Source organism: Gambusia affinis, linkage group LG16 (genome assembly GCF_019740435.1).
Source record: "Gambusia affinis linkage group LG16, SWU_Gaff_1.0, whole genome shotgun sequence".
Classification (NCBI taxonomy): Eukaryota; Metazoa; Chordata; class Actinopteri; order Cyprinodontiformes; family Poeciliidae; genus Gambusia; species Gambusia affinis.
Window position 1 is genome coordinate 17755185 of NC_057883.1, and position 542530 is coordinate 18297714.

The window sequence follows — 542530 nt, forward strand, 5'->3', positions numbered from 1 at the left end:
GTGTGCAGCAGGACAGCTATGAAGCATGGACATCAATTTTATCTCCTCACCTAGAAAAGAAATGAAAGAACTATGATTTGAGTTGATAAAATATAATATATTATATAGGGTGTTAAATTACCATGGACAGTATCAGACAATGCCTCAAGATTCTAACTATTTGTATATATAGTTTTAGTTTGGAAAATGGAATGAAATGGCAAATCCAAAGCATTTTTCAGAATAAATATCATGAGCAAAATGCCCTACATATTTTCTATAGATTTACAGAGAAATCTGCTGACAACCAGAGCCAACCAACTTTCGGCTTGATCATCCCTGTCTGGTGACCGGCCAGCTGGAAACTCATAAAGCTCAAATTTTTACAGTGAGCAGGGGCAGCTCTAGAGAAATATCTACAGGGTAGGAACAGGGGGGCAATGATTTTGTTTTTATTTTTTTATTTTATTTTTCCTTGATTAAAGACAAAGTTAACAGAAAATATAGACGTGTGTTAAAACTGAAATGACAGAGTTATAATAGTGAAAAATTTCAACCAGTTTGAACTCTTCTTCCAAAAACTATACAAAAATAATGCTTCAACACAGGTTTTTATTTTGGGGGGCTAATTTCTACCCTCATCATTTTTTTTAATGAGAGGGATGTAAATAATGGTCCCAGAAAACTACCCTAGTCAGTGGAAAGGGTTCCCATATTCAAAACATGAGTAAAGTAAGCCAATTTTAATATAAATAAGACATTTAATAAAGACTGAAAAGGATTCATAGAGCTGAAGGAATATAAGAAACCTGTACTTTATATAAAATGTGTGTATCTCATTCAGGTTGAGAAATATGACTATGGAAAGAAAACAGATTAGAAATCAGTCAAAACTGTGATGGGTGCATGTGAAATATTTAGGTTTTGGAGTGACCTTAAAAAGTGTCTAAATGCAGTTTTTTATTGTTTACTTTTTAGGTGCAGAATTTTTGTGTTTTTTCAAGTGAATATTGCAACTCAAATTGCTTGAATTATAAAAGATACATGCATTTGCACATACAAAACCCACAAGCAGAGAGCAGAACAATAAAATCTGCAGTGTTTCTATTACTTTGTGAGTCAAGAGCTCTGGGAATAGACTGGCTTTTGAGCCTGCCAGCACTTTAGAAACACTCCACCAAAAGCAGCTGGCATTCTTAGCTGTGCATTGAGTCAGAATCTCTATATAAATTATGGAAAATAATAATACAAACTCAGTGTTCTGCTGGTTAAACTCATCTCTTTTAGGAGGAAGTGAGCACCTCCACCTGAGCGTTCGGCCATGCTCGCGCCTCCACCATCTCCGCTACACAGCAGCAGAACAAGCGATTACTCCTGCGCAGCCAGCCAAAACACAAAAATCAATAAACAATCTCAATGTTTCTGAGGGCTTTTCGTCTGACTTAATAAATGTCTCAATCCACTTTTATGACTTCATTTTGCTTTAACGTCTTCTTCATGTGCATCTTTTGCCGATCAATTAGCGGATGGAGTACCCCCTCTGTGATGACACCTGGCCTCCATCCGCAAAGACACACACACACTGACACACACATTTAAAGCACCTGCAGAAGATCAGGAGTGCATTTGAGCCATATCGATATATATTCAGATAATGTTTTAAACCACTATTTTAAATGTGTTCTTTGATAGCCACTTACTACAGTTTGCAATAACAAGTTACTCAATATAATTCTAACCAGAGAAAAGATTATTTTTCAATCATAAATGTGCATCTTGGGCAATTCTGTGGAAAAAAATAGTAAAAGTCTACATTTTCAAAAATTTTATACCAGAACTAAATTTTATCTAATCTGATCTGATATAATTTGTGTTCTTTAAGAAAATTTATCTGCTTTTTGGGTTGATTTTGGTTGATCAACCACTTCTGAGAAAGTTCACAACTCCATGTTTCCTCCTATTGTGGATAACAGATCCCACAGAGGTTCACTGAAGTCTCTTTAAAATTTCTTTACAACTTTCCAAGACTCGTGTGTTCTTGAATTTCTTCTGAATGGGGCGTGATGTTTAGGGCTTTAAAAATTTTAGCCTATTTTGTCTTGTTCTCTTCTTAAGCAATTTCTTGATCCTGCAGGCCATTTTATGAGGGCTGGGTGGGCTAGGCAAACTGAACTCAGCTTTCAAAAATAGGGTTCATTGCAGTTACTTTATTTCCTATATTGGTTTAGTTAGCTTAGTTCACTTAACATATTAAACCATCAATTAAAAACGGCATTTTTATTTATGTATGTTTGAGATTAATTTCTGTAAGGTGGAATTATCTATAAGAGGGTATACATTTTTAAGCAGGTTTGTGTAGTAGGGATGTGAACATATTTGTGTTTAACTGTAACTAAAATGTTCAGAGGAAGCATCATTACTGGGCTGTCAGCAGAGAGATGATGAAAACAGTGTCTTTCTCTCCATCAGCTCCTGCTGTCACAGCCTCTAATGCTGGTGCTGCAGGGATGACAGGTGAGTGTTGCCAGATCCCCTGGTCTGTGACTAGAAGCTCCTGGAGAATTTCACGCACACCCCTTTCTTGTCTTCCATTGATTCTGCCACTTCCCATTATTGTCAATCAGAGCGCCATCGTCTCCAAGGGGGGTAGCTGTACGGCAGACGATTGTCAGGGCAGTGGGGTGCGGAGAGAAGTGTGCAGCATCCCTGCCAGCCAGCCAGCCAATACACCAGCACGGGGGCCACCAGAGGCCCCTCTCCAGAGTCTGCCTGGGCAAGATGCCCCAAGTACAAGTGAGACCTCCTTGCTTTGCAACACAGAGCGCACATGGCTGTGAAGCAGAGAGACAGATGAAACCTCTCGGCAACAGGAGCAGCTAAAGCTGAAAACATAGTTTCCCAAGGCTGTCAGCAGGAAAGCAATGCTGCTCCCTCAGATGTGACAGCCTTGTTAGAAAAATGACATAATAACAATGACAGGACTAATGGAACAGAGGTGAAGCATTGTTCTGAGGGTTAAGGAGGGTCTAGGAGCTCACCGTGCAGTCATACTGACCCTTTTCAGGCCAGTGTTGTGTTGCTTTGCAGGAGTTTTGGTAAGGCGAGGAAACCACGCAGCAGCTATAAGCCCCGGAGATTGATGGGAGCGCTGCCCTCCCTCCCCGCACTGTAAAAGATTATCCGCTCACCCGCTGGAAACAAAGCTGTGATGGAAATTCGTCTCGCATCATCAGCAGCAAAATATCTACACAGCAAAGCGGGAGTCTCTCATTTTTCATGGGCTATATATTAAATAAAAAAGGGTATTAAAGAAATAGGGAGGGAGGCGGTGTGAGCGATAGTGCTAGTTAGTATTTTTTCTAAATGGGCCACTTGAATCAGGGAGATTATAAGGTTTTTATTGGCTGTCAGAAAACACAACTTTCTGCGTACTTCACCCGGTGAAGCTCATAATGCTCTGATTAGAATGCCAGCAGAAATGAAAAGGAATGGCGCTGCTGTAGAGGCAGCAGGACAAGCGCAGATGCCCTGGAATCTGCTCTCCCTCAAATACACGGGGGAATACAAGACGACCAACACGCAAGCCAATAAAGCACAGAGCGAGCGAACAAGCTCCCCGCGAGCTCCTGTCAGAATATATACAGCCAGTTTCACAGTCGGATCTGGTGTCAGAGACCGAGCCGGGCCCATTCTCAACCGGATACATGAGACACATCAGGCAGAGCGTTATCTCCCTCTAAGTGAATATTGCATTCAGCTGATATGTGATATTTGAATTTCCCATTAGGAGGAGAATATGTGTCGGAGTGAAAAAGCTTAGTGATGTTTGCTCGTTTCACAGGAAGCGGCGAACGGACACCTTGCTATGAAGTTGCAGCGTGTCACAGTGATGATAAGGATTAAATGATGGCAGGGGGCAAGTGCGAAAACTGATTGCTGTTACTCACAGGGTCACCTACACAGAAGCCTTTGAAGACTAACCGTCACTTACTAGAAACTAAACCAACTCAGCCTGATCACTCTAATCTTCTCCAGTGGCATGGAAGTGTTTTCAGACCTCACCAGTAAGGCGACAGATTGAAATCGGTCATTGTCTCACCTCAGAAGCATCCGTGTCTGTCAGTTTGTTCAAACTGAGCTTTCAATTTCCAGCAGTGGCCAACATCAAACTACCAAACATGACAGAGCTGGCGGTTTCTGACGAGAGGAAGCCATTGATTTTTCCTCCATTTCACCATCAATCTGGTGGAGAAGAGGTGGCTGTGGGTGCTCAGACAGCTGATGATGTGATTTGTAACTGTGGACCACCGGCGAGCGGAGAGAATTGCTCCCGACTCTCAACACATGGCAAAGTGACTACCGCAGTCCTTACCATTCAACTGGAAGATTAACAGCGGGGGATCGACTGATAATCTCCAGTGGCCAAGTTGAGTATTTTCTCTGTCACCCTCGCTGCAGTCCCAAACCAACATTTGTATTCGTCAGGACCACCGTCACTCAGCTAAGAAATGTCTTTTAGAGCACCAGTTAAACATTTTATTTATCATTTATGCATTTAATATCGTACCTGTGATAAAACAGGTTGATCCTTATATATTTCTTTTAGCAGCCATAAAGATAGCTGTTCTTTTTCAATAATAAATGAAACGTATATATTTAAAATACCGAGATGTTTATCAAAAAATGATTATACTGGAAGAATCTTACCTGGGCATTGAACACCACACCCACTGGAAAAGAGCTAGACAGGGTGAAGTATCAGCTGGTTTTGTGCCCTCACTGGGTTTGGGATGAGGTCCTACCCAAGTCAATTTACATTCCTACTCTATAGTCACAAGATGGTAGATATAAGCAGTCAAAATAAGATCCATTTGAAGGCTGTAGGGTTTATCAGTTAGCGATAGGGTGAGAAGGGTGAGGGGCACACCAAGATTGTGTTTTGAGCCCATTGGGTTTTTTGTTGTTGTTGTTTTTGTTTTTTGCAATAAATACACCCTCTTGGACAGATCATTAATAAATTTAAAAATATGTCTATCCACATTCATGCAGATTACATTCAGCTGTTCTGCTCCAAGAGTTCTTTAACTTGCTTTTATCACTTGTATAAGGGAAATTACAAACTCAACCCTAAGAAAATAAAGTGTCCCAGATAGCATGGCTGCTCTGGTCAGGCAACAGACTGGTCATTTGAATGCTGTGGTTAAGCCAAGTGCAAGAAACTTAGGTGTTTAGTTTGACCAGTCAATGTGCCTTAAAGGTCACTCAAAACAACAACTGATATATTGCCAAGCTAAGACAGTTGGTGTCAAAATAGGAACTCCAAGTGGTTATCCATGCTTTCATTTTCTATTAACTAGACTACTGAATTGCACTTTCAGATACATCAATAAAAAATACTAACAGTCACAAGAACCAGTTGTAGTTGCTCAGCAAGCAGCACCCGGGTTGAACATTGTCTTGAGATTCTTGATTCATCATTCAATCATTCATCATTCATCTCCTTACACATCTCTAATATAAATGAATGGCTTGATCAGGTTACATGTGTTATAATGGCCCAGTCAAAACCCAGACCAAAATCCAATGAAGAACTTGTGGCAAGCCTTGAAAACTTGTGTGTATTTGAGACAAAAATTGGTTCATCAGAGGATTGACTGGAACGTTACTCTTAAAAAGCTTATATGTATATAAATTTGAAAAGCATAAATTTATCTCCTTTAACTTCATATGCACTACTTTGTGTTGGCTTATTGCAGTAAATCCCTATAAAATATCTGGGAGTTTGTAATAACATCTAAACAAGTTAACAAGTTTGCAATGCACTGTGTTGAACATCTATGTGGCTTGTTATGCTCTTCAAAAAAAGTAATCATTTCTGTCTGAGTAAATTATGACATTGTTTATTTTTATTATCAAGTGATAACACTGCCTGTAAATGCTGTTAAATACAAAACTGACTAAACCTCTGTCCTCTCATTAATATTCCAACATGATCACAAAAACAATTTATTGCACATGAATTCAGTATTGAATTTAAAAATGCATAAATATTGGCATTTTTTTACACACATAACATAGAGGGGGAAAAAACATATCAATGTTTTAGGCATAGATCTTCCAAGACATTACAAATACACAAATGACTTGAGTTTAACTAGAGCGACTTTAAAACAAATTCTTAAGAGCCATACAAAGTTCATTAAAGAACTCACCAATTCATCTGTTTTACTGGAGCTTTAAGTTATAAAACCAGAAAGGAAGCTACTGCATAAAATCCTTAATGTTGAATTTTAGGATTGTAACTTCTCTTTTACATGAAGTAATATGGTACAGATGTTTTCTGAAGGATTAGTAATCCTCTTTAGATCATTTGCAAAGCAATTAGGCATGCCTCCACAAAGATAACAGCTTTAAGAGATAAGATGCCATTTGCACAACCTTCCAAATGTGATAGCTGCCTTAGAGCCCTGATACCACCAAGATTTTCTTAAATCCTTGTAAATGAAATTAGAAAAAAATATATAAAAAGGTGATGTATCTCCAGTGCGATCTATCGTGTAATTCTATTAATAAATTTAATGACCTCATTCCTAAATCCTCAGTTATAAGATGTAAAATAATCACATCATAAATACTATACAACACATTTTATACACTGTAATTAGTTAAGATGCATGGTGTCAACAATAATACACACATGTTATATATCAAGGCAATTACATAAATATATTAGCTGCCAAGAAACCATATGACATAGAGAAAGATGATTACCAGAAAGTCAGGGAAAAATGGCTCCATCCTCATTAGAAGCCCGTCCAAACCAAATGAATCTCTTCTGAAATACAAAGTGAGTTGAACTAAGGTGACTTACAACATGCAATTGTCAGCAGGAACCAGAGAGGCCTTTTTGCATACATTTTCATCATCAGTACACATTACACAGTAGGAACAAAAGCCACTGACAAGAAAGGAGGCAAAAAAAACAACTAATTCCCCTTTGACCTGTGACCAGTGTCACAGAGGGCATTGCTTTGCAGGAATGCAGATGAGTTTCAAGCAGAGTTTATGACAGCATTGTTGCTGCTCTTCCTCATAAGCTTAAAACCTATCAGTGGACAACAGAAACCACTGGGCTCGACCAGGCCGACCAGGCATCACTCATTCACTCACCTCCTAGGTGCCTTTGTCAGGTGATTGCTGCCGGAAAAAGGAAAACAGATCAATACATCTCCCATGGGCCTGACAGGTAATCTTTACCTGGGATGAAATATGAGTGCAACCAGCCTGCCGGATTCCTTAACTGTAACAGGACAATTGACTAGCTCTACGGAAGCCATTCCCCTATTTCTGAGCCATTGTAAATTAATTTTGAGGCATAAGGTCTGGGAGAGGTGTCATTATGGGAACTGCTAATTATTCTGTGGCAGCTGGGGTGTTGTTTCCCGTCTACTGACTGACCCATGCAGGAATTGATGCATCTTAATGTGAGTTTCCACTGCAGAAATCTTTAACATGAACAATGAATCTTTCTTTAATAAGCTTTGTTTCTACTACAGGAACCATCATTAAATTAGATTAGCTTAGTTGTACTTTTTGGATGTATCCTAAACAACAGGTGTGGTTTTGTAGTTAACTTTATATTAAATGAAATCAGTTTTCTTATAAACAATATTGCCTTTAAACTTGCAGTGCTTACATTCGATTACATGAATGCAATCAGATAATCTACTAAGCTCTCCTTTGTAGTCTGACAGCAAGAGGAAAATGAAATGAATTTCTATGAAATATGTTTCAGATCACAATATGCTACCCAAAGTTGTAATATTCTGGATATTACAACTTTGCCTGAGAGTAGCTACATGAGTAGACATGGCTACTCACCATAGAAATTACGACTGGATTTAAATCTTGTGTTTTGGAAGAAAACACAAGATTTAATTACTCCAAGTTTCTAATCCACAATCAACAGGAAATATAATAAGTTTAAGCTGGCAAATGAGTGTGAGGTTTCTGAGATCATTGCATTCCACTTTCCTTCCAGGGACATTTTCTGGGGTAAATGTTACTTGTACTTTTATTAGGCCCTTTTTCATACAATGGAAAAAACTAAAAAACACTGACCATTAACTAAGCAAACACTGTAAAGCTCTTCCAGCTCAAAACACACATGAATAGATCTCAAACAGCTGAGAAGCAGACTGCTCTAAACATCAATTTATAAATGTATTAGACACTTTTTTCTGTTTTACATTGATCATTAACCTGTGCAATTCCTATTTACCAGGTGCATTGCTGCAATGTGAAAAGGAGGGAAACCAGTAGCGGCTGAGGAGTGTGCGCAGATCTGAACACTGACAGATTTCTGTGGCGGCAACTAGCAAAGTAGTGTGAGGCATCCATTTAAACTATAGTGTGCCCACACAGCATTTATAAATGTCACCCCTCCCTAGCATGATCACATAAATCCTTCTCACACAGATTATTGCAGACATATAACTCACATTAATTAGCAAATCTCATTTTATTAAATGCAATTCTTCTTTTTAAAAAGGCTTTAAAATATCTGAAAAGACATGTCATACAGCTGGTGATTATGTTGTGAATTTCCGTAAAAAAAGACTTTAAAAAATGTGGTCAACTTTTGGTTCAAAACTTCACCAGACTTTTAGTAGGATACGCTGCTTACACTTCCAATTTTCTAGTGGTAATAAGCAATATTTGACTAAAAACTTGGTTTTCTTATTCTTATTTTTTCTGTTTTTATATTTTTCAACCATGCATGCATGCTTCTGTATACCTTTACATTTCTGCTGTTAGTACACCTGAATTTCCCCACTAAGGGACAATATAGGATATTTCTATTTTCCTCTAATTATGGTGGATGATCTGTGATATGGTGGGCCTCTTTCTTTTCAAAATTTTCAGGGAGCTTTGTTAAAATGCTGGGTATCATGAACTCATTCAAATATGATGACATTTTAAATTGGAATCTGGTGAACTCCACCAGAAAAATAAAAATGGGTCATCACTGTGTCTTTCAGCTGGAACATTATCCAAAATATGTGAACAAATCAACACAGAATTGATTCACCAGACACACAAACAACCTTCTTCTTTTGCACCGCAGTGCCTGGACCTGCAGAAAACCTGTTGATTGAGGTGAAGTGAAGGGAACATAAAACCTGTTGAGGACTCTAAATCAAATTGGGAGAGAGCAGAGGAATTCTCAAAGGTCATTCTGTATGTATGATCCAAACATGTGATATGTTTTAGGAGACTAAAAGTGTCCTACTGACAAAAATGTGGGCTGTAAAATATATTGATATGAGTGTCATCACTGAATAAATGTACTCACATTATAGGTGATTGAATTTTCTACATTTTTCAAGTGAGATAATGCTACTGCACTAAAAGTTGAATTGACTTTATTGCTTTGCACATCCTTTTCTATGCACCTATTTATTTGCTTTGCTCAGATTATTTTGTTTGTTCCCTCTGTATGGTGCCATTGATTTCCTAAAGATGAAACCACTTGGGAACTATATACCCAGAGGGGTTTGGAAGATACTGTGTATAACCCTCCTTTCCTGTTTCCTGTTGCTCCTCCAGCTCCAAGAGCAACTCAGCCAACATTGCTAAAAAAAAACAACTTTCTCAGACAGATTTACAGCCAGCCTTGAACTTTAAATCTGTTTGGGGAAATTTGAATATAGAGGGTAACCTGAAGAGAACAGAAGCGGCCCTCCAAGGACCATGACTATGCTCCCTCTGTGTTGTGCTAATGAGCACCTTTGTAGCAACTGTAGGTTTTCAAACCCATGCTAATAGGAGGCCTGTACTTTGTGTGGCTCGCCAGCGGTGGTCGCCTCTCTTAACCCTGCAACAGCATGTGGTAGCTAAACATTGTGATGTTCATCTCCCTCAGAGCTAGCTGCTTTACAGCCATTGTTGGTTGCCTTAAAGTGGAGCAGACGCCCCCTGGTCAACGAGCCTCAACTGACCATACTTTCCGAGGTTCCTGCTGACAAGTGCTGTGCTACGGGAGTGGACATAATTAATGGATTATGCAGTGGCGGGTGGCCTGGAGACTCAGTGAGGAAACAGGAAGAGAAGTAAAGTCTTGAGTCGAACGAGGAGCCACTTGAAGCTGCCTCCTTGCTTAAGGAGATGGCGGAGCGCTTAACAAGGCTTGATTGCATTAACATTTGTCATGCTTAATATACTATCTGGAAGGGCTGGATCGAGCAGGAACATGCTGATTTGAAGACTAATGATGTGCTTTTGTATTTTTTTTTTCTTTGTTGTAAAGTTTGTGAAGTAGAAGGGGGTTCTAGCTATTTCGTTCTCAGGCACAATCGCTTTAGGAATTAGATGGGTCTGTCAAGCCTCTTTCAAGTGTCCTCGTGGTTGCCCTGGAGTAAAGATGAACTCTCAGGCTGAGTAGAAGTAGAAGACTGAGGTGTACTTGGTCCTACTGCTTCAGGGCTTGGTGTGTTACTGCAGGCATCTCCTTTTGCCTCCTTTCTCTGCTGATCTTTATGAAATGGGTTGATAGCTAAAAAGAAAGACAAAGAACATTTCAAATTCTGAAACATGGGGCAAAAAAGAAAAAGGTTCAAATATGGGTGGATAAATAAATTAGAATATTAGTGAAAAGCTTATTCATTTCAGTGACTCAAGACAAAAAGTGAAATTTGTCATTTATATAGATTTATATAGGTGTATATGTAGCCTATATCTTAAATATGACTTATCATGCTTCCTTAGGTTAAGATAGGTCTATGGGCTACATAAAATATGTTGATTACATTTTTATAGCAGTGTCTGCAGTAGCAAAGTCCTGTTGGAAAATAAAATCAGCATCAACATGAATCAGCTTGTTGGACTTCAGAAAACACATTGGACCAACACCAGCAAATGACATGGCTACTCAAATAATCACTGACTGTAGAAACTTCATTCTTCCTCATTCTCTGGAAACTTTGATTTCTAAATTCAAAATTAGAAATCTCTGTATGTACTGAACGGGAATAAAATGAGTTAAATAAATAAACATTTGATGATACTCTAAGTTTCTCACATGCACTTGTAAAATCCCCCTTTTTGCTCACTGAAGCTACTTGAATTCAAATAATAAATCAAATCCAGAACTCATGGATCATTGCTTTGGATGTGTGGAAATATAACTGAAGCAATCCTCTACTAATAAGTTAAATATTAATGAGATTTTGGTCATGTGAGCCAAATCCAATTTGGCCCCATATGACTTGTGGACATGGATATTAAAAGGTTATTTTCTCCAGCTTTTAAAGCTTAACCAGTTCTGTAGCATTTATGTTTTTAACTCTAATCATCATACTTCGTTTCTCACTGACACCTTTCCCGTTGCAGATCCTCTTTGGTTTGGAAACAGCAGAGCGTATTTTCACAGGAGACAGAAGAACAAAGGAACAAATTTGCTCCCTAACCTGCTTTCCAACAGCTTCTACTTCAGTTTTGATAAATAAATCCTTCCAGGTCGCCACCCCAAAAAGGTAGCGCCAGTCACACAACGTATTTTCCAAGCAGCCCCACAGCAGAGGACAAGGCAACTAGAAGTGACATTGTGGCTGTGGGCTGTCTCAAAGGATTAGACATTACAGCATTCACTGGCATGTGCTTTAGTTCTTTCCCCTTATATCTGCTTGTGCCTCTTTCCAGATGACTTCTTCCCAAAACTGATCCGGCGGGCAAGATAATTGATTAATATTTCTTGAGGGAATGATGACTAACTGCTGCTGAGGTCCAACCTAAACACTTCGGGTTAAACATAGTCAAAGGGCTTGATCAAAATTCAGGAGTTTTCATATTTGACAGATACAAAGAAATGGCAGGGAACATTAGTTTGAGTGCATTAGCATGAGAGAGGTGCACTACATACCAACAAAAGTCCAACGTGAAGGTCAGAGTTGGGACGTGACAATGCAGTCACAGTAGAAACAAAATAAACCCCTTCAAATTAAATGTTTTTTTATGCTATTTTTATGTACCAAGGGTTTTAGTGTATTTTTTTTACAAGCTTTCATTTTAAAATAATGAAATTTGTGCCATTATTTAGTACATAATATTAGATTCAAATTATTTTAAAATAGATAACCACAATATCTTGAACTGTACTCATCACCACAATATTAATCATAATCTGAAGCATCACCATTGCCCTTACCAGGATCTCGAAAAATATGCCTCTTCTTCAAAAATACATGCAGCAAACTGTGTCTTTGTGACAGGCTCAACGTTGCAACGTGCATCAAGATCACAAGTTGATGTGGTTCTTTGCTGAGTTTTTCATACATATAATATTATTTTATTGGTGTTTTTAGTCTAAATAATCATCAGTTTAGAGATGGAAAAAATTCAAGACTGAAAATAAAAAATACTAAAAGTCTACAGAAAACTTTGAAAGACCTTAAGAAACCGTTAAGAAATATTGCTCAAATGTCTTTGAAAAGATTACTGGCACCTTGAATGGAAAAGTGAGGGATTATTGATAGTTTTGAAGAGTATTTTACAAAACCGGCTCTTTATGTAATATTATATAAAGACAAGGCACCAAAGTATTTTATTAGGATGTTTTGAACTTCCAGTCAAACTTAATAAACATTTTCTCCTACAACCAACACACCTTATGTTGCCCTGTAAAGAGGCTAAATCCCTCACCCCTGCAGTGAAACATGGTGGTGAAAGCATCATTCTGTGGTGTGGCACAGAGAGAATTAATATGGTCTAGTCAAAGTTTAGACCTGAATCTAATGAGAATCTGGAAAAAAAAAATTTTAACTGCTGGAGTGGATTTTATTTAGAAATATCAGCGCAAACAAGGTTCATGAGAAAAAAAATAGCTGAATTGAAACTAGAAACATGAAGCCATTATGAAAAAATGCATTTTATATAATAATACTTAAGAGGGAATTTATGTGTTTAAATGATAACTTTAAAGAAAACTGACTAAATGTTCCTCTAGTGAAGCAAAAGCAACACCTGCAATCAAGTAGTTTTACACCAAGGTCAGTAAAGAAATTAGAATGCAACGATTCTCTGTCAGAGGAAGAATTACAGTACATACATTTACTGTCGGTGATAATGGGAAGTTGAATGGAACCACCTCACCATCTTAATAAGCTCTTATGAGATGCTCTCTAAAAACAATCATTACAGGCCTTCCTGGAGCACTGCCGCTCCCCCTGTTTATTAATCAGCTAATTACACATTGACAGTAATGGGCCTGCTGATTCCCACACTTAAATGAACAGGGTTGAATGGCTCTTTAATGATTAGCCTTTGTGTTTCTCTCTCCCTCTTTTTCTATGCTGCTCCCGCTCATGAACACGCCCACACACACACGCACACCCGCACGCCCACACACACACACAAGCAAATGCAAAAGTAAGACGTTCAAATCAGACCTCCCGGCAAGAGGGTTTGCACACAATTCAAGAAGCACCTGACAGAATCGGCTGCTAAAAACAAATATGTCTCCATAAAGACAAACAAAAAACTGTGTGTATGCAAAGGCAGCTGGTAAGTGGAGCCTGTACATCAACCTGCGTGAATTTCAGTGCTAAACTCACCCTGCGGCAACATCAAAAGCCACCCCCCTCCCACTCCACCCTATTTCTTGCACGTAAAAGTTTGGTGGAGCAGCGCAGACAGGTGCAGGTAGAGACCAAATAAATGGGGGTGGGGGTTGAAGGACAAGAGCAGGTTGTGGAGTGGAGCTTGAGAGGGCAAAATAGTGCGCTGGGCTGCATTTCTGTCAGCACAAGTGATGGCTGAGTGGTAGCGTTATTTGTCTTGTGCTGCCACGCAGCCCTCGCACCAGCCTGGGCATTAATGAGAGGGGGCCGGACCGCCAGGCAGGAACGCACCGGGCCTCCGGAGCAGGTGATCTGTCACGCTGCCGTCTCGCTTGGGCAAGGGAACACATGAAGGCAGAGAGGGGAGTGTAGGTGGCCTCGCCCTGGCTAAGGGCTGGCCTGCATCTGGGCAGCCATATTGTACCAACACATCAAAACAGCAAACAGTAACTTGTTAATTGACTATAAACAAGCATAATTTCTACCTGGAGCGATCATCAAATAAATACCTAAATCAGATTATGGAACAAAAATGCGTAAAATCTTGGAACTAATCAAGCACACATCCAAGCCTACTATTTTCAGTCAATTTAAGAAATGATCACCACTGGTAAACAGCTGCATTTGACTACTTACCTCTCTGTGTCTGAACCAAATAAATTTCAGAACACTTGACAGACAAGTATTTCAAGTTCAGTTTTAACCAAGAGTGATCTTTCAGGATGAAAATTCATCTTACTGTGAGAAAAGTAATTGTAGATAAACTTGAGTTTTTATTAAAATGCCCTGTAATAACATTTCCACAGCTACATTACAGTAGCACGGTTAAACTTTCACAAATATGTCAAAAATGGACAGATTATTTGGAGACAGGTGAGACTTGTCCAATCACTGGCTCCCAAACACCAGGACTCTGGTGACGGTGGTTCAGTGAAATGGAAGCAACAAATTTCAATGTTTCAAATAACAGGTTTTGTTGGAAGTGTTCTTACTCCACTGGCAAATTATGGGCAAAGCAAGCTCATCATAGACTAATTTCCATAAGGAGCCGGTTTGTTAGATCTCTAAACTACATCAGAAAAGAGTACTTGCTAAATTCCTAATGTAAATCCTAAATTTATTAATTAAACTTTAACATCACTCTATATTTTGGTCAATAATATTTTGGTCGCTGTTTTTCTATTTGTTCTTTCTTTTTTACATACTGGTACTTCTGAATTTCAAACATGTATCTGAATAGAGATATTGAAAGCTACAAGCCTGAAATCAAAAAGGAAAGGTTCTAGTCTTGATAATATATACCCTTAAAACTATTAAATGGGGAGAAAGAAGAAGAACAAAAGTATCTTTTGTTCAAAAATTTGTTGGACTGAGTTGAATTTCTGGATTGGCAGGAAGAAAAGTAGAAAGTTTCCAATTTAAAGCTGAGAAATGGAGTGGTCATCTAATCCAAACAGATACCTGGCCTGATAAGTTCTTGTGTTTTGTTGTTTTTTTTTCCTTCACGACCAGGTTTAGCAGTGCCGTGAAGGTGCTAAAAGGGTAAAGAAAGAAGACAAAGCAACAGCTGGGTACCGCCTGAGTAATTTTCCATGGAGTCCCGGAGGATACCTTCAGCCACAGACCATTTTCACTCCTGATTACAGAGTTCCAGATCCAGCCACTAACATATACAACAATCCACTTCCTCTGGCTAATCCAAAGACTCAGCTGTCGTGTTCACTAAGAGTAATACGTCGCTCTTTCTACTGAATGCAGACAACAATCTTTCCATGCAAACAGGATGTCTACCGGGAAACGACTTCACTCAGTAAATCACAGAATCTGATTTGCCTCTGTGCACATTTATGTCAGAGTGGCAGCAAACCAAAATTCCTGTGCGGAGAGTGTGAAAGCTTGTCAGAGTAAGTGTGCATCTCCTGGAGGTCCTGTGATTACTGAGCAGAGACATGGTGCAGGGGGCTGCCAAAGTAAAGATTTATACAGAGCAGTTGCAGCTGCAGAAACTGACATTGGACGACATGGGATGCATAATAAATCATAGTGGGCAGGGGGCACTAGGCTCAAGAAACAGTAAAGCAGTCCGAACAGGGTCGGAGAGGATGTGCCGTTCAATAACTCTCCTTCTTTATCATTCCCTTACACATAGACAGACTTTAATATTGAATTCAAGTAATTTTATATTCACAATTTCTGTACAAATCACAAAAAATGTGCAGAATTCTACAAAAAATAGATATTTTCAAAATGATTTAATTTAAGTCTGTTTATAGTAGACTACATGTTACCTGTCAACAGACTGAGGGATGTCCTGCTTCTGCATGTTGAATACAAGAGGTCCTTAGGGGCCAGGGGTGAATCTGTTTTTTTCTACTTTTATGGGAAGAGGTTCGGCACTAGGAAGGTGAAGGACAGAATTGCCAGCTATTCCATCACTCAGTGCAATAAATGGATCCAATCTGTATCCAAGCAAAGCATTGGCTGTTTTTAAATTCCACCTCTTTTATCCAAATGAATGATGGACCCCAGTACAGAGCCCTGTGCAGCAATATTAATATACATCAGGGGCCCACACCCCTCAGTAAATCAGGGAACCACTAGCATTTGTTATTTAAATGACAAACTGCAGCTGCAAGAGTGGTGAATGGAGAGGAAATGGTGGACAAACCAATTCAGATTTCAATCCGGTGAAGACACAAGGTTCAGAGCCATCAGGCTAATGAAAACAGGCAGCTCCACTGGTCTAAACACACACAGCACAGACAGCTTAATGTCTTCTGAGATAGAGTAAACTCTGTGTAATGCCAATTATCACTTCTCTGTGCTAAACCTCTCCTTACCACCTTACCAAATAATCAATATTTGATTGTAAGTAATAAAAAGTTTAAACCTTTTCACATTTTGCAACATTAGAAGCATAAAATTCAGTATCATTATGATTTTAATTACAGAACGCAATATAATATATAATTGTGAAGGGAGAAGAAAGATTATGTGGTGCACAAAATATTTTTCTAAAATATGTGTGTGATGCATTTGTATTCAAAGCTCTTTATTTCAACACTCATAGATAAAATCCAGTGCCACCTATTGCCTTCGGAAGTCATCGATTTAGTAAATAAGATCCAAATGTGAACAATTCAATCTCAGTTATTAGAGAACATTAGAGAAGAAATAGCATAAAGAAGACTAAGCAAACAAATGTCCAGAGTCAATGGCTTAGTTAAAAAGTAAAAAAAAAAAATTATGGTTATAATCTGCTTTAGGCAAAGATAAAAACAAAAAAAAACTGATACAGCAGAGGATACTTTCTGCTGTAAAAAAGAAGCAAATCTGACATTTTTCAGTAGCTTGTAAAATGCTATTGTGCTGTCACAAATATCCATTTCATATCTCCCCTTACTGCCCTTCCATTTTTATTGATGCAGGCCTATAATACCACTCAAGTAGATTGTTTCATAAAAATGTTTGCTTTCATGTTCCAAAAAGAACATTCTGCTTTGACTTGCTGTTCTGCTGTGTCTTGACAGTGACCATACTGAGAAGAACAAAAAAGAAAATTTAAAGCTGGAGACTAGAGTGGAGTTGTGGTAATAGACTGGAATGGACAAATCAGCTTTGTTTTTAATAATATAGAACAATAAGTAAGGGCAAAAAACAAATTTTTCATGTAAATACTCAAGAGTTTTTCAAACTCCAATTTTTTACAACTTGTCAGTCTTTTTTAAGCGTTAAAATCATAATTTTATTATGAATCTAGAGTTTTCTTGCTTAGATGGACAAATGGGCAGACAGTCGGATGAAATTTAAATAGGAAACTAAGTCTAGTAATTGCAAAGGAATCCTAAAATCAGGAAAAAAACTTTTACCAGTAATTTGTACCAAAGCAAATCATTATCCCAAGAAGTCTGTTTAAAGAAAATCACATCAGTGTTAAACTGCAACACCAGCATTAAAATAACATCTAACCAAAGTTGCTAAACTACAGAAAAGCATATGTAATACAATAGCCTTTTTCAACATCTTTAAGACATGGTTTCCAAATTAGTGCAGATGTGTGACTGTGTGAAGGCTGTCACCTGATGTGATGAAAACAGCTTCTGTTTCTTTCTTCCTCCACATGTCAGATGAGCACAACAGTCCCGGAATGAAATTAATCTGTCTGGAGGGTCAGTGAGACAAAAACATCACCAAATCATGAAATAATTTTATAAAAGTCAATAAAAACCAGCACTGCACATTTAGAAAAACACTTTGTTTGCGGTCATGCATGCATTTTGTCATGTCTACATTTTTCTTCATTAAGTTTTTTTTTCCGTAACTGAAACTCTTAAATGAGTAGAGATGCTGAATCAGAGCTATTTTTATGTTAAACACATGGCCCTGCTCAGGGCTACGTGCATCATGTTAGGATCACTGCAAGCAGAAAAGCTTCATCACTGATCTCAATAGCTCTGAATATTGGAGAGAAGAATTTAAGTTCAAGGACTGCGCCTTCATCTGGAGGTAGGAGAGAGTTTTAATGTAGGCAGTAGCACAAGAGTGAAGTGACATGAATATTTAAGATGAAATGTGCAATTATGGTGTCTTTTATATTCCTTAATTTTACCTAATATTTTTCAAATGTTTTAACAGGCAATCTTTTTTTATACATTTCTGCAAAGCCAGACTTTATTGTAATCTTTTGAAGATGTCTTGATTAATAGTATCTGAAAGTCATAACTTTAAGAAAAGGAAAAAAGACCTGAGAATTATCATCCTTCAGTTTATCATTTATTTTATGTCAGGTTTTCAGGTGGTACCATTATAATCAGAGCCAAAATTCATCATGTGTTAAAGTCATACTATTATAGAGTTTAAAATTTTTTGAGGTTTTTTTCCAAGGTGGAATGATAATTCAGCCTGTAACTTGTGGCTGATATTTACATTCAGCGTTAAATATAATCATACATTCCAACAAAATTTGGTTATAATGTCCCTTAGCAAGTGACTCCACTAATTGCATGTTTTTTTATGCCTCAAAGATGCATCTGCCATGCAATCTCTTCTTTTAGTGAGAATCAGTAGAGCTAAGTTAAAGTGGTTAGCTATTTGTATGCATTTTGAGTCTGTGTGGATTAGAGAAAACTTTTAATAAATTCAAATTTATGTAGCCAGTTTTTTAAAAAATAATATAAATTTTGTAATTAAGCAAGTCAAGAAAATGCTAATATATCTAGTAATGTTATATGTTTAATATTCTTCATAGACTACATTAAACAAACAGAAGCAAAGTGTGACATGAACTGAATATCTCAATAAATCTTCAAGACAATATCTTAAAACAGCAGAAATGCAAACAGAGGAAAAGTAGGAGATCCCCCTCAGACACCAGGCTGCATAAAGCTTCACATCCCTTACAGACACATTGTACAGCGAGGTCCTATCAGGCCAGCATTTTAACTGGCAACCCATTCCATGACCTCAACACCCATAAATCACATGACGGGTGTGCAGGCGCTGGGTGTTGAGAGCTGTTCAGGGCATGCTTTGAGCGAAGTCCCTATGTTGTATAATCAATAGATATAAAAATAAATGGCCTGACCGTTATTCTCTCCCTGCTACCTTTCTCTAATAAAATCCCAGTAATGCATATTTCATTTACTTTTATACTTATTGATTACCTGTACTCCAGTTAGTAAATCACGCTCCTATCGATCCCTCAATCGTACCTCTGTCGGACAGCACATAACCAGCCATTTGCGCCCCTGATAAAGAGCTCAGACATTGAACTCCCCACAGTAAATCTTTGCAAACTAACTTTTTAATTCCAAAATCGATCCACATTTAAACGTCGCATTATTTCACAAGGCACGCCTGCGGCATTAAAAGTAATACTGTGATGCATTTGGCCTTAATGTATGGAGGGCCAACCCTCTATCTCCTTCCTCCCTGCATCGAGGCAGCGACATGCAGCCAACCTGCAGCCTGGAGGGAGGAAAGCCGCCTCTCCTGCTGCAGGGTGCTGGGAGATGGAGCCTCTTCAGGGCCATCCAGAGCCCACTGAGGCACTCAGCACAATCCTAATCAAACATGAGAAAACTATCAGCTGGCTCATTAAGCAGGAGAAAATACTACCAATTATTTCAGCAGAAAATGCAAGCTACAACTGTCAGCAGTTGTGCAAAAAAAAAAAAAGCACTGCAGTGTTAAAATTATTTAACATCTGTCACTTCATCAGTTTTCAAAAGCTCGACAGATGTCTGTCTAAATTTACTAAAAGTGTGATGCAGGAGCAAAGATTGACATTGAGGCTCTATGCAGCAAAAAAGGGGGGCAATAACTAAATGCTATCAAAGACACAAGGACACAGAGGAAAATGTGCACAAGATGGATTTTTTTAGGTCATATGAGACTTTAAAACACAATAAACTCCCTCAGGGAGCAAAGTAAAACAGCACTGACACGGGGTCAATTGTAATTTTAGCGCACACATCCAGAAGCAAATATATCAATTAGAAATGATGAATCAAAAGCAGAGGGAGAAGTCGCAGTTAGAAAAACGACCATCTATTTTCATTAGTGTACATGCTGCTTCAGGTGTGAGCGGGATCTCAAGATTAATAGAGGAATTCAAATGAATCAGAAAGGATTAGGCTCTCCAGGGAGCATAATCAATAACTCCAAACCAATAATCAATAGGCCACTCACACCAATATACTAACTGCTGACACTGTGATCTCACAATTAAAATGAAAACTGGGAAGGGAGTGGTGTAAGACTATGATTTATCTCATAGCGCAAGTGTCATTTAGGAATAAATAAGTCAATAGATAAAAGATGCTAGACCTGTGCAGCTCGGGTGGGAGGTGGTTATGCATTTTAAAATGGCCAGTGGCCCCGATGCAACCTAATCCCACAAAACACTGCATCTGCTAACACAATGATTCAAAGATAAGAAGAAAACACTCTAAAACATAAATAACGATGCTAAAATGAAGCGATCTACATTCTTTATTGCTGCCTGGATTTTGTGCAGTCCAACAGTAGTTCTGGCACCAAGCAGTCCCACAGCATGATCCTGCCACTACCAGGAATGGTATATGATTTAAAGCTTGATTAATTCTGAAAAATCACACTGGTAATCTGTGATTTTACCAGTGAAAACCACTGGTAAAATCAGCTCAATCCATTATATCTGGAATAATGGATTGAGCTCTTATTCCAGGCTCAATCCTGGAATAACGGTTTCAGGGTTATTCCAGTATTAAGACTTGGTGGTAAATGGGTTGTTGTACAAGTCACCATGAGAAAAAAAACAACTTTCTGAGGTCTAATGGAGTCTCTATAAGTGGTCAGTATCTTACCTGCAATAGAAAGTTGTCATGGTTGTCAGAGTTGGGACAGAGTTAAAGATTTTTTTTCAATAGTAACCTAATTTCATAGGACTCAGCACAAGTATATAGTTGCAATCTTTTTCAGAGCACAACTAACAGATAATATATATTTTATTTTATAGTTCCTGAGAGTCAACCCCCTTTCTAATGCTGCCCTGGACAATTGTCCAAACAGCCCACATCAAAAACCAACATAGAACCAGTCTCAAGTCTTTCACAGGATGTAAAGTGTTTAATTCCACATTTGCCCTGTATGTAGCTCCATCCATCTAGAAATGCATGCCCACAGAATGATGCTGTCTCTTCCATGTATCATGTAGGAGATGGTGCATTGTTAGGCTATTGTTCGGCACAAATTGTTTTCTCTTACTTAAGCAGCTTCTTCCATATGTCTGTTTCCTCTACTAAATCATTTCTGAAGACTTCTTGAGGATTTTTACCAACAATGAAAATCAGAAATATGTAGTGCACAACTAATGCAAGAGATTGTCAGCTTTCGATCTCCACAACTCCTCTATAGTTACCATAACCCTCTTAACTAATTATGTAATGAAATGCTTTTTTATTTGCAAAATTTTTTAAATGACGTGTTCAACTCACTACTTTGAGTCTCATACAATACCATTAAATACATCGAAAGTTTCTGTTGTATTGTGAAAAAACGTGAAAAGTTCAAGAGTTATTATTACATTTTCAAGTAAAACGAAGAGCACCAATCAAAACCGACCACTAAGAGACATTTCTGTTTGCATGTAATTGTTTGGGATGAACTTGACTGACCCAGGAGTCGGGTCGTAAGCACAAGGCAGCCGTATCACTGGAGAGTGGATTTGAACACCTCGGGGAGACGGATTCAGCTTGTGCCGTCCAACGAAACACATCAGAAGCCCCTCTCGTCAATCCCCTCCCACTCTCTCCCTCATTCATTTGGGAGTATGATTTATACTTTTTGAAGTGAAGGGTCTTGAATCCCACTATAAAGGAATTAAGAGATCTCCCCTGAGTCTGTCATTCAAATGAGAGCATGGCAAGGATATGAGGGCTTTTTAATAGGAGAAATTAGTATTCACAATGCCTTAAACTGGAATCTGAAGGAACCTTTCAGGTGGAGAAGAAAGGGCCAGTTTAGAAAAGAAAGCCCTAAGAAGTCAGGGGCTTTTCATAGCAGTCGTGTTTTTGCCCCTCATCAAGAAGAGCCTCAGCGCTCTGTGAAATAACCCAAGAGAGTGGGGAAGGAAAGGCGTGTGGATATGTGTGTGTGAAACAAAAATTAGGAATGCACCATAAATAGGCAAAGTGGAAACAACACAATGAGAAGTCCCACAGTCTCCAGGCCAAGAGGGCTGCTCAGTTCCTCAACAGCTCCCCATGCAGATCCAACTGTTCCAGGGAAGACTGGGAGCGACGAGACTCTTTGACAAACATCTTTTGGATTTCTTTAACGCTTCTTTGCCGACCCAGAAATGGTGGAATTTAAATCAACATTAAGTCAACAAAGCATTTCTCTATTTGTAGTACCTGACCTTGAAAACTACTAAGTTGAGCCAAATCTGAAAGTGGCTTACTGTTGTTAGCTTAGCTCCAACTTTGGAACTAGAATTTCATTAATGGACAGATTTTATTTGGTCAAAATATTAGCTTTATGCAGGAAAAATATATATTTGACCATTTATATCTGGATACATAAAACTAAAAAATACCTAGTTACAGTACCTTAAAAATGTATTAAAACCATTTTGTATTGTCCATGTCTTGTCACATCACAACCAAAAACATCAATGTATTTTGCTGGGTTTTTATGTAACAAACAACATTCAGTAGTATACAGTTATGAAGTAGTTGTAGTAGCTGTTGTTTTTCAAATTTCCTGGTATTTAGCTAAGTTTATTTTCCTCCAAAATCTAGACAACCTCCATATCCCAACTTAAAAAAATCCTTATTACACTGTGATTCTCCCAACATTGGGTTACAGTGGGGATGGTGTATTCAAAGTTATCTGCTGACAGTTTTCTGCCTCACATAGCATTGTGTATGTAGACCAGGGTTGTCAAACTCCAGTCCTCAGGGGCCACTGTCCTGCAGTTTTTAGATGTGCCACAGGTACAAAACACTGGAATGAAATGTCTTAGTTACCTCCTTCTTGTGTAGCTCAGTTCTCCAGAGCCTTGCTAATGACCTAATTATTCTAGTCAGGTGTGGTACAGCAGAGCCACATCTAAAAGTTACAGGGCAGTGGCCCTCCAGGACTGGAGTTTGACACCTGTGATGTAGACTAAATAAAACATGTCCTTCCACATGTTTGTGGTCTCAATTATACAGCCATTGTCAAATACAGCAAATAATGCTACTTGTGGCTTTCCTTTCAAAAACAGTTTTCTTCTGCATCATCTTCCAATAATGGCTATATACTTGTTTTTTAATCTGCAGACAATAATAAAGGAGACAATGGTGCATCATTTAACTTTTGTCATTACCTACCTGCTTATGATGGATGGGGGGGAACATCTGACATAGGAACCTTCTGACATCATGTCACTGGGACACATCGGTAGTGGGCACAAAGGGTTCAACTGTAAATTTCAAGTGTCAAATTTAACACTGATAGTTTTAACGGAACAAAAGCAAAATTACATTAAAATAATTTGATAACATAACATGCCTGGTTTCTGTCTTGATTCCCAACAGAAGGCAGCCAGAATCTAAAAGGATACAACAAAACAATGAATGGTAAAATCCACATGGCAACCGTTTCAGTAGAATCTCTTTGTGAGTCTTACTTTCTCTGGCAATGATCAGCAGTGAAATGTCTCAGTCTTTCCACAAACACCGGCATGTTGTTGCTCTGTTCGACAAAAGTTGCAACAAAACAAAGCAAAGTTGGTACAACAGTTTTCGGCTTCTTTAACATTAATGAGGACACATTTCCTTTACCTTTCTAGAAAGACGCCTCCTGTCCCGCCTAATGCAGCAGGCAGCAGAGCAAGCCAATCGTTTAGGGCGTGAATGATACCCTGCAACAAGTAAAAAACTTTACATTTCTGGCAATGATGAATGAAATAAGAGCCAAAGGCACAGAGTGTGTAAAGAAAGACATGACTAGCTAGCTGGCTAATTAGCTAGCCAGTCAATCAATTCGCCTTTATTTGGTGAAAATATTGGCTAACTGGCTGGCTATTTGGAAGGATGGATGGATGTCATTTCTTTATATTAATCCTGACCTGACAGTTTTTCCAAATTGTGCAGCAACCCTGAGACTCACCCACAGGGAGTCTGAACATCACAGAATCCCCCAGTTATATCCCTAAACAGGAACATAAAAGCTTAGACTACCTCTAACAGAGCGCCGTGCAGGTTGGAGGAAGTTGGTGGAGGATTGTCTATCCTCAAGTGAAAGCGGACTGTCAGAGTCCCAGTTGGGCAGCAGGCCGACTCCACAGTCCCCTTCAAAGAACCAGTCGCTCTGCTCATCATCACCTGCACACATGGGAAGGTAAATGCATTATTGGTTGGAGTGATATCGCCTGATCAACATTGGCTCTTTTCTAAACCATTTTGATTGTGGGCAAATTTAAAAACCTGAAGTTTCTAGGTGGACTGCACAGCACCAGACAGCGAGCTGATCTCAGGCCTGTCACTCAGCAAACTGTCCACAGGAACCATGCCTCTCACAGTCAAGGTGTAGTGACAACTGTTAAATCAGAGGCCGCCCGGCCCCACCGCGGCTAATGAGATTAGCAAAGGCTTCAGCGCTCATTAACACGACATGACAACGTCTTATTAGAGTCGCCTGGGTGCCCAGCAACCAGCCATTGTAGCCAAACCTCTTTATCCAGCCCCAGAATTCACTCAGAATTGAGCACAGGCATGTTCATAAATTTTTCAGAAAATGCTATGTGTAAAGGCAGATCAGTTTGTGATACCTTGTCTTCCTTCATCATTGGTGAACAGACCGGGGTCACTGCTGCACGTGCTACTGGTTTCCCTGCAAAGAAAAGACACAAGGGAAAAAGAGAATAAGAATCTAAGACTTATTTGGATCTCTTTGGAGGTCGGATGAATGTTATGGAATCTGAAAAGTGAACAATGTCAATTAAGAATTTACATGGCCCCTGAAATATCAATATCTAAAATGTGGCACTCAGTAACAAAAATAATGAAAAAGAGCAAAGCCGGAGGTCGACATGAATAGAAATGACACAAAAAGACAGAGCGCTGTGTGTTTCTGCCTCGTTGCAATGGCGAACACAAAGGCATCAGGAGGGACTCTGATCGAAGCCACTGAGTGACACGAACAATCTAATTGAATATCCTCCGCTGTCAGCTCCAATCTAATCTGGCCCACATTGTGGAGGATGACAGCACTGAGAAGCACAGTCCCCCTGGCCGCCCCTCCCTTTGGGTGTGCCCCTCACACAGCAATCCACAGACATGCCACCACTTCCACGCAGCAACTGGCTGACATCTGCTGTGTGGGCTGCCATCGCTTACCATCCAGACCGCCCCACTGCTGGTCCTCTCCACACCCTCCGGCAAACCCCGCTAACTGGAAATCTCAAAGCTAAGATCATTATTCATAAGGGAATACACTTGGAAACTGCTATTTCAATAATGCCAGGCACTAAGAGTGGTAGTCAAAAATATAAGTTGCAGGGTGGCACCTAAATCAGTTACTAAAAATCATTATTTTAGTAACTGATTATTCAATCAATTATTCTGATAATTAATCAAATAAAAAATAATCGGTATTTTCAGATTTTTCATTTAACGTTGTAAGCCTTTTTATACAATGTTAGAAATACATATAAAAAACAAGTTATTAAATTCCTTTTTTAAATAAAAAAAATAAGCATTTTATTGCCTAAAATAAAATAACATACCATTCCTCTAATGAATTTGAACCAGATGAAGCTAAAACTAGGCCACTTGAGGGTTTTTGGCAAAAAAATTAATTAATAAACGTGTTAATACATCATTTCTGCTCTGAAGATAAATATTTAATAACTGATCCACTTGCATTACAAATTCTTCAGTTCAAATATTTTAGCAAAAGTAGCAGAGGTCAGAAGACGTTTTAGAAAATCTAAAAATGTCTACAATTTAGATGTTTTAGAAAATTGAAAAGAAAAACTCACGTCTTGGAAGTACAATTAAAAGGTGGTTTAATGATTTTGCAGAGTGTTGAACTCAGCAGTTTTATACTGTAATAATTTGTTTTATTTGTTTTATAATTACGGTAAGCTGCAGTCATTAATTACAGCAAAAAGTGAAGCATTTTATATGACAAAAATGTCAAAGATTCTGACTCAACAGTGGCAGCTGTATTGTTTAAGAATTGAACTTTGTGTTACTCTAATGGAACGGAAGCTGAGTTTTCCTGACAATCCTGCAGATTGCTTCCTGTTTATCATCTCTGACCTTGCTTGCAGGAGAAACCTGGAGGGTTCGATATGTGCTGATACAGAGCTTTGCCATATTGCACAGGGCTCTGAGTGACGTCAGGATAAGAAAACGTCCATCCAGACTGTCCATCTGATCTGTGGCCAGATGGTCACGCATCATCTCCCCGAACATCCAACAGAAGCAGATGCGAAAGGGGAGACGGCATCTCCTGAGAATCTGGAAGATGTCTGGCCCAGCCCTGGACTGTCCCTCCTCCCCCACCCTCCCTCATCCAACGCCTTCAACCCCGTCTCTCCAGACTGATTCCCCGGGCCGCTCCTCAGTAACGATGGAAACATCTGCTGACATTTGATGCTCATAGTACAGTGGAGGACGCAGGTTTGGACATTTACAAAGATAATTATTATCGTGTTAGCACATTTCATGCTGCTAAGGACCAGCAAGGAACACATTTTTTCTTCAGTTTTTTAAAATAAAAATAATTTCTTCAGCTTTTTGGAGAAAGTTTATGTCAAGTCTAAGAAACACAGGTATTAACATTTATTCAGAAACTCATTAAACTGGCAAACCCATTTTTATGAGACAAAATATGTTTTTTTTATTAAGAGGTGACCGTTGCCAGAGATAAAACAAACTTGGAGTGTATTTTTAAAAAAGTAGATTATTTCTTCTGAATTTAGAACTTTAATAAGATTATTTACTGGATTGCAAAAGTACTAAACTGACTAGTAGGGTAGGGGAAGCCCAAGTCCGAGAAGAGCCAAGATGTCCAAGGCAACTCTGGAGAAGCAAATTCTTCAGAGTTCAGGTACAGAAATCGGTTAATATCACAACTATTAATTGTACACTTAACAATACTTTAATGAAGAGTGACAAGACGAAAGTTTGCCAAAAGTAAGCCATAAGAAGACTCTTCAGACGTTTACCCAAGACATGAAGAGAATACCACAAACATGAGGAAGAAGGTGATTTTTGTTTTTACGATATGCAAACACTACTGTATGTATGAAGAAAATTAACAATTCCCATCATCCTGAACATACAAAATACAAGAAAATGCTGAAAGAAAACCTAATAAAGTTTCAAAGCACCTGACACTGGGAGGAGGTTAAACTTTAAGAGCAGTTATCGCTGACTTGCAGCAAAAACTGGAGTAAAGGGGCATTCTCCAACATACTAACTCGCAGCTCAAACCTTTTTGATATGTTTAGTCAAAAAATTGGAAATCATGTATCACTTTTCTTTCACTTACCAAATATGAACTACTTTGTGTTATTATGGCACATAGAATCCTAATAAAAATACACTGTTGTTTGTTGTTGGATAAAACTTCAAGTTCAGTGGGTATGAGTACTTTTATTAGACATTGTATGTTAAAGGGAGCAAGGGCAAAACGCCATAGTTAAGGGAGATAAACTGAACTCCCCATATGGCCCAATTGTCTCTACACAAGCCAAAGAGGAGAAGCCAAACACAGTATCCAGATGAGCACTAATCATTAGGATATAATCCTCAGCTCCTGGGAGAGACAGACCAGTTTGCACAGAGATTACAGGCAAGCCACCATTTATTGAGCCTAGGCTCATTCTGCAGAGGAATAAAGGAGACGAGCGTTGGAGGGGAGCAAAGTGCTGATAACAATGGATCTGCGAGCTCTTCAAACAAGTCGCTTCAACCCAAATCTGTGCCCTCTTCCATTGGTGTCTGATTATAAGGTTATCCCACCCTCCCTGAGCTGCAGTAATTGGATTAGTCTCAGAGATTTATTAAAATTAACTTCAGCAAACGCTGAACTGCCTCCTCAAAAACTCCTCATGGAGTTCTCAAAATCTAAATTACAGCACAACAGAGCGGAGCAAGCTCTGAGAGGCTTTTGGTGTTTTTTTTTCCTCCCAAGAAGTCAACATCAACATAAGCGGCACACAGCTGGAGATGGAGGCTGGGCCTGGGAAGCCGCTACCCACAGGTTAGGGCTGCTTACTGAGCCAGCCTGGGTGCCAGGTGGCCTCAGTGCCAGCAGGCTGGGCCAGGTCTAATCAAGGATGTGGAGTCCAACTGGAGCTTCCAACATCTGCTCGCCCTGCACTTGGGTGGCTGAAGGCGAAGCTCAACTCGCCGTGCACATAAGGAGAGTGACCTTGAGGAGAGGCACATTTCAGCAGACCAAATGCTCTAAATGAAAAAGGTTAACAGTATGAAAAGAGACCAAAGGAATCCACATGGTTCAACAATGGCATCTGTGTCTGACATCCAATGGACCACACAGCCTCAAAGTAGAAATATTGTTGTTGTAACACTGTCAGCCCCTCATCCCTGCTGCCATTTGTTAATACCCCTTTGCCTCCATCAAGGCTTAACCGTTTGATTGTTCAGCTCTCAGTACAGAGTGGCAGTCCACTGAGCAGCAATCAAGACTGTTGCAGTTGTGTAAGTGAGAAATGATTGACAGCACGCTTAGGCGCTCCCATTTATTTCTTCTCCTGGGCTGTTTTCTGTCAGAACGGCTATTGATTTTTCCATAAAGTAAGAAAACAAATACCGTTTAGGGGCTTGGGAGGTCAGCACAAATTAAACTCGAAGACGTAAAGCTTTCTCTGCTCCATTAACAGCTACTTCAGTTGCTCATGTGCTTCACATGATCAGATGATAATGAGATCAGCGAAGAGAATAAGCACTTGAAGAAAAACAAGAAGCTGATCGTTATATTTAAGGTTGAAATAATTAATCAGATTAATCGCAATTATTCGATCTTTGAAAAATTTGTCAACTAATTTACTAATTGATTAATCGCCAACAACAGTATACTGATTAAAAAAGGCCATTTACTGAAAACACAACATACTCAGAGCAATAATTAAGTCAAAATTTGCTAAAATATATACATTTTGCATTTATGAGAAAATAAACCTTCTTTGTTGCTAAACCTGTACTACCCAGAACTCCTAAAGTGGCATTTTTAGCTTAACTCGGTTCAAATTATGTGAAAAATAAAATAAATTTTCCTACCGGTACTCTGCAAAAACACATAATCTTATCAAGTATGTTTGGTCCAGTTCCTAACGCAAATGTCTTAGTACACTTCAAATAAGACGAAACTAACTTGCAAGTAACTTTTCATCAAGTCCTAGGGGCTCATTTTGAGTCAATATTTTTTAATATTACTGCATTATTTGCTACAAATGATCAAATAAATATGTTGCTGCAGTTTAGGAAATAAGAAGCTTTTTTTATTTCAAAAATGAATTGAAATATTAATTTACATTATATTTCTAAAACTATATAAATAAGATTTAGGTGGTTAAATAAAAATCTGCATAATATGGCAACTTTCTAATCTGATCAATTATTAGAATAATCAATAAAATCATAATAAATTACTAAAATAATCGTTGGTTGCAGCTCTAGTTATTTTTTTTTTTTTGTCTAATACATAAAACAGCAGAAGGAAAACATTCCAAGAGTTTGGGTTTTCTGTGTACGACAGTACAATGAAAAGACTCAATGACTGTGACGAAAACCTCTATGCAAAAGACAAGCATCACAATCTGTCATCCCACCAGGATCAATATAAACACATGGACAAAGGACTGCTATGGAAAACCATCGTCACTCAGCACACTTCACTACAGCATCCAGGATGTAACTTGAAACTGTGTTATGAATAGGTGAAACCATACATCAACTCAAAGGTGGAAAGCCTGTCCTCATCTTTGGACACAAGCTTGTATCAGTTGCACAGAAAGAATGTAACCACAACGCTATGGTCAGCTGAAACCACTTTTAAGTCTAAACCCTGGGTTTATCCAGACAGACGACTTTAAAGGGCATTAAAGCCTGTTTCTGTGATTTATGAGGATGGATTAATGTCAACGGTATTTGTAATGTCCATTAAAAATACAACTAGAAGTTTGTGTGTGGATTTGTGGAACCATGGTTAAGGTGAAGTGTCAAAAAAATAAGAGCCTCTCTTTTGAAGAGAAGTGTTACATTGGGAGGTCAAATTTCTTTTGTGTTTGTGATATAAAGCATTTCTATAACAACTGAAGGTAACATTGTTGCTTCTTTGTGCTATAAAGTGCAATCATGACCCTGGAAAATACATAACGCGGTCCCTTTAAAGTATTAAATTGGCATCCAATTTGACAGCTGTTTTCAAGGTTACATTTACCTCTGCAGTTTCATTCTTGTTTTTATACATTTACTAAATATAATGTAACAATCAGTTTGGCTTATAAAGCCCCTTTCTGGTGGAAGTAAGATCCAAACTTAGCTTAGTGAAATGAAATGCACACAGGAGAGTTCATTCTGGGACTGTGGGACAAACAGAACTTTAATTACCAACTCAAAGTCAGGCATATATTTCAAAACAAATCAATACCATACCAAGTCACTTATTTACTTGACAATAGTTTTCAAAGGGCAATAATGAGCTGGGAGATGCCTGGGGGCAGAGCTGCCAAAGATCCCTCCCTCATCATCATAGCAGGTAAAAGAGATAAAGATGAAGACTGTCGTCCATTTATAATGTCAACACTTCAAAATAAAGAAGAATGATTTCAGGCTAAGAGGACAGGTTGAATACTGATAACTCGATCGATTACCACTTAGATTGTCTTAAATGTAACTTGTTAATTTATTCATTCTTATACTAAAAACTGTCCCATGGGAATTTTTTTTTTCATGCAACTATTAGGTTGTTGTTTTATTGGGATTTTATGTGACTGACCAACACAAAGAAGTACAAAAATATGAAGTGAAATGAAAAAATCTTCAATTTTCAGAAAAAATCTAAAAAGTCTGCCATGTGTTTCAGTCCCTCTAAGTTAACACATGGTAGAAAGTCTCTTAGGGCTTTGTCTCTACCAGATCTGCACATGGAGACTGAAATGCTTGATCATTCCTAAAGTAAAAATGTTTAATTTATTTGCATCTGACTTCCAATCTTTGACTGGGCCATTTTAAATAATGATTCTGCTTTGATCTAAACTATTTAATAGAAATTCTGGTTGTATGTTTAGAGTTTTTATCCTGATGCAAGGTGAACCACAATCCCAGTCTTCTCTCACCTAAGCTGCCACCATAATGTTTTACAATAATTTCAATGCAATATGGCTTATTGTTATGTCACTGATTCAAAACAAGGTTTACAGTTATACTACACTATTTCCATTTTCAGATAATGGATTGACCAATCCTCTATTAGATGATCATAGCTTACTGTTGCATTCCTTGATGATGCTTCTTGTTTGTTAATGTTCTCTAACATACTTTCATAGAACAGCTGGATTTATATTAAGTTTAAATTACACACACGTTTACTGATTTGGTGACCTCCACAGGCATTTAGTGGCACTGGATTTTATTAAGTTATATCAGAGCAAAGGGTACATATGCACGCCACACTTTTAGATTATCTATTCGTAAAAATATTTGAAACCATTTATCTTTCTCCCTCAAGGGCAAAATTATCCGCTTTATGTAAAAGTTTATAGATATTTTCTAATGAAATCAGCATCAAATTCCCTTATTTTCCTTTTAATATAAAATAAAAATTGAATGCAGTTTTCAACATGAAAATGATATAGAGATCACATTACCCATCAGACATGTTCTCATCTGGACCATCTCTATGTTCCTTCGCCATCTTTCTTTTCCAGCACTCCTTTCCCATCATTCTGCCTCCGTCTGTCTGTCTCTCAGGTCCAGTCCAGCTGCTCGACCTCTTCCTAGATCCTGACAAACGCTGAACCTTAGATGGCCTGTGCCTCTTCTTTCCGTCATGCAACTTCTGCTGAAATCTGACCGTCATGTCTGAAGTCATACGCTTGACCTTCCTGCGTCTTCTGAGTGGCTGTCCTGGATTACTGTCGGTGAAGGAATCGGACTCTGGCCAAGATGGGTGTCTGGATCTGACAGGGCCGCCGACAACACGAGGCCAGTGGTCAGTGCTGGTCATATTATCTGAATCGCTGTGGTTTGCCACAGCGGTAGTGAAGGTGGAGGATATGTTCTCCCTGTATCCTTTGGCCTCATCCAGGCTGGACTCAGAAGCCTCAATCCAGCGACGTCTGCGTGCCACCGGATAGACGGAGGACTCGTGAAGGCGCTTCCGACCTCTGCGCCGCCGGATTTGTCGCCGATGCTGCAGCGGACTGAGGACCATTTCCTCCCACAGCTCCCCTAACTTGTTTTGCTCAGAGGCCTGCTCCAGTGCAGACACCAGGTCCTGCACCAGCTCATCCATCATGGTTCTGGAAGCCACAGAGGAAAGAGTTAAATCAGTCAACTGATTTACAAATACACAACACAGCAATCTGAAAGCACTGATAATCAAAAAAGAAGCAGCTTCTTTGAAGATCACTGATTTTGGAAGTTATAAAAACTCAATAGATAATGCTCTATTTTCTATTCTAAGTTTGCCTTTTTCTACCTTTTTTCAAACATCAGCTAATTTCTCTTTATGTATTATGAAAATAGGCAAAAGAACAAAAAATATATATAAAATCCTTATCAGAAATAACTGCGATTTTACAAAATAGTTTAGGAAAAAATTATGTTTGTGCATTACGGAATCCAAGAAGTGGAGAAATTTTAAATTTTACATTATTTTTCTCACTTAATTTTTTTAAATGAACCAGAAAGTGATACAAGCCTGGGGTCAATTTGTTCTCTAATTAGCCACTGAAACTCAAAAATTAAATTAAACTGATCTTAACAATACTTCATTATTCTCGAAAAGGAAAGTCAGACAGTATTAGGAAGTGTTCATATTATTAAATATTTAGTATTACTAGTTTTTTTTCCAAGCACTAGGAGACTTGACCTGGAAGGACATCTTCCACTCTTCTGAATAACTATTTTGAACTACTTCCTCCTATGAAAAATCAAATTCTCTGTTTAACTTTTATCTGTTTCTGAATAAGCTCAAAGATTTGCATCAAAGAACGTTCTGTTTGTTGATGTGTTTATAGACCCAAAAAATGGATGAAAATGGGTGAAAATTCAAACTGATTTTGTACTATTTTACCAACAAATCATCTATCAAAATTGACCTCTAGTCAGTTGATTGTTGCACATTAGCTACAGAGTGATTTCTAAAAACGTCAAGCATATCTGGACTTAGATTTTTGGCGCCAAGAAAAGAGTGCTAAAACACCAATAGGTACAGCTTGCAGATTGAGGTTCTTCATCATTTTAAGCAACAATGAAAAACATTCACAGGAGATTGCAAAAAAAATCTGAATGGAAAAGAAAAATCTCTGATCCACTGATTTCTCTATATTATCACACGTAATTCACTAATTATGCAGCCTTTCAGAGATAACAGCAGGGTGATTTTAAGTCAAGCAGCAAAGCTTTGATGAAGCTCGAACAAGAGCAGCTTCTCATTTGATTACATCAGTATAGAAGAGACCACCAAAAGCGTGTGCACTTTTCCAGCCGCCAAGAAAAGCTTAAAATGTCTTTATGACCACTGAGTTATGCTGCAGGGCAGCTTTGCAGCATCACTGCTGCAGAACAACAGCAGAGGCACGCTATAGTAATCTGCATGCTCTGAGCTGTTACATAACAGCTCACATGTGAGCTCGGCACAAGGACAGACAAATATCTCCCGAACAACCAACGAACTGAGCCATTTATGAGCGCTTAACCCGGTCATTGTCACACAGAAACCATCCCTACATATGTACTATGAAGCTAAACATAACAATTACACTCCAAAGGCTCTGAACACTCACCAGTCGCTGCTTGTCTTGTTTTGTTTTCAGCTCCCAGCTGGGAAAACAGACGCACTTCCGCCCTGCAGTGCAGCCAATCAGGTGGCTCCGCCTCGCTGTGACGTAGTTCCAAAACAACACGAGTTCATGCAGATAGGAAGCCACATGTCGGTCTGGCAAAACCCAGATAACTCTTTGACCTCTGTTACACGACGTCCTTAGACTCATTCAGGGTTTTTTTTATCTTGAAACTGTCTCTGTAGTGTCAGAATATGCTCTGAGGTTGGAGTTCGTTCTGTCTGAATCAGAAGTGTTTACGTGCCTTGTTCACAAGTGATATGTAGCAATAGGGTGGCCAGGTTTGAATACCTTTCTTCCCTTAGTAAATTCAGTCATTATTTGCAGACTATGCAATTTTATATTTACACTGGATATCGTTGTCTGATGGTATAATTTTGGAATGATATGAGTGCCATAAAATAAATTCTATTCTATTCTATTCTCAGAAAGATTGCAATTGTTTAGAAAAGGCCTCATGGAGAACATCCGTGAACAGACAGCACAGACCAAGGAATACAGCAGACAAAAGGTTTTAAGCTGCAGTATAAAAATATGTTTTTTACTTATTTATTAAAGCTATCGATGTTGTGATAGGGTGGTTTTATACAGATAATATGTGAAAAATGACTTTTTTCTAATGGACCTGCTGTTATCTACAGTAATACAGTGCTCCTGATCAGAAACTACTGATCAGAGCCAGAAGGAAGGTCTTAGTGCTGTGAATCATTCTCATGTACATGCTGCTCTCAACCTCCCCTGATTTCTGCTACCCTACAGGTGGTTCACCACATCAGAAGCTGCCATGACTTTTCAGGCTTGGCTAAGACGCAGATAAACAGTTTTTCTGTCATGGTAAGTTGTTTCTCTGCCACTAGCACATTTAGCAGCGCATACATGAGGATGACTGACAGCTCTAAGATGCTTCTCCTGGCTCTGATTAGCAGAGCCAGGAGGAGCCTCAATCTCAGGGAAGAGAGGTAGGAGATTGATCTTTTCACAAATGGTCTGTTTCATATTATACTGTTACGACATGACGACAACTTTAAGTAATATGTTAAAACATATTTTTGTAAAAGTTACATACAGTAGCTTTAAAACAATTTTGCAAAATTCTGATCTTCTAAAATTCCAAAGAGCACTATTCTACCAATTATTAAAAAATGGAAAGAGTGTGGCAAAATCACAAATCTACCAACCCAGATATCCATGGTAACTCTGGAGGAGATGGAAAGAGTCTCAACTCGGGTACAAAAATATGTTGATAGAAAAATTTGTCATGAGCCATTTGGGGGGCACAGGAAATATGAGAAAAAAGATGCTTTGGTCACCAGACAAAAATAGATCTTTTTATCCTAAAAGTTATATGCATGTGGGAAGTAAAGTAAACATTGTAAATCACAATCCCAGTGGTGAAACCTGGTGGTGGCAGCACCATACTGTGGGAATGCTGGTCAGAATTCATAGGATGATGGATGAAGTTAAATACAAGACAATCCTGTAAGAAAATCTTTCATCTTCCTTCCACTTGTTAAGTACTCACTATTTTGTGTTGGTCTATCACACAAATCCCAATAAAATACATCTAAGTTTGTTGTTGAAAAGGTTTAGGGGATGTAGATGCTTTGTAAAGGATGCTTTGCAATGAGATCACTTTCTCTACCATAATGAGAAAGTGATCTCCTTATGGTAACTTTATAGACAATATATGTTTTTCTGCTAACAATGTACCTTTAAAACAATATTAGACAAACACTTTCTGCTAAAAGACAGCTCTATGTAATGAAGAGTTGCTTTCAAAAGCCAGTGCTGTTGCAGAATCAGGCAGGAAAGTCATTTGCCACTTCTTTCATCTATCAGATGAAGACAGCCCAAATAATAAAAAAGAAAGTCTGTGAAAACGAGTACAAAAGCTATTTAATCGTTCTCATCTTCTCTTAATAACTGCAAATTTCCCCCTGGGCCCAGGGGAGAGGGCCTCTCTGTGCCGCTGGCCCCTTATCTGCCTCCTCCACATTTCAGCAAGCTGAGCGGCTCCGTCAGTTCCCAGCTCCTGGCTTGTTCTCGTTTGGGGCCTGTGGGGAAGCTGGGCTCCTGGGTCCACCATTGTTCTGGCCTGGGAGGAAAGCCCAGAGAGAATACCGAAAACCAGAGAGTGGGAATATTAAAAAAGAAAGAAGAAAAAAACTTGAGCCACTGCTTCATTAAGTGGAAGTCTTTCACAAGCAAACATATCAGAAACAGAGCCCCTTTCAAAGGCAGTAATTAGCAATTTGGAAACCTTTTCCCCTCAGGATATACTGTTTCAATTTAGTCAGCAGCTTTAGATACTTTGCCACTTAATATTCATTGTTTCTACCATCTTCCCAATTTCTCTATGTACAATGTCTGGTCTTTCTTTGGTGATAAAATGCTTTATCTGACATGTAATTTTTCTTTTCAATGAGACTTCTGCAAGAACAGCTAATTTGTATGAAATACTTTTAAAGGAATTATGAAAAATGAAGGGATGTGAGCTTCACAAAGCAGAGCTGGTTGAGGATTTTATGAGGTCTAAAGCCAAATCTCCTTTGGGGGCTCACTTTCAGTCACCATGGCACCACAGATTTCCCTTTTAAAGCCAAAGCTTTAAGTTTGAAACTGTCATTTAAAGTTGAAACCAGACATTTACATGCACCCAGTAAAAAGACACAACATTTTTCTCACTGTCTGAAGTTAAAACAGACCAAACTTCTTCTGTTTTAGGTCCTGAATAATTTCTATCAGCTAAATGTCAAAATAACAGGAAAAAAAATGTCAGAGATTTATTTATTAATAATTTCAAAATGCAAAGTTTGCATGTATTTTCTTGCCATTTATATTTCTTTCAACTGTATGAATTAAATCCAGTCTTTTCAGTTTCCTTCCAAAAGTTTCTCACAAGTTTGTTGAAGTTCTGGCCCATTCTGCCTGACAGAATTGGTGTAACTGAGTCACATTTGTAGGACGCCTCACTCGTGCACACCTTTCAAATCTTCCCAAAACCTTTCCACAGGTCTTAGATCAGGGTTTTGTGATGGCAATGCCAAAATATTGACTTTGTTCTCCTGAAGACACTTTATAACCACGTTGGCTGTATGCTTAGGGTTATTGTCAATCTGGAAGCCCCATTTGGAAACGAGCTCTAACTTCCTCTCTGATGTTTCAGTTCCTCCTACTGTAAAACAGTCAAACAACATGATGCTGCCATCTCCATACTTCACAGTTGGGATAGTGTTATCAGGCTTAAAAGTATTCTCTTTCTTTCTGCAAATATATCAATGGCCATTATGATCATCACATTTCAGGACTTGTCTCCAAGAATGAAGGTCTTTGTCCTTGTGTGCATCTGCAAACTGCAATCTGTTTTTTTACATTTCTTTTGGAGTAATGGCTTCTTTCTTTCTCACTGAGTGGTCTTTCAACCCATGGCGGTTCTGAGGTAAATTTGCACATTTTGGACCAAAACCCGTCCTTCTCTGTGAAAATCCATCTCTCTCTTGAGCGGTATGATGATTAGACTTTGACATTCATCTTGTTTACTCTTGGGTATAATTGTTGGAACAGATGACACTTGTTCATCTTTGCATTTGGAAATTGTAAGTAAGTAAAAAAGTAAAGTTTATGTCTGAAGCGTTTTTCACAGACATAAAAACCCAAAGCACCGCACAATAAAAATAACAGTGAAATCATACCAAAATTCTCTTCCTGATATATTGGTTATTAGGAAGATTTAAGAAAGACATCGCCCTAGGAAAGTCAAGTGACTATCAAATGAGAATGTCATTTGACCTACTCATTGTGTCAAACAAAAAAGTGGTTTGGTTTTACGATACATCCACAGGTGTGTATCCAGTTAACTCAAATGGGCTAGTTAACCTATCAGAAGTTTTCAAAGTTATGATGTCATCATCTAGGTTTTCTTTCAATGTTTGAAGAGATAGTCATCACTCTGTATGTAAACCTCTGATCCTGAAGACAATAATAAATACATCTCACATATTCTTTCTCTCATTATTGTGGCATTTAGTAAATAGAAGTTGCTCATTCTAACTGACCTAAATCAGAAAGGTTGTGTCTTAATTAACTTCAGACAGTGAGAAAATGTTATTTGTATTTTTATTCGGTGTGCGTACCCTTCTGGTATGAATTGTTTATGGGAAAAGTTTTTCAGAGTTTTGCCAATAACGTTCCTGTATTTAGTTCTACACATAAACTCCTCATTCAAAAATGTTATCGTTAATTATTTGCTTGTGTTTTTACCACCCTCCTTCTGCATGAATTTAACAGCAAATGTTTCCCAGCTGTTTATTAAGCCAAACCACATACCACGCCTCGGGGGGTGCAGACTCACACTTATCTTCGTCTCCATAGAGCCTTTGTTTCAAAATCTCACCACTCCCATTCATTTTCAATCAGCATTGTCTAATAGGAATAATTGATTTTTGCCTTTTCTTCGCAAATGAGAAATGCTAGTGATTGAACATTTTGTCTCTGAATCTAAATTCCAAGATCCCCATCAATACTTGAGAAAAATAGGCAACTCATTAAAGCAAAAAAAGAGAGGGGGTAGGCTAAGATGTGAAAAGGGGAGGCAGGAAATGAAATAATGAATGGAGTCCGAGAGAGCTATCTTTCCCAGGCAGAGCGCCACTAGGGATGCAAACTCTCCACCACCAGAAATGAGCTACCTATCTGTGAAAAGAGTGACTGCTCCATCCTATTTGATTTGGCTCTCCTATCATCTCTTAAGAAGATGTCAGCCTTGCTTCTTCTATTGCTCTGAGCCTTTATCAACTCGAAGACGATTTCCCTGCAAAATACAAAAAAGAAAGGCAGAGAGAGAGAGAGGGAGAGCAGGAAGGGGGAGAGACACATTTCAGCGCCTTTCAGGGAGCAACACTAAAGAATAAGTGTTGTGCGATAAAGAGAGGGTTGTTAAATAGATCTGTCTATTTGTATGGTAATAATGATCGCTTAAAGACTCGACTCTCCGTGACTTGTAGAACAAGAAAATGAATCTGTATTCAGGTGTTGTGTTAACATGACTCTCCGAACGACCTTGTAAAACTTTCATACAGTAAAAAATGACTGGGAATTCAGTTTCTTTCTCTTCGTTTCATCCGTTCAGAGAGGAGGGCTTCCCTCACTGGGAAGCAAAGCTGTCCATCTACACACAGAGATGGACAGCTTTGAAACATCTTCCTCAAAGCTAGACATGCAAACCCTGTTTAATCTAAAATATACAATCTGATGTCCCAAAACTGAAAACTGAAACTGGTTTACGCTGCTACCTTGCTATTTTTTCTCATTTGAGCAATTTTTCGATCAAACACTGTTGAAGCAAGTAAGGTAGTTTAAAAAGTAGAAACTTGAAGAAGATGAAGTTGTAAAAAAGCTTAAAACACGCTTTGGCTATGAAACTATAGATCAACTTTTAATATTTCACAGAGCACTGCTTAATTCATCATCTAAAAAGGAAAGTGTAAGGCTCAACTGTAAATGTACCAAGACATGGAGATCCATTACATCATTAATCAGAAAAGCAGGCAAGACAAAGGTGCTAACTTTGGAAGAACTGCAAATAAATTTTTTAAAGAACCATAACGTCATTTCTGTTGTTAAACTTTAAAATAAAGAGAAACATAAACCTTTATCAAAAGGAGGATGGATATATTTTTTTCTGCCGGATGTTTGTGAAAAATATATGTTTTCTAATTAGTGGCAACAAAAATTCATCAAAAGAAATTTCACTGGTATTCTTATTGTCATCTTGTTTGGAGATTCAATGCAATTATGCCATGAAACTACAGGAAAAACATTAAAATAATTATCATGTCACATTATTAGTAAGAAAAGAAGGTTAAAAGAGCCACTAGCGGTTACAAATCCCTGCTATAGATTTTTAAAGCTAGAAGGCCAGAGATACAACCTGAGCAGTGAACGGTTGTTCTATTAGTGTTCACTCAAATCGAACAATACAATACTTTATGGTGGTTTAAGCTTCTGGTTGCAACGTGACAAAATGGTAAGAATTTGAAATGGCGTGAATAATTTTGCAAGGCATTGCATAAAGTTCAGGGAAATGACAGTTTCTCAGTAGGGAGAGCAAAGGAAAGCATAACTTATTGTATTACTGATTAATTGTATCTGTTAGCAAATCTCAGAAAGTCACACCAGAGAGCCTTCAAAGTTATGTATGATTCTTGGTGTGGAAACATTTTTTAAAAGGAAATCTAACAATCATTAACCTCTTTATTTATGTGCCTGTTATCTTGCTACTTGACATCAAAAAGCCTCAAAGCAAGATCTCTTGGTCTGTTTGCTCACAAACATTTAGACTTATCTCCTCAAGCATCACAATAAGCCATTAACACAATGCATGTTATCAGGAGCCTAAATCCAACCTATTTATAGCAGATTTCTTCATACCATGCCATAGTAAAACAGCTTCAACATTACTTTACTGATTTTCAGGGACCATTATGTCTCAGTGTTAGGCACCAGACTCAGTAGATTTCTGTTTTTGAATTTTGTTGTGTTCAACTCCTTAATAAATCAAAATTATTAAGCGCATTCTTTTTAGCAAAAGTATGTGGTAAAAATATTTAAATTTATTTGTTAAGGATTTTATGTGACAGATGAACACAAAGTAACACCAAGTGTGAAGTGGTGCCACCACCATGTTGCACTGCAGCACATGATGGTTGCATGATGTTAGCTTTTTACCACTCAGAGCATGTTGCACTTAAGTCAAAAGTTAAATTAGTAAAAAAAAAAAAATAAATTAAAAAAAAAAATTTAAGAGCATTTTCTACATCACAGTCATGCACTATTAATGTGTCAATCTTAAAATACATAAAATACATTGATGTTTGTGCTGTTGGATACTTTTACCTTCTTAAACTCCTTAGAATAACTTTCAACATTCCCAAATATAGGAATTCACTGAAATACTTTTACAACCAGATATGGCTTTGAACATAATACATAGAATTTGATTTGAATCTTCACATTTAATTAGAATAAAATGTTCAGCATTTTAAATGTAATGTTAGTGTTTTTCAAGGAGTACAGAAGGAATCTTAAATCATGATGGAAAATCTGAACGGCATGCTCTTTGTGTTCATCCTTTACAACAGCATTGACGAGGAGGAGGAGGCTGCGGACTACATGTAGCTCTTCAGACCCAGCCTGGAAAGCATTAGAGGCAGATTGATTAGTCTGCTCCACTTGGCTGATTAATCAGGACCCGTTAGGTGGAGACAAGGACCATTTATGGCTGATTATTGTCCCCTGAAAGCATAAGAAGCAATTCACAGTGGAACTTTTTCCACCAGGAGAATTTCTGTTTCTTTATTGCAGTTTTGATCATCCTCGTTACTTTTCTGGTTTTTAAAAAAGGGCAGTTTGATCATACTTTACAGGAGTCTTGCTTGAAAGCTTTTGATGGGAGGTTAATGTAAACCAACAAGTGAATCACAGGCTTTAGATTTTTTTTTCCTTCATAGAACTAGAAAATGCTAATAAAAAAAAAAAAACATCTAATTTTTGTCAAAAACATTCTGATGATCCCGAAGATTTTTCTAAAAATATTATTTGGACCCAGCAGTCAGAAGGAAAATTCACCAAAGCAATACACAAGATTAACTGTCAGCTAACCACAGTTCATTTAATATTTACCAACAGAGGGAATTATTTTTCAGATAAGCAAAGGTTGCTTTGGGGAGCTATTTTTCTCCTTTCAAAAATTAAACCACCATTTAAAACTGCAATTTGAATTCCCTCATGTTAAATTTGTCCAATATATAAATTTATTTGATGAGCTGACTTCAACAATTCAGTTTCTGTAGCTATCACTGCATGCTTCCTTGTATTTGAGACAAAAAGGTGTGGAACAATTAATATTACAGCTGCTAGTCAGATAAATGTACTTTTATTACATGTTGGCAGCATTAGCATGATGGTCTGTGCAGCCAAACATCCAGTTATTCTCCAGGCTTGCAGCCCACAATCAGCTGCAGAGTGGCCTTCCCCAGCCTGGTCACCCGTTTCCCTTTATCTGCTGGGATAACTATAAAAATCTATCAGGAGGCAGGGGTGGGCTTTTTCGCTCAGCTTGGCCCTGCTGGCAGATTGAGAGTCCCCCGTAATGCACAAGTCTGTTTTTATTATTCCTGCTGAGAGAACACTATTTCATCAACTGCATGATCCCACAGAAGAGAGGAGATAGCCCGGGCTCGGCTATATTTCTTCCAATCAAACATTCCAAGGGGAAAAAATGAGTGGGTGCCATCAAATCCCAGAATAATGCTGCCAGATTTTATGTAAAAAGAAGGACTGATGGACAAATACAGGAAGGCAAGACAAGTTTAATGACGTGTGTTCAGGAGCTGAGATTGGAAAACTGACAGAGAAAAGCAGCCTCTTTGCTGGAATATAAATTGTTGTGCGCTGTAAAAAGGCTTTTATCTGGAGTGAATATGGGACGTAATACACAGGTCAGGGTTAAGTCATTTTCTCCGGCAAGTTAAGCGAATAATGAAGGCGAGCCCTCACGGAGAGGAGCACTGCTACTGCCAGTTTGTCTTCATTTATTATGCCAAATCTCATGATTTTGGCGTTGGCGCGGTGAGTGCTCTGGCGCGCACCGATGGACGACATATCGCTTAATTTACACAAGGTAATGAAAGCAGGGAATGGGAGGACAAAACAATTTACCTGCTGACACGGGAAGAAGTGATTTGCGAACACGAGGAGGAGGAGGGAGAGTAAAAGAGCCGGCTGGGGGCCCAGGGCCACGGGGTGGGAAAGGGGCAGAGGAAGGAGGGATGAGAGGAAACAGAATAATCCAAAGGCTGAAACTGACAGAAAAGCAAGTCGAGCTTCAGATGATGACAGCAATGGCTCCAATGAGGCAACAGTAAAAACATTGCCTCTGCTCTCCCTCTGCCCTTCCCCACACAGTCTCCACAAAAACATACACAATCAAACGACGAAATTGACATCAGATCTGGAGGGTCTGTGCTGACAAGGTCCTTATTTTACCCCTTGTTTTCTCCACCAATCGTAATCACTTATCAGGGAGCCACTTGTGGAGCTGAGATGGGAGGCTTCACCCACACTTTGGAGCTGCAGCCAGCTGCACAACGACCACAGGTCGGATTTCTAACCCTGGGGTTTTACATCAAATGGCTTGCATGTCACAGATAGATAGCCGTGCATCCAGCATCCCGACATGAGTGAATATTCATTGGCACAAATAGAACTGCATAAGGTGAGATTGAGTTGGGGTATTAAGCAATAACTGCTGCAATATTTGTCACAGTTGTGTTACATCTAAAGCAGTGGAGAACACATGTGGTTTACATGGCATATGAAACCTGCAGTGCTGATAATCATTATTTTCTTCTCAAGTTATTTTTAGCCTGAATTAACTGCTGGTTAATATATTCTTTTAAAGCACAGCTGTCCTACACCTCTGCAAAGAAAGAGGAATTGTGAAGTGAGGTTATAAGAATCCAATCTCAAGGACAATAAATACTCAAGGACTATTTTGGATGGCACAAAGGACTAACATGAAAAACCACCTCTAACCCACAGTTGTGTATGGTGGAGGATCTGTAATGCTGTGGGCCTTTTTTCCTTACAAAGGCACTGAGAACCTTATTAGGGTTTATAATGCATGGCATTACAAAGTGCTTGTTTTCAATAAAAACAATTTGGCTTCTGCCGGATAAATAAAAAATTATGATTAATGATCCCAAACATATGATCAAAATGAACCAAAAATGATTCACCAGACACAAAAAAATCAACCTTTTACCATGGTCATCTCTGTCCCAGACATAGGAATCTTAAAGATGTAAAAAGATTGTGCAAAAAGAGGTTTCAAGGAGGTCTCTTTCTTTGCATGTCCCAACTTTGTGAAATAGTATACAGTTCATCAACTCTTGTGATAATAAACTATTGTCCCCCTGGTCAAAAATAATGTAAAAACTATTAGCAGTAAGGATGAGAATAATGTGTGTAAAAATATATATATATTTCTAGATTTGTCAGGGTAAGATTATACTGGTGCAATAAATAAATCAATGTAATGCTTTTTACCAACATTTACTAAGGATGCCAATAAATATGGCTTACATTGTATATTATTTCAAGTAACCGGCCTAATTTAGTTTTATCTGTCCTGGAAAATTGTTGCCTACAATTAGAAATTATTGTGAATCTATAGTCACTTATCTAGTCTAAATGATTTACTCTGTTGATGAATGAGATCTGGAAAGTGATCGACTGGCCATCTGGCTCATGGCTTTTCACAAAAACAAGAAAGAGTCTGGCCAGGACTGTCTGACAATATGACTGGAGCACCACTGTAATTTTCCAATCACCAGCCCTTCAGGCCAGGCCACTCCTTAGGGCAGTAAGATCAGATGAGCTCGGGTATTTTCTTTTGTATGAAGCCAAACTCTATTTGTCAGCTCACAGGAACAAAAATAATCAGGGAGTCGAGAGAGACTGGCTTCTTGGTCTCACTGGAGATGGGCCAAAGGGAAGAGCTGGGGGACAGAAAGCGGGTGACACAGATAACCGAGCCCACCTTCCCACCCTCCCCACCTCCCTGCCATGGGTGGCTGCTTGGTTCTGGTGATGATGAACGGGGGACCCGGCTCAGCACCAAGTCACTGCTGTCAGAGCTCTCGGCAGGACGAGACATGGAGAGGAAGTGTCACTCTCAGTGGGCCTGCTGGGTCAACCTGGACTCTGCTGAGTCCTGCTGCTTGTGTCTTCACAGCAAAACAAACACCATCTCACACCCACCCCTCCCCGCAAGAGGACACACACGCTGCTAAACTTCCACTATGCTCTGGAGAAAATGTGTAACCAGCCTGTGCAAAATCTGAATACTAACTCTGTCATATCTGTCTTTGTATCCAGCCTGGATTGTGTCTGAAAGAGGAACCAGTGTTCTAGCTGCAACTGTAAATGGTGCGGTGTGGGGGGGGCTCTCCTCTGTGAGCCACCCTTCCCCGCCTGCAGCTTTTTCCACAGGCTTATTTCCCCTCACAATGAGAGGTGACAGTGAACAGTGGAACTCGTCAGTGTGAATAACACGCAGTTACGCTTGGTGACACCCTCTGGTGGAGCACGACACACACACCAGCACACAGCGGCGCACACAGTGAGGCTCGAGGGCCCCTGTGGTAGGCCCGCTGTCAACCTCAGCGCACTGCATTCCATTACAGCTTAACTGGGGGCAAATTGGGCAATCTGATGGGTTAAATTTGACATGTTTGTCTGTCCAGCCAATGCTACTTGTGCAGGACAGACACTTTCCATAGTGCAGTGGGGTGGGAACAGTGAAACACAGGATATAAATTTCAGTGCCTTGCAAACCTATTCACCCTCTGTGAGGTTGTATTGTAAAACAAAAGTGGACAAAGTTAACAGCTACACTGAATTAGAGTGCAATTTCATGTGATAGACCAAATTAAAACAGTTCATAATTGTGGTTTGTAGAATAAAGGATATGTAGTTTTAAGAATTTTTGTGTGTGAATTGTATTTGTATTCAACCCAGCTAATGAAACCAGGGAACTTTCTTCCATATCTTTGTTACGAAATTTCCGTGGCTCATAGTAAACTATAAATGTTCTTTTGACTTTCTGTCAACAAGAGGTTTTTTATTTTGGCATGACTAGCAGTTCTCCTTTCAACAGATTTTCCAACCCGAGTTGAGGATATCTGCAGCTCTTCTAGAGTTTTCTGTTTAATGCTCTCAGTAGGTGCAGCTGCTTCCCTTTTCTGATGATGGACTGAACAACTCTCTTATGAGACGGTCATGACTTGGATATTTCTACCACTTTCATGTATCTGGTGTGTTCCTTGGTTTTCTTGAAAAGGTTATATAACAATTACAAGTAGTTACACAATTAAAATGCCATACAAATAGTTGTTACGACCATTCAAAATTTAAAGAGTTCATCTATAGTGATCTCAGTTTGGACTTAAAAGTGCTCATTGAAATAAGTTCAATTAATTTCCAGTCTTTTTGCAACACATGTAAGTGAAGTTGAGTAAACAAAGGTACTTTTTCCCAGTTCAGTGCATGGAAATGGGTCAGAGAACAAGAAATGATCATTTGAGTACAAAGAGTAAGAATCATCACAACAAAATGAGGTGACGCAAAACCACTTCACTTGTTTAAGATTTTTCTTTGTATCATTTTCTGCCTACTTCACAACAATCCACAACTTTGTGTTGGTCCATCATATAAAATTCGAATACAATACATAAAGGGTTTATAACATGATAAAATATAACAAAGTTAAAGGGGAATTTTTGCAAAATTAGTCCAAAGTTTGGAAGCCAAATACAGGGAAATTAGGGCTGATATAAGAAATGTTGCCTTTTTTTTAGGCCACACTGAACAAACTTATAAAAGTACAAAACCAGGTGAGCTCACATTACTCTAATATCAAGTCCTTGCTGTCCCTCACTAATGCGTTCACATCATGCAGTGTCCTTCAGTGGCACCTTAGAAGAGGAGCCCATAACACAACCAGTGGACAGGTTTAATTTACCCACTTCTCTGTCCACTGCCCCATCAGCATATAGTATCACATAACTGCTAATGGGCTAATGGGAGGAAGGAGGGAGGGAGCGAACGAGAGCAAGAGGAAGAAAGAGATAGTTAGGGAAATGGAGCTCAGGTTCATCCAAACATTTAATAACTTCTCCATTCTGGAGTGCTCACCTCTTAGGTGGGCTAATTACATCATTTAAGTGGCCCGGATGAGGCGGCTAGTATGGACGTCCCGTCTCACAGTGTCATCACATAATTATGACTTATGCCGATGAGGCCTTGCAAGCTGGATGAAGTCAGTTCGCCATAAATTTTAATGATCACTCAGACAATGCGAACATTTGCGGGACTGCTGTGGAATTAGAAGAGGAAGGGTTGTGCAGAGGGAGTAAGGAGGAAAGCGGAGGCAGGCTAGCAGAGGTAAAACGTGTGTGACATGTTTGAGAACACCACATTTAGAGCGGGCAGGCACAGCTGCTTGATTGTCGGAGATCAGGTTCTGTGGTCACTGGTCTGCTGGGAGGACAGCGCTAGGCCTGTCAAAGGGCTAAACACCCGAGTATAGACTGATTCAATGGAAAAACAGCAGCTGACACTCAATGCTTGCAGGCCACCTGCTGACCTCATTCTATGAATAAAACCGGACCGCAATTAAAAGTAGACAGAAAGTACTGTCAAAACATTTGAGAAACTTCTAAAAGTTGTAAAGCCATTGTGCTGGAAATATATAGATGTCTGAGTGTCTTTTTGTAACTATCTGTAAAAAGGCTAATTAGCCCTTTATTACTATTCATTGTCAGAGCACAGACTGAGAGGTCTGAGCCTTTCTGGAGTAATTAGGAAGTCATCCCTGACCTCTGTGGCACTAAATTGACTTTATTTGATTTACTCTCAGTAGAAATCGTGTTGATTAGTAACCAGTTTTACCTTTGAACAGTGTTAACCTACACCACAGAGTAAGATATATTAATTTGAAGATGGAGATATTGTGCTGTTATGAAAACAAAAGGAGAACACAAAACAAGCTCAAGAGAAGCTGATCTCCACTGCACTTAATATTAATGTCTGTTTTGTGGCTATCCTGTTTCCAGAGAAGCCAGCTCCTGCGGTGGAGTGATTGAATGACAGAGATTACCTGTGTGGAAAGCCCCATGAGACAGCTGATTGATAATGCATGACAAAAATGTTTTTGTTTACCCACAGATTTGGGTTTGAGCAAGGTTTCAGTTTCTTGTTTTTCTTTTTTCTTCTGAAACCAGACACGGACAGATGGGATAGCTGGTCAAGAGGTCTGGACTTAGGAGTCATCTGTGGCTCCATATGCACCAGAAGCACCTCCTCGAATGTGATGTGGTGCATCCACATCACATTCTTCCTACCGAGGTTAGTGTTGTCCTAGAGGGGATGTAACATGAAAACATAATCTCACACCACTACTTCATTCCTTCAGCAGCATTAGATTAGATTGAAACTTCCCTGCACACTTTCCTGGGGCTGTCAAATGAGCTGTCAGTCATGTGTCAGAGCCGGCCCCCACTCATCTGCCCTAATACATCACACAGCCTTTTATATGGATCAGTATGAGTGGGAATCTCTACTCTGATGCCAGCAGCTCCTGGGCTGCAACATGCTGGATGATTGATAGATCCTTGCATTGATGCCCAATTGTGTGGTTGGTTGGAGAAGGTCCCCTGGTGTCCACAGACATGCACAGAGAATGCTTCTCAGGCATTTTAAACACAACTACATGCTATTTTAAATAGCTGTCCATTACTATAGTGGACAGCTATTTAGACGTTGTATGCGCACAAGGGTTAATGGTATATAAAGCTCTTAATTACCAGACTCCAGTGTGTCATTCATTCCCTAAACTGCCACATACTGGGGTGCCACTGTGAGTTAACAAAAAAAAAATTATTAAAATCAGCTTAGGTAAAACATATTTATAGCTACAAGTTGGTACTTTTCATTATGTTCATGTCCATGACCCCACTGACATGAAGCTATTATCTAACCTACAAATAATTTCATTTGCAGCTGATTTTTTTAGCTCGATTCCCTCCTATATGGGCTTCATACGTAAATGCTGCCTGGATAGTAATGGTAGCACAAAGCACGCAGCAAGAAGTGAGGAATTAATACCTAAAAAAAAGAAAAATATCAGACACCTGGAAGCTGAATTTGGGGGAATGAGACAAGAGGATTAACAGTGAACAGGCACAGAAGTCAGGAAGAACTATTTTTCTTAAGCTTTAATAATAGTAGAAAACTGGGACATGTGTTCTTCCACTATTTTGTAGTTTCCACTCAATATGGAGTCAAATTTATTTGTTTGTTCCATAAATATATCTAAATACACGTTGACCACCTGAGTGGGGATGGAAAGACTTTGCAAAGTGCATGTTTTAAAAAATGAAATTCATTGAAACATCTAGAAAAAATGGTGCAACTGACGTTATCCTAATTTATGCATGAAAGTGATATTACGACATAAATATTTGTTTCAAGCAGCTACTCCTTCAGATGTCCGGTCTGAGATCACCGAGGGGGATCCTGAGTTTCATTTTGGCATGCAGGCCGAGCTAATGGGTACTTGGCACATTGACAGCTATCCATCCCAATCTCAGTTTTGCTAATCCAATTGAGGAAACCTGCTTGGCATGAGGGGGCCTCGTCTGTCTGTACCGCTCATTAATAAAGCTCCTCGAACGGGCCATTCACATTCCTGAGGATCAGCTCAAAACTCAAGATTGAATTAGATTTAAAGTATAATCACCTCTGCGATGCATAATCGTCGTGCTTTGTGGGGCAGCACACGAGAAAATATCTCCTACTGTGAAAAGCAACACATATTTTAAGAATCCTGTTCTGCTTCCACATTTTAAAGCTCTTCTCATATTCTCTGAATTGTTCCCATCTTCCTGCAGCTGCATTTATGTCCAGGGATGATAATAATGTTTCTAATCTTGTTACATTGTGCGCAGAATTGTCTCCCATGTTAATGATGTACCAGCCCCCTCCGTGGTCCACAGAGATGCTTACTTTCAATTTGTGTACTGTCATCTCTGCTCCACAAAATTGATGCTCCTTCTTCCTTTTAATTAAATCAAATACAAAAAAGGGGGTTGAGGTGTACAGCCAGCACATATGTGCAATCTCTCCTACTCCTGGAAAAAATTTGGTTGTACAAATAGTGAACATGATGTATAGAGATAAATAAGCAACCCACCAAAAAATACTTATTTCCTAATAAACATATTCATTTTCAATCTTACCATGTAATTGAGGCTTTCACTAAAAATTGACTAATAGATTTCTTTCTGGGAGCTGCTGAGTATTTTTCCTGGTAAATAAATAAATTAATAAATAACAATTCCAGGTATTTCTCTCAGGTAGGTTTACCCTGAGGCACAACTGAATCCAAAAGTCTAAGAAATGAGAACGTAAAAAAAATTCTCACACATTAGAAGGCGGATAATTGGATTTCCTGTGTCCTGTATGGTGGGCGGTGTCGTTCTTGCAGCTGTGACATTATCAAGGAAACATAACCTGAAGGCTGCAGCGTGGCAGCACAGGCCCCGCAAGGCCTGTCCTGCAGTTCCACATCGCTGCCTGCTTGGCTATTCATCCTGTGGACCCGGCAAATGAAATTATGGGAGGAAGAGCAAAGGACATTCTTTGGGAATTAATCCCATTTATGCCTAAACCCACTTCAGGTTTTCATAGTGAGGCCCTCCTCAGACGTAAGGTGCTTTTACAATTAGACAAGGCCTTGGGAGGATTAAAAATATTGTTTACTCATTTATTTGTTGAAATATTTGTAGATCAAAATAGCAAAGACAGAAAAAAAATCTAAAGGGGCTGTTTTATAGAGTCCAACTATTAGGGATTGGCATCTAACAACCAGATGTTACTGAACAGTCATGTTCAGTAAATTAGAATATATATATGTATAAATATATAGTGATTAGTCAATTGTCAGATCAAAGTACATTTTGAAAATAACAACCTTTAAGCAAGTATTGAACATACTTTTCACTCAGTCCACATTTCTGTTTTTGTAAAAAAAAAAAAAAATTATTATTATTAATCTGACGTTATATTCAAAATAACTGTTCACTAACTGTTATAGGAAGATCCTCACAGATAAAAGAAATAAAGGTTTTCACATTTCCATCGGTGTGTAATTAGTTCATATATTGTGTTTCACTTAGTCACGCACTTCCTAAAGTAAATGGACTTTTCAAAAATATTTTAATTTACTGAATGGGTCTGTACTCTCCTGCAATAAATGGCTCAACATAGATTATTGTTACATATGAGGAGAATACAAATAACATCAAATGCAGTCAGAACAAGATATTTATATTTCATTTTAATGTATCTAGCATATAATTCACACTTCTAAATTGAATAAAAAGATGTATATTTAAATTTTGTAAGTTTCAAACAGTCTGTGTATTCAGTGATCTGTAGTTTGTGTCCTCAAAAATGGTAAATATAATAAATACAACAACAAAACACTGACTGAATTGCCAATATAACAAATATAAGATCCTCACATAACATGTTTTTCATGCATAATTTAAAGATCATCTGAATTTTGAAACAACCCATTTACTGAAGTTGGACTTCATGAATTGTAAAACTAAAGATAGCACTGTTTCATATAAATGTTTTTTTCTCTCTCTTTTTAGCAGTCTAGTTTTGGTACTTAGTTAATGTTTTAATAACGTTTAAAAAAGCATAAAACAAATGAAACAGTTTTAACCTTAAATGTCCAACCCTTTAATCAGAGTTACATTTAATCTCACCTCTAAAACCAGATGAACGCATTATAATTCCTTTTTTTCTGATTTGCATGTGTTTACTTCCACCGGCACAGTGACAGCGGAAGCACCTGACATCAATTAGCGCTCGCTCAGTGAGCTCGATGCACTGCGGCTAAACACTGCCCCCTAGTGAGCACAAATGAACACAACAGGTAATGCTGTTCATGTCCTGTCGATCAGAACAATTATATATTTTAACGACCTAAAATACCCGTTAGCACTTTGAGATTTACATAATAACTGCGTTATAATTATTATTATTATTATTATTATTATTATTATTATTATTATTATTATTATTATTATTAGTAGTAGTAGTAGTAGTAGTAGTAGTAGTAGTAGTAGTAGTAGTAGTAGTAGTAGTAGTAGTAGTAGTAGTAGTAGTAGTAGTAGTAGTATTGTTATTGTTAATATTACAAGAATGTATATACTAATGTTGTAATATATTTAATTGAATTATTGTTTTTTTATATAATGACAGTTCACACTGAATGTTATTCACAGCATGTTGCAGCCCAAACGGGTCCAATTCCTACCCAAATTTTGGCCACGTCAATTGCATAGTTTTCATAATATATAGACTCAAATTTAACTACATACATTCCAATTTAATCCTAGTTATAATAATGTAAGAGTTTTTTATTATGAAGGTATGCATTACGGAGGTGATGTCTCAGCAATCCATGACCTTGAACATGCATGTGGTGATGGTGAAAAGGAACACCTCCCTTTTAACAGAGAGTTGAATGCCTTATATACAAGTTTACAATCTAAGACAGCTGTATGATATGTAAAGAAACTAGTCTGACACATGTGGCTGTTGCTTCAAGGAAAATAAACATGCTTGTGGTACATAATTCTGAAACTCAGCATTATAAAGTTCAGCACACACACAAATCCATGCGAGTATTAGCACAAGAGCTCTGCTGATTACAGCTCCTCATCAAGGCCATCATAGACCACAGTCAGACATTAAAGGCCTCAAACACACATCAGCCTTCCCACCTTCTGTGTGCACACACATTTTTACTCACAGAGACACACGTGTAAACATGCCGAAACATGCACACACTCTGCGACAGTCTATTCAGGCAGGTCCCTGCTATTATCCTGTCCTCTACCCTAAACACGGAGTTTTAATTTCAAAGCTCTGATTAGCTGATGATTGCATGACAGCCGCCGACCAGGTTCCCTTTTCGCCCGGCTCCCAGACTGCAACTCAATCATGCCCAATTAGTGGGTCCCCAAACACTCTCTCTTATTAGAGGACTCATAATCGACTCATTGTGTCCTGATTTGGCAAATAAATCACTCTGGAGGCTACTGACTCCCCCCGTCACCTCCGCCATTTTTTTTCTATCCCCACTACTTCCTCCACTCTGTCTTTCACTGCCCACTCCCCTTCTTTTCCTCTTCCAGGGGTTCAGTGACAACGTTTTCAGGCGTGCTTTTCATTGGAGCTGACAGTTTCAGCAACGCCATACTCCTTTTTTTTCCTCCCCATTCCCCCTGAAGAATGAAGAATAATTTAGCAGCTAAGGCTAGGCAGGCAGCATGCGGGTGTCCTTGTCCTACAAGGTTAAGAATCCATTCCATCTGAGCAAGAAAGGAGTGAATTAAAATAAATGATGGCCAGATATTTATTGCAAGTTTGTAGATGAAGCAAAGTCAGCCCAGAGGACCATTGGGGCCCAGACTGCTACTGGCCCAGTGCAGCAGAGGGACCTCCCTAAATAACTGGTTAACAAAACTCAATGTGACATACTTATATTCTGCATAAATATTTTTCAGTAAATGTTTGTGTTTGTTGGACACATAAGGGCAAATACACCCTAAAAATAATAAAAAGAATTTATCAGACTGAAGGATGTAAAAAACTAAACAACATAATTAGAACTTTTTTTTAGCAAACAAGAGCGAGACACTTCCATGTCATGGACCAAAAAGCATTGAAACATATAGTCCTTCAATCCAGGGATAACAAACATGCCTATAAAAACTGAAGTGGCTGCATATTAGTAAAATGTTTTGGGGTGTGCCCTATGGGAGGACAGTGCCTTGAAATAGTATTCACACCCCTTCAACCCTTTCACATTTGGTAATAACTGCAAACTGTGATGTGTTTCAATGGGATTTTATGTGTTGAATTAACACAAGGTAGCAAAAAAACGTCAGGTGAAAGTGAAGGATACTTGCTGTTTTTGAAATTTGCTTGCAAAGAAACTCTATAAAGTGTGGCATGCCTTTGTATTTAGCTACAGTGTGTCTGTCTGTTACTTACTACTTTTCCAGAAGGGTCTGATTCATAGTGCATAACAAATAGTTATCTTGTCTGTTGACAATTCCCCCACCTGAGCTCTGGATCTCTGCAGCTACTCCAGAGATACCATGGACCTCCTGCTGCTTCTCTGATTAATGCTCTCCTGGACCAACTGTACACGACAATGTCACCAAGTGAGTATTAAGCCATTCAAGTGCTGAGAAGATCCTCAAGACAGAAATCTGGGAAGTAAAGTTTGTTTGCAGTGAACCTTCAGAAATAATTGAGTCATTTCAGAAAAGCCCAACAATAATCTGAGAACTGTGGGCTGCTTGAAGTAAGCTTTTTCACCTATACTGTCTCCTTCTCCTCTGCTCTAACAAGAGATAAGAGTTTGGCATTTATGTTGGGTGGTCATTAGTCCGTGTTTACAGGCGAGAATGCCTGGCCAGCTGGCATGTGACGTTTGATGTGCTGTACTCTACCACTGTGAGACCCCCGCGGCAGAGTCGGCGATGCCCAGCAACCCCTTTCCCCAGGCGGGCCATCGAGACCATGTCGAGCCCTCAGCAGATGGAGCCTCCAGCAGCTCCTGTCTCTCATCTACAAACTAAGAAGAGGTGGAGCAAACACTGGAGGTGGGCCTGGCCCGGGCTCCCATCACAGATGCCAGCAGAAGGCTGAGACCCCGACGAGGCCCTGCTGGGAGCGTACTGGGCCGGAACAGGTGCAGCCTCAGCCCCTGTATCCCCTCTGTCAGCACCTCGGCGGTGGAGCCCGCACTCTCTTCCTGTCCTGACTCCTTCTCATTCACACACTGGAGAGGTGTTGAGGGACTGCATCCAGCACCCCACCCTCCACCCCACAACACACCCAGACACCAAAAAAGTTACATGCAGACACAGTTCAACAATAAGCGGGGGTAATAAAATGCTTCTTCCACCGCCTTCTGCCTTCCCTTCTCAAGGAACAAAATTACAAAGTACCAAGTTCACAGCAGACTTGACCCTCTGAGGGCAAACTACTGAGTTGTGTTGACTCAGGCGTTTTCCCATGCTGGCCATGATAAGCTTCTCAGCTGACCCCGCCACTGCCAGGGGGGGCAACACAACCACTTTCCCATCAGCCACTATTTTATCGCTAGCAGCTACAAGACAAAGAGGTTCTGGTGTTTACCTGGCTGCAAGCAGCATCCTGCGTGATGGAAAGAGTTTATGATCGAGGTTTCGCTAAAGCCCAACAGGCCACCTTGACCTGTCCCTGGACAGAGGACCTTGGTGGACATTTTCAGATGCACCCCCACCCCTTCAGCCCCCACAGGGACCTGGTTACCCCAACCGCCTCTGAATTATTATCATAATTTCCCAGAGAGGCACTGCAAAGCCTCTGGAGTAGAGAGGCACCCATGTTTTACAGAATGTTGTGTGTTTTATTGCCTTTAAGTCACTCATAGGCCAGAAGAGAGCGCCCACAATGATAAGAAAACCAGTCATGTGAAAAATGAAGGACCTTGCCTACAAGACAGAGAGGTGAAGAAGGGAAATAATAAAATACATGACAAATGTAGACCCTGGTTGTATTTCATGTTCAAACCCTCTCACCTTCCAACACAACGCCGCACTAAAAACATACGAAGGAAAAAGGGAAAGTAATACTTATCGATTCAGATCTCATTGCTACTATTTCCTATTCTACCATGTATGCAGCCAGGTATTTTGAAAAATGTGGGTTATTCAGGAAAGTAAGCACCTTCTGTGGATCAACATGTCCTGTCATGTCTCTGAAGTTTTCACAGTGCACATGTATTGGGATCAAAGGTGTGGAATTCACTATGTTTTTCTGTATCAGATTGGTGTAAATAACTCATACCTCTGTGTCACTATCTCATAGTATTTGTTTTTGTTTCCAATTTAAGGAGTAATGGATGATGGGAAGATAAGCTATAATATTCAAAAAATAGGTTTTGAATATTGAAACTGTGAAAATGAAACTGTGGTCAGTTTCATTTTCAGTTTTATGCATCTGACAGGCTGAAGTGAGAATCTTTAACAGTGCAGACAGAGCGTCTGCATATATGTAACAGGTAATATTACAACATTAGGCATATTTCAGTAGCAGTTGCCCCACTTTGTAACGGTGGAGTACATGTGAGGTATAAAAGCCATGAGGGAGCTGCGGTGCTCATCAGGCCACAAAAGTTCTTAGACGTTACCAAAATCTACTAATAAAAGATCTGTGGCAGATGCTAGTGATTAAATTATATATACTACAGTGTTAAACATGTATGAAGGTGAAACTGAAGCATATTTACCTTTTTGAAATCTCAAAAAAATATTGTCCTGACTTATTCCATTTTGCAAGTATGGTCTTATTTTGCTATATTTTATGAATATCTGATGCTCTCTTGACGTTCATCTTGCTTTGTAAAGTCAGAACAGGTAGGGACTGTGCAACCGTTTAAATTTCAATCTCTGAGTGAGCTTTAACAACTAATACAGATAATAACTCGAATTAATTGAATATATTTTAGAACACTTTCAGTAAATGTAGAGGTTCTTTCAGTGGCACTGTAAAGTGAGCAAATTTCTTCGGTCAAAAATAACTTGGTCCTACTTATAATCTGCCATTGCAATAATTAACCCTCTTATTTTATTTCTTGTCTTTAATCTATTTTGGTATCTTTTTTTAACATTAGTTTCTATGTTCAGGCAGTGTATTACTCTTGAATGGTCTTCCAAAGTAAATAATCATCGCTTTGGCATTGACTCAAATACACAACTGTCTTTTTTTCCATAGTTGAGAAATAATGTGACAAAGATGCAACGCTTTTCCCCCATACTATGGCTTTTACTCTTTAGGTTCTTTGACAAAATGTCAGCCGTAAACTGCCCAGGGGCTTTCTAAGCTGCCATCGTTTTAGCCATTTCATGTCAAAGCCCACCTGGGGTAATCTGTGAAAAAAATGGAATTGGAGCAGCAGAATATTAACTAGAGAAGAGGAAAAATAACTGAGATTACTCTTCAGTGAGCCAAACTTCAGGCTTTCAGGGGGAAAAAAACACTTTTATTGTCTTTTTTGTGGAGTTAATTCCCCTTCTCTGCCACAAAACCCCCTGTGGGGTGTTAAAGGTGCAGTATAACTAATGAGAAATAAAACATCTGTTTAATCTAGGTGTTTCAAAGGCAAATCCCCTTTTGATCAAAAAATGATATTGATCTGACTCACTCAGTTGTGTGTCGAGGACTTCTCCTTTAAACTTGAACTTTTCGCTGCAAATCAATGCTGCAGCAGCTTTTTGAGGTTTGTTTCAAAGAGGTTCTATTTAAATATGGCTGCATTTGCATGGATTAGGTCCAGCATTAGAATTCAAATTGACCTTGCAAATGTTTGTGTTTTAACCTAATGAGTGTAATATGGTTTTGTTCTGGCCTCATCGTCTGCTTTTTTTTTTTTTTTTTTGGTCTTTTTCAGCCTGTTTCATCTTCTCGTGGGCTGGTTCGTGGCCAGGTCACTGACAGCGAACCCGTGGCAGACGCGTGGCCCCTGCTGAAATGAACAGGGCCAAATATTCCCTGAGCTTTAGCGTGTCTGTCCTCACCCCTCACTCTGCATCTGAGAGGGCCCCGGCTATCTTCACATCTCCCCATTTTCTTTAATTATACCTCAGCATATTGCTTTTGGGCCATATGGAAGGGAGATATTGAGAATAGATAAGATTTATAAACCTCTGTCAACACCACAACATATTAAATAGAGTTGGAAGCATATTATCTGTACTCTACGCCTTCAATTAGTGCAACATATCCAAATACTTTAGGAAATGCCTGTCAAAGAAGCAGAAAAAAATTACACAATTGAATTCTTCACTATACTTTTATTAACATTCCATTACTTGCTTAAGTTAGTTTTCTTTACCACCAAGCAATAGGATTTTGTATGGATCTGAAAGTTTTAGAGTTGAATTTCATAAACAAATACAGAAATGGCATGAAGAAACAGTCCCTTGCAAGTATTCATAACCTTATCCTGTTCTTTCCAAAATCACTGAAGCTAAGTGAGATTGGATACCATTTTTCAAGTCTTGCCACATATTCCTAGTAGAATTTAGGTCAGAACTTTGACTAGGCCATTCTAACTTGCATGGACAGAACAAAGTTGAAGTAAAATGGAAAATGTTGAGTAACTTATTCTTTTTGTTTCCAGTCAATAACTCTTAATATTATTATAAAATATACTAATTCCACTGATAATATGGGAAAATGTCTTGTGATAAGTGAAATAATCTGCCAGTGGCACCAGCAGTTATTTTTTCAAAATTAAGGAATTTACTTAAAACAAGCTGCTTTATCTTGCTGAAGTTACATGTTAGTTTTGTCTTATTTGAAGAATATGATATTTACACCAGAAATTAGACCAAAAATACTTGTGTTTTTGCAGTGTAAACACAACTAAGGCTCATTTAGCATCTCTTGATATATGCAGAACTGAATAAAATCTGACACTCCTTATGTCAGAGTCACCACACCTCCATTTTAAAAAGGCACCTTCCACTACAACCACAAAGCTGCCTCAGAACATAACGGTCCTCCTCACTAGAAATGCTTATGTTGTTGCTGATGTGATTGAATCCACTGCACGCCGACAGTGAGAGGTCATTTTCTGCCTCGCTGCAGCATCAGGATGTACTGTAGACACGGAGAGACATGTGGAGAATAAAGGAGGAGAGGATAGCAGCAGGACGAGGCAACAGAGAGGTCACTTTGAAAAATCTGGATGCAGGCACATGGCAAACAGCGTCTCTGGATCTCTTTCTCGCTCTAATCCTCTCTCTGATCCACCGACGCCTGGCTGAGTCATTTGAAGAGGGCCGCAACCCGTGATCGCCGGGCCCTAATCTGAGTCCTCGGCCCATCCGCAGTCCATCTCAGACGGCACCGGCTGGCTGCCAGTAAAGGAGTGGTAGGCTTAGCCTTCTCCAGAGAGACAGCTAGAGGTTGTCTCTACATGGATGGGCACTTCGCAGCTCAGCAGGGGCAGGAGGAAGGGGCAACATAGCAGCTGCTCTGGGCATATGGGCAGAATTCATTAAGTCTGGCAAAACAAGCCAATTGTGGAGGCGGTTTATACAAAAAAAAAAAAAAAAAAAAAGATGCATTTGTCTGACAGAGGAGCATAGAAGCACTGAGTCCAGATATCGGGACCCACCGAAACATTCTGAGCACAAATGTCCCACGTGATAGCTTCATCCTCAGGCATCAGGGTTGACGAAGTTGATTCAAGGCCCACCAAATGAAAAAAATCTGGATCTGTTTGTGATGGGCAGAGATTGAGTTGTGAGATGCGTACACTATGTGTCCTTGAGGACTTTCCTGAGCCTAGCTGAATGTCAAGAGACAGATCTCTGCCTCAGAAATAAACCTAATCACAATCTGTAAATGTTACAGCTGTTTCCCTAATAGACCTGGCTGCACTTTGGAGGCCTGCATCTATATTCACACACATGAACCAAAGGCAAAACTGAATGCTGATATAGCACAGCGTGTTGGGGTATACATCATTCCACATATTCTTTTGAACAAACTGTTGTGTTTGTTTTATAAAATCGCTTTAACTTCTTGAGATTCTTCCTTCTGTTTTTACTTTGTTTCTAAAGAACTTGCTCATCGTTGGGTTTAACTGGTCTAAGTGAATGATGAGGTGGGAAACTGGTTGTGATTAATTGTACTTATTTTGTTTTTCTCAATACAAAAATGAAAAAAGCAAGAAGTTGAATAAGAAATAGGGTTTCTTATTTTTATTAGCAACCAGAAACTTAAAATGAAAAGCAACAAAACATGTTTTTTATTTTTAGTCCACAAATCATGAAAAAAGACAAATTTTCTCATCACTTTATAAAGTTGCAGCTGTCTTGATTCAGACTTCCATCCATGCCTTTTAATTCAGTAAAAGTATAATGTATGCTAATCCGCCAGGTGTCAATAGGTACTCTGCTCAATGCATTTGAGATAATAGTGAAGAAGGGGTTGCTCCTATCGAAGAGCTGCAAGATAAAGTCAATGGCAGAGTCAATAACAATAAGGTTGTAGGCTTTAATGAGGAATGTTAATTTGAACACCATCAACTGGATTTCAGCCTAGCTGATTATCAACCTTGGACTTGTATGTAGATCCTGATAATGCTCAGTACACAGAGGACATTTTTATCTGAAACTGCTTCTTTCAAATGATGGCCTTTGGGCTAATCAACTCAAAATAAATACAAAAACAAGAGACTCAGCAGATCAAATAACAGAAATTGGCCACAGAAAGAGAACTTTTGAAAAGGTTCTGAGATATCAAGAAATACTGTGCATAAAGTTATGAAAATAAATTCTTACTAAAAAACCGAAGGTAAATTAAGTCACTGTCCCTCGTCTTCTGACTCCTGACTCTCTCCTTGATCCTGTTCCATCCTGAGCTCTGAGGACACCTCTGCAAACAGATGATCCCAGTTCCAGATCACATACTCCTGCTGAGCGAAAGTCGACGAGAACAGAGGAGGGAAGAAGATTCAGAGAGCCGAACAAGCCAAGAAAGAGAGTGGAGGGAACGGGGGGAACAAAGTATAGAGAAAGGGAAAGGAGAGCGCAGTGTATTAATGTACACATCATAAATCTTGATTACCTGGGAGACAAGAGTGGCAACCTCCCCAGGTGCTCTACAAACAGCTGGACAGGCCTTCAGTGGAAGCTCACAGGCTATATTTACTAAAATCTCACTCACCTCTTTGAACTCTTGCTCTGGTGCTAAAACCTTGGAGAGCAGCTTCAAGTCGATCTCTCCATCCTGAAGAGAGATTGCAGTAAAACCCCCTTAGCTTGCACAAACTGGGGTGATACAACACTGAGAAGACCACCTTGAAGAGAAGGGTAAATGGGATAAAGATACATAAAAATAAACGTCCTTGACTTACTAAGGTTTGGAACGTAGAGAAATGTTTCAGATCATTGTCCAGATCACGGTAGGTCATCACTCGATTCACCTGGATCCTGAGAAAGCCACAGGGCGAAATAAATGTTTTACGTACTTTATGCAAAAATAGCAAAGAAAGATTTTAAAGGGCACCTATTATGCAAAATTTGTAATTTGCACATTTTTATACTTTCAATTGGATCTCATCTGGTTCTAAAAACATCCCAAGTGCTTAAAAAACACACAGCCATTTTTGGCAAAATTGAATGCTTTATGGTGTCTGGAAAATGAGCCATTTCAAAAACCTCCCCATTGCTAAGTCATATTCGACAGAACAACACTATTACTTAGCAACTCCAGCAGAGCTGTAGTACATTTGGTCAGCTGGTTTTACAACTGTATGCGCTTCACAATGGCTGCTGAAAATGTGTTTGTTGTTGACTTATCATTAAGAAACACCTTGCTGCATTCTTACTGGTTGTGCATGAGGCTCTATTACTGCTTTTCAAAGTTGTACAGTTGTACATTCACATACAAGTGTAAACATTGACTAGGGGGACTGGACAGCAGTTTACTTAGATTTAAAAGGACAAGGCCCTAAATCAGCTCATTCTGAAAGAAGTTTAAGATAGGCAAAACTGACCAGACTAAAATTGCATCATCTAAGAAGGAATTTTTGCGCCAAAGGAAGTGTAAGGAATATGTTTTGTATAGCCCTTAGATGTATCCTAACCTGTTCAAGTAGGTCACCTTTAAGATTTTTATGTCACACTCAGAAGTCTGAGAAGTGTCTTTAGATAAGTTTAAAGTCTGTGGACAATCAGGCTCCACATCTTCAAGCAGTGACCACAGAGACCAGGAGACACTTGCCAAGTGTTAAACGCCTCAAATTGAAACCCAGCTGCTTATCTGTGGGTTGGAATTAAGTAGGGGGGCTCTCAAAGTGGCCGGGGCCTAGCAGTGCATGCCAGTCCTACTTACTGCACATTACACGCTACATTGCCCCTGCAATGAGTTCAATGTGGATATTATCTTGCACAGAGTGCAAGCCCCAGCGTAATAACCTCCACCACTGTCACAGCCCTGCTACATAGTTGACACATGTCGATGTGTCTCTCTCTCTACCCTTTAAATCAGAGTCTGGGTGAGGAGAACAGGGATGCATAAATCTCATCAAACTATTATTCCATTATTTCAGCAGCGTAAAAGTCATCCCGCCACAATAAGGTGAACAGGGGACAAGTAACTTCAAAGAGACCAGATCCAGTGTCCTGTTCATAGTCAGAAATTGACTTGTTTTTCCAGAGGAAACGGGTTAGAAAAAAAATCAGCTGATTGTTCAAAGTCTCACTGTTTTGGAAAATTATTTGGTTTCCTCAGCAAATTTTTTTTATCATAACAGATTCAGCAGTATGTAGAGGGTCACTTTTTTTGGTTTGTTTTTTAAACACCTAGACAAACTTTGATCAAGTTAAAATATCTGTTGATTAGTACAGATACATTTAATTTCACTGCACTAAAAATCAAAAATCTGGGGTCTAGAGGTTTAAAAATAAAGCTGGCACATTTTTCATTTGTATTTCTGAATGAGTGTGCTCATGTGTTATTAACTCCGAGCTCAATGGGACAAAAACTAAAACTGTAATCAAGAAAATCTAACAAAAAGTTTATCGTTCATATATAAACCAATGAAAAAATACCTTTACTTCTCAGAAATTCAGAACTTTATCTTTTATATAATAGAATACTATTGATTTTAATTTTTTCAAACATACAGACTGTTTAGGGCTGAAAACAACATTACAAAACTATGTTACAAATCATCTTCGGTTAATTTTACAGAGAATGTGTAACATATATTTAGTAACATTTGGTGGCCAGGTTCGGCTAAATACTGTGTAGTTCCAACATACTTACCCTGTACTGGAAAATACTACTTGTATTAAAGATGTATCTTTCATTAATACTTGGTTTAAAAACTATCCATCTGATGTTAAAGATTAAAATAACTTTTGTACCTTGGTGGAGAAGCAACTTGCATTGTCAGATCTTCTTCCTGCACCTCCTCTAGGTCTGGTATCACTGGAATATCTGAAAACACAAAACAGAAAGCACAAACAGAGAGGTGCTAAACTTTCAAAAAATAAAATAAGTCTATGATTAACCAGCAAAAATAAAAGTAGTGTTCTACAGACAGCATTTCCCCTGTGCATGCCTGTCAGAGGTGTGTGTTTGTGAGATTTCTTGTGTCTTTTTTGCCGCCTGCACCCTCGTAAGAGCTGCCCTGTCATCGCCATGCGGCCATGAATATTCAAAAGGTGAGACGGCAGCTCATCCCGCTGTGATGAGGGGCGCTGGGCAGGGGCTCCCCACAAAGCACCCCCCGCTACCTTAGCATTTGGGCCCTGTCAGCGCCGCCCACCCCCAGGACCTGGGGTGGCCGGCGGGCCGACCTCCATGTCCACTCTGCCACTCCGACTGGGGCCGCGTCCAGCCATGTGCAGAAGTATTTGCTTGTGGGCCCATCTGTGTGGGGTCGGAAGTCACAGCGAGGCCTGGCAGGGGCCGCAGTGCCAGGAGCCGCCAGCCCGCTGGTCGAACAGTGGGAACCCCCTTTAATTGGCTGAACGCAACAGGACAGACGATGGCTTCACTCCCAAGAAGGACAGGGCAAACTTCCCCAGCTTTGCCACGACTGACAAGTGAAGGCACCAAAATAATCACAGATAAAGAATGGAGAGGTAATGGGAAGAAATATAAGAATCTGATTGTGATAAATAAAGAGAAAAACTGTCAGTGCCAAACTTTAAGCATGAAGATCCTTAAAGTGACTCTTTAAGCATCTTTTGATCGATTCAGGATTCAGTTTTTTGGTACTTTACAGAAGTTCACCTAAATAATGGATTGTGTCAACATCTCTTGCCCACTGTTCTCTTTACAGATTTTCTGTCAGATTTACTTCTGAACATTTGAAAACTTGAACTTCCTTCAACCAAAGGCATCCTATTGTTGTCTTTGATGCTTGAACTTAGAATGACAATGCAAAATAAAATCCATCTTCATATTAATCTAGCAGACGCCTGAAGGCTTTGGTTTGATCGGTGGTCTGCCAGAAAAAGTGCATCCTTAGTCATAATGTTTTGATTGGGAGTTTTACTGTGGCAAAAAAATATGTTTCATTGGGCAGGTGCCTCAAATAATTGGTTTGAAAAAGCCTATGGACAAGACCATAAAAATCTAAGCATGTCCCTTCATCCAAATCACATTTTACACGTGAACCCAAATTTTTCAAACCCAGTGAAACTATTTACCAGATCTACAGTGGTGTATTTACAGGGACTTGGAAAAAATAGACATGCAAGAAAGAGAAGAACCAAGTGCCAGAAAAGAGAAACAGAGCTTGTCAGTAATCTCTAACCACAGTACTGTATCCTGAGGGGAAAGTCGATACTGGAGCTAAATAGAGGTGAGGAGATGGAAGTCTGAATCTGATGTGAGGAAATATCTTGGCATCTATGTCACCATTTCTTCAAAATAACCCCTGAAAACAAACTTGGCTACAAAAAAAATCATTGATCTTTGGTGGAGTAAAAGGAAAATGTTTCATTCCCAGCAAAATTCCCAGCTGAATGAGAAATTCTGACAACACCTAATTCAAAACAACCCATCAAGTTTTACTGGAAATCGAGCCCCCACCCCTTCTTCAGCTGATAACTTACTTCCTCCTCTTTTTTTTTAATTAAACCAAATTAAAAATGCCACACTCGTTTAGCCGCTGACAAGATTCATCTGTGTTTCTGATATCCAAATAAATGCAGGCACGGCTATTTCATATTCATGAGGCCCGGTGACACTTTGTCCTCTCATTTACAAAGCACAGCGTTCAGCAGAATCCGTCCCCCCTGGACTCCCAATCAAATTTAATGGTCTTAGTGCAATGACATCAAAAAGCTTCGCTGTCCGGCTCTGCAAACAGCTTCGTGGGTGTATATCTGTGCACACACTCCCTTTCAGACTTCCACTGGTAATGCACCATTAACACACACCATGAAGATTTCAGTGTGGACAATAGAGGCATATGCTGTCTATATGTAAAGTGTGTTATTGAGAGAGAAAAAAGGGAAAACAACTGTTTTAAATTGGTTTTAAATTCAACGTATGACTGGAGGTCAAGCAGCCGGTGTTTTCTACTAACTCCATCAGGAGGATAACTACACCTTACTGCACTCAGCTGGACGTGCGTCAGGGTGGCTTTTGTCTGCCTTATTAGTCAGCTACACACTGTCTCCTCGCTGAAGCATGTAAATATCAAAAAGCGGATAATATATGTAGCTGCAGCTCATACATGCCAGTCAGCGGCTTTAGACGGGAGGACGTCTCCCCACATCACACCGGCTCCAGTAGCCAACACAGTGGTCCCGTCACATGATCACCTAAGCTCAGCTCCTTTTGAAAGCGTCATAGAGCGATATTCAACCCATCAGAGAGCAAGAGAGAGACACGAAACAGAAGAGTGTGTTTGCGATACTGGAGCTATTTTGAGTGACCAGCTGGAAGCGATGGGGGCAGCTGGGAGCAGTTGACTGGCCAAGCCTTCTCTCTGTGGGTCTCTCTCTGCACTTGTAGCCAGTGGACATAAGGGATAAGGGTGTGGGACATAATCAAGATTGCAGGGGCTATCTCAGTAACCCTCAGCACTGTAATTTCCAAGGCCCCTGCCTCCAGCTTTGTATTAAGAGGTCCCCCTCCACACAGTAATAATCTTTCCAGCAGCTTTAACTGCAAGAGAAACAAACTTTTATATTCAACATTCAACTGGCCATTTGAACCTGTATTGACAATATTAGAGATACAGAATGAGAAAGCACTTGGAGTCTAATGGCTACTTTTTAATGAGCACCAGAAAATAAAATGCTGTGTAACAAAACAGAACAACAGCAAACCAAAGTAGTTTTTAGTCATTAGTGATATTCACAAATTTATGAAACTCCCAAATCCAAAACGTGGGTAGTTCTCATTTCTCACCCATCCCCAGCGTGCACTCGTTTAAGTATTCATGTTTATATAATAGTTTTATACTTACGCTATATTTGTATTGTTTATATGTTGTGTTGTTTTTAATTTTGTTTTTAAACTATGGCTTTAAAGTCTGCTGATAATGTCTGAATTGTTTAATTACAAATTAAACCATAATTCATCATTTATGTAAAAATTTTCCAAACTACATAATAAATGCGCCAAAGATGGCATTTCTCACTTCAAGAACATTGAGTACTACCACAGACACTTTATAAAAGTATGAGCTCACGTCACACCAGTTTTGCATCAGTGTGCAAAGAACAACCTTCAAAGCAGCTGATAGTGTTGTTTTGTTAGAATAAACTAAAAACTTCTATATTAACTATTATTTATAGTCTACGTATTTTATTAGTATTTTATTCAGGAAATGTTTTAATATTCATTATTTTATTTGTTTTATCATTTGTTTACACATTTTAAATTACTTAAAAGCTAATATTTCATTAAAGCTATTCTGCCTTTTGTTTTCCTATGTTACTGTTAGTAGCTTATGTGATTGTAATTCCACTAGTTATGTTGTTATATTGACTTCTATTGTTTCTTTTTGGGGCCTGCCCATAGCAATGCATAAGGAGAGCAGTGGCTGACTTGCGAAGCAAGTCAGTCACTACTCCATACGATACATAATGGCAGGCACCTATTGTTCTACACCCAATAGAATGTCTCTTTAAGTATTATTATTTATTATTCTTCCGTCACCCGGAATGCGGCTCGTACCGCTGCGAGCCCACCCACAAAAGTGGTATCAAAACGTGCGGCTCGATCCCGGGAGGTGTGCTATTACTTTTGGTGGGATTTGGAGTTACCATGGCGACGTAAAAAGCAAAAAACGACCCCAAAATCACTAACGAGCTCACCAGGTGAAATCTCGTCGTCAAGGGACGGCGACCTCTAAATCTAAAATACCCTATTTTGAGGATTTTCTGTAAATCATAACTTCATGTAGAAACGCCATTCAAACTTCATTTTGTAGATACGTCCGTGATCTCTTTTAAAGTGAAGACAGCACGTCAATATGTATTATGGTTTGTCCACAACTTCTTTCTAAGCGACCCAAAGTTTTTGATTTTTGGAAAAATCAGAGTGTGAAGGCCGCTCCGCTAGAGTGAGAGTCAGAGCGACATTTTGACCCCAAATCATTTTTAACTTCGCCCTCACGCTCACAAATATTGCATGATTGGTATCAAACTTGGTCATGACATTGATACGTGCCTGCTCCGGTCAAATGTTTTCAAAAATTATCTAGCGCTTACAGTTTTCTCTCCAGGTGCTTCAGAGCAAAGTCATGCGCCAGGGTAGCAGACAGATCTCACTGATTCACTTCCATGTATTTCTGAAAAATTTCAGACCTTGGCACACACTTTTTTATCTCGCTGTTAATACTGTGAGTGAGGTAGAGATATGAATGGCGGGACTATGTGAGGCGACAAATAGCCCTCTCATATGCTTCAAGCGGTTTTCGAATATGTATTACGGTTCCCGAGCAGGAAACAGTTTTTTACAATGCTTTTTTAGTCAAACTGGCTGGCTCAAACAGAATTGTCTCCCCTGGATGTCTCACTCACAGCTGGCAGAGAGGATTATTTACCATCAGCGGAACCCAGAGCAGGGAGAGCTGCTAAGGACTACAAATCGCATCACTGTAGTTCTAACTAGTAGTTCAGTTAAAACAGAGGAGGACTGAGCTGGCCTTTAGAACAACTTGCTGCTATGGGCTGTATATAACTAATTTAACCCTGTCACTGTTACACATGGGATGAGTTTGGCCCTTTGAAATGAAGCTTACTGAAAATTTCAAAATAAAAGCCCTTGAAAATTTTTACATCAGGTCATTGCTTTTTTGAGCGTTATATGACTGATTTAATCCAATGACTGTTACACATGGGATGACTTTGACCCTTTCAAATGAAGCTTAACAAAAATTTCAAAATAAAAGCCTTGGGAATTTTTACATCATGTAATTGCTCTTTTTGGCTTTATGTGACTGGTTTATCCAAAGCACTCTTACACATTGGATTAGTGTGGGCATTTAATATGAAGCTTACTGCAAATTTCAAAATAAAAGCCCTTGAAAATTTTTACATCAGGTCATTGCTTTTTTGAGCGTTATATGACTGATTTAATCCAATGACTGTTACACATGGGATGACTTTGACCCTTTCAAATGAAGCTAAATAAAAATTTCAAAATAAAAGCTTTGGCAATTTTTACATCATGTAATTGCTCTTTTTGGCTTTATGTGACTGGTTTATCCAAAGCACTCTTACACATTGGATTAGTGTGGGCATTTAATATGAAGCTTACTGCAAATTTCAAAATAAAAGCCTCAAAATGCCCCTCTGGACAGTGCACCGCCAGAGGCGGTGCAGTGATATCATTCTGCATTATCTGTTTATCCGAGGTTAGGGAACTGCCTTGCGCAGCAAGGCAGTTCATTAGCATTAGCCTTTTAGCTTAAATAAGCTATTTTCTATTTTTCAGACTTATTAGCCATGTTTAGTATACTTAATGGAGTAAGTAAATGACAGTAAACATTCTAATGATATCCCACATGCTACTGAGAGCATTCACGCTAACATTAGCATTTTTGCTCATTTTAGCTTATACACTTACTTTATCATACTGAATGGTGCATGTCCAGTTTACTTAACATTCTTGTGATTCTATTGATTACATTGCAGCTTTCTTTAGCATTGATGCTAATTCTTAGCATCAGAACGCTGGGTCCAAACCGACGGGCACACTTTGGCAGGCCCCAGTTAAATTTCTTCAGGAATTTTCTAGTTTATAATTTGACATGCATCTGTTTGCCTGTTTTTAACATCTGTATAATACTGTGTTATACATATTTAGAAGGAAAATATTTAGACAACATCTAAGTAGTTGAGAAATATAGATTGGTTGATTATTAATTTATTCAATACAGTTAAAAATCCCCTATAGACCTGTACACTATATTTTACATACATATGCAATAAATTAATCATTTTAATATCTAAAAGAGTACAATTTTTTTTTTGTGAAAATTAAGACTAACTAAAAGTAATTTGTTGGAATAAATATTTGGATTACACACACATACTTCAGTTTATGAAGTGAGCAGTGCATGCTAACCTGTTTTTACTGAGGCTATTTGACCTTACATGTATAGCTGCTTTGCACAGCAAAAACAGAATGATCTTCTGCAGCCTTTCTTCAAAATGTTGCCCTCTCAGTCTTAACTTGTTTGTAGAGAGCACAAAGGTCACAGACAAAAAGTGATACCAAAACATTTGTATTCAGCTGCATGGGTATGGTACTCTGTGTGGATGTATGTTTGTGTTCAACTGTGTTTGCATAGTCTCAGTCCAACTGTTGAGCAGCTTGATTGGTGCAGCTCAGGTGAAAATTCACATAAGCTTCTTGATTATATATAAATTCTTTTTATTAAGAATTTATAAAAATGTTACAGAGACAAGCCTTGATGCATAAATAGGGTTTACATATTCTTCCTCAGATCCTAGTCATATTCAAAACTCCTGCTTCAATCAAACAAACTGTACCACAAATTGTTTCAATTCGGAAATCATACTTAGTCAAAAACTAAACGAGCAGATGAAGTTTCTGGGAAATCAGAAATAAGCACCAGCCAGGAAAAGTCCCCATCCCATAGGGAGTTCTTTTAACAGAACCTAATTTAAGCTGCAAATATTTTTCTTTATATGTCTAAAACAATTAACAGGGGTGCTATAAAGTCACAAACTTCAATTATACTTCAGGCTGGCTCTGGTTGTTGCTGCTGCAATAATATTATAATTTAGACAGCTCAACAAGACTTCTAATTACAGTAGTTTAGAAGAGTGTTTAATATCTGTCAAAGATCATAGCTATTAATTACTCTGACCAGCGTGAAATGAAAACTTGTTATATTTGTTCACTCACTTGGTGGTCAAAAACAGACTTTTACTATACGGCAACCAAAAAGAAATATGGCAGAAACGTCAGAGAAAAGTGATGATCTGACTTGCTGCTTATCTGCTCTACTTTTAGAGGACAAATGTGCAGGAGAGACACTGGAGCGCTCCTCTTTGCCAGTGACTAGACACAAAGAATGTGGACGGCAAGGGTGCTCTTACCTCCTCCATCATCTGATCCCTGAGGGGTTTGTGGTCGCAGGCGATGGCTGTGGAATCAGGAAGTAAGATGAGGATTATTTAATACGTTCAAAACCAAGCCTGATGGTGAGAACATCACAGGGGGAGAGCAAGTTGGTTCTAAGTTTTATTGATATGTCTGTTTTTGATTTTCTCCACCTGAGGTAGAGCACATCAGTTCTTGATTTCTGTACGTTTAACACAACAAATTCCTGAAGAAAGTAAAAAAAAAAAAAACATCTGGAAGCAATGTCCAGGTAAGCATGGCTGGGACAAATGTGACAAAACCACATCATAAGAGATATTCTTCAGGGGAACACCATCAGTTTCACAAGAAGTTTTGTTTCACTGCAGCCAACAAGGCACCAAGCACCAGCTGGGATGATGAGTAAAAGATGCATGGCTGTGAACTCCACTCTATTCTAAGACACAGGATGGTTGTGAAACTAGAACTACAGGAAGACAGCAATAAATGTTACAGCAAATCCGTCATCCTGCTTTTATAATCACTTAGAGTGATTGTTTTTTGGAGAATGAGCATTACTTGTAACATTCAGAATGTGCACCATGATATGGAAGATACACAAAAGTATTTAACATGAAGCTTTTTCACAACAATACACTTTACTAAAACAACCATCAGCTTTAATAAGGAACTTCAAGAGTCTGAGTTGACTTACTCCTCAAAGTCCTCAGCAGCTCGTCTTCTTGAAGACCTGTGAATGAACAGAGAGCACGGTTTTTATGCACAGAAAACAAGAACTTTAATCTGAGTATATTTGAGACATATTTGATAGAAGATGAAAGTATGTACGGTAACTGAATTGGAACCTGTTTATATGACGGAGGAGATTGTGATTCAGTGTGTAGAACAGCTTCCTCGAGTCAAATGTTGATGTTTCCTGGGTAAAGTTAAAATCTGTGTTTCATTGTCTGAATTTGTGTGTTTTTGTGAGTAATAACTAGACGAATAAGGCTCCAGTGTAGAGAGTTTGAATCATCACTCAGTCTAACCAGGAAAGCGTTACATAAATTCAATTCAAATTTATCATTTGTTGTGTACAGAACTGATACGATTAAATATTTCTGGATATGAATTGGACCAATTTGTCTTCAAAAGTCCCTTGAAAAGACTAGTGAGGTTGTGAATTGACATCACATTGATAAATTGAATTCAAAATGAATTCTCCCTATCTGCATGTAATATTATGACTAGGTGAAGACTTTTCTAAATTTGTTACCACTGCTTTCTTAGCCTTGTGACCTTCTAGATCATGTAATTTTTCTTTAAACTAAAATATAATTGAAGGTTTCTGCAAGTTTCAGTTAAGTACATTTAAGACTGATTGAAATTGTTTTAAGATCCTCAAGATTTAAGTTTGGGACTTAAATGATGCACACAAAAAAGAACAAAATAGCTTACTAATTTTACTAATAACATAGGCAGAATTATTTAATTTGACTAAAGAAAAGTACAAAAAGTCCATTTCAAGAACAGAAACCTTTCAAGTGTTTGCAGGAAAGGTTTTGTCACAGCATAAAATCATGTCAGAAATTCTTCACCAAAATGATGCCATTTCATAAGACAATAAGATAAATAAAAAATAAAGCAATGGAATAGGTGAAGAATATATTACTATAAAAATTTTAAATATACTGTAATTTAATCTTAATTTTATTGTCCCCAGTGGGAAAACTAATTTGCAACATGTCCACTCATCAAACACAACATGTTATAGTTTTGAATCAGCTCACTTTGAAACAAAACTCTATTTTGTCACTATTTCTAACATACACTTTTTAATAAGACAACCAGTAATCATTGCAGCCTAATATAAAATATTGTTTTGGGGAATTTTAAAAGGTAAAAAAGCGTCTCTTTTTCATTTTGGTAGTTCTCCTGGGAGGGTGCTGCCCCCTACTGATCATTTGATTTCCCCTTTATCTTCTCTGACGTCTCACAAAGCCAGTATCAGTATTTGGAACAACAGAAGACAGTAGTTTTTATAAAGAAACTTGTGTATTAGCTCTAGTCCACATTTTGATTTATCACCTTAAACAGATCTCTTCTAGTGTCTCAGCAGGATTACCTTATTTCAAATAGATAAAAATGATTATTAAAAATGTGATTTTTTTTTATTTTATTTTAGATAAACAGAATAATCAAACAAAACAAAAAAAATATTAACAATAAATAGAAAGGATCAGAAACCTGATGATCAATACAGCCTTGTGAATTTATTCACCCCTGCCTTTTCCATCTTTTGGACGCAGTCTGACAAAACGCCAACAACAATAAACGGACAAAAGTCCAACCAGGCAAAGCGGAGATGAGCTGACACCTGGCTGTCCTTGGACTGTGTCCTGTCTGGAGGGGGGGCAGGAGGGTGGTGACACTTAAGACACATTACAGGCTGCTTGATTAAGACTCATGTAAGGCAAAGCGATAGACATGGTAAAACTGTCTGGAAAAAGTTGTTAGGGATAAAATATATTGTGACAACCTGGTTTCAAAGGTTCATCAATAAACTGACAGATCATTTAGTGTCAATTAGAAGTGATAGATCGACAAATCCCGGGATTTCTGCGCTGGGATTAGTGGGAGGAGGGCAGTAGTGATTGAGCATGAGGGGTGACATTGAAAGGAAAAGTCCTTGCCAGTTCCAGGGGGGACCATTACTTACTTTGTTTCAGAAAGGATCAATGCACATGCAAGCCCCTTTTACACCTCCTGTATTTGAATCACTTTGAGACCAAGAATCAAGAGGGGTTACGCAAAAGTGGAGTTGTATACGCTGACCTTCGATTTGTGAAAGAAAAGACCTATTGAATTTGACTTTTTCCTACTTGCACTAATGATGCAGTAAACTATGCAAATAAACAAAAGTGACTCCGCCTGTTCACTTCATCCCGCGTTCTTTAATCTCCACTGAGACTAAAGCAAAGGAGTGCAGTAGCAGGAGAAAGGACAAACTGTTCACTCATGAGCAGCATTAACAGTTGCAGATCAAACCTTCCAGCAAACACCAAGCAACTGTTTCAAACATGTTTATAAATTCTCCCTGTTGTGCTCTCTGTGTAAAGAGCAGAGTACAGTGGTAAGGGGTGATGAAGTGGCTTGAACCCCTGTGATGAAGTGGCTAGCTGACTAACAGTGCCCTCCTGTGGCTGATGCATTAACCATGTCAATTACTGCCTTGCTCACAGATGAAGACGAATGGAGAGTTGCCCGCTCAGACAGGCTCCCTCTAACCTTGTTGATTCACAGCCTGAGAGCCAAATATACACTGATAAATAAGCTCATTCAGCAGCATGAGAGTTCATTAATAACGCATAACAAAAGCGTGCGGGCTCCGCTTCAGCGTTGCCACTGCAGAGTGGGGGGACAGGGTGACGATACATACTTGGCAGAACCAGAACCAGAGCTTTCCTCTGCCCAGCCACCCTGCCGCCGCGCCGGTTTAGAAGGGGGGCCCTGCAGAAAGAAAACACCTTAATGTCCAAAAGATTTAATGGATTTCTATTTACTCACATACAGGATAGACAAACCAAATTTGGAAAATAGACTGTTATTTTGACCGCAACAGCTTTTGAGTCACAGCAATATGTTCCGGAACTAGTTTAAAGAAGCAACATTATGTGCTTAAGCTTTGTAAAAAAAAAAAAAACAATTAGAGACACACAAAGAACCACCTGTGAGGCTTATAGTTGTACAGTGCTGTGCAAAAAAACTTAAACCTCTTAAACTTTTCCACACCTTAGAAGATGGTTTTCAACATCGTGAAAAGCAAATTAAGAAAAGTGACATTAGCCCTTGGAATCTGCTACCAAGTCCCTTCATAACAGATTCCAAATGTGTGTAATTTAATTGTAGTTTACGTCCAGCTGATCTATGAAGGTCAGAGAGATTTACTAGAGAAAATTAGCAGACAAACAACCACATAAAAACCACAAAGATCTTAGCAGACAGATTAGGAAAATGTGGAAAAGTTTAAAGGAGGTTTAGATTATAAAACAACATCTCAAGGTTTGAAGCACAGAGCAGGTAATCATCTGAAAACAAAAAGCGGATGTTACAACAGAAAAACGACCTGGGTTTTAAATATTTAGCTGAGAATGTTGAAGACTTGTAACTCAAGATCTACAAAGTTTGACTCAGAAAGGCTGAAACACATGCATGCCACACTTTTCAGATAGATTTTTGCTTGTAAAAACTACATTTTAGCACTTCACAAATATGCGCCATATTGTGTTAGTTTACTACATAAAATCTTAACAAAACACAATGAAGGGTGTGGCTTATAAAGTGAAGAAATGTAAATATCACCAAAGTTACTTTCTTATCATCTTCTGAAATGCTTAAAAAACATCCTACTCATATAAGAACACATGTGTTTTCAGGAAAGATTCAACTCTATAAGTTAAGTTGTTGTCATGCTGTATTGTACATATGAAGCACAGTATGGGAACTACGTCTAGCCCAAAAATGGACTCAGACAGGGGGGAAAAAGCAGCTCTCTTTGTTTGAGTAATAAACCGCGAACGCATCACAATTATTAAATTTAGACCCTGAGAACAAGTCGTGAATGAATGAATTCCTTTAAAGCATACATGGGTGGGCAGCAGAAAAGTTACTTAGAAGGAACCACAACATTTCTCATTACTATATTGGGTCTGCAAAGGACAAAGTGTTTTTGGCAAATTTGCTTCTTTTATAATGAAAGTGGAAATAATTATTTAAAGCTGGTTCCTTTGCAAAGCCATTTATAAATCTGAATGGCACCATTAACCAGGGCAGAGGGAGGGGGAAACCACTCTATTCAACTGTATATTACCATTAAACCAGGGAGCCGAGGCTAAACGAGCTACCTCAACTTTGTGTAATTAGTAACTGTCTCTTTAAAAGGAACCGATCTTATTAAAAGGCTTTCCTGCCCGCAGAATGTCTTCCGAGTGATGAGAAATCCCTTTGTTGTTTGTTATTTGATGCGTCTGATAATGAGTCATTTTCACAAGGGACTACATAATAACATCACGTTTCCTTGCGAAGGATAAATTCTTCTGGCATTTCGCTCAACAAAAATGAAGAGGCTATAAGTCTTCTGAGAAACAAAACAAATCTGTGACTGCAATTCCTCATGACCAAATATGAACCTCACAGTTATAGCAAAGCGCTGAGGCCTGTGAGGACAATTACCTCAGCCTTTGGGGTTTCTAATTTAGGATTCTCTGGAGGTCTCTGGGTCAAGGAGCCTGTGGTGCACAAACCTTCAGAGCACAAAAAAGCATCCAATTCTTTGTTGTAAGGGATGCCAGGACTGTAACCAATGAGAGGACAGGGTTGATAAACAATCCCTGCAAAGAAGAAAAATAGCTACAACCGTACAGAAAAATGTGATGTGTGTGCACAGCAGGTCATGGAGGGCGCGAGAGTATCGGCTCATACATTAGGGAAGTTGGCCTAATTTGGGAGACTAGCCTAAAGCAAGAACATTGCTGTGGTTTTTTTCACTTCGGGAATGTTGGCGGGTTTGCAGTTTGCCAGAGCAGGAGATGTTGCTCATTCCAAAAATGCCAGTGATAGCAGAGGGAATTTTTAATCATCTTTCAAGAGCCATATTTCATTATTTAAAGACTTATTCTTTGTTTTATACAGCCCTCTTTTTTCTGACACCTCTGAATAAAACTCAGACTAGCCCTTCTGGAGCAGTTAGGGGAAAGCTAGTTACTATAGGAAATTATTAGAACCAGGTAATTTATTCACCCATTATATGGAAGAGGTGTTTTACCAGGTGACACCAGAACTAACCTTTTTAGCCTATGTCCAAATTCCTATGTGTAGCAGAAGATTAACACTAAAGATCACAATGAAGACACCAGAGCCACTGTGTAGCATGGTGAGACTGAGGCTTAGGTTCATCTTCTAGCAGTACAATTACCTTAAAGGTTAGGGATTTTGCTAAGAGGAATGGGTGAAATAGTCAGTAGATGTCCAAAGCTGAGAGTGACATATCTCCAAAGAACCTGGAGATGTAAGTGCATAAAAATGTGGTTATATGAAGGTACTTACTTCTGGGGACTGAGAAAAAGTATTGAGCTATACAGAATCAAAGAGTCTATTCACAAAGCTAATAGAGGCCCTTCCTCTAAATTACAAGGACTACATATGCACAAATTTTAACACTTAAATGCTAAAGATTCAACACACTCAGACAAAAAAGGAAATAATTAGGAAAATAGTATTTTCAAAACGTAAAACATATCTTATGATTTAAAACCTATTGGAAGAAATAAAATATTAAGCAAACTATCTCATAAAATGCATAAATATGCACACATAGAAACTTCTGTAGTTTACTGGTTGCATGTGTTGTTATCTAAGAAGCAGCAACTACGTTGCAGGTAGAAGGTAAACAAAGATGAAGCAAACAAGTGAAGAAAAAGGTTAACTAGTTGGACCATCTGCAGCAGAAGCCATGCAAATTAACACTACCCACCTCTTCATCATCATCCTGCAATTCATGCATATGACAAAATCAAAGGGCAAATTATGAACTTGTATTGTAAAGAGAAATATTAACATTCATTTAGATATCTAAAGACCACTCACATCTCCTATTGAAGCAGAGGAGGATGATTTCCTTGCCGGCCGAGAATCTTCAAATGACTGATCAGCTGGTAAACGAGCTCTTCGGCCAGATTTGGCAATCTGGGAAATGTAAGTTATATCTTTTTAAATGTAGGATGTTTAATCTCTTTCAAAGCCAGTTGAAAACATTAAGCTTTATATTTTGACAATAACATAATAAAGCAATAGCTTAATACAGCAGAAAACACAGAACTTGCACAGAACCATAAAATGAACGCAAACAATTTTGAAAAGCTTATGCAGAATCCCAGAAAACAAGTGTGATGTTAAAAGAATTAGATGAACATGGCACAAATAATGAAGAGGGAAAAAAAGACTAAAAATGAAAGTTGCTGATGTGTTTGCTATGTGAAAGGCAGTCGAAGTATGTGAGAAGTAGAACAATTTAGAGCAGTTCCATAGAAATTCATCTTTAAAATATCAAAACATTCTAGAGTTTTGAGTTTTTATCTGGTGTGTCATATTAATTAAGTCTATATACAGAAAGTCAGGGAAAATGACTAAAAACTGGGTTGATCAAGTGAAAACTCTAGCGAATTCATAGACATTTTCCAAAATAGTAAGATTCTAAAACAATGATAGAAGAAGCCATTCCATTACGAACTATGTTCTGGATTAAATCCCTCTTTTGGTAGATTATAGCTGCACCTACATATCGTTTTTATGCATGGATTTTTGTGCTCCAGTTCCCACTTCCTGCTTAAGTTAACAATGCATTTACTGCGAATATACCTCAGAGGTCAGTTTTTAATTAAGCTAAAATATGAACCACCTTCAAACCACTGAAAAAACTTAGGTACAGGGAGACTAGAAAAATACACGGAAAAGCCAAACTACAGTGTTAAGAAAAAGCAGAAATGGCTAACCACAAAGCTAACGGTAGTAGGACGATGTATGACAAACTTGTCTGAAGTCTTTGTTCAAAACAGTTGGAAGCTAAGCTGTCTTTAAACGAAGCTAGCTATCTGTTCTAATGAAAAACACAATAAGGGCTAGCTAAAAGGCTAGCCGTAGCCCCTCACTGAAACCTTAAAAAATATCATATCTTCGAACAGCACTAAAAAGATAGATGCATTTTAGTAGTTTTATCTTAAGAGCTGCTTAAGATCCGAACAGTACGCTTACACTCTTTGTCACTCCACCATCTTCGAGCTGAAAGCTATCATCCATCTCTCTCCTCATAGCTACAGCTCTTCTGTTTTCGCTTCTTCCGTAAGCATTGGCGTTACGTAGCAACGGTCACCATCGTAACGTTTATCTTCGTTCAGCCAGAAGTATGAAATTAACACGACTAATTATATATATTTTTTACTTTGTTTCATGTGTGAGAATTTATTTAGACAAACACTTCATGACTTCTGCTAATACTTAAAATAAAAAATAAAAAAGTTTGGTTTCTTCCTCGTCTCAAATTAGACATGCAATTTCTCAGTCTGTCCGCCAGATGTCAGCGCCGCCCACGGTTTTGGTGTATAGATAAAGTAAACGGTAGCACTATGCAGCGTGTTCCCTTTTTCTGTGCCAATCTAAAACACACCCTGGATGTTGTCGCTGTTTTCCAATAAATAACTTCAATATATTAATTTAAACATGTTCTGATATTAAATTAGCAGAAGCATACAACAAAATAAAATTTGTTCTTGATAATGTTAAAATATCCGTGAAAACAAAAACACAAACATCCATAACAAATCAACACTTTCGAATTAATTTTCTTTTGTAGTGAACCCACGTTTCGGATCAATTTAAAGCCCTATATGTCTTAGAAGACCTAGAGACTCGGAAACAGAACTGAAAATATATTTTTCAATATATTCCGAGAACTCATTGTCCGAACAAGGTTTAGATGTGTTGCCCCTCCCCCAGAAGCGTCACAGCCTCTGACTATAAAACATGAGTGAGAGAGGAGAGAAGCTGAGTGAGTTTGAGGTTGGACTACAGCGAGATAACAGAGGCGTAAAAGTGGATGAAAGAGCTGAGTGGAAGGGAGAAATTGAACCAAGGCGAAGGGACTGGCTCCATCTGAATCATAACCAAAGGGAAGGGGGAAATACCTGAATGGGACCAGGGGGGATGAAGAGTGTAATTAACAGTTTTGATAAAAAGCTGTGGTTATATTCCAAAATGGCACGGATTTGCGCCCACGCAAATGCGCACTTTGCTAAGATGACATAGCACTTAAGAAAATGGGATTCCTCCAGGAACATAATTCACTCACGACCTGAATGAAAATAGAAAAAGGGTTTCTATTGAAATCGGAGTCTGGCTTGGCTTGATATATTTTTTGTATTCTTTTACTTGACAAGCTGCGGCTCTGAGTAAACTCAGACTGAAATATGAATCTGGGCAAAGCACTTCTGTTTTTCCTCCTGTCAAACTGTGTGACAATGACTTTCTCGCTATCCACTTGCACCACCGTGGACATCGACCACATAAAGAAAAAGAGAGTGGAGGCGGTCCGGGGACAGATTCTCAGCAAACTCCGGATGACGAGTCCGCCTCAGACGACAGGTCCGAGCCAGGTGCCGCTTCAGGTTCTGGCCCTGTATAACAGCACCAGGGAGCTCATAGAGGAGCTGGGAAGGGACCGGCAGCAGAGTTGCGGCCAGGATAACACAGAGACTGAGTACTACGCCAAAGAGATTTACAAGTTCAACATGATCAATGGTCCACCAGAAAACAGTGAGTTTTCATTTTCAATCTATCAGACCCAAGAGTCACCGACCAACTTTAACTTTTAGATTTGATTTTGTTTTCCATTCATCGGGTGGTCAGATTAGTCAGAGATAATCTATACTCATCTATAGCTATGATTTGTCCTGCTACAACCATGAACTTTAATGTACTTTATATAAAAGAAAATCAACATGCAGTCTTAAAGTGGAAACAAAAGTCAGCATAGTTTTCAAATATTAGTGACTTCAAATAATATGTCTGACTTTTTGTCTTATCCAGCCTCTTGGTAAGGATCGGATTTAGTTCTGGACTTTGACTAGACCATTCAAGCACATTAATATTACTTTGATTTAATCCATTCCATAGTTGTATATTTAGGGTCAGACCTAGTGGAAGGTGAACTTCCACAGCTAGTTTAGGTCCTTTGAAGCTTTAAACAGGTTTTCTTCCATTTTTTTCCCCAATATTTATCTTCATTTATTGTCCCATCAACTCTGTCCAGCTTCCCTGTCTTTGGCAAACAACAGCATCCCCACAGCATGGTGTTGCCACTACCATATTTCACCCTGGTGATGGTATGTTCATAGTGATTAGTTTCCCCGTTAGTCAATTTTATCTTATCCGACCAAAGCTCCTTCCCTCAAATGTTTGCTGTGTCCCATAGGTGGTTTGTTACAACCTGCAGGTATGTCAACAGAATAGCAGAGAGAAGTACTACAAATGCAAACTATTTACTAATTTGGTGTTTTCTGAAGGTAATCTGTTGTAGTAGATTTTATTTAGAGGTATCAGCACAAGGAATACATAGCATACGTAGAAGACATTTTTATTGTCTTCTTCAGGGAATGCCCCGTCTATTTTTTTCATTAATCTAATGAACATCCTCCTGAAAAAAAAAACACCCCCACAGCACCATGCTGCCTCCATCATGTTCAGATGAAGGGATTGTGGGTTAACGGTGATGTGCAGTGTTTTATTTTGTTTTCATGTAGCCCAAAGGTTTTTGTACAAGTATAATTTTATTGCATTCCAGTAAAATAGATTGAAATTTGTGTGATGTGACCAAATGTGAAGAAGATATTTTTAACTTTTCATATATCAGATTTCATCACTTAATATCTATAAATATGTAAGTGGAATTCCATTTTCCACTTACATAAAAAAATCCAAGATTTAGATTTTCATCTAAATCTTGGATTAACAGAAATTATGTAATAATCTAAAATCTGTGTTTCATACAGTTATTATTAGCCGTGAAAGTAGTTTCAAAAACCAGGTGTATTATAGGATCTGTGCAGTTTTACACACAGACGCTCTGGCGATTAGTTGAGCGTTGTACAAAGGAGAGAAAAAAAGTAAACAGTCTAATAGGAATGAGCGCCATTCCACGTATACCTCACACCAAAGCCCTGGGAACTCCAGCTTATGTCTGACACATTCCAAAGTGAGGAAATTTCTCAGGCTGTTAAATATTCTCTTTATTGCCAACTCTAATACCTCATTTCCATTTTTCTGGCCCTGATATTTTTCATCCACTGCAGCTCACCTCTGTTTCCCCCTACTCTATTTCTTTTGAGTACCTCTGTGTTATGATCTAATTCCCTTGTTCATCCATATTGGTATTTCCTGTATAAACTATGGCCCATTGATTGTTCCATTTATACCCTTCTGAAATCAACAGGTGTTTATGCTGCGCTGTGACACTGAGCAGAGCCGCAGCACAAGTCCTGAATCAAATCCATTTCACGGGTCCCACAAAGTGCTTCTGACAATCAAAATACACAACTCGGGGTTTATCCACTGGTCAGAGGTAGCCGGAGCTCCCAAAACAAACAGAGGTCTAAGGAGTGGGATCTGAGATGGCCTGATGCCCAGGACACATCATACTGTACTGGGCCATATACTCTAGGTGATAATAGAAGAGGTGAACCTGATTTATCGCTGGCAACACTTTTACCCAGCTTATAGTCCAAGGAAGATATTACTCAAATCATCAGATGATGCCAAAAACACATTAATTAAAACTTTTCTTTCCCCTTACCATTATGTAATTTCACAGGGAGCTCGTCACGCAGCACAACATAATGTCTGTCACCTTGATAATTTTACAGTGTAGTTCATTTTCTAGCTGGATATAATGACTTTTACATGCACCGCTTTTGGATGGTGGGAGTGTTTGGGAAAGCGGTCAAGTTTTACTTTTTTCTTCTCCTTTTTTTTCTTTCTTTAAAACAAATTCAAGCACAGTTGAGAAGTTAAACAGAATCCTTTCTCCCAGACTTTAATGCACCACTTGCTCCAGACACTACTACCAATGGAAATCAGCGCATTCTGCCATCTATGAGTACACAGAAGAAGCAGAATTCAAACATGGCAGCAGTTCAGAGCTGCTGTCAGAAGACCAGTGTGCACAGCTGAAGGAAAGGAGACAGCCAAGCTAAAGCACGACCTACGGCAGGATACCGACTCCACCATGCCTTGCAAATTGGATCATGCAGCTTCAGTGAAATTTCAAGCCAATCACTGACTCAGTGCTGGAGCCGCTAAAAAATATGAGGACTTGCGCTGAGGACAGCAGGGGTATCTGATATATGGGATAGTAAAAAGATGATGTCATCTGAACAAACAGAGACAGAGGTCTTTGGCCTTCTCCCAGGGAAACAGCATCTCTCCAACCAAGTCCCACAGGTTCACAATTTTGCTTCCTCATGTTTAATCAAGCAGGGGGGGAAAAAAACGATGTTCTTCCTGTGCGCAGAGGGCTGTCACATTATCTCATCTGCAGCAGTCAGTATTTGATGAATGAAGTGGAGAAATAAGAACCTCTCCGTGATGAAAAGTTTGATTGCTTTATATTAAAACCTCAATTTATTTGTGAGACAAAATCAAACCTTTCGCACAGAACGTAATGCAAACAAATACAGAATCCAGATGCAGGAATTTAAATGGATAAAAGAGCTCAAAGTTAAACTTTAATACATTTCCAAAGAAATCACTGCTATGCTTTATGAGAGCTAGACACCATAGCAGCTGGCTAGCACCTGCAGACTTATGATTACTATTTCTTTTGTTTATCTCCCCAAAGCTCTGGAGAGGCTGACATCACTGAATATCCTCCGGGCAAAAGGGCAATGAGAGGTGACTCCTGGTAGCGTACATCAGGAAGCGCCGCAGCAGATTAGCATTAGGTTGGGAGGTGTGGCTGGTGTCATCGGGGCGTGGCCAACTTTGAACTAATAAAGCAGCTGAAAATAAATGTTCAGGCACTGGCTGTATACAGAGCCATGCAAAAGTATTTGATTGGGTTATAATCATACTCGTACTCTTTCTTCCTATAAGAGAGAAGAAAGAGGATACACTACTTTCAGCAGTCTTTCTCAAGAACTCCAAAAAAAATTCTAAAGGTTCTCACCTTTAGAAACTAAAGTCTTTGCACATTCCTTTTCTTATTTTTTTTTTATTTTTTTTGCAAAATTGATCAGCTCTAGTCAGATTGTATGGAAAACATTTCTGAACATATCTTGTAAGTTCAGCCAGAGATTCTAAATTGTACTGTATGTAATCTTTATTTTTTTAAAAATGTTTATATATATTTGTTCAAACTGTCACTCTGTCAGTGTGACATGAGACAGATGAGCTGTGAAAAAAAATCAAGCTCCTCCAGCTGGTTGAGCTACTGAATGCTTCGGTTCCTGTCAAAAATCAACCAGCCGGAGCCACGAGAGGGGCCTGTGCTCTGTCTGTCAATCAATCTTGTGTACTCGCAACTCAGTGTACTAATTAATGGTGGAGAAGCAACTTTCTGTTCCAGGAAAACCATTTATCCACTGTTACCGGCAGCCATGCTAGCTTGTCTGAACATTCATTTCGGACTCTGCTGTCTGGAAGATGCTGCAGTGTTGCAGAGAGCAAAGGGAGAGGGTGTGTGCAACAGGTTCATAAGCATGATTGACAGTGTTGACCTTTTTCTTGGCTCTGATGGTTGTTTCTGACCAAACGGTGTTTTTCTGCAGTTACCACTGAGAAAAGGCAGAAGAGCTTAATAATTTTTTTTGACAGATTGTTTGTCTAATACTACAATAAAGCGACAGTTTTAACAGATATGTAAAAAAACAAAAAGAAAACAGATGTTTTTCATCAAAGCTACATACTGTAGCTTTAACTGTTCTAACAGAGAAATATTATTTAATCTGAACCACTCCTCCTTAGTTCCCGCTGTGTCTTTAGATTTTTTGTCTTGCTGGAAAGTGAATCTACATATTTTATTCCAGGATTCCTCCTGATTTATCCCCATTCATTTTCTTGTTAACTCTAAACATCTTTGTTGTTCCCTTCTAAGGAAAAGCATCCCTTCAGCATAATGCTGCCCCCACCTTGTTTCATCATGAGGATGGCGTTTTCTGCTACACATACTATTCTGCTACAAAGCATAGTTGACAAAAATTCAATTTGACAAAATCACAAGAAAATCATTTGACATTTGCAGATGCAATGTGACAGAAATTATTTTGAACCTTTTTAATAACAATTAAAACGTGGCAATAGATTTTGCTATGTTTTCCATTTATCAGATGCTCACTTCTATTTAAAAGAATGACTAAAAAAGATATACACTAATATAGTGTAATCAATAGTCTATACTTACACCGGGAAGCAAATGTCCACTGATCCAAAATTAATATCTATATAAAAAAAATATAGACTGGGTATTGGTGATGGTGTGTTAAATCCATAAGGCAGATCTACTCAGTCTGTGCTTTGTGCTCTGCTTTATTTATTTAAAAATATATTTAGAATTCCTAAAAGCGCTTTCTGAACCGTTTAAAATAATTATTTTTACATGTTTAATCAAGGTGGTGCCACCTTTCTGTTGCTCAAAGCAGTGTCCAGTTTAATTCTACTCATCTGGAAGTTTAATACCATTAAAAAAATCTGAAATAAGTACATGGAAATTTGTGGTAAAATGTTAAAAGGGTGACAAGTTCAATACTATCAATACTTATGCCAGGCTATGTATGTTTTTGCAAAGGAATCAATGAGAATACATTCATAAAATACCATTAAAACTTGATTTAGTAGCAAATATTCAACACTATCTTTCAGACAGCACTAGATCTAACTTGTTTACTTTGAATAAGTCTCACTCTGGTTTTCATTTCTGACAGTGGATTTAGCCATAAAATTAGACCCAGAAGAAGCTTATTGATATAAATCTGTGCTGCCTCAAACGGTTTCAGGCTCCATATTCTGGCGCACTTTAAGAAGCTTCAACCTGAAAACAAGAAGTAAAGAGTAAAGAAATTAACGAATCTATCTCATATTAATTACACAAACAATTCTCTCCACTCACCAAGATGGAACAAATTACTTCTCAGACCTCTGGCAAAAATAAGTCGTAATTTGAAATCCTAAAAGCGTTGCAATGGGAAAAATGAGGTCATCCAAAAGGAAACCGAAGACTTGATTAGAATTTCAAATCTCCCCTCAAAGTGGGGCTTTCCACCTTCTGTGGGGGAGGCAGAGAAGGAGGATGGGGGGAGAAACGGGGCCATGAGTGAGGGGAGGAAAAGGCTATTGAGGATTCCTCCTCATAGATTGTCTGGAAAACATTGGACAGATATCTGGCTGGGAATAGACACGGAAAAGGTCGTCTATAAATAGGAAAAGTTGAGAAAAAAAATTGTATGGAAATACCACATAATGACTGGGAGGACACTGAAATAGGATTATGGGTCAAATGAAGTACAGACACTTGAAGATGTGCAAGTTCCTTTTGTATGACACAGAACCAGCTTCTGAGTTTCCATTCGTCCCAAAACTGCTCGAGGTGCAAGTCAGCTAAAGGTGCATTGTGCCTTTCAATCACCAGCATAATCCGAGGCTTGGTAATAAAGCTTATGCTTGAGGTAATAAATTAGCCAAAGCTTGGCTGTAAATGACTGTTTCCACTTGGCTCATAAAACGTTTGCTATGTGCTTGTTTTGCTCAACGCTGCATGTGCTTTGCCTGTTAAAATAATAAACTCCTACGTGGTTTAATGGAATTAAAAAAAGAACTTCAGTATAACAGGAAGCATTTTAGATAGCAGTCACCCTTTGAGTTGATTCTGTCCTTGTTGATAACCCGGCCTGGCATGGCCTGAAATCTCCGTCCTCAGCGGTGTTTCTGGTATTTCTCTGCTCTGGTGCCTGCAGACGCTTGTTTCCGGCTAAATCTCTGAGTTCATAACAGTATTGGCTTCTGTTTGAGGCTTCAAAGCACCTGTTGAGCTGGAGTGCTTGTAGGCGGAGAAGTGAGGTGCTGTCCCTCTGTAGCCTGCTCCACCACCACATGGCCCATTTGGTTCTCATTTCACAATTTTAACTTGTTGCTAACTCCTACTGCACAAAGCAGAAACAGATGGTTTGTGATAATAGTTAAAAGTATATGACTATTTTTTGCAAACTGCTTTAAGATGTATCTAGATCACAATGTGAACAGTCTGCCTTAAAAAACCTATATATGACATCTTTTTCCACAACCTCTGCTTTTTAATTGTGTTCAGGGCTGCAGTTCACAATAGTTTTTCTTATTTCCATGACCGAAATCTAGAAATATGTAAAAAAAAAAAAAAAAAAGCATGAAAGAAAATAAGTGAGCACAAGGCAGCTGAGGAGGCAGCCAAGAGTTGTTGTAGAGTGATGACGTTACGTTTGGAGAGCAGAACTTGGGCATTATTGGATAACCTAATAGCCAACAGAAGAGAAGAGCATTGATAGCAAAGTCATGATCTTGAAACCCTTGCATGTGATGCAGTGACGTTTTTTGATGTGGGCTACATGGGCAGTTGCCCAGGGTGGCATTAGACCTACAAAATAGCATATATCTTATCTGTCAGCCCTGAACAAGTTTGCTACTTCTTTTATACATATGCAGTGGGAAACTAGGTTACCTGCTTTCTGCTGGATAAGAAAACAGATAATTGCCTCCATTTGTTTGGTTGAGGGGGGGCTTGGCCAGGGGCCAATTCCTGCAAGAACTACCACAGATCTAAAGATTCATTCATTGAGAAGGAAAAACCCATGAGAAATGCCATGTAAGCAGTAGCTTAAAGACTTAAACAACCCGTACTCTGTTGAAGGCCTTATGGTGACCCATGTCTATTTGTAATTCACCAGTGACAAACAACACAAAAATTCATATCTGCTCCACTTCTGACCAGCATTATTATTATCACTAAAATCGTCAATTTTAGTGACAATTTTGGTGACTGTTCAACTTTCACTTTTTTCCCACATAATCAGTCAAACATGTTGAACTCCTGTCATGCCACTGAAAGTCTGTAAGTCTGTATACATCTAGTTTCCACACAATATGTTATTTGGCCCCAAAAAGTCACTTCAAGCTAATGTTATACATCTGGAAGATGGAGGAGACTGCAGCTTCACTCAGAAATCCTCTCTTTCATTTGGCTCAGACACAGAGAAAAACAGTTGCAGCCAAAGGTAATTGTGCAGGATCATATGAGAATACGTCATTCAGAAGATGAGGATTTAACAGGATTTCTGGACATGACCAGATATTTTGTCCTGACAGAAGAAGCAAAAAAAAAGGAAAAAATACCATTGGTGCATAAAGATTTGCTCATAACATAGAGCTGTAATCACATCTGTAGTCTGGCTGTTTACTCCCAGAGCTATCTGATCAATCCGTGGCATAAGCGGTATTGTGGGCTCATCCATCAGCTTTTGGTTGCTTCTTTCCTACTGTCCATAAATCCAGATGTTTTTAAATCCTGGGATAAAAATGTGTCCAACAGAGAGACTGTTTGTGTGATCATCTTCATCTGTTTAGTTGAAGGAGCTCACCTACATGGCCTTCATTGATGGTCTTTGTAACAAAATTGTTCACTCTATTCTTTTTTTCTGTTCCTAATAAGCAGTTGCACTTTCATTCAGTAGAATCCAATTAAAATGTATTCTTTTCAACATAAAAAACTGTCTGGAACATTAGTACAGTCAGACAATGTGCATCAAGATGATGCGTCATCATCCAGAGATGGTACTTGATGTTAAAATAAATGTGTGGCTACAAAAATGTGTGTTTTTGTATTTTTTTTTGTCAAAAGTGCAGCTTTGAAACACTTTGAAAACAGTATATTTTCAAAGTTCAAAATATGTTATTTGCTTGTTTTTTTGTTTTGTTTTGTTTTTTTTAAATGATGAGTTACAATGCCTATTTTACCTGCAGATGACCTCAACTACTGCAATAATCGTGTCAGCAACAAGATATTCCGCTTCAACGTGTCGATCATGGAGAAGAATGCCACCAATCTGTTCCGGGCTGAGTTTCGCGCCCTGCGGATCCACAATTCCAATGCCAAGAAAAACGAGCAGAGGATTGAGCTCTACCAGGTGCGTGAACCCTCAGTTCCTCTGTTAGCAGAGCACAGGTGGGGGGAAAGGGTGAGTAAAATGCTCTGTTTCTCTCTTAAACCACTTGTAGGTCACAGGGAAGGATGAAAACATTTATATTTGGGGAGTCTGACTCCCTTTTTCCTCTTCACGTGCTAATCATTATTCCATGTGCTTATATTCCAATGGGTTCTACATCAGGACACATTTTAAAACCTTCTGCAACCACATTAACATTCTGCGCTTTCGTCTCTTCAAGCTTCTAATCTCAGCAGTTGTCCATACATGCTGGATCAAGGAGGCTTTTATATCTGCCTCTGTGTTTTATGTTTATGATAATCTTTGAAGTCTACTGAAACATCCATATGGTTGATGTCTGTGCGTGGGGTGGCATGAATATATATTTTTCTGCCTCCTCATTAATTTGCTGTTAGAGAGTTGGAGTAATGATCAGGTTCCAACACTTCCTGCCAGGAAGACAAGCGTCTCCGGACTACATACCGTCTCTAAGGCGAAGCTCAGGCCAGCGCTTGAATGCAGACTGTCAGGCCCTCAAGATTATTTCCAGGGACCTGGGAGGAGATAGAGGCAGGGTCACCCGCCGGTGGGAGTAAATGGAGCCGTTCAACCGCCCCCACACTTTTCATGCAGGATCTGATTGGCAGAAGGCTGATGCTGGCAGTACAGCGGCCCCTTGGTCCCACAGGAAGGCAGATTAGATGCTGACAATGTTCAGGAACCTGGTTATCCACAGCCCTTTCTGTGGGGCCAAGGGCTCAGACCCACCACTCTAACAGATTGTTCCCCCACACATAAACACCTCTCAACAGAAAACTGCTGGTGCCGATATGATTTTCTTCTTTGATGGTTTTGTTTATTGTAAATGCCTTTAAAGATGTTTAGTTTGAACTAACTAAACATCTTTAAGGTTTAAAGATGGCTGCCAAGTAGGATGGCCAGTTTCTCATTGGTACACGCAGGAATTCATTTCACAGCAAGAACACAAAAACTTTCCAAGTATTGTTTGTCCAGTTTCTAGTCAAAATGTACTTTAGATAAGAAAACTAACTTACATGCAACTTTTCAGTAAGATATAGAAGCTTGCTTTAAGTCAATTTAATCAAGTGTTCGCTCCACTGGCAAATTATTTCACTAATAACAAGCCTTTCCCCCCATGTTATAAGTGAAATAACTTACCAATGGAGCTTGTACTTGTTTATAAATAATAAGGAATTATGAACTTCAAACAAGCTGTTATATCTTACAGAAAAGATAATTGTAAGTTAGTTTTCTTATTTCAAGCGTACTAAGAAACTCGACCAGAAATACTCTGTGTTTTTGCAGTGTTGCAAAATGGGGATATCAACATAGGGAGTCACTTTTTCCATGCAGAGTAGACGCTTTAGCCTGAGGCATCCTGGAGAGTCTGGCTCAGACACAAAGCCTTGGTTCTGCATGCCCAAGGTTTTTGCAACTGGGTTACATTTTCAGCTTTCTTCACAGATCCTCCAGAGAGACGACTCAAAAGTCAAACAACGCTTCATCGGGGGTAAGATTGTCCTGACCAAGGGCACCCCCGAGTGGATCTCCTTCGATGTGACTGAGACCGTGAGGGAATGGCTGATGGACGGAAGTGAGTTGGAAACTTCAGAACTTCTTCTCTCCCGTGCTTTTCTTACAGACCTGTCAGAAAGATAACAGCTAACGAATAGATTACGGGTAATTTCCTCAGGAAAAATGTCTTCTACTTAGACCTTTCTATTCTGGATGTTCCCTCAGAGACTAATCTTGGCCTGGAGATGAGTGTGCACTGTCCCTGCCACACTTTCAAGAAAAACGGTGAAATCATTGAAAACACAAACGAACATCTGGAAGTCAAATTTGAAGGTGAGTCCTCTTTTGGATGCATCAGTGATTTGATTGAGCAAAAGCTTTTATAGCTTGTTATGCTTTCAGCTATTTGACCTAAAGTCACACACAGTGCATCACAGTAGCATGTCATTGAAAAACAAATTAATCTGAAATTCATGTGTTATATAGAATCACTACACACAGAGTGATGCATTTCAAGCATTTATTTTTGTTCATTAAAAAATAAAACAGATTGATGTGGTTTGATTTAGTGTCTTACTGCTTTGGTTTGCCAACATTTAATAACAAGTATCTCATTTAAAGTTCCTCAAAGTAACCAACCAACAGAATATTTTTTTTTTCTTTTCTTGTGTTATATCACAATTAAAACTGATTCCTTGTCATTGATTAATTGGTTAATGATGCAATTTAAAGACGTGTTATATTTTTATTAAAATGGTTTTTCGTTCACTCTTTTGCAGTGCAGCGCATACTTTTGAAATAAAAGGAGACGAATTGATAGTTTTATTTATTTTTGTGCAAATACAAATCTGAAAAGTATGCCATGGATGTTTTCTGTCCTGTCTATTCCAGCACTGCTAAATAAAATTCAGTGCAGTGTTCATCAAAAATTGGAAGGTATGGTACAAACACACCAACATATGGCTAATCACCTAAATTGACATGAAGTCCATGGCAATTCTGGAGGAGCTGCAGAGTGATGTGGCTCTGGTGGGAGAATCTGCAGATGTGACTATTGGTAGCAGTACATAAATCTGATGATGATGTACATATATATTCTCTGCAAATTTAAGCTGAATCTTATTGTACTCAGAATAATGAGTAAAAAATATATCTTTTGATGTGTGATTACAGCCGAATTTGGCTGTACACGCTGACCCTGAGGGGATGGATAGAAATGCAAAAACATGTTGAATGCAAAACATTCAACATGTTTTCTGTTTTCTTTACAATTATACACCACTTTTTGTTGGTTTGTCGCACAAAATCCCAATAAAAATCTGCTAAATTTGTGGTTGAAGGGGTGGGAATACTCCTACCAGGCACTTTTCACAACCAAACAGTGGCTATAGATAATGCACTACTACAGAAAATTTAGAAGTCAAAAATATCACAGCTTAAGCAGTTTTGCAACAAAAGGTCACAAGAAGTGTTTATTTTGGTCAGAAACATACAGATTGGTGCTCAATCTTCCAGACATTACAGTATAGATTCTGCCTTTGCTTTTCATATTGATTTAGATACTTTTCAGAAGGACCAACCGGACTATGAACAAATATTTTAAGCAGTTGTCTTCTGCATTCAAGGAGTTTCAGTGGTGCTTTTTTTTTCTCTTTTTTTACTTCTGCATACTTTTTCCGTGCACAAAAAAGTCTGCAGAGAAGAAAAGGTTTCCAGCATGCGACGGCTGCTTTAAATATATTTTTTTAAAGCATCTCAGTTTCAATCTAGGGTTGTGTGCACTGCTGCGTACAGATCCGCAGGGATTTCCCGTGTTGTCCAGTCCCCTTGGCCAGACTGTGGTCACAGATTCTGTGTTTGGTCAGGGTTTGGTCTCTGCTTTTGATCTCTCAAAGCCAATAAGGTGGCCCTGCCAGTTTTTGTTCCCGATCAGAGCCAGGTAATCATTCTGTTTGTTTGAATTACGTTTAATTTGTCTAATATTAAAGATAGGCATCACTGCTCTGTGGAAAAATGTGGTTTATTCTGATTAGAACAATTTGGGCTGAGTTTTCAGATGATTTTCATTTGTCAATTTTATGAGCAGTTTATTTTAAAGGCCCAATTTAGCCCTTTTGTTTAAAACTTAGGCATTTTTAATTCACATGTGAACCGAGCTGGGGATTTATATCAAAAACGCTCATAAAAAGTGACTTGTAGTCTGTTCATCAGGATGTTCTTCATCCAGTAATCCTCGCAAAAATGATGGCCGTCATTTCTTAAAGGAAGACAGACACAGAGCATGGGAATACAGATGATCTGGTATCGTACTTAACTCCGGGGCCCCCAGGCCCTCGGTCCTGGGAACACTCCTGACTAGCCTGACCACAAGGAATGCGCTGCGACGGGGCGCAGACGTTTGGCCCCAAATTAAAGAGGGCCGTGCAAATCTACCAGCATCTCTCCTGAGATATGAACTGTTTAAGCTATCAGGGGTAGATGGGACGAGCAGACGCAGGCCCAGTGAGGAGAACGGAGGAGAAAGAAGGAAGCTGGAGGCAGCAGCGTAAATACAGAAAGCAGGGTTTTCTTCGCAGCCTGGAAAAGTCTAGAAAAGCAAGGAGTTAGATTTTAATGTTTTCTCGTTCTGAATAAGTATGGAAAAACAAAGTGGGTAGGAAAAGACGTTAATATTTCTAGACTTCATTCTCTTTCCTCTTGCTAAATGTAGTCTTTTCTTCTGTCCCTCCCTCTTTGCCATCTCTTTTTTCCTTGTGTTCTTCCTGTTTTCTTTCTACCATCTTCACTTTCTTTGTTGTGTTCCTCTGTTCTTCATGTCCTTCTTTTCTTCCCTTCATTCCTCTTGTCCATTCTTCTTTCTCTACTTCATTACTCTGCCTTTCCTTTAATTGCCCTTCTTTTCTTGCCTTCTCCCTTCCTCCCTTGTTCCCTCATACCTTGTGTTCATTCTTCTTTCCTTTCTTGTGGCTTTTTCTTCTCTATCTTTCATCTTGCCTCAATTTCCTCAGTCTTTCCTTCCATTGTCATGTCTTTCTTTTTCTGTCCTCTCTTTTTCTTCTTTCCATCTTCATTCCATGAGTCCTTTCTTCTTTCCTCCCTTCTCCTGCCTTTCTTTTCTACTATCTGTCCAATCTTCATCCTTTGTTTCCTATTCTTCCTCCTTCCTGGTTTCTGTTCTTCTTTCCTAAGACCTTGCATCCTTCTTTCTTTCCCCCCTCCTTTCATCATTTGCTCTATCTGTCCCTCGCTTCCTTCTTTCCTTCTGCCTTACCCTTTTCTATATTCTTTCCATGTTTTCTCTCTGTATCCCTTTCTTGTGTTTTCCCATCTTCCAGTCTCGTTTTTTGTTTTTTTCCAGGTTCCATATTTAAATTCTTCCATTCCAGAAAATAAACTAAAAGTTAACTTCAGTGTTTTATGTTTTAAAAGGAACTTAAAAGACAGAGGAATCTGGAAAACTGGTGCATCTGAAAAAGTCTGGATGTTTTACAAAAGAAATGTGAAGGAAATCTGGGAAAGGATTAAACAGTGAGCCAGGAATGAGTGAAGCTGTGCCTGCGGAATATCCTCCTGCTGAACCAAAGCTATCTTTATAAATCTCGTAACTTTCTCCTGCAGGCATGGAAGGAGACTACCGCGATCAGAAGAAGCAGGAGGAGCAGAAGGAGCAGAAGGAGCAGCCGTACCCCCACCTCATCCTCATGATGATTCCTCCCCACAGGCTGGATGTTCACTCCTCCTCCCGCAGGCGCAAGCGGGCACTCGACACCAATTACTGCTTCAAGTAAGGCCCATTTCCTCTCTCTGGAAAATTGTAAAAGGCTGCTCGCACAATTGTTCATTGTGTTAAACTTTGTAAAGTAATCTGTGTGGCTGCGGTGCCTGTTTTGAAATCGGGAGAACTGGAACCAGCTGAAAAGCTCTCTGCTGATAGGAGGCTAAGTTATAGAGGAGTGGAGGAACAAAAGCCACAAAAGTGGGAATATGAGCCGTCATTTCAAATGCATGTAGGCACAAAACACACAAAGAATAGCTTGTTGATCAACAAGACAAGCATAACACGGGTACTACATAATACAAGTCGGGATCTGTCCCAGAACCAGCGAACGCTACCTCCCCTACAAACTGTCTCCTCAGCTTTCCACTTCCTCCATCAGGCTGACAGGCGAGAACCAAAGACACCTGGGCTGACTCCAAGAGGGAAAATAAGGGCACACCTAGGAGAGGAATTTCTGAACTTCTCTCTCCTCTCCGACTAAGGGCACAGGGAGGACGTCTGTGCAACTATGCAATCGCTACACCTGGAAATCAAACGTAATCCTGTCTCTCCCCTCTTGTCTGCAGCAATTACGAGGAGAACTGCTGTGTGCGATCACTATATATTAATTTCCGTCAGGATTTGGGCTGGCGATGGATCCACCAACCCGAGGGCTACTTTGCAAACTACTGCTCCGGTCCCTGTCCCTACCTTCGTAGTGCAGACACCACCCACAGTTCGGTGAGTCAAAAGTGACTTTTACTGCTGCTTTTTCACACAGTCTTTAAGGATTTTATTGGAATTGTATGAGACAGGCCAACATAAAATACATAGTTATGAACATAATTTTCATAAAAGAGACACAGCAAACCATGTGGAGGCTCTCTGGCCAAATGAGATTCAAATTTTACTTTTTAGCCTAGATTAGGGGTGTCTAAAGTGTGGTCCTGGAGCCACACTTTAGATGCTGTTTGGCCCCTGACCACAAGTCAAGAATAGTAAACATTTGGGCAACAAAATAGAGCATAACTGATGACCCAAAAAAATGTGGAAATCGTCTGTTTTTCTTTTAATAAGGCAGCAGTTCGAAGCAATTTTTGGATCTTAATTGATATTCCAATTTTATAGCTTTGTTTTACTGAGTGTCACAACAGTGTCACAACCGTTTTTCATTTTTGATGTAATGAATTTTGTGGCCTGTCAGTAGTCATAGTTTGCTACCTTTGGCCCCCAGTACAAAAGGAAAAAAAATAACAAAAAACAAAACTGACCTAGATGTTGCCACTGTGTTTACCTTATTACATGGTAATAAGGTAAACATTATTACCATGATGGCAACATCATGCTGTTCTGATGCTTTTCTTCAACAGGATGAGGGAGCTGGTGGGAGTTGGTGGGAAAATGGATGCAATACTAGAAGAAATCCTGCAAGAGGGTGTAGAAGATCTGAGACTAGAGTGGAGGTTTATCTCAAGAAATAAAATTCAGGGGATGAAAACAAATGCACGGCACCCTTTTGAGGTTTCTATTTGTAGAGAATTAGGGATGCAACTAACGATTATTTTAACAATTGATTATTGTTTTGGTTATTCTGATGCTTCATCGATTAATCTGATTTTAAAAAAAGGCAGATTATGCAGAATGTTTAGCTAACCACTTATGCTTATTTTACAATTACAAATTTAAAAAAGGTGAAAAATACAAATAAATAGTTCAGAGAAAATAAACATTTATTGCCTAAAATGCAATAATAAAATAAAATTCTTTTGTGCACGCTTGATCATTTGTAGGGCAGGATGCATCTGCAGCTAAAATAAAATACTTTTAACATCAACATGTGAAAAGCTGAGCCCTTCCTGCTCAGCTTTGCATCAATACAGTGTAGGGCTGATCTGTTGGTTATTATTTTTGATTAACTGATTAACAATTAGATAGGAAAAGGTGATTAGTAGGATTTTTTTCACATAATTTGAACGAGATGAAGCTAAAACTACTCCACCTAAGGAGTTCTGGTTATCTTATATGTAAAATGCTTTTTTTTGTTTTTTGTTTTTTCTTACAGTTTTGACTTAATTGTGGCTCTGACTGTTAAATTAGTTGATTATTTCAATAATTGGTTCACCAAGAGGAATGCTATTAATCCTTTCAGCCCTGCGCAGAATTATAGATACTTTTTGCTTCACTTTACAATAAAACAGAACATTGTGGTGGTCTAAAACAGAAATCCCCATCAGTTTAACTAAAAGGAGGGTGAATACTTTTACAAGGCTTCTGTAAATCCTAGAAACAGTTTAAAAGCCTCACTGCTGATCTTCCCTCCACAGCTGCTGAGCCTCTACAACACCCTGAACCCAGAAGCCTCCGCCTCACCCTGCTGCGTTCCTCAGGACCTGGAGCCCCTCACCATCCTCTACTACGTGGGACGCTCCCCGAAAGTCGAGCAGCTCTCTAACATGGTCGTCAAGTCCTGCAAGTGCAGCTAAGCTTCAGGGACCCCACAGAGAGGAGACACCTCGGAGGAATTTAAATTGGGCCGGATGCAATTTGTCCTCCACGATCCCCCAACCCAACCCCAACTTCGCCTCCGCTTCAGCCCTGCCCAAGAGGAAAAAGCAATCCACCGATCTCCATTTACCAGAAGTCATCAGAGACCACTCCCACCGTGACTGACATCAGTATTACTCGTGTTTGTCCTGTTAATTATTACAGCATTTTTGAAAAGCCTGTACCTCACATGACTTTTGTTTTCACTGAATGAGGAACAAGAACAATCTTCTCATTGGAAATCTCAAGGACAATAAACGTATACAACCAAGACGAGACTGAGAATGCGAACTGGACTCAGCATGAGCCGAAAACCAATAAGATGAGATGGTGATCTGTTTGCAGGGAGGAAACTATGGGACATGACGTGAAATCCAACCTGGAAGCTGCACTGTGCACGCCACAGCTCCCCACACTGTCTGTTGAGGAGTTCATGCTGATTAGTAAAAATAATAATAGGGATAAAAAATAAAAAATAAAACATGCTGGAATCCAATCGTTATTTCATTTTAGTAATGCTGTGGTCATGTTTACCTCTGTAATGCAACAGCATGGGTGATTCCAGGGATCATTTTAAAAGTGAAGCCTTTCTGTCATATGAGCTGATGTATGTCACTAAATGAACTCAACTAGATCACAAACTGTAAATGTTTTTATTACTCATGAAAACACTTTTTTTTCTTTTTTAATTAAAGAATGACAATCGGACAGCTCTTTATCATTTTTGGACAAATACATGAACAGTTTATTTATTGATATTTAATCCAGTGTTTATGCTATGGGTCTGCTTATGGAAAACACATCACAGAACATCAAGTCTTGTAACATGCCTGCGCTGGCTTTAAGGGTAATTAATATGCAACACGACGTTCATCACATGCTACAAAAACAATCCATTACATCACTGCGCTGCTTTGAAAACTACAATCTGAGTAAAATAACCGTTAGAGAAAATGTTGCACAAAATTCAAGTATTTCAGTTGTCAAACAGAAAGTGACTTTTACTCCACAATAAAACTTCGATTGAGCTCTCCATGTGCTCCCAAGTACAATAATTACAATAAGCACTTTGTAAAATACCCCTTGGATTCTCTCTCATTTTGTCACACTGCAATCACAATTGAAATGTTTTTATTAGGATTTTATGTGATAGACCAACGCAAAGAAGTGCATAATTGTGAAATAAAAGGCAAGGGATACATGGTTCACATTTGGAAAACCACATCTATGCCAGAGAAACTGTAGTTTTTTTCCCCCATTTCTTCATGCAAAGTAGCTCAGTGAGATTGCACACTGTCTCTGAACAGATTCACAGTCTGATTAACATCTTGACTTTGGATCATTTTGAACACATGAATATTGTTTTTATCTACAACGAGTTCACTGCTGTTCTGGCTGAATGTTGAGTTTTGTTGTCCTGCTAGACACTGAACCTTCACCCCAGTCCAAAGTCTTTTCTTATTCCCTGATTGTCCATCCATCTCCACATCAATTCTGTTTGCTCACTAATAAAGTCTAATTAATCTCTGAATCCCTAACAAACCACCTGGATTTATACAAAGATAACATGTAAGTGGACTCTGTTTATTTATTAGAAGATTTCTGAAGGCAGTTAGTTGGTTGCACTGGATTTTATTTAGGAGAATCTGAGTAAAGGGACAGAACAGACAACCCAGCCTCACTCCCAACTCATCATATATTGACGCATGGGACGTTCGTCCTTGTTGGAATAGAAATGAACAGATCATGAACCATGCATCACTTTTTTCTACGCATGTGACAAAAAGATGAGAGAGAAAGTTAAAGGGATATTAATACATTGTAAAACACTCTAGATCTGCATGTTTTACATTAAAGTAGGATACAGTGGAATATTTTAAACCACTGCAGTGTTTCTTTATACTTGACTTCCCAAAGAGGTTGTAACTTGTATATTATGAAGACACAACACTGCTTTGTCTTTTCAGTTTAACTGTGAATTTATGGCAGAATGACTCATAAGAAAGAGCAGCAGAAATATTTGTTTAAAAGGTCAACTACTGAGTGCATATGAGTAAAAATCAGCCAACATCTGAAGAATAAAAATCTAAAAAAAAAATCCCTGAAGAACTACTAGGACTAGGTGAGGGGTAAAACGATACTGCTAATCCATAAATAACCCTATTTACAATGTCTTGTTGGTTTTAGAACAGAAATTTGCCAAAAATTTGATTCAAGTTTGTTTTGTTTTACAACATAAATTATGTGCATAATGACAATAATTTCCACATTTAATTTAATCCATCCATGTGAAGAATAACATCTTTACATTTCACAACAAAAGTTACAGGTTAAATTGAGAACTCTTCAAAAACAGGAGACAAGGCAGCACCCTTTTGTATATCAGTTTAAACTATCTGAATGTTTCAGCTTACAAGCTGCAGGAAGCTATACTTTTACTCGTCCTCAGGCAATGGGCAGAGATTTGGCAGCTGCATGGCTTTCAGAATAGTTAGAAGAAACACATGAAAGGTACTTTCATGCTCACCATGTGCTGCAGTAACACAAGAAGCTACTTATTCAATGCTAACAACGCTTGTCAAACAAAAATTACTAAAACTCTCTCATTATGCTTGTTTGGCTGTATTATTTTTTTTTTTTGTCGCTTGGTTGAAGAGATGTAGTTACACAGCCAGAGGTGCACACCCCAACACGTTTTGTGGACCCATATGCTGAAGGATATCTGTCAGTGAAACCTTCCTGTGGCTTTGGTGGCATGGAGGGAATGAGAGCAGGCAGCTGCTCGGACGCAGACTGGCAGTAGCCAAGGGCGATGAAGGTTTGGAGTGGGTGGTGGGCCTGGAGCTGTGGAACTAAATCCCAACCTGCGTCAAAGCTTGGCGTTCTTGGCCTCGCATGTCTGTGGCAGCACGCTAGATGAATTAATAGCATACTACTCAATGTTAGGCATACTTTAATCTGTTGTCCTCTCCCAGAATATCACCGTGTGAGATGTGGTTACATGCACAGACACCTGTCAGGCCTGCAGAATGGCAGGACCCGCCCTAGATCCTCTTCGTGTCATCTGTGGGAGGGCTCCTGGACCTGGAACAGCCTCCTGTACGTAGGAAAACCTGGAGAGAGACACAAGAAGGCAGCTGCTGCAGTGTTTTCTCCATGTCTGAACATTAAAAACATGTCAAACCAGGAAGAGTTTTTTGTCAGATGACCTCACTAAAACCCTGGTGGTAATTGGTTTGTTGACATATGTATTATTCACGGTCGAGGAGGCCACCGGTTCATCTGCTCAGCAAGCTCACTCGTTTCTCGCTTACAGTGCCTGAACGCCTCTTATCGGCTGGCGTTCAGCCAGACATCCTGCAGGAAAAGGCATTCCATGCAAAATCGAAGCTCCCCAACAGTATGCCTTTCATTCCCCTCTCGGCAAGTTGTTTGTTTTGGTGCTCCTTTACACTTTGGGGCCTGACTGAGCTGGAAAACGAAAACATCTTGCTGACTTTGAGTATGATGATCTGACTGCTGGAATTGGCTTCCTCCAGCTCAGCAAATGGAAAAACAGAAAGATGCAATATTGCCTATACAAGTCCAAATGTCACAAAATAAACTTTCAGTTCCTTAATCTCACCAAAACCCGTAAGATTGTTCATATTTCACCACACTAGAAACCTCTGTTTATTTCACTGGGATTATCTGGTACATCAACACAAAATAGTGAACAATTGTAACACGTGATTAAATCAATACTTATTTTTTAAATTTTTAAACAAAAAAAAAAACCTGGTGGTATGTATATATATCCAGATCCACCCAGCAGGTAAATTTTTCCAAGAGGATAAATAATGATAGTGCACTTCTGAAAACTGTTTTATTGAAAAGGGACTTGAAAAAAAGCTAAAGAAAGTCCTAGTTAAAGCTCATCAAATGGCATGCAGGAACACGGCAGTTATGTGGAACAAGTTCATCCAAACTAAAAGTTCTTGAGGTTGATGCAATGACATGTAAACTAACATTTCAAACCACATTAAACACAACATTCCCAAGATGAAACATGGTGGTGACAGCATCATGCTGATGGAAAGATATACACAAACAAAATTGTTGGAACCCCCATGTTAATGACTAAAAAAACAAAATAACCTGAAACTGACAAAGGAAACAATAAATAAAACATTTACTGAATTATTACTGAATTTACTAAATTAAACAATAAAACTTGGACAATGCTGTTGAAATGTAGTTCAACATAATTATTTTTGAAAATAAACTAATAAAACCGCCCAGAGCAAAGAATTATTGAAACCATTTGTACTTATCCTTCTCTTAAATTTGCAATCAATTTTCCATTTGCAATAACAGCAATGGAGGTTGCAGTGGCAATGATCTTCAACTTCTGAACAATATGTGCAACTGTAGTCACAGAAGCATTAAACTGTTAGCAGATGGTCTCATAACTTTCTCTTTTAAAATACCTGTCTATAATTTCCTTCCTGATCGGGAAATGATAATTCTCCTTGTCACTTCCTGTGGTTCCTGTTCAGTGTGCTACACACGATATCACCAAAGTGCACAGTGACTGCTTATCACCTTTTACAGCTCAAACTAAATACATCCCCACGAACATGAATGAAGGATCTGGGTTGTTTTCTGGAACTGATGAGGCTTTTAAATGTTGGCCAAACATATTTAATTCAGCTGAGATCAGAGAATTACAGAAGCTTACTGGCTAATTAGAGAACATACTTAAGTTTTAAAATGTCCTTGTGGACAAATAACTTTCTGAAGATCCTATCATTTTTGTCCAAGCCTATTTCATTAGTTTATATTTTAAATGATTCTGTTGAACCACATTTCAAAGGGAATGCCTGATTTTCATTGGTTCATTTTCAATAAAATTTTGGTCAGTTTCAAGTTTAGGAGACCATTGTGGGGGTTTCTGGTCATTAACAGAAAGGTACCAACAATTCTGTGCATGGGTATACATGAATCTATTAAACATATGGCAAGATTTGAGAGTCGATGCTCACAGATGGTCTTAATCGAATCTGACTGAGTTTGAGCAATTTTACAAAGAATTGGCAAACTTTTCAGGCTCTAAATAACAAATACAAATGCATTTCACACTTTATTTATGCTTAAAACAGTTTATCCTTCTTTGTGTTGGTCTATCACATAAAAACCCCAACAAAACAGCAAAAGTCAATACTTTTGCAAGGTACTGTTTCATGTATGTTGTTTGAAAAGAGTAATTCGGGCAGTAAATTGCATAATACATCTGTAAAGGGGATGTTGGTCAGTAATTACCCTGCTTTCCCAATGCTCCGCACAGACCTACTTTGATAGAAAGAGGCTTAGACTATTTGTTCTAACACGATCAGACCCCCATTAAAGTGGCACAAATGCTGCATTCATTTCCTTCCCAGGCTTGAGCAATAAATCTCCACACAGTTACCAACTGTAGAGAGCAGAGAACTTCAAGGAAACCTCAAGGGAAGCATTGTAAAACACATGTGGTGGATATAGTGTCGTTTTGTAAGCTTTGGTGGGTCCTCATCAGAACCGTGCCCTTGTGTCATGTCTAAAATCAACACAGGACAGGAGGGAAAGAAGTAGAGGAGGGGAGGCTGACGTGAGTGAGCCGGAGAAGTTTTCTGGGGAAAGAGGGAGAGCCGTACGAGCGCCGAGGCAGAGATTAAAAGAGCGCACAGGAGGGAGATAAAGCGGGAGTGTGATTAACGATGGGTGACAGCTGATCATAGAGAATGTTCTCCATTTGGACTCGCTCTAACTGCCTGTCAGAGTCAATCAGGGGAGCTCAGTCATCTTGCTACAAAGGCAGAAAGACCTGTTGCACTTCTGTGCTCCACAAAGGCTGCAGCCATTCCGACAGCAGTCTCCTTCCCTTTAAATCGCCACACCGAATCCCTCTTATTCAAGAAAATGCAGCATGCAGCATTAATAAAAACTTTACATACAATGATTAGGAATCTTTTTTATCATCCTTTTCTTCGGTTACAAGCAAGTATGAACATACACATACATCCTTGCGAATATTTAGACAGATGTCCCTTGAAACTTACAGAAAAACCACATGCTTTTCGTAGTCATCTACAAGCTTCTGGCATAACTCAAGATGGATATTTGACCACTTGTCTTGACAGATTTAGTAGAGCTCATTCAGATTGTTTGGTTTGCTGGCAGAGACTCAACATTTAGGAAAAGTCTGCAAGCTTGAATGGGGTTGAGGTCTAGAAGCTTAATGGTATCCAGTGTGATTCATGCCAAAACCAGTTCTGATGGGATTGGATCATTGTCCAGTTTGAAGACCAAACTCTATCCCAAGTTAAACCATCAAACTGTTGATTTGAGGTGAAGTAGAATAATTTCCAACCATTTTGTGCAATGCATCAATATTACTGGCACCAAAACACACTCAGAAACTGATACCACCACCATGCTTCAGACTGGATTCAGTTTTCTTAGGTTTGAAAGCCTCGCCTTGATCCCTCCTAACAATCATGATGAGATTATGACCGGAAAGGTAAAAAATTATTTAATTTAGCCAAAAAACATTTCCCCACAAGGTAATTGGTTTGTTTATGTGTAGAGAGATGTGAATTTTAGTCACAGTTTTGGAGCAAGTGCTTCTTTTTTGATGATGTCAAATTTTGAAGCTGCTCCTAAAGGATCCAGTTACAGTAATTAATGAGTTTATAAGTTAGTTGGGTTCAGCCAGTATTCTGAGCTAATGGGCAGAGAGAATAAGGACAAAGGGGAATATTTCAAAAGAAGTTTTCTTTGAAGGTGTTTGTGTATATTTCCATCATGGTGATCTCAGTGCCATCTTCACAGACAAGATGACATGTAAAGGATCTGCTGATACCAATGTACAGCAGATTACTAGGAAAAGCATATAATCAAACAAACAGATGTGAGCAAACTGCCTGACACCAATGTCACTACAATAAAGCACAAAGTTGTGTAAATGATTGCGAATGAACTCACAGTTCATTCGCAATGAGAAATAAAGAGGATTATTTCTTTAGTGCAGCTCTTGCTGTTTGCACAGTAACTGGAATGGTGTGAACATTTGGCATTACTGGATCTCAGTAAGTGCAAATAAAAAAAGTCTTTACCATGCTCTCTTATCTTTCAGCTATAATCAGACATTAAGCCAGTGACGCACACACCATGTACAACCAAACTGGAAATTACTCTACAGGGAATTTGGTTTTATCCACGTCTAAATTATCTTGGAGTTAAAGTGTTTTTCCCAAAAATTAACAACAGGGGTGTATTTACCACTATTGCCTATAACCATTTGGGTAATTGTGACCAGTAGCTGTAATTATGAGACGTTTCATAATGCATCAAATCATTTCAGCTTTTCTAAAGGGGTAATTCATATTTTTTAAGTGAGATTATGTTAAGAGGTTATGAGTAGTTAATATCTTAACTCCAGTAGGTCGCACGTTTTTGCAATAATTGCGTACAAACTGAACATTTGATCACACCCAAATTGAATGGTTACTTGCATAAATGTCTAGGCAAGATGAGTTTATTTCTAATTACACACAAGGTTATTTAAAGTGCAGGAAAATAAAAAACAAAGGGGGAAAAGTAAATGTTCATGACAAGTAAAAAAAATTACTAAGAAAATACAGTTTTGATTTAAAGAACATGGCAGTTTCTCCATGTCAGGCATTTCTGTACTTTTGACAGGAGAGTCTTCATTGTGATAAATGGCTTAAGATGGTAATGAGCTTCTTTGGTAATAGACCTTAGGTGCCTATTAAAATTTAGCTCTGACTGACTAATGACACCTAGGTTTATTAGATGGTCTATGGTGTTTAGACTCATTAAGCTCAGTTGAGTAACAACCTCCAACACAAATGCTGTGTAAAAACTTTGTGACTGCAGGCACCTGTGGTGACGTGGTGACACAGAAGTATAAAGCTGTGTGTCATCAGCAAACAGAGATGAGAGATGTTGTATGCTCCATAATCTGAGATGGAGAGGATCAATTAATACAGTTCAAGACAAACTCACTCATCTAATCTATCAAATGGCATATAAAGCTTAGCTGAGTCAAAAGCAGTACTGAGCTCCAGAAAACTTTCTATCAATGCAATCTTGGTGCTTAGATTGGCAGAAAATGCACCGGAGAGATTTTCTAAACCAAAATTAGTATACTTTATTGATAAAACTGGATTTTCAATTATCTTTTCCAATACAAGGTTACAAATGGATGTCTAAAGACCTGTGGTTATTTACACTGAAGATCATTGTAATTTGCAATGGGTAACAACTACATGTTACCAAATTGGCTAAAAAAAAGCCATGTTTTGATTAGTCATGCAGGTTCCTGCGATCTTAAGGAGATACAACTACAAAAGTGGGAACACCACAGCAAAGGATGTGACTGAAGGAGAAAACTGTCAGCACTGAGACACATAAGTGTGCCAAGGCAACACAGATCACAGGATTTCAGCCACAGGTGCTTCTTCAAAGCAATGCCAATGGGATCACATATTCTGCACAGTTCCCACTTTTTCACTAGGCAATAGAGATGAGCTTGCTAGATGCATTAAAGTCTCCCGTTCAACATAATTCTTCAATAGCATCCTGGAAAGGGGCTTTACTACAGGTACGGTACTAATAAAACCTCAGTGTAATAACTAGTTAGAATTGAAGTTTGACTGTTAATTCAAACTCCAACAATGCTATAAATTTTAACAATGAGAAACTGAGAAAGAAGGAGCTGGATAAAAATATCCAGTGGTTTTTATCAGACCTCAATGGGGAATGTCCACTATGCATGCCTGTAATCACTAACACTGGCATAGAGGCATAACTCCCCCCACCCTGAAGACTGTGGTACAGCATGAAGTATAGGTACATATAAAGCTGCAACATCAAACCCACCTGTTTTACCGCAAATGGCCTCGTAGACCACCTGTTGGTTGTTTGACATGGAACCACTGGCTGAACTCTCTGAGGACATCTGCCTGTTAATCAGAAACAGCTTAAGAATGAACAACGACTGAAAATGATTATTTTTTAAGAAAGTAATGCTTGGAAAAAATATCCCAAGGAATGTTTGTTTCTGCAGACTTCCAAGGCCTCTGTGGAACTAAACATCAAAACCAAACACGAAGAGAAACAGTTTCTCCCTGCGTGTGATTGTTTTAGTCGCCATGTAAGCTCTATGACATGAGTATAGCGGACTCAGATTCAAATAGTTGCACTTTGTGTGCAGTCTGTGGAGCCTGGTGGGGCTAAGTGTTTACTGAGTGCCTCTTGAGAGCTATTGTGACAAGAAGGAGAGAAATTCCTACTCCTTGTCCAGGGTGATGTGACTATCACACTGGTTAGCATAGGCCGGTGATTACTGACTGAGTCAAGCTGCAAGAAAAAGTTACAAACATAAAGAATATGCAGAGTAATTAGCAAATAGAGTGGTGTATTTACCTCACAGGGCTTCATAAACAAGTCTAAAGATTGTAGAAAAGAAATTAAATACCTCTTTTCACATAATTGCACAGTGAGTGCAGTGTTTTCCAGAAGCACGCTATTAAAAGAGCTACTGAAGCATAAAGCATGAACAGACACGTCTGTAACCTTATGCATTAATTCTGTTGAGCATTTTTAGGGGGAACAATAAATAAAGCTTAGCTGGCATTAACCTCTCGCCCCATAACAGCAGCATGCCAAAGGAGCATTAATAAGGTAATGAGGGTACACACTGCCTCCTTGTAAGGGGCTGCACAGTTGTTCTTTCATACCATTACACAACCACAAATAGAACTGGCCCACTTTAAGTGTGGCATACCTCGACAGGAAGCAGCCCCTTTCGCATTGAGAGGGCGAGTGGGGGGGAAGCTTGACCTTTGGGTCCTTTCACATCACTTTCTTTGTCAACAGTCTCTCACTCTGTCACTTTAAGAGTCAAACAGCAGCCAGAAAAGCTGCAGGTGAGAGCTGATTCTGAACCTGTAGTGTGTGCAGACGGCTCTTTAAGCACAACGTTTGGGAAAGTCTAACAATTCACTTAGATCTGCAGTTCCTGTGCTTGCTCCAGTAGCATGTGCCTAATGCGATACCACCGCGACCAACAGTGGATAAAGTTTAACCATAAACACACGCTTGGCGGCTTCTGTCTGTATGGAGTATTCTATGAAAATAACTACTGTTGTGGCTGATTAATAGGGAGTGAGAGCAACAGCAAGGCTGACATTAATGGAGCTGGTGTAATTGTCACCCTATTAGTAATGCCACACGACAGCACAGGTTTCCGTAGTTACAACTGCGACTAACCAAACCTTGCAAACAAAATACCAAACAGGCTCATTTATTTGCATTACAAATTGCTGCTTTCAGAGCCTTCACTGAAGTCATACCACTTTGAGCCTCTGCAGCCCCTCAAGTTGGCAGCTGGGGTATGATGAAAGAGCAAAGAGAGGGCCCTGCTAAGTGTGATACCAACAAGCTGTGCATTTGCTTCAACTTTGCATGCTCTATGCCAGCAGAGCTTTAACGCCAATCCTGAAGGCTGGGAGTCTGTGAAAGTATTCATAGTCTTTTAACTTTTTCACTATTGATCATTCTACAACCACAAACTTCAAGGTGTCATCTTAGAATTTTAGGGGATGAAATCAGTGGAAAATTGTCAAGTTGCAAGAAAGGGATGTACTATTTTATCTGTTCTATTTATAAATATCAGAAGAAAGTGGGAAGCCTCTGAATTCAGTCCACCTGACATTATTTTGATGATCCAGTTTTTGTGGCAAGTACAGACATAAATCTTTTGGCTTTGTTTCAACCACCTTTGCACATAAAGACACTAAAATACATCTGGCTTAGTCAGATTAAGTGAACATCAATTTTCGTTCAGCCAATTCTCAATGGGATTTAGGTTCCAGAATTTAACTGGGTCATTTTGATACATAAATATGCTTTGATTTGTGTGTGCGTATAAAGGGATTCCATTGGAGCTTTGGTTGTATATTTACAGTTTTGACCTGAAGGAAGTCTCAACTCTGCAGCTTCTAAATACATTTTCTTCCAGGATTGCCCAGCATTTAGCTCTACCCATCAAGGTGATGTACAATGTTAGTTTAGATTTTATTCAGAGATATTAGAGTAAATCACATGCCCTTTTCTTTCCATTTGATGATTATGGAATAATGTGCGTTGTTCTATCACATTAAATCTAAATTAGTGCTTGTAATGTGAAAAATGTTTTCAGGTTAATTAACTAACTATAAGCTAAACCTGAAAATTAATGGGTAAAGAAGTCAGCCCTTCTAAGTACTGCCCACTCCAGAAGTGGAGTGGGCAGAACTTGGAACGATTTAATGTGTTAGACCTTCAAAGAGCGCTAACAAACATCAGCAGTGCACTATTCATGGAAAATCCTGGGGAACAAAGGATGGAATATGTGTATCAAACAATAATTTTACAATTTGATATAGAATGGAGTTTGGAGAGCCGGGCAACCTTGAACTCTCTCAATACATACAGCACAGTGATTCTATTATAAATTGGAGGGGATTAGCTCGGCACTGGGATACGTTTCAGATGTGCCTCAATAACAAAGGTATAGAGTTGCTCCAAAAAAGAGCCCTGGAAAAATGGGGAAGCAACTTATTATTCTTCCGTTTTCTGGAAACAATCATCTTCTTTCTTCTGGATAGAGTTTACTTTTCTCTGTCATTCTTTATTTTCTCATCTCTTTATTCTCTCTTTTCATTGTTTCCATCAGCGCATTTTTTTTGCTCCTGAAGCTTCCGTTTTTCCCACACTCTCCCCTGTCACACTGGTCGACCACAAAAATGCAGGACAGAGGAGAGTGTGAGGGGGGCTCTGGAATTCCACATGCAGAAGGTAAACACAGCAACTGCCAGGAAGGCACACACACACAAGCAAATACAGCTCACCACTCTATATCAGCCATTCTCTGCTTCACTAACTCCTTCTATGCCAGGTAAAGTTGGTCCAATGTGGCAACATGCTGAATATAACAGATAGAGTAAATGTTTAACTCAATCCTGGCTGGAGTGAATGAGTCAAAATAACTAAAAAAATAACTGCCAGATGGATTTGTTGTCAATAATTTGGAGTTAAACTCCCCTGTCGTGTCATTCCTCTTCTACATTAAGCAAAACTGAAAAGCCCTCTGCCAGCATGCTTTAAACAAACAATCAGCCCTGATCACTAAAGGCTTGCTGCTGTTGTGTAATTTGGATGGATGTTTCAGTAACACAGTCATAAAATTAGCAAGGGAAATAGCTGGCAGTTGAGGCCAGTTTCACTCCTTTTCTTTTTATTTTTCCTTCTGTACTCTTCACCTTATCTCCAAACCAAACAGGATTTAAATGGAGCCCAGAGCCCGGGCCCTTCCACTGAACCAGATTCTGTTTACAGTTCAGGCAGAAATCAGGCCTGTGATGAGGTTGTTTACTGAACAGAAAGATACAGCCCACGGCCAAAAGGCTGGGAGCAGTACACTACATTTATATTCTGACTCTCATTAGCGTTAGCTGTGTCCGCTTGAACTCAGGGATCCCATGAACCCGGTCTCCTTCCATGAGCTGGGGCCAAAACTGCCACCCCAGTGCTCTAAATGTTTTGAAAGTCCACAGCAACATTGTTTCATTCACCATTAAGTAGAAATACTGCAATTCACCTGCAAGACTTACTTTATTAGGCGCTTTGTTGCTGTTTTCTTGCCCTGTCCTTCTAGCATGCTGCTGGGTGGCTTTGGATTATAAGCCGGGCGAACACTGGTCTGGCTGTGGTTGGGGCTGGACTGAACATGTAAGCTGGATGGTGGGCAGCTGGAGGGTTTTGTGGATACCTGCGGGTGTGGACCGCTTGTCTGGTCATGAAACTGGGTCTGGGAGGAGAAACAAGCAATATTAATTTAATTAAATGGCACAAAAGCAACATTTTAATAAAAAAAGTAATTCCTTTTAAAAGATTTCCACATTTTGTCGCATTAGAGCCAGAAATATATTTATTCTATAATTCAGACCGGACCATTCTAAGAAACTGATGTCATTTGATCTGTTCTTTACTTGTTTAGCTTTATGTTTAGAGTCACTGTGCTGCATCTTCCCATCGGCTTTGACCAGTTTCACTGCCCCCCCAGGTAAGAGAAAAAGTTAGAATGTGCCACTTTTTTATTCCATTAATCGTCAGAATAATCAATATAATACACAATTACTAAAATAATTGTTAGTTGCCGCCCTAGTGCAAATTATGTTAAGCCCCCACATTTGCACTCAAGTAATACTTCACCATACATGGCAAGATCGGAAATATTGTTAACCATCCACCTCACATTTGTGCATGTTGCATAAAGGCCAAGGAAATTTATTTTTCATCTCATCTGATTACAGCCCCTTCTTGGGAAACTGCAGACAGAACATCTTTTGTTTTCTTTCAACAATGACTTTCTTTGTGCCAATCTTCCATAAATGCCAAAATTGTTGAGTAATTGACTAAAATATTGTTCTGTCTGACAGATATGGATCTCTGAAACTCCCCAGCCACCTTGCGTGTAATTTTTTTGGTGAACAGCTACATCTCAGTAGGTTTGCAGGTGGGCTATACACTTTGCATTTTCCGATGATAGGTTGAACAAAAGAGATAGGTTGAACAAAAAAGAGGTCGAAAATAAGTAGAAATAATTTCATTAGTCATTCATTTCTGTTGTTCCTAAAAAGAGTCCGTTCCCTAATATCAAGGAAGAAGAAGGATTAATAATGAGCGTTCGTCTCCAGAGGGAACTCCGCAAAACTTAGATGAGAGGTGGAGCATGCATCCATGGGAGTAGTGTACTCTTAAGGACAAAATAAATCAAGCCACTCCAAAAGTGGCCGGCGGAAGTGTAATCACATTTAGAATGGGTTAGTCATGGAAAATACTCTGGCCTGTTCAGTGCAGATATTAATGAAATACCTTCCAGTATCAAAACAAGCTTAACATTTTTGAAGTTGGCTGCAATAAAAAGCAAATTCCCCACATCATTTATTTGTTTATGGAAAAGCTCTTCAAAGGCTTGGGAAGGAGGAATATGCTGTTGTCTTTTTGACATAATACTTTAGAAGCACATTTTACTCGGTCCAAGCAGCAGTAGGGAATGCTTCCATACATTCTTTCCACATCTCATGCCCATGCTATTTTCTCTGCTGCTTTATACGGCTATCTAACATGCTAATGGTTTTCCAGTTTCTCAGAGTAGCCGTTCAAAGGGCCAATGAGGTGACATGAAATATCTGATGTAATTCCTGTGTTGATAAACGAGAAGCTGGGTTTCCAGGTTGCAAGGCCTATGGCCACAATTCAGTTTGAGCGGGGCCAGGAAGGGCACCTTTCTTTGGCTGCCAGGTGGCCCAGCGCCAACCCAGTGGAGGAGCCGAACAGTCTGCACCCAGTAACTGGAACGTGGACTGGAGTGCCGGAACAGATCCCCGTCTCTTTCTGTCTCTCCAACCAGCACCCATGAATATACATGAGCATTCACAATCAATAGAAAGCTTGTTTCAGCATCTTTAGTTGATCCAGAATGATCAATTATTTAAAGTCTGCTCAGAAAAAAAATGAGGCTATCGAAACAAAGTACGTTGGAATTAAAATGCCAAAATCAATCATTAACAGAAGTAAAGAATGAATGCAGGAAGCTTACAAACGTCTGCATGACTCAATATTCTATCACTACCAAAGATTCTTGGAATATCTTAAAGTGATTTTGATTAATATTTCTCCAGGCTTTCTGAAGGAAAATCTGCTCTGGCTGCTGGCTTGTTTTAATCATATAATGCCTTGCAAAATAATTCACACCCTTTGAGTTATTTCGTGATGATTTCAGTGCTGATTTTAATTGACAGATCAACACTAGGAAGCACATCAATCCTTAGTGGAAGCAGTTAACATGGCTTCTGATTTTGTTCAAATATGTAATGCTGAAAAGTGTGATGTGGATATCTAATATATGAACCTCTTTAATCTGATATCTCAAAAGCAAATTACATCTGAAACTGAAGCAAAAGGTGGCGCTATAAAGTAAAAAAAGGAAGGATAAATTCGCATAAGCACACTCCTGCAACCCTCCTGCTTTTGGAAAGAGCCACGTGAACACTTTCAAATTACAGCCTTCATGGCCGGTCAGACATAACTTCAAGTGTTTCTTGTTGCTAAATTACAATTGGTGACAATCATGCACCAAAATTATATCCATGCTGCAAGGCCAAAAAACTAAATGGAGCTCAAATAAACTGGGCTGGTAAGACTTTCACACAATTAAAATTTTTTATATTTTTACAAATTATGAAAGCAAACGGCAATTTGTTACTAGGATTTTATGAAACAACTTCACACAAACTCGTGCATAATTTAGACAAAGAAAAAAACATGACTTTTTAACTGAAAGGCTTTGACCAGCTTTCCCAAGTTGGTACTTAGTAGAACCACCTTTAGCTGAAATTAAAGGTCCAAAGTCAAGCTCCGTCAGACTAGCGCTTTTGTGACAAGCTATTTTCTCCTTCGGTTTACAATTTGACTTGGTCATTGTACCACATAAATATGCTCTGATCTAAACCACTCTATCATATGTTGTATGTTTTGGATTGTTGTCCTGCTGGAAGGTGAAACTTTGCCTCAAGTGGAACAAACCTCTTCACAGAGCAGATAATGATACTGACGTTAAATTACACACACGTGGACTTTAATAGTTAGCTTAGAATGTAATTGGTTGTGTGAAATTTAATTTTGGGATATCACATATTAAAAACAAATGCACACCGCACTTTTCAGATTTTATGAAGAGACGTTCTTATACGTCAGAATTTTGCAGAAATTTATAACAATCTATCACAACAAAATCGCTCCAAAAAATGCTTTACAGTTTGTGGTTGTAATATGAAACAAAAACACAAAATGTAGGGGTGTAAATACATGTGAGAGCACTGTGTTTGCTCTTTTCGACAGCATTATTCACCTTCTCATCAAAACCCAATGGAGAAGCTCAGCCAAGCAAAATAAACTTTGGTCAAGGAGTAATGCTTGGCTTTCTGGGAATGAGCTCCTGTTGAAAACGATGTTTCCACCAAACATAATTTCGTAACGCAGTTTGGAAAAACATTAGTAGAATGTGTGACTAGTAAAATATTTAAGAGTTTAATAGCAAAAAGATAATTTTGTAAAATGGTGATGTTAGGCAAAGTAATATTTTCCATATAATTATCATTAAAGTCCATCTGTTTTTCTCCTGCATATGTACCTGGTGTCTGGGATGTTCCCTGTCTAAAAGCTGATGGGTCTTTAATCTCTGTTGTTGCAGCTGCTGGATAGCAAACTGCAGCTGGTAGCTTCCTTTGGTTGACTGACTGCTCGGCGTGGAGTTCAAGCCCATCACCACATTGGGGGAAGCCTGCATCGGTGGGTCCCATATACCCTCCTTGCTCTTCGGTGGCCTGTGAGCAATGATGAGCAGAAGTGAGAAAAACAATTTGAAACCAAGACATCACACTCTGTTTGCAATATTCAAACCAGTGATACTATATGAGTTAAATCTGAGTTCAACCAAATGAGTATGAGTTTGTCCTTTGGTGGCCCTGGAGTAAGATCATAGCTGCATTTTTTCCTAATTTTCCAACAAACAAGAGATGTAACAGCAGGTAGTAAAGGTCTGTATTTTTTGTCACTAATTTCAGAAAATTAAACTCATGTATTACATAGAATGAAATATTTCAAGCCTATATATCCTGGAGTTATGATGGTTATGGCTTACTAAAAACCCATAATCCACTGTATATAATTGTGAAAAAGAGAAATAATGTAAAATGATGGGGAAAACTGCTGACTTGACTGTTGACACGCCTCACAAGGAAGGTATGCCCAAAGGTTATTGCTGAAGAATGAGTGCTTTATCCAGGCACGTTTATATAAAGTTGAGTGGAAGGCAGAAAGGTGCACCTACAACAGGGATAACCACAGTCTTGAAAGGATTGTCAAGCAAAATCAAGTATTGGCTAAACAGACTTGCAGTAGCTTTACATTTCAGTTTAAAATATCTTTTGTTATATTATGTAATATTTTATTTTCTGACACCCTAAATTTAATATTTTTATTATTTCTAGGCCATAATCATCAAAATCATATAATGTTTATAATTCCCATTATGTTTCACTTTCTGAGATGATTGACAAAAATTATTTTACTTTTTCACAATCTAAAATTTCTTTTAGATGAATCTGTAAACTCTCATTTTCTTTGACAAGCCAGCTTTTAAGATCCTAACCAGAAGCAGCAAGGCCCACAGAAGCCCCAAATCAAAGTGAGCAGATCATGGTCAAAGCAGAGGACAAGGCTGTGGCAAGCAAGGGACGACCTAAAAATCTTTGTTCTTAGTCTCAGTGCTCCTTTGGCTTCACGTCCCATTTACATTCCCAAGCCACAACCTGGAAAGAACACTTTTTGATGAGCTGCACGCGCTTGTAACTGGATTATCTGCCATTAGAATTAAGCCTGCTTTAACCTCTTTTCTTCATTTTCCTCCTGGTAAAACAATGAAGTGACCAGCCTGCCCTTTAGACATGCTTAAATTGAGTCTATGCGGAGTCTGGTTTGCTGCTGTATATATATAACATCAGCCAAAAATAATGCCATAAAGGGATCTATTGGGAGCTGCAAGGAAGAATATAATACAGAGTGGGAGAAGGAGGAAAAAACGGGATACATGTACAGTTAAAGAAATGGGAGCCTCGGGGGTCTTAACAACAAAATGTTCTTGGAAATTCCTCCCATGCATGCAATAACATTTGTCCGTTGGTCCACAGTTAAAGAAAACACAGAAGACCTAAAATCACAATAGCTGCAATATTTTTAGACTTCAACTACGATAAACTCTAAAATTAGAATTCAGTTAATCTTGAACAACAATGCAAACTGTGGGATAATAATCTTGTCGCTCAAGTGAAAAAATATTCCTTGTCCTGAGCGGCTAAACAAAGACACAAGGGATCTTAAACCCATGTGAACATGCTATCCGCCCATGCATTTCTCAGTTCACATAATAGCTCATATATTGCAAAAACAACTGGTGTGACTAGGAGCCAGTGAAATTTTTTTTTTCTTTTCTTTTTCAAGCTTCTGGAAACAAAGGCTCGTCTGTGAACCCTATGAGGCCAGTGATTCTAAAATTCTTGGGGGACAAAAGAAGAACTTGTTCCATGTTTACAGCAGTTATTTCCTCTAACTTGACTGCTGTTTGCACATTGGACCGCCATGTCCTTTAGTCCTGCTGTTTTATTAGCATACATTGCATCCGTACGGACCTATCACAGTAAGAGCATAAGCTTTTCTCGAGTTCACTTTCATCAGAGAACCAAATGTTGAGGTCTTGTCAACACCACAGAAACTTCTACAGATAACAGGAGGAAGAAATTTTGTTCAGCACAACAACCAATAAACAAACAAAAAAACATTTGAATGAGAAAAACAGATTTCCTTCTGACATTTTCATCACAACGTATCTGCAGAGCTCAAGCTTTTTAGGACTAATCACCAATTAAGAGAGACTGCTCAGGAGTGTCAGTTTCCTGAGCGCATCGAAGTTGTGCTTTCCGTCTTCTAATTTGCTGATAGAACTTACTGTTAAACAACAGAGCAGTACGGGAGCACATGTGCAGCATCAATCTAACTCAGAGTGAATGTGGGAAAATGGACCGTTTGAGATGACATCATGCCAGACTATCTCAAAGTCCTGCCTGGTCAGTGTAAACATCAGACGCCTAAAGACTGTGAGGGTATTTCCAGCCATTAATCAGTGTTTGTTTATAGAGCTTTCCTGCAACAACATGACACAGAGAAGAAACATCCTTGAAATGCGAAAAATGACCCGTATTTATGGTTTTGTTCAGTCCAGTGATGCAAGGAATGCTTATATTGAAGCTGGAAAAAGCCTGAGAAATATAGGATTGGAGCCTACTAGTAGTCTGAAGTCAGAAGTAGCTCTGATGATCTATGGTACATCATTATATGTAGATCATCAGAGACGGCTGAAGGCTCTATGCCATACTATAAAAGGCAGAGACATGCAAGCTTGGAAAACATGGTGGAAAAGTATAGAAAAATAACTCCATAGCCTGACTTCTTTACTCAATACTGTTTATTTAATGTATACATCCATTTATTTTTTAATCTTTTCATTTATTCCACCTGAATGAAATTATTAGGGAATCATTATTATGTAAGTAGGTATTGCACTCTTTCAGAGGTACTGAGTAATATTTCAAAGATAGTTGCTATCAGTTTTGTTCCAGAGGTGTTTATATCTGGTTGAACTAAAACTGCTCAGTGGAATTTCAGCTGTTCTTACCTAAGGGCTTCTCCTTCCTAGTACAACATCTGTTACCAATCAGAGAAAATGAAACCTCTTTTTAAACGCAAAGGAACAGAGACATCAGGCAATTTTTTGTGGTACACTGACTCGCATCAAAGAATTCAGACACTTTTACAGGAGTTTTTCTGATTAGTCAGGAGAATGGGCATTCTAAAGGTCTTTTGAAATGTTACACCCATGCAATATATTTCAAGGCACTGAATTAAATTTAAACAACACCCTGTAAAAGTACAGTTTCTGATGTTCCTATTTTATAGAGCTGAACAGAAAAGAACACTAACAAATGTTATAGCATTAACAAAAAAGAAGGATAAAATACTAGAAACATTTCACAATAGTTTTATTTGGCTAAACAACTAAAGACTGTCTAGAAGCAACTGCTGACCATAAAAGAAGTCAAATATCGAAGTTGATTATAAATAACAAAGCCACTGGTGTTACCAGCAAATCAAAGCCCTGAAAATTAATTGCTCAGCATCTTAGTTAAGACAAACAGGCTGCGCTGACCATTTTTGTTGTCTGTCATTTTGACTGACAGGGTCAAAAAAACCCTGTGCTTTAACCTCTTTTCTTCATTTTCCTCCTGGTAAAACAATGAAGTGACCAGCCTGCCCTTTAGACATGCTTAAATTGAGTCTATGGGTAAAAACTAATGGTTTTTACCCATCAGTTTTTGAAATGACACTAATAACATAGACAGTTGCATTTAATCCCCATTAAATTTAATTAATATTCATCAAGAGAATTCACACTATGCCATCAGACGTCAAACAAATGAATGCATGTAACTTTTTCTCCACAGTGAGAAAAACCACTGACTCTGGTTGCAGTAACTACATATAAACAATAAGATTAAACAATTGAACTTAAATTATGAATAATTCAGCTACTGTGGACAGAAAGCACAATCTCAACTTCCTCCTAGTCCGCCTGGACATGAATTATGTATTGGAGACTGGTATTATAAGCATCACTTAAGCTGAAGTTTTGTCCTGTAACCAGTAGGTTGCCAATGTGAACCCTGTTCTGCCCAGAATACAATGCAGCTCACCACAAGTGTGTGAATGAATGACTGTTTGCAGTGTAAACTGCTTTGGAGTCCTTTGACTTGATAAAGTGCCATAGAAATGCAGGTAATTTAACACTGTGGGGATGGTATGCTGCACAATTAGTAGTTGTCCTGTTAACAGATTCAATCATTTGAGCCAAGGATCTGTGTAGCTACTCCAGAGTCAGCATGGGCCTTATCTTGTTGGTTATATTGGATTTTAATTAGGCGTGTCAGAGTAAAAGGGGGTGTATGGTAATGTATGGCCCACTTTTATGTTTTATATGATTTGTAAAACGCTTTACATATCGTGATCTTTACAAACCATTTATCGTTTCCCTTCAACTTCAAAATTGTGCACTATTTTCTGTTGGTGTATCACAAAATCCAAATGAAACACGCTTTGCAATGTGGATAAATAAGAATAGGTCCAACAGATATGAACATGTTTGCAAGGGTTCATGCAATCTCTGACCTTTTACTGAAATCACTTTGTGGGGAGCTGGCTTGGTCTCTAAACGTATGCGTACCATTTGTGTTTTTAAAGCACATCACTTTACTTCACATAAATGTACAAAGATGTCCGAGACCGGAAGTGCGGTTAACAGTGGCTGTGACAGGACGTGCTATATGATTGAACATCCTCCAATTGTCAGCACAAAGGATTTAGGCATGACTTCTGAGAATGCTGATGCAGCATACCTGCTAGATCCTGGCAGCGGCACTTCAAAGAGCTGCGTTGGCCTTTGAAACCCATCATACCTCACCCCTGTGATCGTTAAAAAGAGCCAGTGTGCTTAACAGTTTCAACATGTTTGGCAAAAGCCATAGGTGCAAATGTAACAGGGGGAAAAAATCATTTTTTTTATGAAACAGTGTGTATGAAATCAAAAACATTTCTAATAATATTAGATATTTCAGCACAATAAACACACATCCACACAAACACAAATTGCTTGATAAAAGAACATCTAAAAGACTATAAGGAAATAATATTTCTAAAACTCTGAGAACAAAAATGTGATCCCTGACAGCACTGGATCTTTCAAACTCTGATTTCTGTCTCTAGAGTATCCCATGAAGGTCAGATGAAGCCATTTGCAAATAATAAATTCTATAAAAAGTCCCTTCTTGGTTGGTGGAAATAAAAACATTTGTAAAGGGGAAACGGCCAGACATTCCAGGAATGCCCTGACAGCTCGATACATTTAAGGACTGGACTGGAAAACCAGAGTCAGAGATCAGGGCCAAGCTGTCTAAGGCACTGCCATTTACATTACCAGCAACAAAAAAGTAAAAGTGGAGTCTGATCATGTGTACTATATGATGATATTCCTGGTCTATTACCATATACCAAGACAGTTAAATTTTTTTTTTCTTCTCACTGTAGCGTGACAGGAGTGAGAAAAGAGGAATTTCACTAGACACAGAGGTAAGACATATTTTATGGGTACTCAGCAGCCAGTTGTTCTGAAGCGTTTCAACTATGAGTTTTTTGCTCTGGAACTTAGACATCTTTATATCTACCAAGGCCATTTTATGAGTGGGTTTCCATTACACAGGCCCTAAATCTGATCCTTCATGTCTATTAGGTCCTCTGACGCTGAGCAGATTCTCTTCCTATGGTGATCTGAGGACATCCACCTCAACAGTGGAGTCCAGAATGTGATTAGAAACAGTTAAGCTAGACTAAAACAACGTTTATATATTCACAGCAGTTACAGTTTAAAAGTCAAGGTTTGCCACTCAAACTTAAAAGAAATGTATCAAATGGATTTCTTATGGACCTTAAATGAACTGAGCCAATCCAGACTTCAAGAAGCAGAAGAAAGGAAAGGAGGTGATCTGACCAGTATTATAATGATCTACCTAAAAACATCATTTTGGCAGTTGCAAAGCGGTTAACCTCTGAAAATTAACTAAAATCAGTTTTACTGAGACGTTTGTAGTTGTTCTCAGATATTTTATGTTGAAAGCCTCCAATGTAAACGCACATAAGCAGCAGCTCCTCCTTTCAGACTTAAAATCGGTAGGAGGAGGCCAGGGTAAATTTCTACCTGTATTTGTTTTCGCCCTGGTTACTGTAGCAAAAAAAAAGCACAGTGGAGGATAAGCTACCCTGGATGCTAAAAAGGTCCTGGCAGTGAAAAAGCAACTTCAATTACATAAACAGAGCAAAATTTTCCAACACCAAGTTTCACCAAACTGCCTGGAAGGGCAATTCCTTCCCAAAGACCAACCAATTTTAATCTAATATTCTGTTGAAGACCATTAAACAGGCCTTTGGATTCTATTGACCGTGACCAAGTAGCCAGCTATAATTTAAGTTTTGACACTCAAGTAAAACTAAAGCTTTAAAACACAAAAATCTCAGGATAGCAGTTTGGCCAAAGTGGAACATAACGTTTCATAGTTAAACAGCATCCTGACGCCTGCATGTAAAAGGAGGCTTCCTCAAACACATTTTAACATTTAAAGCTTCCCTTCTGAATCTAAACAGCAAGAATAGTTCAGGACTATACATAAACACTGTATTTAAAGTCCATCAGGAGAAAGACATGATGTTTAACTTTGTGGTGATTGCATCTGACCTCATAAGGGATAAGTATCTGTGTGATGTCTCAGAGGACAGCAAATAAAACGCAGCAAAATAAGCACACGGCTAAAACTGGACCAAAAGCAACATTAAGATTTTCTTAAGGTTGCAGAGTGCATGTTTGCTAAATATAAAACTTCGATAACATGGCAGATAACTTTGAAGTGCTTTTTAATTAAATATAAGCTATTAAAGAAACCTAGCTTACAGTAGAAATAATAAACATTCCCATCAGAGCGAAGACACTAGACACCATGAAGGTGAAAGCAAGACTTTTTTACGTCTACTGTAATATTTGGAGTCATTGGAGGTTTTTTAGCAACTTGTGTGATACCAATAACACTCACCAAACACTTAATTTAATACATATGGTATCTGTTATTGTCTAATTTTGAATTAGTTTCTTGTTCCCGCTAAGCAATAAGCTATTTTACGACTGTAGTCCATCTTCTTAAAGTTTCAACACGTTGTGCATTCAAAGATGGCATTTTAAACATTTCATTTTTAAAAAGAAGCTATTTGAGCTCTTCTGCACAAATCCTCTACATTAACAATACAGAAGATCTCATTTTTAGACTAAAAACCTGAGGGATGTTTGTACATCTGAAATCCTCAGACCAGCATCATCATGACTTCTAGATCTATCGAGTTGCTTCTTTGTGATTGATTTCAGTCTTGTGTTAGGCATCTTCTGGGTACATAAAAATTGTATAGTTACAAACTGAAGACCTATGATATATAGTATAAACATCACCAGTCCAGGGACAGATCCTTGAGGAACAACTGAAGACAGCTTAAGCAATCACTAACATAAAGTGAAATATAAGCTGTCATGCTTCTAACACTTTGGAAACAATTTCATAATAATCTTTTTTTTTACAATAACAAATGTTGAAAGGTTATGAGGATAAAAAGACTATAAAAAACAAAATATGTTAGATCACTATTACTATTATTAGTCATAGCATGTCTAATTTCCCTCTGATAACTTTCTCCGTACTCTGCAAAACTTACCTTGTACCGGCTAGATAGTCTTTTCCAGCTTGAACAGTTCTCACAGGCCTGTGGGTTGTACCAACTTTAGTGGTCTGTGTGTAACTCTCTCGACCCAGCATCTTGTTGGCCAGGTTCAGGTTGGTCAGCTGGACACAGTAATATAGAGAAATAATTCATCTTAATTTTATTATACTTAAAGATGTTTTGTCTGATCAGCTTTTTTTCAGTGCAAGCCATTGATAACAGTAAATCCTGTGTTTTAAGCTGCTGAGTTCCTCCCTCAGCTGACTGCCTTTATCTCTGGTATCTATGCGAAATGTATACACAGCACATGGCACAGCTAGTCTCTGTTTAACACTAAATCCAACCTTCACCTCCGCCTCCTCCATCCTTAACAGTTATCTTGACTCTCCAGTCGAAATCAGCCTCATCTCAGTGCTACTCTGTAGTGTCAGTGAAATATTACGAGATAATTAATCATACCATTGTGGTATTTTATTTACTTTATTTCCTCCTGTATGCTAAATGTCCAATGGGAAAACTGTTGAGCTGCCAGGCCTTGTACGACATAAAAAAAAAAAATATGTCATCATGTTGTTACACACCCACAGCGCTAGTTTACTTCTAAAGTTAGACAAGTTATATTTCTTCAAAGAACAAAATCTAAATGGTGGAAATATAATACATTTGGTTGTGGATACTGTTTATATTCATAAAGAGACAAAACGTAGGGATTCACAGAAACAATAAATGTTATCTCAGGGGCTATCCATCTCTATTCTGCACCATCCTCTTCTGTAATGTTTACGGGACTTTCTATTTATTTAAAACAAGGCAATCTTACAACAGTGGACATAAACCGACACACATGGTGAAAGAATCCACAATCATATTGTCGCATCACTGCACAGCAGCATGATGGAGATGGCGGCCATGCCTGGTTTTACTCAGTGTCAGTCTCTTTCTGTTTATATGGCCCTGCTTGAGAGTGAGTAATTACTTAAACCCTGAGGTCAACTGTGCAACGGAGTGTCGTTCATGTTTACAAAGTTCTCCATTTTTGCCCAGAAAGTGATTTAATGACTTAAATCGGAGCCTTAGAAAAATCTAAATGTTCTCTGAGCCCTATAAGTGCCAAATACTGGACTATTAGACTTAAGCTTCTGCCATGGCCTGGATTAACTGCTCTTGGGAAACACAGCAAACAAGTTTCAGATAGAATGAAAAATGTACAGTCAGAAAGGAAGTCATAAAACCTGCACTCTGTGTGGTCTGGTGCCATCACAAAAAAACTCTTCATTGAAAAAAAAAAAATGAAGTGAGGCAAAAGAGGGAGGAAAGGTTTAGGGTCTCCCAAAGCTGAGGGCCAAAGAATTGGAGAATATGGAAGAAGGTGGTGATGGAGCCAGCCAAGCTGCCACTCCCCTGCTCAGTGCCAATTTGCCACATTCCTCCATTTATAAGCATCAATTACCAAAAAAAAGTGGCTGCCTGTTAAGTATCAACAGAAATCACTCCCCCATGGTGCATCTGATAATGAGACCTCACACAGAGCCATGGCTTGATGCGGCTCACCGCTTTTTGGGCCAGCCAGCGTTAAACTTCAGTTCCAGACCCACCCCCGCCCCAACCCACAGACTGGAGGCGAGTTGAGGGCTGAAGGAGGAAGGTGTGCTGAAAGAGGCAGCAGACCTCCACGGCTCCAACAGGTCTGCTGAAGGCATGAGCAGCTACACGCCGCCCATCAGCATGGGGTCTAAGCCAGATTTACGCATCAACAAAGGAAAATATCAAAGACCTCACAGTGAGACTGACGATTCCTCTCTACATGAAACATTACAGAGATTTTTTTTCTTGAAAAGAATACTACAGAGGTCGACTAACAGCTGCTTAATATCTGCATAGCCTCTTGTACCGGCTGACAGAGTGGATCCAATTTCATACCTTAATCTTCCTAAACTTAGTTTCTGAGGTGCAGAACATCCCTGTTTCAACAGACACTACATACACTACAATTGCATATAAAATCTAAAACATTTTGAGGCAGTAATTCTGATTAATTGTTATTAATCAATTGAAATAATTAAAATAATAATTAACTGATTTAGCAATCGGGTAATCATTAACTAGAGCATATAAACTCAAAAAAGCCATTTTCTGAGAGAAAAACAATAGTCAGGGCTGTAACTAAGCCAAAACTGTACAAAAAATCTAAAAATTTTGCATTTAGGAACAAAAAACCTTTTCTAAATGTGTTCCAGACAGAGCTCCTCAGGTGGCATAGATTTAGCTTCATCTGATTCAAATTCTGTAAAAGCTCCAATTAAAAATCTTTTGCTATTTAGTTATTAATCAGCTGATCCAAAAAATATGAGCAGATCAACCCTAAACTGTATTGATGGTAAGCCAAGAAGAAAACGTTGAACTTTTCACATGTTGATATTAGAAGGATTTTTTTTAGCTCCAGATGAATCCTTTGGTACAAATGATCATGCAAATTTAATTTAGTGCTCAAAAATTGGGGGAGATCTACGACATGGAATAAACCTCGGAAAGGAATTCTATTATAATGTACTAACACAAAAAAGAAACCCACATGGTGTGTCAGCAGGTTGATGTGACTGGAGCTGGCATAGTGTCGAGCAACCTGCTTGTCAGCCAGTTTCTGCAGGGCTGAGATGAATGCTTGCTGATTTGACTGAGCATGGGCAGACAAAGATTGTAAGTCCCTCAAAGTCTCCTCTGAATTAGACTTGAGCTTGGAACGGCTCCTGTACATCCCTAAAATGAACAGAAACAAGGGTGAGGACATCACATTAATTTAGTTGTGAAAGCCACATGCAAAAGAACTTCGATTACCTTGGTGTGCTGAGGTAGGTCTAGAGAATGTCTGGCTGTAGACGTGCGTGGCACTTGGTATTGCAAATGTAGTTTTGGAGTTGGTTGTGGGTGTAGTAACAGACTGAATCCTTCTCAAAGCCTGGTTTGGTGGCACAGCAGAAGCTCCATTAGAGCTGGTAGATGTGGGTGTCTGATTCACTTTTGGCTGCGTGATGACGGGGGCAGAGGTGTATGCGGGAGGATCGGAAAGAGTTTCCGAATGGCAAAAGTTAGACTTGGCCAAGGACTGTGCGTAAGACGGTGGCTGCGGAGGCGGCGGCGGTGGGGGGCAGTGAAGAGGAATGGATTTTGTAGTAGGGGAACAGTGCTGCGGATGAATCTTTGCGGAGTTTGAACTTGGAGAAAAACCGGAGCAGTGCTGAGACGACTGGACATCTGTTTGAGTTTTACTGGCTGTAACGTCAGCCTGTTGGTCTGAACGCAGCACAGGCAATTGGGTCTCAGAGGATTTGATGTTTGGGTCACTGCAGACATTCCCTGCAGACAGTGAGGACTCTGAAGCTCTGGAGTCCTCTTTGGTCACAGGCAAAGCTATTTAAAGGGAAAAGAAAGCCCAAGCTGTGTTATAACTAGTCACTCATTCCTCTACTCTGACGGACACTATGATCCCACACTGAGTCCTAATCATTCGATGGCTGATCTGTCCATCTCACATGACTCTTCTTTTTGTTTACTTTTAAGTGGTTCAAAAGAATAACCATTTGTTCTTTAATATCACAAGATAATGTAAAAAAAAAACACTGCAAACCAGAAATAAGAATAAAAAAACATGGAACTTACTTTTAGAATTTGCCCTGCTGCTTGAATCCTGAGCCTTGACACTTCTAACTTTATTTCCTAAGAAGACGTTGGCTGATTTATTTCTATGTGTATAATATGTCAGGACTTCCTCCAGATCGTTCTCACTGTGGAAAAAAAGACATTAAAATAAATGAGGCCACTTAGCTCATATTGCCATGTATTCTGCCAAGCCAAAGTATTCATACCCCTTGTAATGTTTTCCTGTTAGAAAAACACTAGCTTCATTGTATTTTACTAGGATTTTGTGACAAACAAAGTCGCAAACAACTCTGAAGTAGAAACACCCATTCACTCCAACAAGTTTTACAATTGTGTGTTTGTATACTTAAGATTTGATTTAAAGCATTCCAACTGAAAACAGTTTACAATTGTTTTCCTTCTCAAAGATGAACCTTCACACCAGTCTGTTTAAGAGCTCCTAACGAGTTTACTTTCAAGAATTTCCTTTATTTATCTCCACCCGGCTGGTCAAAGTCATTAACTTTAACCAGCTTCACTGTTTCTGCTGAAGTGAAGCATCCCCATAGAATGATGTTGCCACTACCATTTTTCACATTTGGTAACAATGGATTCAGGGAGACCTGCTATTTTTCTACCATACAGTGTGTTCTGTATGAAGGCCAAAGTTCAATTTTGGTTTCATTTTCCACATGTTTGTGAAGTTCCCTACATGGTTTATGGCAGGCTGGTGTTCTTATAGGTTTCTTTCAACAATATATTTCTCTTGCCACTCTTCATATAATTTGTGGAGTGCATGACTAATGGTTATTCTGTCAACAGATTCTTCCAGATGAGCCGTGGATCTCTGCATTCCTCCTAAAGTTACCAAGGGTTTCTTTTCTGCTTCATAAACTAACACGCCTTGCAATCGCCTTGGATGATTGAATGAGCAGAGCTCCAAAGTTTGGGGAACAGTTGTTTAAGCACCAACCCTGGTTTAAACTTTGATCCTGACCTTTTGGCTGAGTATTCATGTTTTTTTGTTCACATACCTTGAGTTACTTCTTGCAGCAATTAGTTGTGCAAGATTCTAGCTTGGGGTATATAAAAAAGCACACATTTTTCAAATTTGTAGAAAATGTTAAAAACCATGTGGGGTTTTTTCCACTTCACAATTGTACATTGTGTTGTGTTGGGCTATCACATAAAATAATAATAGAATTCATTAAAGTTTGTGACTGTAAAGTGAGAAAATCTGGGAAGGTTCATGAAGACTACTTTTGCAAAATACAATAGAAGTACACCGTTGTAAAGCCAAGCAATGAATGAAGGAGGTCCTTAGTGGGTTTTAAAACCCACTAAAAGACTCACAAACCTTGCTCCCGTAATGTACTCTTGAAATACACTCTCGTTAACACAATGCTCCTCTTCGCCACTTTCCTGCTTTGTCATCAACTCAGTTTCCTGTGAAAAAGAAAGGAAAGCAGAAGGCAGCTGGTCTCAGTTATCCGAGTATGATTCTCTTAAGTTTCAGTCCCTCCTCAGGACAAAATGTTGTGATTAAACTGAATTACTGGATGAAGTACCTTATTGTAACAGTGGATGAACTCTCCTAACTGGTAGGACAGCATGCGTCTGCGATCTTGGAGTGGTAACTGGTGGTTGGGCAACACAATGTTTATGTCTTGCTGAAGGTTAGTGGCAGCTCTTCTCAAGAATCGTATCACAAGCTCCTGTCCAGACAAATAAATGCATCTAAATTATCTTAGCACTGCTATGCAGAAATACTGATTCATCATAGTCTGATTTTAAATATCCCATTTGCTTTAGTTCTTAAAAAAAAGAAAGCGAGTCCACCCCAATTTAACTGATTTGGTTTGAGGTCACTGATGATGATGATGATGATGATGTATACTGAAGACTTTCCAGTCAGACTGCCTCTTACACTCCACGTTTTCCTTCACTGTGGCCACAAATGTCTAATACACATTTCAGCTACGTAGCACAAATGACTAAATAATTACAATGGAAATTCATAGTTAGGAAACAATGCTTTGGAGTGATCCACCAATTCTACTTGAACTAAAAAATAACATGGGGAGAGAGGTAAAAACGCATGAGTAAAACAGAATAGAATTCAATTATTTGACATGCACTTTTTTCATTTAAAGAATTACTGCAAATGAACTAAAGTTACCCAGTCCCTGGACAGTAAAATAAAATATCAGATAAGTATATAAACAACAGTGAAAGTATAAATATACCCAGTAGACTAGTGACATGTACAATCATTAGACACTGACTAATACCCTACTAAACGATAACAAATAAACAGGTTAATAACTTTTAAAAAAATATATATGATATGTAAAATTCTGAATTCTGAGGGGGAACAAGATAGGTACAGGGTACAGACAAAAACAGCTGAACAGTACAACAGTGTCAGGACAAGGGAAACAAGCTAATAACGCTAATGTTGGCATATCTGACTATCAATGAGACCTTACCATTTGGTCGTTGTCGTCATCTGGCCAGGTTGGGATAGAGTTGGTTTTGCTCTCAACTAAAAGCCTGCACTGGACTCGTTGAAGGTAAGAGGAAAAAGCCATCCGAGCCTGCACTTTGCTGAAGATAAAGGAGAGAGATGAAAACTATTTAAAATGGTAAAGTACACAAATAAGAGAAAGCAGTTAATTTTGCAAAGACATGATATTATGAGGTGCTGATATGCTCCAGGAGCTCCTCTTAATCTCTGTAAACAAAAGGCGCAGATGCTAAATACTGACATCAAATTCAGATTACTTTTTTAACTATGGTTAATTGCAGCTTCAGGACAGCTGCCAGGAAGTACAAAGTAACTCTGGAGGAGCTACAGAGGTTCACAGCTCAGGTTGTATAATATCTTAATAGAACACCTGTTAGTAGTCGACCCCACAAAACTGGCCTTTATGAAAGAGTGGCAAGAAAAAGCCCTTTTGCAAGAAAAGAGAGCACATCACCCTGAAAATTTGTTTCAAGATGGATCTAGCAGACTTGGACGATAACATGTTTAGTTCTAATGACTTGAGACCAACTTTCTACAGAGTACTGCTAATGATGCAATTATTTGATTCAGGTGTGTTGAAGAAGAGATAAACCATCCCTTTGAAACTGGAGATCGATGCCTGTAATTTAAATCAAAGTATATTCAAGAGTCCAATCCATGTCTAGACTTTGTCTCCCCACATTTTAATCAATTAGTTTCACTCAATTCAATTCACAGAATACACGCGAAAAATTTCATTCATTAAAGGCCTGTTTTACTGGAGTCTATGATCAAGTACAAACCTGACAACAAGCGACTTCACTCAAATTCTCAATTTTATCATCTAAGGCAGTGGTCACCAACCACCGGCCTGCGGACCAACTGGTACCGGGCCGCGCAAGAATTAGTTAAATATGTCCGTTCTATGTATTGAAGTTTTCACAAGCCCCCGCAGAAAATGTAGGGAGGGTTGACCGGTCCGCTGTACTAAAAAGGTTGGGGACCACTGATCTAAGCAACTAAAAAACTATTGAACTATAAGATAACTATAGTATTACTTTCTACCAAAAGTTACTAATATGTAACTTTTGGTACAGACAGGTCAGCTTATCAAGAGAACTGTCAGAAAACAGTATCTTTTTATGAAAAAATCCTGTGAAACACAAAGTCATGTGCTAGATGATCATTTCCCAGCTTCATACACTCTCTAAGAAATCCCATAGATTTTCCAACAAACTCAGACTTGTTATTGTAATACTTTGCCGGGTTATAATATCAAGGAAACATTTAAAATCATCAGGAGACTGTAGTCTTGGAAACAAATATACAGGAAATTACAGTTCATAGTGTTTGCATATGACCTCCTGTGGAACTCATTAAAAGTCAAAAGGCTGGAAAACTTTTATATTGGAACTTGTAAAAACCTAAAAGATTAGATAAACACATTCTGCATACAGCACAGCATAACTGAAAAACCACATCATATAATTTAACTGCAAAGTTATTAAAAAATTAAGAAGGTACATTTGTTCTGTAAATAAACATTGATCCACACACCCTTTTCTTTAAAACTCTCTCCAGGGTGGAAAGGGGACTAGTGGCTGTCTCTAGCAGCTAAAGGTCAGGGTACAACCTGAACAGTTCAGCGTTCCAGCACAGGGCAACACAGAGGCAAAAAGCACAAACAAACATGCACAGACACACTCACCCAAACCTAGGGACAATGTCTAGTACCTGGAGGGAACACAGGCATGCACAGAAAGAGCATGCAACTGAGAAAAGGCTCATAAGAATCATTTGAATTTAGAAACAGTGCTAAGAACTGCTCCATCATGCAGCCTACAAACATAAATGTAGGAGTTGTTGGACGATAGTGGCAGCATCATGCTGTGGAGATACAAAATTCTAACTAAGAATATGTGGCAAGACTTGAAAATTTATATTCCAAGACTTTTCATATACTCCAAATGAGCCAGAGCTACTTTGCAAAGAAAATGGGCAATAATCTCAGCTTCAAGAAGCACAAAGCTGGTAGAGATCATAGGCATAACTTCCTGAAGGACAGGTGTGGACATGTCCCCACCAACTTTGGCCAGAAGGGACAGTCCCCACTAATATTTCAAACACCTTTTTTTCTTTATGTGCCTGGTTCTGTTTACAGACAATATCTCCACAGTAGCTGTGCGCTGTGTTCAAAGCATTAGCAGCCAGTTAATTATTTTTAGCATTCCTTTATAAGAAAGGTAAATGGCAAGTCTGCTCAGTGAGCCTGTAGATTGGACATCACGTGACTTACAATGGACGGCAGTGCGCCACATGCGCTGTTGTTTGTATTGAGTGGAAGTAAAGGTGGTTTAGAAAATGACAAATGCAAAGAATCTGAAAAAAGGACACAATGTTTTGTTACCCCAGCAAGATATACAGGGCCAAGGGAATCACATTTCATAGGTCTGTAAAAAGCTTTAATTTAAAAATATATATAAAGAAAGTGGGGAGTAGGTTAAGTATGCTATAACTCAACTTCGACGACCATAATATCTACCTTTGCTCCACAGTTCGACGTGTTTCGGTTCAGTTAACACAAAAATAAGGCAACCGACACATCTACTTTCTAACAGATTATCAGTAGAGCATGTATTTAAATTAACTAAGCAACCACCATGAGTGTATCGATGATAACTTTTTAGTTATTGCAAAATAAATATTAAGCCTGATACTCAAAAAACATGAAACTTTAACAGACTGAATGTTCTGTTTTTACATACTTTCAGTGTGGGAAATGTTTTTGTGTTTTCTACAGAAACTTGGACAGCTGCAGAATCATATGTGAGACAGAAAAAGATATGAAAATGAATTAATATATTGTATAATTTTATAGTAAACAAATATGTTTGTTATGTTAAAGACATTTCTCATCTGCTATGTGTAATTCAGCAGGGCCCAGATTTATGCCAATTCAGAATCACATGATTGAAAAACACAAAGTTTGCACTGACAAGGATTCATTTGATTTACGCAAAAGCTGTTCATTTTTAATTCCTTAATAACATTTTGACTGTTACAAAATCTAATGTTGATTATGTTTTTAAGCACTTTATTAAATCAGGCAACAAAAGACAACTATATTATTGTGTTAATTCTTCACAAAAAATGTCAGCAAATAAAGTTTTTAGCAATTCCATCACCAAGCAATCTACATTATATAGATCTTTAACGTATTTATATCTCTTTGTGTATTTAACACCAGCTAAAAGGATATTTTCAAAAGATACGATTAATCTGACAAGCCTCATCAGGTTGTATATCCTAATTTACTGAATATTGAATATAAGACTATATGGGATCCAGATTTAAGTTTTGGCTTTATTCACATTAAAAAGGCCTTCAGGTGGCATTACTGTGATGCATTAGACCCACCCATACTCTCCTTCTCCACAAAGCATCCACACCAACTTTCAACACAAAGTTACACCCTTGGTAGAGACATACCTTCAAAAGAGACTTGTAGCTGTAACTGCAATAAAAGATAACTTTTTCATATTGTAAGTATAAAATTTCTTGAAAACCTGCATACATACACTACATTACATTGTTATTGGTACATTACAAACTGTGTTGTATTTGCGATATAAGGCACTTGCAAAGCAAGGCTCACCTTCTTCCTTGTACACCCTCAGTCGGAGCGAGTTTCTAAACATTCTTTTGAAATGTGAAATATAAGAGCAGTATCCAACACTAACATTAGCCCAGAATATAGACTGACCTGAGGTCCCGCCCCTGCTGAAGGACGTTCAGGAGGTTGACTGCGGGCCTGGCATTTTGTATGGCTGCGTCTGAGCTGGACTCAGGTTTGCTGTGGCTTTGCTCCAGTGGTGTGGCCGCTTGTTCACTTTGCTCCATTACCAAAACCTTGAGCGGGAGTGGCTCAAGAGGTTGTTTCACCTCCTCGATTTCCTCCTGAGAACACTCCTCGGTCTCCTGGCTTCTGTTTTCAGCCAGGAAGGCCTTGGATTCCTTCCCTGAGGTATGCGGCAGTGCAAGAAAAGACAAATGTCAGTTACATCACAGGCAATTGGGATAAAACATGCATATGCTCAGAAAAGGCTTTTTATTGTTGCTGCGAAGAAATGAACTCATTCCGAGTCATTTTTGGCCAACCTTACCATGACACAGGGGAGTTATTTATTAAAACCAAAAGTGCTGTAACATGTTATGTTGTCCTACTTAACTCTAACATGCAGGATACATCAGACCTACTCAGTTTTTTGCCCCTCGCAGCAGAGTGATGACTCAGGTGGCGTTCTTTCCTTTTTTGTGCTTCCAGAGACAGCAGCTTCCTCTCATACTGAACAACATGACGGCCATGAATTGCGTCCGCCACCAGGTGAGTGTTCCTGTTTATGGGTCTGACAACAGAACAGCATGTGAATAGTGGGGCGTTGTTATTTGGATTTCTATCATTCAACAAATAAAAGGAGAAAGATACTTCTTTTAAATCCCAAGCCGCTTGTCAAAGCGGCTTAAAATATTAAAGCCGTTCAATCTTGTAAAAGTATAATTAACTACTATGACTAAAACATAATTCCTTTGCATCTACATATTTAACTTCCATTTATGAATGAAAAATTAAGCTACACATTAAAATATTGTGTAGCTTCTAATGAAGTATGATGATCCAAAACAAAGAAGAAAAATGCCAAACAGCAACATCTAACGGGTTGAAGAAGTAACCAATCAGTCTGATTACCTAACAAATATGGTAAATAGAAGACTTAAAACAAAACTAAACAAACGAACCTAAATGGAGGCTGCTTTAGTAAAATAAAAAATGGGTTCCTAATTACGGTAAGCATTAATCGTCTATCACTCTCTTCTTTCCTGTCACCAAATCAACACCACAATGCTGAGCAGACACAAGGAACATTTTGGAAAAGCTGCTTCATCTCTTTAATGAGTCCTCCCACCTGTGCAATCAAAGTATAAAATACAAACACAAGAGAATCCAAGCTTTTCCATAAGCCGAAGGAAAGACGTATTCCTGTCTTCCAACCGCAATGGGAATGCTTACCTTCCATGGAAAAGTCGCTTTGCCAGCAAGGAGTTCAGTGACGGCTTGGACTCGAGATATGCTCTGACAGAAAGAGGTGGAAAAACAAATACAATTCAAAATAGCTTCTATCTTCTTCAAGCCTTAAGTTCAATGTGTTTTTAGAAATGTCATAAAATTCAGTTTTTAGGACATCTATGGATGAAATTCACCAAAATAACCTGAAGTAGACTTTCCTTTTTATAATTTTTGTCAAGCTTCGGATTAAATCCTGCTCTGACCTTGTTGTTCTTTCAGTAATTTGCCGTTTTTGAGTCTGCATACACAAGTTAATAATTACAATTGCCAAAATAGCTGACAATTATTTCAATAATCGATTCATCACAATTAATCAGGTTTATTGTTTCAGCCCTAATTCTGACATTAAATAATTGTGATCCTGAAAGATAACGCAATTTATTTTACATATAGGGACCTTTATCTTTATCGTTAATGTTTTTGGTTACTGTTAGGGGGATACAAATACAAACGGATAGATGGATTTTTTTTTTTACTCCATTTGCTTTTCCATACATTGGTCAAGCTCCAAACTTTTCCAGGCTGTGTAGGATCCCTGGTTTGACTTTATTTGTGCAGATTATCCTAAATTATCTTGAATTTCCATGTTATCAGGGGACTGTAACAAACAGCTTGAGGCCTATTAAGGTATCTGCCTGTCCTTTCCTAGCTCTGATTACCCATAAAGCTCCCATGTATCCTGGGTGGGGAAGATTCTTATGAAACCCCCTCTTCTCTCATACTCCTCCCTTATCCTCCTCAGCACTTTGATCTACATTCAAGAGAAAAAGAAGAAAAAAAATCGTGATGTATTAAAAAGGATGCCGTATTTTATTAAGACAGTGCATGAACGTCAGCGTGGCCTCTGCTGCTTTCCTGACAACATGTAACACCCTGTCTTACCTCCTCAGTAGTCAGGTTCAGAGTGCTCTCTTCTAGGCTGCTTTTAGGTTTTTGCTTGTCGCTTAATCCATTTGTTTCCGAACCTATGGCTGACACAGTCCTGTGCTGAAAAGAGATAAGAACAGAAACATTATTAACGTCCAATGTTAAAATTTATCTATATTTAGCCCTAAAGGATGCAAAAGTTCAATCTTGTAAAAGTATAATTAACTACTATGACTAAAACATAATTCCTTTGCATCTACATATTTAACTTCCATTTATGAATGAAAAATTTGCAAACTATGCAACAGGCAACAAGAGTTTCTTTTTTTCTCTTCTCCCTGTTACAGAAATAGCACATTTTTGCAATGCATTGGCATTCTGGTTGGCCCCTCTGACTGACAACTTTGGCATGCAGTTTGGGACAGCGGCCAGTAAGCTGGGCACAACCCCACAGGATCACATACGTAATTTGTCATCTAAATAGCAGAGGGATTTTGTTTAATTTGCCTGATGCGGCTGGAGGGTTGTAAAGGCAGCCAAACAGTGACATGGCCTAATCCCACAGCAAAAAGTTTCAACTGTTAAAGAGTGAAATGGAAGAACAGGTTCCCTGTAGACTCAATGTTCTCACAAAGCCTCTGTGACAGCTATGGTGTGGTTTTGCGCCATGTATGTAGTGCATGCCTCACAAAGTTATGTACTCTACCTGAATGTTTTCATTTTGTCACATGGTAATTACACAATTCAATTAATTTAACTTGGATTTTATGTGACAGACCAACACAATGTTGTGCTTAATTGTGACGTAGATGAAAAAGAAAAAAAAAACTTTTCAATATATTCATCATATGCATTTGAAAATCTCAGAAGTTTGTACCAAGCCCATCCAAACTACTACTTTACAGAAACCACTGACATTGTGGTTTCTGTAAAGTAGAAACTTTAGAAACTGCATGTGACTCGGGATAACTTGTGACCAGATTGATTTTGAGACTTTTTAGCCCACTCTGTCACAGTCAGATTGGATGGAGAGCATCTGTAAACATAAAATTTTAAACCATGCTATTGATTTTAAATTGAGTTTAGGCCTAGACATTGACTGGGCCACAGTAACACAAAAAAATGCCTTTTTTCCATTGCCCCTCTGGTGGTAAGTTTAGGGTAAACGTCTGTTATGTGATGAAACTTCACCATAATTTAGAGTCTATTGCAACTAGCCTAAAACTTTCAGATCTACTCCAACTCCAACACACCTTAACCAACTGAATGACTCTGCAGAACTGTTACTCTAAAGAGGAAATCCAGGCATTTGATCCATGTGTGTCGCAGCACAGATGCATCCAAAATTACCATCCCTGTTATAATAGGTTTGCATGTAGGGTTACCTTCTATGTTACTCCATCCATCTTCCCTGTTCCTGCTGAAAGAAAAGCATCTCCACAGCATGATGCTGCCACTACAACTCCAGGAAAGTACAAGACTCTTCCAATAGTGTTTCATGAGACGTTCAAAACTTGGGATATTGTTATATAATTTAACTTTGCTTTAAACTTCTCCACAACTTACCCTTCTTGGTGTATCTCGAGAGCTTCACAGAATAACTGTATTTATACTAATATTAAATTACACGCAAATAAACTCGGGTTGTAAAAAAAATCTATCCACTTCAGAATTGTATGTGACTTTGTGTTGATCTATCACAAAAAATTCCAATAAAATGTAAAGTTTGGCCTGCGACAGACTGGCGACCTGTCCATGGTGTACCCCGCCTCTCGCCTGGAACGTAGCTGGAGATAGGCACCAGCATCCCTCCTGACCCCTCTACGGGACAAGGGTGAACAGAAAATGGATCAATGGATGGATATAAAGATTGATGCTATGGCATGATAAAACATGGAATGGGTCAAGGAGTTCACATTATTTGCAAGCCACTGAACATCTGAGATTCTGCACAGTTAAGCCCTTTTGAGGCCAGTGGTGCAATGCAGCATCTGAGCCTTTTACTGGTAAAAGGCCACTTTGCTAATGTAATGAAAAGTCTATTGAAAATGCAGCATTAGGAATCAATAGAAGCTGTCTGTCTGTCATGGTGAAAAATTGTTAAGCCACATAATTAAATCAAAAAGAAGCAGCAAGTACTTTTTTAGCAGCGAAGTAACAAGCATCAGGGAATTACAAGGGGGAAAAAAATAATTAATATGTCTGAGTACGAATAAAACCAGCTTGCTGTGCAAAGTGGTTGTTGGAGCAAAAAAACACTTCTGTAAGAGGACATTTGTGTTACCCTTAAGTCTTTACAAAGGGCACATGACAACACGCAAACCGCATCGACGCGCCACTGTAAAACATTGTCACTGTGTGTCTAAATAAGCGCCTTAACATGACATGAGGTGGAGCAGAAATCTGTCTGCTTTAGTAATCTTCCTCCGGCAGTGCTGCACCACAACTTGATGCAGTAGTCAAGCAGAGGAGCCAAGCGAATTAGCTGTCGTGGCATCATTAGGCAACATGACCCGAAGAAAACATTAGTCATTTGATTAGAAATGATAATAAACTAAGGCACAGAGTTCTCAGCTTTTTCAAGCTGATGTCACTCAAACACTTTAATTACATTAGCAGTTGTTTTGCATTACAGTACATTTTCCAGGAGGGTGAGGGAAGAACTCAGTGGCTGCTGCAGAAATGTACTGCTTTATCCCCCTGTTGCTGCATGAGGATAAAATGCAGTGTGACCCAAGGAAGGGTGAATGAGTGCAAAGCTTTGTTATCCTCTACCTGCAGTCTTAGTGTCGGCTTCTTGTCGACTGTGAATCGATCTGAACGAGGCTGTTTCGACAGAGGATCTTGACCCACAAGGCCTGCAAAGAGAGAGAAACTCGAGAGTCAATGCCATAATCTTCAAGAAATCAAAAGGATTGAAAGCAAAACAGAGTGGATAGAGTTTTAAAATCACAATATCCAAGTTAGAAAAACACCTAAAAATGTTGTGTATACTATCACCTGGCTACTTTTCACCCCTATGTTTTATTTAGAAAAGTAAAAAGCCAGCAGCAAGCGCTGTTAAGCAGTTAACAGTTCCATATTTGGTCACTTCAATGTATGTTATTGGGATTTTACGTTATAGACTAAAGTCTATAACGTAACTTTATAACTGCTTTATTACTGGACATAAAGTAGTCTCCAGTTATAAAGCAGAATGAAAATTTTTCTTTTCTTTTAGAATAATGCCACTCATTATGGCAGCATGTTGGAGTAGCTCTGTTATCTTAGTTATGATTTGCTATTTTTTTGTAAATTATTTTTGGTTGAGACATCTCATGTTTGGATGATTATTCAATCTAGTTTGGATGTTGTGAGCTGGAGGGATTATTGCTCTTACACTTTTACTTTGAGGTGGTTTCTACGATGCGTAACCGTGACAACAAGTTATTGGTTTTTACATCTGAGAGCAGCTGATTAGAATCTCAAAAGCTCGAAAAATACCTGAGCTTTGACCCCAAACTCCAGAGGAGTTGTAAAGGAGACTTCGTGGATGCAGAAGAGAGAAAAAGAGGAACCATTGCTTTCGTTCATCATAATATCCTCTACTCCAATGTTTCTCTGCCCAGGTTTCTGACTAGATGACCAGAGAGAGATTTAAAGAGAAGCAGTAAAAGCAAAAGAGGTGGATTAGCAGTGCTTGCCAAACACTGATGGTGTTAAGCAGGATATGTTACTGTGGAATATTGTCTCTGCTGCCCAGATATTGAGCTGTTAGCATATCATTACAGCAACACCAATATGTCATACAGCAACACTATGCGGTCATAGGCCTCCTCAGATTTATAGCAACACTGACTGCTACTGGAGATCCTTCCTGCCCACAGCATCACCATCTAAAATGACACTTTTAAGATACTTGCATGATATTAATTACAATATTTAATTTCCCTTTGCGATAAATAAAGCATTTTTTATTAAACGCTAATTGAATTGGAAAGATCTTTTAAAAATATTTATCCAATACAAATTTGACCAGCTTCCCAGTCCCTGTCAAGACCAGCATCCCAGCAGTACATTTTACCAAAAACAGTGTGTTCAGGGCTGGTTTTCTTCCACATGTAGTGATTTCATCTAGTTGTGCGAAGTCCACAACAATAGTTGTCCGATCAACAGCTTCTCTATTTTGACCTCTGAATCTCTGCAGCTCCTAACTCACTACTTTGTGTTCAGCTATCACATAAAACCCCAATAAAATACATAGAAGTTTGAAAATCTGAATGAGTAATAAGTATTTTATAAGGCAGCTTATAAAAACAATTACAGGGTCAAAGTAAAGAAAATTCAAATATTCTACATTTATTTACAGAAAACAGCTAATGTAACAGCTAGTGCATCACATTCATCTCATCTCAGCAAAATGTTCTCACCCTGACAAAAATATTTATGAGTTTAATTTTATTGTTTATTGCTTCCCACACCCTCCCAAAGCCTAGTGAACAGCTGAATAAATTTGTTGTCATATCTTGCACTCTCATATGAACTGAATAAAGCCTATTGACAGCTTTTAGCTTGAGGCTGTTTGTTCTGCCTCTTTCAAGCCATCAGGCATCAGGCCCTTGTCATGCTCTCGCCTGAACACTGCAATTATTGCAAACACTGGTGACATGGAGTTGACAGCTACACACAGGCAGGGAATGAATGCTAATGGAATGCTGTCATTATTTAAAGGACTGGGATGCATCCCAAGTGTTATCAGCCAACAGCGACTTTGTTTGGTACATAATAGATGTGCTATGTTTTACATGCCACTGCTCATTTTCTCCAGACCCGCAAGGAACGTCTGAGTCCAAAGATAACTGGCAATTTATGATTCTACTCTTTCATTTAATGAGCCAGAGGGGAGAGTTTCAAGCCACAGCATGGCCCAGCATATCACACACACACATTTGGGCATGCACAAGTGTATACATGCACATTCTAGCCATTCCTCTAATATCATTAGCCTGGGACCACAGATAAACATAAGAGCTCATAATATTTATAGAAGTCATAAGTGGGCAGAGGATAACCTGAAGAGCAATAAGCCAGGAATTACATGATATTATACATTCTAAACAACATGTTTTCACACCCAAATTATCAGCAGTTACAGATCTAACATGATTTAGTAATTCTTTGAATGAAAACATCAAATCAAGAATAGAGGGAACCCAAGACCCCAAACAGAGCAAAATAAATGGAAAAAAATGAATGAAGAAAGGAGGCATCATAGATAGACTTCTTATTTGTGCCCTGGGCTCAGGCTTAATGACAATTAAGAAAACACTCAGGCATGTGTAGGCAATTTGATCTGAGTGTAATTTAACGCTAATTAATAAACGTTGTGGTTTAATATGTCAACACAGGAATGCTTCCTTTAAAGCCATGCAGCTTTTTTGAAAGACGTTTGCGCAAACTCAGCTTAGAGTGGAATGCTGGAAAACATTAAACAATGGGCAACTGTCTCGAACAGCTTGAAACCTGCACACCACAAGAATGACCGACCAGCAGGAAAGTCAATAGGGTGATGAATAAAAACAAATGATGTATAATAATTACAACATTCTGATTTAGTGTTAAGAACGGAAGTCTGAACCGTGCCTGAAGCCACAGTGCCTTGTACTTTTTGAACTTTGCACATCTTGTAACATCACAACCCAAAATCTATTGGAATTGTGACAAATCACAATTGTGAGATTTTGTGATTTGTCACAAAATCATTAAATCTTTCTTCCACCTTACACACTTGTAAGGTGGAAGAACAAAGTACATTATTTAATTTTACAAATACGTCTGAAAGTGTGGTATGCGTATGTATTTCACATTCCCATAATTAGAGGAGGAGTTAAGCGTGCTGTGGTAGCTCTGGAGGAGGTGGAGAAATCCATACATAATGAATTTGTCAACAAAACAGTTATTAGTCATGCACTCTAAAAGTCCGGGCTTTATGGAATAAATTTCCTATTGAAAAGAAGTAGTACAATGTCTCCTTATTGCCATGTAATTCAATAATGTTGTCTAAGAATCTTTGAAGTTCTTATCTGTATTTACGTAAAGATTACATTAGACAGAGGTGGAGTTTATGTCCCAATTATGTGACTTAGTTGCTATCTGTACTGTACTAAGGGGTATCAGAGTAAAAGAGTTGAATACAATGTCATGATTGTATCTTATTTTCCATACACCACATTTATACACTACCTAGGGTTGTTTTTTTGTAATAAAATCATAATCATCATACCAATATGTCATACAAAATTTTACAAAAGTTGAACAGTTGTGAATACTTTTGGAGGTAGTATGCATGCATCATGATCTCACATCAATCAATCAATCAAATTTTATTTGTATAGCATCTTTCAGCAACAAGGCATTTCAAAGTGTTTTGAAATGCCTCGGTTCATCAAGACAAATTACTAGTGGAAAACCACGAAACAAAATAAAATATGTATTTGTTCATTGTTTCAGCATGTACTCACCCACAAGTGAAAACATGTCTGCAATCATGCTAGCCTTTATCTTCAGATCCAAGGGTGCATCACTGTAAAAAGTAGGTATGAAATTTTTAATCAAACAAATATTTCAAATAACTAAATATTTGTGCTGCTCTAGTATTTTTGTGGCTACAGCTATTACAGCATTATGAACGGTTGTCTTCTTAGCAGGTTAGATAATTAAAATATTCTAAATGACTGATTCTACTAATAAGTAAAACAAGAAAAGAACTGAGTCACTCACCAGGACAGAGAGGGTGAAAGGTTCACCTCTAACAACCAGGGTTTGAGGTTGGAGTCAATTAGGACATCAAACCCATACAGTTCTACAGAAAGAAGGACAATCACCAGAGAAAAATTTAATTTTTGACTAGTTAATTTAGTTTAGAACGGTGGCAGCATGTTGGAGTATCTCTGCTATGTTAGTTCTGATTTGTTCTTTCTGTAGACTTTGGTTCATATGTTTTTGGTTGAGGCATTGCATGTTTGAACAATTATTCCCACTGGTTTTGATGTCATGACAGTCATGAAAATGTTATGCAGCACCAGTTTTTGGTCAAAGGCATCTACCTGATTTGTTGCAAGGCTGACTGCAACATTCAATTTGCATGATACAAGTTATGATATTAAATTTCCCTTTGGGATAAATAAATTATTTCTTCATTTGAAATTAACTGAATTTAAAGCTGATGGACAAGCCAGAGGATGAGGATAAGAAAATCCCCATCCTCTGGAAAGGTAGATTGATATATTGGCATATCAATCTATGCCAATACAGAGAATGGCATAGATTGGTATTTAATCTTCATTATATTCAGAAGAAGAAGATTAGAAATTCTGAATATCCACACTACTCTTCAACAACGTGTGAATGATTCTGAGGACCATTAGAAAAAGTTTCAACTAATTCCTGAGGTCAAATCATGTCCATCTCGATAAAAGTCCCACGCACAGCTTGAAATGTGAGGCTGTGTCCCAAGAGGCAAAACCTGGGGAATTAGAAAGCCTTAGGCAGCGTATTGTATATACAGTATTTCACTTCAGTAACAGCTAAGCACTGAGTGACACAATAAAAGCCTTTCACAAAGTGGTCACGAAGTTCACATAGTAAATGAAAGAAAAAAAATCATCCATTTCATCTTGATTTTTCTCTCCCGTTTCACTGGCTGACTGATATATGGCTTACTGAAGCTGTCAGAGTATATGCGCCATATGAAAAGCCTCACACTGCTCTGGGGAGTGTCACCCAATAAGCCACCGGCCCCAGCAGAAGCGTGCAGGGAAACCACAGTCTTTTACAGGGTTAGGGTAGCGCCCGGCCAAAAAGCCAGAGGAAAAATCCTTCTAATGGCACTTCAAACGAACAGACTATGTTGAGAATAGGCTGGGGGGGTTGGCGGTTTCAAAGCTGCAATAACCAGCACTGTTTGCTCTAGTATCTCAGGTCAATGCCAGTGTTAAGCACACAAAACCCAGCATGACAGCCGGCAATGGCCTCAAATTGCACCTAAAGTAACACTGATGAAATTACTTTAACCAAATAGTGTTACTGTAACTTAGAACATGAATAAAGTGCAAACTAATCAGAAAAACAGATTATCGGTTGCTTAAATAAGAAGAAAAGCATCCATATTTAAAGTCAGATATCTGGTGAAGATATTTGTTTTTATCAACTACTGGTAGGGATTTTAAAAAATGCTTGTGGAAATACAGAAAATTCATTTGTTTCCTTTTAAGTGGTTTTACATTATTTGGATATAAAATGACAGATTTTATTTTCCATGTCTCTATTAATGATTTAACTTTAAGGCTGTCTAGAGACAAAACAGGTAGTAAAATGACCCTTTTTGAATGAGTGTGAATTCAGTTAGTCAAAAACCAATATATCAATGGTTAAAATATTTGGCAAATGCACTTATTCAGTACAGACTAATTTCTTTTAAAACATGGAAAGAGGGAAAAGTGTGGAAAATGTCACATATTCCACACCTCAATTATTTTTTCATACTTATTAAGATCTTGAAAATGAAGAAAATCCCAAACTTTTCAGTAAGAAAAGAACTATGTTGACAAAAATTGGGTTTTTTGGAGATCATTCAAAAAAGATTTCTGATCACTGCATCTCTGGTAACCTTGAAAACCTTGTTGATTGTATGCTGTATATTTTTGACTTTTATAATAAATAATTACTTTTTACTTTGACTTTTAAAATCATGTTTCTCAAAAGTACACTGTCTCCTCTAATTTTCTATGAAAACAAGGACTTGAATCCACACAAGTATGTATTTTGTATTAATCAAGCTACAATATTTTAAACGCATTGTGCTTTTATTCTATTAAGGAGTGTAAATTGCATAAACTCAAACTGATTCTTATTGACGGAAAGAAAGTAAATCTGTCATCCATTCATGAGCCAGGGGCTATAATACATCTGCACAAGATGGACAGGACCCCCTGATGTTAAACAGTGCAAGACTTTACAGGATTTTATTTTCCATTTGTCAGCTAATCCTATTCTATTCAATTCAGTGAAGGAAAAAAAAACACATACAGACGACATGAAACAAGGAGAGAAGGAGTGTATGTATCATAAAACATTAGTGTTGGAGAACAGAGCGCTAGAATAATTGAGGTTTTGTGCCTGCTTTGCCTCATCGGTGGTACAACAACGGCAAGGGGAAAATGGGGAGGTGTTGCAACCACCTCACCAGCCTCCGACAAGCAGACTCCATGTGCCACAAATTTTTCCCTCAATTAGAAGCAGACGCCGCCGATGCCCCGCGAGCCTGCCGAGCAGCTTAATGTCAGACACGTTTGTTCTGTGGCTCGACCGCTGCCGGGGGAGCGCTTTTTAATGTGCCCACAGACAGCCCACAACAAGCATCATAGACAAGCAGGCGTGAGGCGCTCAACATCTACATCACACCCCTCAAAGAGAGAGGGGAGGGGACAGGACAACCATAACAGAGAAAAAAAAGGGATGATGAAGAGCATTTTCTCCATCTTTCTTTATTATAGGAGGGGCGCTGCTGGAAAAGTTCACCACAAGAGACAAACACCCAAAAACAATGATCACCCCACCCTAGCCACTGAGCCTGGCAGCCCACAATAACAAGGGCATCTTTCAAGTGTGCTTTCTTCATGCGATGGGACAATTGAATTACTTTTACGTCATTCTGGGATAAATCATGGCAGCTAAACTGTTTCACTGCTGCTGGAAGAAGCACAGCAGATGTGGAAACCCTTGGAGGACAACAAATTAAAATTCTAGTAAGAACTATGTAGCCTTATTGTGATGGTAGGAACTAAACCGTTAATCGCTTACACAGCAGCTACACTGCCATTGCACGGGATGCAAACCCTGCACTGCTGAGAAAAGTATCTGAAACGGAGAGACGCTCATAGAGGGGCTGATCCAACCAACACTCAGCACTTAATGAGGCACGCTTGGTGGAACACAGGACCAGTAAGTGGAATGTTTTGTGTGTAATAAAATAGGCCTTTGGCTTGGCTAATCAGATCTTAGTCAAAACATCTCGTAATCAGCATCTCTCAGCAAAAAGCCTGTCCATTAATCACACAGCAGCGGTGAGGAGCTGCATGGGTGGCATTTTCTCCCTGCAGAAAGACTCATACACCCATATACACTTCTTACAGCGTAAAAACAGTTTTTATGTCATCCCACATGAGACATTACTGAGCTATAAAAAGATTTTTTATTGTACGCACATGTAGAAGCACAGTATAATTTGAGAAAAAAGGAAGAAATCCTATTGTTTTAAAGCCATTAATAAACTTTAAAATCAAAGGGAAGAATTTGAAGTAATTTAGCATCATAATGTGTTTAATGATTTTGCAGGGCTCTCTCTCCAGACATGCCAGAGATTGCATATAAAAAAAACACAAAATAATTACTACTTTAATCAGTAAAAACACATACTTTGTAGTTAACTATTATAAGCAGCTGGTGAGGCCCGGCAGTAAAAGAAGCATGGGGGTATTGTAGGTTATAGATTGGGAGAGCATACTGAGAACAAGGAAGGGAGGAAACTGTGGAGTACAGAATAGGACTTTGAGAGGTTTTATTAAAGCGACATGGATCCATCACACAAACATATTAGAATAAACTCCAGGATCTGAAACAGACCTTTATGTATGTGACAATACGCTCCATGCGGGTTCAAGCATGTCTCTGCACTCACACTACACATATACTCAGACCCAGAAAGGGAGCTTGCATGCAACATGAGCACACGAAGAGACAGATTAACAGGGAGAGGATGAGGGTGGTCCTCTGGAACCGTCAGTGTCTGTCTTTAGAAACTTAATCCAGTAGACACACCATGAATGCTATAATTAACTACCTTGGGGCCATCTGTAGACAACAAAATTACACTTGATTCAACAGTAAACTGATAGGGATCAAGTGAAATAGTCTACATGTTCAGAGCAGACCACGTTTTATTAAGCGTCTTAAACAAAAGTGCTGGACTTAATTGCTTTTGTTCCGAAGGTAAAGTGCCTTGCAAACATCTTTATACTCCTTAAGCTTTTTCACATTGTGTCCAGTTACAACCATAAACCTCACTGTATTTGATTGGTATTTTATGTGAATTATCACAAATTAACACAAAGAAGCATTTAATACAAATGGGGAAGGAAAATAAGAAATTATCTATCAGCTTTTTAAAAAAAAAAAAAAAGTCTAAAAAATGTAGCACACAACAGGGGTGTATCAATACATCAGTCCAGATACATACATTTTTAATTAATTTAAATTAAATTGTATTGCATCAAGGCAAAATGAAAATATCAATCCAGATCATCTGCATTTAGACTTTGATGAATAGGATAAGTTCTGGTAAAAATGTTTAGCCTGAGCGACTAACAAAGGTAAAATTCTGCTCTAATGTATAAAAATGGACTTCAAATTTGTACATTTGGGTGAATTTAATAAAGTTTACCATCTATTATGATTGTTTTATTATGGCTTAATGATCATCAAGGACACTTTTAAATGAACTGATTAATAAACCTACTTAAACTCCACAATTGTGAGACCATGTTGAACAGGTCATCCATTATTATTTCTTCAATAAGAAAAATATTGTTTTCTAAATATAAATGCCTACAATAATTTATAAATAAAATGGTAAAATCATATGACTTGTTTTCGAAGTTGATGTAGATGTAAATACTCATGTCACATGTGCATCATATCGATCACAGACTTGAGCAGAACTGAATTAAAATCGTATCATTGCAGAGTTTGTAATACCTTCATCCAAACAAATAAATGTAATATTGTATCGTAGCAAAGGTGATGTTTTTAACTCCTAGTGTAATTGTATTCAGCCCCTCAAAATCAATATTTTGTAGAATCAACACTGGCAGTAAGTGTTTAGGGCAGCTTTGTATCAGAATTGATCATGTTTACCCCCATCGCTCTTTGAAAAATAGAAATGGCAGAGAAATCACTTCATTTCCACCGTTTTCAGACTTACACTACCCAGTATGGGTCTTTCATATAAAATCCCAATTAAGTTAACTGAAGTTTGTAGTCATTATGATAGAAAATGCAAAGAAGCAAAGTGGTACCAAAGCTATTGCATGTCACTATACATGGATATATATGTAATATAGATCAGTTATTTTGGACCATGTTGTCCAAGCCTTTAATTTATGACTCTTGTGTTAAAATGTGACACTGCAGCTGTTGTGATAGTACCCTGGATATCTTTGTGATCTCAAAGATGACACATTTTATTCTGAAAGTTATCTCTGGCCACAAATCTCTGCAGTGGATTTTCACCGTCATTCTAGCTCTATTTGCCTGGATGATTGAAGTCTGCAGTCTTTAAGGTATTATAATCTTTTCTAGTCTAAAAGTCCCTTAAAAATTTCATTTGTTTGTTTTGGGATGTGTTGTTTCAATGTGCTTAAAAAAGATTTGATTGAAAATGCCTAAAAAGACTTGTATTTATCCATTTCTTATTTAAAAAGAACAGCTTGTCATAGAGTTTGATACATTATTTACACTGTTGAAAATAAGTAGTAAAACTTAATGTGTTAATTTACAAACATTTAGGTTCAGATTGCCATCATGTTCCTCTAATATGGATGACTGAGAAACAAATTGAGATTAGATAGGCTACATTTCCCTGTAAATTCGTGCAGGGACAACATTCACACCTTAATTTAATGCCGTTTTCAACATAGCAGAGATGCTATGGGTGCAGATTGCATCTTTATGCAGGCGACTTTGCGATTTTGAGTCCATGCAGCTACGCGCCCAATACAGCCCAAACAACCACCAATCAGAGAGCTATTATGTCTCGGGAAGCCTCTATTTTTCTGGTATCTGAGAGGTGAAACTGAGTGCGAGCAGTGAGGGAAAAGGAGGGTGGATGGTAGGGAGGGGGGGTCTTAAACAAAGACACAGTAAGAAAAAGGAAAGAGAGACTGAGAAAGAGACAGTGGTGCTTGAGGGAAGCTGAGCCAATGCGCTCACTTTCAAACCCCCAAAATCTCAGAAAGGCTGCCAGACTCAGAAGGAGCGCAGACAATTAGTGCCAATACTAACATGGGTAATGGCTCCAAAATGGAGTTCACATGAGCCCACCGCTGAGCAAGACTAGCCAAGAAAACAGTCAGCCTAAATCAGGCAAAGCTTGAATGGCAAACGTAGAGAGGAAGCAAATTCTTGCTTCAGTCGACAGGTCCTCAACAAGCCGGCGGCCAGTTAGAAGGCAGCACCAGGCAGGAAGCCTCTACTACCTCAGCATGGAGCCGGGGGCAAAAAATTATTGAAGCACTGCTTGACCATTTGAAACTTAAAGGAAATGTAAAAGGTGTGGCTATCTACCTACAGTGATTTGTGTTGGTTCTACAGATCTTGCCATATTCAGCTTATTTGTTTGAAATCATTACTGTTGTAAGCTGTTGTCATGTCAGTTTCTTCCCTTTTGTTTACTTTCTCAATTTATTCCTGTTTTTTTGTGCATTTAGATTTATTTCTCCTAGATGTGTGTTAATCTTTTCATTCTGGTTTATAGTCCCAGCTCACTTTGGGTAATTAATTAATTTTCTCCAACAGTCTCAATGTTTTTCTTCTGCCACAGCTGTACCACATCTCCAGTGATTAGTTCATCTGATTCCTTTCATTTTCTTTCCCTGCCTTGGTATTTAGGCTCCTGGCTTTTCATTGTTCACTGCTGGATTTTTCAGTTATTCTGTCTGCTCTTCTGTGACTCCTCCCCATCCGTAGTTTAACCTTGTTATTACAGAACTCTGTCACAGTCAGGCTCTGCATTTGGATCCTTCAAGTTGTTCAACAAAACCTCAACATGACATGAATAGAAGAGAACATCTCCAGAACATGTGAGATTAAACGATGGAAGAAAGTTTCAGAATCACACCTGAGCAATGCATGCAAATAGTTTCTCCACTTGAAGTCACAATCGCCAAAAAAGGCTTTTACACTGAACATTAAATGTAAAAATACAATAAATGTTTCTAACGATAAAATAATTTCAGAAAGTATGTGTAAAACGTATCCCCTGTGCTGTTTCACTTTATTACACACAATTTGAGGTCATAATTTTGTTGATTTGTTCTCATGTGCGGGTTACTGCGGTTGTTTTCAACAGAACACATTTCTTTCTTGTCAGTGCATAAATATATTTACAGAGAACAAGATTGATGAGTTCAGTGTATATCTCCTTGCTGTGTTTGTGAGTATGTCTGAACTGTTTTAAAAATAGTACAAACTATGTTGAATACCTACATGAAAGTTGGATTCTGTCATGGTTATAAGAGTTCAAGAAGAAGAAGGGATTGACTGTAGAGGGTGGACATAGAATAATGTGAAGAAAAATTGAAAAAATTACCAAAGCAGTTTGATTTATGAGGAACAAACATCTTGCAGGCAGTGGCTATCTGCAGCTCAGCACTAAGCACGGCTTTGATGATGAGGTCCTCCACTTGCCTCATCAACACTAGAAGGGAATAAATGGTAATAAATTGTTTAAATGTGATTCCATAAAACTCATGAAGTCTTAGATGCAAAAAAAATCCTCAATAAAAATAAAACTGCTTCACTCACATGTGGTGTCCTTTCCCTCCTCCTTCAAATACCTTAACACTGCACTCATACTCCATTTGTTCCCATAATCCTCAACTTCAGGGTCATCGCAGCTGAAAGGGAAGAAATGCACTTCAAAGACCAAAGCTGAGGTAAAGGGATGAGTCAGGAGGCTTCCCTTAAAAACAAAACACACTCAACAGATTTATGAGGCACTGAAGCAGCTTACCTGACATAATCACTGCTCTTTTTGTTCAAACTGTAGTTGGTGAGATGCATGAAATTGTTCTTGATGTGTGTTGTAGTCTGATCATACTTAACTGTAGCAAATCTATGGAGAAAAAGGTTTGTTTTTTTTAACTCAAGATAAAGGATAAAAAAGAATGCACGTTCTCTTCTACATTCATGAAGCTGTAACTTGACTTAATAATTGCGGCACGTAAGGGAGAAAATAGCCTCTGATAGAGTTTCAGAGCAGTGGGTGCCACATGTGTTATAATGAAAATTCCTTGGCACACCACAGCGTACCTGAATATCAACACCACCAAAGGAATGTCAGGAGATAAAAGCAGGATTCAGAACTTGGCCATGATTTATTGCTCACAGTTGATAATGAAGCCAGCAAAATAAGAGGGCAGTGGCACGGTGTTTCCAGCATGAGCACATACTTCTATCAGAGCGAGGCGAGGAGCCAGCTATTCACTAAATCATCTTCCCTCTCTTGGCCTACCTGTATCAGTTTATAGTCTGTTTATGGTTTAACTTAGAAAAACGTTATTACTTTCAAATTATAAAAAAGAAAATTAAGAATTTCTGTTGAGTTATGTTCAGGTGATATATAAACAATAACCAAAAAAAATAACATTTGATTAGCACATCCTACAACTGAAACAATGGAGTGCTTTGTTTCAACATCACCACAGCAGTTAGATACAGAGGCTGTTTTCTAAAAGCTTGGGGTGCCCTCTTGTGGAAACAGAAAGAATACCACTATGATTAATCTAACAGGTAACTTTAATAAATAAGAAACATAAACAGTAAACTACCTACAGAATTTAAATCCACAATTAAATCATAATTGAACAAACTGGTAGACTGCTCAAACCTGCACCTTAACATAGCATGTATTGTAAAACATGCCAAAAAATGTCATTATAAACAGCAATACATAATTCTGCTTTACTTGGATTTATTTTAATATATTTAGAACTAAACATGTTAGCGAAGATAGTGTTCAGAAATTACTTTTGATGTGAATTTGCAGTGTATAATGAATGAATGGATATACTTTATTAATCCCAGAGTGAAATTCGCAATAGTAAAAAAACGCCTAAAAACACTTTAGTACCATTAGAGTTTGCATTATTTTTTTTTTACATTTATTTCAGGTGATAGAGTTATGACTAATAGATTAAACACAGCATAATGTAAGCTAAAGGGGTACAAAAAGCGTATCATCCATCGGTCCACATAAAAGTGAGCTGCTTTTACTTTGAATGGTTTTTAACATGTACATGTAAATATGAAGGTGAAATTATCACATTTACATTTACAGCTTACATGCTTGAATAAAGAGTGGGTCATATTGCCTTTGGTGTCACTTTGCACATTAAAGAAATAAGACGAAAATAGGTCTTTGTATCTTTCTGTATACATAATGTCAGTGACTGACATTTACAACACAAGTAACTCTGTTACCTTTGGTTGTTATACAATTCTGCATACATCAGACATAACTTAAAAGAAATTTGATTTCACAGTTTGATGCCTTGAAATTGCCCCGTCTCTTTAAGAAGCTTCTACTCTGTCAGCATATCATCACATCAAACTTTCTCTATTAAACTGTTTACAATTTTTCTTGGAGCGTTGGACTGAGGAGTAGTTCATATCACAAACTCAGACGACGCAGTTTCACAAAATGTTTGCCAATTGCTGCAGCTAATCTGCTGAAGTTGTGTAGGGAAGGCTCAGAGGGGGACTGCTGAATGAGGCGAAAGCTTGGCTGGAGACTGCAGCTCTAAGGAGGAGCTTTGTGGAAATCGCCAGATTTGTGTTGTCAGACAATTACTGTTCCCACTAATCCAGAGTCAACCCAAGTAGACAACTGTGTTGGTCAATTGGTAAAGGAGGGATGTAGAATGTACAATACTGTGCCGCCAGTTATTTTGTAGAAAAACATGGGGACTGAGAGACTCTGCTAAAAAATTATTGTCATGATCAGCAGGACTGTGGCTTTTGTTCATTCTTTAGCTTACAGATTTCAGATGCGGGTCCTCTCTTTATTCAAAACACTGAGACACCCACGTTAAAGGTTGGATTTTTCTCAAACTTTTTTTAATGTCAGATTAGACTGCTGCAACAAAATCTAAATTAATTGTAAGGGTTTTTACACACCTCTGATAAGCACGGTAACAATTCAATTATCAACTCTAGCTACATCAAACAGCAACAAAGTTGGCTGTGGCTGCAACAGTTGAATTTGTCATCATATCCACCAATAATGTACCTGCAGTACCTCCTTCATTGACGAGGTACTGTAGTTTCAATTTAGAAGCTCTACCACAACACACAATAGCATGCATTTAATATTACAGTATATTTCTACTAAAAAAAAACAATGTGATCACTGACATGTAACTACTACATAAGTATTTGAAAACCTATATACACGTACCTAGCAAGACCCTCTTCATAGACATAGATGAGTAGCGGGTTGAAGGATGTCACCACTACATATAAACGAACGTCAAACTTGAACTCTGTAAGCAAAAACAATGAGAACTGATCATAAAGAGTTTTAGTGTCCTACAGTCAAAATATCCACTATGTCTTACCATCAATTAATAGGGGGTTATTTATGTAGCGAGACACCAAGATGTTTTCATCCATTGAAATCTGATTTGGCTATTCATGAGAAGCAACACAAAGGCGACAAGAAGAAGAACACACAAAGAAGATATGCAGTCAGTATTTCATCTTGGAGTTAAAGAAATAATGTACAAGTTCGTTCATATAAAACAACATTAAAATATTGACTCCAAGCAGCTGCCACGACATTGCAGTTAATCATGAACATCAAAGGACCGTCACAAGGGGAGACTTTTCTGCGACGGTGGCCGTAGCAGGTCAACCTTCAATAACAGCCTATAAAAACACAATCTGGTGCTGGGAGATGGGTCATTTATGTGTTGCAGGTGGTGACGTTGAGTTGAGATTGGAAGGGTGGGAGTGGAGTAACCCCAGCGCTGGCAGGAGTTCAGAGCAAAACCAAACCGAAAAAATGAACGTATTTCTTTCTTCTCTACAAATATCAAACTGACATTCTTTCCACCATTGCATAAAAATGCCTGAGAAGAAGAATCGTGGATGTATTTTCCAAGAGTGAGAACCTTTTGTGGCCTCCTCCGAGAGTCGAGTCCTTGGAAGCATGTGATTTACTCCACCGGGCTTATTAATGTCTGGTTGAAACTTATTTCAAAGACAACTGTATCAGCGCAACCCCCACAGTCAGATAACATCTGGCAAAGTGACTGCCTGGGTTCACACAACATTTTTCACGTCCGTGTGCACAAACTTTACTCCCACACGACTAATGTAAATCTGTGCTTACACATGAATTAGTAAGACACAGAAAAAAATGACTGACACCAGGGCATTTATATTAAAAGGGAGGTTCTGTATCTTCTGTTTCAAGTATGTGGTAATTTATTGTCACTATCTAAAGTACTTCTTCTTAAATCACATTGGTCCTGTTCTGTAATTATTTTAAGCTTTTCTCCTACTACAACATCATGCTTGATACACAATTAAACAAAAATATTTTATTTCCAAAAAAAACAGTTTTAAGCAAAGCAGAAACTGAGCAGAGAAAGCAGAAGAATATTAGTTGGCAAAACAAATTAGAAACAAATAAAATGGAAAACAAAACAATGAAATTTAAAAGGCTTTAAGTAAATTCATCCCTTCTCCAACTCATATCACAATTTCAACTTTCCTACTGACGTTTCTTACATATAGGCAAACTATTTTGTAACTATGCCATTAAACCACTACAGTTTACTTTTAGTTCTTGTGAAATATTAAGAAAAATTGTCATCAAAATGTCCAAATATCATGTCGAGTTAAATTGCACACATCTGTATACTTTGTTTTACATTTTAATCCAATTTATTTTGGTTCTGATCCATTCTGAAAAATATTCACCTGTTGGGTACAAACTTATGTATGCTTGTCGCCTTACAAATTTGCTAATGCAAAAAGTTTACTCCTGCTTTTTGAGTTGCCAAAGCAAATAGATCAGTTACTTATTTTTGAAGTTTTTTTAAGGCGTTCACACTCAATTTGACCTTCATCAACTCATTGCCATGCGAGGATGACAACAAATTGCAGCTCAAATTAAAGAATTTCGTCTTTCCAACTGTTGTCAACATTGGTAAATTAGCTCATCTGATGTTATGTCAGCGTTTAAGGATTTTAGAGTGGGAAATTGCACAATTTTAAAAAGTGAAATTCACCTACATTGCTGACCAAATAGATTCCCCGTCCTCTTGAAGATGCAACTGGTTTAATTATCCATGGTCCCTTGTCCTTAGCAAAACAACCTGAGTGGGACAAAGAGGTCTTTTGGAAACCACTACAGATGTCAGACACTGTGAAAAATGTATCTTGTATCTTGCAAAAGTATTTACACCCCTTCAACTTATTCTTATTTTGTAAGGTTATTACCACAAATATGTGGTAATAACCACATATTTGTGTATATTATATTGGGGTTTTATGTGATAAACCAACATAAAAAATTTTTTTGTATTATGAAGGAGGAAAATTATACATGGTTTTCAAACATTTTTAGAAATAAAATTCAGCATTTTGTAGGGGTAATCTCAAAAGAATGATGTTTTACAGTGTGGATGTTGTGTTCAAGATAATATGCAGGGTCGGCTCTCTGACACACGCTCCTTTAGCATGTAAACTTTGAAGTTCTAATTTAGTGTCACCTGACCAACGCACTTCCCCACAACTTTATCTGTGTTCTGCCTGCTATGTTTATTTGCCTTGGTGATGCTGTTTGTAGATTAATATTCTGTAACAAACCACTGAGGCCTACACAAAACAGCTTTATTTGTGCTGAGAGTAAATTACAAACTGAGGAGCTTCATTTGCTAATCAAGTGACTTGTTGAGCTAAATGGTTTTACTGGATTTTATTTCAGGCTATCATATTAAAAGGAGATGAATGCAAATGTAAATCATACTTTTCACCATTTTATTGGTAAACAACCATTTAATTTCTTCCCTCCACCACTACATAATTAGGCACAGTTATCGTGTTAAATTTCAATTAAATAATTTGAAGTTTGTAGTTGTAATATAACTGAATGTGAAAAAAGTTGAAGGGATATTAATGCTTTTTCAAGCATTCCATATCACAAAGGCAGGTCTGCTTAAGCTAAGTGAATCAGGTGAGGGTCTTACTGCGGAATTCCTCGCTCTCAGAGGGAAGCACAAAGGTCTGAGGAATTATATGGAAGTTTTTGAAGCCATAAGTCTGCTGCATCCGCTGGATGTTTTTATAGAGATGGTCTTTGCGAGTTAATTCATATGACCTGGAAATCAGCAGAGATTTCAGTTTAAAATGTGCTCTACTTTGACATGACATAACAAATACAGAAATAGATGACAGTCATAGAACACCCCCTGCCTGACAGTGTGATTCATTTTATACTTCAGAGAGGCACCAGTCCAAACTAAATGTGTGTTGCAGGAGAAGCCAAAAAATACATTGCCTGAACTGAGGGGTTTGGACAGGATTAGTAGTGTTATTTATAATACAGAAACCAGTAACAGTACACCCGGGTATTTCAGCGTACCTGGGAAAGTGGTTGACCTTCTGGAAATCTTGAAGGCTGTGTAGTAAGTAAGGCTTGAGGTGAGATCCAGTCCACATCAGGTTGAAGTTGTTACTGTTTGGGTGAACCTGAATGACAGAAACGTGGACTGACTCGCGCTGAATCACATCCCATAAAGCAATCACTAAAATAAAGTTAGTTAAATCACTGCCATGCACTGTAAAATAAAATCCAAGACTAGCACTGAATTATGTGAATTTCCGAACCAGATCACTCCATGGCCAATGGACAAAATTACAGCATGGACTTTTAAAATAACATCAGAAAAACAGCCAATCCAAAGATTTTCCTTTGTGCCATGAGAATGCTTTGCTCAGTTTGCTCAGTAAACACAATATTTACTAAAAAATAATATTTATCAGAATACAAAATTCAAACAACCGCTTTCTTTTTGGGGCTACCACCATATGTTTGTAATAAAGTGTGGCTCTTTAGAGGCAGACACTCATGTTAATTTTATCACTGGTCAAATGAAAGTCAACAAGCACAGGACTAAAATATAAAAGAGTTTTAAAGGTTAACCAAATATAGGATTGCACCCATTGATGAAGCAAAACTAATGCTTTGAATGTGTAATTTTTTTTGTCCAGAGCAGCTCTGACAGTTGCATTGGGAGTAAACAAATAAAAGAAAAAGCTAATTGTTTGCTTTTCGTTCTAAGGACCACAAATCTTTTAAACTTGCATGAATGAAGAATGAGCATTACCTCATGAAACCCATGATTGATGAGTATTCGTCGTATTAGACGGCTATCTGTGCGAACAATCTTGAAGGACATATTATATCTCTCTGGTGAAAGGAAAGAGACAAGCGAAAATTACAGTGTCCAACTTATTGATGCTATACCTTTAAAATGTGCTGTTATATAACTTTAAATGTTTGTACCTCCAACCGAGCAGATACGCCTGTTTTTTGAAACAACAGCCTCAGGTAGAAAAACAATAACTGGGATTGTCCTGCTAATGCCACTCCATGCAATGCAAGGATGTTCTCTATTTGGAAAAATAGACATATGACATAAAAACCTAGTGAGTAAAAACATTACTGAGTAATCAATAAGAAAAGTTGTAACTATATAACAAAGATCCACTTTGAATGTTATAGCCCAAAATTTTAGCAGCCATTACTAGGCACAGGATGGTTGCTGGTCAGTGTAACAAGTTTTTTTTTCAACTACATGGATTCATTGTGTTCATAATATGAAAGAAGCTTTGTTTTGCTCTGTTTAATAGCCAAATTGTAGCACTGTAACAGGTACAGACTGCTTTACAGGTAAAGACTGCTTTACTTGTTAAGCAGCCTTTACCTGTTTAAAAGGATGAAAAAATTGCTTTTTGTAAATCTTCAAAGTTGCAATAGACAGAGTTATGGAATACCTAACATCATTGTTGGTAAGATATAATTACAGTAAGTTTATTTATAAATAGTCAATATGTTAAAATATTTTAGTAGCAGTAGAAATAACTCTTTTTCTGTTTTGTTTTAAAGGGAAATAGTTAATGTTATACATTTTGGTTTTAAATTTCTGTGCAAGAACCCAGCTGTTGTGTAATCATGGTTTTTACTTTAAAAATCTCATACCAGCCCATGCCCAGTCATTACTAAAAAGCATGAACATCTGAGCTAGATAAAGACAAGAATCTGGCAAGGCCAGTAACAAATGGATCCCCTCACTGTGCCAACTCACCCTCATACAAAACTCCAAACCATCTCACAGTACTAGAAGTGACATGCATATCACAAAGCAAATATAAGATAAGGCATGACAGTGATGAAATGCGACTCAATCAGGTATGACTGGTACAGAAACAGCGGGTGAAATGTAAACAATTCCTCCATCCAGTTTTCAAAGCAACTATGAGAAACTGTGTGGAAAATAAGTTTCACTGAGATATCAAGACGAATACACTTGACAAACTATTCTGATATTTTAAATGGATATGCCAGATAAAAATAAAAGTCTGATCACAACTGCATCTCGGATCTCATTCAACTTAAATCGCTTGTTAAGAAAGGCATTGAAAAATAAATACTTGAAAATATTTCCAACTGAAAATGAGGAAACAATATGCTAGAAAACTTTCAAAATATCATGTACACAACAATATCACTGTACCTTACTAACTGAAACTGAGACCAAATATAGGTAGCAAACACTGTTAAGAAAAGGTTAACTTTTTTTTTTCTCAAGAATTGTAAATTTCACACTAGCAAGTCCTTCTCTTTCTCAGCAAGACAATGGATAGTCTGCACAGTTCTGCAATAAAAAAAAGTGCTGTTAACTAACTACCATGCCAAACTGAAACCATTATTTTGTGTTTTACTCAACACAGCTAATAATTCTTATATTTAAGATCTCTCTAATACTATTTTATTGGAACAAAATAAAAAAAATAAAAACACTAAAGTTGTACTGCTCTCTATCTTGCACTCTTGAAATATTACATTTATTAATGTGTGTTCATTCAGAGTACACAGGCCTCACTTTGGGCTCTAGAATCTTTAGTAGTATCTGTAAAGTTATATGTAGTGGTGCTTTGAATTATTCAGTGTAATGTGTTGCCTGATTGTTATACATTGCCCTATTCTAAATTATTGATTCCTCCTAATACAAAAGACAAGATAAGTTTAAAAAGCAAAAATACTAGCACAATAGCTATACTCTTTTTTTACTATATGTTACATGACTTGTGTTAGTTAAAGATTAGTTTTTAAAATAAATGTCTTATCACTGTTATAATGAGAGGAATATAAGATTTTTTAGTCAACACAAACTGGACAAGCAGGCTGAAAGTAATAATCAGTAAAGTATGACTAAGAATAGCTTAAAGAGGGAATTTTTTGGCCGGAAGAAGAAAGACCAGCTGTCACATTCACAGTGGAGAGCTAGCTCATCCTATTTGCATATCAAAAATTTATCACAAACTCTTCAATGTTGAGATCTGATTTCGTCTAAAATACATTTTGGTTTGAATCTACTTAGAATCTCTCAAAATATCCATAGACATCCACTGTCTAACAATTAAATAATACAATTTAGATAAACTATAACAATTTGTAAAGATAAAGACTAGAAAAAAACTATGATCTTGATCCATCAAGGTGGCACATTAATCATATTTTAAGAGGCACATCTTGTAGTGTCAGCCGAGGGGATCAGCAAGGTAAGAACCTAAGGGAGACTAAAGAGTACAGTCTAATTACGCAAGCTGCACACACTTTGAGAAAGAGGCTTTCTGCAGCTTGTAATGGTAGTGGAAACATTGTGCAATATGCTAAAATACCATTAAAATAGAAAAACCTACAATTGGCATGCTTATATTAAGAATGGTATCCAATCTAAGAGATTTAAGATCAATTTATTTGTCATTTCACATATGAGCAAAAAAATTTATCTGACTGAAGCAAAATGTTGATTCTCAAAATCCACTGACAGTGCTCATAACAGTTCACTGATAAAAAATAATGTAATAACAGAATAGTACTAGTGGCATAAGCTCACTTGTTAAATAAAAAAAATTATGCAAAATATCAACACTTTTTTATGCTCAACAACAACATACAATATACAATCAGCACAAATTGTGTTTATTATAATAACTCTTCAGTTGTTCAGCATATACTATATGTAAAACATGTCATGTCTATGTAAAACATGAAACACAAAATGCTTAGATCCAAACAGGATGAGTGGCATTTAAATACCAGTAAGATACTGTATTGCTTTGCCTGCTATTTTTTCACCAAATGTTTACATACAGGCTATTATTCAAATAATGTAAGACAAATTGGTAATTAGTTTAACTGCATTGTGTTCTAACAGACCAAAGTGTTGCTTGTCATCAACTGCATTTGGCTGTACTTCCACACCAACACACAAGCTGTCCCAAAATATGACTGCCTAAAAAGACAGAGCTCATAATTTTTAATTTTATATCTAAAACTAACTGCTAAGATATACTGAATGATATAAGATTATTAAATAAAATGTTTTATTTCCTAAACATATTCCACACCACAAAACAAAACAAACAAACAAAAAATCCCAAAGCAAGTTTCTAGAACAGATTGCTATTATTATTTTTAAAGTGCATCAAACCGCAGAAGAGGAGTTCTGAGATTACCCTTGTTCGTCCTCAGAAGACTCAGAGTCTTCTTTCTCCCGAACCACGGCTGGCATTTTCCCATCAAAGTCAGGCTTGACTACCCGGTGAAATCCTCCAGGTAATAACGAAAGCTGTTCTACTGAGAATAGTGGTGGTTATATATGTCCGTACATATATTATACGACTGTAGCACTAATTTCTCTAAGCAGCAAATACCGACACACGCATTAAATGTATAAATTAGTTCATACAAAAATAACACCTTCATAAATCTACCTGTGGCGGTGATGAAACCTTCTTAGTGCACATACAAGACGTTGGTACGTACTGGCAGTTATACCATAGGCTGGTACAAGCCAAAACAGAGTCACTTTTGATGTAAAACCAAATAACAGTATTATTGAACCTAAGTGTAAATGTAAACCAATATAAACTTACCCGTACCTTCCGGTGCAGAAACGCTAACAGCTAACTAGCTCGCGAATGCATCACAGCGCCGTTAATCTTCCTGGTTACTACAACAACTGAGTAGCAACAGTGCAGTGAGCATGCGCACTAGCTAACAACGGTTGTCCACGTTTAAATTGAACGTTAATCCCCCTTTACAGCAGGTGATAGTAAATGAAATCCAGAAAGAAAGACTTGTTTCGTAAAAATGGGAATGTTGTCAAATTGTTTTTGGATTATTTTAATGCATTTTTTTATTTATTTATATGATTCACATCATGAAATTAAATCCGAATCTCGTGTACAATTCCATCTATTATTACCTTTTATTAAGCTCTCATTTCTGCATTGAAAAGTTTTTTATGGTGTGATGTAACATTCTGATCTTAAATGTTATTACCAGCTTCTATGACAGAGATATAAGTTGTGCAGAGATGTGAATGTGTGTCCTTTTTGAGTTTTCATTGCCACTATTTGTAATAAAAAAGAAAAAGAAAAAACTGGGAGATATGTTACAAAGCTACTTACTGATTTTACAATATGTTCATTCCACCTTGATCTTTTATAATTATAGAATTTATTTATTTGTGTCCAGATAGATGGTTTTACTATTGTTTCAGATAATTTTTTTCATCTTTATGGATAAGCAAAACACTTCTTGAACCAGACTTAATTCAGATATAGTTACAATAACGCACTATAAATTCAAGGCAGCATACAGTCAGAAGGCTGTATGTGGAATGTGGAAAAGCATCTGATGGACAAATTGATGGATCAACAAACATTAGCAAAGTCTGAGAAAACATATTTTTCTTCCCTTGAACCTGAAAAACACTTACATTTTATGCTTTAAGAAACCCTATGAACTTTAACGTGTCATGCAATTTTAGTACGTCTGGCTTAGATTTCGTTGTGTGTTTTTCTAAAGTCAAAATTAATGAGACCATTTGTGTACATACCTAAGCATAATTTCAGCCCATGTTTCAAACCAAACCCCTCAAATTATGTAATTAATTGTTACAGTGTAATAAAATCTGCAGTAACATCCACTAGCACCTCCCCTGTCTAGAAACACTAACTTGTCTACACGACATACGAATGGGTGAATTGTCATTGGTCCGCATAAGAAAATGGGCGGTACCTTAAGTTTTAGGACGACCAATCATAATAATGGTACGATTGAATGGAGCCATTTTTTGGAGCCTTGTTATTGGCTTACCCTGTGGGTAAAGATTGGGGAAAAGTCACCGTTTCAAATGTAGCTAAATACTCGGTTGGCTGAAATCCACCTGTGGTTTTGGCATTTAGTCTTGCCAGATTGCGTTTTAAAACCATGATGACGCTGTAGTCTGGTTATCGCTGGTGGGTAGCTATGGTTTTCTTTGTTTTTTTCCCTCATTGACGAAATTACCAAATATTAGTCTGTTTAGAGATATTAATGACTGTAATCTCCTGACAGATTACCTTGAATGTGTGTTTTAAGCCGATCGGCTGCTCCTGTGGTCTGAGCTTTCCTGGGCTACGGTAAGCCGACAGACTCTCTGACAGGTGCGTCATTGACAGCAAATATGAGCCGCCTTCTGAACGTCCTCCGGAGCTGGCTGGTGATGGTGTCCGTCATCGCGATGGGAAACACCGTGCAGAGCTTCAGGGACCACAGCTTCCTCTCAGAGAAACTGTACACGGGAACGCCAGAGTTTGGTGAGTGTTTATATGTCAGGTGGGAAAATTAGGACACACCGTGGGTTTTCTAACATATTTAGACGTTCTGAAATCTATCTGATTTCTGATTTGGGATGGATTTTGGCACATCATTTGGCAGCTTATGCGTTTGCAAAGGGTTTTGGAACTCAAAACGATTAGAAATGTGACATAACAGATAATACAGAAAATAGCTCACAAAGGGAGGGCATTTAAGACAACTGCCAACATGCCCATGTCTGATCTTCCATGCATGTTCAGAGAACAGATAGAAAAATGCTAAAATAAGTCTACAAAAACCCTAAGATATCACACAACCAACAAGCTTTTGCTGGTGTTGATTCAAATGTCCACGGAGATGAAGGCAAGAAAAGGACTTCTGGAAAAATATGGACATTTGAGTATAAATTTGAATTATTTATCAAGAACAGAAAATATGTTTGGCTCAAACCAAATACAAGAAACAAACCACATACTGAAAAGCATGGAGCTGGAAGTGTCACTGTTTCAGGATCTGGACCAGCAGATCATTATAAAATCTAGCATCAAGTATCAGAGCGCAATATTTGAGAACATTTGTAATGAGAGTAAAAAGATTAAGCACAAATCTTGATTTGAAATAGACTTTAGATGCTAGAAACCCCTCAAACATCTCAGTTGAAAGTGGGAGTAGAAAAAAAAATCCTCGGATTGATGTCAGTAACTGTTAAACACTTACAAGAATCACATCTCTAAAGTCATTTCCACCAAGCGGGTTGACACCATCTAGGAGGAGATAGAACTGGCAAATGTTGATTTATATTGGCAAAAGATTTATTTTATGATCATGTAGCTAATCAAAAATGGGCTTAAAAAGATTCATACAAATACTAACTAATTTATTATGCCTCCCTCTCTACTCCTCTACTTACTCTAGTAAATGGTCTCCAGGCTCGAACATTTGGTATTTGGACATTGCTGTCGTCAATCATCCGCTGTGCCTGTGCCATTGATATACAGAACAGAACGTAAGCTATCCGATTATCTTTTAAAACTCCTACATGGTCTTGGTTTACAATCTTGTGATCATATTAATACATACTGGCTTCTACAGGCTGTATCACATTACTTTATGGACATTTGTGTTGGCACTGGGTCACTTTCTGTCAGAAGCATTCATCTACAAAACTGCACCACTGACTATTGGAGTGATGGCACCACTCATTGTTGCAAGTGAGTATGGACGGGTAATTGCCTCATATTTGTGATTTTATGCTTGAAACCTTTACTGGATATTTATTCATTTGAAAAGCATCACATCTTATCTTGCTTTTCCCAGGTTTTTCCATAATAGGAATGCTCATTGGATTCCAGTGTTTTCCAGAGACTCAGGAAGAATTGGGAGCACGGCAGAAGAAGCGAAACTAGTTTCCTCCTTTTATTGGCCGAAACCACCACCAGCACGCAGGCTTGGACCAGTAATTGTGTGCCAGCTTTTGCATCATGAAAGAAGTTCACGTGTAAATTGTTTTTTTGAGAGACTTTGTATTTTATCCTTCACATCCTTTGTATAAATATATATTTTATTGACAGCGCAGTAGTGAGGGTGTTCTGGGTTTACGTACATAACATTCAAAGGAGCAATATTATAAAAGGATTAAGCCACATAGTAATCTGGAATATAATGTTTTCACTTCATCTCTATTTTTTTTTTATCAGTTCAGACTTACCAAAGACCTACATAACGTAAAAGTGTTTTACAAGCACACACACACACTAGCCGTTTCTTGATTTTTACCTCAGAAACAAACTTGAGGTTTTATGAACTTGCAATAAGAAAGCTATTTATCTGCAGAGCAACTCAGACATCTTGATTCTTAAGGTATAATTGTTTTTTGGGGTTTTTTTGCATTAATTTTAGGAAATTATCCATGTTGTTCAATATTTGAATTAAACTTCACATTTTTGCCATCACTTATGGTTTTATTTCATCTTCTGATGAATATAAAATTCAAACATGTACCATATGTTCTTCATGACTCACAGATCAATCTATTTTCAAATAGGCACAAAATACCCAATTACCTAGAGTACATAGAGGTTAATTATCTGGGGATTCTAAGGTGTTTGATCAAATTTGATTCCTAAAGAAACTGAGAGGTTCTTCAGATATTAAATCTTTGCGTAATTGGTTGAAATTTTATCCCATTTTAGTATGTTTTTTAATGTAATTTCCTGTTACCATATCTTTATTTTGATGGTGCTGTGTCATCTATTTCCTCCCCCAACATATCCCAAGATGTTTATAATCTCCCTTATGGTTCATTTATGTCTGTTTAATGTTTGTTTTTTCACCTAAGTTTATCAACTGCTCCTCATGCAACCTGTTTTACCTGTCTTTGGGACCTGTTTGTGATGGGAATTTTAATATTAGTAGATTAGTATTTTGTTGCATCTCCCATGTCATGTTTTTCCAAGATCATTTGAATCCGTCTTATGTACTGGTGCTTCCTAAATCCCCAATATGTTCATTATGAAAAATGTTTTGCAAATTAAAATTCTGAAAAATACTTTAAATTACTGGAAAAACTCAATGATTCAGAAATATAGCCATGAGGTAAGTGCAAATAAATAGAAAAAAACTCACTATTACAGCAGCCCAGAAATATTTATTGTCACCAATATAAATGTGCAACATACAAAAGCGCTAAAAGCTTGTAGTCAATGTTTGGCAGTATTACAGTACATGGTTCTACAGTGACTTTCTCACAGCTACAAAATGATCTAATTAAATGTGAAAATCATCTAATATTCCAGCACAAAAAAATGGAATGTATGCATTTTCCACAACCATGGACAAAGGAAATAAAAGTCATCTCCACACTATTTGATATTCTATTTTCAGAAATTAGTACCAATTCATCAATCAATAAACCCATCAGTCAATTTTTCTACCCACCATCCATTGATCTATGAATCAGTCTCAATCCACTCCTCTACTCAATATTCATCCACCCATCATTTTATTCATTTATTTCTCTTTCCATCATTCAACAGTCTATTCACCCAGCCAGGCTTCTTTATTCAGCCTGACTTTTAAAGTTCCATAATGACAGTCCAACTGCTGTAGAAAATGGTGTCATACATTCAAGTTAAAATTCGACAATTTCTAGAAAAAAAAATTGTTATTCTTATTTTAGTGCCAAAATTCTTCATCTTCTAGATATGTTTTAAAAAAACGATTCAGACATATTCCTGTAAAATGAGGAGAAAACTGACCTCCGAGTGTACCCTCATGCACGGCATCAATCAGTATTTATACTTGGCAGAATACCAACCAGGTGATCCTTAGATGGCAAACGGGTGATATATGAACCTTACTCAATGTAAAGATAGGACATCCCAGTTATGGTCTACATTTAAGATCACTTTGACAAAACACAGAATTCAAATAGGTACCTTCACCAGAGTAAATACTCAAGTTCAGTTACACATAGCACAAGTATCAGGAAACACTGAATATTACTCTTTAAATTAATATCTAAAACGTCATGAAAATCTGTTACTAAAAAACCCGTTGAAATGTTAACAGATTTGAGTTAGAAAATTAGAGGCTGTCTCAACTGTAAGTGATGCATTTTCTGAAAGTGCATTTCAAACGTGTATAAAGGTTCATTTAGAAATTGCATTTTAAATATTGATGTGATTTTTTGCTGCACATCAGTACAGTAAAAAAGGAGCAGCAGTTCTTAATACTAAAGAATCAAAGATAGATATCCATCATGGTCACAGAGTCTCCATATACTCACTAGTCATAGCAGCATGTTGCATTGTAGTTATTTTGGCATGTTCACTCATGCAAACATGTCCCTTAAGAGTTTGGTTCTTCTCTTTGTGGTTTGCTGAGGAGACATCATTTCATCTTAGAACTTCCTCTCTTTCAGGATACGTTCTCGAACATCAGTGGCCATCTTCTAGAAGAGACACGGCCAGAGAATAAGCACTACTGCAACTTGGAGGACATTAATTAGAATAGAATTAAACTTAATTGTCATCGCACTGTCACAAGTACAAGCAACAAAATGTAGTTTGCATCTATCCAGAAGTGCGATACAGGATATAAATATTTATTTACAGGTGTACAAGACTAAATATAAATGTAAATATGGGAGCTATGCACAGATTATACAGAATATACAAGAATGTTAGGAAATGAATTATATATGTATAAGTGGGTTTATAATACAAGATAAATAATGGCAGATAGGATTTACAGATTGTATGTGTGTGAGGAAAACGGTTACCATAACTATACAGATTATACACAACTAGAACCTACATCCAAAATCTGGGCATAGTGATTGATTCAGAACTGAACTTTCAGAGTCACACAAGGACATTTACAAAGCCAGCCTTCTCCCAACTGAAGGATATTTCCAGGATTAAAAGACTACAGTCCCAGGAAGACATAGAGAAACTCATTTGTCAATAGCCACATTGAGTACTGCAATAGTGTCTTTGTATGTAGCTGACCCAGAATGCTGCTGCTTGCATTCTCACTAAAACCAGGAAGATAGTGCACATCACCCCAGTTCTGACATCCTTACTCTGGCTCCCAGAGTAAGCTCAGGTAATAAACTTTAAAAATAAATTTGTTAGTTTATAAATCACTGAGCAGATTAGGACCAAAATGCAAGACCTGTTGGTGTATCAACCTTCCAGACCACTCAGGTCTTCTGGTTCAAGTTTACCAGTAACTAAAACCAAACATGGAGAAGCAGCATTCAGTTTTATGGTAGAACAAACTTCAAAAAAACTGTAATACTGCTGAAATACAGTTTCTTTAAATCAAGGTTAAAAACTCTCCTTTTTAGAGTTGCCTTTGACTAGTAAGTGGAACACTGATCAATATATTTGATATGCATTGATTTGACAAAATAATATGTTTGCTTGTTTTCAGAACTGGTGCTTTATCATGTAAAGCCCTTTGAACTCCCTTGTCGATTAAATGTGATATACAAATAAACTTAGCACAAACTAATTCTGTTTGCATCAACAAGAATATAACGGCTACAGTTTGCCATAGTTTCATACTTTCGAGGTTTCTGGGAGTTTTTGTTCATATGACCCTACCTTGTCGTCACATCCATTTAGATTTTGTGAGGTTGAGAGGTAATGTCATGACTCCTGTTGCATGCTGTGGCCCCGTAGACTCGCACTGATGTCTTGGACTCTGTAGACTGTAATCATAGCTCCAGTATCAAAGATCTGGGGGAGCCTTAGGGTCCCCTTTTTCCTTCACAACATATTACCTCCACCAGTGGCTCCAGAAACTCCTGCACACCCACCTATAGCAGCCTGTCAACTAGACCACCAAGCTCCTTGTACAGACTTTAATAAGGAAACTGCTGCATACTTAAGATTAAACTTAATTTCTAGAATAATTTAGTTTTCAGGTATTTTTAGAAAGCCATTAACAAAAGAATCTGGTCTCAACTTCAACAAGTATGCAGGAGTCCTGGTGTTTTAAGTCAAAGCTGCATTTTTATTCAAATTTAAGCAAAACAAAGAACAAACACGGAATCTTGCTTGTTTTAAAATGCAGGCTGCAGATGACAGCAGATTAATGTTAAACTTAACAAGGTTTTTGTTTGTTTTTTATTATTATTATTTAAACAGCTAGATGCCAATACATTTTGTTTCAGGACAAATTATTTTGTATTACTCTTTTTTTGTTGTCTTTAGAATAACATGAGAGTATAGTACTCCTGTGAAATTTGTTTTAGTAATTGAGCTCAAAGTAAAACCACCCATACAGATTCCCTATTCAAAATATATTTTGATGGTTTACTCCCATTATGGCATATGGAAAATTTTACTGAAATGTTATGGCTTAAACAATCAATAGGATTACATCTGTTCAGTTCAATAAAATGAACAGTTCATTTTGCTAGAAATAAAATGAATTGTCACAAAAATAGCACAAAATATTAGATATTTTGCGATTTAATTTCTAAATCGCAAAATACCTGAAAGCAGTCAGCTGCACCGATACTGAAAGCTTGGAAAGCAGTGGCATTTCTGAAGCAAAACATAACCATTTAACTGACAATCTCTTGTAAATTGTAAGCAGCAAGAAGGAGGCTTGTGTTTTTTTCTTGAAGGCTTAGACATAGCAACACAAAAGTTTCTCCCCTATAGCAACAAAACCCCAGAAATCAACCAGCAGGATGTTGCAAGGAGAGAAACTGGAGCCAAGCAACCAGAAGAAACTGCAGAGACCAAGCCAGACTGGGACCTGACCTGGTGAAAGATCCCCATTTCAGACCTTAAACACCTCACACAGACACTTACACTCAGTCGCTGCACCTCAGCTTGTTTATTGGTCTTCTGCCGCCGGAGGTCAGATTTGATGAATCCTGTGAAAAACAGAGGCATTATACTCTTAGACTAAATGTTTGAAGTTGATGCAATTAAAAAAAAAAAAAAGGTTATGTCTATATTCTATAAAAGGTAAGCAAATGTATCTTGCCTGCTGCAACTTTATATTATTATGCAAAAAACCCAAACAAACTGTATTAAGTGTGAAAAGAATTTTGTAACCAGACAACTGATTTTCAGTCCACGTTGAGCAAAACACAGATTCAACAAAAAAAGCTGGTTATCTTAACAGAAAATAGAGAAAACAACTTTATCCAAGCTATTTCAAACATTAACTATGTATGAAAATATGAAGAATAAACGTATTGTAAATTAACACCTGCTGGTCATGTTAAATTAAGTGCTTGTGAAAGAACCTGTATAGGTAACAGACACAAGGTTGGGAGCTGTTTTCCTGCAGCTACATGGGAACCAGACTGTTTCTCACATGTTTTGGATCTTTGTCCTTGGTATAAAACCCATGTCTTGACTCAACGCTTCATTATCGTTTGTCTTACAAGCTCTCTGTATTGTTCACGCCATACAAACTAAACCTGATTGAGTGATTATAATTTTTTTTCCACAACAATATTTATGGCAAAAACTGTCCACGAGCAATTTTCACAAATTTTAAATTTATCCACTAGGGGGCAGCAAACATCCATAGAAGATAACAGCTCTTACTGAAGGAAGCAACAAAAACAAAAATTTTATTTTATTTGGTTGGAATCCATATGCTTTTTCATTTTAATCAAAAGATCAATCTTTGTTGCCACGTTTGTGTTTATCTTTGTTTTAAAATCTAAAAATAGAACTGAAATGGTGGTTCTTTAAAAATAATCAATTTTATATAGTAGATATTTATCTGAAATTATAAGTTGTAAATTTTTTCAAAACACTGTGACATTTGCAACTTTAAATGAGTTGGGGTTTTTTTTGTTTTTGCTTTTTTGGGCTTACTTACCAGTAAGTAAAAATATCTCTTTAGGTTGTAAAGGTTTAAGACCCTGATCCCAATAAAGAAATTGTAGTTTGTTGCTGCAAAGTGACATGTTGATGTTCGTGTCTCACCTGTCATTACTGTTCCTATTAGCAAAAAAATACACAGAAATACATTTCCAGGTAAAGTTCCCCATTTATCGATAATCTTTCCTTGTCCAATGGTGAAAGCGATTCCAAAAATCTGCAACAAGAATTACATAAAAAGTGTTTATGGCTCAAAAGTAAATATATGTCATATGTTTAGAATGAAAGTGTGCAGTGAATCAGTGCCACCAATAACCAACCTGAGCTGAAAAGTTGAGCAGACCCGACGAGGTTCCCTCCGATTCTGGGAAGGTGAGCTCCACTGCGAACTCAAATCCAAGAGGGAGATATCCGGTCATGAAGAAGCTGCAGAAATCAAAACAAAAACTGGAGCTCAAATTGCCACAGTTTCAACCTTCATTATGAGATTATGTAAAACTGCTTCACTGATGAAATAGTAGGGCAAGTTTTTTTAGGAATAAAAAAACAGACGAATTTCTATGGAATCCAGTAAACTTAATAATTTTACCAAAAATAGTAATAATTGCAAGGGCAGCATTTGGAATGAGAAAAATTTTCCTCCTGGCATAGTTTCACTGGAATACATGGAAAATGTTTTCACTAAATAAGGTACAAACCAAAAGTGCATCAGACGCATCTAGAGTTTAGGTCAAAGTGAGATCTTTTGTCGAGTGGTGGTTCTCAGGTGGCCCAGTCAAAGCCCAGACCTGAATCTGATGAACGTGTTGCTGGACTTGGAATAGGCTGTTCACAGCTCATCCAAATGCAGCCTGAGAGAGTTTACAGAGCTTATTTTGCAGCGTAAGATTGCATCATCCAGATGTGTAGCCTGATTGAGGCTTATCCACACAGACTCTGAAGCCCAAGAACCATAAACTAAATATTATTAACTTGAAGGGAGATAATTATGAAATTACTTATTAAATGTTACATATCTGTTCTTTTATAGAAGTTTTAACTTTGACGGGGGGGATTTTTGTGTTTCTCAAATTAAATCCAATGTTATGTTCAAATATTTACTCAGAACTTACTTAGCCTTTTCACCAAATACCAAGTAATTTTTTGGATTTCTACTCAAGTACAATTATATTGACGTACTGCTGCTCCTGCCCACATACTAATTGCCTTAATTAATACTACTCAAACGTCATTGAACAAGTCACAGTATATTCACGGCTCAGTTCGTCTACTTACCCTAGAACTCCAGCGGTGATGAACACCACCCAGAGGTGCCCCAGGTTCAGGGTGAAGGTGTAAACCAGCATCCCAACCAAAGAGAGGATGTACACCATCAGGGTGGTTTGTCTGCAGGGACCAGAGGAAGAAGTTTTAAACAAATTGTAATAAGTATACCAAACATCCACACCAACTGTAAGAACTCATAGCTAACCAGGATGTTCAGATAATGTTTATGAATCTGAAATACTTGAGTGGCTTTTATTTCAGTCCTATCCAGGCTATTGCCGTTATGCACCTTTGTGTTTTTGAACACTTTTTTTCTTCCACTTCCATTAAATATCTTTAATTCAGCACACCGAACTACCAGCGTCTTTAGCAGTGACCTGGTGCAGGGTGTCAGTGGTGATTGTTCATGTGTAATAATTATTTATCCTTGTATAACATCGCAAAGTTTTGGATTTGAAATATTTTGTAATTTTCTGAGCTCATGTTGGGTTTTCACTGACAGTAAGCCCTCAAACTCAATGTAACAGAAATGAAGCTGGAAATAAGCAAGCGTATGCAATGACTAGTAGTTTCATATTTTGCATTGAATTATCTAAAATTATAGACTATACAGACCATTAGTAGCAATGGAACAAAACAATATAGGATGTTCATAAGGATGGATGATACTATGTTCAAATACTAAGATGTTTAAGAATGTTTTTTTTAAATACCTAAAATCTACATTTAAATGGGCTTAAACATTTGACAAGACAAAGATAAATAAAAAAAAGGTTCAAAAGGTATAAAGTATATCTTTAGATAAAATTAAAGACATCATTTATGTGGAATTTAGTTTCTAAATTTAGCTTGCAGTCCAAAAAACATATACCTCTATTAATACTATTGCTACTATTAAAAACACTATTCCCAAGCACTTTCTGCAAAAAAACATGTTTATTTGGGTACAGAGCCTCTACACAGTCATGCGTAAATTATGCTGCAAAACATTTTGTTGATATAGCAAAGTCCAGTGAATGTCTGACACAGTAAGACAGTGTGAGGGTCCAGTGTAAACCTGAGCCAAACTGCTTTGACAGCTATGCATTTACTGTGGCATGTGAGGAATCTGAGGATTTTAACCTGCCACAGTAGATTGTGTGCCTCATTACAAGAAGCACTAACAGGTGGAGACAAAGGAGACACTTGCTTTGAGGAAAGCATTCATAATTTTCCCCAAAAATAACAATACTTGTGTTTTTCTATTTATTTTAAATTTAGTTTCAAGTGCCCCAAAAGTAACCTTGCTATTAAAGGTTTTCAAGGTCAGATTTCAGCAAAAGCTGGACTCAAAAACATTCTTTTCATTGAACTCTGCAGACAATCATTTTTTACTTAAAAGTGTAGAAAACGTCCTGCAGGATTCATGTTGATCTCAATTCAACTTGAGCAACTAAATATTACTGGCTGCAAGTGTTTCTCAAACTAGACAAAAGAGATCTTTCAGTAATTCAAATAAAAATGTAAAAACTATAGACTTAAAGTGATATACTGTGTTTATTTCTGCTATCTAATGATTATGGCTAACAGTAAATGAACATCCAAAATTGAACGAATCAGAAAACTAGATCATGTGAAAGTAATATATAATATAGTGACAAAATTCTATTTCACAGAACTCAACAATGCAGTTATTGCCAAACCTTTAACAACATATTTTCACCTTCCAAATTTGGTTACAAAACTCTGAAATTAGTGTTTGGCTTCTCATTGATGTCTGATAGCATGGCTCACTTTTACCTTTACAAATATCAGGTTTCACCAACAGATTTAGAGGAGGATCTTACTTGTAGGTCTTGGTCTTGTCAAGCCAAAGGCCACAGATGAGAGATCCTGCCATTCCAGCAATGACAATGGTTAAACCGATCCTCCCAGCGTTCAACTCTTCACCCTGAGGTGAGACACAATAAACACTACAGATTCATGGGACACGGCCATTATTGTACCCAGACTCCAAAAATCCAGATTTTTATCTTTGTGATGGTCAGCTGTTCTGAAGCTTTTAATGTTTGGTGGTAAAAAGAATTGCACAAAAGCTTAAAACATGGAAAATGCCAACCAGTGCTAAGAAAGGACAAAGAAAGCTTGACAGAGAAAAAAACTTCCCTAGCAATAAAATAAAGAAACTTACAGGGTAGCGATCAATTATCATTCGGTTTAAAAGTGTGGAAATGGCGTAGAAACTGCCAACATTCAACCCTGCAAAAAAAAAAAAAAAAAAAAGAGAGAGAGACCTTTATTATTCCAAGATAATCAACTGTAAAAAAAAAACAAAAAAAAAAAAAAAAACAGAATTACACATTAGCATCAACTTAAAGAAAATGGCTGCCATTTTACATAAAATCTCTCAAATAATCTGAAACTCCAAGTTTATACATAAAAACGAAGTCCATGAAGGTGTGAAATCTAAGCTACCATCAACTGTACTGAAAGTCAATTTAACATTGTAGTGCATGTAGCCTTTCACTTCATTAGCATCAACATCCTACTAAGCTCTTTTCTGTCTATCTTTAGTGCCCCTTCTAAAGATAGCCAGTATAAGTTGCACACAGGCAAAAAAATAAATAAATAAAATAAAATCCTCTTTTACACACACACACACACACGTCCATTAATGCAGGTCTTTGCACACAAAGCTTTCACTGTGCTACAATGATACTGTCACACTTTGTAACACCGTTGTAGCACTCTCTCCAGTAGCATAGTTCAGCTACTGTGATGTTCCTGCTACTTTTGCAGACAAAAGGTGAACTGTCCGTTTCAGTTCCATTTGTTTTAGTGTTTTTGAATCATTTACAGACTAGAATGCTTTCATATGAAAATGTTTTAAGCATTTTATTGTTCCGTTTGTGTAATTTATGTCTGTATGGACCAATAAGTGGTAAAGCAGGTCTACTTTTATTTGGGGAATGTTGATATCAATTTTAAATCCTGCTAAATATTAAGATATTTTGAACTAATTGGAGAAAAACATTTCAATTGTAGTGGATTAGGTTTACAAGTGAAAGCCATTCATTTCAAATAGGTGCCATTTATATTCTGCCTTGTTTAAACCCATTTACTGTAGTAAAAAAATTATTTTAAATTAATTACTATTTTATGACAAATTATTTTTGCAACTTTAAACATTGACATGGATAACTGTCAATTACTGATCTGACATTTAAAGTGCTTTTTTAGACAAGGAACCTTAAAGACTGGTAGCACATTTTAAAAAATCCAATTTCACTAAGCTTTTTAGACAAGCTCAAATTTAATGACCACTGAAAATCCTTATATTTTCAAAAAAAAAATAAAAAATCTACTTTTAATTTCATTCATTCACTGGGAGCAGCAACAAAATACCATGAGCTTAAACATCTTATATATAGTAAATATACAAGTTAGAATCAATAAGCTTATATTAAAATCTATGACTTGTTTCTTTTATTCAAAAAGCAAAAAAAGAAAAGAGGACATGCCATTTTAAGGTAGGCAGTGTGTGCCGATCTTCAGAATTAACAAATGGCTAAGAAAAAAAGCTTATTATCCAAACTTCCCTGTATAACCATCAAATATCAGGATAATTATTAAACAGATAAACAAATGGAACTGTGGCAAGTGGCCCTGAAAGAGGAACCAAATTTATCTTTACATGACAGTATGGAGAGACTGTTAGGAGGATCATAAAAACAAACATTTCCAAAGTTTTCACACATTATGGTATTGCATTAAACAACATATATTGAAAGGTTTTACACATATTCACTGGCGTTTTCCATAAATTTGAAGGCAGTGTTCAGACATTTTGAGCAAGAGGGACTAACCATAGCTGATTACAAGTAACATGAAGGCTTTGTTGCACAGCAGCCTCCAGATGGAGGCCATGTAAGAGTAATCACTGGAGCGGCAGATCCTGGCTTGGGCTTGGGACTGGGTTGGTGGGATCTCTGGTCTCTCCTGAAACACTACAAAACAAATAGTCGTGCAAATAATCAATCAGTTGCTAGAGATCAACTCCTTAGCAATTGATCCTCAATCCTCTGATTGGTTTAGGAAAATTAATGTAAACAGAGCTACAACACAGAACCCATTTAATGCCCTTTTAGGGGAGTTTACATACCGATGACCACAAGTACAAAGATGAAGGTGGCCACACCCGCACTGATGTAGAACATGAATCTGATGTGATACGCCAACTCGTCTACATCCTTTACATTAGGAACAAGCATGGGTGGGACCAGAAACCCAATGGCAATACCCAACTGCAGAAAAATAAGGAAAATGAAAATACCTTTTACAAGCAGATGTCAAATATCATTACAAAACCAGTAGAAAGTGCAGGTATAGATCTATTTAAAATTCACATTTTTTTCTCAGTTTCCTGGTTTCTTTGAGCATTAAAGCAATCAGAAGAGTTGTTTCTATTTGGCATTTTTATATATGGGGAAAAAAGAAATTAAATAAAATTGATTTTGTGAAAAATTCCCTGAATGTTTGCAGGAATTAAAACACACAATAAAATCTGGAAGCATAGGATTCAAGGACAGAGGGCAAAGCAAGTGAACATTAACAAAAATGTGTCTTTTTGTTGTTACTAAGGGCCTAAACCACAAAACAACCAGAATGTTTGTCCAACACTGGTGAAAGAACACGCTGAAATAAAAAAATAAATAAATAAATAAATTTGAGGAGTCTTTTTCACATAGTAAAAACTTCTACAGTTGTTTGATCAGAAAGCATAAATCTGTAACATGCAAAACTTTTCCAAGACTCAATTTTTATGAAGCATTTCACTCAATCCCTTTGAAAACTCAGAAGCTGTGCACGTTTCATCAAATAATTGTAAAATAATGTTTACAAGTGTGAAATAGTTGGTTTAGGTCATTTAGTATTAAAACTGTTTCCTCATTTAAAGTTGGACACCACTCTGAGCAAATTATTAAAGTACTGGGTTGAAATGGAGAAATGTTTTGCATACTGGCAATTTTTCTTTCTCTGGATTTTTAAATATGAGAAAATCTAAAAACTGTTATAAAACTACCAACTGATTGCATAAAAAAATAAATTTTCTTCAATAGCTCATTCAAATGATAAATGAACAAGTTTCATCTGTTTGATTTTCAAATCTGAATGTCATTTCATCCTCGGCCCCTCAATTTTAGTGGTAAACCTTATACCACCACTCTAAAGAAGCTCAATATTTTTTTAAGTTACCATCTATGATTGTCACATAAACAATAATGTTTAAGTGATCTGAAATGTTTGCAAATGATTCTCAATTTTAAATATTCTACAATTACAACCAGCTTTGGAAGTGAAGCTTGATGCGCAATCATTTACGTGCTTCTGCTTTATGAAAGAAAAAAAATCTATTGCATCTCTACACAATGCAGAGTTGAACAAAAAAATTGAAATGAGTGTAGTTCTGGTCAGACTATCCCGTTTACTCCAAATATATTTAAAGATTGAAGTATACACACTCCTATTGCCATGTTTGAGTAATGTAAAATGCCAGTATGATATACAGAAAGTGTGCACATCCTTAATCAATTTTACACCTCCCATCAGTCAGAGAATTTGATTAACCTGCAAAGATGTCTGAAATGTCCTGATTTTTCTAGATTTAACTGATATTTCAAAGGATCGGCATATCAGTCAGCAGAAGGGTACAAAGCACAGTTAAGGCAGAGCAACAGTAAATCAGTAAATGGGGAAAATATGGGACTATGAAAAACTGAATGTTCCTCAAATGATTAAGACAAGAAAACAGGTCAGGCAGCCAAAAACTCAACAATAAAGCTGCAGGAATTTATGGCCGCATTCTTCACATGATAATGGAAGTCTCCCCTTTTAAAGAAAACATTCAGGCCTGGCTACATTGTAGGACATGTTGCTGTCTGAGAAATGTGCCACAACCACAGCAGAAATAAAATACTGAAAATGACTGCATGAACATAGTACACCATGACAATAGCAGCATCATAGTTGATGAAGTAAAATTTTTAAAAAAAATGTTTTTTTTTTTTTTTCAACTCAAAATGTTAAGTGTTTAAAGCCAAAACACAGAGTTATCCAGCATTACAGAATCCAGCATCCAGAATGAAAAAAAGTTGAAATTTTAGATTTTTTTAAACCAAATTAAAGGTTTACTTCAAACAGAGTCCAATTTTCAACCACACCACAACAGAATAAAGGCACTGAAAATGACTGCATAAACACAGTTAATGAATGAAAAAGGTTGACATTTTAGATTTTTTTTTTAAATTCAGAAATATCTGTTTTTTTTCCCTAGAAAATTTCCAAGCTTAAATCTCAAAATGTATGATTTCTTTTCAAGTAACTTTTCAACTTGTCCTTGTTTATTTTGTCTGATGATTTCTGATCAATCTAAACATTCCTGAGGTGAAATGTACTCCCCCCACATCCTTATCTACAGTAACCTCAACACGCAGTCAGAGGTTTACTTCAGTTTCCCCTTTTGCCCATGTTACCTCACGTTGCGCGATCAGCTCACCTGATTCCCAAAAACTCCAATGGAGCAGGCGGTGGAAACCTCATTTGGCCCGAACCAGACTGAGGCCAGATTGGAGGGGATCCCGAGGATAAAGACCTGAGCCAGGGCGCTGGCAGACTGTCCGAGCAGGGTCACCCAGAACAGGTCAGGTCGTGCGCTGGCCACCTTTATCCACGTCCCTGCGCAGTTGAGCGCGTTGGCCACCAGCGCAGTGCAGCGCAGTCCATACTTCTCCAGCAGCCAGGTAACCGGGAATATAAAGGGGATGTACGCGAGCATGTAGACCATGGACAACCAATCTACAGCGAAGCCATCCACGTTGTAGAACTTCATGATGATGTTGCTGATGATTCCGTACTGGATCCATTGGTAAGCGTTGCTCAGGGAATAAGCGCTGAACAGGAGCACAATCACCCAGCGCCTCTTGTAGAGGTGCGTCTGGAGCGCCGAGCCGCACTCGTTTGGGATGTCAGCCTGGATCCGAACATCTTTACCCAAATCCGGACTAATCTCCTTGGTGTCCTGGTCGCCTTTCATATTCTCCTGTATAGAATGATACTCAACGCAAAACACCGATTAAATGAAGTTACTTTAAATGGAAATAAAACTGGTATCGCTTTCGAGACATCACGTGATTCTGGCCAACAAAATGTTTCAACAAAACCAGGAAGTTCTGTGGCTAAATCACCAAAAGGGGAATTGATCAGAAGTCAGGCTGCTTCCACGGGACCGACCTGCCGAACCAAGAGTTGAATCAATACTGAGGATTTCTCAGAAAATCCATTTCACTCCTCCCAGCTGCTGAGATAATGATGATGACAATGAAGCAGAGAGCCACGCAGTGTCATGCTTTGTTTTTGTGAAGTCTTTCATGTTGGTTTCAGCCTTGTACTGTTGATCTTGTTTACCTATTCTTAAAGTTAGTACATTTCCCCAAAGTTTTCCGTTCCTCGGACAGCTGTCGCCAGTGAGTCAATTAGATTCACCTGATTTCCATCTCATTTCGCTCATGTGCCAATTGGTTTCTTCAGTTCCGTTGTTAGATTTTCCACCACTAGTGGGTTTGTGTTTGAGCTTATTCACCCTGAAGCTTTTCTTTTTTTCATCATCCTGCCTGTATATATAGAAAACCAAACATGCCACAATCCAGTAACTAGGTTTCATTAAAAATTTGTTTGTGATCATTTCTTCTATATATATATATTTGATTTGTATTAAAAATAAATATTATTTATTGCACGTCTATAATTTTGTTTGCATGCATATTTATGTTGGATATTGATATAAAGACTTTTTAAAATTTACTATTGATTATAGCACTTTTTTCTTTCCATACTTTGGTTGTACTTCTCCCTACACTTACTGACATGCAAACTCACTCTTCTGCAAACGCTGCTAATTAGCAGTCAACCACAATTGTGCTCACAAAAATTCCTCTACATACTGTTCCTACAAAACCAGAAGTAACTTTTTGTTCTTTTTGACTCAAATAATCTGCTTGTTCAATTTAATCCCCACTGCTGTAAACAATGAGTGCCTTGTTATTGGGCTTACTAATAGTCTACAAAAAGGTGACTGCCGACTATGAGCTTTAGAACAATCTAATAATAGTCCTTCAACTAAAATATATTACATACATCATATGGGTTAATACAGATTGGAAAGTACTGCCACCAGTGACAGCATAGATACCTTGAAAAAGTAACTTTAGTCAGATTATCGATTAGTCCTTGAAACAGTAAGTTAGATCAGTGTTTCCCAACCCTGGTCCTCAAGGCACACTGCCCTGCATGTTTTAGGTATTTCCTTGCTTCAGTGCAGCTGATTTCAATTGATGACTGATTAACAGGTTGAATCAGGCACATTAAAGCAGGGAAACCTCTAAAACATGTAGGACAGTGTGAACAGGGGAAATTGCTAGACTGATACTGATTACTTGATTTGGAAAGTAGCTAACTTACATTAAAAGTAACTTAAAAGTAACTTTTCCACATATATGGAAGGTTCTCCCGCTCAGCTGACCTGTTGTTGTGTCTCTGCTCTGTCTTCTCTCACCTCCAGTCAGTCATGGCAGATCGCTGCTGGTACTGAGCCCGGTTCTGCTGTTGGTTTGTTCCTGTTATAGGGGAAGTAAAAGGCCAAAGTAGGCCTCGATAAACACTGACACAATTTCAATCTGATTCACAAAAGTTTCAGTCTTAAGGCTGGGCGTCCACTCGGATTCCACGTCTTGGGAGATCAGAAAATATCCTTTTTAATCCAGGTCCCAAAGTTCATGAATATTAGACAGACAGTTTCTTGTCTCCGTGAGGCCAGATGCTAGGCGCATCTTTTTTATTTTAAACGCTCATGTAGAAGCTGCGTCATATTTTTATCCAATATGGCACAATATTTTTGTTTTCAGTAAAACCAAAAAAATTTTCCCCACTTTTCAATTTTCTCCAATGTGTTTTGGAAAAAAAATCTATTTAAAACAGCAGTGAAGCTGAACTGATAATGTGCAGTGGTTGCATAAAACAACATAATGATCAAATTGTGAATTAACATACAAGACAACACCTCAGTGTGGCTACAACCCCTAAGAACTTTCTGTCAGCTGATATCCTGAATTATGTCACAGCGTCATGGCAGCACAGTGCTTCTCATCCATGGAGGGGAAAAATCATAGTAGTCTCTCAGTCCATTGAACAATACAGAATAAGCAACAAAGAGCTTATTTATTATATTTTATGTCATCATAAACCACAAATAGTGTTAAAATGTAAATTGTTTTGTGTGTGTAACTAATGTCACATATTTTATACAACATACTAAAACAATAGCTATAGTTGGGTTTAATTCTCCTTCATTCTCAGTCTTTAGTGTAAGACAGTTCAGGACGCCCCCTTCTGAATTTAAATAATCCCTTCACCCTTCACAGCCTGAGATTTACTGCTGGTGTGTTTTTCAGAAAAGAAATCATTTAAAACCCATTACTTTAGAGCAGTAAATTGCCATGTAACAGAAGCATGTTTTCTGATTGCTGGTTCAATACAAACACAAGTTTCAGACAAAATGGTTAGATTTCTGAATTAAAAGCTCCCATTCCATCAATTTTCCTCAGGTAAATCTGTAAATGTAACCATCAAAAGCCAAATAAACTCATGCACTATTTTAAAACTCAAAATGCACATTTCACTTTACACTGACCCAGAAGAAGAGCTGTTGAATATAGTCATTTCCGACTATGAGCTCTCATTCATTTTGCAACATTTTTCTGTTGGATAAAAAATTAAGAAACAAACAAAAAACTAATCTGAAGAGCTGCTTTGGAGCCAAAAGAGCCGACTCTTTTTAGTGATCTGAGCCAAAAGACCCAGAATTCCCACGCTGCCGTGAACCCCTCCAATGTCCCAGAGCTCTGACAGGTGGCTCTGGGACATGGGAGTCCCACGATAACCTGATTCAGAAAACCTCACCTGCATACATTGACCCCACCTTCAAAAATAAAAATGGAAACTGATCTTAGGGTTTTTGGTTCCCAGACAAAACATTGGCTAAAACAAAAACAAATGCGTGAAGACTGATTTACTGACCTACATTGCTATGGAGAATTAGCTTTCTCTGATATACATTTTTATGTTTCTCTTGTTTGTAGTTGCAGAAATTCAAGAGTATATGACAGAAATTTTAACTTTTGATATTACTGTTTTTAACTAAAGGTACTATCAAGAAATTAAGTTTGTGCATAGGTTAGTGAACCTATGCATAAAACAACAGTTTCTCTGGTTTTTTTCTCCACATGTAGCATTGTTTAATGTGCTGTTGTCGATTAAACAAATTTGAATTGAACTGAATTGAACCCCATTTGGTCCACGTTGGAAAAAACGAAGGAAAAAAAAAAGGAACGAAACATTTCATTTCTTCAGGAAATATAAAATTGTATTTTCAGATAGCTTATATAACAACATATACAAAAGTAAATATTTATCTATATAAAAACAAACATAACTGGCTGTAATAATATGAAAACAGTAAATAAAGTACAATGTAAACACTGTTTGAGTGTGTGTGTATATATATATATATATATATATATATGTGCATACATGACGCCTGCGCCAAAACAATAAAAAACAGGTTTGGTTGTTCTACAAATAGAAAAGAAGCATAAGGACCAGAAAACGTGTGCTATTAACTGGTCTGCTATTATTTTTTTTCATATATTTGTAATTTAATCAATATGTAATGGTTGCATACATGTAGTTATGCATCACAGTAGTTATCTTGTTATCTATTAAATGTTTCTTTTAAGTTTGTAGATTTTCCTCAATCTAGTTTAAGAGAGCAAAGATAATCCCTGTAAGATTTCTCACATAAACACCAAAACAGTTGATTTCGGTAGTTCCGTATTAAAATTGTGTTGAAAAAATATTTGTGCAGACTCGTGCCATATATAAAGTTTGACATCAGAGCAAATTATTAAAATACTGAGTTGAAATGAAGCAATATTTTTGCACAATGGAAATTTTCCATTTTCTTCATTTTAAATTTTATAAAATGTAAAACAGCCAACTAATTGAATAACAGGTAACTTTCCTCAAGACCTGCATTCCATTTTCTGTCACAAAGACCTGGCTGATGCAGAAGTGATTTTTTTTTTAATTAAAAGGGAAATGAGGAGACCGATCTGCTGAATCCGTCCCACTGGATCTGCTTTTTGTGGACCATCGCTCTGCGTATCAGAGGCAGCGCCTGAACAGAAGTGCTGTTAGTTTGCTGCTTCTCCTCGAATGTAAACGACAGGAAAGTCCCTGTTTGTTCACTTGGCCTCCAGCTGCTGCAGCAAGGGGTTCCCCTCGCTCTCTGGGGTTTTGATGCTGTCCGTCCTGACGATGCATGTGGGGCGGTGCCGGTTAAGCATGAGGATGAGCTGCTGGCGCTCCAGTTTCAGCTCCTCAATCTGGGCTTTAAGGTCAGAGTTTAACATCTCTAATCGTTCTGACTCCTGGGAGACCAAAGAGAAGAATGTTACTTTACATTTAGAAAAAATTTAATGGTTCAACTGTAGAATAGTGCAGTAAACAAGTCTCACCTTTTGTAGATAGTCTGTTCTCTCCTTCTTTTTGTTTCGACATCGAGCTGCAGCCACTTTGTTTTTCTCTCGCCTTCGTTTCCTCCTCTCTTCCTCTTCATCTCTCTACGGAACAACACAGGAAAAGAACACAAGACTGTAATTAATCTGATTTATCAAACCAGCAATTCTACAATAGTGTAGAAAGTTAATGTCATCATTTACAACTCCTACTTCTGTTTGCTGATTGGCGCAGTTGAAATTCAACTGAAGAAATGAGGGAGAAATTTCAGATGGCGTACTGGAGGAAGATGAAAATCAAGCGAAATTGCATAGAAAGGCAATGTCCAGGGTCGCAAACCAAATTAAAAAGAAATATGTCTTTATAATACAAAGTTGTGCAAAAGGTCTAGTTCATTGCGCACTCAATAATTTTGGATTTACAATTTTTAGCTTAAACCAAGAAGACTTGAAATTAACAGTTAAAAATCTCTGGATAATAAAAAGGTTCCATAGTTTCAATATTGTGCAATTTTCTGTGCTGTATAAATAACACAAAGTGTTTTTTGCACACCATTTATTTTATTAGCCATGTTCTGATACATCCACCAGATGCCACTAAAGAGCAAGACATAATGTAAGGATATAGATCGCACAATGCCCTGGATGGACTGGTGATCTGTCCAACATGTAACCCGCCACTCACCAAATGACCGCTGCAGAAAGGCATCCATCCATCAATCATTTTTGTAGAAATGTATGTGATTGACCAACACAAAGTAGTGCAAAAATACTTGAGATTTCACATTCCAACAGAAGATCTCCAAAAATGCAATCATAAACATGCAGACTGAGTTAGAGCACACCACATCACTTCAGAATGTCCCAGTCAAAGTCCATATTGGCAAAACTTGAACATGTATATTTACAGATGCTTTGCCTTCAATCTGACTGAGCTTGAGCTGTTTTGTAAGGGGGAAAAAATGAGAAAAACATCCTTCTCTAAATGAGTGAAGCTTGTTGAGGCACATCCCAAAAGACGTGCACCTGTAATTGCAGCAAAAGGTGGATCTACAAAGTACTGACAAAAAACAGGGCTTTTTTTGTGTTTGTGGAATATCTTAAGCTACTATGCTCTGGGCAACTACATAAAGTTTATACAATTCACAGAGGTCTCTAGTTGTCAACTGACCAAAAATAGAGAGTACTGAATACTTTAGCAGCACACTCTACAGAAAATAGCAGCTAAGTTCCACTTTAAGTTCATTTGTGCGGTTTTGCCCTGGAATTTTATCGAATCAAATAGCCTTAAAGTTTAGCTGGTGTGCAACTCAAGTTGCTCTTTTTGTCACTCTATTACATAAGCACATCAGGATTTGTGGTTTCTATTGTAAGAAACGTGGACAAGAGCCAAATGTCATTTTTTTAAAGTAACTGCATGAAATTTTTTATGTTGCGTCTTTTTATTCTGTGGTACTTTTAGTGGTTGAAATTAATACAAACACATCAGAAAATCTGAAAATGCAAAAGTCGCTCAGATTGTCCTGTACCTCAGTTTTGATGACTACAGGCCTCTTTCCCAGAGTGTCCAGGAAAAGCAGGGGTGACAACATTGTTCCGATGTCGTGCAGATCGCCAAACCTCAGCTTGTCCGTCAGCGTGGTGGCGGAGATCCCAGCCAGCGGGCCCAGGCTGGGCAGGGAGCCCGCTGTCACAGAGGGATCTGGGATTTGTCCCGGCATTGCGTCAGGCTCGGCCTTGACCACAGCTACGGGAGGCAAAGAAGGAAAATGGGAGAAAAGATCAGATGCAAGCAAAAACAAAAAAGAAAAGAAATGCTGTTATTTTTACAGCTGCATGAGAGCAGACAACCAAGATATTTTTTTAACAATAAAAGTGGACACTCACAAGGCATTAAATCGTACTTTAATCAGTAAAACATTTGGATGAGAACAGTATTATCTTTAATGCCTTTAAACATCATTAAAGATTCCACTGAATTATACTTCCTTCATAAGATCTTATTCTTCCACAAAGAACTCATGTTTATTATTGGGGAATAGAAAATTTAAGCTGCTCAACAGTTTTATGATACATTTTATATTCTCAATAAACAACCCCAATGCAGATAAGTGTGTCCAACCACACTGTTATAAAATACCAGTCATTGTCCTGGAAAATGATTTCAGATCTTTTTATACTTGTCTGAAAGTCTGGTATACACCTCTATATCAGAGATAGATGGTAAATGTAAAAGATAACAACGTCATGGATACTTACTCAGCTTTATACCATCACAGATCATGGTTTTGGTTTTAATACTTCCAAAACCCTAAAGGAACCCTCTTGATTTTACCATTATAAAAACTAAAAACTGTAAAAACTCTAAAAACTGTTTTGGGTTTTTTTTCAGTGGGGAGTTCATGTAGTCAGAATACATGCAGTGAAATGCCAGCAGTGGAGGAATGAATTTTTCTCATTTTGTGCGTTTAAATATGCATTTCCACTGCTCTTTTTGGCATATAACAAACAATATAAATTGTTTAGGCAACACATATTAAGTACACAAGATACAAATTTACAACAGGCTTCCTTCACTCCAAATTGGAATTTTGTCCTTTTCAAATAACAAACTGTTTTCAAGTAGAAAATGTCAAATTCTTGAAAATGAAGCTAAAATGCATTTAATTTGAACAGTATGTCTAACAGCTTTGAGAAAGTTGCATTCTAGGCTGCTTGACTCACCTCTCAGTGATGAATAACTAGTCTGTTAGAGAAGCAGGATGCGGAGGCTGCTGTTCAGTTATTACCATTTCCCTAGTTTTGGGGGGAAATTAATGTACAGCCATTCACAAGATCTTGGCAAAAAGTTGCCTTATTTAATCCCAAGAGATGAAAAGAAGAATGAATAACAGTGCATAACCAGACTCGAACAAATTCCTCCTTATTCCAACGAGAGCTGAAGGCAAGCCAAGAAATACCAGTTAACTGTGGTTTCCTCTTTATGAGACTTAAGGTAAGCAGAGAGGAATGTGGCTGCCTAGCAAGCATAATGTGGTTAAAATAAACTAAAATAATTTGCTGTGTTAAAAAAGAAGAAGGTGACAATCTCATTGGTGTTTGAGTTGTGCACTGAAAACAGGTTTTCTTGTTACTGGTGGCAAAAAATGTGGCAGTAAAAAATTAAATAGCTGTGTAAATGTTGAAGAACTTAAAACCGAGCTGCTTGAGCAGTGTGAGCAAAACCAGGCAAAACACACAGGAAATTGGCACAACCTCAGCAGATTTCCAAAATTCATGTCAAAGTCAAAATCAAAAAAAGGTTGAAGTCAATTTACACAGACATTTAATCCCACACTGCAGGATAAACTGGCAACATCAGGCAACCCGGGACGTCCTGACACACCTGACAGTCTGTAAGAACAGAGATGAAGAAGGTCACCACCCACCCATTATGGTCCGTTTAATTCAAAAGCTTAGGAGTGACGACGATCTCTTCTGTCTTAATTGGCTAGCTCAGAAATCTAAGTATGCAGTCAGGTCTTCAACAGTCCTGCTAATCTTGAAATCAATTGTCTCAGATGTGTTGAAGCAGCAGACACATTAAAAAGTCGCAGAACATCGAAACCTCCAGGACTGGAGTTACCATCCCTGTGATAAGACTAAAACAATTAAATGTATAACTGTCAAGTGGAAAGAAAACAATGCAGGATTTTCAAATAGTTTTACAAATAAAAGATTAGACAAATGTGATCTGTATTTGTATTGCGTCCTTGCGTTTTCTTCCAGAATCAAGGTAATATTCAGTCCATGTTAGTGTTTTACATGTAGATCAAAAAAATATAAATAACCAAATTACTGAATACATTTTTTAACAAGTCAATGCTACATTGTTGACACTGGAATTTATGTGACATCAAATTAAAGGGGTTTGAATTCAAAGCACTTTACAAATTTGAATACCTATCCAATTCACAGTTTTACACAAACGTTTCCTGGTCTGTCCCAATGAAACACATAGAACCTTGTGGCTGTAATGTGAAAAAGTTAAAGATGCATAATTTGTTTCTGCAAAGCACAATGCCTGGTTTATCTGAAGGTCTGTGAAGACAGATAAACTTGTGTGTCACTTGTGAATCGTAGATGGAAATGTATAACTTTCAGTTCAGCACTTCCCTTAAGAACAGACCAAAAGAGAAAGTAGAACTGTGCTGGACATTTTTGCTTAAAACCACACTCCTCCCAAGATATGCAAAAGGTCAAAGGTAGACCCCTTTTAATAAAAGTTACCACTGGTTTGAGGTGAAGTCACACAGATCTTTTCAAATGGTTTACTGTGTTGGATGCAGGCAGCATTGTTTTAGCTTTTAGAATCCTTCATTAAGAATATTCCTTAAAAATCAAAGGCAGTTAGTTATTCATATTTCAGTGCTGCTAGTTGCTTTTAGACATTCTTTTTTTCTGGGAAAGCCCCATCTTATTTCATGCTTTGCCTTAAACATGTGTAGTCACCTCCTGGAAGATCACATTGCATGCATACCCCGCTGCAGAATTGGTCAACTTGGAAGCGGAAGTCCCTTTTTTCAGCCCTGGCGTTCATCTTATGTAACTTTGTCTTTCTATCAAACACTTACAATTACCTGCTGAAGCGTTTATAGTGTAGAATGGCAACAGTTCAAATGTATTTTAAGCATCACTGCGTGGCATTAATGAGAACATTCTGTTCTGGATTGCTGCACGCTGTGAAAAACAGCATGCAAAGCGAAAAAGAAAAAGAGAGACAAAGACCTGCAAGAAGTCGGGTCTACTTTGAACACAGCAATTCGGGGGAAGCATAAAAGCCACTGAATAACCAAGAACATCAGAGCTGCTGGCTGTCTGTGCAACCAATCCGCGGCGCGCCAACAAGCAGCGGCTCAGCGTGCGCAGGGAAACATTCAGCTCTCTTTCTTTTCTTTTTTTATTTATAGGAAGTTTTCTTTTACCGACCTGACTTTGATCCCAGGTGCAACAAATGTCCTCTCTTCTGGTCGGCCGAGGGTCGGGAGTAGATTTTAAAAAGTGGAAATCGTTGCATCAGCCCGACTTTAAACGTGATCCCAATCTGGGAGGATTTGGGAATGCGGAAATCAAGCGATGCCAGGGAAACGTAAGCAGGGATGTTAAAAAAAAGTAGACATAGTGTGGGGGGGTCGGAGGGGGCCTGGAAGAGGGGAAGTAACAACCGCTCCTAAAGAAACTGCGGCTGCACTACTGTTTTTACGGCGAAACCATTGCAGCTCAGGCTACACTGTCTCGAAGACATGTTCACTCCCTGGTTTTGAAGATTTTTGTCATTGTTGCAACCAGAAACTTGAGATTTTAGAGAAGATTTTATGTTACAAAACGTATTTGCTACCACTAGTTCAACCAGTTGGATTAGATCTCAAGTTTTGAACACCTTGTGGCGCTGCAGTAGACAATGTGGCTTTCTGCTCAGGGTGGCACATCACATGGGGTGGCACATCACAAAAAGGCAAAACAACAAAACTAAGAATCTGTTTTTGCTCATGTAAAGGGAAGCCATTTTGAAGAAAAGTACAGTGAACCCCCATCTTTTCCAAGATTCAGCAATTTACATCTCTTTTTGTATAACTCCAAGTTATTTGTGGACAACTTTCCTTTTTGCAGTGTTTTTAAATAATTTTTTTTTTTTTTTTTTTAAAAGCAGTTTGGGAATATACCAAAGCACAATAATACTTACTGCTGGTTGGAGTTCACAAAGCACCCAATCCAGGAGTGCCATATATTTTCCTCGGCATTGATTTTCTGTTCCTCCAAGAGCAGAAGACTGAAGAAGTTTCTGTGGTATTACTGGACTTACATTTAAGTCAGGAGATGAACTAAGTTGGTACATGCATACCCTCCAGATTTGTAGATGTACCTTTAAAATATAAAGATAAAAGGTAAAAAAAAAAAAAAAAAACCAAAATAAATTCAAACAAATTATTATGCTCAATTGACATGCAATTTTACATTATTTGTTCAGAAAGGAGCAGGTAAAAGACACAAGATCTTATGATTTCCTGCCCCTATCATACTCAACTTATAAACATTTAAATCACCAAGCACCACATAAACTTTAATTATTTCCACATTACATGACACTTAAATCTCACATTCCCATCCTGAAATGTACAATTATTTATACATTTTGACTCAAAAATGTATAAATTTTTGAATATATATTCAGGCCACTCTTTTATTAGCTTGTTTCTCTTTCCTTCTCCTTTTCTATAAAATTCAAATAAATGCAATTAGTTATGTTTGCAAGGTGATAAAATGTTAAAGGGACATAAAGACCTTTCTATGGTACTATGAGTCTTACTTGTACTTTTATATTCATGTTTGCATTTGTTTTATAGAATTTAAGCCCAATTCCTTCTGAAAAACAAAGGTCAAAATTATGAATAAAAAAAATTTCTCAACATCAGCAAACACCATTGGGAACATAAATTTATTATTGTTAGTCAGCAGCATAGATAAGCAATCAATGCTCTCTTTTTTTCCTTAAATGTTGACAATAAGTCAAAATCTGAAAGGTAAAAAAATAAATAAAAGTTACATCTCAATAGATATAATATATATATATTAATATATATAGTGTATAGCACTGGATGTTTTCATGGAAAACTTTCAACATTTCAACAATGAGGTCAAAGCACAGCTGATGATATTGAGGTGTGGATGAATATGTAAATGTATACAGCGAACTTTACACTTTTGGCACAAAAAACACCATACAGATACATCAAATTGCACAGTACACTTTAGATCTATTAACAGATCATGAATACCTTTAAATAAGCTTTGAAAATTATTTGGATTTTCTCTGCATGCGTTTTTAAAACCAAATCGACAGTCCCTCTTGTTGAATTAACAGCCATGCTTTTAGCTACATCACTCTGTTGGCTAAGTATCAGGACAAAGTTTATATGCATACTCAGTCAAACACAAGACAATTCATTTAGGTATTCCTTGAACAGTTACAGCATATCTGGGCATATGTTGTTGATTTCATTTTAAAGTCAGGTACCTGCAAACCAAAAAAAAAAAAATCAATAAATAAATAAAAAACAGAGATCAGGCAGATCTCGTCCCTCTCTCTGTGGATTATAAGGCGAGAAGCGTTGGTGAGTTCAGAATATCAACGGATTCAGCCTTACTCAGACCATCTTTAAGGCCGTCCAGTTCCTCCTCCGTCAGAGAGTCCAGCTCGGGACACGCAAACGTGAAGACAGACAGGTAGCTGCTGCAGGTGGGGGTGGAGGTCACCACCGGAGTGCTGAGAGGCTCCAGGTCACAGGAGACAGATTTATACAGGGTCTCCCAGTCCGAGACGCCGAGGGAGCTGCTCAGATCTATGTCTGGCACTGATCGAGCAGTCTCCATGGGGATTCTGTCCTCCAGACTGGGTAGGATATTGTCTAGTAGCCCCTCCTTAATGTCCAGGGAGGGCTCCAGATCGGAGATGTTGATTTCAGCGTTGGCGCACAGCAAGATATTGGAGTTCCCAGAGATGGCTGTGGATGGATCACTGGGGATGTCCATGTCTTGGAGTGAAGGAGCTTCCTGGATGCCTTCATCCTGAAGCCTGTCCTCATCTGGACTGGGAGGCAGCTCTGGGGAATTCACCGAAGCCTGTAAAATGGACTCCAGCTCATCTGGGATCTGGCATACTGATTTATGTGTGGCGAGGATAAACTCAAGGCGCTCTTTCTCTTTGAGCAGGTTAGCTATTTCCATCTCCAGGGCTGCTTTTTCCTCCTCCAGCTTGTCAGTCTCCTTCAGAAAGATCGACATCCAAAATCATCCACGTGGCAAACGCGCAGCAGTAAGTGCAAATGACAGCTGAGTAAATGCCTCACTGTTTACTTACAGCTTGCAGCGTATCTGTGAGCTCCCTCCGTCTGTTGCGACACTTTGCTGCAGCCATTTTATTCCTCTCCCGTCTTATCCGCTTCTTCTCCTCCTCCTCTGGAGACAACTGGAGAAGGAAAGAAATGATTCAGTTACTGCCTGCATCTCCTCATCCACTCCATCCATTCTCACTTAAAGCTGTTAAAAAAAAAAGCAAAGAAAAATGGGCAAAAGCATGTTTCGCTGCAATGTGTCTAAAAATAGATCATTGTTGCAGACTTGCTGTGACCTGAATTTAAATTGACATCCTAAGGAAGGCACACAGCTGTTGAGGAGTGTGCACACAACAGCACTGATGAGCACAAGGAACTCATCGTCATGTATAATTCACATTTCTGCCTTTTTTTCTCTGTTGGACTGCAGATTGGCTTAATCTGAGGTACTCTCACCTGCTCTGTTTTCCCCTTTCTGGCAGCATTTTTCCCCTTGCTCCCGCCTGCTTTGGGTGTTGCCTGGTGAGAGCTTTGTGGTTCATTGGCTTGCTTGCTGCCCAGAGATGGGGAGACAGATGGAATAATCGTAGGCTGGACCATCCACTGGAAATCTGGGGTGGAGGATATTGCTGTAACTGTTGGAACAAATGGATTGTCCTGAGCACTTATATCCTGGCTGACCTCCTGAAAAACATGAAATTGACAAAAGATTACTGATGTCTCTTTCTTTTCTTTCTTTTTTTAAAGGATCTTATTGCCACCAATAACACCTGCAATATGATCAGAAGACACAGGGTGCCCTGGATGTTGTATTGTTTTGACATATCCCTCACCAGAAATAGCCTTCTCCGGATCAATATTTGACTTTATCATTGTTCCTGACGTCAACACTGACGCAGAGCTGCTGAGGAGTCTCCTGAATGGATTTATTTTTTTCTCAATGAACCGCTGCATCGACACGCTCACAATTGGTCCTTGGACGTCGGAACCACAACAACGCGCCATATACAGCCGAATCATCTTCGGCACATGGATCTGTTTCAATCAATGCGTCAAAATATAATGCTGAAATTTTTAGCGCATCCAAATTAATTAAAAATCCCATCAATCACCTCCCCTCCCCAACCACCATCTCGAAGATTAAAAAATGTAAGCATCAGGGCGCCGAAGGTTGTTCTTTTTTATGTGGATCTCATTAAAATCGGTTTTATGTGCTTGTAAAAGCGCCTCCTCCTCCTCCTCCTGCCGCTATAAAACAGTGATGTACATGATCAACAAAGCCATTCATACCTTGGCTCCGCTCTCCGAGGAAGACGCTGGAGAGCTCGCCTCTTCTGGCGTCTTCTGGCAGAGCGTCCCGACAGGAGACTCTGTCCGCAAGGTTGGAGAGACTGCATCCATATCAGCCGTCTGGTTGTTTTTATACATCAGAGTGAATAAACAAAGAATAAAACACAACACGAGTCCTACTCAATGACAAATATATATATAGAACTTCCGCTGGGCAGAGAGCGTGTCTTTTCTCCAGGTATATACCTGGTAACTGGATGACTTGAATGCAAGCCCCTCCTATTAAGCCCTGCTAGAATTTTATGAATGAACCAGGACTGTACCATCGAGGGGAGGGGGTGGCGGACTCAAACACACAGGCCTACATACTTAGAAAAAAGGAGCATCACTTTGACATTTAGCAGACGGCAAAGGCAAAATACGAATTCATCGCGAAAATAATTATAATATCGGCCATATGCAGTTAGAGACGTAATTACACCAATAATTCCCACGCAATGAAGGGTCGTGCATTCATTTAATTATATGTTTTGCAGTGACCAAGTGGAACAGATGCAGCCAGATGATGTATTTTTGTACGATTTTCCAAAAATATATTTATTTTTTAGCGGCAGAAATTATGCACGTCATCGCTACATTACACGGTTCTGCGTTGCCTCTTTCGTCTTAATAAAATAGTACATATTTTTAAGAAATGTTTTTAAAAAAAAATGCAATATCTTCCAACTTTACATCGCAGATAAAATGAAATCAATGGAGGACATCGGTGGTAAGGACAGACCGACTCTACCAATCCCAGACACCGTTTTACCCCTGACCGCAAATCACAGCAAAGCGTCGTGCCCACTTTGTCCAAATTACGGATCCAATCTAGCCGGGACCTTGTACTTTTTGTGGGGGCTGTGAAGTCATGTGACATGACCCGGAACTGAGGAGGATGACTTAGAAGTGGAGGATCTCTTGGAGCAGCAACATCCTTTCCTCCCATCGTTACATCTGCATCTCTAAGATTTTCGTGGCCGGATGCCTCAGCCACGAAAATCTCAAGGACATTTTCCACTAGGACATTGAAAACGATTGGAGCTTCTTTTTATTTTTCTCCCCATCACAAGTGTTGCACCATGGTAGTGATTTGCACAACTATTGAGAACACAGTTTGTCACAGTATAACTACTAACTTCACCGTAGGTCTTGGGAAGCTGAGTGATAAGCCAACACAAAGTATATCTTAAAAGTGTGGCATGAATTTGTGTTCACCCCCTTTGTTCTGACACCCCTCCCTAAAATCAGAAGTCAGTTAATTAGTAAATAAATGCCATCCGTGTGTAATTGAACCTCAGTATAGCAGTAGCTGTTCAGTAAAGATCTCCTCAGCTTGTTTTTCATTAACTTGAACTTCCCCACCCCAAGGAAAGTTCAAGTTAAAGAAAAATATCCAAAGTTTTGAACACTGTACAATCCAAGGTGAAAGACTTGCTTAAATCGCTTAGCAAAGAACAGGCAAAATTTCTATCTCTAGATGTGCAAAGCTGGTGGAGACAAACCTTTAAATCTTTGTCTTCCTCATTTTTTTGACTTCTGGAAATAATGCATTAGTGGTGGAATACATATGCATACCACACAGTTCAGATTTTTATTTGTAAAAAAAAAAGAAAAGAAAATCAAAGCCATGCATCACTTTCCTTCCACTTGACAATTGGTCCCCACTTTGCATTGGTCTGTCACATAAAATTTTAAAAACTGCAAGGATTAGAATGTTTTTGCTGTTCATTATATTGTTTTGTTTTTTTATTTGCTTATTCATATGAAAAACATATTGAGCAAAGTGTTCTTTGCTATTACTAAACTTTTCCAACATGGAGAGATGATTCACTACGGTGCAACAGTAGTGTGCATTTATGATGCATTACATTTAAATTTATTGTTATATCTACTTTTTGCCATATAGTTATCAAACAGACTTAGATATAGAACTTATTACTTTATCATGTACCAGGTTTGAACTCTATTAAAGCTTTTATATTTGCAGTAAGGTACATGTTTAAAGCACACCTTTTTTATTTATTTCCATACAGCTCCCATGCTCTATACATTCTTCTTAGCTTCTGCAGGTTGGGTTTCTGAAAATCCTACAGGAACAAAAACACATAAGCACAATCAGAATTCAGTGCTGTATAACTGACTAAGCCACAGATTGCTTTTATAAAGATTTATTAATGCTTTCTGGTACCTTCTGGTCCTTGTCCAGATGAAGGATATCTACTAGCGGAACAATGGAGGGACGGCCATGGGCGCACTGGAAGGGCAGCTGGCATGAAGACAAGGATGCGACCAGGCTGCGGCACTCATCCCGGCTTAGAGTGTCATTAAACTTGATGGCACCTTTTCAGCAGATTCAGGCAATAGGATAAGATACATCAGACTCATTATTAGAAAAACACAAGGCAAGAAAATAGTGATAATTTCTTCTTCTTCTTGTTTTTTTTACCATGACACGCCAATGAGGCAAGTACTTTCAAAACAGTAAGGGGCAAAGTTCCTCCGACTCTGCCTGTTAGACGGAGTAGCTTAAAAAGGAGAGCAGAAGAAAAAAAAACTATATTCATTAAGGTTATTAATAAATAAAAAAAAACAATGGTGTACAAGAGGTATCCAAGAACAACGTAATTTTACCTCAGTCTGCTCTCGAAGATACTCCTGAGTTGAGAAAAACACAGAGGTTGACAAACTGAACATTAAAACTCGTATTTATTGATCTTATTATAAACGACCTTGAGTTTCTTTTACCTCAACAACCGGCTTGATGACAGACGGTCTGCCCCGCCTGAGCTCATTACTCTCTTTTTCCATGAAGCACAGGGGTACCTTTCCCACAAACACCTGCGGAGCTCCTGTCTTTGAGAAAGTAACTTCAAGGCCCAAATTCCTCCACTGTGGCTGAGAAGACCTTCGAAAAATGTATACAGGTTTAAAATACGTTGAATTGTGTGGGTATAATATCATAAAATATTCAATGGTTGGTTTAGAAAGCCACAACAATGGAAAGAGCACCTAAGTAGCCTGAGCTCCTCTTCAGTCACGCTGATTCCCAAAGGTGGTAAAATGGTTGATGAACAAAGACGTTTCTTCCCGCAGGCATCTGGGTCATCTTCATATGAATCTACATCAAAATATTTAGCCATTACACTACTTTCCAGATCCTGACATTAGGTGAACAAGCAGAATTTAACACTGTCCACCTTTTTTCCCCTTTTTTTTTTACCTGCAACTAAATTTTCAAGTCGAACTCTCTCATGTGCTGCATGTTGATCCACCAACACCAGAAGGTTTCCTGTGACTTTAAGAGGAAAAATATTACACTATTTTGAAACTGTGTCACAAAACCAAGAGATGGTAAAAAGTTTAAAATCGATACCTTTATTTTCAGTCTGTACTGCTGAACCTCCTTCTCTTGCATTAATGAGGCAGGCAAGAAACTTTTTATCCACTTGATTAACAACCTACAGAGTAAATAAGAATAATTTTAATTTCATAAAATGCAAATAAACCAAACATGAATGTTGCAAAAGAATAAGTTCACCTTCATTGAGTGAATCATATTCTTAGAAAAGCGGTATGGAAAGAGGATGTTATGGATCTTCACAGCTAGTCCATCAGCTTGTCCGCTGGATATATCCACACCAACCTGATAGTCAAAACACAGATTCAAAAACAGATATAAAAAAATCTATTAAAAGTTTTATTATGGCATCCTTGGAGCGGCAGGAAGCAGCTAAACATTTTAACATCACCACAAAAGTCTTAAACTTCAAGCTTTGCTTACTGTAGGTGGGCGGACAAACACCGGATTTTTCCATTTAGAGTACAATGCAGAAAGAGAGTTGGCGCTCTGATCAGCGTCATCTGTAAGGACAGGGAACACAAACTATAACATCATGAACCACATTCCTGCTCTCACAACCACAAATCAGAGCACAGTCTAATAGGATTTTATTAATAGACCAACACGTAGTAGATAATGCATGGTTTTAAAATTATTTATGAATAAAAAACTGTAAAGTGTTGCAAAAAAATTGCTTACATTCCTCTGTCAGTAATTTGTAGATGCGCCTTTTAACAAAATCACAGCTGCAAGTCTTTTGAGGCATCTAGCTAAAAATAGCTCAAGCTCAGTCAGATTGTATGAAGAGTGTCTCCATTCCATTTTTATTGGTAAAACTCTGCAAACCATGAAACTTTTTCCTGCTGCTTCACAATTCTGCACTATTTTGAGTTGGTCTATCAGATAAAATCCAGATAAAGTACACCAGGGTTGTAAAGTGACAAAATGTGAAAAAGTGACCAGTTATGAAGACACCTTCCCCTCGAACAGAGATTTATCTGTCTGTGATGTACCTCTACAGTCAGTCCCTGAGCTAATGACTCTTCCTTGCCCGGATTTAGGCAGGAAAGGCAACACTAAATCCAGTTGAAATGGGTAACACATGCATTCCACACCTACAATTTAAGCAACAGGGAAACAGAAGGCAACACAAAATAACTTTTTACAATAAATTACTGAAGAATTCTTACTTTCTCCTTTGTGCATGTACATAGTTTGCTAAAATATACTAGAGAAAGAAGTAACTCACCCATCTCAGAGATGACACTAACAGCCATGTTGGAGACATCAGATGTACAAGGTACTTGTGTTTCCTCTGAAGCTGGCTCCTTGTATCTGCTGAGGCCAGTCTTTTTGTTGATATAAACAGTTTTTCCAATAGATGCATCATAATGATGGAGCCAGTCATTACACCTCGAGTCACCCTCATCACCAGCCAGTTGTTTACAACTGCTGTCCAATGAAGGGTCAATGGGAACTTTATGGTTTTGTGGATTCTGACAGCTGATTCTGTATTGCGTACCATCTGTAGGAAAAGTAAGACTGGTTTTGTCCTCTGAAATATTCCTATGAGTGTGCTGCAAGGGTTCTTCATCTTCTGTCAAATGCTGTTTTAAATGACAAAGTTTAGCTGCCAAAGATATTTTACTTTTTCTGTGATTAGCTGTGAGTGTTGCTGGGTTTAGGGAGATGGTCTGTTCTATCCCTTCTTCTCGAGAGTCTGAAACTTGATCTTGATTATTTTCTTGAAAAGCAGACAAACTATGAGGATTTTTAGCAAAGCTTGATGTCTGGAATAAATGAGTGTCATTCTGTGGCTGATGATGCTGAAATTTCATATTAACAGACTTGCTGTATGTTTGTCTAAACTTATCAAGCGATCCAGGTTGCTTGAATGTTGCCAACTTCTCAACAGGAATAACTCTGGGAATCTTTGAGGGGATGAAAGGAGCAAGATCTCTGTTTGATTCAAGTGTCATTTTGCGTTTTGATGCAGTTAATTTCTCTTTACAATTCAGCCCCAAATCTTGAACTTGAAACAAAGGCTTATCTTTGTGAGATACGTCTTGAATTGAGAGACTTTGGTGAACATATGGGTCAGACAATCTAATCTTTCTGCTAGGGTGCTGCAATATTTGTTTATTAAAGTTCAAATCAAGCTGAGACATTGGAATTTGGCTGATAGGTAAATGTGAATCAATAGTGCTCTGCTGGGTTTCTTCGTCTACACAGTCTTGTCTCTTTTGGTTGTCTAAATTGTCAGGGGCTTCGGTGAATGCTTGCTTGCCTTTGTTTACATCAGTTGATGCAAGCTCCAGATCACGTCGTGGTGTCTCCTTACATTCACTGAAAGCTATATCAATCTGTTTATATCGTTGAGCTTCATCAGCTTTGCTCTCAATCAGGTCTGACTCGAGGCAAACGCTGTCATCTGCTCTCCTACGATGAACAAAATTAGATGCCAGTTTCGTTCCAACGCCGCAGTCCAGGGTGGAAGTGCCAACATCTCCTTGGCCAGCTGTCTCAGTTTCCACTTTTTGATCTATTGTTTCAATACTAAAAACCTTAGGGGACACACATTCCAAGTCCTCTTGAGAAAACAGAGAGACCAAGTTTTCCCTCCTCAGAAAAACCTTCACTGCTTCTTCTATGCAAAGCAAAACCCCATCCCAGTCTTTGAACTCCACCAGAGTTTTTGCTGGCTCAAGACAAATATCATACTCAGAGTAAGAACATTTTATATTGATGATGTAGACTCCATATTGATCCTGGTTTCGCTTAAGCTTTGGACTCCGAGTCACAGATATCCCGTCTGGGCTGTCATGCTTCTGGTTGGAGCTGCTCAGCCTGCGGAGGAGACAGTTTAGCAGCTTGTGGATCCGTGTTTTCAGCAGAAGCCTGTTGTTGACGTACAGATACTGCAGGCTGTTGTTGTAGTGTCCCTCTTTGCCTAGGTAACCAGTCACCTCAAACTGCTTGTGTGTGTGGCTGATCTCTCCCAGTTTCTCTGCCCGAGTCAGGTTGTGTATCTGAACAAAGCGGTGGTAGGTGTCTCTGGCTTTGGGAAGCTGCACCATCATGACCCCTGTGTAGTCATTCTTCAGGGTGAAGGAGACAGAAGGATGCATCAGGGACACAGCCTCCACTCTTTGTCTGATCCTCTCCACCTCCAGGACTGCATCCACTCTCTTCCTCCGGACTGGCATGTTGTGGAAGAAGTTACAGATGATAATAGTCGTCCCTGCGGAGGGTCGAACCGCCTCTTCTTCGAAGACATCCATGCCTTGTCCATCCTTGAACAGTTTAACATGTGTTTTCACTGACAGTCTGGTCCGGGAGGAGATTTCAACAAGCGTAGCTAAAGAAACAATGCTCGCCAACGCTTCTCCTCTGAAGCCATAACATTTCAGGTTCTCTAGGTCTTCAATACAGCTGCATTTACTTGTGTGGTATCTGGTTCCAACTAGCTCCATGTCCTCAACAGTCATCCCAGATCCATTGTCGATCACCTGGACTTTAAACGCCTCCATGTCCATCCTGACCCCCACACAGGTGGCTCCAGCATCGATGCTATTTAAAATGAGCTCCTCCACGCACTGCTGGAGGGACGGGATGGCCACACCGGAGCGAATTTTCCCCTGAACCTCCACTGGCAAACACCTTATCATTATGCTCCTTCGTTTTACTTTTCTTTATATTTCTGGCTCTTAACTTCATAAATACGAGACGAGATGCAGTCGGGGTTTTTAAAGTTAACCGTTGCAACCAAGCAAACTAGTTCTAAATATTTCAATAAAATACCTTAAAAAAATCTAAGTTTGAATGACTTAAAAAAAGGAAATACACTGAAATAAAATTTAAACAACACTGAAAATACCTTGTCTGCCGTATAGTCAACGTAGCATAAAAAAGACGTTACTTTTAACAATTTTCAGCTAACAGCTGAAACGAATACCGCCACCTTTTGGCTCGTTATAAAATGGCTTCAGTTTAGCGTCCATGCGTCAACCAATCACAAAGCAAAATCAACCTCCCTTGAAGCCACGCCGCCATATTGTGTGTGGCATTTTGTTCAGCAAAAACTGTAATTTGTGGAACTCCAAGCGCGTTAGGTTCTGTTGAGTTGTGTGAGTGGTCTGTTTTAATACAACGAGGATATAGCAGCCAAATGTTATTCTTTTGAATATTTGACAATAAACTAATGCATCTAAATCAATCAAAAATAAACATGCCAAATATTTGTTTAATCACCAATGGTTGAAGATGCTTCTCACCAACAATCCTACAATATTATTCTGTTTAATTATAGTTCAGTTTATTTTTTAATACTAGTCACAATAATGTGTACTTTTTGTGCACTTCCCTAGCTGAAAGAACTCAGACAGAGTCAGAGCTCTTGTACACACTTTTTTTGATGCAAAAAGAAGGCAATGCCATTCTGACTACAATGTTTTCTTCCACTGCTACACTTGCAGCAAATAACCACAGATTTTAATTTAGAAGGCAAACACAATAGGGTAATATAAATCAGAGTTTCTCTCTACCTCAAACATATTTCTATCACCAACCAGTTCTGCTAAAATCCCCTCTAACAAGGTGTCTTTAGAACAATGTAGTTCTGACTATGAGAAACGTGTTCAAGGCATTTTGAAATAATTATATGATCTGATCCAGTTCAGTTCATGCAATGCATACATTTTTACTTTAGTGCTTTAAATATAACCAGTTAAAATAGTTAATAGCATAAATATTAATATTACAGACAATGAATAGCTGATTTCATTTGATTATACTGAAAGAGGAGTACTCTAGGCTCTCAATAGTTTTCTTGTTCTTGAACTCGGCCTTGTTGATGCAGGACTTGGGGCTCCCTGTAACTTTCAACCACTCTTGCATTTTTTCCACCTTGCTGGATGGACCTTGTAGCTGCCCCTTCACGGTTCCTGCTTCTGTGTTTTGGACCCATCCAACTACACCAAGCTTTGTCCCTTCAGCCTGGACAGTAATAAAAGAGAATATGGTATAAGATGAAAGAAATAGATTAGTAAAGCAGTGCAACAGCTGAGCAAGAAGTTAGAATATTACAGACAGTACAGTGTTATACCACATTAAGGGGACTTTAGACTAACCAGATATTTTTTTCCTCGAGAATATCAAATTAAATGGGTCAACCAAGCTGTCTAAACATGTTGAATTCTTGTTAATTATCCAGTTTGAAGTACCTACTGAAGTGCTGTTGTTTTTCCCTTGAGGCAAAATGTAAAAAGTATTTTGATCTGATCATGTATCAGACTCTGGATGAAGAAACGCTAACCTATTTTGAAGAACTCAGAGTTCCATATTTTCCCAAAAGAGTATTTATTTAGCTCTCAGATTTTAGATTTACTTGTTGGTCCTTGAGTATCAAAAAAAAAAAAAAAAAAAAAAGAATGTGAGGAAACACTATAAACGGTTCAAATCAGGCTGGTTAGACGCTCCTTAACGGCCCTCAACGCGCCTTAAATCAGACTCTCCTAACGCCCAAAACGCCTTTGGTGTGAACGCACCATATTTTTAGGAGTTTTCTGCAGAAGTGCTGCAACATAGATGTGTGTGTGTGTGTGTGTGTGTGTGTGTGTGTGTGTGTTGGTATATGTGATTTAGCAGGACATTTCGTCAGAATACACACCACACTAGAAGGACATTTTGAATTAGCAGGACAGGAGCGGTGTCCTGCTAAAACAGAGAAAAATCTAAAAACGTAGAAAGGTTTCTATTGGTCTATTAACCCCAAAAATGCAAAAAAAACGAGATGTCCGCTTAATACACATAAACCTGATTTTGTGTATAATCTGTGTATCACCACAGTGCCCCCTATGGCAGGTTTGTGTAATAGCAGGACCTCATGAATATTCACACAAGGTCTTAATCTGATTGGTTGTTTACCGGAAGGTCCTGCTAATTATTACAGTGTCCTTCTAATTCACGTCTTGCAATTTACACTGGGGATGAGTTGGCAATATGATTACTCTGTGCTATAAGATACAGAAATGAATATATATTTTGGTCAAATATTGTTTATTTAAAATATTATGACTAATAAATGTGTGACATAAGTGCATGGATTAAAAGAAATATAAACCATAAGAGAGCCATTTTTTCACCAAACTATTTATACACTCCACTGCTAACATTTTGTTGATTCTGGCTTGCTCTGCATCCATAGAACCAGAACCAAGCATTTTGAAGCAGAATTTAGCTTCAATGCACCACAAATCTTGAATAAAGCTTGAAAACAGCTGAAACAATGAATTCCTTTAAATCAAGGCAAAAACACAACTATTTACAATTGTTTCTGAATCTTAATCAAAGGTACATGTATCATTATATTTGATGTATATGATTTTAATTTTGATTTTACTTTGAATTTAATTTCTTTGTTTTTCTTTCTTAAGGTGAATGCACACCATGTTCTAAATTATTATGCAAATTGGATTTAACTGTTATAAAGATTACATTTTTTGTTGTGCTATTAAATTTATAGATGGTATTGTGTGTCAGGGCTCTTTTAATCACTATAATTAATTTCGGATTAGTTTGTCTGGTGAGCTTAATTAAAGGAAATCTACTTAAGAAGGATGTTCCACATTATTAAGCAGGCCACAGCTTTCAAGCAATATGGGAAAGAGAAAGGATCTCTTTGCTGACCAAAATCATCAGATAGTGTAGTGCTATATGACAAGATATGAAAACATCAAATATTTTAACTGAAACTGAAGCATTATTGTACTGTGAAGAGATTTGTGGCTGATTTAGAACAAAGATGGGTTTGTATAGATAAAGGCAGAATGAGGAAGGTTTCTATTAGACAAATTCATCAAATTAAGAGAGCAGCTGTTAAAATGCCCTTGCATAGCAGCAAGCAGTTACTTGAAGCTGGAACCACAAGGTGAAGGGTCCTCCAGAGGCTTGCAGTGCATGAACCTACTATTTGGCAGCTCCTAACCAGAGCTCACAAGCAGAACTGGTCGCAGTGGGCCCAACTGTACATGAAGATTGATTTTCAAACAGATTAGTTCACTGATGACTGATGTGCAACCCTGGATAGTCCAGATGTTCGCAGTAGTGGATTGATGATGGATGGCCACCAAATTCCAAAACAGCTGTGACATCAACAAGGAGGTAGTGGAGGCTGAAATCATGTGGAGAGAGCTGGTCAGCCCCTTCAGAGTCCCTGAAGGCTTGAAAATGACCTCAGCAAAGTATATGGACTTTCTGACTGATCACTTTCTTTCATGGTTCAGAAAGAAGAGCCATACCTTCCATACCAAAATCATCTCCATGCATGACAATGCATCATCTTATGCTGCAAGGCCACTGTGTATAGGCATGAAAGGGGAAAAACTCATGGTGAGGTCACCATCCTCCTCTGATCTCTGACCTCAACCCTACTGAGAACCTTTGGAGTTTCCTCAAACAGAAGATCTAAGGGTGGGATGCAGTTGATATCAAAACAGCAACTCTGGGAAGGTATTCTGACATCCTGCAATGAAATTCAAGCAGAAACTATCCACAAGCTCACAAGTTCAATGAATGCAAGAATTGTGATGGTGATATCAAAGAAGGGTCCTATGTGAACACGTAACTCAGTCTATTAAGAGGTTTTTGATTGAATTAGGTTTTGATTTTAGTACTTGTGATGCTGCACATTCAAATATTGATTAGTTCAGAGAACTGTTTGCAGTTCTTTATAATCCATAAAATGTTTAGAAAATCTGCTGTGCATATTAATTTGGAACAGTGCATTTTGAGTTTCTTTTTGAAAAATACTGTTCTCCTTGGGAGCTTTGTTCAGTAAAATTTTATTTATACTGTAGTAGTTCTTGACTTGACAATCATACTGACCATCATTTCCATTGACCATTTAATACAATCTGAGAAGATATCAATTACATAATAATTTGGAACACAGTGTATGTTACTTGTATGACTTCTTAGTTCTGTGTTTCTTTGATGTAAAGCACTTTCAACTGCCTTCCAGCTGAAATGTGCTATACAAATAAACTTGACTTGACAGCAGTTTTCAGATCTTGCCAAAGATTCTCTGTTGAATTTATGTCTAGACTTTGACCTTGCCACTCTAACATGAATGTTTTTTAAACTGCGTTCCATTGTAGATCTGGCTTAATGTTTAGGGTCATTGTCTTGCTGGAAAGTGAACCTCCGCCCCAGCCTCAAGTCGTTTGCAGACTCCGGCAGGTTTTCTTCCAAGATTGACCTGTATTTGGCTCAATCCATCTTACAATCAAGAATGAAGAAAAGAAATGTTTGTCAGTGGGGAAGGTGTGTTCAGAGTGATGTGCAGTGTCCATTCTCCACCACAAGTAATGCTTTGCGTTTTTGCCAAAAAGTTCAATTTTGGTCTCGTCTTATTGTTTTTGCTGTATCCCAACATGGCTTCTGGCAAATTGCAAATGGGACTTTTTTATGTTTAGGTGGATGGCCTTGTCTTGGTAGGTTCACAGCTGTGCCATTCTCTTTCCATTTCCAGATGATTCGTGGAACCTGTTTATAACCTAAGCCTGCTTTAAGCTTCTCCACAACTTTGTCCCTGAGTTGTCTGGTGTGTCCCTTGGACTTTGTGATGCTGTTTGCTTCCCAATATTCTCTTAACTAACCTTTGAGGCAGTCTTAGAGGAGTTGAACTTATACTGAGATTAGATTACACACAGGTGGACTATTTAGTCATTAGCAGTCATCAGGCAACTTCTGAAGGCAATTGGTCGCAATTAGGGAAAGGGGGCTGAAGATTTTGTACACTGCACTTTTCAGCTTTTATTTGCAGAAAATGTTTTGAATCATGTATAGTTTTGTTTCTACTCCACAACTATATGCCACTTTGTGTTTGTCTTTCCCATAAAATTCTGTAAAAATATGTTTGCGTTGTAATGTCAGAAAATATGGAAAAGTTCAAGGGCTATGGATACTTTTGCAAACTACTGTACCTACAATAAGTAAGGCAAGTCCAATGAGAGAAACAAGGTCCAGCAATCAACAGCTATGCATTGACAGTTATCAAATACCATGCTGGAATGATAAGATGGAAAAGGGAGGAAACTCAGTCCACTGATATAAGAATTCAAATGCTACTGATGATGAATGGAAAATTGTGCCTCTCAAGGTTGTAGCACATTGGAGTAGCCCTGTTCTTTCATTGAGAATTTAACTTTTTAAACTTTCATTCCTGCCTTTCTGGGGGAAATATAGCTTTTGTTTGGACAAAAGTTCCTTCTTGTTTTGGATACTGTGTATTTGGACTGATTTTGTAAATATTTTTATATTTTGCTATTTTGTTATGATGCATAATCATAACAACAGGGTGTTTTACAATAGCGAGCAAACAATACTACCAATGGACAAAAAGGCTTAGACTGAAACACAGCACAGAGGTGGTATTTATGGTGGCACACAAGCAGGTGCCTAGTACCGTAGCAATAGAGGCCAATCCACATAAGTGGATGACTTATTTTGGGCTGTCTAGCCCACAATAATAAATTTAGCTCTACATGGGATTGGGTGTCCATATGTTAGGTCATTATTTTATGACTTAGTGGTAGTGGAAGATTATTACATATTACAGGCTAGACCCAAGATGTTCAGTGTTTATTGTTGTGGTGTAAGTTTACAAAAGTTGGCAACTGTAGAGATTTACCATGGTGCTAAACATGGTGATTTAAAAGGAATAAATATTTTTCTGAGAAGAATTATGTCCACATATCATGTAAAAAGATAACTCTTTGTTTTTGGAATCATTAGGGCCCAATCAGCCCCAATATTAAAGATGAATTAATAATGCATGCCATGCAAAAGGTTAAAAAGAGTGTGGAAGGTGTGGGCAACAGTAGTGCCTGTGATCACTGAAACCCTTGGGGTAATGACCCCTAAACTGGAAGAGTGGCTCAAACAATACATCATCAGACCTCTTGATACAGAGAAGCACACCTTTGGGAACTGTTAATATACTGTGAAGACCACTCACACTCCAAGGCCTGTGGTAGAGGACCCAAGCTATTTTTAAATTTAATTTCCTTTTAGGATCAATAAAGTATTTTGAATTTGAAAGAAGGGATAACCACTCATGGAGTAATACAGAATTACAAATATAAATATAAAAAGCATTTATTTAAAAATATTTAAAGTGCCAAAACTATTATGATTACTTATGTTACTGTTAGCACAAAACTTTAGATTGATATTTTGTCATTATCTCAATGTCACTACTCTGCATACATGCAGATTGTCTAGGTAGTCTAATTTGTCTGTAGGCAGGTACATAAGACAACCTTTTTCTGCTGGTGTTGTCTGCCATTAGACAACAGTTTTGTTTTTATGATTTAAAGTGTTTTGAACACTTTATATCATAAAGTGATCTAGTGTATATATATATATATATATATATATATATATATATATATATATATATATATATATATATATATATATATATGTGTGTGTGTGTGTGTGTGTGTGTGTGTTGAAATGTGCTATAGAAGTAAACTTAAATAATTGATTGAACAGGAATGATTAAAAGAAGTGACCTTCCTGATAAAAGATTAAACATTGCTGGTGAGAGATACCATCTTACTGTTGTTTCCTAATTAAAGAAAGATGTATGATAAACTATTTAACTTTGAAATATTGAATGAAAGTTACAAAATATAACTCAAATAAATTTGTTTTCTTGTTTCTGAAAAAAAATCTGACCTTGTGTGCTTCAGAAACAAAATGGATTTCTCCTTTTGTTGTACCCCTCCTATTCTATCAACATGGTACAGTCCATCAAGGCCAGGTGCAAGCCATTAGTATTAATTGAACTTCTTTTGCGTGGAAGAAGAGGTAAGACTCATACAGAATCTCTTAAGACATTTAAGTACATATTGATTTGTAATTTTGAAGAATGTTGTAGGTTACTTGATGTTTGGATGCACCAAAGCATCTGATTTGCTTCAGTTTAGCTAGTTATCACCAACCATCTTAGTCAGTGTACCAGAGTTTAAAGGGAAGGTGGCTCACTCCAGAATTAGACAAAACTGTATTTGGACATTTTCTGTGCATCAGTGAGTGATATTCTTTCACAGGCACAAATTATCCTTTGTAAAAATCATTACTATTAAGATAATGTTTTAATATTTGAAGGTTTTGAGAACCTGTCAATAGAAAGTCAATTATGTAATACTGTGTACTTCAGTACAGGTTTTTCGCATACAATAAAATCAAATCATATTGTGTACAGCCGAGGTGTCAAACTCAAGGTCTTGAGGGCTTGTATACAATAACTTTTAGATGTGTCTGTGATGCCACATGGCTGGATAAAATGAGGTGGTCATCAGCAGGTCATCAACTTGACTGCCCTTAGAAGCTAATTCAGTCATATAATTCAGGTGTTTTGGACCAGAGGAACATCTAAAAGTTGCAGTACACTGCCCCTCGATGCCTGGAGTTTGACACTCCTGATGTACAGCATCATGTTGTTACTCAACAACAAATTACTCTGATCTTTGCAGGAGATGTCAGCAACAAGGTCTCAGAGAGCAAAAAGAAATCCCAAACATGATGCCAGCTATTATTCTCCTTGGGTGAAGATAAAGAGGGATTTGATGTAAAATACATCAATTCATTTAAAGGTGAGTTGTGACTTTTTTACGTACAGGATTCCAGAGTTTATTAAAGGATTGTTTTTGTTTACTTTTGTCTTGCTTTTTGACTTTTAAACTATTTTTATACTGCACATTAGCATAGATCATATATATACTGTATATATATATATATATATATATATGTATGTATAAAGGAGGACTGTGTTTTGAAATTCCAAGTATAAAAGAATGAGTGACATTTAGAAGCACCACTCAGCTGACAAACAAATGTTCAAGTAACACAGAAAGACCTCAAATTAGATCAATTAACTGATTTTGAAAAATTTTTAATAATCTCATTTGCTACTATTTGAAAGATATGCATTGTTTAAAGTTTATTCAACCTTACTCATTATGTTTACCTGCAGGTCGGGGTGTGTTCAGCTGCCAGTGCTTTCAAAAAGGAGATTTCCTTATTGAGTGCAGAGGGGAAGTCATAAGTAGGAAGGAACAAGAAAACCGATTGAAAATTTACCATGATGCACTCCAGGCTTTTATGTTTGATTTCAAGTTCAATGGACAACAGCTTTGGTATGTGACTGTTTTAATGTTGTTTTTTATTTTATATTTAATCAAAGTGATGTAAACATTTTCAGCTTCATCAGTAAAAGTAGTTTTAGTTGGAGGAGGAATATTCTTCTGACATGCAAACACCAAATATGCAAAATCATTTCCCTTGCATGGTATAATTATTCTTATAGCAGACTTAATATTTTAGTGTTGATGCTGCCAGAGAACATGGATCATTGGGGAGGCTGGTAAATGATGAAGAGATGAACACAAACAACAAAATGAAAGTTACAAGGGTGGATGGAAGACGTCATCTCTGTTTGTTTGCACTCAAAGATATTGGTCCAGGGGAAGAAATGACTTATAATTGTAGTGATTCTGACTGGCTATGGAGAAGAAGGGTACTAGTAAGTGTGAAAATACTATCACAAGTCATTCTACTAGCCATCCATCCATCCATCTTCTTCCGCTTATCCGGGGTCGGGTCGCGGGGGTAGCAGCTTCCCCTACTTCATTCTACTAGCATTGAAAATATTTTTGAAGGAAATGTCAAGTTGTAGTACAGAGTTTCATTATAGTTGAAAACAAGAAGTGATTAGCAGAGTGCCTAAAAACCAGATTTTGGAGAAAGACTTAACCAGACCACTATTTCAACTTTTTCAGTGCTATCCTAAATGCTAGAAAATGTCATATGTAAATTAATATATTTTGACCTTATATTAATGAACATTTTATAGCAGGAGACATATTTTGCAGTGTCAATACATAAAATGTCTGTTTAACAATCAGCTGGACAGGTTCATTAAATAGGTGGATTTTATTTTTCTATGGACTCATTCAGTATACATCTCTTCATTTCAGATTTCCAAAGATGAATTGTGTCAGGCTGGTGATGTGGAAACATGCGGATCCTGTTCAACCAACCCTCCAGAGGTAATTTTGGTGTCCAACGACCAACATATTATCTAAAACTAAGTCATTGAAATGATATTAAGTACTGTTCAAACACAGGTATTGTCTAGTACTTGATATGTAAAGCTGCATTAAAAGGTAGGACAGAGGTTTGAAATTACAAGTACAAAAGAATGAAAGTTACATGTAGAAACGCCCATACACAGAGGTCCTGTGTAATACTCATCATGTAAGTTGCCAGAATAAGGAGGACATAGTTTTGAAAGAATGAAAGTGACATGTAGAAATGCCTATACACGCAGGTCCTGTGTAATACTCAAAATGTAAGGTCCCTGAATAAGGAGGACTGTTTTCTACATTGGGAACAAACTCGCATTCAATGAGTGTTCTTTACATTTCAGATTTCCAAAGATGAATTGTGTCAGGCTGGTGATGTGGAAACATGCAGATCCTGTTCAACCAACCCTCCAGAGGTAATTTTGGTGTCCAACGACCAACATATTTTCTAAAACTAAGTCATTGAAATGTTATTAAGTACTGTTCAAACACACAGGTATTGTCTAGAACTTGATATGTAAAGCTGCATTAAAAGGGAGGACAGAGGTTTGAAATTACAAGTACAAAAGAATGAAAGTTACATGTAAAAACGCCCATACACAAAGGTCCTGTGTAATACTCATCATGTAAGGTGCCAGAATAAGGAGGACATAGCTTTAAAATTACAAATACAGACGAATGAAAGTGACATGTAGAAACGCCTATACACACAGGTCCTGTGTAGTACTAAAAATGTAAGGTCCCTGAATAAGGAGGACTGTTTTCTACATTGGGAACAAACTTGGATTCAATGAGTGTTCTTTACATTTCAGATTTCCAAAGATGAATTGTGTCAGGCTGGTGATGTGGAAACATGGATCCTGTTCAACCAACCCTCCAGAGGTAATTTTGGTGTCCAACAACCAACATATTTTCTAAAACTAAGTCATTGAAATGTTATTAAGTACTGTTCAAACACACAGGTATTGTCTAGAACTTGATATGTAAAGCTGCATTAAAAGGGAGGACAGAGGTTTGAAATTACAAGTACAAAAGAATGAAAGTTACATGTAGAAACCGCCATACACAGAGGTCCTGTGTAATACTCATCATGTAAGGTGCCAGAATAAGGAGGACATAGTTTTGAAAGAATGAAAGTGACATGTAGAAACGCCTATACACGCAGGTCCTGTGTAATACTCAAAATGTAAGGTCCCTGAATAAGGAGGACTGTTTTCTACATTGGGAACAAACTCGCATTCAATGAGTGTTCTTTACATTTCAGATTTCCAAAGATGAATTGTGTCAGGCTGGTGATGTGGAAACATGCAGATCCTGTTCAACCAACCCTCCAGAGGTAATTTTGGTGTCCAACAACCAACATATTTTCTAAAACTAAGTCATTGAAATGTTATTAAGTACTGTTCAAACACACAGGTATTGTCTAGAACTTGATATGTAAAGCTGCATTAAAAGGGAGGACAGAGGTTTGAAATTACAAGTACAAAAGAATGAAAGTTACATGTAAAACGCCCATACACAAAGGTCCTGTGTAATACTCATCATGTAAGGTGCCAGAATAAGGAGGACATAGTTTTGAAAGAATGAAAGTGACATGTAGAAACGCCTATATACACGCAGGTCCTGTGTAATACTCAAAATGTAAGGTCCCTGAATAAGGAGGACTGTTTTCTACATTGGGAACAAACTTGCATTCAATGAGTGTTCTTTACATTTCAGATTTCCAAAGATGAATTGTGTCAGGCTGGTGATGTGGAAACATGCAGATCCTGTTCAACCAACCCTCCAGAGGTAATTTTGGTGTCCAACAACCAACATATTTTCTAAAACTAAGTCATTGAAATGTTATTAAGTACTGTTCAAACACACAGGTATTGTCTAGAACTTGATATGTAAAGCTGCATTAAAAGGGAGGACAGAGGTTTGAAATTACAAGTACAAAAGAATGAAAGTTACATGTAAAAACGCCCATACACAAAGGTCCTGTGTAATACTCATCATGTAAGGTGCCAGAATAAGGAGGACATAGTTTTGAAAGAATGAAAGTGACATGTAGAAACGCCTATACACGCAGGTCCTGTGTAATACTCAAAATGTAAGGTCCCTGAATAAGGAGGACTGTTTTCTACATTGGGAACAAACTCACATTCAATGAGTGTTCTTTACATTTCAGATTTCCAAAAAGGAACCGTATCAGGCTGGTGACGTGGATGCATGGGGATCCTTTTAACCCCTCCTGAGGTACTATTGGTCTCCAAAGACCAACTTATTTTCTAAATGAAGTCATTAACATGGTATTAACTACTGTTCAATCAAACAGGTCGTGGGTAAGATTCATCATGGACGATGCAGGGAGATCGAGGACTGAGTTGTGACGTTCCACAAAAATGAAAGTTACATGTAGAAGTGCACAGACACACAGGTCTTGTGTAATATTCAACATGTAATGTGCAGGAATATGGAGAACTGTTTTCTACATTGGGAAGAGACTCACCTTAAGCAAGTGTTCTTTACTTTTCAGTTGATTAACCCCATATTTTTTATATGTTCTTTTCAGCACAAAGTAAACACAGATGGTAAGGGAAAGAGCTCAACAGAAAACTAAAACAGAAGGACATAGAGCCCCAGAAAAAGGAACACAAATAAAAATTCTGGTAAATCACCACACCTACACAAGTCTTGAAACACCAAGCTAGTTAAGCTCAAAAGCACAACTGAAGCATGGTCAAAAGTAATGATCTACACCACTGAAAGGCAATAGGGTGACCATGTTCTTCTTTATGCATGATATTTTGAGCAGACATTATCCAATATGTCATCTGGCTTAAATTACCACACACATACCATTTAACTGTGCCTTGTATTAAAATGATAAACTTTCACACAGCCAATGTTCAGATGCTAGAAAATCTAATTTGGTGATCAGTAATGGGACTGTTTATACTACTTTCTCTATCCCAATCTTAATCTGAAATACATTCACATATTTATATTTTTTCAAAATATCAAAGCACCACAAAACTAATAAGCAAAGTAATCAGAGTATATCTTTAAATTTGGTTAATTTTAAGATATTAACCAAATTTAACATCTTAAATTTGATTAATCTCTGGTTTTAGGAAACCAGAGATCTCAATAAATGGCCCTTTGCTGATGCTGCACCTGTACAGAACCTGTATTTTGGTGGAGTCAGTGAGATGGTTCAGTGGGATCTCCTTCACTGGAAAAAGACTAGGCACCAGCATTAGAAGGAGGAACAAGTCTTTTGGCTTTGGATGGTTCTTCACCAGCTGCTGAGGCCTGTTTGTCAAACAAATGCAATTTTAAATTATGAAAAAAAAAATTTCTAGAATTCCCTCAAATAATTAATCATACATACCAAGCAACCATACCAAGTGTTAACCTGTTTGGCATTTGCAGAAATTAATTTTCATCGATGCAACCTACATGCTCATTTCTGTAGCTTCTCCCACTAATGTATGTTCTTTATGAATGCTTATTTGAAAACAGGCATTACATAATTTATAACCAAGAAAAATTAACAATTGGAGTTGGTTTTCACTAATGAATTATTTCTTTTTTCTAGCATCTATGGAAAGTGCTAGGAGAGCAAAAAGCATCCATGATCTCCCTGGAGATTGCTGCGGTCATGAGGCACTTTGGCGAACACATCAAGAAAGGACAACTGGCCACTATAATAGAATGCCAGCATTATCTTTTTGATTTAACAATAGACCCGTAATTCATTTAACTTTGCCATTCACAGATTTTCCTTTATGTTCACAAACAGAATTGTTGCTCTAGTTCTTAGTGAAGGTGCTGTAAATAAAGTCCACTTTCTGTGTAGCCATATTCCATATTTCCATGTTTGGACTTAATACATATATATTTCATGTTTGTGTATGCTGTGGTCCTGATAAATAAAATTGGCCCTGACAATTACTGTTGGTATCATGGGCGGAGCCAAGCACCTCATTATCGTCTGTCCTTCTAATACAGCATTGCATCAGGTTCTTGTATTTTGAGTTCTGATGTGTGTATTGAAGTTTTCAAGTGAGATCTATGTTGTGTAGCTCAAACAAGATTTTTGACAACTTACTAGGTCTTTCTAGCACAAGTGGAAAGGGGTGACTGTTTAGTGTTGCAAAAAACTGGTTTGAAAAAATTGTCCCTCTAAACCACCAAAACCCGTATGTGTGTGTGTGTGTGTGTGTGTGTGTGTCGGGGTGGGTGGGGGCGTGTTTTATATCTAAGTAGAAGTCAAAAACTAACCATTCACAAGAAGGTCTATCACAATTACCTGACATGAAGGGTAGTGGCATTAATCAAAACCCATCTAAGGAATACAAACAGAAGACTAGACAGGGTAACTGTCATCACCACTGTCGTGGTTTTAGGTTTTGGTCTTTGTCAAAACCAACCCAATCAATATTAAACTCACTTGTGTGTATTTTCGAAAAAATACTCCTTGCACCTTGCCAAAAATTTCATAATCCACCGAAATTAAGCCTTCACCGGACATAACGGACCTATGAAGAAGAAATGAGTTATGAATGACAGAAATACATTAACACGGTGGGCAATTAAAAGCTACACCACGCTAAGCTAACGTGATTACCTTATGTTTCCACAGCTTGTTTCTATTTCTGCCAGGTTTATCTGTCCAGGATGAAGATCAGACAATTTTGGTAAATAAAACAAACGTTGATAAACTCGCAAACCATGAAACAACCAGTATATGGAACAATCTCGATTTTAAAACATACGGGACTCCATTTCGGGAAGTGACGTTTTTTAAGGACTAATCAGAGACACGCTTGGTTTCTAGGCAACAAATGTAAACGTTGAAGGACGTTGCTTTTTATGCTAGGATAAAGACGCAAAAAGGGGAGACTTCTCCTATTTATACCACGTACCTACATCGAAATATATCTTTCGGACGTCATTTTTTGTTTTATTGGTAAGTAAACAGATTATTCTTCTCAATTTGACATCGCATTAGTACGAAAATAACGTCCGTCCGAAGATGAACAGTCCCAACACATCTGTTTCAATGGCCTTATTTATCCATATTGTTTATGCTTTTCTATTTTTAATATTTAAACTCTGAAGAATTTTCTTGCAGTTCTCTTTTGAAAGTTATATTACAGTTTCTTTTTTTAATAATAATTCATTATTTATTTATTAATAAATATTGTACTTTACTTTGAAACTTTAGATTTTATCACGCTGTTTTTAAACTGGTAATTACACGTATAATGATGCAAAGTTAAAATTTCTCATAACAGCTCATTTTCGATCTTATGAAGAACAAGAAGTGGACTTAAAGTGGAGCTGAGCACTAGTGTTGCAAAAGTCTTGCAAAAGTGTTTAACTGTCACTTTTTGTCCCTGTACACCAAAAACATCAGTCTTACTGGTATTTCATATGATGGGCCAACACAAAGCAGAATATACACTGCAAACACACAAAATCTTACCAAGTATTTTTGGGTCGGTTCTAGTGCAAATATCTTAGTACACTGAAATAAGACATTACTAACTTATAAGATATTTTTCAGCAAGAAATATAAGCATGTTTTGAGACAACAATTCTTCAATATAGATTAAAAAAGTACCACTTGCAATTTGTTTCACTCATAGCAAGACATCTTTCTTGTGTAAAGTGAAAAAATCTGCCATTGGACTGTGGAATGACTGGAGACGATGATGCAAAGAAGGATTCTTCATAAAATCAAGTAAATTATAGAGAACCCTATTATACAATAACAGCAACTTCAGTCAGAGGCTTTTCAGAATTGCTGTAATACAAAAAGCCACCAAAGAGCCTTCCTGCCCACAACCATCAAGGTCAACAACAACTCTTTGAAGAAAATAGTGTAATATAAGTTACAACATATAATTTCCGTCTGATATTAATTAAGCATTTCTTGAATTGAATTGATTCCCAGTAAAATACACTGACAAGTGTGGTTGTAACATGAGAAATTACAAAAATGTTAAAGGTGTGAAAAGTCAAGTAGATAATATTCATCATTTTATGTAATCTCATCTGATTCCTCTTTTTGTAGATATTTACAGAAACATCTAGTGGGAATTATCAAGAATAATATGCTCACCAGTGATGAACACAGGATGAATTTCACAAGACAATATGACTTTCAAAACCAGTGCAGCTCTGGAGATGTACAGTGTGATTTTGTCTTTAAGAAGAAAGTAGATGGAGTGAATCATCCATTTCCAAACAAGGCTATAATTCACAGACGAGTACCTAGGAAACAAGTCCCTCTTGGTTTGGATGATTTTAAGAAAATTTGTATTTCAACACAAGAAAGGAACAATTTTTTGCCTGAAAAATGTCATTCTGATGTCATCAGAAATACCACAGAATCAAGGAAAACCTCCCGAAGAATGCCCAGTGGAGAGCTGGAGATGGATGGAGAAATTTATGCCAAAGAGCGAAAACTGCTGGAGAAGCTGGGGAAGGTAGAACAAACAATAAGGAAATCAATCCAGTATGACTGTGGAGACACACAAACAGGTGATGTGTTCAAGGGCAGATTTGAGGGGCAACACAGTGAAGAAAGCAAACAGAAAAAACCTCAAAAATCCAAGATATCTCACTTTATGGACACAAAAGAAGCAGACTGTCATGGCAACTTTACCAGATCAAGAAATAAAGAAAATCCCAGGACTGGAGATCAAATGAGAAACACATATGAAGTACAGCAGGCCAGTGGGGAAGTCAGTAAACAAAGTGTGAAATGTATAATCCTGCATGCAAAAGAACCCCTCAGAGGAAAAACTATAGGTGAAAAACATTGCAAAATGTGGGAAGAAGTAGATGAAAAACACAGTGAACAAAACCAGCCTTTCCTGGGCAACACAACTTGGACGAGAGAGAAGAAATACAGAAAGATGCTTCAAAAGAGTCCCAATGGTTCAGGTGATAAGCAGAACATACACCAGAAGAGTGTTCTTAAACCTGTTCATAGAATGGCCACCGAAACCCAAAGAAGAGAAGAAAGAAAACTGTCTAAAGAATCAGCTCCACCACTGGTTTCCAACTGGTCTCAAAAAAGCAAAGACCAACAAGTGGCAGAGCTCACAGAGACTTTTATGGCCGATGACAGCTCGAAGTTTTTTCCCTGCAAAACCTGCAACAGGATGTTCCGAAGTGAACGGCTGGAGACACATACCCAGATCTGTACAAAGCTGAAAAGATCTCGTCCAGTTTATAACACATCTGCTTATAGGAAGAAAGGAATAAAATAAGGAGAGTACTGGAAAACTCACATCACAAGCAAATGTTCAGTGGTAAGCCAATGATTTTGCTTCTCTAAAGGTACCAGGGTAAAAATCCTCTGGTGCTCAAGAAATTTATAATACCAATTGCAGCATACTTTTAAAAGTTGAAAGTTTTTAATTACAGGTCCATCTCTATTTCAATAATTTCACTCAAAGTTTAAATCATATTCTATATAAGGTGAGAGTTCAAGTAATTAAAATGTCATTACATAGAGGGGCAACTAATGAAATTTATTGTGAAAGTTTGTTTTTGTCAAATTTCAGCAAATTAAACTCATGAAGAATTGTTGCACATAGAATGATAGCTGTTTCAAACCATTTATTGTAATTTTGATTGTTGGCGCTTACAGATAATAAAAACTCAGAATTCAGTGTCTCAGATAATTCAAGAGTTTAAGGGGGATTTTGACACACAGAGGTATGTAGGACATGGGTTACATAGATACATGCTGCAGAGACCACTGGAAGTGTCTCTCATGGAATAAGCAGAAAAAAGGACTGGAATATTGGTCAATCTTGCTAAAAAAAAATAAAAGTCGATTCAGCATTCCATTAAACACCCAAGGTTGAAGGACTAGAGGAAACGTGGAGAGGCTCAACATCCACGTTATTTCAAGTCCACTGTGAAGTTTTCAAAAATAAATGAACGCACCATGCTTGGGTGCTTTAATTAAAGCAGCATTGTCATTGGATTTGATCAATATTCATATAGTCTAAGTGTGATTGCAAATGTTTAATGTAAATACTGTAACTGACACTTAAAAAGATATGTTGTGTGTTTTTTTTAGGTTATGAGGAAGAAATTACAATATCACAAGGAAAGATGTGTGAACTCTGCAGGGGTCAACTCCAAGCTGGAAATTAAAGGCCAAGATGACCAAAATAAAACATGGACCTTCAGATTTCCTGCTATCAAATGACCCCCTCCTACTAGGGTGTGATTGCAAATTTTCTTCTAAAAAAAATGAATGTACAAAAATAAATTTTTACTGCTTTAAGCAGCTTTTTTATTATTATTTACCGTATTTCTGACTTGTACACAAAACAAAAGAAACAGAGTCACGATGAAATATAAGTGGACAGAAGCAATAATAGAACATTAAAGGCTAAAACAGCCAAATAAAAGATCTCACCAAAGGCACAGTATTGTGATATCTGCAAACTTTCTAAATTCATTGGGTTGCTGCAGTTTACTGCACAGATATACCACAAGTGTACACTGCAGACAGCTCACATCCCCACGAGTTGAGGTTTATTAGCTTTGAAGACAAAGAAACAGTCCTGGTCATAAGTTTCATAACAAAATATTTCCTTAGAAATTCAAAAGGATACAAGATAAAGTGCTCAAAGTAAACACAAACACAATAAGAAAAAAAAAAGCATTTTATGAATTAAAAAATTCTACACATCTGCTGTAGAAATAGAAGTAAAATTAGATAGAAAAGTCCAAAATACACGGTCTGTTGCATTATTACACAATATTGTACTAAGCAAAGCGGTACTGTCAGCTGTTTAAAAGAAGAGAAAATGACAATAGAAAAAAAAAAACAAGTCTAGATGGTAAAATGAATTAAACCAACATCAAGATGGTGATCCCAAAAGATCTGAGGAATCACCTGCAAACGGATGAAAATCCTCCATCTCCAGAGAAATTGGAGGGTGGACCTACTGTACATATATGTCAAAAGCAAACCCAAGCTTCCCCAAATAAAAACAAATAGCATACAGAGTCCAACAAAACAGTTCTTTTATGAAAGATGCAGAAAAGGGTACAATACACATTCAGAAAGTACACAAGAAAAATAGCCTTGAAAAGCAACAAAGGAAAACTTCTAGCAGGGTCAGGTGTAAAATAAATGTTATAAGGATCACATGTAATAAAGCTCAGAGAAACTGTTCAAGTGTTCAGAACTCCCAAAGTAAACAGACACATGCTGAATTTAAGAACTCAAGAGGCATAAATATGTTACAAAAATAAATCAGTAGTTTTATTGTGTTTTCACACAATTCCTTTTTTTAAACAGAACATGCAAGTTTTGAAGTAATATATATCTAACTGAAAGGCAAGATGTTAAATATATATATTTAAAGAGGCTATATTGTTAAGGCCACTGAAGATAATCCACACAGTGAAAATGTGTGATTTATAAGAAAGTCCTGTGTTCTCACAAGCTGCTCACCTTCTCACGTGGGATTCATTAGCAAACAGTTGAAGGAGCTGGTCTTCACTGTTATGTGAATAAACACAAATATTTGAGTCCCAACTAACTGAAGACTCGGTGCAGAAGCCGTTCAGAGGCAGATCTGACATCCAGACTGCTTGACAACCCGGTCGTCAGATTGTCTCACAGATATTAAGCTTTGCTGGTTCATGTTGAATACAGCCAACATTTCAGTGTGCTGAAACAAGCTGGTTCAATACACCCCGGAGAAAGCAGGTGTGCATGTAATGCACATTACATCGTGTAAAACTGTATCATCATGTGTCTGTTTTTAACCTCACACGCTGGCTCCAGCTGATCTGCCGCCGTGATTTGTAAATCCAGATCTTCTCCCACTCCCTCCTTTGCTCGACATTGGTTCAGAACGACGGTTTCCGTTTCTGTCTCGATCTTTTTCCTGCAGCTTGGAGCGATTGATTGCTGCCCAAAGCCGTTCGTTTTCCTTCTGCTGCTCCTTGATCTGAAAGGGCAAAAATATACAACTGGACTTCAATTTTATTCGGTTTATTTTCCACAATACATGAACGAGCAGAGGGAAGCAAATACAAATCAAACAAGAATTATTAAAGTAGCTCAAGAGAACTAATATTGGAAAAAAATTAATGGAAAATGTAACTTTTAATAAGTAATAAATTCTGGGAATTCAACCTCCTCATGTTAAGCACCTTCAGTACTTACTAGAGCACACTGTCATCGTGATCTTCCTCTCTCTGCCATCTCCAGATGCAAAAAATGTTCCTTTACCTTTAAACTAGCAAACTTTCCACCAATAGTTGAATACTATGCTCCTGATAGTGTTTCATGATTTATCATGTTTGTCCAAGCAGTTAGTGACTCTTTTTTTGTCTATGCCGTATTTCTAGCATGCAATGAAATAATGCTAGTAATATGGTAGTCCAGCTATTTGAGGCATTCCATGTCAAACACACTGGAAACGAAGAAAGCCCTAGATTGCATCAGGTGTGCCAAGACCAAATCTGATTAACAAATGTGTTCTCCACTGAGTTTGAATCATTTTAACTGCAGTAGTTTGTGAAAGGAGGCTTTAGTTGTGAATTTGGATTATTTTTATTTATCTATTTAAAATGTTCCTCCATAATGTGTTTAGCAAACACAAACAATTATGAATTTTGACAGTATATCTAATTTAGGTGAAACTGTTGCTTGTAAAACTTGTGATGGAGAAAAAAATATTACCTGTTTCTCAAGCACTTCAATCCTCTTCTCTTGATGGGCAAGTGTTTCTTTCAGCTGTAAAATGTGTTGAATTGTCATTTATACTCTGGGGTGAATTAAAAGATTATGACTTGCACTGATGAGTGAGTGAATCTTATACCTGAGCCACCTCACTGCTTGCTTTGCAGCAGGCACCATATTCTCCATTTGTGCCCCCATCCAAACATTTTACTTTGTCGTAGCTCATCCGTCTTGTCTGCAGGGCCAGAAAATAAATCTTCAGTTTTGAACCATTACAAAAGAAGAATTTTGAACAAACAGATCATGATTTTGTTTAAATAAAAATAATAATAATAAAAAGTGAAAGGGTATTTTACCACTGATCCTACCTCGTTGGTAACAGCTTCTGCTGCTGCCTTGAGCTCTTTCAGCTCTTCATACGGCTGAGTTACGCTTTTAGAAAAGGAGGCGAGCTGGCCTTGATCAGACTGTTCAGACTCATCTGGCATTGGGATAAATTCTGCATCCTCAAGTTCCTATTGGGCAAGAACCACATACAGCTATTATTTTTTTAATAAGTCTTGTACATACTAGAAATAAGAAAAAAAATGGTGTTGTTATAAGACGATATTCTGAGTGATTAGATCTGGACACTTGAAACTGGGAACACCGAAACTCAAAATTCCCATCTTTTTTCGATTAACATATCCACCAAAATGCTACATTTATGTGTTGAGGTATTTAAAAATAAAAACTACTTGAAAGAAAAATATATTTTCTGTGAAAAGTCAAGACATATTTGTAGTTCATTTAAGCTGCTGAAGAGTGGCGAGAGTAAGATTTACAGCAAATAACAGGAAGGTTGAATGGACTACAGTAAATTCGTTTGAGCTTTCATCTTCTGCTTGTCGTGGAATATCCTGAATGTGGTAAGTATCTATGGTACATTCCCTTGAGAATTCACATTGCGACTCCTGTGTTAGTGCCGCTAACTGAGCTAATTGCTAATATAAGACAATGAAAACAGTTTGAAATGTAAAACTTTTTATCCCTTTGTCTTACTTTTAATTTGCAAGTACAATCCTGCTTCATAACAACTGCTTGTTTGTATTATTATATGACCATGCATCTACTATAATGAATAAATGACGACTGTTAGCATTAAGGCTAGAAAAAAATATTTCTGAAAGATGTCATGTGACTGGTGCTGCTCTATAGCAAACCTTTCTAAGCCACAGAGGACAAGAACTGTCCCCAGTTTGGTTTCCAAATGTCATCATTGGTGCTTCTAGGAGGTCCTCTGTGTTTACTTCTCGAGTTCCCCCAAGACTACCGTCACGACATTCTGTTTCCAATCCAGGCTCTACGTCCAGGTCCTCCATTGACGTCAACGCCTCCTGACCAAGCCCTTAATGTAGACACAATCATACAGGGTCATTAGGGCAGTCCAAAGATCACTATTTCTGTTTGATGGTGACTAAAAGGCCTACCAATTGATATTCCACTGCTGTTTGAACGGATGGTTTTCGAGTTGAGCACTTTTTCTAGAAAATAGAAAAAAAAAGAAAAAGAAATTATTCTTCTGTTTTGCTGTATTTTCTTCGAGAAGTGTTTTCAATGCGTTTCTAATAACTTACCCATTATGATAATGGTATACCAGCCACGGCAGGAGAGGTCAGGTACATGGTGAAGGGAACCAAATATTGGCCTTGGCATGGCAGGGCAAACCTCGGAACCAAATCCTTTATCTGCAGGCATTCCAAGTCTCCCATTTCCTGCATTTCCCCATGCAAAGATCTGGCTGTCTGCAAAGGGAAAAAGCAGTGTGACATACCTGGTGAACCAATAATCTGATACAAGGTCACAAAGTTTGACATAAAACCTTAACAGATGGCAGCTACCATATTTTCTCCAGGAAACTTTTCGTACCTTCAGTGGCTGCAATGGTGAATCCATCTCCACAAGACACTTTGCTTACAGTCTTCCCTCCAAATGGTCCAACAAGGACCTGGACACCTTGGTGGCGCTTGAAGTCTTTCACACCTAGCTGCCCGTACTTGTTGCAACCAAAAGTGATCAGACGACCTCGTTCTGCAAAGCCAGAGTAAATAAATAGTAAAAAAAAAAAAAAAATGCTTAAAAGTGTAAGATATTCCACATTTGGGCATCTGCCGTACCATCAATGGCAGCTGTATGGGTCTTCCCAGGAGCTATGACTTGGATTTTGAAGCGGGACAGCTGTTTGACCAAGGTTAGAGTGGTGATGTATGGTATCCCCTGGTAAGCCTAAGAAGTAATGATAAATGAAAGAAAGTTCATGAACACATCTGCAACAGCTTGAGCCTATTGCTACAGAGTCACAGGTGCAACCTATTACCTCTCCTGAGTGGTTTTTGATACCAGAGATGCCCTGGTTCAACCCCAGCTTGTTGAAATCATTGTTTCCACATGCCAACACTTTCCCCATCTCTGTTAGAAAGAAGGTGCCATCGCTGCCACATGATACTGAGGAAATGCTGGCACCTCTAGGAACTTCCACCTAAAAGAAGAAAACAGTGCACATGACCTCAGATGATAAAAGACACAAACACTAATTCTTTTCACTGGGATATATTTAAAACATAGTCGGGAGTCTTACTTTCATCGGAGAGGAGAAATCATCCTCACACTCTAGGCCGAGACGCCCTGCGGCAGCAAACCAGAGACATAGATGCATAGTACTTCAGGCTTTTAAAAACGCTTCACTACAATAAACCAGTCAAATGCACATAGCACACTGAAGGGAATTTTGTCCTCACCTTACCACTTATCCCAACTACAGGAACTCTTGTTTTATCACAAATGTGCAAAGCTGAGAAACTCTATGATCAATGCTTGCTATTCCAACTCCTGACTCGCCAAATCAACCAAGCTCAACCGTTGCAAAAAGTAATAACATTCAACTGCACTAATGCAGTCTTAAGCAAATTAATGCTGAATTAAATTTACAAATTTACACGAAAATGTCAAAATTTGCATGGAAACAAAAATAGTAACCTATACAACCAAATCAGGCAAATTATCTGCACCTCAAAACCAAAATATATTTTGGGGATTTTTTTGTGATAAACAAAAACAAAATAGAGCATAGCTATAACATGGAAGGAGAAGAATAATTTTATCTTAACAATGAGATTAAGAAAAGACTGATGTACATTCGTAATGGATCCACCGGAACCACCTATCAAACTCATAGGGTGTGGCTTTACCCGCTTTGTAGATGCAAATTGCTCAAACACAGATTCATAGAAAGCAATTTTTAAGTCTTGCATCAAACTGGGTGTTTCTACCACATCAATATGCTCTTTCTAAACCATTCCAACTTAGCTCCATTAGTATGTTTAGTGTCGCTGAAGACAGATTTTTGTCCAGGATTTCTCTGCATTCAACCAATTAATTTTTCCACCAACTCTGATCAGAGTCTGACCAGCTTGTTTGATCATGGGGGCGGTGCGTTCAGGGTGAGGTGCGGGGGCGGTGCGTTCAGGGTGAGGTGCAGTGTTAGTTTTCCTGCTTCACATAGCATTTTGCATGTGGGGGAGAAAGACCAGATCACCCCCTCTTCTTTTTGTCCGCCGAGTCCTTTACATGTGTCGTGGCAAACTGAGAACTGGACATTTTGTCCTTTTTACTTTCTGTTGAGCTACAACATGAAGGGTGTTACCTGCTGTACTATCAGAACAAAACACTACGTACCGTACTCTCCACAGCCCCATGAGTAGATGCTACCGTTCTGGGTCAGCACCACAACATGGTTGTCTCCACAGGAAACCTGGCGGACACGACGCTCCTCGAAAAACACCAGAAGCACCGGCTCCAAAACTTCATTGCCCATATCACGATCAACACCAATGCAGCCGTAATAGTCTGACCCGAACATGTACAGCTGATCTTCGTCTGCATAAGAAGAAGCAGAATTTTTTTATGAAAATCTTACAGTGTAGCAACCGAAACATGTTTCGGTGAGTTTTGAATGTATTTCTAACCCACCCGTTACACAGGCAGTGAAGTCGGCCCCACATGCAACCTGCCGGATTGCCTTCCCCTGAAGCTTCTCCAACCTCTTTGGCTGCCGGTACGACGCCTGGTCCCCGTGCCCCAGCTGGCCCACCATCTTTGCTCCTCCTTGCACATCCTAAGAAAGCAAAAATTTGCTTTAAAATGAAAAAGAAAACAAACATTACAATATCTGCTTTACAGCAAACGACTGGTACTTACAGCCCATGTGTACAGCTCCTTTTCCACAGTCACCACTGCAAAATGATTTTCTCCTGCACACACATGTTGGGGGCTGCTGCCAGCTTTGAACGAGTCGAGTTTCTGGGGGGTGAATTTCCCTCCTCCCCAGTAATAAACCTCCCGTGAGCGTGTCGTCACGACGGCAACAGGAGTTTCACTCGCTGTGTTCAGCCTAGGAAAGCAACCGAATCACAACACAGGACTTAAATAATGACAGTGAGGCTTTTAGAACATTTAACACACTGTATGTTAACTTACTTAGGTTTCTTCATTGCCGAATTCAGCATAACAACTCGCTCCTCAAGCTCCCTAACAAAAAGACAAATATTCAGGGAAGGATTCATATTTGCAGGCAGGTTAATTTACGACTCATAAATGGTCTTACTGTCGGAGGCAGGAGATGATAGGCTGGTCCAGGATTTCATCAGCTGTTGGCCTCTTTGTAGGATCCTGCAACACAAACATCACATGATTATCAAAGGGGCACTATTTTTACCCAAGACTGTTTATTATTAGAGGCGATTCACGATAAAACTGATTATTCCCCTCGCTCACTTGATTGAGGCACTCGTACACTAACTGGATCAATCCACTGGTGTAACAATCTGTGTTCACATCCATGGTCCAGTTTCCTTGGACGATTTTAACGCAGAGGTTTAAAGGGTTCTATTTAGACACAAGAGAAAGGAGAAAATTATTATAGCAGGAAGTTAATTTTATGCATAAAATCCAATAAATCACAATCAACCAATAAAACCCACCGTGGCATCAAATGTCTTTCTAAGAGTCAAGACTTCAAAGAGGACACAACCCATGGCCCAAATGTCTGACTTGAAGTTGTACTTCGCACCCTGGCATAGTTCAGGTGACATGTAATAAGGAGTTCCCACACACTGCAGACAGCGTGAAGAAGGAGACTGAGTTATCTTAAGACATCATACAGTGTTTGTTTTAATAATGCCAAAGGAAAACTGAGAAGATACAATACAGCGATTATGTTAAATAAATGTTTGAGGATTGAGAGGGACTCACTGTCTCTGCCATTGAAAACTCAGAGTCTAGCTTCTTTGCAAGGCCATAATCTCCCAGTTTCATGAGGTTGGTTTTTGTTAGGAAAATATTCAGAGTTTTGATATCTCTAAGAGAAAAACAGACCAAATTAACATACATCTGTCATTTGTAGTGGCTTGTGAAAATACTTTTTAACATTTTGTCGCATCACAACCACAACCGTAAAGGTATTTTTAATCGAATTTTATGGAGTAGACCGACACAAAGTAGTACATTACTTACAAGAAGGTAATGGCTTTTAAAAGTTTTAAAAATAAAAACCTGAAAAATATAATTTGTTCAAGCAAACACATGGCCTGCAAGATCCTCTGAATAACAATAACATCTTACCTGTGTATGACCCCAGCCTTGTGAATGTAGGCCACTGCTGAGGTGATTTGGTACAAGTACCATATAACAATCTTCAGAAACATTAAGGAGATTAATAACATAATCACAAATATCTGTATTTGAAATGAACAAACAAAAAATTAGGATCCTGCACCTCTTCGGAGAAAAGTTTTCCTCTCTGCTGGATGATTTTGTCATTCAGATTTCCTCCTGTGAGGACAAAGCTCTCTTTTTAAACTAATTCACAGAGCGAACAATGAAACTTTATTTTCTTACCATTGCAGTACTCCATCTCAATCAGCAGAGTGTTTTTATCCATGAAGTGATTAAAGTATGCTATGATGTTGTTGTGCTCCAGTATGGAGAGGATGCTTATTTCATTCATGACATCTCGGCGCGTCTTTTCCGAGAGCGAGTTCAGGTCCACCTCCTTCCACACAACGAGGGAATTATCCTGCAAACAAAACACAGTACAAGAAAATGGTTGAAACAATTGCTGGTAATTGTTACTCAAAAAGTGCAGAATAAGACTAAAAAGAAACACGAGAGGATATAACTCTAACGTATCTGATGACAACAAACAAAAAAATAAAATATAATAATATTTACACACACATAAAGGACATTTTAAAGAAACTCATTAAACAAACAGTCTTATTTTTGGACAGTGGGAGGAAGCTAGTATACTTGGAGAAAGTGAGGCATGGGATTTAATCTCTCAGTAAACCAAAATGATTTTGCATTTTTATATTATAGGGTGAACAGTGCTCCTTTATATGCATAAGCCTTAGAATGCTGATTGTCTTGTCCTTGTTAATGTTCTTCAACATACCACAGACATTCTCACAGAAAAGCAGAATTTATACTGAGATTAGACTAGAGGCATGTGCACTCTACTAGTCAGGTGACTTCTCAAGACAAATTATTGCAATGACCTGCATTTAAGTTTATCAGAGAAATGTGGGTTGTATACAAATTCGTTTCAAAAATACTGTAACTCCAGAAGGAATACAAATGCTGCTTTAATTCACATTATACAATTTTTCACACAGAGTTGTTGTAGATGATATTGGCAGGAAGGATCTCTTGTAGTGGTCTGTATTACAGCAACCTATGGCTGAAGATGATTGTATATCAGTATTATGAAGAGGATCATCAGCGCTTATTATGAAGTATCCTTCTTTTACAATAATCTGAGCAGTACCCAAAACAGAACCAGACTTCTTTATCAGGTTGTTTAGTATTTTAACTCCCTGACTCACAGGAGCACCATATGTGCAGATATTTAATTACTAAGGTATTGAGAACTATTTGTCCCTTCCTTCCAATACACAATTATGTAGTAATCATGCACAAAAACTCCAATAAAGTGCATTAAAGTTTGTGTCTGTAAATTGTCAACATGTGAAAACATGTTAGAGGAAAAAGTACTTCAGAAAGACTCTGCGAACTACATATTGGTGTAAATTAGCTTTAGCCTACTTACCTCTGTTCTTCTGTACAGAGTAGCTTCACCAAACGCCCCCTTTCCGAGGATCCTGATAGGAATGTAATGCAGTTTCTCCTCCTCGCCATTAAATGTGCCTGAAGCTGATCGCTCGCTGACCACAGACCCGCCGCCTAAATCCGAGTTTAGCGAGTCGAAATGTCTCTCATACTCCTCCAGAGACATTTCTACTGGGGGATTTGTTAACCACAGACAGAGGGGTGGAAATAACCCGACAAGGCCTAACGACAATACTTCATGAAATACTCATTTGAAAGTGCGCAGGCGTGTGCCATAGTAGCCCTTTTCGACCGCAAAAAGAAGCTGCTAGACCAAAAAACAGGACCAGATTCCTCCAAGCACACACAGCCACAAATAGATATCGCGGCCAAATGAGTGCAACTACATTAGTTACACAAACATCAAGTACAACACATTATGGTGAAGACGCTCGGTTAACTTTTCATTCAATTCCCAAAATAAAGTATTCCAATTTTAAATGTGTTATGAAGTATTTTACTGTGAAAGTAACAAGAGATAACTTCCGGTTAAGTTTAGCTTCTGTTCTAACGATTAGCTTGATTTTTGCTAATCTGTTAGCAACAGTGACAACGTTTAACTGAAAGTAACACTTATTAAAACTGCCAATGGATTCTACTCTAGGAAGCAAACTTTACATGTCAACTTCAAACATCGAAGGCAAATTGAGTAAATGCTATCTTGGGAAACGGAGTTATCTTGGGCAACTACTGCGTCACTTCCCAAAGCACAATACCGGAAACTATATCACATTTAATTTAATTTTTGTTTTTAAAAGCTTGCGCTTGAGTGTTTTTATTTTTGTGATCAGAAAATGAATCAGCGGAGACATAAATGTCTTTTTATGTTTGAAACAATAGAACAAGTTCATAGCGAGAAGTACATTTTATATATTTTTGGGACATGTAGGCACCTAATTCTGCAACCATCAAAAATATGACTGTAGGTGGCGCTGTTTTCTCTGTACAATTCAAAGGTGTTCTATCATCTATGCTTGTACCACAAATATATGTTTTTAAAAAAAATCACTTATTCAAAATTATATGGCAGAAACTTAAGTACTAACACGAAAATTTCGGCAGCACATTTTTGGTGATAATAGCTGTTGGGTGAATTAAACTTTAATAAACATGTATCATATAAAATATAATATACCTATACAAAAAGTCTCTCTGGATTCTAGTTTTATTGTTTTAAACATAAAACTAAAATCAACCTTAAATTTCTACTAAATATTTTTGAAATTAAAAAAAGCAGCTGGTATTTGAATAATATAACCCCTTCCTTTCTGTTTGTTTTTATTACTGGTTGCAGATAAGAAAATTCTGTTAACAGAGCATGCATAAATCAATCAGTAAATTCCAGTCCATATTTCACTTTTTTGAACTGTCAGGACAGAAGAAACTTATATCCATCCTCTTTTATGACTGTACTTCCACTGCTAGTGTGTATAAAAAAGGAAGAACAGATAGATACTAGTCAGTACCATTCTCAGGGGGTTCAGTCATGGAGTGGCAACAAAACTTCAACAGAGATGGACCTCTCTGTGGACAAAGTAAGATCTTAAATTAATCAAAGGGTCATTTGATTGATCTGTAATGTCTGGTTGTGGTTGCACTTCCATTTAAAACAGAAAAGGAATTACTATTATGTTTTCAAAATTAGGTGGTAGAGATAGAATGAATATTTGACTTCATATTTTACCAAAAAAACCACAAAAATAGAGATTAGATGTATATTTCCACCATTGTAATATGTGACACACATATCTTATTTATCTATTTATACATCTTTATTTCCTTAATTATTAAAATTTGACTACTGATAAAAGATATAGGATATTTAAACGCTATTAACTGTGTTATTGAAAAGATAAACAAAGAAAATTAATAACTGGCTGTGAGATAGTGGGCCAGAAGTTCTGCAATTAATAAATTAAATGAGCCATTAAATAAATAGTTTTTATTCCTAAGAAATGAAAAATGAAAAATGATAATTTAATAAGTAATCAAGTGTAGAAATAATATCAAGAATTGTTTTATATATTGGATTTTTGGTCATTCACATTTGAAAGCCTGTATCCAACAAAATTTTGAACTCTAAACATTTCTTTACAACTTGTTGATTTGGAAGCTTACCAACAAATTTTTTTTAGTAATTTAATTTGTTTTTGGCTCTTAGGCTGCTCCCACTTTACTAGATATAATACGATTAAAGTCTGTAAGATGAAAGTTTAAATTACATTTTTAACTTGAATCCAAATCATGTATAATAAATTTCTATATATTTTGGTTAATAATTCCAGGAGGATCTGTATTTGGAAACTACAAAGTGATCATTGTGTGTCTTGGACTGCTGAATGCCATGTTATTCATATCTGCCGTTGTTCTTGGTGTTAAATGTAAGTACAGCATTTTATAAAATGCTCATTTCCTCATTCAGAAGGATTTTGCTAAAAAAAGAAAAACAACAAAGAAATGAAATTTGCAAAGCTATGTTTTGTAACCTCAAATCAACATCCATAAATGTCACAAATTTTATTGTGACATAAACTTGGTTTTTAACTTTATTTGGTTTGCAGAGTTTATATTAAATTGCTTCTGAGGTTTACATCCACTCATTGCAGCTATGAGTGCCATAATAATTTTGACTCGCTCACACACGGGCGAATGTACAATAACTTTAAACTTTTGCTCCTATTTGAGTTTTTCTTTAGAACATTTAAATTGTTTGTGGTAACTCCACCCTAAAAACCATCACATGAATCTTTAAAAACTCAGCTCTGATATACTAATACTTTGCCTTTCTAACAGCTTTTTTTTCTCATCTGCTCAGGCGCTCAAGCCAAACAAGCCTCTCTCCAGGTTTCACACTCTGCGGTCATCAGTGAGGTCACTTTTCTTCGCAGCAACCACAGCGATGTGATCACAGCTGAAAAGCAAGCCTGGAGAGCATTGGCAAACGCAATAAAAAATCACACACAACTAAAGGAGCAAATTGAGCAGAAAAAGATCATCAATGATGGATATCAGAAGCAGGTGGAAGCTCTGCAAGTGGAGAAGACACACCTACAGGGCAACATATCGGCTTTAGGTCAGACAGAAACGTTTCCTACCCAATTTCTTTTCTTATATACAGTGTAGTAAGGTAGCTGGCGAGATATAAATAACTTGTTTATTTCAGGTTCATCTTGTGGCAAATGTCCTCTCGGATGGCTTATTTTCAACTCGAGATGCTATTTCTTTTCTTACACTGAGTCCACTACTGTGAAGAAGAACTGGTATAAAAGCAGAGAGGACTGCATCAAACGTGGTGCAGATCTTGTTGTGATTGACAACCAGCAGGAGCAGGTGGGTTGAAAAAAACTACAAGCTGCAAGTTGTTTTTAGGAGATAATGTAAATGTGTAAATGTGTAATCTTTAACTTTGTTGTCGGCAACACCAAAGTAATATCTTATCTTCTACATCAATGTAGCCCTGACATAGATAAAAAGCATTAAAGTAAATTACAGCTGTGCATAAATGTCACACAGAAATTTTGGGAACACAAAATCTTCAATACGAGTACATTTATTATGTTGAGGAAAAAACAATGAGAACTTGTTTTTAGCAAAATAATTTGTGGCACAATTGTATCTACAATAAAAATTATTCTTTTGAAATAATTTTTATTTCAAAAATTATTTTGAAATAAATAATTTCAAAATTTTTGAAGTTACAAAACTAACTTGCGGAAGTTTTGTAACTTCAGCAAGTTTTGTAACTTCAGCAAGTTTTGTAACTTCAGCAAGTTTTGTACATTACAATATTTAGACGGCGTCTGTTTTTTAGGCGTAGGGCCACAGATTAATTTTCCAACTGTATAACTGTGCAACATTTATATAAATTTTGTTTTACACATCTTTTACAGTGGCCAGCAGTGTGTATAACTTGAAAAACTGTATTGTTTCTGAACGTGTTTGTGCTTTTGCAGGAATTTATCAGTCATACTATTAATAATATGAGAAGTGGCCGAGATGTCTGGGCAAGTGGATTCTGGATTGGCCTCACAGATATGGAGACAGAGGGGACTTGGGTTTGGCTTAATAATGTCACGGAGGTCGAACAAAGGTTTGAGACAGTGAAAATTTCTTGACATTTTTTGCTGTTTTACTCAAAACTGTAATTTTTCAAAGGTATTGGATGGATGGAGAACCAAATGACATGCGCACAGGAGAGGACTGCGGTGTTGCAGTTTACAGCGATGAGAATCCTTGGAAGACACGCTATGACAGTGCCTGTCCTCACAGACAGTTACAGTGGATATGTGAAATCAACCAAAGCTGAAAACATGTGATGCAGTTGCTTACACTCCCAAGAATAAATGATTTCAGTTCCAAAAATGTTTACTTTTTACTGGTTTTACTTTTGAAATGTTCTTATTATGATTTTAAGATTTTCAAAGTTTTGACACAAGTATTTTAACCAATATTGGATCTTGTGTACACAGGTGCCTGGCAGATTTCTGCATTACAGCCTCTAAAAGCCATTTGGAGCAGGAGAAAGTGTCAAATAATTGTGATTGTGTTTTTTCAGATTTAAAAAACAATATATGAGAGCTGTCATGGTCATCAGTACTTTGATTTTGCATTATGGTTATTTTGTGTGTGATTTTGGTTTTGTCACTGTTGACTGTAGCTATCCAATTCATTCCACAGGTTTAAAACTTTTAGTTCTTCTGTCCTGTAATTTCTATATTTCTATATAGGTTCTTCTGTTCCTTAATAAAACTTCAATTCCTGTTATTCTTAAAAATATGCCTTTGCTTGAGAGTTGTTCTATTTGCCTACTGCTAGTCTTGTTTCTGAGTATTTTTTATTAACTTTTAAATGGTATTTTGCTATCTTATAAACTTAGACTGTATTCTGTTTTGGACACAGCAGAGAACATGAAATTTACAAGTGAGTTGTTGACATACAATTAAGGTATTAACACTTGCTCTCGTGAAGCAACGCCTATTTCCCAAAGAAAATCTTTGGAGCTACAGTCCTTCGCTGAGTTTTTGCCCCCCAGAGGACCCCAACCCCACACCTTCCCCACTCAGCTCCTCCAGACTACCAGCAACAGCAATTAACAAACACCTGCTGACCTCATAATTGAAACTACTTCTTAGTACAAAGCACATAAGAATGGTTGTAAATGGCATAATGGAGGGGCATTGTTGCGATGACGTGCAGATGACGTGTCGGACAGAGCAGGAACTTTTTAAAGAGCGACAGACTAATTTCAAAATGTCAAATTTCTTTAAAGTTATGTTTGATTTGTACAGCATTAAAATGGAACAATATGCCAGTAGAATACATAATACCGCCCCTTCAAAGATGTTTTTATTGCTGTGATCTAATATTCTAAACTTGAATGTTATTTTCATGAGATGTAAATGGAAAATCACCACAATTAGCAGAAATAAAGAAAATCATCAGCCTGTGTGTAATAATGTGATTTCACTTAATGAATTGATTTACTGAAATAAATATTCATGACAGTTAGAACTGAAAAGAATCAAAGATACTGAAGACGTTTTGTAAATAAATATTTCCGACCCTTTAATTGAAACTTAGGTAGAAACTGAAATCAATATTTCTTAAAACGTGTGAAAGTTGAGCGGAAAATATAGACGGACTGATAACAGTAACATATTTATGAGAAATAGCTGGAATATGAAATGATCATTACAATAATTTCGCAATAAATTGATCTCAATGGGCCATTTTTGGACACCAGGGTTCATTTTTCAAACAGTAACAATGTTACTCCTAAATGGATAAGAATAAGATTGTCTTTTTAGGAAGCATGGTTTGTTTTTTGGGTAGGGTGGTTCAAGAATAATTTCACTTCTCCTTTCAAGAGAAAACGGAAATTTAAATTTAAAACTGAACATTCATCAGAATTTTCTTACTGATGAGCTCAGCAAAAGCAGGTCTAAAATAATCCGTGCATTCACATATCCTGAACAAGAACAATGGAGAAGACACAATCTCAAGGTTGCGATTCTGATGGTTTTAACATGTTGATTTGTGAAGAGGAATTCAACGTTGAAGACCATAATTCCTTCCACATGTCTAACCAAAGCAGGCAACCAGGTATGACAGGCTGAAGATTCACAACATGCACTTTTACTTATGTTAGAAATTTAATCTCTGACGATATTAAACTGTAAAATTATGCAGTAGAACTCATTTGAATGAGATTACATACATTTTAAAGCGACATGGCTTTAGAAATATTTTTTAAACGTAGAATAAAAAATAAATACTGCATGTAGCTGAATGTAAAGCGCAAATATTGTGACCTTTGACATTGAGATGTCTATATGCTGGACATAAATATAACTTGGAACTGTTTAATTTCTTTACATTTCCTTATGTTTTGTGCTTAGTGACTTTGTTCATTCCTGGGAGACGTAGCAGACTGGCTACTGTAATTTTGGTGCTTCTTGCTGGTCTTCTACTTATACTTGATATTGCCCTGGGGGTGCATTGTAAGTTGTGCTGCTCTGAAAGTTGCATTTCAGTAAGAATAGTTGAAAATAATATTTCTCATAACAGATTGATTTTCTTCTGCATTTGCAGACAGCAGTTTGCAAGAAACTCACCTCACATTCAAAGACACTGAAACCCTTGAAAAAGACCTCGTCGAACTTCATAAGCAAAATAAGACAGCAGTTGAGAACATATATGCTGCTCAGAAGCAGCTGGACGGTGAAATAAAGAGTCAGAAAGAAACCAAGTGGGAGCTTGAACATCAGACGAAAAGGACTGAAGACTACAAAGTGCTCATTGAGAAAGTTACACAGGACCTTGGAAAACTGAGAGCACAAGTGACAAAGATCTGTGAGACATGATGCCACGTATATTTACTCAAAGCTTTGATGGAGTTGCATACATTTCATTTTATAAATGTTCTGTAATTGTGCTATTATCTTTGACAGCTGGTGGCTGCACTCATTGTCCTCCAGGATGGCTCTTCATAAACTTGGTGTGCTATTACTTCTCTTCTGACAATGCTGGGCTGAAATCATGGCAAGAAGCCAGAGAGTTCTGCCAGATTCATGGAGGAGATCTTCCAGTCATTGACACCAAAGACAAAGAGGTTAGTTAAGATATTTAACGTCTACATTTTGTAAAATAATGATTTTCTTTTAACCAATTACATTTTATTTTCCCTCCATTAGAAGACAATCGTAAATTACTTGTTAAATCATGTTCAGAATCCTTCAGAAACCATAAATGGTTTCTGGTTTGGACTGAGACAATTGACAGAGGAAGACTCTTGGCACTGGTTGGACGGAACATTCCTTGTTGAAGGGTAGGAGTTTATTAATTTAAACAATAATATCTCATTTACTTAGACAAGGACTTTAACTCATGATGGTATCACAAATCTTTTGTTTATCATTACATAGCAAATAATCACGATTAATTTTGAACATATATTTAGAATTTCTGAAAGGTTGCAAGCCAGAGCTACTGAAAATAAGTCATTCTTTTCAGTTTCAACAATTGTTAACACAACTGATGATGATGGATTTTGGTCTTTTTATATTAATCTGCTATTTGTTACAGATACTGGAAGGTTGGGCAGCCAGATGATTATCACACCAACGAGGACTGTGCAGCAGTGTACCCTAACGAAAACTTCTTCAGGGCCTGGAATGATTTAACATGTGGATCCAGACAAAACTGGATTTGTGAGAAAGCACCAACTTATGAGTTCCTAAACGGGACAAATAATCAATAGTCTAAATACTGAGCTCACTTACACCTCCATAATAAAAGAAAAAGAAAAAAAAATCTGGTAATGCCACAGCCTGTTGAGGTGGAAGTGTCTCAGCAAAAGCTGTAATTATATATCATTAAACAAGCTTCTCGCCACATGCAGCATTTCATAGCAAGTTGTCTACTAATCTGCATATCTATGTATGTGTGAAGATTGTAAATTTGACTGACTGATTATTAAAATGTGCTTCTAGTAGTCAGACTAGAAAAATGGCATATGACTAAAGTCCATTTAAACTACATTTGCAGCTCTCCATTCAAAGACTTACCTTTTTTGACATTAGCCTAATAAAAATATAAACTTGTTGTCATTGTGCCACATTTGTTATGCTTTTTGCAAATATTAATCTCATATTTATTTGCTGCATGTCTATGAAAACATTGTCAATAAATTTTGTCTTAATATATTGGTGAGTTTAAATAAAGGGTCTACTTTATATAGCAATTTAAGATACATTGCAAAGAGTAAAAAAAATTAATAAAAAAAAAATCTAAAGCAAGGCTAAGGTAATTTAGCCAAGTGAACTAACACAAACTATGATAAAATATGTTAAATTAACTTTAGAAACGAATGCAAGATAAGTTATCTAAATTAGTAATACAAACAAATGTGACCTTGTCTGCTATATTTTTGCATTACTAGTTTAGTTTATGATGAATTAACTTAGAAAAAATAAGCAAAATAAATAACACAAACCAAGCTCAAATAAAAGATGAATTAAGATGAACTAAGCAAAGACAGACTAAACTAACAAAAACTAAGTTAAGTTAAACTTACCAAAACAAAAATAAAAATTCAAGTTAGTTACTTGTTCCAATATTTATCTTTGGTTATTTTGTGGGTGAATGTAAGGAAGGATTTGACTTCAACAAACTACAAAACAAATACAGGAGCAGCATCTCTTTAACAAGAAAAAACATTTGTCAATGTAGCCTTCTCATTTTAATGAAATGTAAAACTATTTTCATCTTTAGATTATGGATTATAAAAAGGGTATTCAATTCAATTGCTCCCTCTGACTTGCTTCTCACTGTTTCTTTCAGACAACACTCAAACATCTTGCAAACTGCTGCTGATTTTCTTTATGAGAACTTATTTTGGTTTGAAAGATATATAAATCTTAATACAAGATACTGATCATATTTTTTTCTAGCTCTGGCAGTTAAACACAAACACATCTATAAAATGCATGTATATTATTCAGAAATTAAGCCATACAACATTTTGCAACATGTTTGCATTAAAACATTCAAAAAGTATTGGCACAACAGGTCTACTCCCAGTTACATGGTCACCAGAATGCCATTTAAAACATGATCATCCGAGCCTGTGCCTCTTATCACTAGTTTGAACAGGACAAACAGATCGATGTGGACTACAAGCAGTGGTAAAGTGCAGAATTCAGAGTAAAAAAGAGAGTAAAAGATGTCGTTTGAAGGAAAGATTTACCAAGATTTGACCACGGATGAGGTTTCACCTTCTCATCGACGAACATTTGGACAAGGTAGCGTTTTACAATGAACTTTATTACAGCTTCCCAACATCGTTTCCCTTTAATATTCTGTTGTTTAGCTTATCCAGCTTTTTAAAATATTATTCTTATTTCTATTTTTTAAATTCAGCAATACAGAATTTGCTTTGAAGATTAACACTGGTGAATATTTTTTAAGGTCTGTTGGCAGAAATTGGTGAATATACATTTCAACACCAGCGACTGGTTGTACTAAGCCTGGGCCTGCTAAATGCTGCTTTACTGATTTCTGCTGCTGTCATTGGGATTTGCTGTAAGTATGAAAATCTGTTAAGTTACCAAAAAAGTTTTGAGCTCATTGCCACACTAAAAGGAAGTCAGACATGGTGGGTATGTTAAAGGCTACAAAAATAAACAATGTTCTGTAAATTTTGGTAACCTAAAATGTTACAGTATTATTCAAACACCCACTTAAATGTTGAGATCTGGACCAAATGCATTAAGCAGCAAGCGTCTTCTTAAGCCAGACAGCAATTTTAGTTTCTGTCATCTTACTCAGTTTTTTATTGTACAGGTGCTAACGCCAAAGACCTTCAGGTTCCTGATTTAGCAGCTTCACCCCTCCTTGTTGAGGTGAACTTTCTCAGCAACCAGACGGAGATAATAAGACAGCGAACGGAGGCCCAGAACACACTGGAGATAGAGCGTGCCAACCATGGTCAACTAAAGCTGGAAGTGAGGCAGAAGAAGACTCTGACTGACAGCCTTCAGAAGCAAATTAGCATCCTGCAAAAAGAAAAGACAAATCTCCTGTCCAATGCATCTGCTCTAGGTAGTTTTAAGTTTCTAAAAAGTACATTTTCAACACTGTCTCTTGCAGACTTTCATTAAATCAAACAATTAATCAATCATTATATTATTATTTATAGAGCACATTTACAATTTTTAGATGCAAAGGAATCTATTTAGAGGCATCTCTACTCTGATTTTTGCACTACTTTGTGTTGCCTGTCATAAAAAATTTCCAATAGAATATATTGAAGTTTGTCTAAAACCGGAATGCCTTTGGGATACACAGTACAGCTTTTCTTGTTTTCAGAAATCAAAAAATAATTTCATCTAACAAAAAGAGCTGTCTTGGTTTCTATTTAACAGAGAAAAACTGTGGCAGATGCCCTTCAGGATGGCTCCTACTGAAAACGTCATGCTACTACTTTTCTAACTATGAACTGGAATCAAGAAAGAACTGGTCAGACAGCAGAGCTGACTGCATTCGCCAAGGAGGCGACCTGCTCATAATCAACAACTTGGAAGAACAGGTGGGTCGAAATGTAAATCCTGTTTAAAAGAGTTGAATTATAGCAACAATGTGAATTTGTCTAAAACACAGAAAGAGGCCCTGAAAGAAAGAGTTCACTTTACTAAGCTTTTGTTTTCTTTTTGCTTTCACTATATTTAGACAAGTAATTCAATATCTTATATGTCGTGTTGTTTACAGCAACTCATAAGTACGAATTTTCCAAGGGTAGACAGCAGTAGCGTGTGGTGGATGAACGGATTCTGGATCGGCCTTAGTGAAGTGAAACATCTGGGAACATGGACATGGACAAATAATGTGACAGAGACGTCCGTAATGTAAGAATTTCAATGATTGCCATTATTTGTCATTCAAATAACCCATAAAGAGCATCATAGCTTCTAACAAACACAACAGTGAGAATCTCTGAGTATTGCTTAAATATCACAGGTACTGGAGAAGTGGGCAACCCAGTCATACTGGACCTCAGAGCGGGAACTGTGCTGCTTTTCATTACTATGGAGACACTTTGAGGACTTGGTACACTGGAAACTGCCAGCAGCATCTACTGAACTGGATCTGTGAGATCAGGCAAAACAATAACTGAAATCATTTAAACATGCATATGAACAGCTTGAAAACTTCTGTTAACCATTCTAATCTATAATAGTTAGTAAGATTTCACAATTCATAAACTTTGTATTAAACAATCTTTTATGAGTTTAGAACATTTCAATCAAAGTGTGTTTGTGTTGCACTTTCTACGCTTGTGTAATTAAAAGGAAGTCTCACTGTCAAAATAAATGTTAAAAAATAAATATGATTTTATGATTTCACAAATGAATAACCGGTTCATAAATCTGAAGAAACACACTGGGAAGTAGTGTTTTATTTCTGTCAGTGTTTACAAATGTTGCATATTGTCTTTTAACATGTAGAAGACATTTAAAAGATAATTATTTTGCCAGATAAACAGTGGAGGATCTATATATATATATATATATATATATATATATATATATATATATATATATATATATATATATATATATATATATATAAATGAAATGCTCTTTTGGTTGAGGATTGTTTCAAATATGCCTAAATCTGCCAGTTATGCAAGTGTTTGCGCTTTACTCTACTTCAATAACCAACTGTTTTGTCCAATAAATTAAAACACCTCACCTAATGTAGGGTTGCAAGTTTCTTTTATAAACTTACTTGATATGCTGCTTCCAAAACATACATTTTCTATAAACTAAATGATAATAGGGGATGGGTCTTGGCCCACCCAAGGTAAGCCTTGCTAAAAATCCAACCCAGGGACTCGGTTTACTCCCTGTCAATATTTAACAAATGAACTTTTTCTGTGTGTAATGTTGCACAGACAAGAGCTCTGAGGGCAATGTCCTAACAAACAATCTCTGCTGGATTTTTCTGTGAGATCACTCTCAATATAACGTTCAAAAATGGAGGAAATGCAAAATTCAGGTCGTCCGTATAACAAACTGATAAGTCAGGAGGAAACCATTGAAGATGAGCCTCGTCTACCATCAAATCAGGAGAATCAAGGTATGAAAAACCAATGAGAGAGCATTGCAGACACACGAACGTTATCATTTCTTTGCTATAGAGAATAAGGATATACTTGTGATTATTTATTTAAAATTTGCATTTAGCTTTTCTATTGAAAATGGGTGACATATAAAAGCTATCCAACTCGTTTTTATATTTTATTCTTTATATCATTTTCTTTAATATCCATCTGTTGATGTCTGATATTTTCTGCGTAGTGACTGTGTCGACGATGAGACCTGAATCCACCATGAATCGTTACAAACTGCTAACAGCAAGCCTAGCAGCGTTAGCAGTGATTCTGCTAATGGTTAATATTGGCCTGGGAGTGTACTGTAAGTTATTTCTACCCAAGTAACTTTAAACTAATACTCATGGCTAATGCCATTAGTAATTAGCCTAATGCAATGCATAGGATTTGAAGAGTGTTCCAGTAAATCAAGGATGAGACAGTAAGAAATTAATGATTTGTCAAACCGAGCTTCTGTGGTCAGATTTCTATGTCACATTATCATCCAAAACCAGACAATTTATCGGAAGTAATGAACTTAACATACAAGTATTTGAAACAAGAACTGGAATGTTAAGTGAAAGTAATAAAAAAAACAGAATTTGTACCAACTATTATCAGATGCAGTTCAGATTAAAGTGCACATATATTCATTTAAAGATTTTAAAAACAGATTTGAACTGTTCTTTTTCATAGTGGAATAATTATACAACAAAGATCTTAAATTATTTTTTACAAAGTAGAAAAAAGCTTCACATTTATTCCTCCAAACATCCTTCTTGTCATTGTGGCGAAACAGTTCAGTTTTTGTCTTGTGTGACTGTCCAAATCTCAATCCAGAAAAAAGGTTTAGACTGAATATTCAGATTGGACAACAATACTAAATGCACATTAAAATTGTTTTAGAAGCAGCCACAATGTCAAACCTACTGAAAATGCATGACCAGACTTCAAATCAGGATTCAAGCAGGTATTGATCTAATCTAAAGGAAATCTTTCAATTACGTAAGGAAGAGGGCGAAATATCTAGTCAGAAATATCCCAGGTCCTTACCAAAGAAGAAAAACTTTTCTCGGCATTCATTAAAGAACATGTAGCCAAATATTAGGTAAGGTTAGGGGTTAGAAATAGGGTTAGTTCCATGAATGTACTTGAGCCAGAATGTATAGTTTGGATTCTGTGTATAACAGAAAATGTGCAATAAATGAAGAGTTTTGCATCAATTTCTGTTCTTAAAAATCATTAAAAAAATCATTCCCCACTGAAATAATGGTTCATATATGGTTAATCTGACAAAAGCAATAACTACATGTAATATTAATTTGGTGTTTGTTTTAATTATCAGGTTAAAAATAAGTCTCTAAAATATGTGCAATTTCTCTTTTTTTACTGGCTGCAGATAACAAACTAAGTGAAAACAACATAGTGAGAGACATCAGTGGAGAGATAAGAAAACTTCAGGCTTCTTATGAAGCTGCACTACAAAGCAGGGATGAAGTCAAGAAACAGCTGGCGATAGAGATCAGCGAGCAGCAAGTCATCAAGTGGGAGCTCGAACACCAGACCCTCAGAGTCAAAGACTACGAAAAGCAGGTGGAAAAGTTGCAGGTGGACATTGCATCGCTGAAATCCCATTTACCAATGATAAGTGAGAGGCCTTTTAATCTCGATATGTACAAGCACGAATTATAGTTGCAAACCAGGCAACAGAATATTATGCTTCCCTCTTTTTATTTAAAAACAGATGAAGGCTGCAGACACTGTTTGCCTGGATGGACTTTCTTGAGCGCAAGCTGCTATTACTTCCCGTTTTCTGACACTATTTACCGCACATCATGGAACGAGGCCCGGCAGTTCTGCAGGAGGCAGGGAGGAGACTTGGCCATTGTGAACAACAGAGAAAAGCTTGTAAGACATTTGGACTAAGTTTTAATAGTCTTAGCATTTACATTTCATTTCAAAAAATATATAGTACTGTAAAAAATATTTGCCATTTTAACTTGAATAATTGTGCTATTCTTGTAGTTGTGCTAACGGCTGCCATCAAATGTTTGTAGCAACTGGCAAACGTCACTTTTCAGAACTTTGACCAGCTCTTCTTTGCAGAATTGCTTTAATTTAGTCACATTGTAGGGTCAAGCCACAGCATAACCCATTTGTTCATGAATTTCTATCTATGTTGTGCTACTTTTTGAAATTTTTAGTCTACTTCGTGTTGTCAAACAAGTTTTATTCAAATCATGTTTTTATGCAGTAATCAGGTCAGTGTGGTTTGTAATATTGATCTCAACAAATGCAGATATGTAGGGCCAGATTGGTTTTGATGGTAAAAAATGTTGTCTGTGAAAATAATCATTTGAATATGTGGGTTACTTGGGTTATTTGCCTCCAATATATCAAAATTTGTTTAACAGAAGAAATCCATATTGAGATAAATATTTTCTATTACATTGCATATGTATCAGTGAACATCTGTTTGTGATTTTTATTTGTCAGTTTGGAATAATTAGGCTTCTAACAATTAATCAAGACATTTTGAGACCAGTGTCGCACAGTGGTTTCTGGATCGGACTGAGAGACGTGGAAGAGGAAGGGGTCTGGACATGGGTGGATGGGACGAGACTGACTGATGGGTAAAAGTTATACAGTTGATAAACCAGTTTGAAACAAACTGTGTCAGAGCATAATTTACCTCTCAACAAAGCTACCAATTATTTATTTCAGGTTCTGGAATGTTGGAGAACCAAACAACTTAAACAATGAGGACTGTGCCGCAGTGTACCCCAAAAGCAACCCATTCATGTCTTGGAATGATGCACCGTGCAATTATAACCTGAAGTGGATTTGTGAAATGGCACCGAAGTCTTTCGGATAACAAAGTGACTCTTTCTAAAGTCCTACATTTATTTGCTGAAGCAACAATTGAGCATCACTACAGAGACTCTTTTGTGCTGTTTCTTTATTGTTTATCCTACATAACCTATAAATGGCAGGGAAGGTCAAACTACAAACATTTTGTCTGAAAATACATACATTTTAGTTTTATGTATAACAAATATTTGATGCCACTATACATACATGTATATAATGTATGTATGTATAATATAATTGCTACATATATGAAAATGTAGCAATTAATCATTCTAAAATTCTCCAGCATTTTACACAGATTTGTGTGAAATAAAAAAAGAAGTGTCCTTCTGTGCATATCTACAATCCATTAGAGTGGAACTTTATGCAACACAACATTTGGATTCAACTGATGCAATTTATTCGTGGGAAACACCCAATACATCTTTGTCAAACTACAGTAAATATGTCATCCCATGATTTATTCTGTAAATGTGGATTTTTAGTTACCATTCTGTTATGAATAAACATAAATGACAACTAATGTTTTCCATCTGACTAACCTGCCCATCTTTTACTACTTTCTTAACTTTTTGGTTGGGTGTCTGACGGCTCACAGAACTGCAAAGTGCTGCCGAAGCTGCTTGAGGAGCTGCTGAGTGTCGATGTGCTCTGGAAAAGCGTCCTCAGACTTTTGAGCTGCAGTGTAACTGCTCTGAAGGTCTCCAATCTGGACACAGACAAACAACATCCATATTATATATTTACATACATATGAAAGTGATTAATTACTTGACAGAAATGCACTGTTTAAATGCTATATTACACAGCATAGCTTTACCTTTTCACACAGAATGGAGAGATTGAAGTTCGGCTCATACATGTGAGGGGCCAGCAACGCGGCTGTCTGCAGGAAGGCTTTCGACTGGATAAGAGATATTTTTTATAAACACATCTTCTCAGAATGCACTAAAAATTAACTCAAAATTCTGTGATGAAGAGAAGATAAAAGCTCCTTATTGTGACTCAGAAAAAAAACAACAAAATTGAAGTTGGGGTTTACGTTTATAAGTTTTCAGAATATGAACACATGGTTCATAAGAGCAACTAATATAAAAAAGGACAAAAACTTAAAAACTGAGCAAAAACAAAAAACAGATTAATCAAATTTATTAAAAGGCTCTTGGCTCATACATGTAAGGGGCCAGCATCGCCGCTGTCTGCAGGAAGGATCATTCTTCTTTAATAACAAAAATAATCCATACATAGATATAAGAACACTTAAAAACAGTATAATTGGTAGTCATCTTTAGATATTACTACACATTGTATCTCTTCTGTTTTTTCTCCCAAAAGGCAAACAGCTACATGATATGTCACAATACGTTGTGTAAAACAATATATTTTTAATTCTATATTTACCACCTAAAAAAGCAATTTCTGTTCTCACCTGCTCAATATGACCTTTTCGCAGTTCCAGTACCGCCAGGTTGTTGTAGGCCTCAGCATGATCATTATTGAAAGCCAGGGTCAGTTTAAAACACTGATATGCCAGCGTCAAGTCCCCAATGCCCTTTGAACACACAATGTAATATTAGCTTCTATGATTTTTATATCAATATATGGTTCTTTTTGTGCAAGTAGCAAGTAGTATTTTTTTCTTTAGTTTGCTGACTCACCACAGCAACATGCCCAATATTGTACCAGACATCCGCCTGCTCTTCATCACTGGAAACCAGTGCCAGAGCTCTCTCAAATGAGGACAGAGTCATGTCATACTGTTGTGCATAGAAACAGCAGAGGCCCAGGTTGTTGTACAGCTGGCAGTTATATACACCCATCTGGAGAAGTCGTCTAGGAAGAGAACAAGCATGCTCAATCAACCATAACTGTGCAAAAGGTTTACTCTTTAAATTTTGAAAATATGGTGCCAGCTTAACGGGAGAGTAAATTTGTCTGACCTGTAGAACCGCAGGGCGATCTCAGGCTGGTCGGTATAGAAGTGATTACTGCCTATGCAGGCGATTGCCTCTACGTGTGTGTTATCCTGCTTCAAGACCTCTTTGTAGTACTCTGTGGCTGAAGTAATGTTGTTCATCTCCTGGAAAGAAATCCCATTAGAAACAGTAAATATCTAATTAGAATCATGACAGGAGACTGAGAAGGCTTTATGTCGACAAATATACCTCATGGATGCGGGCGATTCCCGTTAGAAGAGTGACCTCACCAGGGAAGTGGTCCAGGCCTTCCTTGAAAAGGTTGAGGGCTGTTATTGGTTGATCCATGCGTTGATAAACCTTGAAGGAATAAAACCATGATATTGCATTTAATGATTTCTTAAACATGCTCAGAGTTACTAAGAACAGAAGGCATAGTTTAGTCACTACCTTTGTGAGGTAGAGATATGTATCTACCACCTCCTGCTGGTTGAGAGCTGATCGAAACTGTTTCTCTGCTTCTCTGTATAAACCAAGTCTGAAAAGGTAAAAACAAAAAGTTAAACAGCACAGTTTAATAAGAAATACCAATTCTTACATCAGCACAGTTTCGATGGTTGTGAGACATTCTTACCTGTAGTAACATTTTCCTAGTTGAACCTTCCACCACCAATCTTTAAATTGTGCGTGCTCAGTAGCTTGAGCTGCTAAATCTAAAGCCTGTACAGAAAATTAAGCCACATTTATTAGCATCCAATGGTCACAGGTTCAAAACTCAAGCTATGTTCCACATGAGAGAGGAAAACTTACATTTTTAACATCGTTTTCATGGTGAAAGATGTACTCAAATAAAGTCTGCAAAGAGAAATTTGGATCACATTAAATGTGGAAAAAGAAAATATTGTACTAAATTTCTGGAAGGAAGATTTTTCTCTTACCCTGGACAAACTTGGCTTTTGAGAATACTTGGACAGGTTTATTCTCGACAAATTTATGAAAGGTCCTTCTGGATTGGTTAGCATTGAAGCCTAGTGAAAAGGGGGATACAGTGTTAAACATTTGATGGAAATTAAATTCAGAAATATCCGGATTAATCTTTTGTGAAAACAATGTATGTACTGTGATGGTCATTTTTATTGGCAGACCTGTCCAAATTTATAGAAAGCCTTTAATGAATCCATTTGTGAGTGCAGATGAATGTTCTGACACTTAAAATTACAAGAAAATTTCAACCGTAAATCAGAGTATATTGATAATGAGAGAAGGAATTTTATAACATAACTGATTTGATAATTGTTGTTAGTTCAAACAGTGTCTTTCAAATTAAATACAACATACCCAATCAATAAATAATAATATTATTGAAGAGTTTATTTATTTCAGTAACTCCTTCCCTAAGTGAAACACATTTAGATTAAGTAGACAAAGACTGATGTTTTAACACCTCTGTTTCTCTTAATCATAATGATTTTCTGATAGTAACTAATGCTGTACCAATAAAAAATTTATTTATTTTAAGGCTTTTTACATATCTTGACCAGGAGACTCATTACATATATTTGACACTCTAGATATTGGTGACTAAAAGCTAATCTGTCAAATAATTTACATTTAGTTCATTTTAAAATAGTCCAATATTTGCTTTGTGGATAAACTGTATTTGCACATGAACACTCACAGTTCCCAAACGAATGAATCTACCAGAAGAACTAGTGACAGGACGCGCTGTGCTTGCAGTACGCGGAGTTTTGATTGCCTGCTCCATTGTTCCTGGACGCCCTGACTGTGTGCTGGGTCTCACAAATCCTGTGATAGGACGCCCTGATTGTGTCATAGGCCTAAAAATTTAGGATAAAGGTTTTTTTAAGTTTACTGATGATTGTTATTCTATTATGATATTATTCTATAAAGGCGTCATACCTGACTGCTGGAGTGGGACCACCACCCTGACTTGTTCCAGGGAGTCTCAGTGATGTTCCAGGTCCTAAAAGAGAGTTTTACCATTAAAAGTTCTCACTGAGAAAGTGTTATCGGAATTAAATATAATTTCAATTTTTACTTTACAATGGTGTGCTGACAAAGAGCTGAAACCTACGTGCAACTTGTGCAATAGAGCTTTCATCTAGCATCATCTCAGCAATCCCTTCCTGATCAACATCAACTTCATCGATGTACACCATCTCTGTGAGGGCTCTGGTTTTTAAGCTCCATGCTGCCTGTGATACACAAACATAGCTAGAACTCAAATACAAGTAAAGGTGAGCGTTAGGATCAAGCACTTTGATGAATTATGGACACTAAAACAAACAAACGAAAACACAGGAACTGAAAGCAGTATTTTATTACCTCAGAGATAAGAAAAGATGAGTCCTTAAGACATGCAATGAAATACAGAGGCGTAAAACAAGGTGTAAAGAATAAACGGAGGAAAATACATAAAATAACAGGCAAAGGAAACATAAAAATCAAGCAGAAAATAGTAAAAAATTATTGTGGTGGCTTAAATAAATACATGGAGTTTCACTGAGTTATGGTGCGCGCAGAATACTAATCTGGATTACTCCGGAGCAGCTTTACAAATGTGTTAGCATACTAGCAGAGTCTGCTAACTACAACGGCATTACCTGGTCGTAGGGACTATCTTGCAATATTTTGCTACAAATATCTGAACACTGTTGAAACTTTCGCCTCCTGAAATAGCTCCATGCAAGAAACAATGGGTCCATCGTCACCTCCATGGCTATGTCAGGTTGTAAACTCTGCTAACGAGCTGCTAAACGGGAATAAAGCGATGGCGAATCTGAAGCTTCTTTGGTTACTTGGCAACAGTCGGGAAGGCGGTTCCTCACTACCGGTTGCACAGGGCCGGAACTTCCGGCAAAAAAATGGACAGATAAAATAAAATCTGTGGGTTATAGTAAAATCTTTAAACGTCCATAAATAAGTTGTAAAAGGCTATAGTGCATGTCAATGTTATGTGAAAAACTTGCTAACTATGTCTATTCCTCAAAATTTTGCCAACTGCTTTGTGAAAGTTTTTGAAGTTCTTAAAATGACTAATTTTAACCAGCAATTGGTTAAAACAAAATTAGAACCATCGTTTACTTTAATTCACTTTATTTTATTTTGCTAATGATGTTCTAAAAGTGGTTAAGTGTTTAGCTTCAGCCAGGACATGAATTTCAAATAATAATAATAATAGTAGTAGTAGTAGTAGTTGTAAAAGCACATAATAATTATTTTAAATAATAAAATGTCTTTCTTGCATTTTGCTTCGTTTGCTTACATTTACTTAGATTATTTATTTATTTAATTATTTATTTATTTTTGCTTTATCTTTTTCATCCCAGTTCTGCTAATCTTTTGGGCTTTTGATAATACAGTTGAACCAAACCTCTTCCAGAATAATTATTCTACAATGTCTATGTACAACGATGTTCAGATTATTATTAATGTACATAAAAATGCATAACTACACCTCCACTAATAATTGTTTTAAAATTTCACACGCATTTTCAAGCCAAGTCTGCATAATCTTGAAATTTAACCTTGGCTGACATTGTTATTTAAATTGTTATTTAAATTACTTGATTTCTTCCGATCTGTGTTCCGATATGCTTAAAAGTCAAGTCTGTGCCAGGAAATTAAAATACATTTTAATAAATTGTTCCATTTCTGATAGGAAGAGTGGTCAAACACACAAATACAATAATGCCAAAAGCCTGTTGATGGCCACAAAAGTATTAGGTTTCCCTCTATGTCCTATGGGTCACTTAATCATATTTTAGTGGGAACGTATGTAAATAATTCAGCTTAACTTTTACTTTCCGTGCAATGGAAAAAAATCCACAATAAACTCATACTTGTGCACCCACTTCAGGCTGTCAAATTTAATTGTTTTACAGTCATTCCACCCCAAAATAAAAGAAAAAAGTAAAAGAAACGAAATGTTCAAATGAAAATTTGAACAAGGCAAAAGCTATTTACCAAAAAAACTGTGGTGTCTACTTTTTTGGTAAATAAAGAAACTTTTTTATTGACATTATGTCTAAGAAATATTGCATTTCTTAAGTTGCTTCAGGACCAAACTAATTTGGAAATATCTTAAAAGTTTAATAGAAAATTAGTTTTAAATGTAATAATTTGATGAAATAAAATAAATTCAGAAAACACAATAGATTAAAATCAGTTGTGTCGTGATGGGGAAAGTACCCACCTTCTTTTTGGCCTCGCTGATGAGTCAAAGAATGTGATTGGATGATCGTCTGCTCCGTCAGGACTGTGGGCGGGGTTTGTTGGAATACAGTACAGCTCCATCTTTGGAGGATTTGACAGGAGCTTTGACCTGTGTCGAAGAGGAGCGAAAGCCCGGGATAGAAGAAGTGCAAGAAGACTTTCACAATGAAAAGAGCGACGTAAAAAATTGTTTCTCAGAGATCTCCAGTCCTAGCAGCCAGCCAGACTTTTTTAATTCTTATACAACCCTGAGAAAATGCCTCATTTCTGCTCCCGCTGGACTGGTTAGAATCCAACGGAACTAATGTAACACGGAGGCTTAAAAATAAATCCTTTTTGGCGAATGACACTGTATCAGAAAGCCTACGTGACAGCATCGGAGAGACACATTTTGAGGGCGAGATGGCTGACAGGACTGCTCCCAACTGCCACCTGAGACTGGAGTGGGTGTACGGATACCGGGGACATCAGTGCCGCAACAACCTGTACTACACCGCCGCCAAGGAAATCGTCTATTTCGTCGCGGGTGTGGGAGTTGTGTACAACACCCGGGAACACAAGCAGAAATTTTACTTGGGGCACAACGATGACATAATAAGGTAGAGTAAAATCAGACATGTTAATTTTTTGTTGTTGTTTTTGTCTTGTTTGTTTGGTTTTTTTGCTTCAGCACCACGGACAGCACCAGACTCCCAGTAGTCAGTGCTCTGACAGTGTGCTGTTGACATTGTGGATGCAGGCGTCACCTTGTGCGGTGTAATATGATATGAAAGCAGCATATCCATAAATTGTATAGCGAGGTTGAGCTTTGTGCTTAAGGTCAGATGATTTTAATCAGCCCACTTTATATCACGCTGCTCCCACTCCATATGCCAATTGTTCTGGCTCCCTACTTATGTCATAATTACAATAAAAACTCAAATATGAGCAACAATAAGCGAATTATTTACTGGAATGTGATTAACAGAAAATATTTAGGATAATTTTTTTCTTAATTTTCCTTCAATTACAGATTAGTCTGTGAAATTACAAATCAAATTTCATGTTTTTTACACATTTAAAATTGCACTTAATACCTGAAATTAATTTATGTCATGATATGTTCAGGCATATGGAGATGCATATCGTGGAAAAAAAGGGTAAAAAACGACAGCATATGTCCCTATTTGGCTTTACCCATTTTCCAGTACATATAAATAAATAAATAAATGTTCTTGAATCAGGAAAACTGTGATAAATAGTGTAAAAAATAATTTAAAAATACATTCAACACAATGTGTCCCATAAATCACATTGTGTATGAATAAATTAATAAGAAAGCAAGAAAATAAATAAAAAATAATGTGAAAAGTCAATCAATCACTCACTCAATCATATAAACAGAAAATAAATAAGCAGCTAAAAAAATTTGTGACTATTTCTCCAGCTAGATTTTGATCGTCTCAATGGGACAATTAATGTTACAGTTTGCTATCAAGTACAAAAATACATAACATGAGAAAAGAAACAAAATCAATAGGGCCTGAAAATGTACAAAATAATACATTCATGCGTGACATTATCTATGAACGGCTAGCTCCTTGTTTACATAAACAAACAATAAATCAAATAGACAGACAAAATAATATTCAAATCAACTTTTACTGTCTCCAAGAAGGACTTGGATTTCTAGAAAGTAAATATGTTTATCAATCAATTAGTTTATTTGTATAGAACATTTCAGTAACACAGCAGTTCAGTGTGAATATGAATGTGTGTCATATTCATTAATTTGTAGGGGTGACCTCTGCCCAATCAAAGGATAAGTTAATAAAAATGATTTGGGATAAAATGTAATTTTTTTAACTGACATGCTTAATTTAAATAAAATAATTTTGATGATGAATTTGATATTCAATATAATATTTATTGCAGCGGTGTAAATGTTGTTTTTTTTTTCTCTCAGCATGCCCTTATAGAATGAACTATCCCCAGCGTCTTAGAGATCATGTTGACATGTGTGTGCAGGGGTTGGCCTGGAGATGACAAGCTTTATAAAATGTACCGGTCGTCAGCTGGGCTTGTGCTCCATTATTAATCGCAGAATAAAGAGACAGTAACCGCCAGTTGCCCTGTGCCCGGTCAAGTTCAGACATGCCACAAAAATGAGACACTGCAAACCACACTGGGATGTTTCAACTCACTGTGTTTCAAAGATTTAGACCCTATGCTAAACATTTGGTCTTTTTTGAAAAATGTGCTAACACAAAGCAGAAGTGGAAGAAAGAGGATAGATACATAGCTTTCTCAGTTATATAGTATTTTGTGTTTTTGATAAGTTTAAGCAGTGTGAGAAGTTTTGCAAGGTGCTGTCACCAAAAGTCCAAATTTCGTTTATATTTTGCTTCTAAGGAGCTAGTGGTTCATGCAACATATTAAAATGGTCTTGATAGGTTGTTTCTGAAAGTATTTAAAAGTTTTTTTTAGATTTTGTTCTTTTAACCTATTTTTGTCCAGATGTTGACATAATATTGTTAAGAGTTCTTTAAAAATGAGAAAATGCACAAAAACAAAATCTTCAAAAAATGAATAGTTTTTATAGTTTTTGATAGTTATATATCTTATGACAGAATGACAGGTTGCCAGTAACAAAATTCTTAAAGATTTTATGAAATAGGTTATATAGCTAGATGTCTGTTCTTTGTGGATGCAGCACTGGCTCATCTCTTGAGCTTAGTAGACATTTATGCTTGAATGATGAAGATTGAAGTACCTTAGCAAACAAACATCCTTCCTTTGAGCAAGTAAGAAGACAACCAAATCCAAAATAATGATTAAAAAAAATAAACTTACAGGAATCTTCAGGGTTAAAATGTAGCTACTATAAGTCAAATATTTTCACATTTAAACATGTTGTAATATTTTTTTCCATCATAAAAGAATCTTTTCCTCAGATAAGGGATAATAACGTATAATGATTTGGAGTTACTGACATTATGCAAACAGAATTTCTTTCATAATATAATAGACATTGGATCCCCCTCACAGCAGAGGTCAGGAGTTCAGGTTTTCTATTAATGTATCACCTGGTTGTAGTTGCATTAACATGTCTTAAGTAATCAGGTGAGATGTTAGAGTGCACAACCTTTCATAACACCACCAACAGCAGCTGCAGATAAGTGTTCTCATGTTGCAGTAATTCATATGGAAAATATGGCATCCTGTCAGAGTGAAGCTATGGTATATTCTGGTTGTCATATTATGATTTAGAGTGGCCTTTAATTTCAGAGTTTTGTGTTTTCATAAGAAGTTCAGAATTTAGTTGGAGAATTTTCCAGGTTTGTTTGCTGTCCTATTAGTTTTAAAAGAAATGATGGAAGGAAATGATTGATTCTTTGTCAGAAATATAACAACATATTGCTTGGTGACTGTGGAGAGGCATCAGTTAAAATGAAATTTGCAATGAAACTGAAGCAACTAAAGCAGCAACATGTTTTTATTGTCATTGAAATATCAATACTGCATAGAACTGCTTGGGCTGCAATAAACCTTTGACAAATATATAACCAAGTATGATGCACTTATATGCATCACATTTGCATGCATGCATCCGGTAATATAAAATTACTGTATGCTTTAATATGAAAATATATTACTGGCTGGCCTGTGATATATTTGGCCTGCATGCCAGATATCCAAACCCAATTTATAAAACAGTGTTTGAGATGCTGAAGAGGACAAAAAAAATTGACAAAAGAAAAAAAAAAAAGAATGAATTCATTGACTTCTAGTCTTACAGTCATTCTGGTATCAAACTATAGAGACATATAATTTATATAAAAAGAACCAACAGCATAGAAGTCTTGGTGTTAAGTCAGGTCAAGCTTTTCTGTTTGATCAACAATTAATGGGTTTTAATGGCAGTTTTTGAAGATTTCAGTTTTAATTTTATCTCTTTTTTTGAAGCTGCTTACTCAGCGTCTCAAAGCATTTGCAATAATAATAACAATAATAAAGATCAAAACTGAAGAGATAAGTTTTCAATACATTTTGTTGGAATGTAATGTGCTAAATCAAGAAGGAGGTTTATAAAAGTCATCTGAAGAAAAATTGCATTTTTATTCAGCCATCTTTTACTATGAGATCCACACTAGCCCTGCGGTGAAACATAATACAATCATGCTGTAAGGATGGAATTCTCCAGCCTGGATGGGGAAACTGGTCAAAGTTGATGAAAAGAAGCTAAATACATGTTTATCCTTGTGGAAAACCTGTTAGAAGCACCGAACGTTTTGATCCTGGGGTGGAAGTTCACCTTCCAGCAGAACAACAGCTATAAACATAGAGCCAGTGCTACAATTGAATGATTTACATTTTGTATGTTTTAGAATGATCCAGACAACGAGCTGACCAAAAGCCAACGGAAAATCTGTCACAAGACTTGAATTTTTTACTAATGTATGTTTGCAAATCCTCTCCATCCAATCTGACCAAACTTGAGCTGTTTTGCAAAGAAGAATGGTCAAAAACATCAAATGTGCAAAAAAGAACATTCCTTTCACTTTTAACTATACACTTAGTGTCATGAATAGCGGTTGTAGAGTGGTGAGGAAGGTGAGATGGTCCCAGGTTGTAGAGTGAGAAATAATGAATTTAATAAAGAACAAGCACAATAATCCAGGCAGCACAGAAGAGCAGAAGGTTAATGGCTCAACACTGGTAACAACTGGGTCAGACTTGACGCGACAAGACAAGGACCCAACAAGGAACACAGGTGGGTTTAAATACACAGGGAGACAATTAGGGGAAATGAGGAAAACCTGTACTCAATCAAGGGGTAGCCGGGACAACACAGAGACTCAACAGAACACAGAAACCTAAATAAACACACAGAAAATCCAAATCACTACACTTAGGACCCTATGTTTGGTTGTCTTGTGACAAAATGTAAAAAAGTACAATGGTTGTGAATAGTTTTGCAAGACACTGTAATTGTAACGCAAGGGTTGTTGAAGGGAATGGTTATATCTTTACTGTACCTTGTTCTGCATTTCTATCCAGAGAAGTGTAGCAGCTGTTAGAATTAAGGGCCCACCGGCAGGACACCAGAGGCAGAAATCTGAAAAGAACAATTTATGAAACCTAACAAAACCAAAGTATAAAACACCAGAGCACATTCTACAAAGAGAAAAACCTTCCTAAACCCAAAAATGACCATTTAAAGCAAATTAACTCATGAGTGCAAAGAAAGGAGAACAATAGGGGAATATGTCTGTCAAAATATGGACAAACACAAGTGTCACAGGTGGAAACATTGATGACAATCACAGGTGAAGGTAAAACAAGGCATAATTAATGAGAATGAGGCTAAATATTTACATCTAAGGCACAATGAGGACTTATAGTGTCTCAAATTTCTCAGAATATTACATTTTGATAGCTTTAATGCTAACTTTCTGATTGAGTCTTCCTGATTTTTTTTTTTTGATTTTTTTATTTTTTACAAAGATTAAGTGTGAGAAATGAGGTTATTTGATATTACTATTGTATTCATTTTTGAGAATCTCATCCAACTGTGAAATGTACATCTATGGCTTATCACACTATGCTAAGTGGTTTGGCTTGTTTAATATTCAAAAGATTGACCAGCATGTTTATGCTCTTGTAACTGCTTTGACATGAGATAATGAATGGAAATCTGGTCCCTGAAGAGCATATCTGTCCTACCAAGTTAGGATCTTTTACAGTTTATGCACTTACTGTGGCACACGGGTCTTATTTACGCCTGTTGTTAGTGCACTCTATGAAAATGGCTTAGTGCTGTGAACAAATGCTAAACATCTGATTGTTTTAAGACACTTACGATTTGCTATAAAAATAGCTGAGGCTGTGACTTGCTGAGGCACATATATATTAGAAGTCTTATATGTAAATATTTGCAATAAAAGCAAACTTTTGCAGTTATTAAAACCAAACATATATTTTATTCTGTTTTGATCAATTAATTTCTAAAACTAAATTAAAATTCACAGTTTTTTTTGTTTTCAATCAAATCAAAGAAGAACACAACTGGTATATTTCAAATTTGTCTTCTGTAGAACAAAAATAAACATATTATACAGCTAATTTTATCTTAATGTTAACTAAGTTGTTTTTTAAATTTGGGTTTCAGAAACTAATTTTAAAGCAGTTTTTGATATTGCAGGAGACGTGTATACTGTATTGTTAGTTTTTTTTTGTTATTATTCTCGAAAATTGCGCCCAAAATATGAGAAGTTATTAGAACCAGAACCTATTTGTGAAGTTGGTATCTTTGAAATCCAGAAATAGATGATTACTTTTATCTTAAAAGGACTAGCTTCAGTTGCCCTTCACTTCTTGTGCTGCACATTTGTTTCCACCTTGAGAAATTGCCTCCCGAGGCTCGTTATTGGCCCTGAATTTACATGAAAACATTCATTTTAATTGCTGCAGCATTTGATGTAGCTGCTTTCATGCTAGAGCATTTGGCAGATGGAAGGCAGCCAAGCAGCCGTTGCATATATCAAACAGAAGAGCCGTGGCAACGAGCTGCAGGCTAAGTCATTAGTGATGGCATTTAGCAAGCTCTTCAGATGGAGAAATGTAAGCGAAACAGTGATCTTGTAGCCGTCACTAAGGCTTCTTGTTTTACGTGTGGCAACATTGTCATTCTGTGCATATTTAAACACAGTGGAATACACAAATTAAGGGAAATTTTAAATTAAAATCAAAATTACCAGTGGACATTAAGTTTTTCAGTTTGGATGCATTTCTAGTGCAGCACCTGCTTGCATCAAGCGTTTTTTTCTTCTGTCTATGTGCATCTCAAAATGCTTCAATGATTATTTTTTTCTTTTCCTCTGACAGCTATTTTTAGCTTCTTTTTCACTCTGATTATATAAGGCATAAAAAGTAAAATGAGAAATGTGCCAGGTTGGATGGAGGTTCAAAGCAAGTGGAGAAATAAAAGTGGAGGAGAGGGAACAAAATTCCGCCCAGTTCCGTTTGGCCCACCTCAGCTTTGTCATGACAGTACTTAAATCCCTTTTTGTCTGCAAATGGAGTGCCACCTGTCAGAAAAAGAGAGATTCACACTGAAAATGTGAAGAAGTGGTCAAAAGAGGCGTATGCATTTGCTCAAGCAAAGTCTACATTTTCTCGAAGACCCAACTTGGATCAGTTTGAGGAGAACAGCTGGTTAAACTGATTTTAATAGGCTCTTTGGTACCATGAGTCCAGGCCAGGTGAACATGACGGGGATCTGCTGACAGGATGGGTGGTGTGGAAAGAAGGACGGTTGAAGTGACAGTTTAATGTAGCCGGCTGTTTCCCAGCAGCAGAGTTGGAACGCATGTAGGAGGGGGGAAGTTTGAGTGTATGAGAGGAAAGGATTATGTAACAGAGTTACAAACATATGCCTGGTGATGCAAGGAAACCCCAGATGGTAGAAAGAAAGAGAAATACATGAATGATACGTCAAGAAATTGACCAAACAAACCCCCAAAAAGAATGAATCTTGCAGGTTCCCCAGTGCTGATTTCTGAACTTCATGAAAACTCTGTTGACTTGAATGAAGCCTGGCTGTGTGTGCATTTGAGCATGACCGGGTTAATTGAACCATGTCACCTCATCAAGCTGCCCCTGTGATTCCATGCTCAGACCCAGTGCAGACCTAATGTGCTCATCTCAAATCAGTGGTTTGTGCTGGCAGGGTGACTCCCTCTTACGCCCCCCGGCACACGCAGGCAAGCACGCAAATGGGAGCAGCTAACCCTCTCTCCCCTTTTTGTGCTTCTTTACAGTTTAGCTTTGCATCCGGAGCGCGTGCTGGTCGCCACGGGACAAGTTGGCAAGGAGCCTTACATCTGTGTGTGGGACTCTTACACTGTGCAGACCGTGTCCATCCTGAAGGACGTGCATACACATGGCATCGCCTGCCTGGCCTTCGACCTCGAGGGACAGGTACAGTGTGGAAGCTATTACTACAAATTTGAATCACAGGGGCAACATTTCCTGAAGTACTGGGTGGAGGGATCCTCGATTTCACTTCATTTTCCCCCAAAAGAGTTCAGTTTCTTGCATTTTGTAAAAGCAAGCTTTTTGAGATTTCTACTTTTAATAAATGTGCAAAACACTCAAAAATGTATTTCCACGTTGTCATAATGGGGCATTTGTGTGCAGATTTTTGAGCTAGGAGGAAATTAATTAATTTAATACAATTTGGAATAAAACTGTTACATAAAATGTGTGGAAAGGGAAGTGCTGTGAATACTTATCTGTACTTTTGCTTGTTTTCTACACTGATCTGATCATTGTCAGGGCATTTTGTTTGTTTTCTTAAGCTGCTTACAGAACCTTGCAAAGGGACTGATAATCACTGCAGAGCATTTTATCTGACTGTAATTTAATAGAGCAACACAGAGTAGTACACAATTGTGAAGTGGAAGGAAAGTAATGTATTGTCAAAACATTTTACTGATAAAATGAGCAATTAGCACATCAATTTTTTTAAGTAATTTAGATTTAGGTCTGGACTTTGACTGGTCCATTCTGACACATGAATGCACTTTAATCTAAACTATCTCTGGATGTTTAGGTTCTTTATTACGGTGGATAGAGAGTAACGGCCTCATTCTCAAGTCTTTTGAGAATGAGACAATTACCCCTTTATTGTCGGCCTCATTCTCAAGTCTTTTGAGAATGAGGCCGACAATAAAGGGGTAATCCTTCCAGGATTGCCCCTTTATTTATCTCTACCTGCTTCCCTGTCCCTGCTGAAAGAACTCATTCCTGCATAATGTTTCCACCATACTTTGTTCTGTTCTGGATGATGTGCAGTGTATTTATGCAAAAAATTCAATTCAGGATTGAATTAATTAAACTACATTTGTTTATTTATTTAGGGGTATGGAAGTAAAAGTGATTGACTAAACATATGCAGCATACCTTTCAGATATTTTCTGTAAATAGATATCCTTCTTCTATTTACCCACATTTTGGTTGAAAGATGAATACATTGTTTTTTGTATCTCAACTGTGTTGCTTTGAAACATAACAAGACACCTAAGTTGAATCTTTGAACTTATTTTTACTATCTTTTCAAAGATGCAATTTGTTAGAAATGTTTTTGTACTAAGTACCTAATTCTTCAAAACAGAATTAGATACTAAAACTAAAACTGAGTAATAGAAAAAAAAAATATGGGGGCTAATGTCTAAGTTCCCGCTTCAAAAATTATGTTGATGTTTGTTGTAAGGACTGGATTGAAAATGAGTCATAAAAACAGCCATAAACCAAAAAAGCTAAGCCATTTTGAAAAAAAAAAAACACTTTAAACGATTACAAAAGGTTTACCATCAGTTAATATTCATTCATTGCCTCATCCTACTGCTCATACCAGGCTGTAAAAATCAATAATGAGAAGAACCTGCACTAGATTTTTATAAATGGCGATGACCCTTTGTTATTTTCCTGTTTGGGCTCAGAGTTTGGGATTTAGATGGAAAATGACAGCGTTTAGCAGCTCTGTTTACTCTATATTTATTTTCTTTCTGGACAAAACCTAGGAATCATGATGGTATTATCCTGTCCATCCACAAAGGGAAAATCAGAATAGATAGACTAATGTTTGAAACATCCCTTGTTTATATTAGATTCCAATGTATTCGATGTAGTTTTATTGACTGTTATGGAATGTGGCGGAAAGAATGCTCAGATCTGTTCTGCATTCATCGCTGTCCAGAAGAAAGTTATTGATGAAAGAAAGTCAAAAAAAGTCTAGTTTATAGTTAATTGGAAGATGTATAATGGGCATGTAATGAGCGTAACAATTTTACACTCATTAAAAAATAATACAAAATTCTCCATATACATCAGCCACCTGCTGGACAAGACAAATTTATGTCAATCCTGAACTGCCATTGGGGACCTCACAAAATCAATCCAAGGGACACAAAAGGCTCCCGGGCCACACCGTCCTTTTGCTAGAGGCTTCAAAGTAGGAAGAGGTTCAATTTTAAATTTGTTTGTAAAATAACTCTTCCTCTTTTCAACTCACGTCACACACTACAATATCCTTGAAAAGGAGTGGCAATCATTCACTGCATAAACATTATATACAGTGGATGATGTGAAACAAAATTACAGTGATTGGTTGTGAAAAAAGGTGGAAATAATTGGTGGCTTAGACCTAGACCCCCTTCGGTGGTGACTAAACCTCTCTTTGTCTCTGCCTCATGTTAACCTTGATCCCCTTAGCTGCTGTGTGTTAACAGACAGGCAGTGAGAGATCAACAGCCTGTCTGATAACAAGCCCCTCCGCCAATCAGTCTGTGCTGTCTGGCTGCTGCTTTGGCCTCTAAAAAAGTATTCATCTCTTATATAATTGCTTGAATTTAATAGTTTTGATGAAACCATGGAGATGCAAGGAAAATGTGTGTAAATTTTTTTTATGGGACATCAGAATTTATAATTTGGAAACCATGAACCTCTGAAATTATCTATCAGATCATTTGAATAGCTGTTGGGATTAATGAATTGGCAGAAAATTCATAACCAATCCACTATCCAATTGGTTTCACTGCATATAATGTCTCCTCCTCATGAGCACAAATCGCTAAAATAAAAGTCGAGACCCTTAAATGCCTTGCCAAAGACTTCTGTACATAGCCGAACATTGATTCTGCAGAGGATTAAAGAGGACTTTCCTAAGCATGTGAAGTAAGCTGCAGGGCAGAGAAGGATTTCCATGAGGAGCCACTCTCACCTCTTCTGCTCCACTGATGCTGCCTACTCAATCAGCTGTAGGTGTCTCCTCTGGCAAAAGTGCTCAAATGTTTCTCCATGAAGGTGCCAGAGGCTGGACAACTGTTCTGCGGCCATTATTAGCTCCTTGATTGTGGTTTACACTGAATGTTTGCAGTAAGACAGCAGATAGTCTGTGATTTCTCTGTGCTCTCTTTGCAGTGCCTCGTATCTGTGGGCTTGGACTCAAAAAACACAATCTGTGTGTGGGATTGGAGGAGAGGGAAGGTTCTGGCAGCTGCTCCTGGTCACACGGACAGGGTAAATGCTTTCTTCCTATTTGGTCTACATCACATTGAAATATTGAAAGAAGATTAAGTTTAGCTCTTGGATTTAAATTTTGACAACATACAGCACAGATATACTTTTCCATTGTTAAAACAACAACAAAATTTTAACTAGAAACAACTCAGATATATTTTTATAGCACCTACCAGCACAATAATAAAGGTCTTGTGCCTTAGTTAGGTCAAAAAATGGTCAAAATAGATCACAAAATGCAAAAAGGTTTTTGTTTGAAAGCTCATTAAGCAACTGGAGTTTGAGGATGTGTCCTTTTAAAGACATAGTTCATAATTTTTAACAATCAAAAGCAAACATTATCTCCAAAGCTAAAGTTAAGTAATAGGCCAGCCTTCACTAATTTGCAAGCATTAACAAAAATGCTACTAAGATCAAGTAGTATCGGCTAGGCTAACAGCAGCTTCTATGCAATTATTGGGTAATATTTACATTAACTAACTCTCTCTGCTACCAACATTGTATCTGTGTCTATTAGACAACAGTAGATAACACTGCCTTTTATGCTTACAAGAATTTTATTCTATTCTGAGCCAAACTTAAACTGTATGTTTAATGGCCACCACTACCATAATAGCTTAGATTAGCTAACTCATTATGGCATACTAACAAAATGTTATCTTTAGCTAATACTTGTTAAATATGATTAAATATTTATTTAAATGCTAATATTTGCTTCTTCATAGCATATCACTAGCATTTTAGCTAACATTACCATTCTGTACCACTAGCATAAAAGTGTAAATATAAGCTTACATTCGAAACTGTACTCCCATTCCACTTTGTCTGAGAAGGATACATCAGACCCATCCTTCAAATCAGAGGAAAATAAGGATGCTTTTGGAGTAATCTTTCAAATTTATCAGCCTTCATTGAATCACCTTCAAAGAACCCAGCCCCTCTTTCTACTATGCTCACAGAAGCGGTTTATATGCTATTGTTTGCTAAACTTACCCTGGCTAACGTGCTAACTTTTATAGTTTTGTCACATTAGAAAAAGCTTTTTCCTTGAAAGATTTTTGTAAACCCTATGTATTGAATTGGCTTCATTTATAACTGCAGAAATATTCCATGCCTTTTTCTTTTTTTGCAGATATTTGACATATCGTGGGATCTGTATCAGCCAAACAAGCTCGTAAGCTGTGGTGTCAAACATATCAAGGTAAAGCTATTTTTGTTTATTTCACAACCAGCTAATCACATGGTGAGGCTGTACCTAATTTGCTGGAAAGAAAAGCGATTTTCAGAAAGCTTAAGAAAGCCACAGTCCATAAAGCTTTGTTTCTGCCCTGCTTGTTCAGCTTTATCTCTCTAAAAATATCAAACATTCCTAAAATAGGTCTATGCAAATCCATACCCATGGTTATTAGGCATTTTATATAAGTGGGACAGGCAATGACTCAGAGTCTCTTCCCTCAAATTTGTAGTACTCTGCACTGCAGAGAGGAAGAATGCTCTCATTCATGGGGACCTTGACACTGCCACTCAGCTCCTTCAGTTCTCTCCATTCAGCTTTTGAAAACCCTCCACTGCACATATGTGCCCATTTCCCTTCCCAGCCCGATCTCTATCACTTCTCTTCGAACAAAAATGGTGCACATAAATCTTCAATGAGTTAATGCAGAGTGTCTTCTCCAAGTCCTCCCTAGGGATATGGGTTTGTGCTCCCAGCCATGGAGGCTTTCTTTTCCAAAACACTGGGAAAAAATATTAATTGTGCTTGGATTGGAAATGCACCCCCTGGCCCTGCAAAACAGTGCAGCGTGATTAAAGGGGTTTGATTCAGATAGGCCAGACAACTGTACTTATGTCTCACTGGTCACGATCTAGCTTGACTGGCCTCTCCTCTCATAGTAACCCTCCTCACATCCCCAGAAAGTTTTCCTCCTCTGCCATGACACAGAAATCCCCTCTAGTAGTTGCAGTCCACCCCCATACCCAACTGAATCCTGCAGCTCATACTCTCCTCCTCACCTCCCCTCCATTTCCCCCCTTCTGGTTTTCTGATGCCAAGGCAATCCAACAATTGTCCCACATAATTCGCCAGGCTTCACCCTGTGGACCATGTGACATCTGCTCCCCTGTACTGTGCTCGCTCAGCGATTATAGCACTCAAAGCATGCAGAAGATTTAGACCCGGTAATCCATTCACTATAGAGCTGAGAAAAACACAACCTCATTGGCGAGGACAGTCAAACCTTTGTAGCTGTTTGTATTCAGATTTGTTCAGGATAACTAAGTCAGATCATTATCTTTCTACTGATTTCTACCGTTACCAGCATTGTTTCTCTTCAGATACTCAGTTTTTTTTACAGGTTAGGTTAAGTAGTATCTCTAAACCGCATATAGGTATGTGTGCATGCATGTTGTTTTTGCCCTGTGTGACTGACAACATATTGAGACGTGCACTAGCCTTCCTGCAACCAAAACATTTAGGAAGCTATCTAGACCAGTGAAGTCATTTTAAATGAATAATATTTAGAGATGCAGCCGTCAATCGGTTAGAGATCAGAATTGATTAGCTTTCCTTTAAAGGGAACCTATTATGCTAAATATGCATTTTGCACATTTTTGCATTCTTGAAACAGCCCAAATACTTCACTGGGGTCACCTAGCAACCCCATTGAAGCACTGCCTGTTACCTAACAACCCAAGCAGAGCTCCAGCACCTTTGGTTAGCTGGTCTTACCGCTGTATGCACTTTACAATGGCTGCTTAAAATGACAACTGTTTAGTTGTTGACTTACCATTCAAAAGCCACTTGCTGCATTCTTCTTGGTTGTGCAGGAGGGTCAACTTCTGCTTTTCAATCAAACGTGATTATTGATTAGCAGGTAATATTATGAATTTTTTAGCTTAAATATCAAAATCATATAAAGGTTAGAGATATGGTTGCGCCCAGAGTCATATTTATTACTTTATGTGATTGCTCTTTTGTCGGCAGATTATTCATCCACACAGCTTAAGATAGTAAATTTATATCAGGACGTGTCAACGCAAGTATATCCATGCCTACTTAATGTAACTGTTAAATTTATTTTTGTTGATATAGGACAATATCAAATCAGTTTTATCTTAAACTGTCACACAGTTATACCTGATTGTAGGGAAAAACATGTTCTGGAACAAAGCATTTCCAAATCCAATTTCTCCTATAAAGATACATAACAAAGATTTGAAACACTGTGGCTTAAAAACTGTTAAGATTTATTTGATTGTTTTTTTTACCTCTTCAGTGAGATACCTTTAGTCTAACTACAGATTTTTCTCTCTATACGGACCATAGAGTCACACAATGTCCCCTATCAGTCAGCTGGCTGCAACTGTTGGTTTGGAAATAAACTTTGTCAACTCAGTGCAACAAGGTTCACAGTTGATATTTCATTTGTGGTGTGCAAAAGTACGCTATGTTCTCCAGTGAATTTAAATTGAATGATGTAGTAGTTTTCAGTCTGTGCAACTACAATATATAAGCAGAAAAGATACAGCAGAAAATTGCTAAAACCATATAAATGAGTCACTTTCAGGGCAAAAAAGAAAACTTCTTTTAACATATATGTTACCACTTGTCTATCGTATTTGTTATGTTCTGTCCTGAGATCCATCACAAACCCTTTCGGCGTCTGGTCTTCCTTTAGTAATTTGGGACAGTGGGGATTAGCCGGTTCCTGTGTCTCGCTGCCTTATCAGCTGTATGCAGGGAGGACTGTACAGGCATACTTCCTCCATCCCCACTGCTTCCATGAACACCACAAACAAGCTCATGACACACTTTCATCTGCATCTCCATCCTCCCTGACTACTCACACACCAATAGAACCCTCCCTCCTTGACCTTCAGCAAAGATATCTCGCTAATATCACATATTTCTTAAAATCTTTCAGAGGATCTGTGGATGCCTCGTCTTGTTAAGGCGTGCATCAGGTTTTGGATATTTAATGGCAGGGCTGGATTTAAGCCTGTGATGCTTGTCTCTGATTATTGATCCCCCCCTGTTAGCGCTCACCAGCTTTATCAGTCAAGACAACAGGTGTTAGTGAGGTTGCGATGGCCTGCTGCTGTCATGGAGCTCATTTGTTTCCTTTTCATTACCACTTTCAAGTCAATGCAGGACCTCTCTGCTGTATAACAAACTACTGAATTAGAGAGGAATAAAATAAAGCTGTAATGAACCAACTGTCGCTTTATGTGGAGTAAATATTCCTCAAGGTAGACCGGGGAAAAGGCTGTCAGAGGAGTGATGAGTGTGTCGTGGTTTAACGTGTCAGGGTCTACGGTTCAGTATTCGAGACACCTTCCCTCAGCTTCATCCCTGTGATCTCATCTCTATGCAGACAGGGCGTCTCTCTTTCGTTCTTTCCTCCTGCGCTGGATGGATTTAGCCTTCAGATGAGGTCGTGTGCACGCATCCCAATGATGCTGTTCATAAATAATGAGCCTGCGTGAAAGTGCCTGTGTCTGTGCATGCTGATCAGGTGGTTGCAGAACTGACCGTCCACTGCTTCTCGCCTGAGCAAAACCTGCAAGTATCACATGGAGAGGAAGGGGATGTTTTAATTGAATTAAACTTTGCTGTCTTTATGGTCCCTCTGTGTTGTTTATACTGTGGATTTAAAATACCTGGACAACCCTGTTAAAATACCAGACTTTATGATGTATTAAATAATTTCTGAACTATTTTCACCTTTGATGTGACTTAAAGCCTGGACAACTCATCGTCTTTCACAGGGAATTGTACAAATGTAAATAGCAGTATTTTTCCCCCCTTGAGTTTCAGTTGAATTATACGGGATTAATGTCTCATAAGAGGTGGGAAAAGTTTTAAAATATGTAGCTGTCTAACTAGGCATTTTAACTGTTTTATAGACATTTTATATCCACTGCATTCGAGCAAAAACACACATGACCTTGTGGCACTCTGTTGTTTCCAAATACTGCATAATTGACAATTTGCCCTTTCAGGGCTGGATTAGACAGGAGGATTATTAGCCACAAAGCTGCTCCACAGTCTCATCTTTTTTTTCTTTTTTTTTTCCAGTTTTGGAGTTTATGCGGTAATGCCCTCACACCCAAACGTGGTGTTTTTGGCAAAACGGGGGATCTTCAGACCATCCTCTGCCTCGCCTGCGCCAAAGACGAAGTCACATATTCTGGGGCCCTGAATGGGGACATCTACTTATGGAAAGGCATCAACCTGATGAGGACAATTCAAGGAGCTCATGGGGTATGTTCTCACTATTTTGCAAAAAAAAAAAAACAAAAAAAACTTCTACATAAATGCTGCAACATACTTGTAAGGATGGAATTGGACATGCATGTTTGCTTCATTTGATTCTGCTCAGAAGAGAAGGATCAGCTTTTTGCTCCACAGGATTAAATGATATCTATGGGATCAACAGCTGGGTGAGGGGGGCAGCCGAATGGGGGATGGGATAATAACTATAGTACATCAGCTTTTTTTTATTCCTAAACTTCTTACGAGAGCTTCCAGAAGAGGCCTGCTTATGCATAGAATATTTGTAAGACAGAAAAAGGTTGTCTTAAATACTCCTGCTCCTAAGTCTTTTTATGAGGTCACAGTTGCATGTTTGCAGTTTCTAAAGCCTTGTTTAATAAATGACTCGCCATTGCTGGGACTGGTTGTATTGTCCCCTGTTTTTGCTGTGCAGATCCTCACTGACAGCCTGTCATTTTTCTTACCCAGTCAGGGATTTTCAGCATGAATGCTTGCGAGGAGGGATTCGCTACAGGGGGACGGGACGGCAGCGTCCGGTTATGGGATCTCAACTTCAAGCCAATTACTGTCATCGATCTCAGGGAAACAGACCAGGGATATAAAGGTGATGTCAAACTACCTATCTGTTTTTCCTTTAATGAGGGTACAGGAGAGCAACAACTCAAGCTGTGTTCTCCGAGGTGCCGAGATAATCCTATAAATCTAATTTCTCCAAATTTCTGTTTGGTTTACTAACATTATCCTTCTTGTTTTCTGTTTCCTCCATCTTCTTTACTTGTAATCTTGGACGTAACAGTAGCTAGAGGTGAAAATAGCCGAGGTGGGTAACATTACTGAGGGCGGAGATTAATTCCCATTTCAGTCTGTTTGTAGCAGTCCTCATTGTTGCTCAGCTCTTTCTATTGTTGTTAGTAAGTTTTTTTCTGTTTTTGCAATATGAACAGTTCCCATCTTCATTCAATGTCTTGTGGAAAAGGAGAAGTGTTAAATAGAAAAAAATCACTAGATTATACAGTTATTCAATCTTGTTTAAATAATTTTATTGTGCTGGATAGATTAAATCAAACCTAAGTTAAACTTACAGTAGCTCTAGGACTGCCTTGCAAAAGTATTTATAACTCTTGAACTTCTTCACCTTTTTTATGTTACACCATACAAACATTTATTTTATTAACTTCACATTTCAAAACATAAATGCTTTAGCATTTTTGACCAAACTTATTAAGAGGCGCACATGACTCTGGAGCTGCAGGTTGCAGATCCTTGGTCTATCACGTGGTATTCCAATAAAATGAAGTTTTGAAGAATTGAGGTTTCAACAAGACAAAATAAAGAAAGTTTAAAGGGATATAAATATATTTGCAAGGCATCAGTAGTTCCTGGCCCACTTTTTTCTGTACATAAAGCCCACCCTTAAGGCTGAAATTAAAAAAACAATTGTTGCAGGACTTGATGTTCTTTTTCTTGTCAGTATGGTTCTGATCATGTGTTTAAGGTTTTGTCGTATTGACTGCATGACAGGTAATGCCCAAAGACATTTGCACAGCATTGTATGTGAGCAGCACATGCATCATGCATCTGACTGTAGCTGTACGACTCAGATTCAGTTACAGACTGGCTTGACAACATAATGTCATCACCCTGTACAAATCTCCGTCCTAGCCTTCAGATGGCTATTATCACCTCCTGTCTTTAAAGCGGCTTTTGTGAGTCTTACAATGACTGGAAAAGCAGCAAATGTGCGTCTCCTCCCATGCTTCCGTGCTTGATGTTTGTTCTGTTTTCACAGTTTGCCTGAACCGTTGTGTGTGTGTTTTGGATAGGGCTGTCTGTGCGCAGCGTATGTTGGCGTGGAGATCATATCCTGGTGGGGACGCAGGACAGCGAAATCTTCGAAGTGGTGGTTCACGACCGCAACAAGCCCTTTCTCATCATGCAGGGTCACTGTGAGGGCGAGCTGTGGGCGCTGGCCGTGCACCCAACCAAGCCTCTGGCCATGACAGGAAGTGATGACCGTTCAGTCAGGTGACTACTACTCTTCATTTCCTCATATTTTGCTTTTAGCTTTTTTGGTTAAGACTTTGAGTATTTCTGAATACATTTGAATCTGGCTACTTTTGAACTAAGTTGGAGTTCATTTAAAGACAGTTTTGTTTCTTGTTAAGATTAATTGAGGCATCAAAAGTTACATTTAGAAAACTAGTAAAGAATTATTTTTATGCTAGACTTTCAGTCAAATCAAGTCAAGTTTAAATGTGTTGCACATTTTTAGCAACAAGACAGTTCAAATTGCTTTACACCATAAAAACATAATGCATTAACCAATTATGAAACAAGCAATAAACATGACAGTTAGTCAAAAACCACCATTAAGCAGACATTCATCAAATATATAGATTAATGTTCCATGTTACTAGGAATCATAGGCAACTCTAAACAGGATTTAGCATCAATTTAAAGAAGCTCAGTTTATTTGCTCTCTTCAGATTCTTTGTTGCTAATTGACTGTCGCAGTCTCTGCTTTTTCCCCATTTCCTATACTGGAAATGTGGAAAGACATTTAAAGAGCCAGCTGTAGCTGTAGACCTGCATCATAAAAACAGAATTATGGCAAAGATAACACAGTGTAACTAATAGAAACCGGATGTCAGCAAGTCTGCCCCATTAGGCTAATACTGCAGACAAGGATTAGGGCCACTGGGAAAAAGAATTTAATCTCACAATTAAAATCAAGAATTTCAGATCAAAGTCAAAATTCAGACTTTTATGCAGGAGGAGAACCAACTTTCTAGAGGAACATGTCATATTTAGGGTTTTTTATGTAAAGTAAAAAGCCGGTGTCTCCAAACTTCCTCCATGTAATTTATTGTTGGAGATCAATGTGAAGAAATTTTTTGTAGTTTAGAACTTCCACAGTATTACATAGTTTATTGTAATCCAAGACCAAAAAATATTGGAAAAAGGTGTTTAGCTAAAACTGCACATGCCATTAATATTAATCTTTTTCTTTAATTCTACTAAATTTACAGTAACAAAGCATTTAAACTAAAAACATAACGTAATAAAGAGTAACGAAGTGCAACATTATTACTCCTCTATATGGTTCCTGCAGGTTTCTCCTCTGTTCTCACTCTTTTCTGTATCTGAAGGATATGGAGCCTCATAGATCATGCATTGATTGCTCGATGTAACATGGAGGAGCCAATCCGCTGTGCAGCCGTGAGCACTGATGGTATACACCTGGCTCTGGGAATGAAGGATGGCTCGTTCACCGTTCTTCGAGTCAGGTGAGTCATACAGTCAAAAAAAAATCATAAATTCCATAAATACCCATTAAATGCACAGCTGTGATATTTTTTTTTAATCTAAGCTCTTTATCCACTTTTTTTAGGGATATGACAGAAGTGGTCCACGTCAAGGACCGGAAGGAGGCTATTCATGAGCTGAAGTACTCCCCCGATGGGGCCCACTTGGCTGTCGGCTCTAATGAGAACACTGTGGACATCTATGGGGTGGTGCAGAGGTACAAGAAAGTAGGCGAGTGCATCGGCTCAAACAGCTTCATCACACACATGGACTGGTCCACAGACAGCAAATACCTGCAGACGAATGACGGCAGCGGCAGACGGCTCTTCTACAGGATGCCAAGTAAGTACGCAACCATGACCTGCTCTGTTTCTAAGATTTGACACTGAAGTAGCTGTTTTTGTGAGATTAACTCTCTTGTGTTGAGGTGGGAAAGAGGTGACCAACAGGGAGGAGCTGAAGCTGGTGCAGTGGGCTTCCTGGACGTGTGTGTTGGGCCCTGAGGTTAATGGGATATGGCCCAAATACTCAGATATCAACGACATCAACTCTGTCGACGCCAACTTTAACAACCAAGTTCTGGTAACTGCGGATGATTACGGATTAGTCAAACTGATGCGATATCCTTGCATAAGAAAGGGTAAGAAATATATGTATGATTTAATATTTATATATTCAAAATGTCATACGCCGTTAACTCATCTGTGTTCTCTGGATTTTAGGAGCAAAATTCAAAAAGTATTTAGGTCACTCAGCCCACATAACCAATGTTAGATGGTCACATGACTACCAGTGGGTCATAACGATTGGCGGTGCGGATCACTCGGTGTTCCAGTGGAAGTTTATTCCTGAAAGAAAGTCGAAAGAAGCTCTTCATATTGCACCACAAGGTGAGATTTGGCTCCCACCACGTTTAGTGAGGAGACAAAATCTCAAGTATGTTTTGTCTGGTTTCTAAGTACAAATATCTTAGTGCACTTGAAATAAGAGAAAAGTTACTTACAAGCAACTTTTCAGCAACATATAGTAGCTGGTTTAAATCAATAATTTCTTTATATTTATTTTAAAAAGTGCTTGTTCCACTGGCAAATAATTTCATTTATAGCAAAGCATTTTCCCACATTAATAAGTCAAATAATCTGCCAGTGGATCTAGTAGCTTCTCAGAAATATTAAGGAATTATTGACTTAAAACAACAACAAGCTCCTATATCTTGCTGAAAAGTTACTTGTAAGTTGCTTTTGTCTTATTTCAAGTATACAAATGATTGTGCCAGAAACTAAACCAAAACTACTTGGAAAGATTTTGTGATTTTGCAGTGTGGATGACACATTAATACAGTTTAATGTAAGTAAATAAAACTGTTAAAATTTTGACTGAAGGATGTATTCTTCTTTATAATAAAACAAAAGAAGAGAAAATTATTATGGTCAGAAAAATATAAAGAATAAATGAAATAAAAAAACCCATATATATAAATGTTAGAAATAAAGGACATTATTACCTAAAAAGCCTTTTCTGATTGTGGTTCACCATTAATCTTCTCCCACCCTCCTGATCTTCATGTGTTAACCTATGAGAGAAATTTCTCCTCATAGTTTTTTTTTTCTTTTTATCAAACTATCATTTCTTTAAACCCCAAGAAAGGAATGTCCAGCACATTAATTAAAACAAATCCAATAAAAGTGAATGGAGCTTGGAAAGTATAATTGCTTTGTCATTCTCCAGTCATATTTTTCCTCAAAGCAGAGTGCAGCTGTGCTCTCTGAAATTACTGCACATTCTAACTGCCTTTCCTTTTAATTTTCCTAATGGATCTTGTGAGTGGTCGCCCTGAGCTGCCAGCTCTGCTTATTGCCCCGCTTTGGCATGGCTTCTCGTTGCTGCATCGGCGTTTTTATACATTTTGCCTGCAGCGTTGTCACCATGGAGCATGACAGCTTAATAAATAGGAGACGTCGTAGTGTTATCACATGATCGGTCTGCACTGTCAGGGAAACTGGCTGAGGTTTGTATAGGGGGATTCATCTGATGAAGGGGCAGGTGACAGTTTTCGTTTTTCCTCTGGAAGCTTTTATGTAAACTTGTTTTCTGCCTGCAGAAACCTTGGCAGACTCTAACAGCGAAGAATCTGACTCTGATCAGTCAGATGTGCCTGAAATGGATTCAGAAATCGAGCAGGAGACACAGCTCACATATCGGCGGCAGGTTTGTTGCAAGTTTTAACACAAACTGCAGAATCACGTCCATTTTATAAGCAGCTTATACAAGTTTATCTTAAATGCATCCAGGTTTATAAAGAAGATCTACCTCAGCTCAAAGAGCAGTCCAAAGAGAAACATCGAGCAACAGCAATGAAGAAGAGGGAACGAGCGCCAGGGAACGGGATCAAGCTCCACTTTATCCATGGGTATGATTGAATAGAGCTGATTTTATTACTTCCAGCTATGCCAGTTGTCTTTTGCCCAAAATATCACTTTGTACATTGCAGTTACAGGGGCTACGACTGCAGAAGCAACCTGTTCTACACCCAGACAGGGGAGATAGTCTACCATGTAGCTGCCGTTGGAGTTGTGTACAACAGGCAACAAAACACCCAACGATTCTACATGGGCCATGATGATGATATCCTTTGTCTGGCTATCCACCCCCTGAAGGACTATGTAGCAACTGGCCAGGTAGATTCCAAAAGTCAAGGTTTTTTTAGTCAAAAAAACAAACATTAAAGCATATTCAGACCAATTTATTCCAGTCCAATCAAAAATTTTGATTTGTACTGATTCTGGGGTTTGTTTCTCCAGGTTGGCAGAGATTCCTCTGTCCACATTTGGGATACAGAAACATTAAAACCCATGTCTGTGTTGAAGGGTTTTCACCAGCTTGGAGTGTGTGCTCTCGACTTCTCAGGTAATGACTAACCATTCAAGATGGAATATATATATAATACCTCGTAAAAGTATAAGTACCTCTTTGAATGTTTTTGAAATTTTCCATGTCAAACTTGCATGGAATCTGTTTTAAATAAATAATTCCGTAATATTAATTTTAAAAAGTACCAGTTCCACTGGCAGATTACTTCACTTATAACATGGGAAAAATGCTTTGTTATAAGCAAAATAAATCTTCCATTGAAACTAGTATTTTTTTTAAATCAATGTTACGAAATTGTTGACTAAAAACAAGCTCATATTTCTTGCTGAAATGTTACTTGCAAGTTAGTTCTGTCTTATTTCCAGTAAAATAAAGTATTTGTTCTAGAAACTAGACAAAAATGCTTGGTAAGATTTTGCAGAACATTCTGCTTTCACAAGCTACAGAGAACTTGTAAAGAATGAATCTAATTATTTCACAAGCCAACCAATTTAGAAACAACATTTCTCCCGTCTTCTAGTCACAGTGTCTTAACCGCTTTCAGGTAGAGCTCCTCGTCTCTCTGTCTTTAATTAGGCCCAGATAGACGTGTGGCAAAGATCAGTGATCCACCTGCTGCAGATCTAACCGACTGGGGGGCTTTTATGTTGCTAATAGGAACTAAACTTCAGTGGAGCAAAGTGAGGACTGGCTTTCTTATCACTAATGTGCTTAATTATTTTTTTCCCCTTCACAGCGGATGGCAAACGTCTGGCCTCGGTCGGCCTGGACGACAATCACACCATTGTGCTGTGGGACTGGAAAAAAGGCGAGAAGCTCTCTGCCATGAGGTTAGTTTAAAGCAGTTAAATTATACGTTTGTCACTGTGGCCTGGTGCATCGAAGATTCGACCAACCTCACTTTTAATTCAGCTCAGTGCGACTTACTTAAATATGGACATTTATGGATGAGAGTTAAATTGGAGCTACTTTGCAGCTGAAAGCTGATTAAAATGAGAAGTGGATAGAAAGGGAATTACTTTCTATGTTACAGGCTCCTCAAGAGCAGCACTATACCCTTCTGAATGGTTACTGAGTTTGCTAAAGGATATTTGCTTTACATCCATAATTAAAAGGAACTTACAGTAAGGAATCAGTCAAATCTTCTCTTTGCTAAGAGTTAAACTACAGCAAAATATGTTGTTTTGTTCTTTAGCAAAATGGTTCACAAAAAAATTATAATTTGAAAATGAATCACCTCTTTACAGGTTTCTCCTTTTTGCTTTTTTTTGTCTCACTATATTTTGGAGCATCAAAAATGTTGAGTATAATAATATTAGTAATTACATAGTGCCGTTTTCAAATCATATTAAAAGAAATAAGTTGTGCAACCAATCTGCCTATTTGTTGAACTCTGAAAAAAGAAGATTTTGGAGTGGCTAATCAACATCTGAACTTAAATGCGGTGTTGTGAACGGGCCCTTCATGCTTGAAGTCTGGCTGAATTAAAACAACTCTGCAAAGAACATAGGGGCAAAATTCCTCCAGAATAATGTGCAAACCTCATGCTTAATGAAAGCTGTTTCTATGAAGTGATGCACAACCAGTTACTAGGTATCAAGTTTGCTTGGATATCCAGTTTTTTCTTAATAAATGAAAACACTGTTTTGAAACTATGTTCTATTTACTTAGATTAAATTTGTCTGATATTAAATGTGTTTGATGATCAAAAATGTTGAAGTGTGAAACAAGAAATATAAACAGTACAGCAAATATACCATTAAAAGTTAATGTTTCAACATCACTGATCTGCGACAGAATTGCTTTCTTTTCTAGCAAAGGCACATGGATTATTTTACAAGCCTTAAATTGTGAATTTCCTTAAACCTTGACATGTTCTATTAGCTATTTCGCCTCAAAGGTTGCAATATCAAGAAGCAACTGGTTGAAAAGGCTGCTAAAACATCTATATAACATAAGTAACCATTTCCCTATTGCTCAGTCATTTGATGGAAATGTCCCCCTCCTGGCTGCTTTAGAGCAAGTGCAGTGCAGGTTGTTCTCAAGGCTCTTAATATACTGCAGGGACAGTCTGGAGAAGCATTAATCTCCTTTGCAGACCCTGGTTGTGCAGCGCAGTGAGGTGCACAGAGCTGACTTGTACAGCATCACTGTCTCATCTTTAGCCACAGAAGGAGGTGGTGGTATGGTGGCTCCAATCAAAATGATTCAGATCAAAGTGTATCAATACTAAAAATGACCTAGTCAAAGTCCAGACCAAATTCCAAATATAAACTCCCAAATTTCAATTTGAGAGAACTGAAAACTGATATTCACAGATGATCTCCACCTAAGTAGACTGATCCTGATTTCGAGGTATATTGCAAATAAAAATGAGCAAATATTTCTGTCTGTAGATCTGCGGAGCTACTTGGTTCTGTTTTTGCTCCAGAAAAGTTAGGACTACTAAGTTTTGACTCACTGTATTGTTATATCACATGAAATACCACTCAAATAACACAAAATGTAACTTAATTTAATTGCAAGCTGACAGATGTTAAATAGGTTCATGGTGTATGAATACTTTCAGAGACATTGAACAATTGTTACTACTTTTAAGACAAGTAAATACACTTGTCTGTATGCTATGTATGCTAGGATATACAATATGTGTGTTGTTTTTCAGAGGAAGCAAGGACAAGATATTTGTAGTCAAAATAAATCCCTACCTACCTGACAAACTCATCACCGCTGGCGTGAAACACATGAAGTTTTGGCATAAAGCCGGTGAGACTTTCCTTTTTTTTTCTTGCCATGTTCACAGAATTAGACTCTAACAAGCAGAAACTCTCTCTTGGCTGTGACACATTTCAGAGCCAGTTCACTGTCTGCCTCTCTTTCAGGTGGTGGTCTAATTGGACGCAAGGGGAACATGGGGAAGACAGAGACAATGATGTGCGCTGTGTACGGCTGGTCAGAGGAGATGGTGTTTTCAGGCACATGCACAGGAGACATTTGCATCTGGAGAGACATGTTCCTGATGAAGACGGTCAAAGCCCACGATGGCCCTGTTTTTAGCATGCATGCTCTGGAAAAAGTGAGTTCCAGAACCAAAGGAAAGGTTTTTATTTTCTTCTGACTTTATATTAATTTTGGGTTTAGCTTTCTATTTTTATTGTGCATAGAGCTTTCTTACATATGCTCTGGCAGTAGCATGTGAAAACAGACTGGTAGTATTACACCTGTGACACTTTTTTCCCTTCAGGGCTTTGTGACTGGTGGAAAGGATGGTATTGTAGCTCTGTGGGATGACACTTTCGAGAGATGCCTGAAGACTTACGCTATAAAGAGAGCTGTCCTAGCTCCAGGCTCCAAAGGTAAAAAGGTCATCCCATTCCCAATTACCCTCCTCTGTCCTTCGATCATTCACCCTCTCCATTTACAGAATTCAGCTAATTTATGAAAATACATATTATGTAAAATTCACATTTTGCACATTTATACTTCCACTTGGGTTTCAATTGCTTCTAAATCACTTAAAAATCACAAAAAGCAACTACCTAGTTGTCTTTGGTAATAAGATTTTTATTATCTCCTGATTGTTAAGTCACTTTCTACGGACACTGTGCCGTTTCCTAGCCCAGCTCCTCACTTAGCAACCCCAGTCACGCCCCGTTACCCCGTTACCTAACCCTAACCCAAGTGGAGCTCCTGCATGTTTGGTCAGCTGGTTTTACTGCTGTATGAGCTGTACAATGGCTACTGGAAAAGGCAAGTGTTTTGTCTTTCCTTAAACCACTTGCGGCATTCTTACTGGTTGTACAGGAGACTCTACTTCTACTTTTCAAAGATGTATAGTTGTATAATTTCACATATGTTTGCAGCCATCTTCACATGCGAGTGTAAACATTGAGTTGGGGTGTTGTGGCCAGCAGCAGCTTATTTGGATTTAAAGTGAAAAGAGGCTCTAAAACAGCTCATTCTGAGAGGAGATCAAAGTAGGCTGAACTGACCAGATGTAAATTTCATGATGTAACAATGGTTTTGTGCAAAAAATGTAATGAGCATGTTACGTATAGCCCATAGATCTATAGTTAACTGTTGAAGAAGGTATATTAGTTCACCTTTACAAACATTTGAGGTGTTACATATTGCAGTTTTGCTTTAAGACTTTATTATATATATCATTCCCTCTGCAGGGCTTCTGCTGGAGGACAACCCCTCCATACGTGCCATATCTCTCGGCCACGGCCACATCCTGGTTGGAACCAAGAATGGCGAGATCTTGGAAGTGGACAAGAGTGGCCCCATCACTCTCCTTGTCCAGGTGGGAGAACAAAAAAATAATACAACCATGCAACATTCAAAAGTATGCATCATCGGTAACTTTTTCACATTTTATCACATTAAAAAGGCAAACTTCAGTGTATTTATTAGGATTTTACAAAACACACCAACAGAATAAAAAGTGTACTTATTTAGTATAAATTAAGGAATGCACAGTTCTTACTTACTAACTGCAGAGGCATTCACAAATGAAAGCTAGAGCTTTAAACCTGCGTAACAAAGGGCTTTGAACATTAGAGTCATGCAGACTGTTGATCATTTTAAAGCCTAAAAACCAAAGTCTTCTCTCTGGCTTTTATTTCCAGTGGAGCCGAATATTTACCCTTTTGCTATATTTTTATCCATCTACCATGAGTGGCAGGGCTCTACAAAATATTGAACCAAGGTGGCTGAATTACAGTTCAGGCCATACTTTTAAAAATTGTTTTAATGTATCATTTTCCGTCATCATCAGAGTTTTTGTCAGTCTCTTACCGAAAATCCCAACAAAAAACCCTGAAATTTGTGGTTGAAATGTGACACACGTGAAAAGGTTTAAGAGGGGTGAATAATTTTGTGAGACACTGTTACTAAAGGTTACATGAGACTGATTTTTTAAGTGTACCAGAAACCAAATGACTAAATATTGTCACTGACAAATGATTTACCTGGTATTTAAAAAGCATGCTTGTGCATTCATCTGTTGTGTGGCTTCCAGGTGGATAATAATGGTGCAAACTAATCTGTAGAGATTCAGCGGCAATAATGGAGATGAATTAGTACCAATCAATAAAGAAATTGTTAATTTGGTTAATGATCCTGGAGTTTCCTCCCTTTCTTCTTGATTGTGGATAAAAAGAACAAATGCTTTCGCCCTGCTGATGCAGATGGGATCAATTCATGTGAGACAAGAAACTGAATTTGCTCCTGAATCTGGTCTCTAGGTAACAGGCGAGCTAGTTGAATCAGAATGTAAGTGATAGACCTTGCTGTGAAGACGGTGAAGTAAGTAAAAGGTTATATTGTGTGCTGCAGATCGCTGCTTCTAGTCTTTTAGCACCCTGTTTTCCCTCATCACCTGTTCCTGGATTAAATATTTATCCTCTGGGATGTGTCTGCAGGGTCACATGGAGGGTGAGGTGTGGGGCCTGGCCACTCATCCTCACCTCCCTCTTTGTGCCACTGTCAGCGATGACAAAACCCTGCGCATATGGGACCTCTCGCCCAGCCACTGCATGTTGGCTGTGCGCAAACTCAGGAAAGGTTTGTCACATTTAAAAACACCAAAGGATGAATATATTTTCCTGACAGCGAGTGTGCTGGTTTCAGGGCTTTAACAGATAACCTGTGCTCCACAGGCGGCCGCTGCTGCTGCTTCTCCCCAGATGGGAAAGCCTTAGCGGTGGGCCTGAATGACGGCAGTTTCCTCATTGTGAACGCAGACACCCTGGAGGACCTGGTGTCCTTCCACCACCGCAAGGACATCATCTCTGATATCAGATTCTCTCCAGGTTGGCGGTTCACCTACACATTTCTTTAGTGGGCAAAAAAACTCCTCCTGATGTAAATAGAGCTCTTAAATCCCCATGCCCTTCAGAGCAGCTGGGTTTACGGCGAGTAGGAGGCTGGGCTGCATATCAGCAGGTATACATGTTTTTCCCCTCCCGCTGTGAGTCAGGGGGGAACAGACCGCTGCAGGCCTGACCCAAATTAATAGCTTTCTGTAACAAGGCCAGACAGAGAAGCAGCGAGAGGGGAATGAGAAACAGTGGGGGTTGACAAAGTGAGAGGAAGAAACTAAACTCTCCTTCGTCTGGACACTTAATCTTCAAAGAGATCCTGTTTCTTCACGCAGCATCCATGGATTCCTGACAGAGCTGTCAGTTAAAGTCTCAAGATACAAAATGGGCTTTTAGTACTGTTAAAATGATAATTATTTTAGTTAAAGTACTCACAGCTGTCTGCCCAATGCTAAAATTTGACAAAGGGTCTAAAATTTCCACTGTAGCATTTAAAGTTACACTTGTGGTCAGAACAATTTTGGGTTTTAATGATTTGATCTGCTCTTTTTCAAAGGTGGAATAAATATATAACAAGAATTAGGTACATTGTAAGTGTCTAAAGATGCAGCATGTAACTTTTTAAAGAATATTTTTTACATATTTGTTAAAACTGCCTTCATGTCGTAATTTTATGCTATAAGACTGATAATCTGTGAAAAGATCGATCTCCTCTGCCTCCTTCCTGAGCTACTATTGCCATCTGAAGAAATGCACCGCTCCCAATCAAAAACAACCAATCACAGTCAAAGGGACTTTTCTTACTGCTGTCAGTCAATCTCATGTACTTGCTGCTAAATGTGCTAATGGCAGATAAACAAACTGTTTACCCACAGTCATCAGTAGCCATGCTAACTAGCCTGAACATTCATGACAGACTGTGCTAGTTGCATCATAGCAGAGAGAAAGAAGAGGAGGTGGAGGGGGATGAGCAGCGCTGCACAGAGAGGTCATTGACATGTCTAAGTCCCTCCTTCTGGCTCTGATTGGTTGTTTCTAGATAGCACTGGGAGAAGGCAGAAGAGCTTGATCTTTTTTTCACAGATTACATGTCTCATATTATGTTGTCACAACATAATGGCAGTTCCAACAACAAAATTCTTATAAAAGTTACATACTGCAGCTTCAACTGAGCTCTCCCATTATGAGCAAGTTTGTCCTTAAAATAAAAAAGTGTCTTGTTAAACCAAGACAACTTTCTTATGATAATAAAATGAAAACCTACTGACTCAAATTGTGACCTCAGTTCATAGAAAAGTGTTTAGGATGTGAAAGAGCATCTCAGACCCAAAACAGATCAAAGCTGCTTTTTAGGAATGGATAAAGTAGGTTAACAATAAGCTTATACAATGACTCTGACCTCAGCCTTAATAAAAATGTATAAAACCAACTAGTTTAAATGAACTCTACCAATCCTGCCAAGCAGAGAGGTCCAATAAAAACCCAGCCAGAATTTTGCCAGTAGCCTGCTGATTGCTACAAAGTGTGTGCGATTTCTCTCTGTTTATGAATATAACATATTATTTTTATTTGAAGAATATGCAAAAATATGTTTTCTTGCGGGACATCTTTGCTAGAATAATTAATAGTTTTATTTTGCATTGGCTCAGGAGCTGGGAAGTATCTCGCAGTCGCCTCAGGAGACAGTTTTGTGGATATTTACAATGTAATGAGCAGTAAACGGGTGGGAGTGTGCAAAGGATGCCTCAGTTACATCACCCATCTGGACTGGGACAAAAGAGGTAAACGGAACTCTTAAGGCATTAATGTTTTTATTGCTTTGCCTCTGAAATAGTTGTGAATAAAATTAAAGTCTCTCTGGATTTTCTCATTCACAGGAAAACTCCTCCAGGTCAACACGGCAGCTAAAGAGCAGTTTTTTTTCGAAGCTCCTCGTGGCAAAAGGCAGACCATCCCTGCTTCTGAGGTAAGCAGGGTGGGGGAGAATAGACGCAGGATCAGTCGTGACTGTGGCGCCTCCAGCCCGTATTTTCCCCTCGGGATCAGACGAGACTAGGCGAAGGGCAGTGAAGCATTAACACGGCCCATTTTTCACCAGTATTGTTCTAATTTGGGCCATGGAAGTGGGATAGTGTTTGTGGTCTTGCATTAATGCGTCGTGACATTCAGGCACCTTGCGAGGCGCGCAGCGGAGGGGCACATTTACAAAATAAGTGTCAGTGATGATAGATGCTGTTAGGTCGAGTCTCAGTGGAGAATGACGCATTCTTCTTAGGCATCTATCTTCTCCTCACATTCATTACATTAGTCTCCTGTAGACGTGATCAGATGGAGCCGGTTTTTCTGCTCACTACTCAAATAAACAATATATTCTTACCATCTCATTATAATATATATGGTTATATTAGTTTGAAATGTCCACCAGTTTGGGTGTTGGTATTGTCTATGTAAAGTCAGGTTAATCCAATGAATATTTATTTTATGTGGTGGTGACTGATTTAAAACATCCAAGCAAAAAGGATTCATACATGTTGATCCACATTTTATGACATTGTCACCATAAATCTTATTTCTGTTTTACTGAAAATTTGTGATAGTACGACACAAAGCAGCAAACAATTATATAGAAGACCCAGAAAGAAAATCCTACATATTTTTCACATTTTAAAAAATTAAAATCTGAATGAAAATCAGAAATATTTGGCATGCATTTTTATGCAGCCACCCACAATTTTCCCCCTGGTTACATTTTTAGAGTCCTGTTGTGTGTAATCTCAGTAAACACATCTGTTCTACCCACATCTTCGTTAGTATTTACATTATAAAGCTAACACAGCTTTGTTATTATTATTATCGGCTTGACCCTGGGTGTTGTTTTTCTGACACTGAGTGCTCTTCTTGGAAAAAAGCCTTGGTGAATAAATCTCTACCGACGTGTTTCAGGTGGAGAAGATCGACTGGAGCACGTGGACGTGTGTCCTGGGGCCATCTGTTGAAGGTGTCTGGCCTGTGATCAGTGAGGTCGCAGAGGTGACCGCTTCCTGCCTTAGCAACAACAAGAGGGTGCTAGCAACAGGAGATGACTTGGGCTACATCAAGCTTTTCAGATATCCTGTCAAGGTAATACACAGTTTATTGGCACCCTACCTTGCTTCATGGATAATTGTCACTCAATGATTGTTACAGAGCAAAAATCTAATACTAAATATAATCTGGCTAAAAACAAATATACTTTTACATTTAAAATTGTTTATAATCTTTTGACAGTGTATTGTCAGATTATTAACGTAAAATGTTACTTGTAGCAAAATATGGCTGTTGAAAAATAAGACACCTTAAATACACTAATACTTGAACATATTGATACTCAGTATGGCTGCAGGTAAACCAGGACTGCTGTAAAAAAAATTGTAATTAGTAAACAATGAGGGCTGATGTATTTACTGGAACACTAGACCTTCACTCAATCCAGGATTTGAGAAGTATGAAGTGTTGGCAATGAGGGGCAAAGGGGCGAAGATTTAACTGTTCATCAACAAACACTCCATGTTGGGTTGGTGTGAAATAAAAGGTACCTCAATGTTTAGTACAGTATTTGTGATGGTGTGGGCTATTTCTCCTCTAAAGATCCCTGGAAGCTTGTTTGAGTACCTTTCCCTTTGGAATACATACCAGGACATTTTTTATAAAAACAAATCTGGTACCATTTGCTTGTACATTAAATGAGGCATTACAGAGTCTTTCAACAGGTTAATGATCCAAAACAAATACCAAATCAACATAAAAATGGAACAAAAAAAAATCACACAATGCTGTTTTCTTTCATCACCTTCTGACTTGAACAATAACTTTCGGATTTATGCAGATATTATGCTAATGTTGTGTTAATGTCACAAGTACTGAAAAGATGTTGCTTTTCCCTCTAGGGGAAATATGCAAAGTTCAAACGCTATGTGGCACATAGCACACATGTCACTAATGTGCGATGGACCCATGACGACAGCCTGTTGGTGACAGTCGGTGGGGGCGACACCTGCCTCATGATCTGGGCCCACGAGCCTGAGGGCCTGCGGGAATTCAAACTCTGTGACAGCGAGGAGTCGGACATAGAAAGCGAGGACGATGGAGGCAAGAAACAAACTCCTGTTTTGGGTTTGAACATTCAGACGCTGCTGTTACATTAAAGATTGCTTTTTTGTTTCACTTTTATTAGGCTACGACAGTGATGTGACTAGAGAGAACGAGATCAACTACACCATCAAGGCCTTATCTACCAACATGCGACCAATGACAGGGGTGAAGCCCCACCTGCAGATGAAGGAGCCCTCCATTGATGAAAGGTATTTATTATCCAAACTGTGATGGGGTTTTCTCATCTGCTCATGTCCATCTGTACTTTTCCCTTTTCAAGCGTTTTTTTTCTTTTGTGTAAATTCTCTTCTTTTAATTAACTCTGCCTTTTCTGCTCTCCTTTAATGGCTGTCCATCTCTGATTTTCCTGCTACACTCTTTTCTTCCACATGAAGGCAAGGGGTGGTTAGGTAAGTGCTGGTGATGTGCTGATTCTGAGGGACTTCAATGGGAAAGAACAAACAAAAAGTCAGCAAAAATATGTTTGTAACTTTTGTAGGTGAAATTATATAGCCACCTTACAGTTTAAACAAAGAAGCAGTTTAGATTATTTTTTGTGCCTGGAGGCATTCGGCTAAAGTTAACCACTGAAGCTTAAATTTATGCTCTTCAAATTTTAGCTCAACAAACTACCCACATAGTTTGTAGTGGCTTACAAACGTTTTTTTAAATCACTTGAAATTTCTTAACATTTTGTCAGTTTACGGTCACAATATTCAATGTATTTTACTGTTGTTTTGGAAATTAAATTAACAAAAAAGTATATTGTGAAGTAGAAGCAACATCAAGCAGGTTCTTCTTTTCCACACAAAAACATAAAATAACATAAAATAAAAACAGTGTTGCTTGCATTTTTGTTCAAGCTCAGTCAGATGTGAACTTGAACATGCATTTTTAGGTCTTGTCATCGATTTTCTTTTTTTTTTTAAGACATTGACAAATTGCTTCATACCCAAACTATGCCATTGTTGCATTGGCTGTTTGTTGTTTTGCTGCTGGAAAGTCTCAGGTCTTCTGCATCCTCTAACTAGTTTTCTTTCAGGATTATACTGGATTTAGTATGGCCACTGGATATGAATGTTTTGCAGTGGATGCAGACACTGAAATCCAGTTTTGTGTGTTTTGACCGGCCTTTTTAGCAGGCTAAGGAATACAACTGACATTTAAAACAATGCTCTTTAAATTTCAGTTCAAAAAATTTAAACATGCAGTTATTAAATAGCTTGACTTTAAGGTGGATTTTTATTCTCCAACTCAGAGGAGTTACATTTTAACTGCACATCTAATATTAAAAGACATATTAACTATTTATAAATCTCAGTCATTCTTTAAGTCTTTTTTGAAGAATGCCTGTTTCTGTATTTCACTTATTAATCATCTTCTATTTATCGTGCTCTGCAGAAACCTTGTCTTCTGCCTGTTTCTGATTGATTTTCACATTTCCTCTTTAATGATGCCAGTTTTCCATGCAGCATCTTCTGGCTCACATTAATCAGAAATATACTCAAGCTATGTTGGAAAATTTTGTGTGTAATACTTTTTTCTTGTTTTCTTCCTTGATTTTGCTGTCATGAAGAGGGTCGAGGTAATTATCTTTTTCTTGTCGATTTCTAAAATGTGAGTAGAATATAGAGGAGCAAAAAGTGTTTTTGTCATGTCTCAGCTTTGTTAAACTGAAAGAAATATTTGAAAATTACATTTTCTTTTACTTTGATCAACTTTAATGCTAATCAAACATTTAGACTTTCTTTTTATTGCTTATTAGTGTAGACTAAGCACCTCTGAATGCTTCACCCTGCATGTCTGTGCAACTTTCAGATGAAACATTAGATCATCATATTGCTTGACTCCACTTTAGTTGATATTGATTCATCTCTTGTGGTCTTCATATTTTGATCCCAATGAGTCAGACTTCACTTTTTATTTTTAAAGTGTCTTAAAATATGGACAACATATTTTTTACTGTGTCTTAAAGATGTGACTGTGAGACACTGTTGGTTAGTTTAAAAAATATTGCCGAAAGCAAAGGGAATACTTTTTTATTGCACCCACTAAATGTTTTGCACCCATATGGTGTAATGTAACGGCCATCATTATGATCCTCATTATGGCCATCATGAGCTGCAGGAGTTCGCTCATCCCAGCTGTCTGTTTCAGGCCTCCTGTCAGCAGAGCGCTGCCACAGCCTGAGAAGTTGCAGACCAACAACGTGGGCAAGAAGAAGAGACCCATTGAGGTGAACTTCTCTTCATCCTCACCAAAACACAGCTAACTGATACAGAGACACATATGATGGACTGGTTTGCTTACTGCAGAACTAATGTTCAGATGCAGCTCGCTCCTTGGGAAGCTGTGATGATGCTGTAATTGAATCATTTGTGCCGTCATCTGGCTCTGGGCATTGCTGTTGTCATGGAGTTAACCTTTCTGACTCTGACTGTCTTCCTCTCTCCCACAGGACTTGGTCCTGGAGCTGGTGTTCGGTTACCGTGGCAATGACTGCCGCAACAATGTGCATTACCTGAATGAGGGGGCGGACATCATCTACCACACGGCCTCAGTCGGCATTGTGCTCAACCTGACCACCTGTAAATAGTTTATTAGACAATATGTTTGTTGACTAACTGACAGATACAATTACATTTTTATTATTATTATTTTTTTGTATTTTCTGACAGCTTGCCAAAGTTTCTATGTTGAACACAGTGATGACATTTTGTGCCTGACAATCAATCAACACCCCAAATTTCCCAATGTGGTGGCAACTGGACAAGTAGGTATGTTTGTGAGAAGTCGACCTCTAATCTTTGCATTAAATGTGAGGATTATTTGCCGAGCTGATACCTGATTAAACAATTTAACAATTTATGATGAAGTTAAATAATCTGAGGTACAAATATGTAAAGTAGAATACACAGAAATTTACACTGCAGTGTCAAAGCAACTAAAATCTGGGACCAAGTAAAGTAGATTTTTTTTATTAAGTTAGTGTGCAGGTCTACAAATTATGAAATGAATGACAAATTATAACTAAGTGTCCACTCAGGGAGCTAAATACAAATAAACAATTTTTCTGAGGTTTATTTATAAAAAAAACTGTATCCTTTTTTCCACTATAGTTATGTGCTGTTTCATTCATTTTATCATAAAATTTTGATAAAACACAGTTTGTGGTTGTAAAGTGACAAGGGTAGTGTACTTTTGCAAAGTACTTTATATCATAAAAAACTCACAGGAAGCTGTAAAAGCTGTAAATTTCTCGAATCTGAAAGCTATTTCATATTTGAGAAATTTTATTTCCAAAAGCTTCTTTAAGAAAAAAGTGTAATATTTTAAATAAATCACATTTTCTATTTTACAGGTGATACTGGTGACATGTCAGGTAAGACATTTCCAAAATTCATAAGAAACTGTTGAATACTGGAGAAATACCTTAAGAAATTTAAATTACTGCAATAGTTTTTGAAGATGAAATTTAAATAAGTCAATACACTAATTACAATCATGTAATATGTGCTAAGTAATAAAAGAAATCAATTAAAGTCGCAGACATAAAAGATAATCTAATTTAATCTAATCTGTTTATGTCTTGTTCTCCTAAGCCACGTCTCCTTCCATTCATGTGTGGGATGCCATGACCAAGCAGACGCTGTCGGTGCTGCGTTGTTTCCACTCCGGCGGCGTCTGCTCTGTAAGCTTCAGCGCCACAGGACGACTCCTGCTGTCTGTGGGACTGGACCCTGAACACACCGTCATCATCTGGAAGTGGCAGGAAGGTAATCCAGAAGGAGAATCTCCTCAAATGTTCATATTTACTCTGGATTTCAATTTAATTGATACTTAGATATACTTTATCTATGCCAAAGGGAAATTAAATGTTGTTGTAACTTGTATCTCTGCTTCTGTGGAGCAGAGATGAGATTGTACACCGTCAGTTATTGAGAAGCGCTGATAATCCACCTCAATTGGTGGATTAGCTCCCTGCCTGACTTTGTGGTTAGAAAGTCAGGCAGGGAGATGTTGTAGTAGGGGATATGAAAATAGTTTGAATTCCTCTTTCTTTCTCAGCTCTTTTATGATGCTTTGCATCCCTTTTGCACCTCTGGAAGTTGAGCTATTGAAAACAATACCTTGTTGCCATGGTTACGCACCACAACAACTATCTGAAAGTAAGAAAACCAAGAGCATCCAAAACCAGAGGAAATAATTTTCCAAAAGTGCAATGCTTCAGTCAAAACATTTTGATTAAAAGGCTACATAAGGAACAAATCAGATCTAGACTTTAACTTTGACATAATTCTTCTGCTGCACTCCTCTGGTTACCTCAGGTGCCAAAGTGGCCAGTCGGGTTGGTCACACACAGAGGATCTTTGTGGCAGAGTTTCGGCCCGACTCGGACACACACTTTGTGTCGGTGGGAATCAAACATGTGCGATTCTGGACGTTAGCGGGTCGAGCTTTGCTCAGCAAGAAAGGCGTCCTGAGCTCCATAGAGGACGCCCGGATGCAAACCATGCTGTCCATAGCATTTGGAGCTGTAAGTAACTATTAGCATCTTTAGCATCTGATTATGCCTAATTGTTTAAAAAAATATATAACTCTGTAAACTTTTTGTCTCTTAAATGTGTGAGGCTTTGCTTAATCATGCTGTGAACTGTTTTGCATTGCTTGCTCTGCTCTCTTAGGCCACTAGATTAGTGCAGATTTGTTTTCTTTTCAGAATAACTTGACATTTACAGGTACCATAAGTGGGGATGTGTGTGTGTGGAAGGAACATATTTTGGTAAGAATAGTGGCCAAAGCTCACACGGGCCCCGTGTTCACTATGTACACCACTCTGAGAGACGGCCTCATCGTCACGGGAGGCAAAGAAAGACCGTAAGTGCTTCTGTGTTCACTAAAAGTCATGGTAAAAAGTTTTTCATCACATTCAGCACAGTCATGGGATAAAACAGGACTGTCTTGCTGCTTGCATAGATATTTAAGAGGGCAAACAAATTGTTTAATAAAACAGTCTGACGCACAACAAGGAGAAATGACCATAATGGCCCTAAAGAAAACATAATTGCTCCCCATCCGATCATGAAAGGATCATAAGACCTTTTTTATTATTTTCAGTATTTAGAGATCATTAATTTGAAGTGAAAAACATTTATTAAAGCAGCCAAGCTTCCCAATAGTGAACAACTGAGAAAATTTACCCCAATGTCAGACCATGGAATGCTCAAATAAAAAAAATAAAAAAACTTCATCTTACCAAGTATTTCTGTCTAGTTTCTAATGCAAATATCTGTTAAACATGGTGCTGGAGGAGTTGTGATTTGGAGTAAGGCAAATCACAGTCACTGAGTTGAACATCTCCTCTGCATGCCAGAGTAACCTAGAGAGAAACTTGGTTCAGCTTGGGATCCAAAAGAAATCAGCAAATCTAATGCAAAATGGCTGAAAAAGGCAATACTGAGAGCCTGACAGTGATCAGTTAAACTCCAGACATCAACTTGGCTGAATTATTTTGTTGGGACCTGAAAAGGGTGAAATAGCAAAATTCCTCTAAAGCTACTACTACTTCTAGTACCGGTAATTTCTGTAATTTCCACTAAACTGCTGAATCACTTTTTACCATGAATGAATTGAAAGTCTGAAAATGTCTTTTTCCTCAAGGCTGCATATTTCAGTGAGTTAAAAATGTATCCTGTGGTATATTGATCAGCTGATGGATGCAGCAATTGTTCTCCAGATCAAAGGAAGGAGGTGCTCTGAAGCTCTGGGACCAGGAGTTGAAACGTTGCAGGGCCTTTCGGTTAGAAACCGGACAGATCATAGACTGCGTTCGTTCTGTCTGCAGAGGAAAGGTACCACGGATAAAGAAATTCAGTTATTTTAATGTCACCCTCTGCTTTCTGGTAATCTCTGCTTGTTGTTGCAGGGTAAAATCCTGGTGGGCACCAGGAACGCTGAGATCATTGAAGTGGGAGAGAAGAACGCAGCGTGCAACATTCTGGTGAATGGACACATGGACGGCCCAATATGGGGTTTGGGCACTCATCCTTCCAGAGACGTTTTTCTTTCTGCCGCTGAGGACGGCACCGTTCGCCTGTGGGACATCCCAGAAAAGGTCAGAATGACTCCCAGCTCATCTCACTGACTTTCCCATGGTTTGTTAGTCTGGAAATCGCTGAGCCATCTGTGTTTTCACATTGCCTTCTGGGAAAACAGAAGATGCTGAATAAGGTGAACCTGGGCCATCCGGCCCACACCATCAGCTACAGTCCTGATGGGGACATGGTGGCCATTGGCATGAAAAACGGAGAGTTCATCATCCTGTTGGTTGTCTCGCTGAAAATCTGGGGCAAGAAAAGAGACAGACGCTCCCCTATACAAGATATCAGGTAAGATGGTGATAAAAACTGCTGTAATTGAAAACTAAAGACTTAAGTGCGCATTTTTGCTGCAGGTTCAGTCCAAATTGTCGCTTCTTGGCTGTCGGCTCCACCGAGTGCGCCGTCGATTTTTACGACCTGACTCTCGGCCCACAGCTGAACCGCATCAACTGCTGCAGGGACATCCCCAGTTTCGTCATGCAGATGGATTTCTCTGCTGATAGCTCCTACATACAGGTACGGACTTTGTTAAGTAGCTCAGCAGCGGAAGAGATAGTACTGAGTGTATTTTAGTTCTAAGTCTCATTGCTGCTACACAGATATCCACAGGTGCTTACAAGCGGCTCGTGTACGAGGTGCCATCTGGGAGACAGATCACAGAACAAATTCAAATTGACAGGATTACCTGGGCCACTTGGACAAGGCAAGAAACATTTTTATCAGCTTAAAAACACAGATTTCAGCCTATTTTAGTGGGATTTTATGGGAGAGGCCAACCCACGGTAGTGCATAACTGTGAAATGGAAGTTTTGTTTCCATTTGTAAACATACTATTAGCATTGTGAAACATGATGGTGGCAGAATCATGCTGTGTGGGGAGGGGAGTGTTTCTTTAGCAGTGACTGGGAAACTTGTTTGAGCTGATGAGATGAGACTTGCAACGAGGGTGGAGGGTAAACTGTTGTTAGAACGGCCTAGTCTAAGTCTCAACATTGAGGCAAAAGGATGTGAAAAGTTGTTTGTGACATACCACAAGAGACTTGAGTAAAAAAAAGAAAAGAAAACTTAGCCTTTTCCTTCCACTTCACAGTTATGCACTACTTCTTTATTTTATCACTTAAAATCTTATTTAATTACATTTAAGTCTGTGGTTGTGCCTTTAAAAAACACTGTATACTTCCTTTGTTAATGCTGGAGTGAGAAAATAACATGATTTTACAGTGTCCTTGGAGACGAAGTGGTAGGAATCTGGTCCCGTAATGCTGACAAAGCGGATGTGACCTGCGCTTGCGTGTCCCATTCGGGCCTTAACATTGTGACTGGAGATGATTTTGGGATGGTGAAGCTGTTTGACTTTCCCTCTCTGGAGAAATTTGTAAGTATAGTTTTATATTATTCTGTCTTTACTTTGTTGCATTGATCTTATAATGAAGAGGGCATAATTTTGTATAGTAGAGATTAACTTTGGGGTCTTTATTGCCCCCTAGTGGTTGTGATCTATGATTGTGAACAAAAATTATAGGAGATGCTCCATGCATAGCTCATATTGAGAAATAGGTTGTCATTTTTTTATTTTAGTTTTGAGTGATTCTTGTTAGTATCTACTTCATGAATAAGGACATGCTTGGTCCAGTGTTAATGTGATTCCTTTTACCATAAAAAGCAGTTTTAAGCTTCGCATCAGTGTTTGTTCATAGATGACTGTGATATGCTAACTGAGCCTGTTAGTTTTTTTAACGCAGGAAAAAACTAATTTTTTCTTAGGCCAAACACAAACGCTTCCTAGGCCATTCTGCTCATCTGACAAATGTACGCTTCACAAACGGAGATCGCTTCGTCGTCAGTGCTGGTGGAGACGACAGGAGGTAAGTGAGGCTTAACATGGGATTTTATGGGACTCATCAACATAAAGTTAAGTATAATTGTAAATTGGGACGAAAAATATCACATTTCTTTCAAATAAAATTCTGAAAATTGTTACTTTCCTAAGTGTCCTGTTCTTCTGAGTCAATATTTGGAAGAACCAAGTTTTTCTGGATTTGTTTTTACAGCTTTGCACTTCTTTCGACTAATTTTTTACCCTTTTTCTTTGCAAGAAATCTCAAGTTCAGACATATTGGACAAAAAGCATTTGCTTCTCAAGTTTTTCCACAAATTCTTGACCGGATTAAGGTCTGGACTTTAACTAGACCATTCCTTGAGCAAAACAATTTTATTGTAGCTCTAGATGATTTTTAAAGGTTGCTGTCCTGTTGGAAAATGAATCTCCACCTCATTCTCAAGTTTTTCTTCCCGAATTGTCCTGTAGTGAGCACCATCTGACTTCCCTGTGGAAGAGCAGCATCCCCACAGATGCTGCCACCACCATGCCTTCACCAACACGTACTGTTTTGCATTTAGGTCGAAATGTTTAAATTTAGCCTTATCTGAGTGCCTCTTACATGGCTTGAGATAGATCAGAGTAAAGGAAGACTGAATACACAGCCACACTTTTCAGATTATGTATCCTTTTCCTTCTATCTGCATAATTAAGCACTACTTTGTGTTGGTTTGCCACATAAAACCCCTATAAAATACATCAATCTTTGTGGTGGTTAAAATTCTAATTATACAGATACATTTGCATTTTGTTAATTCTTTACTTCTTCTGTTATTTGCAGCCTCTTTGTGTGGAGGTGTGTTCACGTCCCTCACTGAGAATCCCACCATGTCCTGCATCAGTGGAACATCAGCATCCCCCATCATGGAGAGAAAAAAAAGAGATGTGGAGGAGGACAGACGCGGCAGCTGGATGAGTTTAAAGTCGTGATCCGACTTACTGCCTCAAACCTTGGTGCATGCATGTGTACTGAACTAAGTTTCATTTCAGTGGTGAATATGAAAACAGGTGGAGAGCATACAGACTCCTGTATATCACATAACAACTATAAAAAAAAGAATCTAATGTGTGCATATTATTCAGTGATGAGTTATTTTGGGAAAAAAAAGAGCTATCTGCGTACATCTCTACACTCGACAGGCCTATAAAGTTGTGTTTCCGATAATGCCATTTTTTAAAACATGTAGCATTAATGAATTAGCCTTAATCTGAGTGTCTGTGAGGTTTTGGGGTTTGTTTTGTATATTTTGGATCATGAACTCATTTGTTTTGTTAGAATTTTTTTTTTTACTGGTTATTCTAATCTTGTGGCCTTCCTCCTGAATGTAACATCCACTGTTATGTTCTGGATGTCAGCATGCCAAAGCATACTATGCACTGTACACCTGACCTAGTCACTGTGTTACCCTGGTGGATCATTTATGAGTTACATGGTCGTGTTGTTGACTGGTTGACCTCTGACCTGCCCTCCCCTTGGCGGTGTTCCCCTCATGACGTAATATTTGTTAGAGGATCTGTTTTGTGGTTTATGGGTATGCATGGCTTACAGGAAGACAATCTGTCCCAACCAAATTCCTCAGAAAATAAACAGAAAAAACAAACTGTATATTGACCTCTTGATGCACTGTTGCAGTTTTTTGCTGTCACTTTATTTGGTGTGCTGCTATATTATTGTTACGTTTTCATGAATATGAACAGTGTGACTTTTATGGAGAGTAACTAATGTTTTGTGTAATAACATTTATTGTGGAAATGGAATGTTTATCAGAGTTGAATATAAAAAGTGCAAAACAATTTCCTCGTATTTAAATACTAACTACTAAACAAATGTTGCTGCATATTTTGATTTACATTTCACCATTGTATATATATCATTTGTAAATATTCTTTTTGTATATTTTTGTGAAGTGTTTCTTAAACTCCACTTTAATAAAAAAATAACTTTAAATTTCTTTCATTGTCTTTTCTTTCTTAAGCATGTTTTTTTCCAAGGTGACTTCTCCACCCACTTTGCAATTTTGTACCAAAATATCTTAGTTTATCAAATAAATACATTTACATTTGAGGTTATATCATGAAAAAAATGTTCCAGGACTTTTTTTTCCACAAACAAGGCACTATTTTGTTTTTAAATTTACTTACTAGTCTTGCAAAAAAAAATTTTATGTAGGCTATCTTAAAATTTTAAAGGTTTTTGCGAGTATTAGAAAAAAATCTCTCCCCCAAAAATCCTCCTGAAGTCATTCATCTGACATTAAATTTAAACCTTGATATAACTTTTTAGATTTATGACAAGACAATTGCATTTAATAGGTACACTCATTTATTCCAACTCAAACTTCATAAATTAAACTGATAGTTATGACTTATTTACATAATTTACACTGAAGAGTTTTATTCTGTTGGGAAAACATCAGTTGCTTTTACATGTCTTCAAAAAGCGCACTGATCTCATTCATTTCACCTCATTTTCACAAAAATAAACAAAAAACACCAAAGTTGGCAAATCATTCAGCTTCAGAGTTGCATAAAGAGAATTGATTGTGGCTAAATCTAATACCTTTACTCATTAGATTATTAGGTGAACTTGTAGTGTTTGCATTAGCTATTAAACCTAATGAAACTAGAGTGCATAATCCACCTTAGATTACACAAACAACTTTCTATTAATCTGTCTGCACCTGAAATTGACCTTGCACCTCTGTTGCTTTCCTATGCAATACCATTTTACAACAAAAATCTGTTAAGATTCTAGAAGCCTTTTGGTAGAAAGACACAGTGGTAATGCAACAGTAAGATCCGTTGAGGGGAATTTAACACATTCCATCATCACTACCCACTGACCTTCTGTTTGACTGACACAAAGTAGCATATTTGCAACAGAACTGCATAAGGAAATGAGTTTTAAATGATGATACAGCTTCTCATCTGAAAAACAGTGTCACCAATAAAAAGATGCTGATTTTTGTTTCCCACAAGTTAAAGTTTTCTTTCCAACAGCACAAATAAAAAGTTACAATCTAAAACTATAAGCTCCATAGACACGTCTGAATGAAGCTCTCTAAATAGGTAAATGGCGAACTCATTGATTTCACATCTCTTGTTTGTAGAAAAACACTTTAGTCTTTCCTGGTTTATAATGGTCATTTTGTTCTAGATAGCCACCTAATAAACTACTGGACTAAAATATTAAACAGTGATGAAGCATCAATCATACTTTCACAGAAAACGAGCTGCCACAGGAGCAGCCATGATCTGCCTGGGGGTTCTTCAGGACCTGGAAGGTGGAGCGGATCAACTCCTGACTGAAGTCCACAGTGGATCCCTTCACAAACTCCAGACTCTCCTGGTCAACAATTATGCCCATTCCCCCCTGCTCAAACACTCTGAAAGTAGAGCAGAAGGAATCCAGGGGTGGATTAGAAGAAACAATAGGGAAAAACCACTTATATAAGATTATTTTGAGAGCCAGTTGTGTGGGAAAGTTTACCTGTCCTCTTCATTCTTGTTGCGATCTACAGAAAACTTATACTGGAAACCAGAGCAACCTCCTCCCTCCACGTGTATTCTCAGGTACTCACCCTTCTCCAGGATTTCTGATAGCCTCTGAACAGAAAGAGTATTCGTGATTATGTATAACACACAATTATTTTAACATTCAGGTTTTATAGCACTTTAATCATTTACAGTAGTTTTTTTTTTAAAGTCTACACACCGTTTTCCTTCTTTCTCCAATTAAAATTGATGGCACTTTTATAGAGTGGCTGTAATCTTTACAATTTACACTTAAAATACTTTGAAATATTAAAGACTGGAATCCACTTGATTATGTTTAGATACTTTTTTGTTAAAAGAAGAACCTCGGGCTCGTACCTTCACACATGACTCTGTGAGGTGAACTTTATCTTCTGATGAACTCGGCTCCCCAGACTTCTCCTTAAAGATGGAGGCGTTGCTGATGCGCCGCTGTCCCGCTATGTAAAGCGGCTGGAAGCTTTCAGGAAGCCGGTAAAGCTCCTGCCTAAAGCCGAGGTTGTTTAGGAGAGTAGATGCCCTAAAAAACAAGAAAATTATGTTCACATGAAGGTTGCTAAAGTTCTTCTTAAAGGTACTAGCACCTGAGCTAACCACGAAGCGTAGCGTAACTTAACAGTTGAGCTGGAGGCTAGCTAGCTAACAAAGATAAATACCAACTGACAGCCGCATTTAAGCTCTCAAACAAGAATTAAAGATATTTCGTTTGCCAACAGAGAGCTATAAATATGCTTAAAATATGTGAAAAGTTAACATTACCTCGCAAGGCTTAATATTCTTGACTTTGACGCAGTTATCATTGCTCCTTTAAACAGAGACATCTTCCATAGTATACGTTGGTAAATTTCACCCTCCCCTCCCACACGTAGCCAACAACAAGCAGAGAGTGGCCTGCTATTGGTTGAAATATCTGTCAATCTGATGAACACACCCATTTTTCAGTAGTTCTGCTATGTGATTCGTCAAATACTCTACCAATAAAATACACCTTTACTTGAAAGTATGTCAAGCTGCACGTAACCGTGAGTTCTTTAAAAAAAACTTTATTAACAAAAGAAATAGAACATAAATTATACAAAAAAAGCTCATTATAAAAATATACATTTTCGCCAATTACGGGATGCAATAAATTTAAATGATTGGCAGATAGTTTGTAATAAAACCCACCAACCTATCTGAAAAAAAACTTCAGAAGGAAGATTAGAAGAAAATGTTTATAAATCTTTGAAGTCATTCTATTTGAAGGCACCATTCATTGGGTCAAAATCAGCCTCTTCTTCCTTATTTAACGATGTTCGTTTTTCCACATAAAATTACGACTATTTAAATTCTTAAACATAACTTTGTCAGACATATATACAAGCTGGACAGACAACTAGATGTGTTTCATTATTCTTCAAAAAATGTAATCAGAGAAGGATTTGAGAAACTTTGGATCCATGGTCAATCCGGTAGATGGCAGTATTGACAGACTGAAGCTGCTTTGAATTTGCGCAGAGAAGAAGAATCAAGAGAAAAGGGGAAGGCGTGACGTGAATCCCGTGATTCGGGTTTCACTGTGGAGGGGGAAGGAACCTTGTTTAAGGTACATTTTGTTTATTTGGAGCTGTATAAAACTAAGGTCTACAGTACATACCAAGATCATACAGAAGACTCGTCCTGTTCAAATTTCTTTACTGCCAAGAAGTTAAGAAGTGTTGCTTTTTGTGAACTTTTTTGGTAGGTGGTTATATCTTTTTAAATTAGCGAAATAAAAGTTGGTGTAACAGTTTTCAATAATGGATGTTTCTCTGTTTCAGGATCAAAAACATGGATTTTCGATCTGGTTTAATTGTGTTGTTTTGCTTGATGGGACTCACCTGGGCGCAGCCGGTCAAGTACATTGACTGCGGTGAGTTTCACTTCACTTTTGACACTTCCTTCTCTGTTAATGTCAATTTATCATTCTTCCTGGTTAAATACAAATACGAGGAAGAATTAAAAACAAGACGTCTAAAATCACTTTCAACGAGAAAATATAGCAGCTTAAAATGCAATTTTCCATTAAAATGCCTTCTAAATTTCCTGAGACTTAAATGTGGGTGCTGAGGTTTTTTCAACCAGGTTCCAACAGGAATGGGTCTAAAAACATTGTGAAACATTAATGTTAATGATTAATCCTGAAACCCCTTACATTTTGATTAAATCACTGACTCCTTTTTGAATGAATCCCATTTTTAATTTTATTAATCTCTCTGACCAAGTTTATCTGCTTAACTCAGGGGTGCCCAAAGTCTGTCCTGGATTAAATGATGGCTTGTTAGAAGGCCTAAGAAGAACACTGACATGCTGAAAAGGTTGTTGATATTACCAGGGAGAGAACTAAAACTTGCAGGATGCCAGCCCTCAAGGACTGACTTTGAGCACCCCTGGCTTAAACCACTGTGTTTTACTGTCTATTGTAAAGACAGTGTTTTTTATGGGTGGCCTAGATTCACAAAGGGCAATCTTACTTGCCACATACAATCAATTGTTGCTGAGTATGTCTTTTGGTCATCGTTTGGCAAATTGTAACTTAATGCCCCTTTGCTGGGTCTTTGCATTTGAAATCATTTTAGCTGAGCAGCTTGTTGTTTTTTGTTCATTGAAAGGTGCACTAAATTGTTGAAGCAACTTCATATTACTCTGACCTATTTGGAGTTGATGCCCTCCCACCATAACTGACATCTTCTTGGCAACAAATGACTATCGATATTGTAAGATATTTGATTTCTCATCACCAGACAAAGGCACTGTTTTTTTCTTGTTTGTTTCCAGGCTCCACTTCAGGCAAAGTGATCGGTGTGGACATCAACCCTTGTCCTAATCAGCCATGTCAACTTCACAAAGGAAACTCCTACACGGTCAACGTCACCTTCACTAGCAGTACGCTTTATTTTTTCTTTTAAATTATTTCACCTGCCCAACAGTTCAACCTAAATGTGTGTTTTTAATCCATCCTCCTGAAGATGTTGATAGTGACAAGAGCACCGCTGTGGTTCACGGTATTGTTGGAGGTATCCCGATCCCGTTTTCCATCCCTGTGCCAGATGGCTGCAGGTCTGGAATCCAGTGTCCCATCAAGACTGGGAATACCTACAACTACCAAGCTTCATTACCCGTAAAGACTGAGTATCCTTCAGTAAGTATGATTCTCAGCTCTTCAGATGTTAAGTTTTGTAGTTTATTTTTAATCTGATGGGGGTGGATGAAGTTCTCCCTCCTTCCTCTCTCATTTCTTCTGACTGATGACACGGATGCACTTTGGTCACTATGACTCTTCTGGATTTCTAGATAAAATGTGTCGTGGAGTGGGAACTGAGAGATAACGGCAACGAAGATCTGTTCTGCATCAAATTCCCAGTTCAGATTGTGAACTGAGCCGGCCTAACAAAAGAAACTCAAGACGAGCTTATCTTAAAAAGGGATTCAACTTTGAGTAAAAACTACTTCTTGTAAGATTTTATCTCATTTAAATCTGTTTTATTTCTCTCTGGCTCTCTGCACACATTAAAACTACAATAATGCCACTCATTATGTGTTAACTGTCTAATGTTCAATTTTAAGAGTGAAGAATTTAAAATGGCATTTGAAGATGAATCACATTCCACTACTGTACAAATGTTTACTGACTGCTGTGTAGTCTGCAAACTTTCTTTGATATTTTGTAATCCATACTGACCTGCTTCAAAGTCCATTGAATTGGCCAGGAAATATACAACCAAAGTGCAAATAAAGAAATCCAACTTGAGTAATAACTTGAGTTTTTATGTATTTATTTTTAGTTTGAACCACTCCGCACCTTTTTTGAAATGTTGATGGCTTAAAGTTAATGAAAATAATTTCTCAGAAAACTACAATAGTCAGTGAAAATCATAATGTGGTCTTTACAACCATAGAAAAGTCTACAGATTTTTACAAATGTCCAATAGATTCTTGGTTCCCTGAACAAGAACAGTAAGCCTTAAGAAGTGATTGCTAAAAAAAAAAAAGGTTTTTCTTAGTTCTGGCCAAGTTAAGTTAATTGGAACAAAAATCTACAGCCTTCAAGGTTATGAAGTGAGGCTGATCCAAGTGTTTGGGAGAGATTGAAGCATGAACTACAGAAGGAGTCTGTGTTTGAAGAGGCAGCGTACGGCTTTATCCATTAGCTACTTTTGAAGCTAATGGATAAAGCTGCATTTATGTAAAAGGATCCCAGCTGAACTATTGAATGTATAAATTGTAAAAAAACAGAAAAACTGAATTCTCATTTATCTGGGTTTTTGGAGCATTGAAATTAGTTCAATCAAATCATAGGGACTAGTTTTTATAGTAAACAGTCTGATCCATAGATAAGCGTTTGTGCAGTGAATCAGCCCTTTTCATTGCACCATGTGACATGGTGTCATGTTTGCATACAACAGAAGTGAGTCAGACATCTGTTCAGTGCGTTCTATTTTAAAAATTCAAAGACTTTAAATGTTGGTATCAGGTGTGTAGCCAAAAAGAAAAAGCAGTTTTAGAGGAGGTGACGGTTTTTTTTTTTTCACTACTCCAAAATGTGTATTAAAGTTTTCTTCATTCCTCCTACCCCCAAACACTGAGGCAAATCAGCACTTCACTGCCAAGCTTTGTATTTAATAAATGTAATTCCCAAGGATAAACTTGTCTTGGTTCCTGCATTGACTGTGACACTAGACAGCCTCCACTGAACCCATCACTTTCGTATTGAAATGGACCACATCAGCTTTTTTATGGGATGGGAAATGTGTGAAAACTAACCACAACATAAAAAAAAGCATTCTTGTAGGATCACATGAGAATTAACTACTGATGTTGCACTTTTGTTAGTTTAGTTTTTTTAAACCTGAGGTTTGATTAGCCGTAAGCCACAGTGATATTAACAGAAATAAAAGCTTCAAATATGTTGTGTTGTGAAAATACATAAAGTTTAACTGAATTGCTGAAATTACATATAATGATTTGTATCTCTTATATCGAGTTATTAACTTTAAATTAAGAACTTGTGAAAACAACCGGAATTTATTTACTCTTCAAATCAACAGCCAATGTCCCGTCTAACACACATGAATCAAATGTCTGAATTACATCCTTAGTATGTAGTCAAGTTCTCCAGAATCCTGCTAATGACCTGATTATTTGACTCGGGTATATTGAAGCTGGGATGCAAAATTTCAACTTCAATCTCTTTCTACAGTAATGTTTTTCTCAAAGACATAAGACGCACATGACGTACTGAGATTTTATTGTTGGCAAAGGGCAATAACAATGAAGGGGATGTACAAATGTGGAGAGGAAACAGGTTCTTTTCTCAACTTAATGCGTAACACAAAGGTTATGCGTTAAAGACACAGGTTATATGTACAGTAAAAATGTTTAAAGCTGCTTTAAAAGTCTTTCCTGTTGATCAATAACAAATGCAGTGCTTTCTGGCGGAACCAAGAGATTCAATACAAAACCAACAATAACAAGAGAGCTTTTGTAGAGCTTGAAATGCAAGCTAACATATAATCATAAAAATTTTAAAAATATCTAACATATGAACTGGGACTGAAAGATACTAAATGAGTTTAATTAAAATTAATCTCAGAAAATATTAAACTAAATTTAGTAGTTTCTTCTAAAAAGTCATTAAGGCAATTTGCTTTAAAATAACTCCTTTGCAATAAACAGGTTGAATAAAAACTGGTTGGGAAATATTAGAAACATCACAGCTTTCTTTGTTAGGAGCAGCTGAGCAGATGGAGAAGCTGGATCAAAATAAAGACAACTCTTTTTTTCAACATTCTGATGAATAAAAAAAGCAGCTTTATCACTTAGTCACTACATCGTTATATTATGTGGAAGAAGTAGGATGTTTCCACAGTAACGTAAACAACAAACTGTTGCAAGAGATCCCAAACAGCCAATCTGAAGCAGTCCCTAAAGCTAACTAATATAAACTCCTTCAACATTAAGAAAGTTAGAACAAAACTAGGTTGATAGGGCACTGTAGCCTTTACTGTAGTAAAATGAGAACTAGACATTACATAACAAGCCAAATTAAAAACTTGGGTGTTATTGTTTAGTATTTAAGTGTGACCCAGATGCTCGTTGTAATTATTACTGTCCATTTTGCTTCAACTTTTCCAGCCGCTGAAGCAGAGCATTTCCAAACGCTTCTCTGTATCCCGGACTGAGCGTGTCCAGAAGGGAGTAAACGGTCTCGTGGTACTGGCTATTCAGCTCCTCATTCACCTCATCAAAAGCATAGCCCACCACCTGTTCAAGTAGAAGATAGATTAGTTCTGAAAAAAAAAAACAACAAAAAAACTTCAAATCCTCTCCACCCACAGCGTCTCCCACCTTGAGTCCGGCCTCGGTCAGCTCCAGACAGTAGCGGTTCCCCTCTCTCGTCTCCACGTTGATGTAAGCCACGTCCGATGCGCTGGTGAGGCTTTGCGAGATGTGCATTTCTGTTACGGCGAAGAGAACATCGTTGATGATTGCGTCCGCCTCCAACCTCATGTCCTTGACGTCTCCGAGTTCAATTGAGTCTTCTTCGAAGGCGGATGATATGGACTCCTCCGGGGGACAGTCTACCTCCATCTCCTGCAACACAAAGCAGCAGAGTTTACAGGCATCGCTGCAGCTTTGAATTTAAGACTCTGAAGATGAAATTGGGATTGTGGTGTTCTTTATTGTTATGGAAAGCAATACAAAGAAGTCATTGGTTTCCATAATAATAAAGTAAATTAACAGAACAGCCTGATTCATAGAAAAGACAGTTTTGTGCAGTGAAGCAACTCTTTGTCATTATTACATGAGAATGTGTATCACGTTTGCCAAAAATAGAAGTGAAAAACAGACATGTGACATCTGACTGTTCACCAAGCTCCATTTTTAAAATACACAAGTGGACATCAGGTATGTAGTCAAATAAGTAAAACCAGTTTTAATGGAAACACGACTGATTTTCTTTTCTGCTCCAAAATCTTTCCAAGAAATAAAACTAAATAATTCCCTCATCTTTCTCCTAGCATTAAGGCTACGAAGTTCATCACTGTTAATCTTTGTATTTCCCAAGGATATATTTGTAATAACCACTAATTAAGGTAACACTGGTTATGTTTCTACACAGTTTTCTGCATTTCTTGAACAAGTTGAAACTTATCTTGGTCCCTTTGTGCAAGTATGCAGTTCAACTCGGCATTTCTGTGTGTCAGCACTTGCAAACTGCTTCATATGTGGCTTCGTCATCATTTTCTCAGTTGGCTTTGTGCCTGCGATGGAAGTGACACTAGACAGCCTCCACTGAACCTATCACTTCCACATTCAAATAGAAAATCAGCCGTTGTATGGGAGGGGAAATAAGCAGAGGATCATGTGAAAATGAATTACTTATATTTTTTGTGCTTTTCTGTTAGTTTCATTGGTTTTGGCTTTATGCAAGAATTTTGTCAAAAACTCTTCGTTACTGATTAATGGCAGGGCTGACTGATACATTATGATTTAAACATCCAGGAACTTACAAACCATTCAAACCCAGATCTTTGTTACACATCGTCACAAAGGTTTTGCGTTCAATGGATTTTATGTGACAGATCTACAAAAAGTAGTCCATACTTGAAATGATACATAGATTAAATGTTATGTAAATAAAAATCTGAATATTGTGCCAAGCATTGGGATTCACTCCATTTTAATTTGATACCCCTAACTCACATATGTCAGAGTCAAGGCCCGCGGACCACATCCGGCCCTATGGAGATCTTTGATTTATTACACCTTGATTTACACACCCTCGCCTTGCAAACGCCCAGACTTGTGGAATAAGATGCTGTGATCTGGCAAAAAACTAAATCTAGAAAACTCCAATAACGCAGTAAAACACCTGTGACAGAAGCATTAGAATAGCCTAATCAAAATGCAATCTAACTTTTGTGTGAAGACTTGAAAATTTATTGAAACTCATCTTAGTTTGAGCCTTTTTGCAAAAAGGACTTGGTGTTAGCTTTTCACATAAAAATGTGAATAAAATGCATTGAAGTTATTGGCTATGAAATGACAAAATAAATATTTCAAGGAATATGAATATGCTTACTTTCTCCAAAGTCTGTTTATTTTTAGGTTTTCCAATTGAAATTGGTACAATTTCAAATTGGTACAATTTCAATTTCTCTAAGAATGAGAATTTTTTAATGTGTGCCAGCAAATGTGCTGTCATCCCACACAGAACCAGTGATTCGGCTGCTAACTCAAACCCAAAAGATAAAAACTGACACAGCAAGAGCAAATGTATCCTTTTAATTTAAAAGATATGCAGCGTAATTTAGATTGCAGCTTACAAAAATATATTGCCAAATATAAATATGTAAACATATTCACAAGTTCATTATTGAGTGTTAGGTTTTTAATGAAAAAAATGATAGAAAACCAAATGCAATCTATTTTACTCGATTTCAGCATAAAAATTTTACTTTAATCGGAATGCAGACTAATTTGTATAATTTCTATGCTGAGTGTAGATTATAATCATAATTAAATTGTAGGCATTATTCAGAAAGGTATGTACTTACATAATTTACTTAAATAATAATATCACATTTAAAGTACAATAATCATATACACAACGTAGGGTACTATAATTACTGTAATGTGAAAATGCCATTTCGCGTAAACGTTCAAAACTAAACAGCGACATCTTGTGGACATCAAAGAAGGGGACGAACATTTCAACATGAGCTTCAATAAACTGAAATATGCTTTTTTTTAATTCTTTTCTCAGAGATGTAGGCATGTATATCTATCTACTGTTTCCGAATTAAAAGTTAAGCTAAATCTGCTATTAAAGGGAGAACAAGAACCGAACACCGATATTGTTTTTCGGTAACTCTGTGAAGATGTTAAACATGAATGTGCGTGTAATTTAAGAAAAAAATGAAGAGTTGAGGTATGCTTTAAAAATTATAAATCCATTTTAACGAGGCTAACTGCGTTTATTTTTCTCACCTCCCCGTTGGTTGTCTTCTTCCGGCTCGTAGAAGCTTCCAGCCTCCTCTCTGAGCTGCTCTACGTGGGGATGGATCACTCCGACCAGTTTCTTCTAGCCTTGATTAAAATAGGATTTATAGCAAACTAATGAGAGGATAGAATCTCTCTTAGCTATTTTATTATTCTACTAAAAATTGTTGGCCAAACAAAAGCTTGATAGGTATCTGGATCAATAAAAAGATGTACCACGAGCATAACGGTTTCCCCCACTTTATGACATCACGAACTAATCTCACCCCTGAGTGCGATCGTGATTATGCTGCATTCACAAACAGCTGACAATTGAGAATGCACAAAATTGAGTGAAAAATTAGAATAATAAATTTTTAAACCAACCAATCAACAAATAACAGTGCTTAACCCAGAATTTATGGACAATGCAATCCTGTCATTCACTCTGCAGCAAGAAAACATCATTTTTTGAGTTTGATTTTTCTATTTACGAGGAGGTTTCGAATGCAGCATTGCCCATTGGTGCGAAGTCATGAAAGTGTTTGTAAACAACTCAATCGGAAGGTAACTTACGTGCTGCTTTAATGTAATCATTCTTAGCTTATTAAATGCTTATCCTTTAGCATGTGTAATTATTATACCTGTATTGTGTATATATGTAGTTATGAATTTAACGTTAAAATGTTGATAAAAGAAGAAATGTTTGGTTTTATCTTAGCTAGCTTGCTAACTAGCTCAATGCTACAATCTTAGCTTGACGTTAGCAACCGGCCGGCTATGAAGGCTGTGAATGCTGCAGTTTCAGTGTATCCACGATGCTAATAGGTTGCTAAACATCAGCTAACTTAATGACTTGCCTTTGTCTAACCTGTGGTCAAAGCACATGTCCGGTCGGTCAATGACAGCTGTGTTTTTGTGGACAAAGCTAAGGCCCGACAGAGATTTTTATTTTTATTTCTGTGACGCTCACGGCTATTTCGCAAGCAGATATGAGTTTGAGAAAAGGAGACTACTTGTACTCACAACGTTAAAATACTTTACGCTTATTTAGATATGTCCTTTCACTTTTGATCTGGAGCAGTTTAGTAAATGTACAAAGTATAAACAGACAAAACTTCTTGTTATCTTTTTTTTAATTTGTGTCAAGTCACATGTTTTGGTTTCCAATTACAAATGGAGGGGGGATGTCTTCTGTGTATCCTTTCTGTAGATGCAGCAAACTGGAATCGGATCAATTCCCACATAGTGTCAACACATCCTCCAGCGTGTCCCTGATATTGGGATATGAAGGATGTTTGAGCTCACATTTGTTCAGTACCTTACAGTCAAAAGGATGACACAACTGTAGCATCATCCTTCACAGCTGTCTGAATAACCTCGACTTAGCAGCTCCACAGTCTCACAGCTACTTTTGTTACCACCGCACTGTTCAACCAACAAGTTAAGATGCCCTGGCCATTTTCAGAGTCCATCAAAAAGCGGGCCTGCAGGTACCTCCTTCATCGGTACCTGGGGAATTTTCTGCAGGAGAAATTAAGCTTGGATCAGCTCAGCCTTGATCTTTATCAAGGCACCGGGTCCCTTGCACAAGTACCATTGGATAAATGGGTATGTGTTTTGTTAAATTTACAATTTTAAGAGCATTCATTTTGTTGAATTATGGAACCCAAGTGTTACATTGTGTAATGAGTTCATACTGACTGAGATGCAATGTTTACATACAAAGTAGCTGAGGTAAATCGGTTCAAACTTTTTAAATCACAGAATATTTGCATTATTTTTCACTAATCTACAAGAAATATTGGTCATATGAAACATAAACAATTTTATAAATGTGATTAAAAACATCAAAATTTTTATTTTATTACCAAAATGTTTAGTTTGTTGCTGGTGTGTAAATATGGGGGTTTGTGTCCTGAGGGCAAAATAACTCAAATGGTGGTGTAATAATTTTACAGTTATGTAAAGTAAATAAGATGCACCAATGAGTCAGGTGGAGATCAAAACAGATGTTTCTTAAATAGCTTTGATTGGTTATTTGCAGGGCAGATAATAAGATATATATGGTTTTGTGTATACCAAAATGAGTCAAAACTATAAACAGACACTTTTTTTGATCTATAAATGCATCAGTCAAAAGAATGTTCCTTTCTATAGTTAATAAAACTGGTAAAAATGGGTTGGAATCAATGTTGATATTTATATTATATGTAGTAAATCTTCTCTTTACTGTGTTATAGTAATTATAAAAAAAGTGGAAATAGCAAAGAAAACTGAAAATTGATCTCTGCCAGCATGTCTTCTACTGTAACTAAAAATGCCCCCTGTCTTGTCCTGTAGTCTCTCAATGAGCTCCTAGAGACGGCGGATGCTCCCTTCGAGGTAATCGCAGGGTTCATCCAGACGATATCTCTGACTGTTCCGTGGGCAGCGCTGCTACAGGAAAACTGTGCCCTGGAGGTCAAGGGTTTGGAGATGGTGCTAAGACCAAGACCGAGAGCAGGTAAGGAGATGCTAGTTTGTGTCTGCCTTTGCCATGTGCCTGAAATAGGAAGGGGCTTAAGTTAAGTAAACATGCCATATTTAAACATGTAAAAATATTGTTGTTCCTCCAGCTTCTGGCACTGAGCCCATGTACTGGTCCAGTTTCATGACAAGCAGTATGCAGCTCGCCAAGGAATGCCTGAGCCAAAAACTCACTGATGATATGGGAGAAAGCTTTCAGCCTTTTGAAGGATTGGAGAAGTTTGCAGAGACAATAGAAACAGGTATGTTATATCTCCACTCTTTATCAGCAAGTTTTGTAAAAAATACAAAAACAGTGACGTAATTTTTTGCTCTGTTTTAATGCAGTTTTGAGACGAGTCAAAGTGACGTTTTTGGATACCGTTCTCCGAGTTGAACACATTCCAGAAAATTCTAAAACTGGAATTGCACTTGAACTTCGAATCAGGAAGTAAGTAACTGGATAAATGACACACAATGATATTTCCTAAGTCTTCTACAGTACATCACATTACAACCATAAACTTTTAATTTTATGAACTGGGTTTATTTCACACAATAGACCAACACTATGTAGTGTATCATTAGAAGGAAAATCATACATTGTCTTTAAAGGCTTGTATGAATAAAAGTGCAAAAATGCAGTTGTATTCACCACCAAACGTCATTCTTTGTAAAAAGTATTTTACATGTAATCTTTTGCCTATTCTTCTTTGCCAAAATGTCTTAACAACAATTTTCAAGCCACAGGTTCTGGATTAAATTTCTATTTGGACTTTGAGTCATTTTTACTGGTGAATACTTTTAATATCTTCTTCCACCATTTTTCTGTGCTTAGCTGGGTTCAAAAATCTCAATTATGCTTAATGTCAGATATGTTGGTTTATCATATAAAATCCAATATAACCCAGCTTGGGGTTGTAACAACACAATTGTTCAAGGAAAATGAATAAATATGAAAATGAATATGAATATTTTGTACATTTGTGCAGGATTGTGTATTGTGATGAAACGGGGGAAGAGAGTCCAAGTGTAAATGTGCATCAGCCAACCACATTCGCACATAAAAACATGCAGATGGAAGGAATCACTGTATTCTGGGACGAGTTCTCAGTCGTGTCTCGCGATTGCAGATCCTCACCCACCCCTCCGGTTGGTGCCTCCAGTATTTCAGCTCCCAGAAAGTTACAGTTCAGCACCATTATTTTGTTTTTGTTTTTGTTTTTAACACAGAATTCTCTTATTTTACAGGAAACTGAGCCAAAGCTCTCCCCCAGCTGGAATCCCAAAATTATATGTGAGCCCCATCCACAGTTTACAGAGCCGCTGTCCTCCATAACCCCCTTTGAGACTGTGCAGGTTGGAAGCCTCAGTGGTAAAATTGAGCTGTCCCTCACTCTCAAAAACAACCTAGCTCTGCCTGGTGCAAAGGTAAATTAGTAAAAATCTGTATTATAAATAAATTATTGATATTTATTCTGTAATTTTTTAATTGGAGTAATACTAATACTTCTGTTATTCTGGTGGTATTTCTTCTCAGTTGGATGTTGTTGGACACATTGATAAACTCCTTATTATGCTCTCCCCACGCCAAGTTCATCTACTCCTGGATTTATTTGGAGCTTTTTCTGGAGGAGGTGAGAATGTAGATGATAAATGGCTGAAACAATCTTCACGAAAATGAGCTATGTCCTGATATTTCCTGATCTTAACATTAAGGTGCACAAGAATGGAATAAGGACAGAAAAAATCGTCCCATGCAACAAGAGGATGAGTATCGTCTCCATTTGGAGCTGAACCGATGTCTGAAGAAAGACACCACTGTTCCAGGAACAGACCCAGACCTTTTCGACAGCCAGACTACCAGAACTGTATCGAGTCGAGGTTGGAGCAAAATGTCATCTCATTGATATTCTATAATTGCTCTATATGTGGCAATAACATACAGCTCAAACAGTATGATCCACCTCATCCATTTCAGATATCATATTTTGTTTCGAAATGGAAACACCAGTGTGTACTTTGGATCCTAGAAGTGTGGTTCTAGGTTTTGGTCAAAAAAAGCTCACACTAATAATTGAAAACTTTTCATTAAGTTATGTTGCACTTTTGAATATAAATGAGTCTGAAACAGATTGAAACAACATTGTGTTTAATAAAACCTGTTTTGCTTCTTGCTGTAGATGATGTGTTCTTCTCCATGGCTGACATGGACATGTCTCACAGCTTATCTTCCCTCCCTCCTCTCGGAGAACCACCTACTGTTGACTTGGACTTGTCTCTCAACAGCAACTACTCTGCCTCACCTGGAGAGTCTCCATCTGGAAATGCAGCAGTGAGTCCCACACACCAATCAAACTTTGATCTTCTTGTTTAGTGTTTTTGAACACATGGAACTTGGTGTAATTTGAGGTTTATTTAATGGTCAGCATGATCCTCAGGGTTCCTATGCGGTCTATTTGGGGCGGGGGAGTATTTCTGGTCATTATTTCTGTTCCCATCCAGTCCATTCATCTGTTTTGCTGTCTATTTATCTATTTGTCCATGCATTCATCTGTTGGTCCATCCATTTGTCCACCTATCAATCCATTGAAATTATCCTTATATTTGTTTCTATATGGAATTGGTTTGCTAATTACCAGGTTACTGGTTTAACTTGAAAGACCAGCTTTTAAGACAACTTCTCTTTAAATGCAATCTTAAAGGAGAAATTAAAATAAGTAATAAATCCCCTGTTAGATTTATTTTCAAAAATTGTCATAAACTAAACAGTGAATTTCCTTAAGGATTGCAGGATTTCATGGATTAAAAATGTCTGTTTCTCAATTAGCAATATGTTGATCTTTATATTTGCACCGCAAAATCACTTTTGCAGTGGAAATATATTTCAGTGCAATCAAAAAAAAAAAAAAAAAAAGTCAAGTTAACGGTTCTGTTTACATTACAACCTCTTCTCCAGCTCATAAAGTGTCTGTTATGCCATGTTGTTTGTCTGGTTGACTTTTAAAATCTACTTTGAAATGTTGTTTCTCAATAAATTACAGATTTTTTTTTTGTCAAGAACTACCTGGATTCTGAATTGAATCACAGAAGTCCACTTTAAGATTGTTGCATTAGAATGTTATTTTCAGCATGGATTTCTGCCTGTTGATTCAGGCTCTGTGGGATGACTACATGGATGTACCGCGACGAGAAAAACGAACGAGTGAATCCTCTGCCCAGTCGCGGGATTCACAGCTCCCTCAGAAACTACCGAGACAAACCTGTAAGCATGCTTTAAAAAATTATACGCAGCCATTTTTCTTCTTTGCTTTATCTGAAAAAGCAAGATAAAGATAAAACAATAAAAATTGTTTCCATTTTCAGCCCATTTGTCTAAAACACATGGGGATGAATCAAGACCAGAGCTGGTGCTAAAGCTGTCGCTGAGTGGCTTTGCGGTTTCTGTCCTCCACATTGACCCGCTGCCACCGCCACATGCCGCCCCCAGCCCAGTTGGAGCCCTGGCTGGGCATTTTTTCAGCGCACAAGGCCTGGGCCAGCTTTCTCCAGATGCTTTCCTTCGGTCTCGATCAATGTTTGATCAGGCTTGTCCCCATGATCATCTAAGGTAAACACTGTCTATAGTTAATTGTAATGGTCTAAAGTGCCTTTTTTAGCTAGATCAGGGGTGTCCAAACCTTTTTTTCATGTGGGCCAAAATATGTCTGGATTGTTTTACCTACCATAATCAACATTAAACTAAGAATTAACTGTTTTAATTAAACAGAAAGTAATCAGATTACTTTTTGGAAGAAACTAAAACATAAATCCAAAACTTCAAAAGGTTTTGTGGATGTTTTTCATGTTGAATGAAAGTCATCGAATTTGCTTTTTGGAGTTCGAATAAAGAAAACGAATTTTTTTTTGGTCTATTTTCCGCAGTAAAAACAGGATGTAGGTCAGACTTTATTTGAAAACACTTGTTTCATTTAGCCAAGTTTTAATACAACAGTTAAAAGCAGATTTGGCATACTGTAGAGCATTAGTCAATGAGTAGATGAGGTTCTAGTTACCATGACAACTATAGGAAACCAAAAATTATAATTTTGTGTTGCATCTAAGATCTTTGTAAGTAGATTTTAATTTAAAAGTTGTGGTTTTTTCTTTATTTAATTCTTCTTGAATTGTGGTCAGCATGGCCGCACAAAATCAGTGCAGGAGCTGCAAATGGTTCCAGGGCCTCACTTTGAACACCCTTGTACTAGATCAATGACTGTGTACATAACATGAACCAATGTTTGCAGGTTTGCTGGCCAGGGTTTGAAGATAAACTACGAGCACTGTCAGGGATCAAACCTGCGGACTTTCAGGACTGACATCTCCCTGAGCCAGATGGAGTTTGCCGAATGTCTGTTTCCTTCTGAGCCTCCTGTTGGTGGAAACCACAGAGGAATCCAGTACACTGAGGTCAGTATTAAGTTTGAACACTGCCTATATAGGACAGACAAAGCTTCAGTTTGGAAGAAATTTTCAATTTTGTTTCTGTCACACCTCAGCTCTTAACATTTGAGACCCCAGTCAGTGATGAAGCATCCCTTTCCACCTGCCTTCACTTGCTGTACAAACTGGCTGAGCGCAGAGGCCCTCAGGTGTTCACCTTTAATTATAATTAAATTAACAAATTAAATCCCACTTTTATTATGCAATACCTTTTGTGCATGCCACACTAGCTCGCTGTTTGCTGTTTTGTTCAGGCAGGCCAGGTTCGTCTCAGCACAATACCAAGGAAAGCTGAGATCCGGGTGGAACTGGGTCCTGTGCGCTCCGAGCTGGACATCAGCATCGTCGATCGTCTCAACTCTCTGCTGCAGCCTCAGAAATTAGCAACCACAGAGATGATGGCCTCCCACTTGTACACATCTTACAACAAACACATCAGTTTGGTAAGTTGTAGATGTTTTTTTGAATTAACCGGTTTGCTGTTCATAAAAAAGTAACTATGAAATTGTTTTGTATTAACATTTAAAGATCATACCATTATATCAGCCTTCTTACACATTTTCAGTACATACCTTCCCAGATTTTCAGTGATACAATCCCTTTCTTTTTAGTTTGATATTTGTATTGTGATCAAGTTCGAAACATAAAACGTTCAAAAAGCAGGAAGGAAAAAATGGCTGTGTATAATTATTCAAAGCATGCTTACTGGGAGGACATGGAAAGTCTTCACCAGAAGTGAGTAAAGAAAAGAAAAGTAGAGAAAGAATTGTATGAATGATGGACTAAATGGATGATGGAATAACAGAGGAAAGTAAAGGGAGGAAGAAAACAGTAGGACACACAGATGAAAGGAAGTATGTGAAACTTTTAGAAACATGGATGGATTGAGGGGAGGAATGCGCTTTTAAAGATGGAAGAATAGGATTAAAGAAAGGGATGCTATTGTATACATTTGTTGCATTATTATTATGTATTTTCTGAAGCATGGATTTCTTGGATCGTTTTCAGCACAAAGCCTTTGCAGAGGTTTTCCTGGACGACACCCACACTCCCTCCAACTGTCACATATCACTGACAGTGAATGCTCCAGTTCTCGGCCTCTCTGTGCGCTTCCCCATCCCCGACCTGCGTTCAGATCAGGAGAGAGGCCCCTGGTTCAAGAAGTCCCTGCAGAAAGAAGTTCTGCTTATGGAGCTGGAAGACCTGGAGATGAAAACAGAATTCATGGGCGGAAGCTCACCCAACCAAACCAAAATGGAGCTCACCTTCAAGGAACTTACTGGTTCGTCTTTTGTCAGACAGAAAGAAAATGTGATTATGAAACGGCCACTGACTTGGTGTTGTTGTCATGGTGCAGGAAAGTTCCAGGAGGAACCAGATCAACCCGCTGCCCGTTTCCTCAGGGTTTCCCACAACATGGAAGGAGACATGATGACATCTGAAAGTGTAAAGTTTGACTGGCCGAGGTGCGTTCACGCGAACCGGCGAGTTCATTGAACTCCGATTTGTAGTGACAGATAATTCCTTTGAGCAGGGTCGTCCTGAAGATGAATCCTACCACGGTCCATTCAATACTGGAGCGTGTGACGGCTGAAGATGATGAAGGGGCTGAGGATCATTCACTTGAGGAAGAGGAGGAGGAAGGAGCTGCTCATTCTTTGAAGGACGTGTGTGACTTTGGGAAACCAGAGCCGTCGCCCTTTTCTTCACGCAAAGTTATGTATGAGACCGAGGAGGTGAGTCAGAAGTGAAGTGCAACAAATCATAATTCTTACATCATGTTTGGTTTCTTTAACAACACAGACTAAATTGTATTGTATATAGAATTTATGTGAAAAACCAACATGGCCTAGAGCAGAAGTGTTAATTTTTTATTTTTTATTTTGTATAATCTGATCCCTCTAATTACAATTTAGTGCAACACACTGTCTTCATAACCCACCTCTTTAATAAAAAGTCCTGTTTGCAGTTTTCATATGCCACAAATATGTGGACTAAAATGCTCTAGTCAGTAGAAAAACAACTACAGTCATAATGACTTTGAACACAGGGCAGTCTTGGAATGTTAGAATGGCCAAACCAAATGTATCCATTGACCTCCTTTGAATAATAATTACCATTCAACATGTAGGGTCGCCATGTTTCTAAAGTTTATTATTTGCTACAATGACTTTTGCTTGTCAAGTGTAATGTTTGCACTGTAAAAATTTTAGAATATGGCACACTTTTAAAATTATAATATTTTTTACCCATAGCATAGCAGGAAATTAGAATAGTCCGCTGAGTGCTAGATTCTATTTATAAAATATTTTGTAATAATTGATGAGAGGGAAGAGGGTGAAGTTATAGAATTTAATTTTTTCTAAAAGTCTTCCCCATCACCACTAGGGGTCATGTCAATCTCGTACAAGAATCATGTAAAAGTTTTTCTCCTCTTGAGGAAAACATTTAATGTACTAAAGATTTTAAGAAAAAACAAGCTGAGTTAAATGTAAAAAATCGCAGTTATTTGTAGAACATCTGGAACCGTCTTCCTGTCTGCCTCACCAACAGGAATAGGAAGTCTTCTGTTTTTTCTGTTTGTAATCTGAGTTTTTTATTGTACATAACTAAAGGCCAAATCTGGATTTAAATTTTTAATATATATAAACATGGTAAAGCTATATTTAAGGTATCTCACTTTAGAAGCTGCATGTATGTTTTAATGTGCAAATATTATGTCAGAACAGAATATCTGTGCTAGACCTTAAACACAATTTTTGTTTAACTTATAGTAAAAGCTACAAAAATCTACTTTTTTCACTCTGTTACGTGTTCCACGGATTTAATATTAACATATTAAATCCGTGGGGCAGATGTGGTTTATCCAGGTGCAGAAATTTGCATCCTGGAGCGAGGATATTCTCTGGTCAATATATTCACATGTTTGACTGATGAATTCTTACGCAAATGAGGAACATGTTTTGCAAATCTGATCTGTGGACAAAACAGGTGGTGACGAGATGAATGTTTCCCTGTTTACAGATGGTCATTCCTGGTGATGTTGGTGAAATGACGGAGTTCCAGGAAAAAACCATGAACAACTCTCGCTTCATCCTGGAGCTGTGTTTCCCTAATGTGCAGCTGGCGCTGCCCGGCAAGACTTTCTATGAAAAACTACACAACAGGTTCATCATTTATTAAAAATAAACACAACAACTTGACAGATGTTGTTATTAACTGGTAGTTAAAACATGTTAGCGCTGCCTCCATTCATGAGTTTTTCAACAAAGAACAAAATCTTAATCTCATCTGATCAAAGCATAAATTTCCAGTTAAAAATCACATGTGTTTACATGTGCTTGTTGAATAGACAAGGCCTTTTTTCCTGTATCTTTTATGAACAACTTGTTGGCATGTGTCTACTTGTTGGTGCAGTTAAGATAAAAATAACTTTTGGAGATCTTTTAATTCCCTTAACGTCCTCCTCACTGTGTATTATTTCAGTTCTCATCCACCTCAGTGGTTAAAATTAATGGGCCTTTGAGTCGCATCATATTTAAACCCCTGAGGAACAGAAAGTCATAAACTACTAATTAGAAGTTTCTAGAAACTGATCAACTTGAAACAATAAAAAACTTTCATTGTTTATTTATCAATTGATTATTAGGTGTAATGACTTTTGTTTTTGCAACTGAATTCATGTTCTCAGATTATGGGTTGATTTTTCATTGTAAAATTGCACCACTGCATTGAAAAATCAATCTGTCATAAAGCTTTTGCCGAGCTTCATCATGTGTACCAATAACTGTGGCCTGCACTGTGTGATCTGTGCACAGTTTCATAAAATAAAACATGCATTCTCCGTCTTCTAGGATAAGCAATGACCTTCTGCTGTGGGAGCCCACGGCCCCGTCCCCAGTGGAAACCATAGAAATCATGCCGTATGGAGTTGGACTCTCTGTTGCCAGCCAGCTGATTAACACTTACTCCAAAGACAGTTTCAGCCAGTTTCGCTCTACTGGCCCTGAGGGTAAGAATAAATTACCCGTCTCATATTCAGAGGTCTTCTAGGTACTTGACATCCTTCGAAATGCTTGAATTTTATTTAGGTGTTTTCAAGGTTTAGAAATTTCTTCATTTCTGTACAAAGTCCTTTAGAGTTATTGATATTCAAACTGCAGTTTTGTAATAAAGTGCAATCTAATGTTTGATTAAAAGCCTAAATTTGGAAAATGTTACAGTTGAAACCAGATATTTTCATGCAGCTTGTAAAAAGGCAAATAACAAAATGAGTTATTAATCTATTTAACTGAAATAAAGGTTGCCTTATATAAATATTTTTACGTTAAATAATGTTATTAAAATGATGGGATTTTTTTTTCTTAATTAGTATTTTATTATTGGAACAGTCAGGTTTATGGGATGTGTGTCAGAGACTTTTCAAAACATAAAATTTTGTTTTACTTTACTTTGCCTTGCCCCTTCTGTAGAATATAGAAAACCATCACAAAACATTATTAATAACAGTAATAATACCATGTAATACTGATTTCAAACAGTCTTTTGTCGGTTAATTTCCTTTGTTTTGTATATGATTTTTCAGTATCTCATGATTTATGAAATCATGTCCAAACCATTTCTCCTTGTTTTCAGAGGAGACCAGTGGCTCAGAGGAGGAGAATATGCATTACTACTCTCCTGCCTCGGATCTGGGCTTCAGATCTCGAAAGAAGAAAAAGCCCAAAGCACACAGCAAAACCTCCCAGAGCCTCTTTTCCGTCATCCTCTCTGTTAATCACGGGTTAGTGGCGCTTCAGACAAACTCCAAGGTAAAATTTGCTAGGTATTGTCTTAAAATCAACCAGCTCTAAAAACATTTATATGTGCTTCATTAGTTTGTTTTATTTTTTTTCAGGAAGAAGATAAATCTTTACTAAAAAACAAACATGGGGAGTTCTGGATTGAGGTGAAAAATGCTGTTTTGTTCAGCGTCTCTCAGTATGAAGGCTTCAAGGACCAACACTACATTTGCTTTCACACCAGCAGCATTTGCATGTACCAGCAAGGTGCCACTTTATATAATTTCCTCTTATTACTAAGTTTACTGAGTATTACTGTAAAAATGTCATATTTATTAATCCACCCAGGACTCCTAGATGGAGGCATCAATGTCTTAGACATCAAGTTGCCGTGCAGGACACATCCCCACTGGCTGGAGCCGACCATCTACCAATCAGAGACTTTTTCAGAAAGGTCCTCGACCCCCTCAGAGGGTATCGGTCTGGAGGCCCGGAGCATGGTGTCGGTCGCTGTCAAAATCTCATCACAGAGCGCAGAACGCAACCTCAAGGTCAGACATTCAGATTGACACTCCTGAAGCCTCTGCCAGTGTGAACTATCGTACACTAAGGTTTTTAATCTTACTGTTAATCTGCATGCTCCCACTTACCTTAACTTGGTGATGTGACACCTGAATTTTCCCACTGTCCTATTTTTGTCCTACTCTAAACGCACTTAAATCATAAACCAGAACTGAAAACATGCTTTTAATGTGAAGTAATACAAGCACATATAATTAGCTAAGTACAGAAAGTGTTTAATTTAAATCAAAAATAGTCTTTATAAAGTTTCTTAACTTGTGAAATATTTAAGTAAAATATTTTCACTTCAGTGGCATTGTTTTTTTGCCCATGCAGGAGTTTCTGGTTGCTGTTGGAGTGAGAGGAGCCACACTGCAGCACAGAGTGGTGCCACCTAATCTGGGCTGGTATGATCAGGTAGAACAAACAAACAAACAAAAAATCACACACCATGTTCACAAATCTGTTAAGACAGGCAGACATTAAATGAAATAACTTATGTTTTTCTGACATAGATTGTTGACTTTCTGAATGTTTCGGCTGAGCCTGTGTTGGGTTATGCCCCTCCAATGTCTGTCACCACTCTACATTTACACCTTTGGAGTTGCTCATTAGACTACAGGTAAAGCAGATTTCACACTGACTGCTAATAAACATGTCTTTATTGATAAAGTATATTAACAGAACAATCTTTATCTTGTCAGACCTCTCTACCTGCCACTCAGGTCTTTGGCGTTTGTAGAAACATTTAGCATCTCCAGCAGCGTCTCCTTAGACAATTCATCTTCAACCTTAAGGTTTGGCTGCTTTCTTAGTTATTTGAGAAACATTTAAAAAAAAACAAGGTTTTAAAGCATTTTTCTTGCAGGATAATTTTGGATGAAGCTGCTCTGTTCCTCTCGGACAAGAATAATATGGTTTCTGTTAATCTTGCACGGGGTAAGTTGACTTGTTTTTGTCAACATTTAGGACTCCTTCCTCTTGAAATTTATGGAGTTGGATTTAGTTTGGCCTGGGGAAATTTGGAAAAAGAAAATTAGAGTACAAGATATCATTGCTATGTACATGTTCTATCCATCAACTTGTCCTTTCTCCATGAAGCCGTCTGCCCAAACATGGCCAAATAATATCCAAGCCATATTATTTGTCTGTCATATATTTCTTTGTCCATCATTAATTGCTGTTTTCATCCATTACTGGTTTTGTAGTTAAAGTCTGACCTCAGCAGATGTATTTGCAGTAATGTCTTAGTAAAGAATACATTCTTGTGTAAAAATATTGTGTGTTTCTTGCTTGCTGTTCTGATCATTGTTTCACTTATGTAACAGACTATGTTCAGGTTGTAGACATGGGGACACTAGAGCTGAGGATTACAGCTGTCAAACCTGGAGCAGATGGAAAATTGGTAAGATTATCAACTCTAAATAGGATTTTTCACTGAAAGGAGAAAGTCTGATCTTTGTTTTGTTTTTGTTTGTAGTCGGAGCCCAGATTTGAGCTGCGCTGCTCCAGTGATGTGATCCACATCAGAACGTGTTCGGACTCCTGCGCTGCCCTGATGAACCTCATCCAGTATGTGGCCAGCTATGGAGACCTGATGCCCCCGGAGGAATCGGAGACCAGGCGTAACAACACCACACAAAAAAACAAGGTGAGTTGCTGCTATACAAAAGCAAAATGTTTAAAACAAATATCAGCCTGAAACTAATGATTTTTTTTTTTTTTTTTTGACAGTCGGAGGTTCCCAGCCGACCAACATCTCAGATCCCACTGCTTGCTGAGAATGAGCTGCAGATTCTGCAGGACCTGATGAGTGAAGCTATGGAGGAGACGGACGGGCAGCAAGTGCCGTGCCCGCAACAAAATGGTTCAGACTTTTCTCAGTTAAAGAAAATTGATTGAGAATGTAGTGGTTTACTGTTAAATATCATTGTATAGAATTAAGTGATTAATTCACAGATTAACTAATAAGTATGTGGTATGATTTAAACTGGAAATGCTAATTAAGGCTTTTAATTGTAAGAAAATGGTGATAATGTTCATGTTCTTAGATTTTATTTGGTAAACCAAGAGAAAATAGTATTTCTGAAGTGGAAGCAGAATGAATTTGTTGTTTTAATGTGACAAAATGTAGAAAAGTTTAGAAATACTCTAATAGTATTTCTTTCCAGAAAAGGTCAAGACACCTATTTTGATAGATTTTCTGCACCAAAATGTGCAGAAACAACAACCTAAGGACTTTTTATTCCAGTTTGATTAGCAAAATGTAAGCTGTCTGCTTACATTTTTAACTATATATAGGTTCCTATGAGGAAGAGACTCATGACCACGACCCACCCCGCTCAGACCTGTTCCTCTTCCCTGATGAAAGTGGGAATTTAAGCCAAGATACAAGTCCCACATACCCCATTCTTCCCTCTCCGCTCATTACGCCTGCGCCCAACTTGGCCCAAGAGACGGATGACTTTTGCATTTTGGAAACTCCTGATTCCAGAGGAGAGGTAAAGAATTACTGACTCAAATGTTTACTTTTTTTGTATGTAAAACGTGTGTTGCTTCACTTTTAGGGTGTTTGTGTTACAGGATCAAGACCAGGAGCCTGTGGTAAAGCAGCTCACCTCGGATCCAGTGGAAATCAAAGACAATCACTTCAGTCAGCCTTTGGAAGGGATTGACTCCAGTCGTGGAGCCATGAATTTTCCCATCCCAGAGGTCCGCTACCTCATTAGGGAGATTTCTGTCATTTGGCATCTTTACGGAGGAAAAGACTTTGGGAGTTCAGCATGCATTGCTTCACCTGCTCGAAGCCGGGGGTGAGCCATTCTTGTTGGTTTCTCTTTAAATTTGTACAAAGGGTAGGAAGCATGCTCTCTAAGGATTTTGTTCCTCCCTGTGTGTTGTAGATCTACTCCTCATAGCTCCCCATCTCAAACTCCAGTCAGGCAAGTGAAGAGTTTGGGCCGTATTGGAGGAGGAAGAGGAAGAAATCCTGATGTCCTGATGGAGATACAACTCAGCAAGGTTGTTTATTATTATTATTATTATTGTTATTTTCATTAATGAACAAGTGTTTATTAGAGTGTTTGTGGTTGAGTTTCGACCTGTGAATACAGATGTTAGGTGCTGTTTATCTACTAAAAAGCACAGTGCATTTATTTTATATTTTCTGGATAAATAAATAAAAATATTTGTGGGAAAACAAAACATAAATTTTTTTAAAACTAGGGACTTGATTTGTAGGTATGTTCTGCATCATTCTAGCTTTGATGCATTTATTGTATTTATAATGGAGCATTAACCAACCTCTGTGATTCATAATTATTTATTGTGTGACTGGAGGCATTGTCCCATTGTGTGTGTGAGAGAGCAGTCGATATTACACAGCTCTGCAGTTAAACATTTCAAATCAAAGTCAAAATAATCAGAGTTGACATGTTTAACTTTCCGATGTTGATCACTAGCCAATCTTTCTGTGCATCCCACATTCATTATAATCATGTTGTTCTTTCTAAATGTTATGGTAATTCCTTCAGTATTTAACTTCTTCGTATTTAACTTCTCCATGCTGAAATCAGGTGAGATTTCAGCATGAGGTGTACCCACAGACCCCTGTAGCATCTCGTCCAGCGATGGACCAGCCAGTGTCCCGCCAGGTGTTTGCTGTGCAGGACTTGGAGATTCGGGACAGACTTGCTACCTCACAGATGAACAAGTTCCTATACTTGTACTCTAGCAAGGAAATGCCTCGAAAAGCCCATTCTAACATGGTGAGACTGGCAACACACTACGACCTTTGTGAGGTTTGTGAATTCCTGGAACTTCATGAGTACTTGTTCTTAGTTGACAGTTAAAGCTTTGCATACCTGTCCCGAGTCAGGCCAGGCGCCTCCTGAGTGCTCCTTGCGTGTTTCTCTAATGCCTCTTCGCCTCAATATTGATCAGGTATAACAATCAGATGCAGATGTTTTCAATGTTAAAAATGTTGAGCTTACTCGATAACCTATTAATTTTGGTTTTCTTAAAGGATGCGCTGTTCTTCTTGAAGGATTTCTTTAGTAGTCTTGCAAATGAAGTGGAGTTTTTCTCCCCTCCTGCTGAAGAAAGTAAGTCCAATAATCAATTAGCACTTTTACAGTTGTGCATTTTAACAGTTTCACAGCTCATGGCTATTTTCGACTTTTTCTTTCCACAGCTGTTTGTGTTACGACAAAGAAAGTCGCCGCCCCAGAGATCTCCTGCAGCTTCTCCAAACAGACTGCTGGCAGCCAGGACCCAGCCCCAATTATTTCAGTTCCTGCTCAGAGGCAGATCAGCATCAATAGTTTCTCAACGTCGGGCAGGGAGGAAGCAAATGATGGCGTAGCTTCTTCTTCTCCCTTTTCAGACCAACCGATCTTCTTCAGGTTAGTGAAAACTAAAAACACTTTAAGCCAGAAATAATTGGAATACAGAATGGTCGTGTTTAATCCTGTGTTCTCTTTTCAGAGAATTTCGATTCACTTGTGAGGTTCCAATTCGACTGGATTACCATGGGAAACATGTATCGATGGATCAGGTATGTGATCTGACACAAAAGTGCATAAATGATTTCTTAAAATGATTTTTATTAATAATTGGGTTAATATCTCGTTTCAGGGAACATTTGCAGGAATCATCTTTGGGCTGACACAGCTAAATTGTTCAGAACTAAAACTGCGGCAGCTCTGCTATAGACAGGGGTGTGTTACCTGATTAGCTTATGAGACAGTGATCCAATGCTGCATGTGTTGCCTTTGTGACCACGACCTATTTTTCAACCTAAACTTGCACTTCTTTGTGTTTCAGATTACTTGGTGTGGACAAGCTGTTTTCCTATGCAATAAATGAGTGGCTAAATGACATAAAGACCAATCAGCTTCAAGGAATACTAAGTGGTGTGGCGCCTATTCACACTCTGGTGAAACTGGGTTAGCGATAACTTTTTCCATGTGTTCCTCATACAACTACCCCCCACTGTCACCCTGGCATCTAATGTTCTTTTTTTTTTGCATGTTACCTCTGAGCCTGGGATAACTTGGGGATTTCTGTTCACATGAGGTCTAAGTGAACCTTTTGTTCTGTTCAGTTCATGGCCTAAGGGACCTGGTGTGGCTCCCTATTGAGCAGTACAGAAAGGACGGCCGGATAGTCCGGGGATTTCAGCGTGGCACGGCCTCCTTCGGGACCTCCACAGCCATGGCTGCTTTGGAGCTCACAAACAGGATGGTGCGGACCATCCAGGTAAAACTGGTTCTGAATACTTTCACTCTCGTAGAACATTTATTGTAATGTGAAAACTATAAAGCATTTTGTTCTGTAAATTGTTTTTCTACTGTGCTATATCAGCAACTCAAATATTAAATGTTCAGCTTTTTCAGAAAACAGTTGACACGTCTGTTTTCTTTTAGCACTTTTGAAAATGTATTTGTTGTTCCAAAACTATTTATAGATACAGAAGTGAATAGGATGAGTTTTCTAGTCATTCAAATGCGAGATGATTTTTGAAAATAATCCCCTAACTTTTAGCTTGAAGCAACATTTAGATTTCAAACAGGACACATCACATTGAGTTGTTATTAAATGCTTCAGCATTGTAGCATCGTCAAACTTTAGATGTCATTATGTTTTTGAGCAAAAACTGAATTTTACCCTATATAAAGATGATGACATCATCCACTTCAGTGTTCAGCTGAGCCATTAGATTCTACGATTTTTCCAGCATATAATTCCTCCTCTGATAAGTTTACCTAAACATCATAAAACTGTGCAAGGGGTCACGTTGAACGATTTATTTAGATTTCAACTTAATTTCAGCAGTGCATTAGATTTTCTGGTTTCTGTTTTTCTGCAGCTATCTCTAATGCTGATCTGAGTCTTCAGCTCTTTAACTACTTAAACCAGATCAGTTTCAGCATCTGCTGTAGTTTTTTGTTTCAGCTTCTGCTGTATTAGTCCTCAGTGCTAATACAGAACTAGTTTTTCTAACGTGTCTGCTCTTCTGTTATTTGCAATATAACAAATGTTTCTGCTTCAGTTCAACTTCAAAAACAGACCAGTTTCTGGTAAACGTCACAGCACTTGCATCTCATTTTTTGGAAGGAAAAACACATTTATTTTAATTTGCTCAAATTCTGTTTCTTTAGGCAGCAGCTGAGACAGCTTATGACATGGTTTCTCCAGTACCTGATGAAAGAGACACAAAGAGGGTAAAACGGTACTCTCATTATGGCCTTGCTCATCAGCCTGTGGACCTGAGAGAAGGTGTAGCCAAAGCTTACACTGTGGTGAAAGAGGTAAGCAAATAGCTCATCTTACCATTCCTCTTGAATGTATACTGTTAAAACTAAAGAAGTTTACATACACTTAAAAGAAGTACAAGTTTCACTTTTTCTACTTCACACATGATCAAAAAAAGAACATTTAAGCAAATTTTTGTGGGATGTATGTATATTTTTGAGCCTTTATGTATAATTTTTACCATGTGTGGATTAAAGTAGGCAAGTAATGTATTTAATTTAATTGTGATAAAGGGTAGGATTAAATAAGTGTTCATTTCTTCCTACTCCTTTTCAAACAGATATTTAGTGGTGAGCTAATTATTTTGTTCCTGATTATGTGTGTACATGTTTTCTCTTGCCCTGCTTGTTGTTTTTAAAAACCAGTTTGAAATAAATGAATAAATAAAAACAAAGAAAATTCACAAAAAATTACATCTTTCCATTCCACCCTGAAAGAACAGCATCAATAAGATGATATTCATGCTGGGTAATGAGGCATGTGAAATTCTGACGAGAACTGTATGCTGTCTCCTCCCACAGGGCATCACAGACACCGCTCTTACCCTTTATGACACGGCGACGCGGGAGCACGAGCAGCGTGGGATGACGGGAGCGGTCGGCGGAGTCCTCCGCCAGCTGCCACCAGCTGTAGTCAAGCCACTCATCATGGCCACTGAAGCCACGTCTAACGTCTTGGGTGGGATGAGGAACCAGATTCACCCTGATGCGCGTCAGGAGGAGTCACAGAAATGGAGGCACGAGGAGGAGTGATTCTTACTGCTATGAAACCATGACTGTAAAGGAGATGCAGGCAGTAACATTTTTTTGTGTTTGAGAAAGGTTGGCAGTGACTTCTGGTATAAATAAAAACAGTCTCATCCTGTGGCAGTGTGACCTGATGCCATCCGGCTAACGGTTCCCTCACAGTGCCTTCATGGTCATCAGCAGTGTGCACCGTATTGCTCAATAAATGGATTATATAAATTATAAATGTGCAAGCCACATATCATTTTGATCTGACATAAATTGTCAGATTAGAAAGCAGAATTGTGACAGGTCATCTCATTAGCTTCCTTTTCAAGCAGCTCTGTTTACAGATAGTGTTCTTATCCTACCACTACTACTTAGTGTCAGCAAAAACTAGAGTATGAGGTTTAATTTATTACATGTTATATGTTATTTACTGTAAATATTCCAACTTTGTAATCCATGCAAATTTAAGACAAGAACTGAAACCGAATGTGTCAAAGGTGTGTAAAGTTATTTAATAAGCACTTTTAAGTGACTTGAAGGATTACATGTCCAAATAAAAGAACAGGATAATAATCCAAACACAATGTACAGATGCACAGGTTAATTTTGAACTGTAAGGTGTGCTATTTTCACAAAAGCTGCTATTCAGAAAGTCACTTTTAAATATTTTGTTTTCTTTTAGTTGCAGCTTTTTACAAAAGTGATTTATCTACATCTCTCATGTCTTATCAACTGTTTTTATTTAAGCGAATGAATATGGATGTTGTGATCATTTGTGTCACACATTTTAGATTTGCATATTTTGTTGTTTATGTGGGAAGAATATTTTTTCTTGGGCATAAGTGTAATGTAATAATTGTATTAAATAGGTTAAAGGTAAATAAACTGTTCAGATCATGTGCATCATTTTTTATGGCACTATGGGCCATAACTGTTAGACTTGGTTAAGATTTTTAAAACATAAGCGCCATATCTCCATCACGCCTTTACGTCACTGCTCGTCGTTTTTCACAGGCTTACAATTGATTTTAAAAAAGTGTAAGTATTAAAGGTATAATACTTATCTTCGTCTAAACTCATTCAAATTGACCACGTATAGTTGACGGTTGTTGGTGGTGTAAAAAATGTGGGAGAACGCCTTCAAATCCGAAGTTGGTGTTACTATGACAACACAATTCCGCTTTTTTTGTAGACAAGTCAACCCTGTTAACAGCCCCACATCAAACTTACAGGGTATGACGGACATTTGTTCTGGTTTGACTATTTTGTCGCTTGAGGCAGAACTGACTGTTGATGAGAAGAAGCTAATTTACCTTCGTGCGCGCTACGCCGGACTGACGTTTTGCGGGTGCGCGCACGCAGTTTTTGTATGCAAGTTGGTGCACTCATTAAAGTAAGTCCTACTTAAACCGTGTCTAGTCGTTAATGTATGAAAATGTTAAATATACAGCTTAAATTTATCACAGGCGGATAAGAAGTATGGACTTCAGCTTAGTTTTAAAGTTTTTTTAAAGCACCAGAATCATTCAGGTTAGCTAGCATTAGTAATCAGTGACAAGAAAAGTAAACACTAGCAGATTTGGACATCAACTGAAGTCGTTAAGTTGATTTGAGGACAAACCCCATTCAGAAATCTACGCGATAGGAATTATTTATGAAATAATAATTATCATTGTGTTTGTATCACCAGGTTTCTTTATATATAGTGTCTCTGCCTTTTTCTGAAGCTTTACTAGATGAAGTCAAAAGAAATATGATCAGTTGTGTTTGGCCTTATGTGATGTTACCGGAAACATTTTTGTTTTACCCTAAATTAATACAATTTTACCACAACGGATCCCAAGATGTACTATAGGTGTTTATGTCTAAAGTGAGACGGGCTGATTTTAGCGAAAACTCTGACCAAACTTAAGTTTGTGCTTCACATGAACAATAAGGTTGCTGTGATGTTTCCAGATGTATCTTAAAAAGGAGGACTGCTGCCAAGGAGTTATATGCATCAAAAAGGCGTAGTGAACTCTCTGTGGGGATACTTGGTCTGGGTTACCTGGGGAAACAGCTGCTACTCTGCCTGCTTAAAAAGACCTCCATCAGACCCACACAGATTAAGATCTCCACGAGAAACCCAGCAGGTAGAGTGACTCCAAAGTAAATCTGTTCTTTCTGCAAAAATGAATGACTTCACCTTTTATTCTTGACCAATTTAGCCTGAAAAACAAGGATGGAAGAAAATATGACCCATAACTGCATATATGCCTCTTTTTGTATTTGTGTTTAAACAACATACATTTCTTAACCCAAATGTCTCTCTCCTTCAACACTACAGTTACCCAGATGATCACTAAAGTTGATTTAATCTTCTTTAAAATAGCAGCAAGTCTCAGGATGTTAAAAGAATTGTGCTTCAAAATGGTCTCAACTTGATGTCACAATAGCAGATAATATTGCTGGGTGCTAAATTGTCAAAATTGTTTATTGCAATTAAACAATTACTTTGTTGTTTGAGACCATTTTCAAATTACATAATGATAATGGCATAACAATGCAAGTAAACCCTCTCAAAGATAAATAAGCTTAATTTCCAAGGAACATTTAATACTGGAACTAGAAGATATTTTAAATATCCATAATAATTAAACAGACAACCCATAAAAATTACACTAAAGTCTTTATAAACAAAACGGTCCTTCAAAAAATTGGGGTATTTTACACTAATGACCGAAGCCTTTTCACGATAAAGTCTGTGGTTATGTTAGTTTTCATGCAAACAGTTTTTTTTATTTAGTTTATTTTATCGTGCCACTAATTGCTTAATGGTTTTGGCAGCATAATATTATGATGTGACTTTTCTTGTTCACACATGCTCTCCTTCAAATCTGACTGAGGTGAGCTGGTGGGTACACATAATCATATAAAATACAAATTTATGGTTCTGACGTGCTAAAGGATAAAAAAAGTTGTAGTGATACAAAATTGTTTGAAGGGCAAAATAGTAAATAATCCAGCAAACCACTTATACATTTCACTACAGATTCGGCTCACTTCTTTTTCTACCAGCAGTGTAACAAATGTGTGTGTTTCAGAGGAGCGTGTCCCGCCAGGAGTCGAGTGCTTCTTTAACAATCGTTGTCTGGCAGCCTGGGCGGATGTTTTGTTCCTCTGCTGTTTGCCTTCTCACCTTGACAGAATCTGTGCTGATCTTCATTCTCATCTGCAAAAGCACTGCCTTGTCTACAGTTTCATCACAGCTGTGCCTGTCAACCGGTACACCAGCACCTACTCAGGCTGGCAACTTGCTGTTTTGATGCAAACGTAATTAATCTCTCACTCTTAATTTTTTTAAATCTCAGTTTAGCTGAACGTCTTGGCCACAGCTTTGTTCTGAAACCACAGTATCAGGTGGAAGTGTGCGACACCTCAGACCTGTGGCTGTCCTACTCCTGTGTGGCCGAAGCTTTGTCAGATCCATCACTGATTGAGGCATCATGTCCTTTAGCTATGAAAGGTCGGTGAGAACTCTTCGAAGTTGAATATTAATTTTCATAAAGTTGTTTTTCTACTAAATTATGGCGATTTTAAACTGCAGGTGGCATCACTCTAGGCCTGAATTGGGTATGTGGAGTGTTGTACAGCCTGTTAAACATCTGCACCAACATCTGTCTGGGATCCAGTGAGACTCTTTTTCTAATTAACAGCATATTTGCAGAGAGTTGCATGAACAACGAGCCTTTAAATGTAGAGAGTTTCATCGCTTCCACATCTTTTCTCCATCCAAATGAGTGAGTTAGTTAAGGATGCGGTAATGCATTTAACCTTTTGCTACATGAATAATTACAGTACAAAGAAATATAAAAAGTAGAAACTAATTAACAAAGGGGAATATCTTTTTCTTTCCTCAACAAAGGTCTTTTCCCTGGATTTCTCTCGTTGACGCCCAAACCAAGAAGACACCACTGCTGCACTTTGTAATGAACAGCAAACCAGTTCAAGAAAACATCTATACAATATACAAATCATACCTGAAAAGCACAATAAAATGACAGCATTACATCTCAACATGGAGAACATGTCAATATCTAACACATAGTTTAGAATAACATTTTCTTATTGCATTTTGTAAGACTTGATGTAGCTTTTTCTGGTATTTAATTTGTCCCAATGAGTGTTGTTATAAAATTAAATAGCATATAGCAAATTATGTGATATGTCTTAAAGATATAAAGGATGATTTTTTTTCTTAAACAAAGCATCACTAAATTTATTTTTTTTAAATATATGCAACAGTTCTTATTTTAGTGGTAATACCAGAATGTAAAAACTACGACTGATTTTATATGCCATATTTGTACTTTTATAATGATTTTTGCTTGTGCTTATTATTCCTTTTTCATTATGTCACAGCCAGCATTTCCTTTATTTTTAAGCCATTCACTGTCAATAATAGCGCTTGTCTTGTTGTGTCTTGCTGCATTTGTACCCTAATATCTTTGCAGAATGTTTGTGTGGATTGAAATTTTGGAATTCCAGTAAATTTGTTCTCATTCATTTCCATATATTTAGAATTAAAGTTTAGGACAAGGTAATTTCTAACCACTGTGACCATCAGCAACAAAAATTACTGACAAAGATGTGCAATTTTTGTAGATGTTTAAAACGTAAAAACTGTACAGAACACAAAATTTTTGCTTTTCTTTTTTTTTATTCAAGGTATAAAATACATATTTCACTTGCAACATAAAGCTGTTAAAGATGCTTTATGTCAAATTAATCATTTGATTAAAAGAACAAAGTAATTTTCTTTTAAATTGATCGAGTGGTGGATAGTTACTGCTGAGTTACATTTACATTAACATTTTGGGAAAAAAATACTTTTAGGAGTAGTTTTATTGCATCATGATCTTTACTTTTACATGAATAAAATTATTATTAAATATTGCTACTATTAGTTCAGTAATAGATACTCTTCTTATCATTAATAACTTAAATGAATGAAGAACAATAATATTGAAACCAAAATTTTTTGGGTACTCTACCCACCTCTGTAAATATTTTGCATTAGCTATCAGTATTCACCATAACAAAAAAAGTGTTAAAATTTATCCCTAAAATCACTAAATAATTTTCTGCCACTCAGTGTAAAATGCTTCTGGCTTTTGAAGCTGTATTTTCAGCTTTTCTACAAAAAATGTCAGATTTCCTTTTTGTTACCATGAGCAACGTGTTTCCAGAGGTGAGTAAATAGGAGGCTTACTCAAGTATAAAGTGATAAGTTGCCGTCCAGGAAATTACTCAAGTAGGAGTAAAATATTTGGCAGAAAAGTAACTTAATAGATTTTGATTTACTCGTATCAACATCTGATTTAATATTTATAAATGATATTATCAGACAGACTAAATTTTTTGTGCAAATGCTGGTATTTTTTTTAAACTAAAATGAAAAAAGTTACATAATACGATTACAAAATAAAAATAAATAAATAGAAGAAACCCCTTTTCCAACACAATTTTCTGTCTTGTGCATTTTTTGTTAAAAACACGTTTGTTCTTCAGTCAGTGAAGCTTCTTGCTGAGTATCCAAAGATCTTACTCAAGAGTAGCATATAGAGATAAAAAAGTAAAAATTACAATACAGTAAAACTACTCTTAAAAAGTTACTCACGTAAATGTAGCTAGTTTCCATCCACTTCTGCAATTTCCTATCTGCTGCAGCAGAAGAGTCATCGCTTCTTCGTCTATATATTCGTATATTTCCGTCAACGCTCGGAAAAAGACGGAAGTCAGAAATTCGCGTCGGTTTTTTTTCCCTGAGAAGAAGAAGCACCGCTGTGTGTGTGGTCGTCACATGATTGAAGGGGATATGGAGATACATTTTTAATGGCCTGAGCTGGATTGAGTACATTATATCGGACTGTCAGTCTTACGTTGTGGTAAGAAAAGGTCGGCTTCACTTTCACTGCCCTCTGTGTAGCTAACGGCTAGCCAGATGTAAGCTAAAGGAAGAGCAAACAAGTAAAGGGAAGCCTGAACCGATACGTAGAAAGATTACTATTCGCTTTAGTTGTGGTTAGTAGATTGATTTCTGTTTGCTTTGGTTCCAGTCTGTGTAAATAGGCTAACTTGTCTCTCCCTCCTCCCTGTGCTGGCTCCGAGGGGCGGTCTCTCCTCTCTTCCAGCCCCGCAGTCAGAGGTATTTGTCTTGTCATGACAGCCATGGCGAGATTAGAAGCTACATCTGAGCTCCAGTCTCGGCTGTCATCCTTGTCCTTTTCATCCTTCCCCGGAGTTACCTCCCATCATTGCGACAGCGAACCGCCGGGCAGGTAACCTGTTGCTCAGAGCTGCTCATGTGTTTTCATCGTTGACTCGGTCGTCTTTTTACCCTTCTTCTTACTGTATATCTCTTTACTCCAGTCTGCAGAGTACAAACCTGACGGAGAGCTTCACCCAATCCAGCAAACAAGGCAACATGAATGAGACCGAGGAGGATTTGGCTAAGGCATGCTGCAGAGCTCTCAAAAAGTAACAGTAATCTGGAAGTTGTATGTTATTTATTTTTGCTATAATGTGCCATATGCACGTGCACTTTCAGGGTAATGAAGAGGCTCCTGCAGAGCTGGCCCTGGGGGAAGGAGGCGAGGAGAACAACTGTGCTGGGACCTGTCAGCTCTCTGCTGAAATCAAAGGTGAGAACCTGCTGAGTATGCTGACATGGGTGACGCCTTGTTTATTACAGAACTGATTTCCAATCTGCTTTTTGTAAAGCTTTAACCTGCTAATACCAGTTTCTCCCTAAGATTTTCAACCTTGACTTTCTAGAGAGCCATTTTTGCCCTCAGTCCAGCTAAAATAAAAGTTGCTTAGGGCTGCAAGATAGCATTTAAATTATTCTTTAGGGAATTTGTTGCAATTTTAAAGTTCAAGCTAAGCACCATTCTATTTCTATTTTGGTTTTAAATTAAAGAGAAACACAAAACTTTTACGAACAGTGGACATATACATTTTCTTATATAGGATGCCATGGGAAATTATATAAAAACGCAATGACAAGAGAAATGGGTTTAACAGAAATAGCTCGCACTTTCAGTGCTTTTTGTGGACATTCTTTGTATAATAAATTGATAAAATATGCATTTGTTATTGCATCTATTAAAAAAATAATGTAAATCATTCAGTCTTCTTGTTGTGCACTATAAGTCCTGCTCTCTCTCTCTTGCAATCTAACTGAACCTCAAAGATATTGCGTCAAATAAGCCTGTCACAATAAGCAATAAATCAATTAATTACATTATAAATTAAAATTTCCATTTGGACAACAATCATTAAAAAGATGCTTTCCTGTAATATTGTTGAAACTTAGACATTTTGAAAAATGTCTAATGCAGTGTCAGTGCAAACATTTGACACCCAATATGAAGTGGTTAGTTTTACAAAAGACCCAAATGCCACTTTTGCCCATTTAAGCTGAATGATTGCTAATTTATTTTAATGTAATTTTGGTTACAGAAACTTCAGAATCAATTTTAATTATTGTTTCAGTTGTTTAGTTTATTTATTTTGGATATTTGAAATGTCTTCCATTTTCAGTGTTAAATGTTTTTTGATCTTTGAGAGGTCATACTTCCATTAATGGCACCATTATATTAATTAAAAATGGTATCAAAATGACAATATTATTGTTAATTGCAATAATTTTTGGGACAATTTATTGTCTAGCTAAATTTGTTATTGTGACAGACCTACTGACACATCATAGAATCTGTCTATTCTTCCCTACCTGAATTTAAAACTCTTACTGAGAAAGAAAATTGCTAAATGTTATCTCTTTTTCCCTCTGTTATAACATCCACACTGAAGAGTGTTCTTGTATATGCTGAAATTGATTCCAAATCAATTCATCCATCTCCTTAGCATTCTCCCTATATGACAACCAAAATTAGTTGAAAAGCACAACAATAGAAAAGTAGTAACTGGATTTATGCTTTCCCCCCCAAAAATACTGTCTCCTTTAGCAACTTTTATGGTTCTTTTGATTATAATTTTAAACACCTCACTGCTACTGAATATATGGTACTTCTTCCTAGAGTAATTTGTTTCGTTTTAATAATGAATGTCTCTAAATGGGCAATGCATAGTGAGCCAAATGCTTTAAAAACACCAAATTTGCTCTCCTGAAACTGATGTTTCTTCTCCTCCCAGAGGCAACCCAGATGCCAACTCTGCCGCCTCCAACAACTTGGACATCTGCTGCAGTGAAGGAGCTGAAGGCAAAGCTTCGAACTGAGAAGGACAGCGTTGTGACAGTGTACCGAGGAGACATCATGACGGTCCACGTCCCCACCGTCCCCGAGGCCAAAAAAGTGTGCTGGGAGTTTGCCACAGATGGTTTTGACATTGGCTTTGGCATATATTTTGACTGGACCCCTGTGACGAGCAGGTCCATCACGGTGCACATCAGCGAGTCGAGCGATGACGAAGACGAAGAGGAAGAGCTAGAAGGTGAGCTTGCACCCAAAAGTCTACATCTATTTGTTTCTATGGGATAACGTAGCATTAAATATATAAAGCCGCAACTTTCATTGCTATTACAAGTTTGAGAATCATCTGTTGTTCAAGCCTTCTAACAATAGATGAGACACAGAAGAGTTAGAGAATTTATTGCGACCAGCACTGGAAGCTCAGTACAGCCACATTAAAACAAACTAATTTATGTTCATGATTCCTCTCTAAAGCATTCTGAGCTGAGCTCACATTTCCTACCAGTTCTCATCCATTTATCATTAAATAAAGTTGAAGAAATAAATGTAGGTCATGTTATTCAGCAATTAGCATCCAAAGTTTTGATTAAAACTTTTAAGCCATGTTGGTAATTGCGAATACTTTTAAAGCACTACAGGATTAGTGTTCCGTAAAACCCTAATGATGTTGAGGCAAATTAGCTAGCAAAATGTTCCACTGCGTTTTTTAAATACATCTGTGCTATTATTCAGCTATGCTTGCCTGTTTGATGGACTGAGAGGAAAATTAGAAGAGACTGAATGCAGCTGCACCTTCTCCAGCACATTAACAATAAAACCAGGGCGCAAAACAAACATCAAGAAAGCCAAATTAAAAAACCCTGTTTAATTTAGTGGTTGAGATGGTTAGCTTATTAATCCTCTGTTGATACTCTTAGATTTGAAGCAAAGCTGAAAGTATTATTGTGTAGCTTAAGTGCAAAGACTTTGTGGTTTGCAGCATCTGAACTATGCCTGTGCTGCCTCCGTTAGTGCATACACACAAGCATTCACTCTTTGTTTTGAAGGTGAAAAGCAGTTGCTAATTTCTGCATAAAATATAAAAAATTTGCTGATAGTTACAGATTTTGTCAGAGTTTTTCACTCTCCAACTTAGGTTTGTCATGTGAAAAGCTTTTCTTTCTGTCCAAAAATTACACGACACCGATTGTAACTGATATTATGATTGCAGTATTTTACAAAAATATCTGACGGCTTTAATAACTTTGAAATATGAAAAATTATTCCAACTCTTGTGAAAAGAATGAATCATCAGATTTTGAAGTTAGAATAATGTTTTTGTGATGACATGTGTTTATTATTGTTTTTATGTTGAAGTACAGACTTTGGCAAAAAATCTATAATAAACAGTAAATTTAGAAATTTTCAGCTAAGTAGTGTTACTTTGCAAATCATTTAAAAAGGTTCACTTTCTGGATTTTGTTTTTAGTGTAACGGGTAAGAGGCTGATAGTTACGGATTTTGTCAGGGTGTCGTTTCCAATTTTATATCCAAAACAAGCTTTTGTTTCCATGCTATGACTATGACTTTTTTCCAGTCAGAAATATTTAAAACGCCATGATATATATTCTTTGTGAGCAAGGAAAACATGTAGAAACCTTCTGTCGGTGCTCAGCAACAGCGGTACCTTTCTATATCATCAGAAAGTGTATTAGAGAAATTCTTATTAATCTTGAAACAAAGGTTTGTGTTTTTTTTTTTTTCTTTCTTTTTTTTTTACATTGTCGATACTGGCAATAAGCTGTTGCCCAAGTGTGAGGCAGCATGTTGACATTTTGATTTACGTGTGGCAGGGCCTCTCAGCAACGATGACGTCGAGAAAGGCTCCAAAAGCCAGACCAACTCGAACCTGGCTGAAATACTGCCTGTGTACCGCCAGGACAGCCATCTCTCCGTCCAGGGCGGGAGCCACGACTTCCCAGGTGAAGGCACGTACCTCCTAAAGTTTGACAACTCCTACTCCCTTTGGAGGAACAAAACTCTCTACTATAGGGTGTATTACAGTGCCTGAGACGCCAGTTCTGTTGCTCATGAATGTATAAGTTACTGAATATTACTCCTAAGAACAATGAACTATTTTCTTTAATTTCAGTCATGGAATAAACAAAGATATATAATTTAAGAAATAAATGCAAGCACATCAATTTTATATTTGCTTGTCAGGTTAAATGTGTGTCATTGTCCTGTTTGAATATAATCAGAGAAGCCTTGCGTTTGTCATGTGCCATATCCCCTCTGTGCTGTTTGGTCAAGTGCCCGTCATAAACCGAATATTGTCTTTACCTGTTACATTTCTATGGTAGCAGCAATCAGGGAGAACCTGCACAGTGTGTTTCTCTAGGCCACGTCCTTAATCAGCAGTGCTCTGAAGAAATTATTTTCACGTATGCGTCTGTATATATGCACCTTTTTTTTTCTTTTTTCTGTATTGCATTGTTGTTTGTTGTGATAATCATTCAGCTTTGTTGTGTAACTTATTTTTGTTATTGTTGAATCTAATCATGTGAAAATTCAGGACTTAATATACGTTCTCTACTGGTTCAGTGGGTGTGTTGAAGGAAGATTTTAGGTTGTCGTATGAGAGTGACAGTTTTTATGGCGCATATAAAAGCCCTCATCAAATAACGCTCTAGATCCAATATTTACCTTTGCTTTGCCAGTGTTTTAATTAGCTGTTTTAAACGTAGAGGCCAGTTGCAGCGTTTCATCCACATGTGTTTTTAGTGAAGATCATTGTGCTTATTTTTTTTATGTTCTTTGTGTTGGATCACCTTTTTCTTGTAAAGCTGACACTTTATCACTTCCACACGTGTGCATATTTCCAAAGAAGTCACAGATTTGGCTGCTAATGTCATATGCAATGTAAAGCAATTGTTTTCAAGCTGTTTGCTGTCCCATACCTTCACTGTTTGTTCCTGAAATTTATATTCCACAATAAAGAGAAGATTGTCTAGTTGTCTGTGTCATTAATTGGATGGAAGGGGAGATATTAAAGTAGGTGTAGGTTCCAAAACGATTACCCTGTAAATACACTTGCTTAGTTTGCTGCATTTTATACCAGTCTCACAGCAGAGCCAGGATTAGCAGGTACCTCAGTATGTTCCCTGGTGTTTCTATTAAATTGCAGCATTAGGGGATTGATGTAATTGTTACAGAGGTGCTGATGTAACCTGGTTTTATTTTAAGAGCTCCCGGTAGGCCAGCCACAGTCCTACAGTAACGTAGCTTCTAAAAGGCAGTAAGACAACAATGTTTTAGTTCCCTTTGTGTGGTGAAACTCCTCTGCAAAATATTTTGATGAATGGGAGAAAGCTAGAGTATGCTGCATTATGAAAGCCTGTTTTCACAGTGTTTTGACATGGTTCAAAGCAGTGACGTAGAAAAAGAACATCCTCAACTTCTTGAACATGATAGAAAATGAAAATATATTTGCTTTCCAGGTTTTTATCAGTTGCTTTTTCTCGTCACATTTAATGTTTCAAATTATTAGGTTTTCTAACAGCAAAGACAGTTTGAGTAAATACAAAATTCAGTTTTAAAATTATGATTTTACTTATTAAAAGGAAACAAATTACCTAAACTAATATATCCCTGTTATAGATTAACTGTGATTAACCACATTTTCTAGTTCAATTTTACTAGCCAGCTTGACTAATCGAATCAGATCACTTAAATAATACATCTTGGACAGCATGAACTGCGACAGACTGGCGACCTGTCCAGGGTGTACCCCGCCTCTCGCCCAGGACGCAGCTGGAGATAGGCACCAGCAACCCTCCCGACCCCATTAGGGAAGAAGGGTGTAAAGAAAATGGATGGATGGATGGATGGACAGCATGAAGTAGGCTAAATATTCTCCCTGATTAGAAGAAATTAAAAAAACAGATGAAAAACACAAGCAGTGACGTGCTCTTAGGTTTTGGAGCAAGACAATTATCCAAAGAACAGCTGGTCCATCTCTGTTGAAATGTTTGGTGTACCCTAGAAAAAGTTTATTGAGATGGTGCAGAATGACCGTAAACAGGCTGGTGACAGTTGTTGACAGTTTATAGTAGGAACTATTGCATTTTAGAAAGAGTGTCATGTTTGTTTGGAAATATGTTTTTCTCTTAATAAATAAAATAATTATTTTAAAACTGCATTTTGTATTTACTCTGGTTATCTGTGTCTGATATTATTTTTAGGGTGATCTGGAGTATTTAACTGGTTGTTCTACACTGGATAAAAATATATTTCTTGTGGTAATATTTCTTAATATTCATCAAGAGTTTTTTTCTATCTGTTAACTTAAAGTTAACAGAGAGAAACTATTTTAACTATTGTCTTTCTAAACTATTTTAACATAATTTTCATACTTTCACTCATATTTAGCAGAATCTCAGTCAACATTTCAATAAATGTAGTGGATCTTATATAATCTAAAACTTGTAGATTATATATATAAATAAATAACCATTGTCTGTTTTATTTATTGACTTGGTTGCATTTTCCCTTTACTAGGTTATAAAATGTTAAGATTTTGTTCTTTTTCCAAAATTCAATTCATTTTCGAGCTTCTTTTACATATTGTTTTTAACCTTTTTTTCTTACTTATTTTGCTCTACGATTCACGTGCGATTATGCGACGTGATTAAGGGTGATTTTGTCTATTGCTTCTCCATCAGCATTGGAAAACTATTATATAAACAATCTTCGCCCGCGGACTGACTTTGGATTGATTGATCTTCAGTCCCACGTGCGTTTCTTCTCTAGACGCCGCAGCGGCGCAGCCTCCAGTTTCACCTCCGCTGTTTAAACTTTAATAACGTCCAGGCAAAATGGGGAAACTGAATTTTTATGTTGTTTGGTCCCTGCGTGACGCTCCTCGACAGTTTAGTTGGTATGTATTTCGTTTTTTAAGCTAGCACTGGGAGGTTTTACCTGTCAAGCATTCAAATTCAATGTGTGCGTATCCGCAGCAAAGCTAACAGAAGGCGCTTCCAAGTCCATGTCCCGCTGCCTCTCCCCAAACAGCTGGTCATCTTCGGTTTTGGAGACTGGTCGTGCAAAGACACAACATTGTCTGCGGAGGTGGTGGTCAGTGAGGACGTCCAGCCACAGAACATAGGGACTCTGTCCTCACAGATAAAGTACAGTGGATGAAAAGATGAAATTAATGGTTTCTGGGGTGGAAATGCTCAGTACGTCTCCTTTCCTCACTCAGGTGTTTGACCTGGGAAGGTGACTGGAGTGATGACATCATCACAGTGGCTGAAGAGAGAGGCAGGAGAGGAGTGTATGGGAAGATTGTGCTGAAGGCCTGCAGAGAGGTAGGAGAGCCTCATTTATCAGTAAAGCAGTGTGGGATTTCATTTATACTTAGGCAAATATTTCTGGCACATTTAGAACCAAGTGAAGCATAGATTTGAATAAAACTTGCACGGGAAAGCTGTACAAATGTTTCAAGCCATCATTTGGAGTCCCAAAGCCTCATTAATGGCTTTGTAATTCTTTCCAAACGGCAAGACTTTGTCATATTCTTTTATTTTCTCTTTTGATTGAAGGAATGATGTTTTTTTTTATTATTTTCATTTAGCCTACTTCATGTTGTTGGACCATTTATGTAATTTGTTGATTCTACAATATAGACCTGATACAAATTTCCTGCCCAAAATGTGGAAGTTGTAAAGTTTGTTTAAAATAACAAAACAACACACCCTTGACTTTAAATAATCAGAAGATGGGTCAGAATTTTATTCTGATTTGTTTTGGTCACTTTTAATCCTACAATAATAATAAAAAAAAGTACCAAGAAAAAATACAAAACTAATACAGGAATGGATAAACATTTCAATTCCTGAGAATGCCAAGAACACAAAGTGAAGACTGACACTGTAGATCAGATTGTGGGGGTTTAATGTTGAGAAGGGGTGATTGTGTGTTGTTTCTCTTGCCACAGGATAACTTCAGTGTCAGCAGCTCCCCTTTGGCCCAGAGGAAACGCCTGATCTCAGAACAATGCAGTGTGGCTGATCTCTCCAGCTCAATACAGGAAACTCTTGAAACTGAAATGGTGAGACAACTTTACCTCTCTTTCAGAGGTGGGTGATTATGGTTTAAAAATAAAATCAGATTTTAGTCAGACCAGGTGTGAATCTGTTTTTAATGACATTTTTTATTTTATCTTATTATTTTTTTTCTTTTCAAAAAGTGGCTTTTATCTCAATCATCGCTTCTGGGAGTTGTGAATTTGAGTATGAAGTCCAGAAGAACATTGCAATGGTAAAGAAAAAGGCAATTTTACCAGAAAAAAATATTAAAATTATTAGTTTTAAAAAGTTTATTTTTTAATTGCAAAAAAGCTTGTCAAACAAGATGGCTGCCCTTGGTGTGCTGACACCACTCTGAACTACAGAAACTTGAGTGTGTTGGTGGGGAAAATAAATCCAGATAATCTAAATATTAAATGTTCAAAAATTAAATTAATTGCCCAGCCCTACTGTCTTTATTATAAATGTGTTGCAGTTGTTAATCTCATCCAAAATCTTTGCAGATAATCTCAGAATCCTCACACATGAGCCACAGTGTTAGCTACTTTAAGTTTCCAGTGATTAAAGTTGAGACCAGTGACTTTCCTTGCCCTGCAGCTCGGCCTTTGGTAAGTGTGTTGGTGTTTATTACTGTTAATATCCAAATAAATGTAATGTCTGGAATGTGCTCTGTGCAACGGAAAGGATAAGACACCTAGGCGTACTGTCGTTAATCAGAGAGCCCGCCAGACGTGGAGCTCAGATGAAACAGACAGTCTCACAGAGGACACGGACAAAACTTCCACTTCCAACAGGAGGAAAGTGTGTAGCATTAGCATCCGTGAGAAAATAACTGAGGACATTAAAAACAAAAGCAGGGAAGGTGAGAATAACAAACCTTACCTGTGAAGTCACAACTGTGTGCACAGAAACTGTGTTCATGGAAGCTGTGATTAGTTTCAGCATGTCCATCAAAGCGCTGGAGCCACACTCTGTGTCTGAGTGACCCAGATACGGCTGTCCTCATTGGAGGGGAAACTTCGGATCAGAACTACTGTGAGGACTCGCTGTGGAAGCTTGAGTTGGGTCAGTGGAGTTTGCTGATATGCAGCAACTTGAAAAATTATTCATATTTTTTAATGTTACAACTACAAACTGCAAAGTACATGGTTTAGATATGATAGAACAACACCAGATAGTGCATTATGGGGAGTTGGAAGGATGCTGACGAGCTTTAATTAAAAAAAGGTTATTATGTTTTAAATTCGGCTCTCAGAGTCAATAATTTGCACAGTCACCATTCAATGCAGTTAAAGCTGCAGCCTTTTGGGGTATTTCCTCTTACTCATTTCTAGCTTTTCACATCTACAAATAAGCCTGTCACAATAACAGATGTTGCTTAATTGCTGCTAAAAACTATAATATTCTTGTTTTGAGATAATTTTCAAGTAATATCTTGCATAATAATGGAAAAACACCTTCTGAAAGGCCAATAAACTTTTTAATTTTGTAAAGAACTTTCCATACTGGAACTGGGAGACATTTCCAAAATCCAAAATGAGTATTTTGTATATTTATTGGTTTTGGAATTTAAAATATCCAAGAACAATAAATAAAATGAAAATAACAGAAAATAAAATGGATTAGATTTTTTTTTTTCTGTACGGCAAATAAAATTGCTCTTCAAAAAAAACCAACAAAAAAACCCCCATCAGAATGGAAATTATTGAGCTCGTTGTAATTTGTCATCTGATTATGAGCAACGGGCTCATCTGGAGATTATTAATATGGCCACTCATATTTTGCAAAATTAAGTAATTTTGGCTGAACAAAGGGGTATCTGCAGATCAATTTCCAAGACTTAAGTTTGATATATTTCTGTACTTTGAATTGGCCATTCTCAAACATGAATATGCTTTTATCCATCATAGCTCTAGCTGTATATGTGGGGTTGTCCTGCAACTTGTGTCAAATCTTTCGTAGCTTCTGGATTTCAATTATGGGTATCAGAGTTAAGGGGGCTAACTATAAATGCAAATAATACGTTTTAGATTTTTTTTATTTAAAAAGAAAACCTGTTTTTCTCTTCAGTAATGGGCATCTTTGTGTTGATCTATCACATAAACTCTCAACAGAATACATAGAATCTGTTCTTGTGATGTGCAAGATGCTGCATTAATTTAGTATGCCTACAAAATATGTCAGAACGATACATTTTGCTAAATCAGACGTTCCTGAAGGGTTCTTTGTTTTTAATTTGGCATTTTGTTTACATCTGTTCAGACAGTGACTTCTGGTTCCCAATGAACTCTTCTGCTTCTGGACCAGTGCCTCCATGTGCCCGAGGACACACAGCGACCTTTGACCCAGACTCTAAGGCAGTCTTTGTGTACGGTGGCCTGAGGGAGAGTCAGCGCTACAGCGAGCTGTACATCCTTAATACTCTGACCTGGAAGTGGAGGCTTGTCACTGTAGGTTTGTTCGAGAATCACCACGCCTGGACGAAGCCCATTCAGGTGTATTATTTAGTACAGACATTTGAGAAAAACAATATACGTTTTTATCCACTTAACATTTTATATCTTGAAAGTTGGTGTCATAAAAAAAAACCAGTCATCCTAAAACATTAATGCTGCTTGGCGGTTTTGGTATTGGATGCTTTGACTTTTGTCTATTTTTAATGCCTTCCAGTTTTGTTTGTACTCGCATTGAAAATTTCTCATTGTAGCTTTCTGTTAAACATCTTTGTGCTGAAAAATCTTTAAAGAAGTTGTATATATTAAATCAGCCAGGCCAAACTGTGCTTTAATAATTCATTTACGTTATTAGATGTATAAAAATATGTAATTCAATGTTTTTTTTCAGATGATTGTGTAGTTATATCCTGTACTTGATCAGTCTTAATATCTTTACTGTGTTTAGGTTTCATATCAACAGTATTTTTATTTCTGCAAAAAATTAAATGTGTAAAATATTTCCTAAAAAATTGTGGTTACAAATTTCTCCAGTAATAGTATTGACTGTATGTGATTATTAAAATGTAGTCCCTTACAGAAGTACACTTTTTTATTTTTATAAATTTTTTTTCCAAGGCAAAAGGGAAAGTGCCAGCTTTATCATACCATTCAGCAGTTTTCTACCAGAAAGAGCTTTTTGTCTTCGGAGGAGTTCAGCCAAGCAATGGACTGGGAGATAAATGCAGCAACACTCTCTACATCTTCAGCCCAGAATATGAGCTCTGGTACCAGCCCATTGTGGAGGGAGACAAGCCTCTGCCTCGCTTTGGGTCGGTCTGCTTTGTAAAATAGAATAATTTTGATTAATTGTTTAAAATATTTTGCAATACTAACCCAGGACTTAATGTTCAGGCACTCGGCTACGCTTCTTGGACATAAACTGTTCATTTTTGGAGGACAAATGACTGCTGCCTACTTAAATGATCTTCACGTTTTAGATCTGGGTAAGCAGCCTGCTTCAATGCAGTCAGTAACAACTTTGAGCCCCAGTAGGCTCTGATGTTTGTGTTTTCTCTCTGAGTGAAGGACTGATGGAGTACACAGCTGTGAAATGTGGAAACATGCCACCATTGCCTCGAGGGTGAGTACAGAACAAATCGACCTTGATAAATGTCATCGATGAAGCCATCTGCTTCCAGAATATATATATTTTTGGTGTCTTAAATCATCCCATCAAACCAAGCTGTAAATAAAATGGTTGAAGATGCAGCTCAAACCCTCTTGCATGTAAATGATCAGGTTTCATGCAGCAGCTCCAGTGTTGGATAACAGGATTTTGATCAGTGGAGGCTGCAGTGCAATTGGAGCTCTGCAGGATGTGCATGTCTTCAATACTGGTGAGTGCTGATACTTTACAATGTGAAAGCCTTTGTAGGAAAATAAAATGATGCTAATTTGTAGTCATTTGTTCAATAAGAAAACTTTTCTGCTTTGTTTCCCCATGTTTAGACACCTGCATGTGGAGCTCAGTGGCATGTCCACTGCTTTGCTCTAAACCACATGCAGGACACAGCATGATAAATTTACAAACTGAACAAGGTGAAAACAGAAATATCAAGTGCACAGTGCTGGTCTTTGGTGGGTCTGACTGCTCTGGTTCCTTCTATGACGACACACAAAAGTTTCGCCTGGAAATCACTGACAAATGATTAGATCCATGCAGTCGCAGACAACTGATGTGAAAGAAAAGTGGTTTATTTTGCTTTATTCTGGTTTGAAATCATTCATAATGTGACCTCAAATTGTGTACCAGTAATGAGATGTATGCACTAATACCTGAAGTTTTGCACTTTGCATAACAAATCTTTAATTTGCATGTTTTGGACATTACAAATCTGTGTGTTATTGTGTGTTGGTAAAACATTTTTACACAATGCTGTGGAATAGTTTAAGAGTTTCATTGTTTAATGCTGATTAAATAAAAACATTTGTTTAAAGTACTTTATTTAACAATGCCCCACTGTCATAATTTCATGCTTGAAGATCAGCAGGCGTGTCTGGTTGGCGAGATGGATGGCTCAGTTTGAAAGCTTCAATCTCAACCAAGGTCTCATTCAGCCTTTTGATGGTTGGATACTGGCCTACGTCCACTTTAAACCTGCAGAAATTAAAAAACTCGTCATTTTTATTGAATTAAATGTTTGTGTTCAGCAGGGACTGGACATTCATTACTCACAAAGTTCAGCTTTCAGGGGAAATTTATGTAAAGGTAGAAAGCTCACACTACAAGGATATTATATTATGAAGTAGGACATTTAACCAGAAGCATTCAATGGATTCTATGGACTTCAGGAAGGCGTCGGTCGCTCGATTTGAGGTAAACTAGTATCCAGCAACCGTTCTCTAATGATGCAAAGTGCTGTTATGCTTTTCTGAGACTAAAACGTTCTCCATTTCTGTTGCAAAAAGCTGGCATTGAGCAATGTAAGAACATCCTGTGTGAAGCTTTGCAGTGGTGAGGTCCTGTTTATCAGTGGTTTGGCATTATCTTGGTCTCATGGCAACATCTGAACAGCATGACTGTTTCAACATTTGATTGTACCATGAAATGTATAGGTAGATTAACGGATCAAACACCTTTTGTGAATTTTGCTGTTATTGTTGAACAGCAAGTTATGGAAGAAGTACAGAAACGTTGCATGGTTGGACATGTGCGTTCATAAGTTCATTTTGTGAGTAGTGCAAGTCCTTTGTTAAATTATTAATTTCGTCCTGTTTAATTTACAAACTTGCAAGGATTTTTTTGATTACTATGTGCAAAATTATGTCCATTTTCCAATGATTGAGCAATACCTTGCAAGATGTTCAAAGCTCGCAATATTGTTTAACAAGCTAACCCAGCTTTTAACCTGATCAGGGAATGTAATAATCATCAATTTCCTTCTTGCTTTATGTTCATTCTTCACAAAAAAAGCAGACCATCTAAATGTGACTGGTGAAATGTTGAAATACTCGCCTCTCTGCATTGTAGACTTGTGGGGTTAAACAAATATCTGCCATGGAAATCTAAAATGAAAGTGATAAAATGTAAATTATTGGCTGTATTTAATCTTTTTTTCACTTTTGATTTGGCAATCATATTCTTACCTCATCGCCTACACAGTATTTCCCTGCAGTTTGCTTCAGAATTGGTTCTAAAGCTGTAGGAAATAAAAAAAAACTCAAATAAACCCCAATTAAAAATAATTTGGAATTTTTTTATTAGTCAATGATACTGAAAATCTTCCACAAACCTTGAAAACCACGATTGATGAAGTGTTGTGCCCACAGTAACTTTTCAGCTCCGATCTTCTGGAGTACAGATAAATTCTGAAATGCATAAAACGTTGCTCTAATTTTCTTTTAGGACATTCAAAGAACAGAAATCTTTCTTTTATAGCTACCTGAAGAGGCTGTATCCCAGAGGCGATGAGGTCACTAATCATGCGGACCTGGGCACGTGCTTTCGGGTCTGCAGGAAGAAGACGAGGTCCTGGTCTGGTCTCGTCAATATACTGGATCACTGCAAGCTACAGGAACAAACCAAGTGTGTTCAGTATTATAAATATGTACTTTAAAAAGTATTCACACCCCTTCAACTTTTTCAAATGTATTTTATTGGGATTTAGTGTTGAAAACATAAAACAATTCTCTGGCTTCTGATCCTGTTGACAACTTGTCCCACCGTGATGCTGCAATCATTTTATTTGAAACACACCACACAAGATTAATCAGGATTTATTTGAGAAAATATTTGAGAATCTATTCTTTTCTCCACTCCACAAATACACAAGCAAATGAGTTTAAATAAGATTTGATATTGGAGCAGAGGTTCATCTTCCAGCAGGGAAACAACCCTGAACCAGCGTTACAATGGACTGGTTCAGATTAATGCATATTTATGTCTTATAATGGCCTAGTACAAGTTCAACCCTAAATTGAATTTAGAGTCTGACAAGTCTTGAAAAACAATCTTCACATGTGCCTTTCTGTCTTAGGTAGAGCTATTTTAAAAAATATCTAAAAATGCAAAATCTTTAGTCTCTAAATGTGGAACACTGGTTTAAAAAACACTTCATATTGCAACTGCAGTTAAAGATGACTCTTAATCCATAAATAAAAATGCATACCTCACTCTTCGTATTCTTCTTTGTAAAAGAAACTCTAAAATCTTAACTTTTCCTTGATCTTTAAATTTATATACTGTTTTACCACATAAAATTGCACAGAAATTTGTGGCTGTAAATGTATAAAATAAAAAAATCAAAGGGTGTGAATACATTTGCAATACACTGTAAATACTTGTAGGTTGATATGAATAGAGGGCTGAAACCTACCGACTGAGACAGAGTGATGCCATCAATTTCCACTGCAGGAACTTGCTGCATGGGGTTCAATGTTTTGTATTGCTCTGTAAGCTGAGGTGGACAAAGATTTGCCAACAGTTAAGCTCAAATATTGGTTAAATGTTTTTTTTACAAAATATTTTTTAAGTTATTACAAAAGGCAAAACAAGATGAAACAATGAACTGAAAAAGTCTGCTTCCAAGTTGGACCATGTCTGGCTTCAAAGAAAGAAAGTAACATTTAATAGGTGGATCAGTTCTGCTGGACTGAGCCTTATTATAAAGGATTTTATTAAATTTGTCAAAGAAAACCAATCATATTAAGATCCAGACTCTTTGGTCATGTCATGGAATATACTACATTTCTAAGCTTTGAAAATTACATAATCAAATCGTATTTTGTTGACAAAAAGGAAGAAGTCTTCCATTTATATCTGCACATTTAGATCCATCCATCAATCCATCCATCCATCCATCCACCCATCCACCAGGAAATAGTGAATGTTTACCGTACCTGCTGACCTCCATCTTTGATTAGATTGACTGCAACCTGGTCATATTCAATGCCCTTAAGAGCAAAAGCTGTGCACAAAAGTTTAATATCATCTTGTTATCATAACAATGATCTATAAAAGAAAAAAGCTGAGTAGTTTTAAGGCATGACTTACCAATCCGGACCCTCCACGAGCAGGAGCTTCTGAAGTATCCATGAAGAACAGGCTAAAGAGGGGGGGGGGGAAAGCACAAACATAGGAACAGCTGAAAATAAGACATATATATATATATTTTTAGATCCGTGTAGTTTAGATTTGATTGGTTCACCTTGGTTTGGGTTGCCATAGCTCTTTGAATCTAGCAGATGTCTCTAAACTAGAGTAAATCAAGTTTTGCATGTACTTTTTTTTTCTCTACAAAATCCCATCCTCCTCCAATAGCCAATAGGATGCATCCCTCAATTCCCTCCTACTTACACTTTGGCCCATGATTTTCCAACATATGGGCTTCCTCTGCTTCAGATTAAACACATACACACTTACAGACTCAGAGCTAACAGAAGAAATACTACAATACCTTCATTAGGCAAACTAAGGTCAAGCGCATCTCTGGTGTAATGACGTTTGAAACATCAAAATAAAGTGAACTTGTGGCTTTCAGAGTCGTCTATTGTGTTGTGAACATTTCGCTCTTAATTCGCATTTCTTAAGCATGTAAGCATAAAAAAATGAAAGCAGAAAAACTGAAGGTGCTGAACAAACAGCTACTTGTAAAATTTAAACCTGCTTATTTCAGTTCAGCTGCAGTTTACATAAATTCCCTGGTTTAAAAAATATGGTGGACGAGTCAGCGTCATAGATGTACAATAAAAGACGCTGCACGAGCGTCCTCTTCACACGTTTATGTCGCCACCATGTTGGGACTGGCATTTAGCGGGGTTTAATAAACAATTCAGGTAAAAATAGATTCTTGATCGTTCAAATAAGATAATTTTACTTTAGGACTAAGAGGAAAACTGTCAGGTAGAAAAAAAATGACAATACCTTGTATATATCTTTTCATTCTCAAGGTGGGATTATAATCAGTTTAAAGCTGGTTTAAAACATTATAACTATTAAATAGCATTATTATTTAAAGCTTTAGAATTAAAAGAGAAACCCTCTCTTATATTTTTTATTATCGTGACCATTTTTGTTTTAGTGTCTAAAAGTGGAACACTGGTTTAAAGAAAATGGTTCTAAAATAATAATACTATGTAATAAACTTATTTAAGCTGTTCACATAAAGAGAGAAAATCAAAAGTGTTCCAGAAAAAGACAGCAAAGTGGACCAGATAACACCCCTATGACTGCTGTAAAAGAAAATAACAAATAAATGAATGACAAGTTTTCAAATGTAATTTTGCTATGCGGTAAATAAAAGTACAATAAATAAATCACAGATATAAAATACATATTCTAAGCTGATCTATATTACTTGTAGGTATTGTAATGTTTACTGGTATTAATATTTGAAAAAATAAACTTAAATAGTTTTAGATAATATAACTGAAAAAGAGAAATCAAAGTTAAACAGCTCAATAGACAATATCACAAAAATTATGAAGTTATAATTATTTTTCATATCACTGTAAAACATGCTGATAACTGCATAATGCTAGGACAAGAAGACAGGATGTGTAAATTAAGATAAGTGTATTTTAAGCAGATTCTGTTTCATTGCAGTTTTAAGTTTACAGATATTTTTGTAATTTTGTCTGAACAACCTTCATTTCTAGTACGGAGATGACTTATAAACAAAACACAAGAATTTATCAAATGTAAACCTTGTTTCATATATGATTTGGATCAGTTAACAAGGTTGAACTTGACCCTCGCAATATGGCCATCCCGCTGACGTATCTTTACAATTTGACAGCAATGTGGCTTCTGCTCTTTTATTTCTATGCTCAGTGTTGACCTGTTTCATGGCGGAAATGTGCGTTATATCTAATATTGATTGGACAGATGGTTCAGCAATCAGACCAATCACAGGTCTTTATTTGTGGGCGTGAGTACATTTGGGCCAATAGGAAGCCTTGATTTTTGCTAAGGCCTGCCCCCAAGTAATCCTTGTCCGTGAGGGAGGATTCTGACTGCTCTTGGACCATCGCGCTACCTGCAGGATCTGTGACATCAGGTCGTCTTGGGAGAAAAAACATTTCACCATGGCAGCATTAGCATTAAGATCAGTGCTTAGAACCAAGGTGAGCTTTAATTCGGCTTTAAATCTGTTTAAATAAAACAAGCATTCATTTCATCTGTTGTTTAGAAAGTTACAATGTCATGTGCTGCACCATGTGTGCGTTGCAGATAAGGGTTAAGATAGATAGGAGAAACTTACCATGTTTCTTTCGTTTTAAATTGATAGCAAAATAAATATTCACCTAACCTCAGATAGCACGCTTCTTTAAAATGCACAGATTTACTTGTGTGGTAGTAATAAGCAAATTCAAGCAATTTGCCTTATCAGTGCCACTAATTATTTTCTTTCTGCTCTCATTTCCTCTGTGCCCTCCACTCAGCTTGCCTTTGTCCCCTTTTTCATTAACATATATATATATATATATATATATATATATATATATATATATATATATATATATATATATATATATATATATATATATATATATATATATATATATATATATATATATAATATAACTGGTTATATGCACATTTCCATAAACTGGCAAACTAAACTTGCCTTTATAAGTTTTTCACAAAACAATTATAACTTGAATAAATTGCACTTCCTGCTTAGATGTGGTTTTGAAGGCTGTAAGCTGAAAAAATTCAGCTGAATAATTATGAAAAGTTCTAAGTTAATTTGAGAAAACTTTTAAAAAACAAATGGTCAGAAACGTTGGAAAAGCATGACTATCTTATCTGGGAAAGAAGCAAAACTTTTGCCTGCCAAATGTTAAAGAAGCTGAAGTCAACACAAAAACAGTTCTAAAAATATAAAGACATGATAAAAAAAACAAAGGCAGAACTTTGAGGTACTCTACTGAAATATGTATGTTCAAAACAAAAACTGATAAATAAGCAGCAGTGAATAAAAAACAGTTGCTTGAACATAATAAATCATGTAAAAAGTGCAATTAGACTTGTGATCTGGTGAAATAGCACCTCAAAGTAGAAGAGAAGATTGTCAGAAATCTGCAAAGTAACTTTACTTTCAACTGAAAATTGGTTTAAAAACTGAGCTTCTAATTAAGTGGACAACCTGCTAGATGAAGATCTAAAAAGAAGCAAAAGTGGAAAAGAAAAAATACTTCAACTAAATTGCTTTCAGTTTGTGAAGTTGAGAGACAATAGTGAGTAAAATATTCTGTGGCAAAGCTCGAAATTATAAGATCTAAATGCTTTATAACAGAAAGAGTGTTTGGTGGAAAACCATTGTTCTTATTGAAAAACCTAGTAAAAAAGTTAGGTTTTTCAATAAGAAAAACCTAACTTCTTGATGTTTTGATATGTAAATTATTATGTATTATTCATGATGCACAGGTAGAAATATGCAACCTTTTAATATTCATATAAAAAGAGGTATTGGTTGTACCAAACAAGCATAAATGTTAGAATGATAAAAATTCATAGCTGACGTGTCCTGGGGTAGCAGAACTAATAAATAGTTTCAACTAACTAGCTGAAAGGTTAGTTAATATTGCATAAAGAGTTCAATGCCAAAAATGTACAGAAAGAGAATCTCAGTATAATTTTACAGCCTTTACATTATTACTGAAAATCAATTTTTTAACAGGTCCATCCTAAAACTGGCCGTCTGTGCTATTCCTCCTCCTCAGTGGTGAGTGAAAATACATTTGTTTGTGAATCGGACTCATTTTGGTCCTATTGTGTTATGCATGGATATGATTTATATTATTTGTCTCCTTACAGTCTACTGTTAAACTGTTCATCGATGGAAAATTTGTAGAGTCCAAATCCTCAGAATGGCTTGATATTCACAATCCTGTAAGTGTTGTACCAAACCTGAAGAAGTTTATCAGTGTATTGTTTGTAGAAATGTACTAATCAAACTTCTATTGGCCAGAATTATTTCTGATTTTCCTTTTGTAAACTTTGATTTGAATCATTTTTTGTTATTTACATTATTTTTATAGCACATCAAAAAAAATAAAACCATTAGCTGGAGAAAGCATATGTTCTTAACCTTTTTTGATTGTTAAATTAAAAAAAGTGTAAATAAGGGGTTGCTGTTGGCAGGTATATAAACAGAAATGGAGGGAGTTCTCAGTTTCAGTAATGGTTTTCAGTGTTTCATCTGAAGTTCGCCAGTCACAGTTTATCAAGTTTCAATTATGTTCTTAATCTCATTTTTGCCTGTTCTCTTGTTTTTTGCAGGCTACCAATGAAGTGATTGCGCGTGTGCCCAAAGCCACCCAGGAGGAGATGCTGGCTGCTGTAGATTCCTGCTCCAGAGCCTTTCGCTCTTGGTCTGAGACCTCCATTTTGTCCCGGCAGCAGATCTTCCTGCGCTACCAGCAGCTTATCAAGGACAACATTGTGAGTAAAGAAGGTTGCTCAGCCTGAGATGCCCTGAATCTGGCAACATCCTGCTGATCAGAGGTCTAAATGTTGTGCTTGTGGTAAAACATTTACCACAAGCACAAAATGTGGTAAAACATTTACAGAACATCAAGGTTTGATGATCACCTTACCAAGTGTTTAGTACTTGAGCTGAACCTCTGGTTCTGTTTCAGAAAGAACTTGCCAAGTCCATCACATTGGAGCAGGGAAAAACCCTGGCAGATGCAGAAGGAGACGTGTTCAGAGGGTTGCGTAAGTTTCAGTGACATGCATGTAGATTCCCTGAACAAGGAACAACCTGAAGATAAATATTTGCATTTTTATGCATGGTGTCGGAAAAATGAAAACAAGTTGTTTTAGTTCTTTCTTTGTAAAATCAGCAGCCAAGGTCAGTTTGCTCTTGAACCTTGAACTAATAGTCTTAAACTACAGTTTTTTTGCATTATGTCTAAGCAGGTTGACTTCTACAAATTTCTGAAGGTCTTTTTGAAGTTTTTTCTTTGCTTTTTAACTTATTCTGAATTAAAGGTGGGCAATCTGGACTGAAAGTTTTGTCACAATATTTTGTGGCGTTTTTGTGATTACAATAAAAGTGAAAATAAGAACTAGTTATTACTTTTTTAAAGTAATTGCATGACTGTGACTGTTGTAGCTTCACAAATACAAACACTGCCCACTGATGATGTTCTTCTTTAGGATACCAGTCACATAAAAAAGTGTGATTTGTATCGCAAAACTTTACACAGCCACAGCCTTTAATCATATTTTCAAATGTTCATTATATTGAAGATACTCTAATTGAACAAACAGTGGTGAAAATAGTTCAAATAACAATACAGACAATTTATTGGAATTTATCATCGTCATTTATCATTGATGAATCAACATCCTACTATGATTAGAAAATGTTCAGAATAAATAATAAATGCCCACCCCTATCTCAGTGTTAGTCACTTACTCAGTTAGTAAGGCCGATATACGCCGTTTGGCAAAACAAAGCAAAAAAAAAAACGTTCCACCGTTTTGTCACGTTTCAGCCACAGAAGAAATATCTTTCATTGTGTTGCTATTTCAGAGGTGGTGGAGCACACCTGCAGCATCACGTCTCTGATGCTGGGAGAAACTCTGCCCTCCATCACCAAGGACATGGACACCTACACCTACCGTCTTCCCATCGGTGTGTGCGCCGGAATTGCTCCCTTCAACTTCCCCGCCATGATCCCCCTGTGGATGTTCCCCATGGGGATGGTGTGCGGCAACACGTACCTGCTGAAGCCGTCAGAGCGCGTGCCCACCTGCGCCATGCTGCTGGCCAAGATGCTGCAGGACGCCGGTGCTCCGGACGGGACACTGAACGTCATACATGGGCAGCATGCTGGTGAGAGTTGGTTCAAGTTACCTGAAATATGACTGAATATAACTTATTTCAATGCTTTTAATTCTTAGTTCTTAATTCTTAGTGTCTAACCAAGACATTCAGAATGGAGGAATTATATTTTTGCATTTGACCTGGAAATATTTGGGAAAAAACAGGATAAATCTGTAAGGAGGAAATATTTTTTGTTTATTCATTCAACATTTTTCTTCCTCAGCTGTGAATTTCATCTGTGACCACCCCGCCATCAAAGCCATCAGCTTCGTTGGCTCAAACCAAGCCGGGGAGTATATTTATGAAAGGGGATCTAAAAATGGCAAAAGGGTCCAATCCAACATGGTGAGTGCAATAAAGTTATTGCAATTGCTGCAAATCCCCAGAAGGTGGCGGTATTGCACAACAGATTCTTTAATATGTTTTTGGCCTCTGTTCATATTAGTGACTTTCAAATGCACTGATGCGTGTGGAAAGCCGATTACAGCTGTGTGTCACTGGGGAAAAGGGATATTTTTATTTGTGCTCCTCATTCCTAACTAGAACCAAAATGTGCAGGATGTCAACTATAAAATTTAACCCGCAGTTTGTTTAGAACAATAACCTTATTTGTTACAAACAAGCAGGAGATCAAAGAGCTGAAGGTTAACCACTCCTTGTGCAATGCAGGGCGCCAAGAACCATGGTGTGGTGATGCCCGATGCCAACAAGGAGAACACTCTGAACCAGCTTGTGGGCGCGGCGTTCGGGGCGGCGGGCCAGCGCTGTATGGCCCTGTCCACGGCCATCCTGGTAGGCGAGGCTCGGCGCTGGCTGCCGGAGCTGGTGGAGCGTGCCAAGGCTCTGCGCGTGAACGCAGGTACCACACCCGCAAGTCACACCCGCCTTTCAAGAAGCCCGCTCTCACACGGGGCCCTTTGGTTTAGTCGAGCCCGGGCCACCCACGCCGCCCTAACCTCACCTCTCGGCTGATGCTCTGTTGTAATTTCCATTTGGAGTCAGCTGGGAGCGCAGGGCTTGTCGAGGCAGTCATGCTGCAAATTTGTGGCCAGATCTGCAGACCAGACCTAAATGGCGGTTTTTGACCGTCAGATCCTCTCAGAAAAAAAGTTGATGTGAGGTGAAGCGAAGATCGGCTATGACTGCTTAAAGTGATGTGGAGTCACAGTAAATTTGGAACAGGAAAGCCACAACCATCCGGGGTCGTCCTCGGTGGAGGACAAGTGCGAATGTGATTGGAGCTGGTGTGCTATGATGTATAACACTATAACTGCTTGTGTTTGGGCCCCTGCCGGCTAGGGGACCAGCCTGGTGCGGATGTGGGGCCCCTGATCTCCCCACAGGCCAGAGACAGAGTCTGCAGTCTCGTCCAGAGTGGTGTGGATGAAGGAGCTCAACTTCTCCTTGATGGCCGAAACGTCAAGGTTAAGGGTTATGAGAATGGCAACTTTGTCGGACCCACCATCATCGGCAACGTCACAGTATGTGTGGATATTTTCACTGCCTCACACAAAGTTTTCAAACCAATTGACGTTTTCTCTCATTAGAACCACAAACTTCAATGTATTTAAGTTGGATTTTATTTGATTTATTCACCAAAAAATAGTTCAGTCTCAGTCAAAACAGGTGATTTGGAGTCACAATAAATTTAGTAGCTGTGAACATCAGTATTTATGTTTTGCAACTGATTCTCAATGGGATTTATGCCAGAACTTTTACTGGGACTTTCTAACACATGAATCCTAAAAAGCCATTTCTCCCCTCCAACATAAAAACTTGTCTAGAGCCACAAAACCTTACTGCCACTGTGAAAAACAATAACTCACCGATTTTTATAAATATTTAAACCAAAAGGTTAAACTAAATAACTACACATTTAGTTCCGTTTTGGGATTTTAGGATAAAGAAAAACAATCCAACCTTTGCATTTCATGAGTTACAAATTACAAAAGAAAGTCAACCTGCATAGTTTGCTCCCTAAAATATGTATGAAGACACTTTCTAGTTATTAAAACCACAAAGTATGTCGCAAGAAGCAACAATGCATAAACAACTATAGAAAGCAGTTTTATAAAAACAAGTTTTAGTGGTGGGACTAAAACCTGTTTTAGTTAGTTAGTTTTTTCATCTTTGAAGATGAAAAAACTAACAAAACATCTAAAACTGGCATTTTTAGTACCTTTATATATTTACAAACTGCTCAGTTTTATACGATTTAAAGCAAAAGATGGAAACTTCTCAGGGGAGTTGGTTGCATTAACTTTAATTTAAAAGTATCAGAGTAAAGGGGGATGAACACAAATACTCACCAAAATGTTTAGATAATTCATTTTGTTCAAGCAGAAAGTGAAAGAAAATGTATTTGAAAATCCCACTCAAATAAACTGAATCAGGTTTTGTTGAGACAATGTTGAATGTTTTGTTTTTAGTCTGATTTTTAAAATGTTTTTGAAATATTTCTTCTCAGCCCGGGATGAAGTGCTACAAGGAGGAGATTTTCGGACCCGTCCTGATTGTCCTCGAGGCAGACAGTCTCGACGATGCCATCCGCCTGGTCAACAACAACCCCTACGGCAACGGCACAGCCATCTTCACCACAAATGGTGCCGCGGCGCGCAAATACACTCATGAGGTGGACGTGGGCCAGGTGGGTGGCTGTGTCCTCCAAATGCGCCCCTCCGTCCCGGGAGAAAGGAGGCATTCACATCCCTCTGTCATGTCTGAGCTGCATCTCCAGCAGCGGGGAGCACATCACGATTCAGTTTGAAAATCTTCACATATTTAAAAAAGGAAAAAAAATAAAAAATTCCATGCCACGTAACTTCTTGTTTGCTCCTCACCTAAAATACACACCTCGGGTAACCCTGTTTTCTCCACTTCACCGCCATCTGAGGCTCCAAATAGATAAGGCAAACATGTGTGTGTTACAGGAAAACAGAAGGGTATAGAAATGTATTTACAGGTAGCATCCGGAGCAGGGAATTCTCAAATTAAAACTCAAAAGGGATTCCAGGGTTTGTGTTCAGCAGACTACGGCCAGCCTTCACCCTGTTTGTTTGCCTGTGGAGCCTGGTTGTGCCCTGTGTTTGCTGTTCACATGTCGGGGAATGTTGTGCAGGCCATGTGCTGCACTCCTTTCCAAAACCTCTGTGCAACAAACATCTACTTTTCGTTTTTCTTTTTTTCCTTTTCCACTCGGCGCACCTTCGCCAAAAGGCCCTAGAGAGTCAAAACGTCTTCCCGCTCTTTCAAACATCTTAAACCAACCATGGCTCTGCAGTTTTCAAAACAGAATGTTTTATTTAGCATTTCATCCCTCTAATAAGGGCATGCAGCGCTTTAAAAGGAGCAGATGCAAGCCGCAGGTTCGGCTTTGTTTATTGCGAACATGTAGGCTTGTTTTTTCAACAAGCATGAATGCGCCGCATCTTTTTGTCAGCTGCATCTTGATCATCCCAGTAATTTGGGTTCCTGGAACTGTTTTACAAAACTTACACTTAAGGAAATGAAAGGGACAATGCTTGTTTGTGTGCAGGTTGGAGTCAATGTGCCCATCCCTGTGCCGCTGCCAATGTTCTCCTTCACTGGATCAAGAGGATCCTTCAGAGGAGACACAAACTTCTATGGGAAGCAAGTAAGAGCTGTTTTGCATATTTTTGTACTTCCGTTTGGATTTTTACTGCTTCTGAAAACAGCCCGATCATTTGAAACAACCACTCTGCCAGTTAATGTTTTTGGTGTCTGGAAAATGAGCCGTTTCAAAAACCTCCAGAATCAGCACTGCCCCTCACCTAGCAACCACAGCAAAGCTCACCTTGTTTCCAGCAACCCCAGCAGAGCTCTAGCACATTTGGCCAGATGGTTTTTGTTGCTGTATGTGTTGTAGAATGGCTGCTGAAAAAGACAAGTGTTTTGTTGTTGAGTTACTATCCAGAAACCACTTGCTGGATTCTTGTTGGTTGTGCAGGAGGCTCAACTTCTGCTTTTTAAAGAAGTATGGGTGTATAATTACACATCTGTTTGCACCCATTTTCACATGCGGGCGTAAATGTTGAGTTGGGGGGGCGTGGTCAGCAGCAGCTTCTTTGGATTTAAAGAGACAAGAGGCCCTAAAACAGCTTGTTATAAAAAAGAGCTCGATATATTAAAAAAATGAGCAGACTAAAAGCTCATTATATAAAAATTAGTTTGTGCAAAACATGTGTTATATAGTCCATACACTTATCCTGACCTGTTCAAGGAAGCATAGTAGGTAACCTATTGTGACCTTTTATTACTTTACAACCACAAACTTCAATGTATTTAATTGGGATTTAATAGGATGTGCACATTTATATTTATCTCCCTTTACGCTAACCTCAATGTTCAATCCAACATCTAAGAACAGAAGTGTGCAGTAAATTCATGTTTACATATAGACTGACAAGCTGGTAACTGTGGAGGAGCTGCAGAGATTCACATCTCAGAGGATGGGAATTTTCAACAGGACAGTGGCCTTCCCAAATCTATTCTTTATGGAAGAAATGCTTGATTATTAAAATAAAGTGATAAGAAGTCCAGATTAAAGTCACATAGAGGACACAGCAAACCTGTGGAAGAAGGTATTCTGATCTGATGAGAATAAAAACTTTTTAGACTACATAAACATAATATGCACTGTGAAGCATGGCAGTGGCATTATCATGCTGTGGAAATGTTTTTCTTCAGCAAGGAAATTTGTAAAAAATGATTGGAAGAGAAATGCAGCCAAATATTGATCCACTGTCCAGCAGGAAAACGATGCAAAACATACAGCTAAGCTTGTCGCAATAAGAATTGAATTAATTAATTGCATGATAAATTTAAACAAGCTTAATGATTCCCATTTGCTTTATTTTTGTTTGTTTATCTCATCTTTCTTTCTACCAAACACTGGATGATAAGTTTTCAGTTTAGTGCATTGGTCTCAACTTGCCCTTTTTTGAATGTTTTTTTATTTCTTGCTTTTTACAGAGACTTAAGTACTAATTTTATTTATTTTTTATTTATTTTGGGGTACTTAAAATGTCTTCCACTTCCCATGATAAATGTTGTATAGAAATTAAAGTTTATTGGTTAGTGAGAGGGTGTACTTGGATTATTATGGCATTACTTGAAAATGGTCTGAAACCTGAACCAGAAGGACCTGCAGCTGTAATTGCAGCGAAAGATGCTTCCACAAAGTTTTGACTCATGTTGAATATGTATGCAAAATAGTTTTCAAACTTGTATCTGTAAAAAGTCTTAAACTATGCATCCTTTTCCTGTAAGCTATATGCTGCTTTTGAGTTGGTCATTAAAGTACTCTGAAGTTGGTGGATATGATCAGTCTGATTAGTATTTCATTATTGAATTTTTATCTCTTTAGGGCATCCAGTTCTACACGCAGATCAAAACCATAACCTCACAATGGAAAGCTGAAGACGCTACCTTGAAAAGTCCTGCCGTTACCATGCCAACAATGGGACGCTGAATGCCTCATTCTTCAAGTGCTTCTGATGTAACTTCAAGTTTTCTTCCAGAAAGAAAACAAACTACAGTATATGTTCATAGATAAATGAATGAAGCAACACGTGAAGCAACACCCATTTTAAATACTTTGTATGTAAACAGTGTGCTTAGATGCTGAATGAATGTCTGCAGAGCTGTGCAGAAGAGGAAACACTAATAAATCTTGTTGGGTCCTAAAAGATTGTTTGTTTTCATGGTGGAAACCACTGTTTGTTTTTGTTTTATGCATAAAATACACAATTAAAACCACATGCATTGTAAAAACAGCTGAAAGGAACACAAACCAATTTTTTTTACTGTTCTGTACTCCTGACTGACACTCCTCGGGAAGCACACAAAGCGAAGGCGCATAGCGAAGGAAGGAGATGAGAGTTGCAAAGGCTGCACAGAGGTCATGCGGTGTGGTGCGTATCCGACAGGCTGTTTGGGGTTGAGGGCAGAATGGACTCCGGCGCCTGGAGGCCAATGAGCGCCCCGGCAGTTCTCTCTAATTCTGGAGGACAGTCATCATTATGCATCACTAAAATGCAAACTGTCTTGATAAATCACATATAGGAACTGATGTTCACGCAGCCACTACTTTTTCCGCTAAACATGCAATGTGGGACCAATAAATCTGTGCAGGCTTTCTAAATTGTAAGGATGAGGTAAAACATTTAAAAATTTTTTATATCTGTGCCATTTTTTTTATGTGTGTGTTTGAGCTCAGCAGCGTTGGTGTCAAAGAGTCTCTTTCCATTCCTCACTGGAAGCACAGAGATCCTGATGCTTGCAGACTTTCCTATCAGGGGGGAAATGCAAGAGGTTGCAGTTAAATAGAGAACACAGAAATGAAAGGCCATTTTTGTATAACACATTGGGGGGCTTTTTTTTTTTTTTTTTACTCCTAATGCAGTTATTATGGGTCAACTAGATTTAGATCCTGCTTACTGATTGTCTTATTTTACCAAAAGGTCAGGCTGGATGCCAGACCACATGAATATACTTCCCGTCTTTCCCGCTTTATTCCATACGTTCAGAACCCCTGCACAATCCTCTGGAAATCATGTTACCAGCTGCTCTCCAACCACAAGCGTTCAAAGGACAAAATAAACTGCTTGTGCACGTGAAGAGGAGACCAATGAGCTGGAAGAAAAATCGTTGTGACCAGATGTTTGTTTCCAAGCACACGACTCTGTGGCCGGGCCTATTTTTACTATTGTGCCCAGACTCTTTCTTCATTCTTTTTAAGCATCTGGATGGAAAAGAAAATTGGCCGAAGCCTAACTTATGTTTTATGGTATCCTCTTCTGCCGAGAAAATGGCTGTTTAAGGCATTAAAGCGAGGGAGGAGTCAGCATTTTCAATTTGAGCTAAGTGCATGGTGTCACTGCACTTTGTTCTTCTGAGTTAATTGATGCAGAAGTTTTTGGTTCATTTTAGAGGAAAACAAATGGATTTTAATGCAGGCAGTGAGCACAAATCCTAATAATAGTTTAGCTGTGTGAAACATAAGGGATAAGGGATGTTTTATTACCTTACCGTCTGTCCATTCATTTTAGCAAAGAGGAGGCTAAGCACTTTTTCCTTTTGCTCCCAAGTGAGTTGAGACATGTTGACCTCATCGCTGGGAGGATGGGACCTTCAGACAAACAGAAGGCAAATCAGACCTCTGTGTCATTAAGTCATGAGTCTTTAATTTTCTCACATTACAATCACATCTTTTAATGTGTTTTACTGAAGGTTTATGAAGTGGAAGGACACAAAATGAATATCTGAAACCTGATTAATGCATTTTTAATTATCCCCTTTTACAATGATATTCTTTTATGCTGCTCTGGGTGAGCCCATTGCAAACAAAACCATTGTCGAAAGTGATCAGTGATATGGACTTAAAATTTCAAAAGTATCTTTTACCAACAGAACTGCAGAACTTATTCGATCTTATGAAAGAAAGGAATACCTAAAAAGGCTCAATTTTACCTTTGGCTGTTTGCAAACAGGATTACTTTGAGTTTCTTGTTACTATAGGAAACAAATTCTAACCTTGATCATTATTTTGAAAGCAGTAAGTTGTCTGGTTTGAAACAACTATACATTTAGAGGTTACGTGTAGAAGGAAACTTCAACTTCATATTTATACACTATTGCTTTCTGGTCAATCAATTCCAATAAAATACATTGAAACTGGTTTTAGAATACATGGGGAATATAACACTATAAAAATAACTGAAAGAAAAGAGAAAGTACCATTGCGCGGCTGCCTCCATGTCTGTAAAGAGGTAGTTGGGACTTCTGTTGACGGAACGGATGGGTGGGAACTTTATCATCCCAGCTGTGGCCTCTCTAAACTTCTGCTGATAATCCTGAAGGGCTTCCTTTTTATTCTGAAGTCTGCTGGCAACAATCTCCTGCCTGACGTGATTCAGTGCTTCGTGGAAAAATACCTCCACCTCTCTGCGTTTATCTACGATGGTCTTCGCCAGCTGCTTGACGTGCTGCATCTCCTTCTCTCGCATGGCAAGGAGCTTCTGCAGTTTGTCCAGCTCTACCTGGCTGGCCTGGATGGTAACCAGATTCCTCTTCTCCTTCTCTTCCTGCTGCTCAGATTTTCTGGAGATTTCTGCCAGGGTCAGCTCCAGTGAAGCAGCTTTGGCCATGACTTCAGAAAGCTTCTTTTCTTTCACTTCCATCTTTGCCGTGTCCTTCTTAACCGTCGCCTTGAGCATATCCTGGGTGAGAGAGCATAAAGCAGAGAAGATCCAGTGCCAATTTGCAATACATGCACTCATCAAAACCATGATTGTTACAGTAAAACTGTTTTTTTTTTTTTTTTTTTTGGATTTCACTCATGAAAATAGGCTCAAAATGACACATAAACTCAATTTTATCCCTGTAAAATTTGGTTAAACATCCCTTAGCAAGTTGTGCCTCATCTACAAGCTTTCTGCAGCTATGAATCTGCTTCTGGCATCAGGGGTCAATCAAGAAGCTTTATTTCAGGATCTTTGTTTTTTCTGGGTTTATAGTTTTGTTACTTTATCTGTGTTTATTCTTATTCTTTATTTTGATTAGATCAGGCTTGTTTCTGTTTTATATCAGTTCAGTCAATCAGTAGTATTTCAATTAGGTCTTTATTATTGATTTATTTATTGTGTTTGGTTCATTTTTGTCATTGTTTTCCCAGCTTCTTTGTTTGTGTTTACTCCTCCTTGCTTCCCTGTGACAATATGACTCTTTTTCCCTCAGTCTGCCTTTGGTTCTCCCCTCAAAGATGCATCCTGTTTGTAACTAGTTCTGGTGATCATTCCAACATTTAACCACTTATCCGTCATTCACTTCCTGCTGGTTTCCCCATTAACTTAATGCACCCTCTTCCCATTGTTCCTGCTCTTGCTGTTGTTTGTAAGTTCATATTTTATTATTCCTTCATTAATGATTCACATAACCCCACAATCCACTGTTAGGTTGATAGTGAAAAAGAAGGAAAAACACATTATTCACTTCAGTTCATTTATGCTTGTTGTGCATTTCGGATTCACCATCACCACCACACGTCATGACAGCTTTATCATTCCACCACAGTGTGTGTTGTGGATCATGGACCTTTGCAACGTCCAGGCGTGTTCAGGTTTTAACCATATTGTCCCTGATTTGTGGAGAATACAGTGAATTTGGAGGAGATAGAGAACCTCAGTATGATCCTGCCTCTACCATGGTTGACAACTGGTGCAGTGTTCTTAGGTTGAAAAGTAGCTCAAGCTTCATCTCCTCTGACTGTAAAACTTTTCCCTAGAAGAGATTTGGTTTGTCTTCAATTATGCAAGAAGCAGGTTCTTCTTTTTTCTTTGGCGAATCTCAGACCATGTTGATGTGGCAAGGCACACTGGTGGACCACCAACCTTGGTCCATTGCTGTGCATGTTTTAGATGTTTCCCCGCTTCCAGCACACATAATTTCAATTGACGGCTCATTTACAGGCGCTCATTGAATTGCAATCATCTACATGGGGCATCTTAACTCTGGAAAACATCTGAAGCACATTTCTGCTGTTCTTTAACCAATATCTTATTGATTGGATAAGGGTTGCATAGATATGCAATTGTTTGCAGGGTTGCCATGCAGCAACCATGCAGAAAGGTCTGTCAGCATGTGTGGGTTCTCTCAGGATACTCCACCTTCCTCCCACAGTCCAAAAACATGACTGTGAGATCAACTGATCTCTCTGAATTGAGTGTGTGTGTCCAGGGTGTACCCTGTCTCTCGCCCAGTGGAGAGAACCAATGATCCAGCCTCCCTGTGATCTTGCAAGGATAAGCAGTTAGACAAGAAATGGATGAGACATTTTGGGTCAGACTGATGAAACTTTGACGTAGTTTCTTGTTTCAGCATGAAAAAAATGCCAATCACACATCAGAACAGGTTTAGGAATAGTGGAAGCCTCTTCAAGGTGGTGTGATATGTAAAATTGATGTTCTTGAGCTTTATAATATGCTATAATGTTATTCCCCCATTAAAAATATATCTGACATCACATGCTAGTTTTATTCTTTCATGCATGTTTGAGAAATCCTTGGGTCTCTCATGGCAACCATACAGCTGTTCAAAAAACGTACTTTTACCAAACTCCGCCTTTTCCACAAAGCTCCTCCCTGGAGCTACAGACTCCAAGCCAAGTCATATTTTATATATATAACATTTTTATAACAACTAAAGGTAAAATTGTTACTTGATTGTGCTATACAATGTCACTATTTGCCTGGAAAAAACATAATACTGCCCTTTTAAGTTAAGCTTCTTCTTCTTCTAAACTACTTATGCTGTAGCTTGTGAGTGGCCAAAGCATCAGGGAAAAGGATTTACTCCTCGTGATTTGTTATCATCATTAGAGGTAAGATTAATGCGCCCAATACTTATTCATCCAAACGAATTGGTGCCAGAAAGCTCCAAAGGATAATTCAATTAGAACCCAGACACCAGTGGAAACTCGCCGCAACCACTGACCACTGAGAGCCTGGACAGCAGTCAGGAGCTCGGTGGGAGTTGGACCACAAGCAAAATACACAGGGTCAGCACAAATAAACAACATAAGGGGGAAAAAACCCCACCTGAAATATATTCTGGACATATTCGACAAACACTTTCCTAACTGAAAATTACTTTCAGGGCATAAATGGTCTCTTTCCAAGGAACGCTACTTAAAAGTCACATTGGTATTTGCTGTCTTTTGAGTGAAACATACTTTCTCCAGAATGACTGAGAGCTTTTCCTTTGCCAGTGAATGTGTCAGTTTCTTCAGGGCCTCTGCTTCTTGAATGGTAGTTTTCAGTGTTTCATTCAAGTGATCTCGCTCCTTGAAAGCAGAAGTTAACGCACTTTCCATCTTCCTAAAGGAAAGAAAAAAATCAAGCAAAAATGACGACTGAGAAATTTGTTTCCAGCTATAAAGATGCAGACACTACATTTCCTCACACTTTCCAGAGGAGACAAAAGAGGAAGTGAGGTTGCAGTGAAAGACGGGAAGACACAAGGAGGGGTGGACATAAAAAAGGGCAGTAGAGAAAGAGGACGAAGGACAGGAGGAAGGTAGAAAACCTTCCAGGGAAGGAAAAAAAGGAAGGACACAAAAAGGGTAAAACAGGAAATGGGTGCAAGCAAGTAACAAAAGGAAGGATGCAAGGGAGGAGAGTAGGAGACAGGAATTAATAGGATGTGATGAGAAGTGAAGGGAGGAGGATACAAAGAAGGAAGGAAGGTGGGGAGGATAGAGATGCGGTCACAGGAGGTAGAACACAAGACAAGAAAAGAGAATAGAAGACAGCAAAGGAAGGTAGGACCCAAAGTAGGAAAGAAAGGAAGGAGCAGAGGAAAGAAGGACACAAGAAAGGAAGGAAAGAAAGACGAGGCCACAAGAAAGGAAAGACAGGACAGGAGGACACAAGGAAAAAGGTAGGGTGGATTTAAGCAAGTGAGGAAGAACGAAGGGAGGGGAGGGAGAACACAAGAAAGAAGAGAGGACACAAGGAAGGATAGAAAGAAAGACGCAAACAAGAAAGAAAGGACAAAGAAAGAAGCCAAGACAGAAATAACTATATGAGGAAGGGAGCTGGGGATGATATAATGAAGAAAAGGACACCAAAAGGAAAAGGACACAACCTTTAAGCCATGTTTCCATTTTCTATAACTTCATATTTATCCAGACCTGGAAAATACATAAATATAATTCCATACTTTTCCAAATGTTTCCAAGCTGCATAAAAACCCTGTGAATAAGTCCTGTTGTCCCGTTGTTTTACTTTCTGATTTTATCTCAGCATGATACATGTAGAGTTGGTTAAGAAGACCAAATCAAACAGAAACGTTAACTGTAGGGTCACAGATTTCTGTTCTTGGTTTGAAGAAGTCCTTCTCAGAAAACCGGATGGGAAAGAGTTGGTTTGTTTAACTTCGAGGTTCAAAATTAAATCAATTATGGACAGTCAGACCACGCCGGCAAGACCACACCAGGATCAACGTTGATGTTCCATGAGCTGTGAAAACATCACCGCCAGAGTAGGACACACAACCTATAGCCTCAAAAGTAAACTATGGTCATCCACACATGCTCTGCTTCCTGCAGGCATTTCTGGGATGGATGAAGATGTGATAGTTGACTCAGGAAGTATACACAGTCATGAACATGACAAATCCAAAAAATAACATTAATTCTGGTCACATATTTACACAGAAATTATTTTTTCTTCACGTTCTGCTTGGTAGAGCATTTTAAAGGATTTAAATTCAGCATCACAGCCGTGAAAACACACTCACACAATAGCTTCATGGTGGTCCAGCTTCATCTTTGCTATCTCTTGATTGCACATGAGCCTCATCTCTTTCTTTAGGCTTGCCTGCAGAAAGAAATTACATAACTTCACGTAACTTGGGATATTTGAGGTTTGCCACTGTCTGTTCTCATACAACAAGTATAGATATAGGCTTTGCAAAAATGTCTTGGAAAAGTGTTAATTTCCCTTGAATGTTTTTGTCATGTTACAACCAGCAAAGCAGCCATATGATAGATGGTTCTCAGTTGTTTTACTATAAACTCTGAAATGAGTGGTGTAGCTTTGCATTCCCCCCCTCTACTTTGTAGAGTCAGTTTCGATATAAGTTTTTACCAGCTTTGAACATCATAATAACTTTCTGTCAGATTGGATGAAGTGGCTTCAAATGATTGGCTTTAGGTCTGATCTTTGACTGGGCCATTCTGACAGATTAACAATAATTTTTTTCCCTCAGTCCAACTGAATAAAACTTTCGAGCTGCATATGTGACATGATATTTTCTTAAAAAGAAATCATTTTAATGGAAAATTGGTTGTAATGTTTAAAGAACTGAAGATTTATTTTTAATGGAAAACATAAAACTCAAATAGAGGATGGATAGATTTTATTCTACGGGATGTCGATATTAGAGAAAAATGATATCAACAAATCATTTTCTTGTCTTTCCCTCCTAATGACAAGAAAAATGGATTAGTATCATTCTGCTGTGGCAGTTCCATACATTCCATGAAAAAATAGTCCCAATTTGCATTTATTGTTATATCAAAATATGAATTTTCATTTTTAGCCAAAGACCTTATAAGCCATTGAGAAAGGTCTAAAGAACATTTTGACCCTCTTCCCCAATTTAAAGTCTTTTCCAGTAATAACAGTCAACTCTAACCACTTTCCTTGTCCCTACTGAAGAAAAGCATACCCTCAGCATGATGCAGCCACTGCCGTGTTTTAAGGTGAGGATGATTTTTTTTCAGGGCGATGCCACACATAGCATTTCCCAAATAGACACATTTTAGTCTTATTTGATCGTAATACTTTCTTTCTCATGTTTGCTGTGTCCCCTACATGGCCTGGTGTAAACTGCATGTTGAACTTCTCATGACTTTCTTCTTGCCGCACTTCTATAAATACCAAATTAGTGGAAAAATTAATAGTTTTTCCCTCTTTGAGGCTCCTCCACACTAACCACTGATGTCTTGGCTTCTTTGCTGATTAATGCTCTCTTTGACCGGCCTGTGAGCTTAGAGGGACATTCATGTCTCTGTAGAATTGCAGTTATGCCAAACTCTTTCCATGTTCAAATGACAGATTGAATAACTCTCCATAACGTTTTCAAAGCATGCTATCGCATGACCCATGTGTTTCTTGTTCTTCATGACGCTATTTGCTCACTTATGTTGTTTAAAAAATTCTGTGAGGCCTTTACAGAACACCTGGATTTAACTGCAGTCAAGTGGATGCTATTTTTTTAACTATAGGAACTTTTGGCACTAGATTTTATTCAGAGATATCACAATAAAGCTGGTTGGATATATATACATATATCCACTAGTTTGTATTAAGATGCCACATAAAATCTCAATAAAATACTCAGATGTTTGTGGTTGTAAACGTTCAATACTTGCAAACGTTTGCAAGGCACTGTATATTCAGTACAATATTATAACAAAATGCAGTTCTGTTTAGTGTTTAAACCTGATCCCTTTGGAATCTGTCCTCAGTTTTCCTTAGTGTTTCCTCATGCTCTTTCTGTGTAAAATCCATGCTTTTTCTCATCTACAAGGAGAGACAAAAATGTTGGTTTCATCATGATGACTTCCAAATTGAAAATATTTAATCCTGTTTTCCACCTCCTCACATCACTGAGTTCCTCCTTCAGCTGGGCTTCATTTTCCTCCATTTTTCTCATTTCGCCCTGGAGCGCTTTGAAATCTTCAGCCTTTTCAGACATGACAAAACAGAACAAAAGCCGTTAGATATAATGAATTACTACCATCACGTTTGATACAGTGTTAAATTATGCAAATTGGAGACAGTGATGAGAATTCACAACCCAACTTTCTCGCATTCATCTTAAATGTCTTAAGATGCTACTGTGGAGAAGTCAGTCTGAGAAAAAATGTGACAAAGTGACCAAAATCATGAGGGACTGAAAACACGCGCGCCCACAAACATGGACATGACGACTAAATGAGAGGCTATCAACCATCTGATTACAGCTTGGAGTCTAATCGTTATTCTTCAGATAACTCTCTAAACGTTCATCTGCATCAGCGCTGCAGTATTTACACAAGCTGGTCTGCATCTTCTAATTTTCCCCCTATGTAGCCCATCCTATGGTAAGGTTTCCAAAAATATTCACCGCTTTAAAGTTAAGTGATCAACATTTCCCTCGTGCTGCACAGAATAATTATTCGCCCGACCAAACCGCTTCGCATGTTCGTCGCTTTCACATACAACCATTTTATCGCCTTGCAGAGTTTGAGGCGCCATCAAAGTCTCATCTTTAGGAGTCAACTGCAACTCTTATAAAAAGGGGACATATGTGACAGCCTCATACATTTTAAGTTGGTCCAGACCATGCGTCCTTCTACATCCTCTGAAGTTTGGTTTTACTATCATGAAGTAAGAATTAGAAGATGGAAAACAGCTGCCATCCAAAGAATAGTTTTTCTGTCACTTGACTTTGTCACGTGAGCTTAAAAGCTTGGGCTTTTATGGTGGGAAACAGAGGTCAGAGCGGGTATGAGTCTAAATAAGTTCCTTTGGTGTGCGTTATGTAACCTTTGGGGGCCTTTCTAGACTGAGGATCCTGTGTGACAATGGAAGTCTGGTTAACACATCAAGACCAGCAGCGTGTCTGTATTTTCCCGACCAAGCACTTTTAAATTATGCTTTTCACTGTGGCTAGTGGAGTAGATTAAAATAACATTAGACCATCACTTGGAATCCAAGGCTTTGAGTTTTTATTTTATTTTATTTTATTTTATTTTATTTTATTGTGCCTTTGTTTGGTTGTTGTTTTTTTAACATGGCGAATGCCAACATAATTACACACAACACCAGCTGTTAGCAGACAGCGCAGCACATTTTTGACATGCTACGGGTTTAAGATGTGCACAGTAAATCAGACCAAAGGCAGCTCCTGGAATAAAAAACACTTTTAACATGCAGTGTTGGGAGATATGTGTGGTTTTTTAGATAAACATTCATCATGATTGATTACAATAGAAAATAAAACTGGGAAAGCAACATCAATGTTATTGATGTTGCGACACACCTTCCAACAATAAATAAGAAAAGATGGAGCCAATCTAAGTTGGCCTCAACCTTAATTTTGGTATTCAAATTTTTTTAAAACTGAAAATAATATTAAAAATAATAAATAATAATAAAACACCATATAGTTTTCAAATACTAAGTTTAGGAATGCTATGCATGCTTTTCCAAACCCTCCCTTTACCTAATAATATATGGCAACACCATGGTGAAAGAATAACATCAATAGAGATGTTGGTTCTAACATGTACCAGAACTCAAATACCTTTCTGTGCTTTTCTACTCCTGTTTATTCCAAAGTGATTTTAAAATAGTGCTTCTGCACAGTAATTAATCAGAAGCAACATTTGTGGACTGAGCACACAACCCTGGGGGACGTCAGTGATCAGTTCAGTGTTTTGGGAGACACTGTTCTCAATCCAGATTAACCAGTATATTCCAGTCAGAAAGTCCAGTACACATGAGGACAACATGTCCTTGGCCCCAGATTCAGAACACCACAGACCAGGGGCATGTCCTTTGAGAGCTCAAATCCTCGTGTACAAATTATATTTTAGTACAATTTTAAATATTATTATTGTTCAAAATGGTAATGATGAATGGCCTGTAGTTCAGAGAGCACCAAAATACTACATTCAGCCATTCACCCATTCACACACACTTATAATAGTTTGTATTTTACAAATTAATGCATTTAATTGCATAACATTTTATGTTTGTATATATATATATGAAATATCAATGCTTTACACCAACCTGTTTGTTTCTTTCTAGAAGTGCAATGGCCTCTTGTTTTCTAAGTTTGTCTTCAAGCATCCTGATCTGTGAGATCAGAATTTCACTTCAGATTTACATTACAGACTGTTAATTTGTATGCGTCTCATCGCCTCCTGACCTTCTCCTCTCTGGCCTCTACTTCTTCCTGCCAATACCCGGTCATGTCCACAGAGTTCTGCTCACAGCGGAACAGCTGATTGGTGAGCTGCTCGTTCAGCAGGGCCATGTTATGGTGGGCGCCCCGGTAGTCGGACAGATCCTGCTCGGTGATCTTCAGTTTCAGTTCCCACAGCGCGGCATTGGCTCTGGCCGTCTCCAGGTCCGGTTCCTTATCGGCTTTTGGCTCATGTTTGGAGCTTTTCTTTCCTTTCCTGTGACAGAATAAAACCCGCAACGGGGCTGTAATTTCTTATTTGCACGTAAACGCAGCAAATAACCGCACTTACCCGCGTTTCTCCCGCTTAGATTTGGAGGTTTTAGTTGTTGGCATGACTGATGGGGCCCAACAAACCTGGTACCTGCTGGTAGTGAACAATGGCTGCTGTAAGTTGGCCTATTTGTTGGGCTGTGGCTATGGTGACTCTTAATAAATTATACAGGGTGTCCTGGTAGTGTCTCAGTCCAGTAAATAAGAAACAAATCACTGGATATTAGCTTAAATTCACATACACAATAATAAATCCATTATCATTTAAGTGTGTCAATACTACACAATTTGATACATAATTAAATAATTCCAAGTAAAATCTATTAATTAATTTTCAGTCCAATATATGAGATACATAATATGTATTCTTTAGACCAGTAATCTTAACTGCAGTATGGACAATCCCACCCACTGACTTTTTTACTCTTAATTTAATTTAACTTTTCTTATGTAGCACAACAAATGCAATCTCAAACAGATGAATTTCATATATTTAACTGTTGACTAAAGGCTATAAATATATGTCATATTTAATAAGTAAAATATATGATATAGATTTCTGTTTTCAAGCTTTTGTTTTGATTATATGAGAATGTTTTCTCATAACAGTTAATGAAAACACTATATTTAAAAATAGAATATTACATCAGACCAATCATAAAACATAGAAATTTAGGGTTTATTACAAGGTTGTGATAACATAATAGATATAATATAAAATAACTTCATATTAGTTTTGTCACACATATGGAAGTGACACAAATCCCCTCTATCTATACATTAGATTTGCTTTGAACATGAATGGAAAATATATTTTGGATTTTTATTTATTTATGTGAACTGATTTTTTTTCATTTTTTTTCTAAAATAAATATAATTGTAATTGTCTTAACTTTCAGAATACTTAAAACCTTTGTCATTCAGTAAATATAACATCTGGCTCTTTGAACTGAAAAGGTTGCTGACCAGTCTAGAAGACATTTTTAGTACTTTACAGCAACAAAAACGAGAAGTTTTTTTCTCCCTGTATGTAGCCAAAGTTAATGAATGAGTGAGCCCATATATCTATTTTAGGAAAATGTTTTGTGGCCTTATACTGACCGTATTATTAAACAGAAACATACACGCAAAAGCAAACCTGTTGTACCTGACATTTTCTATTTAAGCAGATGAAAATTTGACTTTAAAAATCAGCTGCAGCACCTGTTATGTGAGGATCAGATCTAGGCTGCGCAGAATTATTGAAATGGCCACAAATGGCACACGGAGTGCACTTTGGACATCCCTGTTTCTGAACATTTAGCAGCACTAATTGAAATATTTTACTGAATGTAAATACTAATAACAACAAAAATAATAATAATAGATTTGATTTATTATGGTCTTCATATCTTGAGATCTAATTTTAACATGGGTAGCTTTCATTGTTTAAGATTAAATACGTAATAAATTAAAAGTTGTTAACCCAGTCTTTGGTAAAAAAAAAAAAAAAAAAAAAAAAAAAGTAAAAATGTAAAAAAAACATTGCAGTTTTTGGTTATATGATCATTCATCAGATGAAGAGAAAAAAAAAGATCAAAAGGAAAAGTTAAAAGCGGCTCCATTGTTGCTGTGGTTTCTAGCTCACAAAGCTATCGTGAGTGAAATAGGTTTCTAGGTCATTGAGGAGTGTATAGTGGCTCACCAAAAGAAGAAAAAAAATCCCAAAATGAATAAAAAAGAAACAAAACAGGTTCTTGATGTGCTTTTATAGGAGTTTTTTTTTTCCCCAAAAAAAACATTTTTGCCAGTTGTTGGGATGCAGACAAATCTTTATAACACAGATTAAGTACTGAAATAAAATATTCTCTATTTCTTCTATTAAATATTATGACATGTAAACAGCTGTAATGATACAAGCAATAATTTCACTTGTTGTTTCAATGTTCCCACCAACAGCAATAGGTGAGCAACATGTAATGTTTTGTGGCAAGTCCTTAACTTGTGCTAACTGCATAATGCCTGAATTTCAATCATGTCTACAAGGTTTAGGAGTTTTATTTTTTATGTTTTTTGGCGAATCCTGGACAACAGAGTAATTATGATGTTGTTTTGAGGGTGTTTCTTTCTTGAATCTCTCTTGTTTTGCACCAAACATGATTCTGTATTGTTGTGGCCATGACTGGGTCGACAACAACAAGTACCCGTCTGCGTGGTTTTACATTCTTCTATTTTTTTTAGACATAAAAGCTGCTTTATGGAAAATATTAAACAAATAATAATAAAAAATTGGTCTCCTACCTCATGCTTCTAAAATTTGAATCCATTTAGTTAATGACAAAAAGGAAATTGTTTTTAGTGTTTTGGAAGATAATTTTTAATGTTTTTTTTCATTAGCTGTAAACTAAGAAAAAAATTCCAAGCCTGTCGATTTTCTCCTTAAATCTTAAATGGTCTTTGCCTCACAATCCTCTTAAGGGTATTCCAGATGAGCACCTACCTGTCTTTTTTCCTTCCACTAAATTTTCCATTAATACACTTGGATACATCCAGCTTCTTTAGTTTTACTGCACCACCATCAATATCAGTGACTGTCTTTTGGACAATGTCCATTCAGAGTCTTTCCCATGATAGTGTAGGACATGTTTATAAAGCCTTCCTTCTTTCACTCTTTGAATCGAATTACTCAAGTGAATTAACGGCACTCGAATGTATTGCAGTGTTTCTGCTTTAGAAGAATGAGTGAATAAATCAATAAACTAATCAGTGTGCATCACGAGACTCAGATGCATGTTCCCTTGAGCAGCCGACTGACTGAGTATGTCACTCGTCATGTAATTACAGTTTTCTCACGCTGGGCTCTATCACACAGGATCTGTTTGCACATGATCTCTTCCCACAAGTTGACATGAGGTATACTTGGCTCCTGTCTGCAGTATTGTTCGTGTTGTCCTAAAAAGAACTATGTGTTTTTCCACTGCCATCTCTGCCGTTGTTTTCTGCTGCAGTTATGGGAAAACCGCTGAGATAGTTTGCTCACATCTTTAAGGAAGCTCTTCCAACAGAAACAATGTCAAGGCAGGTTATAATTCAGGCTGAAAACCGCTGGATTTTCTCCGTCATCGTGTTCAGGATCCTGCAGGCTGGAGCCTGAATGTCCAGAGCTGATTATTTATCAAACACACGCACAAAAAGAGGTAGAAACGGAGAGCATGTTGGGTGTAGCTACTGTAAACTGAATCATATAGGGTCGCTCTGCTCTCTGGCATCACGACGAGAGTTTGAAGACTAAATTTAAAGGTAATTACTATGACAGTGAGGAGAGAAAACTGAAATAACCCGGAGCTTTTCAAAGCTGTCATTATCACTGGAATTATAATGACAAGGTTTGGGTCTCTTCAATGGACTTGTTGGGGTAGGACACCCACAAACATGGCATTCCTGAGGGCAACATTGCAGCATATTAATGATATATAGCAGAGTGTAGATTACAAAGCTGGGGTCCCTTCTCGTGCTTTACGGTTTCAGTTAACTTGAAATGAAATACCAGACCTTGAAACAAGTGCTTGTTTTACACTGTGTGTGTGCGTGCGTGTGCGTGTGTGTGTGTGTGTGTAATGTGCTGTGTCATGTCTTAGGTATAAGCTCACACAGCAGTGCATATTTCACCATCTCAAAAAGACTTTTCAGCATTAAATTTACAATATCTTTTAGCAAATATAAGTTGCTCTTGTTTGATTGGATATCTGCTTCAGAAAGATATTGCTGATGCTGCTGCAGCTGCATCATTTTACAGTTGCAAAATGAACGTAGGTGTGTGTGATTCACCACAGAAACCCTCACTGTACTTAAGTGGATTATGGGTGTCCCAATATTGCACATTACAAATATTACTCGCAGCATGACACAGGATCTGTCTGAACATACTTTAAATGGTTTTAAAATGAACTCACATGGCAGATCAAGAGCTCAGTTAATCCTCACAGAATAATTTTATTTTTGGCTTTTATTAATCTCCCCTCACACAACCGGAAAACCAAAACATCCACCAGCACAAGACAGCAAAAAGTTCTGCACATGCACACTTTGATAGGGGCAAACGACCATTCTGGTAAACCACAAGATTGAAAAAAGTAGCCGCAGTATTTACAAAAAAGGAAGGAGGAAAGAAAGTCCAATATTTTTAGTCTAAATTACAGTGTTGGAACAGTGCTTTGCACAGTTGAGTGTCCAGGGAGTGGAATGGCATGATGGGTGAACACTGCTGCCAGGCCCCACCCTCCCCACATTGTCCTCACTGTGGAGTTCCTGCTCTCTAACAGCACACTTGCCCTCCTCATACCCTCCCGGCATCTCATGCAAACAGCATCATTTCTGGCAAAGTTGTTGCAGGAGCTGAAAGGGGAGCAGGGTTGAGACAGGGTCAGTTTACCAGGGATCTCTATTTTGTCATATTTCTGCTCATGCACAGTGCACAAATTTCACTTCATATGAGGACTTTTTGCACTGGTGTGAGGCATACTTGATGCATCTGCATCCTGCTACAACGAGCTGTGCTTGAGAGGGACAGAATTAGCTTGTGCCATGCCAAACTCCCACCTAAACTGGAGAAACAGCTACTCATGCTTTTCATGCATTCTCTCTTGAAACGTGCCTCGCAGCCTAAACATTTTTCCCTTGTAAACCCTGTGGTTAACACAGAGATGAGTAGGAGTGAGATGATTGCTGTAACATTCTTGTAACTTTTATGCCCACTGGAGAGAGCAGGTTGAATTTGCATTTCTGAAAGTTGATGAAATAGCTGAAATGGATTGTGAAAAGAAGGTTAAGGATTTTTTGGTGGTGATTCATGGTGCACAACTTGCTCATTTGAGCAATAGCCTGAAAGTTGTTGTTTTCGTTTTGTAAACATTATATTTTATGCATTTTCAAAGAAAGCTCCGAAGCCCAAATTAGATGATGAGTTTAAATCAGTGGGATTTTCCTGCATTTGAAAAAGATGATGTCATTTTTCTGCCTCGGCTCTAACCCTCCTCCACCTAATTCATTAAAATTAAACGCTTTTAGCTCATACTCTGTGCCTGTTTTTTTTTTTTTTTTGCTTGTTTTTGAATATTGCTTAAAGCAGGCCTTACATATAGTCTCTTCAACATCTTAGGTTTTTTCTACTTTTCTTTTTACATGATGAAGACATTTGTAAAGTAAAAAACACATTTTTTAAAACTATATAAAATATCAGAAACATTAAGAACTAAAGAAAAATGATTGTTGTTAGTTTCCATCAATTTTTCAGGCAACAAAGAATCTCATTTCTTTTTGATTTGTTTTATTTTGGTAAGACAAGAATACTATTTGTACATACTATGATAAACTGTATTTTAAAGAATCAGAATAAAAATGCAATCTTAGCAGGAATCAACTTATCAACTCATCAACTTAACAGTAAGGGTTTTAAAGTGATTTTACCACACACATCCTGGTGGTGGTGATTCCACTTTAGAAAACTTCTTTAACAGAGAAATGACTCTTTTTTTTTATTTTATTTTATTTTTTTTACGTCTTGTGGCACCCCTGGACCATATCTCCCTGAGCAGAGAGCCACATTCAAAAACCACCAACAATATAAAAATACATCCCTAAAGAAGCTCAGTTGTGGTCTTTCAAAGAAATTTCTCTACAAGCCACAAGAAATGAATTCATAATCCTAATATGTGTGCAAATGTTAAAAGACTAACATTGGTGCTGCTAATTTGTATAAATGTGGAAGCAATCAGCTTCGCTTTTATATCAGCCAGAAAAAATACATCACATATAATTTAAGCAAAAATTAAGCACTTATGAAATTACAAAAGTTCAAAAAGTAACAGCGTGAAGGAATTTCTGCAGGCATTAAGTATTTTAAGACCATTTCTTTCAACTTTATCAGTGAGAGCAATTAATTTTTTACACCTTGAGAAACCCCTTCCCCTTTCATATAATAATTTTCTTTGGCTTCAGTGCAGTCAGTAAGTATTAGCAGAATAAAATGCAGCCAACAGTAATGCTTCATATTAAAGAAAAATGAAAGAAAAGAGGGAAATACAGCTTGGTAAGCAGGTAGAGTCCTCAGCTCTGCTCTCAGGGAGGGGGAGGGTTGGGGACTCCTGATGGAGTTGGGATGTACCGGCACAGGATTGGTGGATGGCTGCTCCAGATGTGGCTCCATGCCAAGCCCTTATGTCTTTATATACTGTAATCAGATGAGGGGACAGTCCTGAGTGAGCATCGCACCCACTCTGCGTCTTTCCTGCAGCTCCCCTGGTCTCCAGCATCCACAGGTCTTCTCTTCTGCACCCCAGACTCAGAACACAATGGCCAAGCAGACCCTCATCCTCAGTCTGTGGCTCCTTGCTGGGAGCCTCTTCACCGAGGCGACCTACTACCGCCACCACCGCTACATCCCACATTACTTCCGCTACAGGGAGCCCTCCACCAACACAGAAAACCTCCTTCCCGACGTCGCAAACCCGGCGCCCGAAGTCTCGCAGTCCGGCAACCCGACCTACCCCGAGGTGCCCGAGGTGTTCCACCCGGCGCCCGAAGTTGTCCACACTATCCCAGAGGCTTTCCACCCGGTGCCCGAAGTCGTGCATCCGGCACCTGAGACCCATCACGTGCTCCAGGTCCCCGACAGAAATCGTGACAGTCGGGTTTTTTACGGGATCATGTTTGATGCTGGGAGCACCGGCACCAGGATCCACATCTACAAGTTCATTCAGAAGGATCCCGGTGAGTGCACTGCCCTCTCAGAACAGCTGACTCCCACTCTGTTTGCTGTTAGGTCATTCGCTGTGTGGTGTCAGGACCAAAATGCACCAGCAGACTGCATGGACAATTTAAAATAGGCAGGAGGTGAACTTTTAATGAGCTTGTGTTAGTCAACTGTTGGAAGCTTTAAATAATTATAAATGAGCCTAAATGTAGATGAAAGTATACATGTAATTAGAAGGCAGAGCTGCAAAAAAAAAGCAGAATAATAATAATAATAATAATAATAATATATATATATATATATATGTGTATATATATATATATATATATATATATATATATAACCCCCCCCCCCCCCCTCTAACTTGTGTTATCTGTTTCGTGACTTTTTTTGTAGTTGAGCTGCCTGTTCTGGACAATGAAATGTTCCATGCAGTGAAACCTGGATTGTCTGAATATAAGGACAACCCTGAGGAGGTATGTATGCATGTTGGCACCATCACTTCATCTTTTTATAGGGAGTTGCTCACTGTTACTGCAACTAAACCACAGGATTTTCTTTGGGTTAGATTTAAGTGATGTAAACCCTTTGTAATTTCAAAATTGCTGCTTCAGCTCTCCATGTCCAAGGAGTTTTCTTTTCATTTCTGCACGAAAAGTTGCTGCTCTCCAACCTTGCATTCTTGGGACATAAAGAAATTTCTGGCCCATTCACACACTGATGCCATGAACACACCCACTTTAAGGAACTGTAGGCATGTTGTTTCTTTACAGAAAGTTAATAAAGAGATGTTGTAACGCTCCAAAGTCTCAGCTAGGGGGAGCATTCAAATACTGAATATAAGGAACCCAAAAATGGTACTTGGAGGAACACCACGGGCGATCTTTGTTTGCTAAGATTTATATTTGGCATATGACACAAAGCGGTCAGTTTCAGCCAAATAAGATCGGAACCAATTTAATACACTACTCAGTTTACTGGCTTATGAGCCTCAATATGAGGAGCCACAGATTCCTACCATGAGTATTTTGAAATGTTTGAGGATTACTGCCTTTGTAAAAAAAAACAAACAAACAAGATCAGCTATTAACTCTGCGAGAGAGAGAAAAAGAGAGAGAGAGAAAAAAAATGCACTCTATAGTTGTTAGCTTAAGCTTCTAACATCGTAAATGTAGAACCTAATTTATAAACAGCAGGAAAGCTCCATGTCTCTTACATGGAGCTTTGCTCATTGTCACCAACCCACTTGGGTTTTCATTGGGTTTGTTTTATGTAATGTAAACTCACTACAGCTTCCAAAATAGCTGCTGCTGCTCTCTTCTCTAATGTTTTTTTTTAATGTGCACTAATTAAAAGAACAAAAAACATTGTTGTCTTCTGCAGGGTGGGAACACCATCCGCCAGCTGCTGAAGATTGCCAAGAAGACAGTGCCTGAGGAGGAGTGGAAGAGGACGCCAGTGGTCCTGAAGGCCACGGCGGGTCTGCGCCTGCTGCCCCTGGAGAAAGCCAATGGCCTGCTGAAAGAGGTGAGGCACATTTTTACTCTGCCATCAGACAGCTTAACTCAAACCCTAGCCGTCCCACCAGGGATAGGGATGAGAAAACCACTAAGTGCTTACAAGTGACACTGAACGAAACAGCAGCAAGTCTGCCCATTTGGTGGTTATCATGTTGGAAAGAACAGCTGTTGTTGGGTTGTGTGGAGCAACCATATTTGGCATTTTAAGTATTATCCAGGCTTCTGTTCCAGCCATGTTTGTGGTTCAGTTGTGTGTCACTCTAAAACAGTCTACCAGACTGCACTGTTTGTAAATCAGGTTATATTTACTTTTTTATTTTAGACAAAATGAGATTACTCAGGTAACTGTTGCTCTCATAAAGCATACAGCTTTGCTGAAGCCATGCTGAATCAATCCTGCAGGTACAAGAGGTTTTTGAAGAATCACCTTTCTATGTGCCAGAGAACAGCGTCTCAATCATGAATGGAGCAAATGAAGGTGAGTAAACTTTATCTGAGTCAACTTTTGCTAAAGCATTCAGACCAGTGACCAAAAGGCATCTTTACATTATTCTGTACATAATTATCAATAAAAAAAAATAGGGTGACTAATGTAATTATTTTTCTGCATGTGATTTTAGGAGTCCTCGCCTGGGTCACAGTGAACTTCCTCACAGGTGAGGCATTTGTAAAGTTTTCTATACTGGTGTTAGAGGTTGCAGGAGGCACTTAGATTCTCAGTCCTGTATTATAGACCCCAAATGAACAGCAAAACATGGATAATATTGTTACAGTGCTGTGGTTTAATCACATTGATCTAAACTAAATGTTCTCTGTCTTGTTAGACATGATTTTAATCAGTATGAAGATACTAGTGACTATAATTAAAATCCTGAGTAAAACTAGAACATTCCTGAATAAGATTTGATGGTGGCTGCCACTTGGTGTGTACTGTCAAACACCTTGATGCCTTTTTATTGCTAGGTTACATCACTTTTTAGCATAAAGCCCAAACACAATAATTGCACCCATAAAAAGCAAGACTTCAATTTGGAAAAGTATTTTTAAGCCTTTTATTAAAGGCCTACCAATGTCCCTTTTTCCAAAACTTCAATTATGTAACATGCATTTTGAAAAGCTTTGCAAGTTTTATTAAAAAAAAACTAAACCACCAAAAACAACAAAGCTAACCGTGTTGATTTCTTCTTTAGACCAATTATGTATTTAAAACCTACTCTTGTGATATTCCAAAGTATATGTCTCCTTTTTTTGAAGAGTGTCTGCTTGCTTTAGTTAAAATACATCAGATTTTCCTTATAAAAGAGTGAGAATCTTATTTTGAAGAGTGTTTGTGAGCTTTACTTTGAAAGTCAAAGTTTCAACCTACAACTTGTAGAATTTCTTGTTTCCAAACAAGCAAAATAACACAATAACCAATGTTCTAAACAAATGGCTTCCTCTGTTATTACTACACTTTCAACATTCAGTACAATGCCCCATCAACCTTCGTCTAACATGATTTCTGCCTCCATGTTCTTGTATGTAGGCCATTTGTATTCCAACACCAGGAGGACAGTGGGGATTCTGGATTTGGGTGGAGGATCTACGCAAATCACTTTCCTTCCCAAATCAAAGGTGAATGAAGTTTTTCATGTGCAAATTAAATGAGTTCAAGTCTTTTAGAACCAACTAACACTTCTCTATGGTCCACCAGAAAACAATTGAAGTTGCTCCAAGACGTTTCACAGCCAAATTCAACCTGTTCAACCATACATATGAACTCTACACACACAGGTAAATGACTTGGCAAATGTGAGATTAAAAAGTAAAGCATGGATACTTTATTTATTCTAAATATGTGCCATATTTACATAGCTACCTTGGAAATGGACTCGTTGCTGCCCGCCTCGCAACACTTGGAGCACTAGGAGCCGATGGTGAGTCATATTCATTTTACTATGTATGCATTGTGCATTTGCTCTGGGAAATGCTCAGTGTCAGGCAACAATGTTTATTGTTTATGCTTTCCCAGGACTGGATTGGAAAGTCTTCACTAGTTCCTGCCTCCCAAAAAAATACAGAGAAGAAGTGAAATTTGGAGGGGACAGCTATAAAGTTAGCGGGATTCCAGGCGGTAAGATAAAAGCCTCCTGAGGTTTTGAATGCTTTCCCATTGTCCTGACTCCAACAATCCATACATTCCTCTCTCTAAAGTCTGGATCCCAACAGAGTACAGTACAATACAGTCTCACATGAGAACACATATCAGCCAATGCTCGTTTAATCTTGGCACCAAACACATGTTTTATCGTTCTCTCTCTCTTATTGTTCCCACTTGGATAATTAAACTGTCATCAACCTTGTATTTAGATGAGAGTGAAGACTGTCACTTAACTTCACAAATAAGCGAGTCACTCCCATACCACAGCCAAGTAGCCAAATGTTGCCAGGTCATCCCTGAGTTGTTATATTTTTCATTGCAGAGAGATCATTTTGATCTTGGCCTGGTCACAATTGTGTGTTTGAAAATAGGCGGCACAACTGGGCTGTGCTAGCTGTCACTCCTGTCAGCACATAGTTTTGCCGGCACAATTGCACCAACAGTTCCCATAGAGCCATGTGAAAGTTGTCCATCTGGGGCTGAGCCCCAAGTTTCACCCGCCCGCTGACCTCGGACTGCGGCTTCCAGCTTTCCTAGTTGCATTCCATCCATCTTTGCTTTCCAAAACTCCCTCTTTTCTTCACTTCCCTTAATGTTAAGGAAGACCACTCTTTAAATCTCTGCTGTCTTGTCTTGTTACAGGATATGCAGGCTATAAACTGTGCTACTATGAGGTCATGAGGGTCGTCAAGGGAAATTTTCACCAACCGTACGAAGTGAAAGGCAGCAGCGTCTTCTATGCTTTTTCCCACTACTATGACAGAGCTGTGCAGACCGGCCTTGTCAGTAAGTGAGAATAGACCTTTGAGCCACCTTCCAGCGTCATTATCTTTTATGCTAATTATAATCTTTTTGCACAAGGTTGGTATTCAAATTGCACGTTTGTTTTTGTTGCACACCAGGCAGTCTAGGTGGTGCGATTGAAGTAAGAGACTTTAAGAAGAAAGCCAAAGAAGGTAAGAGTTACATCATAACCTCATCAAAGCAGTCAAAGGTGTTGGGAAGTTTGAGTTGATCTTTACAAATTAAACAGTCCTGATCTAAAAGAGCCAACAGTTTGTGTATCTCTGGATGTCAGGGAGTTCAACTGAGAGCTGATGGGTATAAAAAGTTATGGCCATATCACCTTGCTTAGTTCTGGTCCAGAGAACTTTAATAGACAAGTCACTGATGATTTTAGAGGTCCAGATTGTTCAAATAACTGAAATATATTTAGACCATTCAGTACAATATAGATCAATAAAAGTTCTTTAAATTCCATACTTTTAAAGACAGAGAGACAGTGGAGTGATTTACGAACTCCTGTGCTATCATACACTTTCCTGTTGCTGGTCAAGACTTTGGCAGCAGCATTTTATATCAGCAAAGTCTCCATTGAAATGTTCTAACCTACTAAAAATGGCATGCATTGGTGTCCTGTTCTGAAAGAAAACTATTATCCAAGTGTTCTTAAAATAGAAGAAAGGTGAATTGGTAATGGACACTATGTGGATGCAAAATTTTACTTACATAAAGACTTAGATTTCTTCTTGGTTGGATTTGAGGGACTAAGAACAACAACAACAACAAACATCTCCAGTAACAACATAGAAACATTGAATCAGTGATTGTAATAGAATGGGGTGATAAGGTGGGATGGAAATATAAAGATGTATTTAATTTGCATGTATGAAGTATTGCAAGTAGCCAGAAAACACAGCGTTGGAGAACCCCACATGTGATTTTTGATCACTAAGATTTTTTATTGCCAAATATCACTGATCTAAAGCAACCACAGCACTACAATATCATACCCAAGTCACAACCTATCAGAAGCAGTGCTTGCAGACAACAGTCCCCAGTATTAGGGGCCACAAGTCTCTGCCACAGACATTTTGTGGCTTTGAAGCTGACAAGTTTGGGAACCACTGCTTTAGAGGGTGAAATCTATGTTTCAGATGTAAAATGCCACATAAAAAATGTCATTTGAGGCATTTTTATGCCTCAAATGACATTTTTATGCCCAAATGGCCCAATTTCTCCAGCCAAGAAAGAAAAACTTCAATGTTATGATTATCAATTTAACTTTCTGACCACCGTAATGTAGAACCTCTCTTATAGCCAACAGGAATGAGTTGGTGAGTTACATAACACTGTTTGTGTTGTGAGAACACTGTCACAAGGACTTAAGAAATGAGTCTCACTCAAGTTCGGCTGGCGGGCGAGCTGAAGGTGTCTGCAGGTCCCAGGCAGGAGGGCACCTGGCAGATAGACACCACCTGGATGCTAGAACATGCTGACACACACATAAACACATGCCTGGCTGCTTAACACCACCACCCACCCGCAGCCTTGTGCTGACCCCCAGCCGTACTCCTCACACCTCCCTGCGTACGCAAACACACATAACAGAAAGGTCATTCTGTCAGGGGTCAGAAAAGGTCTCCCCTGTACTTCTTTATGGATTGTCATTGAAATATTGTTTTAATATATGTGAAACATGTTTGTTTTCTTCTGTATTTGCAGTGTGCAACAAAATGACCAAATACCGTGCCATTAGCCCTTTCCTCTGCATGGACATGACATATATTACTTGCCTGCTAAAGGAGGGCTTTGGCTTCAAGGACAGCACTGTGCTCCATGTAAGTGACTCAGGTTACGAACTGCAATGCATGTGGGAATCATAATATCTCTTGATTCAAACATTGAGAATCAAGGGATATTTACTATTTAGATGGAGATTCTTATCTTATGTTTTTTTCCTCAGCTGGCCAAGAAGGTGAACAATGTGGAGACCAGCTGGGCTCTGGGGGCGACCTTTGACTTCTTCAGGAACTTCAACATCCACCAAGACTAGTTGCAGTCGCTGCCGCTGGCACTGAGAGGGACAGTCTGTCACTGTGGGGCCTCCTTTCCTCTGACCACCCAACCTCCTCAATTCTTACTAAAACCTCATCATCCTGCAAACACTAAATGAACTCTTTTTTTAAAAAAAGAAGAAATCACTATATTTTTATAAGGCCAGCTTTTTCTACTGTATATCGAGCTCATCGTTGGTGGGCTGACTTTATTTTTATAAAACGTTTACATGTTTCCTAATGGGTGGCGGACCTGAAATGTCTTTCTGGCCAACCTGTAAAGGGTAAAGAGGGGAACTTTGGAGGCAGTGATAGGAGCCATGGTATTTTGGTGCTTACTGTGGTCCTGGTGTGCGCTGTGCAGAACAGTGGAATAAATTTAGACAATAGTTGCCGGAGCCGCAACCACCACAATTGTCTTTCTAGATGCTTGTAAATCTGTTTTCTTTTTATTCTAGCTGTAAATCTTTCTATATATATATATATATATATATATATATATATATATATATATATATATATATATATATATATATATATATATATATATATATATATATATATATATATATATATATATATATATATATATATATATATATATATATATATATATATTAACTTGCCATTAGATAAATAGAGCAGTTGACTACCAGACAGCTTCTTTTTCCTCAACATCGCACAAAACACTTTAACTGCAGTTATTGTAGCCAAGACATGAATATTTGCTTTGACTTCCTTTACAGAGATGTATATATTTATCATTATTTGGTTTTTTCTTAAAAAGACAAACGCTGTAGGAAATGCCTCTAACATTGAGTGAACCAGTAGTAGTCTGTTCCACCAAAAGCAGGAGAGAAAAAAGATATTTTTCTTTATCTTATTTTATTGTGACTTGGGAAGCCACTCAAGGATCCAGCAGCATCATCTGCAGCCATTTAATGATACATAAACCCAAAATATATAAAACATGTCTGGAAACTATGCTTTCTTTACTTTTTGTGAAATGTACAAATATTTAAATAGTTGAAAGTTTATTATTTTTTATTATCTGTACTCAATAACATGTTACTGCTCTTCCTTCAATATTCTGTGTTTTCATTATTCACCATATTCAGTTACTACTGCTGTACATACACAATGTAAACTTAGTGAAACTGTTTTTCAATATTTACAAAATAAATTGTTGTGCCGCACAATTTCCAAGAAATATTTGTCAGTATGAAAAGTCTGATGTCTGATCATTTGTACATTGTTTTTAATAAATGTTGTGACAATAACCAAACAGGTATGTTTTAATAAAACATGTAAATGTGCTTAGTGTCATGCTGGCGTGTGTTGGAAAATTGCAAAATCATCAAAATGTTCAAAAAGTAAAACCTCGATAACAGAGATTCATTTCACACAATGAAAAATGCTTATTAGGCATTTATCATTGTTAGTTTTGTCATATAGCTAGTGAAAAATCAAGAACATAAGAACAATAACCAAAAGGGATTGTTAAAACTGAAAGGTGGTTTTATTTTTTTGTGCCAGTCACTGATAGCCTCCACACAGCAAACGCCACTAAAGATTGTTGCTAAGGCAGCTGGATGTTCAATGTTTAAATGGAAAGTTGGGTGGAAGAAAGAAGTTGCAAAAGTAACAGGACTATTGACTTTAGTAAGCTTGGGAAGCAAAACCTTTTCATATTCAAGAGACGTTTAAAGCATAGACTGGAGATAGTGTTTCAAGAGCCACTACATAGACATATTCAAGACATAGGAGAACAGTGACTGGAAAGTTGTTCAGTTATTTAAAGCCCTGTTTTGAGAGGAAAAATTTTGCATTTCATTGGGAAATTATGGTCTGAGAGTCTGGAGGAAGAGTGGAGAGGCCCATATCCAAACTGCTTGAGGTCCAGCAGGAAGTTTCCATTGTCAGTAATGATTTGGGGAGCCATGTCATCTGCTTATGCCATCAAGAGGAAGATGAGTCACTGGACCCAACATGGCAGCTTAAAGCTACTATAAAAGCAACCTAGGCTTCCTAAATACCTCAGCAGGTTCATAGGCTAAATGCTTCCATGCCACTTCACACTGATGCAGTAACTTGTGGAAAGGGAGCCTCAAAAAATTGTTGAGTGCATATACTGCATATATGTATGGCTATAATCTTCAGTAGGTTGTGTACTAGAAACCCTTTTGTATGTTCTTATGCAATACTCTAATGTTCGGGGAAAGTGAAGTCATCAAAAATGTACAGAAATAAACACTGATGTTTATTGTAAAATGTATCGCTCTGTATAAAATGATTAATATGAGCTTTGTATTTTGAACTAAATTACTGATATACATTATAACTAATTTAATGTGAAGACCATGTAGTTTGATTAATTTTCTTTAACATCACACACACAAAGAAGACATAAATAATGAGACTTTTATTTTATTTTTACATTAATCCTTTAGTTTAGAGAAAACTGATGATGATGTCCCTACAGGTGCATCATTTGCTTGCGTATGCCATGATCTGCTCCTGAAAGAGAAGATGAGGCACAATTTTACAAACAACGTACTTCAGAGATACGTGTTAGGATAGAGTCAAGCTGACTGTACACTTGTGAACTTGCAGCATTTAATATGGAAAAAATGTCACTTTTAACTTAGCTGCTCCATAGTGAAACGCCTTCCTGAGCAGTTACAGTCGTGTCGGTCTGAATCACTTAGGAAATAAAGCTGTTTCACATGAGCGGTCACTAATAAAAAAGAGTGCGAAAACGCAAGCCAACACCACTGTCCGCTGCCCCGGGGCCAACAGTGTACCCCACCCACACACTTTTGGTAACACTAAATTTGGGGCTAAACTTAGATGCTATAGCAGTAGGTTCAGAGCCCTTAAAATTATAGACACGGCTACAGCAAAGCTCCATGTAATCAGAACAGAGGGCGGAGGGTGGGGCCACATAGTGGGCGGAGCTTTTGGCTTGACAGGTTGATGTTCTCAGGTTAGCTCAGAAGATGTGGAAGCTTACTTTTAGAGTCGGGAGCATGTTGGTGGCCTGCAGACCAAAGGTGCGTAGGAGAACCGCAGGAGCTGCGTTGGTGGAGTAAAGACGCTTCATGAGGTCAATGGCAGTCATCATGGGCAAATTGTGTCGTTGACGTTCCGTCTCATATTCTAACAAGTGCTGTATAGCTCCTGTGTGCAGAAGATCTTAGAGTTAAAACACTTCAGAAAATAAACCTTGCACATATTATAGTTTTCAGTTAGGTGGAAGTGTGCAAAATTTCAATGGTTTGGTATATAATAATTATTTGTTTGCCTTTGTTGACTTTTGCCAATGTCTGCTGGTTTTAAAAGTGAGGGTACTGCTCATTTTGTACCTTTGTTATTGTTAGCTCCTTGCAAAAACATACACACACCCTGAATATATTAATGACCGTTGACCTTATGACTACAGTTTTCAGACTGTTTTATTGGGATTTTATGCGATAGTCTAACAGAAAGTAGAGCATAATTGTAAAGTGGAAAGCAAATAAATGGGTTTTAAAATGTATAACGCACTTTCAGTCAATATTTTATAGAACCATCTTTTATTGCAATTTCACCAGCAGATATTTTTAGGTATGTCTCTGTCAGCTTTGTACATCTAGAGCAGGGTTGTTCTGGAAACCGGAGGCTTCCAAAACAAAACATCATTTTTAGATCGATTTTTTTCTTGTCTTGTCTTGTCTCCTAAAATAAAGGAATAAAACAGTAGTTCTTTAATAAATTACAACAACATTCATTTAGTAGATATGTATCTTTTCTCAAAAAGGTGATACATTATTTCTGGCTCTAAATGAGTTTAATTTCACTGGATTGAGGGTGAAAATGGGTTTTTGAATTGTAAACGTTGCAGACCCCTAATCTAGAGACTTAACTTTTCTAATCAGCTGGACTAGATGTATATCACGATTCAAAATATTGCAAAAATAATTTCAATTGAAATTAAGTGTGGACTTTGACTAGGCTGCTCTGGAACATGAATATGGTTTGACATAAACCACTCTACTGTAACTCTCGCAGCACATTTAGGGTCAGTGAACCTCCACCCGTCTCAAGAATTTTGCCGTATCAGACACGCTTTCTTTGAGGATAAGCTTGTATTTAGCCCCATTCATCTTTACTGAAGCTTCGCAGCAGGATGCTGCTGCAACCACCACGTTTCACTGCAGGGAAGGTGTGATAAGCAGTGTTAGTTTTACATGTTGGTCAAAAACGTTCAATTTTGGTCTGTTCTGCCCAGAGAACATCCTTCCACGTTAGCTGTTTCTGTTTTCCCGTAATGGACTGTGTTCGGCTTTTATTTCTACCAACTTTTGGAAACCAGAAATTCTTATCCTTCAGAGTTACACCCCATTTTGTGTTGGTCTATTTAATAAATTCTAAATTTAATTAGCTTTGTGGTGGTAACAGGACAAAAATGAAAAAGCCAGAAAACCTGCTTCTTTTTAAAGAGTAGTACTACACGTTGCGTTGGAACAGCAGCCATGGAAACGAGCTCAGAGCAAACCACTTGTTGTCTGTTTAAAGTTTTCACTGACCCAGGTCCTTCCCATTAAAAGCTGCCTGGCTCAAGAGATGTGTGAGGCAAGCCACATCCCCGAAACCCAAGTTGACTCCCTGACCTGCCAGCGGATGGACACGATGTGCTGCATCTCTGAAAACACAAACATACCATTATGAACATTATGTTGTTCTGTAGACAGTCAATATTTTATGCTTTCATACAAGAAAGAAGCTAAAAACAGGCACAACCTTTAAAAAACAGATTTTTTTAGGTGTGAAGCTGTGATGTGTAGATGCGCTCATCTTACCCGATGAGCGCCACTCTGTGCCTGATGTACTCTGATGCGTGACCGACTCCCAGCGGGAACATGACTCTGCTTTTCGGGCCGATCCCCGCCACACTCGGTGGAAGTTGCCGTGGTGAGCCGGCTGACGGCATGATGGCTGACAGGGCGCCCCGGAACAAAGCGCCGGCTGTCTCAATTAGGTCTGACTGATTCTCATTGCTCCACTGTCGCAGACATATTCACACAGAGACAGAAAACAGACATTATTCTCATGAGTGGACAGAGAATCTAGTTGACACAGGGAGTAAAAAAAACCTTGAGGCCAGCAAAATAGCTCCCACTAACTAACTGGTTTGGCAGGGCCTCAGGAGCTCAGCTAATTGAAAGAAGATGCCAGCCAGGCAATGCAGTTGAATTAGCTCTGTTTGAAAAACATTCCATGCAGTAATGGCCGACACTGGAAGACCACAGGTTTAATTAGCAAACCAGGCTTAAAACCAAGTGTGACTCAGTCGTGGTGACCCCATCCATCAGCAGGGCGAGTAAAAATAGCCACCTTGGGAAAACGGAGGTTCTCCCAAACGCAGAAAAAACACACAAAGGTATATCATTCCTGCAGGGAAATTATTATTATTATTCTATTTGGTTTTGGCCCAAACCCCAACAAAGATGTTTGTGTGAGTCACTCAAAAAGAGGTCAACATGCAGGTGTTTGGAGAATCCCTCCACACAAAGACCGAAATGTTGCAACATCTTACTGACTGACCTGAATACTGACTGTAAATAAAACAGAAGTGAGACTGTTAGGTCTAAGTTTTCTCTGGACAAATTTATAGATTTATTTATAGATTAACACATTTCCATGTGAATACTTGTTATAATTTTATTTTGGATTCTTTATTTTTATATTTAGTCATATTTAAATTGCAATATCACACCTATAAATATATTTTTTAGACGTTTTATATATTTAACACCTGGGATGGAGTAAAAAAATTAGCAATTTCCCCTTATTATCAATAACATATAATCTATTCCAGACTCACAAAGGCTGAGTTTATGGCGTCGATGAAGCTCTCCTCGTCCAGCTCCAGCAGCTCCTCTGCAAGATGATGGCTGGTTGACCACACCAGTGAGCTCTCTGTGTCAGAAAGCTACACACAGACAGCAGCATCAACAAAAACTTCTGCAACAGGCAGATACTTTACAAGAAATAACTACGACTGTGAAATAATAGAAAGATCACCGGTAACATAGCAATAGGTCCAGTTGGGAGAAACCTTTGCCATGCAACATTGTTCTCTGTGGGCTGAAACACATAAACCAAAGTATTAGTTTTGTTGCAATGTATGTTAAAGATACATTTAAAAAATACTCATAACGCCTGAACTTTGACACATTTCACGATGTTGTAACCACAAACAATGTTAAAAGTTGAGGTTTGTTGTAAGCACTTCAAGTTTTGCCACAAATTTTCCATTGAATTTAGTTCTGGATTTTGACTGGGCGTCCTTCCAGATGATTGGATCTCCTATCTAAACTGTGGAAAAAAACTCTTGCAATTTTCAGAAGATGGACTAAACAGCTTAAAATGTTGTAGATTGTATTTACTAAGTAGATGACCTCTGGATGGGACTGGATTTTATTTATGGTGTTCATAATAAAGAGAAATATATGCATATTTATGCACACCACACTTTTAGCATTTTTATTTTTACTTAAAGGCTTATTAGATTTATTATGCTTCATTGAACAGGTTGCTGATCAATGAACTGTGCTTGACTGGGGTTGCTATGAAACAGCACAGTGCCCGTCAAATGTAACTTATTGGGAGGTTTTTGAAACGGTCATTTTCCAGACACCAATGTCTTTAACTTCTTGCCAAAAAGCGGTTTCCTGTTTTTGTAGGCACATGGGCTGTTTTTAGAAGCAGTAGAGAACCAAATGGAAGCATGAAAACATGCAAAACGTGAATTTGCATAACAAGTCCCCTTTAAACCATGTATTATACTACTATGAAGCTTTATGTTTGCCTATTACTCCAAATCTTACAAAAGTAATAATACCTCTGACAGATGTAACACTGCAACCACAGCAGACTGGTCATAGTTCCACTTGACTGTGGGTATTCCCAGTTTCTGTCTCACCATTGAATTTGGCCCATCAGCACCGATCTGCAAAACACAAGAGTAGAAAACTCACAGAAGGAAAGGATGTAAGAATAGTAATTGTTTGTATGGTTCAGTTTGAAATACCAGCAGCTTTGTTTGAAGAGTTTCTCCATTAGCCAAAGTGACCTTCACCCAGGGAATGGACTCGGCTGCATGATGAGGCATTGGCCATGTGTACTTCACCACTTTAGTCTTGTACTTAACTTGCACATTTTCTGACAACAACAAGAACACAGAACATGTGACTTATATATATAGATATATATACACAAGGAGCCAAAAGAAAACTGTTACTAAAAATACAGCTACAAAATGTGTGAGTTTCTCACAAATAAAAAGGGATAAAATTGGCTTTATGAATGCATCGTCTTTCTAAATCAGTATTTTGCTACTGAAAAGAAAAAAAAAGTGAAAGGAAAGGAAAGGAAAGGATGGCTATCTTGCAGCCAAAATGGGGAAAGATCTATAAACCACCCCATAAAACACTACTGGTTTTCCTTGCTGGCACGTGGTAACTGTCAAGCTTTTCATTTGACAATCTCCTTAATGGCCTTGGCCTGCCGCATTACACTGACTAATAGTGTTTACCTACAAGCATGCCACTCTGCACTTTGGAAATGCTGCCAGCGTCTTAGATTTTTACACTAAAGCTGCCACTTTTCCCAAAATATCAGCATCTGGACATCCCACACATGGAAGGATTCTGGCTCGTGCTGACTTGGAGCGGGACCCATCCGCAGAGTAGCTACTGGTTCCTGCAACACGGTTGTCAAATATGGGTTTTCTCTGATCGGAATGCATGGTTACATTGAAAACAGCTGGCAGGGGGACCACACTTTTTTTTTTTTTTCTGCGTGTAACTGCATCTTCAGCATAATATTGTGACGGCTAAAATGAGAGCAGGGACACATGCAAGGCACATGAGGCAAAAAACGTGCCGCGACCACATGCCCGCCGTTTGGTGTGAAATGTTGAAAACTGTTTATAAATATGTCATTTAAACTGTCAAGCACGTAGCAGAGAGTTTTTTTTTTTTTTGCTCAGATGTCAACAGCGACACACACTGTAAGTGACTGTGTGTGTTGGGACGGATGGCAAAGCTTAGGAGCACATGGCAACTTTAAATAGGTCACTGGACCAACGCACGTGTCCTCAGAGGGTGCAGAGAAGCTGCAACTCCCAAAATTTTTATTGAGTTTGAAAGAAAAACATGGATGGCTCCAGGAGCTTGTCTTTAAAAACACTCATAGAGAAAGAAGACAAATAAAACCTGAGGACAGGAAGGGATGCAGATGGTGCCAAAATCAACGCTCATTAAGCAAACTGGAGAGAAAATCTTGCTACTGTGTGGAACTTCATGTTTTATTCACATTTATTGCAGAAAAAAAGGTACTAGACATGTCTCCATTGGTTAAATACATATTAGGAAACATAATAAGTATTTATTAGGAAAGACTTTGTTGGTCAGCTTTCAGAGTCTCATCCATTTTGGCGCATTCTTCCACGAAAAAACAACAACAAAAAAAATGTCCTGAAAGTTTTAATCTTCTTGAGGCTTCTTTTATGCTTTAGTTATTCCTAGTGTTTAAACTGGGTTCAAGTCAGGTAATTCTATCAGATTTACTTTCTCCTTAGTCACCTTAGACATTAGTTTTAGGACTCTGCTCAGCTTCCACCCGTGTTTCATCTTCAAAGTCTTATCAAAAAAGGTCTACATTCATCTTTCCTCAATTACAACAAGTCTGTGAGTACATTATTGTAAATTGCAACCCCAGACCATAATGTCCCCATTTCCAAACCTCTGTTGGTTGGTTTTTGTGGTAATGTACCCTGTCATTCCTTCTCCAAACAATGTGTGCAGAATTCAGGTTAGGTCTCATTTCACCAGTATATTCCCTGAACACTTGACATCTCATCTTTTATTTAATGTTGATCAATTCTCATTTCGATATAGCCCAGAAAATGTATATTTTGTTGCCTACAGGTTCATATTTAACCCAAGGAAAGATATTTATAGTCAGCTTTATTTAGGCCATTAGAATCAGAATAAAGCAGTCTGTTGGTAGAAACAAGGAATATGACTTCAGTTTCCATCACTCCCATTGTAATCACAGTACAGTCACAAAAAACAAACTACAATATGTAACAAAAACACTTAGTAATTAAAGACTGAGGGGATAAAATAAGGACAAGGGGTCAAGTAAGAAGTGGGAGGATAAACAATCAATTAGAACCACCTTTCAATCTCTTTGGACATTAAAAGATATCTTCCTATAGATGACTTTTTATTTTGTAACTACATTTACTACTAGTAAAAACCTCTTCAGGGGAGTTATTCTGAATAACTCCCCTGGATATATTCCTTTATATTTTGTTGATTTGTCTAAATGTTCTATAGAAAACTTTAATAGAGCTCCACAGGCTTTCTCTTCAACATAGCTTCTGCAGCTACGGTGGTTGACTGCATTATGTATTCTTCATATGAAAAAACTGCTTCAGCTTTCTTTGCCTTTTTCCACCTCATTTTCTTCATGTGCTTAATATTTACTTCCTGTATCAATCTGCTTTCTCATTTATTTGTGTTGTTGCGTCTGTATGTGTGAATAATGTCGATTCTTACAGACATATGGGAATTTAAAGCCAACATGGGAAAAATGTTAATGTTTTCTATACTTATTAATCTATACTCACCAGGCATTGCATCCAGCTGTCTGGTGATCGCAGCCACAACAATGTCATTCTCCACAATGTATGCCATCTCGTCCAGCAGGTCCTCTTTATCGAATGTGATCAAGGCATCAGAACAGGCATCCCAAACCTAAATGAGAGACTCATTATGCCTTTGGTCTGCAAGTCTAAAAACTGAACGCATCCTTTCTTTCTCTATTTATAACTGGAGTGGGAGATGTGGCATTTCATTAGGTTAGGCTAAAAACATAAAAGCTGGAGGTCTAAGTTAGCAGTTGTCACAAAGATGGGCAGCTGTCTACATCTTAATGGAGCTCTGTGGGACCAAGAACCCAAATTACATTTCTGGTGTGGATTTGTTTTTGTCAAACACTAACTGGGAAATACAAATAAAAAATGACATGTTTGTTAACGTTACAGAGTAAGTCAATATTTATTCACAACCCAAAAGCAGCATAATGAGTTATAATTATAAGCTAATGTCACTCCAACCCTGGTAGAGTCAAACACGAGGGCGTGAAAAGTGTTTGCACAAGGTTAATCCTCTCCTGGACGGTGACTATGGTGACAAAACCCATCATTCTGCAGTAATATGCTGCTGCACTGCTTTTACTTTTTTTCAACTTGCCATAAAGTAGGGGGATATACCCCACAGTAAAACCACTAATGGTAGTTGGTTTGCAACTTGTGATAAGTGGTTGGGAGGAAAGATTTACTGAGACCAGCCCAAAAATTGCTTTGGTTTTGTTAAATGCTGGTGAAATGATGGAGCTTTGGGTCTGAATAAGTTATTGCTTTTTGTCTAAGCTTTAGAGTATATTCTCTCTTAGAACTTTATGGAACAAAATGTGGGAAAACTCTTGCATCTTGGGTAAAATTCTCAGTGCCTTGTGGACATTTAAGGAAGACTTTACTAGCGGGAAAGCGTACTATTTAGAGCTGACCTTCTCTGCATATTTTCCAGCTGTATGGTTGACATGTATATGACTGAAATTTGAGTGGCAAACAAGCCAAAACAGTGGTAGAAGAGTGAAGGTATAATGGGAGAGGTACGCTACTATAATAACTGTAAGGCAATGCATGATGACATCTTGCGCCCAAAGAGAAACCCTGCGGTCAAGTGTTTGGTACACAGCAACCACATCTGACAAGAGGCACTGAGGCTGCGCCCGCAGCCGTAAAGTGGGTTAACTTTGCAGCAAACAACCACTCTCCTAATCTTTCATCTTCTCGTCGTTGTTCACATGAATCTTCATAATTAGAAGATGTGGAGAGAAGGTAACAATTTGAAACATCAAAATGAGTTACTCTTCATAGAAAACATTGGTTTTAATAAATAAAACTTGCACAGTCAGAGAACCATTTGGCGCTTTGAATGTGCCGACATTGGCCTTCTTTAAATATAACTCAGGTTTTTTGGCATTTAGGGTGCCACAGGCACAGCAGAGCTCCTGAAAAAGGGCATAAATTGCACAAAGGAATGAGTGAAATGCATGGTACATGAAACCACCTTTTGCTATTTTAATGCAAACAATTACATATCATACACATGATTATATGATGCTACATTGTGTTGCCTGCTGATTAATCTGGGTGAATGAGTGCAAACTGAATGTCACAGATTTTTCTCTCCACTAATTGTACAGTGCTACAACTTATGGATGACAGAAATACATATAGTATTCCAGTAAAACAGAGACTGGAGGACACATTAGGGAAATTTTAAGCTGCATAACAAGGGAATTTGAGATATTTTGCATTACAGAGATATTTCCAACTGGAGATGAATCTTCTCCAAATATTTGACAAACCAACACAGTAACAGATTCTAAAAGTATTTATATTCCTTTATTTTTTGTTTCCATTTTGTAAAATTGCAATCATAAACTTTAATGTATTTTGAGGTAATCGTGTTATAAACCGACACAAAGTAGTGCGTAGTGAGGAAGTGGAAGGAAAACAACACATTGCATTTTTATTCTTTTAGAAATAAAAACCTGAAAGGTGTGTGAGCTTCCCTGCATCAATACATTGCAAATATGAACTTTTGTCCAGTCTTCCTTGTAAAAACGCAAAAGCTAAGTCATACTGGACGGAGAGTGACTGCTAAAATTTTACATTTGTGTGTTTAACAGTTTGATTTAGAACTAAACATTGATTGTGCCATTTCAATACATGAATATGTGTATTGAAATGGCACATGGCATATTTATGAATATTCTTGAAACAATTGGATGCATTCCAGATCCAAAGAACAGTTAATGAACAAATCTTTGGGAAACTTGCTGACATAACAAGAAGACAATGGTAATTCAGTCTTTTTGAGTCAGGTGTTTTGGTGGAGGCAGGGCTGAACTGGGACCAAAAACACTTCTGTGATATTTGACCATGGCGCCCCACCGTAATTATTTATACGACATGCAAAGGTACACGACGTACCAGAGGATATATTCACACAATGTGTTGTTTCAAAAGTCAAAATATAGCACAGCAGCTTACAAGGAGGAGAGTAACTGTGTTAAAAAATTGACATGTTCTTTCACTACACTGTTCATCTCAGCAGATGGCCCATCTTGAAGTGAAAGTGAATATCAAAACATTTCTGAAAGAGATGTATTTTCACTGTTTTATGGAATATACTGTTTATACAAAAACAGAAATATGCCAATAGTAATCCTATATCCATCAAAGTGGCTCCTTAAAGTATGAAAAGCAGATAATTTCACTAGTGTTACTTCTCTGGTTACACTATCAACAATCAATCATCTATTTCAGCAAAGCACTGTTTCTCTAATATTATAAGATAAAGATAAATGAAGGCTGTAACATCTACTACAAACTGTAACTTTATGGCAAGATAAAATAGCACTAAATTAAACACCAAGGAGCATATTAATTTAACATAGCATTATTTGAAAACAAAGGTTATCTCTCTCACACAGTTTGTGCTCAAAACTGTAGTTTTGTACACCAATCCATTATGACTCTATAACCTAACATTATAATCATTTCTTGTGTTCAGCATTTCTACATTTGGCTGCAACTTTCCAAGATAGTATTTTGTGAATACTAAACACATGTACTATGTGTCATATGTTACAGCCATAGTAACATTTTACTATGGCTGTAACACATAAAGCTATAGTGTTACTTTGGCTGTATGTTTAGGGCCATTGTCCAGCTAGGAAGTGAACCTTCATTTGAGTCTCTACTGATAAAATGTCTTTTACAGGGCCTGTTACATGCAGTGGTGGCTGCATGTAGGCGTTCCTCCCCAATTAGGTTGCTGCTGAGCCCTGGCGGGTTAAGCAGGCCCAGCTGGTTTCATTCTGCCTCTTGATTAGCAGAGTATAAGGCTAGCTGGGAAACTGTCTTTTTGTTGTTATTCTCCCCTTTCTTTTCGTTTAGGTTCTCATTTTCACCTTTGAGACTTCTTCCGATCCCACTTAAAGAATAAACATTTAACTTTACCCTCCTGTTTTTTATCTCTTCATTTTTCCCTGGTTTATCTATTGTTACAGCCCCCCTCCAAGACCCAAAGACTGCCTTGGGGATGTAACGGGGCCGATCTTATTTTCGTCCAGCATTACCTCCATTCATCTTCCCACCCTAACCAGCTTTCCCACAGTATCATTCTCCTATCACCATGTTACAAGGTGGTGACTTCAGTGCATGGTTAGTTTTCTACCACTCACAGATGTCCTTGTGGGTTTTGCAATTGTGTCACAGTGTTTACATTTTCACATGGTGGAGTAAAACAAGTGAGATTTGTGCGATTTTCAAAGCTTGGGATATTATTTTATAACTTAACCATCCTTTAAACATTTCCAGAACTGTGGCCCTGACATGCCTAATGTTTTCCTTGGTCTTCATGTTGCTGTTTGTTCCGTGATGTTCTCTATAAAACTCTGAGATCTTCACAGACAGCTGGATTTATACTGGGATTAAATTACACAGATGAACTTTATTTATTAATTACACAGCAGGCAGTTGATTGCATTGGATTTTATGGGTATCCGAGCAAAGGGCTAAAAACAAATGCACACCACACCTATTTTTATTTGAAAAACAATGTCATTTTCTCTCCACTTCACAATTATGTTTCATTGTGTTCATCTGTCCCATGGATCAGCAACCTGTACTATCCAAAGAGCCATTTTTACCATTACTCATGCTAAATAAATTTTTCTTGAGCTGCAAATGATCCAACATGACTATTTGAAAATAATTTAATGTAAAAGATGTAAAAATATAATGTTTTATAAATACTTACAACATATAATATTGGTAAAGAATCATAATTTTATTTCTATGTTGAGGTTTCAGAAGGTAGAAACATTTTAAACTTGTGCAAAAGAGAAGTTTTTCACCTTTATCTTAAAAGTTTATGCCTTTATACCATTAAAATACATTGAAAAGCTGTTAAAACGGCCATTTTTACTACTTTTAGATCTAAGTGCTCAATGCTATGTCATTTTGGACAGAATAGCCCCACAGATCCCTGGTCTATTGCAGTGAAATACAAAGAAACATGTAATTTTAGTATAATAAAATGAGAAAGACTTCAAGAAAAGAAGCACTTTTCCAGGAAACTGCCTCTAACATTTTCTTACATAAATAAAATAAACAATGTTTTGTCATAATAAACATATAAATGTACCTGCATCCTTTTATAGGGTTTGCATCTCATCCTTGTGACTTGCTCCCATGCTCCAATACCTGCAAAATATTATTTTTTTTTACATTAGAAAATACTCTTGAAAATATCTGCAACTAAAAATATGATTCATATCAAAAAGAAACAAAAACTTAATGGTAGGGTCACAGGGTTAAGCTTAAATTTTATACCAAAAACTCTCCAACCTTGTTGAAAACTTTATAACAGTCATAAAGTTTTCTTTTGCTACATCATAAAGAAGTGGAGATGCAGAACATCTTAATTATATTCAAAATGACTATATGATGTTTATAGTAAGAAGCCAGAAGAATAGCGGTTCCATAAACAAGTTATTGGTTAACCTTTTACATTTTGCATAAATGCCAGTGGAGGGCACTGAGGTCAAAGCTAAACACAATGGTTCACATTTATACAGTGAATAGAATATGGAATATTTTGTAATTGAGGAGACCGGAGGGCAGGCCAAAATGCACCGAAGGAAGTTAACATCTTTTATTGCTTTGGAATGACTTGAGACTCCCCAGAATGAGCTGGAGAGTCTTGCTGGGGTGAGAGGTGTCTGGGTATTCCTGATGGACCTATTCTCCCTGAAACTCTGTCTGGAATAACTGGAAGAGAATGTGTTGAGGGATGAATGGACAGATACATGGGCATTTACAATTGGGTTAACTATAGCATTAGCGTCTTGTTGTTTTGATTTTGATATGTAGACTTAGTCAAAACTTAGAGCATACAAGCTGATAGCTGCTTGTTATGATATCTGATTAGGTACAACCTGCAGTTAGCTGCTTATCAGAAGTTTCAATCAGAGCTAACCAATTCCAGGTTTATTGAGGAGCAGTGCTCCTACAGTTTCAACAACACAAAGGTTCTTGGTATTAATGACTGTGAAATTTCACACACCTGAATTTGTTATAATTGTAAGTGAGGGAAAGGTGAATTAACCCATTTTCAGCCAGCTGATCAGCAGTATGCTGGATGAGTGACTGCATTATTCTAAGATTCTTATAGTCACTGAAAACTCTATTCCCTCCAGTATTTTCTATGGCAGCTCATTAAAATGACTATAAGCAGCCTATTGCTATTTAAGATAAATGCAAATAATTAAGTGCAAAGAAATAGAAAATCTGAAAAAAGCAATGCATTTTTTATATTTATTTATTATGTTTAGAAGAAAATGAAGGCATCAAATAGCCAACAGATTTAAAGTCTCAATCCTTACTTTTCCTGACTTTAACCTTCACAGCAGCGTTCGGAAAAACCCCTTGGCTGTCAGGAGACTGATCCCTGCTAAGCCTGAGTAACTGAACGTCTGATCCCTAACTTACCATGTGGGGCAATTTAAAGGTCAGACACACACCCACAGCATACAACATGTTTAGAATAAGACAAATAAGATAGAAAATATCAGGTTTGGTTGACTCCTTAGTGTTAAACTGTCTACTGTACCGCTGAGGAGTGTGGCTGATCCTGGACTGATGGAACTGACTCTGGTGCTGTAGGTGTCAGGCACTCTGTCTATTACTTTCTTGTGGCCAGCTTCTAGGAGCAGAATCTTCTTTCCTGCCAAGTTGGGATCCATGCCTATGAGAATTGTAACATATTAATTATACATCCTGCATGAAAATAACAGCCTTCACATATGCTTAAGTCTGTTTGATAATAATGTGGTGCAGACACATTTCCCAATGCTATTATTTTTTTTAGAGGGATGGAGATCTTTAGTGAGTCCACTTAAAAGCAAATTGCCTACATTAGTATAATAACAAGTCAGACTCACCCAGGGAGCAAGCCATTGCAGATCCAACCATCCCTCCCCCGGATATAATCACATCATATACCTCAGTTTTAGAACAATCTGTCCTATTTTCTGAACACATCACTCCTCTCCTGATGATATTTACAGCTGATAAGTGCTTCTCTGTTATAAGACATCGACCCAGTCCGGTTAGGGCTAGTGGCGCCTTTGTGAGCTTGTGCATTATTTTCTCTTCAGTCTGATTTCACTTTAAAGAAAAGTAAAGAGTCCAGTTCGGGAGTCTGAACGCCGTCATAGAGCAACCAGAGAGAAAGTCTCTCCTTGGATATGTCCTAATAAAGACAGCTGTGTCCTCTCTGTAATCCAGCCATGTTGTGTTGACAAGCAAGCGCTCCAAAAAGAACTGCTTCCGGCTTCCCGTCGAATCACAATCGACGTAATTTACGTCTCCAATAAGTGACGTTTCGCTTCTGCCCACAGGCAGCGCAACTGCAGCCAAAACACGCATTTGGCTCGCTTCAAGCGTGTTAAAAATAAATGTATTTTATGACTCAACTGATATGCTTTACGTAAAGTTTGGAATACGCTTCGTAAGAGGAAAAAACTTCCTGAAAGTCATCTGTTTCCAGGTTAGTAGCTTTGCTTGTTAGCCGCCTATGAGCGTTAAAATATATATATATAAAAGTTTCCACACACTTATGCATAAATACAGAAAAACCTAGCTTCTCTGACCCGAATTTATTTTATTTAGCTGAGAACGCCGACGTGTTGTTGCCATGGCAGCATAAACAGAAATGGCGCCGCGTGCTGGACTTTTTCATAGTCCTGTATATTGTAATATTTTACACATTGCCTGCTTATCTTCTTGTTTTGTTAGTCACATGTCTCCAACGACCACACAACCTAGACAATTAAACAATTTCGAGCAATCAAAACAGAAAAAAGTGACTCAGAGCATTGCAAACAAAGGTAGGAAGGAATTTGGATTTTCTCCACCTATCGGGTTTATTTGGTCCAATCTGATCGGTGCATCTTATTTAAATTTACAAAAACTTAAGAAAAGAGTATGCTCCTTATTTTGATTATTATTCTTTGGATTAAATAGTTGTCCAAAAATATTTTATTGATTGTTTAATAATTTGAAAGGTGAATTAAGCAGTAATTGATTGTTTACTATTTTTTCCTCTCATGAAGGCAGTTGCATGAACTTTATTTAAGAGGGTAAATAGAAATGATACTTAAAACTTAATGTGTTTTTATTCTTGAGCTGCACACATATTACTACACTGATACAAAGATAGGTTTGCAACTTCAAGGGCTTGACACATGCCAGCAGGAAGAGGCCGAAGTCAAACTCATAACTTTCTTATTGCAAGTCACCTACTCTTCTAACCCAGGCACAGGCCCCCCTTAGTTATTTATATATGCACAAATGCTTTATATTGCTGAACAACATGTATCTTTTCCTTCCCATTCACAACATTTTGGTAGTTTGTGTTAGTCTACAACACTTAAAATCCTAGCAAAAATCATTGGGGTTTGAATGTGACAAAATGAAAATCACAATGATTCTTTCTTCAACAATGTAGTACTAACAAAATGTGAAGGTTGTCTTGAGTAACGGTTAGATCTGACTCTTAAAGCTATGGGGTAATTATTTCTGACCTTCTGTTTTTTTTCAACCCTATTTATTTTTGTTATTTTCTATTTTTTCAGTCAGTAATCCAATTTAACTTTTATTTTGGCTTTGTCTCACTATATTTTTTCTGTCTATTATTTTGTTTGTTTTTGTGCATTAAAACAGAAAAATAAAAATGTCAGAATGTGACACTTTGCTTATGGAAAGACTCCGATCAGAGCTGATGCTCAAGGCTCACCTCAAGGCTTTGAGAACGGCCCTTCAGCTGCAGCTGCAGGAAACAAAGAGCAGACAGACAGAGGAGCTTGATAAAAGGATTCATCAGAACACTTTATTGTCATCAGACAAAAATCAGAAATATGATGATGAAAGGTTAGATCATGTGAAGCACACAATTGTCTATTTTGTTTATTAAATAATAATAATAATTATTAATAATAATAATAATAATCTCATTAGAATGTGCTTACTGTTTTTCAGATTTGTAGAGAGGAGATCCACCCCTGCATCTGCTCTTAATTCAGACAAAAAGGCTTTCCAGTATCTCAAACAAAAACCTGATATGTTTTCTCTATCCCTGGTACCTTCAACAAACTCAAAGCACTGTTCTGTTAGTGCGCAGCAGTGTGAAAGGTGTCCTTCATCTAAAACAACTCTACAAAAGAAAGAAGAGGAGGAAGCGGCTGAGTGCAAGAAGAAATTTGCCGCTGTTCCTGTGCCAGGCAATCTTATTCAGCCCATCTACCAGGAGATGATGGAGCTTAGAGAGAAGGAGAGGAAACAGGGCCATGAGCAGAGAAAGGAGTTCCTGCTCTCCATTCAGAAACCTTTCAGCTTTGAGGAAAGAGACAAAAACAGAAGAGAGAAGGTCATGGCAGTGATAAACAGAGTCTCTGAGGATCCAAAAAACAGTGTTCGTGTTCAGAAAACATTCCACAGAAACCTGAAGGGTTCAAGACAGCAGAAAGGTGGGTCTTCTTTTTCACTGGGTTCTATTGTTTTCTGGTACATACTGATAATCAGGGGAAGAAATAGTGCAAGTAGCTCATTTGGACCAAATGTTTTTGGCTTACTTGTGCTTTGTTGCCTTTTAAACTCTAAGAGATTAACGATAAATTCCCCATTAGCAGGCCTGGGTCAGTGACCTGTATCAACATATAGAATGGTTTTCAGTTCCTTTATTGTTATTGTTATTCCCCCAAGGGCTGTTTTGCAGCCAGATATTTCAAACATACAAATCAACATAACATACATAGACAATGTTAAAAACAGCCAAAGGATACAAGCACCATTTCATAAATATATAAAACGGAATTGTAACTCACAAATTTAGGGACCTGATTGCTGTAGGTACAAAGGAGTTCTTCCATCTGTTGCTTTTAATCCTAGGAAGCCTGAACCTTTGTCCAGTGGGAAGAAGCTGAAACTCCAAATCTAAAGGATTGTCTGGACAGGCAAGGACGAGCCTTGTATTATGAGCAGTATGACAAATCATGTCATTAAGGAGAGGTTGGGCTATCCTAATTATTTTGTTTGCCACAGTAACAAGTTTGTGTAGACAGTTTTTATTCTGGACATTTAAGTTTCCAAAGACGGATTCAATAAAAGACTTATAAAAGAGGCTTATAATCCTTCTAAAAATATTTAGCTTCCTTAAAAGGTACAGTCTCTCCTGCCCCTTTTTACAGATTTGATCAGTGTTCATATTAAAGGCCCCAGGGAATAGGGACTAAGGTGCTTTATGGAGGACAACGTTCATATCGTTTGCTTTTGTAATGTTCAGTTTTAAAATAATTTAAATGCACCACTGACCAAAATCATCAACAACAGGCCTTCTATATTCTGCAACAGAATAACGATTACTGTGTAATCGTTATTCTGTTGCATAGACAGCAAATTTCAGAATGTGTCTGTTTTGGTAGATGCTTCTACAGTGTAGAGAACAAATAGGAGAAGGGACAAAACACAGCCCTGTGCAGAACTGGTAGAAAAAGAAGAGACAGAAATATATGACCATTTACTTTCAACTGCTGAGGTCTGTACATATCTCAGCATAATCCATAATCCATCCTGCTAAACCAGGACCAATGTTTAATTGAGTTAAAAGTTTATGTTGCAGAATTTAGAGTGTTATTGTATTGAAAGCAGATGAGAAGTCCTTTAACAAAAGACTTGCATGAATCTTTGAATCTTCCAGATGTTTACAGAGTAGATTCAGGAGAGTGACGGCACCAGCCTCTCTATGCAAACTCAAACTGCATCGGATCTGAGATTTCAGGAACCAATCTGTGTTTCTTAGCTTGAAGCTGAAGTTCTTTTCTTTGGAATGCCTTTATTACTAATGATGTTAGGACTATGGGGCAAAAATCATTTAGCTCTTTAGGAGCTTTTACATTTGGCAATGGGAATAATGATAGATCTTTTCCATATAGAGGGAATTTTTCCCAGTTCCAGAGACGGTTTAAAAATATAATAAAACGCACCACTAAGTTGCTGTGAGCATATTTAAAAGTCTCCCTGAAATAAAATCTGGGCTGGGACGTTTATTAGGTTTGCTTTTGCTGAAGGAATTTTTAATATCAGCTGAATTAAAGAAGACATTGACTGTCTCACTGACAGTTGAAGGCACAGAAAGAGGAGAAAGTGGTTTCTCAAATCTGAGATAAAAATGATTGAGTGCCTCTGCCAAGTTTTTGTTGGAACTAAAACCTAATTGGACTTTCTCCTTTTCCTGTGCCATAGATCTCTTGCCATGCCATGCAGTTTTATATGTAAATTTTGCTTTCCTTATTTCTGATCCAACTTCTTTCATTATGTTTTGTTTCTCTATTTCTGTACCATTTTGATACATTTTATGTTTTTTACTAAAAGCTGTTTAATATTGTTAGTAATTGTGACCCATGGTCTACTGTTTGCATACAGTTTCACTTTCTTTTTTTAGGGACCACGACATTTTCAAAAAATACAAATTAATTCGAAATGACATCAGTCCTGACTCCGGAAGCAGCTCACAGCTTCCTCAGTCCGAACCTTGACTGTTTTGGAAAGTGTTTTTCTCTCTTTTCAAGACCAGTCTACATACCAGGACTAAATGAATAGTATTGTGGTTTGATGCTCCCAATAGTAGTTTTCCAGTTACTTTACAGGCATTTTTTATAGATTCATAACAGAGCTCTAGGGCCTTATTTCCTCTTGTTGGGCAAATGATATATTGCTAAAAACCATAAAGAGTCTTCCAGTTACAGTGATTAAAGTGTGCCATAATAAAGTTTGGGTCATCTTAGGTAAGAGTTTAGCTTGTGTACAACTTTGGGTATTACTTCAGCAGGATGTTTGACATTAACCTTAGGATGAATATACACCACTGTTAAAAATCTAAGGAAATATCTTCAGTCTTGTTGCACCACCTTTGATTTATATACAGATGGACCTCTCCGCCCTAAACTTTTCCCATAATTGTTGCATCTCTGTCTGAACGAACAGGTTCGCGAAGCCAGTTCTAGCCAGGTCAGAATCAAAATCATCAGCTTTGAGCCAAGTTTCTCTTTAGGTCATAAGACATTTATTTTTGTAACTAGACAGATTCATAACATTGGCCTGTAGTTCCTTAACTTTGCCCCTTAGTGACTGAATATTAACCAGAAAAGTAGAAGGAAGCGGGATGCGATTTAGGTCTTGTTTTTTAAGATGTGTCGTCACACTGATTGGCCTGATTTGTCCTATTTACCGTCACTTCCGCATTTTTCCACAAATAAAAATTCCATGGAAATGATGAAGCGTAGCTCTGGCCTGTTTAGTTTCAACATAAATCCTGGAAGTAATTAGTCAGACAAGGGCCTTGGCATTCTGCCAATACCAAACAAAGTAAAGCATAACCCAGACCAGAACCACGGCGATGAGATGCATCGTGTTCTAGGTCAATAAAAAGTACCAATTTAAAACCAGATAATTTTTTCATCATACCAATCTTGCAGTAAAAGTTTCTTTTGATGAGAGGCCAAAAATACCTGGAGTTACTCAAGATTTTCCATGCTTTCTCAGTGTATTTTGAGTCGACTACATTTATTGTAGTAAATCCAAAATTTCTAACATAACATTAATAATAAATGTGGTGTATAAATTTAGTAACTATAGGAATAGTTATTTCTTATCTGCTTCTAATAAAATCTATTATGTTTTACATTTTATTTATGATATCTCTGCACAGATAAGCGGGAAGTTTGCAGAAATGTCCAGACACGAATAGCTTCGAAACAACAGAATCCGGCTCAGGCTGGCTGCCTGAAACTTTGTAGCGTCGATCATACCAGGAAAAAAAAGCTGGGTTTCTTGGATGAGAAGCCGAGCTTCAAGCCAAAAATCATACCCGAGGTCCCAGATTTTAAAAGTCTGCACAAGGCTTTGCAAAAGCAAGCACTGGAGAAAAAGCAGAGTCAAGATGTGACCAGATGTCAACCCTTCTTCTTGAGGACATCAGCTCTACCTGCAAGGAAACATAAAGAAACCCCAGAAACCTCACAGGTGAACTTTTTTAAGAAAATGAGAAATTCTGTTAATTGAGAGAAATTTCAATAATCAGGAATGTTTATTTTATTTATTTATTTATTTATTTTTTAGAGTGATCTATTTTATGTGGAGTGAATTATTTTAAAATATTTTAAAAAATTTGATTACATAGGAATTATAGTGATCCATTTCATCCTTTAAAGTAACTGTAAATGATCAATTTAATCTTGTAGGTTTTATCTATAAAAATATCCTCTGTATGAGCAGAGGACTTTTAGACCTTCAGCACACCAGATGGTTTCATGTTATAGTTTTGCACCACTTTTTTTTAAGTCTCTCACACCTTCTCTGCTTGATGGATAGTTTGAAACATATCCACCCACCATGTTATCAAGCCTGAACCATTTTTATTTTCAGTTAGTTTGGAGCTTCTTAGATGTAATGCTTCTGACTTCAAATAAGTTCAGTTTTATTCTACTCCTTTGCCTTTCACTTTTATCTAACAAAACTCTCCCTTATGAATGTGACAGTGTTATTCTCTAACTAAATTACAAAACATATTTTTGTGTTCACAGTACTCTCAAATAATGTGTAGTAAGGCTGAGATTAAGAATATGTCAAGTCTTGGATATTAAATTTTAACTGTACTTGACAATAAATAGGCAAAATTGCACAAAGTGATAAAAATCTGCACAAAAGAATTTTTGGACTAATTGGTATGTTGTGGAGAATGTTTTTATAGATTGCATCAGTGATTAAACTTTGTGATCCCTGAACTTTTTCTGCCTATAAAGCATCTTCTTCTTGAATTCACTGAAATTGCAGCTAGAGAGTACAGGTAACTTACTAAACATTTCAGTAGGTCAAAAAGATTGTCTGACATAACCTTAAACTAATACAGGTTTTACTTAAAATGGATAATGTTTCGGATTAGTGGAAAAAGTTTCTTGGAAACTTCCTTTTAAATTTTGCATCTTTCTCATGCAAAATTAACAACTTGTTAATAATAACAAACAAACAACAAAAGCAAAAACATGGCGCTGGTTATATGCCTTGTGTTTTCTGAAGCAATTGCAATTTTTAGTTTTAGTTTCCAGCCAACTGATCACAGACCCTGTTGCATCTGGTTCTTTAATTCTACAGGTTTCTAAAATGAATAATCTCGGTAGGAGTAAGTCACTTGGAGCCCTAACGCTGATATCTACAGACACTCTTCCCACATACATCACAGATGCTGTGCGGCAGCGTTGTGTTGCCATCAGGTGAGTTGCATTGCTAAGCAGTTAACTACAGACAGCATTCTTACACATTTCTAATATCATATTTGTCCAAACTACAACCCCCATCAAGTTGTTCATAGTTACAAAAATTGTTCATAATAAAATCAATAAAATAACTCATCTTTTATCTTGGAAAGAATGTAACCTTAGTTTTTAAGTTAAACTGAAAATACTGGCAATGAAAATGTGTTATTTAGAAAATGGAATAAGAGGAGAACTAATAAAATCTAACAAAAACTTTTGTTAGGATAACTAAACTACTTATTTAGGATAACTAAGCATGTTTTCATACCAAATGTTACTTATCCTGACCTAGAAATGATAAAAGCCAAATTTCAGACTGTTCCAGTCCTTGTAAGACATTTTGTCTCCATATTAGATCGCTCAACACATAAAAAGATCTGAAATCATATCTCTTTATTATTAACTATACAGAAAATCATTGGAAATCAGAGAAAGTAAAAACCAAGAGAGTGCAGAGTGGTTAAAAAGCTACCAAATGAGATCCCAAGCAATGAAGAAAACTGTAGTGCTTCATGCAAAGTTGCTGGACCCCCACAGTAGCCTGAAAGATGTGTGCAATGGAAATGCACAGCGCCATAGGTAAGTTTAACAGCTTTCAACTTCTGAATGTCACACTGCAACAGTCACACATGCTGGTAGTCAAAACTAATCTTTTCTTACTTAAAGGGAAACTGATCTACAAAGAATGAAAGATTACAGGAGAGAATTAAGAGACATGAAGGCCCGAGTTCATGAGAGGCCTTATTTGTTTGAACAGGTGAAACGGGTACGTTACTTAAAGCTAACACTTTATTACAAAATGCAATAATGGGCTGTTCTCTAGTGTAACTTAAAGTTTTTTTGGACAGAATAATGCAAAGACCCATGCAGAGCAGACATTCAGGAAAAAGCTGGAGGAAGCTGGGATAAAAGAGCAGTTTGTTGAAGAAACTGGTGAATCATTCACATTTGATGATACCAATACGAGCTCTGAAAAGGAAATTCACAGCAGGTAAAAGAGATTTTTACAAGCTTTGTTCTTCCACTGTGCAGTACAACTGTATCCAGTAAAAATATGAATAGCACTGCTGCATGAGAGCCAAGGACTTCCTGTGGTTTGGTTATATTACATTACATAATTTTCTGAGCTCTCCCTGCAGTCACCAGAGAATAGAAAAAAAAAACCATCAGAGCCAAGTAAAAGTACGACGTAATTATAATATAGGCATTTTCTAACCCAAAATATCTGATTTAGGGAGGAAAATGCAGAAGACGGGAAGAAAATTGAAGATGTGGAAGACAAGAGCGTGAAGTCCAAAGGGGAAGAAATGCCATGATCAAAAAGGTTGAGGAAGAGCTGAGTTTTTGTGGTCTCTCCACTAGAAAACAAAACTGTTTTTAAAAAATGATTCATGTCACACTGAACACCAAGGTCTTGATTGTTTAGGATGTACACCTATAAATTATGAAAATACGAATCATGCAGACTTTACACTCTCAAAATCTTTAGAACTGAATGGAAATAACATTTTATACAATTGTGTTTGTGCATGAGTAAGACATGTTGCAAACTTGACTTTTGAAGATGTAAAATATATATGTATCGTTTTTGTGGTTCTTTTTAGAGTTTTAGTTTGATCATTGAACCTAAATTAAATGATTGCATTTTCACTAATCACTCTATGATGTACATCTAAAAGTTATTGTCATTCACACATCATAAAAACTGAGGTGAACCTCACAAAACACCTCTCTGGGAGAATTTGCAGCAAATAGATTTATTTGTGACACATCAGGCTGTCAGGATTGGGTAGAAAAAGAGCATCTTCCAAAGTCTCAGGGATAGATTTACTATCTAGGGTAATTTAGCATTTGGCTGCAAATCGTAAATAGTGCCTGTGGGAGAGTCTTCCAAAACTGAACTGCAAGCAAAAACATCTACAGCCCAGCTCAGTACTGATCAAAGCCATCTAACAGCAAGAGTAAGAATTAGCACAAAACCGCAGAAAAGCAGACCTATTTAGAATCAAAAACCACCAAATCCACCATAGTGACTCCAATTTGGTTTGAAAATAACACTTAAAATGCAGTCATGTCACAATAAGGATGTACCTAACAGTATCCTGTCCAACCCAGGATATCTGTAACCAAGGATGGAGCCAAGACCACACCTTCAGAGAGCAAGACCAAGACCAAGATTTAGGCCAAGGCCGAATGGTTAACTACGACAATTGGTTTTTGCACATTACAAAATGCAAAAAGTTTGTAATTTTTGCAAAATTTTTAATTTTAATTAATTTTTAATTAACCAAAATTGAATAATTTTGGTTAATTATTCAACCAAAATTACTTGTGGGTATTAAAGTAATAATTGTCGCAATATTTAAGTTATGAAATGCGGCTACATTTTAATGCACATTCTCTAAACTGAATAAATCAGCTTACATTGCACAATAGCTGTATAAGAAACAAAAAACAAAGAGATTTATAGGAAATTAACAAATAAGACAGCAAAGATTTGTCCTATTGGTCATATGATATTTTTTTATATTATAGTTTGGGGAGAGATGGTTGGAACTTGGTTTGGTGTTCCACCAGGACAACCACAACAAAAATGTACCTGTTGTGGACTGTGCCAATAGAAAGTGTGTTTTTTCCACAACTCGCATGCTTATATTTGAATCAATGTTTAATTTTGATCCTGAGCTGAGTGTGCAACACATTTTGTTTTTAGCATTATTGTACACAGAAAAACGCACACCGCACACTGTAAACATGTGGAACGTAAAAGACTTTTGGCTTTGAAACGCTTGTCAAAAAGTTTGAAGCCTTCAATTTAGAGGATGATGGAAATGATGTTACACAAATAAATATTCACAACAAAACGATAATTTAATTTGTTTCAAAAAAATTAACAGTCTTTCAAACACGAAATTTGAAAAAGAATTATACTGTGAAACTTTGATTTAATTTGTTTTTTATTGTTTAAGTCCCATAAAAACAACAATCGCTTGAGATTGGCTTTTCTTCAATGGATGTTTAAAGTTCTCGGTTATTTCGAGAGCCACACTGCCAGCTAAATAAACAGTCCTCTCAGTGCATGTGCCTTCTCAGAGACCAGTGCTGCCGTCTGCTCCAAGCCTACAAATCCACATCAAATACTCTGGTGCCCTGGCCTCTGCTGTACTCTTGTGCTTAGACAGCTGGCTGCCAGGAATCTCAGAGATCATTTTTACTTACAAACCACACGGGGATGTCTGGATATGTTTGAAAGCGCAGTCAAAGGGTCGTCGGAGAGATCAGGACAAGCCATAATAGACACTTGCGGGCTGGTGTCCCGTGCCTTTAAGATGTTCAGGCTCTAAGATGGTGTTGTATGAACATAGACATGGGTAGAGGATCTCTGAAAAACTGTGCATATGTGAATTTTAGGTCACATATCTGCAAAGGATTAAACATGTTTTGATTATTTCTAGATTTTTCATGCAGTACTCATGTTGCTGCATATCAAAATGTAAAACTGGGTTTAGCCTAATCTTAGCTCTGCAAAAGTAGTGGGTTTTATGAACAATTTACCAAGTAAACACATTTATTCCTATTATGCAATGTTGATCATTTCACTCCTCGCAATATACAGATAAGGGTAGAATGAAGGTGCAAAAATAAATCTGATAACATATTTTAAAAAGTGTTTCTCTCCCATTTTACAGCTGCAAACTCAAAATTTTTACTTTTTTCTTTTACCATTCACCAATTTTTGTTTGGTTTATAGTATAAAATCACAATACACATACAGTTAAAATGAAAAAAAGATCATATTCACACTGCATAAGAAGAAGTATTATTTTGTTTCTCAATGTCTGGCCATAAAGTCAGCTAGGATTACCACAGTTATTTCAAATGTGCTACATAGTAGAATAATTTGTGTTACGTTTGTCAGTGGCAGAAGTTTAAAACATTAAGATGACTTTAGACAAGTTTAGAAAAGCCGAGATGGTGATTTTATGTTTTTCTAAGCATTTAGTAGAATAATTCACCATGTTGAAGTTAAACAAAGGCACATGTTTGGATGTATTTTAAAGCAACATCTCAGACACATGCTTCCTCATGTGAAATCATGGAAATATCAAAAATAATTGAGCCACTATAGCCTTAGGTAGAATTTCCAGATGTCTTAATGGGCCACATTCATACAGTATGTGCAAACAATTATATGCAAGTAGGAACACCATGGGAAGGTTCAGCTGCCATTCTATTCTGTAGGGACAGGTTCTGTTTCCCAGACGACCATGTCTTGGTGTGAAATGTGGGTATAAAACAAGAACAAAAGCAAGATTCTCTCTGAAGCTGGTAGAAGTGGAGTGACATGCCACTTACCAGGGAAGAAGCCATTGCTACATAAGTAGCATTAAAAAAAAGCCACATTACTGCGCAAAGAGACACAAACCATAATTTTATGTGACATGTCCTGTGCTCTTATGAGACTGAAACTGAAATGTTTGCCTACAGTAATCAATGCTACATTTGAAGGAAAACTAGCAAACTTGAGAACGCTATACCATCTGTAAAATAAGGTGTGGCAATATCATTTTGTGAGATTATTGAACAAATATCTTAAGACATTTGATATGAAGGTAAAGCTTGAGTAGAAATAAGTTACAATGCCTGAAGCACAACAACTGTAATGCTTTTGAATTAACAATCGCAAAACCCCGATAAACAAAATTGTGGGCAGAGATGAAAAGATGCATGTGAGTGAAACAGCCTACAAATCTGACTCAGTTATACCAACTTTGTCAGGAGAAATGGGCTAACCCTCCTGCAAACTATGGTGAAAAAGTTGAGGAAGGATATACCCTATTCAAACCATTTACCGAAGCAATTCTAGCAAATATTAAGGAACTGTATGCAAACTTCTGAATTTGAACAAAGTGACAAATATATCGCTCCCTTTCTCTGTCACATAATCACTTTTATGCAGCCCAAAAATGTTTACACAGACTAATTATATTGGAAAGCTCAGTTTAGTTAACTTAAATCCATCCTACATTTTTATTTATTTTTTTCCTTTCTTTGACAGCTCCATCAACGTTAAATGATCCACAACACACAAATATATAGTGATGTTAAATGATCACAGTGTCCCTTCTTTGAAATCTCAAGTATTACATGATGAAGCTTCAAGGGCTCCATCCTGTCAGGTTGTCATGGGAACCCCGCATCCTTCCTCACTCTGCCTTGTGGTCCCTCTGGGGAAAGCTGTGCACCTCCAATTTCCTGCTGCACAGCAAAAAAGAAAAAGCCTCTCTCTCCCCAACCTGTTAGATAATACCTAGGAAGGGACCTGCATCGGTCAAAAGTGCTGGAGTAGAGGGAGGGACATTTATTTGAGCAAACTGCAGCCTTTAAACTTGTGTTTGGAGACTGTGAGAGGAAACAAACACATCTCATTTAGATTAATGAGAGGCTGCACGCGTGGCCACAGAATGTTATGATCATGGCTGTTTGAGGAGTGGTTCTGTGTAGTAGATAAACAATATAATTTCACCAAGGTGGTGCGTTCAGGTCGTTTATTATTGTAGCCATTTAAATTCCCACACATTTCAGTTTGTGAAAGCACGGGTGGCAAATGTAGGCAGCTGAGGATACATCTCAGAATAGAAGATGAAGGCCTCAAATAGATTTCCTCGTCTACAAACCCGTAATTGTCAAGTTAAAAGAGGCTCACACTGTGTTCTTCAGGTTATTTTGCTTTTCTTCATAATTTCTTGTTTAATTTATTCTCTTGATTATAATGTAAAAATCCAGTGGGGCAGTTGTTGTGTATATAGGCTCTCTGTGTACTTTAGACCTCTGTTCACCTGCAGGAGGAGCTGTGGTTTGCTGCAGCCTCTCTGGAGCTGAAGAGAGCGATCCCTCTTTTTCTCCTTCAGTGGCATGAATAGCATCCCCAGTGCTGGAGAGAGAGCATATCAGGAGGCAAACGACGAGGGGAGAGAGATAGCAGGCGGTGTGACAGATAAGAGTGTGGCAGAACTTGCCTTCCTGACTGCACCGTGGGTCGGGGAAAGAGAGAACAAGTGGACCTGAGTGTCAGCCTGCAGCCTGCACCACTATCACTCACTCACAGTCACAGAAACAGTCATTCCCCAGAGCCCGGCTGCAGCACAACTTCAGAGAGACGACTGACCTCAAAAAGGTACAGTATGGTCATTTCTCCTGCAGAGGTTTCCTTAAGTCCAACCTGATTAGCAGGTTGCTGCTCATGTTTCCAGGTGGGATAGCAGAAGTTTTGTTGATTCTCAAAAATATTATCTTTTTTTTTTTTTTGGAAGAGTTATATGTTCGCCCACCAGAAGACGGTGTCTTGTGCTTGCAGGGATGATGGGAGAGCTGTCAGTGAAAGATAAGGAGCTGATAAGAGGCAGCTGGGAGAGCCTGGGCAAGAACAAAGTTCCTCATGGTGTCATCATGTTCTCAAGGTAATGTTCTGCAAAATCAGCATCTGAGCAGGTTGCAGTAATTACAGTCGGAGGAGAATAAACTGGTTGTTTTCTGAGGGATTCTTCTTTCACGGTGATGCAGGTTAATCCTTTGAATGTTCGATTTCTTAATAGAATATGCAATACAGGTATACAGAAAGAGTGAGATGATTTGCTGCTCTCTTTCCCATGCAGACAGGGACCAGAGGCTTGACTTGTTGCTTGGCGACAGAATAATCCACAATTTAGACAGCTGCAAATCAGACGCTAAGAGGGGGAACTGATTTTTTTTTTGTCTGCATATATTTCTGAATCAATGCCATGTGGGTGAGTGCACTTATAGAACTGTGTGGTATTTGTCTGTGACAGACTGTTTGAGCTGGACCCTGCGCTGCTCAACCTTTTCCACTACAGCACAAACTGTGATTCCAAACAAGACTGTCTCTCCAGCCCCGAGTTCCTGGACCATGTCACCAAGGTGAGCCCACTCCCACATAATCCAGAGACATTTCAAAGTACATTTTTAATTGCTGCATTGCATGCTTCCCCACTTCACCCCAGGTGATGCTGGTGATTGATGCAGCAGTGAGCCACCTGGATGATCTCCACTCTTTGGAGGACTTTCTGCTTAATCTTGGGAGGAAGCATCAGGCAGTGGGAGTCAGCACACAGTCATTTACTGTAAGATTAACACATACATGTGCAAATCAGAAAAAGCTGTATCCTGCTTCAATAAGATCCATGCATGATTTTGTAAGTGTGTTTTTTTTCACAGAAACTATTTTTGAAAAAAAAAAAAAAAAAAAAACTGAAAAAAAAAACCAACCTAGTAGCTTAAGATTTCTTGTTTTAAAATACAAATTATTAATGTGAAATGCAAGACCCCCCCTTTTTTTTTTTAAATAAGAAGAAATTTAAATTTGGTTTCAGCTCTGACCTACTTTACTTCTCAACTGACACAAGCAATGCAACATAACGACTCATATATAGATACAAAGTGGGTTAGTGAGTTTGTTTCCACATCAAATTTACATGTAACAAAAAGTTAATGTTCTTATCCTTGACCTTTTTAAAACTCACAATATTATTAGTATGTTAATAAAATTTGATATCTTGTTCTTCTATTCATTTTACAGTGAAACAAATATGACTTTGACTTTGAGTTGAACAAAAGAACCAGTGCCTCCTACAATCACAAAATTGTGTGCCTAAGAAAATGTTAAAAAACTGCTTTTCAATTCTCTCTTATTTTTCCAATTTTTTTCTTCTTGAAAAGTAGACCAAATAAAATTTTGATTTCTTCTCACCCATTGTTTTTGATTTTCTTTGGCCTAGACGGGCCTCAGGTAGAGGGATGTCTGGATTTTCCTCCTTAAGATATCAGATAAACATTAGTTTGGTTTCACTTATTGGTTTCTGATGAGTACATCAAATTGCCAAATACATATTTATCTATTTTGTCTTTTTTTTTATCCTGCCTTGCTATTTCAGGCATACCGTATGGAGAAGCTGGTTGCCAACATGTCCATATGCATACCTAAAATTATAATTGGTGTAGACTAGGATAAGTCTTAAGTTTCTTTTTCAAAAGTTGCCTAATGTTGCATAATGAGCTCAATGTTGAAAATACTCACTCCTACTATATTTCACAACCCAGTTCAATGTGAAAAATAAACTTCCCTCAACAGTTATAACTGCTTGTCAGCAAGTTTTGTACATCACAGTGAAGAACTGTATGACTACTCTTCTTTGCATAATTGATCTAATTCATCCAGATTGGAGGAGTTTTAAAAATGAATATGTCCAATATCAAACCACTGCATCTCAGTTAGATTTAATGCTGCATTTTGACTATGCCACTCTAAAGCATGTTAATTTAGTTTTTTTTGGAGCCATTAAGAGGCAGCCTTATAAGTCTGCTTTGGATCTTTGTCCTGATTCTTAACCCTCATGCTCTTGGGTTTAAGGTTACAAACTGAGGGTTGGATATTCTCCTTTAGGATTTCCCTTTTGAAAGCAGAATGTATGATCCATCAGTACCATCAAAGACTCCTGTAAGACGTTCTTTCTTTGTATTGCTGTTAGTTTTGTTGTGATGGGATATATTTTAATTCTGTTTAATCTTGTCGGTTCACAGAACATTTTATTGAAAGTCTTGAGAATCAGCAAGATAGGTTTGTTTTGGTGGGCCAATGTGAGAAGAACCTTTGCGTCTTTTGTGCTCAGCAGGGCTTTAAATATAGTTTTAAGCATCATGTGACCTCCTGGATGGTATTCTTTAGGTAGTAATTTTGGTAGGCTGTCCACTCCTGGGAAGATTTACCACTGTTTTCCATTTGTCCATGAAGTTTCTCAGTAGCAGCGTTTCCATTAGAAATTTAGTTGATATTCTGCTAATGTTGCAAAAATTTTGCAATTACGGTATTTCCACTAAATAGCAAATGGAGCTAAAATCCCATATTAATAACATTGTTCACTCAAAGTTATAAAAAAATGTGCCGCGCCATCATCCTCCTTCCACTTCCTGTCGTCTCTGTCATCTTTTATGGCACCAGTAACATCTGGTTGTTGATTGTGTGTCTTGTGATAAGAAAAAATTGTTTCCATTGCAGTTTTGCAAAATTCTGCTGAAATTTGCAAAACTGTATTTCTTCGAAATTAGCTTGTTGCCATTAAGTTACATTTTTATATATTTCCAATTTAATGTCAAACCAACTTCAGTGGTTTGTCTGCCTGTCTTAGAGATGTTTCTGCAACTCTTTCTAAACTGACTGATATTTAAAAACTGTTAATTTTAATCATAGCATGATGTATTGTCTTTTGAGAATTGTCAGCCTACTTCATGTTGTCAGACAGACTCTATTTAAAGGATTTCATAGTTCTGCAAGGATGGCATTAATCAATCATGGTTGTAGCTGGTAAAAATTAATTTAAGAAGAGATGGGTAATTCATTAGGTAACATGGTTTCCCAAGTTGGTGTAGTTAATTTACTACCTTACTTCTGCAGGTGGTAGGAGAGTCCCTTCTCTACATGCTGCAGTGCAGTCTTGGCCAGGCGTACACGGCGCCGCTGCGCCAAGCTTGGCTCAACATGTACAGCATCGTGGTAGCGGTAATGAGCCGAGGATGGGCCAAGAACGGCGAGGACAAGGCCGACTGAGGCGCACAGCGGGAGCTGCTGAGCAGTTGCTGTCAAACCATCAACACGGTTGCCATGGAACAAGGTTGTGTAACTGTGCAGCATCGTGTCTTTGGCTGCTGTACATGTGCTCTGTGAGCTGGTTTGTATAACATGGCGAATGTATGGTGTAGTTACACTTTAAAATTAGAACGACCGATTGCAGAGTTTATTTTCTTTGCTGTGGATGTTTAGCTTCCAGTCGACCCTGACGTACAGCTGTGAGAATCAGACGGCCTGGGTCCTTTAAGTCTGGACCTGAAAGCTGAGAGCATTGAAGATCACTGTAAGTTTTTTTGTATATACTGGCTTTGATATATTTAATAAATAATAGTGACTATAGTCGTCTTTATGTTGTATCTTAAGAGAGTTGCACACTTGTGAAATATATATATATATATATATATATATAAATATAAATATAAATATATTATTATATCTAGACATCGCACACTATTCAAACTGTGACTGTTACTGTGGCCAGCGAAGGCAGCTCTATATCCATCTGGAACACAGTGATACTTAAAATGTGATTTTACAGGAGAAAATCAGATCACTTTAGTCATAACTCTGTGTGTATGTGTGTCTCCTGGATTTTTTTATTTGTTTTTATTGCACATGCCCATTTTGTTATATGATGTTTTATCTGAGTTTATAGCAACTAAAGCGAATCAAGTTTACGAAATGTTTATCAGTGGCTACGGACAAGAACTGTTAACCTTACTCAAAGCTTTCTTCAGTGATCAATGACTGTTACTGTTACTCAACGTAGTTTTTGATGCTCTCCTCAGACTGAGGTTTTGAGTGTTTCAGTAGGCGTCTGATGACTGTTAAACCCTACATTTTAGACTGTTATGTGACCTTTAGTGTTTAGTAAAGGACATGTTGGAACAATTTCAACATCTTTGTTTCTTTGCTGTTTCATATTAAGTGTAAAGGTATTTATTGCAGTTGCTTTTCTTACTAGTGCTTATTAATTGCATTGTTGTCACACCAAATGAAGAATTATTATGTTACTCCAATGTAACTTTTTTCTATGGAAGTGAGACTTAATTAAGCATGGGTTCATATGAGATCTTCATACATTAATCAAGAGAGAACAACTCACAAAATAGCCAAAATAGTGTGTTACATGATCAAAATGCAACATATTTACAAATTTTCTGCTGATAAAATAGTCTAACATACTGATCATTAAAGCTAAGACATTACTTTATTGTTTCTTTGATCTCCATATATAAATTCAAGTAGAAATATAAAGTCAACATCTGCTAAGTTCTTAAACACCATTACCTTTATAGGAGTGAGGGGTCGTGCTCCTTAGCTCCCAAAAGGGGTTTTGGACAAATATGAAATTCTCATAGTTTGATAAAGTAATAATAGCACGATTGCACCTTAAAATAATATAATTTTCAATAAAATCAGATAGCATTATCGCCTCAAATTTCACTTTAGATGTAGTTTGTTTCTGATTGGAAAAGACAAGAGGCATTTTCAAAAAAAGATAAGACATAATAAAAAATTTTTTATTTTAGATTTTTTTTTATTTATTTACATTTTAATATACAAAATAGTTAGACGAACTCATTGTCTTCAATCTTTCTTGAAATTTTAGTTCCTTCACAGATTTTCTATCCGAAACACATCAGAACTCCATTTAGAAGACACTTTTTCAAAGTTTATATCGGCCAGTGGTTTGAATAATACTGTGTGCTTACTGCACATTGTCATTCTGCTCTTTGTAGAATCACACATGTATAACCAGCCGATAATATCTGGGTTATTATCAGCCAGCTGTTTAACACAACTCCCTTAAATAACTGTGTTACAACAATAATAGGTGCCATTCTTTCAGTTTTCACGACACAACCTAACTTTTTCCAATCAGATAATTTAGGATTTTTGTAAGCCAATGAAAGAAAGTTGCAGTGACCACATTTCAGCCAACAGTGCAGAACAATAAGTGGGAGAGGGATAATACCACATTATCCAATATAAAGTATTTTAAACCTGAAGAACAATACAAACGCAAAGTTTAGTGTTTTAGAGCCATAATGATCTCAAACCTTGGTACCAGTAACTAGAAAGACTTGGAAACATTCTAATTAGTCTGTGTCCTGAGCAACAGAAGCCCTTTATCAGCCTGCTGACCAGCAGTGGACAGCAACAGGCCGCAGTACTCAGTGCTGCATACAACCAGAAAAAACTCAAGTCACTCTGTCTCTAACTAAAGCAATAGCATGACAGAATATTTTTAAACTTTGAGTTTTTAAAATCTGAGCATACCTTGAAATTGGTAACCAGCCCATGCCTAATCCGAACTGATCAGGATTTTCATCAGTTAGGATGAAAATTATTGTATTATCACAGACCACAGTAATGCAAATAAACTGTATGCTCTCAGCTATCCAATATGTGTATATCACTGCATTATCAGCTCTAACACTGTATGTATCACCCACAGTGACACATACAGCTGTTTACTGTTACAATAAGAATGCCAAGCATCCTAACAAATGGGCCAAGTATGAAAAAGACCACCATTCAACTGTAAATCCAAGCTGCTGACAAGTGGTTATTATTGCTTTATATTTATAAAGTTTATTTTTATATAATCTGAATTATTATGGTTTTGAAAGAGCATTATTTTTATTCCCCCAGAAGGTTGTGCACTGTTAATTCTTTTGATGTTTTATCTTTCGGTTTGTGGTTAATGATCCCTACACTAATTGGTGGTAAATTTACAATTTTTAATGTGGTTTCTCTAACTCAAAGTAACAAAAACAAAACAAAAATGTGCAATTATTATCGCAAACGGAGGGTTTCCAGTTGAATAGTCTAAACCATACATAGTCTGTTCAGTCTGTATTTTCCCCAGCACAGTTGTAATGTGTAGAAGCTGGCTCTGAAGGTGTTGCATTTATAGTAAGTCTTTTCTTAGTAGGCCGTCTTTTTTTCTTACCTTAAGCAATTTTAGCCAACCTTACAGTCATATTAACTGTTTTATTAAGTTTCGTTGTGTGTATATATTGGGTGTGTTACTGTCTACCTCATCATAATCAGCTGCTATTGAACTGTGATGACTTCACCTAGTTATCTTTTGACCAAAAACATACATTGTTACTATTATCAAAGTTAATAAAGGTTCACACTCTTTGTAAAGTAGATTCTATCCTGAACTTTTCAGGAGGACATGTTATGTGTTTACTTACAACTAAATAAAGTGATCTGTGGGTATTTCACAGCTTAATGATGTCTTTTCTTTTTGATCTAAACCTGAATCAATCACACAATGCTTTATTCTCTTCTCACCGACAGCCCATCAGAGAGTTACATAAGATCCGAGTGCCAATTAGTTCTTAATCCTTGCTTGCAGAGATTAGAGCGACTACAGGCATGTCAGCCCACTTATTCATGCAGCTGCACAATGTCACATCGAGAACATTTTCAAAATGTCAGAATATCAGTCTCTCCGTAAGTAAGTTATGCAATAGTAAAGCAGAGACGGGATGGCAAGTTATTTTAATACACATGGTATTTCTGTCATGCACAGTTTGGTTGGATCTCTGTAAAAGTCACATCCATGACTTGGCTGTCTGCTTTGTTGTCGAAGGGGCATTTGACATGGCCTTAATCTGTCTCCCTGCAGTGAACACAGGATCCCTCTGTCTCAATGAGCATCTTCTCAATGCCAGTTGCCTCTGTTCAAAGCACATAAAAAGAAAAACCTCAAAGGTTGTCTTAGTTTGGTCTTGATCCTTAGATTTACTAATTAAATAAATTACCTCAAACATAAAAAACATTAATTGCTCACATCTGACAGTTCTTCCGCCTTACCTTGTTGCGTATCAAGGTCTGCCGTCTGGAGAGGAGTCTGAGAAGAGACAACGCAGATTATTTTTAGAAAGTCTGAGTTTTTAAATTCGAGGGGCATTGAATGTTGTCATGGCAACTGTTAGTGTGATGGCCTTATATGTGCGCTTGTGTGAGGAAGAAAGCAAAGTCATGCTCAGTCAATTACTCAGACTAAACCATACCATGGTGAGGATGGTGGCTTTGCATCCTGCTTTAATTTGATATTTTTGCTCTGATATTTTCCAGTACTTTGGGACAGCAACACAGGCAGGAGATGCCATGTATGCCATAAAAAAGTTAAGACATGTGCAATAGGAGACTCATGATTCTTCTGTTTACACTAAAGATATTTAGCTTCCTTAAAATGTGCAGACTCTGCTGCCCTTCACAGGACAACTTAGTCTCATTTTACGATTAGGCATCTTTTAACTATAAAATTGTTGTTTTGTAATTAGGACATAGTTACTAACGAATTGTCAGTCCTGCAGGAAAATGGCAGCAAACATATCTGCAGACCCCTCACATCCTGGTCATAAACTGTTTAAACTTTTACTTCTAGATCGGTGCTATAAAGTGCTATATGCAAAAACAAGCTGCCACAGTGACGGTTTCTTTCCCCAGACAGTATCTGATGAACTCAATGAACACCTTACAGGCTTAGTATTCAGCTAAACAAAATAAGCATTTCTGCACAGCCACATCATGTCTATATGACAAAAAATGTTTGCAAATATTGTTCCTATATCCTCATTTTATTTCCCTTAGGTTTTCTCTATTTACACTTAATGGTTGTATGCTATGAGCATTTATAGCTATTGAGGTTTTTATTCTGAATCAGCATCTCATAAATATGAATTAGTCATTGTTATTTATTAGTTTGTCAAAGTTATGACTTAATGACATCTATTATTATAGTCTCATGATAAAGACTAGAATTTCTAGTCTTTATCATGAGTTTATCTTTTGATTATGGCTAATTTATTTGTAATGAAAGGCCTCTCATAATCATGACTTAGAGGTTTCTTAGGTCTAACTTGACTGTTTTTTAAATATTACATTTGCTATAGTTATTACGTAGCTATTCTATAACTATGACAGGGTAATCTCTTGTAATTATTATCCTGTAATTGAAAAATGTTTCATAACAATAACCGTGGCTTGTTGTCTGTAACTATGACTCAGCTGTCAATTATAACTTAGTTATCTCTTAATTATGACTTTGCATTGCATAATACTAATGATTAATACATTATAATTTAATTAGCATAAAGTAAAAGACTTGACTAATTGAGTTATCGTATGTTCTTCAAAAAAACTATAAAAACAAGAAGTTCATATGGACTGAGCTGTCTCAGAGAGGAAGACCATTATACCTTTGGAGATCTTTTGTGCATGAGGTCGTAGATATTTTTACAGTAAAGCAATCTTAAGCACACTCCTCCCTGAGGTGTTGTGTGTCTTCTGGTTAAAATGCGGAAACTAACTCATATGGGAGTGACGGTATGCTTGCAGCAGGAGGCAGAGACATTTTCTATTCTGAGCATCTGGGCAGGGGAGAGGCGGGCAGCAGACAACACTCCCAAAGGAATTCACCTTTCACTGAGTGGTATGCTCTCAGCAGTTGCCACGGGTGACAGGGGAAATGTCAGGGACTTTTCTTTTTCTTCTTTCATAACCTAGTGTAGTGCATAGGAATGGATATTCCTCCTCAAGCCTCACTTTTTACTGCAGGAAAATTTCTCCATGTCATTTAAGATTCAATAAAGAAAATTTACATTATTAACAATCCTTTGCGGTGCAAATGCAATCAGTGGCTGCTAGCTTTCCTGTCTGAACTCTGATGTGGTCTCAGGCTCCAGGGACATGGCATGAACAGAGGAATACCCCAAGGATAGTTTGTATGCAGACACACACCTTGCAGCAAACACAAAGCTAATATATGCTTGCATTTATAATTAGTCTCTCAGTTCTTACCTGCTTCACATGGTGATAACAGTCAATGCATGTTTTCTTCTGTTATAATGGTTCTGAAACTGGTAAAACTTTTGGTACTCTCTGTGACTTCACTGGCATTTAGATGCATTTTAGATGCTGGTAGGAAATTATCTGGAAAATAAAGATTATTCAAGAAAAATGCTCAGTTGAGAAAATTTTGAGAGGCATTGAGGTGGATGATGATGACAGTTAACCAAGAATAATTATTATTGGCTTAACCAGGGTCTACTTCTAAATTTGAAAAACAGAGGGATTCACTAATTGATATTGTCAATGACCAGGCTAACTGCTGTTAGCAAATCAAGCCAACACATTCACTAAATTAGGTTACACAGAATTTTGTGTAGAAAAAACAAAAAACTAAAGATATACAAATATTATTTTCTATGTGGTCATTACTAAGTTTTGCATGCAAGACTTTACCTCTCAGGATTCTATACTGTGGGGACATTTATTTAATATTTTCATCTACTTATGTAGAGGTATAAAGTTTTGAGAAAAAATGTAACAAATAATTTAATTATATACGACCAATCAAGCTGCACAAAAAAATAATGTTTCTTTATTTCATGACTTAAAAATTACCCTGAAACTGTATTCCAATTTAAAACATCTTGTAAGATCTCCAAACATAGAACTTGTAATAAAGGTTTTCAAAATCATTAATACATTAAATATTTTTGTTTTATGAGACAAAATTGTGATGGTTTGAGGTAACAGAACCAACCACACATGTTTCATGAATGTTCTGGAAAGTACTAAAAAATTTCTATCAAAGTTTTCAAAAGCACTTAAATAAATGTCTCAGCAACTATGTGATAAGTTCCTGGAAGGATTCATATGTTGCCACATCATACAAAATATTTTTAACAAGTTCTGGCAAAGAAACCAATAAGACCAAGTACAGTAAATTACAGTTCCTGATAAGATTTCTTTAATGTTCTGAAAGAGGGTTCTGCAAAAGCAACTTCTAGTTCCAGGGAAAGTGCAAGCTGTATTATGTAGCACAATTCCCACCACCAGCACTGGAAAAAAAAAAAACAAAAACAATAAAGCAACATTTCAAAGAAGACTTTCTCCTTAGCACTTCATTAGAACCACAGACTGTTATTTTTAAACATGTTTCAGAACCAATTAAGACAACAAAATGAGGTTAGATTGTAAAATGCAATCTGATGATTTAAACCTGTTTCTTGCAGACATGGTCATGTTTTTCCAGCTCTTCGATGTTAAAGTTATTCAATGCTTAGCTGCTGGTCATTTAGGTCTCTGCAGTAAATTGAGATTTTCTCCAAATTTAAAAACTGTTTAAAGGAGTATTGCAAAAATAACCATTTACCCCATACACTTTTATTTATCACATGGCCGCCTCGCCCCATACCCACAAACCACACTAAAGGTCAGTAGCAGGAATCCATGGAACCATATCATAAATTAATTGAAGTAAATCATTTTTTATTTTAGATACAGCACTATCAATCCATCAACCTGGCAGAGATCTTATAGTACTTGCTTACACAAATTTTAGATAATGTACTCTTGGTACATGTAATGCTAAAATGGAGCAGGATTGTCTGGAAAACTTCAAGGTTCATAAACCTTGAAGAGTATAGCTCACATAAGCTGGCGTTAAAGAATTTAATGAAGCTAGTTAAGCATGAAAATAGTCGGCCTAGAGCTAAGAACATCCTGATTTATATAATTTAGTTTTTGCTAATGGAGAGGAAGTTTAATGATTGGTGAAACTGTCTCTTACATGAAAACCCACAAAACTGTGGAGACAAAAATTTTAAAGATGTGCCTTTTGATGTTTTCTCCAGACAGCTTCTTGTTCACCACTCTCGGCAGTGATTCGACTTCCACCTCTTATGTTCCCCCATTAAACAACTGAGGAGCCACAAGTAGACTACTCATAAACTAGAATGGAATAGATCTTATTTTATGGTAATAATATGTTATGATTTCACTGTAGTTTTCACCTAAAATTGTCTTATGTTGTCATGCAACTAAGCATATGGCAAAATGGATTTTGAGCTAAATCACTCAGCAACAAGAGTAAAATTGATAAACAATAGTTCTGCTAAATCAATCAAATATGTATGAAGTGTCTGACGTATTGCTAAACTTTAGTCGTTTCTTTTTTATTACATTACTTCACTTTATAGTCTTTTTTTGTGAAAAAGTCTGGGATTTGATGTGATAGATCAGCACAAAAATCTAAACAATTTTGACATTTTTCACAAACAAAAAGTAAAATGAAAAAAAGTAAAATATACAGTAACGGCTAGAATGATATGGTTTCCGTCCCATGGCAAGACTTGGAAAGTGGATGTCCACAGACGCTCTCCATCCCATCTGACGGGGCTGCACCTATTTTGGGCATGTTTTTTAGTCTCTAGACCTGGTAAAGAAAACCCAAGACTGGCTGCTGTACTTGCACCAAAAAGTGATTTAGCATAATTTTAGGCACTGATACAAATGCTTGACAAAGTTTTCAAGTTTGTAACTCACATAAAGGTTTGAAAACCACAGCCACGCACAACCTTGATTGATTTATCTGATAAAATCTCACTGAAAGATGCTAAATTTTGTGGTTGAAATGTGACAAAATATGAAAAACCCAAGTGAGTATAAATACTTTGAGTGTACTGTATCTGAAAAAGAGTTTGGCTTAAGATTTTAGGATCTCTATGATAAAAATAAACAAGTTTTTATCCAGAAAGATAAATAAAATCAAGAAGACTCCATAAAAACATTTCAATAAGTGGTCACTTCTTTGATGAATGTTTGATGATGATGTTTATCCAAGTGTTTTTAATGACTTATCTTTTATTTTACACGGTTTGAATTAACAAGACAAAAAAAGCGGGAGAAGGCCAAAAAATAGATAAAAATAAAAAGTGTGGGGGGAGGGGAGTAATTTGGGGATTAAGACTGCGTCTTCTATCCCAATCTGCATTTTACTGCAGGCATCTGCAATGAAATGTAGATATCTGCCAGAAAGACTGTGCAAATGAAAGCATAGAACAACATGGATGGGTTGAAATTGTACTGCTTGTATTTGGAGCATGACACACAGTAATTGTACCACAGGAGTATTGAAGAAACAGGTTTACACAAACAAACTGATCTGAGAGCTTCAGAGCTGATGAAAACCATTTCTTCTGAAAACCTTTGCATCTGGCATTTGTAGCCACAATTGATAGAAATGGGTAGAATTGGGCAGACATTTCACATGTAGAAATTCTCAAGGAAATTATTGAGTTTTGCAGTTTTTGCAATAGCTTATATTCATACAATGTAAAGCAATTAGAAGCAGAACAGATTGATTTTGTTTATAAATGTTTCTGTGAAATTCAGCACCCTCCATATTTACCGTCACCCCAGGTTAAAAAGTGGGAAAAAAAAACTCCAACAAAATAAAATATGCAGTATTATGATCTCAGAAGTTTTAGAAACATTTTCAGTACATTTATTTATTTATAATTGATGTTTTTGATATTGGTAATACTTCACCACCTTCACTCAAAACTCCACACATTTGTGTTGACAGAATTTCTTTTTTCCTGGAATGCCTTGCAAACTATTTTTGGACGTAATTCTTGATGTGTATGGTAGTAGAATAAATACAATAAGTTGGGATACTACTGATGTTATTTACAAAAAATGAAGAAAAAAAATCTTAACAGAATTTTTTCACCAGAGTAAGAGTACTAAGTGTAATTATTCAGTGTTTGACTTCAGTAAAAGGCTTTAACTGGGGTGACAATAAATGCAGAAGCTGCTGTATTTTGCCTCCAGGAAATAGCCTTGTGCAGAACGTCAGCTCTTTTGTGGATAAGAGCTGGTCTAGTTTTCTTGATTGTCTATCACACAAGGCCGCATAAAATATACTAAACCCCCATTCATCACTCATAATGAATTAATGCAATGCAAGGGGCAACAAAAACAAGCAAAATATATAAATAAACATTTGGATTAAGCTCACCCAAATACAATTTGTATTTATCCCTTTAAAAGCCAGGTGCATCCCTTTAAATGAGAACATTGAAAATTTTAGCTTTTAGGTATCGGTACCAAAAAGTGAAACTCATTCATTCTATACACAAATTCACATTGGGTGAAAAACAAAAAGATATCAGTGGAAATTGTTGTGGAAGGATGAACTGTCGCAAGCAGAAACCTGGACAAACAACACTGATTGAAATCTGCAGCTCAAAGTTTGTACTTTATGAATCACTACACAAAAATGTCTTAAATATCACAATTTTATTCATCAAATTAACCTAAAAACTTGAAATGTAAAGGTTTTTGTATAATGTATTGATATTGGTAATATTTCAGTAATGCTAGTATAACTCTTTACTGGGAAAGGTGTGCATAAGACTGACACCTGTCAACATAACACCTGTCAAGAACATGAATGGCTTCATAAATTTTTACGACTGTTGTCATAAAGTGTCATTCGGTAAATAATGACACTTTTAATGCAAAGCGGACACTTTTAAATGCCTTTTACTGCAAGTTTTAATTGAGCTTTGCACTAAAATTGTCATTATTTATTTATGTAAACATTTATGAAGAGTCATTCATGTTCATGACAGGTACTATGTCAGGTTTATGACTGTCAAATGTCAGTTTTATGGTAAATAAAGTTTTACCCAAATTTTTTTTTCATGATATTCAAATTAATTGGGAAGTTGCAATTTGATTCCCAAACTCTCTCCAAGAAAGTGAAAGCATAAAAAACTACTAGAGTAGGTACACAGTTTAAACAAAAGAAGTATTTTTTTTAATTAAGAAGGGAAAGCCAGGTACCCTCCACCTTTCAGAATAAAGCTTATACATGAACAGCACCAAAATACAGTAGCAAAAATAGCAACCTCATGTTGAGATAAATTATAATAAGCCTTAGGCTGTTTCTGCCTCTATGGCGAGACTGTACATATACTACAGTCCATCTGAGAGCGCCACCCTGCCCTCCCTCTGTCTGCGCTCTCACGGCAGATGGCTTCACAACTCGCTACCCTCAGCTTCAGCCTCACAGAGGAAGCACATATCACCTATGGCCGGACCTCACTGTCAGTCTGCCGGGGCAAGCCTGCTCACACCACCCACTGTGGTGGGAACTTTCCACTCCACTCGTGTTCCAGTTGCACAGCATGGAGCGTCTGTCTGATATTATCTCCAAGCCTGTTTCTTTCAACCTTTTTAACTTGCAAATGAAACCATATGGAATCAGGTTGATTTTTTTTTTTTTAAGTTATTTGTACGTTAGCTTGACCTTGACGTGTGTACGAGGCAGGTTAGGACAAAGTTTTGGCTAGCTGCTTTCTTTTTGAATGCTCTGTTTTAAATATTTCTGCTTTTGTTTTAGCTTCTTCATGCCCTCACATAAGATCTATCCTGTCTCAGTGTCTGACACGGGTAAATTAGAGTCCGAGGTCAGTGGTGAAGATGCGGCGTTGAATAATCTGGGAATTAGTTTAAGTGGGAGCTGCAGTCACTGGTAGCCTGTGGGGCTGTCCATCAGCGGGCTGGAGCAGCAGAGATCTGCAGGTTCTCGGAGCTCAGTCTCATGATTTTGGGTGTGTTCCTCTTCGGCCTCTGCTCCTGCCACCGGTCCGTGACCGGAACTCTGGGAGCTGGCCATGGCGCCGTAGCCGTGGTGAGCCGGAGAAGGCATCGGAGTTAAAGCCAGCTCCGGCTCCAGCAACACGGATGCAACAAACAGCTGAGGGAGAAAAAAAAAAAAAAAGAACAGCACAAAGATTATAAATATGTGCACAAATTCATTGGTGATTCAAAAGATTTCACATCTTAGCCTACATTTCATTTGCAGTGCATTTACATTTTCACCACACAAAACTAACACATGGTTAAAGTTGAAAATGTTCAGGGTCTCATATAATTGATTTTACAAAGCAGAATGGCAGATGTAGTTGTAGTAAAAGGTAATTCTACAAATTAAATACCAGGGGTCAAATATACACACTTATAGCAGCTAAAAAAAAGTTAAAACTTTACAACTGTGCCATATTTGTGCCACTGGCGCCATAAAACACATTGATGTTCGTTGTAATAAATTGTGAAAATGTTTATGGACCATGACAAATTTTTGCAGGTTGTTGACATCTAATGTCTAACATTTGTTCCTGTAATAATTATTTTAAAACATCACATGTCATGTAACATTAAAAACAAATGAAGTGCTTTACACTGGAGGTGGTGGTTGATGTCACTGTGCTCCGATCTGCGTCAGAGAACGTCTCTGCAGCTGGCTGATCAGACATCTGAGAAAAAAAAAAAAAAAAAGATAAGGAGCTCAAAAATACTTTTTATGCTGAAGTACATAGCAGTCACTAAATGAAGGCAGACCTGGTAGCTTGTTGACTTATCTGGAGTTTTCCGAAGCCATATACGGAAAAGACAGCAGGCAATACAGCAGATGAGTGATGCTAATGTAAACAAGCTGATGGGATGTATTGGACCTGTGAAAGTCCAAAACAAAAACAGGAATTACTTCAATGTACCTTAACAATTATTTGATAGAGAAGGTGAAACTTAAAAAAGAAAGCACCTAATCTGAGAACGGAGAAGAAGAGCAGCCAGAACATGCCGAGGATTGGAGCCACTATGACCTGGCTGGTCGCCGCTCTGTGGATCTTCTGGTTGAGCTTGGTGGGAACGTAAGCGTAGTAGATGTTGTATCGATCAACCATGTGCTTCAAAATCACATAGAGCAGACCTGGAAGGACAAGTGAGGTGGAATTACACCAGGTTATCTCATTTTGCAAAAAACAAAGTGGATGTCGTCCTTCCATTTTGTTGAAAAAGGAGAATTACGAAATGAACAACTAGCTAAAACTTTACAAGATTGACATGAATTTATATGAACAAATTTTGACAAAGTAAAAAAAAAAGGCCTGCATCAACATTAAACTTGAATGTTTCTTAAATAAGGAAGTAAATTAGTTTGAACAGTTTGTTACAATATACTTTCAACATCAACTGACTCAATATTTATTTCTTTGTCATTATTCACTTCAGAGTAAAGGAGTATGAATACAACATTTTATTCATTTTATTTAGGTTTTGTCAACCGTTACATAAACTCCCAACTAACTACAGTAAACTCAGTAAATTTTTAGATGTAAAAAAACAACAAGGGCTATAAGTATTTCAACCAAGTACCATACACTGCAACTTAAGATGTTTCTGTGAAGATGACTCATTCAGTTAGTTTAGGAACCTTTCTAACTCTAGATTTTTCACATTTCTGGGTTAAATGGCTCATCAAACAATTTAATTTTCCAGATGAGCTTAGAAAGACATCCAGAAAGCCAACACCAGCACAAAAGGTAGCCAAAAATGTCTGGCTCATGGAAAACCAATATTTCTGCACAACTGCTTGATCTGTGCATTTAACAATTTGTGTAAAACGGCGTGTATAGCTTTTGCAAAAGCAAAGTTTATTCTAAAAAAGTAGCTGGATCGGACAGCAAAAGTAAATAGAGGCTTGGTGAGTTCTGGGCTGACACAGGAGTGTAGTGGGCGTCTGGCTTGCAGCTCACTGTGTCTGGGTGTCTGAGACTACAGCAGCATAGTCACACAGTGCGTGTTAGGGGAGGCCTGCATATACACACTGAATAAGAGGGAGGATGGAGGAACTGAAACTGCTGAGAAAAGAGGGTTAGATGATGATACAAGAGGGTAATTGCATGTCACTCACCAAAGGGCGTAATGATGGGACACGTGATGCTGTAGGTCATGCTGACAGCAAAGATACACATGGTCCAGGCATACTCCAGGCCAAACTGGAACTCGTACGCTTGACTCTGCAGATATAAAAACGCTGAACTCATGAGATTTTATATGATATACTTACAAACAAAAGTTCACACTAAAACTAAAGAAATACTTCTGCTAACCCTCTTCAGGTGTATCCGCTCAGCCTGGGATTTGGCAAAGCAGAGCCGCAGTGCATATACTGTGAGCGCCGGGATTCGAAGCAACTCCATAGACGTTCCGATAAGACTCGATGTGATGACATAATTTACAAAGAATGCACCGTTGTCAGGAAGAAACACACACCTATAAAATAATAATAATAATAAACAAAAGATAAATGCTGTTTTAAAACAATGCTTACTAAAGTATTCATACCACCAAAACATTTCCACTTTACATCACACTGGTTTTATTGGGTTATTATGTGATAAACCAACAAAGGAGTGTGTAATAATAAAATAGTTAGGAGTAGGAGTCTAAATATTTCCAGGGTCTTCTAGAATGCCATCAACCTTAACCATACAACCAGAACTGCACTGGGATGATTCCGATAAAAGCATATTCATGTTTTAAAATGGTCAAGTCAAAGTTCAGAGCTATATTAAATTAAACATTTATGACTGGGATTAAAAATTGATGTTCAGAGATGCTGTCCATTCAATCACACTGATAGTTCAAACTGATTTGAGCCATTTTGAAAAAGAAAGAACTTTAAATGTGTAAAGCTGACATGGTCATACCCCAAAACACTTAAAGGTAATGATGACTTTACAAAGTATCGACTCAGGGAACTGATTATAAATGCATTCCATAATGTTGAAAACCGACAATTTTTAACCTCCATTTCAAAATCATCCACTACCTTGTTCCAGTCAGTCAGGTAAAATCCTATGAATGTACTCTCAGGTTTATGGATGCAGTGTGACAAGATGTAAAAACGTTCAGTCAATGTTAATACTTTTTCAAGGCACTTCAGTTTATTCTTTAAATTTGAATTTAAAAAAAGCAGCCTCACTGGAATTTGATCTCTTTTTCATCCAGAAAGTTGATGTCAAACAGCCAAGTGAAGAAGAGGTCAAGACTGCAAGAAATGCATAAAATCAGGACATAAGCAGACATGAAAACGTGAAATAAAAAATAGTGAAATATTTCTTTAAAAAAAAAAAATACATAAAAAAATTTGATAAATTTGTGATTTTTGTTGTAATTTTACCTGGACAGACCAAGTGAGGGGAGGATGATCACCATGAAGACCAGCAGCAAAAAACACTTGTGCATCGTCACTTGGTTCTCAACTGATCTGAGACATTACACCAGTGTACAATGAGTAAAAAATAAATAAAAGGCATAAATGATGAATGCATTTAGAAATGTACATTCAGCTCTGTTTACATGTTATAATTCTGTTAGATTCATTCTGCATTTTTCCCTCCAGTAAACAGTTGATTTGCATTCGCTCCTTCACATATCACGCCTGCACATAAACGTTTGTGTGGGCGGTTATGTAAAGAAACGGCGCTCATAGGTGCAGCATGAAGGTTTTCTCCTGACACGCGGTTGTTCTGCTCCTCTTTCAGCGAGTCCCCGTGCACGGAAAAACAAATGTAAAAAAATGGCACATGGTGACTACAGTGCATCTCATTATTTTCTCATGGAGATCTCTATGACAACCTGCCCAGAATAACAGTGAAGGCAGAGTGACAGTGAAAAGGAGGGAGAGAGTAGAAAAAAAACCAAGAGGGTAAAAGAAAGATAAATAATAAATGAAAGGAGTTGAAAAAACAAGCAGATACAGATGAAGGGCCTATTGGAAGAAGACAAGGAGCAGAAAGTCCAATTTAGAAGAGGAGAAAAAGAAAGTTGAGAGCAGGGTGAGTACCTGGTCCAGTGGGACTCGAAGAAGGCAGAGTAATAGACGATGAAAGGCAGGAGTACTGAGAAGACCCAGAGCAGGAAGGTTGGAAAGAACTGGGTGATGATCGGGCTCTGTGAAGGAGACAAGCGTGGTTATTCAACATGATCCAAGAAGTCTAAAATAAAGCTCTGAAGTACTTTAAAACACGGACCCTCAAACTTTCCACAGGCCGCGTGACATTGAACTTGTCCATGGTGTTCACGATGATGGCAGGAGTGGTGAAAAAGAAGAGCAGCAGGAAGAGGAGGATGTTGAGGAGGACGCATCGCAGCCACCAGCGAGAGCCGCAGACAGCCAGGTTTTCCCTGGAGATGTAAAGATGTAGAGGTTTAGTTTGAGAGAAACGGCAGAAATGTTGACTCTTTTCCTAAATAACCAGCTTAATTTCAAAGATGTTTTGGAAGCACAGCTCAGCATTGGTCCTATCACATTCATAGACATTATATTTACTACCTCCTTAAATCATCTTTATGACTGTGCATCTAAAAAGACAGTTTTCCAAATCCAAAGACTGGCAGCGGAGATGATCGCATTTCAGATGATTCACTTTTCTTTCCCAGAGTCCCAAATATGCCAAAAATGTCAGCTCTGATTATGGGGTAATGTCTCCAAATTGCGTGAGAGAGACACTGAAAATTAGGTGTTAGACTTAAGAACTGTGTTGTTGTGGTTTTCCTTTGAGTGCTCCAGTTTCTTCCCACAGTGAGAAGACATGCAGGTTGGATTATTACATCTGCTGTGCTGCGACTGAGTTTACGTCGTGAAGGGTTTATACGGTTCGTACTGTCCCAGTATAAAAGAACGGTGCATGGCGACTACACTGCCATGTGCTGAGAGTTGAACACAATAAAAAGGTTACAGAGAACAGATGAAGGCAGATAAAAGGATAAAGTGTGATCTGTAAACCTTGGTGATGCAGATCTTGGTAATATTGATGTGGGATGCTGGCAACTCTGTCTTCTACCAACAGCTGAAATTAAATCTTTTTGACCTCCTGTTTATTTTTTTGTTTGGGTTTTATCTGACATAACAACATAAAAATGTCAGTGCATTTGATTAGGATTTTATGTCACAGATCAGAGGCCAGCCATGCTTTCCATTCAAAAAGCCACGACTGCCCCTGCTGCTAGAAGATAAAACTTGCCTAAAACTGATTTTTTTATACACAAAATGTTTCATTATGAAATCTATCAAAAATGAAACATACATTTATTTCTATTTTCAAATTTAGAACAAAATGAATCAACTATTACATAAAAAATGTAGAATGAGGTGAGCCATTTATATAAATATAGGAGATTAAGAAAGATAAGTAGCATAGTTTGATCAACTATGTAAAGACAGCGGTTTTCGGAAAATACTGTAGATCACACTCAGTTGGGTTGAATTTGAACGTTTCAAGTTGTCCTTGTGGAAAGTGAGCCTCCAACCCAGTCTCAAGTCTCTAGCAACCTCTAACAGGTTTTCTCACAGGATTGCCCTATATTTAGCTCCATCCGTCTACTGAATCATCCTGATCAAGTGGCCTAGGCTTGCTGAAGAAGTCTATTACCACATGATGCTGCCACCAACCTCTTTTAAGATATGAATAGTGTGTTCATTCAAGTTGAGGTACTGAATTAGTTTTCTGCTACACATATAATTTTGCATGTAGTCTACAAAGTTTATATTTAGTGCCAGAGCAACTTCTCCCACATATTTGTTGTGGATTAAAACCTTAAGTGGGATTTCTTATAGCTTTCTTTCTACTGCGGCTTTTAAATTCAAAGTCAGTTTTATAGAGTTGTAAGGAGATTATTCCACCCGAGTTGTGGATCACTGAAGCATTCTTGGTTACTTCTCTATTTACTGCTCAATTTAGCCATTTTAGGTGGATATCCATGTGGTAAGGTTGCAATTTTCAGATAATGGGTTGAACAGCATTCTCTAACAGATGTTTAAAGCTTCAGATTTAGTTTTATAACCTAACTCTGCTTTTATTTTCTACACAGCTTTCTCTATGATTTGCCTGTGGTGTTTCTTTATTCTCGTGATGCCGTTTCTTCACTAAAACACATCTGAACTCTTTTCTGAAGAGCTGTATTTATACCAAGATTGATTTACACACACACACACAGGTGGACACTACCAAGCAGGAGAAGTTTTTTTTATATATATATATATATAAACTCTTCAAGGTTTTTATAAAAAACTTCCTCTGATTGAAGTTTTTACACAAAAACTTCAAGGAAAAGCTTTGTTGGGCTGTCACATAAAATCTCCATAGAATACAAGTAGTTTGAGGTTGCAACTTGAGGCTTTGTGAAAAACTGTGTTTTGTATTTCTGATACAAACCAGATGATGTCACTTGGAGCAGGTGCATAGCTGACGCCCCACCTCTGTGACTGCACCACAGTAGTGATGCTGGACTGCTGGGGTCTGCTGCGGCAACGCACGCGACTGTAGTCCTTCACAATGCTGGAAAACAAATGAAGACTTCATGATTCACAGCAACAGTAAGGAGAGCCTGAACATTGCAATCCCTCCCCGCTAATGAGAGGAGCTCTGGGTCATACTGCTGATTACTCACACAGCTGTCATCCTCTCGTCTCTGAGAGTCACAAAGGCTATGCCCAGCCTCTTCATGGTGATCCGCTGCTTCTCTGCATTAAACTCATCTGTGCACTTCTCCTCTAATTCGCTGTAGTACTGTTCTGCATCCACCTGTAGAAAATAATACTTCAAACTTCAGAAAGCTTTTTACCATGTTTAGCAATCCTAAGGCTTATGCTTTTGCATTGCAGTGCCATCCAGTGGTAAAACTCTTCCTATGCAATGGAGAGTACAATTAATGTTCATCCAGCCTACCTTTTCAAAACCACATATGTCACCACAGAATATCTGAGCACAAGGATGGGTCGTGATCATGACCTTCCCATCTTTTTGGGCCTTTGTTGCGAAATACAGCCTGCCTTTCATTGCTTTGCGCCTGCAGGACACACAGAAAGTGTTACTCCACTTTCAAGTGATGCCATCTGAGTCGAGGAAAGTTGACTGTACCTTTCTAAGTCCAGCTTCATCAGTTTGTGAACATCAAAGCAGAAGCGGATGTCGGTGACTGTGCAGCTGGGGTAGGCCTCGCTGGTGGGTGAAGGTTTAAAATGGATTATTCCTTCTGGAGAGCTAACTGATAAACATAATAAAGGATTTAAATTGACCTAACAAGAAACTAGAGAAGAAAAATGAGTACTGGAAGTGCTTGGTGATGAGTCCTGGGTCTGAGATCTCTCTGGGAATGGAGGTGATCATCAGAGTCCTGGAACCCTGCAACATAAAACACACATCCAATTTAGCTATTTTGGTGTAAATGTTCCATAAAAACTATATTTCGTACAGAGAATTAAAATGTTGCCATACATAAATTCTTCTAAGAGTATACATTGTTATATTTAAAGAAAACTATAAAAATAGAGCTGTACTGCAAAATAGCATTCATAAACTTATATATTCTTTTCTAATTGAAATTCAAACATTTGTATTACCTTACTTCATGAACTGTTTAGTTTATGACGGTCTTTGAGAAGATTTGTATCTGAGGAAAAGTTTCTCTCTCAGCTACCAACTCAAGACTATTTAAGCTGTGAAATGTCTGAGGTTCTAAAGTTCTTACACTGCTTCCCTGTAGCTCAGAGAATAGTCTTTAAAATACTTTTGTTAGTTTATAAATTACTGAACGACATAGCACCGAAATGCATTCAAGACGTTGTTGTTGTATCAACCTTCCAGACCCTCTTCGGTCTTCTGGTTCTATTCTGCTCTGCATGCCCAGAACCAGAACTAAACATTCAGCTTCTATCCATCCATCCATTTTCTATACACCCTTTGTCCCTAATGGGGTCGGGAGGGTCACTGGTGCCTATCCCCAGCTAACGTTCCGGGCGAGAGGCGGGGTTCACCCTGGACAGGTCGCCAGTCTGTCGCAGGGCAACATTCAGCTTCTATGTACCATAAATCTGGAACAAATTGCCAGAAAACAGCTGAAACACTGAGTTTCTTTAAATCAAGGCTAGAACCCCACTTGTTTAGAGTCGGTGGAAAATTTATGGACATATTTTATGTGTATTAATGATTTTGATAGTGGATTTTGATAAAATGAAGTGATGATTTTGATAATGGATTTTGATAAAATGAAGTGTTTATTTCTTGTTTCCCCATTGGTGTCTACACTACGTTTTTATGGTGTATAGGACTTTGAAATTCCTTGTTGCTGAAATTTTCTGCACAAATAAACTTGAACTTGAGAGATTTCTTGCCAAGTTCAAATTACTCCTCTTCATCTCAGTGAGTATAAAATCTGGGCTTTGACTTATTATTTCAATCAGTTGTGGGTGGATTTTGGGTCATTGTCATTTTACATGGCCCTGTTCTGCTTCATGCTGGTTTTGTTGTTTAGAGATGATGTTCAGTTTTTCTCAAGCACTCTCCGATACTGTGAGGAGATCAAGGTGGAGTATGTGATGGTGAGCTGGTCAGATCCTGCTTCCTGCTTCACAGCAGGAGCTTAGTTGTTTACATTTATATGCATCACAACCAGCTGTGAGATTATCTGGTTTAAGACAAAAGAAACATTTATTCTCAGACTTTGTCAAAGGTAAAACAGAAAAAACAAAGCCATTAGAAACCATCACACTTCTGGCTTCATCTGGATGAAATCAAAGCTACTGAGGGCGATTTGATGAGCCAAAAAAAAAAAAACTCACCTGCAAGAATCACTGCTTCTTTTAAAGATGTTACCTTTTGCTCATTTAGATAAACCACTATTTGATCAGTCTATCTGAACATCAACTCTTGGAGAGAATCAACATCTTTCACTTTGGTGAAAACGCTTCCAGAAACCCTCTGGCACTAATGCATACGCTCTCAAAATGGCAACTTTCATTTTGCTGCATGACAAACTATCCTTAGCAAATAACACAGCACAAGTTTATTGAGCCTGTTAGTTTAGATCATGTGACAAACTCAAGGCTCACTGGTCAAATCCGGCCACATAAATAGAACTTCAAGACAGCAGGTATGTGCTTAAATATTAAATATTATTTTACATAAAATCAAATAAGTTTTATACTTATACTAATCAAATGGATGTGAAAATATTTTAATCCTGAGGAGTCCCTGGGGAAGACCCAGGACATGCTGGAGGGACTATGTCTCTCGGAACACCTTGGGATTCCCCCGAAGGAGCTGGAAGAAGTGGCTGGGGAGAGGGAAGTCTGGGCCTCCCTTCTGAAGCTGCTACCCCCGCAACCTGACCCCGGATAAGCGGAAGAAGATGGAGATTTAATTTTAAGATGTACTCATTGAATTGCAGAGAAGGCCAAAATATTTTAACAGTTTGCTAAGTAGTTTTATCCACACAACTGGTAGAATGCATTTAAGGACATTCAGGATCCTGATATGGAAATGAAAAGGAATGCGAGACCTCCTGTTTAGATTGAATTACCACCCTCACGTCTTGTGGCTAGTTTAAGGCCATTCCAATTCATTCAAAAACTCCAAAATAACTTTCAACTCCTATCTCACGGAACACTGGAACTAACGAAATGCATTTACTGACGTCAAACATTCTCTCTAAGGTTGCCAAACCTTCATTAAAGGAAGAGAAACTGAGAATTTTCTTAGTTCTGGTTCACGAAGTTTTATAGTTGTTTTAGCTTCATGCCACTTCAACTCCAACTCTCTTCAAAACTGGAACTATCATTCTCTTTCTTCTTTCTCCAAGTAAAATCGGGCCAACCTTAGCTTTAACTGTGCATTTAACCAGGAACCCACTGATGACTCCACAGAGAACAGATCGTAACGTGACTGAGTGATCGGTTAACCCTCCTCATTCACACTCCTGGCAGAAGTTTTACTCTCAACCACAGGTTCATGTGCCCTCCCCGAGGCAGGCACAGAGGGATCTCCATCCTCTGCATTAACCCAAGATCTTTCCTCAACATCAGGGTAGATAAAGACCACATTGTGACAATAAAAGTTCAGCAACTATAATTCACGCTCAAATCTGTTTTCCTGCATTCATCCAGCTTGCCACAAACTAATTCAGGTCAAATGATACCTTGTTTACTTGAACCAGAAAACAATGGTTTTACAGAGCCACAATAATTAACGCTCATTATGATTTGTCAGCCAAAATTAAAAAAAGAAAGGAGACCACACGGACCAATTCAAACATAGGACTGTTGGATCCATCCCCTCTATCCTACCACACCAATAACCAATTTACCTCAGAAAGCAAAAAAGGACACAAAGCAAACTGGATTACTCATCCCACCACGAGTGGTTCTAAAAGCATTTTCATTCAAAAGATCCTGGACGAGCCCCCACTTGTTACATCTCCAGATGCTATCCAGCAGATGAGGGAATGTAACAATAAATAATATTTTGGGAAGAATAAAAAGGCAGAAGGAATGTAGCAAAAATAAGAGTTTAGTAATAAAAATAACGACTTGAGCTTCTTGAAATGAGAAATGGGTTAACACCCTTACTCCTCGAACTAGAGTAAAATCAGTTTCAACAATATTCATAGAACATAGATTAAATCATTAAACCAAACAAAGGCTGCCTCTGAACAAAAACGGAGCAATCATCAATACTCAGCAGGAACAGAAACATAACCTTCCTATCAAAAGGAGTAGACAGAAACATCTTCTTAGAAAGAGTAGACAAGCACAATACGCACTCCTTCCTGGTCACCAACAAGAACTCCCCACCATGGAGTAACATAAAAAAAACAAAAAAAAAAACAGGAGGTGCTTGGTAAAATCAGAACCTGAAAGGGTTTAGAAATCTATGAAGCAGGTCTATGTTGGAGCTAGATCTGACCCTCTCTGTAGTTTTCTCAGAGTTTAAAGGTGGCTTGTTCTGCTTTATTGAACAGGTTTGGACAAAATTACTCCTAGATAATGAGATTTTAGTCTGGTCAGTTCTGCTGATTTTGAACTCATTTCACAATGAGCTGTTTTGAGCCCTCTTGTCCCTTTACATCCAAATAAGATGTTATTGGCCAGGACCGCCAAGTCAATGTCTACACTTGCACATGAAAATGGCTGCAAACAGATGCACAATAACACATGTACACCTAGATGTCTCTACCTGCAACATGCAAACTTCAGACAGAAAATTCCACCTTGTGAGAAGCATTGACCGCCTTTTTGTGATTACACCAACAGCTGTTTGCATGCTATCATTAGATAAAGGGCAAGATTGACCACTAAATAGTGAATGATGGGGAGAGAAAGAAAAGAAAATTTAAAGTAAAAAAATAATAACTTTAATTCTTGATTTAGTTTTTTCTTGACATCGATTGTTCTTGTAATCTCTAATTTGAGTGTACATTTATGTTGATTCCAAATATATCCTGAGAAATATACATAATATTTACTTTAGGCTAATTTTAAAACAATATAAAACTAAATGTTTTACATAACATAAGTTAATATCTCAGATTACATTGAAAGCAAGCTAAGGCTATCTTTTCCATTTAGGTAGGTGTAAAATACAAATGAAGGTACAGAGGGGAAATGTTTTTCTTGTAGGGATTGATGTGATGTGATGCTGACAGACCTTTTCATCATCTCTGTGTTCCAGCCTTGCAGAGTGGTGAGCCATGGACAGCAGAGTGATGATAAAGTACACCAGAGCAAAGACGCTGTGCAGCCAAAGAAAACTGTCCCTTTGAAGCACACAAAAAACACAATAACAGTTATAGCCATTTTTAAATACCTCTGGTTTGTTTCATGAGGTGTGATGTGATCCATGTTGTCTCTCACTTACTTTGCGCTAACATTAGCGAGTGTTGTTCTTCCAAAGTCTTCGGGACTGTCTCCTGTAGAAATAATGCCACATGACATACATTTCAATTTTGTCATAGCTTCAAAGGGAAATCCCACCACTCTAGAGGGCGAGGCGCAATTAAAGCAAACTCATGTTCAGATATGTGAATTTTACACAATGTCCTCACATGTCAGCCATGTCTGGTTTAATCTGGGCCAACCTTTGTTTGCCACTGCCATGGCAGCCTGCGTTAGTTTATTTAACAGAGGGTGACACATCAGTCCATAAGATGACGGCTAGTAGAAACCAGCTCAGTTCCCCACAGAACCCATAAAAGGTCCCTGCCTTCATCCTGTTGTGCTTCCTACTAAATAAACACACAGCTGCCAGAAAGGGTTTCTGTTGCTATTTAGCAGCTGGTTATACACTTCAGCCTCCTCCTAACACCTGCCTGTGTGGACCAGTAGGAAATGAAGCAGTTTCTATTCTAGCCCGGGTTGCCTTCTCACCAGTATGTCAAAAACCTTAGATTACATGTAAAGCAGGATCTTTATTTTAAGGCTTAATCCTCACTTTAACTTTTCCACATTTTGTCCTGTTACAACCACAAGCTGACATGTATTTTACTGGGATTTTATGTGATAAGACACAAAATAGCCCCCAATTCTGAAGAGGAAGGAAGTAGATACATGGTTATCAAATTTTCCTTCAATCTTCTGAGTCAGCCATGTCACTGCAATTATGTTTTAGGGGGAACTCGCATGTAGAAACTGGAATTTATGCTAGTAAAAAGATAACGTTCAGTGAAATTTAATGGAGAGGACCTTTTAACAACAATTTTGCCAAAAAAAGTTGAATTTAGGTTTGAGCTTTTGACTCATTCTTATACATGGATATACTTTAATCAGAATCTGCCCATTGCTGCTCTAGCTATACATTTGCAGTTAAAAAGAAACCCCTCCACCCTTAGTCTCAAGTCTTTTTTCATTCTTTATCAGGTTTTCCTCTAGGGTTTCCCTGCATTTAACTTCATCCACCTTCCCATTAACTCTGACCAGCTGCTGAAGAATTCCCACAGCTGCTACGTCAATGTTTTATGGTGGGAATGGTGCGTGTAGGGTGATGTACAGCGTTCCTTGCATAATTGCCTAACAGCCCATCGTACCCTGGAGGTTCCCGGAAAAGTTGACCGGCAGGATTACAGCCAAGGAGAGCAGGGAAACCACCGTCATGAGCAGCATTATGTGGCGCTGGAAGGACAGGTATGTGACTGCATCGATGCCACATTTACTGCGGATCTCCTCGTCCCTGCACACATAAAATATATGGATGAAACGCTAATCCTAAATATAAATATATATCTTCAGAACTGAAAGCAAGTTCTTGAAACTGTTTCTGAGTTAAAGATGAAGTTCGCATATAGCCAAATTCATGTGTCAAGGGTAAAAAAAAATATATACAATTAGTTTACAGTCCAGGTTTTACAAATGAGTAAAGGATTGTTTTTCAGCTCAATCTAAGGTTTTTCTTAAGATTGACACATTTCACAGACAAATAAAATAAAGTTTCTTTGTCATCAGGTATTTGCATTTGTCGTAATTTGGTATTATAAGACCACAAACACCCAACAACTCTTACTCAGACTTGGGCTGAGAAAACAATCAACCCGCATTAAAAACATAAAAATAAAAATAATAATGAAAAAAACCTGTTTTACGGTTTGCATTTAAAAAAAATCCAGCTATTTTGTTTGCTCCAATAAAATCTTGGATGTTGTAGTATTATTATTTGAGCAGATACAACAAATGTCACACAATGTTTTACATAAGAATAAAAAATAGGGCCTGCAAGTGCTTTTTATTTGACTATTTTGGTCCTCAGGACAAAAACAACAAGTTTAATCTAAGTTTAGTGCTTGATAAACATGAAATCTGCAGCTTCAAAGTCAATATGAGTAAAACATTGGTTATAATATTAAAGTTAAAACATAGAGATTCCTGGGCAGGAAGTTCAGGAAGAAGAGGTAAGCACTGTGTTCTGGTTTGAATGCAGCCCACACATTGTGAGCTTTCAGGGTGGGTTTGCTTTTCCCTAGAGATCCCTGGGTGAGCCGTTGACATGTGAGCTAAAAACAGCAGCACCCAAATGCCACCATAATACTATGGAAACCATGGATACCATTAAAAGAACCATTTTACAGGCTAAAACAGCCATGTGCTGTCAGCCTTGAGTTAATGCAAACATCCAGCAGAAAGCCACATAAACTCAGCCAGGGTTTCCGAGCTAGACTTTACGTTGGATGGTGACATCAGCTGAGATTAGAGGGGTATGAAAATAATTTCAGAACAAACTTCTGTGTCTTAACTTACTTCATATGGTAAAGAGATGAAAGCCACGAGCAGAAGCCCTGGAATAAGAAGAGAATAACAAAACAGATGATAAACAACACGCTACATGTGGCAACATGCGGGGAATCTGCATGGCATGAGGTCTGCAGGGTGGCAAGGAGATTTAATGGGTCTAGGCTGGCGCTGTAATCGGTTTACTGCCGCCTCGGCTCTGTGTGGGCACAAGCCTCTGACTCCTGTCTGATTCTTCGACTTACAGTGTTATAAACAGGCAGGGAGTGACTTCAGTCTGTCACACAGGTGTCACGGGGAGTCATAGACAGTTCGGCTGAGTCATGATCCAAACAGTTGGGGCCACGCCATCTTGGGCAAACCGGGCCTCATTATGAAAAACTCAGCATGCAGCAGTTTTTAGGCTTGAAAATAGATTCCGCAAATTAACAGTGACACATTGGTTTACTGTAAATAAACCTGAGACTGGTCGTCTGTGCAGTATCTTTCGTATTGGTAATGATAGTATTTCTAAAAAATATTGTGCAGGGTGATAATGGCTGGACTCCACCAGTCTCCCCCTCATTCTATCACATTTGTTTACACTAATTATAGTTTTACTGACTCAAAGATAGTGGTGCAGTAGGAAAACAGGCCTTTACTACCTTATAAGCATCAACTTGCAGCTATACTTTCACACTCGTGATGGTCTGACAGCGTTCAATTTGTCATTGGATGGTGTCCATGACCTTCTGCCAACTAACACAAGTTCATGGAAGAGTGAGGACATATATTTTTTTAACCTGCATTTGTACAATTTAAATTCTAAAACACTAAATAGATGGTCAAATGTGCAGTGATTCAAAGATGGAAACTGTCCAGAATTGTGGTTCCATGTTTTAAAACACTATGCATGCTGGATAAAAAGTAATTAGAAGCTTATTTGAGCAATTAGAAACCTCTAGAACTTATATTTAATAAAAAATAACTGTTCTTTTATTTTTCATTGCTTCCCAGTTCATTGTAGCAGATGGCTGCTCATACTGAGCCAGGTTCAGGTTCTTCTGGAGGTTTCTTCCTGTTAACAGGAAGCTTTTTAAATCCAGATTACACCAATTCCTTTTGTTCATTAGTGAACAAAAAGAATGATAAAGATGAAGGAACAGACAGAACAGGAAGAAAGTTGTGGAGAAGTTTAAAGCCGGGTTAGGTTAAAAATGTTATCCCAGGATTTATACATTTCAGCACCCAACAAAAAGGAGGAACCACTTCCTGTTAGATAAGATCAAATTTTTGACCTACATGCAAAATGCTGTAGGTGAAAACTAACACTATAAATCAACCTTAGAATATCATCCCCACTGTTAAACATGGTGGAGGTACCGTAATGCTGTGTGGATGCTTTTCTTCAACAGTGACAGGGAAGACGACAGGGGTTGATTTGTAAGATAAATGGTACTAAATGAAGGAATGCGCTGGAGTCAAAATCCAGCTGGAAAACAGCCCAAAATATGCAGCTAGTGCTACAATGTACCGGTGAAATCTAAGCACATTCATGTGTTAGAATGGAAAAGGTTTAGAGAAATTTTTTTTGAGAATTTTTGGGAAGACGTAAAAGTTGATGTTGAAAGAAATCTAGATGTGAAAAGCTGATGGAGACAGGTTCCATGTGACCCGCATCTCTAGTCATACTGGAATGTGTGATCATGGAGTTTTTACTAGTTTTAACAAGAAACACACTTTGGAAAATATTAAAGTTCTTATTGCTTCAAAATGATGCAGTTCTTATTGTTCGTGTCTCTCATAAAATCCACATAAAAACATTTAAGTTGAGGGATTTTGCCATAAAAATAATTTTAAATAGAAACACTTTAAACATACACACGCACACTTTTTGCTGTGCTGCTGAACTAAATCTGTGTTTATATTGGTTTTATATTGTTCCTGTTATTAATGAAACAAAGAAAAGTGTAAAACAAACAAAACAAAGCCTTCATTTAGCCATCCAGCAATAACTTTTTAGATGGTAATCATGGCCTCTCTTGTTACCATGAAAAAGCTTTCCAATAATCTTAAATAAATGATTATTGGAATCATTCATGGGCCGTTTGGTTTTAGCTTCATCATGGTCAATGGCTCTAAAACTCACCATGTCCTTTGTCTCAGAGTCGGAGGGGCTGGACTCTGAGGGAGATTTTTCTTTTTCACTCGGTTCTCCATAAAACAGGGATGTAAGACTAAGGGGGACAAGGGGAAACAAAATTACATTTTCAACTGTCACTTATGATCCATCATTGCCCCAAATAAACAAACATTAGGTGCCATGGGCTTTGGAGTCTGGAGGGCATCAAAAACAAGCATGTGACAAAGTGGATATCAATCCTTAGACTTCACCACTGACTATTCAGCTGGATGTCAAATTAGGCAGCATGATTCAATTACATTAAAGGAAGGGCTGCTTGGCAAAATGCACAGATTCTGCCTGCCTGCTCGAACTGTGAAGCGTCTACCGGTCAGGCAGGATTAATCAAGTCCACAATGTAGGGTGCTGAATGAGCAAGAAAACCCACAGAGCAGATTTACTTCACAACTTTAAATCATCCTCCAAATACTGACTGAACAGTGGGAACACTGCATGTCGATCACCTCATTCTGGTAAAAATAATCCTGGGAATGTTTAATATTACCAATTAAAAGAGAATAAATAAAATATAAAAATGCATTTAATTCCCACTTACAGTGAAGAAACACAAAAGATGAATATACAGCTAAAAGATACTACTTCTTCTTCAGTACCCCCTTATTTGGAAGACTCCAAAGCACCTTATTCTAAAATGTAGCGTAGTAAAGGACTAGTAAAGTAAAGGACAGTGTAGTAAAGGACTGCGTGTGCCATTTTTGTCTGGCAGCAGAGGGAGCCATTCTACTGAGCATAATTTCTCCCATCTTGAACATTTGGACGAGCCTCAGGCTGCAGAGTATATCAGATTTTTCTGATTAGGGCGGTGAATGAGGGATTTACCTGTCATTCTCCATAACCAGAGCCAAACGACCGTAGTCCCACGCAGCCTTCCTCAGACAAGAAAAGATGAGCAATAACAACTGCAACACAAAAAACGGAAATGATTTCAGAGCTTCTGGGAAATCAGATATCCTCAGTCAAACACTCTGTTCTTATAAGCTATGGCTTAAGTGTCTCCATAACGTTTGACCAAGGAGCTGCCTCCAAAATCTCCATCATACTTTCAGGAAATACAAACATTTGACATGTTGCAGCAACAAAGATCCATCCTCTTTTTCCTTGTACTTTCTCATGTGCGGTTGTCTTGGAAACTATCAGAACCGGGTCAGCATGAACGCATGAACACATGCCATGCAACTATGTCAGATCAGAGTGGTCAGCTGCAAAAAATAAACCTGGATAACCTCAAATGGATGTCAAGCAGTTTGTCTCAAGTAGGTTTAAAAAAACAAAACCTATTCACTCAGTACAGTTGAAAACTGGAGTTAAGTGGTATCCACGGACATTACTGAAAGGTCATGGATGAACGATGACGAATGCAAATTGAGTAAAAGTGCTGATGATCTTTTGATTTTAATGGCAGCATTAAATCATCTCCTCTTCTGAGCCTATTTAGGCAGCTGTGTTAATGGAGAAAAGCGCCCATAAATGTTGAATGATTCAATCTTTAAGCAATGAAAACACGGCACAGGCCCCTGGATGAATGATGGGCAAACGTTTATCCTCATAGTACTTTTCTCCTCCCTCATCATTAAACATTTTCCTGTTTCGAAGTGTGGTTCTCCTCTATAACTCCAGCACATATTTTATTCAGTGTGATGATGGGATAAACGCCGAGGCGTCCTCCTGTCACCTGGAGGGAAACACACTTTGACTCATGCCCGTCATTAGGAGAGAGCGTTCGAACCCTCTCTGTTGGCTCGACAACCCAGCAGTCATAAAATGAGCCAATTAAAAGATGGAGGCTGCTGATCGAGAGTGGAGATCAAGACTGACGAGGCCTGACAGTGGAAAAGAGCTGGCCGACAGCTCCAAGTGGAAGTCTATTATTATCTGGAAAGCTGCAACAGAAACAGCACACCCGTGTTTGTAAATAATGCACAAACTCTATCCTCAAAAGTATATTTAACTTGACATGTGTGGCAAGAATGTGATGTATTTGCATTTTTGTTTATCGACATGATTATGGGGACCAAAATCTCAGATCAAATTGAGTAGAACTGGGTTAAAATTAGGAACTCTTTTGTTGTAAACCTAAACTTTCTCACATGAAAGTTTAGGTGAGAAACCAAACTTTCAATTTTGCATAAAATTTTGCGGGATTTTATGCAAAATTACAACAAAAAAGTAGGACGTATTTGTAAGTTGAAAGGCTAGCGGGTGCATAGTTACAGAATGTAAATGCATGCCTCTCATGCATGCATTTACATTCAGTCTTTCTGAATCAATACTTTGTAGAAAAAGCTTTTTTTCATAGAATTACAATTAATCTTTTGGGGTTTGTTTCTGCAGTTTTGGATATTTAGAGACTCAAATAAAAATGTGAGGTCCATTCGTCTCTGCAAAGTAGTTGAGTTTGGACATATAGTTTTGCCACAATCCTCAACTGGACTTTGACTGGGCCATTCTAGCACGTGAATGTACTTAAAGCCACTCTGTTGTAGCTTTAACTACATCTTTAAGGCTGTTATCCTGCTGTGCTGGAAGACAAATTTCTGCTAAGGTCTCTTTTGCACCCTATAAAGCTCTTTCTTCCTGGATTTTCCTTCCACTTTACTTGTTTGCAGTCACATAAAATATATATTAACGTTTTAATTGCAACATGATCAAATGTTGAAGTTCTGGGGGTGTGAATACTTTACAAAGCACTGTAGCCCTGGGACATAAGTCTTATTTCTGTATTTGAAACTAGAGACATGAATCATATTGAAAATATGCACAATGTTAAAACTGCAATGGACCGTTAGGAAATGCAATATTTGTTTTCTATTATATTCCAAAAGTGTTGGGTGGAGCCTCACTGCAGACATGATTTCGTCCAAGTTGCTAAAGGTCACAGAGTGGTGGCAGCAGCATCGTAATGACGAGAAGTGAAGCTCTCAGAGGAATGACGCATGATCTCTATTAGAAAGTCTAAATCACTTTCTCAAAAATGAAACTATGCTCATCCATCACACTTTTCTTGTTTGCTTGCATCGGTCTGTTTGTGATATCTGAACAAGGTGATGGCAACTTCAAACATATTTAGAAATACTGCTATCAGTCAAATCTGTCTACGGTGCAGAAGAATCCTACTTCTGATTATGTTTTAAAAAATAAAATAATTTTCAGTTAATAGAAACTGTGATCTCTGTTAACTCTTCAAGTCATTCGACAAGTCCTCGAAAAGGCCAGAAACACAAATCTGTCTCCCAAGACTGCCAGCAGGCTGACTTGGTCACTGCTGTGATGAAACCTCATGTTGTTCAACTCACTTTGTTAACTAACTCCACCATAACCAGTTGTTGAGGTGGGAGTGTGGCCAGCAGTTTATTTAGATTTAAAGTGACAAAAGGCCCTAAAACAGCTCATTCTGAAATATGCTCAAAATAGGTGGAACTAAGCTGACCAAAATCTCATTATCTAACAGTGATTTGGTTCAAAAAATTTAATGAGCATATTTCAAATATCGTACAGATCTATCCTAACCTGTTTATGGAAGCATAATAGGTCATCTATAGAATTAAATTAGTGTTTTATACTTGCTATAATAACTAAAGCACAAGTTTTCAGAAAACTAGGAAATGCTGCTATTGGACAGATGAGTAAACAGACTTCTTGCTGAGAGTGTGTGAGAGTCTGTACCATCCAAAGCACTGCATTTATGAAGAGGACCGTGGGCACCCCACCAAATGGCAGGCCCTGGAGCACACTGTTGCGAGAGTGAGAGCGAAAGCATTGCTCTGCCGTGCTGTTTTCCTCCCCCAACGGTTGCAGGAATCTCAAGACATCCAGCTCGACATGCCGCAGCGCCACAGGGGGCGCCCTGGTCTCCAACAGCTCTGTTGACTCCATCAGGACTGGATCATATCTGTCAGAGGAGACAGAGAAAAGGTAGACATAAATGTACATTCTTCTTTTTGTGTTAACTTAGGTCAGGGGTTTTCAAAGTATGAAAGGGTGAGCCCCCCTCCAAGGAACACAATGCCTGCTGCGCCCCCCCCGCCCCCCTCCCCATTTGAAAAAGTAACTTTAATCGGACTACTGATTACTCCTTGAAAAAGTAACTTAGTTATATTACTGACTACTTGACTTGGAAAGTAACTAAGTTACATTGAAAGTAACTTTTTAGTTACTTTCAGCAGCTGCTAACAGCAACGCTCTGCCTCCTGTGAAAATAACATTGATCTTTGCTAATACTTAATTGTAAGCTATTTTATAATGGTAACATCAACAATGTGTCTCCACTGATAAGGTTGAACTGAAGAGGAGATTGTACAAAAAACAGTACAAAAAATAAAAAACGTGAGTAATTTGTGTGGTCCACTGTTGTCTGGAAAACTCCAAGAAGGATTTTAAAGCCCCCCCCCCCCCAGCCTCCAGATTCTGCGTTACGCCCCTGAGTTTGATGTCAGCGCAGCGCACAGATCTCCTCCTGCAGCTCCACAGCTCAGATGGCTGCGACACTTACCGTAATATTAATAATTATAACGGTGCTAACTTAAACTTGCCATTATAATCATTGCCAACTACGGACATGTTTATTCGTGGCTGTTTTTACGTTTATTGCGCTGTTCATATTGGTCTCGATGTTTGCAGTTTTCTGGAGCGCAACGCGAAGCTCGACGTCATTGAGAGGTAATATATTAACTTGACATTAACTAAGACACAGCGGGACGGATCATCCGGGAAATGATGGACAGGGAGAGACTGAATAAAACTACCTTAATGACGGACAAATTCTGGGATTTATTATGAGTCTCTGCTTATTCCCAACCACTAATGAGTAACTTCACGTTCAAAAACGAGCCCAAAAAGGCGCAACCAGCAACTCGTTAAATTTTCAAGCGACTTTAAAAAAAATGAAGCCCAAAGCCGCTTATAATAATCGGACTTGGCGACAAAAACTCAAAATAGTTCCAGTTTTTCCACCAACAAAATGCGCATCTCCCTCCATTGTTTACATTTCTGTCGCATAGAGACGTCGGTCACTCGACAAGACGAGTAGAGGAAATACGATTAAATAACAATAGAAGATAGTAACGCAGTAACGCAAAAATGATTTTTATAAGTAACTGTAGTCTGACTACTGGATTTGAAATAGCAACGCGTTAGATTACTCGTTACTGAAAAAAGTGGTCCGACGTCAGTAACGTTACTGACATCACTGGCCAAAACATCCTCTAAGGTGGGAAACATTTCCACTGCGCACCCCACAGTACCAACTTTTTCCTAAATCCACAGAGTTGATCGTGTGCGTAAAAGACGTTTCTCTCACATCAGTAGACAGCAAGCAGATAGCTTTTCCGGTTTACTTTTTCCCTCGCACTGCGCCTCCCCTAAAGTGCTCTGGCGCCCCCCTGGGGAGGCGCGCCTCACACTTTGAAAACCGCCGACTTAGGTGAAGCAATGACAAGAAGAAGTTTATGAATATACATTTATTATGCAGGAGAATCTTTCGTAACAGAAATAAATAAAGCATAGATTCTTTACTCAAAAATGTATTAAAATCCATCATTCACAAAAGATATATACACAAAACTGCACAATAGACATTTTTATGCAATAGATTAGTCACAGCGAAAGAGGATGTTTAGTAACAAGTGGTGAAAGTGTGAATGATTTTTTTAATTAGCAAGTGGCACTTTATGTAAGTGAAGTTAGTACCAGAGCATTAAGCGTCATGGTCCGTTAGCAGCAACTGAGCTGTGCTGGGCGTTTTATTTAACAAATTAAACTAGAGCTCCTTCAAGTACATAAAATGCTGACTTATACAGCGATGGCTATTGTAAAACCTAGATGCTCCAATAAGCACCACTTGATAAAAATACACCATTTACAATGTTACAGAGGGTGTTATTTAAAAGTAGAAAACAGATTATTATTAACCTTGAACAGGTGTTGGAATCTGTTTTTCCACATTTTGCAACATTAAAACAAGGGACCTCAGGCTAGTTTGATCTGAATCTATATGACACATCAGACAGGTTAGAGATTAAGGTATTTAGAGGTTCAAAGGAAAGTAGGGGATATGCAGAGATATGGAAATAGGAGGTCTGAACTAATAATGCACATCGACTTTAACAAACAGCCAGAGTTACAGTGGAATGGTTTACTTCAAAGATCCAAAAACTTTGAAGTAAAAGTTTTTACTTTTCATTTATGTCAAAGTCCAGACATAAATGAAGTCCAAGTTCACAGTGCTTCGCCATCCAGTCTGATTGAGCTTCTAATGTAAAAAAAAAAAAAAATATGTGTGACACACCCTAACAAACAAAAATGACTCCTTCACAATTTTCCAGATTTCCATTTGTCAAAAACACATGCTTTACAAACAATGCGCTGGTCTATCAAAAGGGATCCCAGTAAAAGTCCCAAATTTAAGATCAGTGATTCCTTAAAAGTGAATCAGCCATCGTAAAAAGTACAACTTACTCTCAAAGGTGAAAAATCTAGAAACACTGTGTCCTCATTAGCTCTTTATGTCGGCTATGAAAGCCTGAAAACATATTCAGTGTATTAACAGATTGTTGTCAGAGCCTGCAGAGCATGCATTGGTCAGTGCCGTGACCACAGAGCTGAGGTCTGAACCATCTGTCCTCCAGCAGCACATGCTAATCTCACTTTCAATCAATACATTACTGACCCACAGCTGCCCGGCTTGTGTACCTTCCTCAGTGAATAAACAGAGGCAATGGAGCAGCAGCATAGTTCAGACAAAGCTCTGCATCAATACAGAAAATTCACTTGAATCTTATGACATCAGCTAAATCAGATCAGATTTCACAATGAAAATATAGATTGCTCTTCATAGTAAATTTGCAGGCCACCCTGGAGCAGTAAATGTCAGCTAAAACTATCTCAATCCTGCAAGTTAGCACATTGTGACTCAAGGTCTTCAAGCCTGCCTCCTATTATTGAACAAACCGTTGGAGTGATTCATCACTAAAACAATGACGTCGCTTCCTAAGAGCGTTTGCCATAGTTTTGAGAATCAACTATAACTTGGAATTTGTTATTTTTTGTGCAACTAAAGCCCCAGCACAAGAAACAATGTAGGAGGAGAGCTTATCAAGGAGAGAAGAACAAAAATACAACAGTAGAGAATAAGAAGCTCCTTCTGCTCCACTGTGAGCTCCTTCGCATCTGCTACTGAGAAATGTGATAGCAAACAGCCAATATTCAGATACTGAACCTCCCTGTGGAGATGACAGGAAGGAGATTCCCAGTGGCCACATCTGAAGGCAAATCAATAACATGCTAGTCTATAGAGTCGTTTCCATAGAAACACTTTAAATTAACCTGAATATGAAATTCCAAGTGTTTATACATATACAGAAATAAATTACACTTGATCACTGAAGCCTGTGCAAAGGCCTGTTAGAAAAGTGTTTATTTTACCTTTTATGTAAAACAAAAGATCTTTTAGAAATCCAACTTGCAACCAATCAAATTTGGCACATACATCTAGTTCAGTTGAAATTTATCTGCATTTAACATGGTGAACAAAAAAAGTGGTGAAAAATTACTCCGCCACTTTCAAGACGAGATTTAAAAATTGGTAAACATAAAAAATCCTCCAAGACAAACAGAAATATTTCTTTGAGTTACATTGGCATTCAATATAGCTTCCCATAACATGCTAAATTATGTCAAAATGTATTTACAGCAACTCTAAGAAGATTTTTTTACTGAGGTCAATAAAATCTGCCACACAAAATAGTACAACCTCTATTTGTACTATGTACTGTAAGTCTGCAATGTTATGAACCTTATATGCCAAACCCTTCAGAGAGATATCAGTGTAGCACTCTGAAAATTAATCTGCAAACTCTTAAGGTATTAGTGAGTAAAAGTTACAAAACTTTTCACTCTTTTAGGAACCTTCTGATACTGGCCAGGTATTAAAATCTGATTTCTCATCAGAAAACACAAAATTACAGCAACATTTACATCCAAACACAGCTACCATCTAATTTTATAACACTTCAGCTTCATCCACAAACAAAAAGTGACATATTTTACATAATTTTTACATTGATGTCATGTACTTAAAACGATTCAGGAAGTCTACTACTCTGGACTGTAGTCCTCACCATTCCTTGGCAACCCCCTCCCCCCACTTTGTCCGATTTTCTGCCACTTCCACTGAATATTAATTATTAGGCTTGTAAACAGCACCACCTATTGACTACCTAATGTTATGGCAAGCTTGGCCATGAACACATTGAGTTGGTTGTGATCAAAAACCTTGATTTCAAAACACTGAAGAGTAAAATAGTAAGTAAAGTAAATCTCACTATGTAGCATCCTATGTATGTCAGTATTGAATCTGAAAATGCTTCTCAATGCAGCAAAACAGACACAAAGCATTAAAAAGGATTGAGGTTAATTAAATATATCTTGCAACTGAGGCTAATATATAAAAAATTATAAAACAAGTACTTTATTTACAGTGATAAACCAAATTTTATATATTTTATTGAGTCTTATCTTTATAAATATCAGCTTTAGACAGAATTATTCTCATATTATCAATGTTCCTGTTAACCAGAAGGTGCAAACAAAACCAAGAGCAGCTGTGTGAACAGTAATGTGAAGTGACAGCAGCTAAATCAAACAGAAATCACGTCTTATTGAGGAGGATAAACATAATTATGGAGCTGTAACCTGGAAACATGCTGAGCCTTAACAGAGTCATCCAGAACGTTTTCTGCTCCTGCTGATACTTGCTTTGCTTTCTGCTGTCTGTGATGAGAACAGAGGACTCCTTCATCCCCCTCCTTTAGAGATAGACAGGCTGCTGAGCGATACAAGCCAGCTCAATACACGCTTCACACAATGTCTGTGTAAACGCCACAGCATGACTCAGCACTTCCATGCAACGATACTGCTCCCATCTCATCCCCTCATGTACAGTATGAACACAAGCTCATGCTGATCCATTTCTCTTCCAGCTTACCCAACTCTGCAAATATGGTTGTCTTTCTAATCCGTTCTCTGCTTGTCGTCCTCCTCCTCTGAAACGGACTTCGAAAGCCAGTGCAGCAGATTTACAAACTGATGTTTGGCAGGTGAAGCAGGATTGTGGCCAGTTCTTGGGAGGAGGAGTGAAATCCCTCATCCACACCCAGTTGAGACAATTAATAATCACAGATGCTGAAGTCAGTAGAGGAGCTGACAGCTGGTTAGAAAAGACACCTGAGTTTGATTTAGAAAAAAAAAGGCAAGTGGTAAGAAAAGCAAACTCATGTCAGCTAATCTGTTTACTGCAGCAGAAGAAAACAGCTGAGGCTTGTCTGTGTATGTGCGTGGGTTGGCACTACTCACTCTGTGAAGATCTAAACGTGTTTATTTAGTCACTTAATGCGGACATGTCCTCTTTATCCAGTCTCCATTAAATGAAGAATGAGAATTTATGGAAATGTCAGGCTTCCGTCTGAGTTAGAGTGAAGATATCGTGCCACAGGCAGTTTCAGGCAAAATAAATAGACTGCCAGCCAGAGGATCAATAAGTTGCAACAAACTCTAATTGAAACCAAATATATCAGCCTCCCCAAAAACACTTTAGTTACATTCACCATAGACTGTTTTAAATAAGCTTACTTTTCATTATTTTACCAGCTGCATATTTGAGTATTTGAGTTAAAGGAAGAAATAATTAGAAATACAAACAGACAACTTAATTTTAGCAATGAAACAAGCTCATACTGACAAATTGAACAGTTATTTACCTGTAAATCTACAGCTTGTGCAAAAAAGGGACTAAACCTGTCACAATAAGCAGTTAATCTCATGATCAAATAAAATTAGCTTGATAACGTTCATTCTGATGATTAGTATTTTTTGAAGGACAATTTTATTTAAAGAGAATAATCCATTTTGTTTATGGTTCTGAGTTTGCATTAATATTATTTTCTTCCAAAATACTCCATCTAGTCAGATTAGATAGAATAGGGATGTCAAACTCCAGTCATTGGCAGTCCGTTTCTTGTAACGTTTGTATGCATCACTGCTTCAGCAAACCCAAATCAAACACTTAGGTCAGGGGTGCCAATGTCCAGTCCTCAAGAGATACTAGTTTAAGGTTGCAAAGGTTAAGAGAATGCCTTGAGTTAAAGACTGAATCTTAAGACATTTACTAGCTACCTGAAACTGTCCATCTAAATCTCATAATAGTTGTTTTTGCCGTGCTATAATTGGAAACTGATTGGTAATCCAATTTTACATTTACCATTTTAAAATTGATTTGAGTTGAAGCTCCCAGCTGTATGACAGTATGATAACTATCACACAGCAATGACTGACAGCACCTATAAAGCTTTCATGCCTTCGTCAAATTTTCAATTGGATAAAGAAACATTGCCTGCCTGAGGGGAATGAGAGAGCGACGGCTCCCCAGTCTCAGAGGAATGGGCCATAAATAAAACGTTTGCCTCTGTTGACATATGAACCTCGGCAACTAATCAACTGGTCGTCTCTGTGAGAGAAAAAGGCCAACCTCAAGGATGCTTCACTGTCTCGGTGAAAATGAGAAACACGGTTGCAGGGATGCACTTTCCCTCTTGACTGCACTGACTGCAGCCTTGTTAAAAAGGCTGTTTTCTCTTATGGTGCTTTTTGCTTTTGGAAGTAGAAAACGGCTTTCTCAGCAGGACGCTGCTAAATTGTTAAAGTTTCACTTGATTTTTGCCTCAATTCCTATAAAGTGTGCGTTATTTTTTCCAAAAAGTGCTCTGCCTCTGATTTACTATTATTTTTAAGTGAGCCATGCAGAGAATATGTTAACGCAGTACTTTTTTTACTCCACATTAGGATGTCAATGAATACAAGAGAACTTCATGTTAGTTGTTTTTATTTGTTAAAACTGTCTTTATGTCCTGACAGTATAACATGAGACAGATAATCTCTCTCTCTATATATATAAAATAAAACATAAAATAATCAAGCTCCAATGTCTCCTCCTTGTGGTCCAACTGTCATCTCCAAGGAACTTAGAAACGATTCATTGGATTTATCTTGATGAATCAATTATTGAAATAACGCATTTCTATAAAAGGCTTAAATGGTTGCCAATTTTTTTTATTTGATTAATTGATTAAGCATAAACCTCAGTTGCCGACCTGTAGCGTACTTTCTAAGCAGATTTATGGTGTGAATGGATGTTTTTCTGAACTTCACAGAAGTAGCTGGTGTGTGTTTTGATGATGTTACACTGGAGCTGGGGGTGGTCCTGAAGGAGTGGATGGCTAAGCCTCATCAGATTCAGTCTGAAGGGGGAAAATGGGCAGAGACGTTAACACAATCTGCTCACCACCTGCTCACCAGAGGAGAAGGGAAGGGGCTTTGCCTCTCTCACGGCTCACTCTCACAAACACAGACCAGTGAGTTGTGTTAGCTACACTGCTCAGTCTGGCATCTCCCTTATGCAGGACGTTTCAAGGAGCTGAAAGATCCATATCATGGCTGGAATGATGGCTGCAAAAGGGGGTGGTGTTCATCCAACTTAACACCTGCTTCCTGTCTGGATTCACATAAGCCTCCCCTTGAGGGCTGTCCAGCTGCTGCTACATAGAGTGAACCGCTCTTCATTAGGTCCCATCTGGGCTCTGTGGAGCTACATGCAGTAGAATGAATGTGAAATTGACCAGTTCAACAATCACATTCTGCATGTGTAGATGTCTAGATATTCTGGATTATTCCACTCATATCTTCTCAATTCGCAAATTCACACATAGCTTGAAAGAGCAAACAACCTAACAAAAGACTGTTTACTTAGGGCCACAAATGCTCTTAGTATCCATCTAACTACCTGAGTTAGAGACTTTCAATAGTATTTAGCATTTTGTCAGATCACAACAAGACCCTTCAGCATAACTGATTGTTTTGTTTGGGTTGGTGTATTACATAAAATCATAGTTAAATAGATTAAGTCAGTTTTTTATTGATAAAAATCTGAATCAGTCCCCTTAACTCTAATATCCCTAAATTTAATTCTTGTGCAGCCAAATGCTTCCTAAAAGCAACTTTAGGCTAATGAATACTTTTGCAAGGCTGAAAATATGCATTGCATAAAAAGTGTCTCATCATGTCTTCCTGCTCAGCTGTGTCTTGTCTTTCTGAATTAACTTGCAAATGACTTTTAGCATGCATTTAATTCAAAGTGCTGTAGACACACTAATTTCTTACACTAATCCTGAAAAGTTCAATCTCACTTTCTGCCAGGTGGTTGCATATTTAGGAAGAAAGAAAACAGTTTGAAAAAAAAAAGGAGCGAGTGAAAAGTGACAAATGAGAATACATGATGATGTCTGCACAAACCCATGAATATTTGGTGCCATGTATAGATGATAGATTACTGAGAGCTCTTTATTAGTCCGTATACATCTGTGATAATGCTGCGTGCTTCGGCACCAATCCGACGGACCCCTGTGGAACAGGAAAACTCACAGCTTGAATCCTAAATAGCAGGGTGCCCACACTCCGCCACAAGACGTAAAAAGAACAAAGCAGAGCCTGAAGAGCAGAGCCTGAAGAGCAGAGCGACTGCGCTTAAATGACAGATGGAATACAAATGGAGGTGTCACAGCTATCCGCGGCATCATCAAGCCTCTGTTTGTGTTCGATTTTCTGTCAAAAGGGGGTTTTATCAAAGTGCTATCTGACTGTTTCATTTATACCCAACAGCCTGAGACATGTGGCTGGGGAGATGACTCACATGAATACAACTCACACATGATGCAATCATCCTGGCACACTCATATTAATTATGTTGGGGACAAATTGTCCTTATATTCACACAGAGAGGTCCTGAATACGTGCAGCACTACACATCTCACTCCCAATAATAGCCAGCACTGCAATCATCACCTCCACAGGGAACACGTGGGGAAGTCTATAAGATAACCGTTTGGCAGCGTGAATGGAGTCTCTGCTAAAGTGTGAATCCTTTTTATTCCTCTACATCTCTCACTTGCTCCATTTTTAATTATTGCATAAACACTGGTCTCCTTATTCCTCTCTCGCCAAAGAAGTCCCTCTCAATTTGCATGGCGTGCATCTAACTTATAAAAAGAGATCTTTCTGCATCAGCTTCACTATTTGTAAGGTTTGATCACTTTGGCTGAGCCCCATTCCTGTTCAATATGATGCAACAAGCCAACAGAACTAAGCAAAAATATTAAATTATTCTTACAAAAGCTTAAAGAACAAATATGGACTAAAACACCAAAAAAACTAAAAATATGAAACATGAATAAATTAAAATAAAGAAGAATTTCTTTATATGTAAAGGCCCTGCTACTCCTGGACCAGTAAAACAGGAATATGATACCACATATGGATAATAGCATTGCATTTCTAACAGGACAGAATTGAAGCATATCAATCCCTATGGCTTTTCAAAAGGAATACATCCAGCAGATGTAGAGCTGGTTAATGGCAAAGTGGAAAAAATATACATTAAACAATTCTACTACAAAATTGTTTGCCCAGGAAAGGTGAGGAGTTATGCTGAAATTAATAAAAACAGGGCATAAAAACTGTTTTGGTGTTGGAAACATTTTTGCCCCAGAAAAATGAAACTTGATTATTAGGGAGTCAACAGCCAGACCACCAATACGCCTGCAGCTATTGAGCATGAAGTTTGTCATGTAAAAGAATGCCTTCAACATTTATGTATTCCCAAACAGAACAAATTTTCTACTAATGTTCACAAAGCAGATGAAATTCACTCTCTGCCAGATAAATACAGTCAACTGTGACTGTTGGTTTCTCTGTATGTGAGTTAAATGAATGAGTGTGATTTTGTATCATTATTGTAACTTCCCTTCCATTTGCCACATGCTGTTGTGGATTAACTGCAGAAGGACTTAAAGTTTGAGTGGCATGACACAATATGTTAGCATAATGTATTAAAAACTGAATTACAATATTACAATTCGACTCTTGGCAGTAAAACACTGAGTGAAAATAGAGAAAACCAATACAGCCACTGCAGTGTTTGCTAACATAAAGTTGGTTATTCAGGTGACACAGAGGTTTATGCATTCCTGAAGATATCTCAGTAACAATGTTTGTCTGAACCAGACCTGAAATTACAGGTCTGAACCAGACCTGAAACCTGCAAAAATGTTTCATTATACAATTTTCGTCACTAGTCATTTGCAAAAGAGTGCTTTTGAATTATTCCAGAGTGCCGGTTTGTTACGTCTTCAAGTTCCTGCTTTCTAGGCCAGATTTCAACCAACTTCCCCCACCTTACAAACTCAAATTTGAACTGCAGACTTAACAATCATTACCTTTGATTAGGGTGGACATTTTGTTCTGCAGTTACATAAACTTTCGGCTGTGTTCTCAGATGTTGTTTCCTTGCCTTTTTCTGTCTTGACTAATTAAATTTTGATCAAGAAAATTAATTTAACTGGTGCAAGATAGAAATTAGAACAGAACTGAAAAGGAAAGGTTTATAAAAAAATACCGATATCAGCTTTAACTTTAACCAAATACATTTCATCATGATTCTGAAAGAAGTGTGTCTTTCTGTGTTTGCCAGATTCTTTTATCAATCTCAGCTTAAAACCTCCAGAATTATTAATGTCTGTGTGATACTTGAAGATGCCCGGCATTCATTTGTTCCCCCTTAGGAGCCTCAGAGTGCACTTTTCCATCCCCTGTATGGGATAAAATTTTGAAAGTAACAGTGCGCTGCAAAATTAGCGCATTATTAAAATCTCAGAGGAAAAACAAATCCAATCACATGCATGACTATAAAAATACCAATGATTACTATAGTGCATGTGCTTGTGTCAGTTCTTTGTAAAGATATACACACACACATTGAACTGGGATAAAAATTTGTATTATTGTGGTAACAAACATGGGTTTGTTTTTTTGAGACTTCACTGAGTATTTACCCAATAGATGTCTTCAAAGTAGAGATCAAGTTTAAAGTAGATGTAAGATTGTTTTTGACAAAAACTACAAATGTAGATCAGTCCCTTTTTAATCAGTCTTACAATAAATCTGAAAAGGCCTCTGATTGAGCACCTGGCATGACAAGTCAACAGCTTAATTTCTGGACAGCAGAGATAATATTCCACAGCACCAAGTCCAGGTTGACACCATCAGCAGTTGGCAGAAATTGCTAAGCCACCTCATTTGCTTTTGCTTCTCTTCTCTAATCCTTTGAGTCCTAAGTTTCAAATATCTGCCTGAATATTTTTTGCTTATTTTAATTGTACAAAGTTCTTCAAATGTCCTGTGAGAAAATATATATTGCCCATTTATCCATAAAATCCGGAACCTTCCATATCTAGCGGCTATTTTCGCAACTTAATGTTTATTAAAAGATTTCAGATTAATTTCACCCCTTGCTACGATGGGAGTGAAATTATCATAATTACCCAATATTGGCTGGAAAGCGAAACGTCTCCCCTTTCAGAAACGGTTGAAATTTTTCAGATAGTGCAAAGTGTGCATGAATTACAGTACTGCAGATTTGGCTGTTTCCAATACGTTCAGACTAGAAGGATTGAATCTCTGTCTGGCATAATGGTTGGAAAAGCATTGAGAAGTATTGTGCCACCATGAGCGGTACGTTGTCAGCTGTCTGTGAGGATCCCAAACTTTTAGGATTTCTTTCACTTCAGAATAATCCACCACTTTATGTAAAGTTTGCAACACAACAAAATGAGAAGTTCAAGTGGTGTGAATATGTTTACAATGGTCTGCACTTGCATATCTGACCTTCATTCCAACTCAGTGCATTAAAGAATGCACAGCCAGAAATAATCAAACCTTTACCTTGTTAAACCTCGTTTGTTTAGAGTAAATGTTAAGCTCTTCCCCCTTCATTGAGGGCATCTCCGGTGAGACTGGATTAATGGCTTTTCAGAGGCAGCGAGGTTTGTCAAGATCCAAGGAAACAGTCTATTTTCATAAATATAAGGTTCTGAATAACATGAGGAAATATTTCTATTTTAGAATGATGCACAAATGGGTGCCTGGAAACAAGATCCACTTCCTCCCCTCTAACAAACAACAGTAATTACCATCATCACGGTCACTTTCCCGATGTTATCAGATGTGGTGAGCTTTCTAACACACATCTGGCAACATTAAAAGATTGGTTTTCAAAGCTCCCAATTATGGTGCGACATATTTTTCTGACCTGTTAAAATGTCAAAAGTGAATGTGAATCTGGCATTTCTTAAGGTCATCTCCCTTCTCCATTGGGTAAAAATGGCATCAGCATTTATTTCTTTTAGAAACGGCAGACAATTAGCAATGTTTTTTATTGAAAATTTACAAGATAGACCAACTTGAAGTAATACATAATGGCTTATTGGAAGAAAAAGTTAGGTATGTATTTGTATTCAGCTCCCATCCCAGGGGATTAAATCAAGTATGCTTAAGTGGACATCGGTGTCCACTTAAGCATACAAGCTTTGAATAGAGAGCAATAATCAGAGAATAATCCAAAAGATCCATCATAACTTTGGAGGAACTACCAAGACAAATCGGATCTAAAGAGACAGTGTTGAAGTAAAAAGTCTTAGTTGCAGATTGACTCAACTCATGTAGGTAACGCAGCAAACATCTGAAACAAGCTTCTCTGGTCAGATGATACGATACTCAGACTAGGGCGTTTTAAAGGTGATGGGGATAGGAGTGTACCTAAACACAGAGTGATCTGAGAAGAAAAATTATTTAAGGCAGCAAAGACTTGAGACTTGAAGAAGTTAACATGAAACCATATAGGTCTTCAATGAAATAGTGTGAGGAAAATTAGAATTCAGACCCAAATCTGACTGACAATCTGCAGCAAGAACTGAAAGGTGATGTTCACAGATGTTATCCATCTAGTCTGACAACTGTATAGCTGCAGATATAATCCAACTTTGTTCTAATTGCAGCAAAAGGTGGCTCTAATGAGTCTTCACTCAGGGAGGCTGAATGCAAATGCCAACCACCCTTTTCAGATTTCCATTTGCAAACAGTTGTAAAACCCATAAATCATTGCCTTCTGTTGGTCTTCCGCATAACCCCCACTAAATTACATTTAAGTTTACAGTTGTAATGTGGCAAAATGAGAACAAGTTGAAAGGATACAAACAATTTTGCAAAACGCAGTGTATGCAGCTTAATAAAAATAAATCAACAGGTCAACATGCCTGCTCAGTTGACCAAGAAAGGCTTTGTGTCTGCGATTCCAGCAGAATCCAGACTGACGGGCAGCAGGGGGAATGCAGCCTGTATGAATGAATGCAGGGAATGAATGAACTGCTTCACAAATCAAAACTATAATTTCCTAAAATCATAAACGTGAACAACATTGAACGCTGAGTTTACCACCCAGCTGACTCTACAGGAGGAACAATAGGTGTTCGAGTGGGAAGAAGAAACGATGCACCTGCTTTGGGTGTAACACTATCTGACACATTGCCAGGAACATCATCATCCTCAGCAGAGGCAACATCAACCCGCGCAACGAACTTTTCCATGTTCACCTCATTGCCACGCCTTCTTATATTTAGGAAACAACGAGGTTTTCTTTACCAAGCCAACATTTTTCGGCGACTCACTGTTCCTCCTGCTTGCTGCAGCACACCAATATGCCAGCGCGACCTACCTCACCCTCTTGTGCGAGTTAATAAAGACGATTGCGCCAAAAACAGCGCAATAAGCCCCTTCAGTGGGCATTTAAGTCGCTGAACGGATAGTTTAAATTTCACATTGCTCACCTCTCGGAGCTTCCTGATCGCTGGCGTTTGGCGCTGGTTATGAGGATGCTGCTTTTTTTTTCTCCAAGAAGAGAAACTCCCACCCACTCAGGAACCGTCTGACAATTATCCCTACCGCGAAGGGAGCGTCTGTAAATAATCACTACCCATTTATTTTTATTATTATTATTATTTTTTGGCATGACATAAACATAAACCTAATACAGATTAATTTTAAGAAATTAGGAGTATATTTTCAATAGTTGCATCAGCGTGTGTGTCAGTTAAAAAAATTAATCTGGAAGTAAGCAAAGGATAATTCAACCCAAATGCTCAGAAACATAAACACATAAAAAAAAAAAAACATGCTGTGCTAATTGGCTAATTTAAAGGCATCATAGATGTTGGTTATGAAAAATTACAATGAAAAGAAGCTGGTTATCATAATGATTAATTATTATTGATTATTTATACAAATGCGTTTGGTGATTCACCAAAAATAAATGAAAGGCTTTTTGTCTTTTTTTTTTTTTTTTTGTATTGACGGAATATTTTCTGTTAGAGTCTTCACCTGTGACGAAGGTTCACCTCCAACACAACATCGACCTGAAACCGAATCCAGTCAGAGCTACAAAGAAAAGTTGAAATCTTAGTTTTCCTAGTCAAAGTCCAGACCTACATCTAACTGAAAAGTCTGTCAAAACTTGAAAACTGCTGTTTCTAGAAAATTCTCCAACTTGATTGAGCTTGAGCCACTTTTCAAAGTAAAAAGGACAAAAAGGTAAGTTTCTTGTTGGCTTGCATGTGTTTGTGATGGGACATCATTTTAAATCCCAATGGGATACATTTCAGTTTGTGGTTGTAAAACGGATGAGAAAAGTTCAAAGAATATGAACACTTTGCAATAAGTGTTCTACAAGTTTAACAAATGGACTGGAGCAAATCATGACAGTCCCTGACATCATCATTTTAAGCTCAGCCCATTAGCGTGGTTGTATCTTTCTCAGCCAGTAAACTGAGAGGCAACTGTGAATCAATATATTGTTGATCTAAGAGATCTTCTTAATCCTGTGATGAAGCGTTTTTATCCATATTGATCCAGATAGTGAACTGGGTGCATCCCATCAGGACGGAAATGGGTGAGACCTCAATGCTCAACACGAGCAGAAGATTTTGTTTCATGTGAAGCAGATTTCTTCACCACTACATCTAACTCCATGAGGGAATCTCTCTTTTGGAAAAATAGTTTTCATCCCAAGAGCACAGAGTAAAAAGCTTGTGAGATCAGTGCAAACAATTCCTTAATGAGTCAGTTTATATTTAATTCTGTGTAATTGTATTTGTCAATGCTTTGCAGGTGCTGTGCTTCTGGATGCACATTATCTGCAAATTAGCTGACTCATCAATAAAGCGGTGAGAATAAAGATTATCTTGCAACATGCAATGATAGGTGTATTATGGATTTTATCGGGTTGCATCCCAAAATACCTTTAATACACAAACCATTCTTGGTGTAGAATCATTGTTAACATTTTATATCCCACTAGCTACCATTTCAGCTGTCAACCTTTTCTAAATGCAGAGTATGGTGGAGTAATAGATGCACAGCTGGACAACACTGGTGAAGCATGGCAGGTGAGTCAGAGCAGAGCTGTTACCACAGAACAGTGAGGTTAGAAAATCATACACCGAGTAAAAATCTTGACTGAACAGGACTGCCGATGAAGCCAAAATATGTGAACATATATGAAATGCCACAATAATAAGTCTTTCCTCCCTAATATTTTAAAATGTGCTCAGTTATTTGAAAATTGTAGCAGATTAGTAATTAATATATCAATAAAATATGAGTTTGTACAAATCACATTTAATTTATTTAGAATATAGTTTGTAAAAAGCAGGAAGTAGAGGCTGTTCATGTCTTAATTACTTATTTGTGAAGCACTAATGTGTGTTGAAATACTTCTCCAAACTCACAGAAAGCTGGTGTATGAGCTTGTTTCTTGTGTGTTAGAACAGAGAGCAGTCTTGTATCCAAGGTGGTGTCATCTTGTTTTGATGGTGATGCTATATTCCATTTGTAGGGCCCCTTTAAACTGACAGCTCCTGTGAAGAGGCTACATAACTGAGGCTGGATTGCCACCTACTGGAGTGTTCTTGTATCCAGACTTTTCAGGTATAATCCAAACATCCACCATATCACAATGTTATCACTGTATCAGTTAAATCAGTACTTTCCCTTTGTATATATTTTAAAACCCTTCAAATGTCTTGATAACCTTTGATGAGCTACACAAACATTCAGTTGCTTAGTTGTGAAGTGGAAACATGATTTTCAAAACCTTGAACTTGTGGTGTGTGCATTAATATTTAGCCCCTCCACCTCTATACTCCTACTCTTAAATAAAATGCTTAATTGGAATGCTTAAATTTTGGATTACAGGTCCATTCTCTACTCACTGATACCCCAGTCACCCCCAAAGTGAAAAGAAGAGCAAATAATTACTTCCAGATGTCACCTAATTATAAAATATATAATAAGTAGAGTTGGATACATGCAAGATGAATGTGAAACAAGTGAAAAAATAAAAGAAAAAATATTTTATTCTAATAATATTCATATAATAGATAGATAATCTGATAATCAATATTCTTACTAATAATAATCTTGATAATATTGATTATCATTATTATTTGTATCTTGATAATGATGTTATCATTCTTAGCAGTATTAGTATTAGTAATAGAAGTGGTAGCAATGGCTTGATGCATATTTTTAATATTTTTTCTAAATAATTACACTTCACTTATTTAATCTTTTAACTTTGGGACACAGATTCCTCTGTGGGTCTGAAAACACAAAATTATTGGTTTAAATAATTTTCAAGAATGTTTAAAAAAGCTGCTTAATAATATGATTTCTCAGAATTTTTGTCCACTATTGTTCATTTTAATAAGGAGATAAAGATAGCACAAAGCTTGTTCAAATTGTTATGCCTCGTGCACTTCATGCAGAATCTGGATTTAAATTCTTAGTCAAAATTTGGTTTGTCGGAAACATGCAATGTTGGTAATCTTTCACTGAGATCCTCTTTAAAGTAAAAAAGTAAGTCAAGTTCATAAAGAAAATATTAGGATAACAAACGTACCCAAACCAGCAGGGGGCGGTAGACAAACAAGCAAACACCTCAGTGATGACGGTCCTTAACGTGTCTGAATAAAGACATCTTTTTGTCTGCGCTTGAAAGAGGCAACAGGGCACCGAGCCGAGGCTCCGTGGTGCTGAAAGGACAGCTCCCCCGCTTTCTGACAGCTGCAGGTAGGCTCCTCTGTCGCCATGGAGATAAATTAGACAAAGTAAAGTGATCATCGTCATCGCCGGTAACATTACACATCATTCTGTAGGGAATTAGAAAACATAGATGAGGCGTAAATATGCGTTTGACACGACATCCTGTCACGCTATTAAGATAGAAGACAGATTTAGGTGTAAAGTGTTATAATTTTAGTCTGACGGTTTTTATATCCAAAGTTTGCTCCTGCTGTAGGTCAGTAGACCTCTGAAACAAGGATGAGATATTCTTAGTATTCTCAGTGGCACCTGGAAGTCCCTAGATCCTCATTTGCTCAGAAATTAGTTCCTGTCGTCCGTAGAGTTGTGTTTTTTTTCACTCAATCTTTGTAAGAAATAAAACCCAAACTCTGTCATTTAAACGTAAACTCTGTAATTTCAATTCAAGCATTTTAACCCAAATATAACTATTGTCTGGAAAATGAATACACCTGTATTAAAGAACTTGTTTCTTTACTAAAATGCATTTTTGCATTGATAAAATATTCAACCCTATGAATGAGTGAATTTTTATAACCACCTTTCAGTGGTTCATCCAGCTGCAAGTCTTTAGGAGTTTGAATGTACCTGCTATGCATGTCTACGGATGTAAATATGTTCTCCAGTTCTTTTCCAAATGGGTTTAGTACGGTTAAATGGAAGTGGCTTTAAACATCAATTCTCACGTCTCGACACAGATTCTTAAGTGAATGGAGGTGTGGACTTTGACTGGACCATTTTCCAGACTGGTTTCCAGTCCTGCAGTTACTAACAAGTTATCTTTCAAGCTTGCTCTGTATTTAGCTCCATCGGACTACCAGGTTTCATGGTAGAGGCTGTTTCATGGCATTTTTGCATTAAAGCTAACAAGTACTATTTTGGTTTCATCTCTGCAGAGCATCTTTCTCTACTTGAGACAAACGTCTTATGATTTTCCTTCTTATATGTGAGATGACAAAGCTTGATATATTGTTTGATAAACTAACCCTACTTTAATTTCTCAATAACTTCACCCTTGACCTGTTTGGCAATTGGCAGAACTTGATTATATTTACAGGTATAAGGAGGAACTAAGAACAATTTGCATCACAATTTTCTGAGTTTTTAAAAGGTGTATATTTTTCTTCTAGTTGAGTTACTCACTAAGTTGTTCTGTTATTAACTAGATATATTATTCTGATTTCATTGGTCTATTGTCTCCTTTGCTCTCACACAGATATGTTCACCCGGATGTTAAAGCTGAGACTGCTTAATGCAGTAGCGCCTGCGTACTTCTTTGCAGCTACAACAGTCACATTTATTTTACACTTTTGCCTCTTCATCCCGACTATCTTCCCCAACCCGGACACATCGCTGAAGATCTCCACAGCCCTTCACACAACTGTTTTCCTTTTCCTGATGTTTAATGCTTTGGGGAATTACATAATGACAATCAAATATCCGGCCGAGAGTGACAACGAGATTGCGATTCCTGTGTGTTCGCCAAGTTGCTCGGACAAAGTGGATTCCCACTACCTACTTAATGGCCGTCATTTTTGCAAACTGTGCAGGAAGGTCATTTTCAGGAGGGATCACCACTGTTTTTTCACTGGAAACTGCATCGGCAACAAGAACATGCGTTACTTCATCATGTTCTGCATCTACACATCATGCGTATGCATGTACTCTTTGGTTCTTGGCGTGGCCTTCCTGACAGTCGAGTACTCCATTTCCTTTGAGAACCCGTTGACCTTCCTGACCCTTCTCCCTCTCTCCACCACCTACTTCTTCATGGGTTTGTTTTCTAGTTTAATAGGATGAGTAACCACTTTTACTGTTTTTTGATTCTGAATTCATGTAATCCTTTCTCTCATAGGCACAATCTCTGGCCTTCAGCTGTTCCTAGTGCTGATGCTCTATGTATGGCTGGGCATTGGCTTGGTGTGTGCAGGTTTCTGCTGCCAGCAGGTGCTGCTGGTGGCCCGGGGGCAGACCTGGTGTCAAATGCAGAGAGGGGAGCTGGTGGACAACCGCAGCCCCTGGAGAGCAAACCTCAAGGATGTGTTTGGCGCCCGCTGGATCCTTGGTCTTATTCTGCCTGTGCAAACAGTGGAGATGTATTCTGAAGACACAGATGAACTCAAACAAGACTGACAGTTGTCTATTTGTCTCAGTAAGAGCCACTCTTAGGTCAACCAAGTGATTCATTTAGTGAAAAAATAGTTTTTCGGCATTTACTGTAGGTGGAAATTAATTTTTAATCTGTATGGATGCTTTATGATGTTTGAATTTTACAATAAGATAGCTGATAGTTTCATCCTCTTACAGGTAGGAACCACATAAGCAATGTGAAATAAGTGCTTAGTAGAAATGTTTATTCTTAAAACGGCATTTCTAAAGGCAATATTATAGGATTAATAAGTTATGTTGTACCTTCCTCCAGAGTCTGGAAAACCAATCATCTGTTTTTATCCAATCAGTAGTCTGACTTTACAGCATCCTCTCAGTATATCCATAGCCTTAGTAAAGATGTGTAAAAAGGCCTTAAAATAAATACAGCTTTTATTGCAATAGCATAATCCTATATTAAATATTTAAGAAAAATGCAACTCATCCTCTCAACCATTCCATAATATTGATTTTGTGTCCAGTTAGTGATTATGCAGCTTTTCCTATGAAGCCATTCACCTTAACAGGTTTGCCAGAGTCTTTGGAAGCGATACAGGCCTGCAGCTCTATAGATACTTAAGATGCTTGTCCACATATACTTTGTTTCAAACCCATGCTTGTTACAAAACACTCCATATTAAGGACATGGCTCCTTTAAACTCTCTGTAATCTTTAATGAAGCTGAGGTATTGATGTTTGTAATGTCAAGACAGAAAAGTACATTTCTAGCTTACATCCCAAATTTCCATGTTAAACTTTTCCAAGTGTATTTGTGTTGTTTAGTTTTCAAGTAGCCACTTCCTGACTGAAGATCAGCACACGTCTGCCTTACATGAACGGCATATTTTTTGTCTTTCCTATTCTGAATAGATGAAAGAAGTGATAGTATGTAAACATTTTCCCCAAAAATAGGAAAAGTGGCACATCTGTAATTTTATTAATTCTAGATACATGATCTCCCTTCAAATAATTATTTTACTAAATTTTCAATGTGCTGTGACTCAAGGCCTCACTTTTACACGTCTCTTTTTGGCATTAAAATAAACAAGGTGGGTGCTTGTTGTGTTTTACAAGCAAGTTTCCAAGCAATATTATATGGTTGCCTTGAAAGCTTTGTGCTATATAACCGCCAGTACCATGCAGTGTTCTGAGATTATCTTTCCTAACCCTAATTTGATTCTACAGTTTGACAATAAGGAAACCAGGGACAGTTTTCACTGTTAAATTAAGGGCTAACAGATGAAGAAAGAATTGGCAGCATAAACAGCCAGACTCCGCAGGACTGCTTGAGTTGAGCCTGGGGACATTTTCTACTCACACTATTGTTATTCTCAATGAAAATTGTTGACGGAAATGGAGATTATAATATCCAGGGTATTATTCACAATGTGCCATCCTTATAGGCGAAGATTTGGTATCTTCTTCCTCTGCTAATGACAGGATAAGCAGCATTAGAACAGGATTTTATTCCCCGTTTCTGATGCATCTACAGCTGCTTAGTCAAAAGATGTGGGCGTTTTGGTATTCAAGCATTCAATTCAAGCAAGACAATATTGCCTATTTGTGTATTGCAATAAAGGTTTAACTGATTTAAAACCACAACAAGCGGCTACTTTTTTAACTTTTACTAATGACAGATCCTTAGTTAGAAAAATAACAAGAGGAAATTATCTCAAACAGTTTAAGACTTGACAAAGAAAAGACAGAATGCACAAGTCACAAAACCAAACAGCAGAGTTAAAAAAAAGAAATGCCCATCCTCTTAACTTTAAATGTGATCAATATCTTGCCAAAACCAATGATTACTTAAAGATTTAAACAGAATTACAACTAAGAATTTCAAATATGAAGGTTTTTACAATATAAAGCAACTCAGAAAGTAACATCTCAGTAGATCAACCAAATTAGCAAAAAAATATAATCTTTGGAGTCCTTTGAGTACATTCAACTTTCCTCCACGATAAAAAGATTTACAAAACTAAGCTGAAAATGTAATCAGAAATATGAAGCACAAACATGAATAGACTTAAAAAGGCACAGGCATTAAGATAAATATTTAGATTCACATTATTTCTTCGATAGACAATGCTCAAGCGAAAAAATCTGGGAGCAAAGTGCAAGTCTAAAAGCTGTCATGTTTTTGCCAGAAAACCTTTTATACCGAGATTTATAAAGCAAACATTTACATAAAGAATAGAGATGGCAACAAAAGATCTAGAATCTAAACAATCATATGGCTACAGCACTCTCATTGCTACATTTCTGTTCTGTATCAACAGTGTTATTTAAAAAAGAAGAAAAAAGATAAAGGAGTAAATTTCACCATGAAACAGGCAAACATCTCCATGTCACTTCTTAATATTATTCACACCTCTTCGTTAAAATTTTTGGTCACACAGTTATGAGGAATAAATAATACAAACAGTAAATATTACATTTAAAACAAGAGAAAAAAAACCCTTTTACTAACATCCAGTGATATTTTCTTGGTAAATAAACCATAATGGGAAAAGAACCAAAATAGTGGCGGAAATAACCCGATGAAGTTATCTAATGCTTAATAAAGATGAAACTTGATGAACCATTTTAGCATCAGAAAAATAAATGCAGTCACGAATTAAAATTATTAGTAACTGAATAGTTTGTGTAACATAGGTGATCAGTGTCACCATTTTCAAACTTACAGAAGTTTCCAAGAATAAAGAAACTTTAATTTTGGTTTTCAATGAGCTGCTGAGGGAAAATCTCTTGGTAACCAATCACCATTAGAATCCCTAACTATACTCAACCTTCAATATTTAAAGATAAAAAAATTGTTAAAATTGTCAAATTGTTATGTGTTTAAAGTAACAAAATTCCAGGAATTTTTAAAAGTTGGAAATTTTCCCTGCAGGAAAATGAAAAGAAACGAGCAATTTTATATATTTAACGTTGGTGCTGCTCATAGATTCCAGATGTAGCTTGGACAATAATAATAAAAACAGATTTCATACAAGTAGATCTACGCATATCAAAGCTTTTCCAGTCACACATTCTGCTTATTAAAGGGTATAACGACCACATCCTCTACATGCATTTTGCATTCCTCCATCACATGCACAGATCATTTCTACAACCTGGACAGAAACCTGATGAGATATTTTTGCTTGAAAATGTAAAACTTTGCAAATGTAAAATTTATTAGATTTGTTATCTGTTAATAGTAAAACCAAATGTTTTTGCTAGTATTTGGATATGATGTGACAGAAAACTGTCATGTTTTTAAATTAGGTTATCGCTTAAATTCACATTAAATTCAGGATGTGGCGATGTTCATTAAAAGTTTCTGAGAATTTTCTACCACTTTAAAACCTTGTCAGATTTTAAATCTGCCATTCAAACGTGGGTTTTATGTACCTTTTTTTTTTTTTACTTTTAATCACAGTCTATTTAAAAGCTTGAAAAACATTATTACAAGTTGTTCAACTTTTAGTCATTTGAATAACTAAAATATATGACTAACTGGAGTCATAATGACTCCATTTGAGGCTTTCCTACTTAAGCTATTTCTTGGACAAAGTATCTGTCGCTGTCAAGTAAAACAGACAGATACAGCTGTGTACCTCAAGTTATTTCTGAGCAAGTTAAGCAGGACACAATCAATACTATTGTAGCCCATGTAATACTGATTACATGTTACATGTCATTTTCCCGCAAATGAAGTTACTGAGGCTTGCACCACATACAAGGCATTTTACCGACTTGCTGTTATCAGGGACAAAAAGAAAAATAAAACAACCAGATAATCCCTGAAATGACTGCATTGACGCAGAAACCTTGATGAAAAACATTAGTGACCTCTGTCTGTTACCGCATCCACCAATGCAATGCAATACTCTGCAGATTGTTTCAGACAGGGTGAAGAGGTGAAAAGTTCCAATCTGATCTAGATAAGTCACAATCTGTTTGCCTGTCCTCGTTTTGAAGCGTGTGGCTTCAAGACGAAGCCACGCGCTTTTAGAAAATGTACACATTTATCCAAAAACAATCACATTTAGCTGGTTTCAGCACTTGATGTGCTGTCTTTTTAGCTTGTAGTGATCCAGTTCACCCAGCTCTTTTCTCCCAGTGTAATTCAACAGTTCACCAATTATTCACACTTTAATACATAAGGCATTTGCTCATGCATTTAACAAGAATTCAAAGGTTATAGTAAAAACAAAAAAGCATGTTGACCTGTTTGTTAGAGATGTATGACAGACATCAGACATCCGTCTGGCTAATCTGCTATAAGGCATGCGTTTTTTTAGGCATTTGGCACCGACAGCCAAAAATCCCCGCTGCAAATACCATTTCTCATCATCAGAGGCAGATATTTTGTTAAAGGCAAGGGTTTGAAATGTAAGCATGCTTCCAAACTCCTGTTGATTACAGAGGTTGTGCTTCATATTCATGTCAAACCAGCAGTGCTAAATGTTTCAGGATCCCTGGTTTCTACATTGTGCTCAGCACAAGTATTCATTTCCCCTCAACTTTCTAACATTTTGTCATTTGTGGCAAATAACTAGATGGCAACAACAATAGACAATTCTAAGATACGCGTCATGTGCATATGAATTCAAACCTTTTAGCTTTACATCCACAAGTAAAACCCAGTGGCAGGTCAGGATTAAAAGGGATAAAATAAGACTGCTAAAGTATATTTATTGTTGTGAACAAAGTCGCAGTGGTCAGAGCAACATCATAATGTGGCGATGTTCAGTTCTAAATGCAAATGAGAATCTGTGCAAAGATCTTACACCTAATGTTCACAGGTGTTTTCCTAATTTAACTGAGCCTGAGCTGCTTTCAAAGAGGAATGGGGAAACATTTCAGGCAAAGCTGTTTCAAACATTCCCCAAAGCTGTAATTGCAGCAAAAGCTAGTTCAAAGATTTACTCATACAGGTTAATGAATAAAGAGATATTTTTTAAATAAATATTTACAACAGTAAATTTGTAAAGAGCAATCATTTTATTCCTAATCTATTTTTAGGTTTTAATATAAAGAAAAACATGAATCTTTTCAAAAAGGTGATGGCTACATTTTTGTATTCTTGATGTTGTGATATTTGCACAACATAAAATAGATCTAAATAAAAATGACTGGTACTTTTAGTATCATCCTGTTGTGGAAATTAAATTAAATTATTGAAGGAAAACAGTTATATCTTTTTTTTAAAAATAGTTGTTTAGAGCCGTTGTAGAAGAACCAGTTAGGGCTCTGGAACCACAGGCTGCAGACTCCTGGTCTAGAAGATAAAATTCCAATAACAAGTTGATGTTTGTTGTTGTAAAGAGACAAAATGTATTTAAAAAAAAAGTTTCAAGGAGTGTGTGAACTTCTGCAAGGCACTGTCCACCTACAGCTCCCTGATAAAATGGTAAAAGTTGAGCTGTTTGTCACAACAATGCGACACATTCAGCATCTGATGACCTCTTTATTAATCCTCCTGAAACCAGATTCAGAACTGCTGGTTATGTCCACAAACAAGTTACGGTAGGACACTTTAAATTTTAACCCCAGACTGCTCCTTTTCTGTGTCTTGCAAAGACGTCAGGAGATTAGTCCAGAGCTGCGGATCCCCGCTGCTCAGCGCTTCGAGCAGCAGAGCTGTTTGCTCCTGCAGCAGGTGCAGCTGGCCCTGCGTGCGCTTGTTTTCTTTGATCAGTTGCTTTGTGCGCAGCGTAATCCCTAGCAGGCCAGACTTGTTGAGGATGTTGTAGGTATTGCTGAAACGCTTTAGTTTGTTGCTGTGCATGGAGATGGGATCCTGATATTTCTCTGCAGGCATGCTGCCATCATCAGATATGCTCCTCAGCTCCTCATATGTGAAGTTGACTAATGAGCTGGTTTCTGTTGCTGCGGTCAGAAATTTGTCAGAATCTTGCTCCTGACTCTCAGCGTGAGATTTGTTGCTTGATGCTTCAAAGTTGCAGACAGCTTGAGTTTGCATTTGCAGATCTGACAGTGGGCTGGGGGAGATGTCAGGCCTCGGGGGGTCATGGAATCTCCTCTGTCGCTGCTCATATCCCGTGGTTCCGCTTGCAATCAGCCTTGATGTTTCCACTTTCTTAAAGGGCGAGTCCACTGGGTAGGGGGCAATTCTGGGGTATGACTTGAGGATAGGAGTGTAGCTTTTTGATTGTCTCATACCATCAGAGCCAGGTTTCGGAGAGCAGTTTGTGCCATTTGATACCAACGGCTGAAGAAGAACCACCTGAGATTGGGGCATCACTTCCATCGATGAAGGAAAGCCCCGCTGTTTCTCTGGTGGAGCCATTGGTGATGGCTGGAGACAGAAAAAAAAGTCACTTTAAATTTACTTTGTAACCACAGTTTAGTAGGTAATAAACATAAAAAAAAACTGTTTAATCATTCAGAAATGGTCAACAATACAAAAACGTTCTATGACTTAACTTCCTTGGTTATCATGATACAACAAAAATCACAGTTTGCTACATCATGATGATTGCAATCATTTGATTGTTTTTTGCTTTTCACCAATCGGTAAACACGGTATACCTAAATGCTAACAAGTTGCTAACAACACTCTTGCTGCTACTGCACAATTTAAATGGCTGATTCTCAAGGTTCCCTGATGATCTTATAAAATGGAGGAGAGGAGAAAAGATTGAACTAACCAGATATAAAACCTAAGACACACAAAAACGCTGGCAATTTGAACCATCAACACAAATCCCTGTCTGATCAATTGGCCGATTAGCATAGTGTGTAACACTATCCTTGTGGGAGATCCTGAATTTGATCCCCAGCAGAGGATCATTTCTCATAGTTTCTGCCAAATAAGCTGATTTAATAAGCCTGATCTTAGAGTTCACAGTTAGGAGACAACAGGAGCAACAGACTCCATGGTAACTGGAGTCTGTTGTACTGAACATCTGCCACCTGAACAGTACAAGACCAAGCTGTATGTTACACAATTTGTTGTGTGTGTCAGAAATAAATGGCACTTAAAAAGAAGATTTAAATTCACTTTCTTTTCTTTTCAGTGACTTTCAGTCGGACAGATTATGCTGAAGTCAAATGACATTTATTTACCAGTCAGACAATGGTACATGAGTTGGACAGAACAAAATCAGAGGTGAATGAGAAGAGGACTAAAACTGATTAGCAGAATCTCTTTACAAGACGTTTTTAGATTTTTTTGCCAAAATAAATGAGAGATGTGGAGAAGCAGTTTCTCCACTAGCTCCATTGTTTCAATGCCTACAAAATAAATAAAAACCTTGCTGCAAAACATAATTATGATTGTCAGGATGAAGATTCAAAATTGCCAGAAAAAAAATCTTCTGTTGCAATTCTTTTGCTTTTTACAAAAACTAACGAATGCTATTAAATCTGACTGCACTACTCAAACTTCATAGAGATTACTACTCTAGAATTTATCTATAAATTTAAGAATTTATAAAAAAATAAGATGCGATGCTTACATACAGAAAACTGTCAGTAGAGGAGTTACAAACAGTGAATTGTATAGTGAGATATGGTGCATGTTGTTCTATTTTACCTGCTTTAGGACAAAGTTGTTCATAATGATCATTGGGGACAGTCCAGGATATGAACCTCCTACCAAGGCCACTTGCTGACCAGCTGGTTCCTGCCCGATTATTGACCCATTCCTTCCAGTATCTTCCGAGTCTGTGACCTCGACTGCACTGAGGTACTCTGAGCTGGCATCTGACAATGAGAAGGCTGGCATATGAGTCTGATCATGTTTTGAAGTCAACAGGTTTGTGTTTTGTGCTGTGTTCAGAGAGGCAGATCATTAGAACTATAAACAGCTCAGACACATATACGTATCTCTTCATCATGAAGAACAGGACAGAACAAACCTAATGATGGAGGCTGAATCAAATTCAGGTCAGCCCTGATCGTATAAATAAAGGTCATCACCTGCAGAGCTCAGTGCACATTCTGAGTGTGAGCTAGATCTCCACATTTGATTTGGGTTGACTACTTTTCTCTCAAACAAATGTAGTTTTTAATAATAGAACTTGTCATTTGAACACACAAGTCAATAAAATGGAATACTGGCTTTAGCAACACAAGTAGGAATTCTGAATTAAAGTATCTAATTCTTAAAAATATTTCTTACAAGAGGATTTTTGCTCTAGTATAAACTAAAATAAAATAATAATAATAATAATAATAATCATGATTATTTACTGCTAAATTTGTTGAGTATTTATAATGAGGTAATCTAAAAGAGGCACAGTAGCAAACTAAGTATATACCTAAAAAGCAATGCAGCTCTGAACCATTTTAAATCCAAGTGACATTTCACAGGTGTTGCAAATATCTTTTGGATACTTCAATGTGGACAGATGCAATAACATCAGATCATGTAATGCACACAAACCTGAGAAGCCTGAATCTCTTTCCAGGTCTTGTTTGGACATTCTCATCTGCGCTGTCGTAAATGGTGGCAGTCTTTGTGTGTTTAGTTTGTTAAAACTGCTCATTTTGGAATTCACTAGAAAAAAAACACAATGGGAAGTTAAATAGTACCAATATTTTCCCCCTCAATCAGGAAAGGGGTTGCAAGTTATCTCTTGAATTTAGGGTTTGAAAGATTGAAGACAAAACCAGAAGGCTTTAATTTGTCTCCCAAAGATAAGGAAAGTTTATTCCTCACCTACTCCAAATAGTTAAGTGACTTGGGCTACATAAGGCATGCCTTAAATATTGTTATATGCGAGTAGTACAAAGATAGCAAAAACACTAAATAATAAGCTATCGAGGGTATAAGTATCACAGTCACAAATATTATTCTTTGCAAAATTATTCATAAGTATCACAGAATTAAACTGGAAAAATTAATCAATTACATATTTCAAATGACAAATTTAATAAATAATTAAATTAAGACATGAAGCACATTTTAAGATGTAATTCATTATTTTTGATACTTCTTTGTAAAGATACCCTTAAACATATTTAAATGAACATTGTAGCTCATCAGAGAGGCATTAAAATCTGAGTAGTTAATAGCATCAAGGTCCTCTACAGATCAACTGTCTTGAAAAATTCAGTAATGAGTCCAGCCACAAACTTTATCTGAAGGCAGACAGATATAATAAAATCTGGATATACTTCAAAAATACATCCTTAAAACAATAAAATACAATGGAATAGGTATGGATGCTATTTCAACATCCATACCTATGGATGTTCTAATTAATAAATTAGAGCCACGTTTATTAAAATATATATTTAACATTATTTTGCATTGGTTTATAATTTTTATCACAGTACTCAGCCATTTAAGCAATCGCTTAATGATGCATTCCCATAGAATAGTGACATTTCATACAAAAATAGTGGTATCTAATAAAAATTAAAAACAGATTTCAACTGAAATTAAATCCATATATGAAACACAGCTGTTCAAAACTTTGGCTATTAATTAATAAACTCTAATTTCACTGAGACTGCCCAGTCAGCTTATTTAAATCATACAGAACATTTTCAGAATTGAGTCACTTTCCTGGCTTTTCTCACGTACATTATGTGACGGTGCATTATGCTGCTAGGTACCTAGAGATAAGTAGGTATGACCACAAGGGGTCGCCTATCCCCTTGTGGTCATACCTACTCATCTCTAGGAACAAAGCAGTATAATCACTGTTACATCTGTCATCACGTCAATAAGTCTGGACGATTTCTGAAATTGGTTTACTTCAAACGCTTCAGACGTGAGTGCATTGACCTCAGATGAACTGCAACTCAGAATTTGTTATCCTCTTTTTTCATTTTTGAAGCGCAGGTTTCTGGGCCTTTTTTTCACTTATTTGATATTCTTATTATATTTCTCTAATCACCTACCCATCTAGCTGTAAATTATACGTACGAATAATAAAATCCCAATGTACTATTTACCAAGTGTCAAAGCATCTTATCTTGCCTAAGGCTTTTTATTAATCTTTTAAATTTTTAATCCACCAATTTGACAACATGGTGTGCTGTGAACATATATTTTTGAGGTAAATTCCCTTTACTATCCAGGACTTGTTTAGGTGAAATTACAAATTTGGCCATGTTACTGAATTTCGGTTCAATGGCCTGCCATGCTCCCGCAGCCTGTATTGTTTAAGTACTATTTAGTAGAATGAGTTATAGTTTCACTTCTTCCCAATGAAGCATGAAGCAAATTAAATAAATTATTTTTAGTGTGCATAAAACGCGTAGCTTGTCAAGTACCGTTGTTTAGTCGAGCAATGTACTTTTTTTGTAAAGCTGCTACTAGCTTTACAATGGTTAACTTTATCTTAATGCAACAACGGTTCAACAAAAGCAAAAAAAACATTAGCTGCTGTTTGTGTGGACCGAACAGGGACTACACGTCTCCCTGTTTACAGTGTGTTTTCATATGCTGTTAGCACGAATGGCTAGGTAATGCTAACCAGGTTGAATTTAAGCTAACTACGACGTCTTTACGATAAAACAACTAGCTACTCGACTAATAGCATCCTAAGAAAAACTTACCAATAATTTGTTTTCTTTAAAACTTATATTTGATGATAGTGACATCCACGGTGCAACTACAGTTGCAGCTGCTTTTTCTTGTTGTTGGAGCTACTGACGGTTGGCAACAAAGTTTTAGTAGCATTACCGCCACTTACTGGTCTGGAGTGTGGTTCGTGATGATCTCTCTCTCTCTCTCTCTCTCTCTCTCTCTCTCTCTCTCTCTCTCTCTCTCTCTCTCTATCTATCTATCTATCTATCTATCTATCTATCTATCTATCTATCTATCTATCTATCTATCTATCTATCCAAGGCCGTGCAGAGACCTTTGGGGGGCAGGGGCTCAAATTTACACACACACACACACACACACACACACACACACATATATATATATATATATATATATATATATATATATATATATATATATATATATATATATATATAAATGGTGAGGGCGAACCAACCAGACATAGTCGTGATGGATAAACAACAGAGGAAAGCCGTCGTGGTGGATGTGGCAATACCAAGTGACATCAGGAAAAAGGAGCACGAGAAACTAGAGAAATACCAGGGCCTAAGGGAGGAACTGGAGAGGGCCTGGAAGGTGAAGACCACAGTGGTGCCTGTGGTCATCGGGACCCTCGGGGCAGTCACCCCAAACTGGAACAGTGGCTACAACAGATCCCAGGAACAACATCAGACATCTCAGTCCAGAAATGTGCAGTCCTAGGCACAGCCAAGATACTGCGCAGAACCCTCAAGCTCCCAGGCCTCTGGTAGAGGACCCGAGCTAAGAGGAAGAAGAATCACCACCCGCGGTGGGTGAGAAGGGAATTTTTATATATATATATATATATATATATATATATATATATATATATATATATATATATATATATATATATATATATATATATATATGTATATATATATATTAAGTATACAGAAAGCTACAGAATTTGTTAAAAACTGTGAGCTGCGCTAAAGTAAATAAATGTGACATTTGTATTCACTTCCGGAATACAAATGTCACATTTCCAAATAAGGTATGAGACTGACAGCGGTCATTCCCCGCCCCTGTCTGTTTACTGCAGCGAAGTCCTTCTCTCTGCAGTTATCTAGGAAACTACTCAAGTTTTTTTTTTTTTTTTTTTTTTTTTTTTTTTGTTACTCAAGAAGGATAGCGATCGGGGAACAATCTCTAATAATAAATAATGGGTCATTTATAATATAATATAATATAATATAATATAATATAATATAATATAATATAATATAATATAATATAATATAATATAATATAATATAATATAATATAATATAATATAATATAATATAATATAATATAATGGAAGTCAGCAGAAAAAACTATTATGGCTCACAGAAAGTGACATAGCTCACAGTTTAAAGAATATGGAAGACTACTGTCTTAATAATTGTTCAGAAGACAGTCATTTACATCCTCTACAGGGAGGATATAAACAACTAAAGACCAGTTCTTTATCCAAAGGTATTCATAAAAAGTTGAGTGGAAGGAAAATGTGTGATAGGAAACCAGGCACCAGCAACAGGGGTATGCACAAACTTGAGAGAACGCTAAAAACCCCCTCAATTCGAGAGTTTAGGGGAGCTTCACAAGGAGCAGACTGTGGCTAGTCAGTACATCAAGAGCAACTTCACACAGAAGAATCCTACACATCGTCTACAAATGTTGCATTTTTCATGCCAACCCATTCCTGAGTAGAGACATCAGAAACGTTTTAACTGAGCTAAACAGAAAAAGAACTGAACTGTTGCTCAATGGTCCAGAGACATCTTTTCAGACTAACATAAAGTTTGCATTGGGCGTGCTGTGGTGGCGTAGGGGATAGCGCGACCCACATTTGGAGGCCTTGAGTCCTCGACGTGGCCGTTGCAGGTTTCGATTCCTGGACCCGCCGATATTTACCGCATGTCTTCCCCCCCTCTCTCTCCCCATTTCCTGTCAGCCTACTGTCATATAAGGGACACTAGAGCCCACAAAAGACCCCATGGTGGGGAAAAAAAAAAGAAAAAAGTTTGCATTTCATTAGGAAACTCATCTTAAGAGTTTGGAGTAAGATGATCAAAATCAAACCCAACGATGCAGATCACCTGAAGGCAGGAATCAAGCAAATTGGTCTGGCGATCACCTCCATACCACGCTGCATCAATGAACAGTTTTAATATTCATTCAAAAGAGGGCCCATTTTGTGCTTTTTTAAAATCTGTAAGCCATAATCACCAAAATTGCAAGAGGTAAAGCCTTAAAATATTTCAATAGGATTCTACAGATGTTTCACTTTCTGAAAAGTCACAAAACATCTTGAACTTTATCAGCCTATTCAAATTTATAAGCTGTGCATTGAAAATACATATTGTTGGAAATTACATAAGTAAGTATATATCAGCAAATGAACACAACTCACACAAGATATTGCCTGGCAGTCATAAGAATTTTATTACAAAATAAATATTTAAATGAAATAAAAATAAGAGAACGGGTGAAATATTTCTGCATTTTCATAGATTTTCTTTGCTATATGAAAAAGAAAAAGGTCTTACATAACTAACTTGACTGATCATTCCAATAAGACTCTGCTTCTGAGAACAGACTCAGGAAGTCACCTGTGGAGCAAGATTAAGTGAGTGTTGTGTTACCAGAGGGGAAAAATGCATGAAGGAGACACTTTTTAACCTTGTGATTTTGATAAAGGTGCATGAGTACCACCTGAAAATGAATGTGATACAGAAAAACCTATAAAAAAAAAATACATTTTCTGGTTGACCAGTTTTTCCAGGCCTCAGCCAGAGTTTGGGTCCCGTATTTAATTTGATCACATGTGGTGGATTTGCTTCTCCAGTGTCTTTTTTAGTATGCCTCTTAAAAAAAGAAATAATAAATGGAGGGTGCTGGAACAGTCCTCTAGAGAATTGAATGTAAAGAATCGGATCATTACATGTCACAGTGGAGTTAATACATCCTACAAACCTTTAGCAATAGATTAAGAAACTGACAATAGGGTAGATCTTTAACTAACCACACAGTTTCATGTCTAAGATTAACAACGTTGTCAAATAAAATATTTTAATATTGAGCATTATCACATTTTAAACACTAGAGGGAGACCTATCATTGTTGCATGTACAAAGCAGCCGTACATTCAGTCAAAATAAAACCACCAGTACAAGTCAAAGTGTTTATAATAATGTTTCGACAAAGGATAACAAACTTTTTAAAGGTTGCTGGTCCAACTATTTTAGCAATAAATATAGAGATTTAACATGTATTATCACCTTTAAATACAGAAAAAAAAAACCTGACAACTGACACAATAATACCAAGTGGAAGTTTAAAAGTTGAGTCTGTTCTTTTCTACATTGCACTGGCTCCCATGGATGTCCATTGTGTCAGGTGTGTAACAGAGAGTGTTTCCACCAATCAATATGCACGTCCTGTTGAATCTCGTTATTGCAGACACCCTGTCCGTCATCAGGACAATGTGTCAGCAAACCAACCCAGCTGTTGGAGCCTCTGGCAGCGGACACAGGTTTTGATAGATGAGTGGAGGAGACTCTTCATGCTGTCACCAGGCTGGAGATAAATAGTCAGCCACGCTGCAACAGTAGTTGGGTTGCCGCTAAGTTACCTGCGAGGAATCTGGCACCTGCAGGTTAATGAGCAAAATATTGCACCTTTATTAACAGGATTTCGACAACTTGCTGGTACTTTACTTTTTACCTCAGTAAAAAGTGTACCATTACCTGTCACAGTCTTTTGTTTTTTGTCTCTCCTTTCTCCTCCTTCCTCTTCCTCGTTGCCTTTTCCTACACAACAAAAAAATAAATTATCCAAGTTTTCCAGATTTTTTGAAAATTTTTACTATTAATTGTGAAAATTTAGAATAAAAAATAAAATTTTTACCTTCCAACCTTCATCAAAGGTTTCCGCACTCTGAGGAGAAAGTTTCAATAAATTACTGGAGAACAAATCAAAGTGTGATTTTAGTTAAATACATATGTAGTGAATGTAATCACCAAATTGGTTTCTTAAAATTTGTATTTGCAGCTTTATTATATGTATTTCACAGGGAACCTGGCTCTGGAACATTGGTTTACCTTCTCTTACCATCAAACTGAATGTCATATTGATTTGAGTTCTCAGGGATACTTCTGATCTTTTTCATTTTCCAAGAGTTGTACGATAATGCTTACAACTTAAATTATTGTTACAATCAAGGTTTGGGTGCACAAGTAAAAATTTATTGCAAGTGTTCTCTTATCCCATAAGGGCTATGTTTTAGCCCTAATTTTGCCACTAATCTTTGGTGAAATGTCTCTTAGCGAGTTGCACCATTTGAGCATTCTTTTTGTAGCTTTTGGTATAATGCTGACAATAAAATTTGACTAATCTTGGCTGAAGTGTAAAAATTCAATTGAGGTTTTCTGCTGTGGAGCTGGATGTTAAGCACAGTCCACAAATATTCAACAATATTGAGGTCAGAAACCATACCACTAGGTTCCTTTAATTTCCTCTTGCATTGTCTACTCCCAAACCAATTTTGATATATGCCTTTTGGATCAAAGTCCTGTTGGAACACCCAGTTTTAGTCACATTCAGCTCAAGAGTTTCTTAGGATATTCAAGAACAACAGAGGAGCAGTCAAGATTCAAGCGTATCATAAACTGGAAATTGCTGTAACGTGAGTGTCACTGTACAAAGTCGAGCAAGTTCAACATTGCCAAGTGCTGAGAAGATACTGACTGCAGAATAATCTCCTAACCCAAAATATTACAAATGATAGGAAGAAAAATAAATAAGCAAGACGATTTCAAAATTCTTTCACTTCACCTCAAATCATCAGCGAGATTGAGGAAACTTAAACATAACCAGGTGCTCCAACAGGACAACAAATCTTAAACAGACATCTAAACTGGGTTTTAAATGTATATGCAAGGTAACATTGAGTTTCTGGAATGGCCTGGAAACTTGTAGAACTATACCTAAAAAGTACAAACATACCGGAAAATCATTCAAATTTTATATTCTAATTATGGAGGAATTGAGTGTTTGAACCTTGTATAGATAGAAGCAGTTAGCCTGATCAACAACCACAGTAGTTTTGTAAGTTGCAATTAGAACACGGCTACATTTTGTACAACGTGGCAATACAGGTTTGTTCCCCATAATCTGTGGTTCAGTTACAATAAGAGCCTCTTCTTGGGTTTGTTCTTGTTTATCTGCTCACAGCGTGGCACTATTTCATCTTATGAATCTGTAAAGCTAGATTTAGAGAGGGTTTTTTTTAGCAGTGATACACATAATAATCACTTAGGCATCTTTAAGTACTTCACTTTAGATAGATACGTTGAGTTTTTCACTATTATAATGCCTTGTTTCCAATTAGATCCCAATATTATATAATTCAAATGTGAAAGATAACAGGGCTCGATTCTTTGGTTGAGGCCTGTATGGAAACATTATTAATAACTGCAGTTTTAACTAAATACAAGTAAATAATAGGAAAAAGGTTTTATTTTAATACATTTTACGTCATAAATTAGGGAAACATATTTTTTTGTTCTCTTACCTACATTCACATGTCTTATGCTCCACAAAGGTCATCTCAACATATTCTTCACCTGGTTCAGATGGCCGGATTTTCAACAGCTGTTTAGCACAGTCAGAAGACAGGGTTATAATGGGGTAGTACCTTTCAAAAGTCCTTAAACTTTGAAAGATTGTATCATGCTACAACGATAAACATCAATGAAATTAATCTAACTGAAAAATAGTACATGGTTTTCAACATGACTCAGCACTGAATTCAGTAGGATTTTGATGTGGACTTTGAATAGGCCCTTCCAGCACATAACTATGCTGCGTAAATCAATACATTTTAGCTCTGGCTGTTTGTTGCAGTTGTTGCCATGTTGGAAGGTGACCATCAACCCCATTATCATGTCTTGTAATCGTTAACAGTCTTTAAATTTGCCCTGTTTATAGCTCCATTTGTTTTCCCATCAGCTCTTACCACAGCATGATGGAGCCACCTCTATGTTTTAAGGTGTAGAAGTTTTGGATATCGACCAAAAGGTTCAGATTTGGTGTCATTTTACCAGAGTTCCTTCATCGACATACTTCTGTATCCCCAGCATGACATATATATTTTAAACAGATTAGGTCTGGTGAATGGTCTAATCCTAGCTTTCATTTAACAATGGCGCTCCTCTATACATTCTTCAAAATCTGCAAGGTGAACAACTAGTTGTTGTCCTATTTGAAGATTCATCCACCTGAGAGCTACCAAAAGCCTTTTGATTGCTTCTCTGATTAATGCTCTGGCCTGGGAGTTTATGCAGAAGGACATGTATTAGTAAGACTGCAGTCTGGTAATGATTTTTACATTTTCTGTTCATGGATTCATCTATCTGAGATCTACGAACCTTGGGATATTATTTAAATTTCTCTACAACTATGTACTTAGTGTGTGTTTTTTATGTCTTCCTGATGCTAGATATTCACTAATGTTCAAACCTCTGAGGCCTTCACAGGACAGCTGAATTTATACTATGATTAAATTACACTCATTTGGACTCTGTTTACTAATTATGTGCTTTCTCGTTTAACAGGATTTGATTATTGAATTCATCATAATTTTATTGGTAAAACAAAAAAATTGAAAACCATGCATCATTTCATTACCCTGCAAAAGTAATGCTCAACCTTGTGTTGATCTACAACCTAAATCCCCTAAAATACATTGAACATATGAAGTTGCGAAGAATTGTGTAAAAAAAAAAAAATCCAGGAATATAAAATTTTTTGCTGTTTTCTTACCTGCATTGTTACATTTGAAGTTTGAGTGGGATGGCACTCTAAGTTCTCATCTCCACAGCAGCCGGCACATCTCACCAGTGGCACACAAGAGGGGCTGTAGATGTGCTCCACCTCCGTCGGGTATTCCTGGACAACCTCTACCAGTTTTTCCATGGTCCGACAGAAGCTGCGACCCCACACCTCTTGAAACATCAGCACTGTTAGGAAGAACAGGAGGATGAGCCACTTTGGAATCACTTTTGGTTCTCATAAAGATGTGGAGTCTGACCACTCAGAGCAAATTCCCAAGCTCTCTAATGAGAGAGAAAATCACTACATGGATTGTAAATAAACTATACTATTAGTTTCTATTTATTTGTTCACAAATAGTATGATTAATTAGTTAAACGGGATAATAATGACATGCTCATGTGATGTATACAGAGACGTAAAGCCAGATGTGATATACAGTGTATCCTGTTTCCTTATAACAAAAAAAAAAACATTTGTACAATGTGCAGTACACTTTCCTGTGGGAGTACATGTGTGAAAGTGTCCTACTTGCTTCGGGGGGAAGAGAAGAACAGGGACGACTATAGCCAAACACAGAAGGAAGAGAAAACAAACACTGGGAACATGGCCATGAACAGAACCCTGCTGGAACTGGAGCCGAGTTGCCCCACAGGCACCTCTGGGACTGCACTGACCCCCAGAGGTCACCAACTGGAGCCTGACACCACAACAGCTGTTTATAAACGCAGACGGGCTGGGAGGAGATGGTTGGGGAAGTAACCATGGTCAGGAGATGAGGCCGTGAACTGTAATGTTGTAATACAACATTAAGGGACATTTTGCTTGCCACTTACTATGGCTAAACTCAACTCTATGTCTTCCACTTTTCTAAACTATCTTCTGCTGCACGTATTCCAGATCCCGGCCTGGGAGCTGTGCAAGCCTTTAAGTTGCAGTTTATTTCTCCTTTGGCAGCATTAATTTATAGTGATGTGAGGGAGGGAAAGGATGTGAATAGAGAAGGTCAAAAGTTGGGTAATCCCTTTTGGCTAAGACAAGCCCTGTTATTGAGTAGATTCAGTTCAAGCTTGCTGACTGGTAGCCAACATTCCTGAGCTTTGTCATTAATTTCACATCCCAATAATGTATGGAAAATACAACTGAGTTTGAAATCAGTTTCATTCTCTGAGATCTAACCTCTTCTGTGAATAACAAAATATGGCTAAAATAATCCATTGCGAATATATGCGTGTCTGGGCGTGTGTAAATATGACAATTTATTCAATAATTTTGAAAATATTTATTTTGTCAATACATTGTTTTCGACTATCGTACACTGATTAGTTTTGATTTTTTTAATTATAGCTCATGCAATTAACATGATTAATTTTCAGCACTTTGATACATTTTGAAATAAAACAACAACAAATACTTACCTTCCACGGTGCTATTTGTGTCTGCCGTGGGTAAATTCTGAAAAGAGAAAACATATATTTACCATATCATAAAAAACCCAAGATTGGACAAAAAACCTTTACAATTGAGATAACACCAAATAAAACAAGTGTTACTGAGAATAGATAAAAACATCATACTAAACCAAACGTGAGAATATAAAGTTTGTTTTAAAAATAGAAGTGAAAGAGCCTGCCACAGTTTTAGAGATGCTGCAAAAAACAACAACAACAAAAAAAAACCATCTCTACATTTGCATTGTGTCTATGGAGCACTTTAAAAGCATCTGGTCTACTGACCTGAGGAAGTGAGGCAGTATATGGGAGGAGGGGGCAGCAGTTCAGACTGAGACTGGTAAAATGAAACATAACTAGGATGTGAGTAGAGAAGGTCAAAAGTAAGAGACTGCACTGCTGACAAATGAAGCAGCTGCAGCAGATAGAAATGGAAAATTATAATAAGCAAAATAAAGTGTGTTGCAGTGGTCAAATCAACTGGAAAAAGCAACGATTTAACAGTGTTACACATCACATTTTATATGACTTTATGTCTTCTAACTATGTGTCCAAAAAGACTTCTCTACAGAGGTTTTAGTTAATGGTCCACAAATGGCTATTGATATTAGTTATGCTTTCTTGATCATCAGCTTTCTTTATCTTGTTATAATCTTGTAACAATGCTGTTGGCTCCCATTTCTCAACAACTTTATTGATCTAAATACATTGGCATCCATTATGATGTTTGACTACTTGCTACATTCTTCTCCCCATGCGGGTCACTTTGGGGTCATAAACTGTTCACACAGATGCCTGACTGTGGTCGCATTTAATTAGTAGTATGAACGACCACACTAAAAAGATAATAAATGATATTTCAATCAAAAATTAGACTGTGGTGTCAGGATTTGCTGTGAATGTAGCCAAGGATAGGCTGTAGAAAGCAGTCAGCAAAGCTTTAAAGTGGACAATAAACAAACCACCTATCTGTATAAAATGAAAGAAAATAGTTATGTTTATGAGAAAAAAAACTGTAATAACTGGCAGAAGACAGAGAAAAATGAAAAGATCTAATCATGGAGTCTTGTGGTACCCCACAGGAGAGACCACCAGGTGAGCCAAAAATGACAAAAGTAGCACAAATCCACCTAAGATTATCAATTTTTTTTTCAATTTTAATTAACACAACATCATTATGTAGCTAAATATTGAAAAGGTTTAATACAACTAAAATGGGTTGACAGTGGATCTTTTTTTCCTACTCTGGTTTGGTTGAATCTTTTTGACAAGCAGCATATCCTCACTGACATGTTCCACAGTGTGCCCAACTGTTTAGGTTCAAAAACCTGCTTCCTGTGGTGTAAGATTCAGTTCTTTATTTATTTTCCCATTAATGGCTTCCCCCTCCGTCTTGATTTTTTCCCATCATCCCCTGATAAACAGAGTGAATTTCTCATTCGCCTGGGAAAACACAAAACCTCTGCTTGACTCCATCTCAGGAAGGGAAATCTAGGTTTGATGAAACACCCTCCGGCAGAAATGCAGGACAGGCGGCAGACAACCTGCTTCCGCAATCCTTCGTAACAAAATTGAATTTCATTTTCTTTTCTCTCCAACACAAACTTGATAAAACACAACAGTCAGTGCAGACTCTGATACATGGAAAAGTGTTATGCAACATCAGAGTTGTTTTCACACCATCTGTTCACAACATAAAATGCATCCTCTTCCTGTTTTGAACCAAAATTAGCTTGTGGATGAGGATGGTATCTGTCAGTACACTGCCACAGTCCGCACCGTGATTTGGGAGGAATGTACTGATTTGACGATGATGAATTCCACTTCGCACAAGTATTCAAGGGACACATTTTAAACTTTTAGTGAGATAAGTAGAAGATGTACCTCATGCAAGAGGATTCCCCACAGTCACTCAGGGCTTCTCCTCTCTGCATTTTGGGAACAGATTAAACTTCTCGCTCTTTTTCTCAGAGCAGCTCATCATCTGGCCGACATGTACAGCTGTTCCTCTGACAGCAGAGTTGTTCCATAGAGCAGCGCCCAAAAAACTGTGTCTGCTGCTGCACAAAAACACAGCAGGACACAAAGCTCTGCTCTGTGAATATATTTTAATGCTCAGCATGGGAACGTCACACTGCAGTTTAAGCTATTGTTCAATGTCACTTTCACTCAGTCAAGACCTGATTATTTTCCATTCTCTATAGCAACATCAGAATAAAGCAAAACTCTCTCCACCGTTAGCCATCCTAAGATCTTTTCACTTTTTCTGTCTCTTTTCCGTTTTATGAGCTTGCTACACATTACAAAAGCTTCTTGGCTTTGACTCACTTGCTCTTCAAGAAGTCGAGGGTTAAACCTTGTCATAACAAGAAAATATCTCTGGTGCCTGTTGGGTTTGAGAATAGAGGAGTATGAGAGAAGCTGCCGCTATGATGTAAAAAAAGTTGCCTGAGACGTCTCAGATAGCTATTGCCTTCTCTTCATGCACTTAGCAGTATTAGCTTTGCGATCAATGGTGACTAGAGGTAGTTTAGCTCTTGTGGAAAAAGCAGGGTTTTATATCAGTAAATTATGAATGATCTTGACAAACAAATCCCACAAGCTAGATCAATTTCTGACTTCACTTTAGTATCTCGTTCACCTCATTCCCCTAATTAGGCTTTTTTTCAAGGAGATTCACTTCTAATTAATTAGGTTTAACATGATCTTGTGTCGTTTTCAGGAATTGTTTAATGAAGAAGTAAAGGCTACACAAATAAACATATATTAAACCTGGCAAATTATGTTGTCTAGGTTTGTCTTGCTATTTATGAGCATGTGTGCAACTTTGGCTCATTTCTGAATCATTGCAACAGAATCTGCAATGGAACCAATGAACCAATGACTGGAATACATAATCATGATGAAGACACTAAATGCTTTATACAACATAAATGTATTGTATATTTTCTACAAAAAATACCATAAAATCCAAGGAATGGTCTCCTGTTCAGAAGCAGGTAAACAAGCAGATAAAATAAAATCAACGGAACAAAACAAAGTAAAATTAGGCTTAGCACTATCCCTAATCCACAGTATAATCATAAAAATGGGTAGCTGTTTATTTTTCACATTAGATATCTTCTGCTCAGATTCCACAATATGTTCACGAACAATATCTTAAAAAAGTAATTACTCCCATTGAACCTTTCCATATTTTATTAAACTACAACCACAAATTTCAATTATTACAAAAGAACAAAACATAGTAACACATACTTGTTCAGTAAAGGGAAGAGGAGACATGGGCTTCATAAGTGCAACTGCAAAAATGTTTCTGCAAAGTTTTGACTTGAAAGGCCTGGATATATTTGTAAAACAAATATGCACTACTTCTTGTTTATCTGACTTCTAAAAAAGATCCAAGTTTATGGTTCTCACAAGAAAAAAAAAATAGAAAAAGTTCAATAAAAGGAGAAATTACAACAGAAAATTTTATATATTGGCTGTTAAATTGTACAGCAGCTAAAGGAGTTCTCCAAACTGTTAAGAGTTTCTGCTGTACTCATGTGTTACTAGAGGACTCACTTAGTCCCTGAGTTCCTGCAGTCAAGCCACAGAGGCCCAGAACATCATCACTCTCTAGTCCCACACAGCTGAACTACGTCATCCTTAACCTCCTTGCTTACTCCATCTGTCAGGGAGAGGGCAGCGTGCGTAGGGAGCACAACTTAACATGACAGAGATTCTGCTTAATGCTTCAAGGATATACCAGTTTAGAGGGTCAAGCGGAGGAAGTCAGTACAACAGCAGGTATAATGGCCATTTGCTGAACAAGATCTGGGTCCAAGCTAAAATAATTAGCATTGCATATTTTAAGATAGCAAAGAATGAAGGACATAGTGCAATACGCCAATATTACAGGTCTTTCTGTTCTTTCCACTGGATTACAAAACAGTGATTTAAGCACGAGGGATGTTTTGTTTAATAACAAGTTGACAACAAGCAGAGTGTTAGATGCTTTTTATTTCACTTTTATACGTGGTTCAAATGTCTAACCTATTACATAATGAAAGTGAAAACTACCAACAAGTAAGAAAATCATTGAAAATACTGAATGTTGCTGGTATTCTCTCAAAAAGGTAAAAGGTATCATAAGGACTCCAAGTTAAAACTGAGGACAATTTCTCTAAACACACTTATTTGGTGGTTGACAAAATAAGACATTTTCACCACAGCGAAGCCAACAACATGTTACAATTATCAACACAAATCATTCTGCAAGGACTCGGTTTTCATTGTCAGTGTGGTTGAATCCTACTGATTTAACATTGCTGCCATAATAAGGGTTCAGTTTTTATGGATTTTGCAGTGTAAATGCGTGTCATCCCACTAAATGTTCAAGCCACAAACCCTTACATATTCTGACTTTTAGGTACAAAATGCATCATACACGCTCTTGTAGCACAACAATTACAGTTACCCCAACTCCTGCCTTATTATTTGATTGCTCTGACCTTTAAATAAATTACTTCAGAGATGTCAGGTCACCAGGCTGAGTGGGGCTTTGCAGTATACTTTTTATCAGAGTTATACCAAAACAAGGTTCACGTCAGCAGAACTGTTTTCTTTAATAATGAGGAAAAGCAGACTGGCAGAGATTTGGGAAAATCCCCTCCTCAGTTCTCAAGACTTGGGCTAATAATGACTCAAGTAAATAGTAGATTCTGCATTTCTATATCGGATCCTGTATTTCTATATATTATACACACACACACCCCTACAGGACTTCAGCATGCTAATTTAGATTATTTAACAACAAAGCTTTTATTACAATTTTATCGCAATTAATCAAATTTTTTTTAAATAAAGGTTTCAGAACTTCTGGATTTGCACATTTCTTTGGTAGACCCATACTCTTACACACAAGAGACATCCGCAACAAGAGCAATGGACAACAAAGCTCCTATCCTTGAGCCCTGGTTGTGTTGGCCTATCAGTTAACTATTCAAGGCTAAAATAGCTTCTCAATGCCAGACATGTTGCAGTAGCACAAGCGTGCGTCCCCAACGTTAATGTCAGTTTGCAGATTTCCAAAGAATTTTTTTTAACAAAGTATCATGAAGGATGAGGGATTCCTGAAACATTTGAAAGTTGAATTGGAATAACAGAACATTGAACCAATCTGATGGTTAAATTACCTAAATAATAGACTATAGACAATAAATATGTTTGTAGTTGATCTCATATGTCTGTTTATTCAATAATTTAGCAGCAGAAACTTTTTTTGAAAATAAAACTTAATTTGTACTATTGATATATAGTTAGCAATTGATTAATCACAGACAAATAGATATAAGGAATTTATTTTTGTGCTACAAAGCAGCGTCCTGAAGGCATTTTTGCAAATTGATTATTGGTTCCTTCTTGCAACTATTGCCCTGGCTAGAACATTGACAAATCATTCATATCAAGCACCATCACTGATTCAGATAAAGTGGCTTGTTGTTCAGATATCTCTGTCATTTTAATTAATTATTCTTAAAAAGAATAAATGTTGCACACAGGAACATATTCTTAATTTTATGATAGGATGAAACTTAACCCGTAAGAGAAACTAAAACAGTGGACGCAACACTTCTCTAATACTACTCTTCCATCTGCCACCGCGATCCAGGTTCATTACATCAACAACAAAATCCACAGCAGCATTTCTCAGGCCTTACATGCAGCTTGAAGGAAACAAAACTTATTTTCCACCCCTACTAAGGAAAAGCAGGCACTGTTTTGTATACACAAGGCAGGTGAACCTAAAACATCAGGAGTGACATTACCCAGTCGGGACTGCAAAGTGGTCAGGTCAGAGCTCATGATCGGGGCCCACTTTCAAATTACCAACAAACTTCAAACCAGAACACATGGTGAATGTTTACAATAATCACTCCAGAAATCAGGGTGAGGAGAACATTACTGGACTTTTTTCACATGCTTTTAAAAAGGCACATTGATGTGTTATGAGGCAGATTCCCAAATCCTAAAGCAGTAATTTGGAGATCCACATAATGCATCAGGAGGCAAGTCAGTGACTTGATGCACTCAGTTGGATTGTTGTAGGAAGAAAACTTCCAACCAATTTGAATAACAAATATAGCTTGACTATATTTTAAAATGATCAAATTGAAATGTGTAGTAACTCATTTTAAAAGGGGCATAGTGGAATATTTGTTGTGAACTGGCACAATATAAAAACACTAAATTGAACTTAAATGAAAAACCTTGCGTTGGGTAGAGTCTCTACCCCAGTCTTTCAACAGATTCTCTTCCAAGATTTATCTGTATTTAGCCCCATCCATCTTCTCATTAACTCTCACTGGCTAGTTTTTTAAAGTGGGAACAGTGTGTTCAGGGTTAATGCAGGGTTAGTTCTTTTTTGCCACATAGGCCATAAAGTTCAATTTTGGTCTCTTCTGACCAGAACATCTTCTTCCACATGCTTCCTCTATTTGGATAGTGGCAAACCTGTAGCTGAAATTCCCCTGACAGTGGCAACAGTTGTACTGGGTAACACTTTCCCGCTATGCTCTGGATCTTTGTAGCTCCTCCATGATTATTATGGGCCTGTCAGCTTACAAACTTATTTTCTAGTTACGTGATTTGCTCCAGATTTAATTTATGGGTAACAGAGTAAATATCCATGCATGCCACACTGTTTAGATTTTAATTCACAAATTTATTTAACTTAGTATTTTGGAATTTGATTTTGAAATATTAAATACTTTGTGTTGATCTAAAACACAAAATCACAATGACTTAGTAAAAAGGTTGAAGGAATATGGGTACCTTTGCAAGGTAATCGTTTTAAGATTGATTATCTAAGAGAGTTTCTCACAGTCTTTAAAAATAATTTCATCTTCAACAGGGAGTTTTCTCACTATAAGGGCAGGTATGCTTTCTCTGCTTTCTGCTTTTCAAAATAACACACGCTGCAAATAGGGTCAACAGACATGGAGGAGGTAAAGGTCCATATAGATGTTGATTTAGATAAATACAGCTTCCTTAGTGTAAGTTCATTAATGAATGCACAGATGTCTCCCCAAAGACATAGACACAAACAGACACAACCACTGTGTAAATGGTGCACCCCGACGCAGACACACACACACTCACGCACTACACAGGTCCTAAGATAAGACTGACCGGTGGTAATTGTGGTCCCTATTACAGTAAAACGCTTTTCTGTAAACCAGAGTAAATTACATCCAGATGGGAGATTAAAGCCTGCTGAGTAGACGGCTGCCCCGAGCATCACCACTCCTCTTCCTCCTCCAAAGCAGAAGGAAGGAGAAATCCATATTTCCTGATTGCAATTGCAACTCTCCCATGGGCCGGGAAATTACAACTGGAGAGAAATACCCCAGCAACGCAAATAAAAGCACCGTCAGTCAGCAAGTCACTACAACTTTGTGAGCATGCTTTGACTGAGAAAGATGGGCAAGAGGACAAAACACAAGGAGTTCATAAATTTTTAATGTTTGGCAGGCAGAAAAATGGTTTAAGTATTTTAATCTGTTCAAAGTCATCATAGACACACCTAAAATTTTGATTTTATAACATCCAGAGCTACAATAGAGGCTAAACATGAACATATGTGGAAAAAATATGAATAGTAAGAATTGTATTTGTGCAATAGAAAAGATCAGTGTCCAGTATTGATTTTCTTCTGATGTCAAGGAAACACCTGTGTAACATCATGTACTTGCAGACATAAAAGCCACAACTTTATCAGTAATGGTTCCCTTATCCAGGGCTGAAATTAAGAGTTTGTGGATCTCTGGCCTGGAGACAATTTTGGTGCCTTATACACTGAAAGTTAGGTTAACGTCAACATCAAACTTGTCAGGCCTTGTCCACATGAGGACAGTCTTTTATAAAACTGTATTTGTGTTTGGTTTTTCAACAAAATATTACTTCTGGATTTGCTTTTCCCACATATAAACCAACATAAAATGTTTTATTAACTGATATAATAATTAGGTGTCTGATCAGAGGCAACTATGTCTCCCCAAGAGAAAAGAAAACTTTTGGATTTCTAAAGGTTTTTCTAAAGGTCTTCAACCTGTTTAATTTGACAGAGGCATTGAAGATGGTACATTCCTGTACTTTTACAAGTTTTGTGGTCAATCAACTGATCACCACTTTTTAAAAAAGTAATGACATGTCTCTACTACAGATAAGGTAACTAGTACTGATAACAGCTTCACAAAACTTCAAAAAATCTGAACTATTCCCCTCAGAGGTTATGGCCAGTCGGTATCTTATCTGCCGCAGACTTGGTTGGCTCTAGCATCTTTGTGGAATCAAAGAAGGTGTTGGGAAGTCATTGTGGAATGACTTGACATGCAGACATGAACCTAACTTTTCTATCAGATGTCTCCCTACCTAGCATGTCAGTTCAGAGGCATAACAATTGAGGGTTGACTACAACCTCTTAATGCCATCTTAATTCTTTTAAAAATTCCACCTAGGCAACAAGAAGACATTCCAGACAATAGTCGGAGCCCAAAATGTGCATTTTTGTCTGTCTAAATCAACACCAATCTTACAATTCCTATAAAGGCTGGTGCCCGGTAACTCACAATTACTGAATTGAAACTTCTGATGTAGAACATGTATGTCAAGTAGCTATCTTGCTGGACTTGTTAAAATTTAAAATAGGAGTTTATCCATATATATGGAGAAATAATGCATGAAATGTGTTAGAACACTTGAGGATGTAGTTGGTCTAGCCCACTTTGTCCTGGCACCACCATGATTAGTCATTAGCTAGAAAACTAATTTCTGTTTCAACAAAGTGAATACACCAGACAGGTATCTACTTCTGAAAAGATACCAGGTAGTCATAACCTCTCAACTCCCACTACAAAAACATCTAAACCATCCTTTTAACCTTATCCCTCCTATCTGTTGGTTAGATATGGAACAGGCATTGCGAAAACGCATTGCAATGATGAATGTAAGGCTCAGAAACAATCTAATGTTATCTAGTTTGTATGGTTTTATCATAGAAAAAAATAATTGCCCCCATTTTTGGTCAGAGACATTTAGAGCAAGCTTTCTTTATAATGAGATTAATCTAATGGTTAGGCAAAACCAAACAGCTTTTGGTACTTGTGGTTTTGTCATGTAGGAGTGGCAGAAATACATACCAGAGATGCTTTCAAGCTCTATCCTCAGCTAAAATTCCTGTCACACCAAAGCAGGTTATCATCAGTGCCAAACTCAATGGGCTAAAAGGAAGTCAGGTTTGGAACTGCTGATGCAGCATTTTCTTAGCCCTCTTGCATGCAACCATAAAATGAAGGAGGTAGTTTACACCAAACACTACAGATTAACTGCAAACTGATGAAAATTTGTCAGACGCAACAGACACTGAAGATTTTTTAAAAAAAACTCTCCTGTATTCAATCTGCAATAGAGACATGATATGGTTTGTATCTTCTATCTATACACCTGCAATTTAGCACATATACAGGTGTTCATACAGCACGTGGTTTACACAGCCAAGGAATCAGGAATAAAACAAGCAATTACAGCACAAATACACACTAATTCTTTGGACTTGTCATGTAAAAGGGTGAGCAAGAGGTCACCATTGTTCAGATAGGAAACCCAGGTGCTTCCACCCTCAGTCTGGGGTAGTAATACCATAATAAATCAGCAAGCGTGTTCACAGAGTTTAGCTATCAATGAAAATCTGACCCGGCTACATATATTTTATTGATGCATAATTTTGGACTAGTGCTTTCATGTTTATTGCTGTGAACTCAATGACCAAAGCATGCTTAGAGTGACAAATTTTTAGTCACTGGTATCTGTACACCAGTGTGCCTCTTGGCCAGGTCTCACTCCAAAAGTAGAGATTTCATCTCCATGGAAATCCAATAAAATAATGATTAAATTAATTAATTAATTTTATAAACTGACCCTGATGGTACAATGACTATCTGATATTGCATTATATCAGAATCTATGCACTTTCTGAGCATGTTTTACATGGATGGATTATATCAGAAGGAACTGGCTTGATAGGAATTGAAACAAGGCCTATATGACTGAATATTAATTGGATTGTAATTTGAATTCGAGTTGGATTGAATGTAAATAAATTGTACTGAAAAAAAAGAACTTCACTGAAAGGAGGATTTAGTAAGCCCTTTCTGGCAAAAGCTTTCCTAAAAGATCCAAAAACAATTCTCAGTCTGTTTTGCATATAAGCTCAGTACAGCGAACTGCACAGCGGCACAGTAGGTAGCACTGTTGCCTTGCAGCAAGAAGGTCCTGGGTTCAATTGTTGCCCCGGGAAGTTGGTGGAGTTTGCATGTTCTCTGTACATGTGTGGGTTCTCTCCGGGTACTCTGGCTTCCTCCCACAGTCCAAAAACATGACTGTTAGGTTAATTGGTCTCTCTAAATTCTCCCTAGGTGTGAGTTTGTGTGTGCATGGTTGTTTGTTCTGTCTGTCTCTGTGTTGCCCTACCCAGACTGGCAACCTGTCCAGGGTGTTCCCCACCTCTTGCCCGGAACGTTTGCTGGAGATATGCACCAGCACCCCTCCTGACCCCACTAGGGACAAGAGTGTACACATAATGGATGGATGGATGGATGTATGTCTCATTACCTCATTACAACATGAAACACATCAATGGAAAGAGATAAGGAGGCATCAGAATCAAATGCCTACACCACAACTACCCTCCTCCTCTTTGGTTATTTTTTTAAATAACCAAACTCCATACAACATTAAAAACATACAAAAATAAAAACAAAAAAATATCAATTAAAATAAATGCAAAGGATAACTAAGAAAACCAGAATTACAATCAGAGTAACCAGAAGGAAATGTTTAGCACCTGCACAACAAAACTGCACAGAAAAAAATAAGAGTTCCACCTAATAAAAACCACATCCCTTCCAAGATGTAATCCCTGGTAATCAGATTTTGTAGAAAGGATTAAAATAAATTCATTTGGTGGTAATAAAAAAATCTGATCTCTAATAAGGCTCCATAAAGTAAAAATGAGTTCCAAGGTTCAGAACAGAAAAGCAAAAACACACATTCAGAAACACTGAAATATGTAAGTGATGAATCTGTTGCACTAAAGAATTATGAAACAGCAAAAGCCCCAACCTCTTCTGGCTACTCTGTGTTTCAGAGCGGACACAAGTGATCTCTTTATTCGCAAGGCTGTTGATAGATTCTCCAGCTGTGAATGTCATGAAAATAAAAGGATATTATTTATTAGTGACGCATTTTTAAGCGTGGGAAATTCATGAAAGATGTTGAATTTCTAACTTTTTGGGGTTTTATAGAAGGTGTTTGCAGCACATGTATAGGGTTAAATGAGTATCCAGATTATCCTGACAATCTGACAGATTGGATGTTGAATCTCAGAGATTGCGCTGTTTACACTTGCCATCAGTCTTGTAGGCAGCAGGGGGCATTTAACCTGCTTCAAACTGGGGCCCCTGTGCTTTGTCATTCATGTTTTGACTAAGCAAGCCATGAGCTGATTATACGGATTAGAGGAAATTCGGGGATACCACATGTTTTCTACCAAGTTTCAACTTAACAACAGCTGCAAAGTGTCCGGCTTGGAAAACTGTTAGGACATGAATCTTTCACAGACCTTTAAAGCCTCTCTGAGTCAATACTTCAGAATGCAGGCTGCAGAGCGGTAAAGTCTGCTGATTCAACAGGCTTCAGCAGTGTGTGAAGTGTGACAGTGGGAGTAAATGGATGAGAAAAGGACCTGGATTTGCATTAAACATGAGACGCATCAGAGACAGCTGCCACGCTGGATGGAAATCAGAGACTGAAAAGGTTCAAGAGCTGGAGCTCTATGTGGCACAAGTCCCACTGTCCAATGACACGTCGTCTCTCAAGTATCTGTGACACAACGCAGGCTTGTTAAAGAGTGCCCACTCTAGTGTCGGGTTCACTCTGTTCAGGCAAATTTTCATTAAGAGACCACCAGGCGATGCCAGGAAAGAAGACAGATAAGCTTTGTACTGCCTGACAGAAATACCTTAAACACTTCTCATCTAGATCCTGTACTTAATACTACCTTTTACTATTAAAATGTACAGAAACATGAACATGGGCAGTGAAGGGGGGCGCCTCACACTTTGAGACAGCTCAGCAGGATCTCGAATTATCCAGCTACAATAGAACATACCATCAAAATGCATTCCAAAAGAAATAGAAACCAATATGTCTCCACACTAAAATAAATCACACAGAATGAGAACAATTGATGTCAGTGAAACTAGTGTTTGAAGAAAGCGTCTGTAATTATGAGCTTAGAGCTTTCCCAAATGTACACGTAACACTGAGTCACCTTGCATCATGTGCTGCTGCAGATGAATGATTATGTGGTTTGTTGTGTTTCACCTTGTGAATGAATGAGCTGAATGGTGCTCTTTTAAAAGGTACTCAAACCACAAGTTACTGTACCTTGTCATCAGGAATGACTAAACATTGATTTATCAGATCAGATTTTTTTTCTTTCATTCTTCCAAAAACTCCTTATTGCAAATACATCAATCAGTAGCATGTTTGATGGACTCGTTTTAACCTTTGGTGTATAAATGGGGATCATCTTCATATTCCTTCATTACTGTTTGATTCAGGCCTGCCATTTCTACTAAAGAACTTGGAGCAATTTCCTGTTTTATCTGTTTTGATCCTCATGTCATTTGTCATAGAAAACTAGAAATTAATGTAGATTAGGAAACAATCTGAATGGTCCATTTGTAAGAAAAGCCTTTCCAAATTTAAAAGTCATGTTAACAGACATAATTTTGAGTAGTTAAAGAATGAAAATGGCTTCTATCTGAGATAGGAAATTGCACAGAAATTAGCAACCAACTTTTTTCCATGGTTGCTTGTGAACCCAACATCGAACTTCCCTGCCTTCTTCCAAAGAGCGCCTCCAAAATGTTTTTAAAGGGAGGGCAGCCAGATGGAGGTCATTGATACTCCTGGGGTGGCACACCAAAACCACAAGCCCAAAAAGAGTGGTGGTGGGTGAGGGGCAGCAATTTTATAGGGGAGGCATTCATCGCCCATCCTCCCCAACTCACCAAAATCAGATCAAGACAAAATGCAATAAAGCAAACAACAAAGTGATTAAACGGGTACAAAAGGATAACATATAGACAGCATAAAAGTAGGTATGTTTGCAAACAAGTTGCAAACAGCCATTTAATATGAAAAGTAGCTTGATTATATATATATGGTGTCAAAATAAGACCTACAAGGTCAGTAAAGTAACCTGAAATAATCTTTGTATGTAACCTAAAGATCCTATCAAACATGTGCTAACATATAATTTCAGGTAAGCTGTTGGAAAATAGATATAGAACATAACATTTGCCTAACTTAAAACAATCTTCTCATCTTTAGGTACAATGTCACCAGATGGTATTCACACTTCCATCCATCCATCCATCCATCCATTTTCTATACACCCTTTGTCCCTAATGGGGTCAGGGTAGGAGGGTTGCTGGTGCCTATTCCCAGCTAACGTTCCGGGCGAGAGGCGGGGTACACCCTGGACAGGTCGCCAGTATGTCGCAGGGCAACACAGAAAACAGACAGGACAAACAACCATTCACACACACACTCACACCTAGGGAGAATTTAGAGAGCCCAATTAACCTGACAGTCATGTTTTTGGACTGTGGGAGGAAGCCGGAGAACCCGGAGAGAACCCACGCATGCACAGGGAGAACATGCAAACTCCATGCAGAAAGACCCCGGCTGGGAATCAAACCCACGACCTTCTTGCTGCAAGATAACAGCTCTACCAACTGCGCCACTGTGCCACCGGTATTCACACTTGTTAATTTTTTTCTTATTTTATGTTACAGACAATATTCTAAACTAGATTTAGGATTTAATAGATTTTCTTTTCAATAATCTACACAAAAACAGGTTTTTAGAAAAAAATGCCTGTTTCAAGATTAAATAATCACAATATTGGGCTAATACTTTATTGTAGCATCTTTGGCAGCAATGGCAACTAAAAGTCTGCCATTGAAGTGATCAAAGAGTCATTCTTCTCTATAAATTCTCTCAAGTTGAGTCAAGTTTGATGTGGAGCAAAGCATTTTTAGGCCTTAACAGATGTGTTCAATTGGATTTGAGTTTTAATTCTGGCAGCATTCTCTAAAGGCAACTCTTTGTTGTCATGATTGTTTGCTTTGAGTCTTTGTTGTGTTGCAAAATGAGTGGTTACCTTCGTCTGAGGTTCATAGCACCCTAGTGTAGGATCTTTTCTTTAAGAATATCTCTATATCTTGCTGCCAGTCCCCGCAGCATGTTGCCACTACCACCATGCTTCACAGTAAGGGTGGGGTTTGCCAGGGGATAAGAATACCCATGTTTCTAAAGACATGGTTTCAGCTGCAGTAAAACGAAATACTTAGGTTTCAGCAAAGCCAGATAATTTTATTTCTCCTGATCTGGCAATTTCTAAAGTGGCTACCATAAAGGTCTGACTGGTCGAAGGAATAGCAATTGACCTTCTCAGCATTTCTTCTATCTCCACAAGGAAACATTGGAGCTCCACTTTATTAACCAATACATTATTGGTCGTCCTTCTGACAAAAGCCCCTTTTCCCTGATTGCTCAAGTTGGTTGGTTGGGAAGTCAGACCTCAGGAGGCTCTTGGTGGTATAAAGCTTTTTCTATTTCCAAATAACAGAAACCAAAGTGCTTGTAAGAATGTTCAACACTGTCAGAAGTTTTTTGTCTCCTCTTCCAGATTTCTATTTTGACAGAGGCCTACAGACAATTGTTTTGACTTTACTGGTTGGTATCAACTGTGAGTCTCTACAGAGTTTGATTCCAAAACAATAGTCAGTGAATTTAGCTCACCACAAGCAAGTTAAAAGTTGCAGAATCCAGGATGCTACGCTAAGTGTCATATTGACAGTTTTGTGTAGATATAATATAATATAATATAATATAATATAATATAATATAATATAATATAATATAATATAATATAATATAATATAATATAATATAATATGGAAAGAATTAAGGGTTATGAATGCTTTGGTGACACTGTAAATTAAACATGGTATTCTCAGACCAAAACTTCAACAACAAGCCCCAGGCTATTTTGGTAACAGGAATGAAAAAAATGGCTCTCCTTGGTAGGTTTATTTTACCTAATCGCAAATTTTCAAAACTGTAGCCACTGATAGCAAAGAAAGAAAAAAAAAACAACAAGGTGAGAGGGGATGGCTCAGCCCTGACTGCAATTACCAATTAGGCGATATGATCAACATCTGAAAAATCAAGCAGAATAGTAGCACATCTAATGAAAAAAGGTCAGTGATATGCTGGTATGCTTAATTTAAAATGGGCACCAAAATGTTGTTCTGCTAAGGGCCTCATAAAACCTTGGACCGGCTCTGATCATCACTAACTTACTGATTTCATATTAATATTTTAAGCGGAACTAGACTAAAATATCCAACAATGACTATAATATTCTACAAAATATAAAAAATAGGAATAATTGCCTATTTTTGTTCATATCAATGTGAAAGGAGAGTCAATTCACAAATTACGCGCAAAAGAAAACATATGTTTCACAAATTTAGGTAAAAAAAAAAGAAAAAATGTCTGTGTGTGAAGTGTGAAAGAGCATACCTGTACAGGTGAGAGGAGCAGGTAAAGCGCCACCACACACCCGAGAACAAAACTCGGTGTCATTTCGCGGTGTTTGCGCACAGAGAGATTGACGTGCCCAGGCGCTAACTTTCACTCAGTTTTAGAAACTAATAAACTGAACGGAATAATATTAATAAAAAAGGCGTGGTCAGTCAGGTTAGAAAAACGATGCTGAACGGGATTTCCCGAGTCATCTGAGTGGTGAGAGTGAGAGAAGTCACGTAGCTCCGCTTCTGGCGTGTAACCTGATGAAGTTTGCACTCTCTAATGAAAAAGGCCCCAGGGACCCGGAGAAAGTGCTAGAGTTAAAAGCGATTCAATCCCTTAGGATCCGCACTTAAAGCCAATGCTTAAAGAAATAAAATATATAAGTGGTTCAAGCTGCGAGTCAAAATGTAAAAGGACGATAAAACAGGCAAAAAAATCCCCGAGCAAAGTGAAAAAAATTACATGGTTCAGTCCAAAGTTTTCTTAAAAGAAGAGCCGCTCCGGAAGCAAATAGTAAGTTATAGACTGCAAGTTTCAGTTTCTGGTCTCGCCCTGAGCTCCAGCCGGCTTAAAGAAACACTTCAGTCTAATTTCCCCGCACCACCTTTTTATTGGACATTTAAATCTCCTCCCCTTCCCCGTCCTCCCTCTGTGACCTCCTGAGAATCAACTGAAACTTTACAGCATCTTTTAGCCACAGCCTGCTCATTTATACCATCACTGCAACATTTTTAACGTGTAGTGATGCGCATAAGGTTTGCTTACCAATAACTGCATAGTCTGGGTTATTTTGCTAACCCGTTCTGTCTCAAATGCCCTGACGAGTTAGTTGGGATGATTGAACAAAATAAGGCTGAATTATGAATTTGATCCAACATATTGGAGCCGAGAACCATTTCAGTCACCTTGAAATCTGTGTGTTGAAGTTGGGCTACATCAATTTCATGCAGAATAGCAGGCTCTTGAATCTTGCTTCTCTGTATGTGAGCTTCTCATATAATCAAAGCTCTTATCCAAAGGCAAAAACAGACTTTTTTGTTATGTAATTCTAATTCATGTATTTATTTGAAAGTTGTCAGTGTTCCAAGTCTTTAACAAGATATTTTCAAATCTTCTGGAGTGTAACAGAGTTTGTGTGAAAAAAAAATTATATCTGTGTATCAAATGCCCAAGAGAAGGTCCGGATCCTCATTGGAATCACCAGTCTTTTTATACAGATGTTATTTTTTTATAACACTTTTCTATTTTTTTATAAACTTTCTTTGTATTTTGGTAGGTCTCTGGCTTGCATCTAAATTTAAATTTTATTTATTTATTTATTTATTTATTTATTTATTTATTTATTTATTTATTTATTTATTTTTACTAAAAATATCTTAAAAGGTTTCTCCAAAATATCAGCATCCATCCATCCATCCATCCATCCATCCATCCATCCATCCATCCATCCATCCATCCATCCATCCATCCATCCATCCATCCATCCATCCATCCATCCATCCATCCTTTCATCCATCCATCCATCCATCCATCCATCCATCCATCCATCCATCCATCCATCCAAGGGTTTTCTATCACCCTTGTCCCTACTGGGGTTGGGAGGGTTGCTGCTGCCTATCTCCAGCTAATGTTCAGGCGAGAGGCTGGGTTCACCCTGGACAAGTCGCCAGTCTGTCACAGGGCAACACAGAGACAGACAGGACAAACAACCATGCACACTTAGGGAGAATTTAGAGAGAATAATTTACCTAACAGTCATGTTTTTCGACTGTGGGAGGAAGCCGGAGAACCCGGAAGGAACCCACGCATGCACAGGGAGAACATGCAAACTCCTTGCAGAAAGACCCAGGACCAGGACCTTCTTGCTGCAAGGTAACAGTGCTACCAACGGCGCCACTGTGCAGCCAAAATATCAGCAGTTGGACTAAAAATCACTTTAATAAATTTGGTTGTGCATTAATCCAGAATCAGAAAGACTATTTTTCAAAATGGTGGTCTGTGAATAATGATGACATTTCTTACAGTCTGTTCTCGGTCACAATGTTTGGCTAAAAATGCTCATTTCATGGTGCAAGAGCATAAACCCACAAGTTGGGTAAAAGACATAATTCTGCAGGGTTTTTTTAGTGCACACTTAGTCTGTTTGAGAGCCAACCTTTGAGTCCTTTAGATGTTCTGTAAGAGCTATTAAGAGAGGGTAAACATTTAGAGATCTTTTCCCCCTGTTAACAAGTGTGGTATCCTCATTGAGCTCCAGGGTGAAAGGAGACTTCCCTCTGTGGTTTTAGTGTTTAGTCAGTTTAGCTAAGAAAAAGGGGTAGATTTCATACTGTTCACACATCCCGTTGCTCTTCTGTTTGAGACTTTCTGTGTTTGCAGAAACCCTGCAAGTACAGGATTCCTTGTGGGCTTCCACACATTCCTTCAGCAGCTCTGAATAGCTGCACGGCCCTTTGCTATTGAACAGACCACAGTCAGGAGCGTGGCGTTTCTAAACATCTCAGACACTGGAACACCCCCACTCCTTTCTCAGTTTTGCCAGAGCTTTAGTCATTATTGGGAGTTGGAGATCACCTAAGACATTTCAGGTATGTTGTGATTTCACAGTTCAAACGGTCTAAATTGTTTCTCTACTGGCCACAATTCAAGGAGCAGAAAAAGCTGATTATTGACTATCTCCAAGGTTAGCCTCCCTGGAGGAGGGCATCGGCAAGATACTGCTGCCCACAATGAAGTGTTTCCTCCTGCTATTAAGTTTTTACTTTCATTTTACATTTTAACTGTATCAGTTCTTCTGTTTCTTTTTTGTGTATCTGCTCTGTTTTCCCAGAGCTCCAATTGATCAGGACAGATGGACGCTCATTGTGAAACTCTCCTTCTTATTAAAGGAGAGTTTCTCCACTTTGTCAAATGGCACTATAAATAAACATAATTGTGTTGAAATGAATTGAACTGTGACTGTTATAGAAAATAAGGGTGGTCACCTATTTCTTTCCCATTAAAACTACTTATTTCCAAACTATGAGTTGTTTTTATCATTCTTATCTGCATAAATGTGGTGTGTTATGGAGATGATTGGTCTGTGGCTCTGCTGAGATGCTAAAGAAGCTCAGGCTGCTTTTATTGCAACATTCAGGTCACCTGCATTGTTGGGTTTGGAGTTGGTCATCTTTTGGCGATATTCTCCATTAGATTAGATGAGTTTGTTGACCAAAAAAAAAACAACAACAACAACAAAAAAAACACAGCAACATCATGGTTATTAGTGAAGTTATTGGTACTTTTGGCAGGATGACGGAGTGCCAAATTCTGTTGGAAAATGAAATTAGTGTCTCCATAAAGCTTATCAGCAGTAGAAAACGCAAAGTGCTCTAATAGTTCCTAGAAGACCGCTGCCCTGACTTTGAACTTGATAAATCACAGGGAACCAAAGCCAGAAGACAACATGGCTCCGTAAACCTTCTCAGATTTCACACTGGATCTTATGCAACTTTGATTCTGTGTCTCCACTCACCCCTGGACTTTGTGATCTTGACTTTTTAATTAATACAAAATATAAGTTTATCTGATTAGACAACTTTGGTTCACTTTAGCCCAGGTAAGATGCTCCTGATGTTTTGGGCACCTTTCTGGTTCAGAAGTGGCTTACCACAGAAAGTGAGACAGTTGAAGCTCTTGTTTTGTATGTTTTTGTATGTGTAGGCTCTGACTTCAACTGCAGTCCAAGACTATGTGAATATGCCCAGATTCTTTAAAGAGCTTTGCTTCACAGTCCGGTCAAAGCTCCAGTTATTGTTGTTACTTGTGCAACTTTTGTCTATCAAACTTTTTCTTTCCACTCAACCTTCTATTAACATGGTGGGACAGAGCTGCCTGAATAACCAACTTAATCAAATTTTCTGTCTCGATTTAATGTAATACAAAACTTTTGATTCACATCAGCTGTGAGCTAATCATTAAAATCTATATGTAAGTGTCATCTTTTATATTAAATTACTGGAATAATTTAGATGCGTCTGTAATGAATTCAGTTATTTTAAAGATATTTGAAATAATACAACAAATAGCTGTGAATTCTCCCTCCTGCAGGAAACACACATGCTGTTTGCCCACAGCACAAAGACAGACTCACCATCTGCGCCCCAATCTATCTGTGTTTTTAAAGCTGCTCCAGCTGATAGGGTCTAATAAGATCACCCAAACTGTTTGCTCTATAAATACATGCAGATAAGACAAACAAACATGGGCCTAGCAATAATGTGGGCTCATCCTCCGTTGGTGAGGGAGGAGAATAAATGGATCTCTATGTTGTCAGATTGTGAGACAATTTAGAGGAACTTTATTAGACTAATGAAGATCCTAAGATCAGGAAGCTTGACGGTATTGGTCACATGACTCCTTGTTTGGTGTCAGAAGGGAAGAAAAACTGAAATTCCTTATGAAATTTATTATGCACCCATTTAAAGAGTTAAAGAACACAGCAAAAAGTTTTAAGGAAAGACCAGCAGGATGAACAAATAGGCAGGCCAGAGCGTGCAGAGTCTCCAAGTCTAGGGAGGCTCTCAGAAATTGGAATCCAATTGTAAGCAACATTTCCCTTTTGCTGTTGACCCCTAATCTTTCAGTACTGCAGTGTAAAGGTAAACAGATGAACAACATTAATGATGTTCATTCATCATTGCCTGGCCAACTTTGGTTTCTTCCCAGTGAGGTCTTTAAGGGGAGCGCAGAGACTTTGAGGGATGTCATTAACAGCTCAAGTGTTCAGTCACGATGTCACAAACAAATTGTATGAATCAGCTCATGTTGATTCTAATGGCCGAGGCCAGGAAGACTCAGGGAAATTATATAATATGATACAAATCAGGATGGACCACCTGGACAGACCAAACAGGATAAGGCAGTATTTGACACCCAAACGCTGCCTTCCTGTCATTAATTAGCGCTGACGTCCCACGAGAGCCTCAAACATCTAAAGCTAATACAGAAGACCTGACAAATAGGAACTACTTGTGCCTTAAGTAGAAAGCTGCTTACCTTATAAGGTGATTAGTATTATATCGCAACATTGTGTTGCATTAGAGACAGGTGGAATCCTGTTTACACCTCCAAGGCGTATTTTTATCTCAGACACACTTTTGTTCCAAGGCTGTCAGGTGTCATCCTGTTTTCTTTCATGTTGGCATTGTTTCATGCTTCTAAGGAAGTCAGTCAATATGTTAACAGGCAAATGGAAGTTATTTCAGCCTGAATGTGTCATAAATCAGTCATTTCCAGACACTGTTTTTATGCAGCTGTGTATTGGACAATGTTAACCACAGGCTGAGAAAAAGAAAGCAAAGAAAATATGACTATTTGAAGGACAATTATAGTACAGACCGAGGTATTTAGGGAACCATGAGCAACAGCTTCCAGTGGGAAAACCTCCGATATAATAGGAGCTACTAATGTAGCATTTAATTACATTCAGATATTTGGTTAATCTCTGAATGTAAAGCAGAGATTTAAAGCAGAAGGAGGAAAGAAGTTTAGCATTCTTATTAATTTATTTATTCTTATTTAAAAAGTCTTAATTAAATTTATTGTGCTTTGAAAAATTATTCAAATTATTAGCACTGTTTTGTCTTCAAGGACTCTATTTGGCACACTAACATGCATAATTGCTATATGGAAGAATAATTTTTTAAAATCTTTTTATTTAAATATTATTTTCCCAGGAAGTTCATTAAAATAAAATATCTTTTTAATAGAGATCTGACCATGAAGCCCACAGATGTTCAGTATACAAAATAATAATTTTAAGGTAAGGATAATTAAAATATCATACTTAAAAACACACAAAATATCAACATTAGAATATGGAATTAATACTTTATAAAATAATTTAAAAGGTTATAAAAATAGCATTTACACTCTTAAGTTAGAGTTTTTATGAAGAGTTTTAACTTATTTCATGGAAATAAATATTTTGCAAATTAATTCAGAAACCCCTTCCTGACTGAAAACACGAGACTACAGGCATAAAAGATTTTCAAATGTTGCATAAATAAGATGCATTATTTTTTTCAGTATCTCTGGCTTGAATTACAGAGGATATTCTGCTTTTAGAAGACACAGAATTAGTGACAGCTGGTTACATTTAGATAAAGTACCTTCCTACCTAAAAATAATAGGAGATTCCTTAAAGAAAACCTATTAAGGTTAGCAAAATACTTGATACTCGAGTGAAGGTTAAATCGCATCACACCCACAATCATAAACATACAGACAGAACTACCAGGGAATGGTTTTGATCAAAGCCTGTCCATGTTTTATCATGTCCCATTCAAAGATTATATCTAAATCTTTTTGAGAAACTGTAGCAACACTTGAAATTTTATGTCTTCTCTCCCATCTGACTTATATGTGCTACTTTCTGAATAAGAATGGGCAAAAATGACAGTTTCCAGATGTGCAAAGTTTGTTGAGACATACTCAGAAAGGGCACAGCTGTAATAGCAATGAAAGGTGGTTCTACAACATAATGACTCAGGGTGGCTCACCAGAAAAGCATAACACACTTTTCAGATTTTAATTAGCCGTAAGCTTTGAAGGTCATGTTTTTTTTGTTTTTTGTTTTTTTTTGTTTTGTTTTTTTTCCAGTTGACAATTATGCACAATTTTGTGTTGGTGTGTCACAGAAAATGTTGTCTATAAACTGAAGCTTGCAGATGTAATGTGAACAAATGTGAAAACCCTCTAGTTGTATGAACCCTTTTAAAATGAGTTTATTTTCTCTGCTCAGAAAAGAGAACCTAGCTTATATTATCCGTGCTAAGTGGACAAAAAGCAGCAGCAGCAGCCGGTGGTCAGTTCTGAAAGGAAACAGGGTGTTTGTCTAAGATAAAATTTCATCACCTTCAGAAGTAGCAGGAGAGAAAAAAAAAGCCTGTGGCAATATAGAAAAGAAGGGAAAAACAACACAGAGTGAGTTATCATGGTTTCTGTCTGTGCTGGTAAAAGCTGTTGGGTTTATAAATGAAGAGCAAGCTGTGCAAACGGCGCATAAGCAGTCTTGCAGTCAGAAAGCAGGTTATAACTCAGGCCTGCAGTGATACCCTAAACTCCATTAAGAGGTCCCACATGTGGTGCACGTTCCTGAGTTCATGGGTGGAGCTCTGGGCTCTTAATGAGATGTTTTAAACATCTTTCCCCTGCTAAAATTCCTTCTCTACATAATGAATCTAAAATTTAAGTTGAATGTAAACACAATGTTCAAAGCTTCAAACTCAAACAGGTGCACTTCTGCAAACTTCAACATGATTTTCTGTGAACTTACACAATATTTTGGCAATCTGACATGTTATTAAAAGAGATAAAGAAAGCAGAGGCTAATGGAATATACATTTTGATAGCCAGCCAAGATTGATAAGCAGGAAGATTGCATTCATCCACAGAAGACGGAGACACTTGTGTAAACATAAATTCAATCAGCTGGGGAGATTTACAGAACTAAAATCACACTTGAGTGCTGCGGTTTATTTTGTTAGAGAACATGATGTTTTTACAAAACCTCAAATTAGTTTATCCCCTTTAGGGTCGAGGCAGAAGATTTAAAAGGCTGCCTCAGAAAACAAACACATCTGTTACATTTAAAGAGTAACCCACAGACAGTAGCTGTGGATTATTTGGAGATCCCCCATAAACACAGTGCCTTGTAAAAGTATTCCCACCATATCCACATTTTGTCATGTTACAACCAATGTGTTATTGGAAACTAATGTGACAAGGAACACAAAGTAGTGATTAAATTAAAGTGGCCTACATTTGTATTTAGCCACTTTTACTCTTTTAAACTACGGTACATAAAATGCATCACAACTGTATCAGCTAATTAGTAAATGAAGTCAACTGTGTTAATGTCTGAGTAAATACAGATGTTCTGAAAAGCCTCAGAGATTGTTTTTAACATTAGTGAACAAGCAGCTTCGTGAAGACCAATGAACACAGTAGACAGAAAGAATGATTCTTTGATCAAATAAGCTAAGAATTTGTGAAGGGATTTGAAAATTGATGTTCATAAATGTTTAAGTTGTTTAGAGGTGCAAAGCAGGTAGAAACACAGCCCAAAAGACTGTAAATGGAGTAAAAGTACAAATGCATGTCAGACTTTTGAGACTTTTATTTCAAATAATTGAAAACTGTTTTCCTTTTCCCAACTTTTATACATTACTTTGCGTTGTTGTATCACATAATAACCATCTTATTAAAAGAGACTTATGGGACAAAAGCTGAAAAAGTTCAAATGTTAGCTTCTGTACAGCTGTTCATATAGGAAAAAATGTTTGGCAATATCTCCAAAATTTATAACAAGCTAAACCTTTTCACCTCTGTATTTAAACTTCACATGATAATAAAGTCTAAATATTTACCTTAAATACAGAGATTATAAACTTTCATAAATCAGAATCCACAACTAATCTCATCTAGACTTTCTAAACTAAGCTTTGCAATTGAAAACTCACCAGTTTCTTCTTGTGCACATGGTCTTCATTACTTTGCTGCTGTGACATTTTCAAAGGTTGCCTCCTATTTTAATTAAAAGAGTAACACTCAAAGTTTCCAGACAGCATGCAGTTTATAGTTATTAAAACAAAAAAATTTAATTCAGAACAGCTAAGAGAAGATGATTTGTAGATCAGAAACTTTCACCACTTAGACTTTCTTTCTTGCCTCTTTGGATATTTTTATACATCCACATTTTGGCTAAATAGGCTTAAATGACTTGTTATAATAAACTAAGACAATAAATAATCACTTTGTGTATATAAATAGCAGCATTAAGGTGCCAACTATCTTTAATAATCAGGAAGCATTTAAGAAGAACATAAGGCTTTATTGATCTGTCCAAAGGTACTAAAATGTATCTGTGCAAGAAAAACAAACACAAAGCAAATAATCTTAAAAGGATGGGCATACTTCTTGAATTTGTGTGGTCTTTTAAAGATCATTCAAATCAGTATTAAAATAGAAAGTAAAAATCACTAAAAGGCAAATAAACCTAGAAAAAAAAAAACATATATAGTTGCATATGGGTTGTAACAAAGAGAGGAAGGATACAGAAGTGGGGAACAAGTGCTAGGTGAAGGTGAAGTTCATGTGTGTGTAAGTGCAAACTCAAAATTATCCAAAGAGATTTATTTAATACATTTATTAAAATAGTTTCAGCTTGTAGAACAAGAAACAAGGAAATGAGAGCCGAGCAGTGAGAGGGTGGGTGGAGGTCAAAGAGCAAGGGAAAGTTAATAACTTGAAACAACAAATAAAACATCCGACGGATGGGAATTTGGCCGCAGTTTAGCTTTTTCATCCTCGAAAGATCCATTTTGAATCAGAAAATGTGTTGTTCACCTTGGTGTTGACGTTGCTCCAGAAAACATTTTGACAACAAAGGCTTAAATTTCTCAAGATGAGGTATATATCTGTGTTTCCTCTTGAAGTGCTGCTGTCAGGAAGATGGCAGACAACCAATCTCAGATGGTTCTATGCCCTCAGGGGACAGATAAATGGGGACCACCGTGGTGTGAAACAACACCCTGACTTTTGCACAGAGTCTAAAGGCAGAACATGTTCTTTATATTAGCATAAGTCAAAGCTGAATATAGAGAGAAAAGTCTGGAGGAAAGAGTTTTAACATATGAACAGTATTTTCCATTACTCCTCAAAGGAAAATAAGCAAACAAATAAACTAATTCCAGGATGGTAAAAAAGGGCTGTGAGAAAGAAAGTTTCAAGTAATTTTCTCACTCTTAAATCAATGAACCAGCCAGAAGCAAATGTGCAGAAAATCACAAAACATCTGGTGATTGTTACACATCCATGGACACAATCTTTACTCAAATGCAGTTTGTAGTGAGGAATCCAGATATTTAAATATAAATTTAGTATTAATAAATTTTATATGTGCCAGTGTCTGATGTTGTCTCAGGATCCCTTCCCAGACTGAAGTATCTGCCATTTCTTCCTTTCAAAATAGATCATTCTCAGTCTGACTATGAAACCTAACTGTGAACATTGATTTTCAAGACCTACCACAAAATCTCAATTGGATTTTGATCAAGACTTTGACTGAGACATTCTCTGCTCTAAACCATTCCATTTTCTTTTTGTCTCTTTTCCATAAATACCATATTTGTGGAGTTTAAAGACTTACACTTGTGATGTTGACTAATTTTTAAACCTACTCATTTACCAGCTCACTAGCCAGCCATGTGTTAGTTGCACAAGGTTGTTACGAATTAGATGACTTCTTTCTACGTGTTATTTTATATTAGGCTATCTGAGTAGAAAGGGTCTGAATAAATTTGAAATGAACGTTTTACATCGTAGGCGACTGCGGCTCTATGGTAGAGTAGTCGTCTTGCAGTCGGAAGATTGTAGGTTCGATTCCAGCTTCCTCCTGCCATATGTCGATGTGCCTCTGGGCAAGGCACTTAACCCCAACTACTGATCTGCGTATCGGTGTATGAATGGGTGAATGTGACTCTAGTGTAAAGCACTTTGAGTGGTCAAAATGACTGGAAAAGCGCTATATAAGTTCAGTCCATTTACCATTTACAACAGGAACAATAGATTTCAGTTGTTATAGCTATGATAAATGATCAGGGTCAAAACCTATGGATAGAGGTGGACTTTTATGTGTCTCTGAAAATTCAGAGACACATAAAAACAATTATAAAGTTGGTCTTCTACCACTTGAAGAATATCTCCGCTGTTAAAGAACTAATGTCCCAACAATATTACTGGAGCGTCTTCATATGTCTGTCTAAAAATCAGACAGGTTCAGCTGATACATGCTGCTGCTTGTGTTGTCATTAACACTAGGAAAATAAAGGACATCACCCAAGACCTAACAGCCCTTACAAGGGCTCTCTTTAATATACTTCAGCATACTTTATTTAGTTTATAAATCTCTGAGTGGCTAGTTAGCACCAAAATGCATTAAATGTTGTCATATCAACCTTCCAGACCACTCAAGTCTTCTGGTTCAAGTCTGATCTGCATCCCCTGAATTATAACCAGAAAAAGTAAATTCTGAAACCCTGAGTTCTTTTAAGTCAAAGCTAAAACCAAATATTAAATGTCACATACATTCTAGTCTAGAGTACATTTTACTACTTCTCCTTAGTCTGATACTGTAATGCAATGTTTTGTTTTTTTTGTTTATCATGTAAAGCATTTTGAACACTTGCTACTGAAATGTGTCATACAAATAAATATCATTTGACGTGACTTACACATTTTTAGCTATAACACATAAATGTTGAAAGATGACAAATGTTAAAAAAAAATTAGAGTAACTCCTATTTTGCACTTATATTGAAAGCTTAAAACCTTCAAACGTCTATATGTATTGTTTTAGGATTTCAGTACCCCATTGAATACCTAAAGTGGATCTGTTTACCGAAAAGTGTTTAGTGTGATAAAGAACAGAAATTTCTCCCAGCCTCCAAGAACTTTCCAGAAAAATCTATTTTGATTACTTTCAGACCTGATGAAAAATTTTCAGCTGACATCAAAGGCTTTGATCTCCCCAACTCAAATCTTAAAAAAAAAACATTTAGAAAATTAGCAGTAAAATCAACACAGTTCTGGTCTTTCCTTTGAGAGCCAAAACTGATTGGAAAGAGTTGTTGGGAGTCAGAAGGTGTTGTGATAAGATGTGAGTGGTTGAAACAAATGGTGTTGAATGAGCAGAAGCATAATGGTCTCCCCATACTTGAATGAGTGAAAATTTGAAGTCTTAATTAGGTGAAAAGAAACAGAGCTGTACCCCCGGGCATCACAGCCCAAAGACAAATGAGTCCAAGCTGGTGAGCCGCAGATGTCATCAGAAGCAATCATCCAGCATACGTTCCACATTTGTTTCGCTGAGCTTTACAATGTTCATTGCGTCCTCACTGAAAAAAGAAAATGCTATAGACCCAGCAGGACAAATTATCACCTAGATTAGCTTTAACAATGGAGGGAGAAGCACACTTGCTGATATGAACTACTATGTATGAAACCAACAAGGCCTAAGGGAGTCTGCTTACAAACCAAAGGCCGCAGAGGACGCAGTGGGCGCTGTCTGGGGGAATCCATCCCAATCTCCAAGAAATTTCCCATAGAGATGAGAAGCAGATGTCTTTCTTTTTTCCGTCACACAGACTCCACTTCTGAGTCTCTTGATCGTACAGTCAAACCTGGCCCTCCTTCCCCCAGGGATGGGGGAGGAACATGAGCACCATGGGAAGGCTAGCTGTCCTTGAGCCTTGAACACATGACGAAGGAACCCTTTTTTGTGGGAGGCGCTGCCTTTAGGTACTGAGCTGTGAGCTCTCAACTTTCTCATGGAAAAAAGCAAACAAGCAGATTTGATAAAAACGTCATGCACTGACGGTTCCTGCTGGCAAGCTGGCTTTCTTTGGGCGGACTGCAGTTGCTTTGAATTTACTATTTTGTTCCCAGTGTTGATCCAGGGGATGACCCTTGACTTCTTCCAAGAAGAGGAATCGCGGACATCAGATGGGAGAGACCGGTCTTCTCCCTCTCTTCTCATCGCTCATATATTCGCATTAAATTCTCTCTGGGCCAAAATGCACCTGCAGTTCTGGTGGGTCCTAAATGCAGCTTCCCCAGAGCCCTACTCTTTGGCTCCTGAGGCCCAGCTCTGACGTGAATACTGTGGCTCACAGAGTAAACAGACAGAGACGGTCTGAAGGGCTGGTCACTGCGTATTTGGTTGTGGTCTGTAAACAGTTTAGGAAAAAAGAGGAGCAGGAGGAATGATGATCCTAAAAGGGGCAAGAGGACAAGATACAAGGCTTATGGCTGTCTGTTAAATGTTCGCAATGCCATGCTGTGACATGCAAGATAAGGTTTAATGAATCTGGGTTGCCTGATAGTCAAATACCCTCTTTGAACAGACATACTAAAATTTAAGCCACCAGATTGTAAACGTATCAACGGACTGGTCGTTTTTCACAGAGAGGAGTCCTTCTAGGCAACTGTTTGTGTGGCATATCTTAAACTAAATAATGTTAACTGAAGTGCAGCCATTTAATGATGAAAAATTACTATCAGAATAAACTATGACTATTAACAAATTAGGCTGTTTGAATTTACATGTGAAAATCCAAACATTTTGTAACCCATGTGACCTTGTTACTGCTACACTCTACTTTTTATAAGCTCCCGGAGCGGTCCATGTGACTTCCTCCTGACTAGCTTGCCAATTGTAATGCAGTAGAGCTAGAGCGGTACTAACTGCTGCTTTAACAGTAACAGATACTTTACAGCGATCAGAAGTAAAATAGACAGAGCCACAAAATGTGTGAATGACTGAAATGGACACAAAATTAAATTTACACAACTTGTATTAAATATTTAGGAGGGAAGCTACTACACTTCTGAAGTTTTGAACATTTGATCAAAGTATAACCTCCAACTGCAAATAATTTATCAGGCATTCGTGTGATACGCCAACACAGATGTTAAGAGGAAGAAAAAATAATGCAGATTTTTCCTATTTTTGCAGAAAAACAATCTGAAAACTGTGACATGCATTTGTATGTCCACCTCTCATAGAAAATGTGCACCTAGTGACAGATTTTTGCCCCTCATTCTTCATAAAATGACTCAGAACCAGTTGGATTGGATGTAGAGCATCTGCAAGCATCATGTCTTGAGTTAAATCCGTCCATTGTAACTCTGGCTACATGTTTTGGGTTTTTATCCTGCTGGAAGAAGAACATTTAGATCTTGGATTCTCTACTAGGTTTTCTTCCAGGACAGGCTGGACATCGGTGCAGTTGAAGGGACTATCACCTTGGAGCAAGGTCCAGAGTTGGTGTCATTTAACCAGGTCACCTTCTTCCACATGTATTGCTGTGTCCCCTTCATGGCTTGTGACAGACTGTAAACAATCTCTAAAGGCATCTGAATTCTGAGCAAGGCCCAGTACAAGATCTTAAAACTGGCACTGCGAATATTTTTCATTTGTGAGTAGTTAAAATCAAAAGAAAAAGTATTGTGGCTTTCAGGCTGTAAATCAGATCTTGCAACAGCCACAACAGAAAATAGCCAGATGTTATCAGCTATAGTTCAAAGCACTTCACAAAATTTTTCCCACCTTATTTTGATTTCTGTGCACAGAAGTGGTGCATAATACTCCTTAAACATTTCACATTTTAACAGAGAAAAACTGCTGAGAAACAGCTGGTGTTCTTTGCACAGCCTTTCAGCATCAAGCTCCTCCCTATAGTATTAGCTCAGAGACTTACAGGGGCCCCTCTTGGAGGCCACTTAGTGTCTCTGAGGAAGATTTAAGTACGGTAGGTTTATAAAATATATTGTACATGCAAAATGAACAAAATGTGACAAATTGTGCATTTCGTTAAAACTAATAAATTTTTTTGAGATCATTGTTGTATTAAAACCACCCAGTTTTTGATCTGATAAAATACATCAGAGTTTAGAGGCAGTCCTCCTTCATTCTTCTTTCCACTATAGCTAAACAAACCCTCAGCATAATGACAGCACCACTGTGCTTGACAGCAACACTGGTTTTGTTGGTCCTGGGTTGTTATGAACTTCTTATCCAATTTTCTTTCATCTTAGAGCAACAATTTGATTGAGATGGGTGGAATTTGGATCTAATCATCCAAAGCAGACATCAAAACCGTTTATGGGAAGATGAAGCAGGATAATGCGGAACTTTTACATTGGCCTCCCCAGAGGTCTGTACCAAATCCTATTAGAAATGTGTGGATCTTGCTTAAAAGTTGCATTTTTAATAAGACACTAATCAATCTAAATAAACTCTACTAATTACACCAAGAAGAGTGGTCAACTCTCCAGCTAGAATTATCCCAGAAGCTAGCTGATGGATGCACATCGCCCCATCGTCTCCTCTTGCAATATTGTTAAACATAACATCAGTGGGGTTGTAATTCCATTTTTGAGCCAGTATGTGTTTGACCCTGTATTGATTCATGGAAATCCACATTTCAACCTCTAGTTCTGGCTTTTAAACTCACTCCAGTCCTTGCTCTGTGCAGCCCTTGGTTCCATGCCATCAAACAGTTGCATATTGTAAATACACTTCAAATATATGTTCTCTACTGCGTCAAGACCGTTGTTGAAAATCCCGTTTTAAAAGCAGTTGATGACAGCATGAATCTGGGACATGTGAAAAAAACATTTGTTGATGCAAATTATGCCTTAGAATGCCATAATGAGCAAGGCTCATCTGAGGATAAAAGACCTGGCTGTGGTTGAAGGTTATTGAGGAGGATTACAGAGTGTGGCGTGGCTAATAAGGCTGTGTTTATATTCTGTGCTTCACTGTTTAAGTAGACGTGAATGACCCTGGATTAAAAAGGAGGTTTGATGGCAGACGAGCACACACACTGATAAATACACACATACATAAATGTCAAACTGGAGCCAGCAGTGTTTGGACCGCGCTGGTCAAGATGTGCAGAGAGCATCTGTATCAGTGGTATTCATGTCTGCAGCAAGTCATCAATTATGCAATTTTTTGAGTAAAAACAATAAAAAAAAAATTAAAATTCTGCAAAATGTTAAGCACAGAAAAGTTCTATTTATCGCTATCTGTTATGTTAGCATTCAGTAGCATTGTGGTATGTATTAGTAAAAAGGTTATCCAAATCAAGATTTTTTTAGAACCAATATTTGCGACAAATAATTGATTTCAGTTTAGTTTATTTAGATCAAGTCTCATCTTGAGGTCTCAAATCACTTATGCAAGCATGTGGCAACAGTGGAAAGGAATCATTGATCTAAACCAGAAGTGTCTAGTCTTCTAGCCACTACCTTTCAGCTCTTAACTTCCCCCACACACCTGAATCTTTTAATTATTGGTTTGTACACTCTTGGCCAGTGTGTGTCTTGACCAGATCTCCATTGAATACAAGATTTTATTTCAAGGGACTTCCTGGTTAGACAACAGTTAAAAAAACTTCCACTTCTTGAAAGATTGTTTCATCACATAAAACTCTAACAACTGGATAATTAGTAAAACATCTATGCTTCATTAAGTGATCAAAGAACCTGACAGTTGGATTATGACTGCTAAAAGCAGATAGACATTTATTGGGATACAAGAAGAATTACGGTCTCTTGTTAACACTTTATCCACTCATCCATCACATTGACATAATTTGGGGTACAATTGCCACTGTGCTATCATACTTCATAGTAACCTGGGGGATCTCTTCTCTCTTCCTCTCTACTTCATCTGACTGTAAAGAAACACCAGCCCACAGGCACCTGCACATCCACCACAGAGAAGAGGGAGGGATTGTTTAGACGGCTGATGAAAGCTGGTGACTTATGACACTGTGGTCATAACATGGAGACGTAAACGTGCGGGTTAGCGTGAAGAAATGCTGCTGAATTGGCTGCTGTTTGGTTTTCAGTGCTAGGATCCAAATGAAAAGGGGTTTCCTCCTTTTCTTAAAGTGGAGGGGGTGGCAAGAAATCCCACATCTGTCGTTTTCAGTGGTGCAGTTCCAAGCGATCCCCCACCCCCTTCTTCCTCCTCCCGTCCTCCCTGCAGCTTTCCTCCTCCTCTTATTACTCCTGCTTCTTCCTGAGGGGACATATTCCCACAGTATGGCCAGGGAGAATCTTGATCTTGTCTGACGTGACATTGTCCACTTTCACCGCAGAGATACCCGGCAGTTTTGTGGCTCTGCTGAGAGCTGAGGAGGTGGGAGGTGAAACTTAAGGGACAGAAGACTTGTCGTCTCAAGGGAAAGCCCCCCCACCACTGTCCCCGATCTATGCTGTCCTCCGTATCGAAGATAAGATCTGACATGGGTTCTTGGAAGTGGGTTTGCACACTCACGAGACATTATACATGTGTCCCCTACCCCCGTCCCTCCTGGGAGGCTTCTTATCTATGTGAAGAAGTCACTAAAGGAAATGCCAGCTTAACTGGAGGATCCTGCACAATGATGCTCATGTCGTGTCTTTGACAACAAGGGTTCTATCCCTTCAGTGCAGAAAATATGAGGTGGCGTGTCTTGTAGCCATTAGGCAGGATGCCTTGTGGTATTGTGGATGGTGTGCTACAAGACGTGACCTTTGCACTCCCCCTGTGTTCAGGATCAGGTTACAGACCTCACAGACATGGCCTGGAAGCGACAGGAACAGGCTGAGCCATGCAAGCCGGGAAAACGTGCTTATGCATCCATGGACGTTCTTTACTCTGGGCAGGAAACACAAACATACAGTTGTAGAACAGCTGCAAGACATCAAAACCTACAGCATGGGGAATAAGTGATTATGAAATATAGCATTCAGTTTAAACTGCAGAGTTTTACATGTAATAGTTTGTGAGACTGAGGTCTACTGTATAAATCAGACTGAAATAAAACAAACAGTTTCTGAATGCAGAGCCACTGCGAAGAAAGTTTTATTGAGAATGTTTGATCTTTGTAGTGAAATAATCTTTAACCTGAAACATGAAAAGACACAACGCTCGGTTTAACTGTTTTTCTTCAGGTGCTTTCTAACTGCTGAAGAAAGCAGTTCACTTTGCAACATACAGACCATTACAAAAAAATTTGCACATTTGATGTTGCTGCCAAAGACTTCTATAGATTTCGTTTTATAAAATTCTTAGAAGGGGCCGTACATTTAATCCAGAAATTATTCACACCCTGGCAAATTTTTGATTAAAATAACCTTTCAACCAAAACATTTGTTTAATAAAAGAAAAGAGACATCCAAAACAAAACCTTGTCAAAAAGTACGACTTGAGAAAAAAATAATCTTATTTGCATGCGGTGTTGAGAGTTATTAATTTTCTTTTTTCAATATTTTGTGATTTTGATTATTTTGTAATCAAAAATATTAAATTTCTAGCCTTTTTTTTTTATTCTATTTTTTTTTTTTTTACATTTTTACATTACATTCCAATGGTATTTTGAGAATTTATCTTTGGTGATGAGCTCTAAGTCTTTACAGTAAGAAGACTGTAAAAGGGAGATGTCACTGTGACACTAAACTTATCCTTCTGCAGAAAACTTGAATCTGGGGCAGAGGTTCAACATGTTTAGGATACAGCCTCACAAACAAAGCCAGAGGTACAATTAAATGTTTTAGCATATTGTTGCGTTCAAACATATCAGGTCAGAGGCCAACTGTGGCCTAAACATTCAAATTCACAGATACTTTTCAGATGTATCTGAAGATGAGATGTATCCATTTCCTTCCACTTAAATTGAGCACTACCTTGTGTTTGTAACAAAAATTTTAATTAAAGCAGTGAGTTTGTGATTGCAGGGTGAAAAACTATATAAAAGTACACTCCAAAACAAACAACACAGTTAATGCCTTATCCAAACAGATGGGCTTGGCATTAAAATATGGAGATAAAGCAAGCCAAGACTGAACCCTTTGAAAATTATAAAATAACCGGAAAATCTGAAATTATCAAAACACAAAACGGTCGTTCAAAACAACTAAATGACTGAAGCAAGAATATTAGGCAATTAGATGAATGCTTTGATCTGCTTCTAAATAAGCAATCAAACATCTGAACATGTTTCTTTTGAGGAATGAAGTGGGAGCAAAAATAAAAAAAACCCAGAAACATTGCACAATACACAGGGATGTAAATTTACTGCCGTAATAATAATAAAAAATAAAAATTAAAAAATATAAAAAAAACAGAAGAGGTGAGCAAAAACACGAGAGTTTCAGCAGTTAAAAAATCAGGAAAGAACAAAAAAAGTGTGCGAATTTTTAGTTTTATTTTTAAAGAAATGCTTCCAGCTTCACAGATATTTCAGGAGATATTTCTGAATCTTTTCTTAACATAAAAAGCCTCATAAATTCAGCAGCTGTGAAGTCAAGTAGCAATAAAATTGTTTATCAGACTTGTAAACTGTTTTGAGGCCATTAAAAAAATGATTATACATCTGGTGTTATTAAAATAAAAATAAAACTGTTATTTGCAGTGATTCTCAGAGCTGTCTATTTATTAAAATGCCTCTAAACAGGCACGTGCATGGGGGGTGGCGGTGGGGAGGGGGGGGCGAAGGGGGCTTGAGCCCCTGCCCATTTTATCCATGATGGTATCCATTGCTTTTTAGAAATGTTCTTGATTAATATGGGTTGTTGCTATGTTGTTGTACTGAGTTTTGTTCAATGTGCCCCTTTTTTAAATTTGAGCCCCTGCCCCTCCAAAGGTCTCTGCACGGCCCTGCATCTAAAAGTAACATAAAAACCAGTAAATGTTGTATACAGTTTAGTTTTCCTAATTTGAGGTTAGATTTGATAGGAGGACAATTATTGTGTCTAAAACAAACTTGGACAGAATCATAAGGAGACTATATGTGATGAAATCTAATAATTGTGCCAAAACAGATACAATCCTCAATCTGCTTTCAAATTTAGTTGTTAAAGTCTCAAATTACACAGAGAGCGATTTTACTGCAAACCATTTGATACAACTGCAGTCCTTACTGATCGTGACACTTTGATCCTTCTGCTCCATGTGACTTGCTTTACAGGGAGATTTTATCTTCATATAAATTGGAGTTTGAACAGACTTCAACTCTGGGAGAGTTGGCAATCGCCACTACATCTGAAATTGCAGCTAATCTCGATTCCCAGAAAGCAGTTGGGAAATCCTGGAGTAATCTGAATCATTCAGCAAGTAAATAACAGATGCCATGAGGTGCCAATGCGATAACTTGGCATACTGGCCTGACTCTGGTCAGTCTGCTGTGACCTGGCCGAGAAGTCAGAAGCAAAAATGAAACCGTGGGTCTCTTGGATTATGCGCAAGATAAAAATGTCAGTAAATTGGTGGAATAATAGACAGTTCACAGTAATATTTACTGTGTGAAACTGTAGTGTAGTTTTGCTATATTTAAAAGGACTTTTCTGATGCAAAATTTGATTGTGATTCATCAAGTGACAAATACACGGGATCATTTGATTGAACTTTGATTGGCCTCAGTGTCGATAGGAGGTGGGGACATGATGGTACCAGAAAAGAAGAGAAGAATGAGGAAAAGCTGGGTTAAAATCAATATTATCACAGAAATCTATATCACTTTTAATGTTTCCTAATAAAACGTGCCTTTTAAGACTTGAATCTTTTTTTTTCCTGCTTTTGAAGATCAAAAAATTCTTATAAAGATTATAAATACAGCTTAAGGTTAAAAAAAAACAAAAAAAAACAACAGTCATAACTGTTGATCAGATTACTGTTGACCTTATCTCCTATATTCATTAGTAGACATTTGAAAGAAAAAATTACGTGGAAAAACCCCAAATAAACATCTTCCAAAAAAATATAATATTCTGTAGTTTGTTTCCAGAGTTTATGCCCTATCCATTTTAAGTTAATCATAGTAACTAAGAACTTTAAATTAGTCATTTATGTTTTTTTTTTTAATTTATATTTTCCAGCCAGTGAAGCCAAGTGAAGAGGATAAGCCACTCACATAGCAAAGAGAATAGCAACAGTGGTAAAAAGTAAACATGTGATGCAACTCATCTGGTTGGATGAGGGTGAGACAAAGATTTTCACACTGTCCAGGTGAGCTTGGGGTAAAATAATAGACAACTTCCAGAGAAGCACACTATGGTGAATGATCTATGATGCAGAAAAAGTTTAGCTTCATTTAATATCAGACAGTGAATAAAACTTAGTGTCAGCTGAGCATTAATTGTACTCGTGTCAGAGAAAATGAAAGTTCCTAAGCAATATTTTAAAATTTCTGCATCTGTGTAAACAAATCACAATATGACATAAACATACCCCAAAACCTGTGTGCAAATATTCTCCTTTTTGCTTTGAGACGTTGATGCCTCAGGGAGAAATGCTGGCTCTGAAATGAGCAAGTTGACCACACGGGGGCGCTCTAGTAGTTATAGTAAGGCATAGAGTGTAAAGCAATAGGTTGGTATTTACATTATGGAGGTGAAATGGGTAAACCAATTATTTGGTAGACTGCAGGATTAAGTGACACTGTTAAAAAAAGACAATTTCAAAGTTCAAAAGTTGTTTTTAAGCAGCCTTAATGAATTACATCTGAAAACAGGACACTTTTAATCGATAGATCTGCAAAGTAAGTTGAGCAAAAGGCTTGCAGCTGCAATTGCTTGAAAAGTGCTTAAACTCAGGAGAGCTGAATTCTACTCTACTCTAAGTCATAATTTTCAGATTTTTATTTGTAAAGATGTCTAAATCATACATGATTTTTCCTTAACAATTCTGCACTACCTTACATTAGTCTATCACCTAAAATCGCTTCAAAATACATAGAAACTTGTGACTTTTTGTTGAACGAAATTGCAAAAATCTCTGTATGGTATTTTGCAAAGAACTGTAAACAGGAAAGCACACAAAGTCCTAGGAAAATTTGAATTTAAAAAAAATTATTGAAAGACCTTCAAGGGCAAGAGTGGATTTAAAAGATAAAGAGAAGTTAAGTAAAGGGGTGATTGTAGAGGTGATTTTTTTTAAATCACCACTACAAACCTTGTAAAACCTTAGCCTGGTGCTTGTTTGGAAAATATATCAAACCAGGAATACCACTTAACAAATATAGAATCAACTTATACACAAGAGGACACAACCTGGAGGGAAAGCATTTTTCTCATTTGAGACACTCACAGGCTGTGGTATAGTGCCAAACCCATAAGGCATTGATAAGTTATTTACTTGAACTTATATAAAACTATAACTTTGTCATGAGGATACTTTTTTTCTAAGGCAGAGGACAAACATTTGAATTATGGATCATGCTACTGTTGCAGCTAACATAAAATGTCTTCAGTCTTTTTAGCCTGGAGATTATTACAAGAAAACATCTGGAAGTTATATCAGTTCAGAGCAGTTGAGAGTGAGGAAGTCTTGGAATAAAACACCTGTGAACATTAGTCAATATGCAGCGTCCTCTCTGCATGCAGACCATGTTCTTCAGGCCTCTCACGGCCAACCACTAATTCATCATCCTGACTACAGAGAGACCAATGCAAGCAGATGAGGGAATTGAACATGTTCTTTCAGGTGACTATTAATTTCCTTCAAAGATCATTCAGCAAAATCCAACATGTATGCAACCTAACATGATATAATCATAGTTGTTATTTGAAATAATTTGGTACAACAGTTAATGTAAAAATATGCTACAGAGAGATCATCTTAGAAGCTTTTTAAAGAAACACAGACAGTTGCAGTCATTTGGATTGATGTATAGATTGTGTTCAAGTACAAGGTTAAAAGTTAAGTGTATTCTCCTCCTCAAACCATATGTTAAAGACATACTGTGTTGTGACAGTTTCCTGTCTGGAAATGTCTCCTGTGTCTGCTTCACTATGCCTGGCTGGATATGGAGCAATAACCTTCAGCGGGGTGGACAGAGGTTTGCTAATGAAAATTTCATGTGCAAACATGCCTCGGGTTGAACATCACCCGCATGCAGCACTGAAGGAAAATTGCCTGCTGGAGACCATGTAATTGGTGACAGAAGTCACTAGTTTGTAGTCTGTAAATGTAGCACTTCAGTGGATTAGCTTTTCTATTTTTAAAAATGCAGTCTAATCATTGGATAATGTATTCATCTGTTGACAGCTTTCCTTTAGTTATAGCATGAGACTTGCTCACTTTCTTCAGGCAAAGTAAACTATCAAAAGAGAGTGAAGATGAGTCAGTGTTTTGTAAGACACCATAAGCAAGATACTGTGTATTTATATAACAGTAACATAAAAGAAAAGGTCTTGTGAAGCTGCATGGGTCATTGCATTATTTTAGAAACAACAAAGGAGCTGACGCTTCAGATTTGACATTTCAACTGCTCTTTATTCCAGGTCACTTCAATATGACCTTGCCAGTCTTTGAGGTCTAGCCAAAGTTATTCCATCTTCCTCAAAGCTGACCAACTGGAATATTAAAGATATGAAGTTTTTTGTAATATCGACAGTAACTAATAAGCTTTGATAACATTTTATTCGATTGCCTCACAATATACAATTGAGACCAGATATTTACACAAATTACATTAAAAAATATAGTCTATTTCCTCTCTGTCTGACATTAAATCAAACTGAATTTTTCAAGGTTTAGCTCAATTAGGAATATCAACATTACTTTGCTGAATGATTTTGAATGCCTTTTAAGTTAATGCGGTCTACAGACATTTCACTAGTAGAGCTCCATTTTGAACCATATTACTGGTTCAAATGTTTTGGGTATCTTTCCAAAAGCTTGTCACAATAGTTGAATCATGCTCAATTGCCCCTGACAGAACTGGTAACATTGGGTTTGTAGACTACCTTGTTCAAATGTTTTCATATTCTGTCACTTTAAAACTAATTTGTGTGTGTTCAGTTGTTTGTGTATAGTGGTGTTTTTTTCTTGTCTGTAGACAGGGGAGGTGCCAGTGGGTGGAAAATGGTGGCCATGGTCACCCCTGCAAAGTAATTAATTATTCTCATTGGGAGGTAACTCACTAGTAGAGCACGCCACAGGAACAAGCTGTTCCCCTCCAAAACAGCTGGTGGCAGCAGTAATGAATTCTTAGCATAGATTTTTAAAGATATGTTAATTTGCTTCAACAAAACATTTTCTGTCTTTAGTGAATTACTTGGAAAATACAGATGTTGTGCTCTGAAGCTGCTCTGAGGAAACAGCAGATTAAATACTCAGTGAGTATAACAATGTATTCTTGTTTACGATTACCAAATCCTAACTGTGTTTATTTCTTATAGTTGTGAATTTAAGTGTTTATTCTCAGTAAATCTTAATTCTTAAAAATATAGTACTTTTGCTTTATTATTATTGTGGTTTGTTATAGTAACACAGCTTAACTGTGTAAAAAGAGAAAACTACTCAAACTAACGGCAGTTTGATGAGAAAATCCAATTTTATTGACTTTATCTCACATCTGCTGCCCAAGAAGTGATCATTTGAGTTATATGTATGTTCTAATATGATTATTTAATTAAATTATCCATCCATCCATCCATTTCCTGTTCACCCTTGTCCCTAATGGGGTCGGGAGGGTTGCTGGTGCCAATCTCCAGTTGCGTTCCGGGCGAGAGGGGCGGGGTTCACCCTGGACAGGTCACCAGTCTGTCACAGGGCAACACAGAGACATACAGGCCACACAACCATTCACAAACACACTCACACCTAGGGAGAATTTAGAGAGACCAATTAACCTGACAGTCATGTTTTTGGACTGTGGGAAGAAGCCGGAGAACCCAGAGAGAACCCACGCATGCACAGGGAGAACATGCAAACTCCATGCAGAAAGACCCCGGGCCGGGAATTGAACTCAGGACCTTCTTGCTGCAAGGCAACAGCTCTACCAACTGTGCCACTGTGCAGCCCCTTAATCAAATTATGATCTTGTTAATTTTTAAAATACCTATATCGTCACAAAGACCTGGCCATCTAATTAAATAAACTTTTGCTAAGCTTTCAGACATGACCTTTGCCTACTGAAGCAGAAAGCAAACCACAACTTTTTACCTTATAAACACCTGGCAGCCATTCCGAACAGCCTTCCTTCTCTCTAAACTGCACAGGTCAGGTTATCTTTAGTGCACATTGGATATTTATACAGTCTGTGGCTGGAGAGTCAGTCACTGTTCTCTCAGGTGACTTAATGAGCCACAGAGGGGGGCACTTGGATTGGGGTTCAGTCTGCAGATTTCCCACAGGACGCATTTCCCCCTCGGCATGTCCTTCTATTCCATTTAGACAAAAGATAATGTTGTGGGTAATAAAGTATCTAACAAGTGAGGAAGAGGAGAGTCAGAGGGGTGTTGCTGTAATACTACTGCTGTTACATAAATGTCCAAAAATACTCTCAGCATACATCCCTCAGCATCAAAAATTAGATCGGGTGTCTAAAAATAGAAACCAGATTCTATGCACGCTTCATGCTGCAAGGAACAATCTTTGCTGGAGAGCAAGAGGAAAATACCTGGCTGCACCACAGATAGAACAAAGATAAGAACAGGTTATGCGCAGATTAAGATTTTGATGTAAATTGCACAAAAAAATAGGAAGAAGATGTAACATGTAGTATAATTTTGTGTTCCAAGGCAGACAAAACTTCACTGATGGGATAATAAGAAAATATTATGGAAGACTCAGAAAGAGATCCATTTCCTTACCTAATAAAGGTTATAGCATCAAGCATTAACACAACTGAGCAATTTGTGTTGCTGAGTAATGCTTTGCACAAGTATTAACAGCCCCAAAACTTTTCACATCTTATGTCAAAACCAAATAAATCCAATGTATTTTAGTAGAATTTTTTGTGACAGAACAACACCAAGTAGAACACAATTGTGAAGTGGAAGGAAAACAAGGTTTTTTTCCGTGTTTCTATAAACTGTCCTCTGGATCAATACTTTGTGGAACTCCTTTAAATTCAATGACAGCTGCAGGTTTTTGGTGCATTTCTACAACAGCTGTACACACCTGAAGAATGACACTTCTGCCCATTCTTCTTAGCTTGAACGTTGGATTTTATCTAGGGGTATTAAAGTAAAGGGGGACACAATATTTTTGAAATGTTTGGAAAGTGTGTTTTCACAATTATGATCAAGAATCAGTTGATCTAAATCATACAGTAACCCTATTAAAAGACATAAAAAGTTACTCTGTAATGTGACAAAATATGAACACTTTAGCATATTTTGAATGTAAAAAAAGCCAAAACATGTTTTTTAACACCTTATCCATGAAAGTGTGAGAACGTGGACCTGTATTGAGAGCATTTTACTCTCTGAGCTAAACTCTTTATCTTGCCTTGGAAGCTCAGAGAAAATTTTGAGCTCAAACCAAACTTTCAGGACTTCCATTGTATGAACTGTGACAAAGTTAGACAAATGAACAAAACTTAGTTTTTTATTGAACTATAGCTGCACACACACTTGTAAAAAGAGTGTCCAATTATAAACTCACAAAAGGCATGGGGAAAAGTTTCTGGGCATTGGCACTTCATTGTTGCAGCCACAAAGCTGTGGCTGAACTGAATGTTTGAGATAAGTGCTTTGGAGCACAAAAACAACTGAAACAAAAGAACGCGAGGTGGAGATTGGTTTTGTAAGTAAGACAGGCGGAGGAAGAGTCTCTGACGTCCAAGGGCATCATAAACCCCAGCATGCTTCTGCACAACAAAGCCAAGAGGGGCACAAATTCTCCATGCGCCTCGAATCAATTTCACACAGCGAGGGTAGGACTTGGAAAGAGGCGTATCAGAGAAACACTGAAATTCTGCATCTTGTGTTATTGGATTTGGAGCAATGCAAGCTGGGGGATCCAGTCAGGAAGAGCTTTTCCCGAGCCTGGCACAAAAACCTGTGGCCGGCTGAGGAAAAGAGATTGCTCTGGCAGTTACCTTAGAATAAAATTCATAATAGGTGCTTAAAAATGGTGAGAAATAACTTTGCATGGCACACAGAAAAGTGAACAAACTTCATAATCTCTAACTTTGAAGAAAGCATGGAGGACCTCCTTCTGAGTGAAAACAAACTTAAACTTTTATATAAGAACGTCATCTATAAATAATTTGCGTATATTTTATTCATCAAGCTCTGTGGTTGTCATGGATTATTCAAAATTGATCCAACTTAATTAAATTAATTGGATTTAAGTAAAATGTGATTTTATTTTGATTAATTTGTCTCTATTTTAATTTGCAATCTTTCCAAAGGTCTTTCTTCATCTATCTTCTTGCTATCATGCTCGGCCAAAAGATTTTAAATCGATATAAAATGGACAAGTAGAGGAGAAAAAGAATAATTAACTGATCACTCATTAAGAGGCAGTTCTTAATAGAATACATGTATGTGTTACCGTCAACTGGGCTACCATTAATGAAAATTTCCCATAGTCTTTATAAAGTTCTTCAATATGGCTGAATGACAGGAGGAAAATAATCCCAACGACAGAGCAGCAAAATATAGAGGTGATTAGAAAAAGTCATTTAAGAAAGGAATATATGAGGCATGTTACCAGGAGTTATTGAGGAACATGGATGCTGAACTAGACATTGTCCTTGCATATCCAAAGATTTGTTACTATCCTCAGCACAAAAAAGCTTGCCATCGAGAGGAGTGATCTCAGGGTCTTATCTTTGCTGTCTCGCAAATTATGCAGTTCCTAGATGCAAAAAGAACAGAATACAAGAACACAAGGAATGAACTAGTATGGCAACACATTTCAAACAACAGTGCACACAGTGATGCAAACAAAATACAGCAAGACCTTATGATCAAAACAGCTAAAAAACAAAAAGCAATCCTTATCTGACATACATATATTGTGTTGTTTTACCATACATTTAACATATATCTGAAAATACATACATATAAAATGTATTAATTTTTATGACCAAGTTGCATGAGGTGGTTATAATTTTTCTGCAAAAGGCTTAATTCTGCCACGCAGCAGAGGAAATAGGAAATATTCTCTACACTGATGTTTTGAGAAAGAAGACAAAGTAAGCAATTCATATAGATGTAAAATCAGACAAGCTTGGGAAGCTGGTATGTGCAAAAATTTCAAATTATTAATGGATTATTTTAAAGATCCTAAAATGTCAAGTTGTTATAACTTATCTTTTTTTTTTGCTTTCAACCGGGTAAAATTCCCTCCTATATGTAAATTCACATTTTCTGCCCAGGGGTTGTAAACCATCTTAAATTAGGAGATAGTAGTGACACGCCCCCTAGTGTTTTGTGGCTGCCAGGCCACAGGAGTTTGATAACCTTGCTCTGCGTCCGGGAGCATCACTGAAGGTATGTGAACGCTGAATGTCGTCCTCCTGCTGCTAATTGTTGATTCAGCTCCGAGCGTCTCTCTCCCTATTGCGTGGTGGTCGGGTTTTACTCCAATCAGCCCTTCGTCTTTTCGCGCTCGGACCCGCGATGTTAAGCACCGAGGGTGTTTTGGAGAGTGGGGACCAGCCTTGCATCCAGCTGGAGCCCCTGAAGAGCACGCACCTGCCAGGCAAGGCGACGCCGACCGGTGGCAGCCGCGACGTTTTAGTGGAAAACAGCCCGAAAGTGACAACCAACGGAGTGCACGATATAGAGGACAGGATCCTGAGGATCACTGGATACTATGGCTACAACCCGGGCTACTCAAGTCACAGAAGTGAGTGAAAAGATGCAAGTGGAATTGGATGATGAGGGGATGTGACAGGTGTGCGCATTTATTTGCAAGGTGTGACACGTTGCGCATAATTTTTCTTAAGCATAAAAACAAAATATGAAAAAAACAAGCAACGCAATGTGAATGTTAAGTATATGAAAAAAATTGTGTAAATTATATTTTTAAATTGCAAATGCGCTGTGATTGTACAATCCCAACTAATTGGCTTCAAAATGACCTCATTAAGGAACTGAATTGCGTCGCTGTCTCTGTCAGCAGGAGGCTAATCCATCTCTGAGATTGAATGCAAATGAACAGCAACACACAGTTTCTAAAATCTGAAATTAACAGTTTCAAATTGAGTTTGCAACAGATATTGCCTACAAATAGCACTCAGACTCCAGCCTGTAAGGAATTGTTATATTTTAAAAATCGTACATCTCTGCAACACTACAGCTCCCTTAGCAATGCATGTGAGTTGCATGGGCTGTATGAATAAAATGCATGAACTATGGCAGTGTTTCAGCAGCCCTGCTTTAGGTTGTCAATATGTGTATGACTTGTAGGCCGATATTTGGCATTCTGCTGACTCTGAGACAATAGCAGGGATTGGACAAGAGAGCTGATTGTGCACTTTGTTCTACAAGAAACCTGCTTCCACTTACGCTAAACTGTTGCCTGAGCCAGTGGGAAATTAAGAGAAAAGATAAACTACTGTAATGCTTTGTGAAAAGAGTTGGGTGCTAAATATAGATTTTCTGATAGAGGTTATTTGTGCAGAGCAGAACTTTACAAGGCCCGAGGCAACAGACCAGACAACTTCGTAAGTCTTCTGCACAACTGGCTGAATTTCTCAGTAATTTTAAATAAAAAAATGGAGCTAAATAATGTTCTCATATGGCAAATCCTTGGAAATGTAACTCAAATGTCTTGAGATTCACAGCCTGATACCCTTCACTTCATTTAAATTGAGCTTGTCGTACCACAACTTCTCCCTCGAGCCATTACATAAGAGCTGTGACTTCAAAATTCACATAGTCTGTGTTTTAGAAATTAGCTATTGAAATCTGTTGCTAAGATGTTGCGTTCAGTGTCATTATTTAACACACCGACAGACCAGTTTAAAATCTCAAAGGCAAGAGGGATTGAGTCTCATTTAACAGAGAATGGATGCAGCTGAGGCTCCTTCAGATGAGTTGAATGGGCGTAAAAAGGAAGCTAAACAAGCCTGTCTGCAATTAACTGCCTCACGTTTATCACGGTTGTCAGTTGCAGCAGACTTACCATGAATGCAATCCCACATTTCATTACAGAAATGTTTCTGCTCTTTTAGATTGATCACGCCACACCTGATTAATGAGAATACGAAATTGCAACCAGATTAAGTGAACTTGAAACATTTGTGACACGAATTCTAAACACTGAAAAGGCAATTTAGTATTCCACTACTCTCTGGAAGAGCTTTTTAATAAATGCACAGCGGCTTGCAGAAGTCCTCATATTTGCTTGACCTTGACCACAGTTCAAGAACGGTACAAATTTTCCTTTCTACAACAGACAGTTGATGCTTATAGACTAAAAAAAAAAAGCTAAATTAATTTTTTTAAATAAAATGTACTAGTAAACAACATTTTTTTTTGCCTTTTATTAGCCATGTTTTTTTTCTTTTATTTTTATTTAAAGGCGTGGTGTAAACATAACATTGAAATTGCTGAATACTTTGCTTGTACTGTGTGTGCTCAGTTTACTGTTGAACAGGTAAAAATGCAAAAAAAATTGTGGCCCACGAGAGCTTAAAATTTCACAATTTTGGTCCACGTGTTTAAAGGTTTGGACACCACTGCATTATAAACACAAACTTCAGCAAAAAGTAATTTGGATTTCATGTAATAGGTTAGACAGTGTATGACTGCGCACCAGAAAAACAATGAGACACCGTTGTTAACATTTCTTACAACTAAAAATCTGGAATCAGTACTTTGTGGAACCATAATTGGCTGTAATGACAGCAGCAAGTCTTTCAGGTGAGCCTGGGCCGTAAATCAATAACATTTCTTGCATTCTAGGAGATGCAGGAGGAGGAAAGGCCTTAGCTGCTCAACTTTTCACGGCCAGGGTGAAAATGTGATAAAATATCAAACTTTACAAGCTGTATAAATATAAGTTTCATCCAGAGACTAAGTCATAGAAGCCGCTATATATCAGATCACAGGGCAGTGGGACAATCATTTGCTATTTCTTCAATGGATTTAATGTAGTCTTTTAAGTAAAAAAAAAAAAAAAAAAAGGAGAGGGGGGGAAAAGTCACCAAACACCACCAGATTATTTAAATTTCTGAATACAGTGACTTTTTTTTAAGTCAACCTTGAAGAACCACATTCAGGCACCTTGGTTTGTTTACTCCAGTCACATGCCTTTCAACCTGGTGAGTGTCATTTTCCCACTGAGGCTGTAAGACAAAAGAGCACCCAAACAGAACAGAAGGCCCATCCTGGGGTAATGATATATTTAGTAAGATCTTACTGCCAGTTTGCTGATATTGCCACCTGCCATCTGTGTTGAATTACAAGATGCCTCAGAGGGAGATTGTGGACCATATTCAGAGATCGGCTTTAAATGACAGACAGAGACATGGGTTTGTGGCCGGACGTAATCCATCGTAAGAAAAAGTAATTTAGTAATACGGGTACAATGTTTTTACTTGCATGCACAGTTGAGACCACATACTCTCGATGATTAATCAGATTAAAGTTTTTATGTTTTATGTCACTTAGGATTGTCAAAATTATGTTTATTTGCTTCATTCCAGAATAAGAGATTTATTTATTTTTTTTAATATTCAAATTTGTAGGTTAATTTCCTGTGTATTTGACAGAATTCCTTTATTTCGTGAAATGTTTTGGATATCTTTCCAAAAGGTTCTCACAATGGTGTGCTGTAATTTGGGCCCATTCCTTCCAGCAAAACTGATGTTACTAAGATAATTGTGATGCCCACTCCAAAGTATTGACTTTATTTGATCATAAGCATGAGTAACTTATTCGGCAGCATGATTGGGATCCAAGTCCTTTTGTTAGACCTCTATTTTGCCAATTCACGTCTGCTTTAAATGGACCAGAGTTTGTTTCCAAATTGGTCCGGATCTTTGGTACAGGTGTGAATACATTCATCCCGCTGCCAGCATGTTATGGGGCTGGGTGGACAAAGAATTTAGAATGGATAGTTCACTTGCTAAAGATACAATATGAAAGCAAACTGCACCAAGCAAAATAAATCACTTAGGTTGGGACCAAACAAGTGGAACAAAGAACTTTCCTATTGTGAATGCACTGTAAGCGCATCACTCATTCTGGAAAACAACATTATTTTCCCACCCACATACTTCACAGTTGGGAAGACTGTAGAGGAAATGTAAATTTTTTTCAAATATAGGCCAAAACTTGTAACTTTGGTGTAATGAGACTGAAGCACATTTCCAAAAATGATATTGTATGCAGTGATCTGATTTTTATGTTGCTTTTAGTGTGATGGGACACATAACCCATGTTTTTCTTGAACAGTATGATGGTTGGGTATTCTACGCTGCTTATACTTGCATGTCATTTTTTGAACAGTTGAACTAATGTCTTGAATTTGAAGAAATTAATAACAAAAAGAAACATTTTAACTGTATATGTAAACCTAACCTCTACAGAGACAGTAACAGAAGCCTCTTTACCAAAACATATTTAAAAGAAAATAGTTCCTTAGGCTCCAGTGTAATTTGCAGCACAGCCTTAATAAAGAAACTCATTTTGAAAATATGTCTACTGTGAGCACACACCCTGCTGTGTGAATACAGAGCCGGAAAATGACACTTGCAAAAGTCTTAGCATTGTTCCCTGTTTAGATCGCAGCAGGGAGGCTGCACATCCTAAAAAGAAATTGCATAGTAACAAAAAGGCAAGACAGGCAGTTATCATTATGTATTGTTCTTCGGAGACAGTTTTTGTTTAGGAAATGTCTACAGTCAAAGAAAGAATAAAAACTGATCGTTATTTTTCTTTTGTAAACTTGAAATCATTTTTAGACCGTCTCCAAACAGTTGAACCTTGCTTTTCTTTCTAAAACATTCTTTGTGCATACAGACTTATTTTGAACGGCCCTTCAGGCCTGCTCACTTTGTGCTATTTATAACCAGCCCAGCGAATGGAATATAAGCTTTGCCTGAATGGCTTCTAGGGTGCTCTTAGTCTTAAGCTCTGGGCATACTTGTATATGAACAACATGCCTTGCAAGTAATGGATGCAATTTATTACTGCAGCAGCTACAGAACAACTGACCTGTCCAGAAGTCACACCACTGTAGGTGAGATTAAAGATTATAGTATTTTAGCTGATCTCTGCAAGTTTGTCCCTTAAGAAACTTGCTGTAATAGAAGAAAGAACAAAGAAAAACTTAATCCTGAAAGCAATGGCTCTAACAGCATTTGCATTGCTCTAAAGCAGGGGTCTCAAACTCCAGTCCTCGAGGGCCGCAGTCCTGCAACTTTTAGATGTGCCTCTGCTGCACCACACCTGAATAGAATAATTAAGGCTCTGGAGAACTGATCTACACAAGGTGGAGGTAATTAAGCCATTTCATTCCAGTGTTTTGTACCTGTGGCACATCTAAAAACTGCAGGACTGCGGCCCACGAGGACTGGAGTTTGACACCCCTGCTCTAAAGGTTGCTCGGGTGCAGTAGTCATGTATGAAGTGTAAACACTGACCTCTTGTGGTGGATAACTTTAATAGCTCAAATAAACAAATCCACTATCACAAAATTTTTTTGTGGCTGCTTTCTCCTACTCAATATAGGGCCAAGGGTTTTTCCCAGAAGTTAAGAAATAATGTCCAGAGAACAACTGAACTAATTTCTAAGTATGATCATAACAAAATACAAAAGCTGTATTAAACTGGCTGCATAAGTGTGCACATCCTTTAGATTATGAAGCACCTTGGGATTTCATTTCAACTCTAAGTGCAAAAATAAATACAAGAAACACGAAAATTAGCCTGTGTAATTCATAAAAGTCTAAAATTATAAAATCATAAAACAAAATTGTACACAATATGCAGATGAGTTGATAAAGTTTCATTGCATTAAGAAACTTTGAAACAGTTTTTTAATGTTTCCTACAGAGGATTTGGCTTTCATCTTTTTAATTATGTGTTGTGACATACACAAATCAGTGCAACCATTACTCTTTTGTTTTTAATTAAATGTAATAATTTGTAACATCTCAGCATAGAGTAACAATTGCTGTCTGAGCAAATTGTCTCATTTCATTAAAAGGCAGCTCTGTTGCTGCTTGTAATCGATCATATTCAACACTAGGTGTCCTCATCCTCCGCTCCTCTTATGTTAAGTTGATGCCACAGGGAGGACAGGAAACACACCTGACTGCCTTACAGAAAAATGTTCAGAGGTTTTCAGTTCCGATTTCAGCTAAGATGACCTTCGTCTGTTTCTGTTCTTGGGTCCTGATCCTCGGCAGAACCTGGTGAGTATAATAGAGAGGCACAAACAACGAAGAGCTTTTTACTCTAAACTGAGGAGCATTTGGTTCATCTAAATGACAAAAGAGTCTGAATGGGCTGAGTGCGTCAGTGTGTACGGGAGCAACACAGTTGCTATGGAGGTAAAAAGCGAGGATGCTGTACTATATTGTGTTGGGGTTTGTAATGCATGCAGACCCGCTTTAATTTACACCCAGGCTCCAAATGATTATTTTGAATTTTACATTACAGATTGCTTTATTTCAAAAGCTATTTGAGACAAATATTTATACATGTAGTGCTAGCCAGAATTGTACTTTATCATGCTAATTCAAAGATGAAATTCTACTTTTTTTTTCCAGGGTGGAATGATAATACAAAAAAACTTAGGTGATTTAAAAATGATCCCCAAAAGGAAGCAACAATTAGCTGCAAAGGTTTAAAATTTAAGGGGATTTTCTCTAATCCATACATAATCAGTACTATACTATACGGCACTATCTTGAAATTATTCAGCTCTAAGTTGAATCAGCAGTGATGGAACCATATTCCTAAAGCCTGTTTAGCAACAGAAGTTTGAAATTTGTTTGCACCATTTAACCAACTATTATTGTAAATTCATATGTAGATTGAGTCTTTTTGAATGAGAGAATATGCACAACATATTAAAATTGTTTAGCAAATTCCTGTTTTAAAATTCATGGAAGTTCTACATTGTATAATCCTACCAGAATTAATATTTAATTCATGCTGATGAGTGTATGCAAACCTCTGATTAGCTGTGGCGCTATTTTGTTGCCACAACTGTAGATTTTAAAGCTATTGAAAACACAAGATGTGAGATGGACCAGAGTCTGTGATGTAATCTAATGGTTGTTGACAGAGCAGCATAGAATATAGAGAAATAAGCAATCATCTCCAAATTCAGGATCACCAATGTACAGTTTGAAATTAAACCTTGGCCTCCTCTAGTGTCTTTACTCCAGGTATTTCTCTTAATCTGATAGTGATTAGCATCCCTGACTCTGCTGACTGGCTGTCTGGTTGTTGGCTCCATTCATCAGCAGAGTTATTTTTAAGTTTTACCCTCCCAGATGAATCGATTCCTACAGTATATCGTCTAATCTGTTTTTACAACAGTTACATTTCATTGTTTTTTTTTTTTTTTTTTTTTTTTTTTTTTTTTAATCAAGCGATTACGGGAACAGAATTTACACATATTAAATTGCATCTACTTAAACACTTTTACATTTTGTCACAGTATAGCCACAAGGTTTAGAGGATTTCATTGAGAGAAGCACAAATGAGGGCATGATTCTGGAGTGAAAGGGAGATGATACATGGCTTATTTATTTTATTTTTTTATTTACAATTTGAAGAATGTGTACTAAAACCAATTTAGCTTCATCCCACTTTAATATGAAGAGCCAAAGTTTACCTTCCTGCTGAACCAAACTTACAGTCAGCGATGCAATGAAATGATTTAGCTCAAAGTATAATCATATTTTTGAATCACCTAGTCAAAGCTCAGACCTAAATCCAGCCAAGAGGTTGTGGAAATACTTAAAACTGTAAAAGACATACCCCAAAAGAGTAGTAACTGTAATTGCAGCTAATGTTAAAAGCACTGACTCAGGATATTTGAATATAAACATATGACATTCTTTTATAGATTTTTATTTCTAAGAAAAATTTGGGAATCTTGTATACGTTTCCTCCCACTTCCCCATTGTGCATTTGATCTATCACAAAACTCATCATTTAGTACATTAAAGTTTGTACTAACGGCAAGATGTGGAAAAATCCAAGGGGCATGAATACAGTATAAAAAATTATACTAGTAAATTATTTTTTTTCTCTGCATGTAAACAGAAATTATCATGTTTTTGTGATGTGACCCAGTTTTGGCCAATTGTAACACACAACTGAACAGCAGAAAGGGTCACTCTGATCTGTGATGCTCTTTGTAGTTTTAGCGAAGCTTTAACTGATGAGGACTCTAAGAAAAGATAGAAGGTGGGTGGAGAGCAAGCTCAATGTGATAAAACAAACCTACTGCAAACCACTACTCATTTTATGTGTCCTTTATTATTTTCTGACTTTGATTTTATTAAACATTTTGGATCAAAACACCAGCTTCCATCATGAGTTTGATGGCATGTTACATAAAAATATGTTTACTTCCTTCACAGCCCTGTACATCTGACTGCACACACTTAGCATTGGTATGTTATTAAAATCGAGAGTGAACAAATGCTCTTGTCTATTAAATCTTCAGGCAGACAAACCACAGGTAAAGATTGAATGACCAGAGGGCTTTCCTTGAAATGGAAACTTGTGTTTACAATCCTGCAGAAACCATATAGCTTTTGATGGGAGGGTTTCCCTTGTGCAAAAGTGATGGAATAAAGATATTGAATATCTTTACAATAGCAGCAGCATCACAAAGTAAATATTTAATGTAGGTATTCTCAGTTAACTGGAAAGATTTACTGCAAACAGGTATAAAGAAACACCTATCAAAAGTTGTTACAAGAATGAAATCGGGGGCATGTGTGGCTCAGTTGGTAGAGCATGCACACCTGAGACCGTAATCCTTGATGAGGTTGTCCAGGGTTAGATTCCCGGTCTCGGTCCATTTTCTTCATGCCCTTACTTTCTCTCTGCTCCCTCTTTCCTGTCCATTTACTGCTCAATAAAGACCACTAGAGCCCAAAAAATCTTTAAAAACAACAATAAAATCCAAGTGGCTACCTCTGTACAGTCATAATCAATAAATTAGAATATGTATCCAGATGAGCAATGTTTATTAGATCAAACATATCTTTTGAAAATAAAAACTTTTATGCAGTTATTAAGCATTTTATTCTGAATTAAAAATATACATTTTATATTTTAAAATTGTAATATTCTAATCTTAATCTTTCATTAGCTGTAAGGAGAACGTAAGCGCAGTAGAACATAGCAGCCATCAGTGTGGCGCACGTCTGACTTATGAATGTTTGTATTGTCAGACGTCTCTATTGTTTCAAGTGTCCAACACTTGTGACTCCTGGTCAAAAGATTTTTAGATGAATATGTATATAATTTAATTACAGTGAAAACTTAACTTAATAAAATTCATCTATCCATTATCCTACATGCTCATCCCTAGTGCGGTCGGGAGGGCCCTGCACAGAGCACCAGTCCATCGTAGATCAAATTAAACATTTAACTTTGAATACATGTCTGTTCATGGGGAGAAAAAGCTTTTTAATCGCTATTTAATTTTTGCTCCAGCCATAGTTTATTTTTAGTTTACCCGGGACGCTAATAAATGTGTTTGGGTCAATAAATGTATAGATACACAGAACAGAAAATTTAATGTGAAGTGTTATTCGTCCTCTCAGCATGAAGACTGTTAAAATGTCCTGTTTTTGCAATAAAATCCAGTATTGAAATGCCATGTATTCACATGAACAAAGATACATCTTTTTTTTACCTTGTGGCTCACTTGATTAGTGTGGTGGAGGCAACAAGAAGAAGCTCTACAAATAAATCTGACTCTTAAGGAGCAATCAAGAGCAGGAGATGAGCTAAGAAAAGGGGGGAGAAAGAGGACAAAAGTGTAGAAGAAGCCAGGGTAGCCTGGTCAAGTGGAGAGGTGGGGGGGCGGAGGAGGATGGAGAGGAGGAAAGGATGGGGCCACAGCTAAAGCAGCATAATCAGCCAGGGCTGCTTGGTTACCTTCCAAACAAAGCTGCTGATTTGTTGAAGCAAAAACAAGAGGAGGGGAAACGTGAGACAGATAGGAAAGAGGGGGAGGACAGAAAGAGAAGAGGTGAGTGATTGTGCCTTGCCACACAGACTTGAAGTGCATTCTCCCTTGGAGACGGTAGCAATGCTGGAGCTTTGCATACCAGTGCAACTGTAGAGTCTCCACTTCACTCCCCCTGAGCTGTGTAGCTATCCGGAGAGAAGGACAGCATCAGGGACGTTGAGGACGCTGGACTGGAGACTTCCAGAAAGTCTGGACCGAAGACGACGAGTGGTCTGCTAACGGGAAGGGGGCTTTGAAGTGTGTGGAGACGAAACAATCAGCATTCTGAGAATGCACCGAGGTAGCAGAGGGAGCTGCTGAGTGTTTTGGCTTGTGCACCCGCATTCACACGCCCACACACACCTTCCACGGGAGGACAGTGTGTGGTGCCCCCAGTGGAGAATGAAGAAGCACTCGGCCCGAGTGGCTCCTCTAAGCTCATACAGCACGCAGGTCCTGACCTGCCCCAACTCTGAAGGTAAACTGAGGCCTTGACTACTATTTAGACTTGGCATGAAGTAGGTTATTGTCAGAACTAGCTCAGAAAGGCTATTTGGTACTACAGTACAAAACTATGTTTAAAAAATTAAATAGATGAACTGTATAAATCTGGAAACCTAAAAGCCTTAGAGGCTATCTTTATGTCACAGGGTTTAAAATCAAAGGGAATTGACCTAGAAAATATGATGCTATGTATTTAAGAGGGTTTTTTTATTTTGCAGCACATTAAGACCTAAATGTCACCCATTTTTACATCTGTTTATCCTGCTCAAGTATCCTTCTTGCATCCAATTAAAAAAAACTTTCCTATTTATCTTAAGACTGTCACACAGACACCCTCCACCCTCACCTTTTATATCAGAGATTACATAATGTTACATCCAATCAAGTTTTCACCCGTTTCATCAGATCCATGGCACAGCTTCCAGCCTAATTAGGATAAAGACTTGGTGTGTACAGCCCAGAGTTAGGCTCACTAACGCTGCAGACATTATTGGAATCTTCTTATTGGATTCAGCGGGGCTCCATCAATCAGTGCTGCTGGCGTGCAGCGTTAGTGGTGGGGATAAAACGCAGGATGGATTGAAATACGAGTTTCTAGCAGTACACTGCGTCACACAGATTTGATAAGCTGTCCATGTGGGAGCTGGAAGTGAAAGATCCTCTGCTACAATGTTCTGTGGGATAAAATGTTGATACAAATTTTCATGGTCTTTCCTTAGAAACTAACTCTAAATTATCTCAGTTTTATGTAATTTAGTTTAATTTTACAGTGTACTTAAAGTCTTGTCCTTGTTCCCATTCAAAACTTGTCAAGAACCTGGTTTAGTTCATTTTCTGATGCATGCATATGAAGTTATGACAGTGCTTTCTGTGTTAGTTTTCACAAAAGAAAGGAAAATCTGGTGGATAGTGGATTGAAAAATAACCAGCTATAAAAGAATAAAAATATTCCCTCAATCCTAAAGGAATTTTAGTTCTCAGTTTTTCTATCTAGAACACAGCAGGCTCATTGGGTTGATTAAGAACTTTTGCAGTGACAGAATGTAATTAGACCAAATCCCAGGATGAACTTGCTAAAAAAAAACATGTTGGTGGAGAATTTTTTTTTTACTTTCATCGTTCAGTGTCAGTCCATTCCAGACAGAGAAAAACTTTAAAGTGAAACAGTTTGAATATTAATTAAAGAATTTGATGTTTTTGGTTGTTTCATTTAAATTTAGAATTCATGAGACATCGCTTTTTCCCTAAAAAAATCTACAAAATCTGTTTTTGCTGATGACCCTAAATAAAATCCAGTAGAAGAATATACCTGTGTGTAATTGCAACTGAGTAGCATCATCTGTGCATGGAAGTCATTTGGCTGCAATCATATCAAGATATCCACCTAAACTGACTGTTCAAGGAAGGAATAGTCAGAGTAGCACCCAAGAGGCTCTTAGGGACTGGAGATCCAGAGATTCTCAGTGGATCCACCTGATCTCTCCACAGATCAGGTGGATCTCTGGAACTTCAGACAAGACAGCTATTAGTTGTAACTCCACAAATCTGGAAAGTGGTCTAATGCTGTGTGATGGACACAAACTACCAAGGTTCACTGCAATTTACGTTGCTGAACTAATGCAACTATTTTTGTAAATTTTCCTGAAGGGATCAATAAAATCTCAACCCATCATTGTTGACAGAAAGCCATAACACGTCTGGTTTGTAGTTTACTCCAAACCACATAGGGGCAAAACATCATGTGTGGAGGAAAACTATAACTGCACATTATCCTGAAGAAATCAAGCATAGTGGCAGTTGTGTCATGCTGTGGGGATGCTGTTTTCAAGCAAGGACAGGAAAGCTGGTCAGAGTTGATGGGAAGATGCATGGAGCTCAACGGATTACAATTCTGCAACAAAACATGTCTATAAAACCAGATCTGAAATTTGACTAAAACATCTTTATGATTTAGTTAAATTTCAGACCTTAATCCATTTCAGAATCCATGGCAAGACTTGAAACATTATGTTCATAGATTATCTCCATCTAATCTAGGAGGGAAATGTAGCAAATGTATTTCTTTGATCTGTATAGCTGGAAGTGAAATAAGAAAAAAAGAATTGCAGCTGCACTTTGTGTTGTATGATCACATCAAGTACAAGCAAATTAAATTATTTTGTTTGGAACATAAACAATGTGAAAAGAGTTATTTATCTTATAATGAATTTGTTAAATTAACAAGCTAAGTGAGGACTTCAAAAAGATGCCATTTTTTATCTTTTTTTTTTTTTTTTTTACTGTAAACTACATTTAATACTTTTCACAACTGCTAGAAGAACTCCTGTGAAACATTGCTAACTTGTAATAAGATTTCATTAGGATTGTAGAGCTGCGGTACAAAGCACTTTGATGATATATACCATTGAGACGATTTGAAGTTCAGTTACTTGAATGACTGCTCTGTCTCATTATAGATAACAAACAAAACTTTATCTGACGCAATAATGAGGAATCATAAGTGGCTGTGGCATCTTTACTCATGGTGGACACAGCAGAACTTCATGCGCTGAGCTTGCAAAAAGCAAACAGCACCCAGCAGATGCCATCTTTTATTCCTGTCTTGGTGTAAATTGATCACACCGTTGAGAGGTAAAAAAAAACAAGAAACAAAAGATCTAAGAGTTCTCCGTAAATGCACACACAGACACAGCACTTCAAGTATTACAGCACAGTTAAGGTCCAGGAGCCATTTCTTTGTGCGGTCCATTAGGGCACACAGCCAGATCTGCATCACTGATGGAAGATTAAAGTATTATCTGCCCATTGCTACATCAGTCATCTCCTCCATCTATAAATAAAAACACAACTGGTCTGCACCAGCTAGAGTACCAAGGTTGGCATGACTTTCTTGTGAAATGTCATGTGGTTAGATTTACACCTGCTTAATGGGCATCAGGTGACTGTACACAGTTGACCACAGGGGCAAGGCAGTACATGCTGCATCATGAGGTGACAAAGCTATATTTATGACATGCACAGCCACCATGCAAACCCAATCCATTTTAAACTATTTCTTTCATCAGGCGTTAGTGCCTCTCCAGCAAAAAATGCAGATTGAGGTAATGATCAATGAAGGCAGCTGATCAATAATGCTTGTGTGATTGGACGCAAGCCATACTGTAGTCAGAATATGATGAATATGATGCAGTCATTATAAGACTGCTTTCTTCTTTCTTATTTTCTCCCTAGGAGAGGATGATTCGGAGTCTCGACCAGAGACCCCAGGCAGCGACATCAGCATTGAGACTCGGTCCTACCAGACATGTGCCAACACAGTTCTGAAGGTGCTGGGTGGTCTTCTGATGGTGCTGTGCGTGTCCTCCTCCTGGGTGGGTACCACTCAGGTGGTGAAGCTGACCTTCCAGTCATTTTCCTGTCCCTTCTTCATCTCCTGGTTCAGCAGCAACTGGAACATCCTCTTCTTCCCCATATACTACTCCGGACATGTTTTTACCACAGGCGAGAAGCAGACTCCCATTCAGAAATTTAGGTAAACCTCCTAAAAATTCCGTATTCTGCACTGTAGTTCAGTTGGCAGCAATGTTGCCTACCAGCAAAAAGGTCCTGGGTTTGAATCCTGGACTGTTCTTCCTGTAAATGTGAGTTCACTCTGTATATTCCAAAATATGACTGTAAAGTTTATTGATCACTCTAAATTTTTCTGAGGTTTAAGTTTGTGCATGTGTGTGTATTTATGATTGCTTTTCCTATGTATCTCTATGTTGCCATAGTTCAGGGTATACCCCACCTCTCACCCAATGACTGCTAAAAATATGCACCAGCCCCCCACAATTCTGCATGAACAGTGGGTTTAGATCAGTGGTCTTAAGCTGCATTCTCTAAGAATCAGAGCCTGCAACTTTTAGATGTGTCCCTTGTCCCATACTTGAACTAAATGTCAAGCTCTACAGAAATCTGCTAATAAGCTAATATTGGAGCCAGCAGTGCTGAATCAGTGAGACATCTAAAAGTTGCAGGACACCTGCCCTTGAGGACTGGAGTTTGAGGCCACTGATGTAGACAGTGGAGAGAAGGACAGTGTTGCATCCCATCTAAACAATGTGGAATTGTGACTGAAAGGCAGAAATAAGCCTGTTGATGTTTAGATTTGATCTAAAGGTTGTTGGGGTTGATGAATTGAGCTAACCAAGTCAGGCTTTCGGTGGTCTTTGTTTAGGGCTATGGTCCTGTTGTGAAGCGTGGCACTGGACAATCACAACATTCTTGAAATGCTTGTTTTCCAAGTAACTGTATACACCATAATTATGAAATTTACAAATCACTGAATCTCCACTGGAGCAGAACAGGTGTCATTCAAACCATCAGGATATTCTTGAGGAGAAATGGCTAAACAAGCTGATTACACTTTACTCCAATGCAGCATTTCTCATCTTCAGGGAGTGCAGTAAACTCTTTGGGGAGGATGGAATGACTCTCAAGCTGTTTGTTAAGAGGACAGCACCCTTCTCCATCCTATGGACACTGACCAACTACCTGTACCTCTTAGCATTGAAGAAACTGACTGCTACTGACGTCTCTGCCCTCTACTGCTGCTACAAAGCCTTTGTCTTTCTCCTCTCATGGATCGTTCTCAAGGACCGGTTCATGGGTGTTCGGGTCTGTATGAAATATAGAGACCTTTTATACAACTGTGTGTGTTTGGCTCTGATGGTTGTTATTCTCTATGGACAGATTGTTGCTGCCATAATGGCCATCACAGGTATAGTCATGATGGCTTATGCAGATGGTTTTCATGGTGATTCATTTGTGGGTGTGGCCCTGGCTGTGGGCTCTGCCTCAACTTCAGCTCTCTATAAGGTAAGATTGATTACCAATTGTTTTGGTAACAATTTTACCAAAACAGTAGTTACTTCTAAGTCTGTTTTGAGTGTCTTATTTCTCCTCACCTTCCAGGTTCTGTTTAAGATGTTCCTTGGCAGCGCTAACATTGGAGAGGTTGCTCATTTTATTTCAACAATGGGCTTCTTCAACCTTATTTTCATCTCCTGTGTTCCACTCATCCTCTACTTCACCAGGGTGGAGCACCTGGGCTCCTTGTCTTCACTACCCTGGGGTTACCTGTTTGGACTGGCAGGACTGTGGCTCGGTGAGAAATATTTCTCTTGCTAAAGTGTCATAGAAAACAGATTTGCAAACAAATTTAATGTATTTTATTGGGACATTATGTTATAAATATTCTTCTGAATGCAATGGACTTCAATTGATTTTTATCAAGGATTGTCAGAATAAATCCACAATACTGTTTTCAGAATTTAATTTGTTATTCATTTCCATGGACTTTTCTTCCACTTTAAGTTATGAGCTACTTTGTGTTGATTAATCACATAAGTCCAAACAAAATACTTGAAGTCTGTCAAAAAAAGCTTAAGCGATTTAAATACTTTTTCAAGGCACTGTAAAGTGTACCTGAAGTCTGTATTAGCAACAAAAATTAGAAACCTAGTAGCTACACACCAGCATTCCCAGTTTAAATCCGACAATAGTTTTGGTGTTTTAACAGTGTGTATAGAAAACAGTGTTTTAACAGTGTGCAGAAAACAAAATTTCCCACCAAATTTGATTCAACACATTGCTTAAGCTCAACAAATTTAGTTCTGCTTAACTTTGTCCATGTGTTTTCCAGTCTTTAATATTCTGGTCCATGTTGGCGTGGTGCTGACTTACCCCATCCTCATCTCCATAGGGACACTGCTCAGTGTGCCTGGAAATGCAGGTATGTAAATCTTTAATTTTCTCCAACATTACCCCCGATGTTCTGATTAGATCCCCTTTGTTTCACTGTAAGTGAACACATCGTTAAAGAGGGCTGAACGTCCACACACTGGGGCCCTTGTACTGTGAGATCAGCACTTAGGGCCACAAGTGCAAACAGATTACACAGCAAGTCTACCTCGCCCATCCTGGAAACCCAATCATTGGTGCGCCACAACAGACCCTGCAACTATCATCTCGCTGAGGGAGGATCAGGTTGCCATGGCGACACTAAATGCCTGCAGTCCACCTCTTTTCTTTAACCACAATGTGCTGGATGAAGGTCAGTGGGTTACGGCACCCTGTCCTGGAGCTCCTGATCGCAAAGACGGAGAGGATCAAGTGGATCGCTTGTGCTGATTATAAGCCGCATTTATTACACTCATCCCCCACAGCCACAGAGTCCTGCTGTTTATCTTACTTAATGTAATTAATCTGAATTTGTTTTTGTTTCCCTGACACCCTACGTGCCCTCATTTATGCCCTCTCTACTTCTTGTCTCCCTCTTTCATTCACATGTAGCTGTAGATGTTTTGAAACATGAGGTGATCTTCAGCGTGGTGCGGCTGGCTGCCACCTGCATCATCTGCCTGGGGTTTCTCCTCCTTCTGCTGCCAGAGGAGTGGGACTCAGCCACCCTTCGATTCCTTGCCAACATTGCTGACAAGAAGTCAGAGGAAAACGGAGAGGAACTGACAGAGTCCAGTGGCCAGACTCGAAGTCGGAGTCGAGCAAACGGCACTGTCTCCATTCCCTTGGCATGATACGGCTGGATTCTCATGATAACAACAGTTAGCAAATCCCTTGTGTTTCCTCTCTGAGGTTCTGGCAGAAAGCTCAGTCTGTGTGAACTTCTCATTCAAGGGGACAGCATCGACTAAGTTGAAATGTAAATCTTTTCTTTGCATAAGTACCCCTGTCACTTCACAAAGGGAGAGGGGAACACTTATGGATCATGCAAACCAGAAAAAGGCTGAAACTGGTATTTACTGTGGAAATAGTTGCAATGTTCCATCTTATGTCCTGCACGCACCCAAAGCAAGAGTTGACTGGCTTCTCCTGATATGTTCTGCAGACTGTATTCTGTGAATATAAATTTTGGCAGGGCCAGTTTGGCTCAATATATTTCTATTTATTTAAATCTGTTCAAGCCAGAGTATTGATTTTAAGTCTAAGCAGTCCTACTGATAAGAATGGCTATCCTACTGTGTGTAATGCAGAAGGTCTTTGGGTTTTATAATAAAAGACTTGATACCTATAGAGATTGTGTTTCTAGTTGAAGAAAGAGTTCAGGTTAAAGTTGCATGGTGGTGTTATATTTTGTTTCAGCACAACATTTTTTATTCAAATTGTTAAGCATTATGGTGGAAGGGCGATGATTTGTGCTCGTTTTGGATACACAGAATTTAGTCTCCTTGCAGTCTTTGTAAGAACCACAAACTCCTTTGTTTATTAATGTTTTCTAGAGTAATGAGGTGCCGACTTTCTGTCAATTGAAGTATTATTTTTGGCTCATTTTTAGCCAATGGGAAAATGGAAAAATCTACTGTTTGGGATGGTAGAAATACTTAACAAACAGCTTCTTGATTTTATTCCTTGGTAAGATGCAAAAGAGGTTTTATTAACATAATTATTGTCAAATTCTATTAAAATATAGGTCCCAGTAGGTGGTCAAATCCTGTATGAAGTGTTAACAAGAAGAACCAAACAATATTAAAAAAATAATCTGAGGTATTCCCAAATCTGAATGTTTGTCCAAACACCTTTTGACATGATTATAGTTTCTGTCACTTTACAATTGGTTCTGACACACATTCACACTCCCAGGAGGAACAGCAGAGCAAAGCATCATAGACCACAGTCAGTGAGTCGAGACCTCTAATGAGCCATTTGCTGAGATGACACTTCCAACTATGCAGTTTAGGTGACATTTTAACATATTAAAATAAATGAGGCAGAAAAGGGCAAATAATCTATAATGTTCATATATTAACTCCATGAATGCCACTTTTTTTTATTAGATGTGTTTTATTTAGTGAAGTGAAGTGAAGTTCCATCAACTAACATTGAATTGATGAAGTAAGCAGAAAGTAGGAAATTGGTCAAATTGAATTCAAGAATTAGTCCAAATTACTTTTTAAAGAGCTCATGCGAGTCTTCCTAACTTGTATTTAGATGACAAGCACCTTTTAGATTGGTGTGTCTATCTTTCTTTGGTTTTGCAGATTACCTCCACATGGAGCTAAGTTAGAAGTGTCACTACTCAGATGCAAAGCATATTCCAAAAATAATAATATATGAAGCTGTTTTTGAAGTGTTTCGCCATGAGTTCACATCAATATACACAGATACAGTGAAGATATGATTAAGTTATTTTTTTCAGCATGGAGAGGGAAATTTATCAGAATTTATGGGAAGATGGGTGAAGATAAATACAACTGTGGAAAACACTGCAAAAGAGCTGAAGCTGAAGTGAAGGTTCAACTTCTTGCTGAACTACAACGCTAAACACAAAGAAAGAGCTACAACAGAATGGTTTAATAAAAGCATTTTATGTATTACTTTGTCCAGGTCAAAGTGTAGATGTTAATCTAACTGAGAGTCCATAGAAAGACGGGTTTCATCCAGTCTGTCTGAGGTTGAACTGTTTTACAAGAAGTTATAATTGGAGGAGATTGCTGATTGTGAATGGCACACTGGATTTGTTATTCCACTTCACAGTTTACAGCTACTTTGTATTAGTCTAGAACATAAAATCTCTAAAATACATTGAAGTTTGTGAGTCCAATGTGACAAAATGAGAAAAGGTTTATGAGGTGGCAATATTTTTGCCATTTGTTTGGAGAATTTTATGACTACATTTGATACACATTGAAAAAACACTTCAGTAAAAGTGATTGAACCAGAAAGATGATAGATTACCATCCCTAAAGCTAAGGCATTGCCATGGAAAATAATAAAGTATTCTGTTACAAAAATAGAAACAATATTGAAAGCAATAATCCCAAAATGCACCAAACACAGAGAGAGCAGAACAACTCTGCATGAAGATTTTGACACACGACCACAACTGAGTCTGTGTACGTTTATGAACACAACAGGAGCCTTAGTTCACAAAGACTTAAATTCCTAATGAACCTGCTCCCCTGGGGGCTTTCATATTGCGAAAGGAGGTGCAGGAATATAACAGGTTCTCCGAAGCATTAACTTATGAGTTTCAGAGTAACCAACAGGGAGAGTTCCCATAGAAACCCAGCACTTTCTAATGACAGAGGCAACTCTACAAACAGGAGAAGAGTACAGGCCTACTTATTAACCAGACCAAAACTGTTTAGTGTAATATTTTGACAGCAGACAGCGATTCTTAAGGGCAAACACTGGAAGGGAAGATGTAGAACTACCAAGTTGTGTAGCTTGCGATTCATAACCTCTCTATTCACAACACTAACAGGCTTGCTGTGCAGTGTAAATCCACATGCAACTGACAGGGAGGAGAAAATACAATGCCATCTAGATAAGATACTCTAATCATGGGTGACTGTCATATTTTTTTATTTAATTAAAAAGTTATTTTCTCAGGGTAAGTCAATAATAAAATATCCTCAATAAATTTTAAATCAAGCATTTGGTGCACAAGACTGAATTTATTTTAAATATATGGCTTCAAATATATACATATACTCTTGTATTTCAGTTATAACTGAAATTATTCTGGCTAGACATTTAATCACATTAACTGTCTTTTAACTGTCTCTCTTTCAAGAGAGCTTATGACCACTGATGTTAGCCTGCCTCATTCGTTCTAATATCAGCTTGATGTAATTGGAATCACTATCCTATGTGATAAACTAGGTATATCCAATTTTCAATCATCTAACCATTATTTGGAAGCATTTCAAGTAAAGAAATAAAGGAAAATAGTCCTTCTTATTTATTATTTATTACAAATAATAGAAAATCCAAAGTATGGTATTTATGACTACAATAATGAGGTTCAATAATCCTCTGGTTGGCTATTTAAATGCTGAAAGGTGGAATGGATTAATCAAAAATGGTTGCTGATTGTGTTTGGAGTAACGAACGTCCCTACAGGGGTGGACACTCCTGGTCCTCGAGGGTCGGTGTCCTGCAACTCTTAGATGTCTCCCTGGTCCAACACACCTGAATCCAATAGCTGAATCACCTCCCAAGTGCAGTCAGGTTCTCCAGAGTCCTGTTAATGACCTCATTATTTGACTCAGGTGTGTTGAAGCGATACATCTAAAAGTTGCAGAACACCGGCCCTCGAGGACCAGGAGTGCCCGCCCCTGCTTTAAAACAATTTTTTGTAAAATTCAGCACAAATTAAACATCTGTTTGTTCTGATAAATTTCTGTTTTTGTTGTTTTGACTTCATAATGTCAAATTAATTCAATAAGAAGTTCAATAAAATCCAATGAGGGAAGCCATTGGTTGTTCTTTACAGCCAAGACAGCAAAGTAATTCAGGTGAAGCATCTTGACACAGTACAGAATAGATGAAGTGCATCTGGTACATTAATAATTCAGATCATACATTTTAAAAACAAAACAAAAGTTTTCTGTAGTGCTTAAAATAAGATATGGGAACAGCTGAGTGGAAAGAGAGCAGTTAGCAGAGACTATGACTTCTCCCTCTTTCCCAGAGGATCCGATAAAAGTGCTGGTAGAACGGAAACAAAGTGGTCTACACATCGTTATCGTTTGTTGATAGGATCTATTTTGAGCATGTAAAAAAGAGAAAAAAGACCCATAATCTAAATTCAAATTGTCAAAACCAAAGTCTTGTTTGTCAAATGGTTCTTTTCATGAAATTTTTCTCCCTCATGTTGTGATATGGCTTTTAGGAAGCATTTCCACTATAAGTCCCATTACGTTTTCTTCCACTTTGCGTTGAAGAAAAAGTATTTTTTTAAAAAGGCCCCACTGTTCTGTATTTACAAATACATTTATTTGCTGATTTTTTTTGTGGAACGTAACTCAAAATTACTAGGAGAAAACTCACCTACTTAGGAATTTTCCTTAGAGCATATTTAAAATATTCTAAAGAAAATGCAGCTTGGGAAGATGAGCATTAACACAATGCTAGTTGACATACTGTTGGCTGATGTTTGTAAAGCAGCCAATGAAGGAGCACCACTTATTTTCTTACAGGTGATTTGTTGTAACCTTAAGAGCGGAGATAAAGAAGGTTGTCGTTAGTAGCTTGTGGTAGATGGATGGCAAAAAGATGGATGGATAATACAGAAACGATGGAATTACAAAGCCTTGAAATACAAATAACTTTCCATACTCCATTTTCCATTTTTATCCAGACCTGGGAAAGTAAAGCTCCTACAGATGCCATCAAGGCCTGGAAAAAGGGCCAACATCTCAGAGAGGATTTGTGTTTTCTGAGGCCTTCTGAAAAAAAGATGTTACAAGTTTTGGTATTCACCACGAGTACAACAATTTATGCTGCTGCCTTTACGAGGGATGGTGTGATCAGTCTTCAACAAGGCTGTGTTATTACCAAGTGTCTATAGATAGCATTTATGCAAATGGCATGATGAAAGTTATAAAGGCAGATTGTGTAGGTCCTTAGGAATTAATAGGCTCACTTTTGGCTTTAATTATTTTAATAACCTAAAACTTTTTATAAAAGTGGCCTATATGGAAACTTTTAATATGATCACAACTCTTTGAATTGAGGAAACAGTCCTGAGCGTTGCTTTGTAAAATAAGATTATAGTGCCCTCTATAGGGCAAAATGATCTATTAACGTTGCAGATGAAGCCTATTATGCTTTAAAATTACAAATAATATCACACGTCTATAAAGTAAAATACATAATTAGTTCAGACAATCCAACTTAACAAGTCCTTTTCCATTACTGGAAATATGTTAGAGGACCCTCTGAAGTCCCTGCAAATAGTCTGTAACTTTAAACCAACCAGAAGTCTCAAATAATATTCAAACTTTAAATTAGAAAATGTAATTCTTGAAGTGCTCTCCCTGAGGCTGGTTCTCAATAGGCTCAGAGGAAATGGACTACTACCAAACACCTGATGCCGCTGCAGCAACAAAACTCTGATTTTCAGGTACAACAAGCTCACATCACAGCAGGACTCCCTAACTCAGCAGATAATCTGGCTTTGGTTGAGAGGAAATCCCTCAAAGATAAACATGTGCATTAAAATTTATCAAAGACATCAAAGCAATTTAACATGAGCTTTT

General features: G+C 37.7%; 36 protein-coding genes and 1 long non-coding RNA gene across 84 annotated transcripts; 19 read left to right on the forward strand and 18 right to left on the reverse strand.

Annotated features, from left to right (window-relative positions):
• Positions 1-5863: 5863 nt before the first annotated feature.
• On the reverse strand, positions 5864-34196 carry LOC122845990 (G patch domain-containing protein 2-like). Of its 2 annotated transcripts, XM_044142628.1 has the most exons (10): positions 34111-34196; positions 31969-32622; positions 24892-24953; positions 24302-24445; positions 23903-23982; positions 23749-23813; positions 23631-23670; positions 23450-23541; positions 17675-17757; positions 5864-10534 (listed from the first exon to the last, which is right to left on the reverse strand). In XM_044142628.1, exons 2-10 carry the CDS (start codon positions 32616-32618, stop codon positions 10371-10373), a joined length of 1380 nt encoding a protein of 459 aa, XP_043998563.1. In that variant the 5' UTR covers positions 32619-32622; positions 34111-34196; the 3' UTR covers positions 5864-10370. The 2 variants fall into 2 exon arrangements, with proteins under 2 accessions (XP_043998563.1, XP_043998564.1); XM_044142629.1 differs by lacking the exon at positions 17675-17757.
• A 25467-nt stretch (positions 34197-59663) lies between these two features.
• LOC122846499 (intraflagellar transport protein 43 homolog A) lies at positions 59664-77906 on the reverse strand. 3 transcript variants are annotated; one of them, XM_044143512.1, is made up of 10 exons: positions 77782-77906; positions 76618-76716; positions 73412-73482; positions 70688-70723; positions 69990-70036; positions 62814-62886; positions 60797-60872; positions 60607-60669; positions 60222-60355; positions 59664-59885 (listed from the first exon to the last, which is right to left on the reverse strand). In XM_044143512.1, exons 1-9 carry the CDS (start codon positions 77836-77838, stop codon positions 60245-60247), a joined length of 633 nt encoding a protein of 210 aa, XP_043999447.1. In that variant the 5' UTR covers positions 77839-77906; the 3' UTR covers positions 59664-59885; positions 60222-60244. The 3 variants fall into 3 exon arrangements, with proteins under 3 accessions (XP_043999447.1, XP_043999446.1, XP_043999448.1); XM_044143511.1 differs by having other exon boundaries at positions 59664-60355; XM_044143513.1 differs by having other exon boundaries at positions 59664-60352; positions 77782-77902.
• A 663-nt stretch (positions 77907-78569) lies between these two features.
• tgfb3 (transforming growth factor, beta 3) lies at positions 78570-96288 on the forward strand. The gene is made up of 7 exons (XM_044142406.1): positions 78570-79338; positions 87562-87725; positions 89229-89358; positions 89505-89612; positions 92898-93063; positions 93624-93777; positions 95361-96288. The coding sequence occupies exons 1-7, from the start codon at positions 78993-78995 to the stop codon at positions 95517-95519; spliced, it is 1227 nt and encodes a 408-aa protein (XP_043998341.1). The 5' UTR covers positions 78570-78992; the 3' UTR covers positions 95520-96288.
• A 2228-nt stretch (positions 96289-98516) lies between these two features.
• Positions 98517-156941, reverse strand: ttll5 (tubulin tyrosine ligase-like family, member 5). 9 transcript variants are annotated; one of them, XM_044142400.1, is made up of 32 exons: positions 156834-156907; positions 156672-156741; positions 156414-156531; positions 153175-153281; positions 152996-153078; positions 152251-152357; positions 151856-151986; positions 150900-150982; positions 149216-149285; positions 149056-149140; positions 146611-146712; positions 146403-146494; positions 146188-146295; positions 138543-138624; positions 138284-138345; positions 134559-134641; positions 131799-131903; positions 131576-131667; positions 130860-130922; positions 130049-130197; positions 129555-129810; positions 125775-125892; positions 124854-125000; positions 124643-124731; positions 123307-123431; positions 122485-123057; positions 122222-122406; positions 119644-119771; positions 111863-112055; positions 108279-108475; positions 104503-104585; positions 98517-98693 (listed from the first exon to the last, which is right to left on the reverse strand). In XM_044142400.1, exons 3-32 carry the CDS (start codon positions 156467-156469, stop codon positions 98641-98643), a joined length of 3807 nt encoding a protein of 1268 aa, XP_043998335.1. In that variant the 5' UTR covers positions 156470-156531; positions 156672-156741; positions 156834-156907; the 3' UTR covers positions 98517-98640. The 9 variants fall into 9 exon arrangements, with proteins under 9 accessions (XP_043998335.1, XP_043998336.1, XP_043998337.1 ...); XM_044142401.1 differs by having other exon boundaries at positions 156414-156534; XM_044142402.1 differs by having other exon boundaries at positions 156840-156854.
• A 1110-nt stretch (positions 156942-158051) lies between these two features.
• On the forward strand, positions 158052-161092 carry erg28 (ergosterol biosynthesis 28 homolog). Of its 2 annotated transcripts, none has more exons than XM_044141815.1 (5): positions 158052-158204; positions 158302-158543; positions 159460-159550; positions 159637-159755; positions 159862-161092. In XM_044141815.1, the coding sequence occupies exons 2-5, from the start codon at positions 158411-158413 to the stop codon at positions 159948-159950; spliced, it is 432 nt and encodes a 143-aa protein (XP_043997750.1). In that variant the 5' UTR covers positions 158052-158204; positions 158302-158410; the 3' UTR covers positions 159951-161092. The 2 variants fall into 2 exon arrangements, with proteins under 2 accessions (XP_043997750.1, XP_043997752.1); XM_044141817.1 differs by having other exon boundaries at positions 158053-158204; positions 158326-158543.
• Positions 161093-161171: 79 nt separating this feature from the next.
• On the reverse strand, positions 161172-175480 carry flvcr2a (FLVCR heme transporter 2a). Of its 5 annotated transcripts, none has more exons than XM_044141810.1 (12): positions 175402-175480; positions 173710-174267; positions 171316-171457; positions 171020-171160; positions 169345-169412; positions 169001-169104; positions 167184-167294; positions 166229-166334; positions 166014-166125; positions 164877-164941; positions 163656-163762; positions 162362-162496 (listed from the first exon to the last, which is right to left on the reverse strand). In XM_044141810.1, exons 2-11 carry the CDS (start codon positions 174244-174246, stop codon positions 163673-163675), a joined length of 1476 nt encoding a protein of 491 aa, XP_043997745.1. In that variant the 5' UTR covers positions 174247-174267; positions 175402-175480; the 3' UTR covers positions 162362-162496; positions 163656-163672. The 5 variants fall into 5 exon arrangements, with proteins under 5 accessions (XP_043997748.1, XP_043997749.1, XP_043997745.1 ...); XM_044141811.1 differs by lacking the exon at positions 175402-175480 and adding an exon at positions 174444-174858 and having other exon boundaries at positions 173710-174252; XM_044141812.1 differs by lacking the exon at positions 175402-175480 and adding an exon at positions 174444-174858.
• A 2049-nt stretch (positions 175481-177529) lies between these two features.
• On the reverse strand, positions 177530-184131 carry jdp2a (Jun dimerization protein 2a). The gene is made up of 4 exons (XM_044143537.1): positions 183752-184131; positions 180313-180530; positions 178784-178888; positions 177530-178696 (listed from the first exon to the last, which is right to left on the reverse strand). Exons 1-4 carry the CDS (start codon positions 183837-183839, stop codon positions 178511-178513), a joined length of 597 nt encoding a protein of 198 aa, XP_043999472.1. The 5' UTR covers positions 183840-184131; the 3' UTR covers positions 177530-178510.
• A 1108-nt stretch (positions 184132-185239) lies between these two features.
• Positions 185240-188119, reverse strand: fosaa (v-fos FBJ murine osteosarcoma viral oncogene homolog Aa). The gene is made up of 4 exons (XM_044142312.1): positions 187945-188119; positions 187111-187338; positions 186681-186788; positions 185240-186586 (listed from the first exon to the last, which is right to left on the reverse strand). Exons 1-4 carry the CDS (start codon positions 188080-188082, stop codon positions 185915-185917), a joined length of 1146 nt encoding a protein of 381 aa, XP_043998247.1. The 5' UTR covers positions 188083-188119; the 3' UTR covers positions 185240-185914.
• Positions 187945-195858, reverse strand: mlh3 (mutL homolog 3 (E. coli)). Of its 3 annotated transcripts, XM_044142307.1 has the most exons (13): positions 192576-195858; positions 192340-192441; positions 191768-191847; positions 191525-191629; positions 191360-191444; positions 191207-191281; positions 190996-191104; positions 190732-190891; positions 190618-190641; positions 190433-190511; positions 190175-190326; positions 189997-190073; positions 187945-188064 (listed from the first exon to the last, which is right to left on the reverse strand). In XM_044142307.1, the coding sequence occupies exons 1-12, from the start codon at positions 194992-194994 to the stop codon at positions 190002-190004; spliced, it is 3462 nt and encodes a 1153-aa protein (XP_043998242.1). In that variant the 5' UTR covers positions 194995-195858; the 3' UTR covers positions 187945-188064; positions 189997-190001. The 3 variants fall into 3 exon arrangements, with proteins under 3 accessions (XP_043998242.1, XP_043998241.1, XP_043998243.1); XM_044142306.1 differs by lacking the exon at positions 187945-188064 and having other exon boundaries at positions 188284-190073; XM_044142308.1 differs by lacking the exons at positions 187945-188064; positions 192340-192441 and having other exon boundaries at positions 189995-190073.
• A 142-nt stretch (positions 195859-196000) lies between these two features.
• acyp1 (acylphosphatase 1, erythrocyte (common) type) lies at positions 196001-209254 on the reverse strand. Its single transcript, XM_044142314.1, has 3 exons — positions 209099-209254; positions 208922-209009; positions 196001-196321 (listed from the first exon to the last, which is right to left on the reverse strand). The coding sequence occupies exons 2-3, from the start codon at positions 209000-209002 to the stop codon at positions 196106-196108; spliced, it is 297 nt and encodes a 98-aa protein (XP_043998249.1). The 5' UTR covers positions 209003-209009; positions 209099-209254; the 3' UTR covers positions 196001-196105.
• LOC122845840 lies at positions 202928-204409 on the forward strand. Its single transcript, XR_006373141.1, has 4 exons — positions 202928-202989; positions 203370-203532; positions 203720-203918; positions 204373-204409. It is a non-coding gene; the product is annotated as an uncharacterized LOC122845840 (long non-coding RNA).
• Positions 209255-209301: 47 nt separating the features above from the next.
• On the forward strand, positions 209302-212785 carry LOC122845837. Of its 2 annotated transcripts, XM_044142311.1 has the most exons (4): positions 209331-209440; positions 210123-210329; positions 210551-211796; positions 212576-212785. In XM_044142311.1, the coding sequence occupies exon 3, from the start codon at positions 210591-210593 to the stop codon at positions 211752-211754; it is 1164 nt and encodes a 387-aa protein (XP_043998246.1). In that variant the 5' UTR covers positions 209331-209440; positions 210123-210329; positions 210551-210590; the 3' UTR covers positions 211755-211796; positions 212576-212785. The 2 variants fall into 2 exon arrangements, with proteins under 2 accessions (XP_043998245.1, XP_043998246.1); XM_044142310.1 differs by lacking the exon at positions 210123-210329 and having other exon boundaries at positions 209302-209440.
• On the reverse strand, positions 212769-222915 carry LOC122845836 (serine/threonine-protein kinase Nek9). Its single transcript, XM_044142309.1, has 23 exons — positions 222351-222915; positions 221141-221318; positions 221019-221074; positions 220865-220935; positions 220496-220601; positions 220225-220356; positions 220019-220129; positions 219849-219913; positions 219722-219772; positions 219443-219635; positions 219215-219359; positions 218921-219121; positions 217824-217870; positions 217563-217724; positions 217363-217471; positions 217115-217276; positions 216823-216990; positions 216676-216729; positions 216409-216593; positions 215575-215721; positions 215346-215441; positions 215207-215260; positions 212769-214469 (listed from the first exon to the last, which is right to left on the reverse strand). The coding sequence occupies exons 1-23, from the start codon at positions 222534-222536 to the stop codon at positions 214287-214289; spliced, it is 2862 nt and encodes a 953-aa protein (XP_043998244.1). The 5' UTR covers positions 222537-222915; the 3' UTR covers positions 212769-214286.
• Positions 222916-223694: 779 nt separating this feature from the next.
• LOC122845982 (C-type lectin domain family 4 member E-like) lies at positions 223695-227853 on the forward strand. Its single transcript, XM_044142611.1, has 6 exons — positions 223695-223944; positions 224695-224790; positions 225225-225482; positions 225573-225739; positions 226363-226499; positions 226565-227853. Exons 1-6 carry the CDS (start codon positions 223896-223898, stop codon positions 226713-226715), a joined length of 858 nt encoding a protein of 285 aa, XP_043998546.1. The 5' UTR covers positions 223695-223895; the 3' UTR covers positions 226716-227853.
• Positions 227854-228196: 343 nt separating this feature from the next.
• Positions 228197-233793, forward strand: LOC122846376 (CD209 antigen-like protein E). 3 transcript variants are annotated; one of them, XM_044143306.1, is made up of 8 exons: positions 228197-228511; positions 228808-228909; positions 229001-229261; positions 229360-229520; positions 229639-229736; positions 229994-231711; positions 231878-231991; positions 232253-232510. In XM_044143306.1, the coding sequence occupies exons 1-6, from the start codon at positions 228391-228393 to the stop codon at positions 230166-230168; spliced, it is 918 nt and encodes a 305-aa protein (XP_043999241.1). In that variant the 5' UTR covers positions 228197-228390; the 3' UTR covers positions 230169-231711; positions 231878-231991; positions 232253-232510. The 3 variants fall into 3 exon arrangements, with proteins under 3 accessions (XP_043999241.1, XP_043999240.1, XP_043999242.1); XM_044143305.1 differs by having other exon boundaries at positions 228210-228511; positions 229603-229736; XM_044143307.1 differs by lacking the exons at positions 228197-228511; positions 228808-228909; positions 229001-229261; positions 229360-229520; positions 229639-229736 and adding exons at positions 232834-232997; positions 233177-233313; positions 233426-233793 and having other exon boundaries at positions 230174-231711.
• Positions 233794-234336: 543 nt separating this feature from the next.
• LOC122846377 (CD209 antigen-like protein B) lies at positions 234337-237952 on the forward strand. The gene is made up of 6 exons (XM_044143308.1): positions 234337-234547; positions 234769-234885; positions 235960-236208; positions 236305-236468; positions 237057-237193; positions 237285-237952. The coding sequence occupies exons 1-6, from the start codon at positions 234445-234447 to the stop codon at positions 237433-237435; spliced, it is 921 nt and encodes a 306-aa protein (XP_043999243.1). The 5' UTR covers positions 234337-234444; the 3' UTR covers positions 237436-237952.
• A 47-nt stretch (positions 237953-237999) lies between these two features.
• Positions 238000-242160, reverse strand: ttc8 (tetratricopeptide repeat domain 8). Of its 2 annotated transcripts, XM_044143303.1 has the most exons (15): positions 241972-242160; positions 241694-241717; positions 241443-241563; positions 241268-241331; positions 241026-241185; positions 240286-240375; positions 240158-240202; positions 239982-240067; positions 239798-239885; positions 239597-239707; positions 239372-239511; positions 239090-239264; positions 238861-238983; positions 238252-238335; positions 238000-238140 (listed from the first exon to the last, which is right to left on the reverse strand). In XM_044143303.1, the coding sequence occupies exons 1-15, from the start codon at positions 242083-242085 to the stop codon at positions 238024-238026; spliced, it is 1542 nt and encodes a 513-aa protein (XP_043999238.1). In that variant the 5' UTR covers positions 242086-242160; the 3' UTR covers positions 238000-238023. The 2 variants fall into 2 exon arrangements, with proteins under 2 accessions (XP_043999238.1, XP_043999239.1); XM_044143304.1 differs by lacking the exon at positions 241694-241717.
• A 1502-nt stretch (positions 242161-243662) lies between these two features.
• eml5 (EMAP like 5) lies at positions 243663-285952 on the forward strand. 4 transcript variants are annotated; one of them, XM_044143299.1, is made up of 45 exons: positions 243688-244182; positions 251386-251545; positions 254549-254647; positions 255780-255848; positions 259725-259910; positions 260391-260526; positions 260719-260742; positions 261746-261947; positions 263072-263209; positions 263314-263570; positions 263656-263868; positions 263951-264118; positions 265330-265436; positions 265520-265638; positions 265720-265906; positions 266030-266135; positions 266836-266929; positions 268765-268865; positions 268982-269175; positions 269344-269455; positions 270278-270405; positions 271526-271667; positions 271763-271915; positions 273574-273705; positions 273802-273890; positions 274868-275044; positions 275851-276052; positions 276138-276264; positions 276451-276465; positions 277632-277640; positions 278213-278291; positions 278514-278643; positions 278734-278832; positions 279417-279437; positions 279658-279831; positions 280384-280592; positions 280776-280933; positions 281793-281907; positions 281982-282170; positions 282272-282444; positions 282510-282672; positions 282756-282859; positions 283378-283531; positions 283921-284021; positions 284817-285952. In XM_044143299.1, exons 1-45 carry the CDS (start codon positions 243986-243988, stop codon positions 284851-284853), a joined length of 5949 nt encoding a protein of 1982 aa, XP_043999234.1. In that variant the 5' UTR covers positions 243688-243985; the 3' UTR covers positions 284854-285952. The 4 variants fall into 4 exon arrangements, with proteins under 4 accessions (XP_043999235.1, XP_043999234.1, XP_043999236.1 ...); XM_044143300.1 differs by lacking the exon at positions 260719-260742 and having other exon boundaries at positions 243663-244182; XM_044143301.1 differs by lacking the exons at positions 260719-260742; positions 276451-276465; positions 277632-277640.
• A 388-nt stretch (positions 285953-286340) lies between these two features.
• Positions 286341-288452, reverse strand: isca2 (iron-sulfur cluster assembly 2). The gene is made up of 4 exons (XM_044143310.1): positions 288329-288452; positions 287909-288089; positions 287526-287641; positions 286341-287421 (listed from the first exon to the last, which is right to left on the reverse strand). Exons 1-4 carry the CDS (start codon positions 288388-288390, stop codon positions 287247-287249), a joined length of 534 nt encoding a protein of 177 aa, XP_043999245.1. The 5' UTR covers positions 288391-288452; the 3' UTR covers positions 286341-287246.
• Positions 288453-289058: 606 nt separating this feature from the next.
• On the forward strand, positions 289059-291345 carry LOC122846379 (NPC intracellular cholesterol transporter 2-like). Of its 2 annotated transcripts, none has more exons than XM_044143312.1 (5): positions 289059-289154; positions 289369-289460; positions 290366-290473; positions 290557-290729; positions 290882-291345. In XM_044143312.1, the coding sequence occupies exons 2-5, from the start codon at positions 289379-289381 to the stop codon at positions 290966-290968; spliced, it is 450 nt and encodes a 149-aa protein (XP_043999247.1). In that variant the 5' UTR covers positions 289059-289154; positions 289369-289378; the 3' UTR covers positions 290969-291345. The 2 variants fall into 2 exon arrangements, with proteins under 2 accessions (XP_043999247.1, XP_043999246.1); XM_044143311.1 differs by having other exon boundaries at positions 289116-289288.
• Positions 291346-292818: 1473 nt separating this feature from the next.
• Positions 292819-296908, reverse strand: LOC122846383 (gsk3b interacting protein). Its single transcript, XM_044143322.1, has 3 exons — positions 296582-296908; positions 293936-294181; positions 292819-293851 (listed from the first exon to the last, which is right to left on the reverse strand). The coding sequence occupies exons 2-3, from the start codon at positions 294176-294178 to the stop codon at positions 293693-293695; spliced, it is 402 nt and encodes a 133-aa protein (XP_043999257.1). The 5' UTR covers positions 294179-294181; positions 296582-296908; the 3' UTR covers positions 292819-293692.
• Positions 296909-297000: 92 nt separating this feature from the next.
• On the forward strand, positions 297001-316850 carry atg2b (autophagy related 2B). Of its 2 annotated transcripts, none has more exons than XM_044143313.1 (43): positions 297001-297139; positions 297786-298183; positions 298916-299078; positions 299191-299343; positions 299429-299531; positions 300073-300232; positions 300332-300511; positions 300621-300717; positions 300800-300964; positions 301264-301415; positions 302237-302345; positions 302447-302690; positions 303367-303529; positions 303619-303711; positions 303817-304005; positions 304571-304844; positions 304920-305028; positions 305097-305298; positions 306587-306729; positions 307417-307574; positions 308198-308373; positions 308460-308610; positions 308692-308894; positions 309241-309321; positions 309420-309526; positions 309609-309701; positions 309773-309843; positions 310233-310309; positions 310385-310555; positions 310639-310771; positions 311206-311405; positions 311488-311717; positions 311808-311925; positions 312480-312671; positions 312745-312846; positions 312929-313007; positions 313097-313307; positions 313390-313459; positions 313540-313622; positions 313729-313850; positions 314009-314163; positions 315066-315215; positions 315741-316850. In XM_044143313.1, exons 2-43 carry the CDS (start codon positions 298022-298024, stop codon positions 315969-315971), a joined length of 6225 nt encoding a protein of 2074 aa, XP_043999248.1. In that variant the 5' UTR covers positions 297001-297139; positions 297786-298021; the 3' UTR covers positions 315972-316850. The 2 variants fall into 2 exon arrangements, with proteins under 2 accessions (XP_043999248.1, XP_043999249.1); XM_044143314.1 differs by lacking the exon at positions 297001-297139 and adding an exon at positions 297145-297161.
• A 161-nt stretch (positions 316851-317011) lies between these two features.
• On the forward strand, positions 317012-320479 carry noxred1 (NADP-dependent oxidoreductase domain containing 1). 3 transcript variants are annotated; one of them, XM_044143316.1, is made up of 7 exons: positions 317012-317346; positions 317910-318085; positions 319037-319217; positions 319304-319458; positions 319540-319565; positions 319649-319732; positions 319858-319994. In XM_044143316.1, exons 1-6 carry the CDS (start codon positions 317078-317080, stop codon positions 319730-319732), a joined length of 891 nt encoding a protein of 296 aa, XP_043999251.1. In that variant the 5' UTR covers positions 317012-317077; the 3' UTR covers positions 319858-319994. The 3 variants fall into 3 exon arrangements, 2 of the variants coding, with proteins under 2 accessions (XP_043999251.1, XP_043999250.1); XR_006373229.1 differs by having other exon boundaries at positions 317013-317346; positions 319660-319732; XM_044143315.1 differs by having other exon boundaries at positions 319540-319732; positions 319858-320479.
• Positions 320480-321703: 1224 nt separating this feature from the next.
• tmed8 (transmembrane p24 trafficking protein 8) lies at positions 321704-327200 on the forward strand. 4 transcript variants are annotated; one of them, XM_044143320.1, is made up of 6 exons: positions 321704-321890; positions 322127-322273; positions 322365-322449; positions 322543-322636; positions 324150-324449; positions 326041-327200. In XM_044143320.1, the coding sequence occupies exons 2-6, from the start codon at positions 322155-322157 to the stop codon at positions 326256-326258; spliced, it is 816 nt and encodes a 271-aa protein (XP_043999255.1). In that variant the 5' UTR covers positions 321704-321890; positions 322127-322154; the 3' UTR covers positions 326259-327200. The 4 variants fall into 4 exon arrangements, with proteins under 4 accessions (XP_043999255.1, XP_043999256.1, XP_043999254.1 ...); XM_044143321.1 differs by having other exon boundaries at positions 321704-321880; positions 322096-322273; XM_044143319.1 differs by having other exon boundaries at positions 321704-321880; positions 322104-322273.
• Positions 327201-328949: 1749 nt separating this feature from the next.
• Positions 328950-334716, forward strand: zgc:163014 (uncharacterized protein LOC100038766 homolog). 3 transcript variants are annotated; one of them, XM_044143325.1, is made up of 13 exons: positions 328950-329126; positions 329206-329376; positions 329451-329556; positions 330186-330299; positions 330780-330884; positions 330994-331138; positions 331213-331341; positions 332584-332771; positions 333348-333541; positions 333624-333715; positions 333798-333852; positions 334011-334108; positions 334221-334716. In XM_044143325.1, exons 1-13 carry the CDS (start codon positions 329065-329067, stop codon positions 334418-334420), a joined length of 1659 nt encoding a protein of 552 aa, XP_043999260.1. In that variant the 5' UTR covers positions 328950-329064; the 3' UTR covers positions 334421-334716. The 3 variants fall into 3 exon arrangements, with proteins under 3 accessions (XP_043999260.1, XP_043999258.1, XP_043999259.1); XM_044143323.1 differs by having other exon boundaries at positions 328952-329126; positions 332539-332771; XM_044143324.1 differs by having other exon boundaries at positions 328952-329126; positions 332539-332726.
• Positions 334451-338437, reverse strand: gstz1 (glutathione S-transferase zeta 1). Of its 2 annotated transcripts, none has more exons than XM_044143327.1 (9): positions 338168-338437; positions 337765-337816; positions 337611-337678; positions 337088-337168; positions 336155-336280; positions 336005-336080; positions 335859-335911; positions 335728-335777; positions 334451-334869 (listed from the first exon to the last, which is right to left on the reverse strand). In XM_044143327.1, exons 1-9 carry the CDS (start codon positions 338195-338197, stop codon positions 334743-334745), a joined length of 663 nt encoding a protein of 220 aa, XP_043999262.1. In that variant the 5' UTR covers positions 338198-338437; the 3' UTR covers positions 334451-334742. The 2 variants fall into 2 exon arrangements, with proteins under 2 accessions (XP_043999262.1, XP_043999263.1); XM_044143328.1 differs by lacking the exon at positions 338168-338437 and adding an exon at positions 337919-338152.
• A 1261-nt stretch (positions 338438-339698) lies between these two features.
• On the forward strand, positions 339699-349260 carry aldh6a1 (aldehyde dehydrogenase 6 family, member A1). The gene is made up of 12 exons (XM_044143329.1): positions 339699-339836; positions 341396-341440; positions 341533-341607; positions 341998-342159; positions 342357-342435; positions 343259-343561; positions 343776-343897; positions 344222-344411; positions 344852-345033; positions 346020-346199; positions 347088-347186; positions 348939-349260. The coding sequence occupies exons 1-12, from the start codon at positions 339798-339800 to the stop codon at positions 349041-349043; spliced, it is 1581 nt and encodes a 526-aa protein (XP_043999264.1). The 5' UTR covers positions 339699-339797; the 3' UTR covers positions 349044-349260.
• A 541-nt stretch (positions 349261-349801) lies between these two features.
• Positions 349802-360430, reverse strand: LOC122846387 (basal body-orientation factor 1-like). The gene is made up of 10 exons (XM_044143330.1): positions 360387-360430; positions 360059-360311; positions 359920-359985; positions 357743-357823; positions 357580-357660; positions 355871-355950; positions 354303-354447; positions 351311-351792; positions 350598-350702; positions 349802-349862 (listed from the first exon to the last, which is right to left on the reverse strand). The coding sequence occupies exons 1-10, from the start codon at positions 360428-360430 to the stop codon at positions 349802-349804; spliced, it is 1398 nt and encodes a 465-aa protein (XP_043999265.1).
• Positions 360431-365923: 5493 nt separating this feature from the next.
• On the forward strand, positions 365924-374064 carry entpd5a (ectonucleoside triphosphate diphosphohydrolase 5a). The gene is made up of 13 exons (XM_044143331.1): positions 365924-367114; positions 367494-367573; positions 368481-368624; positions 369020-369095; positions 369238-369273; positions 370143-370231; positions 370311-370390; positions 370472-370533; positions 370629-370730; positions 371400-371543; positions 371660-371713; positions 373263-373378; positions 373504-374064. Exons 1-13 carry the CDS (start codon positions 366697-366699, stop codon positions 373591-373593), a joined length of 1491 nt encoding a protein of 496 aa, XP_043999266.1. The 5' UTR covers positions 365924-366696; the 3' UTR covers positions 373594-374064.
• Positions 374065-376001: 1937 nt separating this feature from the next.
• Positions 376002-390120, reverse strand: coq6 (coenzyme Q6 monooxygenase). Its single transcript, XM_044143387.1, has 12 exons — positions 389732-390120; positions 389401-389535; positions 387934-387992; positions 383277-383403; positions 380670-380800; positions 380481-380588; positions 379661-379723; positions 379461-379568; positions 378436-378638; positions 378163-378278; positions 376608-376774; positions 376002-376111 (listed from the first exon to the last, which is right to left on the reverse strand). Exons 1-12 carry the CDS (start codon positions 389931-389933, stop codon positions 376082-376084), a joined length of 1449 nt encoding a protein of 482 aa, XP_043999322.1. The 5' UTR covers positions 389934-390120; the 3' UTR covers positions 376002-376081.
• A 71-nt stretch (positions 390121-390191) lies between these two features.
• On the forward strand, positions 390192-399365 carry fam161b (FAM161 centrosomal protein B). 2 transcript variants are annotated; one of them, XM_044143385.1, is made up of 9 exons: positions 390192-390339; positions 391515-391721; positions 391830-392317; positions 395557-395870; positions 396999-397117; positions 397571-397738; positions 397826-397925; positions 398008-398150; positions 398394-399365. In XM_044143385.1, the coding sequence occupies exons 2-9, from the start codon at positions 391525-391527 to the stop codon at positions 398473-398475; spliced, it is 1611 nt and encodes a 536-aa protein (XP_043999320.1). In that variant the 5' UTR covers positions 390192-390339; positions 391515-391524; the 3' UTR covers positions 398476-399365. The 2 variants fall into 2 exon arrangements, with proteins under 2 accessions (XP_043999320.1, XP_043999321.1); XM_044143386.1 differs by lacking the exon at positions 390192-390339 and adding an exon at positions 390509-390679.
• A 3514-nt stretch (positions 399366-402879) lies between these two features.
• On the forward strand, positions 402880-410049 carry ngb (neuroglobin). The gene is made up of 5 exons (XM_044143541.1): positions 402880-403337; positions 403518-403620; positions 403990-404098; positions 404182-404301; positions 406629-410049. Exons 2-5 carry the CDS (start codon positions 403520-403522, stop codon positions 406779-406781), a joined length of 483 nt encoding a protein of 160 aa, XP_043999476.1. The 5' UTR covers positions 402880-403337; positions 403518-403519; the 3' UTR covers positions 406782-410049.
• Positions 410050-416899: 6850 nt separating this feature from the next.
• tmem63c (transmembrane protein 63C) lies at positions 416900-452590 on the reverse strand. 4 transcript variants are annotated; one of them, XM_044142392.1, is made up of 24 exons: positions 452142-452223; positions 451903-451981; positions 438374-438599; positions 435530-435609; positions 434657-434744; positions 432538-432575; positions 431334-431476; positions 430169-430220; positions 429959-430067; positions 425586-425659; positions 425396-425476; positions 425204-425324; positions 424926-425059; positions 424691-424813; positions 422507-422660; positions 422320-422426; positions 421654-421740; positions 421456-421521; positions 420581-420743; positions 420382-420487; positions 419230-419397; positions 419028-419140; positions 418868-418942; positions 416900-418383 (listed from the first exon to the last, which is right to left on the reverse strand). In XM_044142392.1, exons 3-24 carry the CDS (start codon positions 438581-438583, stop codon positions 418153-418155), a joined length of 2523 nt encoding a protein of 840 aa, XP_043998327.1. In that variant the 5' UTR covers positions 438584-438599; positions 451903-451981; positions 452142-452223; the 3' UTR covers positions 416900-418152. The 4 variants fall into 4 exon arrangements, with proteins under 4 accessions (XP_043998327.1, XP_043998325.1, XP_043998324.1 ...); XM_044142390.1 differs by lacking the exons at positions 451903-451981; positions 452142-452223 and adding an exon at positions 452473-452590; XM_044142389.1 differs by lacking the exons at positions 451903-451981; positions 452142-452223 and adding an exon at positions 452361-452457.
• Positions 452591-455657: 3067 nt separating this feature from the next.
• Positions 455658-459415, forward strand: zdhhc22 (zinc finger DHHC-type palmitoyltransferase 22). Of its 2 annotated transcripts, none has more exons than XM_044142394.1 (3): positions 455658-455770; positions 456999-457556; positions 457638-459415. In XM_044142394.1, the coding sequence occupies exons 2-3, from the start codon at positions 457001-457003 to the stop codon at positions 457913-457915; spliced, it is 834 nt and encodes a 277-aa protein (XP_043998329.1). In that variant the 5' UTR covers positions 455658-455770; positions 456999-457000; the 3' UTR covers positions 457916-459415. The 2 variants fall into 2 exon arrangements, with proteins under 2 accessions (XP_043998329.1, XP_043998330.1); XM_044142395.1 differs by having other exon boundaries at positions 457713-459415.
• A 130-nt stretch (positions 459416-459545) lies between these two features.
• Positions 459546-468598, reverse strand: cipca (CLOCK-interacting pacemaker a). The gene is made up of 4 exons (XM_044142393.1): positions 468458-468598; positions 466332-466445; positions 465480-465649; positions 459546-464240 (listed from the first exon to the last, which is right to left on the reverse strand). Exons 2-4 carry the CDS (start codon positions 466432-466434, stop codon positions 463458-463460), a joined length of 1056 nt encoding a protein of 351 aa, XP_043998328.1. The 5' UTR covers positions 466435-466445; positions 468458-468598; the 3' UTR covers positions 459546-463457.
• Positions 468599-470879: 2281 nt separating this feature from the next.
• pgfb (placental growth factor b) lies at positions 470880-493064 on the reverse strand. The gene is made up of 7 exons (XM_044143486.1): positions 492467-493064; positions 476729-476765; positions 475302-475498; positions 474052-474131; positions 472386-472415; positions 472226-472288; positions 470880-472128 (listed from the first exon to the last, which is right to left on the reverse strand). The coding sequence occupies exons 1-7, from the start codon at positions 492527-492529 to the stop codon at positions 472107-472109; spliced, it is 492 nt and encodes a 163-aa protein (XP_043999421.1). The 5' UTR covers positions 492530-493064; the 3' UTR covers positions 470880-472106.
• Positions 493065-520235: 27171 nt separating this feature from the next.
• Positions 520236-538983, forward strand: slc35f4 (solute carrier family 35 member F4). Of its 8 annotated transcripts, none has more exons than XM_044142618.1 (8): positions 520236-520664; positions 533715-533835; positions 533926-534015; positions 534923-535142; positions 535218-535343; positions 535440-535632; positions 536170-536259; positions 536820-538983. In XM_044142618.1, the coding sequence occupies exons 1-8, from the start codon at positions 520436-520438 to the stop codon at positions 537059-537061; spliced, it is 1311 nt and encodes a 436-aa protein (XP_043998553.1). In that variant the 5' UTR covers positions 520236-520435; the 3' UTR covers positions 537062-538983. The 8 variants fall into 8 exon arrangements, with proteins under 8 accessions (XP_043998553.1, XP_043998554.1, XP_043998552.1 ...); XM_044142619.1 differs by having other exon boundaries at positions 533929-534015; XM_044142622.1 differs by having other exon boundaries at positions 520269-520306; positions 533715-533809.
• Positions 538984-542530: the final 3547 nt, after the last annotated feature.

Excerpts from the sequence above, each read along its gene's own strand:
- LOC122845990 (XM_044142628.1), bottom strand. The coding sequence starts at position 32,618 with ATGATGGATGAGCTGGTGCAGGACCTGGTGTCTGCACTGGAGCAGGCC. Across the intron at positions 23,671-23,748 it reads GCTGATCATTGCCAGAGAAA|ATTCTGGCTGCCTTCTGTTG; the intron begins GTAAGACTCACA and ends GTATCCTTTTAG. Across the intron at positions 23,542-23,630 it reads GGAATCAAGACAGAAACCAG|TTGAACCCTTTGTGCCCACT; the intron begins GCATGTTATGTT and ends TGAAATTTACAG.
- LOC122846499 (XM_044143512.1), bottom strand. The coding sequence starts at position 77,838 with ATGAGGAGAGAGATGGATGATAGCTTTCAGCTCGAAGATGGTGGAGTG. Across the intron at positions 76,717-77,781 it reads ATGGTGGAGTGACAAAGAGT|ATTGCCAAATCTGGCCGAAG; the intron begins GTAAGCGTACTG and ends TACATTTCCCAG. Across the intron at positions 70,724-73,411 it reads TCTGGTTCTGGTTCTGCCAA|GTCTTCAAGAAGACGAGCTG; the intron begins GTATGTATCGTC and ends GTTCATTCACAG.
- tgfb3 (XM_044142406.1), top strand. The coding sequence starts at position 78,993 with ATGAATCTGGGCAAAGCACTTCTGTTTTTCCTCCTGTCAAACTGTGTG. Across the intron at positions 89,613-92,897 it reads TCTGGAAGTCAAATTTGAAG|GCATGGAAGGAGACTACCGC; the intron begins GTGAGTCCTCTT and ends TTTCTCCTGCAG. Across the intron at positions 93,778-95,360 it reads CAGACACCACCCACAGTTCG|CTGCTGAGCCTCTACAACAC; the intron begins GTGAGTCAAAAG and ends TTCCCTCCACAG.
- ttll5 (XM_044142398.1), bottom strand. The coding sequence starts at position 156,469 with ATGCCAGCCGTGGTTCGGGAGAAAGAAGACTCTGAGTCTTCTGAGGAC. Across the intron at positions 151,987-152,250 it reads AAGGTCAACCACTTTCCCAG|GTCATATGAATTAACTCGCA; the intron begins GTACGCTGAAAT and ends GCTGATTTCCAG. Across the intron at positions 146,495-146,610 it reads AAGAGCAGTGATTATGTCAG|CTGCGATGACCCTGAAGTTG; the intron begins GTAAGCTGCTTC and ends CTTCCCTTTCAG.
- erg28 (XM_044141815.1), top strand. The coding sequence starts at position 158,411 with ATGAGCCGCCTTCTGAACGTCCTCCGGAGCTGGCTGGTGATGGTGTCC. Across the intron at positions 159,551-159,636 it reads ATTGATATACAGAACAGAAC|GCTGTATCACATTACTTTAT; the intron begins GTAAGCTATCCG and ends TGGCTTCTACAG. Across the intron at positions 159,756-159,861 it reads GGCACCACTCATTGTTGCAA|GTTTTTCCATAATAGGAATG; the intron begins GTGAGTATGGAC and ends TGCTTTTCCCAG.
- flvcr2a (XM_044141810.1), bottom strand. The coding sequence starts at position 174,246 with ATGAAAGGCGACCAGGACACCAAGGAGATTAGTCCGGATTTGGGTAAA. Across the intron at positions 171,458-173,709 it reads TTGGAGTTTTTGGGAATCAG|TTGGGTATTGCCATTGGGTT; the intron begins GTGAGCTGATCG and ends ATTTTTCTGCAG. Across the intron at positions 169,413-171,019 it reads GTTACTTGTAATCAGCTATG|GGTTGAATGTTGGCAGTTTC; the intron begins GTTAGTCCCTCT and ends TTTTTTTTGCAG.
- jdp2a (XM_044143537.1), bottom strand. The coding sequence starts at position 183,839 with ATGCAACGATTTCCACTTTTTAAAATCTACTCCCGACCCTCGGCCGAC. Across the intron at positions 180,531-183,751 it reads GCACCTGGGATCAAAGTCAG|CTGTGGTCAAGGCCGAGCCT; the intron begins GTCGGTAAAAGA and ends TGCCTCCCGTAG. Across the intron at positions 178,697-178,783 it reads GAACAGACTATCTACAAAAG|GAGTCAGAACGATTAGAGAT; the intron begins GTGAGACTTGTT and ends TTGGTCTCCCAG.
- fosaa (XM_044142312.1), bottom strand. The coding sequence starts at position 188,082 with ATGTATAAAAACAACCAGACGGCTGATATGGATGCAGTCTCTCCAACC. Across the intron at positions 187,339-187,944 it reads CCTCGGAGAGCGGAGCCAAG|GAGGTCAGCCAGGATATAAG; the intron begins GTATGAATGGCT and ends CATGTTTTTCAG. Across the intron at positions 186,587-186,680 it reads TCACAGATACGCTGCAAGCT|GAGACTGACAAGCTGGAGGA; the intron begins GTAAGTAAACAG and ends ATCTTTCTGAAG.
- mlh3 (XM_044142307.1), bottom strand. The coding sequence starts at position 194,994 with ATGATAAGGTGTTTGCCAGTGGAGGTTCAGGGGAAAATTCGCTCCGGT. Across the intron at positions 190,642-190,731 it reads TCATCAAGCCGGTTGTTGAG|GAGTATCTTCGAGAGCAGAC; the intron begins GTAAAAGAAACT and ends TTCTCAACTCAG. Across the intron at positions 190,327-190,432 it reads TGCCTCATTGGCGTGTCATG|GTGCCATCAAGTTTAATGAC; the intron begins GTAAAAAAAACA and ends TCTGCTGAAAAG.
- acyp1 (XM_044142314.1), bottom strand. The coding sequence starts at position 209,002 with ATGTCCGGTGAAGGCTTAATTTCGGTGGATTATGAAATTTTTGGCAAG. Across the intron at positions 196,322-208,921 it reads TTTTTCGAAAATACACACAA|GCTGAAGGGACAAAGCTTGG; the intron begins GTGAGTTTAATA and ends ATTACTGTCCAG.
- LOC122845837 (XM_044142310.1), top strand. The coding sequence starts at position 210,591 with ATGCTCACCAGTGATGAACACAGGATGAATTTCACAAGACAATATGAC.
- LOC122845836 (XM_044142309.1), bottom strand. The coding sequence starts at position 222,536 with ATGTCTCTGGAGGAGTATGAGAGACATTTCGACTCGCTAAACTCGGAT. Across the intron at positions 216,594-216,675 it reads CAGCAGTGGAATATCAATTG|GGCTTGGTCAGGAGGCGTTG; the intron begins GTAGGCCTTTTA and ends GTCTACATTAAG. Across the intron at positions 215,722-216,408 it reads GTCCTCTGTGGCTTAGAAAG|GAACTTGAGGATGCAGAATT; the intron begins GTTTGCTATAGA and ends CTTGCCCAATAG.
- LOC122845982 (XM_044142611.1), top strand. The coding sequence starts at position 223,896 with ATGGAGTGGCAACAAAACTTCAACAGAGATGGACCTCTCTGTGGACAA. Across the intron at positions 223,945-224,694 it reads TGGACCTCTCTGTGGACAAA|GAGGATCTGTATTTGGAAAC; the intron begins GTAAGATCTTAA and ends TAATAATTCCAG. Across the intron at positions 226,500-226,564 it reads GTCACGGAGGTCGAACAAAG|GTATTGGATGGATGGAGAAC; the intron begins GTTTGAGACAGT and ends AATTTTTCAAAG.
- LOC122846376 (XM_044143305.1), top strand. The coding sequence starts at position 228,391 with ATGGAGAAGACACAATCTCAAGGTTGCGATTCTGATGGTTTTAACATG. Across the intron at positions 228,512-228,807 it reads TAACCAAAGCAGGCAACCAG|TGACTTTGTTCATTCCTGGG; the intron begins GTATGACAGGCT and ends TTTTGTGCTTAG. Across the intron at positions 229,737-229,993 it reads GGAACATTCCTTGTTGAAGG|ATACTGGAAGGTTGGGCAGC; the intron begins GTAGGAGTTTAT and ends TATTTGTTACAG.
- LOC122846377 (XM_044143308.1), top strand. The coding sequence starts at position 234,445 with ATGGAGGAAATGCAAAATTCAGGTCGTCCGTATAACAAACTGATAAGT. Across the intron at positions 234,886-235,959 it reads TATTGGCCTGGGAGTGTACT|ATAACAAACTAAGTGAAAAC; the intron begins GTAAGTTATTTC and ends TACTGGCTGCAG. Across the intron at positions 236,209-236,304 it reads ATCCCATTTACCAATGATAA|ATGAAGGCTGCAGACACTGT; the intron begins GTGAGAGGCCTT and ends ATTTAAAAACAG.
- ttc8 (XM_044143303.1), bottom strand. The coding sequence starts at position 242,085 with ATGGAGGTGACGATGGACCCATTGTTTCTTGCATGGAGCTATTTCAGG. Across the intron at positions 241,718-241,971 it reads AAGATAGTCCCTACGACCAG|GACTCATCTTTTCTTATCTC; the intron begins GTAATGCCGTTG and ends GCATGTCTTAAG. Across the intron at positions 241,332-241,442 it reads CTCTATTGCACAAGTTGCAC|GACCTGGAACATCACTGAGA; the intron begins GTAGGTTTCAGC and ends ACTCTCTTTTAG.
- eml5 (XM_044143299.1), top strand. The coding sequence starts at position 243,986 with ATGGCTGACAGGACTGCTCCCAACTGCCACCTGAGACTGGAGTGGGTG. Across the intron at positions 278,644-278,733 it reads TGTGCTCAACCTGACCACCT|CTTGCCAAAGTTTCTATGTT; the intron begins GTAAATAGTTTA and ends ATTTTCTGACAG. Across the intron at positions 279,438-279,657 it reads TGATACTGGTGACATGTCAG|CCACGTCTCCTTCCATTCAT; the intron begins GTAAGACATTTC and ends TGTTCTCCTAAG.
- isca2 (XM_044143310.1), bottom strand. The coding sequence starts at position 288,390 with ATGTCTCTGTTTAAAGGAGCAATGATAACTGCGTCAAAGTCAAGAATA. Across the intron at positions 288,090-288,328 it reads AGAATATTAAGCCTTGCGAG|GGCATCTACTCTCCTAAACA; the intron begins GTAATGTTAACT and ends CTTGTTTTTTAG. Across the intron at positions 287,642-287,908 it reads TCACAGAGTCATGTGTGAAG|AGGCTATCAGAAATCCTGGA; the intron begins GTACGAGCCCGA and ends CTTTCTGTTCAG.
- LOC122846379 (XM_044143312.1), top strand. The coding sequence starts at position 289,379 with ATGGATTTTCGATCTGGTTTAATTGTGTTGTTTTGCTTGATGGGACTC. Across the intron at positions 289,461-290,365 it reads GGTCAAGTACATTGACTGCG|GCTCCACTTCAGGCAAAGTG; the intron begins GTGAGTTTCACT and ends GTTTGTTTCCAG. Across the intron at positions 290,730-290,881 it reads TAAAGACTGAGTATCCTTCA|ATAAAATGTGTCGTGGAGTG; the intron begins GTAAGTATGATT and ends CTGGATTTCTAG.
- LOC122846383 (XM_044143322.1), bottom strand. The coding sequence starts at position 294,178 with ATGGAGGTAGACTGTCCCCCGGAGGAGTCCATATCATCCGCCTTCGAA. Across the intron at positions 293,852-293,935 it reads TGACCGAGGCCGGACTCAAG|GTGGTGGGCTATGCTTTTGA; the intron begins GTGGGAGACGCT and ends CTACTTGAACAG.
- atg2b (XM_044143313.1), top strand. The coding sequence starts at position 298,022 with ATGCCCTGGCCATTTTCAGAGTCCATCAAAAAGCGGGCCTGCAGGTAC. Across the intron at positions 312,847-312,928 it reads TTCGCCTCAATATTGATCAG|GATGCGCTGTTCTTCTTGAA; the intron begins GTATAACAATCA and ends GTTTTCTTAAAG. Across the intron at positions 315,216-315,740 it reads CTTACACTGTGGTGAAAGAG|GGCATCACAGACACCGCTCT; the intron begins GTAAGCAAATAG and ends CTCCTCCCACAG.
- noxred1 (XM_044143315.1), top strand. The coding sequence starts at position 317,078 with ATGTGGGAGAACGCCTTCAAATCCGAAGTTGGTGTTACTATGACAACA. Across the intron at positions 319,459-319,539 it reads ATGTCCTTTAGCTATGAAAG|GTGGCATCACTCTAGGCCTG; the intron begins GTCGGTGAGAAC and ends TTTAAACTGCAG. Across the intron at positions 319,733-319,857 it reads TCTTTTCTCCATCCAAATGA|GTCTTTTCCCTGGATTTCTC; the intron begins GTGAGTTAGTTA and ends TCCTCAACAAAG.
- tmed8 (XM_044143320.1), top strand. The coding sequence starts at position 322,155 with ATGACAGCCATGGCGAGATTAGAAGCTACATCTGAGCTCCAGTCTCGG. Across the intron at positions 322,450-322,542 it reads CCGAGGAGGATTTGGCTAAG|GGTAATGAAGAGGCTCCTGC; the intron begins GCATGCTGCAGA and ends GTGCACTTTCAG. Across the intron at positions 324,450-326,040 it reads CGAAGAGGAAGAGCTAGAAG|GGCCTCTCAGCAACGATGAC; the intron begins GTGAGCTTGCAC and ends TACGTGTGGCAG.
- zgc:163014 (XM_044143323.1), top strand. The coding sequence starts at position 329,065 with ATGGGGAAACTGAATTTTTATGTTGTTTGGTCCCTGCGTGACGCTCCT. Across the intron at positions 331,139-331,212 it reads TAAAAACAAAAGCAGGGAAG|TTTCAGCATGTCCATCAAAG; the intron begins GTGAGAATAACA and ends AGCTGTGATTAG. Across the intron at positions 331,342-332,538 it reads GCTGTGGAAGCTTGAGTTGG|ACAGTGACTTCTGGTTCCCA; the intron begins GTCAGTGGAGTT and ends ACATCTGTTCAG.
- gstz1 (XM_044143327.1), bottom strand. The coding sequence starts at position 338,197 with ATGCGCTTGACCTTAGTTTGCCTAATGAAG. Across the intron at positions 336,281-337,087 it reads GCATCACTCTGTCTCAGTCG|CTTGCAGTGATCCAGTATAT; the intron begins GTAGGTTTCAGC and ends TTGTTCCTGTAG. Across the intron at positions 336,081-336,154 it reads CTGGGATACAGCCTCTTCAG|AATTTATCTGTACTCCAGAA; the intron begins GTAGCTATAAAA and ends TATGCATTTCAG.
- aldh6a1 (XM_044143329.1), top strand. The coding sequence starts at position 339,798 with ATGGCAGCATTAGCATTAAGATCAGTGCTTAGAACCAAG. Across the intron at positions 339,837-341,395 it reads GATCAGTGCTTAGAACCAAG|GTCCATCCTAAAACTGGCCG; the intron begins GTGAGCTTTAAT and ends ATTTTTTAACAG. Across the intron at positions 345,034-346,019 it reads CCATCATCGGCAACGTCACA|CCCGGGATGAAGTGCTACAA; the intron begins GTATGTGTGGAT and ends ATTTCTTCTCAG.
- LOC122846387 (XM_044143330.1), bottom strand. The coding sequence starts at position 360,430 with ATGCCAACAACTAAAACCTCCAAATCTAAGCGGGAGAAACGCGG. Across the intron at positions 360,312-360,386 it reads TCTAAGCGGGAGAAACGCGG|GAAAGGAAAGAAAAGCTCCA; the intron begins GTAAGTGCGGTT and ends ATTCTGTCACAG. Across the intron at positions 349,863-350,597 it reads ATGAATGGACAGACGGTAAG|GAAAGTCTGCAAGCATCAGG; the intron begins GTAATAAAACAT and ends CCCCCCTGATAG.
- entpd5a (XM_044143331.1), top strand. The coding sequence starts at position 366,697 with ATGGCCAAGCAGACCCTCATCCTCAGTCTGTGGCTCCTTGCTGGGAGC. Across the intron at positions 367,115-367,493 it reads GTTCATTCAGAAGGATCCCG|TTGAGCTGCCTGTTCTGGAC; the intron begins GTGAGTGCACTG and ends CTTTTTTTGTAG. Across the intron at positions 373,379-373,503 it reads AGGACAGCACTGTGCTCCAT|CTGGCCAAGAAGGTGAACAA; the intron begins GTAAGTGACTCA and ends TTTTTTCCTCAG.
- coq6 (XM_044143387.1), bottom strand. The coding sequence starts at position 389,933 with ATGCACAAGCTCACAAAGGCGCCACTAGCCCTAACCGGACTGGGTCGA. Across the intron at positions 389,536-389,731 it reads TGCAATGGCTTGCTCCCTGG|GCATGGATCCCAACTTGGCA; the intron begins GTGAGTCTGACT and ends CAATTCTCATAG. Across the intron at positions 376,775-378,162 it reads TTTTAATGGGAAGGACCTGG|GAGCTATACAGCACTTGTTA; the intron begins GTCAGTGAAAAC and ends TTCTGCACACAG.
- fam161b (XM_044143385.1), top strand. The coding sequence starts at position 391,525 with ATGTCAGAATGTGACACTTTGCTTATGGAAAGACTCCGATCAGAGCTG. Across the intron at positions 391,722-391,829 it reads CAGAAATATGATGATGAAAG|ATTTGTAGAGAGGAGATCCA; the intron begins GTTAGATCATGT and ends ACTGTTTTTCAG. Across the intron at positions 398,151-398,393 it reads GAAAAGGAAATTCACAGCAG|GGAGGAAAATGCAGAAGACG; the intron begins GTAAAAGAGATT and ends TATCTGATTTAG.
- ngb (XM_044143541.1), top strand. The coding sequence starts at position 403,520 with ATGATGGGAGAGCTGTCAGTGAAAGATAAGGAGCTGATAAGAGGCAGC. Across the intron at positions 404,099-404,181 it reads TCCTGGACCATGTCACCAAG|GTGATGCTGGTGATTGATGC; the intron begins GTGAGCCCACTC and ends ACTTCACCCCAG. Across the intron at positions 404,302-406,628 it reads TCAGCACACAGTCATTTACT|GTGGTAGGAGAGTCCCTTCT; the intron begins GTAAGATTAACA and ends TTACTTCTGCAG.
- tmem63c (XM_044142389.1), bottom strand. The coding sequence starts at position 452,431 with ATGCCCACTGAAGGGGCTTATTGCGCTGTTTTTGGCGCAATCGTCTTT. Across the intron at positions 430,068-430,168 it reads CTCGCTAATGTTAGCGCAAA|GGACAGTTTTCTTTGGCTGC; the intron begins GTAAGTGAGAGA and ends TGTGCTTCAAAG. Across the intron at positions 424,814-424,925 it reads GACGAGAGGATGACAGCTGT|CATTGTGAAGGACTACAGTC; the intron begins GTGAGTAATCAG and ends TTTGTTTTCCAG.
- zdhhc22 (XM_044142394.1), top strand. The coding sequence starts at position 457,001 with ATGTTCACCCGGATGTTAAAGCTGAGACTGCTTAATGCAGTAGCGCCT. Across the intron at positions 457,557-457,637 it reads CACCACCTACTTCTTCATGG|GCACAATCTCTGGCCTTCAG; the intron begins GTTTGTTTTCTA and ends TTTCTCTCATAG.
- cipca (XM_044142393.1), bottom strand. The coding sequence starts at position 466,434 with ATGAGCAGTTTTAACAAACTAAACACACAAAGACTGCCACCATTTACG. Across the intron at positions 465,650-466,331 it reads AAGAGATTCAGGCTTCTCAG|ATGCCAGCTCAGAGTACCTC; the intron begins GTTTGTGTGCAT and ends TCTCATTGTCAG. Across the intron at positions 464,241-465,479 it reads ACAACTTTGTCCTAAAGCAG|CCATCACCAATGGCTCCACC; the intron begins GTAAAATAGAAC and ends TTCTGTCTCCAG.
- pgfb (XM_044143486.1), bottom strand. The coding sequence starts at position 492,529 with ATGACACCGAGTTTTGTTCTCGGGTGTGTGGTGGCGCTTTACCTGCTC. Across the intron at positions 476,766-492,466 it reads TGCTCCTCTCACCTGTACAG|AATTTACCCACGGCAGACAC; the intron begins GTATGCTCTTTC and ends TTCTCTTTTCAG. Across the intron at positions 472,416-474,051 it reads CATAAGACATGTGAATGTAG|AGTGCGGAAACCTTTGATGA; the intron begins GTAAGAGAACAA and ends CTTTCTCCTCAG.
- slc35f4 (XM_044142617.1), top strand. The coding sequence starts at position 520,436 with ATGTTAAGCACCGAGGGTGTTTTGGAGAGTGGGGACCAGCCTTGCATC. Across the intron at positions 535,143-535,217 it reads ACCGGTTCATGGGTGTTCGG|ATTGTTGCTGCCATAATGGC; the intron begins GTCTGTATGAAA and ends CTCTATGGACAG. Across the intron at positions 536,260-536,819 it reads CAGTGTGCCTGGAAATGCAG|CTGTAGATGTTTTGAAACAT; the intron begins GTATGTAAATCT and ends ATTCACATGTAG.